This window comes from Podarcis filfolensis, assembly GCF_964270895.1.
Source record: "Podarcis filfolensis genome assembly, chromosome: 1".
Classification (NCBI taxonomy): Eukaryota; Metazoa; Chordata; class Lepidosauria; order Squamata; family Lacertidae; genus Podarcis; species Podarcis filfolensis.
This window is the reverse complement of record NC_139604.1, coordinates 100,636,375-101,166,737: the sequence shown is the minus strand read 5'-3', so window position 1 is coordinate 101,166,737 and position 530,363 is coordinate 100,636,375. Positions and strand designations below refer to the sequence as shown.

The 530,363-nt window shown below is 41.1% G+C and overlaps 9 protein-coding genes and 3 long non-coding RNA genes across 85 annotated transcripts; 6 read left to right on the top strand and 6 right to left on the bottom strand.

Moving 5' to 3' along the window:
• Positions 1–61,838: 61,838 nt before the first annotated feature.
• On the bottom strand, positions 61,839–118,074 carry NUBPL (NUBP iron-sulfur cluster assembly factor, mitochondrial). Of its 6 annotated transcripts, none has more exons than XM_083619339.1 (11): positions 117,909–118,071; positions 116,467–116,614; positions 115,642–115,676; positions 100,224–100,314; positions 92,449–92,488; positions 92,251–92,341; positions 78,966–79,059; positions 76,941–77,026; positions 69,107–69,227; positions 64,952–65,034; positions 61,839–62,819 (listed from the first exon to the last, which is right to left on the bottom strand). In XM_083619339.1, exons 1-11 carry the CDS (start codon positions 118,020–118,022, stop codon positions 62,757–62,759), a joined length of 966 nt encoding a protein of 321 aa, XP_083475465.1. In that variant the 5' UTR covers positions 118,023–118,071; the 3' UTR covers positions 61,839–62,756. The 6 variants fall into 6 exon arrangements, with proteins under 6 accessions (XP_083475465.1, XP_083475461.1, XP_083475462.1 ...); XM_083619335.1 differs by lacking the exon at positions 117,909–118,071 and adding an exon at positions 116,862–117,062; XM_083619336.1 differs by lacking the exons at positions 92,251–92,341; positions 92,449–92,488; positions 100,224–100,314 and having other exon boundaries at positions 117,909–118,074.
• Positions 118,075–122,212: 4,138 nt separating this feature from the next.
• On the top strand, positions 122,213–126,879 carry DTD2 (D-aminoacyl-tRNA deacylase 2). 2 transcript variants are annotated; one of them, XM_083620526.1, is made up of 3 exons: positions 122,213–122,600; positions 124,558–124,627; positions 126,394–126,879. In XM_083620526.1, exons 1-3 carry the CDS (start codon positions 122,295–122,297, stop codon positions 126,717–126,719), a joined length of 702 nt encoding a protein of 233 aa, XP_083476652.1. In that variant the 5' UTR covers positions 122,213–122,294; the 3' UTR covers positions 126,720–126,879. The 2 variants fall into 2 exon arrangements, with proteins under 2 accessions (XP_083476652.1, XP_083476653.1); XM_083620527.1 differs by having other exon boundaries at positions 122,229–122,558.
• A 3,372-nt stretch (positions 126,880–130,251) lies between these two features.
• HEATR5A (HEAT repeat containing 5A) lies at positions 130,252–190,093 on the top strand. Of its 2 annotated transcripts, XM_083609240.1 has the most exons (37): positions 130,252–130,731; positions 136,997–137,223; positions 137,657–137,868; positions 139,167–139,275; positions 139,908–140,057; positions 141,403–141,577; positions 143,748–143,908; positions 147,096–147,351; positions 149,167–149,322; positions 150,965–151,215; positions 153,565–153,676; positions 155,546–155,698; positions 156,124–156,223; positions 157,424–157,533; positions 158,659–158,822; positions 158,906–159,081; positions 160,793–160,898; positions 161,835–162,025; positions 163,010–163,169; positions 164,582–164,771; positions 165,934–166,103; positions 167,615–167,641; positions 170,333–170,471; positions 171,972–172,151; positions 172,973–173,212; positions 174,466–174,647; positions 175,139–175,207; positions 175,491–175,670; positions 176,050–176,281; positions 177,085–177,333; positions 177,938–178,065; positions 178,288–178,435; positions 181,588–181,860; positions 182,030–182,254; positions 183,794–183,945; positions 185,310–185,523; positions 187,854–190,093. In XM_083609240.1, the coding sequence occupies exons 2-37, from the start codon at positions 137,098–137,100 to the stop codon at positions 188,150–188,152; spliced, it is 6,165 nt and encodes a 2,054-aa protein (XP_083465366.1). In that variant the 5' UTR covers positions 130,252–130,731; positions 136,997–137,097; the 3' UTR covers positions 188,153–190,093. The 2 variants fall into 2 exon arrangements, with proteins under 2 accessions (XP_083465366.1, XP_083465367.1); XM_083609241.1 differs by lacking the exon at positions 167,615–167,641 and having other exon boundaries at positions 130,335–130,731.
• LOC310766371 lies at positions 173,259–206,651 on the bottom strand. The gene is made up of 3 exons (XR_014550108.1): positions 206,263–206,651; positions 205,522–205,584; positions 173,259–174,626 (listed from the first exon to the last, which is right to left on the bottom strand). It is a non-coding gene; the product is annotated as an uncharacterized lncRNA (long non-coding RNA).
• A 228-nt stretch (positions 206,652–206,879) lies between these two features.
• Positions 206,880–260,213, top strand: HECTD1 (HECT domain E3 ubiquitin protein ligase 1). 50 transcript variants are annotated; one of them, XM_083608163.1, is made up of 43 exons: positions 206,893–207,174; positions 212,558–212,824; positions 216,819–217,053; positions 217,929–218,156; positions 219,180–219,461; positions 219,852–220,122; positions 220,331–220,407; positions 220,495–220,593; positions 221,349–221,463; positions 222,284–222,458; positions 222,819–222,957; positions 223,424–223,594; positions 224,199–224,421; positions 224,510–224,554; positions 227,022–227,285; positions 228,384–228,460; positions 229,961–230,095; positions 230,512–230,658; positions 231,599–231,693; positions 232,679–232,784; positions 234,000–234,134; positions 234,853–234,992; positions 235,374–235,697; positions 236,232–236,398; positions 236,631–236,807; positions 238,865–239,701; positions 241,877–242,098; positions 246,054–246,187; positions 248,069–248,225; positions 248,730–248,952; positions 249,590–249,644; positions 249,886–250,068; positions 250,429–250,639; positions 250,732–250,817; positions 252,404–252,531; positions 253,746–253,947; positions 254,085–254,222; positions 254,337–254,944; positions 255,349–255,427; positions 255,547–255,640; positions 255,765–255,915; positions 258,561–258,705; positions 259,234–260,213. In XM_083608163.1, the coding sequence occupies exons 2-43, from the start codon at positions 212,685–212,687 to the stop codon at positions 259,369–259,371; spliced, it is 7,758 nt and encodes a 2,585-aa protein (XP_083464289.1). In that variant the 5' UTR covers positions 206,893–207,174; positions 212,558–212,684; the 3' UTR covers positions 259,372–260,213. The 50 variants fall into 50 exon arrangements, with proteins under 50 accessions (XP_083464311.1, XP_083464313.1, XP_083464331.1 ...); XM_083608185.1 differs by lacking the exon at positions 224,510–224,554 and having other exon boundaries at positions 206,880–207,174; XM_083608172.1 differs by lacking the exon at positions 224,510–224,554 and having other exon boundaries at positions 206,884–207,174; positions 239,006–239,701; positions 250,768–250,817.
• Positions 260,214–264,484: 4,271 nt separating this feature from the next.
• AP4S1 (adaptor related protein complex 4 subunit sigma 1) lies at positions 264,485–292,109 on the bottom strand. 6 transcript variants are annotated; one of them, XR_014549881.1, is made up of 6 exons: positions 291,591–291,753; positions 276,717–276,892; positions 274,940–275,026; positions 273,686–273,754; positions 268,442–271,427; positions 264,485–268,409 (listed from the first exon to the last, which is right to left on the bottom strand). XR_014549881.1 is itself a non-coding variant. In XM_083621656.1 (6 exons), exons 2-6 carry the CDS (start codon positions 276,852–276,854, stop codon positions 264,756–264,758), a joined length of 435 nt encoding a protein of 144 aa, XP_083477782.1. In that variant the 5' UTR covers positions 276,855–276,892; positions 291,984–292,109; the 3' UTR covers positions 264,485–264,755. The 6 variants fall into 6 exon arrangements, 5 of the variants coding, with proteins under 5 accessions (XP_083477782.1, XP_083477780.1, XP_083477781.1 ...); XM_083621656.1 differs by lacking the exon at positions 291,591–291,753 and adding an exon at positions 291,984–292,109 and having other exon boundaries at positions 264,485–264,884; positions 271,416–271,427; XM_083621654.1 differs by having other exon boundaries at positions 264,485–264,884; positions 271,416–271,427; positions 291,591–291,748.
• Positions 290,709–333,719, top strand: STRN3 (striatin 3). Of its 5 annotated transcripts, none has more exons than XM_083612680.1 (18): positions 290,709–291,405; positions 305,541–305,644; positions 307,872–307,945; positions 308,886–308,967; positions 309,306–309,476; positions 310,104–310,236; positions 311,607–311,748; positions 317,426–317,536; positions 322,026–322,166; positions 324,548–324,681; positions 325,437–325,612; positions 325,714–325,761; positions 326,870–326,991; positions 327,719–327,886; positions 328,961–329,101; positions 330,805–330,912; positions 331,770–331,856; positions 332,052–333,719. In XM_083612680.1, exons 1-18 carry the CDS (start codon positions 291,058–291,060, stop codon positions 332,219–332,221), a joined length of 2,460 nt encoding a protein of 819 aa, XP_083468806.1. In that variant the 5' UTR covers positions 290,709–291,057; the 3' UTR covers positions 332,222–333,719. The 5 variants fall into 5 exon arrangements, with proteins under 5 accessions (XP_083468806.1, XP_083468807.1, XP_083468808.1 ...); XM_083612683.1 differs by lacking the exon at positions 290,709–291,405 and adding an exon at positions 291,877–292,240; XM_083612681.1 differs by lacking the exon at positions 317,426–317,536.
• A 5,095-nt stretch (positions 333,720–338,814) lies between these two features.
• Positions 338,815–372,612, bottom strand: COCH (cochlin). Of its 2 annotated transcripts, XM_083615332.1 has the most exons (12): positions 372,139–372,612; positions 371,892–371,924; positions 371,652–371,696; positions 364,675–364,831; positions 352,440–352,573; positions 351,188–351,250; positions 350,010–350,054; positions 349,774–349,921; positions 345,501–345,604; positions 344,033–344,259; positions 341,439–341,955; positions 338,815–340,237 (listed from the first exon to the last, which is right to left on the bottom strand). In XM_083615332.1, the coding sequence occupies exons 2-12, from the start codon at positions 371,914–371,916 to the stop codon at positions 340,062–340,064; spliced, it is 1,641 nt and encodes a 546-aa protein (XP_083471458.1). In that variant the 5' UTR covers positions 371,917–371,924; positions 372,139–372,612; the 3' UTR covers positions 338,815–340,061. The 2 variants fall into 2 exon arrangements, with proteins under 2 accessions (XP_083471458.1, XP_083471459.1); XM_083615333.1 differs by lacking the exon at positions 372,139–372,612 and having other exon boundaries at positions 371,892–371,999.
• A 51,786-nt stretch (positions 372,613–424,398) lies between these two features.
• Positions 424,399–465,174, bottom strand: SCFD1 (sec1 family domain containing 1). Of its 3 annotated transcripts, none has more exons than XM_083614538.1 (25): positions 465,038–465,174; positions 463,068–463,138; positions 461,200–461,288; positions 460,299–460,389; positions 458,072–458,194; positions 457,704–457,791; positions 456,964–457,053; positions 455,578–455,633; positions 451,589–451,674; positions 451,072–451,171; positions 446,344–446,483; positions 445,112–445,202; positions 444,145–444,218; positions 442,928–443,009; positions 438,566–438,662; positions 437,242–437,312; positions 435,248–435,327; positions 434,380–434,442; positions 433,448–433,523; positions 432,549–432,602; positions 431,165–431,217; positions 430,250–430,283; positions 427,302–427,367; positions 426,542–426,610; positions 424,399–424,622 (listed from the first exon to the last, which is right to left on the bottom strand). In XM_083614538.1, the coding sequence occupies exons 1-25, from the start codon at positions 465,066–465,068 to the stop codon at positions 424,599–424,601; spliced, it is 1,899 nt and encodes a 632-aa protein (XP_083470664.1). In that variant the 5' UTR covers positions 465,069–465,174; the 3' UTR covers positions 424,399–424,598. The 3 variants fall into 3 exon arrangements, with proteins under 3 accessions (XP_083470664.1, XP_083470665.1, XP_083470666.1); XM_083614539.1 differs by lacking the exon at positions 465,038–465,174 and adding an exon at positions 464,618–464,754; XM_083614540.1 differs by lacking the exon at positions 461,200–461,288.
• Positions 464,787–479,340, top strand: LOC310766250. 5 transcript variants are annotated; one of them, XR_014549973.1, is made up of 7 exons: positions 464,787–464,910; positions 471,190–471,370; positions 472,127–472,243; positions 474,300–474,430; positions 474,923–475,005; positions 475,650–475,713; positions 477,444–477,581. It is a non-coding gene; the product is annotated as an uncharacterized lncRNA (long non-coding RNA). The 5 variants fall into 5 exon arrangements; XR_014549974.1 differs by lacking the exon at positions 464,787–464,910 and adding an exon at positions 465,118–465,257; XR_014549975.1 differs by lacking the exon at positions 464,787–464,910 and adding an exon at positions 465,274–465,399.
• On the bottom strand, positions 470,887–492,383 carry G2E3 (G2/M-phase specific E3 ubiquitin protein ligase). Its single transcript, XM_083613365.1, is given in 18 exon segments — positions 470,887–471,086; positions 471,089–471,306; positions 471,562–471,761; positions 472,758–472,930; positions 473,184–473,365; positions 474,661–474,959; positions 475,929–476,057; positions 477,469–477,601; positions 477,689–477,816; positions 478,786–478,902; positions 479,542–479,648; positions 481,116–481,278; positions 481,812–481,936; positions 483,558–483,659; positions 483,827–483,924; positions 485,152–485,207; positions 486,566–486,666; positions 492,308–492,383. Coding segments are annotated over 17 exon segments (2,319 nt in total). The 5' UTR covers positions 486,610–486,666; positions 492,308–492,383; the 3' UTR covers positions 470,887–471,041.
• LOC310766385 lies at positions 486,674–525,470 on the top strand. 2 transcript variants are annotated; one of them, XR_014550122.1, is made up of 4 exons: positions 486,674–486,864; positions 503,835–503,926; positions 517,694–517,812; positions 525,152–525,470. It is a non-coding gene; the product is annotated as an uncharacterized lncRNA (long non-coding RNA). The 2 variants fall into 2 exon arrangements; XR_014550121.1 differs by lacking the exon at positions 503,835–503,926.
• The last annotated feature ends 4,893 nt before the right edge of the window (positions 525,471–530,363 follow it).

The window sequence follows — 530,363 nt, the reverse complement described above, 5'->3', positions numbered from 1 at the left end:
AAAAAAACAACAACTGTGTCATGAAGGCACCTGAATCTCCTGTGTGTTGCCTGGGGAGCAGAGCCTAAGGGTGGGGTGCAAGCTGAGAAGGCAAGTTCATCCATATGAATAATGTTCAGTGGCCATTACACCAGAAGGTTTGGAACAGACTCCTGTAGAGGTCAATCTCAGGCATTGAACTATAAACAGTAGAGGCATCAAGCAAGCCAATGTCCTCATTTCCTCCAATTCCCCACTTTGACTGACTCACTTAGCAGTAACTCAACTGCTGTCAACATTCCACAAGTCCTAGGAGCTCTCAGGTCCTTGATGGCCCTTTGGGGAAAGTTAATTTATATTTAATTTAACTTACAAACTAATATAGGGAGTTTACCATCCCTGTGGAATTCCGTACCTTTTTTTTGAATACCAAACTGATGGGCATTTAACCGCCTCTGAAGTCACCACAAGCCATCAGAGCAGTTTACAACACCTAATATAGAGCAATAAAATGTATTAGTTCAAGGACAAACCCCTACCAAGGACACTCTCCCTCTCTCTCTCTCTCTCCTCTCTCTCTCTCCCTCTCTCTCTCTCTCTCTCTGCTTATATACAACCCACCCTTGAAGCATCTTCTCAACCCTGTGAGATAGGTGAGAGACCACGATGTGCCCAACACTACCTCGTGGGTTTAATGTCTGAGAAGGATGTAGAACTTTAGCCACTGCACGACACCTCACTGGCTATCGTGAGGGAGAAGGAGGAGACCAGAGCCCCTGCGACAGCCTCTGCCACCTTCTCAGCTGTGTTTGCCGCTCCCATTTGTTCTCTTCCACTGTCCTCTGCCCGCCACATCCACTTCCGGCCTGAGAAGTTCTGTGCAATCTTGCTTATATTTAAGTGAGCAATTAGTCATTCAATCACGATAAGCCTTACTGTATGAGTAATGCTTGTCCAAACGAGTTTTCAGTGAGTTATATCCCTAAGCATTTTTTTTGTTTGATCTGATATTTCTAGCAGTCATTCAAAGAGAGGAGGAGATGACGCAATGTTTGTTTGTATGCCTGCACTTATTCATGTGATCGCTTCCACGAAAGTCAGCAGAACTGCTTGCATGTTTAAGGGGTTAGCATATATGAGGCCAAGGCAGATTTGCCAGTCAGGTTTTGACATTTTCTGAGCATAAAATGTCCCAAGTGAGGAAAGGCCAAGCTCAGCGATACAAAGACTCTCCTCCTGCAAAGAGGGGAGGGGTTGTGGGCGAGAGCCGATCTCCGCCTCAAGCAGGCAAGCGCCCAACCAGGTGGCTGGGCGGGGCGTGGATGGCAGCTTAACTTGCTGCTGCGCCAGCCACGCGGCCTCACTTTTCGCCATCCCGTCTCGAGTCACCCACCCTCCACTCCTGGGTTTCAGTTTTTCTCTTGGCCTTGCTATGGACCTTAGGTTGGTTGCCCAGGTTGTCCAGGGGGCCTGGTAGGAATTTTTCCATTTGGCATTAGGCTTTGTGGTTTTTTCGCCTACCTCGTAGCAACCGTCACAACTTTCGTGGTATTGGTGGCGGTTAGACATTGGAATAATGTGTTTGTGGTGTGTGGAAAGGCTAGGTGTGGCCATCGCCTACACCTTCAATTTTTGGGTATTCCGTTAAAGGATTCCGGCGGTCGTGGATCCTGTCCAATGCCTGTGTGGCGGGGGGCCATGACACAACCCTCGGTGACATCAGGGGAGAGCTTATAGTTGGATTAGCATCAACAGGCTCCACCTACTGGTGAATAAACCCCCCTTTTAGACTCACCCCTCTCCGAGTGGGTGGAGTCAACTGACGTGATCCAATGCCTAAGCCAATACCTTTTCACTTGCTGTAATCAATAAAGTTGTGGCCTTTTCTTGCCCATTAACCTTATATTACGTGTCCGTGTGTCTTCATTCCACTAAGCGGGGATCGGGTCCTCAAACCACAACACCTGCATCTTATGTGGAAGGTATCAGGTTCAATTCATGGAATCTCCAGGTAGGACTGCAACTGGGAGAGACCTTTGCCTGAAATCTTGGAGAGCTGCTAACAGCCAGTGTAAACAATATTGAGCTAGATGAATTAATGACTGAACTCAGTATAAGACAGCTTCTTATGTTCCTACATGCTGCTAGTTCAGATCCATGTTACTGTAGAGAAATTCTGCATGCAAATGGCTTGATGGTGTGTAAAATTTCAGAACCTAGGGTGGGGAAGGATAACACTGGACAAAATTCCTAATAGGGTTGCCAATCCCCCCAGGTTTGGCCTGGATTCCTCAGGAATCAACCTGCATCTTCAGGAATCTCCTGAGGTCAGTCCTAGAGAACCGACAAGCCACCTTTACTGTCTCACACCAGAGAGTGCTAGTCAGAAGCATGTACCAGGTACTCTTGCCCGGCCATCACTAGTTGGCTGAGCCTTTAAGAAAAGGTCAGGGGGCCAGGGCAGTGGAAAAACAAGCCATGGAAACCACTCCTGAGCAAATGTTTAAAAAATGGAATTTGAGCTGGAAGGTGCAGGAGATGGGGAGGGAGAGCTTTGTCAGTAAAGAGAGGGAAAAAATCATGGAAACCAGTTTAAGGTAAACATTACAAAATGGAGTTACAAGACTAGGAGAGGACCCAGAGCAACCTAAGAAGGAACATGGAGGAGACAGGCATTCATACAGACTCCAGCATGGTGCAGAGAGGCCTTATTTAAAGAACAACAAAATGACAGACAGTGGCGATGGTGAAGGACATTACAGTGACACGATAAATAAGGCAATGTGTGTGGTTTTAATGATGAATGGTGTGAGGAAGAGCCATTCAGAAACTGGCTTCACAAGGTCAGCACGGTTACAGCAGAATGCACTTTATGCCACCGATAGTTTTCAGTTAAATACGAGGGAAGAAAAGCAGTAAGAAGCTATGCAGGAAGCATGTAACTCTGTGCTATTTTTATGTGACAGAGGGAATTAAGTATGACTTGCTTGATTTTTACAATGGCAATGATGGGACGAGTGAGGTAATTGCGACATGGATCTCTAGCATTCTACAGGAGAACGACTGCAGCATTAGAAGTGTGTCTTCTTATGTGGCTGACGATGGAAGTCAACGCGCCAGAAATTAAAGCAGCTTAATGATCACCAGATACAAGTGGGATGCAAATATCATGTAATGCACAATTGACATAAACATGGGATGGAGGCTTTGAGTTTTGATTTAGAAACACTTACCCTCCAAGTACATAGTGAGTTTTCTTCCTTGGCCAAAAAGGTAGAACCAACCTCTTTGCCCTTTCTTGAGTGTGTAGAAATAAAATACAAAGTTTGTGCTTCAGCTCATACAAACAAGGTTGCTGCCACTTCTACCAGCTATTGAACAGCTACTGCCACGTGGGCAAGTAATGACAACATACATCTTCTCAGAGGGGGGAGAAGAATGTGTGAAGATTGCATGGGCAGCATTCAGTGAGGAAGAACATGAATCTCTCCCTCTTTGTTAGGTTTGCTTTCTGCACCGCCTGATAGGATTCTTTCAGGATGCTGTAAAGAAACTGAAATGTAACAATGACTGCTACACAGAACTTCACAGTGTCATGGAAAGCCTCCATTCAAAACTGAAGAGAATAAGAAAGTTCAAAATCAGTTGAAGGCATTTTGGAGAATGTCTCCTCATCTGACAACATAACATTGAGTGGAGAAGCAAGTAAGATTTTGTTACAGTAGTACACTGAATACCTGGAGAAATGGTATGAAACACAACTAAAAAAAAAGGCAGTGCTCTCACTTCACAACAGTGTGAAATGGGCAAACTGAGAACCTCTTGCTACAGCACTCCACATTGAGATGATCACTGACAAGCTGTGTGATTGCACAAATGAAATAAGAGATTGTATTGAAGGAGCAGAAATGGGCGAAGGTTTACAGACGAATGCCAGAGGGTAATGGCCACCAAATGAAGGAACTGGTCTATTTAATACTTTCTGCACCTGTGTCTGTGATAAAGTTTTCAATTTAACGGTACAGCTGTGGAACAAGGCTGAGTGACAGTGTTATGAAGACTGAGCTGCAGGTACAACTGAACATTAACATGACCTGTGCAGAGATTCTAAAACAGCAAGAGGCGGACTCAAATACAGATTTAAAAGGGAGGAAGCTGAGGGCAACCCAGTTTTAAGGTGAAAACATCACATTTAATTTCAGGTACTTCAATGTGAAGATATCATGTGAGTCCCCTAGCTGTGGGGAGGGAGAATACAACACATTTAGGGTGACAGAAGTGGCCCCAGAGAATAAGTGGTTGTCTGAGGCTGAATCTACGCTGATAAAAAAGCGCTCTATAAAAAAGCTATAAAAACTCTTAATGCAAAATTCCATTGGCGATGGGTCACTGCTCTACAGCGCCATCTGGTGTCACATTTTTATAACGCTGTTATAACAATATAATTGACAAGTGTAGCCAAGTCCTAGAATGATCCTCTCCTCTCCTCAGGACTTAATGTTTAAAGGTGAATTGAAGGAATAAGATTGGGTCTTTGGATTCCAGCCAGCATTTTGAGGGGTAAAGCAACACGTACAAATTTGATCTCTGTTCGAAAAAATTATTTAGGAATTTCTTCAGCCAGAGTTGGCAACCTTAATTTTAAATGATGAATGCTTCCATAGGCAGCATAGGTCTTTCTCATCCCCTGGCTATTAGAAGCATGATAATCTAACTAAGTAAATAGTATATTTTGGATTTAAAACTTTGGTTTAACAGAAGATTCCAGGCAATTGTGCATCCCTCAGGCACCAAATTGCATGGAAATGGTAGGTTAAGATGCCCACATTACATAATACATGTTGTGCAGTCTCAAATAGTGTACTCATTTACAACTTAGTCTACCTTGGTCTTTCAGCTCCAGTCCTCTTCCAACTTTGAAGCTGGGTATTCTGCTAAAGTGACAGCAGCCACGAAATTAAAAGACGCCTGCTTCTTGGGAGAAAAGCAATGACAAACCTAGACAGCATCTTAAAAAGCAGAGACATCACCTTGCCAACAAAGGTCCGTATAGTTAAAGCTATGGTTTTCCCAGTAGTGATGTATGGAAGTGAGAGCTGGACCATAAAGAAGGCTGATCACTGAAGAACTGATGCTTTTGAATTATGGTGCTGGAGGAGACTCTTGAGAGTCCCATGGACTGCAAGAAGATCAAACCTATCCATTCTGAAGGAAATCAGCCCTGAGTGCTCACTGGAAGGACAGATCCTGAAGCTGAGGCTCCCATACTTTGGCCACCTCATGAGAAGAGAAGACTCCCTGGAAAAGACCCTGATATTGGGAAAGATGGAGGGCACAAGGAGAAGGGGACGAAAGAGGACGAGATGGTTGGACAGTGTTCTCGAAGCTACCAACATGAGTTTGACCAAACTGCAGGAGGCCTGGCGTGCTCTGGTCCATGGGGTCACAAAGAGTCGGACACGACTAAACAACTAAACAACAACAACATTCTGCTAAAACTTTTAAGATATGTGTTTTCAAACTCTAAACTCTGAATTCTGACAACCAATCAATTGCATACTTTATCTAGAGCTGCAAAGCACAATCTTGTGGACGCAAAGGAAACAGCAGAAGCAGAAAAGTAGGCATTTGAGCTTATCAGAACATCATGCTTGCAGGCTTGCTCTGCAGTGCTTGAAATTCTAATGATTAATTTCATTCAGTGTATACAAAACCTACTTGTTGAAAAGGCCAGTCTTCTGCATGCTTAGTCATAAATGCACAGCTCACTTCCTTGCTCTGCTCGACTTCTGCTGTCTCATGACAAAACACAATTGCAATTTGCAACAATACCCATCTGCAACTCTGCCTTACATCCCTCTCTGCTGCAACCTCCATTTACCAACCTTATACCTCTACCCACAAATATACAACCCATCACTACTGAACTATGCCATTTTACCTAAATGTACCTAAATGTAAGCATATAAGGAAAGCAGAGGTTTAATGCCCCCATAGTGTCCAGAGCTTTAATATTTTTCCAGCCTTCAGAGAAAGAAGATGGAGGCTGAAAGACAGACACAGCAGCTTTTCACTCAAATGCACATGCAACAACACACCATATGTAAACACACAGTAAGACACCACACATAAACACAACCAGCAATGCACCATATGTAGCAACATGTACCAGCACCGGTGCCAGATTTACATATAAGCTAAACAATCAACAGTGGCCAAAGTGCTGGTTCTGACATATAAAACCCCAAATGACTTAAGACCCAGCTCTCTGGTGTAACATATCTCCCTGTACAGTTCTGCCTTTGACTTAAGGCCAGCCCAGGAGACCCTGTTGATTCTATCATTGCCTAATGAAGCCCGAACTTCTTGGAACACCTTCCCCCACAAAAGTTAAGCTGGCACCATCATTTAATTTCTGGCATAAGCCGAAAACATTCCTGTTCTGCATTAGCTCATTTAATATGCTGGGACAGACATAGGGTTTTAGGGTGTCTATTTTGGAATTTGCAATAGTTTGTTTAATTGGGGTGGAGAGAGAGAGAGAGAGAGAGAGAGAGAGAGAGAGAGAGAGAGAGAGAGAGAGAGACCCACCTTGAAACCATTTTATGATGAAGAGCATGAAATGAATTTTATAAAATAAATTATTCACAAGATTTTTGTGGAATTTGATTGGATTATATCCCTAACAAGTGAGATTCTTCATGACAAGTTTCCTATTGGGAAGACAAACTGTTTTGATTTTATGAGCAACAGATTTTTCAGCCTTCTTGATGACACAGACTACTTTAAAAAAATAAAAAATGCTCACTTTAACTATACAGATGCTTCCACAGCTCTATCATATCCAGAGTTCATTTTGGAGCAAATCTGATTACAAGTAATATTCGTATTCATTTTGTAGCAGTCAAAAATGTATCATTTATTTTGGGGGAGTGCATGCTGCATTTGCCAATATTTGATAACACCATTATGATATTTCTGTCTTTCTCTTTGAAGCACCTAAGCTGCCTTTGCCATACTATAGCTCAAGGCTTTGTACAAAATAATACAATAAAATCAATTCAGCTGCTAGAAATACATCCATCAATTAAGATGAGATAAGCAATTGGGGAGCGGGGGGGGGGGCAGCAGCAGAGATTATAGTTCATACTTAGCCACAGCAGAGAGCAACTCAATCTATTGTATAAAAAAAGACATATCCAAACCCACAAAACTCAGTTACAGTTTTGCAGCTGTTTACAGCTTCTTCTTTTTAATCTCTACTCACATAAATCATTATCTTGTATTGTTGCTAATGGAGTTTTATTATATACATTTTGCTGTAAACTTCTCTGGTATTTTATGTGATGATGGTATAAAAATATGTAAATAAATAAATAAATACACAGAATTAATTCACATGAAAGTTTGATGCAATATTGATTGGATCATCAACATATCAGATTCTGATATAAGCAAATCACTGGAAGCAAAAGGCATTGCTCTGTCACCCTTGGCAAACACCATTTACTATGGAAATTGAACTTTCTCTTTTCCACGGTGAAAAGGGGAAACTTTACTTTAGACCTTTAAGTATTTAAAATATGGAACTGAGACCTAGTTTCAGGTATACGAGAGTTAACTTTATGTACTTTGGAACAGTGTACAGTCGATTCCCTGGCCCTGAAATGTAACCTTTTTGGGGGAGGCAATTATTATCAGCAATATTGTAATTATAAATCAGTGTTAATTTCCCCACAGAGTCTGCCCATCTAGAAAGAAAGTTCAGGCCTTTTGATTTGTTCTTAGTGCTGCACAATGATGCTCTTATTTTATCTGACATTCACTAAAAATAAATGTGTGCGAATGAAGGAATTAGGTCACCTAGTGACATGACTGGTAAGAAAGAATGTTCTGGAGGAGGAAAAAAAAGTTCCTGTGTGTGTACTGAGAAGCCCACAGTGTCTCATAAAAGGAGAATGGCAGGGTGGCCACATTTAATTGGTTCCAGTGCTGAAACAGGGCGAGAATAATGCCAAGGTTAGCATAATCGTTGTTTTTGGTCTTAAGATACACTAAGGGAGTATGCTAATGAAGACTGAAGGACACTGTGGCCAGAACCAACTTAACTCAGCACAAAAGTGGCTCTTGTATTGTTTTTATGTAACATCTCATCTTACTGAGCTCTTATTGTGGTTAACAAGCAGCTAGGCACCATTCAGTAGAAATCATAACTAGATTTAGATTTGCGAGTTATTAGAACGTATTGACCATCTTTCCATATAATGGTAAGCCAAAATTTAGCTTTAGAGATCACTGTCGATCGCAAACTCTGGTTCATTTCAAAATAAGCCAGTTTCAAAATATAGTTTGCTAAACTAACCCGGGTTTGTGATAAATCACCATCTCTGGTTCATACACAATATGCCAAGGTTAAGGAAAGGGAAATGGCATCCTGGAAAAGTCCTTGTCCCGGCTATGCAGAGGAAGAGGCAAGCTTTGTTCTGGCCCATTCTAGCTCAAGGACATAGTGGTAAACCATTGTTTAGTGTGACTTGCAAACTGGACCACTGGCTGCTGCAAATACAGACATGCATATATCATTTTATTTGTATACTGCCTTTCTACTATGGAAGATAATGATTCCTGTTAGCTTGTGTATGGCGTTTTAGCTTCTAGAGGTGACTTTTATGTTAATGACACCTATGATATGTATCCATAGCTGTCAACTTACAGATTTGAAAATAAGGGACTAGCAGCCTTGAAAATAAGGGACCAGCAGCCAAAATAAGGGACCTGCAGCCTCACCTGTTCCAGGCACTCCAGTCTTCCTGTCCTCCTGCAGTCTGGTCAAACTCATGCTGGGTAGCTTCGAGAACACTGTCAAACCAACTTTGTAACCACAGGTTCAACTGAATAGAATCTGAATCACATGCACCACAAGGCCTGTGCAGCCTCAACTTAAGATGGCTCCTCGGCCTGGCTTTGCACTGCAAAGTTTGCAGCAGCACGTGCAACAAAATGGCGTCCAGCATTCAAAAAACCCCTCAGCTTGCATTAACTAGCCACACACAAGGCATGCAAGCTCCACCCCCCAGTCATTCTTAGACTTCTTATTGGGTGAGCAACACAGCCAAGCAACACAGTTGGAGCCTCCCTCCTCCCTGGCTGGCAGGGAGGGAGGGAGAGGAGCTGCTTCCTTTGAAATTTAAGGGACATCATTTAAGGGACATTTAAGGGACATCCATCAATAAGGGACAGCAGCGGGACATGGCACTGGAATAAGGGACTGTCCCTTCAAATAAGGGACACTTGACAGCTATGTATGTATCCCAAACCCAAAGCTTCCAGCATTTCTGTACGTATGGCATCTTTATTACTGGAATCCGAATATTAGGGCAGACCATTAGTTTAAAATAAAAAGTTCTAAGAAAAAGGCCATTAAAAATAAATAAGATTTGAGTAATTATAAATGAGCCAAGATGGTCAAAATCCAGCAAGTCTATGTAAATCCATATTTACTGCAAATCATAAATCATTTTTAATTGTCAGGAGATCAGAAACTGCAATTTTCACGCCACATGATGTACATATTATGTTACTTCCTGATTCATGCAGTCCTGCCTATATTTGATTTGCCCTTTTTACCTAGAAAGTGTCACAAACTGCTTCAAAAACAGGAAATGACATCATATCTATATGAAAAAGTCCTTCCAGCTTCCCCCACCAACTCAGGTGGCCTGACTTTAATACTTATAGATGTGGGGTTTGGTATATTAATAACTGTGGAAACCAGAACACCAAATGAAAAGTGACAGTAGAGGGATACTGCACGTTTTTATGTATCTGTTGAGAAAGAGGAAGAAAATCTCCGCTATGTGATGAAAATAGCTTATAGTGTTCCACCTTTTGGAAATAAATTACTTCTGTGTTCTCTCTTTGCAAGGTTGTATAAAAGCTTCAAGGACACTGTAAGGAACCTGTTCTTTATTTTCCTTTAATAATGCCATTTCAGAAGCTTGAAGATAAAATGCCTCACCTTTTGTCCTTTTCCATTGCAGAACATTGCTCTTTTGCCTTTTTCTCAAACGCAGATGACTCTGCTTGTAACTCACTATGACACTGACACAATTTTGAGACTCGAATACAACATCCCTGGTTAATGTTTTTATATATGCATTTTCTCTAGTCGAAAGCAGATATACAAAGGATGGATGAAAGCTTTCTTTGGTACAGTGGGGCATTCTGAACAAAATTAATTTGATAATTCAGTTGTATTATGAATTTGGAAACAGAGCCGTCGTGTAGGTCAAAGCAACCTATATTGCAACTTGGTAACAAAGGGAGGGACCATAAGCTTGGGGACAGAACCATGTTTTGCATGCAAAAGGTGTCGAGTTCAGCAAGTGAGAGGAAACCGTCCTGTCTGAGGACATGGAGGGCAGCTGCCAGTCAAAGTAGGGAGAACCATGCGCAACACCTTCTGCTCCTTGGATAGTGGGATATCAGTGTAAGAAGAAAAAGAAAAGAAGTCAAGTAGTTCATATATGTGATAAGAAAATTTACTGCATGCAGAATGTGGACCACCATCTCCCATACACCTGGGATTCGGGCATGACTTCTGAATAGACTTCAGGCTAGGCTCTCCTTTGTTCTCTTCCCCTGAAGTCAACCATCACTGCTAAAGAGTGCACATTGGTTCTGCTGGTCTGAAGGAAGCATTTGATTAAGTACAATATCATTATAGATTACATCTCGTTACCATAGAAACTTTAGAGAAGAAAGGTTTGGTGTGGGTTGTTTTTTAACCCTTAGGAGGTGGGATCTTTGCCACCAAATGAAATGACGTTCCTGACAAGATAATTTCTCCCAGCAATTCTATTCCATTAATTGGATTAAATGCTTATGTTTAGAAACCGAGATGCAGATGACATTTCACAGGGAGAGGGAAGCTGTGAAACATTTGTATTACAGTACATATTAGCCAAGACATTCATAATTGGACAATTTGTTTACTGGTAAAATCCTAGGGGAGTCATTTTGAGAGGCATAATATAATAGTCGTAATAGAGATATTTGAACAGAGGTCAACCTGGGGCAAAGGCAGATGGTAAACAATACTACTCCTCCTTCAAGATCAACCAACCCAAGTTGTTAAAATTCAAACTTTTATTTTAGAAAATGTCGAGTGTGCACCTGACACTCTACAGACAAACAATAATACAATAGATGGTTTCATGGGCACCTTTCATTCAGTTCGATTCAAATCATAATACTTTGACCTAAACAATGTTGTGGATCTCTCACCCTGTTGTGTAAACATTAATGTCCTCCATCACTGGATATTTAAGATGTAAAGGTAAAGGTAAAGGGACCCCTGACCATTAGGTCCAGTTGTGGCCAACTCTGGGGTTGCGGTGCTCATCTCGCTTTATTGGCCAAGGGAGCCGGCATACAGCTTCCGGGTCATGTGGCCAGCATGACTAAGCCGCTTCTGGCGAACCAGAGCAGCGCACGGAAACGCCGTTTACCTTTCCACTGGAGCAGTACCTATTTATCTACTTGCACTTTGACGTGCTTTTGAACTGCTAGGTTGGCAGGAGCTGGGACTGAGCAACGGGAGCTCACCCCGTCGCAGGGATTCAAACCGCCGACCTTCTGATTGGCAAGTCCTAGGCTCTGTGGTTTAACCCACAGCGCCACCTAAACATCTACATGAAGAAATTAGCAATGAAAATATCTGATTGACTCCTGAAATGCTAGAGGCACTTACCTAGGACTAAGTGAACTCAGTGGAGCTTACTTCTGAGTAATAATAATAATAATAATAATAATAATAATAATAATAATAAATTTTATTTATATCCCGCCCTCCCCAGCCGAAGCCGGGCTCAGGGAGGCTAACAACACTAAAATGGTGCAACATTATAAAAACATTATAAAAATTAATTAAAGTAGTCATGCTGATTGCACTCTGTGTTACTGAGATAAATATATGACATGAAGGGAACATACTTCACAATTAGATTTAGAGTAAAGTCCTCATAGAAGTAAAGGCTATGAGTAACTGGTGTGTTATTCTAAAAAGAGGAGTAGGTCCAAAAAATCCATTCTAGTCAAGAGTACTCCACAGGCACAAACATACCACCAAATATTCCAGCGCTTCCTTCCTTCCTTACAGAATGTTTACACATAAAAAGTGGAACATTGTCTTTTGGAAAACAGTGATGCCCGTGAATTCCAGCACATAGACTCCTTGCCACCGAAGGACAAGATAAAACAGTGAACAATTTAGAATGTGGTTAAATTATAAACTGTCATGCACCTAGATGATTTTTTACTAAGGTGTCAAAAGGAATTAAAATATTCACCCCAAAAGAACCTGAAATGTGCTCTCAAAGGGACAGAGAATAAAACAACAAAAATCACACTGGAATAATATATCCAATTCCTCTTTACTAGACAACCTGCTTAGTTCTTCTTTTCAGAAGACTGAGGGGGGTAAAGGCTTTTTTTCTGCATGACGGTTTTGGAAAAATTGTATAACAGTTGTCAAATTGTATATTACTCTACAACATTTGTTGACTCTTCCAGGACTGCCGGTGACTATTTGTTTTGAAGTTTATTGTGACAATTGGTAAAACACATAGAAATTAGAGGTGCACAAAAGATTTGTACAACTCCTAAAAGAAGGATTCCACAGAGGGATTTTGTGCTTCTATAAAGTGAGCCAGGATCTCTACAAGATAGGCAAGAGTTGAAGCAAAGCCTTTGTGGCCTTGGTGATCTAAACATTAGAAAAAAGAAGCTACGAACAGGTATCTGTGAAAAATTAAACTACGTTTCCAAGCTGAATGATCAAGAGCGGAGATAGCAGCTTTGCAAAATTAAAGAGTACACCTCTCAGGATAACACTGTTGAGGATGAGGGGGTCTCTTTTTTTGTAAATAAGGTTTTTTATATGCCAGCTGTCCTAAATAATAGTCACAGCATCTCTGGCAACACCCCCGAGGCTCCACGCCCAGTGCAACGGAACTGGTCACGGTCCCCTAAATCCGCCTCTGCCAATTTGCTTGCATGGTTGAAAATTCTGTTGGTTATGCCTGCTACACATATCATCCCTGCCACAGGGCTCCAACTGGGAGGCAGTTCACTTGTGTAATAGCCCAGAATTCTCCTGGTTCAGGGAATCTGCATGCTATATGTACAGAATCTGTAACCCCCATCATCTCCAATTAAAAGAATCGGATAGTAGGTGATGCAGAGATCCCAGAGAGGTGCCGGTAGTCTCAACAGACAACACTGAGCTAAATTATCTTAAAAAGCAGAGACATCACCTTGCCAACAAAGGTCCGTATAGTTAAAGCTATGGTTTTCCCAGTAGTGATGTATGGAAGTGAGAGCTGGACCATAAAGAAGGCTGATCACCAAAGAATTGATGCTTTTGAATTATGGTGCTGGAGGAGACTCTTGAGAGTCCCATGGACTGCAAGAAGATCAAACCTATCCATTCTGAAGGAAATCAGCCCTGAGTGCTCACTGGAAGGACAGATCCTGAAGCTGAGGCTTCAATACTTTGGCCACCTCATGAGAAGAGAAGACTCCCTGGAAAAGACCCTGATGTTGGGAAAAATGGAGGGCACAAGGAGAAGGGGATGACAGAGGACGAGATGGTTGGACAGTGTTCTCAAAGCTACCAACATGAGTGACCAAGCTGCAAGAGGCAGTGGAAGACAGGAGTGCCTGGCGTGCTCTGGTCCATGGGGTCACAAAGAGTTGGACACGACTAAACAAACAACAAAGAGCTAAACTATAAGGCACTTTTGCATGTTCATAAGACAGAAGATGGCCAATCCTGGGCCAGTTTCTGATATAAAGTGCCTTGATCGGCTGCACTCCGTTGGTGTGCTGCTGTTAGTACGATTACCCTGGGTCTGCCTGCAAGGAGCACTGACCCACTGCTCCTTCCTTGCCGAGTGCTTTTTACACAATGGAACCTCTTTTAAACTATCTGCCCAATTGTCACGAGAAGGGAGATGGGTGAGCGACTGTGTTTGGTTCTTGTGACTATCCATGGCATAGTAGGGATGTGTTTAACTTGGGAACAGAGCATTTGTTATTAAGATTCCTTGGGCTACACTGTGTGCATTTACTCAGACAAACAGTTCCAGTGGAGTCAATGTGCTTGCTGAGCCTTATTATTTCCAGTCCTGTAACATTTACTGCAATGAATCACTTTAATTTTAAATTCACTGGCGCAAGTACTCACCAGTGCCAGGAAGGTCAACACAATCCAGCTCAGTGTGCACCGTTTTCCCCGCATGCAACTGATTGGCATTCTCAGACGAGAGGATCTTATAAACCAGTGTTAATAATATGTCTCCTACAAGAGCTTCACACAGATTCTAATGTGTCTAAGTAGCATGTGCCACCCCTTTCCACCTTGTATGTTTAACTATTAGACCAAGGATTTGATTAGAATGAATTGGAAGCTCCTGTCTGATTTAGAGGCAAGTCTGAATGTGGATTTGCGTCCTTGGAACATGTTGCCTATGAATGGTGGTACTTAATTTGCAGTGTCTCCTAACCTTCCAATAGTCCATGAGTGACAATACATATATACCTGTAAGAGGTTCTTTGTGGCAACATCCCTTATCACCAAAAATTACACTTTTGAAATAAGCTATTGTACGGTGAAGCATCTTTCTGTGAATAGAAATACTTTAAAGCTGTCAGAGCCATTTCATTCAGGTATTTGCTGTTTAGAGTCTGAGAGAAGAGCACTTAGCTCATTACCTACTTATAAAGACCCCCCAAAGCAGTGCTTGAATAATAGAAAGAAGGGGGGAAAGCAGATAGAGTGGGCTTGGGCTCCTGAACTTCTGTAATGGTCTCCTTGTATACTGCTGTTAGAAAGTTGCACAGGGGAGGTATGAAGTTGGGGTCCAAAACTGGGGAGAATCAGGTATGGGGTTGATAGATTTCATTAACAAATCCTCAGACACTTCTCCCATAATTTGAGCACCACCATAAAAGCATAACGGAATATTTTGTTCTGCTGCGTCTCACTACTCACAAGGATCCAAGGACGTTTGCTCACCCATGTCAGAAGGACAAAGCTGTAACCATCCCAACCCACTTCTAATCATCCCGCAGTGGACTTTTCAAGCAACTCTAACCATGCAACTGTGACTTTTTACTACACTCAAGGGATGGAATTCGAATGCTAAGGGGATTGCTGCTTTTCTGATAGAACAATCTCTCCTCTCCTCCCCATGGGCCGTTCTGTGGGTTCTCCCAACACCCCCTAGGGCTGGTTGCACTTGCGGAGGAAGGGGGTGTGGTGGGTGAGGTTCGCCCCAGGTGTCATCCCTGAGGGGGTTGACATCGCTGCGTCGCCCCCTGGGACACTCACCATTCACCACTCACCATGGGCGGCTAGCCCTGCCCCCTAGTGCACGGCATGTGCACTGCGCTGGGTGCCAGAGCAGCTAGCTCCACCTCTGGCTGGTTGTAGCGGGCATAGGGGAAGAGAAAGTCCTGTTGCACTATCAGAACTTGTTGTGTTGGCTCCTACTACCACTACTATTTAGTTGACTCAATTTACACAATAATCAATTTATTTTATAATTGGATAAGTGCATACAGAAGTCAAGGAAGTCTAGAGATAAAAAAGGGAGAGAAACTGAGAAAAGAAGAAAACAATTTTACATATGAAGCAAGAAGGAACTACTGTAAAATTTCAAATATTAGATTCCTCAACAGATTATGAATGGACTCCAGTGGTCTAAAATGTGGGAGGTGTGTTCTCCTACAATCTTTTGAATTGTGTCAACTAGAGCATTGTCACCATTTGTCAAACTCTTTTGTTACCAGTTTCCCTAGGGATTGATCTTTTAACTGTTTCCAGCAGGGCAGTTCTCATATTCTTAACCCTACACATGTTTGCTCACACCAGCTGGGAAGGAAGGCGGGGGAAGAATCTGGAGGTGACACAGCAGTGTTGGGCCCAATGATATCAAGTGGGTCAAGATCCAGTCGATTCCAAGCCAGTTCAGGCCTTGCCCAACCCTTGCCCTCCCCATTTTGAGCCTTTCCAATGGTGGCACTTCTGCCCTTTGGCATGTTCAGCACAGGGAGTGCCACTGTGGCACAAGCGGCCCCACCCCAGCCCAGCCCTGCACAAAGGGAGCTTGGGGTGCAGCCGTTGTCTCCTAAGTGCAACATGGAATTTAAGGCAGATGTATCTCATCTTGCTTATCTTCTTGCCAAGTCCCTTGATAGCAAAGCTGTGTAATGTGTGATATAATGAAGAGTGGGAAAGCAGAATTAACACTTAAAATAGTGCTCAAGTATTTTGTCCTGGAGGATCCATTAATCAGATTTTAATGGTGTGAAGCTTATTTTGGAAGAGAGATGAAAAGCCAAGCAACGGGAATTAGATGGCACTTGAGTTCACCTCAGCTTCAAGATGGATATTATTTGTTGATGCTGTTTGATTTAAATACCAGAAAATGCTTCTCCTTGAACCATCATTGCCATCCCATAGAAGCTTCCCAGCAGTAGTTTGACAGCCCAGCTAGACCAGCTTTGATCTCTCTCATAGCTGCATCTGTCCCTATGCAGTAAATGACCAGACCAGACACCACTAAAATAAATAACTCCCTAGCTAGAAACGTCTATTTAATCCTAAATCTTTCCAGTATGTTATTCTTTATTTTGGAATGATTAGTATCTCATCTTTAGCTGCTCAAACTCAGGGGGAAAATGATTTGTTAGTTTTCCAATCCTAATAGTTCTGCAGAATAGATTGCCCTGTATTTTCAAAGTCTCTTTAATCGTCATGTTGCATTTTAAATATGTAGCAGCAACATTTATGTTAACCACTATTTATAGCTCCATATATCTGGTATTCCTCATATCGCTCTAACTTTATGAAGCAGAGCAGTGCCCAAACTACTGTGACTGATGTATTTTCACAGCAATCCCATCTGCAGATAGCCAGTTTCAAAGAAACTAGATGTCAGTTCTTCAGCAAACAGAAAACAAGAAGTACACGTAATATGGGGCGAAAGAGCATTCAGCTAAGGTCCGCATGCGAAAGCCAAGGAGACCAAAAATCTGCAGGAAAATGATCCTAAGCACTATAGTGGCATCAGCCAAGATTATAATATTGCAAATTAACACCCACATACCTCAAGGACCATGTCTCCCAATATGAACCTACTCAGATCCTGTGATGTTCATTAGAGGCCCTTCTTCATATGTCTCCCCCACAAGAGGTCCAGAGGATGGGAACATGAGACTGGGCCTTTTCTGCAGTTGCTCACTGTTTGTGGAATGCTCTCCCCAAGGGGGCTCGCCTGGCCCCTTCAATATACACATTTAAGTGCCAGGCAGAAATGGTCTTTGGCTGATTAACATGGTATATCCATTTATATGTGTCTTTGCTTTGTTTCTTTCTCCTCTCTGTGTTGGTGTAACCAGTCCCATCTGGTGGATGTTGTGGTCCAAAACATCTGGAAGGTGAAGGAAGGCTGGTTTTATCACTGCAAATAGATTTAAACCTCTGTTTCCTCTACCTAGCAACAGTTCAAGACATGAGCATTCAACCAATTCCCATTCCTAGGGTTGTGTGTTGTTGTTGTTCTGTGTGCTATGCGAGGGTGGGGGTGCTCAAAAAGGTTTCCTCTCTATCCCAATGGCAGAGCAATCATTTCAGAGGTACCCAATCTCTAGAGTACAGTAATACTAACAATACTACAGTAATACTAATACTACTGTAAAACTAATAATAAAACGACAATGCAGTTCCCTCTGTTCAGGTGTCCTTATGCATATTTTAGAACAGAGCCATATCAAATAGGTAAATTCTGAGGTGTGCTTAAAGGTAAGGTGCATTCTCTCTTTTGATGAAGGCTTTGAGTTTGTTAATCTGTCGATGTACATCTCAGTCTCTCACTATGTGTTTAATGAATACTTGGTGATTCTCACTTGGATGTGTGAAATGCCTCCCTTAGCGATTGTTGTGTCTAAGATTATGAAAACTGTGACATGTTTCACAGTTAAAGGATATGGATGTTGAAGCTGCCCTGCAGTATCTAAACCACGGATAGGCAAACTAAGGCCCGGGGTCCGGATCCGGCCCAATTGCCTTCTAAATCCAACCCGTGGACGGTCCGGGAATCAGCGCGTTTTTACATGAGTAGAATGTGTCCTTTTATTTAAAATGCATCTCTGGGTTATTTGTGGGGCATAGGAATTCATTCATTTCCCCCCCAAAAAAATATAGTTCGGCTCCCCCACAACGTCTGAGGGACAGTGGACCCAGTGGCGTAGCGTGGGTTGTCAGCACCCGGGGCAAGGCAAGTAATTTGCGCCCCCGAACCCATGGATTTTAGCACTCGAGTCTCTTCTGCCCCCCCCCCCGATGTTGCGGCCGGTGCGGCCGGCCCCCCCTGCACCCCCACGCTACGCCACTGAGTGGACCGGCCCCCTGCTGAAAAAGTTTGCTGACTTTTTCAGCAGGGGGCCAGTCCACTGTCTGTCAGACCTTGTGGGGGGCCGAACTATATATTTTTGGGGGGGTGAACGAATTCCTTTGCCCCACAAATAACCCAGAGATGTATTTTAAATAAAAGGACACATTCTACTCATGTAAAAACGCGCTGATTCCCGGACCGTCCACTGGCCGGATTTAGAAGGCAATTGGGCTGGATCTGGGCCCCGGGCCTTAGTTTGCCAACCCGCGATCTAGAGAGTAGCTTCTCATACTGCTGGCATGGGCATAGCCAGGATTTTTGTTGGGGGGCATGCCTTTTGTTTTGGGGGGGGCAGAACCTCAGTTTGCTATGCATTTTTATAGATTTCTATTGATTGGGGGGCAGCTGCCCCTCCCTGCCCCCCTAAGCTACACCCATGACTGCTGGTCATGCAATTGTACCTAATCAGAAGTACTGGAAGCAGTTCCCACCCCCAAAAAGAAGAACCTCTATGTAATTATATTCCACCTTTCTTCCCTTGTGCCTGCATAAGGTTCCTGGGTGATCTTCCACCTAGATAATGTCCATCACTCGCTGGTTCATCACATTACACATCACTTGGTAAGACAGGCAAATTAATGTCAGTGTACTGGCAGAAGCAAAGATCACCAGTGTTGAAGCAATGATTCTTCAACATCAACTTCGTTGGACTGGTCTTGTTGTGTAGATGCCTGATTATCATCTTCCAAAGCAACTATTTTATTCCCAGCTTAAGAATGGAAAGCGAAATACTGGTGGACAACAAAAGAGGTTTAAAAATGTTCTCAAGGCAAAGCTAAAAAAATGTAGTATAAGCACTGATAACTGGGAAACACTGGCCTGCGAGCGCTCCAATTGGAGAACAGCCTTTTCCAAAGGTCTCGTGGACTTTGAAGTACAAACTCAGGGTGAAAAGGAGAAACAAGCTAAGGGGAAGGCACGTTTGGCAAACCCTCACCGTGATCAACTCCCACCCAGAAACCTATGTCCCCACTGCGAAAGGACGTATGGATCCAGAATTGGCCTCCACAGTCACTTATGGACTCACTGTTAAAACTGTGTTTGTGGAATCTTATTCGCCACGAGTGATCGCCAAAGAAGAGATAATGTCCAAACCTAGTTCTGCTTAGCTTCAACTTTGGCAAGGTTGCTACTTCATGTGCCCCAAATTCCATAGCATGGGTGTTCAATGACATCTCTTTTGCAGTCCTTTGTTGGATTGAATCACACCTTGAAGCCCATTAATCGCTTGCCTTGATGCCTGGACTGCAAAGGATCAGAACATGAGTTGTCACCATATCGCTGTTTCTTGGACAGGTAGATGTCCCAAATCAATGCCATGCTATATCCCAGACATTAACTTGAATATTATTTTGGAGCATATGCTAAGTTCCTAGACTTTTAGCAGCAGTGACATTTGAAGACACACTCTGGAATCAGGCAAGGCAATTTGAAATTGTTTTTATGCCCCTCAAAATACATAGCAGATATTTTCAATCAGCTTGAAGTCTCAGCAGCTTGTCCCTGGCAAATATCCAAATGATGAGTGGAACAAGGCTGACACCTGGCACCACAGCAAGTAAATTCTTGAAAGACGGGAACTTTTTTCTTTTCTTTTTTTAGGGCTTGAAAAAATAAATGTTAAAAGTGAAAGCACTTTTTGTTCATGTTGCCCAGATTCTAGCTCCAATGTAACTCAGATATCCAGCTGCTCTTTGTTAATGATAAACAGCAAGAGCCCGAAAAATACAGAATATAGTCTCTCTTCCCTACAAAGACATGCTGCGAGGCCAAGTGACTGCTTAGAAGACAGGAAAACCCTTGTAATAACATTTGGGCACATGAAATAATAAGACATTATTCAGACAAAGAACATGAAACTTGAGTTAATTTGCACTGGATGGACACCAATGAGAAAAATTCAGTAAGCTGAGGTTTACCTAAAGGCGGCAAGGCTGTGGTGGTTAGATTTAAGGACATTTTGACTGTTCCCTGAAACCATCTGAGATGGCGAGACTGGAGGTGGGGAAGAGGCCGACATGCTGAAAACCAACATCTCTGCTGATCAGTGTTAACTGCAGGACATGTACTAACTTGTACCACTGCAACTGAAGCCAGCTACATTTGCCTCGCTACCCATGAAATAACTGTTGCTTCCTTGAGTCAGTTCACATTGTGCCCGCCTCCACAATTCTAATTAAAGCTCAGGGGGTGCTGCTTCAACCTTCTAGGTTAGGGGTAGACAACATGGGGCCCTCCAGATTTTGTTGGACTACCATAATGCCAAATCATTGGCTGTACTGGCACAGACTGGTGGGAGTAGTTTAACAACATCTGAAGGGTTGTCCTTGTTCAAGGTTGTACGCTTATCCATAGATTTATTTATTTATTTACGGCTATTAGCCCATAAAATATGTACAAACATAAAAACACAGGGACATAAAAACAGATATATCCGACAACAGAAGGTGAACACCACGATGCAAGGGTGGGTCATTGAACAGAGCCAAGTGGCAGCTTGGGGCCAGGAGAGCTCCAAGGGACGGATCACAGAAAAGGAAAACTGAAGACGAACTCCGACATGCACTCTCATCATAACAGTCCAATTAGTTTTGATGTTGTTGTTGTTTTTTGGTGGTTTTTGGGTGTGAGATAACCGCATTCAGAAATCTCGCCACCTGCAGAGTTACAGAAGGATCTGTATCCTGCAAAAGCAGTGCGGCGTGTGACTCAACAGGCCTGCCAACCAAGCGCAGTAAAGCAGGACCCAGGAATTTAGCCCTGGCTATGCTATGTAGGGGACAGTTGAACATTATATGTGAAAGAGATTCAACAGTTTCCCCGTCACACACGCATAGCGGAGACACCAAACCATTGGAAAATCTGTGGTTCAGCAGGTTTGATGGAAAGACATTGAACCTTGCACGAATAAATGCACGTCGGTGTGGTACTGATGAAAGAGATGACATGTATGATGGAAGGCCAAGTGGTGGGGTTATTCCGTGATACCTGGGGGAGCAGACACCCCCACCCCTGGCGAGGTTGTGTTGATTTTCAATGTCCGCTAATCTTTGCTCAATAAGGCTTTTGGCTGAGCGTAAGTTCATCTTTAAGGAGTCCGCTGGGGAAATTCCGATGCTCAGAAGTTTGGCATGGATTTTTCCTACCCACGGATTGACAAAGACGTCCCGCCAGAGGCACTGAAAAAGGTAATGGTCGGGAAGCCTATGCCAGCTGGACAGCCAATAGCCAAAGACTCGCTTCCAGATGACAGTCTCCAATGATGCAATCCTTAACTCCAGACGTATGGCTGCGTTGCTCACACACATGGGGAGTTTCAGAAGGCGACGGAGAGTAAGCTTATCCTTTGGTCTGCTTGGCTTCTCTGACACATTATACCCTGATACCATTCTATCTGATTATCAAATGTGTTAACTGGAAGGGGACATATCTGTCAGTACAGATAGATCCTTTCTAGCACTGCAAATGTATTACAAAACCCATGCCACTTGTGTCTAAATTTCCCATTTCTTTCTGAATTTTGCATTGCTCTGTTTGCTTTTGGTTCTGATGCATTGCCTTGGTCTAAGAAATCTGGGAAAACTTTTCTCCTGTTGCTAAAGCAAAGGTATTGAGATTACAGTGATACCTCGGGTTACAGACGCTTCAGGTTACAGACTCCGCTAACCCAGAAATAGTACCTTGGATTAAGAACTTTGCTTCAGGATGAGAACAGAAATCGTGCAGCGGTGGCAGTGGGAGGCCCCATTAGCTAAAGTGGTACCTCAGGTTAAGAACAGTTTCAGGTTAAGAACGGACCTCCAAAACGAATTAAGTTCTTAACCCGAGGTACCACTGTACTACAGTGACAATTCATATGTATCGTTACAAAGATGATGGTTATTTATTTCATGTGTACTTCAGTTAAGTTGCGGCCTAATAAGAAACATGCTAGGAAGCTCCATCTTACAATAAATTAGGATTGTGTGGTATGTGTCAACAGACTCAGGCAAGAATGCATTTTGTACCTCCCAGCTACCTATAGTCACACATAGTCTTAAAGCAGTAGCTCTTCTCTTGTTTAAGTGAGTTTGTAATAAAATAGACAGGAATATTGGCCAAGATGCATATTTGCATTACAAATGACTCTCCTCCAGTCTTTCTTCAGTATGATCAACAATCAAGCACTAACATAAACAGTGTGAAAAATACTCAGAGTTCATATAAGGCTTACATACTAACAAAGGAAGGCCCTTGTGGAAAGATAACTACCTAGGTAGGAGAAGTGATCGCAAATGCAAAAAAAATGAGTAAGGTACCTGGAGCCCTTAGATCTTGTTGGATTACAACTACCACCAGGTCTGTGCAGGTGGGGAGGCAGCCAGGTGCACTTGTCCTGGGCCTTGGGGGCCCAGACTCCTGCCCCAGGCCTCAGACAAGTTCCGCATGGGCCTGACCACCACCATTGTTAACTATTGGCCATGTTGGCTGGGGCCGATGGGAGCTGGAGTCCATCAGCATCTGGAGTCTGCCACAGGTTCCCCATTCCTGTGCTGAAGCATTTTGTCTACAGAGAAGCCATGATTAATACTAGTCAGTTGCATATCCCCACATCAATTGCACCTGCATGTAAAATGAATGGGTCTGATGGTTCCAATGGTGCCATTTTATTCATGGAAGAGGTTTATCTAGTGGAGGCTTCTATCAATGGAAGGAAGAGAGTTGCCTCTTTTAGATTCTAGAGTGGGAGGTGGCAACCCTAATATTTCAGAGCAGATTTCTGGAGGCTGCATAGAGAATAGGGAGTGGAGATGACCCCCGTCCTGCTGTTCATCGTTTTTTAAATCATCATCACCACCACTACCACCATCAGCATTATCCAGTTTTGGTCTGCAACACATATGAGCTGTGCAAGTATAACCTCAATTGTGCCAACCTGCTCTTCACACCAGCAACGTCCTATAGGTTTTGATTATCACTTGATACTTGCTGGGAAGTCTCACCAAGGCTTGGGTCTGGGAAGCTAATTGTGGTTGCCCGTGTATAGGAAGAAATATCTGTGATCAGTTTCTTTGTAAGGAATTATTACTGCTGCTAACATTGAGTGAAGACAGTTCACGTTAATTATTCTACACCACAAAGGCAATTAGCATTTCCAAGTAATATCATGGCTGTGCTTCGTAGATTCATTAGCTATAAATTAATTCTGTGTGCCGACGCTGACAACAAAAATACTAAAATTAATGTTAACACTTTTATTCAGTCTTCCCCAAGACACTAAACTGAACATCCATGACTGTTTCATTTTATTATGGCTGTTTGTACTCACAAGTTGTTTTAATATAAATGATTAACTCGCCCTTTAATACTTCTGCCATTCTTCTGTTTATCCAACCCACTGTGGGCTCAAAGCAAAGAGCTGCTGGAAATCTGTTTCTTTTTCAGTCCCCATCTGGTACCCACAGGTGCAGTGACACATGCACTTTGCTCTCCACAGTCCAGGATTGGCTGAAGCATACAGGAAAAGGGGGCTGCTTGACTCAGCAGCTTTACCTATGGTTTGTTTACTGCTAACAAACCATGATCTGAAGCCATAATTTGTGGCTTGCAAACCTTGGCTTGTTATAACTATAGCTTGGCATCATGCATGAACCCAGCACCCTTCCTTAACCATCCTTTGTTCAGCAACCCCACCACACTCACCACCAAATACAAAGGGGGAAGAGAAAGAGTCATAGAGTGATCTCTGAGCTCTAGAAGACTAGAAAGCCATCTGCTATGGAATGGTGCTAAGCTGTGTATCTCTGCCTATGCTCAGCTTGTATAGTTGTAAATAAACAAAAATGTCATAGTCTTTGGTCAGATCCATTTCCCAAAGGAGCTGCCCCTGGAGCTTCTCACCACTTGGGGTAGAGCAAAACACAACACACAGCCAGCTGAGACCCTACCTGCCCGCAGACTGTCTCTCCAGAGTGGTACATGCTCTAGTTATCTCCTGCTTGGACTACTGCAATGCACTCTGCGTGGGGCTACCTTTGAAGGTGACCCAAAAACTACAACTAATCCAGAATGTAGCAGCTAGACTGGTGACTGGGAGTGGCCGCCAAGACCATATAACACTGGTCCTGAAAGACCTACATTAGCTCCCAGTATGCTTCCGAATACAATTCAAAGTGTTGGTGCTGACCTTTAAAGCCCTAAGCAGCCTCGGCCCAGTATACCTGAAGGAGTGCCTCCACCCCCATAGTTCAACTTGGACACTGAGGTCCAGCAGTGAGGACCTTCTGGCAGTTCCCTCACTGCAAGAAGTGAAGCCACAGGGAACCAGGCAGAGGGCCTTCTCGGTAGTGGCACCCGCCCTGTGGAACACCCTCCCACCAGATGTCAAGGAAATAAACAACTATCTGACTTTTAGAAGACATCTGAAGGCAGCCTGTTTAGGGAAGTTTTTTATGTTTGATGTTTTTAATATTCTGTTGGGAGCCGCCCAGAGTGACTGGGGAAACCCAGCCAGATGGGCAGGGTATAAATAATAAATTATTATAATTATTATTATTATTATTATATGAAACTGTATTATACTAAGCTGGATCATAGCCCAGTATTGTCGGACTGAGAGCAGCTTCTCAGACTGTGGTTTCCCCCAAGCCTGCTACATGGTACTACATGGTACCCCCTTATCTTGAAATACAAGGGACTGTGCCTGGGGTCTTTTGCATGAAACACATTTACTCTACTATTGAACTGTGGACCTTCTCATCTGATAAAAATCAAAACATGGTGATGTGGGACTCCCAAATTTCTATCTCTTCTAAGAGTTCCAGCAGCATCTGATTGTGTCAAGATGCCGCAGAAAAGCCAAAGAGAATAAAACAAAGTTATGCTCTCTCTGTCTAAAATTGAACAGATTCCGAACAGACATAAATTGCTCTGCTTGCCACATTTAAAGTTATCCATCTTCCCGGTGAATATTTATATTTTGCTACTGTCAAACAGAAATCTTTCTTACACGAACTGTGAAACAGTTTAAAGGGGGAACATTTGCCACTTGCTGTTGCACTGTGCCTAGCAGATAACAATATATTAGCCGCTCTTCACGCTTGGGCTTTGCTCAATTTTGAGTGCCTTCCATGCTGCACAATATCTTGTCCTTTCAGAGTCTTACTTCTTGATCTTTTTTTTCTTTGAAGAGGCATTCATTTGGTTAAGATTTTTTTCCCTGTAAGTCTTACACATTTACCATCAGCAAATGCTTTTAAATAATGTTGTTAACAATATGTTTTCTAGGGACACTTGGAAATAATAAGAAGTACCTCACAACATAACTTGTTTTCTGCCCAGCAGTGTATCTGCTACCTTTTAGTATTGTTGGTTGTTAAACCAACGCCTCTTGACTCCCCTCCATACAAATGCATTTTCCCCTGCCTATTTGATAATTTATTCAAATTTAATTGCCATTTTCTACTGGCCACAGGTTTCTAGGGACGCGGGTGGTGCTGTGGGTTAAACCACAGAGCCTAGGGCTTGCCAATCAAAAGGTCGGCGGTTCGAATCCCCGCGACGGGGTGAGCTCCCGTTGCTCGGTCCCTGCTCCTGCCTACCTAGCAGTTCGAAAGCATGTCAAAGTGCAAGTAGATAAATAAGTACCGCTCCGGCGGGAAGGTAAACGGCATTTCCGTGCACTGCTCTGGTTCGCCAGAAGCGGCTTAGTCATGCTGGCCACATGACCCGGAAGCTGTACGCCGGCTCCCTTGGCCAATAAAGCAAGATGAGCTCCGCAACCCCAGAGTCGGCCACGACTGGACCTAATGGTCAGGGTCCCTTTACCTTTACTTTACTGGCCCTTACTGTTAGGCGAGGAACCTCTACTTGACAGAGGCAAAAGAAGAACCCTCAGGAAACATTATGGTTTACAATGGCCCAGTTCTCATGTACCTCTAAGCCAAAACGTGACTTAGCACAAACATGTGGCCTTCGAGGCTTAGCACTGTGTCCAAAGCCAGACTCGTAAGTTTATCTCCTAAAAACAAACTACAGGTGGTAAGCCTTAGATCTAGCCTTCACTTACAGCTTGTGGTTTGTCTGGAATGAAATAAATCTTGAGCCTGGATTTGGACCTCTCTCCATGCCAGGCATAGGCAAACTCTGGCTCTCCAGATGTTTGGGACTACAATTCCCATCATCCCTAGCTAACAGGAGCGGTGGTCAGGGATGATGGGAATTGTAGTCCCAATCATCTGGAGGGCCAGAGTTTGCCTATGCCTGCTCTAAGCCAAACCATGGCTTAGTTCATTGCAGCATAGTAGCAGCAGGACCAGAGGAAGAGATAACTGGCTGCAATCTTCTCTCTAGGAACCCTCATGTTTTCACTAAGCCATGGTTTAGCTTAGTGTTATGTGTCAACCAGGTCAATGTGTAACAATGCAAACATGACACCCTCTTTCTGCCCACTCCTTAAAAAAACCCATTCATTAAATAAATATGATTACATTTCAATTACAAATCCATTACTAAAGGCTTTATAAAATCCCTTTGCAGTCATTCTTCGCTCCTGACTGATCTCGGGTACATTCTGATCTGAAGTGTTTATTGTGGGACTGGTGTTCCTCATGCATACATACTTTAATTTAATGTCATCATTTATTAAATGTATATCCTGACAGCCCAGCATCCACATGATGTCATGGGCATAAAAATGACATTCCACGTTTTCTTTCCCCTTTCTGGGAAAATTCTGATGTTAAAAAAACTTGTGGCCAACTAACCATTTTTTGTGATATCTCAATGACCCTATTGCAATATTAAGCCGCCATCTGGAAGGACCCATGAAGGCAATTGCTGTTGTTTGACCCCTGCTATTCAGAAGCATATCACTACTTTTCAATATTCCCCTCTAACATGAAAACCTATTATCTTTGCTGCATCACCCCACAGATACTGGGACCGCAGAGCAAACCAAGCAAAAGCAAAGAATATTCATCTCTGTTTTGTGTCATCTTTTTTATAACAAGCTCCAGTATCATTGATTTTCAAGGCAGCAAGGAATTTATGCAATTAATAGTCCTGTCCCCAAGCAGAACTGCTAAAATTGGAAAATGCCTCACTATATTATTATTTCGTATCTGCTTCCTATTGATTTTTCTGGTATATGTGTTATTCCTATGGCAGAATTAATGAATTTTGGGAGGATATATATGTAAATGTTCATCAAATCTCCCATTTACAAGACAACTGTAATATATTTCCTTGGCTATTGTAACTCATAATTGTACTGGATGCAAATTTGATGGGAATCCATTAGCCTAGCCATAATCATCAATGGTGAATGAAGAAATTACTACTCTGTTTTCTCAGAGTGAGTCTACCATTGTTTTCTTATTAATTTCAATTAATTTCATTTGGATTTGCTTAGGTCAGTGTTACAGTGGATTGTGTCCTATAATAATAAACTTGATCAACTATTAGCTGAAGTTTTTTAAATCCAGCAGAATATAGTTCAAACATCTCACTACTGCATAAACTCTAGCCCTGAACCCACTATTTGCATACCTAACTGTTAGGGCTGTGGGTGCAATTTTGACAATTAACTGTTAGATGGGAATAGAGAGCTTTTGCTGGCTTTGTTTTTTGTTTTGAAAACATGACTATGCATGACTATGCACAGGCAGCACCCATTTGCACACGTGTTGGCATCCAAAGAGGAGCGCTTGTGTAGACACCTACCAAAAAAGCACAGAATTAAAATGTATAAAAAGTTGGAATGATCCATTGGAAGCCAGCCAACCCAGGGCATGCATTTTTGAATGGCATGAATGGTATTTGAGAAAGATAGGATGGCTTTTTCAAAAGCAGGACTAACGTTGCATTTCTTACGAAAGAAATTCCATGAGAAGATAGGGGACTGCCTAATCTGTTAGGTTTCACATGTATTACCAGTGAAACAGGAGATCTGGCTGGAGAAAAAGATATCAGCATTTGATTACTGGATTCCTGGTTTTTGCAGTCTAAATTTTCAGGGGTCTACTCTCGTGTTTCTCCCCACCCACACTCACATTATCAGGCACTCATATAGAAAAAGAAAAAAGGCAGAACAATAGGAGATACATGGTTTCGGATCACGGATCAGATGCAAAATGATATCCCAATGTGACTTTAAAGTGCTGCATAGCATAGGTTTTTTATTTTAAAAAATCATAATGTGTAATTTAAACAGTTATAAAAACAAAATAAATTGCCAGCAGGATATATAAAAATTACCCAATTATCTATTTGTGCTTTGTGTAATAACCATATGTTTTCTGCTTTTCGTTTGCATGTGTTACTATTCAAATTTCCCTGGGCTAATTGGCAGTTGTTAAATTTCCACACCATATTATTTATTTGTTATGTGTCTTTTTCTAAATGCACGTGTACAAAGTATGTGCCCGCATTGCTGCTGTTCATCATGATGACACCCTGGTGTTAGGCCTCTGAATGCTAGGTGCTGGGAATCACAGCTGGGTATCGCAGTGCTGTTGTGCTCGTGTTCAGCTTGTAGGCTTCCCACAGGCCTCTGGTCGGCCACTGTGAGATCAGGATACTAGACTACTTGTTCCAGAAGAGTAAAGGAGCCACTGTTAAAATGTTCGAGTCTTGTTGAACCTTAAAAACTGGTAGCTCCATCCTATGCCTGCCTATTCAGAACTATTGAGTCCAATGGAACTTACTCTCAGGAAACTGTCACAGGAATGCAGGCCTGTTGAATTCAGTGGGACTTACTCTTAGGGTTAAGATTGCAGCCTCAGTTCATTTTTTCCCCACGCCTTTAAACTGCCATTAAATTCCCTTTTACGATACAATATGATAATCTTTATTGTCATTGTCCCATACAAAACAACAAAATTGAAAATCTGCATCAGACATTCAGAAACCCACAAGCCTGCTATCCCAGCATGGTTATCCCCCTAAAAACTCTGATACCCCATAATTAAATATAATATACTCCCATAGAGACTACTTTACACTGCGTTTAAAACCAAAATCGCATTTGAATAGAAACTGTTTCTCAAGCAGCTAGTCCTAGTCTTTATAACCCTGTACCTTCTTCCAGAAGGCAAAAGCTGAGAGAGATCATTTCCGGGGTGCACACTATCCTGCACTATCTCTACAGCTTTCTTATGGCACCTGGAAGCCTACATTTGATTTATATTTAGGCCCTAGGTTTTATGTAGTTTTGTTAATATATTTTATCGATTTTTTAAAAATATGTTTTTATCTTGGTTTTAAGCGGCTCTGAAAACATGGTTGTTAATGTAATATTATTTAACACAGAGAAGTAAATTTATCGTCTCAAAAAGCAAGTCAACAAACACTGAAGACAGAACAGAACAGGAAGGAGGGTTTTTGTTTTGTTGGTTGCGGCCTTTGCAAAACGAAGCTTAACGTGGTGAAAGAAGCACAGCCTTTGTTGCTTCTCTGAGCTGCCTTGCAGAGGAGCAAGGGTCACCTTTCTAAAGAGATAGTAACATATGGCTGGCCATGTGAAAGAAGCCTGCAGGAGAGAAAGCAAGTGCTAAGGCACTCTTTCATGAAGTGAAGTGAATGGCAGCAATTTCAACAGAGGCATTTTGTCTGCCCCGGAAGGCAGACTCCACCAGCACACATAACAGATGTAATTTTGTTGTTTTGTACAGGATTCACTTTTTATATTTGTTTTAGTTATGTACATTGTCTTGAGAGATTTGTTGTTTAATTGTGTTTCTTAAAATGCGCTAAGCATGTCAGATTAGGTCCTAGGAGACCAGGGTTCAAATCCCCACTCAGCCACACAAAATGAACTGGACTCCTTGGCAGGTTTTGAATAAACATATGCAAATTTATTGAGGGTTAATATAGTAGATAGATAATAAAAGGATGTATACAATTTTACAGTATGCAGAGAACAACATGAGTTGAGAAATCAGAGAGAGGAGCTGAGGGAAGTCTGGGGGGGGTGAGGGAGGGATCTTTGGGGAGTGGGAGAGGGAAAGGGGGGAAATAATGAAGATGACTTGTTTTGATAATTTGTTATGTTGAAATTGTTAATAAAAAAATTATTAAAAATAAATAAATCCCCACTCAGCCATGAAGCTCACTGGATAAGCTTGAGCGAGTTGCTGCTTCTCAGTCCAATCTACCTCATAGGGCTGTTGTGAGGATTAAATGAGCAGGGGGAACCATGTACACCACCTTGAGCTCCTTGGAGAAAAAGGTGGGATATAAATGAAATAAAATAAAGGGGGGGAAGTAGTAAAAAAAATTTGTTATCCTTATTATTAGTTGTAGCAGTTGTACTAAAGGTGGGAATTTTTAATTGTTGCAGGCATCCGTCTCGAGAGACAATGCTTGTGTTTTTATATAATATATAGATATTGAGATATGTAAACCACTAGAGATTTCTGGAAATATAAAGTGGTATGCCAGTTAAATAAATAGATAAATGAGTCTTGTAGCTTCATTGATCAGAATGCAACGCTCTTCACAATGAAGAGGACAGGTATTTCGACTGAGAGATGCAGTTGCTCATTGACATTGCTATCAATAAATTGACTATTCCCGTCAAAATGTAGCAGCCATACATGGCATTATTAGTATTAGTATTATTATTGATTGATTTTTAACGCAAGCATATGAGACCAAAAAAGGGGGGGAATGAGAAAATAAAAATAGAACAATGCAATAAACATCAATACATACATATTAGTTTACATGTCCAGATCAAAAGGTGCCCTCCAAATGGATATCCAGGCAAAGTTAGTGTCCAGTATATCTGAAGGAGTGTCTCCACCCCCATCATTCTGCCCGGACGCTGAGGTCCAGTGCCGAGGGCCTTCTGGCGGTTCCCTCATTGAGAGAAACAAAGCTACAGGGAACCAGGCAGAGGGCCTCGGTAGTGGCGCCTGCCCTGTGGAACACCCTCCCATCAGATGTCAAAGCGATAAACAACTACCTGACATTCAGAAGACATCTTAAGGCAGCCCTGTTCAGGGAAGTTTTTAACGTGTGATATTTTACTGTATTTTTGGTTTCTATGGAAGCCGCCCAGAGTGGCTGGGGAGGCCCAGCCAGATGGGCGGGGTATAAATAATAAATTATTATTATTATTATTATTATTATTATTATTATTATTATTACTATTACTATTACTATTATTATTTATAAAAAGTGTGTTCAAAAGTGACAAGGGCATTAAGGTCTTCAGACCATTGTGTAATAGACTGTGGGTACCGCATTTTTCCATCTATAAGACGCCCTCATGTATAAGATGCCCCCTATTTTTGGGGACTCAGGTTTAAGAAAATAGGGGGAGATGTATCCATGTATAAGATGCCCCCTAATTTTTGACATTATTTTTTAGGAAAAAAACCTAGTCTTATACATGGAAAAATACGGTATTTCTTCTTCCAGCCTTGAAGTACACGTTTTGTAATGGCCATAAGGGCCCATAAAGGCAATTTTTGTTGTCCTGCCATCAGTGCCCATACCACAGGAATATAAATTTAAAAAACGGGAACATCCACAGATATCAAAAATATGCAGAACTTTTAACTCAAATAAAATATCACTGGAGCTGCCAACATTATTTGCCTCAGTGAGACATTTCCAGCATCTACCTGAATTAGACAATACCTTCCTATTGTCTAGGAGACATGGAAGCCATACATGGATGAAACGTTAAAGGTTAGAATTGTCAATCAATGAATTTTAACAGGGAGAAATGTAAAGTATTGCACTTGGGCAAAAAAAATGAGAGGCACAAATACAAGATGGGTGACACCTGGCTTGAGAGCAGTACATGTGAAAAGGATCTAGGAGTCTTGATTGACCACAAACTTGACATGAGCCAACAGTGTGACGCGGCAGCTAAAAAAGCCAATGCAATTCTGGGCTGCATTAATAGGAGTATAGCATCTAGATCAAGGGAAGTAATAGTGCCACTGTATTCTGCTCTGGTCAGACCTCCCCTGGAGTACTGTGTCCAGTTCTGGGCACCACAGTTCAAGAAGGACACTGACAAACTGGAACGTGTCCAGAGGAGGGCAACCAAAATGGTCAAAGGCCTGGAAACGATGCCTTACGAGGAACAGCTAAGGGAGCTGGGCATGTTTAGCCTGGAGAAGAGGAGGTTAAGGGGTGATATGATAGCCATGTTCAAATATATAAAAGGATGTCACATAGAGGAGGGAGAAAGGTTGTTTTCTGCTGCTCCAGAGAAGCGGACACGGAGCAATGGATCCAAACTACAAGAAAGAAGATTCCACCTAAACATTAGGAAGAACTTCCTGACAGTAAGAGCTGTTCGACAGTGGAATTTGCTGCCAAGGAGTGTGGTGGAGTCTGCTTCTTTGGAGGTCTTTAAGCAGAGGCTTGACAACCATATGTCAGGAGTGCTTTGATGGTGTTTCCTGCTTGGCAGGGGGTTGGACTCCATTGGCCCTTGTGGTCTCTTCCAACTCTATGATTCTATGAATGCATAAAAATAGACTTCCTATTTTTTAACAAAATAATCCTTTCACTAGTTTACAGTAAAGTAAGGCAATAAAATGTCATTATTATTTGCAGGTAGTAGTGGTGGTTTTATGCTGGTATCTACTTGGGGCTAAGTATAGGCTAAAAGTGTAATAAGCATTTTTAAATGTGCACATGTGTCAGAGCTGCCCAAGGTCCCAGCTCACAAAGGACCAACGCTGCTTCGTTGTTAAATACAAAAGTCTTTATTGAAGTTCAGTTTCACTTCCAGAGCCGCAGCGCGCAGCTCTACGTCTCAAGCTTTAGACCGCTGATGATCCGTCTGAATCTCCTCCCCCTGTACACCAATTTAAGACCCTCGCCTTGCTCCACCTTTTCCGCTGCTCTTTCCTCCTCTGGGTCCGCCTGCCCGCCGGGGTCTCGCCCTTTCTAGCCTCTTCTGACGCTGATTCCCCTAAGCCTTCTCCCTCCCTCCGGCGGGCTTTAGGAGCTGGCTCCCCATCCGGGTCTCCTGCTGTCCCCCGCGCCTGCACATTTGAACTTGGCGCGCGCGCCCAGCCAGCAGCTTTCCTCCTGACCGTTTCACTGCTGCTGTCACTGCTTCCCCCTTCGGGGGGGCTAGCTGCAACTGACCTCCCCTCCATTCCCCCACTCTCCGATGGAGGCGTGGTCAGCCCTGACTCACTCTCTCTCCCCTCTGGAGGAGACGCTGGCCCTGACACATGTGACTCTTCCCCCCCACTACGCTCTGGTGGGGAAACTGGTCCCGATCCTCCACTGCTGCTTTGGGGTTCCCCTCTGGCTCCTTGTTTCTGGTGCGTCCCCCCTGGGACCCCCCTTGCCCTGACCATCGGCGCCCCCTTCTGGGAATCTTCTTATTCGCTGGAGAAGCTCATGGAATCTCTCGGGCCACTGTCATACTCCCCTACGCTGCCCTCGGATTCTTCCCCTTCGCTCTCCAATTCCTCTCTCCCCAGTGCTCCTGCTCCTGATTCCCTGACAACATGTTATCAGAACTAAATATGAGACACATGGTTACCAATTACTAATTCCTATTGTAGCTGCATCAATATTATGAGAGTACCAAAAGGATCTCCCCCGCCCCCATTTTCTATGGTGAAAAAGGCAGCTATTGATTTCAAATGTCATCTGACGATTTCTTATGTCAAGGATTTGCTTACACGCCTAGCGATTTATTTATTTTTTTGTCAGGCCTAGCTGAGCTTATATGTTAAATAATTTAGTATTACATTGCATCTCTTAAATATAAGCATCAAACGAATTTCAGCTTCAAAAAAACCAAGCAAAAAGAAACATTGCCAAAAGAAAAGAAAAAAAATTCTGGATCATCATCACAGTTAGCTGTAAGCACGGAAACTGAACATCAGAGTAGATTGGCCACTTACGGATTTCCAAAAAAGAGAGGACCTAGATAGCATAAACATATACAACTGCTAATTTTCGTGTGGAAATGCAAATTTAGAAGCAATTAATAATTACCATAATTAAAATGGAAAGATAGCGCAACTCACCATAGTAGGGTCAACTGTGAGCAGGTGATCCGTGTACCTGTACAGTTTGCTGTTTGGGTGCTGTCAGTGGGCAACTTCAAGGTCTCTGCTGCTCTCCCCTCAGGGATGGAGGAAGGGGTGCGTGGTGGGTGCGGAGCGCCCCGGGTGTCACCACTGAGGGGGAGTGACAAAATGCCAGGCGGCACTCACTGCGGGGCCTGCAGTGTGCCCGACTCACTGCTTCTCTCCTGGGAGAGACGCAGTGGCTTAGGTGCATGCAGGCTCCACACTGCTTAAACGGTCTGCCCGCTGCCTCCCCTCCCAGCTGTAGGGCGGCTGAGTGGAAGGAGGCAGGCAGACTCCAGAGGCCCCGCCCCTATGGGTGGTTTGCCCCGCCCCTGGGTGCACCTTCCCAGGTGCCCGAGCGGCTTCCTCCGCCACTGCTCTCCCTATCTTTAAACCAAATGTGGGCCAGACCATCCAGGTCAGCCCTTCAAAGAGAGGGATTCCCCTGTTCAGTACAACACGTGGCCACACCACATCAGTCTCTACCATGGAACTGTAAAGCATGCGTGAAGGATGGGAAGCCATCTTTCTGAAATTGCCAATTGTTATTGTTATTTTAATTAACAACCCTTCATCCTAAGGTCCCAAGGCAGGTGACAATTATTTAAAATACAGTTTTAAACCCTTATGAGTGACACCTTACTTCTTAAAAGCAACAACAACTACCCACCAACCAACCAACCAGATCTTCACTGGAAGAAATCTGAGTATTTCCCATCATTGTACTACAGATATTTTTGCTTTATTTATTCATTCATTCATTTCATTACTACTACTATAAAAGACAATGTAGAAAATGAAGTACTCAAATGAACTAATCTCTTCTGTTTAACAAGTATGCAGTGAGAACTCAACTCATCTGCTTGTGTACTGGGATGACATATAGAAATTAAATACCTGTAGATCGCATGAATGGAGTATTGAGAACTTGAAGTGGCCATGAAGTCTGAGTAGGGTCTTAGGATGCAAAAAAAAAAGGCAGAAATCTAATAGTTATGTATAAGTGGTGAGTTAAGTCACTGCACATTTTCTCAGCCCTATATGCAAGTTGCACCTGGTGAACATCTGCCCCAGCTGCTAAATGTATAGGAGCCCTATCCTGCTTGGATAGGCAGATCCATGAGAGATCCTCAAGTAGTGTTCCTGTCACGTTTAGGCAGTTTTTACAAGCAGCACTTCAAAATTGCACTAATTAGAAAATGCATGGGATGTCACAGCTAAAATGGCCGCTGTTTCTTTAATGCTTAAAAAAGCTGGGTCAGTATGAGTCAGCGGCCTGCACCGGGTTGTATATATAGAGTGAGAAATGTTGGGTTGGGTTGGTTAGTGAAAGCTGGTAGTGTTGATGTGTGTACAGTTGGTCAGTCGCTTTTGCAGAAAGACTTTTAAGAATAAAAGCAGAAAGTACTCTGCAAGGACACTCTTCTCATGGACTCTTTTATGCCAACAAGGGTCTGAGGACCAGGCTGAGGCAACAAAGAGAGGTCAGAACCCTTTCCTTTTTTTTTTTTTTTTTTTTTTTGCAAACACTGACATGGGAAGCTGTCTTATACAGTGGTACCTCGGGTTAAGTACTTAATTCGCTCCGGAGGTCCGTTCTTAACCTGCAACTGTTCTTAACCTGAAGCACCATTTTAGCTAATGGGGCCTCCCGCTGCCGCCGCGCAATTTCTGTTCTCATCCTGAAGCAAAGTTCTTAACCCAAGGTACTATTTCTGGGCTAGCAGAGTCTGTAACCTGAAGTGTCTGTAACCTGAAGCGTATGTAACCCGAGGTACCACTGTAGTGAGTCAGACCAATGCTCTGTCCAGCTCAGTATTGCCTGCACAGACGGACAGCAAGTTTCCGGGCTTTCAGGCAGTCCTACAATGAAGCCTTTCGGTTTCACTCCTATAAAGAATGTCAGTGCTGAAGTGTAAACATTCACTCATTATGCTGTAAACTCAACGCTGTGTACAATTCATTGTATCTGCATATTTGTAAATGTTGAGTTTCTAAGAGTCAATTAGTGGCACCCTGTAGCAGCGATTTGCTTTTTCTATTTTTAGTTATGGCAAGTGACAAGGGAAGCAAGCCTAATATTCATGTAACCAAGATGAAAAGAATGGATAATCTTCTGCTCAGTGTGTTCTGTCAAGAAACTCTTGGTAGGATGAACAAGGACATGTTGACATCCACATACTGTTTAGAGTGATGTTGCATAATTGCACCTCATTTCCACATGATAACGGTGAAGTATCTGTGTCAGTGTATTTATTTCAGGCAGCTAATCCTCCAAAATTAGCCAGTAAAGGTTAGTTGGAAATATTTTATTCAAATACGACCAAACAGATTTGTGTATTGAAATCTCAAACAAATTATAGTTTTAACATTTTTGAAATGGAAAAGGTAGTTATGGAAAGTACCATGATTTCAATGCACCAGCCTCATTCAGTTCAATAAAGCTTACTCCCAGGCAAGTGGGTATAGGATTACAATCTTATATCCACTTTCTGGGGAGTAAGCCCTATTGAATTCAATGGGACTGGAATCCCCAAGCCTCGAAAAATCCCATAATTTGTATTCAGATCTGATCCACTAATTGTTCACTGGATGACACTCACTTCCAATGATGGCTTTGTCATACCTACAGATATAATATGGTAATTCAATTGTCACTATATAACAAAAACTAGGTGACCAATAATGGCCAAGAAGAATATGTGCGTCCTGCAAACAACAATTGGAGTGAAGATTGTGCAACTCATTTGCTAACTTCAATATGCTTTAGAGCAGGCATCCCCAAACTCGGCCCTCCAGCTGTTTTGGGACTACAATTCCTATCATCCCTGACCACTGGTCATGTTAGCTAGGGATGATGGGAGTTGTAGTCCCAAAACAGCTGGAGGGCAGAGTTTGGGGGTGTCTGCTTTAGAGGACTATGTAACATCATCCAAGTCCTATTACTCACTGTTAGTCACTGCTCCATACAGCCCTATGAGTGGGGTGTCTTTGTTTGGCAGTTCAGTGGCTCTAGGATGGCAGGTTGGGCATCAGCCTTCTCACCCCATGCCCACGGACCTTGCCCAAACCCATCCCCAAGTTTTCTAGCATGTTTCTGGTCAATTGGCACCACACCAGGGTCCAAGAACAATCAACTCCCAAGAGTGCCTTGGGTGTTGCCCAACCATTGGATGGAACCCTTTTCCAACAGCAAGGAAAGTACTATGTGGAATGATGATCTGATCCTTGTCCTGTTGCCATGCCAACCTTGCTTACTGACTGGATAAACAAAGTTGTGATCTGTTTCCACCCAAGACCATTGTCTAAAGTGTATTATTCCTGCAGCACCCACAAGCCACAACTGCGCATGTGCCACACAACTGGGTTTCAACCCATTCCATAAAGGCAAGTATCTGAGGTTCCTAACTTCCTTATGGGATAAGAAAGATAAGACACATAGCATTGCTGACTGGTACCCTGGGGCAAGCAATTTTGCCTCTTCAACCCAAGGATTTGCTGGCCACCTACAAATGTGACATTTCCTAGACATTGTAGAAAAGGGAAACAAAATCAATGTGCCACAGCTACATAATGAAAAAGCTTGCCCCCATATTCATGTGCAGTGATGGGGCAAGTCTCAATGGCTGGATTTCTATTTACAGCATAAGTTCCTGTGCCTTTAACAGTTGCAGCTTTTCCTACTACATTTTCCTGTTGGAAAAGCTCCAGCTGCTGATCTCCACCCCATATACAGCTGCTAAAGGTATAGAACAGGTTGTCCCTGTAGGGATGTGCATAGATGCTAAGAGAAGATATATTTATTAGATATTATCTTTCCTTCCTCACATTTGTGAGTTCAGCAGACTGCATCCCTTTGCATCTTAAAAGGGAAGATAAGCTAGTTTTAGCCTTTTAGTTTAAGTACAGTGGTACCTCGGGTTAAGTACTTAATTTGTTCCGGAGGTCCGTTCTTAACCTGAAACCGCTTTCAACCTGAAGCACCATTTTAGCTAATGGGGCCTCCTGCTGCTGCCACGCCACCGGAGCCCGATTTCTGTTCTTATCCTGAAGCAAAGTTCTTAACCTGAAGCACTATTTCTGGGTTAGTGGAGTGTGTAACCTGAAGCGTATGTAACCTGAAGCGTATGTAACCTGAGGCACCACTGTAATCCAGAATGCTTTAAGGCAGACTGGATAATCCTGGTATTTCCCCCTTTTCTCCCCTTTAAAACAACAATCACACTAACAATCTTATAAAAGGTTAAAAAAAATAACATTTACTCACTCAGAATACTAGTTGAAGAGTGATAGATACAACAGCTTTGTTTAGGAAGGCTTAAAATTGTAATCCAGTTACGAAGACATACTTTAGTCCAGTTTAAAATGGAATTCTCGGACTTAACATATGTTCTAATTGCTGCAATGAGGTCAAAGAGCAAAAAAGTAGTGCCTGGCCAGGTGAGGAGATTATATTTGGCTACCCTCTCCCACAGTCAGGGCACAGTGGGAGTGGCTCTCAGAGTTCTCTCTAGCAAACTTACAGGAAAACTCTGTTGTAAATTTAACCTATCATGTGCCTATCTAGCAAACATGCACTGTTGATTTGACTGCATTGTAAATACAGTGGTACCTTGGTTGTCGAACATGATCTGTTCCGGAAGACGGTTCGATTTCTGAAACGTTCGACAACCGAGGCGCAAAGGGTGGTCTGCAAAGTCAGTGGAGAAAATTGGGGAAAAAACCCGCAGCGGAAGCCGTCCGACTTCCGAGGTGCATTCGAAAACAGAAGCATTTACTTCCGGATTTTCAGCATTCGAAAACCGAAACGTTCAGCTTTCGAGACGCTCAGAAACCAAGGTACCGCTCAGTTCCACACTTTCTTTCAAAGTGTGGGAACTGTATTTTATCTATATATTACTGACTGGCAACCTCATAATGGGTGTTGTTCTGGAATTCTAAGAAACTAAATTATCAGTGCATCTTTGAAATAAGTTCTGTTCAGAATGGTGGCCAGTTGTATCCAAACATAGACAAAGATCTGCTCCTTGATCTGAAGAACCAACATGCAAAATTTGATTACAATATCTTAAGATGTGTAGCAAATGGACACTCAAGCAACTTTGCAAACCCTATTCATCAGCAAGGAATAGTGTTCAGGCATTTACTGAACTTGGGCTAGTATAGCTAAAACTATGTAGAAAGAACACACACACACACCCTTCCTGGTGCAAAAGGCAAACAAGCAAATTTAAAAGTTCCTTTAGACTTTTACACGAGAAAATTATAGCACTTAAGTATTCTTGTAAAACATTACAATGTTTCAGAGATTTGGTATACAGACCTTATGAAATAAAATGAATAATGAAAGGCCCACGGTAGGTGCCATGGTACCTTTTAATACAGGACTCGAAATAACTTCCCAACTGGGAACTGAAAATATTCCGGGGCAGTGAAGTTATCAAGATGTGGACTCAAGTTTCACTTTCTCCCTCTTTCGAACTAGAGGGGCCTCAGAGCAAGGCTGCTGCTTCAGCACTGAGCGCAGGCAGCTGATCTCTTTCTGATTTACAGTCCCTGCAATGAGCAGAAAATGGATACATAATTCTATCAGTTTGATAAAAGACATGCCTCAGTAGCCACAAAGCTCTCGGTTGATGAATATACAATAACCATGCACAAATATGCAGTAAATCTTTACTTATGTGAATATAATCTGGATCTTTACCATTTCATTGTATGCTAATGTCAGCAAACCTCTGTGTTTAATGCTGGGTTTGCACATGTAATGGAACGGGCTGGTGGAAAGGGTTAAGTTAAGGCTGCGAGTAAAGAGTTCCCATTTATGAATGTTGCCCTCATCTTCTGAAATTTCTCATATATACAGGGATGAAAGGTTTAAGAGCCTCGCTCATTTTTGCAGCTGGCCACCCCAGTTAATTAATTAATTTGCAGGGGCTACTTTTTCCACAGTGGGAAAGCGTGCAAAAATAGTGTTTCCCACCTCCAGTCTGATGGTCCACTCTATCTCATGGGTGTAGCCAGGGGGGCGCGGGGGGCAGCTGTCCCCCCTAAATTAATCAAAATCAACACAAATCTGAGATTCTGGCCCCCCCCACCCATGAAAGCCTGCCTCCGTATGAAAAATCCAGGCAACGCTCATTCTCTACATCCCAATTCCACTGTAAATGTAGAGCTGCCCCAAAATGGCCACATATGACAGGGAGGAGTGTCTCCAATCAATCATATAATTTTAATACACTTGCTCTTAAAACATCACCACCAAATGCATATAAAAATAGAATCAACAACCATTTAGCAAAACCATTAAGAGAGATTTTGGCTGGAAAGGAAGCTGACAGCTGGATACCCTATATTTTGTCTGGAGGGGGGTGGTGCTTGTTTGATCCTCACTAATGTGCCTTGCTTCTTAATGTGATCATTTGCTGCACTTGATAGTCTGAGAACTGTCTGCTTCCCAAGAGCACACCTAGTTCGTACTTGACCTATGTAGCAAAGGAGCTAATTAAACTGCCTCTCTTATCGTTCCTTTTACAGCTCCCACCCAGCTGTGTGCTACCTGCACACTTCAAAGCAGACCCATCTACTCTGTGTAAAACGGTAAGCTTCACGAATGGAAAACAGAGTCAATTGAAAATGTCATTGGTTTAAGCTACCGGAAGGGCTTTTCAAGTTACAAGTTGACAGTGTCACACATGGAAACGAGCGCTACAGGAAAATTATCATGCACTAACAGATTTAGCAACAGAGCAAGAAACATGTCATTATAGGATTATATCCTTTCCCCTCACAATACAGGAACACAGGTTACATGCCAATTAGTATGGAATGTTTTTTTAATAAAAGTAATTGCACCGTAATTTGCCTGTAGTTACATGGCACTATTTATCAGTAAACCTTAAGCTGGTGCACAGTTGAAGATCAGTGAAGAAATTCCTCTGCCACCCAAATTAAAACTGAATGGGAGAAGAGGGAGTAATTATCTTCCAATCAAACCTGCTTCCTAGGGTTGCTACAAGGCCACTCCCCAGAAGAAGGGGAAATGCAAATATAAAACAGTATTGGGAATTTTCTGAGTTGAATGCTTCAGTTAATGAAATTACTGATAGGGCATCTGTTCTACTAAGTCCAAAAGGCCCTCATATTCTTAATGACTGCTTTATCACAGTGGAGTTTTATCAAAACCATGAAGGTTTTTCACAAGTATGAACTATCGTATTTCTTATTCACATAGCACATAGATCAATTATGGAATGTTCTACCAGAAGAACTAGTAATGCCCACTAACTTAGATGACTTTAAAAGGGGTTTAGACAAATATAGTGGTACCTCAGGTTACATACGCTTCAGGTTATATACGCTTCAGGTTACACACTCCGCTAACCCAGAAATAGTGCTTCAGGTTAAGAACTTTGCTTCAGGATAAGAACAGAAATTGTGCTCCGGCAGTGCAACGGCAGTAGGAGGCCCCATTAGCTAAAGTGGTGCTTCAGGTTAAGAACAGTTTCAGGTTAAGAACAGACCTCCAGAATGAATTAAGTACTTAACCCGAGGTACCACTGTACATGGAGCACAAGGCTATCTGTGGCTACTAGACATGACAGCTATCTTCTACCTACCATATGTTTCTGAATGTCAGTTGGTGGGAATCACAAGTGTTGGTTGTGCTGTTGTGCTCAGCTTCCGCTTGCAGACTCCTCATAGGCATCTAATTGGCCGCAATGAGAACAGGAAGATCAAGCCAGGCTAATCTTCTTTATTTATTTTATTTATTTATTAGATTAATATACCATCCTTCCTAAGATCTCAGTTCACAGAATGTCCTACAAAATCAGCAGAATGATACATTTTGTTGGACCAGGAGCTGCAGCTACTGTTTATTTATTTGTTTCTGGGTGTTCTTCTACTTTAGTATCATCATCAACAGTTTATTACAATCAACAGATCAGAAATAAGCCGTACAGATCAACAAATACGAGCATAAAAAAGTGGAACATAGCAACAGCAGCCCAGTTGGTTGAATTGTAACATCCATCAGCATTAAGCGGCACAGAGAACTTCTGACAAGACTGTAAAAATAGTATCTGCAAACAGTTTCTTCAGAGGAAGGCTGTCTTCCGTGCATCTTGACAAATCCTGCAAAGCATTGTTTGAGAACAATGGCTATCTAGTTACATGACAATTATTGGCACAAGACCATGCAAGCATTTTTCCTACACATCTTTTGCAATGGTATAAGCAACTTCCAGCATGTTGAAAGTGACTTTGCCCTATTTTTTTATAATTAATCAATCACTAAGCATGGCTTACTACACTATTTTTTTTCCTTTCGAGAAACATTAAGAATTAATGCGGCTGGGGCTATTTTCGTTTTTAAAAGCTGCTTGGAATTTTAATTTAGTTCCGCTGTAAACAACTTTGTTTGTCTGTTGATACAGCAGTACAATAATCCAAAAGAGGAAAGTTTCCAGGAGCAAATGAGCAAAACATCATTTACATACAATAAAGTAGCAGTTTGGACACAAAGTGCAGAGCAAAAAGGTCATGTTGACCATGAATGAATTAAATCATCCAAGCTTACCATGTTTCCTGTTTTGCAGACTGATATTGCTGAACCAGCCTCTGCCTTGGCCTGGTGATGGTGCACATTTGCCAAAAAGTAACAGGCTTTCAATTTCCTCCTAAAACAACGCACAGTACGGTGGCATCTATGAACTCATAGACATAACACACTTAGTGATAGCTTTTGGGGATAAACTGCATGGTGGTGGCCCCTGTCTTCCAACAAGGGTGGCCAGGTGCGAAAAAGAGAAAGGCTCCTGCTCATTTTATCATTGTGCAGAAGAGGGGGATTCAGCAACTATACATTGCTGTGCAAATAGTACCTACTTAAATCCCCACAACTATTGAAGGTGCCCTGTCTACTTTTGCTTCTGGCCACCCTTTTAAAACTCCATCACCACCTTTTATGACAATCTGAAAATGCGCCCCTGGACATCCTCTCAATAAAATAGATGTTTGAAATGCAATGCAATGAAGTGGAAACCAAGTGCAACAATAACCACCTGATCTAGAACCTCATTTATCGTTTACTAGCAGGTTTATACCCAAGGTTAACTGGAAATTCTAAGAAACCCTAAAATCTGTGCAGTTTTAAAATCAGCAGTCAAAACCACTGGTTTTGAAAGGTTTAGTACACCATCTTGATTCAAGATGGCAGCCAATTTTATCCAGACATAGACAAAAGCCTTCTCCTTGATCTCAGGAACCTATTGTACCAAAGATGGTTACAATATCTTAAAGTGTCCAAATGCATAGCAAGCAATATTCCAAAATATACAGCCTATAGCTGATGCCCTGAATGTGTTAAGTATCTAGCTATGGCCCTGCCTCTGCATTCTACCATATTATGGACAGATAAACCATCACTGAAATATTTTAAGTCATCCGGGGGTTTTTCATTCGGTGGTTAAGCAGCTCAAGTGGAGAAAGGGGTAATCTGGATTGATGACAGAGTGTGGAAAAGTTAAACCATTACACCATAGCCCCAATCGACTCATCTACAGCATTTTTTAAAAGAGTTTCCATATAATGTGTGGCTTGGCACTGAATATCATCCATTCTCATTCTATTCAATATTGCCATTTAACATGATGCTAGGCTTGCCTTGTCTTCTCAGCAAATCTTAGGTACTTTTATAAACTCTGCATTTGGTCATGTTGTTCAGCAAAATCCTTGCTAGCTCTGAGCCGCTTTGTTGCTGCTTTTTTTTTTTTTTTGAGTTACGCACAATCGGGCAATCATCTGAGTAATCTTACCGACGTTTCATGCATTTGAAGACATGGAAAAGGAAACAGATTGTTCACTCATCATTTCATTTTGTTTTCACGTTTGGCTCAGTGAGAAGAGGTTTTTATGCCTCCTGCCTCCTACCTTCTTTTTTGTCCTTTTGCACAGAACGTGTCCTGGTTATTTTCAACTTTGTTTCTCAACAACATATGCTCAGCAAAAATATACACTATCTCAAATACTGTGGGACAAAGGAGCAGTGTCACGGAGGAAGAAATGGAAAAAAACAGGCTTCCTTTGACTGCAACCACAGCTCATTGCATCCCATGGATAGACAACCTGGTGCCCTCCAGGTATGATTAAGTTACAAATCCCATCAGTCCCAGACAACATAGCCAATGATCACAGGTGATGAGAATTATAATCCTCAGCATCTGAGCAGCATCATGTTGGCTGCCCCTACTGTATGCAATCAGCAAAAATAAGCAGTTAAACTATTTCTGGATTATTATCATTCTAGATCGGGGTAGTCAACCTTTTTATACCTACCGCCCACTAATACATCTTTCTTGATGGTAAAAATTCCCTTACCGCCCACCAGTGCTCGATGGCAGGAGGATTCACATTGTGTCGTAGAACCCTCTACTGCCCACCTAGAATCCTGAAATGCCCACTAGTGGGCGGTAGGGACCAGGTGGACAACCCGTTCTAGATGCAGGTGTGAAGGGCCCACTGTGGGGAGTTGCACATGGAAGTCTTTTATGTAAGAGAGAAACTTCCAGGCCCTTTTTCCTATAACAGAGCATGCAAATCCACGATCTCCCATCCCACTTGCATTCCAGAGTGACAAAATCCAGGAAAAGCTAACCATATTAAGTGGGCTGTGGTTGTGATCTAGCAAAGGTGAGTGCCTTATAGCTGGTATACATTGCAGCCCTCCTGCAGAACAGCAACATGGTAGGTTGAGAATGATGTTTTCCCCAATTCTGAAAAATGGTCGGATGGAAAGACGTCCCATTACTCTTCTGTCCCTGCTGTTGCTACTTGCCTGGTGCAAATGATAAAGCTCCTGTTGTAAATCTTACAAGTGAGGTATGCTAATTGAGCTTGCTCAGTATACATGTTGATAAAGTTGATACACAATTAAGCTTCTTCTTAAGGCACAGAGGAACAAGTGGTAGGTGTTGGTTTCTCGTGTAGTCATTGCAACTAGAATTCTTTGTACTAAATCCTGGAGATTATAAATCATACCAACCATCAAAGAATGGAGGGGAAAGTGGGATTTTGCAGTCACAGCCAAAGTAACATATTTTCCAAGAGGCTGAGAAAGAGGAAAGAGGCAAGACAATTTCATGGCAAAATGACAGAAATTTATTGGTTATAGTAAAAGATGTGGTTTAAAACCAAATAAGATTTATGATGTACTACTATTTGTGAAGGAGCAGTATGGAAAATAGATATAGATATGTTTTATTTATTACGAGGTAGATCAAGGAAATACGCTTTATATTTATTTTAACCCAGGATTATAGTGGGTAGGAAGATTAAACGGTATCTTTCGGATAAGCTTTTGGTTAGCAACATTATTGTGAAATGTTGACTAAGGGATCATGATTTTGTTCATTCCCAGCCATTTTGTTCATTGACAATCGCACTCAGGTTTTGATAAAATCATGTACTGAGGATGGGCCCATAGCTCAGTGGAAGAACAACTCCTATGGATGCAGAAGGTCCCAGGTTTGGTCCTCAGCATCTTCAGGTAGGACTGGGAGATAAGCTCTACCTGAAACCCTGGAGAGTTGCTGCCACTCTAGGTTGACAGTACTGAGCTGGATGGACCAATGGGCTGACTCAGTATAAGGCAGCTTCTTATGTTCCTATACTGCTATGATAATAAAAGAAGTATTTTTGAAAAAGAAAGAAATGAAGGCTGTACATCAGGAGGAATTTAATGGGTGGTTAATCACAATGTTTTGGGTCACTTAATACAAGGCACACAAACTGCAAGAGAGACTTAGGCCCAGTTTCCCCAAAGTAGGCACCTATCTGTACAAGTGTGTTCAGAGTCTTCTACCTTACAAGAAGTGAAATGCTTGCCAGTTTGAGCACAGAAACGCAGATGTGGGGAACCTGTTGCCTTCACATATTGTCAGACAATGAATCCCATCACCCCTCACTATTGGCAATGCTGCCTATGGCCTGGGGTGCTGTAGACTCACATATTTCTTTCTATATCTAGCTCACAGGGCTACAATTTATTCACCGCTTCTGCCTAAAGTTTGGAAAGGGACTCTGTGCATTTTAGCCCTGATCCAAAGAGATGGCTATGCATTAAAAAAACACCAACTATGCACACATTTATTATTTTTAAACTTCTCCAGGACAGTGCTCAAGAACTACAATAATTTGTAGCATTAAAAAAATCAACATAAAATTATCAAAACTCACACATGTTCTACAAAATTCCAGCACTGTGTGATTCACAGTGAATACAACAGAACATCCATCTCAGCAGTCCCCAAAAGTCAAACAGACATCAAAAAGATGTCAGTGAGGAGGGCAAGCATACCTCCAAAAAAAAGAGGGTTTCACAATCAGGGTGCAATAACAAAGAAGATCATGCTATGAGTCACCAGGGAATAGTGCACAGCTGTAGACAGAACCATCAGCTGGGCTTTTTGCAGCAGCTCTCAAGCCACAGACTGTCAAAAGATACCTATCCCGTTCCAAAGCACGGCTTCTGATTGGCTACAGGAAGCTCCTGCAGCCAGTCGGAAGCCATGGAAGGCCCATCGGACGTTTGGCTTCCAAAAATAGCTCGCAAACCAGAACACTCACTTCTCACTTCCAGGTTTGCGGTGTTCGCGAGCCAAAATGTTTGAGAACTAAGCTGTTCAAAAACCAAGGTATGAATGTACAGTAGTACCTCGGGTTAAGAACTTAATTCGTTCTGGAGGTCCGTTCTTAACCTGAAACTGTTCTTAACCTGAGGTACCACTTTAGCTAATGGGGCCACCCGCCGCAGCCACACGATTTCTGTTCTCATCCTGAGGCAAAGTTCGTAACCCAAGGTATTATTTCTGGGTTAGCGGAGTCTGTAACCTGAAGTGTCTGTAACCCGAGGTACCACTGTATATGGATGTTTTATCATGGCCTATTCTTGTAATGACTAATAAAGGTTTGGCGAATTAAGTAAGTACCTGCTTCTGCACAGTTTGCCTTTACTGGATTGGGGTGCTTGTAACCACTTTTTTCACAGCTGGTTTTCTTTGTCTGATAATGCAGACCAGCCTCACTGCTAGGGCTTGAACATTTTTGTACTGTTGGAAAGCAGATTTCAGCTGGTACGAGGATTTTTAAAAGGCAAGCTGGCGTCACTGGCGAGCAACACTAAAAGAACAAGGGAGAGAGCCTCTGCTTTACAGCGGAAAAGGCTAAGCCAACTGTTTAACCCAGAATGCAGCATTTTACACTGGAAAACAGAGATTGGCCAATGTGTTCCATGATGCTGCAGAACAGCTGTGCCAAGGGACACAACGACCTAGATAATTCATTTGATTTAATGGCTTATCTACAATGCCACACATTCGATCCCATTTAATGTGAACTGAAGAAGCAACTTACCTGCAGTGCCTACATAAAGCAGTGCCTACATGAGCGAAGGCCAAATGACTTCAGCATCAAAAAATGAGACAGGATGTGGATAAACCCCCTGCATTAACCATTAACTTGCATCAACTTTCTGAGTTGGTACAGCGCAGGAAACTATTTTTGGGGGGAATCTGTATAATTTTGACTTTTATTTCTCCTCCAGTACAAACAAACAAACATACTTTTCATTAGCACTTTCAATTGGCTCACTCTCTCCACCCCCCAAGTGTTGGCTGTTAGGATCCATGCATGTCCACCAGCCTCAAACCTGGCCCCTACTGCAGCCACTAAAGCAAGGTAGTCGCTAGGTTCATGCTTCCTCTCCTTTCCTTTTATCCATTCTCACATGCAGGGTTCACTCTTATGAAGGACTGTCTCTTTCGCTCACAAGTGAAAATTTGCAGCAAAAAAACTGCACGGAAAATAAAGGAATCCAGACACTGAATAATCAGATCAACAGGGAAAATATTTTCCAAACATTCAGCTAGTTTCAGCAAGAATATAATCTCCCTGTGGAAGCTTCCTGGCAATGTACCTAACTGGTGACCAAATGACACACTCCTTCCCCCCCCCCCCATTTTGACCCCCACCCACATCAAAATTAATAGAAACATCAGGAAAAGCAGCTCCAAGTGTGCCATGCCTCATTTCTCTAGCCTAAACCCATCTCATCCATTTCCACTCTTTTCTTCTGCACAAATCATTTTCTGTGCAGCCCAAGTGAAGGTAAAATGCATAATTTGAAAGAGCTAACAATAGTTGGGGCCGGCTATATTTTTAGTGGAATTAACAGATTCTGTGAGGCTCAGAAAAATGGCCTGTTTCACATCAGAATGCTTTCAGAAGAGCACTGCTAAGGTACTGTTCAGGTATTATCCACAATCAGCTACAATTTTGCCCCAGAAAGTAATTATGCCCAGAAGAGATAATTGCTGTTATCTTGGGTAAGTCTGCAGAATGGGAGCAGTTCTTTCACGTCATATGTTCATTTCAAATTCATCCAAACTATAACAACTGGTAGAGGAGATACATTTGTTAAAAAATAAGTACAGTAAATAAAAAGACACTGGTGGTTCTAATACACATTTGTTACATACCTGCTTTCAGACTCAATCTATATCAAGGCAGTTCAGCTTCTCATACCAAGTGGACCACAAGAGTACTTTGACATGGAACCTGCACTCAGCCTTGTTGCACGGGGATAGGGGAAGCAAGGTCAAAATTGGACACCCCCCAACCTTCGTACTGCCATCCCAAAGCTGGGTAAGCGAGGCAATGGACTTTGGGAAGGAACCGTAAGGCTATGGCAGGGTCCTAGAACTCTCCCAAGTCCTTCCCAAAGCTGTGAAAGGGCTAACTAGGCTTTGGGAAGGAGGTGGGAGGACTCTGGGATCCCATCAAGAGCCCCCCCCATCCTTCCGAAAGCCCAGTGCCTCCTTATGCGGCTTTGGGTAGGCAGTATGAGGGCGGGGGGCTTTCAAATGTTGCCAAGGGCCACCAAAATGACATTGAGGGCCACATGTAATAGTCATGCTACATCAGATAAGGGATTTCAACAAAGCATTTTGTCTGCCGTAGAGGGCGGAGTAACAGGAAGTGAACAAATATAACAGGAAGACAGTTGTTCCCTCCTATTGCTTGTCATAAGAACAGGCCCAAGACCAATCTGGTTCAGTATCCTGTTCCTACAGCTGCCAACCAAAAGCCTATGGGAACCCCAGCAACTAGTATATCACTTCTGATATTGAAGGTAATAAACTCATATTCAACAACTGGTGGTTATAACAGCCGTTCTTTAAGACCATCAAGACTAGAAGCTATCACCATGTCTTACAACCATAAAGGGGAGAGGAATCCAAAGCTCCTTTGCCCCAAGCTGGGGAGGTGGGCACTGTCAAGTGGGCAGAGGTATTCCCCTGCCCAGCCATTCTGGCCTTCGCCAGCATCATTCTACAAGCATGGGACTCCCTTTCCACCTGCTGAACTGGGCGAAAGTGCCACTGGCAGGATCCCACCCAACGTCAACCAGCGGAAAGTCCTGAAATGGTAATCCAAATGCAGAGAAGGGCTGAGCCAGTCCAGATTCCATTCAGCTCCGGACTGGCCTCTTGCCCTCCTTGTGTGTGGCAGGGCTGCAGGTGTGGCTGTGGCCCCTCCACAGTTCAGCTCCCATTAAGCAGTGGGGAAGAGTTAGAATTGCAGCCTTAAATACATGTTGCGTGAATAAGGGCTCTGTGTCTGTCAACCTAATTGCCAGTTCATTTCCATGGGTGACCCGCTGTCCCAGCGTTATGAGACTGAGGGGGAATAATCCACCGTTTGCTCCTCCCACGCCATTTGTAGCATGAATGCCACCGTTCTCCGCAACATACAAGATTTACACCTCCGCGACTATTTGTAATGCATTTCTCGTCACTTTTAAGAAGCTTAAAAATGTGTAAATGAAATTACACGCAAACAAGCTCTAATGCCGCAGAAAGACTAGCTTTTCGTGAGGAGGTATTGTCACAATACAAATCATTCTCTTGATTGCAATTCCCTTGCTTCAGCGATAACAGCTTACATGCATGTTGTGATTAGTCATAAGGAGCAATAAACATAAGGAGCAAATATAATCTGATCTTTTAAAAAAATCCTATTAAAGTCAAATCAGACCTAATTAGATAATCATAAGATAAACAGCTTGGGTGTTATTTTGGCTTGTTCTGAACACTTTAAAAAAGAATCTGGCTAATGGAGCACAGCGATTATGAATAATGTAGTCATAAGTGAGCAAAATATCTCTGTTTACAAATGTGAAAAAATGAAAAAGAAAATCCTGGAACAGTGCTTTATAGTACATAAGAGCATACAATAATTATACATTTTCGACCTATCGACTTTTCAGTCTGAATGAAGTTTGGGTTGCATATCATCTTTCCCCCACATACCAGCTGTACATGCTGCTTTTCTGCTTGCCTTTCCACAGCAGTTGGTATGAAGGTGGTATGGAAACAAGTGAGCAGAAAATAATGAGGCTTCCAACCATTTCAATGCTCTACTGAGAGCAGGGTTCTTATATTTAGTTTTCCATTTCAGAAAACCAAACAGGATTGGCCTGACGCCTATTAAAACTTGTCTCTCTTTTTGATCAGTGATTCTAGTCAAGGAGTTTAACCGTTGTATGAAATTCCTTGTCCATAATTCTGGCGTTGGTTTTTGAAGATGCAAGGATCATCCCTAAGTCTGTCTTCACGAACTGTCAATTGGTAGATCGCAACCATGATCATGACATCGTCCATGATCAGAGCGCATGCTGGATCATAGGAATGGCATGAAGGCCAAGATCATCATGCTTCCACAAAAAAAGAGGCATAGGAATGACACAGACCATATAACACCAGTCCTGAAAGACCTACATTGGCTCCCAGTATGTTTCCGAGCACAATTCAAAGTGTTGGTGCTGACCTTAAAAGCCCTAAACAGCCTCAGCCCAGCATACCTGAAGGAGCATCTCCACCCCCATCGTTCAGCCCGGACACTGAGGTTCAGCGCTGAGGGCCTTCTGGCAGTTCCCTCACTGTGGGAAGTGAGGTTACAGGGAACCAGGCAGAGGGCCTTCTTGGTAGTAGCGCCCGCCCTGTGGAACGCCCTCCCATCAGATGTCAAGGAAATAAACAACTATCTGATTTTTAGAAGACATCTAAAGGCAACCCTGTTTAGGGAAGTTTGATGTTTTATTGTGTTTTTAATATTCTCTTGGGATCCGTCCAGAGTGGCTGGGGAAACCACTCTGGGGTATAAATAATAATTTGTTGTTGTTGTTGTTGTTGTTGTCACAAAACCTTCATCCAATAATCCAGTGCAGATGTTCTGAATATTGGTAAAAAGTCAACGTGCGCAGGAATTAATGGAATGGTGTCCACTAGCTCCACTCCAGCCTCCAAGAACTTATTGGCTCTGTACCCAGACAGCCTATGACCATGTAAGCTTAGGCACACAATCTCTGCACACTAACAGCTCACCAAGATGTGGCAATCCCTTCAGTGCTGTGATTCCACCCGCGCTCAGAATGTTTGAATAGGTATGTAACCTACGAATCAGCAGACAGAATCCAAGGGAGTTAGAATACTTGCTCTGTGGAATACCTGACATGAAAAAGCAGGGCAAATATTTCATACATGACATCTACTAGGGTTTTCACTAAGCATTATAGGTGAATGGTAGTCATGAGATTTGCTCACCTAGGCCCCTCAGGTTCCTTGGAACATTTTCATCAGGCCTTGCTCACCTGATGTTGTCGTTCAGGCATCTGCCTCACCGACTGGTTTCTCTCCTCATACCCTCAGGGAGTTTGCAGATTCATAACAAGATCAAAGTATACATCGAGATGCTTGCAGGGGCTTTTTATTCGCTCTCCAAGGGATTTAAATTTGTGAAGTTTCCCCCCCTCTACATCCTTCTCAGCAGATACTTTGCTAAATCCTTTTAGGCAAACATTCCACTGCTGAGGAACTGTCACACTGGTTACGCCTGCAGTAACTGATGGATTCCAGGAATTAGTCCAAACTCCTTTTCATAATGTATCACTAAACTTGGAGTATTTGTCTTAATCAAAATGCAATAAACATAATCAATTTGCTGTGAACAAACTTCATTTTTGGAGCTGCCACTATCGTCAAGTGGGAGCAGACCTCCCACAGAGGCAGCGATAAAGTTACCAAGGAACTAGAAATAATAACTTTTCATCTGGATGGGCTCATGTGTAAGAATGAGCAGCAGTCAGAGAATGCCAATAAGATCACCACAGCTACAGTTAGGAATCTGGGGACAAGCTCCCTCCGTAGGCTGGCTCTCACAGGAAAAAAAAATGAAGTGTCATTACATTGGTGCAACAACAGCAATCAAAAACATTAAGGTTAGTCCTTTTTACTGCTGAACAGAACCATAGTCGGTTGAGAGGGAAATGACTCCCATGTTTAAGTGGATGGAAAATCATTAAAAAGAAAAAAAAAATCTAATATTAGTCATAGCAGAGAGCACTGGAAGCAAGCATTCAGAACACTGTGAAGAATATATATGAATGTAAATAAATACACCTAAAATGCATACATGCTGTTTGCAGAAGTCAACGTTACATAGGTCTAACAAGTTTAGCCAACATTTTAAAGATTAATGTTTATATTGAGATGGCATATGGGCTCTTCTGACAATTAAAACAATTCAAAGGAGCTGTTTACCACAATGATTTTGAATAATATAATCAGAGAATACATGAGACCGCTGCAAATAATTTAAAGAACAGTCTCTCAACCGTAAAAGAAGAAGAAGGGTTTGGATTTGATATCCCGCTTTATCACTATCCGAAGGAGTCTCAAAGCAGCTAACATTCTCCTTTCCCTTCCTCCCCCACAACAAACACTCTGTGAGGTGAGTGGGGCTGAGAGACTTCAAAGAAGTGTGACTAGCCCAAGGTCACCCAGCAGCTGCATGTGGAGGAGCGGGGAAGCGAACCCAGTTCACAAGATTACGAGTCCACCGCTCTTAACCACCACACCATGCTGGCTCTCATGTAGCAGAGTTGGAATCAATGGCTGCAATCCTGCAAAGCTGCTTGAATCAAGAGTGTGCCCACATTTCTGCTTGTCCTGCTGCTTCCCCCCAGGAAAACCCGTTTTTCACCACTAAATTGCAGCAAACCTCAGTTGGGTTTTCTATGGATTGTGCTACAATTCAGATGAGCGGGGTATAAATAAATTATTATTATTATTATTATTATTATTATTATTATTATTATTATCAGCCCCATTACCTTCAGTAGCTTAGGGCCTCATCAAACCTAAATCCGGTCCTACTCAGCACCCTTAACAAACTACAGTTAACAAGGTTCTTGCAGTGGGGAATGTGCTTTACGTGTATCGTGTGTACACAGCCTAAGCAAGCACCAGTGGCGTAGCGTGGGTTGTCAGCACCCGGGGCAAGGCAAGTAATTTGCGCCCCCTAACCCGTGGATTTGCGCCCCCTAACCCGTGGATTTGCCCTAACCCCAGATGTTGCGCCCGGTGCGGCCGGCACCCCCTGCACCCCCCACGCTACGCCACTGGCAAGCACCGTGTGTGTGAGAGAGAAACTGAGATTGACTACAGTTGGAGTATGATACTCTGGCCAAGGATTTATCCTTTCTAGTGACACCAACATAACAATTGCCATGTTTCTCCAAAAATTAGCCACAACAGACATTGCTTGTGGATTTAAAAATAGTTGCACAGGTATTTAGTATTAGAACCATAGAATTGTAGAGTTGGGAGGGACCACAAGGATCATCTAGTCCAACCCCCTGCAATGCAGGAATATTTTTCCCCAAAATAAATTGTAAAATAAAATCCTTTTTTAAAAAAATCCATCGCTATTTTAAATGATGTTCTTAGTTTCTTACAGGGAAATGAGGCAAATCTAGACCGCAAGAAACAAGCTCCCAAATCTTGGTACTATTTAAATCAAAGTAATTTTAGTATCACTTCCAAAATGAAATAAAAAGAACAACAGATGTTTCCCTAACAAGCTTGCCCAAACATATACATGGCCCAAAAGAGAAGTGATTTAGTTATAGTCATCGTAGGGAATATTCAATCCCAGATTATAAACAAAGATAGAAGTAAAAATGTACATTAACAAGTGGAAGCTGAGGTTTCTTTGCTAGAAAGACAATACAATTAAATTTAACTATAACAGAAAATAGTAGCTGCTTGACTGTAATAAATTGAGTCAAGAATCAAGATCCAAACCACAGAGTAATGCATAAAATGAAGACAAAACAAGTCAGTGTTATGAATACCACATCTGTGATTATTTCCATTTAGTGACCGACTGCTTCCTAGTCCTTTTCCTGCTTGGCTAAAAATATAGCAGCTCATAAAATATGGTTCTGTGTCCATAGATCTGAGAGAGAACCCAAGCTGTTTTTGGAGTTTTGGCAGAGATATGGCGCAATATGAGATAGCCATCCCCTCTTTCAAATCTAAAACAGATGCAAAGGATAACAGGAGGAAGATAAAAACAAAAATGAGCTTGGAAAAATATTGCTATAATCATCTTTGAATCACCTTCCCCTAATATGATCAAATCAGAAATAAAGGCAAGAGGTCAATGGCTGAAAAATTCAGACAAAATCACAAAGGTGGCAGGATGTCTCAGAACACGAACTGCTATAGCAGGCTGCCAAACTTAAGAGAGTTAGTGTCTAATGGGTTTAAAGCAGGCTTCCTCAACCTCGACCCTCCAGATGTTTTTGGCCTACAACTCCCATGATCCCTAGCTAGCAGGACCAGTGGTCAGGGATGATGGGAATTGAAGTCTCAAAATATCTGGAGGGCCAAGGTTGAGGAAGCCTGGTTTAAAGTGATGGAGTGGCAAAGCTATTTCAAACAAAGGTGTATTGGGAGGGTAAAGGTAAAGGGGTAAAGGGACCCCTGACCATTAGGTCCAGTCGTGGCCAACTCTGGGGTTGTGGCACTCATCTCGCTTTATTGGCCAAGGGAGCCGGCGTACAGCTTCCGGGTCATGTGGCCAGCATGACTAAGCCGCTTCTGGAGAACCAGAGCAGCGCACGGAAACGCCATTTACCTTCCCGCCAGAGCGGTACCTATTTATCTACTTGCACTTTGACGTGCTTTCGAACTGCTAGGTTGGCAGGAGCTGGGACCTAGCAACGGGAGCTCACCCCGTCACGGGGATTCGAACCGCCAACTTTCTGATGGGCAAGACCTAGGCTCTGTGGTTTAACCCACAGTACCACCCTGTTTGTACCTCTCCCCCCCCCATGCTTCTAACTGGGCTTATTTTTAGGTAGAAAGCAGCCTCAGGAAGGCATTGGGGAAACAGCAACCAGCAGAGAAAGTGTTCAGTGCCTCTGTTCCACCTGAGCCTCCCCAGCTTGAATTCTCCTTCAACCTTCTCAGCTGAGCCCCACAATCCAGAAGAGAGGCCTGCCATTATAATGGGGAAGGGTCATGGCTAAGTGGCAGAGCATCTGGTATGCATGCAGAGGGTCACAGGTTTTATTTTATTTACTGAATTTGTATGCCGTCCTTCATCCGACAATCACAACATGGTACCCAAGAGCTCACATTTACTCTCGTTTGGCTGCAAGCGCCTTTCTGTTCTTCAGCTCCTTATCAGAACCTCTCCAAGGTGCAGCTGTTGTGAGAAGGAAATGGAAGTTTTTAACATTTAACTTCCTTGCATGGTTTTATTACTGCTTTTAGAACTATCCTGTTCCAGAAACAAGATGTGGTCTGTTTACTCATTGCTGGCAATCGTTACTTTCACTTCTGTGAAGAAAATATAGATCTTTCAAATACACAATAAATAAATGGTAAAGGACCCCAAGTCCAGTCAAAGGCGACTACAGGGTTGCAGCGCTCATCTCACTTTCAGGCCAAGAGAGGCGGCATTTATCCACAGACAGCTTTCCGGGTCATGTGGCCAGCATGACTGAACCGCTTCTGGAGCAACGGAACACCGTATCTAAGGGAGGTGCCAAATGAATATTGAGTTGCAATTCATTTTCATATTAAAACTAGACTAAAACAAGATTAAAATTGCATTTCTGTAAATGAAGTGGCTTTAAAACCAAAATATAGGCTGGAGTAGTAAAGGTAAGCATACATAGTAAAGCCAACATGTTATTGTTGAGCACCTGCCCATTAAAACAATTGTTTAATTTAAACAACTGCTGCTGCATTAGAAAGATTTAAAGGCATCCTATGCGCAGCTGTTTAAAAGGTGAGATGCACATGAGCATATTTTGACAGAATGTATACATATGATGTATGGAAAAACAAGTGTTTCTATAGCTCTTTCTGTATGATACTGTCAACCTTACAAAGCACAGGCAAACAGTGTAGCTACAGTGTTGTAAGTGATACAGATTTATCTGAAAATACTTGCTTTGTGCCACAGTCACAAAGCTATCTCAAGGACCTTAAATCCCCAAGATGTGCAAGCCAAAAATACATTTACGAAGTTTCAGGACTGGCAAAACATTTACCAAATGTTACCATTATTGAACATAATTTGAGGATACACATTAGTACATACAGCAGTTTATAAGGTATTCACACCAGCCGTTAAAATGTGACCTAAGTTGCTAAACACAACCACACATGTGTCTGACCCATCAGAATCTGAGGAAATGCTTTATTTACCAAAAGGGAAAGAGAAGAAGCTCAAGAACTGTATACTTAAATCTCTTATTTTGTGTGAAGAAACACTTGAGGTTAATTTGCTTCCCTATCAGCAGTTTTATTTAGAACACCAGCTAAAAATAAAGAGTGGAGAAAGCAGCCAGAGAAATAAATACGCATTTAATTGCGCTAATAGCACAATTATATGACGTGTACAATTATGCCATGACTACTCTTCCTACTCTGTAGGGGAAGTTTAATTGCACAGCATGGTTGGTACTTTTACATAACTATTCTCACAACATCAAGCACAGCTGGATTGGAGCTGCTGCCATCATTCTGACATGGAGGACTGAGAGTCCCTAGACTGCAGTCTCCTGAAACTAGCATGGAAACTGTTTTAGGATGGGGCCAAATCAGAGATTGCACAGGAAACATGAAAAGTCAGATTATTTTAAAATAAACAAAACAGGGTGCCAGTTTGCAGGAAAGAATCGTGGAGAAATACTCCTTAACCACCTCACCATCAGCCACTTTTTCTGCCCTCAAAACAGCCCCCCCTACTTTTTCACCCATGGGGGGGTGGAATTGTGTTAAGAGTGTGGTAAAGTAATACAAAAAGAGATGCTTGAACCTATACATTTCACTCAGCAGTCAGTTCCACTCCTATAATTGATAAGCTGCTCAGAAAAATTGCTTTCCTTTGTGGATTCAGTACAGATGTTGTTACTTCATACTGGTTCTTTCTCAGCCGGCTTTCTCTACTCATCCTGTCCCAGTTTCTCTCCACGCTGTTTACCTGTGGGCAACACTCCAAGGGGGGCCCCCAATGCTGCTATATCCCATCTCTCTAGAAAATGGAACAGTCAGGCCCAAGGTCCCTGCCAGGGGATGGCCGGACCCTTCTGGTCCTAGTTTTCTCAACTGACCATGCCCTGGGCCTGGCTTTTACACTGGGACAGCTTATGTTCCTAGTCAGTGTTGTGGTCCTGGCAGTGTCTCCAGATGCAACTGTCCATTATCCACGGATAATTTCAAATGCAGGCAGAGTCATTTGCCAGACGCATGCAAGACTTGACGATTTTATATATGATGGGGTGGAAGGAGCTCCAGGTGTTTGGAAAAATATTTATTTCAGGCCTGAGTCGTCCTTTGGGGTCACATTTTGTTTAGAATTTTCCATCAAGTGTTCCACAAAAATAACTTTCTCCAGGCACCTAGAAGCCCCCCCCCCAAAAAACCGCCCGCCAAGTTTATGGTCATTTTTCAACTTTAATTCGCATAAGCGCTCTCAAACGCTGAAATGTACGAAACAGAACTTCTGTATCACATCAAAACACAGTGCTTTTCAACAGAAGCATTTCACACATTCAGTTAGGAGCCATCAAGTGTTCTTTCTGCTGAGACTTTGGAACATCCTCTCAAAGGAGGTCCACCTGGCTCTTTCTTTTTCCCCTCAATTATTTTTTATTGATTTTCCAAATCACCTGGCTCCATCCTTACTTGTCTTTGGTCATATAAGACTGTTCTATTTCAGAAGGTCTTTGGCTCCTTTTCTTGAAGTATTTTAATGGCTTTCTGCAGTGGCTAGCTTTAGCAACATTTGCAATTTTTACTGTAAGATAGCACAGAGTTTATTGCTGCTGCTGTTTTAAAAAAACACTAAACATTTATTTTTAGATAGAAAAGTGAAGTAAAGCAGCCCAGTTCTGTAATCAACTAATACATCTGCATGTATGAAATAGCAATAATACTGAATTTTCAGCATTGGAAAAGCAACTGATAAAATGGATAACTTACAAGAAAAGAGCAACAAACAGTAAACAGTAGAACTGATGCGTTCTCATTATTTGATTTTTCAAAATTAACAGTGAAACATGTATGGATATTTTAAATGATATCTTGATTCAAAAAATTGGAGACCACCTTTCATCACATCAAGTGATCACAGAGCAGTTTCCAAAAGTATGTAAAATACAATAAATCCACCCAACATATACCAATGATTAAAAAGCAATTTAATCAATACTAGCAAGAGAATATGGAAATCAATGGGTGGGCAGCTGAAAAGAACTCTTCACACTGCTCAGTAAAGTAGGAAGCTCCACCAGATAACCATGTTCTTCCACAAAAAAATGTCTGATATGATAGCTCATCCTCAGATGTTGTTTAGTCGTTTAGTCGTGTCCGACTCTTCGTGACCCCATGGACCAGAGCACGCCAGGCACTCCTGTCTTCCACTGTCTCCCGCAGTTTGGTCAAACTCATGTTAGTAGCTTCGAGAACACTGTCCAACTATCTCGTCCTCTGTCGTCCCCTTCTCATTGTGCCCTCCATCTTTCCCAACATCAGGGTCTTTTCCAGGGAGTCTTCTCTTCTCATGAGATGGCCAAAGTATTGGAGCCTCAGCTTCAGGAGCTGTCCTTCCAGTGAGCACTCAGGGCTGATTTCCTTAAGAATGGATAGGTTTGATCTTCTTGCAGTCCATGGGACTCTCAAGAGTCTCCTCCAGCACCATAATTCAAAAGCATCAATTCTTCATTGATCATCCTCCTTTATGGTCCAGCTCTCACTTCCATCCCATAAAGAGTGGTATAAAATAGGGTTGTGTTCTCAACCCAACTCTTTGTGCATATTCTTCTCCTTGTTGCTTTCATATGCCTTCAACGAGACTGAAGACAGTGCGTAAATCCATTCAAGGAGTGACAGGGTCTGTTCAACTTGGCATGTCTCCATGCCAAGACAAAAGTGCAGCAGGTCCTTATCTGAGAGATGTTGTTTGCAGCCTTGACAGCACACTCCAAGGAAGATCTACAGAGTCTCATCAACAGTTTTGCCCAAACCTGCAGGGCGTTCAGCCTTACCATCAACCTGACAAAGACCAACATCCTGGGTCAGAACATCACCAGCACTCCAAGCATCAGCACTGGTGACCACACACTTGAGGAGCTAGACAATTTAGTCTACCTGGGTTCACCATAACCAAAACTTCTCCATCAACGCTGAGCATTTTGGCAAAGGAACTGTAGCAACGGCTCGCCTCTCCAAAAGGGTGTGGGAGAATGTGAGGCCAATGACCAATACCAAGATGAAGGTCTACCAGGCTTGCGTGCTGAGCATACCACTTTATGGTAGTGAGACATGGGCAACTTACACCTGCCAGTAATGATGCCTCCCACATGCACTGCATCAGGAAGATTTGGGGCATCATATGCCAGGATGTGATGGCAACATTAACCCCATCACGTGGGAATCTCTTGCAGACACGTGGGAATCTCTTGCAGTGTCTGGAGACAATCAGGTTGTGTATCCATAGCAGCAACCAGAGAAGGAATGACCGCTGAGTGAAGCACAGAAAGAAGAAATGCCAAGCTACACATGCATCAGCTGCAACAAAACATGTCTCTCTCATATCCATCTCTACAGCCACACCTGGTGCTGTAACTCTCCAATAGTTTGTCTTCACCCTGGAAAGCATAATCTTCCATTGTCTCCTGAGACAGATGGATGCCAAACAACTCTTACTAGTGTATTCCAAACAGAAGTCCACATGGCAACAATAGCATTCATTCATACATGCATGCACAGCTACTTTGATCCTGTTATGGATAAAAGATGCAAGGATTTATAAATCAGTATTGCTGATTTATTTTGTTACTAAATTGCAGAAATCCCTTCTTTCTTGTTTAAACACAACACAAAAATTTGCAACACAAAAATAAAGAAACGTTTCATGGACGCTCTAGGAAACTTTTAATCATAGAATCAGTTTGCCAACGCTCAGTATAAACAAGAGGGAGAAAATATGTGTCTTTGTCCTTCCAAGATGGAAACTTGAGAATGGTGCATCTGGATCCAGTCTCTCCAAAAGCCAATCAGTGCTATAAAAGTCATCATAGTCAAGCTCAGTATAAAGGAAGAATGGGAGGCACCTTGCCTCTACAATACAAACCACTAAATAACTTAGTGGTGCTGAGAGATGCACTCCTAGAATAAGGCCTCAGGACAATCTATCTCACTTTCGCTCCCTTGGGAAGCCTGCTTTGGAAAGCCTTGATAGAATACTTATTTCCCATTACCTATAGTATCATTTGTTGTTGTTGTTTAGTCGTTTAGCCGTGTCTGACTCTTCGTGACCCCATGGACCAGAGCACGCCAGGCACTCCTGTCTTCCACTGCCTCCCGCAGGTTTATCAAACTCATGCTGGTAGCTTCGAAGACACTATCCAACTATGGTAACAGTATCATTACCATGTTTTATCTCAGATCCTGTGAATTCATAGGGAGACTGTATTTATTTGAATAGTATATGCTGGAGAACAAAATGGCAGGAATTCAGTCTAAAATCTGAAAATCAGACAGCTACTCATGTAACCTTTTCAGTAAAATTTTAGGACGAACTTTTTGAACTAGCACTAGCTATCCCTAGATTTGCAAGGCAAGGGAAACAGATTTAGATGGCATGCAGGAGGGTGAGAGCAGGGTGGGGGAAATGTTCCACCACGAAGAATAAATTATTGTGCTGATGGAATGCTCACCTTAGTGCTATATTGAATACAACCCGTTGTCTTCCTTATTCTGTGTATGAGTCATTGTACGTTATCATTAGAATCTATGTAAGAGGAACAAATAGTAGTATGAACCAAAAAGATGTAGAATTGAATAGACAGACACTAATACACCATTATGTACAAACACACTTTCAGTTTATGTAAGCCTAAATCCTAGATGCATTCATATTCAGTTCCCCCTCCCCCTGCTGTGACCGGCTCTATCAGCACAAAATAATGATGCAAGACTTAAGGCAGTAGGAAATTCAGACAAAACCACGCAGTATGCACTGATAAAAAAAGGGCAATTAGATCTTTTTGTTTATAGATTCAGGGCTATTATTTCCTAGCGGGAAAATATTCATATATGCAATCATCAGTAATTAATTTTTATCACTTGTTTCCTCCTTTGGCAACCTGATCTCAGATGCATCTAATTTTAATGAAGAGCTTGTTGCTGATTTTGGGGTTTATTCAGGCTCAACAAGACAAAGGAAATGGAGCAATTTTCCCAGACAATTACAATAAGAAAATTATCTTTTGATCGAACATAAGCTGATAAGAGAATGCATAAAAAAGCCAGTCTTGGGATTCTTCGTTAATTGTTTGACTGCTTATAAGTGAATCTTGGCTAATGATAACTCTTCAAAGCTGAGCATAATTATCTTACATTTCTAGTATCTTCATCTTTAATTCAGACACATGACAGAGAGAAACAAACTGACCACACATGCAGTGGTGCATTCTGGTGTTTGTCAGTGTACCTACATAAAGATGCTAAAATCTCTTTAAATATCTCTTCCTCTTTAACACCAGGCCTACTCAATGATGCACTAAAAATCTGAAGTTCCAAATATGTGTTGGGTCTTTGGTGCTTTTTGCTGCTAAAGCATGCTGAAAGTTTGTTTCAAATGTTTGATATGACAATCACACTAAGTTGGTACTGACATTTAATTTTCCAAGACAAAATAAAAAATAAGGCATGTTCCATAATATATCATTTCTTCTGTCACACTTCAAATGGTAGAGTTCTAGTCACAGAACCTCAAAAATATGGCTTTAAGTTGGAGAAACTGGCAGTCTTTTCACTATTTCAGCAGCAATCTTCAGATAGGCTTGGGCCTGTAAAAATATTTAAAAATGGCAATGTGTTTATCTCCTAGGTCAGAGTAAAACAGCATAAAATATTATATAAAACAGGCAACAAACTGGCTGTCTTCTGTCACCAGCAAACCAGCTCCCACCCCTTGGCTGAGCTGTTATGTAATGAAACGTTTAGACACTTTCTAATTGTAAGAGAAAAAATGTGTCACCAGCAGAATGTTGACAAATAATGCAGCTTCTGTGCCATGAAATTTCGGTTCGCCGGATGGGATGGGGAGACCTTGCACTGGCAAGTCCCCACTGAAACTCCTATATAGGATCATTAGCTATTGCGGGGGGGGGGGGAATTTGAGAGTTTTAAATAAGGTATTTCCCTTCTTGTTGCATCTTTCAACAGCAGGCAAGAATCGATCAAAACCGCAACAAACCTAGATTCCACTTTTCATAAACTTAACATGTACACATGCTGAACTTTTTCTCCTACTCATATTCTTCCTAATGGGCTATTTATCTGATTATAAAGCTGGATGGAACTGTTTGTGCCATCATTTCTAAGCAACACAAGACGGATTGAAGTGAAACAAGAGAATTTTAATGGAGGGAAATGGAAAGGAGAAATTTACAGTTCTCATTTATCATTCTGAACTGTCTTCATATTAATAAACTATGTTCTCAGTTTAGAGATTTTTCTGTTCTTTTTGGTTTGAGGTTTCTAAATGGGATTTTCTATAGCTCATCTTTCTGCAAAGAAAGGTGTGCGTTTTCCTTAGCAAAGGAAAAAGTTGACAGCTTAACATTAACAATTTGCTGACCCATCAATTGGAGGCCAAAGGCCTGCTCTGTAGTGCAAAGAGAAATAAAACAGCCAAGAAATGGCAGAAATGCTATCAAGGTGTAACTACAGATGAACAGAAGACTGCAAAAGACCTTGGGGCCTCAACTTCAGAAATAAGGCATGAACTTTGTCTTGCTTTAAAGCTTTACAGATTTATAAAGAGAGGTTCCTCTTCCTGGCCACTTCCTAAACTATGATTTCTGAAGACACTCCTGCACAAAAAGCACAAGGGACACATTCCAAAGGGACCATTCTGTGTGTGGGTAAGTAAAACCACATGCAGAGTCAAGACGTACATTGTAGTTTTCACCAATGCAGTTCCATGACCAATCATGCAAAGTATTTTAAAACTGAAACGAAGCCAGCTATGCCAGTTGCAACAGTGAAACTATAAGGCATGGCAAGTTGCATGCCTGGGTCCCTTATGAGGATTGCACATGTATCTATATCACCTAACACAGGAGGCAAACAGGTATCTCAGAGTTCCTAAGCACAGACAATATGACACAATAAATATCTTAATTTTCTATTTTAAAAGAATGCACAGGTAATATTATTTCCTTTATCATAAACTTGTGAAAAGTAACAACATTTTAATTTTTTTTGCATCTTGTTGGCTTTCTTATTAGACATTAGGATAGGAAGGTAGTGAGCAAATTCTTTTCACCCCACTTTGGAACGTTTTGGGGGCATAAAATGGTAGCTGGATTGCACAGGGTGCGTATCATGTTATAAATATGTTCATTTTCTAATGGATATGTGCAGGTTTAATATTCCATTCATCATCAGATAGAACTGGGCCTTCGGCTTTTCTATGAATAATTCTAATAATGTGAAAAGTGTTCTTCAAGGTCTATTTATTAAATCTTCTGAATTTTCCTTTTATTTCTTAGCATGGAAGGATCTTTCTGAGCACAATTCAAAGTGTTGGTGCTGACCTTTAAAGCCCTAAACGGCCTTGGCCCTGTATATCTGAAGGAGTGTCTTCACCCCCATCATTCAGCCCGGACACTGAGATCCAGCGCCAAGGGCCTTCTGGTAGTTCCTTCACTGTGAGGTTACAGGCAACCAGGCAGAGGGCCTTCTCGGTAGTGGTGCCAGCCCTGTGGAACACCCTCCCATCAGATGCCAAGGAAATAAACAACTATCTGACTTTTAGAATACATCTGAAGGTAGCCCTATTTAGGGAAGTTTTTAATGTTTTATGTTTTATTGTGTTTTTAATATTCTGCTGGGAGCTGTGGCACATGCACTGTAATAAACAAAGCAAAAATGAACAAGACGAGATTTGTACGCAAACTATATTAAAACTCACCACGTCACTCTGGGGCTGTGAGACCACAATAGGCTTGCCAGCATCAGATGTTTCTCTTATGTGGACATGTAGAGGAATGTCACCTGTATGAAGACCATAAATTGACGTTTAAGCTCAATATTTTATACACGCCCTAAATTCAACTAGCACTGGTGTTACTCATATTTCAGTGCAGTAAGTAGCAACACTTGAATGAAAATCAGCTGAAATACATGCACTGCCGAAGTCATTCAAACTATTTGTTAAAGAAATATTATTCATATTTTTTTATTTTACTGCTAGATAGAACCCTGCCTTACAGTCATCTACGGAAATGGAGAGTCTTTTCCCTTTTTGTCTGCTGCAATTACCCAATGGGAACAAAAATTCATAGACGATGACCTATTTAGGGTGACAAAAGAAAGCATGTCGGACTTCCATGCACCACTGGGCATTCTGTTTTCTTTCCAGTCTCCACTCTGGTCTGGAACCAAAAACTGGCTTTGAATTCATTTGTGCTGCAGTGCAGAATTCCGTGGCCCTGCTATACCAAAACTCAAGCTAAAAGGCCAGCCGAATGCATGCAGTGCCTAGTGCTCACAGAACAGGTCTGCAGTAAAGTTTCCCAGCTTCCAGCTACTACACGCTCCACGTTATTTCTTCGGTACTGCAGTTCATTCCCTGCTGATTTCCACAACTGTAACATCCTAATCAATATTCAAATACAGGCTTAAATATTTAATTGCCAAAATGAAAGGAAGTGTTATTGTTATTAGGGAACCACTGATTTAATTAAGTGCTTGTTACATATTCAATTAATTTCCCTTCCAACAGTTAACAACTGCGTATTGTGCTTTTCTAATCAGCAGGGGACCGCCACGGAAATAAAGAAAAATGGCACAATAACACACAGGATGGTCCCATCCTTTAAAAACAAAAATCTCTTGTGGAAAATTAAACTTTTTCAGATTCCAACAATGACAATTATTACGCAATGGCTGAATATAAATCAAATCTATATATAAAATGGTAAGAATAGCTGTACAGAAAGCAATTTTAAGGGAGAAATCTAATGCTCCCTACAAGGGTGAACTGAGGAGCTAAGTGATGCTGTGGACTGCCCTCTCCACAGGTGCAGAGGCCCATGGGTAAAGAGACTTCCTTGGTGCTGGGGCAGAAAGCTACACTGCCATTATTCTATAGCTGATGGTGCATTTGCCACAGCTAATGCAGTGTCCCAGGCCGGAGCCACAACTCTGCCATCCATGAGACAAAAGCCCCTGTTTGTCCCCTTGCTGTGATGAAAGGTTGGGCCTGGGGATCCAGCAGATCAGTCCAAGTTCTCAAAAGTCAGTCACCCACAATTCTGCAGTGATTCCATCCCTTTCTCAGAAGTATTGGGTACCCAGTTTGTTACATGAAGTTTGTTACAAATATTGGGCTTGGGCCTTAAATGAAAACAAGTTAAGGTAACCTGTGAAGGATAATCAATATTGATACCTAATGTTTAAAATTTAGAAAACACACACTGCAGAAGCTGGATAAAATATTCTTGATGTTGAAAGTTCATTCCTACATGTATATAAATTGTTGTCTGTTGTTTTACACTTTTCCAGGGGTTACTAAACATTATTTGGCCCGCATTCATCCTTGGCTACGCCACTGAGGTGGAGGGCTTATCAGTCATCTCACATGCCCACTTGCACAGTCCTCTCCTCAACTTATATGTGTATATCGACTGAGGAGAAGGGGTTATTATCCTTTGCTTGCTTGTAAAAGGATCAAACTGATGACGGAGAAGATGCGATTTATATCCTTTTCAAGGTGCTGGGCTGGTGGAGAAATTTAAAGCTCTGTCCCAATGCCATTCTTGCTTTATTTCTTTTTACCTTTTGCTACTGATGTCAAAATCAGTGGTCTTGGGGAGCCAGAAGCTTTAGACTGGGGACCCCCCCATACACAAATCTCCTCTAGGGGATTGGGGGAACCCCAGAAGATATTTACAGAGGGGAATCCTGTTGTGCAAGCAGAAACCAAGCCTTATGTGGAATGGTTGAGGGAGCTGGGTATGTTTAGCCTGGAAAAGAGGAGACTGAGAGGAGATTTGATAGCCACCTTCAAATATCTGAAGGGCTGTCACATAGAAGATGGAGCAAGCTTGTCTTCTCCTGCTCTAGAGGGTTTGACTTGAACCAATGGATTCAAGTTACAAGAAAGGAGATTCTGACTAAACATCAGGAAGAACTTTCTGACGGTAAGAGCTCTTCGACGTGGAACGGTCTCTCTTGGGAAGTTGTGGACTCTCCTTCCTTGGAGGTTTTTAAGCAGAGGTTGGATGGCCATCTGTCATGGATGCTTTAGTTGCGATTCCTGCATTGCAGGTGGTTGGGCTAAATGACTCTTGAGGTCCATTCCAACTCTATAATTCAATGATTCAAAACCCTTGCACTGATAGAACATGCTGCTCAGTTCTTGCTTTTGATACAATCATGTTGCATGACTCTCTGGCGTATCTGATGCAGATAACTCTACACTAATTATGTGCTCCGATATATAGGTGCACGTCAGAAGGACCATGAATCAGCTCTAATTGCAGGAAGTTTTGCCATGGGAGGCTTTTTACCAGTGGTCAGTACCAGTGACAGCTGAAACAAGATCCCAGACTCCAATCCTCATTACGCTTCCAGCAGACAGCCAAGCTAACCCAACTGTGTACTTTTAATTATGGATTTCCTTGCTCTGCTAGGTCTCTGTCAGCCCCTAATGCTTCTATGACAATTTTTTTTTTATGAAGTTCACTTCCTGGTTCTAAATGGATAATCTGTATGAACTGATATAATTACAGCACGGTGTGAAAATATAAATCATTAGCAGGCACAATTATCTCATTTACCAGCTTAATTGAGGTATGCCACATTTTACATTTCATTACCAGCTTATACCTGAAACATTGCAGGCTTCAACGCAGAAGAATGATTTTCATCGGGGACTGTTAATTATTTTCAGCGTGGAGGGCCAGATTCTCCTGGTCAAATTGCCCTCGTGGCTGCTCCGCTCAGCCATAACTGCGTTGCTATCCTATGAGCTGAGAGAGCTACAGTCTGAAGGGGCTCCAGAGCAGAGAAAGGTGTCGAAAGAAAGCACAAGGTTGGGGAAAGGGGCCATGGCAGGCAGAGCTACAGACCAGGGTTAAAGACAGAGAGGGAGCTGTGAGGTGAGAGGAGTCAGTGGACAGAGCATATATGGTAAAATGGGTGGTGTGGTGGTGGTGGTGGTAGGAGTTTTTGAGAAAGAAGCCAAGCTGTGGGAAGAAAAATGTGTAGTTCCTCTTGCTAATGACACACCTGAGATTGAAATATGAAGGCTGCAGCCAGAGGTGAAGACAACAGAAGCTGTTGCATTTGCATCCTGACCAGGTAAGCTATCAGAAACCACAAGAGGGGCAGCAACAGGTAATGGCCCCAAATGGCAAAGTTCATCTAGGGAAGGTGCAACTTCGAGCCTTGATCGGACAGTAGGGTAGAAAAAGGGCAGGTGGGGTTAAACCAACCCACCCTTACCTAAAGTTTGCCTGTAAATCTGTTGGTCTGACTAAATCTCTTTGTTGTGGACCCCGCCCCTTAGTCCTATCTTCCTGCATCTATCACTCATCCTCAATTAGGGTGAGGGATATGGAGCCATATGAACTGTTCCTACAAATCCAAACATGGGCAGCCACCCTCGCAAGAAACCTGGCTGGGGAAGGTCTGTTCCACCCCAGCTGAAGAACTTCGGAGACCTGCTTCTCGCCTAGCCGATAAGCCATCTTCTTTCAGGAAACAGAAGATCACTACAACAACCTTCTTTCTCTCCCTTGCTCCCTCTTTTAAAGAGTCAGATGCTTTCTGAACACAATTTCATCAGAAAAAAGGTTCCTATGATGTGATACATGCAAGTCCAGTCATATTAACACTGTACTTGGAAACATGTATGATGTAAAACAGTGGATATGGAGAATCAAGGCCAAATAAATCATATTCTGCATTTCCTTCTATATAACACAGTAGTCCTGAACACACTGCCAGAAGTTGAGTGCCTGAAGTCCATTTATTTCAAGAGGATTAAACAGCAATCAAATAACTCTGGATTTAATTCTACTTCTTTCTTATTTAATACTTTCAATCACCACATTCTTACCTAAAACATCCAGACCAAGATCACAGGCTAGATTCCTCACACCATCAGTTCCAAAAATGTGGGTTTCGTGTTTGCATTTTGGGCACCGGAAAAGGCTCATGTTTTGAACAAGCCCCAAGACCTGGCAAATAGAAAAACTCAGAAAGGTTAGAAAGAGGCTAAATAAAAAATGGAAAAGGTTCGTTTCTTCCACCTTGCCAACCTTACAGAAATAAATCCAGACACTTACCAATTACTCATACAAGAAAAGCTGTGCCCCCACTCTAGATGGTAGGGAAATTATTCTCATGCCTACATTTCACAATTTTGACATCATGAATAGGATAATGAAGCATGCTATAAAATATGTTGTGCAGGATTACTCTAACGAGCCCTGTCAGCAGAAGCCCAATGCAATGACTTCCACTTGTGCACCAGGGATTTCCTCCCCCTCCTCTCTCCCCAAACTCCCCATTCCACCCCCATTGGCTCGGGGGGGGGGGGCTGGGGAAACACCCAGGGGTAGCACACTGGTGCCATCTCTGGGGGATCTGGATGCCTGGGCACCACCCACAAAATTTCCACTGTGGGTGCCCAGCTGTCACACATGAGAGCTGCTTGGCTGCCACCGCTCAGTGCCTTACCTCTGCTGGCTCTCTGGCGCCACTGCGATGGCAGGTGGTGGCAGAGCAATGCGCACACCGCTGGGCACCCACAATCTGGTGCCCAAATCAGCACTTCTGCAGGGCTGTGTGCAGGGGGAGAAGAAACGGGATTGCTCCATTTGACAGGCTGTTTATGTAGATAGAAGAACTGTCATAGCGCAACACGAAATTCCATCCATTACAATTATGTTTTTTGTACCCAGCATTCTCTGAGCGGTAAGAAGATCCCAGGCAGGATCAGTTACTTTGGGAAGATTATAGTTCACAGGTTGAGCAAGCAGAAAGAAAATTGGTAAGCAGCGTCCATTTCAAATCACTGCCCACTCAAAAGGAACAACAGCCGTGGACCTTCTGGCGGTTCCCTCACTGCGAGAAGCCAAGTTACAGGAAATCAGGCAGAGGGCCTTCTTGGTAGTGGCGCCCGCCCTGTCGAACACCCTCCCATCTGACATCAAAGAGATAAACAACTACCTGATGTTTAGAAGACATCTGAAGGCAGCCCTGTTTAGGGAAGTTTTTAATGACTGGTGTTTTATTGTATTTTAATCTCTGTTGGAAGACGCCCAGAGTGGCTGGGGAAACCCAGCCAGATGGGCCGGGTACAAATAATAAATTTATTATTGTTGTTGTTGTTGTTGTTGTTGTTGTTATTATTATTATTATTATTATTATTATTATTATTATTATTATTATTGCTTCAAGCTCTGACGAGTCAGAGCTACTTTTTATCAAATTCAAAGCTGCCAACTTTCTAAGTCTCTCAGCTCCAACTCACACCAAGCAAATGAGCTCAAAACCTCTGCAAAAAAGGTGTGAGCTGAACAAACAGTACAATCCTATGCATGTACACTCAGAACTACATCCCACTTTGTGGAATAAGGCTTATTCTCAAGTAGGTATGTTGAGAGCAACAGGCTAAATAAATAAGGCTATCTGCTGCCTTGACTGTCAATTGAATTTGAACTCATCATTAGTAGCCAAATTATTCCAAAGCTAAAGGAAAACTGTGAACATTCTCTGTAATATTTATGCCCTTAAAGCATCAGTTTCATTGCACCACTTACAAGGGGGGATGAGGAGCAGGGAGGAAAGAACTATGATTTTCTATTCATTCCAACGAAAAGAAACATATTTAAAAATCAAACAACAGAAATAATGACATCTGACATGATGTGACAAATTACTGAAGGAAAACCTAATGCACTTATATTAGATGTCGCTTTAAAAGCTAAATGAACTGAGTTAACTTAGAAAACCTGTCAGGAAAGTTAGCAAGGCTGTATGTAACATCAATTCTTTCTTTCTTAATGAGGACAGTGGGGGGGGAGACTAATTATATTTTATTCATCACTCAAACCACATTCTGCACACTAGTGTTTCTCTCCCTTTTGCCCAAGCCTAGAAAAACATTAGAATCGCCTCTCTTACTTGCGGTATTAAGCCTATTTATTATCAACAGATTTGAACTCAGTGTTTCAAATTACATTTCTGAGGCTAACTTAAGAGTTTGGTGTAATATAAACCTAGCACATGTGTGCTATGCTTGTTAAATTCAAATACAGTCGTGCCTCGGAAGTTGAACAGAACCCGTTCCGGAAGTCTGTTCAACTTCCGAAACGTTTAGAAACCAAAGAATGGCTTCAGATTGGAAGCTGTGGAAGCCCCGCAGGATGTTCGGCTTCCAAAAGAACATTCAAAAACCAGAACACTCACTTCCAGTTTTTGATCGTTCGGGATTTCCAAGATCGTTCAACTCCCAAGGCGTTCGGGAGCTGAGATACGACTGCATGAGGAATCCCCAAAAGTACATATGGCAATGAACGCCTTCCCAAAAGAAAACTCACCAAGCCCGATTATGGATACCTATTAAACTGGGTTGATTTTTGCATAAAGGACATTTGGATGTGCATACTATTCAGGGTGTGTGCAGATGTAATTCTGGAAGTTCACTAGGACAGAAGCCAGAATTCGAAAGAACTTACTGAAAGGCAATCTAGGGGTGCACAGCAATTTCATCTCTACAATGAAGGAGCTTCTGGGCCTGGCTATAAGATGAGAGAAGGAAGCTGACCTTTGTCACCACTGTTTTCCATAGCTTCTGCCTCTCCCTGTCCCCGTTCAGTGTGTCTTAGCGCATAACAATTGAGGAAAACGTACAACAAATATTATGTCTCTTCTCCTCTCATATCTAATAGTAATACTTGGAGGCACAGTATAAATATTTAAAACACATATAGCCAAACGTTAAAACAAATGCAGACAAAATAACTGATTTTGGTATGCAGCACAAGATTAGGGCTGCAATTCTATGCGGCAGTATGCATGAGCTGGGAAGAAGTGTGTGCATATCCAGAGGTGTTTTTGACAGTTTATGTTGCACTGGGCTGAATGAGCAAGCCACTTTTCCATTGAAACCTAGCGTTCACATTCAAGGCAATTGGCTGCCATAAAAACTGTCAAACACACCTCTGTCCATACAGACACTCACCTCCCCTGCCAGCATATAGGTTGACTATGGCTGCAGTCTGCGGTCGCAGTTATGAGCATGGTTTGGCTCTTATAATACAGCTATGAACCAGGCTCATTTGATCTTAATTTCTATGGTCTGGCCAACATCCATTTTTAAAGAGGCCCTAATTAGAAGTCAACACAGCAGTCTGTTCTTTAGTATAGTCTGTGTCTGTCACATATACAGCAGAACATCCCTCCTCCCTATTTCCATCTGGCACTCAGTCAGCCCTAACCATCCCGTAAATGCTCTAGATCATGGTTTGCCAACCTTTGTGGGCCCCATGGGCACATTTGAGAACCATATGGGCACAACATGCCTGCCACAAATCTCCCCTCCCCAGCTGTAAACCCATCCACCCTGAAATCACCCCTGGACCATGATTATGGTAAAAGAATGTTGACAATGGAAGGTTTACTTCAAATATAATTTCACCAGGAAGATGGGACCCTACGGGCACCAGGACCTGCGTTCATGGAAGACAATCTCACTTGGCCACGAGTGATCACTAAGAGAGAGAGAGCTACACTTCAGATATCCTGTCTGAATGTCATAATTGCAGGAAATCAGCTCAGCCGCAGTAAGAAGCTGAGTAGTTGTGGAACAATCTTCTTGCCTTTAGGAGCAGCTAGGAAACCCATCTGTTTAGGAAGTCTTTTGTGAGCTGAAGGTGTCTTGATCACTGCTGCTGTATCCCCCCCCCCCAATGTTTACTTTTTAATCTCTGAAATATTGTGCGAGTTGCCTTGAGCACAGGAGAGGTGGAAAAGAACTATTTCAAATAACCCAGCCCTGAAAAATTATCTGTAAGTTTTGCCCAGCTACTTGTTTAGGCAGGCTTTTCAGTTATTAGGCAGTTTGATGAGCTTTGAGCATGCAGCATGTTCCAAGCAACGCCAGGGGCAGACCAGAGAAACATGCTAGCTCTGCCCACCTCCAATTGTCGTTCCTGTCACCCTCAATCCACGGAGGGTGACTGTGCAAAGCAGGGAGCTGCCTGTATCTGTGAAGGCACCCCAAACACAACAGAATCTTAGAAAATCAGGGTTCCAAAATGTGCAGAGCGCCTCCACAGATATAGAAGGCTCACTGCTTCATGCAGACACCTTCCTTGCACAAGTTGAGGGCAATGGGGGGGCAATGGGGGGGAAGCAAACTAGCATGCTCATCCCCACTGCCCACCTCATGCACTGGATAATTGAAGCTGAAGGGAGCTTATTTGACCAAATTTTCACCTGTGGTATTAAAGTGCGGTGTTTTGGTTTTGCCATCATATGAGGTTCAGGCAGAGCATACAGTGTCATACCAAACACGGATAGGAAGTACAGTTGCAACATATCATATACACAAGGGTTTGTTCCACGGGTTGCACGTATAACCAAAATTACCTTTTCCTTGGCTGGCAGGTGGGAGCCTGCCTTGTTTCTCCACTGCCTTCCCTCTCCCCAACCAGCAGAAGGGAGGAGGAGGAGGCACGCAGGCAGGCAGGCAGAGGATGATGAAAGCAGAAGGGAGGAGCAGAGGGAGACAGAGGCAGAAGAAAAGGGCTGGAATGGATCTGAAATGGAGCTGGTTATGTATATATGCTGCTGAAGCAAGCATAAGATGCAACTCAACTGCATCAAAGATAATATTATACTGATGCTAAATATCAAATGCCCAAAGAGATATTTCAGCTCTGATTCCATATCAGATACTTAGTACATTCTCAGTATAAGCTACTCCAGTTTCAGAAGACAAGTGAACTCCGTGGGCATAACTCTAATTGAACCAGCACCACAGTTGCCAGAGTTTAATTTTTAAAAAGAGGAAACTATTTACAGAGATGATTGATACTATTCTTAATTAAGCTTAAGGATACATCACATGAAGAATAGTTCTTAAAGGTAGGCAATAGTGTGGGTTATCTATATTTTGTCATTAGGGCTGTGCCAAACATAGGTAAAAATGTTCTTTTCAAGACCACCCCAATTCCCACCCACCCCAAATTCCTTGTTATGACCTGCTCAATCTGCTGCTACTTCCAGCTCCTTCTTCTTCCTGGAAGGCCAGTGGTAGGAGCTGCCAAAGTGGGCGCTGCCAACCCAAACTCACTGCCATTTGCACCCAGACACTCGTACTCTTGCCACACAAAGGCCACCAACCCGTTGTCCCTTTCCCGCTGGAGAGCTCTAATGGTACGGGCATGGTGGGTTTAAAGAAAGCCCTTTGAAGTCCCCCCATGCTCTCTGATAGGTTTAGGAAGGAAAAAACCAACTCTGTGGCCAGCACTCCCAGAGCAGGGGGGAAACCTAAAAAGTGTTCCTTCTTGCCTAGCGCTACTCAACCCACGCCTCCGCCCTCCTCGCTTGTGGCAAATTGGAGCAGAACAAGGTACCTTGGTTCCTTTTTGCATTGCCACCATAACAAGACTGAGCATTCCAGAAGCAGGTAGGAGCACTCCAATCTGCTCTGATGTTCCCTGGGGTGGCAATTGTTCTGCGCAGGTTTTGCCGCTGCCAGTACACTGGATCTGGTGGGAAAGATCTGGCTCAGCGCTACAGGTCTGCCACTCCTATGGAATACGGTGCCATGGCACTATGTATATTTGGCTCTTTGATGCTCTCACGGAGGTCAAACATTGTAAGAATGAGGGCAATACTTCCTGTGCTGGCAAACATGTTTGAACCCTTTCATATAAAATTCTGGAGGTCACCAGGGGTGTGGATAAAGTTTTTTGACGCTGCTAAACATATTCACGGAAAAGCAATGCACTTCGGCTCTGTCCTATTTATAATTTGTTTATCTGTCTTGAAACACTTTCATCTTTAAATGAAACAGGTCTACCAAAAAAAAAATTTTTTAAAGCCAGCAGTGTGGAAATGACTGAAACTGACTTGTTATATAGTATGTATACCAGCGATGTCCCGATAACTTTCAGCCCATGCTATTTTATAATGAGACTTTTGTTCTGTTCTCAGGAACATCCTGCCCCAGATACCAAATTCTATGAGTAATTCTGTAAGGAACTGCAGAAGATAAACAGCCTTTTTATGGGTTTTTGTCTAAGCTGTGTCTTGATTAAGTACTAGCTGTACAAGTATAACACACTGTGAAATAACACATACCTCCTTTGATTTATTATTTACTTCTCCATATTTCATTGTGCTTTAAAGTATTACCATGTTTAACCATTAGCTTCATACTTAACCATCAGTGGTTCTTCCAATGAATATTACTGTCTCTCAGATTTTGTATGTTTCAAATCAAAAGATGGGTTTGTTGGCAGTGAGAGGAGAAACATGTGGTAGAAACCCTCACCAACTCTGAAGAGCAGATTAAAATATCTGAGAATGGTGTCTCTCAAAAAAATATTTTCCCCTACTCATCTTTGCTGTCTTCCCCCATTGTCTGGGGTGGGGAGGGGAGCTTTCAATTTGTTTGCTTATGAAGCACTGTAAAGTAACAATGTCACTCTCAAGATCTGCATCAACTGGCACCCTTTACAGTCCTTCATTTTCAACTCCCCTGGTTTATGGCAGGTCTTGAAAGTGCCAGACCTAGGAGGTCCATGAATTTGTATTCATCCTTGCTAGCCATGCAGCTAAAAGTTTAAATTCTCTGTATGGAAAACTCATTCGTTCAAACTTCTCAAATATACCTAAATAAGGGAAAACTGCATGTGTGCTATGTAGGAGTATAGCTGGCAACTTTCAGGTTAATTTGTACTGTAGTATATTTAGGATTACAAAGGCTGTATTTTAGTATAGCAAAGCAGTACACCCACAATTCACTTCTGAAATAATTTTGCTATCACCTCAGAGCTCATCTGTTATTTATATCATACAGGCAAGTTTCTTCCCCCAAAAAAGTATCAACAACTAGAACATATGAAAAACATAAACTTCTTAGAGAACAGGTACTATCACCTTCTGTACTATTAAGATGGTATTATCTAAATGGCCACTACAGTGGTACCTCGGATTAAGAACTTAATTCGTTCTGGTGGTCCATTCTTAACCTGAAACTGTTCTTAACCTGAGGTACCACTTTAGCTATAATGGGGCCTCCCGCTGCCGCCATGCCGCCGCCACATGATTTCTGTTCTCATCCTGAAGTAAAGTTCTTAACCCGAGGTACTATTTCTGGGTTAGTGGAGTCTGTAACCTGAAGCGCCTGTAACCTACAGCATCTGTAACCCAAGGTACCACTGTATTATTCAAATGGCTTTGTGGGGGCGAGTCAAAAACCTGCTCCACTGATTGATCACAAATGGTCAGACACCATGCATCTAATACTAATTGCTTTACAATGGCAGAACAATTAGCCTTGTGGGTTTCCTTCAACTTTGAAGAAAAGTGATTTTACTTATAAGCAAAATTGTGACTTTCTTCGGTATATTTATACTGAAATCAGACCACCCACCCACTGCAGCTGGCAGTTTTTCCCAGACCCATGAGGGATCAAACTGGATACCTTTGGCATGCAAACCATGCACTCTACCCACTAAGCTGCAGATCTTCCCTTAAGATTGAATTGCAGGCAAAAAAAAAAAATCACCATCCCTTGGTTACAAGTTGACAGGGCCTCCAGGGGCCAGATGAAAAAAAAATGCTCTGGTGACCAGTCTGGCCCCTGGACCACATACGCCCATCTTAAAACATACCCATTAAATACAAAACTTGCATTTGTAAAGGCTCACCGGCACATTCACTTTTTTGAACATCTCCGTTCCTTTGCGTGCATCCAGTAAAGCGATATCCTGAGGAGTGGACACCATCACAGCCCCTAGGGAAAGGAAATATATGCCATTGTTACAGCCAATATTGTCAAGAATGCTAGTATTGAGCTTCATTAGGCTGTTTCATTCCACAGAACACTGCCATGCGCAAACACATATTGAACTCTATTAAAGATTAATGGTGGCTTTGCTTGAGCAGAAAGTTCATGCAAATTGGGGAACCAGATATTCTGCAGCTCTTTATGTCATTTCCCCTCCTGATCAAAGGCGTCTCCCAACCCTTTGGAAAAGTTTTCATGGGTGGGAGGGAATCAGTGAAAATATGGTGCCTCAACTTACGCAAGTGAAAGCACTTTCTACTATGGCAAAGCAGCCACTGAAAACAATGCCTTGAAATTACGACTTTGCCTCCATTAACTCAATTGCTTTCTTTTCACATGGTTAGTACTGTAGTTAAAGTCCACAAGTTACTACAGGCATTTCAGGCAACTTCCAATTCTGGAACTTGCCTACACCTAACCAAACATATAAAAACCCACCATTATAGTTGAGATAAACATGATTTCCTACTTAGCAATTACTCCTTCCCTCCCACTCCCTAACAGTTCCCAACACATTTATTCATTCATTCATAGTAAAATATTCATAAATCAAATATGTGACAATCTCATTGAGAAACAGGATTCAAATTCTTCCCCCTTAAGCAGTATTGCCTCTGCAGGATTAATAGGATTGATAAGTATGAAATTATTTTGATCATTAAAATCAGCAAATGCGACTGAAATTCACTTGAGAAACAGCTCTGCTTAAGCAGAATGTATAATTTTTACCTAATCACTTTTCAGAGATGAACTACTTTAAGGATGATTGAATGAACAAGACATTGCCTGGATTATGCTTCTTTTGACATGTACTGACGCTGGCTCACATTTTCTCAACAATCTTGTATGTAGAAATTCGTTGCTCTGCCTTCAACATTATTCAATAAAAACCAACTTATGGCTAGTGTTATTTATACAGCCATCCGCCAATAGCAAAAAGCCAGTTTACTGAAAACAGTTCGATTCTTATGAGGCAAACAGAAAGAGACATCTAAGCCTACTTTAAAAGCTCTGCAATGCAGGATTCCTTCTGGCTATATCTAAATTGCTTCTTTGCAAACCAAGCCAGACAGCTTCTGGTGTGAAGTGGTCTCTCCACAATAGTCTAATCAGTAATTTATCTTAATTCTTCTTTTTTAGAGTAATTATATACATTTTTTCAACAATATGTATAGGGAGTTGGGGGTCTTGGCAGGCTGAGCATGCTAGGGTGTGCATGGCTGCAACTTGGGGACCACAGATATATCTCATACTGAACACCTAGCTGCTACCCAGTGTTTGTATATGAATTGGAAACATTTACTGTTGTTTGCCAATTCACTTAAAAGCATTGTTTCCAACTCCACTTCACCAGGTGATTGCAAAACACGGTTCTTCACTTCGGACATCATTATTTGCAAAACTTTTATCACCCCCTTCATCACTGAGCAAATCTCAGACCAGGTCACAACAATAAAATACAACCTGTATGTTCAATATTTGCTACTCAAGATCCCTTTTCCCCATCACTCCTCCCACCCTCAAATCAAACTGCTCTTTAAATTCCAGAGCCAAAATAATTTAAGATTTAAAGAGAAAATAGGAGACGTTTAATGTATGGCTAATTTTTCAACTCATGGGAGTTAAGACCTTTTCTGACGGAGGGAGGCGGGCAGGCATTCTGAAAGGACAACACAGAGGGATGAGACAAAGTGTGAAATGGCTCCACCACTCTGGATCCCTTTAGATGCCACCTAAAGTTAAGAAATTGTTACTGCCATTCAAAAAGCCTCTTGGCGCTTTTCATCTTTAATCACAACTAAGGAATATACCCCACTGAATTCTACAGCACTTACTTCTGAGTAGGCGCAGCTAGGCTTGCACTGTAAGTCCATAAAAAAGATACCTGCAATTGGGATGTTCTGTGAGATTGACAGTTGTACATCTCCTGTCCCAGGTGGCATGTCAATTACCAGATAATCCAGCTGGTGCCAGTCAACCTAGAAAAGGCCACGGATGAAGCAGGAAAGAATGAATTTTAAATGTATGGGTCAAACATACTATAGTCTAGCAGGTCTCTTAGCACCAGTACCACAGACCAAGGATCACCTGCTTATGTTACATATACTGTATATATAAATATATATAAATATAAAGCCCTGTGCAGGTCACAGAGCAAGGGTTCAGAATCATGGTCTGGGGGTGGAGTGTGGGGGGTGAGGTGGGGAGATCCTGTTGGCTTCAAAGCTCCATCAGATGCTACCATTGACATAAAAGCCTAACAGGTTAATACAGGGGCATTCTAGCACTCTGGTTTCAAGCCAGTTGTCCCCTGTGCCAGTAGAAACCTTCCTCAGTAGTCGTGACGTGGCTGCCCAACCACTGAGGTCAGATTAGCACAGAGACCCAAGCAACTGAATATTTATTAATTTAAAATGCATATCAGAGAAATGAGTCAGGGGCACAAAGTAGCCAACATGGTTTAATCTAGATTAATTGCTTGTGAAAGAACATTATGCCCATTTTATTAGCTTCCTGGAATTCAAAGTGGTAGGGGACTGTCCTTAAAAAGCGTGACCTTTCAAAAGTTGACTGCCTGTTGTCTATAACCTACAATTCGTTGTTCATTTATTTCAGACCAGTCCATACTTAATTACAAAGAGACATACATCATTTTATTTGTATGCCGCCTTTCCATCGTTAAAACCACGGTCAAGGCAGCTTACAACGTGGGAAAAAATTACGTAATCGCAAACATAACAAAAGTAGTAATAAGTAATAAATAAAACAAAATAATAACAAAACTGAACAATTTTCATATAAATCTTAAGATCTAAAATAAAGATGCAAAAATTAATATCAATAATAGCAACAACACCCCCCGCCCCAGACAACAAAAACGCCTAAACAATACCCCAACCCAAGAGTCCATTCAGCAGCCTCAGATTTTGTAGCTGGAGTCAATCAGGGTCCCGCCCTCTTGGCCAGGTGGGAAAAGGCCTGCAAGGCAGGGAGCAGGTCTTGCAGTACTCAAGAGCCAAAACACAATAGTAAACTCTAAGCATCATTCTGTGTTTGGGTGAAATGAGTAATGAATTAGCTAAAAACAGAAGCATACACCAGAAAAGACACAGGTAATGCAAAGCTGTGTCTGCAAGAGTAGACTCAAGAGTGTGCTCCCGATGTTTCCTTTGTTGAGGTGGCCTGAATTTGGTGCTTTACTGTATTCCACTGCTTTCAGCAGGGAGTAAACACACGCAGGAGCTCAATTGCTTGAGTGTATCCCACCCCTTCCGAAAGCAGCGCAACAAGATACACACAGGTCCCACTTACTGAGCACAATGTATTCCCTGGAAATGGTTCATTAGGTGAGTGTTCACATAACTAATCCACAATTTTCACTGATTCCTATGGGAACATTTCTAATACAGTCGTACCTTGGAAGTCGAACGGAATCCATTCCGGAAGTCCGTTTGACTTCCAAAACGTTCGGAAACCAAAGCGCAGCTTCTGATTGGCTGCAGGAAGCTCCTGCAGCCAATCAGAAGCTGCGGAAGCGCTGTCAGGCGTTCGGCTTCCAAAAATAGTTCGCAAACCGGAACACTCACTTCCGGGGTTGTGGCGTTCAGGAGCAAAAACGTTCAACTTGCAAGGGGTTCGGGATCCAAGGTACAACTGTACATCATTTCTCCTATCTCTCCCCCCCCCCCCCCGGCTTCCATGGTTTCTTCCTGAAATGGCTGCAGCCAAGCAGCAGAGCACAAACAAGTAAGGAAGAAAGAATGTGGGCAAACTCTGGGTGTGGTGCGTATAGCGATGTTTGGGCATAATTAGTTGTTATTATTATTATTATTAATAATAATAATAATTTTTTATTTATACCCTGCACTTCCCAGTTCAGAAAACCAGGCTCAGGGTGGCTAACAACAAATTTAAAACACTTAATTGAGGCAACAAAAAACAGCATAAAATACAGTATAAAACGTGAATAACAATAAATTCAGAATTCAAAAATCAATTTAAATAAACATTAGATGATCACTAGGGCTAGCTGGTTAAGTTAGTCCTATTTGGGCCAGTGAGGAGATCAGGGGAGAATTAGCTGTGGGATCCCAGAGCGGGTAATCCTCATAAAAAGGAGAGGGGGAGGGTATGTTTGGATAACTGATTCTTTCGCGTAAGGAGAAAGAGGGTAGCAGGACCTGCATGTTATACACCATATTCAAATAGCACCGAACTCTCAAAGCTTAGTGTGCACTCACAATTGTTCCTCTGCAACCCAATCTGTGTCTTTCCTTCTTTGGGTGATGGAGAGATGAGTGTGGCTTCCCTGAAATGGCCTCGTGGGCCAAATGGAGAAGCCTTGCAGGCCTCATTAGGCCCACAGGCCAGAAGTGGCTAAAAAAAGTGTTGTCAAAAAGGGTAATGACATCAGACATATTGAACGGATTGTACAAGAGTGGAGTCAATGAAATGAGCAACACCACTCCAGGTAAAATGCCTTTTTCAGTGAATATGAACAGAATGAGGAATTATGGAGAAAGAGTATTAAGAGGGTTACAGTGTACATTTCATAATCCAACGTTATTCAGTGTTTTGTATGGCTTTCAAAAGTGACTGACTCACATTTATAGAAATTTTTGAGGCTATATGAATTGACCTTACTTATATAATCTATCGCTGAGTGATATTGCAAAGCTATTTATGTTTGGAGAAGCTGATATCAACTTCTTTTTTTAAAAAATCCTATTTTAAAAAAAAGAACAAAGTCAAAGAAAGCTAGTAAAAAGCTACATAAAAGTCAAATGTGCTTTTTGGCAGTAGATTAGGTCTGTATGTGCTGAAAGATTTGAGAGAGATGGTGCGCAATGCACAACGAAAAAGCTAGCCAAGTACCTAAGAACACTTTTCAGTATAAATTGGTGCTTAATATGACCAGCAGGAACCCACCAGCTTCTCTTATTCAAGTATTTATTATATTTTTATCCCATGCTTCCACAAAGGAGCAGAAGATTGAAACTATTTTCCAACTCTATCTTCACAATGACTCCTGTTAGTTATTAAGAGAGGGGCAACCTACCAAGGCTACCCACTGAACTTCACGACTTTAAATAGGGTGAATCTGATATTTTGTATATTTTGTTTACTGCATTTATATACTGCCTTTCATCCAAGGATCAGCGGTCCTGAAATACCTACATCGGCTCCCAATACATTTCCGAGCACAATTCAAAGTGTTGGTGCTGACCTTTAAAGCCCTAAACGGCCTCGGTCCTGTATACCTGAAGGAGCATCTCCACCCCCATCGTTCAGCCTGGACACTGAAGTCCAGCTCCAAGGGCCTTCTGGTGGTTCCCTCACTGCGAGAAGTGAAGCTACAGGGAACCAGGCAGAGGGCCTTCTTGGTAGTGGCACCCGCCCTGTGGAATGCCCTCCCATCAGATGTCAAGGAAATAAACAACTATCTGACTTTTAGAAGACATCTGAAGGCAGCCCTGTTTAGGGAAGTTTTTAATGTTTGATGTTTTATTCTGTTTTAATATTCTGTTGGGAGCTGCCCAGAGTGGCTGGGGAAACCCAGGCAGATGGGCGGGGTATAAATAAATTAGCATCAGCATCATCATCAGGCAGTTTACAGTATAAAAATGCATAAAAACACAACATAATAGCAAATGCCAAGAAAATGTCTTTTGATTATAAAACAGGAAAGCAATCCTTATTTAGCCATAGGTGTTCCTTCTGTCTTGCTACCTGCTGGAATTCAATAGCCTTCTTCTCCACACACTGAACTAACAAGCCTTGCCCCCAAACTACATGCATTTACTAATCTGCACAGTTGCTACCCACATACCATATTCAAGTAAACTTGTCTACACCACTGGGGACTCCACCCTTTGCAGCGATCACAGTATGACCCGTTGCCCTTTACATGGGGGAAACAAGAGTAACTATCAATTTTCTACCTAAATCCATTATCTTTTCTTCTTGAGAAGATTTATTTGTGCCAATGGTATGTTTTAAGAACAGTGTGGCATATCTCCCCACCCCCAACCTGAAAAATGGGGATGAGGAGATTTATCTGGAGAGCTTAAGTACTGCAGAGTACTGATCCAGCAGGTAAAAATCAAGAGCATTTAATTCTCACATATTAATAATGCCTGGAGTGATTGCAAGAGATGAGATATAAATTTATCCCATGAACTCAAGGGAAAAGCACAATTCCTTTTCTAGCAAGCAGGCACAGCAGTTCTGAAACTTCAAGTATTCCAAGACTTTACATAACTAGATATGAATGAAAAAGACGTTAGGCATGAAATGATAGTATTAGTAACTGAGTAATGTCTTTTTGAGGGTATTTTTCACTAGATAGTTTTATTCTAACTTTCTTAAAACACAGTAAAAAGCCATTGAATACTGTGCTGGAGAAAAGCAGTGTCCCACTCAGTGCCAGATTTACGTATAAGCTAAACAAGCTATAGCTTAGGGCCCCACTCTCTTGCCTCCCTCAAAAAAAATTCACTATTAATATACTTCTTCTTAATTGTATTTCAGTCAACAATTACTTTGATAAAATACATATTTTGTTATATGCAAATGGCTTTAGATACCTATTAGGTCCATAAATTACCATATAGCATATATTCAACACAAAAAACAGCGACAATTTGTTGTTAGCAAAGGACAGCTGGACATATAAAGGGCCCCATTGCCTTCAGTAGCTGAAGGCCTCATCAAACCTAAATCCGGTCCTGGTCCCATCCCTTTTTGTACATTAAGATCACAATTTGATTGGAAGACTGCCAATCAACAGAACAGCAGTTTGATTTTTAGACAACTTATGAACTTCATACACTCAAAAGGGGCTTCCTGTGAACCTTCAAAATAAGTAAGATTACAATTGCACAGCAACAGTACCTGGGGATGTAGTCAACATTTCTCTACACTTCTCCTTCTAGTACCAGGGTCACCAACATAGTGCTCCTGAGCATACATGTGCCCACAGAAACCTTCCCTAGGGGTCAGAGGTTCCCCTTCCCCTGATATTAGGTTTGAAATTCACATTACTTTGTAGCCAATAGGATACGGCTGTGGTATGGGCTTGCCTGCAGTTATATGTGAGGTGCCTGTGACAGTTTCTCCAGTTTGCAAATGTGCCCATTGGTCCAAAAAGGCTGGAAACTGTTCCTGTAGCGCTTGATAACCTTATTTCCCTCATTTTCCTCCTCCTTACAACAGCACAGGATGACTTGAGGTGTAGCTCCATCTTTTACTCCCCCCATCCCCCCTTTTTATGAACCACAGGACTCAAGTAGGCCTTGACTACAAGTTCCATTAAAATGTCAGAAATGAAGTTGAGTATTATTTAGATCAGATTCCCAAATTATTATTATTATTATAATGAAACGGGTTTTTTTAAAAGAATCCAATGGATACGAGTATTTTTTTCAGTTTTCTGTTAGGTCCAAGTTAATCAAAGTATGCCACATTGTTCTAGATTCATGATAATTTCCTGTTTAATATGCATTTAACTTTTTTCTGTGTAATATAAAAATGCCAGTTTAAACAAATGATCTAAAACCTTAGGATCTTAAATCACAGGGTGTGACCTATCACACCACAGAACAATGTGGCTATGTCCATGCAAATGTCATGAATATCTGGAAATTAAGATACCTATTGTCTATGTGTAGCAAGGAAAAGGCTGTAAATTAAATCAGAATAGTTGCAGCGGCTTCCAGCTGTCTTGCATCTAGTCACAGGAGTAACAGGGTGCTAGCTTCTTAGCTATTGAAGACTGTTCAGGCCAATACTTGCAGTGTCGACAGTTGAACTGCTGTACTATGTGGTATACCTACTACTAAGATGCATGTGTGTTCACATATCACGGTTGTGGATGACGTCTTTGTGTCTTATTAAAAAGAGATGGCATTCTACATTATCAGTCCTTTTCTTCCATTCATGATAAGCCATCTCAATCAGACTGATAGTAGTTTCTGGCTAGAGAAAACGTGTGCAAATAAACTGTTTTAGACTGCAGACTGTTTCAGGGAGAAAATGGAAGTTTGCATGCAAGTCTCATTTGTAAGCAACATTCTACCAAATCATGACCTTAATCCCTCTTCTAAGATCAGTTCTAAGAAATGTGTCTATATGCAAATACTTCTTTGTGTAGGAATAAATTAGCTCAGATTAACAAAACATTATGGTAACAGGAATTCCCTCTTGCAAACAAACAAGTGAGTGTTGGTTACAAAATTATACCTGTAACACCCACCATCTGTCAGCCATTGTGCATGTGTGGAAAATGCTAAAATGTTCACTGCTTGAGTACGTACAGTGTTGTGAAACATTTCAGATGTTGGAAATGTAATTGCACTTTGCTTAAGCGCAGCATTCATCTTTTTTCTTCTTCTAAAAAAAGCATTTCCTTGACATTTATTGTTAAAGCGGTGTAATTAACTGCCGTGTTGTGTCTGTGTATTTTCCCTCATTCAGGAACATCGTGAAAGCTTCTGTGGCAAATTGTTCTAATCAATCACCAGGTATAACCAACAAATTAAAACTAAAAACTATAGATATTCACATAATGTATATTCTAAGTAAGTAGCGTAAACACCACATTCCTCATGATGCAACACAAGCAAGTTGTGAAGGTGTAGATGAACAGGAATGCTGTTTAAGAACACATTCTGTAATGTGTATCATTTGAAGAATAACAAAGAAAAGCTGTGAATTGTGCACTTATACTAATGCCACGTTTTGTGAACAGCCTATTCCCGTTACCGTATTTTTCGCCCTATAGGATGCACTTTTCCCCCTCCAAAAATGAAGGGGAAATCTGTGTGCGTCCTATGGGGCGAATACAGGCTTTCGCTGAAGCTTGGAGAGCGAGAGGGGTCGGTGCGCACCGACCCCTCTCGCTCTCCAGGCTTCAGGAAGCTATTAGCAAGCCTGGGGAGCCCGCGGGAGTTCCCACAGGGCTCCCTAGGCTTTGGATAGCAGCCTGCCACCCGGCGCGTGGAGCGCCCTGAAGCAGAGCGCCCCACGCTTCGGGCAGACATCGGCCAGCCCCACAAGCTCGGGGGACAGCGGAGAGGCGCAGCGCCGCCATCCCGCTGTTCCCCGACCTGGTTTTGGGGGGGAAATAATGGGGGGGGAAAATTCCTTTATTTCCCCCCAAAAAAACTAGGTGCGTCCTATGGGACGAAAAATACGGTAATTTAACCCATTTCGGATGAACACTAAACCATGATTTAGCACTACGTAAGCATGCCTGAGGCTCATACACTCTTCATCTTCTCTGATGTAGCCACAAGAAGATGAGAAGCATTTACCTCTCTGTTTCAAACTAACCAGAGTTCATCGTTATATCTGAATGGGGGATAATTTTGGCTTGAATCAGTAATAAACCATATTTAGATCAGGGTGAGACAAGGATGGCAAGTGACATACAAGCATAAATATAAAAGTGCTTGGGCTTGGTTATAGCTAGGAATCAAGATCAAGCAATTAAGTCAGTCTTTACAGGAAAGGTGAGTTCTGAAAGAAGGATCTGGATGAGCATAAATTATTAGTCCTCAAAATATTGGTTATTATGTATATGAGCCAAGCTGCACTATGTGAAGCGCTGCATGATGATAATTTCCTTGAGCCATTTCTGTATATTGGCTCCTATGTAAGTGAATACAGTGGTACCTCAGGTTACATACGCTTCAGGTTACACACTCCACTAAGCCAGAAATAGTGCTTCAGGTTAAGAACTTTGGTTCAGAATAAGAACAGAAATTGTGCAGCAGCGGCATGGCAGCAGCGGGAGGCCCCATTAGCTAAAGTGGTGCTTCAGGTTAAGAATAGTTTCAGGTTAAGAACGGACCTCTGGAACGAAGTAAGTTCTTAACCCGGGGTACCACTGTATACCATGGCTTGGTGAACTTCAGATTTGAATGTTCTCATCTCCCTTCATGCAGTCCAACTCCTTTGCTATTCTAGAAATTGACAGTTTGCCATTATATATGAGTGGGCAACTATGTTTATCTTTCAATCCAAAACGGGAAACCCCTTCACATAGCTCCCCAATTCTGATTTTGAGCACAAACCACAATTTGTCACTTTTGATCCTAACAGCAGACAAGGGCATTCAGGAAGAAATCTCAGTAGGGAAAAGGCACATATGAGCCCAGGACCAATGGCCGATCATTTATTTGGCCATTACTTCTGAACTTTGAAGCAGCCTTAAGTGTTTTTTTGGAAATGTATCATTTGACAAGTAACAGTTTCCTTCATTATTCTTTTTCATATGGAAATGTATAAGCAGGACAAAAAAAACTTTATAAAAAAAAGTTATCGCTTTTTGCAATAATCCTTACTTGTTAAGCACATATAGGAGAGTTCATGCTTTTGCTTGAAAGACCGCAAGAGCAAACTACACATTGCATGAAATAAAAACAAAAATTGGTCACCTCACTCCAACTCTGTGAACTTTTCCTGTTATCAAATGTCTATGTAATCAAAAGTGGAGCTCACACTCTGGCACTTATTTCCGTTTATATCAAGTGAAGGTTCCATTAAAAACCTACACTGCATGAAAGACATTTGTGTAATAGTATTAGCGTAGCAAATGCTAACATCACAGCAGTGTCTATCATCTTTGTACAAGGGAAATGGGGGAGGTTTACCTGCCATTTCAAACAGATTAGAGACCAATCCTCCCTCCTACAGTCAAGGTTTGGTATCCAATGGCTGCATGAGTGGAAGGCTGTGCCTTCAACAAAATTCAATTATCCCTTTCAGGCCCTGCACTCTCCAGACAGCCACTCCAGAAGGTTGGAGGACATTCCTGCAGCATATGAGTTGTACTGTATGCTCTGTGGGATGCAATCCATTGGTACAGTGGTACCGCTGGTTACGAACTTAATTCATTCCGGAGGTCCGTTCTTAACTTGAAACCATTCTTAACCCGGAGCACCACTTTAGCTAATGGGGCCTCCTGCTGCCGCCACGCCACCGGCGTGCGATTTCTGTTCTCATCCTGAGGTAAAGTTCTTAACCCGAGGTACTACTTTCCGGATTAGCGGAGTCTGTTTGTAACCTGAGGTGTTTGTAACTCAAAGTACCACTGTACAGTCAAATACAACATTCCTTGTTTCCCTAGAGTGGGTACAGGCAGGGGAACATCCAGTCAGTGTAACTTCCTGTTCCACTGGTCTGGAGCATCCTCCCCCTGCATGTGATCTGGGAGATGGGCATGGCTCGGGCTGACTCCATAAAAGAGCCGAGCCATGCAGCCATTTTCTCAGTCTTGATTCTTGCAGTTTTGTCTAGTTTGTCTTGATCTCTTGCTTCACTTGTTCTCTTGCTTGCTGTTCTTTTGCTGCCATGCTGCTCTCCTGCAGCCATTTTGTTCTATTGGTGTAATTTTGCTGTCCGCCAGCAGCACATGAGTTCAGTCTCAATATAAGAGATGAACTCAATTTCTTATATAACTATTAAGTAAAGCCTGCCTTTCAGGGATCAAATCGTGAACTGAAATGTGAGTAAACTTTTTGTTGCTTTACTCAGAAAGATTCTCGTGTCTTTATTCTTTTAAGAGGGATCAAAGGGGACACCAGGAAATAATCTTAACTAAGAGATTCAAACGAGTCCGCAAACTAGCTTCCAGCTATATTGAGGGGAATCTACTCTGCTACATCACATACTAGCGTGAGTGAAGGAAGCACAAGACTTATTCAATATATCCCTTCCTACTATCCCTTAACATTCCCACATCCTCACCCTCTACTGCAGCTTTCTTTAGCCCAAACCGACCGGAAGTCTCCCTACCCCCCACCCTGTTCTCTAAAGAGGTTTTTCAAAGAGTGCAGTAGCTGTGGAGGGGGAAAGAGAAGAAGATAAATGTCTGCTGTGTGAGCCATCTTCTACTCACACAACTGTTAAATAATACTTATCTGTTTCGAAGCATAAGCCCAACAAAAACAGGTGCCTGCACACTCAAACAAAATAACCAGGTTCTTCAGTGGTGCCATTAACTGCAGTTATTAACTATTGTTATCAAAAACGTTATTCTTTACACCGAATGATGGATCTGAGGATGAAATGCATTCACTCTGAAGTCACTCTGCTGGAAAATCTCAAGGCTAACAATGTAAGAGGTTGTTGACATTTCCAACTGATCTCTTAAAAATGTGATGGCTTTCTAGCGACCATTAAAATCTACTGAATTGCTGGTTATTTCCCATAACGTATATTGTAATTTGTATTTACAATAATTGCCTTGCTACAGCCTATTTAAATAATAATAATAATGATATTTAAGCTTGAAAATGCCTCTACAGAGGGACGGCATATACAAGAATATAGAGGCTTAAGCAGTTTTTGAAAAGTGAGTCTTGAATAGAGCGAGCCCTGGCTAGAATTAACTGTTTTAAGAGCACAGATGTTAACTATGATTAAGGCTGAAAGGGGAATGTTTCCAAAGAGGAGAGGAAGTATGTGAGAGCTCACATCTTCCCCCAGGTAATGCTACACTACATTACGGATATTTGCAGCAGGGCTAGGGGATACACATCATTATGTCTGCACCAACCACTAATGGAAAGGATATCATCTATTTCAGTGGGCTCGACTACAGAATTGGGAATCGTCATTCAACTGTCATGTCCCAGAATACCTCTTCCAGAAGCATAATGAAGTCTCAGTGCAGCAGTCTCTTTTCCTGAGTAGCTAAAAGTTCCATGCTCTCTTAGAATCCATAAAGAATATAAACAGAATAGTTTTAATGTTATCAGACAGTTGTATTTGCACCTGCCTTGGGAGTATCTGCAGAACCTAATTCTGCTAAACTTCTATAAGGAAAAAAATACCATGATATACCTCATAGTTTTCTGTGTCGCACCCTTATGAAAGAAACTTCATATTCTAAAACTGATGATAAAGGCCATTTCACAATATTGCCTAGTTTTATATGCAAGTCCATGGATCTCTTCTACTGGCTGCAATAAAATGCATTAGGAATATTAGATCTGACTGACTTAATTTTCTTGAGATCTTTATTTAATATTTTATAACCCTGCCTCAATGTCTGGGAGCCCCTTAAACTCAATGTATTCTATCATAAACCAAGATTAAGAAGGCAGTTTATGTGACCAGAAAAGGAGGAGTAGAACGAACTATTACTTTCAGTTCTGCTGTAAAACGAAAGTTACAACCAGGCTATTAATGCACAAAATAATTAAACCTCCCCCCCCCCTTTTTTTGTAAAGCTCTAAACTTAAAAACAACTTCTGAACAGTAGTTTAACCTGCGGTGACCAGTAATAAAATGTGGGCATAAGAGTCATAGAAAATCCAATCAAACCCAGCTTTGGAACAATAAAATATTTTATTTAATTACTGCATGTGATGCCTGAATCTCTACAATGTAAATGTCCTGGTCACAGAATTAAATCTGGTAAACTATGAGTAATAACCTACTGCCACAAGCAGGAGTAAGATTTAAACACACACTCATGAAAACACACTGCAATTATATGTATACAGTTGCATAGTTATAAAACCTTCCTCTTCAACAGATTCTACTTGTCTTTGCTGGTATCTGTAAGCATTTTGTTTTCCTGAAAGGAAACTCCATTTGTCCTGATGCAGGATTAAGGAGCAGATAGTTTATACACAAAAGGAAAATGCTTTGATTGGAGGAAAGTCCTTCTTAAAGCCTTCTTGCAGCTACAAGTGAAATTCCATTGTCAGGGAAAATCATTAACGGGCTCCCGTGTCAAGGCACTACCATTTCTTTTTTACTTCTGGATCTGCTAGATTACAACTGCATCTTTAGTTGCTAGGTAACAACCAACTCAGTATACACCATTATCAACACCCACGAGAAAGAAACTGCCATCTGCTTCTCATTTGGGAATTCCATTGACTGAAGCAATATTGCAGTTACTGCAACCCCACCCCCACAAATCATCCTTGGTCTCCCTCAGCCTTGCTTGTTAGTAAAGCAGGTACTGATGTCAGAACTGTGGTATATTATGTTTTGGGTAGTGACCGAAAAAGAATAAGGCATGTTTGAAGGGGGGGGGGGGGGAGAGACGCCACCACAGGCAATTGTGATATGTTAAAAACCACACTACCAAAAAAGAAATAGTGTTTCCAAACACGTAATAATCTCCCAGTACTAGCAGATGCCTTATCCAGTTGTGCTACGTGGTTATGCTTATCTTTATGTTAACAGACAATACTGGTGCTGCACTAAGAACAGCAATGGTTGGAGTAAAATCTTACTTTTAGGTGATTGGCAGATATTTAGGCTGGAACTAGCCATTACAGCAGACGGGAAACAGAAGCCCTTCATCACCTCCATAACATCTAATAATGGCTTAATGGGTACCATCACACGTTGAGTGTTTTTGTTCTGCCTCAGTTCCACTTCATAGGCTACTGCTTGCTTGAATTGTCCAATTATGTCCCACCATGCATTGTTGCCATTAGAAGTTACTAACAACAAAGAGGAATGAGACAAGGAGCGATTTCTTTCAGCAGAAGCCCTATGTCCGCCATATCATCTAACCTTGGCTTCAAAGATCTAATATAGATATTGTCCACGAAAGCAACTTTCAGCTGCTTATCAAACAGAATGATCCACTATTTATTTGACTAGAAAGTTGCTAAATGCAGAAGGCTACCTAATAGCAAGTCAGACAATGGTACATTGACCTTGTGTTGTCTACACCGACTGGCAACTGTTCTCCAGAGTTTGAAGCAGGCGTCTTCCCCAGCCCTACCTGGAGATGATGGGACCTTCTGCCTGCAAAGCTCAGACACCAATTTATGGTCCTCCACTAACGGAGAGCAATGGGATGGATTCAGCTAACCCAGCGCCCTAGCAGAAGGAAGCACAAGGATTCCCACTCGTGCTATGAGGCTCTCTCCCCTTGTCCTCCCCCTGTGCTTGCCCCCAAATCAGCTCTGGAGGGTTGGGTGAATCCTCGGAACAGTGTGAGAGGGGAGGAGAGAGAAGAGAGGGAGGATCCTTCCACCGGGTTCTCAGTACTTCCGCCTTCTTTTAAAATGCTTTCATACACAGTGATCAGCACTGGCTTGAATAACTTTATCATCTTTCCTTGGTTTAACAATGAAAGGCGGGGGGGGGGGATCAATTTCTTCAAAAAGCAACATGTTTATATAACTCCTTACCTGTCTCAACAACTTCTCAATGGCTGACATTACCATGGGGCCTCTCCAGACAATTGGTGCAGTCTCTTCTACCAAGAAACCTATGGACATACTACAAGAGAAATGCAAATATAGTTTTTTCAACTTTCAGACATGTTACAAGCAGCAAAATATAGAAAGAAAATATGTAAAATGGATTTGAACCTACAGATTGCTTACCATGCAAGTCCATAGTTCACAAGAGGCCTCATTAAGTTTTCTAGAATGGAAAATGTGTTTTAAAAATACATTTTTAGAAATTATTATTGTAAGTTCTGTTCGTTATGACTGTGAAAATGTGTAGAAACTAGAGGCATTTATAAGAGCAATATGCACCCTCTCAAAGTTTTATGCCTTCACTGCAAAGCAGAGGGCCAGTCAAGACATTAACATATAACCAAGGTTAAAACGAGTCACAGTTTGTTGCTTTAACCTAGTAAGATCTCACATATACAGTATAACCATGGTAATTTCTGGCTTCTGTAACTGTGATACGTTGTTGTTATTGGACTGTTTTCCAAGATATTACATCTTTTTCCATAACTGCCCTCAGCCTAAAGGGAACATAAGCTGTATCAATTCTACATTAGGCTTGATACCTGGAGATCTGCTAAGAACCTTCTTAACATGGGTGAAGACGAGTCCAATAAACCAGACTCTAAAGCCAGAATATTCTATCCAGAGAGAGGACCTGCTACCAGTCAAACTAAAAAGGTAGCTAAAGCTTACTTAAGGAGAGTCCCAAGAAACAGCTGCATCAGCAAGTCAACAAAAATGTGGTTTCTGACATTATTATATTGCAACTTTACTCCATATATTTCTTTCTGAAGTTTGGTACCATTTAAGATTCTTAACAAGAGTTTACTTGATGAAAAACAGAATATGACATGTCACTGAGAAGCAAAACATCTTGCATTCATTCAGACACTACACTTTCCCTCAAGAAACCTTGCACTTGCATATTATTATTTTTTGCAATATTCAGCAGTTTAAAATGAAATAAAATAAAATTCATTGTTACCAGCCTATGCTAGGGTGCCCAGACTGCACAAAAATGCTTATCAGGAGGAACTGGAACAAAAGTCATCATATGGACAACCTTCTATTTTATTTCTCTAATTAACGGAACTGGAAGAACACAGACTGCAATTTTTCTTGACAATCCTCTCTATGGCCTCCTAATATTGCAGTTAATCCTTATGCATGCTTCACCACTCAGAATAGCCCCACAGATGCTCTTAAAACGTCTCTCTCTATATGCTTGGTTATGCTGAAAGCCGAAAACCATAGGAGACTATGGCTGCACTGTTACATATTGATTAAATATACCAACATCAATGGGACTTTAGCAAAAGCAAAGACATACTTGTTTGCATTTTTGACTTAAAACCTATGAGTACGTAAGCCAAGTTCACCCGCCATGTAAGGTGCAGTGAATTGTTTACCATTAATATGTCAATGGGGGCTGCTTTGCTTCTTCCAGCACACGGAAGAAGCAAAAACATGATTCCTGACTTAGCATTATATTTGAACTTTGTACTTCGTTTCAGTAGATCATCATGGTTTGACAATTCTACATCATGTTTTCTTGGGTTTCATATGCTTGGGGGAGGGGGACGGAATCTGGAAACCAAACAGACAGGATATGTACAGAAGGGGGAAACTGTGACATACAGCTAGCACTTTATTTCAAGTTACTTCCATAGTGGTTCCCACCACCGCAGAGACAAGCCACTTTTCAGATTAGGAAAAAAAAAGGCTTGCCTTTTCAGCAGTGGGAACTGCAACACCAAACACAACTAAAAGAGATTTGGCATTCCGGTGCTGCGGTACCAGCATGGATTGCAGCCTTAGAATTTAAAACAAACCACAGACATAAAATGTGGCAACAAGTGTAGGACTTAAAAGGTGCATTTTAAAGTGGCTGGTGCCGTTGACAATAGTTCATGATTACAACTATTAATTTCCTTTCTCCAAAATTATATTTCAGTGCATAGTTATTGAGCAGTTACTCCTCCACATCTACTTAAAAATAAGACTGCAGCATGAGCTTACTCAGAAGCTTGGGAATCCGTTGCATCATGAACACCACCTTTTTGTAGAGCTGAAATCTTTCACCACTCAAAATCATCATTATTATCCACCTCCTCACTTTTTCACGATGTCTCATCAGGAAGAGCACAAAAGACTACCATGACAAATGGTATCACTTGCCACAATGCTATTCAGGGGGAGTATTGCAGCATAAACTTTGAACTCTTATTGCCTGGCAGCTGCACAGACTATATAGGATGTGAATTCAGGAGATCTGAAGGCCATCTGTGAACAAATGTGATTAATCAAATAAAATTTCTACTGAAAGGAAGAAGGTCCTCTGTCTATCACTAGCCCTTTCCCAAACAATTAGGATTTCCAATTATGGGGCCTTGTGCATATTTAATAGCAGTAAATAAATGGTCCAACTATCCCTGTTTACTTGAAACATTCCCTGTTTTCTAGGGACCTGTCCTGAGTCAGCAGCAACAATATACCAGAACTACCACATAGGAGTATGGAGTAGAATAATAGAATCTTAGAATTGGAAGGGACCCAAGGGTCATCTAGTCCAATCCCCGCAATGCAAGAATCTCAGCTAAAGCATCCATGACACATGGCCATCCAATCTCTGCTTAAAGTGTGCCTAAAGCAACAACAAAAAAGCTAGCATAATCAACCAACTGGGAGGCTTTCTTGCTTATTTTTCTCCCCCTTGCCTTATAATCTAATGATAGCAAAAGCATTAAAACAGTTGCTCTAACTATTCTGTCACATTTCTGATTTAATTAAGATTTTTCTTCTCCTCAATGACATAAGGCCCAATTCAAGATGAGCATCACCAGTAATACACCTAGAAGGAAGTTTTCCACATTGCCTCCATCACAGTAAAATGCATGTATCATACACACCTCCCCATGCTTTTGGAAATATTAGTGCTTTAGCCTAGCTGTGTTGCCAAGGCCAGTTATTAAAAGACTGAGAAGAACACACAAAATAACACTTGTTACCTATTTTTCATTGTTAGGGACAACGTGTACAGTACAGAATGCTCAGCAACAAGGTCTATTATACAGCTCTGAGTGCCTTTAATATCCCACATTGCTGCTAAAATTTACTCATCTATACAACAAATACGTTCAAAGACACAGACATTTCTGTTTGTTGCAGCAAAAACAGTAAAGGATCTTGTGACGTCTTGAAGGCTAAGAAATGTACTATGGCATCAGCTTTCAGGAACTTCATGCATCAAATGACGTAGACTCTAGTCCATGAAACCTTACACCATAATAAATTTGTTAGCCTTTAAGGTGCAACAAGGCTGCAGTTCTCTAGGTATGCTTTATGTTTCACTCAGAAATTTTCCCACCTCACAAAAGACAACCAGGCAACCTAGGGAGGAACATAACTGAACTTCTAAACTGTAATACACATTTAAAAAAATTTTTAAACAGGATCGGCCTTAAAGTGGTTGTTTTAAAATTGTTTACTCTGTTAAGAATGCCAAAACTTACCTAAGAAAAATGTCAGAAATTGAAAAGGGCAACACTTACATTTCTACTTAGCTTGCTATAGCCACTGCAAGTGCTTTAGAATAGAACACTGAATTAAGAACTAAATCATTTCCCTACCACCAAGATCTGTTATTTATCATCCGGCTCCTCAGTCCTATATTGCTGGCAATCATCCATCTTTGTAAGATAATGAGGCTCCCTCCAGTGAAAGTAAGAGAAAAGAGCCCTCTTTGTGGCCTGATACCTTGGTGGCGATATGAAGAATCAAACTTCCCTAGCATCTCTTGATCTCACAGGCTAAATCCAAAGAAAAGACAACCATCAACACATGGGGTGACATGAATGTGATACGAGTGTGTACAGATTGTCCATTTTCTGCCTCACAGAACCCCAAATTATTATTTCTTTGGCATGTAAAGCCACAATTTCCAGCTTCTGTGTCACAAACTTCCTTCTGTCCTATTACGCAACATGTTACATGCATTGCAGATTATGTGTTTTTACACTAAAGTAAAATACAGCTACCAACCACATCTGAATTACAATCATGGTGCTTCCAAATGAGTGTTTTAAAATCAGACAGTACGGCTTTTTCACTTCAGAAAGCAATTCAGTACGTACTGGTCCAAGCTGGGGACAGCTCCATTGACAGTATTTACTACTTTCTGCCTGCAAATTAAACAAACTGCCGCTGTTTAGTCCAGCTACTTTTCTTGCAACTCCAAGACTAAATACTTAATCTCTCCTGAAGATTCTTTGAAAAGTTTTCTTAAAAGAAATTGGAATAGTTAAACTAGGACGGTGCTGCTACTAGAAATCAAACAGGGGTAGTCTCAGAGGAAATCTCTCTTTCATTGCTAGGTACAAAATATGAAAGCTGGACCGTCTATTCCTCCCTAGGGTCCTTCCGGCTCAACTGCTTATTTCTGCTAGTTTCATACTACCACAATATTGGGTACATTTTAGCAGTATCGTTCAAGGAATACGTAGGCTCCCTCCCAACCATCGCTCCCTGTGTCACCTGCAAGCAAAAGTACATAGTATGGACCCAAAAACTATCTGTCAGTAGACACTCCACTCACCTCTTTCTGAAGGGGAAGGAATCATCTGGCAGCTAAGTAAGCCTGGCATTTAGGGCACAACAAAACATGTAATACCGTATTTTTCGTCCCATAGGACGCTCCATCCCATAGGACGCACCTAGTTTTCTTGGGGGGGGGAAATAAAGGGGGGGAAATTCCTTTATTTCCCCCCCCCAAAAAAAAACCAGGTGGGGAAACCAAGCCAGGTCAGGGAACAGTGGTATGGCGGCGCTGCGCCTCCCCGCTGTCCCCCGAGCTTGTGGGGCTGGCCAATGTCTGCCCGAAGTGCGGGGTGCTCTGCTTTAGGGCGCCTGCGTGCCGGGCGGCAGGCTGCTATCCACAGCCTAGGGAGCCCTGCGGGAACTCCCACGGGCTCCCCAGGCTTGCTGATAGCTTCCTGAAGCCTGGAGAGCGAGAGGGGTCGGTGCGCACCGACCCCTCTTGCTCTCCAAGCTTCAGCGAAAGCCTGCATTCACCCCATAGGACGCACACAGATTTCCCCTTCATTTTTGGAGGGGGAAAAGTGCGTCCTATAGGGCGAAAAATACGGTAATTCATTAATGAAAATTTGTGGACTAAGGGGGGGGCCTCCCTTGGGGGGGAAGGGAGCTCTAAACTAAACTACTGAGGGCCCTAATCTACATCTTCCAAGATTTTGTGTTCTAGACAGATAAAACCAGCCATAACACACACATCCAATGTTAACAGGTAAGAAGATTCAGAAGGTGTGGATTAGCTCCAAAAACCAATTACTTGGTGTTCTTCCTACTCCTATTCATATGCCACGACATTCCCAGGACTTTGGATAACAAATCTTCACATGAAGATGAAACAATATATGTCATTAATGTAAGAATTTCTTATCCCACAAAGGTCTGAGACATTATTGTAACACTAAGTACGAGCACATTAAACACTAATTGTCTCTATTATGGTGCCCTGACCACAGGATCTTCCACATCAATACGTATGGTTAGGAAACCAGGTAGGATGTGACACAGATCATTTCACAATTAGTCTTTACAGATCTGGTTTGCATTCCAAGGCTCAACTATTGCATTACCTGGTTCCAAAAGCAGTGCCTAACTCTAGCCACATGCATGCCCTACTGTCCAAGCTACTGAATATTTGTACAGCACACATAATTTGTTTCAGTTATAGGATTTTTATTCTGACAACTATGCCACAATTCATTACTCCAGGTTGCCGGGGAAGGGGGGAGGCGGCAGCACTGCAACTGTACACTGGAAAAGCAGCACAAGCCTCTCTTCATTTCCACACAAATAAGCCCTATTTGGGTGCTCTAATCACATGACATCACACAGAAAGGCAGGGCCCTTTGAGGCCCCCACCCTCACAAGTTCGGGAGGCAATGCCTGTGAAGTGGATGGAATCAGTTGTACGCCCATAGGCTCCTCCCATAACTGAGAGCCCCGTACAATCAGAGTTCCAATTAAGGAGGTGGGAATACATGTGTGCAGGTAAGGTAAAGGTAAAGGGACCCCTGACCATTAGGTCCAGTCATGACCGACTCTGGGGTTGCGGCGTTCATCTCGCTTAACTGTCCGAGGGAGCCGGCGTACAGCTTCCGGGTCATGTGGCCAGCATGACGAAGCTGCTTCTGGCAAACCAGAGCAGTGCACGGAAACGCCGTTTACCTTCCCACCAGAGCGGTACCTATTTATCTACTTGCACTTTGACATGCTTTTGAACTGCTAGGTTGGCAGGAGCAGGGACTGAGCAACGGGAGCTCACCCCGTTGCAGGGATTCGAACGGCCGACCTTCTGATCGGCAAGTCCTAGGCTCTGTGGTTTAACCCACAGCGCCACCTGCATCCCTATGTATGCAGGTAGTTCCCTTTTAAAGACATTGACTAACAATGCAGAGGCCCAGATAGTGTGATCTTTCCAACCACCACCCTGCCAAAAGATAACATGAACTGGATCTCTGTATGATCAGGCAATGAAGTGGCAGGCCGGGCTCGCACTGGAAGCTGCGCGGTGTTCACATTTCCCCATCGCCACAATATTGTAGCACTACCCTAGAATGCATTGTAAGGAGCTACTCCAGAACTATATCATTTTCGCTTTTTTACTGCAGACAACTTTACTCCATCCTAGTTGTGTCGCCCACACTGAGGAAACTGCATCCCTATTACATACAGTGGTACCTCGGGTTACATACGCTTCAGGTTACAGACTCCGCTAACCCAGAAATAGTACCTCAGGTTAAGAACTTTGCTTCAGGATGAGAACAGAAATTGTGCCCAGGCGGTGCAGCGGCAGCAGGAGGCCCCCATTAGCTAAAGTGGTGCTTCAGGTTAAGAACAGTTTCAGCTCAAGTACGTACCTCTGGAACAAATTAAGTATTTAACCTGAGGTACCACTGTACTTCCATTTGTTTTAAAGATTTACATATCAACCTTCAGCAAAGCTAAATTCCAGGACAATTTACAAACACAGTTAAAATATGGTGTTGTTTTTTTAAAAAGAAACCAGGATGCTTTCAAATTCAGTGGTAGCTCAGTTTTTGAATGCAATCTGTTCCAGAAGACCGTTTGAGTTCTGAAACGTTCGAAAACCGAAAACTCAATAGCCTACAGCTAGGCCTCAGGATCTTGCACTCAGCGGAAGTCGCGTGGCATGTTCGACTTCTGAGGTGCGTTTGAAAACCGAAGCATTTACTTCTGGGTTTGCAGCATTCAAAAACTGAAATGTTCATCAATGGAGATGTTCAAAAACCAAGGTACCACTATAAATGCATTAAAAGAAGTCTGGAAGGATTAAGACTCACATTTGTTTGGCACCAAAAAGTTAACATGGATGCCTGTTGAGCCTCTCAGGAAGAGATGTTATCACTGAGAATGGCAGCTATTTAGTTGCGACACGTCCTACCTAGGATGATGGAGACACCTGAAGGCAAGGGTCCAAAGATTATCTCAACTCGTGAGCAAGTTGATATGGGAAAACATCCCCAAGTCCTAAGTCATATAGGACTTTAAGAAGTAAGCAGCATCACTTTCAATTGTGCTCAGAAGAATACCAGAAGTCTGTGAATCTCTGTCAGTGCTGCTATGTATGTTCTCATTAACCAGCACAAGGCAACACCCTGAAAACTGGATTTCGAACTACAGTTTTCAAACAGTGGTCAAAGGCAATGTAAGTCTATTAATGTTACCATGGCATAGTTATCTATGGTCATTTGGCACAATAGGAAGGAGCATCTTTCCCTACTCTCACCACCAAAAATAATCACTGCCTCTCAAGATTTCCTTGTAACATTGGGGAGGGAAGGGGAGAAAGAGTAAGATCCATTCAAACTTACTTGGCGTCACTTCTGGACTTCCTTTCAAATTCATCATCTTTGGGATGGAAGGCCCATACACATCTGCATCAAGCAAACCAACTGCTTTTGTCTGTGGAAGGAAAACACACAGCCACATCATTCTTAATGGAAAAAGTTATGTGCAACAGTTGTAAGCAAACGTTAATTTCAGCTCTAATTTAACTTTTGTAACTTATTAACTAGTGGTGCTTTAAATCTAGAAAGAACTGCACTCAATTACCCTACTCAGCAAGGGAGATACATGCACAGCCAGAAGATGTGCTTAAATGGAAGTATAGGAAGTCGAAGCACATTCCCACCTGGATCCAATGGTTACCAGGTGTAACTAAAGCTGGACTAGTGTCACTGATACAAGATTATGTTGAGACTTAAGTTTAAGAGTAAAATAAAAACTAAGAGGGGTCTCTCGGCATAAATGGAAGATATTAATAAAAAGATTCAGAAAAGGATGGATTATTACTTCTTTCGCAGGGTAGCTGCCATATTAGTCTGCTGGAGAAGGGCCATGGCTCAGTGGTAGAGCATATCCCTTGAGACACAGGGAGAGACACAGGTTCAATCCCTGTAAGGGTGGGAGAGACCTCTGTCTGTAACCCTGGAGAGCTGCTGTGAATCACTGTAGACAATACTAAGCCAGGTGGACCAAAAGAGCTGATGCAGTATGTTTATTCGTTTATTAGATTTCTATACGCCCTTCATCCGAGGATCACAGGGCAGTTTACAATATAAAAACCAAAAATATATAACATAGTAACGAACAAAAACAATACCACCACCCGACACGCAGTTTAAAAGGCCATAGGTAAAGGTAAAGGGACCCCTGACCGTTAGATCTAGTCACGAACGACTCTAGGGTTGTGGTGCTCATCTCGCTTTACTGGCCGAGGGAGCCGGCGTACAGCTTCCGGGTCATGTGGCCAGCATGACTAAGCCACTTCTGGCAAACCAGAGCAGCACACGGAAATGCCGTTTACCTTCCCACCGGAGCGGTACCTATTTATCTACCTGCACTTTGACGTGCTTTCAAACTGCTAGGTGGGCAGGAGCAGGGACTGAGCAACGGGAGCTCACCCTGTCGTGGGGATTCAAACCGCCGACCTTCTGATCGGCAAGCCCTAGGCTCTGTGGTTTAACCCAGAGCGCCACCTGCACCCCACTGTAAAAGGCTGTTTAATTAGCCAAAGGCCTACGAGAAGAATGTTTTTGCCTGGTGCTTAAAATATGTAACGAAGGCACCTAGTGAGTTTCCCTGGTGGAAGCATTACACTAGCGGGGGCCACCACAGAAAAGGCCTGCTTTAGTGTTGCTGCCCTTTGACCTCTTGCCAAGGAGGCACACAAAGAAGGGCCTCAGATGATGATCACAGAGTCTGGATCAGTTCATATGGGAAAGAGAGAGCTTCTTATGTTCCTACGTAGCAAGTAAGTCCATAGCATCCATAAGCCTTGTGGCATAAAGTTTTCTAGACTAGAGTCTAGCTTAAAAACTGCATGAAGGAACATTACACATACGGTGGTGCGTACACATTCACACATGATAATAGAAGTAGAAGAGGAGGAGGAGGAAAGTTGGTCTTATGTCATTTGTCACAGATGACATACTAGCATGGCAAGAAAAACTTTACCGGTGTGGGAGAGACATTCCCAATCATAACTATGCCCTATTCAACTGTATCAAAATGTGCTGTTGAATTCAAACCACCAGCTTCCTGATGCTACAATATAGTAACCACATTTCAACTAACCCTTTTAGGTGAAATATGGTGACTATACTTCAAACTCATCTTTATCAAGATACTTTGTAGTGCCTTCTTCATCTGTAATATCGAGGGTGCCAAACACAGAGGGTCTTTTCAGTGGTGGCCCCCTGGTTGTGAACATTATCCCTAGAGAGATCCACTTGGTGCTTATAGTGACACTTATCAGCAGCAGGTGAAAACTTCTCTGTTTACCCCCAAGCCTTTTAAACATCTTTATACAAATTTAGTATCTTAAAGTCAATATCACTAATTATTTAGTCTCTACTTTCGCAGCATTTGAGCATTTTATTTTAACTTCCATGGAATTACTGTAGTGCTTTCAATAGTGGGGTGTGTGTGTGTGTGTGTGTGTGTGTGTGAGAGAGAGAGAGAGAGAGAGAGAGAGAGAGAGAGAGAGAGAGAGAGAGATTTTATACGCCGATTTTGTTTTATCTGATCCAGTATTTTATTGTATTGATTTTTGCTGTGTGTTGCCTAAAGGGACTAGAATAATAGGCAGCTGATAAATACAAACAACACATAAGAAAACAGATATTGCTTTCATGCTGAAATGTAGCCAGTTCTGTATCCAGGCTACAAAAGAATTTGCAGACCAGAATAGACAAGGCATTATCTTCTCTGTAGCGTTTGGCACAGTTTACTAGCTTTAGGTTTGTCTTAGCAAGTTATTTCCTTACCCTGCAGGGACAGCACACGTTAGCAGTTCAAGACCTCTATTTGCAGCACTACTTGCCAGTGAATGTTGGGCTATTCTGTTAAGGTCTGCCCTTCCAACTTCACACTTCTGCAATGTTTTTTTAAAAGAGATAGCCACCAGGATGATAGAGCATAATTGCTCTCAAATACTACATACAGCTGGACAGAAGGCAAGAAATTGAAGGAGGTTTGGTTTAAAACATTAGAAATGCTTTCGAGCTGTAAAAGAATTGCTCGGCAATGGAGAAAACTTTGCTTTGGAAACCTGTGAATGATTTTCCTTGGATGTTTAAGAGGAGATGAACTGAAATCGCTAATTATTTCTGGCAGCATTTAACCAGGATGGCATTTAGACTTGGCACTGGGGATGGTTGAGATCCTGAGCAAACTAAACCCAATTCTGGACTCCAGAATGAGTTGGATTCCAACTTAAGCTACTATTACATGGCTGGAGGAAGATGGGTTTTCTTCCCACCACGACCTACACAAGGCCCTACACAATTCCCCACCAATGGTCAGGGGATGGTGCTGAATGGGGCAGGCTGAGGGAGGATGACTCTGTCCAATTTGCAGGGTTGCTGCCCTTCCACCTGAACAACCTTTGCACAATAAATAAATAGAAGAAGAAGAAGAAGAAGAAGAAGAAGAAGAAGAAGAAGAAGAAGAAGAAGAAGAAGAAGAAGTTGTTATTACTTATACCCCACCCATCTATATCTCAGGTCTCCCCAGCCACTCTGGGCGGCTCCCAGCAGATTATTAAAAACACAATAAAACATGAAACATTAAAAACTTCCCTAAACAGGGCTGCCTTCAGGTGTCTTCTAAAAATCATCTAAAATGGCACAACAGTCCATGCCATTCAGCAGCTACTGCAACACTTCTTTGCCCCCGGCTTTTGACACCTGAGATGTATAATTCTTGGAAACAACCTTACTTCTGTGATTGCAAGTTGTTTTAAAACCACTTTTAAACATTGTAGGTTAACTGTTCTAACCCGACCTGCGAGTGGGCAGGAAATAAATTGTAACTACCTTTGGCCTCTTAAGCGAGATGGGCGCGCAACCCCAGAGTCGGTCACGACTGGCCCGTACGGGCAGGGGTACCTTTACCTTTTTACCTTTGGTGAAGCATGTGGTGGGGGGTGTCATGAGGTGGAGGGGAAGGGATATAAACCGCTGCCCACTAAGAGAAGCTTAACTGGAAGTCATGCGCCTGCCTTGCCTGAGTTGAAGCATCTTTCTGCTTGTTCAAGAAACTTTTGGATACAAGCCTACCGCTGTTAGCACAGCAGGGTGCTGGCCTAAAGCTATTATTATTAAAAGCTGGTATTTGAAAAGCAGGATTCCGTTATAAGCAATAAATGCTTCTGAACTTAAAAATAGCTGTTCTTATTCAACTTGTACCTTTCTCAGCGCTGATAATTCAGATACACTAAAATGCACAGTCACACATGAGCTTAGCGATGGGGTTATAGAAGTGGTTTGGGTTATTAAGGAATAACTGATTTTTCATTTATTTAGAGTCCCACTGAAAATATGGCAGCCCAATCCCCCAGCACGTAAAGCCAATCATGTCCCAGAACCCTAATCCCCTAACCACCAGAAACCATCATTAGCTCCACTCCCACCCAACACCAAATTCTGAGGTTTGACCAGGCTACTATATTCAGCAGTACCAACTTTGCAACTTGATTCTGCGGCATCTGTCACAAAGGTTGAGTGTTCCATAATCATCATCTGCCTTTATCTGATGCTGTAAATTAACATCGTATTTATGCTTGCTGCTGGCGGGCCACAAATTTTGGATCGACTTGGTAGTTAATAAGGGCCAGGTTTCCTGTTTCCTGTTCAAAAGACTACGTTCATCCAGTGCCCACTAATGAGGGATGGGGTTGGGTTTAGAGGGAGGAGTTGTGGAGAGATGTGGGCACATATGTTTGTAACAAACCCAAATCCATTATACTGATATTGCATCTTGACCCATTTTGAAAGAGGCACTCTCTGCTTCCCCATGCTGCCACCATCTGTTAAAGAACCTTACTTCTACAGTGGCACCTTTTAGAGGCTTTCACCACTGGCTGCCCATGTTAAACTTATGGATGCCATTGTCTAACGTATTGGTGGACCCCTGCATATAATGCTATTTATAAACAGGAACTGCAGCATCTTCATCTCCAGTACTGTGTATCCAAATATTGGATTGTAAGAGATAATTTTTGCAGTTGTGATTTTTCAAGTTGTATAGCCTTGCAATGTAAGGGGTACCTCGTGGGCGGGGGGAGGAGCTTGTTTTTCTACTTGTGCAGATTAAGGGTATGGTTGCTGTGTTTTTGGTGAAATGTCAGACATCCTTAGTTAAGGAAATCTATTACATTACTTTTACATATATAGATGTAAAACACTACTACCATTGGGCAAACAGAACCTCAGTCCTTGATAGAGGGTGTTCCTAAAGCTAACAGTAATAGCTCACCACACCACTCTGTCTAGCAATGTAAAAGGTGGAACCACAGAGCCTAGGGCTTGCCGATCAGAAGGTCCCCATGAAGGTCCCCCATGAGGGGGTGCGGTCCCGTTGCTCTGTCCCAGCTCCTGCCAACTTAGCAGTTCAAAAGCATGCCAGTGCAAATAGATAAATAGGTACCACTGTGGCGGGAAGGTAAATGGTGTTTCCGAGTACTCTGGTTTCCATCACGGTATCCTGTTGCACCAGAAGCGGTTTAGTCATGCTGGCCACATGACCCGGAAAGCTGTCTGTGGACAAACACCGGCTCCCTTGGCCTGAAAGCGAGATGAGCGCCGCAACCCCATAGTCGCCTTTAACTGGACTTAACCGTCCAGGGGTCCTTTACCTTTTACCTTTACCTAACAGTGCAAAACCTTCTTTAAAAAAAAAAAGCCACATGCACACCTTATACAGACCCCTGCTCCACTCTAGGCAGCCCTAATACATAATAAGGTGAGTCTGTTGCCATTAAGTGTGGCAGGAATATCAGACTTACTAGAATGTAATCTTAGCACTTCCAAGGCTTCAGTTCACTGACACCAGGTAACTTCCCTAGGGGTTGTATCCTTGATTAATGAGAAGGAAAAGGGACACCACTGCATGTTCAACTTCACATATTAAAATGTCCTGAGCCGGCCTCAAGTCCCATTAGCGTTTTCTACCAATTTATCAACACGCATACAAACACTGTATCTGACTTATTTCAATAGCTTGTTATGACAAGCACAGCCTAAGTGCAGACATTAGCTTTTCAGAGAATGGCAGAATAACAGAGGTCTTGTTGGCCATCAATGCACATATTGGGGTGGGAAGAGTCCGTCCCACTATGGTGAGACAGGCTTTCTATTATTTTGAAGAACTAAAAACCTGCAAATCCTGTTTGATCAAAGCCTTAGTGGAATAGAGAGGGGGGAAATGAATGTGTGCTCTGTGAGCAATAATACCTCTATCATGCCATCTTCAAGGCTGTAAAAGAATTAATGTCTGTTCACAGCCATTGCTTAGCATCATCACTGCACATTCCACCAATTCCTTTCTGTGAGCTTCTTGATATACATGTCAATTGGGAGACAGTACCATTTTAGGTAATCATGTAGATCAAAGCAAATATCTCATTTAGCACTACTTCTTTTTTTTAAAAAAAATTCATGTTTCTTTATAATGCACAAAGCTATTTAAAAACCCACTGGAGTTACTCTGACAGATTATGCTGTTTCGTGTCTACTGTACGAAAGCTGCAATTTAAGAGATTGGGAAGCCACATTTTCATGCCAGATTTCAAAGACTTCAACACCATTTTCGAACTCCTTTGTTCTCAGACAAAACACATAATTTACCTGATTATGAAGATTCATGACTCATTTCTTTTATCTGCATGCACAGCTAATCAAACCCCTTCAAATAGTCACTCTAATGCTTTATCCCCTAATTACCATTTGAAGGATAAATATTTGGAAAACTGCCTAGCTTGTGCTTAAACCTAAGTAGCACTCTTTTTCCATCTACAGGTTCTCCCATTTTTAACAAACCAAAAGAATACTCGGGAATGGACATGGGAGCAAAGGGGAGAGGCATGAGAAAGCTTTGCAATGACAATGACAATGCCATCTTTGGACACCACAAACATTCAAAACTTTTTAAAAAAATAGTTCACAGTTGTATGCTTTACTCCATCAATGCACATAGATATATAAATAAAAGAACTGTGGTGAAGAACGCACATCAAAACATTTCCAAGTGGCTTTACAAAACTACATATGTAGCCTAATACAGCAAGAATCAACACAATCGTGAAGCAAGAAGACTTTCAACCATTTTGTGTTTAGCTTTTGAGTTGCAAAGCAGATTGTAAAATGGTTGTTTTTTGCTTTAAAGCAGGGGTCAGCAAACTTTTTCAGCAGGGGGCCAGTCCACTGTCCCTCAGACCTTGTGGGGGGGCAGGCGGACTATATTTTGAAAAAAATAATAATGAACAAATTCCTATGCCCCACATATAACCCAGAGATGCATTTTAAATAAAAGGACACATTCTACTCATGTAAAAACCTGCTGATTCCCGGACCATCCGTGGGCCAGATTTAGAAGACGATTGGGCTGGATCCAGCCCCCAGGCCTTAGTTTGCCTACCCATGCTTTAAAGCCTCTCCTACACAGAAGGGCCAAAAGTTCAAAGGAAGGACAGAAGTTTGAGGAGAGGCTTAGCTCAAACAGCTCTGCACAAGAGGGTCTAAGTTCAACCTAAGAACCTGCAATTAAGAGGAAACCAAAATTTAACCAGGAGTCTCCTCTCCTCTTGATTGATTAAAAGTTTGGGAGGGGAGTTGAAAAAACATGTTAAATCAGTGGTTCCCAAACTACCACCCCCAGCCCATAGACCACTTGAAAATTGCCAGCAGACTTGGCAGACCACATAATAATTTTTCTGCCTTTTGGAGCAATTGTAAAGAGCTGCACTGGAAGCTTATCTCTTACATTGTATTTTATTGTATTACAATTAGCATTCCGTAGTATTCAAATTTAAATACAATAAAATGCAATAAGAAACAAAATAAGCAATAAGAATACAATTAAAAGTCAATATGAATATTCAATACCAGCATGCCATGGGTCACCTGAGTGAAGCTTGCGGACCACTGCTGATCCACAGACAACAATTTGAGAACCCCTGAGAAAGAACTGGAGAGAGAAAGAGAGCCATGGATTCAAAAAGTTGAAGAGCTCTAACACACTTTAAGAGAGGTGAAGTATTGGAAAGCGCTAGAGAGAGAAGCCAGGATCGGACAACAAATGAATGCAAATTAGTAAATGCTGAATTTATTAGGAAACACTCTTAAATAGGTATATGTGTTTGCCTTTATTAACATTTGCTTTTTTCCGCTCTTACTCAAACCACAAATTACTTTTCCTCCCCTAAAATAATATTCTTAAACTGTTTAGCTTGTTCTACATTTTCTAAAATCTTAAGCACAATTTGCTTTGGAAAAATTTGTTCGGAAGCCTTGTTATTCACTCATTGCCTACGTTGCACTACTGGAAAGAAGTTGGGTCAGTTAAAGTCCAGGTGGCCTTGGTTGTCCATGCTTAGCAACAACCCTCCTAAGGGGCCAATTGTGCTCCCACTGCCATGCGCTCGATGTGATGCTGCACTCAAAGATGGCCTGGAAACTGCAACCAGTGCTGAATACAGCTGCTAGGTTGGTAAGCAGGGCTTCCCAATGGGACATTGTGTAACCAGGCCTGAAATTCAAGGTGTTAGTATGCCAAGGTTTTAATGGTTTGGGACCCAAGTACCTAAGAGTGAGCCTCTCAATATATCAAGATGAAGCATCTCAGGCAAGACAATCAGTAGGGGAGACCTTTGCAGTAGAGCTTCCCCATTTAGGGAATGCCCTCCTGGTGGGATAAATTTGTCTCCCTCAATATTCAGGAGGAATTTAAAAAGCAAAACATTTGTGTTCACCCAAGCAAATACACTATTCCTAGCAACCTTGAAATTATAAGCTGTGAGGGTGGTTGACTGTGTTTAGATGTTCTTAGCAATTTTCATTACAATATTTATTTGTTTTTAATTGTATTATTTTGCTGCTTTATCATTAGCTGCTCCTTTGTGTGGAAGTGTGTGGCCGGGGGGGGGGTGGAATATAAGTTTGTTTAACAACCCAGTCCCACAAGTCCCTGTGTTCAATGGTTCTTACTTCAAATGTGCATAGGATAGCAACCCAAGATAATAATGTTTTGCTTAATGGAGGTTCTCTGAACCATACTGATGCACTTCCATGGGCTTAAGTAACTAAGGTGTCAAAAGCAGTGAATAATGAGACCTACTCCTTCAAGAAATCAATGCACAGAAGAATGCTGGTTTGACCTGGTGTTTATTTGTTGTATGGTAAAGCAGTATTGTTCTTCTAGATATAAGGGCTCCAGTTTAGCTCTAGGCATGTATCACTAAGTGACAGCCAGAAGATGAATTTGAATACATTGCTTTTGGTGTAGTGCTGATGAGCAACATCTGTATACTGATGCTCATAAGATTTCCACATCCACAGTTCCTAATTCAGATAAGATTTGTGCACAGGAGTGGCTCCAGATAAGGATCTTCTCTAAATAAGGGCAAGAGTGCATGAACAAGGACAGCCATGACCTACAGACAGGATTCATGCCCATAAGTGTCCATTCCTTTGTTGGTATGACTTCATAGCTAAAATCATGAGGCTTAACATACACCAAAACTTAGACCTAACTTTTGATCCTGAAATTTTATCCTTCTTAACTGTATTTGAACTTCATTTGGCAGCCATTTTCACCTATGTTCCCTTTCCTGGATGACTTATTTTTCAAGAATTTAAGATGCTATACAGTGGTACCTCGGGTTACATACGCTTCAGGTTACATACGCTTCAGGTTACAGACTCCGCTAACTCAGAAATAGTACCTCGGGTTAAGAACTTTGCTTCAGGATGAGAACAGAAAACGTGTGGCGGTGGCAGCGGGAGGCCCCATTAGCTAAAGTGGTGCGTCAGGTTAAGAACAGTTTCAGGTTAAGAACGGACCTCTGGAACGAATTAAGTACTTAACCCGAGGTACCACTGTATTTGAAACCAGCAAAAGGCAAGCAGATACCACAAGCACAAGGTTATCTAGCGAAGTGTAAGCTAACCAACATGCCGGAGAAAGTTTTTGATCCATCTGCAACTCTGCATTGAGTCTCACAGATGTGACTATTTAGCATGTTTTTATTCTGCTCCTCCATTTCCTGTTCTTAAAATTGATTATGTTGCTAATAAAGAGCTGTGTGTGGATTTTTAAAATAAAAAACTTATTTGATGATGTCATGACCAGAGTGCCATAGGAAGGAAAATGGTGAAAAGCACTCCCTCTGCTGGCTACCTCTCTTGTTACAAGTGTTCTTTACTGAAAATGGCCTGGTTTTGCTAGCCGGGCCAATTCTGATTTCCAGATAACTGTTCCTGGTAGTATTCATTGCCTGCTTTCTTGCCCTGCTATTTTGCCTTTTCAGAACATGCTATTTAAAAATTCTAAAGTGTTCAGAATGGCCGTTCTGCAGACTTCTCTGCCTAGTCTCCATAAATCTCTGAGTTGAGAAGGGCTCAGTTTACTAATACTGTCTGCTTTACAGGCCGCTGTAGGGCAGGCTGTGGAATCGTGAATGAATTAGGGCTGCCATATGTCTGGATTTTCATGGACATTACCAGGATTTCAAAGGCAAAATTGACGTCCGAGGGGAATTTCCGAAAGGAGGCACTTTGTCCTGGATCTTAGTTAAAAAAACCGTATTTTTGTAAACTTTGGTTGGTGTATGTCTAACAAAAGCTCAACAACTTTCAGGTTTTCCTAAAGAAAGCAACAATTTTGGGGGTTTCCTTAAAAAAACTCAACAGAGCCTTCAGGCTGTGTGTGTGTGTGTGTGTGTGTGTGTGTGTGTGTGCAAGCATGCATTTTGGTGTTAGACTGTATGGAAGTGGATTTAGGACCAGGATGTACGACGTGACAAGAGTACTCCCATCTTCCTCTCTGAAATTTGACCTCTCTCTCTCCCAAACCCTCAATGACTGCTGTCTCTCACGCAATGGTTTTCCAAAGGCAAAGTATAGGGTTTTTTTACCTGTGCATTTTATACTTTGGGATAAAGGCAATATGGCAACCAACCAAAGATGAATGTCTCATGCAAGATTGAGCTGATTGTACACAGACAAATGAGCTGCATACAATCTTCAGTGCTGGATACTTGACTCAGCTATGCTGTAGTTGGCACACATTTATTTATATATAAAACTAATTTTCTGCAAGAACCTCAAGGGTACTCTTCTACTGCCACAAATCAAAATGGGAGTGGAGAGGAGGGCTGGCTAGATCACAGCCCTTAGTAAAAAAGAATTTTTTAAGCAGGTGGAATAGGTAGTTTTCCTGCACAATGACAGCATACAGTAAGCACAATTTCCCAACTGGATTTGGGCCATCCTCAGTCATGCACAGCTGGTGTTTGCTCACTAAAATACAGTGTTCCTAAACAAGCAATCTTGATTTATTATGCCTGGCTTCTATTAATTTGAATTCTTTCTGCTATAATAAATTGTCTGGGGCAATGCAGCTTTCATACACAGTTGTCCTAATGTGAATGCAAGTGAGCCTGGCAGAAAAGCCAAAAGTTCTCCTACAGGGCTCCTGGGGGAGTAGAATTGGCTACTGCCATTTCTGAGGGTTAAAAAGAATCTCCTGTCAAAACTGAAAAAAGCAGTTAAGAAGGAGGATAGTTGGGCAAAGCCTATTCGCTTCAAGGGGAAGCAGCAGAAGTTTAGAAATCTCAGTACAGCCTCAGAGAACTGCACATTCTTGTCGTTAATTAACTAAGCCAGCTGTAATGATTTGGTAACTCGAAGTTGTTACAGATCCAGAGAGCCAGGACTGGACCAAATGCTCTCTTTGCTTTAAGCAATACTTGACATGGATGACCTTGACATTCGTTACTGAATCAGAATCTTCCATCAACTAAATTATTTCATCTGCAGTGAGTAGTCACATACACAAACTCAGAACAGCTCTGGAATCCAAGTACTAAAGTCAGCTCTACCTTTGTAGATTTAAGAAAATCAAACTGAAATAGTGCACACATCCACACTAAAGTACAGACGTGTCTATGTGGCAGGTTTGAAAATCAAGAGATATCCAGTCTACAGATCTTCCTAGTCCACATGTGCACTACGGAAACTATGAACGTACTATTTTTGAAAGCTTCTTATGTTGTTGTCCAACCATGTGCACAAGAAACCATTGTCTGGGTGTGTCTTGCGGGCCCAACAGAACAAAAGATCTTATAATAAAAAAACTGCAATAATTAAGATTCAGTTCTACATGTATGCACAGCATTAATAGACTAGTCGGTTTTAGGCAAGTTGGAATTTATAAGCCTAAGACTAGATTTATAGTTCTGAAACACAAGCAGAGTAAGAGTTATGAGTGTTAGCATTGGAAATCCTTCAGTACCTCAAACCACAACACCCCTGCAGTGCTGCCTGCCAGCAGGAAATAACAGCAAATGTCTTTCCATCAAATAGATAAGAAGAATCTAGTATCTGTAGCAAATGAGAAAGCCAAGCCTGTGTCCAGCCTAAATTCACAAACTAAGCTTGTGGTGAATTTAGGCTATATATTTTTCTAGTTCCCCAACAGGGCTTCAAAGTGAAACATCATCATCATCATCATCATCAACGTTATTATTATTATTATTATTATTATTATTATTATTATTATTATTATTAAACCTCCCATTCCTGATACACAATATCCACTGCAAGTTAAGAACGAATATAGCATTTCTAATCCATTGTAAATACGGCGCCATCAAGTTTGAAAGATGAGGCAAAGGCAACTCCACAACCTCAATTTACCTTGTATATTCTTAGTTGGTTGAAATTTAAGCAACAAAGCAACTTCAAGACTAACATTTATTTTTGTATAAGCTTTCACTGACTAGTCAACCTCAGGTGCGTTAAGTGTTATCCTGAGTAACGGGTGGAGAAGTGGGTGTATGTGTACACACAGTTTTAAGAAGAAATGGTGAGGTCAAAAGAAATAAATAGCAGGGTTCTAAATCACACAGGAAGCCTACACAATAGCAGGCTCTCTACTGCAGGGATTCTTTCGCAGCACATGGAAAGCAGTGACATTGACTACAATGATGCAACAGAGAGAGTGGTGGCTCTCAATAGATGGTGATTATGTGACACTGAGGGAGAATAGCTGAAGAGGGCTATCTTTATCTCCTACGAGAACAGTGACTTGTCCAAGGCCAGTTAAGTGAGATCTGATGGCAGGAGGCAAGATTACAGCAGGAACTTGCAGGATCATTTCTGCAAATCACTCTCTGACATTCTGCGCCACTCGCCACATTTATCATGCAGACTTCTGTGATCAGTAAGTACTTGGGAAATGTAACATGACCACATGTTCTTAAAAATGCTATTTTAACAATGTAGAAATAAACTGAAGAATAATGACTATACAGCTCCTATTTGAGAGCTACACAAACACACACACAGCATACACAAGTGCTATAAACAAAGATGATTCATTGTTTGCTAACCCATTGTGTCACGATCGTAAATTTCACCCACTGCAATAACACCAGGCATTAATTATGAAACACTTTCTATGCAGTGTTTGAGAACTTGCCAGGTGACTCCTATTAGTGTCAATCAAGCAATTAATTCCAATACAGTGATTTTAAAAATTTACTTCTGTATCAAATATTAATGCAACATCTGCTACTCTCAAGTTCTGCCTCTGCCTTTCCCCCCCTGTAAACCTGACAGATTTTTCAAGAGCCTTGAACTTTCACTGTTAAATTCGCACAGCACATTTTAACCTTGTTTTGACAGCCTTGTTCTAATACTAGTATATTTGCTGCAAATGCTGCCATGTTTCAGGAACATTTTTGATTCATTCACATGGATTGTGTGTTATTTTCTTAAATGCCAACAGGGGATATTATGACCACCTTGCCTACTGCATTGCACCACTAAACCCTTATTTATATCACCCAGGCATAAATAGCAAAGAGCAGTGACTTATAGACTGAGCAATGAACCAGAAATCCCCAATTCCAATTTCAGCGCTTGCGTTTTTCTCATATTCAACTAAAGAGCAAGCTTGTATGGTTTAGTGGTTAGAGTGTTAAACTTGGTAGGTAAAGGTAAAGGTACCCCTGACCATTAGGTCCAGTTGCGGACGACTCTGGGGTTGTGGTGCTCATCTCACTTTACTGGCCGAGGGATCCGGCGTTTGTCCGCAGACAGCTTCTGGGTCATGTGGCCAGCATGACTAAGCCACTTCTGGCAAACCAGAGCAGCGCACAGAAACGCCGTTTACCTTCCAGCCAGAGCGGTACCTATTTATCTACTTGCACTTTGACGTGCTTTCGAACTGCTAGGTGGGCAGGAGCAGGGACCGAGCAATGGGAGCTCACGCCTGTCGCGGGGATTCGAACCTCCGACCTTCTGATCAGCAAACCCTAGGCTCTGTGGTTTAACCCACAGCGCCACCAGCATTCAAATCCCCACTCAACCATGAAGCTAAAGGGGTGACCTTGCATCAGTCACAGTCTCTAAGCCCAGCATACTTCACAGGGTTGTTGTGAAGATAAAATTAAGAGGAGGAAGAATCATGTATGCCACCTTGAGCTCCTTGACAGAAAAGTGGAATATAAATGTAAAAAAAGAAAGCTAAAATATACATCAGAAGCACAACTTCCAATTCCATTTCTGACCAATCTACACATTTTAAAGAGACTATGAACATACAGGTGGCGCTGTGGGTTAAACCACAGAGCCTAGGACTTGCCGATCAGAAGGTCAACGGTTCGAATACCCGCAACGGGGTGAGCTCCCGTTGTTCAGTCCCAGTTCCTGCCAACCTAGCAGTTCGAAAGCACGTCAAAGTGCAAGTAGATAAATAGGTACCGCTCCGGCAGGAAGGTAAACGGTGTTTCCGTGTGCTGCTCTGATTTGCCAGAAGCGGCTTAGTCATGCTGGCCACATGACCCGGAAGCTGTCTGCAGACAAACGCCGGCTCCCTCGGCCAATAAAGCGAGATGAGCACCGCAACCCCAGAGTCGGTCACGACTGGACCTAATGGTCAGGGGTCCCCTTTACCTATGAACATACAGACATGTGCATGTTTAAGCTTTGTCCCTGGGATCACAGTCCCTAGAATAGCCAGGGTCTGTTAATACATAGGCAGAGTCTACAATATAGTTTGTACACACACAGGATTTTTTACATCTTCTCCAGGGCATGCATATAGAGCGGACATGGGGTTAGTCATGTCTTCCCACTGTATGCCTATTTAACTGAATATGTGGTTTGTGCCAATGTGGCCTTAGGCAAGTTTCTGTAAAGATTTACTGAAATAATGTATGTGAAGTGCTTTGAATTCTCAAAAGTGGTTTTTTTTTATTGGAGTATAGACATATTTCACAAATGTACTTCAGTAAAGACATTAAAAGGTAAGTCTAGCAATCATTTTCATAGGGCCCTGTGAACCTTACCCTTAGAAAACTACACACATGTACCCACATCATGAAATTTATCGTAATATTAAAAATAAGCAGATTTACTTAATGTAAAGCTAGTTTTCCCTATCAGTGATAGTAGTCAGGGAATGAAATTCATAAGAATGCACAACAGAAATAGCAGCACAGTGAAGATGAGTATTAGGGAGAATCCTGGTGGAAGAAATGGTGTCTTTTTTTCAACTATATCATTTGAAGCTAGCTACTGAAATTAAAACTACTATTTCAGAAACAATCTTTAAAAATATCTCTGCCTATATACTAGCTATTAAAGTGTTTATTAATATCTGTAACTTTTTATTGATTTTTATATTTAGCAATATTGAAACAATAATCAGGCAATTACTTACCGAATCATTTGCTGCCAGTGCAAGGGCTACATTTACTGAAAAGAGAACACAAAAATTAGCAGAATCAGCCTCTCGGAAATGAGATCACTTCTTAGAAAGAAGCCCCTGACTCCAGATCATTTATGAATAAGTAAAATAGTATGGGTACTACAAATCATTGGGACACTGCACTGTATAATCCTCTTCACTGTAAAAATGATTTATTCCTATCTCCTACTTCCATGTTTCTTAAATCAGCTGCTGATTCATAAGAGAACCTAAACTCCTAACCCATAATGGCTAATTGGAGAATTTATTTGGAAGTGTATGAAGTCAGTATTTTCCTTCTTCCACTAGATTCATCTTAAACCTAATGACTGTGTATTGCATCTTCTAATAAAAATCAGTCACAGACAATCCTAAAATGACTCCCTTTCTTTGCTATTTGAAAGTCAGGATTTTCATAGTTTACAATACATAAAATGAAATATTGAAATGCAAGTAGTGTTATGGACACACTCAAGTCAATAGAACATGAGGATAATTTCTCATTGTAGCTTCTTTCCCTCCCAGTATAATTATTGAACTAGTTTCAGCTATGTACTTGATCCAGGGAGCATCACAAATTGTACCAAATAACAATGAAACAAGAACTCTGCTTATATCTGACAGCTTATTTCAGGCTGAGTAACATTTACTTAAAAACCTTTTCAAATTAAATCCAAACTAAAAGTAAAATATAGTGGAAGTGTACATTGTTAGATAAGAGCTTGTTATATCCGCACACCTATATCTACAAGCAAATTAAAGGGAAATAATATACTGAATCAAATACACAGAACTTACCAGCAGTTGTTGACTTCCCAACACCTCCTTTTCCAGAAGCTACAACCAACACCTGCTTAACTCCTTGAATCGGTTTTTGCTTTGGAAGTCCTCTAGCCATGATTTTGCTACGCTTCTCTTTGAGGACCTCATCGTTTGCATTTGATGACTGAAAACAAAACAGAAACGTGCTAATTCTAAACTGTTTTCATACACCAAAATCTGTGTATGAAAGAGAGAGATAGCAAAATAGTTTCCAGCTCCTCCACTAAAATTACTGGCACGTTTATTTCGTCTGACGCCTTGCAAGACTTCTATTATCTCTGTGTTCCTCTAGCCTAGGGCACGTTTGTAAGCCAAGCATGACACCAATGAGATGTGTCAAACTGCAAGTGGGCATAACTAGGAAAGCTTACCATTTTTTTAAAGTTTGCAGCCAGTAATTTTAGCATCCTTGAGGGACTGCCAGCAACTAACAACGCTTTCAGTCCTCTTATTTCCATATCAGAATACATCATACATGCCCGTGTGGCGTCTCTGAAGTTAAGCCATAGATTTGGAGGCAGCAGCTTATCTAGCAAAAGCAAGCTTCTGCCTGCAAGCGGTTAAAACGATAGAATCGCCGCCCACTTCTAGGTGCCTTCTCGGTCCGATAGGAAATGGGCGCAGGCGAGGCGGAAGTACCTCCTCGGCAACGACGGTACTTCCTGAAGTGTAAGAGGCATGGGTGCAACTAAGAATCGCAGGGTAGTTTGCTGCGTGACTGGGTCTGTTCACACAGCAGAGCATAGGATCTGCTAGAGAAGAATGAAAATGCGGGTGTGCAAGTGAAAGGAAATCAGAGGAACACATTCCGATTAGCAATAGCAAGAAAGTGCAGTGCTGGAGGGGGGAGGTACTGGCAGAACTGGGTGCGAATTCAGAAAAAGGGAGTGAAGAAAACCCCGACAGATGGAGGCAGGTGTGCATGTGGAACAGAGAATATGGGCAAATGTGTCCATGGAAGAGGAATGGAGGGGATTGTTTACATATACTGTATATGTATGTGAGAGTTAATGCAGATGTACATGCGTGGAGTCTTTAGATGCAATTATGGTTATTGAATGGTCGTGCAAAAAGTAACTGGAGACAGTAAAAAAGTAAGGTTGGTAAAATAAACTAGAGGGATTGGAACGTGAACAAGGAAGAGAAGGAATAAAAACCAAACAATCCTCCGTATGGAGCTATAGAAATGTCACTTGAAACCAATCTCACCAACACACTTTAAAAAGGGGGGGATTGTACAGTGCAATTAATTTGAAAAGGGGATTTCATAGCTCGCGCCAACCACTGTTTAGAACCCCTTTCATCCACCAGGCACGAAAAGGACGCACCGCACACCGACATGCTCCGGAGCTCCCGCCTGCCTTGTGCCCATCAAAACTCCTGTCCAAAATGAAAATGGCTCTCCACGCGTCACTTACCCGAAAGCGGGCGGAAACAGCCGAGGTCGCGGCTCCACCCCAGCCTAGCCGGAGCCATGGCAAGGCTTTTCTCTTCGCAGTTTGTAACGCCAGTGCATAAGCTCGCGCCACCATCCTAGCACCCCTCCCAGCGCCTGCCGATGGATCTGCGGAGCCTCGACTCGGCCCAGCCCCCAAAAGGGGCGGGCAACGGAGGCTGCAAGCAAACAAGCAATAAATGGGACTTATTCCTTTTTAGCAACAAAGACTATTAGCACTGCCTTGGCTTTAGGCGATTGGTATGCTGGGGTCAGCGTCACGTTAGGAAGCTACTGAGATCCTCAATACCCCACGAGAGGGCCCACATGTGATCAATCGTTGGCCAGCAACTATTGAGGGTCCACGGCCGGTGGGAGGTTGGGGCCAGTCCACAGTAACACCGCATATCCCTCAAGCTTGGAAACCAAATGGCATTTGCTTTTCTCCTGAAAAACTCAAAAGATGTGCAGAAATGAAGGAGTAATTCTGCTGCTAGGCATAGGTGCTCTCATGAGCAAGGAGTGTCTCCTGCCTGTCTGGATCATCCTCCCTGTCTACTTGTGGGCGCACATATTTGGAGTTTGTTGCCCAGAGATAGGCAGAGTGGGTGGGTTCACACAGACAAAATCGCTAAAGCATTAAAAGCGCACCTATGGGGACACATTGCAGGGTGGTTGTGGTGACCATGAGAAGGTCTTGCCTCCATCCTCCCATGGAAGCACATGTAGAAGCCTTTCTTGCAGAACAGTAACTCATTCCAGTCAGCTTTTTTGTACATGGAGAGGTCATTCATTCATTTATATGCCACCTTTTTCTAAAGGTAAAGGGACCCCCCACAGTTAGGTCCAGTCGCGGATGAGTCAGAGGTTGCAGCGCTCATCTCGCTTTACTGGCCGAGGGAGCCGGCGTACAGCTTCCGGGTCATGTGGCCAGCATGACTAAACTGCTTCTGGTGAACTAGAGCAGCTCACTGAAACGCCGTTTACCTTCCCGCCGGAGTGGTACCTACCGGTATTTATCTACTTGCACTTCGTGCTTTTGAACTGCTAGGTTGGCAGGAGCAGGGACCGAGCAACAGGAGCTCACCCCATTGCGGGGATTCGAATCGCCGACCTTCTGATTGGTAAGCCCTAGACTCTGTGGTTTAGCCCACAGTGCAACCTGCGTGGGTTAAAGGTGGCATACATAGTTCTCTTCCCCACCATTTTATCCTCACAACAACCCAATAAGGTAGGTTAGGCTGAGAGATAGTAACCGGCATAAGGTCACCCAGTGAGTAAGGATTTGAACCCTGGTCATAGTCCAGCGCTCTAACCATTACACCACACAAATTTTTTGCCTTAGCCAACAAAATGTCTTGGGCTGGCCCTGAAAAAGCTGCTGCTACTGTTTCCAGTATTTTGCCCATCTTTTCCCTATGGGACACAACCCCTGCTCTCACATTTCCTTTTCTGGCAGTCTGATGACTAGGCTTAGCACCACCACCAAATACGCAGCAGGTGGGTAGGCTGGCTTTTAACTAATACCATCTCTTTCTGAATGTCTTGTGTGAACCAGCAGGCACTGGTTGTGCTTTGTGTATCTTTTCTCATGTGCACCCATTCCCTGAGGGCCCAATAGTACTGCTCAGAGGGAACTGGTTACTTCTGGTTACTTGCTTGCTTAGTCCCTCTCCTCTTCCTCTCCCTACCTCCCTCCAAGGTGCAATAGATCCACCACCTTGGCATCCAAGAGAGAGTGTAGTTATGGAAGCCAGCAGAAGCAGCTACTTGTGTAAGAAGCAGCCACTTCCCCTTGCACTCAGGGAAGCAGGGCTTTTAATCTACTTTGAGGTTTTCTTTAATTGAAGGGTTTTCATCATGCTCCCTCTCATGGAAAAGAATAGAATAGCACTCATAATATTTACTTTTATTTGTTTATAAAAAATATGTCATAAAAAAATCAAAGCCATTTACAGCAATAAAACACTAAACCGTACTATAAAAACAGACATCAATTAACCATTGTGGAAATATGCATTCTTAATTGCATGTGTAAGCCCGGCAAAATAGAAAAGTTTTCAGCAGGGATTTAAAAGTTGGCACGGAAGGCGCCTGCTAATAGGCAAAAATCTCCCACAAATTTCGAAAACAGTGTGAGCAGCATAGGTGACCTCAAATATTTGCCTGCAGGGATGTGTGAGGACTGGGTGTAACAGGATCAGTGCCAGCTGTGCCTCTGGGCAGTGGCATAGCGTGGGGGGTGCAGGGGGGCCCGACCGCACCGGGCACAACATCTGGGGGTTAGGGTTAGGGGGCGCAAATCCACGGGCTAGGGGGCGCAAATTACTTGCCTTGCCCCGGGTGCTGACAATCCACGCTACGCCACTGCCTCTGGGGCTGATGGATTGCAGACAGGCAGGTGTTGTCTTTTGTGTGATGATGTGTGGATGTGTATTTGGTGCATGTCCCTATTATTAGTTGACTAGGTATGAGGCTGCTGCAGATCTCTACTCACTGGATGATGTTGGGGCAGATCACTTTTTCTCAACCTTTATCTAGCTGAATGGGTTGTTCTGAGAATAAAATGAGAACAGGAGAGCCATGTATGCTGCCTTGAACTGCTTGGAGGAAAATGGGATAGAAATACTTAAAATAGTAATCTAGTCTTCACAGTCAGAGTGCATGAAAGGCCGTTTGTTCAACCCTTGAGATGCAAAGTTCCATTTAGACTAGAGCAGGTCTCTCTATCTAGTCCTCCAAACACACCCCTTACTGCTCCTGCTTTGCACTGCGAGTATTTTTGCCCAGATGGTTTGTCTCTTCGAATGCTTGTGGTCTGAACAGGAAAACAGGGTTTGGAATGTGTATAAAAACTAGCCTACTTGTACAAAGGTAAAATTTACATTTACACTGGCATATGCCCCTCTGAAAGTTCTCTGGAAAGAAATGCAGCGCTTGGGCTGAAAAAAGGTTTCCCACCTCTAGTTTAAAGATTTTACTCTGGCATATTAATATAGAACCAGACTGGTAGCCTCTTCATATGGATCAACAGAAGTTACCCTTGTATGTAATTATATTTACATTTTTGGTGTGTCTGAAATTTGTGCATTTAGGACAAAAAAAATGATTCCAGACAAATATACTGTCTTGCCGTTTATGCAGTTTGCACTTATTTTACCTTTCCCTGCCTTCATCTTCCCTGCCACCACTTCCTTTTTTTTAAAAAAAGGTTTATTTAAAATACTTAACCTCGCTTCTCCTGTTTCTCTCCAGCAGTACTGCATATGTGTTGTTGATACGGAAGCTGCTTTTCTGCATGCACATGAACACACACACACCAACAGAGAAAGCTTATTTATGTCTGCAGTACAATATTCCCTAAGTACCAGCAAAAAAGGGGGAAAGAACTGATGTTCTGCAAAATCATTATGAACTCTTGTAACATGATCGCTAGTTTGTTTGGTGTGATTAATGTGACCTTTGGTTCTTGCATATCACGTGGTAGTAAAGCAGTAAACCGGGAGAATCAGCACATCTGGAGAAAGTTATTGAAGTGCTTCCAATTTTCCCTATCCCCATTGCATTACATCATCTGATTTTTATTTTGATATATTAATACATTCTTGCATCTTTTCCCATTTATTTCCAGTCACTGCATATTCATAAATCTTACAAGATTTGACATTCAGGTAGAATGCGCCAACATGTTTTTGTAAAAAAAATTAAGGGTTATAATAGTTAATACAAGATGTCACCACTACATACATATTTGCTGTTTCTTATAACATCTGATACAAAGTGTGATGTGAAGCCATTGTGTTAGGTATCTCCCCATTCTCAGGAATCAATGGCAAGCAGCTTGTGAGACATGCCCAATACCGTAATTTCATGGCACAAATTGTTTGCATTTGACATGGACTTGCAGCATCTCTGTGCCTCTTATGTCTAGTTTGTCTCTGAATTCTGTGAGATCTTGCATTTTCATCACTACCAATAAATGTGTATTCTTACCAATGTTCTTTTATTATTTGCATATTATAAGGCCCAATTACCGTATTTTTCCATTCATTATCAACTGTTCATACTGTAGCTTTAAAACAAATGTAAAGGCCCAATCTTGCAGGACCTTTCCCCCCCTACGTGACTCATGCCAGCAAGGCAACCTCACTAACACTAACTGCCTCCTCCGGCCAAGATTTGTCCTCTCCTTGCTATTGTAAGCTGCTTTGAACATATATATTTTTAATCAAAATACAAATAAACGATGGCTATTTGACCAAGTGTTTGTGGAGCTTTCATCCAATGATTCCACTTTTCACGATTCCGATTTCTATCTCTGGCTTCTGTTCCTTCCAGGCTTTGCTAACAAGACACAATCCTGTTTTCAATGAGCAGCTTTCACTTCCGCCTACGTGAAGAAGGGGGAAATCAAGAAGGAACCAGGAAGTCCCGTCTCCAGGCTCCTGACACTTGTCGCTCGGCTTCCTCGGCCATCAGCGACTGCAAGCAGGGAGTAGAAGGGAAGAAACGCGGGTCGGGAGGCGGGACCGCCATCCTTCCCCGGTTTCCTCCGCCGCGGACCATGGCCGACTCGACCCGGGGTCCTTTTGCCCGGACCCTTTTGCAGCAGTGCCTGCACGCGAGGCTGCAGGTGAAGCCTGCCGAGCCGGGCTCCGCAGCCGAGTGGGTGGAGGTAACGTCTGCACGGGCAGATCTCTCGGGGTTGCCCCGCTTTGATTTCAATAAGGCATCCCCCGACTTGGCGAGCAGAGATCATCGCTTTCTGCTCCTGTCTGCCTGCTCGTCCCTACCCCCACCAAAATAATAATAATAATAATAATGTTGCCACCGCCGAATTGATCTTCAATTTGCACATCACCCTGCTTGCTTCCTAAAATAATCAAGATGTCCCGATGTCAATACGGATTATTGTAATAATCGTGAGGATCCCCCCCCACCAAGTGCCGGAAGTACTTCGCTTCCATGGCTTTTTTTCCCATCGCTTCCGGAACTCAGGAAAAATCCTGAAACGGAATAGTGGACGTTTTCACGCGTGAAGTTTAAAGCCACGGTTTCTTCTCATATTGCTTAGCATTACAGAGGCGTCTCCCCCTCCCCCCCTCATTTTTTCTTTTTTGCATGGGGAACGATCGTCATGGAGCGAACTGCCTAGTAACCAAAATAGACATTTAACATTTCGGCGAGACTTAATTCTGAGTAGAGATCAGGTTTTTTCACACGTTACACTGAACACAGGTACGAGCTGCCTCTGCACGTGCTCAGGTGCTAGTATGGAAGAGTGCACAATCGTTGGTTGGTGCAGTTCGACTGTAGTGTACACAAGTGCACAGGAACTACATCTGCTTAATGTAATGTGTGAACACCCCTACTGAAACTTGGGAAGCAGCCCAAACTTTTTCCCACTTGTCCTCCATGAGTTTTGCTCAGGTGGTCCACAGCATGTCTGTAAAAATCCAATTAGATTAATGTAGCACAGTACTTTACAGTTGCTACAGCAGGCAGAAAAATCAAGTGATTCCTCAGCAATTTTCAGGTTGTGGGGAGCAGGGGACAGAGTTTAGGAACAACCACTGCGTTGGTTCATCTAGCAGCTGATTTCCAGAGTCTTTCTTAGGCTGACCTGGAGACACCAGGAATTGAATCTTGCAGTCTACCATTGACCGATAGGCCATGCATATTGTGAAAGCACCTGGAGCGGTGAACATTTGACATCTCGGATTTGACGTATTGGATTCAAATTCATCTCTGATCTACCTTACAGGGGTGTTGCAACACTATAAAAATGAGGATAGTTATCATTCTTTTATTAAAATCCTATTTACACAGTCCCCCAGATGTTACAGGACATTGTGAAGTGACATTAATATTATTGTTGGCTTATTTTGTTTTTAATTATCTTTTCCTAAACTGCAGATTAGGCATTATTGTTTCAATACAGCTCATGTTTATGCTGAGATCAGCTTATTTGTACTCTGAAGATTGTGACTGGAGATTCAACTGATAGTCGGAGACTAACAATGTATGGAACATGCTTGCTGCTTGGCTGATTTTTGGCTGATTTTGTTTAACAATTTGAATACAGTTTGGAAAACCTAAGTATATTCTGAGTGCATATCAGACGTGTATGCCTCAAAATAAACTATGTAACTTTGTATTTATTTGTTCAAGAAACAGAGAAAATAAAACATTCAGTTCTCTATCATGGAAGAAGTTGTTTTTAAAAGTATGATGTCTGAGGCACAAAGAAATATGTATCCCAGATATAAAAATGTTTAATTTTATTTGAGTGTGGTCTTTATGGTACTTTCCACAACTTTCCACTAAAAGAAATCTAGCTTGTGACCTTTTAAGACCTAGATTACCTATTACTTCAGAATCTAGACATGGAAAATAAATTGCTTTTATTTTGCATACAGAAACATTTCAGTTTACATCTACTGAAATGAATGAGTTTTCCAATTAAGGTTTAAATCCTAGACATACTTCCCGGGGAATAAGTCTCATGCATGTCTAAGAAGACATGCATAGGATTGTGGTTTCATGCACAATATTAATAGATCTCTTTAATTACAGTAAAAAACGTATGGGTATATGGATGTGTAAATATATTTCTTTGTTATTTTGAATAGATACAGCGAGGACTTATAATCTATGTATGTTTCTTCAAAGGGGCTAGTGAAGAAATTATTCCCAAAATGGGTAGGTGTTTAGATAAAATAGTATTTAAAAACAGCCATTTTAAAACGGCACTAAAATATGCAAATAACTGCAGCTGCATCATTGAGCCTATCATAAAATAGTAATAAGAACTTGTTTCATGAGATTTTTGTAATGAAAAGCTTTGAATCATTAAAAACTGCTCTCCAGGGAAAGTTCTAAGCAAGTATTTCATTCCGAATCGTTCTGCATACAAGTCCGATGTGCTTTTTAATTAACTTGTTCTTATTAAGGTTTGCTGTTTAATAAGCTTGTTGATGCAGAGTGCGTTATTAATACAGTGCCATATTTAACTTAAGGCTTGAGGCAGTATTGAAATGTAGCCTGAATCAGTAACTATGTTACTTTCTGTCCTCCTTTTCTTTTATACTGCAGTTTATTTTGAAAATAAAAATTGTTAAGTGGCACACACTCAGTATCAAGCCTTCTCCTTACAGAAGGCTTGTAGCCAGTGTTGTTCTTCCAAGAAACAGGTACTGCTCATTCCCTTGTGGCCAAAGACTTCTGGCTTTAGCTCCCACTGCGTGAACATGTCAGAAAGGGCTTCACACCTTTGCGCCTTGTTACCTTTTGATCATCTTCTTTTGCAAATGATATGGGTGATGAAGAGCAGCAAAGGGGTTGATTCTTAAAAATTCTTTTGCATTTGTACTTAAGGCGAAGTAGGATTTTAATCATGGGTTATATCCAAAGAAGTCTTGTTTGCACAAGGCCTTCTGCTTGCACACTGGAATTTCCCCTCTCTTTGCTCCCCCCACATGCCCCCCAATATGTTCTGTGGGTTCCCCCAGTCCTCCAGATTTAGGGTGGTGTGTTGCGTGAACCAAGGAAGGGAGATTAAGGGGAAGTTCTGTTGCACAAGTGCAAGTCTTGGTACTAAAAGAACAGTTTGGTTGGATACAACCCTATGAGCTTGGACTAGTTTTTCCAAATTAGTTAATAACTTGTGTTATTACAAAGTACCACCTTGTGTACTGCAAAGCATGAGTGAGGACAAACCCAACTTAGATACCTTCACAGTTATGAAGTTTAGGGACAGACTTATCTCTTAGCATAATCCATGACCCACCAGGTTACCAGGAGAGTGAAATGAAGTGAGAATACATTGCTGTCCCTTTTAAGGCTTCAGAATAAGGGTTCAGAAGAAGTATTTATTCATGGCCCATTATGAGACAGTAAAAAACTAATAAATTAATTGGGCTTAACCCTTATTCGGTTAGAAGTACAGTGGTACCTCGCAAGACGAATGCCTCAGAAGACGAAAAACTCGCAAGACGAAAGAGTTTTTCATTTTTTGAGTTGCTTCGCAAGACGATTTTCCCTATGGGCTTGCTTCGCAAGACGAAAACGTCTTGCGAGTTTGTTTCCTTTTTTCTTAAAGCCGCTTGAAGAGGTGCAGTTGCGACAGACCGTGCTTCGCAAGACGAAAAACCGCGCAAGACGAAAAGACTTGCGGAACGAATTAATTTCGTCTTGCGAGGCACCACTGTATTTCTACTTGCTCATTTTTCTTGATATATAAATGTATACCAGGTAGCCAGTAGAGGGAGCTAATGTACAGGTAAATGTGCTTCTTCTCCACTACTGTATAAGAGGAAACTGGACATTGGAATTCAGGTACTATCCCTGTTTCACGATGCCTGTGTCTTGACTTTTGTCCTTATGGGCAGAATTTAACTTGCTGCATTGCTAATGCATGACCACAAACCTACTAACTGCAATTGTTTTTCCCTTCTCTGTCTTTGCAGTCAATACGCTCGTGAATGTGAAGTTGAGTGAAACAGAAAGCGGCGAATACGTTTCTGTTCTGGATTTGCCAGGCAGCATATTAGTAATACCCCAGGCCACGCTGGGTGGCAAACTGAAGGGGAGAAGAATGCAGTATCATTCCAACATTGAAAAGGAAATTGGGATGGAGCTGTATTCCCAGTTTGTGACTCAGTGTGAACAAGAACTGACTGCAAATACCAAATGTGCAGAGGCTGGGGTTGCTCTCAAGTACGGCACATATGGAAACCGGCAGGTGTTGAAAGTAGATACAAATGGACCTTTCAGTCATATGATTGAGTTTTGAGGAGGGGAAAAGTGATTTATTTTTTTAAGGACATGCATACTGCCTAAGGAATGTTGCACGGTTGTGTTAAGGAATAAGAAATTGATTCTAAGCATTTGAGAGCGAGGAAAAGATTTCAGTAAGCCCAGCTAATAAATATATTTAATTCTTTTCAGTTAAATTGCCTCAAAACGTCTTCCTCCTTCGTGTATGGGACTTAACCAATCAGTAGATGACTAGTTAGCTCCCTGCTTGCTTATATTACAGCATTCTCTTGAAAACCACTTGCAAAATCAACAAAAGTAAATTCCCTAACATAGTTTTTATCTGTACATCTTTTACTATTTGACTGCTCTGAATTTAATAGTAGTACATCATGTTCATTTTAACAGTATTTGGATATTGGTTACGATATAACTTCTTAATTCCATACATACTAAAAATGTGAATGTAAGCCGCTTAATCAATTGCAATGTGTTGCATTAGAAAGAGATTACCACATATTTTGGATTACGGACAAGGGGAGGGTGGAATGGTACTGTGGAGACTATAATAATCAGCTGCCCTCATTATTATTATTTATTAAATCTTTATATCACCCTTCGTCTAAAGATCACAGGGCAATTCACAACATAAAAATACATAATAAAACAAAAACAAACCAATAAGCCCCTCCCACAAACACATATAAAAGGACATAGAATGTTAATCGACCAAAGGCCTGGTTATAGAGTAATGTTTTCGCCTGGCACCTAAAGATATGTAATGAAGGCACCAGGCAAGCCTCTCTGGGGAGAGCATTCCACAAATGGGGAGTCTCCGCAGAATCATAAAATCGTAGAGTTAGAAGGGACCCTGAGGATCATCTAGTTCAACCCCCTGCTATGAAGGAATATGCAGTTGTCCCATACAGGGATTGAACCTGCAACCTTGGCATTGTTAGCGCCTTGCTCTAACCAACTGAGAAAAGGCCTCTTTCATGTTGCCGCCCTCTGGACCTCGTGTGGAAGAGGCACACAAAGAAGAGCCTCAGATGATGAGCCCAGGGTCCAGGCTGATTCATATGGGGGGAGCTGGTCCTTGAGGCATTACGGTCCTGAGCTGTTTAAGGCTATATAGGTCCAAACCAGCACTTTGAATTGGGCCTGGAAAACTAATTGGCAGCCAGTGCAGTTGGGTCAGGATTGGTGTAATGCGTTCAAACCATCTTGCACCGTTGAGCAACCTAGTCACCAAATTCTGCACCTGTTGAAGTTTCCGAACCATCTTCAGAAGCAGCTCTACGGATAGAGTGTTGCAACAATCCAGCCTAGAGGTTACCAGAACATAGACAATAGAAGTTTGGCTATCCCTGTCCAGCTAGAGGTGCAGCTGAGCCACCAGCTGAAGCTGATGGAAGGCACTCCACCCCACTGAGGCCACCTGAGCCTCAAGCGAGAGCAAAGGATCCAGAAGTACATACAAGCTACATATCTGCTCCTTTGGAGGAGTGGAACCCCTTCAGGAGCAGGCAACCTCCCTTCCATCCAGTCTAAGGAGCCACCCACCAAGAACAGTGCCTTATCTGGATTGAACTTCAGATTGTTGGCTCATTCAGTGCATTAGTAAACGCCATTCTCCACTGATGCATTTAACGGTAAAAAACTGCTTTGTGTTACAGTCAGCTGTCTTAGGTCATTATGAGTAATATTAAGCACAAAGTGAATGAAGCTAGTGACTCAGGTTGTTTCACATTTTTTTGGATAGAGTTCAGTCAACAGTCATCATTACAATGCTTGTAGGGATACTTTGGCCTTAGGAAAAACACTCAGAGCAAACAGTGGGCATTACTGCGCCCACCAAATTTGGAGAAACAAGTTGGCAGCATGAAGGCACTTATTTCTGACTCCGATGGCAACAAATCTAAATTACTTTTCCAGTTGCCATCCAGCAGAGCTATTCTGGGTGGTTAAGGTAATGGTGAAACCTGCCTAACAGTCTGCAACATCTGAAGTCTCTGCAGTCTGATGTGACTAGCTTGCAAGGCACTTCAGGAATAAAACCATCAGAAACTCCAATATGTATTTGTTTACCCAGGCTTACAGGGGATTTGGTTGGCCTGCTAGTGACCCTCAGAGTTGCATTCTGCCTATTTGAGGAATCTCTGGTATTTTACTCATGTTGTGGGTTAAAGTATGACCACACAGTTGTGAATAGTATACAATTAAAATAAATAATATGGTGCCTGACACCAAAAATACCTCAATCCACTTTTATGTGGATTTATAAGTAACAGGCAACATCTCTGAGGAAAGCATTCTAGAGGCAGATCATTACAATCAAGAATGACATCTCCCCAACTACCACCTACTTTAGCTCAGCAGGGGCAACATAGGATCATAGAATGATAGCATTGGAAAGGATCCTGAGGGCCACTTTCTCCAAGCCCCTGCAAAGCAGGAATCTTTATGCATGTTCCCCATCCAGTTTGAAACCATACAGGACCCTGCTTAACTTTGCAAATGTGTTAGCAATTTTATTGCTGCACCACTGTAACATAAAGACAGTCTTTAAGGGACTCCTTCCGGAACCTGGATCCCAAGCTGTAGAGTGCTTTGAAGATAAGCACCAGCACTTTGACCTGTGCCTGCATGGAAAACAAGCCTCAGCCACTTAATTTTCAATACTGCCTAGAATGCTTTTATTGCTTCCAGGTAGCCCAAGTGACTATCACAATCAGTTTTGCTACTGTTTGGGTTGTTGGGTTTCTGTCAACGACCACAGCCAATTATCACTCTTAAGAGTGTTCACACTCTTTTTCAAAGTATCTTGGAAATGTATTGAATGTGTTAACCAGGCAGTGTCCTGCTGAGTTCATTGGAACATCCAAGTCCAAAGAAGCAAACATTTTGTGGGCTGCCCCACAAACAGGTTGTGAACAGAATTGTGTGTGTGGTTGCAGTTACGGTAGATCAAATGCAACAGATCAAATGTATTTCAAAGGGGGCAGTTGTGGCAGCGCAAGAGGGAATGTGGATGTTTTAAAAGAAGGCAGTGCCACAAGGAAATGTTTTCTCAAAATAAAAAAATAATGCAGGCTAAAAAAACCAAAAGACTCTTTCCCCTGTCGTCATCTTTTGGTTGCTAAGTGAAGCCCAACTCTCTCACTCTCCGTCTCTCTTTTAAGGAAAGGAATGGCCCTGGCCCTGAATGAAAGAAAAGTTTGACTCCAGAGCGGAACTAGCGGAGTTATTTGTCTGTGGTTGCCCGGGGCCGGCTCCAAACCAATTCATCCTTGTGGAGGCCGAGACTTTTCAGCCTTGGCAAAGGGAGCGCAGTAGGTGTGTGAGTACAGAAGACAACATGGTGCGGCGGGGAGGAGGATCAGGCTTCGTCAATAATTCCTGCGAAAACAAATGACAACGGTTTCACCCCTTTCAGGCGTGTTAAAATAAATAAATAAATAAAGCATATATGCACGCCTATTGATTACAGCACAGACCAGCATAGCGTTGTCAGAAGAGAGAGAGAGAGAAAGAGGAAGGGGGGGAAGCAGGCAGTGCGGAGGAGGAGGAGGAGGAGAAGAAGGGGGCGCCTGCTGCGAATTGAAGCAGCCCCGCCACCCGAGAAGGGAGCCTCGGCCCGCCGCGCCGCCTTCCTCGCAGGAGCCTTTCCCGGGGCGCGAGGCCTGCGCTTGGCCGCCGTGGGCGTTCGATGGCTCGGGGCCCGATTGCACGGCCCTGAGCGGCTGCTCCCGCGGGGAAGAGGAAGGGCGCCCCGAGAGGCGGCTCCTCCTCCTCGTCCTCCTGCTGCTGATCCGCGGGGAGGGCGCGGGGCTTCCCTGCTTCACGGGGGAGAAGCGGCAGCGGAGGGAGCGCTCGGCTTGCCTGGGACCCCACCCTGCGGAGCCAGCCACGCAGCCCGGCTCCCCCCGCGGAAGCTGCCTGCAGGCCGGCGAGCGGAGGCAGCTCCTCCTCCTCTTTCTTTCTCGGGGAGAGGAGGCGCAGGAGCCGATCCTGGCTGGCTGGGAGTCCCGTCGGGGCGCTGGTCCGAGGTAAGCTGTTCCGCTGGGGAGGTTTCTGGGGCGGGCTGAGGGGATTCAGCTGCTTGGGGGGACACGCGTCTGTTCCCCACTGGTGGAGTGTGAGGCGGGTTGTGGGGTAGACTTTAGGTTCAATAAAGAACTGGTGTCGAGAGAGGGGACCACGGCGACCAGTCCCCCCTTGGAACTGTTTTCTAGCCAAAGGCAGGACACCCGTCACCTCAAAGTTTTCAGGTGTCCTTGCCAAGCCTCCGGACAAGGAAGGAAAGTGTCAGCCTCTTATAAAGGGCTCGGGGTTGCTTGGGTCGAAAAAGAGATATTCCCAAGCCCCGGAAGCCAAGGGAAGTGCGCTTATCTCCCCCAGGAAAGCTGCTAGTGGAAGTCCTCGTGGGGTCAGCCTTCAGGATATGTGGAATAAGCACCAGTTTCTGCCTGCAGAGCTAAGCACAGACTCGAGGTCCCTTAAGGCTGAGGACGAGTTACTTGCTGTCGAATTCTTATCATTAGGGTCACTGGTAGCCTTGAATGTTTATTTTTATGTGTAAAGTATGCCTCTGTTGATTCTGAGTATGGAGCAGGATTGGGGGGGTGGCTATTCTAGACTTACTAAATGCAAGTTGTAAGGGTGTAATTTTGCGGCTTGTAGAATAAATAAATACAGGCTCCTAATGGACAAGAGATTCTGGTTGCCCTGTATCATGTTGCTTTGTACAAAACATGTTATGTCAGGCCTTGAGGAGGACACTTTATTTTTGTTTTGTTTTACTTTGGATCAGTCAATCTGGAGTTCATCATAACATAACAAGAACCCTAAAGGGTTAGGGCAATGGTCTGGCATCCTTTTCTCAATAGTATCCAACCAGATACCTATGGGAAGCCTGCAAGGAGGACCTGAGCACAACAGCAGGCCCCCTACCTGTACACTCTTTGATTCCCAGCAACTCGCATTCAGTGGCATGCTGCCTCTGACAGTGGAGTCAGTATGTCACTGTGGCTAGGAGCCATTGGTAGCTTTATTCTCCATGAATTCGTCTCTAATCCTTTTTAAAAGCTGTCCAAGTCGGTGGCAATCACTACTGCTTCCTGAGAAGATTGTACATACAACCTAGATCAAAGGTGTTGGAAAAACCCATCCTGTAACCACTTGGTTAGTAGAAAAGCTTAAAGCTTGCAATCTTCCTTCCAGTTGAACTCACTGAGGCTTACAAGTGTATAAAGCTGCATAGTGTGTTAAGGAGCAACACAGAGATCTTGAGCGTGGACGTTAGGAAATGCCCTGTTGCTTTTATTCATGTGATTAATTAGCTACACCTTCATCACATGGACATCCTGGGAAGGAGGGGTTCACTCTAGCAAAATAGAAACAATACATGAACTGCACAAAATCAGCAAAATTGCAGGGTAAATGAACATTCAACATAATTAAGACACTGTGGATAACACTTAAACAGTGCCTAAGCTTGGGTGAATAAAAATACCTGGTGCCAAGTTGACATCAACATAGATGCCAGAGAACTCTTCTCTGGGAAGAACTTCCCAAAGAACTGAAATGGTTGTCTCCCCAGTTGCTACCCTCCGTACCTTAGAAGATGGAGGCATACTCAGGAAAGTTCTGAGGGTGATATTGGTCAGACTGGTATAGGAAAATATGATCCAATAAGTACTTTGTATTTAAACTTTTAAAGTGAGCACCCCCACTTCAAATTAAACTCAGAAATGGATCAGGAGTCAGTGAAGCTGATTCAACACTGAGAAGACATAGTTCCAGCACCCATTCCCAGGTGGCAGCTGCTTCTGAAGGCAGCCTCATGTTCAGAATCAGCACAGTTCAGTGGTTTACTGGGGAGTATTGAACACAAAGTTGCGTAAAGTCTAAGACAAAATGAGAGTGGCTAAGTATTAATTCTGCTGGTATATATTGTGATATGCAGCCTAGTGGATATCTTTCTGTGTGTGTTGTATCCATTTAGACTAACAGTATAGTCTGAAGGCACATGATGCAACAACGTTGTTAAAGTTATCACTGGTTGAGTCTAGCCAGCGTTGGAATGGGAGACTGCCAGTTTTGCCATCATGAATTCTCTAGAGCAGCCTTGCCCAACCTGCTATCTGCCAGATGTTTTGGACTACATCTCCCATCGTCCCTGTAGTCCAAAACATCTGGAGGGTGCCAGTTTGGGAAAGTTTACTCCGAAGGAAAGGTGGGAATCATTTTTCATTTTCACCGTAAGTTTCTCATGAAAGAGAGCAGGTGGTAACACTCACACACAAAAATTTTCCAAGTAAAGAGTCATTGAAACTTCTTGAGCAGCAATATATTTATCAGAGTGGTCTACATTTTATCTGTATTATTGCCTGACTCTTGACTTGTATGGTAACCAATTACTGACTGGTTGGCCTGGTGGGAGGGATGCTTATTAGGAGTTAACTCCTAATAAGTCAAATGCTACATTCTCCTTTCTTTTATACCAGCAAGAAAATGATGCTCCTGCTGTTTGTAATGTTTGAATGGTGACATGTGCAATATTGCAGCCTTTCTTTGAGGAACAAGGTGGAGAGAGAGCAAAGCACAACTTTGCAAAAACAATCTACCATGCTGCAGAAGCAGTTTCTAGTTGCTGATGTGGCTGTGTCAAATGAGAGTTCGAAAGTTGCTACATGAAGTAAAAAAGGCACAGCTTTGCTTTATGACCTCCGTATCTGGAAAGCATATTAAGAAAAATGGACGGCTGGACTAGGAACCTAAAGGTTTTATTTAATATTTTTTATTGTACTGTGGGCTTCAATCTGAAGTCCACCCTGGGATAGGTGGTGAAAGGAAAGCAAAATACATAGCACTTGGCATTTAGATCAGGAGGAGCTGTTCCTTAAATGTATTCCATTTCTTTACAATCACATTTACCAGTGCTATTTTATCATTGTTACAAATAACAGAACCGACATGTTGTGTCAACTGACAAAATGGGAATAGGAATATACAGTACAAGTGGTACCTGCAACAAATTTTTGCTGGGTGGAGTGCCCTTGTTTAGTGTGTTTCAGCCAGTTGGCCAGCCCCTCCTCAAAGACCCTCCTTTCCCACCCTCAACAGCCCCTCAGCATTCTGTGGCCAGTGAGCCTACTCAGTACTCATGGGGTGTTTGGGTGCTCCTCTCCTTATGTTTTCCCAGCCCTAAAGGTTTTTTGGTATTTCCACAAACCTCAGGGTTCCATTCTTGTGGACGGTGCAGTTTTGGCAACATAAGCAGCATCAATTAAGCCTGAAGTTTGGAAATGGAGAACTGGACATTGTCTTGTCCTGAGAAGTAAGGATGAACTTAGTAAATTTTTACAAAGCTATGCAAGAGCAAAGGCAATCATAACTTCAAGTTAGGTTTGTCAATTTGGAAGATATAATCTCAGAAATATAAAGTCTGAATGCACTAAAATGAAACAGGGAAAGCGGGAAACTTTAGGTTGAGTTTATCTAGGTTATGCACTCATGAATGTATATGTTCTTCAGTAGAAAGAAGTTTTAATACCCTGCCACCCGCTAATAGAAAATATTACCTTGTATAAACAATCTTATTTCCTTGTTGCAGTTGCACTGTCATTTATATATGTATGCAATTATTCTTACAGTGAAATCCTAGCCATGTCTATTCAGAAGTAAGTTCTGTGGAATTCAGTTGGGCTTACTACCAGATAATAGAGTTAGGATTGCAGCCTTAGTCAGAAAAAGGGTGTTTCCTTTATATGAGCAAGAATGGAAATTGCAGCACATACACACAACACTTCCCCTCCCCCTAAGTTACAGATTTTGGCAGTAAAAAGGTTTCTTGGTTTAAATAAATAATATACATGCTTACATACATACATTATGATGCAGGGATATTTTCCCTATGCTTTTTTTCAGTCCTGTCCAGAAAACTTTATTGAGATTTCTCAAATAAACAAAAATTACGTAATAACAAACAAGACACATAAGACATACCTTTACAATGAACTTAGTCTTGGTGATACTTGTGAATGCACAGGAAAAAAGAGAAAACTCAAACAATCATGAAGAAATTATCCAGACAGTAATATGGAAAGCCATCAAAGATAATTTATAGTTTTTAAGTTAAAGACCAAACACACAACACTTAAACTCCCTACTATCTTCATGTGTTTGGTAGAATGTAACAATAAAATTCATGTCTGTTCAGAAGTATACCCTGTTTTGTTCACTAGGGCTTACTCCTAAGTAAGTGTATAGTATTGACTCCTCAGGACTGAATTATATAAACACTATTTGTTTCATTACGTGCAAGACAAATTGATTGTATAGGTGGCAAACAGGGCATGTACATTGGGCTATCGTGGAAACAAATCCTTGGTATGTCTACAGAATCAAATTTGCACCTGGTAAAAAGATAGCTATGCCTACATACATTGCTAGGAGATTTTGGATCAGATACCATTGGAATTCCTGAGATGTTGGATAGCATTAAATGTCTCATTGTGTCTTTGAAAGACTTGTGCCAGTTTGGACCTAGTAGCTGCATAGCATTGGGGAATAGCAGGAATCACACAGCTTACAAATCCGTTTGCTTTGCCATGCTACCCCTGAAATATAACTTCAGAAATATAGGCATCATTTTTATGTAGGGCAATTTGCAAAATTCCATGAGAAATGTCTATCTTGTGTGTTTACCTGGAATTAAGCTTATGGATTTCAATAATACTTCCTAAGTGAGCTTAGAAAGATCACAACCTAAGTGTAAATTATAGATAACTTAAATTGTACACTAGAGGAGTTTATTTCTATGTTTAGAAAGCATCTAGCATAACAGTATAAATAATAAATAGGACCTTTCTCTTGAATTACATCAGATAATCAGATCTCACTGGACCGCCCAGTTGCATTCATGTTTAGCTCTCATCTGAGCTGTAGAAATTCCTCCCTTCCTCCACTAATTCATTCTGTTAGAAAATAAAGAAGATATCTCTTGTGTCCTATGGAGAATCCTCTTTTATTTTTTCTGTTCCCTCTGCCCCATCCAAGATACATATATTTGTACCCCAAAACCAGTATTCCTGAGGAAATCTACTTCCAGAAGGAAATAAATCGACCTCTGTATCTTGATTGGGGGGGGGGGAACTTAGCAGATTTTGCATTTTGTATCCTCCTTTATAAATTCCAATTAAAACTGAAAGCAGATATAAATTGTGGTTCGTCATATAACTGATTCATACTCAGAAGATAGAGTCATTTACAGTACTGTTGTATTTCTAGCTCAAGTACTAGCTCTGGATGTAATTTGAACCTGGGTGAATATATTTTTCAAGCATAGCTCTTTCTTTAGTCCATTTGTGTGTGTGTTTGTTTCACAGTCCTTGGAGTCCCCCCACATCAAGGGGATGTGTGTTAAAAGATGTGATCAACCTTCTTTAACCTGGATGGTTCTGGCGTTGTTGACACGTGTAATTCTGCAGTTTAAAATACTTAATTTATAGCAGTAGGATGTTGGTGTATATTGATCTACATTTTGTTCATGTAGAATTGGTGTTTAGCATTACATGTAGCTATTCCATTTTGATGTGCACTGATAATGTAGCAAATGTTACAGTAAATATGAGCACATGATCTGCTCTGTCTCACTGCTCCTTCCTGGCTACCTTTTCCATGTAATTTTGCAATATTGTGTGCTTGCTCAATAGTGTGGGTCAGGGCCTATTAGCAAATGCAACTTGCTGCTTGAAATCTCTGTGAGTTGTGATACCACTGCTTATCTGTTTTTCTTGAAACTAATAATTATTTATTCTCATAAAGTAGTAAGGTGTATTGTGACAGTATTTCTTCCTATAGGCATTTTTGATTGGCTACTGTGAGAAAAGGATGCTGAACTAGATGGGCTATTGGCCTGATCCAACACTCTTCTTCTGATGCATATGATGTTAACAATGCTGAAAATAAATTTATGGCACCCTGGTCTTCTAAATGAGCATTATTGAGAAGAAGCAAATACCTTGTGCATCCTTTCTAGATGTTTAGCAGCTATAAAATTGTACCTATGATGCTGGTGACTGTTCCACAGGTTCTATTTCAGTTGAAATGTGTCACCCTGGGCTCCTTTGGGAGAAAGGATGGGGTGTAAATTGAATAAATAACAGCAATGTGTTACAAATGTTCTAGCAAAAGTGATCACTGTACCCCATTCATTTTTTTATTATTTTTTTTGCTGGAGCAGACGCTCTTAAGATTGAGCATTAAAATTTAAACATTCTGTGATTTAATATATTTGTGTTTGTGCAGGTATTCCATTTCGTTCATCCTGTGAATACTAATATCCCTTAGCTACAGTCTTGTGTCTTCATGAGTGGCTTTCAGATAGTGAGAAAGAAACGCTTTAAGGCATGGAGTTGGCTCACAGCTTTTTACTTAATAAAGAGGCCTATAACCAACTGGGCGAATTTCAGAAAGCAGAGTTTGTTTTCGAGTGGCTGAGGTTTTTGGAAAAACTTTTGCCAGCAACCAGCCGGGTGAGTATTGTACAACTGGAATAAAATAACATTTTGAGAAAATTGTCTTTTTTACATACTTTCATCTCCTAAGTGGACCACAATCCTAACCAGTGTGTGCTGGGGAGAAGTAATTGTTTAGCGAAAGATAGGGGACTATTAAGGGTTGGCTAGATGGCAGGAGCAGTGTGGTGTGTATGCATCCAATTTTGAGACAAACTTAGACTTGAATGGGTCTGAGCCTAGTTCAGAAAGGGGTGAGGCTTTTCAAGCAGAGAATGTTCACATTCGGACCCCACCACAATTTGAACTTAGCCTTGTCTCTAATTGGAAAACCAAACTTGTGTATTTTATCTTATATTTTATTCTGTGAACTGCCCTGAGATCTAGTGATGAAGGGCGGTATATGAATTTAAATAAATAAACGAACTGCTTACTCTTTTTATGCTTTCAGGCTGATATAAAGGAAAAACAGAGCAAGCTTGTTGAACAGCTGATATCTTTATTAACCAGTTCCCCAGGACCTCCTGCCAGACAGCTTATTGCCAAGAATCTTGCTATAATATATAGCACTGGGGACACGTTTTCTGTGCACCAAACAATTGATAAATGCAATGAACTTATTCGCAGTAAAGATGATTCACCAAGCTATCTGCCGACAAAACTGTAAGTCTGGAAAGGTCCTGTGAGGTCTTATTAGAATATTCCTCCTTCATTTTAAAACAGCAAAGTGTCTGTCGCGCATTAAATAAAAACTAACAAATTGATTGTGACAAGCTCTGTAACTGATAGCAGGAGTGACTTCTGGTTTCTGTTGACCCAGGCAAGAGAGGTCATAATGGGCTCCACTTTCTATACTGTACTACGCACAGGCTTTTCCTCCCCTTTCCTCTTGTCCTTTTCTCTGATTACATCCCTTTGCAGGAACGAGACTAGAATTGTGTGATGGAGTAGAATGGTCCAAACAGATCCCTTATTCCTTGGTGCAGCTAGAGAGTTTGAGCTGATACGGTAGCAGAGACTGCCATGAAAAATGTTATCATTGCTAGGTCTATGGAGATAAATTCACAAGATATGAATGTCCCAGAAGGCTTTGGAAGGGGGAATAGAACGCATACATGGTCTTAGAATCACAAGAGAGCAGGAGGAAGTCCTGCTGAGAAAAATCCCTTCAGGCTCAGATGAGGACCAGAAAGCTCAATCCCAATGAGATAGGAAAGGCATGCTGGGATCCTTCTGGGCTCATAGCTCTGCTCATTGGCAGGTCCACATGGGCTAGTCCATCACACCCATTTATGTTGGCTTGTTGCTTGGTATGGCCATCACCATTGCTTGCATTTGCTGGACACACTCTAATGGGTGGCAAGGCAAATCAGGAGGGTAGAACAGTAAGCAACAGTGGCTGTTGCTCCCCCTCACTACAGCTGGGCTTCAGCTATGTGCCCTGACAGATATCCAGCTGTGCTAACTGATGTTGACAGGGATGGACAAGAGCCTACTTTTTCAGACATGCCTGATATTAAAGTTTATGCCAATGTCACTTTGCTGGTTTTTTGGGGGGCGGGTGGGTTTAGGTATCACAGACCTCCTGTTGTTGTTTTGTGACAGAGTAGATGAACACGGCTGCCCTGGTCATGTGGCTTATTTCTTTATTCAGATAGATCCATTTATTCAGATAGATCCATTAAGTTGTAAACTGCCTTGAAAGAGGATCATCCAGTTTTTTCCTTTTTCTGTTTGATTGTGAAATCAGTTTAGCTTTTTTTTTTTTAAGTGTTGATCATGCAATTTAGCAATAGTTTACTTCCTAAGTAATTTAATACTAAATTGCTTTTTGTAATTGTAAGCTTCAGTTGTGCACGATAAAATGCTGGCATCGTATAACTTACTAAGAACATTTTGTTAAACATATGTTGATTGACTGCCATCCCCCCCCCCTTTCCAATTCTCTGGTTTTTTTAAAGTGCTGCAGTGGTTTGTTTGGGCTATTTGTATAAAAAACTGGGAAGAATTTTGGGCAACAGCTTTGTGGATACTGTCGGGAATATCCTTAAAGCAATGAAGAATGCAGAGGTAAGGAAGCATGAAACAAGTTGGATGGGTTGACAGTTGGAAAAAATGCCCAAAGAAGACTTATTTCTAGAACATTATATTTATTAAGAGAAAATGTTTCCCAATAGGAGGGTACTGTTTGATTATGAGGCTTGACAATTACCTTTGGGTGCATATTTTTAGAATCATCTTTCTATTGCTGCCCAGGGCTCCTTTGGGAGGAAGAGAAGAATTGAATGGATGAATGAATTTTAAATAAGCATAAATTATTGTATAAGATGAAATAATATTATTAATTCATTAACTTACTTGCAAAGCTACTTTAGTCTTGAATCAAACTTCATAAATAAATTTGTTTTGCTTTGGAAGAGTATTCCTCCTACAGGTTTTGAGATCTCAAATAGTGCAGAGACTAGAATGCTGCAGTTTGTGTGAGATAATTAATCTTCCTGTTTCCACTCCTGCCATGAAGTTCACTAAGGGGGCCTTGGGCAAGATCTCTCAATCTAGCTAACCTCACATGATTTCAGTAATGCTAAAAACATTACTCTAAACTTGCTCAAGGAAGAATGGGATGAAAATGTAACTAATGAGTAGATAAAATAATGTCCTTTAGTTGAAAACCACATGACCTTTTTCTCTTGTCTTGTTAGTCTCAAGGGCGGTATGAGATCATGCTAAGTTTGCAAAATATATTGAAAGGTCTGGGAGTTGCTGCTATTCCATGTCACAGAGATATTTACAAAGCTGCCCGTTCATGCTTAACTGATAGATCAATGGCAGTTCGCTGTGCTGCTGCAAAGGTAAAGTGCCCTATTAATTGTTTTTAGTAATTAATCTTCCTGTATACAGTTGCATATGTTAAATGGAGGATAAAAGAAAATCAATTGTCTCCCTCTCTCTCACTGCACAGAAAATATTTTTGTTACATTTTGCAATTCAGTTGGTAAAAAATACATCCATGTAATATTTTTGCTAGGAAGCTTTTTCCACCATGAACATTTATGGCTGTATTTTTGGTAAGTTTTCTGTACAACCTGTATTGTAGAATTTGTATATCTTATCCAGCTGTACTTTTTATCATGATTATGATTGAATTTATATACCGCCCTATACCCGGAGGTCTTAGGGTGGTTCATAGAACAAAATCAAAATATAAAACCATGAAATATATAATCAAAATAAAAACAACAAACCAATACCGCCCCCAAAAATATATTTTTAAAGGCCATAGGATTTTGCAGTCTTCATTGCCATTGTATAAATAAAGCCCCACAGAGTAAAAAGCACATGTTTTAGTAATCGGGTCAAGTTTTATTATTTTATCCTTCTTTTTCCTTTACATTTATATCTCACCTTTTCCTCAAGGAGCTTAGGTTCTCTTCCTGTGGTCAGTCTACAATCAATTTATAAGCAAAATATAAATTCACATGAACAGATTAAAAAAAAAGTTTGAATTTGTGTGATTTGAAGTTACCATTCATTCCCATATATTACAAATTTGTATTAGCACTCTGGCCCAGAAGGTGTTGAATATCTTGTCGCCAAAGTGGATCACCCTGCCAAGTTTAGAATACTTTAAAATAATGTACACCAGTGAGGTTGAAGTCCTTTCATTTTTTAAAAATAATTTTATTTATATACCGTATTTTTATGTCTATAAGATGCCCCCATGTATAAGACGCCCCCTATTTTGGGGGACTCTGATTTAAGAAAACGGAGGGAGATATATCCATGTATAAGACGCCCCCAACTTTTTGACTATTTTAAGGGAAAAAACCTAGTCTTATACACGGAAAAATACGGTAATTGATTTTACAACAAAGAAGAATTCAAAAAACCCACAAACAAATTGAACTGTTTGCCTCATGCCTGTCAATGGTTGTGTAGCCACATTCTGCACTAATCGAAGCTTCTGAACCATTTTCAAAGTCAGCTCCGTATAAAGCACATTGCAGTAGTGCAATCTTGAGATCAGCAGAATGTGATTACTTTAGCCAGGTTGTCCTTGCTTAGATAAGGGTGGTAGTTGGACCACCAGCTTAAGCTGGCAGAAGACACTCCACAGTTCATTGCATTGTACTTGTGCAAAAAAGACTGAACCTATTTCTTTTCTTGTTTCCCTGTTTTTGTTTTTGTTTTATACAGTGTCTTCTTGAACTACAGAGCGAAGCAAGTTTTATGTGGAGTACAGACCTGGATAGTGTTGTAACTCTGTGTTTTAAATCGTTTGAAGGGTCGAATTATGGTGTACGAATTGCTGTGTCTAAGCTTTTAGGCAGTGTGTTAGTGAGTGCTGTAACATCTAAACAAGGCGGCACAGGTAAATTTATTAGGGTTTCTTTCTTCCTATGTTGATGTGAGAAAATAATAATAATAATAATAATAATAATAATAATAATAATAATAATAATAATAATATATTATTTATACCCCACCCATCTGGCTGGGTTTCCCCAGCCACTCTGGGCGGCTTCCAACAGAAAATTAAAAATACATTAAAACATCAGTCACTAAAAACTTCCCTAAACAGGGCTGTAATGTAGAAATTATTGGCAAACTGCAGTAAATAGTGAACAGCCTTCAAAACAGATGTGGTTTTAACGAATGACAATATATTGTATATGATCGCCCCTGCCATGTGAAGGTTTCAGTCACTTGCTGGAATTAAAATGCAATCAGAACATATACGGTTGGGATTTAACAATAGCTTCATTTGAAAGACACATGCACACAGCTTCATACAAGCATAGAAAGAAGAAACAAAACATACGTTTCTTGCATTCTCAGGGTAGTAGAAATTAAAAATAGCAATGGTGTTCTGTCAGCACATACTCTCAAACTCATACCGATAGGAGCAGGGCTTCAGTCCTAAAGACCTCTCTGTCTGTCTCTGTCTCTCTCCCCCCCCCACACACACACACCCTGAGCACACTTCTCTAGTTTTTAAAACCTTGGCATCTGTACAAGGTGGTGTACCTCAAGTGCAGTACCCCATTGGCTCACTGTCTGAGCTTTCTCCCCATGTGACTTTGCCCTACACCCTAGAAATCAGATGTGTGCTGAGTGTTTCAGCAAGATTGGTGCTTGTACTTTTCCATTCTTATACAAACCCACCCGTAAACCTGACCACATCTATACTTCCAGTTGAAGTATAGGAAACTGATTTCAGATGGCTAAGCTTATATACATATGATGTATTTGGCTGTAGCTAAAGAGAGACGAGGGTGGCACTGTGGTCTAAACCACAGAGCCTAGGGCTTGCTGATCAGATGGTCGGTGGTTCAAATTCCCGCGACGGGGTGAGCTCCCGTTGTTCGGTCCCTGCTCCTGACAACCTAGCAGTTCAAAAGCACGTCAAAGTGCAAGTAGATAAATAGGTACCGCTCCAGCGGGAAGGTAAACGGCGTTTCCGTGCGCTACTCTGGTTCGCCAGAAGCGGCTTAGTCATCCTGGCCACATGACCAGGAAGCTGTACGCCGCAACCCCAGAGTTGTCCGCGACTGGATCTAATGGTCAGGGGTACCTTTACCTTTAAAGAGGTCGATTATAGATGTAAATAAATATATAACAGTTTATCCATGGAATATAGGAGTCAGCAGCATTGGCATGCTCTATCGTGTTCCAAAATGGGCATCACTGTGGATAAACACCCAAGGCAGACAAGGCAGGGAATAACAGAAGGAAAGAGAGAAAAATGGCTGTTAATATAGGGGAGGAATGACTGTGAAGTCATGTTGAATAGCCTGTTCCTAATCGAAGCACTCCTTAGTGGACAGCTGATCCAACTTGGATTCTTTTAATGTGTTCCATTCTCATTTCAATAACACTTAGAATGATTCGTGATATTGCTGCTCCCCTTAGATAACTTTGGAAATGAATAGTATTTTTTTTTAAGCCTGAAACTACCAGTAGAATGTTTTTGCTTTCACTCATCTCTTCCATTACGTACTGTAGTAAAAATAAACAACAACCCTGTAGTTTACCTAGATCAGGAATTATACTGTTTATAAGCCTTGCTAAGCCATCTTCCTCATCCAGGAAACCAAATGAAAATGTTCCTGTGAGTGCATGCGCTGACAACTGTGTGTATTCCTCCCAAAGCTTATGTTCGTTGATATTTAGCCATATGTGCCTTCAGCCAGTGTCTCCAGTGAACACTAATAACTTCATCACATTTTGTTTTATTTATTACATTTATATACCTCCTTTATCTTCCGAGGAGCTCAAGGTGGTATACATGGTTTTTCAAGGTGGTTACATAAGGCTCAAACACATATGCTGTGATCCTCTCTGCATACTTGAAAGTCCAGTGAATTTAGATTTACTTCAGATAAATGTTCATAGGATTAGACTGAACTTCAGACCTTTAAACCAATAACTATGTCGTATGAACTGAATGTTTTAGTTTAGTTATGATGCCTGAGACTTTGTTGTAACACAGTAGAAACTAATAAATAAATGTGGATGCATTTCCCCCCTCATTGAAAAAGCATCTGCCAGACAAAATGTCCGCAAGATCTCATTTGAAGAAGCCCTGGAACTTCTGGGTACAGGTTTCCTTCGGGGAAGTACAGGATTTCTACGAGCCAGTGGTGATATTCTGAAAGGGACAAGCTCGGTCAGCAGGGATGTTAGAGTTGGAGTCACTCAGGTTTGATTATGTTATATATTGTAAAAGTTACTATTTTGTTTTTTGCTTTGTTTCTCTGTGAAAGTATTATTGCATGGTAGTGTGTATTGAAGTAGTTAATTGATTTTACATGTTAATATTTTACAGGCCTTTACAGAAGATTAATTACTTGTCTTCTAATATTTCCCAGTGTTTTACTTGGACACTAATGGTGCTCATTTCTCTTTTTGAAAGAGAAATTAATTTGCTAATAATGAAATTATTTTAATGTTTATAATTTTCTTTCATAATGTTTGAGTTAGTTCATTGTCTTTTCATATATATATTTTTAAAAATGTTTCTTAACATTCAAAAACCCTTCTGCTTTCATTAAGAGCTATTATATTCTGCAGCTTGCAATGGTGAGGCCTTCTCTGTGATCTGGTTCGCGTGTCACATTAAACCTTAGTTAAAATAAACTATGGCTTGATGTGAATGAGCAGTGCGCTTGTGCAGGCTGCTGAAATCGCAGGAGCTTTGCTCTTCCTTCACTTGCTGCTGCTCCACTGCCGGGAAACCAGGCATGGTCTGACTTGTTGCCTCATCTGAACCTGGGCTCATAGAATCATAGAATAGAATCATAGAATGATAGAATCATAGAGTTGGAAGAGACCACAAGGGCCATCGAGTCCAACACCCTGCCAAGCAGGAAACACATCAGAGCACTCCTGACATATGGTTGTCAAGCCTCTGCTTAAAGACCTCCAAAGAAGGAGACTCCACCACACTCCTTGGCAGCAAATTCCACTGTCGAACAGCTCTTACTGTCAGGAAGTTCTTCCTAATGTTTAGGTGGAATCTTCTTTCTTGTAGTTTGGATAAATTGCTCCGTGTCCGCTTCTCTGGAGCAGCAGAAAACAACCTTTCTCCCTCCTCTATGTGACATCCTTTTATATATGTGAACATGGCTATCATATCACCCCTTAACCTCCTCTTCTCCAGGCTAAACATGCCCAGCTCCCTTAGCCGTTCCTCATAAGGCATCGTTTCCAGGCCTTTGACCATTTTGGTTGCCCTCCTCTGGACACGTTCCAGTTTGTCAGTGTCCTTCTTGAACTGTGGTGCCCAGAACTGGACACAGTACTCCAGGTGAGGTCTGACCAGAGCAGAATACAGTGGCACTATTACTTCCCTTGATCTAGATGCTATACTCCTATTGATGCAGCCCAGAATTGCATTGGCTTTTTTAGCTGCCGCGTCACACTGTTGGCTCATGTCAAGTTTGTGGTCAACCAAGACTCCTAGATCCTTTTCACATGTACTGCTCTCAAGCCAGGTGTCACCCATCTTGTATTTGTGCCTCTCATTTTTTTTGCCCAAGTGCAATACTTTACATTTCTCCCTGTTTGTTTCTCTCTAAAACCTTGGCTTTCACTCGTGGTTTTGTGAGAAATAAACCATGAGCCTGACTGGTTTCCCACAAACATGTAATTGCTCTTAGCTGATGTCTGAAAGAACTTGTTCCTTGATTAAGCATTAATAAAGCAACTTAAATGACACATCTTTCACATTTTTTCGGATCAGAGACTGTCAAGGACAGAGAGCCATGGCAGAGAGAACTAACTAATCTCAGAGCAGTTTCATATTTAGCAATTTAGTATCTGAGAATTTTTGTTACAGAGTCAGTAGAGCTGAGGATTTTTGTGACATAAATGCAAATCCGGTTTGGGGGAGGGGCGGGATTAATACTTTGCCATCTGTTAATTGATTGCCCTTGATAGGGTGCCAGTATGAAGTGACACCCAAATCCCCTCCCCAGTAGAGCCAATGCTTTAAAAAATCTTGCTGTATTATTGAAACACTAATTCATTCCTTCTCTTCTCCCCACACCGTCCAACGAGCAAATCACCCTGCTGCATGGTGAGGCCAGCTGTCCTTTCAAAATACCCCAACTAAAATAAAAATAAAGCTACAGTTTCTTCTTTAAACAATTCCATCAAACATGGAAGTCCAGAACCTGTAGCAGGCTATTCAGGAAAATTATTTTAGGCTGTTTCTGCCGCACATTTTTGAAGAAAAATAATTGTGTTTTCATGTCTAAAGCCTGAAGGGAATATGCTTAGAAAATGTATTCAGCTAAACTACAAAAGATCTTGTCCTCCAACTACTTTTTCTTCTTTTCTCTGTGCTCAAATAAAATAATGTTGAAACCTGTTTTTTTTTAATTCTAAAGTTAGATTGCCATAAAATAACTCTCTCGTAACTAATTCAATATATTGGTGGGGATACACCTAATGAGTCCTGTCACCAAAAGTCCTGTGTGAGGGCTTCCACTTATGCAATGGGTTTTCTTTTCCCCCATGACCCCGAAATTGGTTTGGGGTGCAGGAGAACCCTGAAAACAGTGCTCAGGAGGAGGAGAGGTGGATAATTCTATCTGGCATTCTGCAATGCTTGTGCTGACAGATCAGCATAGTACAACACTGATTTTCTTTCTGGGTGTGTTTCTTCCCAGTGTGATTCTCAATGTGGATGTAGTATTTATGAGGTTGACCTATAACTACATTGAGTAGAAGTTGATACCCAGTAAGATAATTTTTTCTTCAGAATACGGTTGCAAAAAGGCTCTCTATATTCTTCCATTCTGTTCTGATTCATGAAGTTGCAAACAGTTAAAATTCATTTGTAATAAAGAGGAATAGTCCAGTCATGGCAAACATTTAAAAAATAAAACCTGTAGGGTGAGGGTAAAAATGCCCTAATTCCCACAAGCTTGTGGGTTATTGTAACCTAATAATTCTTAAATTTCATTTTGCACTAAATGTGGGTGCTACATGCAGAATATTAAATTGCTTGAAGTTCTTGCATACCGATGCCAAATGCAGCAGTTTACATAAGAAGTAATAGCTGTTTCTCTTGCTCTGCTATTAAATATAAGAGAGGAAGAGGCTGAATGAACTAGCTGCTTTGTCGCTACTGGTTTAATTTAAAGCAGTTTTTGCCCCCAACATAGCATCTAAATTTGGCTTAGATGACTAAAAGCCAGTTTGTTTCCACCTTACTTCACATAATGAAGCTGGAAACATGTCCTAAAAAAAAATCAACAAAATTATTTTGGTGTCCTGTTAATATTATTTAATGGTAGCCTTTATGACTTCTTTAATACTGCATTATATTTTTGAGAAGATTTTGATGTAAAAACATTGCATTTTAATCAAATCTCTTTCAGGCATATGTGGTATTTATCTCCACGCTGGGAGGGCAGTGGCTTGAAAGGAATTTTTCTGCCTTGCTTTCCCATGTTCTGGACCTCGTTTCCCAGTCTCACCCTAAAGCTATTCAGACTCAGATGGACGCTATCTGTCGCCGCCACTGTATTTCATTTATCCTCCGAGCTACAGTAGGAGGCCTTCTTGGGGGGAAAGCTCAAATTGCAACTGCCAAGGAGATTTGTCAAGCCATCTGGAAGCTGAAGAAAGTTGTGGGTATGGGACTAACAAGATTATGTGCTCTCCCTTCCCCCTCCTTTTCACTAGTACTTTGTATCATTTCCTAATCTGCTCATGAAGGCTATGCAGTACTGTTTGCATCTCCAGCGATGCCTTATCTAAAAAAAAAAAATCCACATGGCCCTTTGGGATTTATTTCAGAATAATAATTAAAATACCTGTGAGTTCCTTTAATATTTCTCCATAATTTAGGTTAGGGTTATTATGTGGAAGGTAAGTCTGATGACTGACTAAACACCATGGGAGTCAGAACTGCATGTTGTGTACCAGGGACACGGGTGGCGCTGTGGTCTAAACCACAGAGCCTCTTGGGCTTGCCAATCAGAAGGTCAGCGGTTCGAATCCCCGTGACGGGGTGAGCTCCTGTTGCTCTGTCCCAGCTCCTGCCAGCCTAGCAGTTTGAAAGCATGCTAGTGCAAGTAGATAAATAAGTACCACTGCGGCAGGAAGGTAAACGGTGTTTCTGTGCACTCTGGCTTCCATCACGGTCCTCCGTGCCCCAGCAGTGGTTTAGTCATGCTGGCCACATGACCCAGAAAGCCGTCTGTGGACGAACGCCGGCTCCCTCGGCCTGAAAGCGAGATGAGCGCCGCAGCCCCATAGTTGCTTTTGACTGGACTTAACTGTCCAGTGGTCCTTTACCTTTACTTTTTACCTTATTGTGTACCACTGACTTCTGGCTGTTGAGGATTTTCCACTGGTGTGGGAATCATGCACATATTCATTGGTTATGAACTTCCCTGCGGCATCAAGCTAGTCATCATCAAGATAAAATAACCATATGGTCCATTAGTCTCTCTCAGAATGGGAGGTTTGTGTTTGTACACGGCATCTATGAACGTTGTGTCAGAAATGCTGGAATCTAGATTATGACAATCCAGTGGGCTTGACAGCACTGACAACCACTTGATAGGTGATGACTTTAAGCCCTGCTTACTTACTGCAGGGATCGTCTGCAGTACCAGTTTTCCATTCTTCAGGGCAAGTATGAGAAGATAGGGCCCCTGGGAACGTATGGGCCCCCAGCCACTCATTGCTGCTCAAATATATACGTTTCAAAACTGAGAATATTCAGTGCTTGGTTCTGAAGCAGGATACGGAGGTAACTTGCTTAACCAGGGCTTACTGTTAATCAGAATTTTGAAATTGGCTTCAAACCCTTGATTCAAATAATGGTTAATAGCCAACTCTTCTTCGACTTAAATGTGGTTAAGATTGGTACTAGCAGTAAGGACTATTCACACTTGAAAGGGAAGGGACTGTGAGAATGGAATGTGGGATTCCACGAACTGCTTCCATGTCTAAGCGATTGGGAGAGTTTTATGTGCACACCAGTTAATTGACTGAAGTGCCCTTCTACCTACTTTTTCTTCTCAATTGACTTGGGCCCAAATTCAGAGGAAGTTAATCGTGTCATTAAAATCAATAGGGCAAGTTAGCTTTGACTCATTAATTTCAGCTGTCCTTCCGTGTGAGTAACATTCTCTGGATTTGGGCCTATATGTTTGCCGCAACATGGCATCAAAATATTGTCTCCCATACTCTTTTAACAAGCACATGTCTATTTTCCTCTACACACGCGCAGATGCAGAGAATATCTGCAAAGTTGGTTGTCAGCTGATCTTTGTTTTTTTGCTACTCAATGTTTCCTGCCATCAGTGTTTTCATGGAGCCCCGCTTTTACTGCAAAACTGTATTAGATATGGTCGATGTACCAGCCATCTCCTAGTCTTTTAAGTCTCTTGTTTTGTCTAATGTAGCAAAGATCACACAATTCTTTCATATTACTAGATGCTGCCATGAGTGACAGTAACGTGGAAACCCGTGTTGGTACAACAGATGTGGTAGCAAGCCAACATATGCTTATATGTTCCTTGGAAGAGCTTGGAAACCTCATTCAGAATTTAGGCACTACTGCTGCACCTGTGCTACAAGATTCTAGTGCAGGTAATGGATCATACCTTTTATTCTCCATGATTTTGTGAAATGTATGTTTTGGATGCTTGAGACTTTGGACTCATTATATAAAAAAACCAGTTTAAGAAAACAAAATGTTATGAGTACCTTGGTCTAATCCAGCTTGCTGCAGGATTAAAGCAAATTCTAATACAGGTTCAGATGACTCCAATTTTGTGTGTGTGTGTGTGTTTTAAATCTTTTTGAATAAAGATTCTATGTTAGTTCAGATAATACGTAGGAGATCTGTGATGAATGGGCTTTTGGAATCAGTTGTCATGTTGTCAAGGGGAGGGTGGGAATCTGTGGAACGCCCTCCTATCAGATGTCAAGGAAATAAACAACTATCTGACTTTTTGAAGACTTCTGAAGGCAGCCCTGTATAGGGAAGATTTTAATGTTTGATGTTTTCCTGTGGTTTTATAATTTGTTTGAAATCAGATGAGTGGCATATAAATAACAACAACAACACAGATTTGAAGTTCATTACTCTGTTTTCTTAAACCGTATGTAGGACACAAAATACTCTGGCTCTTAGTTAAAATAGGTATATTCTCTATATAATCATTATTTAGGCCTTAACCTATTTGCATTTACTTAGGAGTAACTGTTATCTGAAAATAGCGATACTTGTTTCTAATTAAATAAAATGTTAGAATTTGGCTGCACATCTTACAAAAAGAGTATTTTAAAGAAATATAATGAGAAAAGAGCTGTTCACTACTCACAGCAGACTCTGAAGGTGAATTGTTGCAATTGTGATAAGTTTCTCAGAATTATTTTCCCTACTAAAGTTAACTTAGCTTTGTACAACACTACAATAGTGTTATGTAATAATAATGTTTATTAGTTAGAAAGCACCTTAAAGTCACTATGCCCTGTATAGAAATTGGGGTTGGTAGCTGTTCCTCCAGGTTTATAATCTAATCAAAGATTAGACTTTTTCAAGAGGAAAGCAGGGGGAAGGTAAAAGGGGAACAAGTGTCCGTGGGAAAACACCTGAAAGGGTGTGTGTGCGATCATAAAGGAAAAGTGGGTGTTAGGTAGAACATCTGAGTGATAGGGAGCTGCAAGTGAAAAGGCAAATAAAAGAGAGAGTAATCTTACATATAATTAGAAGATTGGATCCTTTAGTATCTAGGTAGCAGGCAAGAGGATACAGGGAGAGAATATCGACTGTGGAACAATTTGAAAGTAAGTACAAGAAGCTTAAATGAAGATGAGGGACGATGGGATTGCAATTAAAAGAGTAAAGGAATGAGCAGAAAATTATAATATGGCCACCATCATATCAGATGAATGTTGCGCCAGTAGTCAATGCAGGAAGCCATAAGACAGTGAATAATTTTTTTTTTATAGTGTACGTAGAGAGAAAATGAGATAGCTTGACCAAGAGCAGGAGAAAACAGAAAAAAAGATAATTAAAATATTTGAAGTTTCTGAGCTTGATGAGAAAACTAGCAGTTACATGGTCAAGAGCAAGATGAAATATCCTAGAATTTATGACATGAAGCATCCTAGAATTGCTTAGTATGGTGTTCATTAGTGTGTTCAGAAGTCATTTGTGAATCTTGCTCAGTTACCGTTCCTGTAAATTTGCTGTGCTGATTTTTTAACATTTCTGACTTTCCAGGGGTTTTGGATGCAGTGGTGTCCATTATTATCCACCCCAGTATTTCGGTTCAGCTGGCAGCGGCATGGTGTTTGCGCTGCATTGCTGTGGCACTGCCCTGCTTTCTCTCCCCACTTCTGGATCGCTGTATCGAGCGGCTCACAGCACTCAAATCCTCCCCAGAAGCAGTGACTGGCTACAGTTTTGCTGTTGCTGCCCTACTGGGAGCTGTCAGAATGTGTCCTTTAGGAATTCCACATTGCAAAGGAAAGGTAATTATTTGAACCTTGGTCCTGGTATTCAGTGCAAAGGCAGAAATAACTGTTTGATACAGTTATAGACAACTTTTTTTTAACAGCCTGTTCCTCAGTGCAGGGAATATTTGTGCATGATGAAGAAAGTGTTGAAAAACCTGGAATATTTCAAATGACTGGTTGGTCCATTTCAATGTATTAGACCACTGAGCGCACTAGATCTAAGATTTTTTATTCCATCCATGTATCATTTAGCTACACTGATAAATCATTTTTACAGAGTGTTGAGTTCTATTCTTCATATATAACTAACAGCACAATCAAGTATATTTACTGGCATGTAAGCCCCATTGTTTTCAAAGGCACTTACTCTCGGGTAAGCTTCAGTGTGATGTTCCTTAGTTTTGGTCAGACTATAATCCTCAATGAATTGATTTTTTTAAAACAAAAACATAAGGTCAGTGAAAGAATGAAAATATTAACAATTACTGTTTCTTAAATAGAGAAATTAACACTGCTCTTGATAATAGACTGAACTAAGAGAGATGGGGGAATTCTCGTCTGAGGAGTCGCTTGATGTTTTCTGAATTCTTGGAGTTTCTCTCCATCTCTTTAAGAGCTGGTGAAATTCTTTTAAAAGACTCAAACTTCCATAACCTCATCCTGGCATGGTATTAGTTTAAATTGGCAGATTACCATAGCTCACCACTTTCCCACAGACATCGCAGCTTTGTCAGTGAGTGGGGGGGGGGCGAATCTGAGCCTTGTGTTCCTGAACAATGGAAGTGAAACCCATTTGGCCTTGCCAAGCAAAAGATTTTCTTTTAAAACGGCTAATTAGAAGTACATCCACAGATAAGTTGCTTCTCTGTGATGGGAGACGGGAGCTTTTTTGGCAAGGGATCTTATTTCTGTTTTTCATTGCTACCTCTCTGGATCTGAAGTGGGTAGCTTGCATGCCAGCTGTCTTGCTTGCATGCCATATGCATCTCAAGATCCCTCTCTGGAATTGAAGTGTGACTGTCCAATAAGTCTAATCTAGGTGCTTATCTGTCCAGTACCTGCAATTACAAACCTAACTAAAGAGGAGCAATGGATAACATTATGGCAGCACCTTTGCTTTGAAACTCCCTGGCTGTTGACTTTAAGCATGTGCCTTTACTATATAGTTTAAGACACCTGCTGAACAATTTTATGCTCCAGCAAGACACATGATGTAGTGAAATTTGTTCTAAACATTTTCTTGATTTTATTAATTAATGATTAACAAATGAAATTTGTTTTCATTGGTTTGTGTATTATAATCATGTTTTATAAGTAACTGAAGCTTTACTTTGATTTTTTAGAAAATATGCACAAGCAGTTTATACATTTTCATTAAAAACTTAATATTCAAGCCATTGCCATTTTTTAAAAATCCAATGGGATCTCGAGCAAAATAGGAGGCAGTTTTAGTGTAAGCATTTGCTGCCACTGTAGAGAGGTCCAAACATCTGGAAACAACAGCTCTTGCCATTAAAGCCTTATTGCATACCTTATTGTGCTTCCATCCCAAGTTCTGATGGGTATTTTATTCAGTAACAAGAGACTGCCAGCTTATCCCCTCCACCATTCTAAGTCTCTAAACCAGCATTTTGTTTTGTTTATGCATACATAAATACTATTACTACCAGAGGTTTTTTGGGGTGACTTACAAGAGAAAGTTAAAATAATCACAATTAGGTTCAGTCCAGAGTTTCTCTGAACAGAGTTCTGCTCTGAGAGAACGGGGAGGTGATCTTTACTGATTCCTCTTTCCTCCTGCAGCTGCCTGAAAAGCTGTCCTCCAGGGTTGTAGGACCCTTCAGGGCAACATGAAAAATGATGTACAGACTGCAGGCCAAAGGAATCATTTAGGATCCTTGAACATCACGTCCACCCACCCCTGTTCATCCAGCTAGGAGTCTCTGCTGCATCTTGGCGCCTTCTGTGAATAGAAGGAGCCATTCATGAAGCAGCCTCTCTGGAGCCAGTCCAAGGGAAATACAGTAAATAAAACACAATTGCCTAACAAAGGAGTGGCCAGTCAGAAGGCATAATATGCATCTCTCACATGCAGAAGGCCACTTCACAGCATCTGAAGACAGGGAGTCGAGCTCTCAAAAGCTTTCACCACAATAAATTGGTTCATCTTTAAGGTTTCGCAAGATTTCCTTCCTAACCAGAATTAAAAAGTGGCTGCTCTGGAATTTTACCGATTATTAACAGCTCCCATTTATCCTATTTGGGAGCTGTTAAATATATAGAAACAATATGCATGCCTTTCTCGGAAAGTGTTTAATTATGTATTTTCATTGTTAATGCAAAAACCATCACTTTTTATCACAGGCAGTCATGACAGTAGCTGAGGATTTGTTGCGTTCTGCTTCTCAGAATAGCCACATCTCAATACAACGAATGCAATCTGGATGGCTCCTGATAGCTGCCTTAATGACATTGGGTAAGACTGACTAGCCCACTCATTATTTATTTCAGTATATGAATGTGGCCTTCTGCTCATCAGCTTGGTATGGTGGTTTTTTAGTTTATTTTGCAAGGAAGAAATCCTGGCTTTTTATATTCTAATTATTCACCTCAGTAAACACTCCCACCCAGCTGGTGATTAAGCTGGGAACATGGATAACATAAATAGTTACAACATTATCGTTCTCCTCAGAGTGTTCCCATTACAGCACAAGGGCATACATTGAACACTGTAAAGTGTGCCCATTTCTGGTTTAAATGCCTTTGTTTTTGCTACATGTAAGTATGTATCAGAATTCCATGCTGTGCCCAGTAGGTGGGGAAGTTATCCAGTTGGCTCATGCACTGACAGGCAAAAGTGGTCGCATGCTAAGCCTGTAACATCTTTAAAGCCATACTAAATTGTATACCTTTTTTTTCTAATAGCAGTGACTTCTTAATTATTTAATAAGCACCAAAGTTAAGTTAAGTCAGTAGTGCAGCATACATTTGTTTTTACAATAGTAGTCAGTCTTAAGTTAGCAAACTTAACTGCCCCCCCCCCCCGTCCCTTTTAACAACAACCATTAACAACAAAGCAATCTGCATGGAGGGCGTCTGAAATATGCATCAAGAAAAGGAAAGTGTAAGATTCAGCTAATGAATCCCTTCAGCAGAAGCCCTAGACAAGGACTTGTGCTTGCATGCCAGGGCTTTTCATCCCCCTGAAGGTGGCTGGGGTGGGGGTTGAGAGATCCCTCTGAAAAGTGTGTGAGCTAGGGAGAGAGGGAAAGCTGAAATGCTTGCCCTGACACAAGGTTGAATTCCTCCCTGAATTCTTGAGCTCATGGTAATTATGCAAAATAATTCATGTCACCTCTAGCTAGGGATTATGCACACTCAATTGCCTAGCCCAAGCACAGGCCAATTACAAAGCTGGAATCCTATTTTTGGATGGGGGCTGGATTCTGTTTCCCCTGTCTTTATGCTCTGCTGAACAGCTGATTGGTTTAATTTCAGCTCCTCATTTCCCCATTAGCTCCTTTTACTGGCCTACATATGCACCAACCAAGCTGCAGTATATGTGCTGTTTCAGATGGAGGCCTCGCCACTCCTGATTTTAGTTAAAATATTTTCATTTTTACCTTAAAAGTCTTAGAGTTTAGATTGATGTATTGATTGTTGCACAAGAGGACATATGGTGGAAAGAGGAGAACAGCAGGTTGTACTAAGCCTTGTCATGAACGGAACATGTAAACAAAACCCAACAGGAAAAGCAATTGTTTAAAGCAGAGGTGGTAGTATGGGCTGCAAGCGTTTTGATTCACCTGCCACTCCTCTACAGACTGCATGGCACAATACGGTGTTGGTGATGATTTTAATTCATTACCCATTATTCATCCCAAGGTCCCAGCAATTTAAAATAAAACATCAAAAACTGTTCGAACCAAGTTGCAATTGTAAAAGTAGGTTGAGCCCTATATATATCTCTTAGGCATCAAAGGCCAGGGTTACAAATAGCATTTTCAGCGTATGCCAAAAACTGTATAGTGAAGGTGCAAGATGCACTCTGTGTTCATAAGAATCACAGAATTGTAGAGTTGGAAGGAACTTGGAGGAGCATCTAGTCCGACGCCCTGCAATGCAGGAATCTCAACTAGATCATTTGAGTTCTGTGGCTTATGCCTTTTTGGTGAAGTTCCATTTCAGCTAACAAATACGCTTCTCAGATGTTGTTGGATTACAATTCCCATCATCCTTGAACTCTCTAGGCAGCTAGCAGGTGGTTTTTTGAAGGTTCGTTGTTGACATCAGAATTTTAGTGCATCGTATTAATATGAGAACATGTCCAATATTAACATGATAGGTCCGGCGGTTGTTCAGCACCATCTTCCAAGAATGCTGTTATTGTGGAAATGTGCTTTCCCATTATCACCTAAAGATTTAGAAACTGAGAAAAGCCGGGGTGATTCATTTACATGGCAAGTGACGCTGGAAAGCCGGGCAGGTGCTCTCTGTGGTATGTGGAATTTATCTTGGCTGCTTTGTAATTTCTCCCCTCTCTTCACGTTTTGAAGGGGAAATGATGTTCTCTTTTTGACTGTGTTTGTATATGCAGTATACTTCCTGAGATCTCTTTTTCCCGGTTTCCCACTTATGGTGGAAATGATAGATTCAAGTACATAGAAGAACTGTTCTTAACATTCCACAGTAAAACAAAGGGAATTTGACCATTTGCAGCAGCCTACTGTTTAGAAATAGATGTTACCAGTTAGCTATAATAGACCAGATTATTTTTATTAAGCCTTTTTACATTTTTTTGGAGACACAAATAGTTGTTAGACATATGAAACAATTCTATTGTTGGATTTCTAGGTATACATCTATAATTCATTATAAAAATAAAAGTTCTGCTTTTTAATAGTCACTATCCTTTATCCCCAGCTATTAAAAGTTTTATCGTCCATTGTGGGGGCCTCCTTACAAATGAGGTGATTCAAAGACTGCTTCCTCCCGTCCCATGTGCTGTTGCTTTACTGACACAGTGAGTATTGCTGCTGAGCAGCAGTCATTTTTAACTAAAACTTTAATTTTGAGCTGTTGATTTCATAGCAAAGAATAAAAGCACTGAATATTTCTCTGTTGTTTTCTACAAATATCAACCAAGTAATGGTTTTGTGCAGATTGTTGTACTAATGTGGCAATCCAGGTTGAAATTTTATACGTGAAGAGAGGAAAATATTGCTTGGAAACTTCTAGAGCAGTCCTTCATAGAGTCAGTGCAAGATTCTATCTGATACAGAAACTGGTTAGCGGGTCCTTACTTGTGTGTTTGCAGCACAAAAAGCAGTAGTTCTTTCTTCCTTTTAAATGTATCATCATTTTTGTATAGTCACAAAGTTTTAGAAGAAGCCAGACAACCATGTCTTCTTGCAGAATGCTATAAATTGTAAGGAGTTCAGGCAGACTGTTTCATCCTACCACACTTCAATGTTCAAACCCTACTGAACCTTCTTGGTCTCTCTTACTGGACTTAACTGTTTACTAGAATGTTTTAGGGCAGGATTCTTGCCATCCTGTTTTGGCTCCAATTCTGTCCGGACTCGCCTGATGGGGAAGGGCTGTAGCTCAGTGGTAGAGCACCTGCTTTGTATGCAGAAGGTCCTGAGTTCAATTCCTGCCATCTCCAGATACAGCTGGGAAGGACTTCCTGCCAGATATCCCAGAGAGGCCACAGCTGGCCAGTGTAGGCAATACTGAGTTTAATGGACTAATGATGAGACTTGTTATAACGCAACGTCCTGTATTCACCTCAGTTCAGCATTAGAGGAAGTGATATTTTGAGAATTGCTATACAGTGGTACTTTGGTTTTCGAACGTAATACGTTCCGGAAGACCGTTCAAGTTCCAAAACGTTTGAAAACCGAAGCACAAAGGGCTCTCTGCAAATTCAATTGAGAAAATTGAAAAACATGCAGCGGAAGCCGTTCGACTTCCAAGGCACGTTCGAAAACAGAAACATTTACTTCTGAGTTTTTGGTGTTCGGGTTCTGAAACGTTCATCAATGGAGACGTTCGAGAACCGAAGTACCACTGTACATATATAGTGCTATACAGTGGTTTTAAATTTTGTTAAGCTTTCCAGACAATTTTAGGTGAGGTACAAAGCAAACTAGTAGCTGGAATTTGTTGGATAGATGTTTTTCTCTTTTGACTTTAGCATGTGGTTTTTTTATGTTTTAAGGCTTCCTTCACTAACTAAAACCTATGGCAATCCTTTAAAACCTTCAGCAGTGATGTACAGGAAAAGACTTTATGAACTGCTTACTTTGTTGCCTCCAAAGAGCTATGAAGGTAAGTCATCAAGCAATACTTCCCTGAAACACTTCCAAAGGTTTTGTTCTTGTCCTTTTTGTTTTATTGACAAATGGACAAACCGGTCTTATTTTAATGGAAAAGTAATTTAACATCATGAATTTATATTTATACCAAATGTCTGGATAGTAATCAAGCCAAAATATTAATTGAGAGAGCTGTTTCCCAGGAGGGCAGGCCATTTATACAGTGGTTTATGGAAAGAGAGTTTCACCTGAATTAAGTTTAAGCCATATCTAGAGTTACCTGGGAAAGGAAAAGATGCCGCTTGCCTGCTCTGATGGACTTTGTTGCTTAATTCAGACATCACACCAAACCAATTGCAGGAGGGCTCCCCAACACTTCACAGAAGCTTTGTGGAGGTTGCAGACATGGAGTAGGGAAATAAAAGGACTGGTTATGCAAGCTGCCTTCTGCTCACATAATCACTGAATACGAATAGAAAAATGACATTCATTCCAAAGTAACTTTTGTGTTCAATACAACTAAACCTGACTTGTAACAAAGCTGTTACAAAAGCTAAAAAGTCTCAAAGCGAAAGAAGAAATTGTAAATCTGTTAAACATTTTTTTTTTTGTTTACTTCAGTAACTTGTGTTTTTACGTAGGTACATGAATTCATTTTTGTGCCATTGCTGTCTTTCAACCTGACCACAATGCTCTACAAATAGTGGGATTTTCTGAAATTGTTCATTACATTTTTCTTTGGCTCAAAATATCTAATACGATCCTTTTCCTGATATTATGAAGTTTTGACATTCCACATTTGTTTAACTTTTTTAGTGTTATGACTTGCCAAAAGACACATTTATCAGAAGTCCCAAATACCATACATACTTGGCAAGGGAGGTGCCATAATCATGAAGATGGATTTCCTGGGATGAGGCTTGTGTGTTGCACTCCAGGTGTGCTGACCCCTGCAGTTTCCCCAAATGCTGTTGACTTGACGGCAGAATCTGTGGCAGTGGTAGACTGCACTTGCACTTCCCCTGATTCTTCTGTGTTAAAGATAAAAAGAAATCTCGTCCTTAAGCACCTTGCCAATAATATCTTTAGATACTAGTTTTATATAAAAGTAATTTTCTTCTATCTCCTTAATTTACAGGAAGCTTCTCTGCTGTTCTCAAAGAACTAGTGCTTGATTTGACTCAGCCCGATAACCAGATGTCACCCTCTGCTGCTTACCTTCCATCTCTCTGTCACCAGGATGAACTTAACTTACTGGGTCCCTTACTACAGGAGGCAGAGCACAGATTTATTGAAGAGCAGGTATGCTTCAGCAATAACTTACACATTCAGAGAAGGTAGTCTGATGTTTGGTGATAATAATTGCACTTCTCCAATTTTTGCAGCTGTTCCTAGTTAACAGTATAGCTGGTGGAAGTCTGGAGTATGACCCATATTCGGTTTATGAGAGAGCTGCAGAAGGTGGTTCTGTGCCTAAACCCTTACCGCCAACATTATCCATTATTGGAGCAGCAACCCGTCTCTTTGGAGTTGTATTTTCCCATGTTGCAGAGTCCCAAAGGTAAAGAAAATTAAAAAGATCATAACTAGTGCATGTAAAACAGGGTGTTGCGATGTTCAGCACATTGGAATTTCAAAAAAAAGTAAATGGTTATGTGGCCTGAGGACTCTGTGTAAAAATATATCTATATAAAATATTATACAGAAGCTGAATTAATTTTCAGCCTCAGGTTAGCTTATGTGTGAAAATAATTAGCTACCAAGAATTGCTGAGAAAGTGGTGCTATTACCCATCCTGATTCTGCATAGGTGAGATTGGTTTTCCCAGATCCAAATCCATTCTTGTCTATTTGAAAAGTCTGAGACATCTTGATCCTTCTGGTTCCTTTAGAGCAGAAACTTCTACCAAAAATGTAAAAGTCCAGCTGGATTAGTCCATATGTCTGCCTGGTCCACAGTGTGTTGTCTGTAATGGCCTGCCATGTCCTTTTGGAAAGAGCGTGACAGCAAGAGCTCTCCACCACTGCCTCCATTCTACACTCACGCACCCACCCCAGCCTGAAAACAACTGGCATTCCAAGGAATGCTACCCTTGAAATAACATATGTGAACATTTTTCTGTTTTCCAATCTAGTTCTAATTTAATATTTCATGTGCATACACAACTTCTCATGAAGCTCCTTCACCTTCCTGTCCTGCCATTTTCTAATTCAGGTGCACAAGCATTTGTGAAACCAATCTGTGGTATAACAAGCACATTGGGGTCTATCGATGGTGAGCAGGTAGGAACAGAATAGGCTGTAGGGAGGAAGAACAGTTAAACAATATTGTTCGGCCTCTTGTGATTGGCCATTTTGAATATTAATCCAGCCGCTGTAGGAGCAGCAGCAATGGTTACTGGTTTCCCACCTGTCTTCTCAAGCCTACATAATGCAATATATTGTAAAATGCAGAACACAAACAACAAAAATGCTTTTCATTTAGGAAGTGTGGGTGTATATCCATATATGCAAATATGTTCACATGCATCACTTTTTAAAAACATAATAAAATACAGTGGTGCCTCGCAAGACGAAAAGAATCCGTTCTGTGAGTCTCTTCGTCTTGCGGTTTTTTCGTCTTGCGAAGCAAGCCCATTAGCGGATTAGCGGATTAGCGCTATTAGCAGCTTAGCGGGCTTAGCGGATCAGCTGATTAGCAGCTTAGCGGATCAGCTGATAAGCGGCTTAGCAACCAGCTGTTAAGCGGCTTAGCGGCTTAGCGGATCAGCTGTTAAGCGGCTTAGTGGCTTAGCGGATCAGCTGATAAGCAGCTTAGCGGCTTGGGAAAAGGTGGGGGGAAAGGAAAAAAACCCCGCAGGAACTCGCAAGGCATTTTCGTCTTGCGAAGCAAGCCCATAGGAAATTCGTTTTGCGAAGCACCTCCAAAACGGACAACCCTTTCGTCTAGCGGGTTTTCCGTCTTGCGAGGCATTCGTCTTGCGGGGCACCACTGTATATGCAGTGTTATGGTAGTTACTTAGAATGATAAAGTTGGATGATAGTCTTTTTAAAAAAGGGGTAGGTGGAAAGAAAGGTGTACTCGATTGGGATTAACAGACAACCAGAGAAAGGACCCCAGGGACACATTGGGAAATAGTGAGTTCTACACTAGGGGACATGCCACAGCAAAAGCAGTGTTCCCTGCTCAACAACCTGATATCTGCTGAACTTGGTTGAATAACGGAAAAATTAGTTATATCCCCTGTCTCCTCCTGTTTTTGTGTGTTTAAGGTTGCAAGTATTAGAACAATTATTGACATCTATAAAACAAACCAAAGGATCACGGCAGCAGATAGTACAGCAAAATGTTCTATCAGCATTTTCTAATGTTCTGAAGGTAAGAGTCTCCCTTTGTTACAAAAACAGGTCCGTTGGCTAAAAAGTGATTATACCTTAAACATTGAGAGGTGTTACTATAGTGATGTTCTGTGAATTAGAAAATTTGAATAATTCTTCTGAGAGCTCTATGTCCTTGAAAATAAATCACATTATTTGTGGCATTGTATTAAATTCTATACTCTTTGTAAGTATTCATCACCAGGAAGAAAATTTAGAGTTTGAATATAATTTCAATAAATGCAACTATAAATATGCGTATTTGTTGCTTGTCCCTTCTAAAATGTTTTCTCTCTCTTTCTTTCTGTTTACCATCCACCAGATCTTGTCCTAGTTTTCTGTTTTTAGACTTAGAGGTGCTTTATACACTTCTTTTTTTGAAGGGAACATGTTACAGACTCTTTAACGTTTCGAGCACGTTTATTATTTCTTAACCTCGTGCACACTGTGGAATTGCATGGTGGACACAGTCTTTTCTGACCTTAAAAACATGCTGCATTGACAAGGAGAAAAACTGGTGCAATGCAGGAATCCACATTCCACTATTGTTTAGAAACTCTCTAACGGAAACCATGTTTGTATAGCTGGAGGTGTCCTGTATTGGCAACATAATTATCTTCCTCTTGCATCTAGAGTCAAATGGAAAAATATACTGCTATATGTGCAACCCACCTCTGTTTTCATCTGCTTGATGTTGTCTGGAAAAAACCTTTTCCCTACAGCTCATAAGCTGCTCATGCATGTGAAGATGGGTTATATATTTTATATTCATTTTTCAGGCATCATTGCCCAAAATTTAGCAGCTTAGAGTGGTAGAATACGACCTTTGGAACTACTGCTGTAGGGATATTGAATAAATAGTCTTTATCCCTGTAAAATTCTGTCTACTGTATCTACATACTGAGCTTTTAAAAAAATAAATCTTTTTTTGTTCTAGCACTTGGCTAGCTGCAAGGGAAATTTAGGTTCTGAAGAAATTCGAAGCTGTGCCCTGACCTTAGTGATGAGTGCCTTGGAAAGTAGTAACCCACTCTTAAGATGTTCTGCTGCAGAATCCTTAGCCAGACTTGCACAAGTAGCTGCTGACAGTACCTTCACTGCTGGATTGGTGCAAATTAGCTTTGACAAGTAAGACACTTCTTATTGCATTGTTTTGTTACATTGCACTGCAGTACAAAATGAACTGCTTGGTCCTATGCATATATACTCAGAAGTAAGGAAAAACTTCAAGGGTAGAGTTCATTGTCATGCTATGATGAATGTTCCATCTGTGCAAGCTTTTAAGTTTGCTAGATGAAAAAAAATCTCCTATTCCTTCCCTCTGTGTGCTGTTCAGGGGGTTCTCAATAGCTTTTTGAATGTCCAAGTACACTGTGTCAACCAGATGCTTGATGACATTCTGGAAAAATTCAGTGAAGCAGACCTTGCTCTTGCAGAAGCCATGCTGACTCTACTTCATCAAGGTTTGTTCTTCTATAAACTTGGTTGTTTTACCTTTAACAATAATTACCACTAGTTTTCCCAGGACAAATGTTAAGATAACCAGCCTGAAATTTCCAGGATCACTCTGTATCCCTTTTAAATAATTGGTGTGATATTTACTGCTTTACAGTTCTCAGGGATGGAAGCTGATCTGAGGGGCAAGTTATGTATTTTTGTTAGAAGGTCAGCAATTTGACAGGTGGATGCCGTCCAAACCCAGCAATCTGTCAGTTTTTATTTTGTGTATTAGGCCTAGAACTTCATCTCTCATCACCACTATCTGCCTCAGTTCGTCAGATTCCATTCCTGCAAAAGTTAGTTTGCAAACTGCAAAAAGCAGTTTTGAGATCTGCTACTGTATATCTTCCATTGTGGATATTGATGCAAATAATTCATTCAGCTTCTCCTTTGGGTTCTGGGCAGAGGATACCACTTAGCTATAAGGAGACTTGACACCAGTAACATATTTTTTCTTCTTTGCTTCACTAAAGTTATCTGGTAAAGCTGGATTCAGTTGCTATAATCACCATTCTAATTTCATTTGATTTAACATGTGACACTTTCCCCAAAACCAAGTTGAGCTCAAAGCATCTCTTACCCAGTTTATTTTTTATTTTTTATAATACATAGACTAAAATCTGCCAGAGATGTAATATCAAGAACAGGACATTCTTTGGCTCTGGGATCCCTCTATAGATATCTAGGAGGAATAGGCTCCACTCAGCACCTGAATGCTTGTGTTGGAATACTTTATACATTATCTCAGGACAGCACTTCACCTGAAGTACAGGTATTTATTGGTTTCAACTGTTTTTCCTTTTTTTATTGTGTAAGTGGCTTTGAGTGTAACAGTTTTATTATTTATACCCCACCCGTATATAACTGTGAAGAAGCAAACCTTTAAAAAATGTTATCTCATTTGAGTATTGTTTAATAATCATTTTGTAAAGTATGTCCTCCTTCATAAAAGCAGACTTCAAATCCTTGAGCTGTTAATTTGGTTGTTGTTGCTCTTGTTGGTTGTTCTTCTTGTGGGCTGTGACTGATATTGAACTGAGTTGGGGGAAGTGAAGACTCACCATGAAAGGCACATGAATCTGGGACAAAGGATCAGTGTATGGTCAAAGTGCCCTATTCACTATCCTTTCCTCCTTGCAGTTCTTCTGTTTATTGAACCCTCTGCTTGCTTCTTCTGAAACAGGGATGGAGGGCAAGAGGGTGCTGGAATTTTCAAATTCAGGTCGGCAAGGACAGTGTTTGCTCCCTGAACTTACACACACACACACACACACACACACACACACACGGGGGGGGGGGGCATCAGCTCTTAGATAAGCATGAACACTTAGAGCTGATCTGTGTGGATTCCCACGTGACACCACACCCCTCCTCTTACACGTGCTAGGGCCATCTATTCTGATCTCCATTTTAGATGCAGGTGTGGGAGAAATGCAGACAAATCTAACTATGGATATTCTTTTCTAAGAGTTAAGGCCATAGAGCTGTATTGCTGATAGGCAGACTCAGACCATAGAAATGTAATTGGTAGAGAAGGCTCTGTGCTATGTGGTTTCCCCTCCTCTCCTGGAGAGGAAGAAGCATATAGTACTCTCTGTCGTCAGCCAGCCATGAAGGAGGTATGCCTCCGATCCTTCCAGCATCATGCATATGCCTGAAGCTGTTTTTGCTGTAAACACAAGTATTTTACCCTCATTTACTTTTAATGTTGTTGCTGCTAAGGACGAATGTTCGACTGTGAGAAAAATATAAACTGATCATGTTGTCTGTTAACCCACAACATGGGTCTGTAGGGGAATAACATATAGTTAATTATATTCCCTCACCTACCAAATAAAACCCATCAGCAGTTAAGTGAGCTGCTATTGCCACTGAGGAAGGCAAGAAAGTTCAGGCCAGTTTGTATCATGTCTATATTCATATATGCCAGAATCGGTACTTACTCACTTCTCCCTTCCCTTAGCCCTGCCGTGAGGAGCAATTACGTTTCTTCAGGTCATTCATCTTAAACTCCTATCATTTCCAGTCACGTTGTCATACTGAATTATTAGTATATTATTTAGCAGCATCTCACAGATGTACACTCATTTTACACAATAATTTTATTTTTGGTCACAGTTTGCGAATTATTTTATGTTTGTTCATTTGTATGTGTGACAGCACAGCATTTTTGGTATTTTACAGACCTGGGCACTGCATTCTCTGTCACTGGTCATTGATTCTGCTGGTCCTCTGTATCACGTGCATGTGGAACCTACCCTCTCTCTTGTTCTTATGTTGTTGTTGACTGTGCCTCCTGCTTATGCTGAAGTTCATCAAAGCCTTGGTCGCTGTTTAAATGCACTTATCGCTACTTTGGGTCCTGAGTTGCAAGGTATGCACATATTTGCGACGTAATGACAAGACAGGAACCAGGCTGTTGATTATGAAGCTGGGAGATAATGCTTTGCTAGTTCTCACTTAGTGAAATGTGTATGGAGTACAGCAAGAACTAAAACAATGTTCAGACTTCTGCATATCGGGACAAATTTTTTCCCCAAGTCTTGCACAATCACATTAGCTTGGGTGTCTCCGGCTGTAGTTGGACTACTACTCCCAACATCCCTGACTACTGGCCCTGCTAGCTAGGCATGATGGGAGTTGTAGTCCAACTACAGCTGGAGACACAAGTCTCAGAAACACTGGTGTAGTTTGTAGCCCTCAAAGCTCATTTAATTGATAAATTGAATGTGACCTGCATGCTTCTATTCTTGAGTGCTTCAAATGACCAGTGCTCTTTTCCCCTGGCCGGAGAACCCCTACTAGTCTTGAGGTCTAGGCAAATTTTCCCTCTGGGTGCATATAGGTGCCCTTCTCCCTGATTGCCTAGATCAACTATCTGGTTGAGGCCCAAGCAAGTGACATTGGGCATGTTCTTTGCCCTTGGGTGTGTGGTTTTTATTGCAGAAATAGCCAGTGCAGGGTGAGAGGTCATTCAAGGACCCTGGCATGGAAGGTAGTGTGTTCAGCCACTTGCTGCCTACTGCAATGTGGATTGAGATCCCATGTCTGCAGGGTGGGCAGTGGGAGAAGGAACTCCTAATGAAGCTAATCAGGTTTTTTCTCATGCAAATTGCCAGCACTGGGGGCCTAATTAGGGCTGCAGCCATGGGGAAAGGGGTAAAGCCTAGTCCCGTGCCAGTGTCCCAATATGCATTGCCCCTGCACAGTTCTGGGGCTTTAGAGTTAACATCTTCCTCCTGGCCAATTTGTCTCAGTAATTTCTATTATTGCCCTTTTTGTATGGGGAAATGTTTTTTTACATATAGTTTTGTCTAGCGCAGGGACTTCATTGTTTGATGTTTTGTGAGCCTATGTATTTTCAGTTATGTATTTCTGTTTTTTAAAAATGTTAGAAGTAATCTAGAAGATTTAGCGTACGCGGTGCACACGCTGAACAAATAGCAATGCAGTTTTTGATGTTGTTAACTGCTATCTGAGTAAAAAGAACATGACAGAGGGAAATCTTTCTCCTTCCTTTTTGTCCTGTGTTATAGGCAGCAGCACTACAGTTTCAGCCTTGAGGGCATCTTGTCTCCTAGGCTGTGCAGTGATGCAAGATAATCCTGACTGCCTTGTCCAAGCTCAAGCCATCTCTTGCCTTCAGCAACTTCATATGTTTGCTCCTCGTCATGTAAACTTGTCTAGCCTCGTGCGGTGCCTGTGTGTAAGTACATATTTACATGTTACGCTTTGCCTCTTTTTGTAACTTTGGAAACAGAGCATTGGAACCGCAGCTTTAAAAATTGTTAATGTGCCATACTTTTTTAGTCATTAAAGTCCACTTTTTCAGATGCATAAACTGAAACATTCACAACTTCCATGAGGCAGGTTAATTTATTTGAAAACCTGCCTTTTCAGGATGGGAACTGAAAATGAACAAATTGTTCTGAGGAAACAATTTATAATTTTTTGTTGGAAGTATGGTGAGTCTTTGGTTACTAGCAAAGCATCCTGGGATATTGCAAATTTCTCTCACTGGCTTCTGAAAATTGTCGGTGTGGTGTCTGGTTTGTGTTTATCCTTTAGTGTAACCACTTACTGGTACTGTCCTGTGTGGGCAGCAGAAGAATATTGCTAGCAGTTGATGGCATCTGTGTATCACATTACAATATGTGCTAGTAAATGATTCCTTGATAGGTCTGTAAAATAATGTTGCCTGAGTTGGAATGAGACATAGGAAACATACAAAGTTAGTGAATGCTTTTGCCATGTCTTCATTCTAAAATACTGAAATTTTTGAATAGAAATGTATGGACTTAATGCTGTCCAAGAGAAAAAAGCTCCCACATATTATTTTATAATGAATCTTTAGAGACAGTTCGTTGGTGCTGCCCCACTAGCCCATTCTGCCTTCCTCAGCCCCCACATGACTTACTTAAAACCAGTTCATAGGGAGGCCCTGGCTGTCAGCTTCTTCCTCATTAGTCTCCGTGTTCCCCTTGTAGAAGTCAGCAGAGAGAAGGACGGGGACAAAACTAGAATTAGTTGGGTTATGACTCCACCTACTTTTCACCTCCCTGCCTTCCACTCTTCCAGTCCCAATGAGCCCCAGTGTAGAGATTTGGTGGGCATAATTTTATATCAGACTGTGTGATGATTAGGCTCTCTGTCTAGCTCTGGCAGCACATTTGGGTTGGGGTCCTATGACTTCAGAGTACTAGTTGTGAATCACTCCTGACAACTTTTGGCTGCAATCCAAAGGCAGCCACTGCTCATAGCATCCAAGCTTCTCTAGATTAAGACCTTATATGAACTATCCCATCTTGCTATAGGTATTATGGTCTGCTTTTTCTTTTTAAAAAGCAGCAAGTACTTTGGTGTAAATTTAAAAATATAAATTGGTTTCAAATGCAATTTAACATTATAAGTTCTTTGTTTGTTTGTTTGTTTGTTTCATAAGATTTATAAACTGCTTGTTTTTTTAAAAAAACAACAACCCTCAAAGCAGGTTTACAAAAGATAAAACAGTAAAATCATTAAAGCTGTTTTCAGCAGTTAGTATTGGCATTTGGCTTTTTCATTTTAAGGACCTGGAGTAATAAGTAATGCAAGTTGAAATGTGCAAGTGCTCATCTTGTGGCAGTAAATTTGTTTTCCATTGTTGAAGGTTGGGATCACTATGGGTTCTGATACCTAGGTTTTGTCATGACTGGATTATCATTTGTTTTTGTGCAGGAGATCTTGTTGGAAAATTCTGTGTTGGTAGGTCTCTGTGCACTGTTAAAATTTCAGCAATTTTCAGTGTTCTTCTTTTAATTTTCTCATTGTCTCTATTTAACCATTAATGTCAAGAAAAAACTTTTAGCATGTTGAGTTATGTTTTGTTCCGGTCTAACCAAATTCTTTCTTAACATTTTTATAGCTGGCACACACACTTTGCTGTGTATATTTTATTTTTGTGTCTATTTTACTTTTGCATTAGTTTAACTTAAACATCTTAAACTAAAAAATAAATAAAGGAGACCACCATTTTAAGGGTGTGTGGGTGTGGTTTGTATGTGTGGTTTGTATGTACTGCTTGCATTTTTTTCTGTGTTTGTTTTTGCCATTTTCGGTCTCTTAAAAATGAAAGAGATCAGAAATTAGCATTGTTATTTGTCTTGCAGTTAAGCTTGTGTGTTTTGGCTTTTTCATATAAAAAAAGGAACTGGCATTTTTTTAAGCATGCATAAATCTCAGTGTGAGATCAGCTTGAATCAATGTTGCATAAAGCATTTGTATACTTGAAATCTTCACTTCAAACATCTTATTATTTTTTAGTTTCTTAAATATGTGCTAGGCATATTTTTCTATGCATCAAATTACCTTTATAAATTAGTGTGCATGCAGCAACGTAAGAAATTATTAGATGCAGACTCGGTTTGATTAACTGTGAATGCATAGCACTTTCTGTGTCCATTTTACCTCCTTTTGAGTTCCCATTGACAAATGAGGTACATGACCTCCCAACAAGGTTTCTTTGTAGCATGCATCCAGCTCTGCCCCATTTTTCAGGCTTCTAAATGGACACAAGATAGCAAATGATAAAGAACTTGTTAACTTCCTCTATAATTCCATGCTCATTTAGTTTGTCTCATTGTAATTTTAGAACCTCCATTTAAACTCGAATTTTAGTAGATACTATCTTTCTGGCCTAGATATAATTCAGCAAGTTTAATATGCTAGGGGATTTATTGAGAGTAGTTATAATGAGTCTGCAAAATTTGTACATTTTAAATATGTCTGCATTTGTAAATTAAGATGATGAAATTCTCTAAACTAGTATTGAAACAGCAATATTTTGGTGGCTAATGTAAGGGAGCTGCAGGCTTTGCTATAGTGGGTATTTGTAGTATGCCATATCCATTGGTAGAGAACACATTGTTGCTGTTGTTGTTGTTATGGTGTCTATACTTCCTTTCAAAGGGATGTGGGTGGCGCTGTGGTCTAAACCACAGAGCCTAGGGCTTGCCGATCGGAAGGTTGGCGGTTCGAATCCCCATGACGGGGTGAGCTCCCGTTGTTCGGTCCCTGCTCCTGCCAACCTAGCAGTTTGAAAGTACGTCAAAGTGCAAGTAGATAAATAGGTACTGCTCCGGTGGGAAGGTAAACGGCATTTCCGTGCACTGCTCTGGTTCGCCAGAAGCGGCTGTGTCATGCCGGCCACATGACCCAAAAGCTGTACACCGGTTCCCTCGGCCAATAAAGCGAGATGAGCACTGCAACCCCAGAGTCGTCCACGACTGGACCCAATGATCAGGGGTCCCTTTACCTTTACCTTATACTTCCTTTCACCTGAGGATCACAGAGCAGTTTACAATATAAAAACACAAAAATACGTAACATAGTAACAAACAGAAGTAATCCCCCCGCCCTAGTTTAAAAGGCCATAGGTTGTTTAATTAGCCAAAGGCCTGGGATAAGCAGGCTGGTTTTGCCTGGCTCCTAAATATATATAAAGAAGGCAACAGATGAGCCTCCCTGGGGAGAGCATTCCCTAAGCAGGGAGTCGCAGCAGAAAAGGCCTGTTCTCCTGTTGCCTCCCTCCGGACCTCTCATGTATGAAGAAGGGCCTCAGATGATGATTACAGGGTCCAGGTTGGATCATACGGGGCGAAGTATTGCAGTTCCAAGTCATTTAAGGCTTTATAGGTCAAAACCAGTGCCTTGAATTGGGCTTGGAAACTAATTGGCAGTCAATGCAGTCACTCCAGGATTGGTGTTATATTAGTTCAGTATCTTTGATGTACTGTGTATATGTAGGAAAGACATCATTATTTCACCATTCATAGCATCCCTTATTATATTATCATTCACAGATAGGTAATGTTGGGATAGACTTCTGTCTGAAACCCCAGAGAGCCACTGTCAGTCAGTATAGGATAGTGCTTAACTAGATGGGCCAATGGCCTGATTCAGTAAAAGACAACTTCCTAGCCATATTATAATATTTTTAATCTTCTATTTAAAATGATTATATGCCGGTGATGTGAATGGCATTTCTTTGAAAAGGTGCAAAATAATAAATGATGCTTATTAAATGACTACAACCAAAAATAGGTTTTATAAGGGTTTAGTTTATTCATAGCTAAAGTAGTAGAAATATTTCTGTTCATTTGCTTTTAAACAAATATTTGTATCCCACCTTTCCCTCAAGTGTGTTCAAGGTGATTTACAACAGAAAAACTTAACATGAAACAATAGATGGAACTGTTAACACCAGCCAGACACAGTCAAGATAGTGGAGGTTGACTCAGATATTTTTACTATTGTCCTCTGGCTTTTTCTTCTCTAATATCTGATTTCTAATTTTGTTTCAGAAATGTTATTGCTTAAAGAACTTCAGGCTCCTGTCTTTCAGATACCACCTATAAAAGTGCAACCCAGATTACATCCTTTGTCTATATATTTCAGGTGAATCTCTCTAGTTCATATCTGTTGTTGAGGAGAGCAGTACTAGCTTGTTTGCATCAGCTTGTACAAAGAGAGGCAGCTGAGGTATCTGAACATGCTGTGGCCCTTGCTAAAGACAGCAGAGAAGACTTTAGTCCAGGTAATATTGAGATTCAACCTTGTACCAGTGGATGCAACAGGACTTCTCTCTCTTCTGTTCTCCCAAACCCCCAGAGTAGATTATGGGGGAATGCAGGGGATTGCAGGAGATGGGGGAGGAGCAGGGAGTCCTGCTAGCACAAGCAGGCCACCGTAGCTGTGTGTCATTCATCATGTTTTCCCCTCTTAAATATTTTTTTGTTTCGTGTAACTTGTATCTTGCTATGCAAAATCCTGCAGATATTTGTGTATTGCAAACTGACTGCTTGGAGGCACAAAAGGCACGTGTTTATCTGTTCCAACCTATAGTTCTTCAAACTGAAGGACTGGGAGTTTGACTGCTGCACCACATCAAAAGCTATATCCTCCTATAAAACTGTCATGCCAGAGAGATGAATCTGTCTCAGTCTTCTGTCTCACATGCTAGTTTTGTATGTGCAAGGCTAGTGGGGTTTTTTTTGCTTTTTGTTGTTGTTGCATGAAATCACTCACTTTGCAGTCTAAAGCAGTAGAGTCCAGAAACAGACATGTGTTGTTTCTTATTTGCCTGTTTGGTCTCTGATTTGCACACTTTGCTCAGAAAGGCATGCCTGGCTTCCTGCTTTCTGGATACACACAGTAATCCTTACTATGTAGTACTTGTCTTTTTGATGCCTACTGAAGACCTTCCTTCTTTAAGCTGAGACTGTTCCCAGTATTGGAATTACTTTAAAGATGTATAATCACTTGTTGCTTGCTGTCCTGGGTGACTTTGGGAAGAAGGGTGGAATACAATTGAAATAAATAAGTATTTTGATTGATGTAAATGGCTTGTAGGAGCTTATTTCTGACCTTATATTGTCAGCTGGGATGTAGTTTTCATGATCTGTTGAAACACCAGCTTCGTCCATGGCTGGTTTTGTGCCATAGAGGTAACCCAACAGAAGGAGGGGCAGGAAGTATACAACCCTTCTTTTGGAGTCTGCTACCCATGCTGACCTAGCTAGTTTGTGGTCTGCTGCCTGAATGGACAGGGATCAGCATAACTCCTCCCCTTATTTTGGGACTACCTCTGTCAGAAGTGGTGATGTTTCTTTCATTTTCTTTCTTTACATCTCCGAGAGCTGCATGTTGGTCATATTAAAGGAATAGGCATCTGTATGTTGGAACAGAGGGCTGAAATAAGTCAATTTGGACTATTGCTGTGGCTCTAAAAATGAGGTTTAAAAATAATACAATGACACTTCCCCCAAGACATTTTCTTACTATATGGAATCATGGGGGGAAATCAGAGTCATGGTATGGAGGCAGGGAATGTCTTGAAGTGTGTTTGGTTTTAGTTATGCTTTGGGCATTAATGATGCTAGAGAGATGAGATGAGCAACAGCCTTTTGATATTATCTCAGGGTTAAATATTTTGCCACAGTATTGCACTTAAAAACTTTTGTCAGCTTTTAAGTGCTGTGATTCATGCTTGTTTCTCAGCAGATGAATTCAGATCACACTGTTGTTGCTTTTACAGGCATTAACATCAGAGAAGTAGGCCTTGAAGGTGCATTACTGAGCTTATTGGACAAGGAACTGGATCCAAAACTATGCCAAGATATCAGAGAGACCCTGAGCCATATGCTTATATCAATGGGAGTGGAAAAACTCTCTTTCTGGCTTAAACTCTGCAAAGATGTTCTAGCTGCCTCTGCTGGTATGTGCTGATGCCTTATTCCTAGAAAGTAGATTTTCTCATTAGATAAATGAATCAATGAATCAACTGACCATACTATCAGCTGATATCCTAACCTATTTTGCAAGTAATTTCATGTAATAAATGATAAGAGTGACTCATAAAAACTTCTAAGTCGGAAGACCACAGAGGAAAAGGAGGAGCCTCATGCAGCGTGATCACTGGAGGCCCTTCTCCAGTGACATCAGAAGGGAGTCAAGTGGCCCCAGGGAAATGGGCCTTCTCAGTGGTGGTACTTAATTTTATGGGATTCTCTTCCTAGCAAAGCTTTGCTGGTGCCTACTTCTTGGCACAAAGAAAGACCTTTTTACTTTCCTAGACATAGCTGCTGGTAGCTTCTATTACAGTGGTACCTTGGAAGTCGAACGGAATCCATTCCGGAAGTCTGTTCGACTTCCAAAGCATTCGGGAACCAAGGCTTCCTGCACCCAATCAGAAGCCACAGAAGCAGCAACACACATTTGGTTCCAAAGAACGTTCGCAAACCGGAACACTCACTTCTGGGTTTGTGGCATTCGGGAGCCAAAATGTGCGACTCGCAAGGCATTCGACTTCCAAGGTACAACTGTAGTTTTGTTACGTTTTTTTAATATAAATAAGTCTCCTTTGCATCACTCCCCACACCTCTTGCTCTGTTTCCTTGCTCATTCCTCCTCCCTATCTCTATTCTTCCTGCTCCCCTCCTGCCCTGTTATACACCCCAAGTCTTTGATGGGTACTGCTGCAACAGTACTCTGATCCATTAAGTGTTTTGCACTTTACCTCCCTGTATCTCAATGCAGATTTCATCACAGTGGTTTCAGTGGACACTACCCAAGAAGAAGAGGGAGCTCAAGGGGATGATGAATTTGCATTAGCTTTGGAAAACAATGAAAAGCTGCACCCTTTCCCTCATCCTCGATGGTCTACTAGAGTATTTGCTGCAGAGTGTGTGTGTAAAATTATCGGCCAGTGTGAGAATGCAGGCAACGCTCACTTTGACATAGCTCTGGCACAAGAAATGAAGCAAAGAGATTCAAGAGGTATGTCTTCATGTTTATGCAGACATCAACTGCAAGTAAGTGGGTATAGGATTGCAATCTAAATTTAATTTGACAAACTGTAGCTTAATGGGATCCAACAAAATCTCTTTCCAGCTATTGCAATAGACATTCGTTGAGGTGTGTATTCAGATTATTGTTAGTAGGCTCATTTGTGAGCAAGAGAAAAATGAATAGTCTTGAAGAACAAAGAGGTTTGTAGATTTATTATGGCACAAACTTTTCAGAGACTAGAGTCAACTTAATGCAGATAGTATTGTTAGATACATGTTGTATTGTCCTCAGTTGGCAGGTGGATATAGATGGGTGGGAGGAAATGTAACAGTGGGGTCAAATGGCTATTTGAGTAAAAAACCAAACCACAATATGGCTTCCTGTCCTGCTACATATGCTAAGCTGGCGTCTAGCAGTAGCCATTCCTCAGACTATAGGAGAGAGATGGTTCTACAGTTTCTTTCTGCCAGCTCTGCTGAAAGGCCAGACATTTTGCTCATCCTCTCCTTGAACTGTTTCCATTCCAGCTGGGCATTTTCAGTAACTCTGTAACTATGAACTAATGCCCGAGATTGCCTTTTCCCCTCTTCCCTCCCAATGTTTCCTCCTTTTTCTGTAATGTCTCTTAGATGTTAATCCTCAAGGTAGGGGATGTTTTTATAACTTGTAGCTTTAGACTACTCTGGAGCCTTTTTTGACTGGAGAGTAAACCTGGGATTTTGTCATCCAATGCTGCTGTTGTGTAACTTTGCAGACATTTGAACTTTAATTGAATTAACATGGACTTTTTATATTTTAAGACCATTTTGGCCTGCTTTTTCCATATAGAAACGTCAACTTGAGGGTAATGGCTCACACTTCTGATGAAATGAAATCTGGTCCATAAAGTTAATGCCATAATAAATCTGTTACATCTTTTAGATGTCTCAAACCCTTTCATTGGTGTTTTTTTTTCTGCTACAGACTAACACAGCTTTATCCCTAGAAGTTAATATTACTGAAGCAAACTTTTCCAGATGTTGCACCTAAAATGTTGACTCTGCGCAGACTGTTGACAATCTGCAGTTGTTATCAGTGGTTTCTTGGTTCAGCAGGAATTGATGCCTATTTATGTATAGGTGTACAATTCAGAGGATGGGAAAGAAGAGGGGGTGGGAGATAGGCATCAATGCTTTAAGTGTCCACACTAAACTATATTTTTCATATTAACAAAATGATGTTTTCCTTCCCCACCCCGCCAGATGATTTCCTAGTACTGCACTTAGCTGACTTGATCCGCATGGCTTTTATGGCTGCCACGGATCACAGTGACCAGCTTCGTCTTTCTGGCCTTCAGATGTTGTTAATTCTTGTTCGGAAGTTTGCTGCTGTGCCGGAGCCAGAGTTCCCAGGTCATGTGATTCTGGAACAGTATCAAGCAAATGTAAGTAGGCTTTTGGTTTTAGAGGCATTTGAAAAATAAAATGCATCTTAAGAGTTAACCCTACATTGCACTTGAAAACTTGTGTTATAAAGGAATATATTATTGGCGTCATACTACACAGGCTGAATAGAATTTATAACAATAGCCATCACTGTAGTGAATCAAGAGCTGATTTTGTGAATGTGTGGTGGAACTGGCCTAAAATAAATGAATTTTTGGAAAATATTTTATAACATATGTTACTTTAAATTAGCTTACCAAATTACCTGTATAAAGAGCAGCAGAAATCAGAAAGCCTCTGTGGCAACTGAAATGTATAACTTGGTCCCGAAATGTTCATCAAGTTGGCAAACTATTAGGAATAATTCTGCATGTTGCATCTTTTGCCTTTTAAGAGAATCATACTCAGATTTGTAAGAATATGTTAACTGGGCCAATTTCTTCAAAATATTCAAATATTTTTTAGCATGTTATCAAATTATTTTTTTTAGGTGGGTGCAGCGCTTAGACCGGCTTTTACTTCTGAAACACCACCTGATGTAACAGCAAAAGCATGCCAGGCAAGTTTTTTTAAAACTGTATATATAGAATTCAAATTTCATCAACTCTTGACCAGTCACAGGTAAAACTTGATAAAGATTATATCTTTATCTTATCTCTTAAAAATTAGTATTTGAGACTGCTTCACCTCTGAACATTAAATATGATTGCAAAATGGGTTTGCCAGAGCAGAGAGAAAGCTAATAACCTAAGTAAGTAAGTAAATAAGAGAGCACAAACCCAGGCATAGCGTTTTGTAGCATTACAAAAATAACTATATTGTTTGCTGTTCTATCATACTAGGTTTGCAGTGCCTGGATAGCAAGTGGTGTCGTAAGTGACCCTAGTGACCTTCAGAGGGTTCATCAATTGCTTGTGACATCCTTAACCAAAATACAGGCGGGACAAGAAGCCCAAAGTCAACTGTACAATGAAGGCACATCAGTTATGGAGATCCTAGCTGTGTTGAAAGCTTGGGCAGAGGTACTTTTTAATGTACATATTTATGGTGGCACTAGCGCTTTGCAATTGTAATTTGTGGATCAGACATTTGAATATCTACAGGGGTCAACTTCTAGTTTTGAGCTGTGGTGTTTGGCAAAAACATCTGGATTTTACCTTGATGTTCAAGGAATTGGAGAGCATTCCTATTTGCTTATACTGAGTCAGACCATTGGTCTATTCAGTTGTCAGGGCTGGAGTCAGAGGCAAGTCAGCACGAAGAAGCAGAGTCAGTTGCTTGTGAAGTTAACTGTTTATTCAAGGAAAGGGCATACAACTCAGCAACACTTCCCAGTAGGTCTTGCCCCTATATTCAGTGGCCTATCAATGAGACTGTCCTTTCATGTTGTTGTTTCAACAGGTCTATATAGTTGCAGTACAAAGGCAGAAAAAGCAAAGCGACGTCAACAGACCACCCTTGGTAATAAACTTCACAGAGGAGAGCTGCAGGGATCAAATATCTCCAGTGGATGAACTTCTGGAGCTAGTCCAAGCAGATCTGGGCAATCTGAGCAAACTCTGGCTTGCTGCACTCCAGGATTATACTCTCTTAACTTTGCCTTCAGAATTTGCCTCTCAGCTTCCCGCTGAAGGTAGGCAGGCAAATAGAACAATACAGTTTCATTCAATGCATTAAATCTATTATATTTCTCTGCTGCTTTTCACTCACACGAGTCACAAAGCAGCTTACAAAGAATAACAATAATAGAACATCACAATTACAACATAAATCGTATAAAGTAAGTAACAAATCGTCAGCAAAACAATTGCAAATCAACAGTAAAACAACCACCTTCTGTACAATACTATTAACAAAACAACTAAAAATTAAGCTAAACATCACAAGTCATAAGATTCACAAGGCATTGTTGCACTCATAATCCACAAAATAAGATTAACAAGATTAACAAACAACCAAAAACAAACTAAGCACTGTTGAATTCTCTCTCTCTCTCTCTCTCTCTCTCTCTTCTCTCTCTCTCTCTCACACACACACACACACACACACACACACACCCTTCCCCACCCTCATGACTCAGTTCATCAAAATACATACACATAAAATACATTCTGCAAATACATACTAATTTTGTTGCCACATAGTTTGGGCCTGATTCAGTAAATTAGAATGTAGCCAATAACTTCTTCTCAGCAAAAAATTTAAATGAAAATTTCAAAAATGTGGATGCATAAGTGTTAAGATGCCTGTAAGATTGCAGAATTTAAAAAGAAGTTTACTGAAGTCATCTTTGATGATTTGTGAATATTACTTTTAAAGAATAACTAGCCAAACCTTCCTCATTGTTTAACCATAAAAAGTGTAATTAAAGTAGTAAATACAAAGCTACCTTGAGCTGTTTGGAATATGCTAAACATTTGTTGCTTTTAATTGTAGGTGGTGCTTTCTATACTGCAGAGACAATTGAAAATTCAAGACCACACTATCAAAACTCCTGGGCATTGATTCTCCATGCAACAGCATTGTGGCTTACCAGCACAGGTTTTCTTGTAGGTGACTCAGATGAAGGTCTAACTAACCTTTCTCGACCTGTCACCCCAACTACAATGTGTCAAGATTCAACATCTAGAGCTGCTGTAAAATCACCTGAAGACGTGAACACTGATAGATTTCATCTGGTTTTGGGTTAGTAAATGCATGAACTTTTCCTGGTGTTATTTTCTCATGTAATTTTTCTGATTGTTGTTGGAAATCAGTATGAGATGTTAGGCACATGTCGAAGTGGTTAATATGCTACTGTTGATAAAATTCTGCATTGTATGGGATTACTACAGAATTTCACCATTATTTCATTGAATCAAGCCAGTGGTCCATCTAATTGAGCTAATTGTCCCATCTAACTGAGAACTGTTAACCCAGAATGTCAGAGGATCTGAAACCCAGTTCTCCCAGTCTCTGGGAATTGGAATTTCATTTACTTATATCTTATTTGTTAAAAGATTTCTAATCTGCCCTTCATGTTGAATGATCTCAGGGTGTATAACAGTTTAAAACAAAACAAAACTGAAACATACAGTTGGAAGAGTACTAATATATACTCGTCCCAGCACAGGCCCAATAAAAATTATTTCAAATGCCTGGTGCAAAAATCTGGCACCAAAAGATGGACAAGAAGAGCACAAGTCAAATTTCAGGGGCAGATAGTTCCAAACTAGTCAATTGACTGATGTGTTATTGGAAATTTAACTCTGATTCTGTTCACAGCATAATTTCTCCCCTCTCTTCTTAGGAATTAGTGTGGAATTTCTATGTTCTCCTCGGTCAGATGCAGGAATGGAAAATATTACTTCTTGCCTACATGCCTTACGGGTGCTGCTTGATGTTCCTTGGCCAAGGTCTAAGATTGGTGGCGATCAGGTAACAATCTATTGGAAATCCTAAGTATGAATTATGAATTGTTCTGTGTTAACAATAATTGCTTCTACCTGATGTCTCCAAGAAATTGCTTCCTTCGTTTTCTCTCATCGTGATTTCTCATGACATAATGTGAAGGACGCTTGAAATAGCCTCTGTGATACATTTCACCATGTGTGTTGCTGCATTGTGTGTTCCACACTTTTCCTGTTTCCCTTTATACAGGAGCTGAGTGTTGAGCTGCTGAATGTTTTACATCGGCTTATAGTGACAAGAGAGTCCCCTGACATTCAACTTGCTGCTCTAGAAGTTGTTCGACAGATTCTTTTTGCAGCTCAGGAACATGTCAAGGAAAAACGGAGAAGTGCAGAAGGTATTGTTCTTGATGACATTTAACTTAACATGCTGGCTTTCCACGCACAAGGTGGCTTACATAAAAACGATCGAGGACAATACATAAAAACTTCATAAAAACAAAGCAAAATACAAAAAAGAAAACAAACAGGAGACAACCAACATCAGTTAAAAACAAGCAAGATCTCACACAATAAACGGTTGGGAGTTGCGAGCCACACAGGTTTCATGCTTCTCTCTTCTCTGGCTCAAATTTCTCCTGCCTCCCTTAAGCAGCGCCCTTCTTATTATGTGTTAGAATTGAATAAATATCTTATGACCATGGTAGGTAAAAATAAATAAATTGCTGCGGTTCTTTTCACCGGTAGCATAATGCTAATAGTAGATTTTTAACCTGTATTTCTAATTTATTTCCATATTTGTCCTGTATTAGATTCTTTCTGAAAATGGGAGCTGCACCCATATAGGATTATTTTAGTTAGTGATGGTAATTTAAGCCATCCCTTCTTTTAATAATGAACATAGCTGTTAAGCATAGTATGCATCAGAATTAATATACAGTAGTACCTCAGGTTACAAACACCTGGGGTTACAAACACTTCGGGTTACAGACTGCGCTAACCTGGAAGTAGTACCTTGGGTTAAGAATTTAGCCACAGGATGAGAACAGAAATTAAGTGGGCGCGGTGGCAGTGGGAGGCCCCATTAGCTAAAGTGGTACCTCAGGTTAAGAATGGTTTCAGGTTAAGAACGGACCTCTGGAACGAATTAAGTTCGTAACCAGAGGTACCACTGTAGCTTGTTTTAACAGTTGGCATTCATACCCTACAAGTGAAACAACTTAACTGTTGTTTCTTTCTTCCCCAAGAACCTCACCAATTTTAATTGTGAAAGGGAGTTAAGAAAATCAAACATTCTCACCATCCTCACAAAATTGCAGTTTCTAGCGTTGGAGACAAACAAAGAAAAGTAAGTTCATACAGTGCAGCTAAATGATGGAATTTGTTACCCCTTAGATGGCTTTAAAAGGGGATTAAACAAATTCATGGTGGATAAAATTACCAGCAACAACTAGTCATGATGACTATGTACTGCCTCCAGGTATAGAAGCAGCATGCACCTCTAAGTGGCAGTTTTCTGTGGAGAGATTGCCATTGTAGGCAAAGAGGTTGCTGGATTAAACAGGCCTTTGGTGTGCTTACACAAGTGTTCTTCTTATGTATTGAATCCTCATGCTATGGCACAGCAGTAAAACTGGGAATAAAACTACTCTGTGAATTTGTAGTACAGCTATAGCAGGTAAAAGGTAAAGGTAAAGGGACCCCTGACCATCAGGTCCAGTCGTGACCGACTCTGGGGTTGCGGCGCTCATCTCGCTTTATTGGCCAAGGGAGCCGGCGTACAGCCGCTTCTGGCGAACCAGAGCAGCGCACGGAAACGTCATTTACCTTCCCGCTGGAGCGGTACCTATTTATCTACTTGCACTTTGAGGTGCTTTTGAACTGCTAGGTTGGCAGGAGCAGGGACCTAGCAACGGGAGCTCACCCCGTCACGGGGATTTGAACCGCCAACCTTCTGATCGACAAGCCCTAGTCTCTGTGGTTTAACCCACAGCGCCACCCACGTCAGCTATAGCAGGAGTGAAGCTAAATTGGGAGTTTGGATTTGGATTTGATATCCCGCTTTATCACTACCCTAAGGAGTCTCAAAGCGGCTAACAATCTCCTTTTCCCTTCCTCCCCCACAATAAACACTCTGTGAGGTGAGTGGGGCTGAGAGACTTCAGAGAAGTGTGACTAGCCCAAGGTCACCCAGCAGCTGCATGAGGAGGAGCGGGGAAGCGAACCCGGTTCACCAGATTACGAGTCCACCGCTCTTAACCACTACACCACACTGGCTGTGATGCATGTTAACATGGAGTTCTGTTTTGCAAACTGTGTGTCTCCACAGCAGAAAAAATCCAAGTGCACACAGCTGAAGCAATTATAGATTCTTTCCCTGTTGACCTCTGCTTCCATTTCCCTCTCTCTTTCGCTTCCTTTGTGTCTGTTATTAGGCAGTAAGAGCCTTGAGGTAGGGACCTGTCAGACCTGTTCTTTGTAAAGCATCATCTACATAGATGCATTATTTACATAAGTAATATATGTGGCATTGCCTTTTAAATGCTTTAGAAAAGAACTCTGTGGCATGGTTTCTGCTGGGAGAACCTTCCTTTTTAAAAGCACAGGAGGTTTCTATCCCTCAAGGGTGACGTGACTGTCCTGTTCTATTTATTTGCCTACTTTCTGAAGAACTCCAGGTATCTTAGAATTCACAGTATCAAAATAATGTGTCAGATAAAAGCAACCCTCCAAGTTAAACCCAATTTATAACACAAGCGGCTAACAATCTCCTTTTCCCTTCCTCCCCCACAATAAACACTCTGTGAGGTGAGTGGGGCTGAGAGACTTCAGAGAAGTGTGACTAGCCCAAGGTCACCCAACATTTACATCTGTTTCATGGCTTGGACAACCCAGCCAGAGGGGCTGGGTATAAATAATAAAATTATTATTATTACTTATATGGGACCGACATTGATAAATATGTCCAGTTTCCTCTGGAGTTGCATGCGAGGTATATATTCTCAATGCTGTTAGTTCTGACAGGACTCATTACTGGTGTATAGGAGCAAAACGTGTGCTTGATGTTTTATTCTTGGTGTTTTAATTGTATTTTGATGGTGATTGTTTAATAATGTTTTGTTGTATGGAAACCACTCATGATGGGAAAGCAGTGTACAAAAATATTTATATAAATAAAGAAGCCGCAGGTGCTGGGGCTAAATAAAAATGCCTTCAGCAGGTGCCAAAAGGAATACGATGCAGGTGCCTGCCTGCTATCAATAGGCAGGGAGTTCCATAGATCTGGTGCTGCCACACTAAAAGATCAAGATCTTTCAGATGTGGTGCAAGTATTATGTGCCGCATGTAAAAGGGCTAGTTCTGCCGATTGAAGCAGTTGCATGGGCACGTATGGAGTAAGACGATCTTGTAGGTAAACTGCTCTCCAAGTTCTTAAGAGCTTTATATACTAACACATTGAACTCAGCCTGGTAAGCAGATCAAGTGGAGACCTCTCAGCTTATTTGCTGACAAGGCCTCACTCCTATCTATCTCTGTCCTTCCATTTTAGTTGATGACGGAGCTGAAGAGAAGGAAACATTGCCGGAATTTGGAGAAGGCAAAGACACAGGCGGGCTGATACCTGGAAAGTCCTTAGTCTTTGCAACCCTGGAGATGTGTGTGTGCATTCTCGTAAGGCAATTGCCTCAGCTGAACCCTAAGATAACGGGCAGCCCTGGAATTACATCTGGAAAGCCTCAGTTGTTATCGGAGAATGGAAGCAGACTAGTATCAGTGGCATTAGGAATCCTCTCTGATGTTCCTGCAGTCTGCTCACCAGAAGGTAGGTTGCTCCCAAGATGTTTCATTTGCGAGGCAGAAAGAGGCAGTGTAGGGAGCGATCCTCCCATTCTAGGAATGCAAGCTCAATATTTATCCTTTGTTTAATGTGCACCAGAAGCTATTTCTTCTTAACCATGATATTTTCATCACCCCTTTGTCATATCATACAGGAAGCATTGCCGTTCTTCCTACTATCTTGTATCTGATTATTGGAGTCCTCAGAGAAACTGCTGTGAAATTACCCTCAGGCCAGTTGCCTTTGACTGTTGCTTCATCGTTACAAGCTCTTAAAGGAGTGCTGTCTTCTCCCATGGCCAGGGCAGAGAAGAGCCGGACTGCTTGGAACGAATTGCTACGCAGTGCTTTGGTCACTATTCTTAACTTTTGGGATCAAGGTACTTATTGGCAAAACCTATTGGTGTTTTGCAACTTTCTGACTAGTTGCAGGACCTTAGCCAGACCTAGCAGAGTAAACGCAGAATCCATGGAAACAATTGGCGACTTGGCTGCAGACAGGATAGACGAAGCAGGAACCAGGAACTTGTAGTTAGGTGTTTATTATATACAGTGGACTATTTACAGGAACAGAACACGGATCTTTTGCTAGCTCTCTCTGACACAACTCCTACACTGACACACAGAACTCTGAACCTCTGAACACTGAACTAACACCTTCCAGTTAGTAGGCCATTAATTATCACTCCCTTGAGAGAGCTTGACCAATCAGGGGGCTGTCGCCATGTCTCTGTTATCACCAGGCAGACTAACTCCTTCAGATTGCCTTCTGGCTGTCTGCCAAACCTTAATTGACTCTGTGTGAGTAGCTGCACATACACAGTTTCCCAACAGTACTAAGGCTGAGGAAGGTGTTTTGTCTATAACTCAGTATAAGAGTGGGGGATGAGGTCTGCCAACAATTAAATATCATAAACACCACAGCAATGAGTGATGCCTAGTAAGTAGTATGCAACATTCTGTCTAGTACTAGAACTGTCTAGGTACAAAAAACGAAGTCTGGCATCTGAACAAGTTTCTGGTAACTGGCAGTTGGGTTGCTGAAGGAGGTAGGGGGCTGGCTTCTTCTCCCCTTATGGTGATCATCTGCTTCTTAGACCTTGCCACCTCCTCTCCCCAGAGTCCCTACTTTGCTCTCTCAATCCCACTGCCACTTTGGGCAGAACTTGGCTTACACACATTTCTTCCCCTTGTCAGACCCTTCTTCCATACCTGTCTTTGCTTTCTCTACCGTTTTGATGTTGTACATCTTTTTAGAGCCGAGCACCTTCTGTTCCTGCCTTCTACTCACTTTTCTTCTCTTTTTTTCAAAAGCCTTTGGATGCCACTCGTTGTTTACACCTTTCCTTCTTTTTCTCCCAATGGACTTCCCTGGAAGAATGACTTAATCAGAGTTGAGGCTTCCCAGAGCACACCTGAGTAAGGCTCAGCTCTGGAAAGATACATGGTAGTAGTAGCAGTAGTAATGTATATGAAGTTGTCATGTTAAAACAGATGACCTGTCCGGCCCATTATCCAGCCTATTTGGGCTGGCCAACAACTTTCCATGATCTTAGGCAGAAGTCTCATCCACGGCATATCCTTAACTGTAGATGACTAAAAAAGTTCTGAAAAGTTATCCACCCTTGCTCTATATTGTAGCTTTTTAATACAAAGCAAATGCATACAATTCACTGGTGGGGGGGGGACTGACCAAGGAGGAGGGCTCAAACATTCTTCAGCAATAGTTCATGCTGAGTAAAAGTTCTTAAGAGTATCTAGTGTACATTCTTAAAAATATGTGTTTATCTGCCAACTGTGTTTAACTCAAAAATCTGTTGATTTGTGATACAATTGCTCTTAGCATCTTGATTTATGCATTTTGATTGATGAAATGCTCCAGTTTCAGAACAAAAAAAAAGATTGTTTTTAATTGGTAGATGGTGCTCATCAAGAATTGGATGAAGGTAGTCTGCTGACTGCAGTCACAATATTCATTTTGTCTACAAGTCCAGAAGTTGCTACCATGGAGTGCCTTCAGAAGTGTTGCATTGAAAAGTTTCAGTCAGCAATGGAATCTAAAGATCCTATTGTAAGTCCTGCATATTGTTTTTATTGTTTAGAACTCTACAATTGCTATGTTTTTATGTTCAGCCTTGAATGATTTATTTAGAATCTCACTATATAGCCTCGGAGACCCTCAAAGCAGCTTGATTCTCAAAATAAAAGTTCACATTCAGGTTTGGTATCAGGAACAGTAATAACATGGCAACACTATGGAGCCTGAATTATTCTGGTGAAATTTCCTGCCCTCATCCTTAGTCTTCACTGGTGTCCACATTCAGCCTCAGCCTACTAGGCAGCAGAGCACACTGATTATCACTGAGGCAAGAGTAGGGCCAAACAGTAGGAAATCTCTCAGCCCATGATGAAGGCAAATCTTTGTCTTGCACTGAAAGGCAGCTGCCTCCACCATCTGAAGTAAAGTGAATGGCCACAGGGGAAAGGGTCTTTTCACCTGTGATGCATATATAGTATATACTACATCTTGTGGAAAAGCTAAAAAGTATGCTTCCTTCTGTTTGATACTGAGCTCGGCTTTGGCTGGGGAGGGTGGGATATAAATAAAAAATTTTATTATTATTATTATTATTATTATTATTATTATTATTATTATTATACTGAAGGATTGTTGTTTTTTGTACAGATCTCAGCACTTCTATTTTGATTTGGGCAATATGGAGTCCCTAACACAACCCCAGAGTCGGCCACAACTGGATCTAATGGTCAGGGGTCCCTTTACCTTTACCGTTTAAGTTCAGGGACGCGGGTGGCGCTGTGGGTTAAACCACAGAGCCTAGGACTTGCTGACCAGAAGGTCGCTGGTTCAAATCCCGCGACAGGGTGAGCTCCTGTTGTTCGGTCTCTGCTCCTGCCAACCTAGCAGTTCGAAAACACATCAAAGTGCAAGTAGATACCTTTTGGCGGGAAGGTAAACGGCGTTTCCGTGCGCTGCTCTGGTTCGCCAGAAGCGGCTTAGTCATGCTGGCCACATGACCCGGAAGCTGTACGCCGGCTCCCTCGGCCAATAAAGCAAGATGAGCGCCGCATCCCCAAAGTCGGCCACGACTGGACCTAATGGTCAGAGGTCCCTTTACCTTTTAAGTTCAGGATCACTGCACATAGAGCAGCTTACAGCTAGCAGAAAGAGGGAAAGAAGACAGTGTACTCATATATGCTGGTATCTGGCAACACACCTGCATTAATATGCCTAATTTACTCTGTCTGGTCTTTTCCTGCCATATCTGAAAGCAGATCTTGCTACTGACATTGGTGCAGTTTTCTGCTTCTGATAAATGTACTGATGGACAGGGCATCCCCCCAAATGCAGTTCAGCAGTGCTCTCTAATACTACATTTTTGTGTTTTAACTTGGAATTTTTCTTTTTCTTTTTAGGTGCAACTTAAATGCTACCAGCTTCTCCTTACCATTTTCCAGTATCCAAATCGAACTATCTCATATCCTTACATTCATTCATTGGCATCATCAATTGTTTGCAAACTGCAGGAAACAGAGAAAGTCAAGCCTGAGAATTCTGCTGAACTTCAAGTTATTCAGGAAGGGATAAAAGTCGTGGCTGCTGTTATAGCTCTCGCTGAGGAGGAACATCGTAAGTGTCTTTTGTAGGGCAAAATAGATTGACCTCTGGAATCAGTTGCTAATTAAAATATGTCTCTGTTAATGCAATTTCAGTTGCGACAACATGTTCAGGACTTATGACAGTGCTAATCTGTTAACATTTCATCACTTGGAGACTACTTCTAAAAGTATTCTTTAAATTATTACTTAATCTAGCAAATGCATGCAGTGCTGGAAAAACCTTCTGAACACAATAACCCTTCTAGAGGCTGTGCTATGTAGAGAATGTGTACCTTAAGCAAATGCTGCCAAACTGGCGATTTGCTGTGTTGTATCGGCTAGTCTGTCCTACTGTACACTCAGTGCTTTGATCTACCCTGTCCCCACTTGGATGATCAGAAACATTTTCATCCTTCTCCTCATAGTTTCATTCCAAAATGGATGTTCTCCAGCTATCTGTTTCCCCCAGTTTAAAAGCTGCTGAGTCTCTTTTTTTGATGTCAAGAGCAAGGAATGGTGTGGCTCCATTTCTGTTCATGTGAGACCCTTCCATTTTATATAGACCCAGCTTGCCCCCAAAACATGACCCAGAGTCTAACAAATCCAAATTCTTCCTCCTGACACCACCATTTCATTTATTTGGTGAAACCCCTCAGCTTTGCCTGTCTAGTTTGCCCTGGGCCTGGAATGGGTAGCATTTTGGAGAAAGCTATCTTGGACATTCTGGATTCCAGCTCCCTATCTAGCAACCTGAATGTCACATCTAGATCTGTGGTAGTTGGGGGCTCATTTTAACAAAAAGAGTTTATTGTCAGCCACATTGTGTTACTCTTCCCTGGGTAATTTTAAATTTGTGACAATTATATTAGGTTTTAAGGAGATTCTCTATGATCCCACTCAATTGCTTCAGTCTGTGGAAATGGCACAATTACAAATGGCGCATCATATTTGTTCTGCCCTTGTAATAAACTGGTCTTTTAGCATGGCAGCCTTGGAACTCCCTGCTGATTGACCTCAGGTAGTTGCCTTCGCTGTACAGTACTCTTTTTGGTGCCTGCTTAAAATGTTTTTGTTTATCTTGGACATTCTGGATTCCAGCTTCCTATCTAGCAACCTGAATGTCACATCTAGGACTGCAAAACGACTGACAGTATGTTCCATGACTGCTGAACTCCCTGCCGATATTGTTTAGTAGAGAGAAATGCACACGTTCATTAAGCCTAATTAAAAGTGTGTTTTTTAAACTTTGTGTTGCCGCTGTTAATATATCAGATAATTAACAATGGCCTTTCCTTTTGCAGAGGAAAACAATTAGGAATAGATGGGGCTAACTTAGAACTATCCGTTTTTGCTGTTGTGTTTTTAACCAGCTCAGTTCCATTAAAAGTCTGTGACATGATTATTCTCTATATTTTATTTATTATTTGCAACTTAAGGGCTACAAAATGTCACAGTTAAAACAAGTACTGTTATGAAAATGAAAAAGCACAAAACTAACCAATAACAAAGCAAACCAAATAGTGACACAGTACAGTCATACCTCGAGTTGAAGTAGCTTCAGGATAAGTATTTTTGGGTTGCGCGCTGCAGCAACCCGGAAGTAACAGAGCATGTTACTTCCGGGTTTCACCGCTTGTGCATGTGCAGACGGTCAAAATGACGTCACACACATGCACAGAAGCGGTGAATCGTGACCCATGCACCTGCGGACACGTGGATGCGGGTTGCGTTCACTTCTGGATGCGAACGGGGCTCCGGAACGGATCCTGTTCGCATCCAGAGGTACCACTGTACAGTGCAAGAGGAGGTAAAGCACCTAGTCGGCGAAATGTCAATCTAAATCACATGCTAAGTTTAGTAGCCTGTAGACTATAGCCAAAAATACATTTTATTGTATCACTTGGGTTTTAAAATGCCATTAATAACTTTGCATTTACCTTTTTCCATAGTTGGCAATCTCTTTGTATATAAATACTCTTTGGAGGAATTCTCTGCATGATTCCAGATATTTGGCCTCAAAATGCCACTAAGAAAAGGTGGGAAGGTCAGGTGGCAAGCAGCTGGAAGGGTACTTGCTACAGGCAGGGAGAAGTAAAGGCTCTTCTGTCACAGTAAAGCCACTAGTTAACCCCTTCCGAGGGCTTAAATTCAAAACCCACCCATGCTCCCACATTCAGATTGGTCCCTGGAAGGGGAAAAAGCCCTGAATAACTAGTTGCAACAATGATTTTAACAGTGCAATCCACTGCATGGTTACTTAAAGTAAATCCTGCTGGGTTTAGTGGGGTTTGCTTTTATGTTTTGAACTGCAGCCTAAATGATGTTTAGTGGTATTAATCATTTGCTTTTAATTTTTCACAGGAACTCAGCTAGTGGCTTGCTTTCTCCCTATCCTTATTTCTTTTCTTTTGGATGAGAACGCCCTAGGATCAGCTACGAGTTCAGCAAGGAGTCTTCATGAGTTTGCTTTACAGTACCTGATGCAGATTGGTCCACAATATTCCTTGGTCTTTAAAAAACTAATGGCTTCTTCTCCGCCAATGAAGGCGAGGCTTGAATCGGCCGTGAAGGGCAATCAGGAAAGCATCAAGGACAAGGCAGCACCTAGGCATTCCAAGAACCCTGGGAAAAGTATTCAGCTAAAGACCAACTTTCTGTGAATAATGTTTTAAATCCGAAGCACTTTGATCAAAGATGGCAAACTGTCCCTTTTCATTTCTAGCTGTCCTTATAATGAAGTAGGGTTTTTATTTTAATTTCATTCTGCTAATATTTGAAAATCAGCACATTATAACCCAGTTCCAGAGATGTGTATGCATGTGCCTGCCTGCCTACTGAGTCAGTCAGTAGTAGGAACTACATTCACAGCCATTACTGCTGTATATGGACATGAGAAACCCATAGGCTGTGCGTTCACAGTTCCCAATCCAGAAGAGGGTTTCTCCTGCTCATTCAGGGTGCAGACTTTATATCATTATTTTTACCATGCTACTAGCTTCTTTAAGTTCTCTCTCGCCACTCTGCAGCATTCTAACCTAATGAAGATTTTATTAGAATATGTAGGAACCTTGACGTGCTTATTTATTTCACACTTTGATATTAGCACAAATACATCAAAGGAAATCATGTCCGATTTGTCAATGTACAATGTAACAGAACCATCCATGCCCCCCTATATTGCCTTTTATTATCATTATTACTTTGTTTAGCAGTTCCCAGTGTGGAACTATCAACATTTTAAAAAAACAACAACCACTTGTCATTTTTAAAAGCAGTTTGCAGGTTAAGCATTGAGAGCTGCTTCAGCAAAAATACTAATGAATTACTGAGTACGTGTTCACGTTTAGCTCCCATGGAGTATGGTAAATGTGCATCTTTGACCATAAACAGGAAAATTTATATCTTGCACTAGGATTAATAGCACAAAAATGTGGCTAGCTCAAGGTGGAGTGTTAATTCAGGGGGCAGCTGTTGCCACCAGGGCTCCAGGTTTGGAATATTGTTTGACTAGGCTCAGACACATAAATCTGGGATACTATTCAACACTAAGCCGCAGTAGTTGTTAAAAATACTAATACTGCAATCACAGTTGAACTGTAATTTTAATTCATAAATTCCTTGCAATGCTGTAACATGTTCCAGCTGCTAATTTAGCAAACGACATCATTAAGTAAAAGTATTGGATGTTCTCTTGGTCTCTTGTGAACTGCCTTGGGATCTTCGAATGGAGGGCGACATACAAATTTAATAAATAAAAATAAAATAATAATAGTCCATAAAAGTGTGTAAAATTACTTTCGAGTATCTTAAATCCACACATGAAGTACTATTGGGGACTTTAAGTTCCCATGACTGTAATGAAGCTCCACTTATTATCTGAAGGATTTACATTTCCAAAGTTAAGCACATATACTTATGATTGAACATACCTTATACTATCCACAAAATCCCACCCAGGCAGGAAATATCTTCTTAAATTTATCATGCTAAAGAGGTGGTTAAAGCTTTCATATTTTGTTCAGAATATGAAAACTGCTCTGATGCACAGTTTCTCTGCATAAGATACCTCATTCTCTATCATGATCATTTGATGATCTCCCCATGGGCAAATTTGATGTATCGACTTACGATGCATAGGAATCAAAGGGAGATTTATTAAAGTGGGCTTTTATTGTATTCAGTTGCAAATGAGTCATTGGAATAAACAAAACGTTACATCTTAGCAGTGGATTGTATTTTAGCATAGAAGTCTATACTAATAGCGTGAGCTATTAATTGTTTTAAGAATTGTATTGGCAACCATTGCCTTTTTGTGCCAGTATTATCTGAAATAAACCAAATGCTAGGATAATTACAGTATTTCCATCTAATAATTAGTAGAAAAATAAAAAATATCATCCATAGAACTGAGACTCAGGAATGTGTACTGTATTTTGCTATACATTTTGTATATAAAATTGTAAATTGTACAGAATTGACCATTTGAACAAAATTCTAACAAGTCATTTTTCTAATTTACATAAAGCTAATTTTCTTCACTTAAATTGGTGTGCTTGCTATTTTATTAATAAAACCTGATTTTAATTTTTTTAAAACTACAACCCTTGTCTTAAGTACATTTTTAAACAAGTTGGTCTCTTAAACTATTACTTCTGTTCCTTCCCACATTTGGGGTACCCTGGCATTCAGCTTCTCTATAGGCTTATTTACAGTTAACATTTGCCCTGTTCTTTCCAAGCAGAATCTTTTAATGCTCTGTGCCAAAGCTTTTTAATAAATAAATAAATAAATCCCCCAGGCTTTCCCCATGAAAACCCACTCTTTAAAGCTGAATCGGAGCAAACATCAATCCATGTTTTCCATTGAAGTTTGCTCCTATTGAGCTTTAAAGAGCAGGTTTCCACAGGAAAAGGAGAAAAAAACAGGGTGCTCAGACACAGCTTTAAATTGCGGACTGTGCCTGGAAAGAGTGGAGGAAAGGTAAGTGTGGATAAATGTGCTTTATTTAGAATTAAAATGTTACTAAGGAAGTATTCTTCAATATACGGTAAGTGTACCGTATTTTGAACATCTTGGTAGAACTTTCTGTAGGCTTTGAAATCGGTCAATCGTGGCTATTGGTGGTATAACTGTGAACTTGTAAGAAGTGGATGTACTGGACAGCAGTCTTTTACAAGCAGAGCATAAAGGGAACAACTGTTCTCAGCACCTGTTGTTCAGAGTTAGTATAGTATACCTAAACATGGATATTTCATTCATTTACAGATTGGTACCCCTCTTTTCTAGTGTTCTCAAAGCAGCTCTCAGTGTTCATAAAACGCCATGGCTGCATTAAAAACCCTGTTTTTAAAACAAAACCAGACCACCTGGAGCAGACAATTTGAGGTCTTCACCTGCCTGTCCTGGTCCTTCCTACAGGTTTTTGATGGGTCTGTGCTGTGGGAGGGAGATGGTCCAGAAGAAGCAGAGGTCTCAGGGTGTCCGCCTGCCTCCCTCTGATAGATTTATCAACAGGTATTTATTTAATAATGTTGCTTAACTTGTTTAACACCATCCATTATCTCCTTACCACCACCACCTTTTGAAGACCTCTCATATTCTTCTGGCATAGGTTTTCAAGATCCAAAAGGCACAGTCCTTCTCAACATACACAAGAAACCAGCAGATCCCTATATCCAATTGATGTTCACAGATGATACACTTTGTTTTTGGAAACAGTGCAACATATTAGAGCAGAATTAAGGATTGATAAGAAATTATTTGAGGCATGTATGTAATAATAAAAAAATGATTTAGAACTCCTCTCCCACATCATGACTTGTGCTGTCGTAGCTGCTAGTCTTATTTGTAGTCTCTGTCCAAGAGCAGGAACTGCAGAGGCAGCTCAGAAAATGCTAAATGGGAAAATCCAGAAATGGCATCTACACGCAGAACATTCTTTTTTGCATAAGAAATACCCAGAAGATGAAAGCCTCTTTTCAATCACTAAATTGAAGCAAAAGTATATTAGCACGAGAAAAACCCACTGAATCAGGCCAATGGCACATCTAATCCCGTATCTTGTTCCTCACAATAGCCAACCAGATGCCTGTGAGAAACTCGCAATGACAGGAGTAAAGGTAAAGGTACCCCTGACCATTAGGTCCAGTCGTGGCCGACTCTGGGGTTGCGGCACTCATCTCGCTTTATTGACCAAGGGAGCCGGCGTACAGCTTCCGGGTCATGTGGCCAGCATGACTAAGCCACTTCTAGCGAACCAGAGCAGCACACGGAAATGCCATTTACCTTCCCGCTGGAGCGGTACCTATTTATCTACTTGCACTTTGAGGTGCTTTCAAACTGCTATGCTGGCAGCAGCAGGGATTGAACAATGGGAGCTCACCCCGTCGCGGGGATTCGAACCGCCAACCTTCTGATCGGCAAGCCCTAGGCTCTCTGGTTTAGACCACAGCACACAACTTGCAATTTCCAGCAGCTGATATTCAGAAGCAGAGCATGAGACACTTAATCTCAGGGTCGTAGGTTTGAGCCCCACGTTGGGCAAAAGATTCCTGCATTGCAGGGGGTTGGACTAGATGATCCAACTTTACAATTCTGTGATTCTGACAGAGGGTGTAGAACAAAACCACTGGGACTTTTAAAGCCATCCAAGTTGTTATCTATCACTGCCTCCTGTGGGAGCAAGTTCTGTAGTTTATGAAGAAGTGTTTTATCCGGAATCTTTATTACAAGTAGTTTTCATTCATATTTTGTAAATTTATGTGAGCCTACAGGAGAAGACAGGAAAGTGATTTAGTTAAGCTGGTTCTAGGGTATAGGTAATTATACTGAGTGCATTTAGGAAGAAGATGCCATCTCAGTTCCAGGGAATTTAGAAAACTGCCATGCCGCCTCTTAAAAATTAAGTGCAGCATAAAGTCAAGTATAAACAACTTGCACTTTTTATGTAACCACAAAAGTTAAAAAGCAACTTCCTGCCTTTATTTTGCTGTGCTTGCTCATCCCTCCTAATGAGTTGCCATAGATGTTAACTACAGGATGTTGGTTCAGTTATCAAGAGACATAATTATAACAAACAATTCATTGTTATATTTAGAACGTGTGGGATCTGCATTAGTTTTCACATATGGGGGGGAGAGAGAATTTCTGTGCAGTAAATATATTAGCAGTGGAATGAAATTTTACATTATTAAGTCCAATTAAATATTTATTTAATTACAGGTTACAAAAAAGGGTTTCCTTTTAGTTTATTTCAATGGTTGTACAAGTTTGTGTATTTCTTGACTCCCAAAGCAAGGTACCATTTTCTTCTTTCCGTTCAATGCTTTTTTAAGGCTTGTGCCTAAAGTTAATTATTGATGATAAAAGTATAATCCTGGTGGGATTTGAGTGGTTGGTTTTCATTTGTTTGTTTGTATGTGTGTGTGGTTTGTTTCATTTTGCAAGTTGTTTTCTTCTTTGGCCACTCATACAAGTATATTTTAAAAATTTAGGCCATTGTAGTCCCAATTCTTTTTCACTGCTTTTGATTTGCTTGCACCAAAAATGTGAGTGCACATGACTATTAACAGCAGCAAATTAGAGCTGAAGTGGAATAATTTATTTAATAGATTAAATGACATGTTTTAAGGCCACGTACTTTGCCAATAACAGAACTATAAAGGACTGTTGTAACTGTACGACGTGACACTTTCAGCCTTACTGAGGGAGGAAGTTAACAACCAACTCACCATTACTTTTTACTGCATGGAAACTAGCACATCCGTTCGCTCCACTTCTCTCATTTTCTCTTCTGTTTGTCCCTTAAAATTCTCTTTAATAGCAAAATGTTTGGTTCTTTGCATTTATATTTATTTATGAACACCTATCAGTCAGTTTACTACCTAAAGCTAAATTGAGCTTGGCTTTTTTTAAAACTGTTTTTCTCCAAAATTAGCTAAAGGCACAGCAAGAACATTTTGGCATCCTGTGAAAAGCTGCATGTTTGAGAGGGAGCTGCCTGGACCTCCTGAGAAACACCAGACCTCCCATCTGTTCCTCTTGAATTATGCCAGTGGATCTCTGATAATGCCTCTGTGCTATTAGCTCTAATCATTTAACACCAGCATGGATGCAGGAAGCAGATTGAAGTGATAAATGCCAGACATAGTACGGCCTCATTCAATATGTAAATGGCTCCCATGCCAATTGGTTAAGAGAGTGCTCGTGCTAAGCATATTTCCACACAGGATTTGAGGAGTTTGAAGATGGCAAATATTCCCAGTTGAAAGAAGCTTTTAGTTAAGGAGGCAGGGACTGCTCAGATTAAGATCTCCCCCACCTCCCCCCCCCAAATAAAAATATATGAATTGATTTGCACCTTAGGTATACTGCTGATGAATACTATGGAAATTAAAAAGTATATGCATGATATATATACTGTATACAGTGGTACCTCAGGTTACAGATGCTTCAGGTTACAGACGCTTCAGGTTACAGACTCCGCTAACCCAGAAATAGTGCCTTGGGTTAAGAACTTTGCTTCAGGATGAGAACAGAAATCGCGCGGTGTGGCGGCCACGGGAAGCCCCATTAGCTAAAGTGGTACCTCAGGTTAAGAACAGTTTCAGGTTAAGAACAGACCTCCAGAACGAATTAAGTTCTTAACCCGAGGTACCACTGTATATAATTCCGGTCAATTACCAGTAGAGAAGATAAGAAAAAACAAAGCACATAAAATACGTTAAGTATATGCTTGTGCTAAATGGTGCATGAATGGTGCTTTACAGATGCACTTTGAAATGACAATATAACAACTTAATGCTGCTAGATTTTGTTTTATATATGTAGGTCCTACAGTAGGGGCTGAATTGTGGTTTGTTGCTGGGTATTTTCTGAGGTGGCTTTTGGGGTGGGGGGTTGGGGAGCATTATCTAGATCATTTGTACCTTATTAGAAGGTAAGGTAGCTGAGGTTCTTAACAGGGTGAATCTCACTACTGAAGTGAAAAGAACATCTGGTTGTAACTGTGGAATATCATCAAAACCATTATGACCTGGCCCTTGAGCCCCTTTGAGTTATGTGCCTGGGAGGAAGGGAAATAGTATAGGTGGGGGTGGGATCATAGCTGTCAACTTTCCCCTTTTTTTAAGGGAAATCCTATTCAGAATAAGGGAATTATGGGTGGGATCTCAGTGATGATGGGCAGGGGAGCTATGGCATTGGAAGGCAAGTGCGAATATTCAGAAGAAGAGGCATTGCCATCATAAAATCATTAACACTTCTTAGCTGCTCCCCCCCAGAATGCAGAACTGGGGTGATAATGTCAGTTGTCCCTCTCTTCCAGCAGTGCTGCTGGTAAATGCCAGGCTGGTCATGAACATGTTTTATGTGTTTTAATCTGTGTTACAAAGATATCGGTTCAAAATCTCACCCAATCCTTCCATAGGTTTTCACACGGGCACCTATAAACATGTTACGATATGCTCTGAGGTTGATATCTAACTCTGAACTTGAGACTTCACATGCAACATATGTTTGCAACGTAATTCTCCAAATGCCGACTTGACCTCTGCCCCTACTTAAAAAAGAGGGAACAAAAATGTGTATATTATATTGAATAATGTGATAAATTACATTTGGTGTTCATGATTAGAACTTTATGGAAGAACCAAGCTTGAGCCCCACACCCATTCTAAAAGTCCAGGAATGAATAATGTCTTTCAAATACTGTGCTTTCTTTGTTTTTATACATTCATAATTGTCATTTTGCTTCCAGCAAATCAGTTATTACGTCAACTAGTAAAGAAAGTAACTCATGCTGGTAGTAATCCACTTGACACAAATCTCTTCATTTTTCTAAAATCTCCATCTGTGATTCAGGCTTATTGAAATAGCAAAATGCAGAATATTAATTTTCTGCTCTGCTTTGCTGGTAGTGAGGATGATGACGACAGAAAGCTTTTATATTTGGAAATGGTACCCACGAGAGCTGAACATGGCTGTGTACTGGATTTTGTAACTAGAGACTGTGGATATTGGACTTCGAGTAAACAAAAAACAAAAATAAACTAGATCCAACAAGCCTCAATCTTGCCTGTCTCTGCTATAATATAATGCCTTCTTTGATACAGAGACATGAAAACAACTGATTTTAAGATGCATGAAATAGGCCAGATATAAGTTGATTATAAAGAATAAGGAAGCGCCCAGACATCACGGTAATACGTACGACTTTCTGGGAAGACATAAAGTACTGCAATAAACAATGCTTTGTAGAACTGTCAATGTACTTCTTGTCAGGACTCGGGGCATAGGCCTATGGCTAGGGATGGACAAATCTCCAAATTTTGTTCCTCATTTCTAAAATCTTAAATCCAGTTCTTCACATTTTTGCAAGAATTTGTGAACTTTTTAAAAAACTCCTCATGAAAAAAATTCAGCATTCAGTGTGGGAATTATGTAGATTTGAATGAGCCCAGACTGACCTGAGCATAAGTGGAAGGTTATGTGTCAGGTTCCACATGATTAAGTGGGCGGGCAGTGGTATGGCAAAATGTCATTGCACTGGAAGTGTGACATGTGGTGAAAACATCACATGAGTCTTTCACCATGTGCCCAATTTAGTCTGAACCCATGAACTTCAAAGGCAGGCCATTGCAAAGTAAGTTTGTCACACTGAATACCTTATGGGATATTCCTGCACTACATTTTCCACTTTGTTTTATTCTTGTAGTGATATAGCTGGTCCACAGGGAGGCAATAGAGATAAGGAGATAATTCCTTAATTTATTTTAAAGGGAAGTTTTTGATTTAACTTTCCAGATACCAAAAGTGCCAGAAGTTTAATAATTAAGCCTTCATTTTTGTTGAACTCCTTATGTTTTGAGAAGGGAAACAATGTCCAGACAGTTTTGTAAACAGAAATGTATTTAATATAGTGAAATATATAGGTTAACAAGTACAAATTATAAATTTATATTTTTAAAACTTTACAATGTTCTATGTTCAATAACTATATTTGATTATAATCAGATTTATGAATGTTGAATTGCTTTCCTTGCTACATTAATTTTTCAATTGATTAAGGAACTGTAAAATAATAGTAGGATCATAGAAACATAGCATTGTAGAGTTGGAAGGGACCCCAAGGGTCATCTAGTTCAACCCCCTGCAATGTAGGAACCTCAGCTATCCAAGACAGGTGGCCATCCAACCTCTGCTTAAAAGCTTCCAAAGAAGGAGAGTCCACAACCTCCCAAAGTAGACTGTTCCATTGTCAATTTCCTTTCTTGTTGCTATCTGTGGTGGGAGCTTTCTTTCTGATATTCACTACTTTTGTTTGTTCAATGTGCTGCATAATGATTCTTGCACAGTACTGCAGAAGGGAATAGCAAACAGCAGGTGCAGAGAGGCGGCTTTGATCAGGCTGTGGCACGAATAAAGAGGCAGGAATAAACTTCACTTGCCCAACCCTGCACTCAAGAGGTTGCTATTTATACTACAACAACAAAAACCTTGCATGTTAAGTGCATCCATGCAATTCATGTCATATCTAGGTTGACCCCTACAGAGAGCAGCTTTGAAAACAGTGACCATGTGAAGGGCCTTAATTCAGTGACAGAAGAAAGAGCAGGACCAGATTAACATATGTACAGTATGTTCTCATGGATATCAACTCACAATGTTCACAGTGCAGACTTCCTAGAAATCAACAGATTGGTGATACAAGAATGATAAGAGACTGGAAAAGGCTTTGTATCACAAAATCTTATTTTTAGCATTTATTGAAATGCTGTTTGAAACCTTAATAAATTTTTATCAATAAATGTGTATCCTGATTTTCAGAATGTTTCCCCTAAGCTAGTGAACATTTAAGTTAAAAATAAGCACATAACATACAAAACTTTCCAATAAAACACAGGGGGGGGGGGAGAAAATACTGTTAAGTGAAATGCTAGAAACCAACAAATAATAAAACAAGTAGACACTCAGATTACTATAGCCAACACCAACAAAATAAAACTGACTTGCAAACTAAGTCTTCCTTTGAGATACAGCCTGCAAAAAACAGAAGTCTCCAGATATTTTCAGAAAGCCTTCAGTGTTGTGATCCTACACAGCCTGGTTGGCAATGAATTTCAACATACTTTATCAGTGTCCTCAATATAATGAGAACACAATGTTCATCAAATTGTGCTTTTGAGAAATGCCACATATATATCAGATTGTCATAAAAGACTTAAGGCCAGAGTAAATGCCAGTCACACATAATTGCTCTTATAAGAAGCAATTCCTTAAATAAATGAACGGACATTTGCTGGGATGATAATCATGCATTGGCTTACAACAAAGGCAGCAGCAAATACACAGGGAGAGAGAGCGAGAGCGCATAACCAGCTTCAGGAATGTGCCCAAAGTTGGAGCAAGCGGAAGCATGTGTGTACCAATGCCAGTCAAAGAAAGAGAGAGAAATAAGAATTCTAAATGCTTCATCCTCTCTAGGAGAGGAGGGGAAATGACATCATATAGAGCCCTCCCTACCAATTGTACTTCAATGGTCTGAGTATCTGCCTATTAGCAATATAGCTCTGTGGACTAGGCCCCTTCTCATGTTAACTAGCAATAATATGCATTTGTTAGGTTTGGCTGCTAATGTCCCACAAACTGAAACGACGTCATATAAGGCTTTGTAGGGCATGATAACTTGTGCTTTGAATCATGCTTGGAAACATCGACTGGTAGAAAGTGGTGTTGTTCTAACAAAGAGTTTCTGTTCTCCCTTTGACCAGCTCTCTGTTCCCAAGTACAGGGACTGACTCACCCCCCTTCACCGAACTACAGCTAAATACCACTTTGCAAACTGTTTTTGAAACTGTCAAAAACCCTAAGTCAAAAGTTCCACAGGGCATGCACAGCTATTGTGGTTAGGCAAGCCAAGCTGTACTACAGAAAAAGTGTTAGTCATCCTAGAATAAGTGTGGTTCTGCATTCACAGAATGATTGCATGTCATCCTCTTGCAATTCCTGATTGGCTGGAATCAAAGTTGACGCCTTCCTCTTCACTTCAGCTCTTAGCCCGGCACAAGCAGGAAGTTTAAGCAGGGAGTTCACTTCCTGTCTGCTGGACTCACAAGCTTGAGGAGGCTACATCTATAGAACGTTTCCTCAATTATAAATTATTTTTTAAGCAGAAAAAGATCCTGTCTGAAAGATGCTGTTAGTTATGTCTGAAAGTGGAAGTTGAGCAGAAATGGCTATATAAAGACTAGACTGATGTTTTCAAATACAGTGCACGATCAAAACTTACATTGCATACAGTCCTCAGGCAGAAACCACAGCAACATGACTAATCAAAACATTTGAAGAATGTAATAGTCAACCTTTAACACACTTCTCATTGCAGCACATTGCACAAGCTGGTGAATGGTAAACAGTGTGCTTTACAGCTGACGTAGCTGCACTTGTGATTACCGGGATCCAAGATTACAGACAGTGACACGATGGAAAAGCCACAAAGTTGACCCTATGTCCAGACATGTTCTAGGATTTTATGAGAGCCAAACTGAAAGAGAACTGCTGGGATCTTAATATGAAGTTTCACCCAACCCCCTTTTTTAAATGAAAAAGATTTAAAGCAGGATTTGCTTTTCTGGATAAAAGTCCTTTTCAAGAAGATGTCTGAAAAGCCATCTGGACTGAATAAGACATTACCGGTATACTGTGTAACGTATCAAGTAAGTAGCTAATCCTTTTGACTGTAACAAGAATAATCTGAAACAGGAAATGATTTTTTTTCTGTGAAAAAGCACAACAGATTGAAACATTTGTTTCTTTAAGAAAATGAATTATATGGTGCTTAATTTAAGGATAAGATGGAAAAGGTGAATGTTCTGCATTCTGTGCTAGGTAGGAATAAAGCAGAAGTACAGAAAAACAACAATGCTAAGCATTTGATCACAAGTATAATAAATGTGTTTTGTTCTTCTTGCACTTGGAAAACTGTGTCATTCCAAGCCATGTTGCTAAGATCTATGGGGACATTTAGGGTACCTCTACCATGCTCAGATTTCTGAATCCTGGAATGGTTTGATACACAGAAGCATCAGTCATGTAGTGTTTTGAAATATGACTAATGAAAATGTTTATGTTAAAATTTAAAAATGGCACAAATTTAATTGGGAAAGTGTGTGAGGCAGGAACTGTTTTTGTGATATTTGGGGGCATATAAATAAAACTAAAATCCAAAGGATTAAAATAAAAATATTTTGTATTGTTAATGCCATTTTAATAATTTATCCCAATTTGTTTTACTTATTAAAACAACTGTATATCTTTTGAATAATGGCAGATTGACAGTCAAAAGTGACATGTTAAAAAGCATCAACTCCACAGCACCTTTTAATTGCTTCACTGCAGACTATTTGGAATAAATGCTGATGTTTTCTATCTCAGGTAGGTTTTGCCCCATTTTAATTATGCATCAATAAATAAGATTTAAGCTAACATATTTTTCTGATAATCACTTATCTCCAGCTCTGTCCTATTTAACAATTAAAAATGAGCGGGTACTTAAAGTTCTTGATTGAATTTGCTATAAAACAGCTAACCTCCCCAACAGTGGGATCAAAATGTTTTCCACAAGGCTCACACCTTTCTATAGGCCCTGGTAACCTACTACCTCCTGCCTGAAATTTATTTTGGTTTATAAGCCAAATGGTTTAGAAGGACAAATGTTCCATTGGGCTTACCCTCACAAATTCCCCTCAAGCCACCAATTTACTACTCCCATCTCCATGTTTCACCAGTCCACCCAGCTCATAAATTAGTCTCCATCCACAGGAACACTATCAATCCTTTGTGCTAGGTTTAGGTAGGCAGGTTTGTGTCTTACCAGATTTAGTATTTAAAGTTAAGTTAATATTTACTGGTGTTCTGTCCTGGAACCTGAAACAGGAGCTGATGGCATTACAATCAGCTTCCCCCGCCCTGATCATTAAAGAAAACCCAGAATAGCTGAATGGAGACTGGATGTGCTCTGTAGCCATGGAATGCTGACCAATGATGTGGGCAGGGCAGGTGATGGAAACTGGGTGGGAATGGAATGGACTATCCTGGAGGATGGCATAACTGACTGGAATACTAAACAGAACACTCCACACAGCAATGTCAATTGCAGTCTCTCTCTCTTTTCAATTGATCCAATCTTGTTTGCGCTCCTGTTTGTGGAAAAGATACATATGTGTTATTGGTTTTTGTTTTTTTTAAGAAAAGAAGTCCAGATGAACAATCAGATGCATCTTTGTGTTCATGTCTCCTAATATACACATTTTTGTATGTTGTCCAGTATGTGGGATTTTTGCAAAACATTTAATGGAGTGTATTTTGCACATGATTTTAACCAATATACACTTTTGTGTGCATATGTGGCATCACAACATTTGGAGAAGTACAAATTTATGAGAACTGTGTTTCAGTTCTCATATTGTTTTGGGAAGCATGAATGTGGTAGGTTCAAAATAAAATGCAAAGTGAACTAATTTCCTCTGCCATCCCTAATCTCGGCTTTCTCTGACATACTTCATGTCATATACAGTATTTTACAATCCACATATCTTCCCAATTTCCATTCAGTGGTAATTAAAACATAACTTCTTGTTGTTAAAGATCAGCATTATTTTACACTTATAATGATATTGACACATCACATGTCAGTCAGAGTAACTAAAGACTTCCTAAATGATGTCTGCCTAGGACAGTGACATGTGACTGCCTGGTCCTGTGTGAGGTGGAAGAACTGCCATTGTCTTCAGGTTCTCTGCATACTTCCATTTTCCTGGTGACTACAGGAAGGATCTTCCACATAGTCACCACTATTTAAATAAACTATAATCTTGTGTTAATTAGATTATTAACTTATTTTGTGACTAATGGCCTCACTAAAAATGTCATGCGACTCTACAAAAAGAGCCACTGTGATGACCCAGTGTGCCTGAATGTGGCCTTTTTTCACAGCAAATCGCAGAGAGTAATTATATACAGAATGTTCTGAGTAGATGGTTCCTACTTAATGATGGATCTTAGAACCACAGATTACAGGTTTTAAAACTAATGAGCTAAATCCTAACACTAGAATGACAGTTCAATTTATACCCTAGAACATGATCAGCAGATTATGCCCCATTAATTTAACAGAAACTATATTTCATATAATGCATGTTCAGAACTGCAGCTTTGAAGGTCGTAACACAATGCTTACTGATTAGTTAGGGTTTTTTTCATAATGCATGTCGTGATCAAAGGCCTTCCTAAGGCAGTTCACAATAAACACCAAGAAAAAAAATTAAAGGGTGCTCTATTTTATGCAGATTTAACCACACACAATTAAGAATGTTAACTAACCTCCAACCTGATTACCCCTCATTCCTAAACACATTAACCCCAGTTGAGGGGACCCAACCATATATGAACAAGGTTTGCCCATTCTCTTTCATGCTGAGGGAAATTCTGTGACATATTAAAAATGATGGTGTCTATACATTCACCAATAATGAAAACAACAATTTATGTATATAGTCACTGTTAAAATATGTCTCACATGGTGGGTCTATCTGCAGAAAGCTGTTTGTCTCAAGGCTGTGGTTGCCTCATGTGTAGGAATGAATGAAACAGCCTATTTCTGTCCTGTCTCAGTTTCTCCTACATGCAAAAATGAGTCCAGGACACTCTGTTCATGTGCAAACTTTTTTTAAAAAGAGTGAACACTGAACAGTTCTACTAAAAAAAAAGCAATTTAAAAACCAGGTACTTATGAGGTAGTCCTTGGACTGGCTTCTTTGCACTGTACTGCAACTGTACTCCCCAGAGGCACATATTTCCCCCATACAATACCCTAGGAAGGGACTACACATTATGGCATATGGTTGCTTCCTGGGAGTATCTTAAAATACTTTTTTAAAAAGCACATAGGCATGTCATAGTGTCAAAGTTGTAATGTCTTTACAACCGAATGGCTCAGGCTATTGACATGATAACCCCTGAGCCTACCTAGTGGCAGTGAAGGAAGCAAAGAAGGCTTACTTTACTGCCTCCACTGCATCATTATGTAGTCTGGCAGAGCTTTTCTGGGTTGTACGAGGCCTTTTACAGGCTGGTCCAAAGGAGGTCATAGAACCAATGGTACCTCACTGTGACTTGTTTGCAAAGCATTTTGAGGATAAAATCGCCTGCATCTACCAATACCTGCTGTTATAACAGATGAATCTCATGGGGTGTCCAGAGCAGAGTCTAGTCATGTTGTGTTGGATGAGTTTCAGTTGGTAAGGCTCAAGGATGTGGACAAGGTGCTCAGATCAGTCAGGGAGACCACTTGCACTCTAGACCCTTGCCCCTCTTGGCTGATAAAAATCAGCAGGGAGGGAACAGGTGGCTGGGCTAGGGAGGTGATCAATGCCTCTTTACGAGGGGGTGGTCCCTGCCTGTTTGAAGGAGGCAGTGGTAAAACCACTCCTTAAGAAACTTTCCCTGGATTCGGAAAACCTAACCAACTACTGGCCAATTGCTAATCTCCCTTTCCTAAGCAAAGTTTTGGAGCGAGTGGTTGCAGACCAGTTCCAGGCGCTTTGGGAAGAAACTGATTTTCTGGATCCATTTCAATCAGGGTTAAGGCCCAGTTTTGGCACAGAAACTGGTTTGGTCCCCCTGTATGATGACCTCGGTAGAGAGAGAGACAAGGGAAATGTGTTAATTCTTCTCAACCTCTCAGCAGCTTTCAATACCTTTGACCATGGTATCCTTCTCGAGCAACTGTCCGAACTATGGGTGGGTGGCACCGCTTTGCGGTGGTTCCAGTCCTACTTGGATGGCCGTTCCCCAAGGGTGTTACTTGGGGAATGCTTTTCAGCCCTGTGGAACCTTCAGTGTGGGGGTTCCACAGGGCTCAATCCTATACCCCACATTGTTTAACATCTACATGAAACTGCTAGGAGGTTTGGAGTACGTTGTCAGCAGTATGCTGATGGCCCTCAGCTCTATTTCTCCTTTACATCAGCAGGTCAGGCAGTGAAAGTGCTGGACCAGTATCTTGCCTTGGTAATGGACTGGAGGAGCCAACAAACTGAAACTCAATCCAGATAAGACTGAGGCACTGTTAGTGGGTGGTTCCCTAGACCAGATAGGTGGGAGATTGCCTGCTCTTGATGGTGTTACACTTCCTCTGAAGGAGCAGGTTTGTAGATTCGGGATACTCCTGGATCCTTTGCTGTTGCTCAAGGCTCAGGTGACTGGGAGTGCCTTCCATCAAGCTTTGACTGGTGGCCCAGCTACGCCTCTATCTGGACAGGGATAGCCTACTGTTGTCTGTGCTCTGGTAACCTCAAGGTTAGATTACTGCAAAAACATTCCTTTTTAACCAGGCCTTTGGTTGTTTTGATTGGCATCCTATGCCCTTTTAAAATGTAAGGGTTATTTTGGCAGGGGGGGTTATTGGGTTGTTTTTATTTTGATTATATATTTTGTGGTTTTATATTTTGATTTTCTTCTGTGAACCACCCTGAGACCTCTGGGTATAGGGCGGTATATAAATTAAATTATTATTATTATTATTAATAATAATATACAAAGAAATGAGGTGTCAGAGAACTGCCTTCTACATATTTTTTTTTAATTATTATTATTATTATTATTATTTTGCTTTGCCTTCTACATAGTGTAGTTGCATTGTCCCCATGGCTCTGCTGGTGTGTAAATGACAGACACTAATGCTCAGATTTACATTCCAATTTGCCCATGAGTCCACGAGGCTGAAATGGTTAGGTTCTCTCCTAATTGTGGAGCAAACTGGAAGCCTCTGAAAATCTTACCAATGGGTTAACCCTGCCCTGTGGAACTGCAGTCACTGGCAGAGGAAGAGGAGTGTGGGGGGAGCGCCCCGTCCCTGGCAGCGAGATCCCAGTAGAGTGCCATCGCGGCTGCCTGTGCTGGGCGCCCCGCCCCTGCAGGCAGCATGCCCTACCCCCATGATGCACACCAGCCCTGCCCTGCCCCGCCTGCTCTTTGCCCCCCCCCCCCCAGTGCCGGAGCATGAAGCTCTGCCACTGACTGCAGTCATACATATATGGACTCTCTGCTTCCATCAACCTTTATGCTAAAGAGAGAAGGAACATAACTAGCACATGTACTCACTGGAGAATTGTTCATTTTAACTAAAATTTTTGAACTGCTTGGGAGTTCCCCTGGAACTGCTTGAGAAATATACATACCTTGTAAATTAACGGTTTGGCCATACTACATTACTCCATAAAGAGTGCCATTTCCATTTCCCATTTTTGGAGAGATGCAGCAAGCTCCAAAGGCTTTTTTTTTTTAAATACCTCATTAGGACAGCTTCTCCCTCCTTTTAATTTGTGCCTTTGGCATACAGTGGTACTTCGGGCCAGAAATAGTACCTTGAACCTTACCAACTGAAACTCATCCAACACAACTTTGCTTCAGGATGAGAACAGAAATTGCACGACGACGGCGTGCCAGCAACGGGAGGCCCCATTAGCTAAAGTGGCACCTCAGGTTAAGAATAGTTTCAGGTTAAGAACGGACCTCCAGAACGAATTAAGTTCTTAACCCGAGGTACCACTGTATATTGGTTGGGAGGGGCTGATGGAAAATAGGGCGGGACTCCTGCACCTTTAATAGTTGTACTGAAGAGCTAATTGCATCACAAGCTACACCTGCTAAAATTCTCCTCTTACATTCAAGGTGCAAGAGCCCTGTCCTTGTTTGGTTGTTTTTTTTTAGTTAATATTTACATATACTTTGTATATAACTGAACTTACACTCAATTACTTAATATTATGTAGAATCAGTGAGCTAGTCAGAAATGTAGGTGTCCCTGAGAAATACTTCATTTGTGGTCCAAAACACTGGAGGTGTCACCCACCTCAACCCCCCAGTGTAGCATCAGACAGATAAGGCTTAGACTGGAGACACATAGACTCAAATGGCTGCTCAACCATTAATTAAATTAAATAACATAAAATAAATTAATTAAACTCACTTGGCCGCTCATTGTCCCTTGGTATAAATTGTTTTGTAGGATTGTGGTGAGGAGATTTGAATCCTGAGCACATTGGGAGAAGGAATATAGGAAATATTATTAAAGGCTGGGCAGTAAAATTAGCACTCCTTATATTGCCCTTCTAATGTGATGTCTTTGCTGCCCACATAGATTGGCTCTTCAAGTGGAGAAAACACTACAGGACCACCTTGACTAGGGATAATTGTTGGACTCCCAACTTCCAGCATCTTTGGATAGGGCTGATAGGAGTTAAGAGCCCAACAGCATCTGGAGGGTCACCTTATCTCTGACTTAGGTTGTGTACACCCCCCCCCCCACATACATTTAAAGCACTTTTCCTACAAATAACCCTGGAGATTGTCGTTCACCCTCCTAGAGTGACAATTCCCAGCACCCTTAACAGTTCCCACAAGTCTTTGGTGGTGGGCGGTGTGTTTTAAATAGACAGTGTGCAGTATATGCAGTTGGAGAACAACCTGCTGACCCAACTCGCCAGGTGCACTCACTGCCCCAGATGGACGGAGTATAAATAATAATATTTTAATGTTTGTGTGTAAAAAAACATATAATGAAGGCAACCGCATTTCCCTTCCGAAGGCTCCCTCCCCGGTCCTTGTGGGTGGACCTGCAGTTCTTATAATCCCTGCCCATTCCCCAGGCTTGTTGGGCCTGAGGGGAGCCACCCCGTTCTCCGAGCTACAGCTAGGACCCTCCGCTCACCCAAGAAAGTTGGTTGTCGTTAATAAACTCGCCCCCTCACATCTCTCTTTAAAGCCACAGGAGCCAGTGGGCCGCGGATCCCGCAAGGTAATGGCGACTGGTGTGAAGAAGAATTTCTGTTCCTCTTGTTCAGTCCCTCGTTCGCCTGCTGCTGCGACTCAAGTTCGCTCCAATTTGGACAGGAGAAGCTGGGCTGAGGGGGGTGGGGAGAGAGACATGTCTAGTATATGATATGAGGGGAGGTCTCTTCTTCCTCGTTTTAACGAGGGAGGAGGGGGGGAGAACAAAAGTTCGCCATTGCGCCCTGAGGAATGCGATAGGGCGCTTCCTGTTGCTGCTGCTTCCAATTCAACCCATCCCGACGCTTCCCCAACGTTACGCAGGGGCGAGGAAGCTGAGGGAAAACCAGTCCGAGAAATAACCGGCGGCGGGTAAGAAAAGAGCGTAGGAAACGCCGGCGCGAGCTTGGCCTCCGCAGCGCCCCCTCTGCCGGCCCTCGGTATCTCCCGGAGTCTGCCCGAGCGTGACTCCGAGGCTGGCGGGCTCCTCCCCCTCCCGCTCCCCTTCCTCCTCCTCCCCCTCTCGTGTCTGTGGCGCTCGCTTCCCCGTCACCCTCCCCCTCCCACTCTTGTGCCGGGAGGATCAAGATGGACGGGGTGCGTCGCTGCCTGGCGATGGACTGAGGGAGGTGAGCGAAGGACGCCGGGAAGCTGAGGCGGCCACAGCGGCGGCGGCGTCTGAGGAGAAAGTCTGCGGCGCCGCGGAGAGCGAGCGAGTCACTCACTCGGGCAGCGGGGAGGAGGAAACAAGAGCGCGGCGGGGCCTCGCGGCGGCCTTTCCTAAGCCGCCTGACCGGGTCACCCTGCGAGGCCTGCGGCTGCCAGACAACGCGAGCGCCGCGGCCCGGCCCGGGTAAGAAGAGGAGGCGGGGAGAGCTGGGGCTACGAGGCAGGCGGTTCCGGGACGGCTCCGCCGCTGGGCTTCGGGGTCCGTGTGGGGAAGGCGGCTGGAGCGGGGAGGCTGGAGAGAGGCCACGCCGAGTCCAGGCGCGGCGGGGCTTGGTAGGCCTGGGGAAACGGAGGGTTTGGGGACGGGAGGGTAGCGAGCGGGGTGGCCTGTCCGGGCTGCCGCGAAGAGATCTGGTTGGGGCCTGTGGGCCTAGTAGGAGGCGAGGCGAGCAGGTGCTTCTTCCTCGGGGCTCGCCTGAGCCCTGGGCTGCGGGCCCTGTGGAGGGGAAGTGATCGGCTTCCTCTCGGTGCCTGAGCTTGTGGCCTTAACGTTGTTTTCGGCTCTCCTTTGTGACTAGGGGTGGTAATGCTAACCGTGTCTACTCGGGAGGGAATGCTGTTGAGCTCAGCGGGGCTTACTCTCGGAGAATTGCGGGTGGGGTTGGATTGCAAGCCGGATCTGTAAAAGTCAGTGTAACATCCCTGGCTGTATTGTCTGGCGTTGGCGTTATTCAATCTCGTCGTAGAAGGTCGGCAAATAATTATATCACGAACGTGTGAAGGTACCTCATGATCAGGCTGTCGGTCTGTGTAGCCCAGTAGTTATCTACTCTGACCGGCAGCGGTTCTCCAAAGTCTTGGGTAACTTCCAGCCCTGTTACCTAAGATCCTTTTAACTGGATATACTGCGGACTGAACCCTTCTGTGTGGAAAGCATGTGCTTTGCCACAAAAGTTTGGCCCCTTCCCCCACATTTATTACTTTGTGGGAGAGTGTGCCTGACTGTGTGTTTGACTTTTATTTATTTAAGCTAAGTGTGTCTTTCACTGTGCATGTAGGCAACCTTTGAAGGATTTACCTTTGTGATATATGTATTTAATACAGGACAAAGTTTGTTGTTGTTGTTGTTACCTGGGGTTTTTCAGCCTGCAGGAATTATTCTATTGTTTTTAGTTTGGTCTCTCATGTAGACCAAGTTGAAAGTAAGTTTGACTAATTTCTATGTAACTTTGTTTATAACTGGGTAGTATTTTACATCATAAGGCTAGTTTTTTTCTGGAATGCTCCCCCCCCCCAATGTTGTTAAAAGGTAACATTATTAATTGCTAACACGTCACAAGCAAACACAAGCAGACTTTGCCCAACAATATATTTTTAAAAGGCACAATTCTGGAGAGAGTCTTCCTCTCCCTAATACATCAGTAACTGAAGAAACTTTGTACAGTTAACTTTTTCCATGTTTGTAATATAATTCATTTATGGAAGGATAAAAGCAAATGTGTGAAAGGGCATATTTACTTCAGCAAATTGCTTTTGTGTGTGGTGGTTATATTGATCCAGGAACAGCCTCAGGTTTACAAAAATAGGTAATTACTTGTATGTTAGAGTAAGAAGCTTTAATATGCCAATAAAGATAGCATGTAGCTTCTGAAGTACAAGGGAATTATGAGAATTTTTCAGCTTATCATTAGTTTTTATACTGGTTTTCTATAACAAATTATACCCAAAGTGGCTTAATACATAAGAAAGAGTGATGTGTATCAGAATTTTTTTAAAACCTAGCAATACAACGTATCAGCAGTACATTAAGATAGTAATCCATATCAGTAGCCTATCAAATCACTGAGACCAATTTTTAAAAAAGAAACTTTAAAATATTTTTTTAAAAGCAACAATCACATAAAGTTTACTATCAATCTCTAAAAACTATAAAAAATTGAATGACAGCAAGAACAGAACTTTAGGAACAGATAAATAAGTAAGCAATGCCCAGAAGCAGTGGGAATGGCATACATAGCTTAGTGCATATATAGAAAGATATACCGGTAATTTGATGTAAAACAAGTCAATAAGGTATAGCATTCAAAATACATTCCCTGATCTCTCCATAGCATTGGAAGGCCACGCCAAAAAGTTTCAAAATAGTTAACAGTAAACCAGGTTACCAGAGCATGCACTTTTGTGGCCAAGCTATTCCTTTCCAGGAACAGTTGTAGCTGGTGAGGCAGCCAAAGGTTGCCATTTGCCATTGCCATTTGGACCTTTGGTGACTACTCCCAGGGACTACAAACTTGTTCCTTCAAGGGAGTGCAGTCCTATCTAGAGCAGGCTGTCTGCCTCATTCCCCAACATGAGAACCAACAACCCAAAGGACCTTCATCTTTCCAGGATTCAGTCACAATTTATTGACTGTAATCTAGTTCATTACAGTGGTCCAGCGCCTGCACACCCTCAGCTGACTTAGATGACAGAAGTAATAGAAGTGGTTGTCATGCCATCACCATCCCAAAGGTAAAGATACCCCTGCCCGTATGGGCCAGTCTTGCCAGACTCTAGGGTTGTGCGCTCATCTCACTCTATAGGCCGGGAGCCAGCGCTGTCCGCAGACACTTCTGGGTCACGTGGCCAGCGTGACAAGCTGCATCTGGCGAGCCAGCGCAGCACACGGAACGCCGTTTACCTTCCTGCTGGTAAGCGGTCCCTATTTATCTACTTGCACCCGGGGGTGCTTTCGAACTGCTAGGTTGGCAGGCGCTGGGACCGAACGATGGGAGCGCACCCCGCCGCGGGGATTCAAACCGCCGACCATGCGATCGGCAAGTCCTAGGCGCTGAGGTTTTACCCACAGCGCCACCCGCGTTACCCAAAGGTACCCAACTCCATATCCCTTAATGACTTCTCTAAATGGCTTCATATAGATATAAATAACTTGGGGGACAAGATGGATGCTTGTGGTATCCCACAGCGCAGCTGCTATGGGGAAGAGCAAAAGACTCAATGCAGCCCTTTGAAATTTATCCTGCAGGTAGAAGCAGAGCTACCATAACACCACGCCTGTAGATTTGGTCCAGCATAACCCCCTACCCTGCAGCATTGGTCCAGCAAGATACCATAGTCAGTGGTATCAGAAGCTGATTAAAAGTCCAAGAGAACCAACAGAGTCATACTATTCCTGTCTCTGTCATAAAGCTGCTCATTCATCAGGTTAACCAAGTCTGTTTTGGTTTCAAAGCCTGACCTGAAGCCAGACTGAAATTGGTCTAAATACTTTGATTCTTCTAAGAACACCTAAAGGTGGCCACTCCAGCACCTTGCCCAAGAAATGGGGCATTACCAACAAGGCATCCAGTCCCACAGTAGTAATGGGATATTATGTGGTGGAGATACCACCATTTTCTAATCACTGCTGCTTTCTGCCTGCCAGTGAATAAGGTGGGAGGAGTGGCTATTACTTTTACCTAGTGAGGTTGGGTTTTTAAAATTTCCCCACCCGTGGACTGCTATGGTGGGGGTGGGAATAACACTAGTTCCTGGGCTGGCATAGTTTTGCCACCATTTTTGGAGTATTTCATGAGAGTGAGATTTTGTAGGATTCTGTGGGTCAGGGTTTTGCCTGACATACCCACAGAATGTCTCCCTTTGTCCTTCACTGTGGATGATTGTTTCTGCCTGTGGAATAGCAGTGGCAGTAGACATCATTTCTCTGCTCACTGAGAAGGTCTGGAGGATCTGGACAGCTTTCTTGGGAGTTTAGGGTATGTTCTGTTAGAAAGATGCAGCTTTGAGCTCAGTGAAACTTTTAAGTAAATATGAATTGGCTTGGGCTGAAGCTGTGGGTAGTGCAGTCCAAAAGAGTGCTCCTAGTGTAGCCTGTAATTGCCACATTTGTTGGTATCTCTTCACTGATATACATACCTTCACTGATATACTGTTACAAATAGGCAGTCTGTTAGAGGGATGTTTGTGTCAAGGTGAATGAAAACAGCAACAATTGGAATTCTTTAAACCAAAATTTATTAGGGTAATAGTCAGTGTTGGTTATATTCAGAGTAAACTCATTGTAACTTATGGACAAGTACGTTGATTTCATTGAGTCTACTCTAAGTAATATTGAATATCACACTAACTTTATTTCCTTAAATATTTAAGGAATATTTGGTCATAATTAGCAATATTATGGCAGTAGAAAAAGTTCCTTCTTAGTCTTTAGGATTCATTTTAATCATTATGTGGTCACTACTTGAATCTTGGCGGGGATCATTATGTCAGTACCTTATAGCCTAAGAGGAAGATAAAAAATGCTTCAGTAGATGTTCCAGTTGTAAAAAAAAAAGCAACTTGATTATTATTTAGGAAGAGGATGTTAGTTCTTGAACTGCTAGTGTTCCGTTTTCCCTTTACAACCATAGTCATTTATTACAAGGTATAATTACAACATCAACAAATGAATGCATAGTATTAGATACTAGCACTGATGAAGTACTGGAACATCGTGATTGCGACATTTTGCTGGTGTTGCCCTTTTTGGAACTGCTGGGCTTGATGTTGCCACCTTCGCATAATCAACCTATGTGTTGTATGCAAAACTCTAACATGATGAATGAAAAGATATAAAGAAGATTAAAAGTTAGGGCAGAAAAGCATATCAAATTCCTGGGAACCACTATTAATTTTTTATGCATCAGGCTCCCTCTAACTAAAATCCTTAGGTATCAATACTAGTTCTGTATCCTTGGGTGATCAGGCACTTGGCACTTTTACAGCCCTGGATAAATTATTTTAATAACATGAGTAATGTTTAATATCTGAGTACTGTTCCAGTTACAGTGGTACCTCGGGTTAAGTACTTAATTTGTTCCAGAGGTCCGTTCTTGACCTGAAACTGTTCTTAACCTGAAGCACCACTTTAGCTAATGGGGCCTCCTGCTGCTGCCATGCTGCCAGAGCACAATTTCTGTTCTCATCCTGAAGCAAAGTTCTTAACCTGAAGCACTATTTCTGGGTTAACGGAGTCTGTAACCTGAGGCGTATGTAACCTGAAGCGTATGTAACCCGAGGTACCACTGTTCACTACATCTTTGGGCAGCACACGTACACACTTTTATATAGTGATATTTTTAAACATGTTTCTAGTTGTTATGGCTGCAGTGATAACCTTGAAACTGTTTTAGCAGTGCCTTGTGAAATCTTCCAACACAAGACCAATTCTGTTGGTCAAGGATGACACTGTGCAGCACTTTTTCAATGATTAGCACAAAGAAAATAAAGTATACTAAATCATCAGATATAATCTATTGTGCATAGTTTATCCTGACTGCAAGAATTAGGTTACTGTGGTGCACAATTATTTCTGAAGTGTGCATATTTTTTTGCAGTATCTGCTTGACAATTCTACACATATACTCGGAAATAAATTCCATTCAGTTCAATCAGGCTTTCTCCTGTATGTATAGAATTGCATGTATGTATGTATAGAATTGCAGCATAAAAATGTTGTGATACGGTTGGGAAGCACAATTTAAAATTTGACTGTACACCTCTTGATGGATTGCTTTTTCTTTTTTTAGGCGAAGACTACAGAAACCTGGGATCTTTGCAGAGTGGAAGATTTTTTGCACTCAAGTTATTCTGACCACATTTTAAAAATATTTTTGGGTTACTTTTTAATTTAAGAAAAGGCAGCTCTTTAAAATCATGGCAGATGTGGACCCAGATACATTGCTCGAGTGGCTGCAGATGGGGCAAGGAGATGAAAGAGACATGCAACTAATAGCTCTGGAGCAGTTATGTATGCTGCTTTTGATGTCTGACAATGTGGATCGATGCTTTGAAACGTAAGTAAATTTTTATTTTCATAATTTCATGCAGGCTTACATCTGCTGATCAATTTCATCCACATCACGCTGAAATACTGCTGTTTGAATTTGTTAACTAGTGTTTCTAGGCAGACTTGAGCAATACATTGACACCTGTAGTGATCATTAAAAGAAGTAAAAAAAAGAGCAGCTGTAGCACTATCTGTTTTAACATCAGGTTTGTAGTCTTGTTAAAGGCATGTTTCTTCTGGAGGCAGCTGGACTAATTTCCTTCTTGGGAGCTTGCTTGCTGCTTTTAGCATGCGTGCAGATCCTTGGGTATAACAAAAACATCTGCATTACAGCTTTTGCTCTACTTCATATGGATCTATTGGGGGGCAGAAGATAATTTTAATTAAGCGTGGTTCCAAAAAAGGTGACAGAAGCAAGATCATTTTTAAAAGATCAATTTTTCATTTCAAGTTCTTCTAATTCTTTATGCTCTGAAATATTTAAGATTAGTGTTCGGTTCAGTTACTGTTAACTTTAAAACTTAGCAGAGGGTTTCAGCTGTGCCCTGACTAAATAACAATTATAAAATGTTGCAGCTGTTAGCAGAAATAGATTTTAGTACTAACCTTAGAAATTATGGGTCATAGTGGACAAGTTTGTTTTCTAGTGCTTATACTATATCTTAATATTTTAAAACATGATTCTCTTCTGAGAAGCTGAACTGACAGTTAATAATTTTTAAGGTCTCTAAATTGTGTCATTTGCTGTGGATGACTGGAAACAATTATTAAATAAGATACCTTTACTTATTGATACATTAGGAAAGAACTGTGGAGATTTAATAAGGTGCCTTTTGTTTTTGAGATTAATAGGATTTTTTCTTTCCTTCAAGAGCTCGTAAGAGTAGTTGTTATTAGAACAATATTGCTTTAAAAGTTTTTCTTCTGAGCAGTAAACTGCTTTTTATTATGAACTAGAAAAGTTTCCCAGTTGTAATGAAATACATCTGCCAAGAGTAAGTAAACCCTTTGTTGTGACCAGAGAGCTTAAGAAACCACAAATTTTAGGGGGGAAATGGTAGCATGAATGCCTTGCCTGTTCTTGAGCCCCTATGTCTATTAGTCCTGGAACCATATTTTACCTAAAGTCAAGGAAAATGGAACATCTTTGCTATTTAAAAGTATGTTACTATGACTGAGAGCCTTAAAACCACAAACTTAAAATTAGCGAGATGGACACTGGAGATGCACTCTGGTTCTTAGTGGACTTAACTAGTTTAAATACAACCACTTTGGTATATAGGTTAGAAATTTGTTTGTAAAACTGTTGACTTTCAAAAAGCATTTTACAGGTAGTGATGTTCATTTCAGTCCTTCTGTCCTGTTAATATTAGTTGGTAGTGTTAAATCACCTTTCTGTGACTGTGATTCAGGGAGCCTGATCATTAGTCATCACATTTTTTTCACAGTAACACTTCAGAAAGTTTTAAATACTATATATACTTTGATGCAGTTACCACTGAATTTTAAAATGATTGCTTCCGCCCTGTGTTTTTAGCTTTTTATTTTAGCTGTAAGTAAGCAGCCTTGGGTCCATGTCCGGGAAACCATTAAGATATAAATAAATATAAATAATAAAAATATCCAGTGTTAGTCATACTTTGAATAGACTTGGTGGGAGAAATTCATTGTAGTTCTATGGCAATTGTTCCATCAGCATAAGCATTTCAGCTACTTAGAATGGTCCCCCTTCCTCCCCCCCCCCACCCGCACTGTTCTGGGGATTCTTTTGACACGCACCAAGCCAATTTGGGGAGGAGGGGGGGAAATCCTTGCACAGACTTCTGTTAGAGGGACTTGTTAGCTGAATATTGCCCTCAGAGTTTTAACCACAGAGCTAGAATTTATAGTTGAAGTTGTGCAGAACCATCTTTATTCAATTACCATAGTAAAATGGTTATGGGTAACTTTGGTGCATGGTGTTTCCTGTCTATTTGCTACTCTGTTTGTAAATTTCAGAAATCTTTAAATTTCCCTCTCTATTAAAACTAATTGTGACACTGGATTCATTTGTTAGGTAAATAATAACTCAGGAGTTTATTTTTTATTTTTTTTGTCTTTTTCTGTGGGGTAATGTTATTTATCTTGTATTTGTTTCATGATGTGTATGTGTATTTTGTCTCTGTTTTAAAGTATATTCCTTGCTAAAATGAGCAGCCCTGCTCAGGCATTGAATTCTGTGTGTTCCTAGGCTTGTCTGTGCTTCTATTTATATGTATACGTGAACATGCAATTTGCATGTTTACCTACAGAAAAGGAGGTTGGAATCTTTAATCCGGAGACAGTTACACACAATAGGGGTGATTGCACCAGGTTAATGCTATTTTACCAATGTTAATATGCTATTGCTTGCTTGGAGTAATTGGCAAGAACGGGAGGCAGTGGAAGACAGGAGTGCCTGGTGTGCTCTGGTCTATGGCGTCACAAAGAGTCGGACACAACTAATGACTAAACAACAACAACAAATAAAATTAAAAATAAATGTGAATAATATAGTATTTACTTAGGTTGAATTGTGGACAGTAAGTAAAATGGTTTTGCTGTTTGAGGCAACAAATGCGGTGTTACAGAGTAGCAAGATGGCTGGCTAGTCACTACAAGTTATTACCCAGGTTACCTAGACTCATGTTTCTTGAACAAAACTTTACAGTACTTAAATTCTTCCTATGGCAGCAATGGAAATGGACAGAATGGAGAGTTGCCATATGTGGAGAGGGACAGGCTCTAGGGATTCAGTAGGACTGCAGGTAGAATAAAGATTTAATTTATAGAATTTCTAAACTTTCAGGTTCATCCAGGTTCACTCAAACCTTCAGTGGTTTAGGGCCACTTTGCATGATTTTATGCAATAAGGTACTTAATGCTTACTGCCTCTTCCAGGCAAATTGGTTCCACTGTATCTCCAGGCATCTTCAAAACATTCTGGGTGGTGCCTTGTGGCAGCTCATGTATGGGCTGTTCCGAATGGTGGGCGGGCACATACAAAACTCTGGAGAAGCCACCCTATAGAGGAAGTACAAAATAGTTCCATGGAAGGTATATTGTGTGAAACAGCCTTTAGAAAGGTAGAATGGTGATGATAGTGAAACATATTGCTGATTAATTTCATAAACAGACACACATACATACACACATTTGATCCTGAACCTATTATTCAACCTAGGCAAGGAGGAGAACTGACCATTATCCTCATTATGGCAAGCCTTCATGTACTCAAAAGGTTTATCAAGTTAGTATGTCATGTATAAGAAGGCATTAATTTAACTATCCAGACAAAAGAACTGAAATCTGTCAAAATATGTTTCAGATGTGCAGAGTGGTCTCTATTGTCATTTGCTTATAGCGGTTTTGTTACCTTGAATTACTGGATTTTGACTTTTAATGGAGGTTTACTATGTAACTGAAATTAAAGCATAGGTCCTCTGTAAGTTCAGAAAAAAATACACAAAAATATTTTCACATACAGGCTTTTAACTAGTTTAGATTTCCTTTTCCATTCCAGATATAAATGGTGTGCTTATAACCAGAATATATGTCTACAGTTGTGGATATTGGTTTGGATCCAAAGTTGTTTGTGTGAGTCAAAGGCAGTTATGCACTTGCAGGAAGGTCCCTCCAATTGTTAACCGTTCTGTTTTCATTTTGTAGTCTCCTGTGCCACGAGTATCTTACAGAGGGTCAGCCAACTATTAGGAACATTTTTTTGCAGAGGGAGACTCAGACAGTGGGCAAGTGTTCTGTTCATGAAACTAAAATTAGTATTGAAGCCCATATCTGTGACCCCAGAACAGTTTGTAATCATTTTATTTTGTCTAGATGTTAAATCTAGACAGTGGCTCACAAAATCTTTCATAGAATTGTAGAGTTGGAAGGGACCCTGAGACCCCCTGCAATGGCGAAGATCACAGAAATGTATATGGAAATGTGTATGTTAGTGATGAGTAATCTGTCTCTTCTTGCAGATGTCCCCCTCGTACCTTTTTGCCAGCACTGTGCAAAATATTCCTTGATGAAAGTGCTCCTGACAATGTATTGGAGGTAACAGCTCGTGCTATAACTTATTATTTGGATGTATCAGCGGAATGCACTCGACGGATTGTGGGAGTGGATGGTGCTATCAAAGCACTTTGTAATCGTTTAGTAGTTGTTGAGCTTAACAACAGAACCAGCAGAGACTTGGCTGAGCAGTGTGTAAAGGTATGGTGTATTAATTTTCTTTCGTTACAGAAAATAAAGCTCCATGATAAGAAAATGTTTTTATAATAGTTGTCTACTTACAAGACCAGGACATAATTGCTTTAAATTTTGATATTTTAAGCAAAACAATAAAACTTCTGCAAAAATATACCCTTATCCCAAACAGTCTCAAGTAGATGCCTTAGTGGACAAATTGTCTTGAAAAGTGGGAAATCTAATTGCATTTCCACAATTGCTATTAACATTATTTGTAAAAACCTGTGTGAGATCCTGTTTGTGGATCTTCTGCAATGTATCTTGCTTGGCGCATAGATATTTGAACCTTGAGACTGCTAAAGCCATATATGACATAGCCTGTTAAAACTCATATGTCTTATCCAGTTACCTTAGGCTTGTGTATCTTCCAGACACAAACTGCTTCTGGTGTTCTAATATTAGATATGCATAACACTTTTTTAAACTGGGGCCCTGTTCAGTTGTTAGAAAACTGTAAATGTGTAGGAGGTGCAGGCCTGTGTGCTCCAGTTCCGCCCCCCCCCCCCCGCCCCCACTTGCCAAGTTGAGCTTCAAGGTCTGAAAAGAGCTTGTATGTGTGTCAGCACAGGGCTCCTGATCATGGATTCACGCATGCTTACAAACTCCCTTCAGATCTTTCTGCTCAACAGGGTAATGTTGGGGTGGAAGGGCAGGGCCAGCATACACAGCCCCCTATCTGTTACATGTTTATAGCTTTTTTTGGCACCATGAGAGGTTTAATGCATTCATACTGACGATTTTGATCAATAATATTTTTAAATAAAAAGTGAATAAGCGCTGGGAGAATTGAATTGGAAAGAATGCATGCTTTGCACTGTGTAATTCCATTTTCATTCTAGGTGTTGGAACTCATCTGTACCCGTGAATCAGGCGCTGTGTTTGAAGCAGGGGGGCTGAACTGTGTATTGACATTTATTCGTGACAGTGGGCACCTGGTTCATAAAGATACGTTGCATTCTGCTATGGCTGTAGTATCCAGACTCTGTGGAAAAATGGAACCTCAAGATTCCTCATTAGAGATTTGTGTTGAATCCCTCTCGAGTCTGTTAAAACATGAAGACCATCAGGTAAACAATTTAGAATATGTAATTGAAAGCACTGTAAATAGGTTACTCCAGAATTGAGAACTGTATAACAAATATTACGAAGAATTTAGTTCATATTGCCAGCACTGGCTAGTGCAAGTAAACAGTTGTATGGTAGTAGGATTAATTTCAAGTAGCATGAAATCCTTGGCTCTAATGTAACTTTTAATTTTTATTCCTATGGAGAATTAGAGGATTTGCAGTTGGCTTTTTTATGGAAACGGGAAGGAAAAAAATGTTCTTTTTTTACATGTGGAAGTTATATTTTACTCACGGTGATCAGTAAACAGTGATCTGTTTACACTTTGTGCTTTAATATAATTTCACATAGAGTGAAATTAAAGCCAAAGAGTTTCCTCCATAACTGCAAACTTTTGCACAAATGAAAGCTTTGGGACTGCCATAGAACCTGCCTAATTTTTATGGAAACTCTTGCACAAGCTTTTGTGGAAGTATTTATGGAAAAGCACTAGCTGCTATTTAAACTTAAGATAGTGCACATGGTATCTCCTCCCCATTTTATCTTCACATAAATCCTGGGAGGTAGAAGAGAAAGTGATGTCAAAGGTCACCAGTGAGCTTTGTGGCTGAATGTAGATTTGACCCTGGGTCTCCTGGGTCTTAGTCTGATACTTTTAACCACTATACCACAGTAACTCTCTAATGAGGATTTGTGGTATTCTTTCTTAGGTGCTAGGATTTGCACTTGAACAGTTGTGTGGATGCTGTTTGGGTCAGAGATTATTCATCCCACACATATCTGTAACGTAATGCTGTGTCTCATTTCCCCAATTACAATCCCTATGTAGAACTTGCATTAGAAAATGACTGTTGTCGTAAAAGAAATCATTCATAGCTAAGAAAGTATAGAAGCTGTGGAGAGATATGAAACAGTGTTCTTGTATAATTTACTAAATGTCAATATTGAAGCTTTTATTTTAAATTTGCTGTCTTTCAAATCTTGGTCTGTGTGATACTTTTTAACCATATGATTTGTTCCTTCAGGTTTCAGATGGTGCACTGCGTTGCTTTGCTTCGTTAGCTGACCGATTTACACGCCGTGGAGTTGATCCAGCGCCATTAGCCAAACATGGGCTAACTGAGGAGCTATTATCTCGAATGGCTGCAGCAGGTGGCACAGCTTCAGGACCATCTTCAGCCTGTAAACCTGGCCGGAGTAGCACAGGAGCACCATCTGCAACTGCAGATTCCAAATTAAGTAACCAGGTGTCAACTATTGTAAGCCTGTTATCAACACTCTGCAGAGGATCTCCAGTAGTAACACATGTAAGAATTTCTTTGTTAAATATCTATTTTATTAAAAATTAAGCTTTACTTTTTGGCAGATATTGTATGTATATTCTTTGTTTCTTTAATTTTCTGTCATCATCATAAATAAGAATAAATTTGTGTAGACCTTCCTTTATTTCACATTCTAAAATCCTTAAAATGTTAATTGTTACTGCTACATTTGAACTTTGCTTATACTCCCTCCCTCAGCTCCTTTGGGAGGAAGGATGGAATGTAAATTGAAATAATAATAATAATAATAATAATAATAATAATAATAATAATAATAAAAAATTTAGCTTTTTTATATGGAGATGCAATCCCTTTCTCATTGGATTTTCTAAAGTCCTGTATATTTTTATTGTTCAGACTTTTAATTATTTCCAGGATCTCCTAAGATCTGAGCTTCCAGATTCTATAGAGAGTGCATTGCAGGGTGATGAAAGATGTGTACTTGATACCATGCGTTTGGTAGATCTTCTTTTGGTGCTACTGTTTGAAGGACGGAAAGCCTTGCCAAAGTCTAGTGCTGGATCTACAGGCAGAATCCCAGGATTGCGTAGACTTGATAGTACTGGAGACCGTTCCCATCGGCAGCTGATAGATTGCATCCGCAGCAAAGATACCGATGCCCTAATAGATGCTATTGACACAGGTGGTAAGCAAATGACCTTTATTTGACATTGTAATTTCTAGTTTGCTTCTTAATGTTTATCTCTATAATGGATGGGCTCTAAGAATAATATTTTTGTTGAAAATTATTTTTAGCTTGTTTGATATGCAGGGTAGAATACTGAGACTTAACATTTTGTTTTCATTTATATTGTTGCAAACATATAATGACACTTTCTTTTCCACTTCTCTAGCTTTTGAAGCAAATTTTATGGATGATGTAGGACAAACTCTCTTAAACTGGTCCTCTGCTTTTGGAACTCAGGAAATGGTAAACAAGGAAAAGAAACTTTATTTTGATTTTCTGCATAAAGGAAATGATGCAAGTAAAAATAAACTGTTGCTCATCTGTAAACAGGTTGAATTTCTCTGTGAACGAGGTGCTGATGTTAATAGGGGTCAGCGGTCATCATCCTTACATTATGCAGCATGTTTTGGAAGACCTCAGGTAGCAAAGGTGATTTTTAAATATTTATCTTTTCTATCATAACAAATCATTCCATCCCTTATCAGCATTTAGACCAGCTGAAGTATGTGTTTTTTAAAAGTGTCCTGTCCCTTAATACTTCATGTTTGGCATATGCGATTTTTATTTTTTGGAAACACATTTATTTAGTGTGTGTTTGTGCCCTTGGCAAATATGAAAGTTGTGCAAAACTCTTCACAAAAACATAACAATGTAACATATCTCACCATCTCAATAGCTGCCTTCAGACAACCCTCAGTGATCTGGATTATTTTGAGCAAGAGCAGTGTATATGTCCTCCTTCCTTCTGTAAAGCATTCCTTAGTTTTTGAAACAAAAACCAGTTTGCTATGATGAAATCAGAAACCAATTTATATTGTCTCGTAGAACATCTCCCCTTCCACCACTGTTCCCCATCCACACAAAATCAAAAACATTAACCATTTGGTTCTTACATTCTCCAGAGAATGTAACCATTTGCTGAACCAGCAAATTAGTAGGAGTGCTTACTCCAAACTAGAATCAATTCTGGTTTGGAGCAATAATTCAAACTGTAGCCAGCTGGTTTAGATATCACAACATATTGTGACTTGATTCAAATAGTAAGTAAGGGATGGTGCCCTTTAGGAGAGGGAGGGAGGAAGTCATGAATCTGTTCCGTGCATAGTCAGAGGAACCTAAATTGTACCATTGACATACTGAGTAGCTTTTTTATTCCAGTAATTCTGGTAATAACTTGCTTTTAGACTCTCTTGCGACATGGTGCCAATCCAGATTTGAGAGATGAAGATGGAAAGACTCCTTTGGACAAAGCTCGTGAAAGAGGGCACAGTGAAGTAGTGGCTATTCTTCAATCTCCAGGTTAGTGTAAAAAGATTCCAGGAAGTTTTTGTCAAAGTAAAGCAATGGTTGAATTTAAGTTGAATTTAATAAGGTAGAATTCAATCTGTGCCATAAGATAGCAATTTTTTAAAAAAAAAATACTGCTGAAATATTATCAGTTTGATTATTTATTATCAGTTTTCTTGAAATAGACTGCATTCAGCCATAAGCTCACTGTTGCCCTGTTTCAAAACAAATGGAACTAGTATAAGAGATGGTTTTTTCACGTAGCTATGACAGCCGAATGTCCAGAAAAAAATGCCGTAATAGTCTGTGGCATAATATTTTTGTGGGGGTTAGGGCAGAAGAGTAACAACAGCCTGACATGGCAGTGTCTTGTCTCACTTCTTTCTGAAGCTTTACATGCAGCTATCAACTATGGTATGAGCAGGCCAACTGAAATCCTGCTGTAGGCGCAAGCACACAAAAACAAAACATTTTAGGTGGTGGATGAGAAGGAGAATGGGTTGGGTTACAACCCTCTTCACGTGACAGAGGCAGGAAGGCAAGGGTTTTTCTTTAAGATTCTTTGTACTTCTGTAAAACTTGGGATTCCTCCAGAGTCTGCCAATACCTCTGTCTTTGCATGGGCACTGCCTTTTCAGCTATATAACCATGTGCACTCTTCCCCAGAGATAGGAAATAGAATATAAGATGTAACTAGACAAATCTATAGTAGTCTATTGTGGAGATTCTTACCCTAGTCTGTATCTGCATTGGAAAGGAAATTGTTTATATGTGGTTTCTTTAAAACAATTTTGAAACTCATATCAGTGTTAATAGTTGTCTACAATTATAGGTGACTGGATGTGTCCAGTTAACAAAGGCGATGAAAAGAAAAAGAAAGATTCAAACAAAGATGAAGAAGAATCAAATGAGCCCAGAGGTGATCCAGAAATGGCACCAATATATTTGAAAAGACTGCTGCCTGTATTTGCTCAAACTTTTCAACAAACTATGCTGCCTTCAATAAGGTACAAAGGGGAAAGGGCTGTGTGTACATGTGGAGATTCACATGCTATATTGTGTGGCTAGAATACTTTCAAGGATCTGGATTTTCAAGAATGACCAAGCCAAAAGCAAAGCAAAATCTGGATGATTTATATATGGTGGTATGTTGAATGGAATTCGAAAAACGCAAATCAGCAATGACCCAACTCCAAGTCCAGCTTGTAGCTTGGCCAGAGTCAGAATATTTTGTTACCTGATGATAACAATAGACAGCATGTAAAGTGGGTAGCAATTCAATGCATTTACCAATATGTTGTGCTCTTCTAAGTATGTATGTTTCCCGTTTCATTCTTTAAAATATTATTTCTCTCTCTTTCTAAAAGGAAAGCAAGTCTTGCTCTCATTAGAAAAATGATTCATTTTTGTTCTGAAGCTCTTCTAAAAGAGGTTTGTGATTCTGATGCTGGGCATAATTTGCCTACTGTTCTGGTAGAGATCACTGCTACTGTTCTAGATCAAGAGGTAATTGTTATCTTTCTATTTCTTTTCTTTTCTAATGACATCAGTTTAGTTTTTATGTGTGGTGGAGCATTGAAATGCTTAGTTCAGGAAGTTACTGGAAGTTTAAGAACAAATTAGATGTGCCTCTGAATAGATTAGATTAAGTGGATTCAGTATAAGAAGCAAAGAGATTGATTGTGATGCTTCGTATAGAAATATCCCATTGGAATTGGGATTGATTGTGATTCCCTGTTGGGTGTACAGTAGGTTTGTTAATCTGTGAAATGGCCCTACATTTCTTGTCTCAGGAAGGATTACTTCTCAAAAATTAGACTTAACACTTTCCTGCAGTGGTATGGCCATGAGTGATTGCCTTTCTGTTGGGAGTGGTGGGTGTTAATTATGTAATAAATGTTTAACTGTACATCAAGATATACAGTGAATTACTGTACATCCCTATTATTTTACTTCTGTGCAACTTTTACAGGATGACGATGATGGCCACTTGCTAGCATTACAGATTATAAGAGATTTGGTTGATAAAGGAGGTGACCTGTTCTTGGATCAGCTCGCTAGGCTTGGTGTGATAAGTAAAGTTTCAACTTTGGCAGGACCAACCTCTGACGATGAGAATGAAGAAGAATCTAAACCAGAGAAAGTAAGTACGCAATATTTGAATGCATATATGTCCCAACTGCTGTCTGGGATGCCTTAATGTGAATAAATATCAGTGAAAAGTACATTAAATTCTAGTAATGGGTTGCTGGACCTAATGTGTTAACACTCATTTAAGAAACTTTTTTGGTGCTGCAGTCTGTTGCCTTCTGCTTGGATAGGAGAGAAAAGGGCAAACTTGTCTTGTGTCTCTAGTATGCTTTTAAGATACAGTGGTATCTCGGGTTACATACACTTCAGGTTACAGACTCCGCTAATCCAGAAATAGTGCTTCAGGTTAAGAACTTTGCTTCAGGATGAGAACAGAAATCGTGCTCCTGCGGCACGGCAGCAGCAGGAGGCCCCATTAGCTAAAGTGGTGCTTCAGGTTAAGAACAGTTTCAGGTTAAGAACGAATTAAGTAACGTAACCAGAGGTACCACTGTACCAGTTTTTAAGTGTCTTTCTGTATATTATATTCAGACAGTGTCTGCTGAAATTCTAAGTGTTTATGTAAGAATGTAGCCTGCAGGTATACTTGTTGTGTTTTACAATTTATTCCTTAAGGAATTCCACAGCCAATGAATTTAAACTATCTTGCTTTACAGGAAGACGAACCTCAAGAAGATGCTAAAGAGTTGCAGCAGGGTAAACCCTATCACTGGAGAGACTGGTCAATCATTAGGGGAAGAGACTGCTTGTATATTTGGAGTGATTCTGCAGCTTTGGAGCTATCAAATGGTAGCAATGGCTGGTTCAGATTTATATTGGATGGGAAGCTAGCTACAATGTATTCCAGTGGCAGCCCTGAAGGAGGATCTGATAGTTCAGGTACAATGTTGTTCTCAACTAATACTTTAAAGATATCATAAGAATCTTACATTTTATATATTTGATTTTGAGACATTCTTTTTTACAGGAATTGGCTCACTAAATAGTAAAGGATGTAAACAGGTGGAAGGTGGTCAGTTTATTGTGATGCTTTTGTCAACTAGCATGTGACAGCAACTGACTTCTTTGTAACTGTGTTCAGTGAACATCTTAGCTTCATTCTGTCTTCATTTCTTTCCATGCATACTAATATTAGTCAAACAGTAATTAAAAGGCAATATTTAGTGGTAATCCACTGCATTTCAGGTAAAGCAAGTTGGAATGATGATGACGTGGCTTGCAACTTGCTAGCAGAATGAAATTGCATGTGTGTGAAAAGTGGTGCAAAGTTTCTCATCAGGTGGATCAGAACTGAGAAACTGAAAGACATTGAGCTAGAAGTTTCACATTGTACTTAAGCTATCTGTAGCTCTTAAACATAGTTGATATTGCTTGCTGCCCCCTTTTCACTGCCAAGTGTGCAGTGAATTGTAAGATTGCTTTATTCCGTTGAACAATTGCTGTAATAGATCTTCTGATTCAAATTCTCAGGAAATTGCTTTTTCCAGTAGTGTGAGGCTACAGGCTGGTTCTGATGCTTCGGTCAAAGCTTTTCTGTTCAGTTCTTAAACTCTACTTATTCATAAAATAGCTTTTTAATTATCTCATGCTAATTTTATCAGTTTTTAGATTTGGGGTGATAGAATTTAAAGCTATAGCAACATAAGGCTATAGCAACATAACTTGGCAGTATAATTTTCAGCTAATTTCCTGATCTGCAGGGATCATGGAAATGCAAAGACAGCTATCTCTGCTTTCATATTCACTTTTTGACAGCTTGATGGATATTTCATTTATAATGGATACCTGTTTATAACGCTGGACTATAGAGACCTGGTAAAGTAGTAGGCTGACTACATGAGTTTCTGAGATTTGGGCCTAAGGACAGTGGAATGGGAGCCAGAGATAGGAGCCAGCCAGACTAGCTGACCGTTTGCCCATTCAAATCCAATATCTGCTGCAAGGGTTTGATAGTCCTTTCAGGTCAGGCCAATCAGCTGGCTGCTTAGGGAGCAACCTCAGAACCTAAAAAGAGTTCCTAGCTTCCTTTCCCTGGGAACTTTTTTTTTTTTTTTGGTCACACTTCATGGCATAACACAAGGCACAGTAGAACTCTTGGTTTGAAGGTTCCCAGTTACTTGTGACAAAAACACTTGTAGTCAGAGATCATATCATTCTTGTGAATATCCTAGGTCAGGCATGGCCAAACTTGGCCCTCCAGCTGTTTTGAGACTACAGTTCCCATCATCCCTGACCACTGGTCCTGTTAGCTAGGGATGATGGGAGTTGTAGTCCTAAAACAGCTGGAAGGCCAAGTTTGGCCATGCTTGTCCTAGGTGATGAATTACTTGTCAGTCTACAAAAGAAAACAGGCAGCCAAAAAGTAAAGGAGTGAGTTATACATATTTGGGAGACTGCCCTGGTACACAGAAGTATAGAAGCTTGTAAACTTAAAGGTCAATCCCCTCTACCTGCTCAGAAAAATACTGTGAACTTCCAGGGTGGAGAGGATTGAGTGAGAATGGGGAACTACAGTAAGTAATCTTATTGTCTGGAGAGGGAACTTATGAGTTAACATTGAATGGCTAAGATTGTTCTTTTTAAATTTTTGTGAGGGATGGATGATGACAAGCTGTGATGGCATTACATATGTGATTTTGCATTTCTGCATAGTGCCATTGTTATAATGGAAACCTCAGCAGTTGTATATAGTCACTGTGCATATGAAAGCACAACTTGAAATAAGCAGGGCTTCCATGAAAGTTTAACCAGTTCTTGAGATGATGGTATGAGGCCATATGAACCAGCCCTAAATGTCTACTGAAGGTACTTTGGACATGACCATATAGCAAAACTCAACTTCATTAGCTGTCTGCTCAGTCAACATGGGTAATGTGTATTTTATCATTTAGACATTGTATCATTTAGACATTATTTTCAAAGAAAGATAAATTTAAAATGTAGTAGTAAATACATAAACATGAAATATTTTTATATGTTACACAGTTATGTACATCAAACAACACTGACATTTTTGCTATTAAAGCAGTTAATTACAGTTCCCAGAATCCCATACTATAACTCTGCATTTGGTTTTCTTTTCCTATTAAATCAATTCTTTTTTCTTTAGTTCCAAAATTTGGATGCTTCCATTCTCCATCAAATCTGAGGTTTTTTCCCCTAGATGCATTTCTTTTAGTAGAAATGGATTTTAACAACTAGCTCAGTTTATTCAGTTTGTTTATATTTGATCATTATGTAATATAATGATTTCCAAAACATAAAAGTTTCACCATTGGCCAGTAGACATTTTCTGTTGTCCTATATTGTGATATTGGAGGCCGGTGAGAAATATCTATCCTGAGAACTTGAATCTACAACATAAATTTGCATCGAATGCCCACCCATTTTGCTTCATGGAAACTAAACTATTACTTTCTGATAGTTAAAAGTCAAATACTAGTTAGCCTTTACTTCTTTTTGTGTGTGTTTTTTAACAGAAAGTCGAAGTGAATTTTTAGAGAAGTTACAGAGAGCCCGAAGCCAGGTGAAACCATCCACAACAAGCCAGCCAATTTTATCTGTCCCCGGCCCAGCTAAACTCACAGTGGGGAATTGGTCTCTTACGTGTTTAAAGGAAGGAGAAATTGCTATTCACAATTCAGATGGTCAGCAAGCTACAATATTAAAAGAAGATCTTCCAGGTTTTGTTTTTGAGTCCAATAGAGGAACTAAACATTCATTTGCTGCTGAAACCTCTTTAGGTGAGTATGTAGATATGTGTAATAAGGTAATCACATGTATATAGCTACAGTGGCCTGGTCAGAAATTGCATTCTTTTTTAATAAACCTGGTTTGAAGGGAACACTTAAGCCATAATTTCCTGGTTTGGATGCCCTGGCCATCTGGCCAATACTATGGAATTTGCAGCTCCAAGAAGTAATGATAGTATCCAACTAGAACTAAAACTGTTTAAAAGAGGATACTTTAAAAGAGAATTATACCCCAAGACTCCAAATCCAGATTATGCTTTCTACGGGGGATAAGGCTAGCAATGGCTATGTTCTGCCTCCACCATCAGAGGCAATATGACTCTGTATACCGATTACTGGGAAACCCAAATGGGGAGTGTTTTCTTTTGGGGCTTCAATAGACAACTAGTTGGCCACTTCAGGAACAGGATGCTAGACTAGATGTGCCATTAGCCTGATCCAGTAGATGGTTCTTGTCTTCTTAAACTGGTTTAACAGACCAGGGAAACCTTACATTAAACAAGCTTGCAAGGGTAGAGGGGAGAAGATACACATGGGGTCACAGTGTATTCCTGATCTAGCAAACTGTGATATGTTAGACTAGGATTGTAATGTCTAAACTGCCAGTGTAGGGGTAACACCATCACCATCATTTTTATTTCCCACCTGTTGCCAGAACGTCCCGGGTGGGTTACAACAATATAAAATACAGCATTTAAAACAGTGTGAAACAAATTGCAATCACAACTGGAATGGATCCTAAAAATATATCTTAAGTGTCAAAGCCAGGTTAAAGAGAGATGTTTTCAGCATACAATGAAGTTGCCAGATGCACCTCTGTAAAGAGGGAATTCCATAACTTAAGGGTTTCCAGAGAGAATGCCTTCTTCAGGGTCACACAGACCCAACCTCTGAGTGTGATGGAACTACCAAGAAGGCCCTCTCTGCTGATCTGAAAACAGGAGAGGGGTTGTAGGCAAGGAGGCAATCAATCATTCAGCTATTTTGGGGCCTAAGTCGTATAGGACTTTAAACAGTAGTGTGAGCACCTTGAATTGGGCACAGAAATGAACTGGCAACATAATATCCTGTCATCTGGATATTTTGCAGGATCAGAATTTGTGACTGGTTGGACTGGCAAAAGGGGAAGAAAGGCAAAATCAAAGTCGGAAAAAACCAAACAAAAGGTTAGTATGTTTTAAAAACATTTTAATTGAGAATTTGGATTTCAGTTTGTTACTTTCTGTATTGCTTCTTGTACATGCTAGTTGCTGGCTTGAGGTGGTTTAGATACTTAGCCTATCTATGTTTAAAAAGCATATAAATTAATTCTCACTTCTGTGATGAGATTTGTAAAGGATTTGTTAGAGCAGTGGTGAGGAACTTTCAGCCCAGTTAGGTTCGCCAGGCCTCCCCTTCAGCCAAGCCTACTTGCCCTACACCTGCAGAGCAGATTTTGAGGCAGATGGGGGAGTTCTGTTGTGTGAGTAGTACTGCACTCATGCAACATTGGATCAAAACTTGTTTTTCCACTTGCATCAGTATTTAGAGTGACTCACTTGAAATCTAAAGTCCATTCAAAAATGCATTAATACATTAGTATTAATTGAGGTCAGCCTCAAGAAGCAACAGATTACAGAAGATATCACCAAGAATTATAGTTCCTCAAAGACCTTTGTTTCCAACCCTCCCTCCCCCCAAAAAAGATTTTCAGAGATGTATTGTCCCCCTCTGCTGATGAGAGGCTCTTTCATCCAGTAGAATTTTCCATTAGTGGAAAGTGAGGGGGAGAGGAGGTTATTCCCCTCTCCCTTTGCAGCCCACCTCCCTGCACTCTGCCATCAGATCAACAGGGCAGGGGGACCCTTTGGAGCAGTGTGGTGGCGGTGGCAGCAGCAGCAGCAAGGGACTGCAAGAGAAAGGGGGAATTTGTGAAAAAAAATCACCCCCTCCCTTTAAACTCCCAGAAGCCTCTACTGAATCATATAGCCCTCTGTTATTGGGAGGGACACAGCTGACTGCATCTGCCAGTGAATGAAGGTGCCTTTCAGACATCCTTGGGAAGACTGGGGGCAGGGAGGCAGGGAGGGAGGAGTTCTAAAAACTCTTGAATAAGTCATCACCTGGAGCAAGACTTCAGAAGATGGCTTGAACAGATGGATAAAGTTCATTTGGGAGTCCTTCAAGCAGATTGTTTATGACTTTATGGTATGGTACAAAGGTAGCATTTTGGATTGGGTCTGAAAATAAGTTGGGGAAATGCACTTCTTAAAAACACATCAAATCTGTAGCCATAACATTTAGCAGACAGCCTTGAGCAAAGTCCCCAATGGACTTTGGTTTAACAAACCAAGATTAATAGGGTTATTGGGAGAAATGTAACTGACATCCTGACTTGTGGGCGCGGGGGATAGTTCAGTGCTAGAGCCCATGTTTTGTAGATAAAGGTTTCCAGATTCCATCTTTGGCAGCTCCATTTACAAAAGCATTTCAAATGGTAAAGCTGAAAACAATCTTGGCTATCATTGTAGACAAAATCATACAAAGCATTCTGACTCAATTGTAAGTTTCTTATGTACTGTCATTCCAAGTGAAGCTGATCCAAGGTTGGCATTCATAAATATCAAGAAAATATTTCATTTGGTTTGAAATTGTAAATTCATCCTGATTTCTTAAATGATGCTCAGGTACGAACTATGGCAAGAGACTTGTACGATGACCATTTCAAAGCTGTTGAAAGTATGCCTAGAGGTGTAGTTGTAACACTGAGGAACATAGCAACACAATTAGAATCTTCATGGGAGCTCCATACAAATAGGCAGGTAAGTATCATTGAGTAAATTGCAGTGGTAAGCATAATTTGCTGCTGTTGTTAATGTTGGCTTGATTCAGACATAAAAATTAATCCATCTGTCTTCGTCTGATGGTATTGGCAGATTCTCAAAGTGAGTTTAGTATTTCCAGGTTACTTTTAACTTGGGCTGTTGACAGCTGCTCATAATACTAAGCCCAGGTCAAAGTGGGCCACAGGAATTTACATATGAAATAGGGTGAGTGGCAGATAAGAGCAGCCTGATCTGGAAATGGTAGTTTTAAATCTGCACCATGCTGTGTGAAGTGTACCGCTTACTGTGTGTATGCAGTACTTTTTGGTGAAGCTCTTGTTTCCGCAGTTAGACTGCTGTTGTGTAATACCATAAAGTGAATGGAGCCACTATTATCTGATTTTCTTTTTCAGTTTATTGAGGGAGAAAACACTTGGCGAGATTTAATGAAGACTGCTCTGGAAAACTTAATTGTCCTTCTGAAGGATGAAAATACTATTTCACCATATGAAATGTGCAGCAGTGGCTTGGTGCAGGCTCTTCTTACTGTTTTGAATAATGTAAGTTTTATTGCAGAATGAGTGGGAACTTGGGAGCCAGGGAGCCAAGTCTTTATTCACAGCCATGAAGTTAACTAGCTGATCTTAGACCAGTTAACTTCATCTTTCAGCCTAACTTAACCTCGTGAGGTTATTGTGAGGATGAAGGAAGGATAACTGTGTATGTCACCTGAGCTTTGGGGGGCAGGGCAGGTGGACAGTGCAGTAAAACTGAATTAATCACAGTTAATGTAAAAGGCTTTGAATTTTCTTAAGGAATATCTACAGTGTAGTCTATTAGCTGTGAGAAATGATTTCACTTAAACTTAAGCTTAAAAAGAACAGGGGTCAAGAGACATGAAGCTCTGTTTGCACCAGCACTGTTAACCTAGTGCTGCTCTAGTGGTCTAACCATGCTTTGAGCAGACAGTGCTGTCCATAAAACAAAGGAGAGTTTTCAGAGGGAAGATGCAGCCTGGCAATCAGGCTATAAACACTTGTTTTACTTTCATTAAATCACATAGCAAATATCAGAAGAGGTGAAGGAGGAAAAGATTTTAAAAATCCTGGGAATGGTGCTGTTAGGATAGGTGGGTGTTGTTAACACTTGCTGTTTCTTTGCCCTCAGTAGGGCTGCACATTTATTTCTCGTTGCAAGAGCTGAGCAGTTCAAGATGATGGTATTTGGAGCAACAGGAGACTGTCACTCAAAGTCACAATTTTTATTACAAACTTCAGTGCATTCCAGAATGAGATACTTGTCTTTCTGAAGCAAAAATTAATTTTTGTTCTTCCTCAAAACTTGTGTGATTTATGCATCTGACTTCTCCCCCTTTCTCATTGTCACTTCGGCAGGCAGTGCTTGAGAAGTTGGTTTTTTCCTTACGTAATGTTAGCCATAATGGCCTAATCCCAAATTTTGAGCAGCCATTCTTTTAACAATTCCCTCTTTTTCATTTAGAATGTGGATTTTGATTTGAAACAAGACTGTAGTCAGCTAGTGGAAAGAATAAATGTATTCAAAACAGCTTTCAGTGAAAATGAAGATGATGAAAGGTAATTTTGTTGTTCCTGACCTTATGAAAAATAATGTGTGCACGCAACTATTTTTTATACTCAGCTTTCAGTAGTAAAAGGTATATCAGTCTTGGACTAGTACATAACATGCTGCTTTTTGTATTTAAATTGCCCAGTGTTTACCGCATCAGTGTTGCTTTGCAGTTGTAGATCCCATTTAAACAGTGTTGCCCATATATTTAGTTATTGAATAATGCATATACTGTACTGTGTTTCGGCCTTCATAAGGCCCCCAAGATAATTTGCCAGAATAACAACACAAATAATGTTACAATAAAAAATGAGAGTAGTAAAACCACATTGCAGTAATCTAACCTAGTGAAGATGTAAGGTATGTGTAACTATGGCCAGATCTCCTTATCTCAGATTCTCCAAGCAATATTTTATAATTAAAAATAACTTTGAGCTTTGATATGTAGTACAAAGCATTTTAAACATTGCTTAAGCTGATCTAAAAAAAAAATTAAAGTGTTGATGTTTGATGAATCAATGCACCTGGCTTTGATTCAGACATATGCCAAATCATGCATTATTGCTGTGATAACAAGCAAGCATGAACAGGAAGTTCTACAGTTTCCATGCACAGCATATAATATTGTTAGTAACGAACTGCGGTTTCTACTATAAGGGTGTAATGAGAAACGATTTGTTACAAATTTTGTTGGTTTACATTTTCTCCCCATTGTGTTGTGGGAGCACAGAAGCCTGAGACTTGTGGTTACTTGTTCTCATAATGACAAACCATTGCAATATCTCTTTTTTATATATTGTTGGATCGTGTTTATTGTTGCAAGCTGGCTTGAGTTCGGTTTTTAAATAGGCAGAGTTTAGGTTTTAAAAATAGCTTGTCATTGCTACAACATTTTGAAGTTGTAATTGTACTCTGAAGTTTTCATAACTTCTGTTCATTTTTCAAAGCCCTTTGTATTGTAGACAGTAACATTTGTCTTCTCTGTGTTCATAGTCGTCCAGCAGTTGCATTAATTCGGAAACTCATAGCAGTATTAGAATCTATTGAACGTCTACCTCTACACTTGTATGATACACCAGGATCAACGTATAATCTGCAGGTAACTTTTCAATACGGTAGAAATTTACTGCATTCTAATGTTTCTGTGCCTTTTCTCTGCTATTTTTCCTATAAAATTCCATAAATTACAGTTGTCCTGAGCTACTTTAGTTGGATACAGACCTATTTCATTATTATAATGCTTCAATCAGATCCAATGGAGTCTTCCACTTTGCAAACTGGACAAATTCATAGACAGAAGTGGGAGAGGCATTTTTTGCCAATTCTCCCTTCCTTCTATAGCCCCCAGCACCATCTACCATGTTGTTTTGGAGGGTCCCCAGCCCTCTGGACCTGATTTTTGAGGCAAGGGGAATATAGAAAAAATCCCACCCTCCAGAGCATCCAGTTTACAAAGTTCCACTCTGCACAACTCTGGGTGTCACCCATTAAAAGTTTAACGGAATGTGGGTTTGGCATAACAAACATTTATGGGTATCATCTAGATTTGCTGCTGTGTACGCATGAAGGTTCTACTTGAGGTCCAGGCAGGGTTGTGTAAATAATTGCTGTAAATAGAAAAGTGATTTCACAAGACATTTCTGGTCATATTAATTCTTAGTATTAAGTTAAAAAAAAACCAGCCTATACTCTTAATTTGTTGAGTGTGGGAGCTTCCTCCTTAACCTTCCTTGACCTTTTTTGTGTTTGTTTTATACTGTACCCTACCCTAAATACAATGAAGGGCAGTATAAAAACATTCTAAATAAATAAAAGTTTTAATAATCAGCTTGGGTCAAAAGAGCTATGAGTGGAAGAAGAAAATGTAGCAGTGCTGTTCCTTTTGCAAGACCTGGTGAAGGAACTTCCTGGTGAAAGAACTTGGAATGTAATTTGGTTGTATTACAATATGAAAAGAATTGTGAATATTGAAGATACAGACTAAAGCATATGAACTCTAGTGGGCCATAAAATGTTATTGATAGGAATTTAAACAAAGCTGCAGGCTGCCCACACAGGACAATGTCAGTCACTTTTGACATATTGAGTCCAAAACAGACTACGCATGAGTGGGAAAGACTTTCTACTAGAGTAAGAATGCTGTTGGATCTGTGCATTTGTGTAAATGTGTGTGTATAGTGCTTATGCAGATTTGTCAGTTGTGCTGATTTTCCTAGTTTATTAATGCTTGCTTGACTTTGAAAACATAATCATTAGTAATTGTTATAAATGAAAGGGATGTTTCTAAGTAAAAATATTGTTGCTTTGACTTTAGATATTAACAAGACGGTTGCGGTTTCGCTTGGAGCGTGCTTCTGGGGAGACAGCTTTAATAGACAGAACAGGTCGAATGTTGAAAATGGAGCCCTTGGCAACTGTAGAATCTTTAGAGCAATATCTCCTAAAAATGGTGAGCAAACTCCTCTTCTCCCCCGGTTGCATTCAGACTACCTATACACATAGCTCAGCCCATGGTAGTTTCCACTGGAGGAAGTGCAGTTTTTGCAGATTCCCATTTCTCCCATGCCCCTGAAAAGTTGTTCTGGAGGGTCTGGAGATCCTTGGGAACCGTATGGGAAAAGGCAGGAGGCATTGATGAATGCCTTTTCTGTTTGGAGCATTTATGAATCTCAGACACTTATGTGAATGGAAGGTCAAATTTGGGTCAAGCACTCGATCCAGCCTATCATGTTTACAGAAAGAATTACATTAATTCTTCTGTTTGAGGTGACTGTTTTTTTTGTAGTTATTTGTCATTGTCTGTTCGGGTTTCTAGTCCTCAAGTGTGAGATGTGGGGTTGGGATGAGCACCCTCTAATCCTCCAGCTTGGGAAGGCTTTCTTGTTCTCTTACATTGCTTCTTAAATGGTTTCTGTTGATGGAATTATGACATTTAATTGTGCTTTACTGTATATTTTAGGGGACGCGGGTGGCGCTGTGTTAAACCACAGAGCCTAAGACTTGTTGGTCAGGGGTCCCTTTACCTTTTTACTGTATATTTTGATCATGTATTAATCTGCTGTTAGCCATTTTGGGGTCTTTGGACCAAAAAGTGATATATAAATAATAATGATGATAAGAAACCCTATACTTATGTGATACATTTTTGTTGCCTCTTTTTTCCTTAGGTGGCAAAGCAGTGGTATGACTTTGATAGATCATCATTTGTTTTTGTACGAAAACTCAGAGAAGGCCAGACATTCATTTTCAGACACCAGCATGATTTTGATGAAAATGGAATTATTTACTGGATTGGAACAAATGCAAAGTAAGATTTCAGTAACTTCAGTTTGAGACAGTGCTAAAATCTTGAATTAAATACCTGCAGGCCAATTCTGAATATTTTCCAAGTGCAGCACTGGATTTCCCATGCATCATTTTTAAATAAAAAAATGTATTATTGGGACATAGTTTGCAGTATGCATGGCATATTAGCTTTTGTTTTTTAGGTTTAAAAATTTAGGTTTTAAAATACTGTCTGTCACTTACCTATGGCCATTCCATCAGGCTCCCTGAACTGTTGTCATCCCAGTTTCTTATAAGATCTGATGCTTGAGTCTGTATTTCCCCATGCTCTGCTGAAGAGGGGAGTTAAAATGCTTTAAACAAATATTCATGAGTAATAGTGACATCGTTGTTTCTATTGTAGAACAGCTTATGAGTGGGTAAATCCGGCCGCCTATGGGCTGGTGGTAGTTACATCTTCAGAAGGAAGAAATTTGCCTTATGGCCGTTTGGAAGACATCTTAAGCCGTGACAGTTCAGCTCTGAATTGTCATACTAACGATGATAAAAATGCATGGTTTGCTATAGACCTTGGTCTTTGGGTGATACCATCAGCTTACACATTACGCCATGCTCGTGGTTATGGACGATCTGCTCTCAGAAATTGGGTTTTTCAAGTATCTAAGGATGGACAGAACTGGACTACTCTATATACTCATGTGGATGACTGCAGTCTGAATGAACCAGGGTATGTAAAAATATTTCCATTTACATGGACCATTGTTGTTTCTGACTTTATGACAATAAATTTAGTACCCATAACGTATGGGCCATTCTCAGTCCACTGAAGTAATTGGAAATTAACCTCTTGATATCATTGGGTCCAGGATTTACTTCACTGTGCTGAAATTCATTGAATAATAAAAAGTTGGCCTTCCACAGTGGCTTGGCTTAAACATGGTAAACCACACAAGCCTTGGCTGTTTTTCTAGCATATAGATGAAACAACCACAATTCTTGGCTTAGTGTTACGTTAGGGCTGCCATACGTCTGGAATTTCCATGGCATGTCTGTCGAAACATGGCAACCCTATGTTATGTCCAAAAATTTAATTCATGTGATGGTATAATAGAGAGAGTAATTTTCTGTTTGTAAACTGGTGGTCTTTTTGATCCATGAAAACCACCATACAAATAATTAATATTTCTCTGTGTTTTTGTCATGGCACTTAAATTTATCATTATCTAATTTTTTCCTTCAACTTCCCCAAACTAATGTAAAGGTCAACAGCAACATGGCCACTAGATCTACAAAAGGATGAGAAGCAAGGCTGGAGGCATGTAAGAATTAAGCAAATGGGGAAGAATGCCAGTGGGCAAACACACTACCTCTCTCTATCTGGATTTGAACTTTATGGCACTGTGAATGGTGTGTGTGAGGATCAGCTAGGTAAGCAATGTAGATAGAATTATTTCTTGTTCTTACCACCAGCTATTGTAATGTAGGCCATGAATTAAACTTTTCCAAAACTTAATGCCAATCTAGAGCATGTTTCTAAGCACGTTTTAAGATCAAAATATCAGTTTGATATTTGAAATACCTGCCACCAAGTTGGAATGCTTAAATCTTGTATAGATAGCTTAACCAGCAGTGTTTCATCACTAGTTTTGATTGCATGTAGGAAAAGCAGCTAAAGAAGCAGAGGCTAATCTGCGAAGGCAGAGGAGACTGGTACGCTCTCAGGTTCTGAAGTACATGGTTCCAGGTGCCCGTGTCATCAGAGGAATTGATTGGAAATGGAGAGATCAGGATGGTAGTTCACAAGGTGAAGGCACTGTTACAGGCGAATTGCACAATGGTGAGCAACTGCTTAAACAATTAGCTCTCTTTATTTCACAAGTTATTTATAGTAGTTCACTGCATTTTCTAGTTTGGTGATTAGGGAAATGTAGATTCAGAAATCAAAAGGAAGACAGAAAGGAAATAGTGTACTGTTTGGTCATGTTAAATCAAGAGTGCATTTGTCATAGTGACCTGCTGACATAAAGAAAACCTGTTTGAGCTTCTTCAGATAAAATTAGCACCCGAGTTCTAAACATTTCTACCTCAAAATAAGTTTTACAGGGCACAAAGGGAGCCTGTAGAATAATGTAAGATTTGCAGAAGTAGTAAGTGAAATTCCTTGGAAAAACCAGGAGAAAACCTCTTACTTAATTACTGGGTGGGTAAGAAGTCCTAAGATATCACTTGCCTCTTGACCTCAAGAAGCATCCAGAAATTGAGAAGGACAAACCGGTTCATAAACTCCCCCAGGTATTAGTCACACCTAACTCCCCTAGTTCTTGGAGATTCTGACTTGTACTTTGGGAAACTTGTATTTCAAGAAAGAAAATGTTAGAGTTACTTGATAGTTAGAGATCAAGAACAAGGTCTTATTGGAACAGTATTCCTTGGGGAAGTAAAGTACCACCACTCACATTTGATTTTCACATGTCCATAAAATACAGTGTTGCATACAAGTTGTGCTAATTACATGCAACTCCAATATACAGATTAGCTGTGGCATTTCTGATCCTATATTTTGTGTGTTGCGTTATGGGTATGAATAATTGATCCAGTGTCTAAGAAGAATAAATATTTCCTGTCTGTATAATATCAGAATACCTTGCTATCCCTTTTCTGGCTTGGCATTTGCAACTTGCTTTTTCTTCAGCTTTTGTCAAGTTCTCTGCCATTTCTTACCTTACTAGCTTCGCTGGGATCAAGTTTCTGTTTTCTTAATACTAATATATGATTAAACCAAAGTGGGGAATGCTAAGAGGCAGGTATTAAATTTCCAGTGGCATAGCAATTAGATTTATAATATTTTTTGAGGAAGGATATGATGCCACATTCAAGGTCTCCATCTCAAGTGTATCTTTTCTTTAGAATGATCGTTCTCCTATTATGCAAAAAAATCATCCTAATAATTATTCACTTAAAAATTAGATAGAAGTAGAAAAGTAGATAGAAAATTTTGTGGTGATATTTTAATGTGCTTGTCTTCTTTAGCATTCAAGATTTGATTAACTAGCTCCCCCACTCTGAATCCATCACTCTATGAACCATATTAGGCCAAGTTCCAAAAAAACAATTCTCTCTCGTTCCCATATCAACTAAAAATCTTCTTCCCAGGGAGTAATCGTTAAACAAAAACTGGAGTGCCAGTTATTTAAAATGTAATTAAAATAATGCATAGAGAAAGGTCTTCATATCATAAGCAGAAGGAAGTTGCAAGGATGCTCCTTGGACCCAAGTGTGGTCTGTTTGCCCTCCCTTCCCACCCACCTTTTAAATAAAGGTTCAAGGACTGCCTTGCCACAACCTAAAGGAAAGCCAGGTTTCAGGTGCAGATTGGACTGCATTTGCCACTGCTGTGGTTGACCAACGACTGAGGATGGAGGCCAACCATACTTAACAAGCTGACTTAAAATAGAATAATGGATTTTCCCCAGTAACTGTAGTATGTAGTATAATAACAATTACCAAGTATTCTGATAAGAAAACCATTTAAATGCCCACACACTTCTACTACACATAGCTCAAACATTACTTTTAAGGGAATTAAACATTTAAAGTTATAGTTACTTTTAATACAAAACTCTTTTTTTACATTTTTGACTGGATTCTCAGATCTTTAGTATTAAATTGAACTGTGGTAAGAGCTGTCCATTTTAATGTAGTACACCTACAATGATCACACTGCTTGAATTTCAAATCTTTCTATTATTTTGTTTGGCTTTAAAGCCTATTAAGTAATTTCTGTGACTCAAGATAGCGGCCCAATGAGAAGCTGATCCCATATTGTGGAGCTACTGTCTTGACACGCTCCTGTCTGCTTTCTGCTGGGTCTCACAAACTCCTGTCCCTTTCTAGGCTGGATTGATGTCACCTGGGATGCTGGTGGCTCTAACTCTTACCGTATGGGCGCAGAAGGAAAATTTGACCTCAAGCTTGCCCCAGGGTACGACCCTGATTCAGCGGCATCACCCAAACCTGTTTCATCCACTGTTTCAGGCACAACGCAGTCATGGAGCAGCTTGGTGAAAAACAACTGTCCAGACAAGATGACTGCTGCTGCAGGCTCTTCAAGTAGAAAAGGAAGTAGCAGTTCTGTGTGTAGCGTGGCCAGTAGCAGCGACATCAGCTTGGGTTCGACAAAAATGGAGCGGAGATCTGAAAATGTAATGGAACAAAATATAGTTTCAGGCACTGACGTCCATGAGCCAATTGTTGTCCTTTCCTCTGCTGATGGCATGCCTCAGACTGAAGTAGGGTCAGCGTCCAGTGCAAGTACCAGCACCTTGACAGCCGATGTGGGAAATGAAAATGTTGAAAGAAAGCTAGGAACTGACAATTCCATCCGCGCAACTGGGGAGTCCAATGCTATATCCATGGGAATTGTTAGTGTGAGTTCCCCAGATGTTAGCTCGGTATCTGAGCTGACGAATAAAGAAGCTGCTTCTCAGAGACCCCTTAGTTCTTCAGCAAGTAACAGACTCTCAGTGAGTTCGCTTCTGGCTGCTGGGGCTCCCATGAGTTCCAGTGCAAGTGTTCCTAACCTGTCCTCACGAGAAACCTCTAGTTTGGAGTCCTTCGTCCGGAGAGTGGCGAACATCGCTCGCACCAATGCCACTAACAACATGAATTTAAGCCGAAGTAGCAGTGATAACAACACTAATACTTTAGGAAGAAATGTCATGAGCACTGCAAGTAAGTAAAAATAAATACCTGTCAACTTACGCTGCCCCTGTGAAATGGGAAGAAAGGGGCTTGACATTCTTGACATAATGGTAGCTTTGAAGAGTCATCTGGGGTGGTATAATAGCTATATCGCCCCCAATTTTGTATTGTCTTGGAGAATTGCTCTTGCTGCAGTAATTAAAGAATTGTGCAGCAGGATTTACTTACTCCATTTACTTAATGTTTGATTTCAGGGGGAATTAAAGTAAATATCATTGCTAAGAAGAAATCTAGGTGCCACAACATCATAGCTAAGTCTATTCTGGTACTTACAGCACTGAAATCCTTTGGATAGATTAGAAGAGCATTAAATTGTTTCTTAATTCTAATCTATCAGTGATGTTCCTAGAAATAAATGCATGTCTCATAGAAATTTGCTTAGAATGTTGTACTTGAATCTGAATTAATTTGGAAACTCTGGTGCTTATATTCTCACTCTTCAAAATATTGAAAAAAATTTCATTCATCTGAAATAGGTAAAAAGCTTAGGGAAAACAGTGTTGTCTTAAAATTGCTCATACTTTTAAAGAACAAATGAGTGTTACAAACACAGGTTTATATGTGCTGCCATTTATTTTTGTTTCTATGTTTTACTGCAATTTCTTGCTACAAAGCTAAAATGTTAAGAATGTAGACAAAGGGCTTCTTTAGATAGACTAAGGAGATACTGCTGATTTAGTTTTATATTGAAAGAATAAGATGACAAGTTATTTCTCTATTTTGTCTTTTGTCAACTATGGTCCATGCTTGGCAGAGGGTTGAGCCATGGAAGTGCAGCCATTCTAGTCCTTTTTTTAAATGTGGTGAGCAGTGCCTGATATGAAATGGGAAAAGAATAGCCAACTAGCGTGTGCATTGGAAACTGAACTGCTGCCCTTATTACTTGAACATTTGTGGGAACTGCTGTTCACCTTTCCCTTTATTTGGAAATGTTATTCTTTGCACTTTAGAGAATATTGTAAAAATCCATTTTTTCATGTTTATATTTAAAAAATGAGTTGAAACATGACTGAAAACTTATTTGAACTAAGATGAGTTTAGTAAAACATAGTTTTATTCTATATAATTATTTTACTGTGTTTAATTTTTCCACCCCATATTATCGATGATAAGCGCTAATAAAATGGATTAACTCACTAGAGTCAGTAGTGAGATGGTCCAAATGTAATACCAGACCATAGTTTGCAAACCTAAACCAAGTTTGTTGTGATGCTTGAACTTAAACTATTTGGCAAATCATGATTTTCAAGTGGTACCAAGTAAGAACTTGAAACCATAATTTGATTTTAGTTTGGATTGGGATGTATATATGCACTAAGAAAGCATGATTTGAGATGTTTGTTCTTCCTTTAAAAGAGCATTCTGGCATTCTCAGAAAAGAGGGAGAAACCACACACACAGTTGCTTGCACACCTGGGACCCAAAGCAGATAAAGAAAATTAGATGATTCTTGGTTCATTCTATATTAGTTAAATTACTACCAATGCTTTTGAAAATGTGAGACTATATCTTGGATTGATCTATTTACAGCAACTATTCAAGACAATCCTGTTTAAAAGTTCAAATTTATTCATGGAAATTAAACAAAAGATTATTGTTCCCATTGAAAGCATTCCTGTCCTCCCCTCCGCTTCCAAGAGGAATTTGTTAATGCAACTGTTCTGCTAATCTGCTCAGAAAGGGAAAGGGCTCTCCAAAAGCAGTGCTGAACTCACTCTTTAATCTCTGGAGGACCAACATATGTGTTCAGTATTCTCCAAAGGGCAGTAGGACCACCCCTTAGTGGGTGGTATGTTCCTCTTATTGCTAGAGGCACAAATGTCATCACTCTAACAGAATCTCTGTTTGACTCTTCTCTTGGAGTGACAGTTTTTCCTGCCTAGATTGAAGCAGCATTACATTCACTTAGCTCTTATCGTAGTACTTGTTCAAAACTAGAATGTGGGCTGCTTCAACACAAGCAGATTTCTATTTTGGTCTTTTGTTTTACTTGAAGCCCTTTCTTGCATTGGCCTGTAATTCTGCACTGATGAATAAGATAGACTTGGTGACTATTTAAAATATTGAAACACATTGAAGCACTCATGAATGCAAACTGTTCTACTCTGGATCATTTATTTTATCTTACCATATCTTTATCTATAGCTTCTCCTCTAATGGGTGCCCAAAGTTTTCCTAATCTGACTACAACTGGTACCACATCAACAGTGACCATGTCTACATCCAGTGTTACTAGCAGCAGCAATGTAGCCACAGCAACTACAGTTTTATCTGTTGGTCAGTCACTTAGTAACACTCTAACTACTAGCCTAACATCAACATCTAGTGAGAGCGATACAGGTCAGGAAGCAGAATATTCTTTATATGGTAAGTTTCATTTTTAAATGAACATAAGCAGATTTCCCATTAATAATTTTCTGTTTTCACCTTTACTTTTGTTATGGGTTTCTCACTTAGTTATTTCATTACTAAAGCATATCAAATAACGGAGCTGTTTACCCTGTTACTAGTTACATAAAGGGTTCCCCAGCAAAGGCTTTTATTCCCAATGTCATCTTTTCTATAAACATCAGCTCTTCACAATCCTCTACATTCTTTGTATTTATGATATTTTTATATAGCATTTCAGTATAAAGGTATTTAAAATGTAGGACAACTGATTTGAATGTCTTAGCCTATTAAGAAAACTTCTAAAAATTCAGAAATCCAGATATATATATGTATTATATCACTGTTATGTCTAGTCTTTCAGTATGGTGTGCTGCAGTTATTGATTCTGTGAAGTAAGTTCACATTGAAAACAGTGGCTTAGATCCAAATTTGTGTGAGCATAATTTCATTTGTGCAATGAGACTTTCCCACCTTCCATTTGCAACCCCTGCTCACCTCCCCTCCCTCCAAAAGTGACTTCTGGGGTTTGGTGGACCATCCAGAATTGGGTGGGAACAGGGATGCCAACTTGAATAAAATATTTGGGGTCCCCAGGTAAGCCCATCCTGCATAATTGATCACAAGACATGGTGTATGCACACCATTTGAATGGCAATGCCCATCAAATTTGGGTTCAGCCCCCTCAGATATGTTATGGGGGGTTTAAGGGAGCTTGGCCCCTAGGAGTTGCCTCCTATGGGTGGAATAGTCAGATAGAAGAACACATTATGGATCAAAGTTCACATGTATGAATTTAGAACCGTTGTCAAAATTCTCGGTTGAAAGGCATTGACAGTTAATAATACTTCACATCTCCACAGCACATTCACTGTTTCATGTGCATTAGCCTGGTCCCTTGTCACAGGCAAAATCTCCAGTCAGCTGTACTGGTGTACTGATAATGGATCACAAACACAACTGTGAAATCACATGGCAAACCATAATTCAGTGGCAGCTATCCCTAGTTTGCCAGCTTCAACATGTCAGCAAACTCTAGGAAAATCCTATAAATAGAAGAGGAAGCATGTGTCAGGAAAGAAGAGAGCACACAAGCCTACAGAAGTCCCCCAACATGACCTTGAGAACTGGGTTCATTAGGTCTAAACCTGGCCAGTGTTATTGTTATTAATTTTATACTACCCTTCATTCACAGATTAAAGGGCAGTTCACAGTATAAAAATACAAAATGAGACCACAAACTATATAACAGAGAAACAGAAATAAACCAATAACTCTCCTCCCACAAACATTTAAAAGACCATAGATTGTTTAATCAGCCAAAGGCCTGGTTACAGAGAAACATTTACACCTGGTGCCATGCTTATAAGTAGTCAATTTTATGGGGAAACGAACAAAACAGCTTGGCATACACACATTTGCTTTGAAATAGTAAAGACCTACAGAAGCTTAACTGCATCATTTTCACACAGAGGTCATTTCAAATAGCTTTCCATGTGGGGAAAATTGCAGGATGATGTCTTAGTAGCAGAAACTCCTTGGGTTGCTAATGCTTATTCCCAAAGAGAGATTTGGAGTTTGGCCAAATGGGTTCTGTTAGGTTTCTTGGTGTATTTCTTGCAGTAAGCACAGGGATCAACATTATATTCTTCTCCTAAGAGACTCATGCAACAGTCAGAGTTGTTGGAGGCCAGAACTTTCCTGCCATGGCTGAAGCAGTTCTTTAAAATAGTCAGTTGCATCATATATGTGCAGGAAAAGTCTGAATAGTAACGTGTCTTTCAGACATTATAGTGGAGATTTGAAGGCCCAGATTATGGGAGGGGCAGAAGTATAGCATTAAAAATGAAGAGCTTTTTTAGGCGATGGCTGCAAAAAAAAGTTACATGAGCTGCTGCTGCTTTCATGGCAGTAGGAAGAGAACTTAGTGGGAAGATTGTCATTCATCCCTTTAGAGCACACACAGAAAAATGCAATGTTCTAGGAGATGGAATGGTAGGATGGGCTCACCTAATCTGCTACACTAGCTAGAGTTCTAGGATGTTCCTAGCTGTTATTTGTACACGGATAGTAACAAGTTGTGTGACTGCACAGATGACCGCTGGATCATTGGTTGAAGGAAAAGCTCTGCAGAGAGAGTGCTAGTTTTTCCCATTTCCTGTTTGGTACTTAGGGGTGACTGCACACAAAATGGATGTGCTAAGATTCCCAACAAAAGGCTTTATTACTGTAGAATAAATGTAAGAATCCTCAAAGGGTTTATTGCATATTGGCATGGATACATTCCATTTGAGTTAGGAGCTGAAAAGGAAGTACTCGGGGAAGCGTTGGGGACAAAAGGGAATGGTAGAATTAAGGGATGGAAATAATATCAAGCTCTTGGGGGAATGAACCTAGACAGTGCTGGAAATTGTAATGTATACTTCACAATGTATCAGCAGAAGCCACTGGGAAATGCTGCATGCCGCTGGCTGTGGAAAGGCATCCTTTCAGAGTACAGACCGATTCAAGAAATTATGTGGGCATTTGCAAATTAGAATTTAGAATTAGAATTATTTTTTTAGTCTGGAAGTATCTGTTGAATTCCTAGACTGCAGTATGAAGCAGAATTTGAAAGTTATAAGCATCTCTCAAATATATTCATGTATCTGTTAAAGATGCTTTTAGGCTGATGTTCTAATGCCATCAACTTTAGAAAGTTGTCTTACAATTTGCTTTGAGTGCTAGTTGCCATATTTGAGGTATAAGTGATTATCAGAGTAGCAGTTTGTCTTTTTTATCCCTGAGGAGTTGTTGTTTTTGCCATATTAGTTTTGAATTATGAATATATTGTTAAAATCTCCATAGAGCATGGTTATTAGAGAGTAAGAAGCCAGTATCCCAGGTTCAGATGTTATGGGAGGTCAAGCTTAATGATGACTTTCTGGTTGGTTAGTCCCATTTGCATGATCTCATGAGCCCGTAATATTTTTTAAGAAAGTTAAAGACTCATGAAATGCAAAAATGCCTCCTATAAAACCAGGAGATTATGCTGTATTGGGATTTAGACTACTTCATATGTGACAAGCATCCCGTATGAACATAAATTGTATGTAAAAAACGTGCAGTTTCTGACTTTCCTAGAGTTAGGATTTTTATATATGCACAATTTCTGCTTGTATAGGAAACAAAGCATCATTTTCCAATTCCCTTCTTGCCTTGCTCCTGCAATGTAGGCAGATGTACATTGCTATGTTTTTGATGGGACTGATAATTGCTTTCAAAGTGAAAAAAACCCATCCTTCCATGTTTGAAACTGTAGGTATTACATGTGTCATTACAGTTGTGGGTTCAGTGCTGTTAGCAATGTACCTGCAGTTCTTTGGGTGCTCTGAATACAGAACAAGAAATGGAAACCTGTCCTTCATGAATGGTTGAAGGCCTGCTATGTACCAGTATTAGTAGTTGTCATTGTAGAACTTGGAATACTGCTATTTTAGAGGTGTTCCTGTGGTTTTTCTTTTTTCATGGTTTGACACATTGCTACAGGAATGAAAGTGGTTTATGAGATAATTTGCTAATATTATATGATGTTTTTGAAAATGAAAGGAAATAAGTTCTATGAAACATGTATTGCAACTATAGCAGCAAAATTATTGGCTTGCTATCCATTTCAACTAATGGTTTGTGCTTACAAATGGAATCAGTTTGTCTGAGTATCTTACCTTATTCCAAATAGTTTCCCATTCCTTTTCAGGTTGTTTTCTGAAATGCTTTCCCCCTTTGTCAAAATTCCTTAAATAGGTTTCTTCTCTACTGTCTTGAGCCTCTTTTTCCTGTTCCTGCTTTGAATTTATAGAACAAAATCAGTCTTCATCCTTACAGCCTTTTTTTTTTTAAAGCAAACAACAAGCAACTGAGTTCTTAGTGTGTGGTTTGTGTGTGTTCTGTGTAGATTTTCTTGATAGCTGTCGGGCCAGCACTCTGTTAGCGGAGTTAGATGATGATGAAGATCTACCTGAGCCAGATGAAGAGGATGACGAAAATGAAGATGACAATCAAGAAGATCAAGAGTATGAAGAAGTTATGGTACAGTGCATATCTATTTTTACAATATTGTTTGATCTGCAGTTATTTGGGGACCATATCAAAAAACCTTTTACTCTCCTGAACTTGTAGTATAGTATAGGTTGTTCATTGTGGACCAGTTTTGTCAATTTAGAGAACTTGTCCATTTTTAAAGCAGCAGCAGCAGCTTGTTGTCATTTCAGTGGCTTATTACAAAAGTTCTACCTTGTTTACAGATCAAATGATAACAGCCCTCATATTATTAGTTCAGTGGAATGCTGAAAGAAACCCCTAAATAACAGATTATGTAAATAGATTCTAATACAATAAATGTCCAGTTTGGTACTTTCTCTCCCCCATTCCATTATATCAATGTCAAATTATCTGAGGTTGCCTTGGATATGGCATATGGGCTGCAAACAGTCTTGAGTAGCTGTATGCTTATATGTAGCGATTTGGGGGATTAAAAATGAGGTGCTACTTGTATTTTGATATTTTTTCTATGGGTGCCACTACAAAGTGGCTGCCATGCACAGCCTAAGAGGAGATGCTGGTACTTCATACTGGTGAATACCGTCACACCCACAAAAATACTGCATATATGTGATCTACATTAGAAATCTGAATTGTAGATGCCAGATTAACTTGAGTTTTGATTCTGCAGAAAAGAATCTAGGATGAGAATTCACATAATTTCCTCTGTAAATTTGGCTAAATAAGTGACAGCTATGTTTGTGCATTTTAAGTAAGTTAAACAGGATAGCATTGATGCTTTAAGTCAGGGGTCAGCAAGGTTTATCTTTGCCTGGGCCAGATTGGTCCTGCAGAGATCCCTATGTGGGCCGGATTGTGCATGTGTGTGAGTGAGTGCGTGTGCCCATAATTTCAGGCATCTGCGCGTGTGCAGACGCGATTTCCGGTGTCACGGAAGCAAGCCCCAGCGCCACGGGGTTCAGGTGTGGCTCATGGGCCGTTTCCGGCCCATAGGCCTTAGGTTGCTGACCCCTGCTTTAAGTTTTTGAAAGTGTTGGTGAGAATCTACAGTGTACAGCAAGTTCAGTTTGTTTACTTATACTTAGCTATTCTCATGCTATTCTCATGGCTTACCCAAATTAAACAACCATCTCTGAAGACTTCAGCTGGTTCCAAATTTGGCTGCCAGGTTGCTCACCCAGGCAAAATAGTTCGAGCATGTTACACCGATCCTGCCCCAACTGCACTGGCTGCCAGTTTGTTTCCAAGCCAAATTCAAAGTGCTGGTTTTGACCTATAAAGCCTTAAAGTTGATTGTTGAATCTTATGTTTTAATGTATTTATATTTTGATCTTAGCTGCCCTGAGCCCGGTTATGGCTGGGGAGGGTGGGATATAAATAAAATTTACTATTAGCCTCAGGACAGCAATACCTCAGTGACTGCCTCTCCTCGTATGGACTGACCCAAACCTCCAATCATCATCTGAGGCCCTCTTAGAGACCCAAGGGCAGCAACACAAGTGGGCCTTTTCTGTGGTGGGCTCCCCATTTGTGGAATTCTCTCCCCAGGGAGGCTCACCTAGTGCCGTACTTACATATGTTTAGGTGCCAGGTGAAAATGTTTCTCTTAAACCAGCCCTTTGGCTGATTGGACATTCTATGGCCTTTCAAATGTGTTTGTGGGAGGAGGGGTTATTGGTTTTTTGTTCTTTCATTTTGTATTTTGAGTTCTCATTTTGTATTTTCATCTTGTGAACTACCCTTTGATCTTCAGGTGAAGGGCAGCATACAAATTTAATTAATTAATTAATTAATTAGTAATTAACAACAGCAGCAGCAATGGATAGTTTTTGTACTTGTCTATCCAGTGTGGGTTTAAAAAAGGAAAATAACTTTTTTGTTCGTTTTGCCATTTTTGTTACATAATAGGAAGAAGAAGAGTACGAAACAAAAGGAGGACGTAGAAGAACATGGGATGATGATTATGTTTTGAAACGTCAGTTTTCTGCTTTAGTACCTGCGTTTGATCCTAGACCTGGTCGTACTAATGTTCAACAGACAACTGATCTTGAAATCCCTCCCCCAGGTATATCCATGAGTTGTTTGAAAAACCATGTGCGAAGTATAAATATATATTACACAAATACACCAGAATGACAGAGAACCTAAGAGAAGAACAAGATTGGAGGAGGAGAGACACAACTAGGTTGGGGGAGGACATGCTAAGATACCTAGCACCTTCCCAAACTTTCTCCCTTCACAAATCTAGGTTGTAGCAGGGGAGGGACACACACTGTTTTCACAGTGAAGAAGCTGATGAGAATGAGATGCTGAATGGAGAAAGGAGCTGGGGTCTGAAGCACGTGAGATTTGAATGAGTGAGTCAGGTACCATGTAAGGGTAACAGGGCAAAGCTGAAATGCTTATTCTCTCCTCCTCCCCCTTGTGAAATTTCAAATGCCTTTACTTTGAATTTATTTTCAGGTCTACATAAGAATTGTGATATCATGAAGTATATGTGATATGTTGAAAGCTGTTACAGACTTTAAAAAACCTATTACTCATTGCACTGATTTATCACTGATTACAGGAACACCCCATTTGGAACTACTGGAAGAAGTTGAGTGTACACCATCTCCCCGTTTAGCGCTTACCTTGAAAGTTACAGGCCTTGGTACATCTCGCGAGGTTGAGCTGCCCCTAACAAATTTTCGATCAACTATCTTTTACTATGTTCAAAAATTGCTACAACTTTCCTGCAATGGCAACGTGAAATCTGATAAGCTTAGACGAATTTGGGAGCCAACATACACGTAAGACATTTAAAATCCGATGCTGTATCTAAAACAGTCTAAGGCTGCATTTTTTGCAATGTGTATTTACAATATATATCAAAAACTGCTGCTATGTCATCTCTTATCTTGTGGATGATGGTTGTGCGGCAGTAGTGTTTGGATAGTGGTAGTCTTATGTAAACATTGGCATCATTTCTTTTTCCCTGCCTTAACATTTCAATGTTAGGGTTCTTACACTGTTTTTGAAATTGTAACAAATAAGTGTCGATGAAAGAATTCTTACCATAAAGAGTGCACTTGCTACATCAAAATGAATAGTTGTGCTTCAAGGTGGCCTGTAATTCGAAATGTATTAATGGTTTTTATAGTTTAAAGAATTTAAAAACAAGATTCAAGAGCTGTTGCGCCAGCAGTTGAATTCTTGGAATGCGTTGTATCAGTTGCTTTGCCAGTCTAGTATTAAGAAGCATCATTGGCTGACTCACCAATGCTACTCTTGTGTGGCAAGCAGCAAAGCATTCAGAATTATTTTAGTATGCAGAGTGTAAGCAGAAGACAATTTAAATTATATCGCAAGATTCATACTGATTTGGAAATAGTGCGTTCTGTTGTAGAAAGCCAGTACATAAATAACTCTAAATCTTTTCATGTTTAGAATTGTATACAGAGAAATGAAGGATTCTGATAAAGAGAAAGAAAGTGGGAAAATGGTGAGATAAATCTTAACTTTTCAATACTTACGTGGCTGTCAACAGATTTTTGTGCAGTTTGTGCACTTTAAAAAAAAGCAGCAGCTTTTTTAAAAAGCTACACTAACTGAGTTCTGTTGTATGGAAGATATGTTAAAGAATGTTTGTAAATGCATGTTCCTAAAGAAATGTGTGTAGTGCATGTGAAATGTTTCAAACTTTACAACCAGGAAATACCAACATTTGGTGGTTCCTGTTGTAGGGTTGCTGGTCAATAGAGCATGTGGAACAGTACCTTGGCACTGATGAATTACCAAAGAATGACTTGATAACCTACCTGCAGAAGAATGCGGATTCAGCCTTTCTGCGCCACTGGAAATTAACCGGCACTAATAAAAGCATTAGGAAAAACAGAAATTGTTCCCAGCTCATAGCTGCATACAAGGTATATGTCTGCATCTAAAAGTATTGATTTGGGGAATGTCTATGCTTTATTTTGCATCGTATTATGAGTCCTGACAGAGGGACTTGATGTGTGACTAATGCAATTTACTCTGGTTAAATACATTTATGTGTGACCCTCATGTTTAACTTTTACCAGCTCCAGTGTTTTGTATGCTTTTGAATAGACACAGTATTATATTATTATTAATAATAATATAGTGCCTAACAACAGCTAAAGGCTCAGTGTTTGCGTCATGCAAACCATGTTTACATTTTCTCTATCTCAAAGTTCAAAATAATTACATCACAATTCTAACCTTTACTATGTATTTATTTTCCTTCCATTCATTTATTTACACAGGATTTTTGTGAACATGGATCAAAGTCCAGTTTGAGCCAGGGAGCTATTTCCACACTTCAGAACTCAGACATTCTTAGTTCAATAAAAGAACAGCCTCAAGCCAAAGCTGGTAGTGGACAGAATTCCTGTGGAGTAGAAGATGTTCTACAGTTGCTCCGTATTTTGTATATTGTCGCAAGTGACCCTTATTCAACTCGAAATTCTCAAGAAGGTAAGTAGGATGTAATACATTTCCACCTAAACGCTTCCACAAAGGAAACATATTATTAGTACATTATTATTCATTTCTATTAATAATTTCAGAAGGAGATGAACAGCTTCAGTTTAATTTCCCACCAGATGAATTCACAAGCAAAAAAATCACCACAAAAATTCTTCAACAGATTGAGGTAATATATATATTTATTATTGAGATTATTTCTGAGGCACTTTAGTTTCATAGAAGCTGTTGTAGATGGTTGAAGTCTGAAATACCATCTTATTTAAAGGAAGCAGTGAAAATTATTTGAATGTGGTTTTTCTTCATTTGCTGGTTTTGTTTCATTATTTAGATGGCCCATGGTACTTGATACTGAAATTTGCCATGTGCTGGAAGGGAGCTTTGGTGAGGCATCCAAAGCTGAGTCAGTTGTACAGTTCAATTAATTGCAGCCTTGATCTTGAAAACTGAACATAGATTGGTAGGATTTTACTGACATAAGTCATAAAAGAATTAGAATTTCCTTTAAATTGCACTGTTATAAAAGCATGAAGTCTAGTGTGGTTAACGGCTGCAACATTGGACTGTGGGCACCAGATTCAAATTCTCACTCAACCATGAAGCTCACTGGGTGAACTTGGACAGTTTCTTCCTTTCAGCCTAATCTATCTCTGGATTATTTTGCAGATAAAAATGGGGGTGAGATGTGGGTTATCCATAAGTTAGAACACCTTGGAGGAAGCTGGAAAATAAATGAATACAACACATTCAGTGATTAAAAATGACAGCTTAACATTTAGGAAAACTACTACTTCATTTAGTACTAGCAGGGAGTGGCTGACGTTGCCTTGGAATTTGAAAAAGCAGGATTGTTTTTTTTAAAAAATGGATAGTGTAATTTGTGAAGTTTGGGACTATGTGAACACACCACAGCCCAAGGCCGAGAGTGGGTTCTTGTCATCTGGGCAGCCCAGGATCTCCCTACACACTGCCTAGGCTTGCGCCCTGGGGAAGTAACTTCAGTGCTGCTAACGCAGTGGTTTGACTTCACCCCCAGAGGCAGACTCCATTGTCTCTTGACACAGACAGATGCCAACAGCAACAATGCCAAAAATCAGGCAGAGTCCTCTTTCAGACCGACATCTTTATTCAAACTGGCTGTTGGTACCCCAACATGAACAAAAACAGCCACTCCTGCCTCAGAATCCTTTCTGCCAGGTTTGAAATCAGTGGTGTTTGGGCCCATCATGCCAAAGATCAGATCAGGCTTCCTCAGACTCGGCCCTCCAGATGTTTTGAGACTACAGTTCCCATCATCCCTGACCACTGGTCCTGCTAGCTAGGGATCATGAGAGTTGTAGGCCAAAAACATCTGGAAGGCCAAGTTTGAGGAAGCCTGGGTCAGATGAAGTCACACCAAAGTCACATTTTGAATCTCCATCTTTATTCAGAATGGTGGTTGACAGCCCAATGTCCACAAAAACTGCCACCCCACCCCCGCCTTGGGAACCCTTGTGTCAAATTAGGCGATGATATATTGAGACGTTTGAATGCATTTAGAACAAACCATTTCCTACAACATACAGTAGTAGATTTTTATTTAGTTGTGACCATCCTATTTACAACAATTGTGTTTTTTTTACAAAGTACAAAAACTAGTGGTATAAGGTGAGTGTGTAGGAAAATATGAATGCATAAATAGTTATTTATCCATCATACATTTTGTATGTATTCTTCAGACATTGCATTTTAAACAGTGGGTGTATTAAATTACAGGAGCCATTGGCACTAGCAAGCGGAGCTCTGCCAGACTGGTGTGAACAGATAACTAGCAAGTGCCCTTTCTTAATTCCATTCGAAACTCGACAGCTGTATTTCACATGTACAGCATTTGGGGCATCAAGGTAAGAAACCTGACAAGCAAGTTGCTTATTTGCTGCAGTTTCAGAATATTGAATCTCTTTAATGTCAGTATTTGGAATATCAATGTTTCCTTGTGAAGAAATTGAATTTTTAGGTAGTAAAACCTAAATACAAGAATTCTGTTATGATATGGATGCTGTTTGGTTTGAAAATGGTTAACACTGTGAGGGTGGGGGACTCTGGTCTTTTATTTCTAACTATAGTCAGAAACGATAGTATTGAGGGGGTTCAGCTAGCATTTTTCTAGGAAGCAACTAGACTGCTACAAGAGGTGTTTTGGTTACAAATTTGCAAAATTTTCTATTCTGGCCATTAACAACAAAATCTAGCTTTTGTGTGAATTGGGAGTATGGAAAATGTCTAATTGTGAGAGGACGTTTAGTGCACATTCTGTTAAAAATAATTGATTCTTGGTTATTGGCCAATGGGAATTCAGAATTCCAAGGATAACCTTATGATTGGTTAGAGGGTTTGACTGAAGTGAATTTAAGTGCAGGCATGTCACTGTTTGAGGGTCAGATGAATGACAGGAGTCAATCAGTTGGCCAGAACCTAGGAGGAGGCAGAAAGATAATAAGGAAACACTGGTGTCAGAGGCTGAGGAAAGCTAGCCAGGAAAGAGAGAACGAGTGTGTGTGTCTTCAGAGGCAGTTCTCCAGCATAGCCTCTGGCAAAAATGACAGCAACTGACAAAAGAGATCACAGCTGTGACAACAGCAACAGTGTCTGCGGATGGAAGGGACAGAGCAGCAGTGGCAGTGTTGTGTTTGCTGGGATGGGGCAGGGTGAGGTGGTGTTGATTTGGGGGTAGCTTGTGGCAGATATGTGTGCCATCTGTGGGAGACAGGGAGTGCCAACCCATGGTTCTCCCAGCCTTGCTGCACCCTGTCCCATTGAACTCAGTGCTGTTGCAAGGATATCATTTATTTATTTATTTATTTATTTATTTTATTTGAAATATTTCTTACCCATCCTTCACCCTAAGGTTGCAGGGTATTAACAATGATAAAATCAACAATATTAAAATTAATAAAATTAAACCTAGTTATTTTATAAACTATAGATTATGTATTTTTTTAAAATCTCATTTTTTGAAAGCAAACAGTGGCCTAAGGAAGGTCTCATTAAAAAGCTTTTCTGAGTCATTATCCATATGAGTTTTAAAGCAATGTATCTGCAATTTTTCTGATATCAGAGCAATAGTGTGGCTGCAAAATCGACGTGAGGCCACTGTTGAGCGAACGCGAACTACAGGCACAGTTCGAAGAGATGATCCAGGAGAATTCAGAGTTGGGCGCCTTAAACATGAAAGAGTAAAAGTTCCACGTGGTGAATCCTTGATGGAGTGGGCAGAAAATGTAATGCAGATTCATGCAGACAGAAAGTCAGTCCTAGAGGTAAAATAGGTTCCTCTTAAAAAATAATACTTTACTGTGTCTCTCACTTGTGTAGTGTTAAGTGAGCACAGTTGTTTATTAGAAAAGATATATTCCAAAAGACAGCTAGTACTATTGTTGTGGTCTCTGGTTTCCAGGTGGAGTTTCTGGGAGAAGAAGGAACAGGATTGGGACCCACCTTGGAGTTTTACGCACTGGTGGCAGCAGAATTCCAGAGGACAGAACTGGGAGCATGGCTCTGCGATGATGACTTTCCGGATGATGAATCGCGTCAGGTATATTTTGTCTCTGTAATCAGTCAGCAGAGCTGATAAGATACATTCTGTTTGTGTATCTCTTTAAATACCTTAACACTTTCCTTCACTTTTTTTTTGTTGTTTTTTAAACAGGTGGATATAGGTGGTGGATTAAAACCTCCAGGATATTATGTACAGCGATCTTGTGGTCTGTTCACAGCACCATTTCCACAGGATAGTGATGAACTTGAAAGAATAACGAAACTTTTTCACTTTCTGGGGATTTTCTTAGCCAAATGCATCCAAGACAACAGACTGGTGGACTTGCCTATTTCTAAGCCGTTCTTTAAACTCATGTGCATGGGAGACATTAAAAGCAATATGAGCAAATTGATTTATGAGTCGCGGGGTGACAGAGACTTGCACTGCACAGAAAGTCAATCAGAGGCGTCTACGGAAGAGGGGCACGATTCTCTCTCAGTAGGAAGCTTTGAAGAAGATTCCAAATCAGAATTTATCCTTGATCCACCAAAGCCTAAACCCCCAGCTTGGTTTAATGGGATTTTAACGTGGGAAGATTTTGAATTGGTAAACCCTCACAGAGCAAGATTTTTAAAAGAAATTAAAGACCTTGCAATAAAGAGACGTCTAATATTAAGCAACAAAGGACTTTCAGAAGACGAGAAAAATACTAAATTGCAGGAACTAATGATGAAGAACCCATCAGGAACGGGACCTTCTCTTAGCATAGAAGATTTAGGGTAAGGGATTACACTTCCCCCCTTTTGCTCATGTATACATGTGGCCGCCTTATGGAATAATAAATTGACCTATGCATGTTTAGACATTTTGTTACATACACTGAGAATTTTTTTTTAAAGTGCTTTATCCATATCGTTTCTACTGTGTTCCTGTTTGGAATTTTCAATTTTTGTGAGATAATTCCCACTTAAGAGAAAAGCAAACTGCCTTGTACAAACTCAAAACATTTCTCCAACTTGCTCAATATGATGCAAAGTGATTTATGGCAGCATTTCAGAGTTTCAGACAGAATTCCCAGCCCTTCCAGGAAATGCCAGGGATTGAATCTAGGCCCTCTTTCATGCAAAGCATGTCTTCTTCCACTATTGCTGTGTATCTACTAATTCCATCTCCTACCTTACAGGCTGAATTTCCAGTTTTGCCCTTCTTCTAGAGTATATGGCTTTTCAGCAGTGGATCTTAAGCCTGGTGGTGAAGATGAGGTAGAGGAAAAATTCTTCATATGAGAGTTAAATATTACTTCATTTCCCCAAAATTCTTCAGTGATGTGATGTGATGTAATGTAAACATTCTCTGTCTATTTACATCGATTTCGTTACAGTTGGTTACTATGGATAATGCAGAAGAGTACGTGGATCTGATGTTTGACTTCTGCATGCATTCTGGCATACAGAAACAGATGGATGCTTTTAGAGGTATGTAACTGACTAGCATATATGGGCTGTTTAACCATTTAAAGGAAATATTTATCAGTTAAGGAATTTCAAACATAACATGGTTCTCAGCTCGTGCTTATGCTTTTTTACTTTTTATTTCAAGATGGCTTTAACAGAGTCTTTCCAATGGAAAAGCTGAGTTCCTTCAGTCATGAAGAAGTGCAGATGATTCTTTGCGGAAATCAGTCACCGTCATGGGCAGCTGAAGATATAATAAACTACACAGAACCTAAACTTGGCTACACTCGAGACAGGTACTTCACCCAGTGGCAAGATATTCGCGCTACTTTCAGGACTTGGCAACAAGGAATTGTGGGGTGTTGACACTGAAAATGTGTGGCAAGTGCAGAAAATTCAATCTAGATAATTACACCTGACAGCTTCTAGGAGCCTCCGGTAAGAGCTGAGTGCAGGGTGGGGGACCAAAGGTGGACAGGCTACCCGAGAAGTAGCATGACATGTCCCCCACCAGAGGTACTACCCCTCACCTAACACTCCATACACTCCTCTGGATATGAGTGCGTTGTTACTCAGTGGTGCTTCGCTTGAGCAGCACTTGCTATCCAAATGGGTGTCTACAGCTTTGCATATGCCACTGATCTCCCAGTGGGTGGCAGGCTTACATGCTCAAGACACTTTTCCCACATTGATGTTTATGGCTGGATAGTTCTATCAAGCTGTCTCTGAATTCTTCATTATTAAGCTGGCTAGAACAAGCAAGGTTTTTTTCTTCACATGTACCAGGTCTCCTCCATAAGGTGTGGAGAAGAAACATAACAAGTGTAAAACACAAGATAAAAGGGAACTTTTGTCATCTCCTCACTATAGCAATTCATTTGAAGGTGCTGTTTAATAGGTCCCTGCATTTAAAAATGTAATTTGTCTATTATGAAAAGAAAGCAGAAAATACTTTTAGAAAATCACAGTAAATGGACTATTGTCAAACAACTTGGTTTGATCTGTTTGGTGCAGTAATAAAACAAAATCAGATTTTTATAGTTCACTGAACTTTTGTCTACATGGGTACATCTCAGTTGTGCAATCTGTCTTCCTTTGGGGGGGTGTTGGGCAGGGGAAGGTAAATAAGATAAGGCTTAAAAGTACCGTATTTTTCGCTCTATAGGACACACTTTTTCCCCTTCAAAAATGAAGGGGAAATGTGTGTGCGTCCTATGGAGCGAAGACGCCATAGCCCCGCGACCCTCTCCCGGCTGGAGAGGTGACGCGCGGCTATGGCAGGAGCCTCCATAGCCGCGCGTCACCTCTCCAGCCGGGAGAACGCGCGCGGGGCTAAAGCAGCCCCCGCGACCCTCTCCCGGCTGGAGAGGTGACGCGCGGCTATGGCAGGAGCCTCCATAGCTGCGCGTCACCTCTCCAGCCGGGAGAGCGCGCGTGCGGGGCTAAAGAAGCCCCCCACGACCCTCTCCCAGCTGGAGAGGTGACGCGCGGCTATGGCAGGAGCCTCTATAGCCGCTGCGCCACCTCTCCAGCCGGGAGAGCGCGCGTGGGGCTAAAGAAGCCCGGCTTACTCTCTCCCGGCTGGAGAGGTGACGCGCGGCTATGGCAGCAGCCTCTCCGCTGCGCCTTTCCGCTGCTCCCTGACCTGCTCTTTGGGGCTGGTGGTGGGCTTCCCCCCGCCAGCCCCAAAGAGCAGGTCAAAAGGAACCTGAAGCCTGGAGAGTGAGAGGGGTCAGTGCGCACCGACCCCTCTCGCTCTCCAGGCTTCCAAGGTAGCCGCCTGAACGCACCTTAAACGGCACCTTGTTTTAGAGTGGGAAAACAAGAGGGGGAAAATTCTCCCACTCTCTGCGCAGCGCCTCCTGCCGCTTCGCTGAAGGGGTGCTGGGCAGAGAGCGGAAGAATTTTTTTTCCTTGTTCTCCCCCCTCTAAAACAAGGTGCGTCCTATTGTCCGGTGCGTCCTATGGTGCGAAAAATACGGTACATGGCTAGGTGTTGCTTCACAATGTTCTGAGCATTGGTCCACCTCATGCAGACTTGAAACTAGATGCTTGTATGCTGTTTTCATGGTCTCTGTAGGTAATGAGGAGGAGACTGCTGTAGGAGTGAACACACAATAAGTAAATAAACTTTCATGCCAGCAAAGAGGAAGACAGGGAAATGCTATGTTTACATACTAACATAGTCATGTAATATTTGGCAAACATTTCTTTAATAATAATCTCCCCGCCCCCGAACAAAAATAAAGTCTACCTACAGACGTATCTTTATCTTCAAATGCTAATTTTTGATAAGGTGATTTATTTAGGAATTTAATATAGTAAAAGACAAGCATTAAAAGCCATTTGGTTATGTCAACCATTTGACACTTAGTTCATTATGGAGCAGTTGAGTAACAAACCGTGGCCTTTGGTTTAAGATTTGTTTCAGTCCAGACAAACCACTTTTGGCTTCATATGATGGTTGGTTTGGAGCAAAAACAAACCACAATTCCCAGTTTGACTGTAATGCTGCTAAACCAGGTGCATGGTTTGTTGCTTGTGCTAGAGGAAGAGTGAAGTGGGAACCACTTAACAACTAGGGTGTACAGTGGTACCTTGATTTCCGGACAGCTTAGTTGTCAAACAAATTGGCTCCTGAACACCGCAAACCCTGAAGTGTTCCCGTTTGTGAACATTTTTGGAAGCTGAAAGTCCAACGTGGCTCCCGATTGATTGAGTGCAGGAAGCTCCTGCAGCCAGTCGGAAGCTGCGCCTTGGTTTTCAAACAGTTTCGGGAGTCGAACGGACTCCTGGAATGGATTAAGTTCGAGAACAAAGGTATTGTGATGTGCAGATGCAGTGTGTGCATGCTCATGCACTAGTTTAACACTGGTTTGATTATGCAACACATAGTCAACACTGTAGGTATATTTAACATCCATTCTGTTTTGTGCTTTAGTCCTGGATTCCTGAGGTTCGTTAGAGTTTTGTGTGGCATGTCTTCTGATGAAAGAAAAGCATTCCTGCAATTCACAACTGGCTGTTCAACACTTCCCCCAGGAGGCCTGGCTAATCTACATCCCCGTCTCACTGTTGTACGCAAGGTATGGCCATTTCTTAAAAGTTTTGACTATATATCTAAGCAAAGTTGTGTTAGATATTTTTTATGAAGTTTTGTCTTTGAGATAGCTCACACATTTGTACTCAGAAAATGGCTTGCACTCCACAAGGTGCCTGTCAGGCCTTTGGCAGAGGTCTTCATGGATCCTGTTAATGCAAGGGTCAGCAAACTTTTCCAGCAAGGGGCCAGTCCACTGTCCCTCAGACCTTGTCGGGGGGGCAGACAAGTAGATTAATAGGTACCGCTCCGGCGGGAAGGTAAACGGCATTTCCGTGCGCTGCTCTGGTTCGCCAGAAGCGGCTTAGTCATGCTGGCCACATGACCTGGAAGCTGTCTTCGGACAAACGCTGGCTCCTTCAGCCTATAGAGCGAGATGAGCGCCGCAACCTCAGAGTCATCCGCGACTGGACCTAATGGCCAGGGGTACCTTACCTTTAACAACACAGAATTGAAAAGAAAACGTGCACTACACTCACTATTTTAAAAGTTGATTGTGGATTTTTATTCACAGGTTGATGCTACGGATGCAAGTTACCCATCTGTGAATACATGTGTGCACTACCTTAAGTTGCCTGAGTATTCTTCTGAAGAGATTATGCGAGAGCGCCTGCTAGCTGCTACCATGGAGAAAGGCTTTCATCTCAACTGAGCTGATGAATAGGACACAGGATATGACAAACTGGTTTTGCATTGATAACTAGTGAAGCCTCTTGTGTTGTATGTGCAGAAAATACAATCTCCACGCTGTGCTCTACTGAGACTTGCCTTTCCCCCACCCCATCCATGAGGCTTTGGAAACACATGGAAAAATTGTTAGCTGCTAATGAAACAAATCCCAATGAATTACACAGCCAGCAAGAAAAAGGCAAGAACACTGTGTGATGCTTCCAAGGGCTTGTGCAACCAGAAGCTGAAGCAAATGTTTGACTGTTCCAAAGAGCAGATCTGCCGATTTTCAGTGTTCACTGATACAAGATTTATAACAGTGTATTTGTGTAAAGTTTAGTGTTTAATACCCTGTACACTACAGTTGCCATCACTGATCCCTGTTTTGCTGGCTTTAAGCTAACTGGTCAGAAATCTGCTTCCATAAAACTTAGTCATTGGGCATCTCAAGCTTTCTTTCCTTCCTTTCCTTCCTTTCATGGTGCCTGCACTATAGGAGTATGCTAGTGTTGGGGGGGGTGTTTGCGTATAATCATGCACAACCTTTTATTATTATTTCAAGTGGGAATACATTTTGATTTCTAAATGCCCTGCTATAAAGATTAAATCCTTGTATGTGTGTATGTGTGTGTGCGTGCAGCTCAACAATAAAGCTTTTAAAAGACACTGATCCCTGGTGCAAGGCCCACTTTAAAGCAAGTTTTACTTTTGGTTGTATTTTCTTTGTATATTAAAAACATTTATTTAACTTGTTGCAGTTTGAAGTTTAAAAAAAGATTTCCAATGTGTATGCTCAACATTAATCATTAAAAAGTTTGCAGCGTATGAAACCGCTTACTAGTTCTTCTGTTATGTTGGTATACAGAATAGTGCCTTGAATTCTAATGCTTTATTTCTTCAAATAAAAATACTTGGTCTTGTACTACACAGTTCTGTTTCCAAAACTCCTCTAAAAGTACAAAAAGGGATCCAAATATCAGTGGTTTTTTAAAAATCAGGTCAGTTGTATAGCAGGTGGCTGTTAATGAATTATGTCCCATGAGCCAGTTGCTTTGCCCTACAATGTATTACATTTACAGTTCCTTGCAGCTTTGCCAGGTGAATTTTAGCATTAGTTACTAAACTCCAGATCAGTTCTTTAAATTGCATTTGCTGATTTGTTTAGAAGCAATCCATGCAAAACCATTTCTGATTCAAGGTAGTTTTGTATCTGGTAGTTTTTGGTATTTCTTCTTAGACAAGGCATTCTGCACACTTGCAGAGTTAAATGTCTCCCTTCTTCCTGTGGCCCATAATGTTTGCTTGAAGCCACTCCTGAGAGTCATAGATCCTTCATAGTTGTAAGCTTGTTACTAGCACAGCAAACAAATAGTCAGGTGGTTTTAAATCTTGCTAGCCTGACTAGCCTATTGACCACAGCAATATTTTAAATAAAGGATAACTCCTGGTTTGTGTTAATTTGAAAGAACCTATCTTGCAAATATGGTAATTCTTCACTAGTAAATGTAGTTGGGTTTTTCTTATATAAATAAAATGGAATGATAGTCTTTTACAGTGAAGATTGGTTTTGCACATAATTTAGCTGTAGAATCTAACATTATTGAATAACATCAGCAACACATATCTTTGCAATATCAGGCCTTATATCCTTGTATAAGTGTCAAGTTCACAGTGTTTTGATACGTCACTGGCACGAGTGCTTATATCATAGAATTGGAGTAGGGAGGGATACTGAGGGTAATCTAGTCCAATTCCCTACAATGCAGGAATACCCCAGTGAAAACATTGCTTTCTTGACAAACTTAGATAATACATTTACCATTATTATCAAAACCTGAATGCAAAGCAAAAAAAGGTAAGATTACTTAAAGGTAAGATTGGCAGTAATCATTCTCACTATACCATTCTGTTTATGCATTGCATTAGTAGGATATGACACATACAGACATATTTTGGTTAACCTTGATGATGAAATTATATCCTTTTCTATAGAACTGATGCACCATTATGTTGAGATAAATTACTTTCAATAGCACCAACTGCTTAATCTCCAGGTGCTTTTAGTTCACCAGAGGAATGCACTCTTTCTTAACATTCACAACAAGCCGATTTCAATCACTGCTAGTTCAGCACTTTAGCAATCAAGCTGTAAATCCACTATACAAAAATGGGTTGTCAGCAAACAAAGGCAACTATTTAAACTGAATGCAGGGAAGTGCCCTTATTGGAGGTTAGAATAATTAATATTCCAGAATACAGTCATTTCCCCAAGTGCTTATAATGCCTCATTTGTTGCATTACTGCTGGTAAGATTTTGTTTTCGGAACTGACCTATTAGGATATTTAATAAGCCACTCTTAGGTGTGTTGAATTATACAGCAATTTTTATGTGTCTGTGTAGAGTTGCCAAGAGTCAATCAAGAGATGCATCTTCATAATAAGCCATGAAAAGATGCCTCTCTTCTTCTCTACACTCTTTAGAAGAGTTGCACAGAGTGAGCAGTTGGATGACAGGAGCATCAGCTACTTTGGCTCTAACTACTTCAAGCCCCTTTAAAGTACAGGGATGGTTTTTGAGTTGATACCCAAAAAGCCAATTATCATGTAGGTTATCTTCAAGGTAAGTCATGGTAGCACTTCTTGGGCTTGTGTGCCTTCCCCTAAAGGTAAAGGGACCCCTTACTGTTCAGTCACAGATGACTCTGGGGTTGCAGCGCTCATCTCACTTTACTGGCCGAGGGAGCCAACGTTTGTCTGCAGACAGCTTCCAGGACGTGGCTAGCATGACTAAGCCGCTTCTGGCGAACCAGACCAGAGCAGCACATGGAAATGCTGTTTACCTTCCTGCTGGAGTGGTACCTATTTATTTACTTGCACTTGACGTGCTTTAGAACTGCTAGGTTGGCAGGAGCAGGGACCGAGCAATGGGAGCTCACCCCATCGCGGGGATTCGAACCACCGACCTTCTGAACGGCAAGTCCTAGGCTCTGTGGTTTAGACCACAGCACCACCCGCTGTGTGCCTACTGTGTGCCTAATCTTTAATATCCCAGGTCCTGTGTCTGATATGTTTACAGCAGTAGGCCCCACTCCCTTAACCCATCCACTGTGAAGAGTGGAGATTGCTTGAGCAGTTGCCACTTCGTAATCTTCACTTGGAGCTCTAGTTCACATTAAAGGTGTATGGAATGTTGAGCCAGACCCATTCATTTTGCTAGACATTAATTTCATTCAGCAGTGCATCTGACATTAAACTACAGAAATGGGTTGCTAGTAAGAAAACATTCTCTGTTGATGTATGGATGGGATAAGAGAAACAGTTTAGATGAAGCTCCTGGGCCAAGTCCATAAATTTCTTTAGAATAGGTCCCGCCCAGCAGCAGTAATTGGCCTCTTGGGTGTTAAGTGACAGAACTCAGTGGTCACTCAATCCCAACCTCTTAATTTTTTCCTTCTAAATACCTTAGCATCCCAGGAAGCCACATCCCCACCATTGCGCTTGGAAGAATCTATGAAACCATCACTAAGCACCATAACAGTAGCATTGTACCGTTGAGCACTGAAAGATGCAATGAGGCCAGTAAGCTCCTCAATACTAGCCAGATAGGCAATCAGTCTTCCTAAGCTAACTCCAGATGGGGAACGTCTCTGTCCCCCACTCCTACCATGAATCAGAAGAAATGCCATCCTGACTTAGCCCACTGGCTTCTTGACACAGTGAATCAAGCAGCTTCCACCAGTCCTACTTGGAGTAAGCACACAAGCATTGTAAGCACATTTGAAGAAGGCAGAGCTAACCCATCAATAGCTGTGTCTCTCATTCTTCAACACAATGCAAAGGAAGGATTTCGCAGTCCCATTTCTTTGTTTTCCACGTATAGCTTCTGTCTGTCTGTCTGTCTCCAAGGATGGTGGAGAAGAAAACCTGGGTGTGATCATTAGTTCCTTTTCCCACTCTGGTCTTGCATTTGGGGGATGTTTTCCCCTTAGTACCCCAGACTACATTAACAAGTGAAAGCATCAGGGAGATGGAGGCAGTTGTCTGCTAAGTTGGACCTATTCAAGTAGGTGGTTTCCCAGCAGACTTTTGGTCAAAAGCATCAAAACTCTTCAGCTTAATCAGGGGGACAAAGAGAATTTGCTTACAGCTCTCGAGCTAGTGGATGAAACAGGATCAGTAGCCTATTTTTCAGAAGTGTTTGATTACATGATGAGATAGGATAAAGCCTCCTCAAAGGTAGAGTACATGGAGGACCCTAGTAAAATGTTTATATGCTTTCCATGGTACTCTGAACGTGTTACAAGTTCACTTTCTACATGCCCTAGTCATGGTGCTTTCAAAGATTTTATCCCCAGAGGTTGGCCTCAAGAGGCCAACAGATAGAAGATAACATTCACTGTGTTTTGCCCTTGCTATTCAAGCTTCCTCGAGAGCCTCAATATGCTCTAGGGGAGCTATCTTGTCAGCTAAGTAGCTCAAAGCTCTCTATCCCCTGACAACAACCATTACACCCAATCTACATGAAATACTTCCCTGCAGATGTATCTTCAAACTTTGTTTTAGTTTTTTTCAAAAGGCTTTTACATCCACATACAATCTGGAACCCTCAATGGAGGTGAAAAGTTTATGGTTAGACCAAACTTAAGGAAACAGTCCCTGAAGGTGCTAAATCATCTATCTGATCATCACATCTTTTCATCTTCAGTCTCAGTTCAATCTCTCCTGGCCCAGGTACAAGTTTCCCTTCCAGGGAGGTCATGGCAGAGATCAGAGATCTGAAGATAACCTATTGAGCCCCTCCACTTTGGAATTAGGGGAGGAATCACGCAAGTTCCGTGAACAATGGAGCCTTTTTACCAAAGTCAAATGAAGACTTACACAGGGTGTTAACTCTTAAAGACTAATACATTTTTTAAGGTATAAGGTTTTGTGGTTTAGGGTCCACTTTCAGATACAATGGATGCTAGAGTTCTGCAATTTAGGCAAACATGGTTGCTTTTGCATGTAGTCAAAGCACACCTGTCTATTTTTTTTAGCATTTCCCAGCCTGCCTTATTAATTTTGTTTGATGAAAAGAGAGACACAGATATATTATTAAAGAGTATTTATTTCACCAGCTGGATTACAGACTACACAATGGGAATATTTTGTTATCTTAAAAACATAAAGCAGTAACTAATTAACCTTTCACAGGTAGATAGTAAAGGTGTGGCACCTGCTTCCTTCAGTTGTCTTTTAGCATGAAAAGGTTCAGTTCAGCCCATTTGGAATGTTGCAAGACTAGCCTTTGAATCCTCAGAGTTCATTGTTCCTTCTTTCTGTTTTGAAGAATTCTGTGCGAACACACCCTTCACTGGCATAGTCTTCCTAGCTTTCAGCCATTTTGTCAAGAACAAGAAGAGGTGCGAGAATTCTGGTCTTATTGGTTTCTACAATGCAACCATTTAATACCATTTCATCCAAAATTATGTGCACTCTGTCCAATTTGAACATGATCTGTGTTCATATAAAGTTAAGGAATTTCTTTTGGAATAAGCAGGACTAAACTGGAAAATGCCAGAACTCAAATTTGTTTTTTTTTAATCTAAGTGCTTAACAGATGAACTTTCTAATGAGTTTTTCGGTAACTGCAAAAATTATAACATTGTACCGTAATTCCAGTTTCACTACCGACTATACAGTTATTGTGTATAATAGTATGTAAATTAAAAGAGCTGTAGAAAAGAGAAACAGCAGAAGTAGCAAATGATGTTGGTTAACACCAATCTTATTCTAACAGCTATCAGCCTATTGTGACTTGCATTAAGAGAGCCAATCCAGAATAATTGTGTAAAGTTTCACTGAAAAGCTTAATTTTCAAATAAATTTTTAAAGTGCTTCGATTTGTTTAGCAGTTGCTTAACAAAGTGACCATTCAGAACACAAGGGAAATAATGGTTAACAAATTCTGCTAAGGCAATCAGTGACAAGAAATTAGTCTCACGCTTCCCCAAAATGTTCCTGGGAATTGTAGTCTGAGGGGAGTCACCCTGGACAGAGATCCCTAGTCCCCTATTTTTCCCATATTATACGCAATTACATGCGTAAATGAGGTGGAATCAGTGCTGAAAGGACATTCTTCCTCTGCTTAAGTGCTCAAACGAAAAATTTGTGTATCCAGCTTTCAGTCCCTCACTGTTCCAGACATGCCTTAACTTGCAAACAGCTGTACTGAGAAAACATCACAACTGCTTGAAAAAACCCTTCCTATCTTTCCTTTGACCTGCTGAAGGTGTCTTCTTACTGCATTAAAGTATTTACCACACATTGTGGAAATATGCACTGAGATGTAAGAATCCATACCAGCCTTTCCCAACCGGGTGCCTGCCAGATCTTTTCGACTAGATCTTTGGGACTACAACTCCCATCAGCCACAGCCAGAACAGCTGTGTAATCTGAAATTTAAAAGGGGTCCGCAGAGATCTAACATTTCAATACTACTAACTTAGCCAGCAAACAGCTAGAACACGTTCTGTATGAATCGCAACACTCCCCACCTGAAAACAAAACGAAGCCCCCTGTACAAAGAATAAAGAATCTCAACATTCGCTTCCTTGGTTCAGGATCTGATGAGACATGCATTCCATCTTACTGTCAAGTGTTTTTAAAATGTTTCTACAGAGATAACTGGAGGTTGGTATTATGACTGGAAGCCCAAGGAGGCTTCTTTTCTCCCCCAGTGAGATATGAGCTGCCCCACCCTGTTGGGCAGCATTCCACAACTAGCTACTCTTCATTCCACCAACAAGTACTTCATCTGCTATTGGGAATCAAGTGACTGCAGCTCATAGTCCGTCCCTCCCCACTCAGGCTGTTCCTTCCTCATCTGCCCCAGCTGCTCTTCCCAAAGGTGCAGGGCAAGTTGCTTGGTTCTTTTAGGCACGCTGGGTCCTCTTGCGAAAGCCTTGCAGCTAAACGATGCCACTCCTTTGCAGACAGCATCGGTCCAACGCCCAACCCTCACTTAAAAATGAATCAGAATCTAAAGGGCTTGCTTATCTTTTTAAATGAAATTTTACCAAAAGCTTCAGAGAGTAAACCAGGAATTTTCACATCAGGATTATATTGCAGTATTATATTGAAAGAATATTAATTGGCTATATGCTGGGAGATAAACTAGTGACAAACCTGTACAGTACTGTTTGCTAATCTTTTGGGGAAACCAATATAATAAATATTACTACTTCCTTTTTAAAGATGGGAACCTTAGGCTGCAATGCTCAGTTCAGCTGGGCTAAACTGAGTGGCAAAGCCACTACCATATCTGAAGCCCACATGCTTGCCCTGGCCAGAGTGGAGGGTGGTAATTTGAGCATTTCAGCTGCACTAGCTCCAGTTGAGAGGCCCAGATCAGGCCCACTGCTAGTAGCTTAGTTGGCCTAACTCCACCCTTGGGATTTTAAATCTCAGTGATCTGAGGTTAAGATATATCTCTAAACCTGTAAGTGTATATTAATTAATTAACTAACACCGCTGTCCCATTCATTCTCCAAAGAACGCAGGTCAGTATATATTATCTTACCCCTTCCCATTTTATCCTTACAACAATCTAGTGAGGTATCTTAGGTTGAAAGAGAGGGACTGGCTCAGGTCCACCCAGCAAACTTTATAATGAGCATGAACTTGAACATGAACATGTATCTTCCTTGGTAACTACAGCTGGTCACTAAACATTTTGTGTATTTACCATTGAAGGAACAGGCTATAACTTATACATGGTTAAAAAAAATGAAAGACACAGGATTGCATAAAATGGGTGCTATACATATAAGGGTGTTTGCTTGTTAATATCTGTTCTAAATTGCTATGTTCCATCTGGAACTTCATGGTACTGGGAGTGAACTATATTATGTGAAGGTACTATGGAATATTTGAGGGCTCCACCTTCTTTCTCTCACACACATAAGGCAGCTGAGGAATGGAAGAGACAAAAGTTTGAGTTCACCAAGAAGAGAGAAGAACGGGGGGGGGGGGGGTTGAAACAATGTTTGAGCATGCCGAGAAGGCCATTGGAAAAGATTCTGTTTCGTTACCTTCTATGTTGCACCCATTTCTCCTGGTTGAAACTGGCAGTGGGGGAAGCCCTGCTTAGGGAAGCTTCTGATGTTTAATGGACCACTGTATTTTAATAGTTTGTTGGAAGCCGCCCAGAGTGGCTGGGGAAACCCAGCCAGATGGGTGGGGTATAAATAATAAATTGTTGTTGTTGTTGTGTTTTTTCCTAAAACCCTCAGTGTTGTTTATCCATCCCTGCTACATTCAAACCTCTGCCATTTTTGGAAACTGCCATTTCCCTCTGTGTTTCTCCATCCTTGCTTTACTCAAACTTCTGTCATTATTGTAAAACATTTCCCCCCTCAGTGCAGAAACTGTCACACATAGCGAGACCCTTCTTCCCTTTTCACCAAGGCCTCCCCTTAACCTCCCAAAGTCATTTCCATTCTTTTTCTTCCTGCCCCTCCTCCTTCCTTCCCCCACTCACGGCCTTTAGAACCTTAGGAAATAGGCAATCAATACAGCACAGTGGTGAACTAGTGCAAATACAGTATAGACAGAAGAGAAATTGCAAAATTGCTATCATTTTAATAAAACTACCCTACGTCTCACCACATAAGGGAAGACTGTGACCAGGTGACCTGTCTCTGCTGCCCTATTGCTCAATGTTTATGACCAACTTCAAAGCCTCCACATTTCCTTCTTAAGGTAATTTAAACAAAACTCTGAACTGCTCTTCAAATAGAGGGCAAGGGGCTAATAAAGGAAGGCCGTATGAACATGCTTTGAAATATATTTTATTCAAACACAAGGCCGAAATATAATTTGGCGATATATCTACTTACCACAGATGATTTCTATACCTAGTATTTTCTCAAGTTTCATAGAGCCAGATGTGTCACCCCAAGACAAAACAGTTTTGGCTCAGTGACTGGCATCGCTAGTTTAGTCACTATTTGCTTCCATTAGCATATGCCTCAAAAATACCTGTGCCTTATTAGCAAATGCCTCAAAAATACCTGTGTTTTATTAGAAGCATTGTGCATTGATGTGATTTAATGCTTGGGCATTAAGTTGGTTCTGGCAAATATTTTCTTACCAAAGCTTTTGGTCTTTAAGTGTCGATGGACCGCAACTGAAAAGTGGCAAGTCTTTAGCTCAAAGGTGAGGAAACTGTCCTGCAGTAGGGCCCCCACCCCTCAAGATTGATGGCAAAACCAGTGATGCTACTGCTATGAGATCTTAGGTCTCAGCACATATAAATGAGTGCTCTGACCTCCAGGATTGGTGGCACGTGTGAGGGAAAGGTACCTTTGAGGAGAGGGCTTTCCTCAACTCCTCAACAGTAGGATAGAATGAGAGGTTCCTCAGACTGAGTAGAAGGAGAGAGACGGAGGTTTTCCTCCCCATCACAACATGCAGCTGGGAGAAGTTCCCTTCCTCCCAGCCCAGCACTGTGATGGGGAGGAAAAATGTCATCTCAGATGTTAAGAAAGTGATATCTGAACAGCAAAGAGTGTGGTTTTCCTTCCTAGCCTACTGCTGGGCTTGGAAGAGATGAACCTCTCCTCCATCTTAGCGTGATGTTGATTTGAAGTAAAGAGAGGCCGTTGTGCTCATTGGGATAGAGAGGAGATCAGAGGGAGGCTGTGGAGGGGTAGTCAGGGTGTCAGCGGCCCTGCAAGACTGCCAACCCAGGGCTCCGCTAACCTTGCCACTGCCACTGTGGGAATGCCACGGACTGCATCTCCCTGCACGAGGCATCACTATTGGACTTTATTTTCTTTAAGTAATGTTGTGAAGGTTGCGTGTCACCCCCCGTCTCTGTCTAGCAGTAGCAATATTCCAGGGGGTTCCAGGCACTTACCCAGGGTTCTGTTTCTGTTGGGAAAATCAAAGCACAATAGAAGCTAGTGTCTTTATGATAAAAGGTTTATTGTACACCTGCTTACATCTTCCATGGAGGGAGTGCCTGTGTGTTAGCTAAATTCAGTAACTTCTCCTGAAAATGGATACGCTCTTCTTCAATGCTTTTATGTAATGTAATGCACAACACCAACCTATGTTTCTTTACTTAGATGTCAGTCCAGCTGTGCTCAAAGAGCCACACTTATAAGTACATGTGCATGGGAGTGCAACCTAGGCAGCAATTCATGCTTTTCGGAGCAGGTCATCTATGTCTTATTTTCATGTGAAAAACTGCTCTCTTGTTCCTTACACAGAAATACAGGCATTAAAAAATAATGTACTCCCACTCCAGATCCGTTTTGCCACACCAAACTTGATGTGATAACTTTCAACTGTTGCTTTTGTAATCTTTTTTAATGACTCATCTCTCCCAGATATCAGCACCTACTGCAGTTGTTTTAAAGAGCTTAATACAATTCCACCCACTTCTCCATGCACATAACTGGGACTTGTCAAATACACCAGCATGCTAAGTAGCAAAACTTGAGATATTAATTTATTGGGGGGGGGGTGAGGGAATGCTTAAATTCTGGCTATTTCCACAAAGATGTATTTTTTATTTTATTTTGCTGTATTGCAGTTACAATACTGAAAACATTTTGCTTCATGTGTACTCTTAATTAAGAGGATACTAATAAGCTTCCTCTTTAAGTGGAATCCTGACTCAAATGTAATGGAGCCTCCCTTTCATTGCAAAATTTCCTTCCCTAAGATTAGATTAAGAGTCCCATTCTCTACCTACTGAGCTAATCATACAATTATTTAGCATGCAATTAGGAGAGTGTTTGTAATGTCACCCTTTAATTGTCTTACTTCCATCAACACAGGTGTTGTTGTTGTTGGTTTCTCAGGACCATCCACTTCTGATGCTACCCTCACTGCTCTCCAATCCAAAAAGGGTAGAAGTGGGAGAATCTGGGTTGTGAAACTGCCAAATCCTGAGCCCTGCTGATCTCATGCTGATGATGGTAGAAGGTGTCAGGACAGCTACAGGGAAACATAGTCTACCATTTCCGGGGTTGGCATATTTTTCACCCAGGGGTATGTTAGGGGATTCAAGTCTCACCTGGAATGTCCCCTTTTGTCTTCCCCAAATATTGCAAACTTAGTTCCGTTTCCCTTAAATAAGCAGGGCCAGATCATGGGGGGGGGGGGACACACACCCATAACACCTCCAGTAGCATTGAAAGTATGACAGAAGATAACTCTCATAAGAAGAAAAACCTGTCCCGTCAGGCAGGAGAGAAAAAAACGAGGGGACTGTGCCTGCCTCCCAGAGTTCTTTGCTCTCCTGCCTCCATCACATGGAGAGAGATGTACCCAACCCATTTGGGTCATCAGCAACAATCTCAAATCCTCTCCCACTACATTATGCCAGCAGAATCAATGAATGGATCTGATACTAAACACTGTGCTCAGCTCAGGCAGGTTCGTGCAGAAGGAGATGGTCATTCGGTTGAACGTTAACAGCTGTAATGAGCAAGCAGACTGCATTAATCTGCATCCCTAGTCTTCTCCTGTATCTATTCACCCCATGTGCTGAAATCTCCATTTGAGACTTTTGTCCAGATGCCTCTGCAATTGAAAAGCTGGTAGCAATCAGAGAAAGAGAGAGAGATCCCTTTCAATGGTAGGAATAAATGCTCGGAGCTCGGTTCCTTTGAGGACAGAGCTCTTCCTTTGCCCAGCAACAGATTCTATCACAGCTACTGTGTTCATGCACTGAAATCTATTAAAGTTATGCACGCAGCAAGTAGAACAAGGGGAAATTTCCTACCTTTAGACAAAATGTCTCCATTTTCCAGCATCCACTATCATATCGCCACCCATATCGCCAGCCTTTTAATGACCTACCTCCACACTGAACTATTCACATACTTCAAACCATCCATCCATATGGCTCAGTCACCTCTGCTGAACACAGTTTAATCCAATCATGGTAACATTTTGATTCCTACGAATGCCACGCAGCCTGGCAGACGCAGGAAGGAGCAGGAACATAAATAGAGAAAACTGAAAGGATACATCCAATTCACTCTAAAAAAAAGAGAGGAAAAGGGACATTTCAGCAAGAGCAAAGGACTGATGTTGTTCCATTTCTGACTACTGTACATTATTATTATTATTATTATTAATACTAATAATAATAATAAATATTATTTATATCCCGCCCTCCCCAGCCGAAGCCGGGCTCAGGGCGGCTAACAACAATAAAACAGTACAAAAGTACAACACAAACAACACTCTAAAATCATTCATTATAAAATTAATTCAAATCAAGCCACTGGCAACCATTGGGCCAGAGCTCCGCGAAGATTGCCGAGGGAGGGAGTCAGGCTGTAGCCTGGCCAAAGGCCTGGTGGAACAGCTCTGTCTTGCAGGCCCTGCGGAAAGATGTCAAGTCCCGCAAGTTAGTGTTTTTAAAGTTTATTTGTATTTGTTTTTGGTCCAAGGGATTATCATGGAGCTTGTAAACATTCACTCATCCTTTGTAGCCATTTTCAGTACAACTTTTTTATTGTAAAGCAGAGTTAAGGGACTACAACTTCCATCATCCTCGGCCATTGGTAGGGCTGCCATACATCCAGAATTTCCTAGACAAAGCCAGGATTCGGCCATTGGAAACAGTGTCCAGGTGGAAATCACTGTAATGTCCAGGAAGATCCAGACATATGGCAACCCATACAACTTTTGTGTCTGAATTTTCACTTTCTGAAATATGGCAACCCTACCTTTGGGTATCCTTGGCTGGGTCTGATGGGAGTTGGGGGTCTAACAACTTCTGGAGGGTCAGAGTTTCCCCACACTGTTGTGAAGCAAAACCTATTGCATACTGTCATCTACTAGTTGTTCATGTCTTTTGCTATGCTTTGGATGAGGCAAAGATGCACAGCCCTAAACTATGGGAAATCCTACTGAGCAGCCCTCTTTTGAGTGGGAGCTTCCACCAGATGCTGGTCTCACTTTTAAAACTACCTTTTGCAGGTATAAAGACTCTGATAGTTTTTGGTGATAGTGGGCAGCTGAATTGTTTTGCACTTCTGCCAAATTGCTGGAAGTCCTGGCTGTGTGTCAGTCATCACATTTCTGCTGGTGTGTTATGAGACGATCCAGTGTTAAAAATAGCCATGGCATTCCTCCTTGAACGTGTATCTTTCTGCATGTCGGGCATCATAATGTGCACACACGTGCATCTGCATTTTATGATCTTGATGGTTCAAGGCACTGGCTCTGCTTTTTATATACAGTTATATAGTTTATATAGATATTTCTTTTCCTGACAGTGTTTGTATGGTTTTGTCATGGCCTTTGGCTAGTACAATAAAACTTATTTTGATTTTTGACCATAATGCACACAGTGAAAGCCCCAACATGCGTATGTGAAGCTCCCACCCATTTAAGAAAGAACATTTCCTAAAAATTTGCCTGCCTTATTCTAAGCACTGCCTCCTAATACCAGTTTTGTCTGAATTGTGATTGTAACACAATCAACAGATGCGGCTATATCTCTATTTCTGAATGATCATCTATTGGCTGAAAGATGGAGTCTAATGTACAATTTGCACCACCCCATGGAGACTGGCCTTGCTTGAAGCTGCTGGCTTGTTCAATCTAAAAGGGCTGAAAAGTGTGGTACATCGTATCATGCATGTTTCTATTTTAACTGCATGTAACATAGAGAACAAATAAATGATATAACAAACTGAACTGTTAATTCCCAAGAGATGAGCTAGTGAAAGTAAAATTAACATATAATATCTGCAGAATTCTGGCAGTATCTCAAGCTAGGATGATAATGGAGGAGGAAAGAACAAACTGTGGGAAAGAAAAGAACATCTGTCCTTTACTAGAGAGATGATTTGTCATCTCAGTATTTTTAGATTTGTGAGTTTCAAAGATTCTTTCAAAGTGCTATATTTATCTAATGACATATGCAGGGCTTACATTCAGATGTTGGACCTCTCCTGGTGTCCCAATAGAAGCATCCAAAAGTTGGGAGCAAGTTATCAAAGCTCTCCTTTAGCTTTTGCTCAATTTCTCCTCAATTTCCAAGGCAGCTACAAAGCTAGAATTTTATACATGTGGAATAATACAGACTTGAGCCACCTGTGTACTTGCTTAATACCCAGTGACTTAAATGTTGATGTCTTTTGATAAAAATAAATCCAAAGGTCAAATATCTGCACCCTATCATGGTGCAAATGTTTCAGACTAATATGTCTATGATATAATAAATCATATGAAAGCTTTCTAAAAAAGAGAAGAGTTTGTATTTGGTTCAATATCATACTTACCACTCTACTGAAATACTTGTCCAAAACCTCCACAAAATTATGAATGAGTTCATAGACAGCCATTTCATTCTGAAAATCAGTTGGAACATCAGAGAAACCAGTGATCTGTTAACTTTTCTACATTACTTATAAAGCTCACAGTTGTGATTTTTGTTTTAAGATTTAGGAAACAAAATGAATAGTCTGATCCTTAGACCTTAAAATTCACTGCACCAGCAGTATAAATTCAAAAGAGTGTACCAGGGCAGCATTACAAACAATAACACACTGAATTTCACATCAGGTTTAATTGCATGCAGACCATGCCCATGTTGATGTTTGTGCTCAGAATGGCCTGGACCCCATGATTGGCAGGGGGCACTGCTTGGTGTCCTTCAGGCGGGCATGGCTGGCTGTGTGGTGACACAGGACAGGGCTTCCTCTGTAGTAGCACCTGTATTATGGAACTCTTTCCCTGGCGCAATGGATGGTGGCATCCTAACTGGGATTTTTCTGTCAAGTTAAAACATACTTGATGTTCTGGGCTTTTGGAAGAAGCCAGGAGAAACTGACCAAGACCTCAGGCTTATTTTATGCTGCTATGCTTGATTGATGATTTATATTATTGATTGCTGTGTTTCACTGTCGTTTTATGTTGTATGATGATGTTTTATGTTGTACTTGAAAACTGTCCTTTGATCACTGTTATGTGATGAAAGGCAGTCCAGAAAGGTTGTAAATACATATATGAATAAAATAATTTCTCAAGGGTGCTTCCTTTGTAAACAGGTCACTGAGATATCGCTAGTGGGTTGTGAGCAACAGGGGTTTTTTTTAGCTTATCAGATTTTCCCTGGCTTTTCGGGCTGGCTTTTCGATGATGACATTGTATGAGTGCTGTAAAAGGTTTGTTTGCATGTGGTGTACCAATCCAACGATAAACACCCACCTGGAAGCACCCAGGTCTCTTGTCAAGTCTCTATTTGCAGGGTCTTGCTTACAAAAGCTCATGACACCCTGCTTGTCTTTGAGATGCCATAGGGTTCTTGGTTTTGCTGAAAGGGCCTATGCTGCATTTCCTTCATCTCTTATGATGCAACTACATTGTGGGAGAGCTAGATATTGCAGAGTGAAGGACACAATATAAGGAACTGGATCACATATGGAAACCAGGAAGAAACTGAAGCAATGGGCATATATCAAGTTCAGTATTTGTCTTTAGTTCATAAATCAATATTTGTTTTTTCTTTATATAGTTAAGAAATAAACACATACCTCGGTTTCATTAATTCCAACCACTATGAAAAGAGCAGCATATTGCCTGTACACCAGCTTAAAATCTTTGTATTCAATAAAGGAACACTAAAAAAAAGACATAGATAAAATTTGATGGATGACACATTTTTGTAGATATTTATCTGCTTATTGAATATTACATCTGGACAGTTTTTAGTTTATGCAGGCTAAGTAAGTTATTAAAGGGCACAACAATCGATGCCAATATTGTTTTTATTTACCAGTTCTAAAAATGCCCTGTTTACATATAAAACAAGGATGGGTGGAGGTTTGTTCTCTACTTGTAAAACAGCCCACTGACATGTGTTTTGTGTGAAACAAAACCAGCCCCCCCCCCTTACGTTGTTGCACTCTGTTGCCTTAAGCAGTTTCTCCCAGCCCAGGTCTTTCATTGGAGCTCAACTGAGAGAAAACTGCTTAAAACAAAGAAGAGCCAGTAAAGTTGTGCTCCCCTTACTTAATGTCATCTGTTCCTCACATGCTTTCCCACCCCTTGTTTTTAAGTAAACGACATATCGCTCACACACCACTATCACATCTAGCTTGATCCTTAAAAGAACCTGAGATGACTCAAAGTCAGTGTCATAGCCTTTGCTAGGATCTTGAAACTATCCTGGTGCCTAGAGTACAGTGGTACCTCGTGATACGTACTTAATCCGTTCCAGAGGTCCACTCGTAACCAGAAACCGCTTGTAACATGAGAAACACTTTTGCTAATGGCGCCTCCCACTGCTGCCGTGCCACCGGAGCACGACTTCCGCTCACATGCCGGGGCAAAGTTCACAACAAGGGGCATCTACTTCCAGGTTAGTGGAGCGCATAACCCGAAGCATTCATAAGGGGGACGGTATGCAACATGAGGTACCACTGTACACCCCCCCAAAGTTTTCCACTGTCTTGTTGAAATGAAAAGGGTTTCAAAATTAATTTGTTTCTGTTACCTTAGCAACAATTTGCAGATAAAGGAAGGATTGGCTAACAATAAAAAAGATGGTTTTCTTGACAGAGCACATATTTCTATATGGAGTGGACCTATATGAATTAACATATTAGAGCATTTATTGACAGTGCTATTTTTCTAGGGAAAGAGGTGCTGGAACTCACCATAAACATCTCCCTCGTTTTCTTAGAATGGCAATGGTGCCCACCTGAGAGGTGCCAGGACTGAGTTCCTATGAGTTCCCCCTGAAAAAGGCCCCCCAGATGTTGTTAGACTACAACTCCCATTGTCCCTAGCCAGCAGGGGCAGTGGTGAGGGATGGGAGTTGTAGTCCAAAAACATCAGTAGGTCCAAAGTTGGGAGCCACCATATTAGGGGGTGAACTGAAGAAATCATCATACTATATATATGGGCACAAATAGCACCTAACATGCAGCATTCAAGAGTTAATTTTTAAACAACATAAATTGGTGGGAGAGTGCCATTTAAAAAGCAAAGGGGTTGTACAGGCAAGGGATGCTGAACCATCTTCACCGCTGCCCCAGTCCATCTTCCTGAGGTCATTTCCCCCCCAGCCAAGCTCTAATGTTGGAAGTTGGGACAAATGTGGCTGTGGGGAAGAGCAGAGATTAGGTGGAGATTCCAACATCCTGTGTGCACACACCTTTTGCATGCCAAATCCCATTCAAATACACACACTTGTGCTATACACAGAATGTACCCCTGCTGTGAACTTGGGGAAGGTTCAAGTTCAAAGTCATAGGTCTGCCCCAATCAGATTGTTTGACCGTAAAATGTCTACATAAAAAGACATACTTGCTCCTTTGAACGGGAAAGGCAATGCTTGATTACTTCAGCTTCTAGTATCGTCCGTTTATGAAGGTCCATGTATTCATAATATCGAGAGAGTCTTGTTTGCCCTTGCTTGTTCACCATAAGAAAAAACTTGATCATGATTCGTTGTCCGCTCTTTCAAGGCTAGATGGTCAAAACTGAAATTGAGATTAAATAAAACTGTAAGGAAATTAACAGCTTCATCTTTTGAATTGGCACTGGGTTAAGGACAACCTTTTCTAGACTATGACTGTGGGTTCAGGTGAACGAGGCTTCTAAAGCCACATAAAACATTCCAGCCAGCTGCCTGTAGGTGATCCCATGCTGGGATGAAGCTTTAGATGTGCCCCCCTCAACATTTGCTACAAAATGCTTTACTAGCATATAAAGTATAAGCAGACATTTCCCAGAACGAAACCCCTCCCACTCTGCAAATTCCAGCAAGGAGATATGTTTAGCAGGCATGTGGGAGGAAATGCATAGCTAGTTACTGTGGAAAAATAGTGTTCTGCAGAAAATTGAAAAGCTAGAAATTAGAACTGTGGGCATTTGCCCCCCTCCTTCTGCATTAATGTGCCAATCACCAAAAGATGGGGAGGGGAGAGATAGGGTGCATTTATTCTGAAGCCTATTATAATGGCAAATTATAGTATCGGGCTATTTTTATAATATATTGCCATTAATTCTAGATGTGTTCTTCAGCATTTCTTAACCCCAAGCATATAAAGCTCATAAAGATAAAAGGCAGAAATTGGTAATAACCTATCATAATTGCCTAGGGCATTGCTCTTTGTTCCATTTCCTCACTCAGTGATTAAGTTCACTATGTGGTTTTGGGAAAATCACACTATCTCAGCCTAACCTGCCTCACAGAGTGACGCCCCCCCCTACCCTTACCTGGGTGGGGGCGTTAACAAGCAACTTTTAAAAAGTGAAGGGTCCAAGATGTTACGAAAAAGGAGCAATGCTGCTGAGTGCTCCAGATGGCTGGAAAGCCAAACAGGAAGCTGATGTTATTGGATTGTACCGTGGGAACCAGGGACAGTCTATTATGTGCTCTGAGCACCGGATGTTAGCTCAGAGTGTCACATGACCCTGTACTGGAAGTACATGGGAGGAGTTATTCTCTCTCTGCAGCTGGGTATCAGAGGGTGCAGACATGTTGTTCTCTGCACTGAGGAAAGACAGAAATAAAGGCATGTAAATACATTTCTGTCTGTCTCTTTCCCCTCCCTGGGGATGGCAGGGAGTGAGGGAGGAGGAGAGTGGCTGTGTTCTTCTTTCACGTTTGAAGAAGGATCGGCCGATAAAGACCTCGCCTTGTCTTGCCGGGAGTCGCTGACGGGGAGGTCAACATGGTATCAAGCCGGGCACCCGGAGAGTGGCCAAATTCCTCTGAAGATATGGCTTGATCCAACATATGGTAGCAGACCGGTGGTTATCTGATCTGTGAGAATCTGCATGAGAGGTGAGAGGTCGATGAATCGTTGCCATCCTCTGCACCTAAGGAGATAAAGAAAAGCGTCTGCCTGCAGCCAGAAAGCTGAAACAGACAGCTGGACACCGAGAGGAGTGTATTTCAAGGCAACGGAGCCCAGAAAAGGTATGCAGCATTTCGGGCAAGAGAGAATGAACGCAGAAAGATTAATTTCTGGTTCACAAGCTGCGTTTGAAAAACAGCTCTGAAAGAGCAAGCTTGCATACCAGGAATTCCTGTGGTTTAGATAAGGAGTTCCGTCCTGAGCAGGTTGCTAGGCAACGTCTACCAGTTACTGAGAGGCCTAAAAAGAGCCTGGGAAATCGAAAATGTTTTGACTACCTTTTGCAGCTGTGGAAAACAGCGTGCAGATTGCCTGCCTGAGAAAGCAAAAAAACAGCCCAAAAGTTTGCCTGCCGTGGAAAAGCAGTAAACAAGATGAGAGACTTTTGGAGTTTACTGGCTTGAAAAGTGAAAGCTGGCTTGAGATTGAGTGTAAAGCTGACTCTTGGATTCAGCATGGATGCCAAGAAGGGGGGAGTGCCCCTGAGTGCCGTGGTTCTAGAAGAACACAGCCGGCATGCTGCACTGGAAGAAAAGCACAGGGGGAGGGAGGAACGGAGTTCTAATTCCCCCGCAGATGAAGCTACTGGAGAAAAAGCTCTAGTTTTGAACGTTGTACAGTGCTACAATTGTGGACAGGCTGGGCATCTTCAGCGGAGCTGCAAGAAGCCATCCCAGCCGAAAGGAGCGAAGGGCCGCTCAGCAAAGCCTGAGGCGTCAGGCAAAGGTCATACCAAGCCTATGGTGAAACCTGCAAAGGCCCTGATGGCGAAAGGAACCACGCCAGATGTTGGACACTCTTTTGTAATCGATACGGGCTGTAATTTTCATATGTCCCCGCACAGAGGACTCTTTTCGACGTTTAAGAAGCAAAGCTTCGCTGTGGAACAAGCCAACGGTCAGAAGCTGGAGGCGACTGGGGTTGGATCTGTGTATCTTAAGAGTCTGAACTTGACAATACACAATGTTTACTTGGTTCCTGAATTGAAGTTCAATCTGCTGAGTGTTTCGCAGATTGCAAAGAAAGGACTGAAACTGTCCTATGATGATAAGAGCTGCGAGATCTTCAAAGATGGAGAGTTATATCTTTCTGCCAGACAGAAAGATGGACTATATTTGTTGGACTTTGACCAAAGTGATTACATGGAATGTAATTCTGAGTCTAACATGATTTCTCTTGCAGGTGTGACCAAAACAAGCGCCAAGAAGGTGGCCAGGGTCGACAGAGCGTTTCAGCGGGTGTATGCTGATGTGATTGGTCCTCTAGAACCATCTAGAGGCAATGCAAGATATTATCTTGTGTGTGTGGATCATTTCTCTAACTTTGTCTGGGTTTATGTGTTAAAGAAACCACAGGAAGCCTTAGAAAGGTTTCAGGAGTTTTGTGACAAAGTTAAAGACATGCATGATGCTAACATTGATTGTCTTTTGACAGATAAGAAGCAGATTTTTCTTTTACAGGATTTCCAGAGGTTCCTGCAGAAGAAGGGGATTAGACACAAGGTTGCTGTTTCAGCGGAAGCGTGGAACAGGGGTGTTTGTGTAAAAGTGAACAAAGAATTGCAAAAGGGAATGAATGCGCAATTGCTTAGTTCACATCTGCCACATGAGTTCTGGGCGGAGTCACTCATGTCGTTTAGTCATGCATGGGTGAGAAAGGTTTCAAAAGAGTTGGGAAGTTCTCCTTTTGAGAAACTGTTCCAGAGAAAACCTTCTGTTGCCCATTTCAAGGTTTTTGGGTCTCATGTGAGGACAGAAGCTCCAGGTGGAGTAAAGAATGCCAGAGGCATTTTTGTGGGATATGAAAAGGGTCTCTACAGAGTAATTTTGTCTGAATCTGGTCAGGTGATTCTCACAAAATTTCTAGAGAGTGCTCCTGAAAAGGAGAGAGTGATAGCACACACATTTCCCACAGAGGACGATTCTGATGATGATGATTTCACAGAGTACAGTGGTACTGAGAGTGATGACACTGATAGCTCGGAGAGCTCAGTTGTCACAGTCATTGAGAGGAAGTCTCACACAATGGATAGACCTTCACAGGTGAAGGATGAACCACTGTTTACCATTGGAACTGGTTCTCCAAAGAGTCCTGAGACTGAACCAGTGAGCAGAGAGGATCAGCACCTCATACGCAGGTCTGAGAGAGTCACAAAGGGTGAACCACCCAAAAGGTACTCAGAAGAGTATGCTAATTTAGCTGTTGCATGTGTTGCTGTTGTAAACAACCGAGGACAGGTTGGAGCTGTGTCTAAGTCAGAGACAAAGACACAACAGAGAGTTGCTAGCCAAGGTAATGCAGATGCACTCATTCCTTGGAAGCCAGACAACCAGAGAGGTACACTGGGGAAACCAGTGGCGGGTAGTTCCAAGGGTGGAACTGAAACAACAGGGGAGTGTTATGTGTATAACAACTGTTTGTTTTCTTCTCTGGATCACGCTATGCATGCCGCAACACGCATTGATTCTTTTGGGGGAGGTTGTTACGAAAAAGGAGCAATGCTGCTGAGTGCTCCAGATGGCTGGAAAGCCAAACAGGAAGCTGATGTTATTGGATTGTACCGTGGGAACCAGGGACAGTCTATTATGTGCTCTGAGCACCGGATGTTAGCTCAGAGTGTCACATGACCCTGTACTGGAAGTACATGGGAGGAGTTATTCTCTCTCTGCAGCTGGGTATCAGAGGGTGCAGACATGTTGTTCTCTGCACTGAGGAAAGACAGAAATAAAGGCATGTAAATACATTTCTGTCTGTCTCTTTCCCCTCCCTGGGGATGGCAGGGAGTGAGGGAGGAGGAGAGTGGCTGTGTTCTTCTTTCACGTTTGAAGAAGGATCGGCCGATAAAGACCTCGCCTTGTCTTGCCGGGAGTCGCTGACGGGGAGGTCAACATGGTATCAAGCCGGGCACCCGGAGAGTGGCCAAATTCCTCTGAAGATATGGCTTGATCCAACACAAGAAGCCACACATCTACGCTTTTCGCCAATTCCAGATTACACTGGAACCTAGTGCGATCCATGCCATCAGCCAAGGTTTGCAAAAATACCTTTATAAAGGCTGAACTTCTCCAGGGTCACTTTCATGACCCACTTATGAAATAATCATGAGGCATTATCATGTTAATTTTGTAGAGCAAATTTCATCATCTACCTACCACCCAGACACTATCATGCTATGTTTTGACATGTCATGTATTAGGCCAGTCCCTCGCCTAGTTCAAGCAAACTAAATGAACTACTGTTCTCACACCACCCCTCTCTAGGCACTCCTCCACAGCAGCAACTTCAGTATCAAGCAGCAGTAGTGCATCTATTGCTCACAATGTGGTGAACAAGCCTCTCATTTGTTCCAGTAAATCCAAACTGAATTGCTCCCATGAATACCCTTTTAGCATGAGTAATTGTTGCAAAACTCAGTCTGTAGACAGGTGTGATGGTTTCATTTCTCCAGCCCTGGTTAAGATAAGTCATCAGCCGTACCCATGTTAAAGTAATAATAACAAATGGCTGCTTACATTTTTATAACTCAGTGTTCAACTTAACTTTGGATTCTAAAGGCTAAATACAGTTTAGATGAACCTTTATCAGTTCTTCAAGGAAGCTCTAGTTCAATAGTTTAAGCCCATAGTTTTCATTCATAACTTTTCCATTTGTATGTACCATTTTGTGGTAACATAATGGCCCTGTGCACACATCATAGTAAACCATAGTTAATGGTATATGTGCCTAAGAGGGCTCCTTTGCTCCTCCCTGCTTGTGCATAGAAGAATTTCCTGCTTTGCATCATGTCACTTCCAGAAACCAAAATCAGCTAAGAACAACTCTTGTTGTGCTTTTTAAATCACATTTTGCCTAGTTTATCATCTTCCAGAAAGAACAAATGTCTAAAGGTATGCTGTAAGTCTTTCACAGCCTAATCTCACGAAGAATAATTAGAAAATTAGTTTCCCGGATAGTTTTAGTAGAGATAAGTTGAGATCTAAAGAGCTGTGTGTGAATGAAACACTGCCGTGCGTGGGGTGTGTGTGTCACAAATTCCAGCACTGGATGCATCTGTGGAAGATCTGTGGAAGATCTCTAAACCATCAGGGGCTTTTGGGAAGCCACAAGAGCTGCAGGGGGAAACAGGGCTGAACAAGCAGAAGTATATGTGGAACACCACTCCCAGCTGCTTTGATCCTGCCCTGCTGTTTGCAACTAATGGGTCCATCCCATCCTGATTTGGTGATTCTGGCACTGTAACTAACTTTAATTCAAGTCAAGTCATTTTATTACGGTCAGTGACCAGTATCAAGAACTTTAATTAACTATATTCAAGTTTGGATGTTCTCTCCTCTCCTCTCTAGAGGCAAGAACGCTAAAATACAGTGGTACCTCGGGTTACAGACGCTTCAGGTGACAGACTCTGATAACCCAGAAATAGTACCTCTGGTTAAGAACTTTGCTTCAGGATGAGAACAGAAATCGCACCACGGCGGCATGGCGGCAGCAGGAAGCCCCATTAACTAAAGTGGTACCTCACGTTAAGAACAGTTTCAGGTTAAGAACAGACCTCCAGAACGAATTAAGCTCTTAACCCGATGTGTATCAGTTACCTTTAGAATGCATTATGGATTTCATTATTTTGTGCATGTGTATTTAAGGTGGTGCCTATTGAAGACCCTATAATTTTTCCAAGAACTGGAGATGGCACTATAGTTACTGTACTATGGAGTTACCCACAGTAGACCTGCTCAATATTCCTGTCCTGCCATAGTATCTAATCAAACTGGTTTTACAAACTTCTAATGCATTTCAAAGACTAGTTCTAATGACACAACCAGCACAACTTTAACAGAAATGTATACTGTACATTGTTATGGCTGGCAGTATAGCTGTTTACTCATATATGTACATGTATATATAAATATAGATACGGACGGACACACACACACACACACACACATTTAAAAATACAAAAATACAAAGCTCTTCTTTTTCAAGAACATGCTCCCATTAAGAAATTTCCTTCAAGACTGAAATTGACTAAACCAGGCACTCCAGTCAAACTGCTGTGTTGGCAGCACTGAAGTAATTTCACTGGGACGCAAGCCTGGGCAGTGCGTATGGAGATCCTGGGCAGCCCAGATGACAAGGCCCCCTTCTCGGCCTTACTGATGTGGTCCAAAGGAAAGCAGAGCAATACATATGGCACCATCTTGGCTGCAAGAGTTGCCAGGAGGCGGCATACAAAGCACCACCCAACCATCTTAGGGACTCCACTCCAGATTTCTGTAGGGTTTACTCCTTAGCCTTTTCTTCTCCTGAAGGAGTATCTCCACCCCCCATTGTTCTGCCCGGTCCAGCGCCGAGGGCCTTCTGGGGGTTCCCTCACTGCGAGAAGCGAAGTTACAGGGAACCAGGCAGAGGGCCTTCTCCGTAGTGGCACCTGCCCTGTGGAAGACCCTCCCATCAGATGTCAAAGAAATAAACAACTATCTGACTGTTAGAATACATCTGAAGGCAGCCCTATTTAGGGAAGCTTTTATATTTAATTATTGTATTTTTAATATTTTGTGGGAAGCTGCCCAGAGTGGCTGGGGAAACCCAGCCAGATGGGCGGGGTATAAATAAATTATTTATCATCATCATCATCACAATGCAGCAGAGGTTTGGGGTCAGTGTTTCCTTCTGCTACACGGGCTACCTTCCCAGGTTGTGGAGCCCCATCTGCCCCTCATTTCCCTCTACAGCACATGCAGAAACTGCCTTCTTGACCATTGGACCTACTATTGGTCTCGTCCACTCAATCTGATGGAAGCTGTCTTTGCATGCAGGGAAGATCCCTAACACACCAAGGGTTTGAGACCGATCAGCTACCCTCACCTGGTTTTGTCAGCCAGTTGAAGCTATTCCTGGCGTATGGCCACTGCTATATGCTGACAGCTTCTAGGAGCCACAGATGAAAGCTAAGTGCAGGGTGGGGACCAAAGGTGGACAAACTACCCCAAAAGGAGCACAACGTGTCTCCCACCAGATGTACTACCCCTCCTCTAATATCCCATCTGGTAAATATAATTTCACCATATCATTGACTTGTTCTAAAAAAGGTAAAGGACCCCTGACAGTTAAGTCCAGTCGTGAACGACTCTGGGGTTGCAGCGCTCATCTTGCTTTACTGGCCAAGGGAGCCGACGTTTGTTCGCAGACAGTTTTCCCGGGTCATGTGGCCAGCATGACTAAGTCGCTTCTGGTACAATGGAACACCGAAACCAGAGCAGCACACAGAAACGTCGTTTACCTTCCTGCCGGAGTGGTACCTATTTATCTACTTGCACTTTGACGTGCTTTCAAACTGTTAGGTTGGCAGGAGCTGGGACCGAGCAACGGGAGCTCACCCCCGTCACGGGGATTCAAACTGCTGACCTTCCGATTGGCAAGCCCTAGACTCAGTGGTTTAGACCACAGCGCCACCCGCGTCCCCTGACTTGTTCTAGGATTGTCCAAAACAGCTTTATTTAATAGGCTTGCTCTTTACTTCCCAGACCCTAGAGAGGCTCAACCCCAGTTTTATTTGTACAGTTATCAAACTACCCAGAGCAATTGGATTGGGGCGAATGTCACAGTAACATTATAAAAGAAATCAACTATGATGATAAGTACTGGACAGAGGCAGAAGGGCCAATTCCTATTGGTTTCAAATTGAAGATACAGTCATATCTTGGATCCTGAACGACCTGGAACTCAGACGTTTTGGCTCCCGAATGCTGCAAACCCGGAAGAGATCATTCCGGTTTGTGAACGTTCTTTTGGAACCCGAATGTCCAACAGGATTTCCGCGGCTTGCGGTTGGCTGCAGGAGCTTCCTGCAGTCAATCAAAAGCCACAATTTAGTTTTCTAACGTTTTGGAAGTCGAATGGACTCCCAGAACAGATTCCGTTTGACTTCCAAGGTACGACTGTACTGGTGAGAGAACCAACTGTAATATTTCCCACTGCATTTGCATTATACATAGTAACTATAGCCACCATTGTCTGATTCACTGCTGGCTCTGCTCTGAAGTACAGTATTTTACACTCTCATTTGCTTAATGCTTGATTTTATTTATAGATGGATGCTGAATTTCCTCATGGGGAACTTCTTGCTATGAAACACAGCCACTGTGTAAAATAATTATATTATTATTATTTATAGATATAGGCATATGTCTTTATGCCAAATGCAAAGCTCAGCTCGCTCTTAAATATGGAGCTGTTTAAGAGAATATTAGGCTATTTACAGATCACAGGAGGTACTCTTTCCTCATGAGCTGACAATAACTTTCACTCCCATGTCAGGAGAGTACTCTTAAAAGCTCACAAACAGGCTTGTGGCTATTGTTAATGGATTTAGATAGAACACCTTTCTAAGGAGAAAAAAGAGTAATTGATATGTGAGGCATTTTAAATCCTTAGGGGTAGAGCAAAGATTCTCCAACTGTGGTCTGCTAACTCCATTTGGATGGTCCACAGAAAGGTTGCAGAACATGCCTATACTTGATCTATTTTTATGACAATTGAGTTGAAGGTTTTTTTGATCAAGGACAGAGTACTGAGCAGGATAACAAAGTCCAGACCTAAGTCCTGTGATTTTCATAGGAACTGGGTGCAGTCTACTTAACTTTTCTATTTAAAAAAATACCTAACCCCTGACCCATACTGGTGTTGGTAAGGATTCAACAGAAGTCTACCTCCACTGTGGACCTGAAAGGGCGATGAAGTGCATACTGCTTTTTACCAGTGCTCCTGCTGGCAATAATCATATTTGGTCCTAAAACTGGGTTTGAGGGGCAGAGCAGGACTGTGCCAACAGAGCTGCTGGTTCCAAAGCCAGCCTGTTTTCTAGTGAAGAACCTGATCTGAGCCCTGTGCTGTGCCAGGCTGCAGCTAGTGCAGCAAAAATAGGGGTGGGGGGTGGGGGGACGGACTGCTACCACACTCTGTCCTGGCTGCTCCATGCCCCAGTTAGGATTGGGAGAATTTGCCACTCTATTCCCAAGTTAGAATTGCTCTGCACAATCTGTTTTCAGCACAACCAGGTTGATCAAGGAACATGTGGGATTAAAATAAAGAAGCACATGTCTTTGAGCATGAGCTACATGCCTTTCCTCTGTAATTATTGGGAAACAGCTTCCAGGTCAGAGAGGATTACTTCCAGACAAATTTTTGTCCCAACACCTTAGTTTTGAATTAAGCACATGGTACACAGTCTCTGAGCACAAACACTGTGGCTCTGGTTATTATAGTTATGAGTTACAGATGAACTTCATCCTCCACATATTTACCTAATCCTTTTCAGCACCACTAATTCTAATAATTGCAACATTATATGGAAATGCATTCTATTAGTTAATTATGTGTTGTATAAGTACTTCCTTTTGTTTGTTTTAAACATGCTACCCATCAATTTGAATTAATTACTGTGTTGTTTGTAACTCTGAGACTGTTCTGTTTCTCTTTTCACTCTCTCCATTCCCTAACTTATATTATAAACCTTACTGTGTCCTCATTCTTCTCTCAATTATATACATGTGTATATATTTAACAATAATATTTAATAACAACAGCAAGATGCTGGGATGAGTGGGAACAATGTGTGTCTCCTCTTCCATAAAATTATAGTTGTATAAAAAGCATAAATTTTCTTACGTATCCTCAGGTTATGTGGTTTCAACTGAAGAATGGGCCACTTCAGAATGAAAAGTAAACAGCACAAACTCAAAAGGAAGCCTTAAGAGCTTCTAGCCCATAGAAGAGGCAAATAAAGATAGCATAATTAATGTCCCTTAGGGTTATGAGAATTTATTTTAATTAACCCACTACAAAATGGTATTGCAGAGTGTGATCCTCAGAAATATTCAGGTGGAAATGATGAACTGCCATGTTCATGATGAGAATATCATTCCAAACCTTACTTTAGGGTTGATATTGATTAAATTATTGATACAGATTAAATTTTTGAATTTAATTATGCTTCTTTTTATGCTATGGGAATGAGGTTATGAAAAGATTCAGTCATGTAGGTGTGACACAACGTAGTGCGTACACACTCAGAGGATGACCTCCAAACCATCCTAAATATCTTTGAAGAAGCATACGAAAAGCTGGGCCTATCGCTCAACATCCAAAAAACCAAAGTTTTATGCACCAACAAACATAAAACAACCCCTCTGCAGCGCCACAAATCCAACTCAGTGGTGTAATGTTGGAAAGTATAAATCACTTCTCCTACCTGGACAGTTATCTTTCCACAAGAGCCTTCCATTGTGGAAGGACATGTGGATCCAGAATTGGGCTCCACAATCACCTGTGGACACACCGTTAAGACCGTGTACATGGAAGACAATCTAACTCGGCTACAAGTGATCGCCAAAGAAGACACTCCAAATTAGCCACTTTAATACATAAAGCCCTCCATGACTAGGGATCTAGGTGTAGACTGTTTCAAACCATGAGATCGGCAGAGCGGGGTTCTGCTTCTGGTCCTGCCAATAAATATGGCTTGTTGTGTTGGGATCTGGAAGATCCCAACTCTCTGTAGTCATGGCCCACCTTTGCAATTCCCTACCCTTGGCAACATGATGCCCTCAATATTAAGGGATTTCTTTGCCATATGGTGAAGACACCTACTTTGGGGCATGAAACTTGTGTCGATCCCTCCAGAATCTGGATCTCTGTGTTCTTAATGGAACTGAAACTGCACGTTATTTTTCAATTGTATTTTATGAGTTTTATCAATATTTTTATATTGTAATTACTTTGAGGTCATTATGATAAAAAACAATCTATAAAAACCTGTGATCAATTAATAAGCATTAAAAGCTAATAACATGAAGCTACAAACATGAGCCTGACCAAACTGCGGGAGGCGGTGGAAGACAGGAGTGCCTGGCGTTCTCTGGTCCATAGGGTCACGAAGAGTCGGACATGATTAAACGACTAAACAACAACAAAAGCTAATAGTTGCCATCAGGAACAGTCATACTCTGTTTATTCACTTTACAAAGAGAATCTAGAAAACAGTTAGCAACCAACTCACATTCCAGTGTTTTCTGTTCTCAATTTTTTTTTTTTGGAACTGTTTTTGGATTATAAAAATGCAAGTTTAAAATGCATTTGCAATGCTTAACTGTCCAGGGTGTACTAGCAAAAACACTTTAGGCTTTTCAGGAATACGTAGCCTTTCATTAATAACTCCCATCTTGTTGCTTATACAGTGGTACCTCAGGTTAAGTACTTAATTCGTTCTGGAGGTCTGTTCTTAACCTGAAGCTGTTCTTAACCTGAAGCACTACTTTAGCTAATGGGGTCTGCTGCTGCTGCCGCGCCGCCGGAGCACAATTTCTGTTCTCATCCTGAAGCAAGTTCTTAACCCTGAAGCACTATTTCTGGGGTTGCAGAGCCTGTAACCTGAAGCGTATGTAACCTGAAGCGTATGTAACCTGAGGTACCACTGTACTTTTATTACTTCCTAGTCAACATTTAGGGTATACTTCTACAAAAGTACTCTACTGGATCAGACCAAGAACCTATCTAAGCTGTTGTATATATCCATCAACAAAGGCATAATGCCTCTAAGAATAGACCTTGATAGAGCTGGGAATTCTAATGTGAGGAAATTGAAACAGGGTTTATTCCAGTTTAGTTAATCCAGAACATTTATGTTTGTCTCTGCCCCACTGCTGGCCATGCAGCCCACAAGAGAAAAAGACCCCTATAGCCATGGTTTCATGACTGTAGCCTTAAAAGTCCAGGTCTCTGTATCAAATTTACTTTGGAAGAATAAAGCATATTTTTTTTATGTGACTCGCTCATTATCCAGTACTTAGGATGCGACAGAACACTTTAGTGCAATAGCTACTTTATTTAAAGGAAACCTACTTTGAAGTACAAGTGTGTCAGCACTAGACTCCTGTATTTTAATTTCATACCTTCAATTAAACATTTTATTTTGTGACTTGTTTACACTGTAGCTGTAAAACGCTCCTATATATAGCTTACATATTAACTTGCTCCTTTTTAAGGATATGGTTTGCAAAGATGACTGAGAAGTTTACCAAAGGCTAAAGGAGGCATGTTCCCTACGGCTCTGACTAACCTTGTTTTAAACATCCCTGTGATGGAGTTTCCCTCAAGGGATTGCTCAGAAAGCTCTCCCTCCTTCTACAGAGGTTAGCCTCTCTTAATTTAATCCCATACTCATAGTAGTAATTTGACACTGGTTTGCCGACTGCCAGTACTCTGGTTTCTATTTGCTGCCTTGCTACTTTGGGTGACAGAGTAATAATAACAACAGCAGTGGCAAAATCAGCGCATGTTTCATGTCCTGGGGGAGGGAGGGTGTGTTGTGCGTGTGGTGGGAGAAATAGCCTCTTGTCCACCCCAAGGAGTCAGCTGTAGACATGTGAGGAATGCAACTGCAATGCCAAGAATCTTTTGCTGGCACAGCCCATCATCGGGGAGACCATTTTAAATGAGCTGAAGGAGCAACAAACAGTAGCAGCCTACTGAAAAATTATAAACTGAGGAGAGAAAGTAGTAGCAAGAGACTGTTAAAGTGGCAGGGAGTTAAGTATGGAATACACTCCTTTGCAATCTGTACCATCAGGGAAAGGTACAGTTTTCAAAATGGCTCACAAAACCTTTTATTCCTTCCATGTCTTTATCTCATGGAAGTGGGATGAAGAAGGGCCAGAGTTTGTGGTGCTGGGTAAAATGCCAGTTTGGACATTCAGAATGAGTGGATGCTTTGTAGACTACCAGCGATTATAGTAGCTGTTTAAAATGCCAGGCAAGAAAAAAAATTCCCTGTAAGAGGCTCATTTGATATAGGAAGCTTTCTCCTAAAAATGGAAAATGCACTCTTAGCATGGTCAGATAACTGTTGAATTTATATGTTCTTCACATGCTCCTGGTGGTTCTTCCTGAGCTAAATAAAGCCCTCTCTACAACTATCAACAGTTTACACCATCGTGTAAACTGGCAAAAAGACTGAGATGCCAAGGAATTTCCCAGTTCAAATGTCACATTTGCCAGGAACTCAGTAGGTTGCCTTAGGCAAGCCACACTCTCTCACCTCAACCGCACGACACGGGGAAACATTCTGACCTACCTTCCAGGGCTGTCGTGAGGATGACAACTGGAGAATGCACAGTGAACACGTGAAGTGGGAGTGTCATTCTCACTTTAAAACCAAAGAGCGACCATCTCTGCGGGCAGCTCTGGCTCTCCTGGCCATTGACAAGCGAGTTTTACCGAGGAGTTAAAAAGTCAGCCGCGGGAAACTGATTTAGGACTGAAGGAGCGAGATTTTTTTTTCCCCCTCAGCGAACACCAAATACCACCCAGAGCGCAAGAACCCCCTACTTTCCTCTCTATAATTTCCTCTCAGGCAGCGCCCGCGCATGCGTGCAGCAGGACAGCGCGGGGGTCGGAGCAAGGCGGGTGCCGTTTCCCAGCATGCCCCGCGTACCTCCGCCTCTCCCCCCCCCCCACCCCGTGGGTGGGTGAGCCGAGCTGCTGAGTGAATCTGTCCGGCTGATGATGGAGCTGAGACTGTAATGGCGGCCGGCGGCGGCGGCAGGAGCAGCAGCAGCGGCGGCGGCTGGAGCTCGGCGCTGCTCTGACACCCGGCTACTGCTCCGCGTGGCCTTGACACCCCCGGGCCGGTCCCTCCCCACAAGCAGCGCCGCTCCGGACTCGGGACACCAGGCGGGAGAAGCAGCAGCAGGAGCAAGAGGAGGCGGGGGAAGGACTCCCCACAGACAATGGACGAACATCCCGGAGCCGGCGGCGGGATCATGGCAGGCCCCAGCCCGAGGCCGCAGCAGCAGCAAGGGCCGCTGCCGCCCGCCGGAGGAAACGCGAACTCCCAGCTGCTCGGCCAAGGCTGCGCGGGGCCCGGCGGCGGAGGCAACCTGCCGCCACAGCAGCAACCCCAAGGCCCGGCGGCAGCGGCGGCTCCGGAAGCGGTGGGCCCCGGCGGCGGCGGCGGCTCGGAGCTGTCCCGGCCTCAACACTACACCATCCCGGGGATCCTGCACTACATCCAGCACGAATGGGCCCGCTTCGAGATGGAGCGCGCGCACTGGGAGGTGGAAAGGGCCGAGCTCCAGGTGAGGCGGAGGGGACGCACACAAGCACAATGAGAGAGAACGGCTGGCTTGAGGAGAGGAGGGTCTGTCCGTAACCGGGAAGGAAGGAAGGAGGGATGGGAGCTGCGGCGGCGTGGCTGAGGAGGGAGGGAAGGTGGGTGCGGGGCGGACGACGACGCGGCGGCGGCGGGGGAGGAGAAAGTTACCTGTCCGGCGCGGCGGGCGTCACTCGGCACGTTCCCCCGCTCGCGGCTCCTCGGGTTGGGCAGCCTTCCCCGGGGCAGCCATTTTGGTTTCTAGCATGGCGCCCGCCTGGGCCTGTCAGGCTAGGCAGGGGAGGGCTGCCGTCTCCCCCCGGCCCCGGATTTTAAAGCACCGACTCCGCAGCGTCCGCGCGCCCTGACAGTTAGCTGGGGCTCGAGGGCGGGGGGGGGGGCAACGGCGACTTTCCCGCTCGCTGCGGCGGCTGGTGCCGGAGCCCTCCGGACATTTGGGAGGCTTCTCCGGCCTACCGGGAGGGCGAGTCGCATCATCTTTATAAGGACACGGTGATCTCAACCTGCTCTTAGCCCCCGACCTTATTTATTTCCAGCTGTTACCTTGGGAATACAAAGCCGCGCACTTCCTTCTTGGCGAGGGACCCCGCCTTCTTTCTAGGAATAGGAGGCGTGTTCCCCCTTCGATCTCTGTTCAGCACCCACATGGGTGTCACTACCCCTAAAAATAAATAAAAATGAAACGGAAAGTGGGAAACGTGACCAGAGAAAAATGGATAAATTTGACGGATCGACCATTTCAGGCTGCTGCTGCTTATTCTTCATCCATTTGTAATCTAGGGTTATATCAGCAAAATACAGTAAGGTGTAAGGTGTTTGCCAAAACCAAGTATTACATAGGCACATGAGTCAGGGATCCAGGAGTGGCCAGGACTCCCTACTTAGCGTGCATTGCTGGGTAGTTAATCTGGTTTTGTCATATGTGAATGACCATTAAAATTGGGTGCCTAGGTGTGAAGGTACATGTGCCTCTATAATTAAAGTCTTCAGTTGTGCGCATCTGAGGTTTAGCTACATTCTAAAAGGTTTTTTTTAAAAAAAAAATACAAAATAGGCCTGCAGTTGTACTGTATCCTGTGATGTGTGTCCCTATATAGCTAATGTAAGGAGCAGTGTGAGGCATGTAAAAGCGAAGGTCTGCTTTTCCTGATTAATATGGTTGATTTTCAGTGTAGTTAGATTTGGATCTGGAAGCCCTAGGTCTGTCAGAAGACAAGTACTGACTTGTGCACAGCTGTGCAATTTCTCACCTGCAGTTTCCTGTTGGGTGAGGGGACAGCATTCCATCTTACGGGGTTCTTGTGAGGCAAACACTGAATTTTATAATGCACTGCAAAGCCAAAGAGATACTGTAAAGGAGAACAAACAGTAATAATGTAATCGAGACTAAAATGCCTGCTAGATGTTGGGTGTCATGACAAGTGACAACTATATTTTGGCAACCCTATCATTTAACAGAATTACTTTTGTTTTTGCTGTTGCTGCTTTGAGGGATCACGTATATCATATTGAAAGAGAAGTCATGTTTATTCATGAGACTAGCTAAGCAAGTCAAATTCACGATCATATATGTTTATGACATATAGGATCCAGCTTGGGCTGATTATAAGTCTTTATCTTCAGTTAGATGCTTTATCTGCTAGCAGTGTGGCTCAAACCTTTTTTATTATTGAGATTTTTACAATCTGGTAATGGTTCTAGGACATGGAGAAATAATGTAGATGTCAAACACTGATTCAGTTGAATTATGGTGATTGTAATAGGAAAGATATTAGGTGAAGCTTTGTGTCTTTTGTGGCATTGAAGACCATTTAATACAGTATTAGATGACTTGCATCCCAGTATCCAGTTATCTGGGACTAAATCCCATCGAACTAAATGAGACTTACTTCTTAGTAGACATGTGTTAGTCCTTTGAAAGTTTGATAGGTCACTCCAGGGCAAGATTAGCCAGTATGGTGTACTCAAGAGGTTGTTGGACTTTAACTCTCATCAGCTAGCATGGGGAATGGTCAGGGATAATAGAAGGTAGAGTCCAATGACATACGGAGAGCCTCACTTCAGGATTTCTGTCACATATCTTGCAGATTTTGCATTAATTCTTGTTCCCTTAGTTTGTTGCAGTTTCCTAGATTAGTTTTTATATACATTACTGGCTTTTTCTTTCTCTCAAAGAAGGACCAATAAAAATCTCCAAGTGATTCTAAACAGGATGGAATGACAAATTAAGAGGCTGTGTCTTGAGAGGATAATCCATGAAAATTGGAGATCCCCTCTATGTAAACTGTAGTACTGGGATGGAGAACTGAGTTTGGCTAGTAGGCCAGCTTCAAAACTCGCCCACAGTCCCACTTACCAACATTGACAAATGTGCAGGACCACTCACCTGTCAACCCTCTACTGTTATAATGATGTCATTTGATTGACACCTGTCGAGGTTTGATGGAGGTCACTGTAACTGCTGAGCAGCTGATTGGTGGTTATAGCAAATTCTTTTGAAGATGCAGTTTAAGTGCCAATCAGCTGTTCAGCGCTGGGATCATGCCTTACAAGGGGTGGGCTTTGGAGAAAGTGCTCACTTTTTAATCAGAAATTCCCCCCCTCTGCAAAGGAAACTATTTGGCTACAAAACACCCAGCTGCATTAAGGAGTTCTTAGCCGAAATTTAAACTCCTAGCGCAGGGGTAGGCAACCTAAGGCCCATGGGCCACAAGCGACCCACTGGGGTCATTTAAGTGGCCCACGAGCCGCCTGCTCAGCGAGTCCCCACGTGCTGTGCTAAACTGGTGCGGTGTGGGGACTCGCTTCCGTGGCGCCGGAAATCCTGTCTGCGCAGACGCCGGAAATCGCAGGCATGCGCACTCAGGCGCACATGCAATCCAGCCCACGGAGGGATCTCCACTGGAGTGAACCAGGCAAGGTAAACCTTGCCGCCCCCTGTCCTAGTGCTTCATTTATGCCCACACAGTATAACAATGGTAGGTGGCCGTGGTTCGTGGGAAGCAGTTCTGCAGACCAAACTGGGACCCATATTGGGCCTTCTTATGCCCTTGAGCTGGAGTTTTCTGCCCCTGCTATCAGTGTTAGAAACTGAGATTTGAAAGAGGTGATATGGTAGAAGTTTGATAAAATGAAGCATGGCATGGAGAAGTATGACAAAAGAATAAAATGAAGCATGGCATGGACAAAGTGGCTAGAGTAAAGTTTTTCTCCCTCTCCCCTAACACTAGAACTTGTGGCTATCCAGTGAAGTTGGATGCTGGAAGACTGATAAAAGAAAGCATTTCTTCATGCAGCATGTACTTAAAACTATGGAACTTGCTTCCATAGGAGGCAGTGATGACCACCAACTTAAATAGATTTAAAAGAGGATTGGACAAATTAATGGAGGATAAGGCTATCAATGGCGCTACTCTACCTCCATAATCAAGAGTCAGTATGCCTCTGAATACCAATTGCTGGGAATCAGGTAGACCAGAGTGCTGTTAAGTTCATGTCCTGTTTGCAGGATTCCCACAGGCATCTGGTTGGCCACTGTGAGAACAGGATGCTGAACTAGGTAGGCCATTGGCCTGATCTAGCAGATGGTTCTTATATTCTTATCTTACCCATAATTTATACCTCTTCAAGTTTGAAAATACAGTGGTACATCGGGTTAAGAACTTAATTCGTTCTGGAGGTCTGTTCTTAACCTGAAGCACCAGCTAATGGGGCCTCCTGCTGCTGCCGCGCCGCCACCGTGCAATTTCTGTTCTCATCCTGAAGCAAAGTTCTTAACCTGAGGTACTATTTCTGGGTTAGCGGAGTCTGTAACCTGAAGCGTCTGTAACCAGAGGTACCACTGTAAAGGCAAATGAATTGAAGAACTAGGAAACCTGGAATTCGGAAATGTTTTTGCCTTTCAGAATATAACGCAGGATAAAAAGTAGGTAAAGTTTGGTCCAGTTATTTGCTCTGTATTCCTGCTACAAAAGATGTGTTGGTGCAAAAAGCAAAGCAGAACGTTTTTTGTCACAACTAATGTTCAGGCAGCTAATTTTTTCTTGACAAATTTAAGGTTGTAACATAGTGATTTTATTAAAAAGAAAGGAAGAAATAAGAAAACAATAGAATTAGAATTGGAAGAGACTTCAAGGGTCATCTAGTCCAACACCCTCCAGTGCAAGAATCTCAACTAAAGCACCCATGACAGATGGCCATCCAACTTCTGCTTAAAAACCTCCAATGATTGAGAGCCCACCACTGTTGAACAGCTGTTACTGTCAGAAGGTTCTTCTGATGTTTAGTAGGAATCTGCTTTCTTGTAACTTGAATCCATTGCTTCAGGTCCTACCCTCTGGAGCAGGAGAAAACAGGCTTGTTCCGTCTTCCATGTGGCAGCCCTTGACATATTTGAAGATGGCTATCATATCTCCTCTCAGTCTCTTGTGCAGGCTAAACACACCCACCTTCCTCAACTGTTCCTCATAAGGCTAGGTTTCCAGATCCTTGATGATTTTGGTCACTCTCGTCTGCACACATTCCAATTTGTCAATATCCTTCTTAAATTGTTGTGCCCAGAACTGGACGCAGTATTCCAGGTGTGGTCTGACGAAGGCAGAATAGAGCAGTGCTATTAATTCCCTTGACCTGGACACTATACTTTTGTTGATGCAGCCTAGGATAACATTACTTTTTTCCTGCTGCATCACCCTGTTGACTTATGCTAGGCTTGTGGTCTACTAAGACCTCTAGACCCTTTTGACATGTACTACTAGCAAGCCAAGTTCCCCCCATCTTATGTTTGAGTAGCAAGTTCTTCCTGCCTAAGTGTTGAATCTTACATTTTTTCCTATTGAAATTCATTTTTTAGTTTAGGCCCAGTTGTCCAATCTGTTGAGGTCAACTTAAATGACTGGAAACAATATTGAAAGAACAGATAAATGGGGAAAACTGTATAAGCAGAGTAGGGGCTGCAGGTTAATTATTACTACAAGAGATAAATGGTGGTAAGTGTTTGCAGTACAGCCAAAACTGCCAGTTATGCCATAGTGACAGTAATTGAGTTTGGAAACAAGCTAGGCAAACTGCTTCCTGGATCATAAGGAAATGTGGAAAAACATCCACTGGGTCAACAGAATATATATAAAAATAAATATATACAAAACTACTGGAGATTGTACAGGGGTTTTATGATTGCTATAGTAATGTGGCTGAAAAACTTGATAAAAATGAGATTCAGAACTGTCCAGCAAACCCCCATTAATGATAGAAAAGCAGACCAGGACAGCCAGTTACAGTGAGGGAAGCATTAAAACTATACAGTATTTAAAATAAAGCAATTCATTAGTTTCCTATAGTTTTAATGCTGAGTTTATAAGTTATATAATATACTAGTTAAATGATATTCTTGGCTAAAGGTTAAATATGTTCTATGTGGAGAAGGATCAATACGGTTTTAAAAAGACAATTGGCGATATTAGATGTGTTTTAAATATTTATCTCAACGAAGTGTAATCCCAACATCGTTGCAGTTAATGGATTTTGAGGTGGCTTTCAATTAAGCGGAATGGCTGTTATTCAAATAAGCATTAATATATTTTGGGGACATCAATATCATGAATGACAGTAATAAACATAACTAGATTGGTTATAAATGGTTAATTGTGGAAACTGGTATTTCTTGAGAAGGGAGTTGGGTGAAACTGCATACTCTCTTCACTGTTCAGTTTTTGTGGTGAGACCCTTACTATCTTAGTTCAATCTGAAAGGAATATAGATGAGTTGATGGGTTGCAGCATGAGAAGAAAGTGAAATCCCCTTCTCCACATCCTGACTACAGCCCTTCTCAGGGTAATATACTGGTTGAGTCCAAGATGACTGAGCCACAAAGATGATAGAGCCTGCAAAGAGGATGATTGTACTTCTTGGATATGTTTGATGTGGCATTTTTATATGAATTGGAAATCAGCAACATTTTTGTACAAAGCATTTCTGATGCTGCATCTTGAATATAATATCAAAACAAGGCAACAAAGTATTTTACAATTTATAATATTGGAATAAACATGCTAAAAAAAATCCAGGAGCCAATTTAAGGAGCTGATATGACTGGCTCCCTTGTCCTGATCTCTGCACTTCTGCCTTCCCACAGGTCTTCAGTAGCTCCAGGGGAGGTGGGGGTGTTGCCCTAACTAACAACTTAATGATTTAATCATGGTAACAAGAACATGATACATTGTCTATGAATTACTTAATTTTTGAAGGGTGTTTACTAGAACAGGTGTAAAGCTTAAGAATAGTATCTCATTCACAAAGCATATTCAGAGCCCTTTTTTTAAAAAAAAGGGGGTACCTTGTGATTTCAGTGTTAATACTGAGACTGTGACGCCGCTGGAATTGAGTTTTGTTTTGTTTTAAATCCACATGTCTTGGTCTTTCACACTTTCTCTGAATTATTGGTGCTGGTCACAACTAGAAGCTTGCTGAATAAAATTCCCTTTGGAAAGTAGGGGTTGGAGGTAGAGTGTTGTGGTGGTTTTATTGCTATCTAGATGTTCTAGATGATCTAGAAGATGGTACCCAGGAATTATTGTTCCGCCTCTTGACAGTTATGCTGTGGGCTTTCATATGGCTTTGTTTTATCTCCCACGCTATTTCAACAACTACATGAAACCAGTCTTAGAAACTCAGACATATACGTTAATCGCCAAATGAGATCTTAAACCTAGGTTACTGTCATCACAACGAAATGTCTAGGTGCCTTTTTGTGGTGAGATTTATTATTGTTATTAATTTCATTTCTATACCGCTTTAGATTTTAAAGAAAAAATTAAAAAGTCTTCTACAGCACATTAAAACATCAGATACTGTAAAACAATCCAGAGTAAAACAAATTTGAGTTTCAGGGGAAATATATCACTTTGCTTCCCTCATAGTTATTTACCTACTTAATTTATATAACTGCCCCATAGCAGAAGAACTGTAGGAAGCCAGTGTGGTGTAGTGATTTGAGTCCAAGACCTGGGCCTTCTTGGTAGTGGTGCCCTTGGTAGTGGACAGGGAATAATAATAATAATAATAATAATAATAATAATAATAATAATAAATTATTATCATCATCAGGGTTCAAATCCTCCTCAGTCATGAAGTTCACTGGGTGACCGTGGACCAGTCACAGCTTTAGTCTACCTCATAGGGTCATTGTAGGGATTAACTGGGGAGGAGGGTGAGCCATGTACTCCTTGAAGAAAAAGGTGGGATATAAATGCAATAAATAAGCTTTTCTGCTTGCCTGCTTAAGAAAGCAGTAGGGGCCAGCCAGATAGAGATGTCAGTCGCCAACTTGGCACCCACAGATTTCCAGTGGTCGCAATTGGACCCGCGCCAGTAGCAGAACTGTCTTGGCGCCTGGGGAATTTCTATCACTAGAAACCACTGTGGGTGTGCTGAGGTGTTACCAATATGTGGCTGGCACTCAGCTTTATATTTCCTTTTCATCTAATCCAAGTGAAGCAGTGCTTAAACTCGGTAATGGACTGGACTAAACTAAGACTTAAAACTGCAGTGTGTTGTATTTGGGACTGCCTTTGAAAATGTTCTTGAGACGTCATTTGGTACATAATACAGCAGCCAGGCTATTTATTGGAACTGGTATTAATTACTCCTCTACATGGTCACTTGCTCTCTCTTCCAGGCAGTTTCCATTAGGATCCTTATCAGCTGTTCTTCTTCGGGATCATCTGCTTAATGAAGTGAACAATGTGGTTGCTAGGGAGAGGCCTTTTCAGTGGCGGCACTCAGTTTATGGAATGATCTTTCCAGAAAGCCTTGCCTGGATTGTGGTTTTCCTGGAATCATGTGAATACCTTTTTTCCCCTCCCAGGACTTTTAATTTCAGTTTTAATCGTAGTGGGTACATCTTTCTGGTGTGCTAGATCTTTGCACCATTCCCCTCTTTCTGTTAATGATTTTATATTGCTTTCATTTTTTTTTTTTTTAGGTGCTATACTCCGGCTCGTTATAGATTAGCCTTGCTATTTTGATTTTTTTTAAAAAAAAAGTTTTTGGTGTTTCTGCTCCGTAACAGTTTGAACAGTATTGGTATGTGTTTTGTGTCTGTCAACTTCCCAGAGAACTATGTTGTATTTGTAGTATAAGTAGTTATAAGAATAGTGAAATAATAAATAAAATGCAGCATTACAGATGCACTTTGTGCCGCTCATATTAGAGACACAGTTTTTGCTCCGATTAGGATGACTAATGTAGCTGGCCTTCTCATGCTCCTTTCTCCTGTGGCATGTGTCTAGTCTCTTCCTTTCATTGTTGTGCCATAGGTGGTCATGGTGTGGGAATGACAAAATAAATTTATTACAGAGTACAGTCATACCTCATGTTACATCCGCTTCATGTTACGTTCTTTCAGGTTATGTCCTGCGGCGACCCAGAAGTACCGGAAAAGGGTACTTCTGGGTATCGCCGCTCGCGCATGCGCAGAAGTGGCGAATCGCAACCCGCACATGCGCAGATGCACCGCTGCGGGTTGTGCTCTTTTCATGTTGCGGACGGGCCTCCGGAACGGATCCCGTTCGCAACCAGAGGTACTACTGTATAACAAATTTTTGTTGGAATAGACTTATGCCTTTGAAATAAGTGAGTTTCAGAAACAAGCTTTCAATATTAATTAGATTCTGGTACAGAAAAAAGCACAAATGAATCAAGTGGTTTTCAAAAGGGAAGGAATGTCTGTTTATCCTATTGATTCACACAGCTCCTTTTGAGATGAAAAATTCGCAATGCATCTTAACACTCATTTAAAACTTGCTGAATTTGTAGCAGGAACACTGCTTCAAAATAATCACATGCCTTCCTCAAAGTGATTTACAAGAAATAACTATTAAAAACAGTAACAGAAGAAAGCCACTTTGGGAGCATTTGAAATGCGGACCAACTTGATTTTGCATCGGATCTTGTGTAGTGATTTTTCTCTGAATACTTAACATTGTCTTCCATATAAAACAGTTGTTTCTATTTGGACTCTTTTGTACAAGCTGTTTGCCCTCCTGGACTACTTTATGTGAGAAAAACAGTTCATTCCACCTTTAATCAAGACTCTGCAGTTCTCCGTAGGAAAGTCCCCTGTTGCATAAGAAACTGACATTAGCTGTTCTACTGTCAGCCTTCACACAATATCTGTATTGTTCTTTTTTCTGTCATCTCTGCTGCTGTTTTTAACATTTCACTTTCAGTTATAATTAACACATATGAAGCTGATACATTTACATAATGCATGATGGAAAACTAAATTTGTGAGAGATGTAAGAAAGTAGCAAGGGGTGTCATATCAAATTTGTTGGGGAGAGTTACGACTTATTGTGTAGAACCCATGTGTATGATAGCAATATAGGCAGTCCAGAAGCTGATCGTGCATTCTTTTCAAGCATAAAGGGATGTGTGAATGCACTTTTGCTTACTTAAACAGCACTTCCAAATAATCCTTGAATAAATCCAACTTGTGATCTTGCTCTCCTAATTCAGATTCATAGTTTTACCAACTTTATAAGCAAGCTGCATTTAGAAGAATGCTTGTAGTAAGCATTGGAGCTCCGGTTTTACAGGGAAAACCTTGGGTTGAGATCATCCAAAGCAATACAGTCTCAATGATACATGCAGTATCCTTATAATATTGATTGATATATCATTGATATTACATGCAACCAACAAAATATAACCACCACTCTATAAATAAATAAATAAGAGAGTAACCATTTTTGGCCCAGAAACCTTCCCCTAAAGGAGCATTTTTGACCACCTTATGGAAAATTGTTCCCTAAGCGGGCAAAATGAGCCTGCTTTGGAGAGGGAGTTCTAGAGTCAAGTCTTACATACTAAAAAGGCTCCAGCATGGTCTCCAGAAGGCACATTTCTGTGATGCTGTGATGCACAGTAGGGTCTGTACTAATGATTTCAGTAGGCAAGGAGCTTCTTATCAGAGATGGTGGTCCTTCAGGTATCACTGTTTCAAACAAGGAGTTAAGACCAGCACGTTGAATTCAGCCCAGAATTCAGCCCAGAGCCTCTATGCTTTCTATCAGCTGCCCTTGTCAACAGCTTGGTTATACCATTCTGGACTGATTGTAGTTTCCAAGCACTCTTACAAAGAAAATGTTAGAGAAAGGAAGGTCTAGGACTGGCTCACTCTTTCCTGGATATTGTAATTTCTAGAGATCTTGTGGTCCGTATTCTCTGGTTCCAGCTTTCCCCCTAACACCATCCTAATCAGTTTCTTCTTGGAGGAAATCACCATTATCCCACTGATGGAAAAAAGACACTTTAATAATTTTTGTTTAAGCATGGACACTGCCATGGCTTTCATATGATTTACATTGTTTCCTTGTTATGACCATTTAACATTTGTTCAGTCCTTCCACAAGTATCTGTACAACTCATTCTCAGAATGGTGTTGCGATTGATAAATTATTATGGGGAGAGCCTCGCTCACACTTATTAATGCCATGTTATGCCGTTGTATACTTTGAAACAAACAGAGAATCAGGCTCCATTGAAGAAGGGAGGAAGGGGCATTGAACACAGTCACCAGATACTCCTGTTTTCTCCAGCTGCAGCCTGGCTTAGGCTTGATTGAAGAAGGATAATCAAACACGGTTTCTAGGCACTACTGTATTCCACAGCACCAGAAGTAGAAAGGGAGGCAATTTGCAGTCTTTGGAATTTATAAGCTGTGTTAACATTCATATAACTGTGAATATCATAGTGATTCTTCATAATTTACAGAAGTTATTTCTGTCTTCATTTTTTATATTTTAGAAAAATATTGGTGTACTTTGCTGAAATAATAACCAGTGATATGAATAAATCTAGTAGCAACACGTCCTATATATGTCTATTTAGACAGAAGGCAGTCCCAGTGGGTGACATACAGTTTTGTCCATCTGCAAGCAGAACACTTGTGCAATGGGACTTCCCTTTCCTCTTCTTCCTCCTGCACCACCCCTAAAACTGCTGTGAAGAGTAGGAAGAACATCTGGAGCTGATTTGGGAGGGTGCTGCATCAGGGAATGGAGGAAGATGATGTCCTGGTACTTCTGCTTGTACCGCATTGAACATCACCTGTTGAGTTCAGTGGGATTTACTTTTAGGTAAATAGAGAATTTGCAGACTAATTCTATATGTTTATTGATGGATGCCTTCTAGTGTTTTCTTGATTCATGCAAAGTGTATTTAAGATTGTTTTGTAGCTGGGCCAGGTACAATTACATACCAGTCACTTTAATGGCTCTATTTTCACTATCCTTTTTTAACATTGGGTTTTTTAAATTATGTTTTGAAATAGGCAGGTGGAAATATACAACAGGTTCAGTGGTAGAACTAGACTATTTTAAATACACATGGCTTAAGCATCATGAATGATTCCAATATAAGTAGAGCACCCACACAATTTCATGTATAATTGCCTAATATCAGATTGGAATATTACCTACCAAGAAAGATAACATGCCATATAACGGAAAATCACTGGTGCGTTTCTAATTTCTTTGTGGCCATTCTTGACTATTTAGTTTTTATGGTAACAGTGATGTACTATGAAAGTGGTAAGAAAGTAAAACTCATTTCTCAGGCTAAGGTTAATAACTCAGATTGTGTCGTGTACATTTTTATGTACATCTTACCTGAGCAGATTGCAGTTGATCACTCTTCCTCCGCACAATGACAGGAAAGTAGGCTGACTGTCAGATTTTTCTTTCTTCTCCTTAGCTATATATCACAACCCACTTGTGTCTCAGTCGTTAATGTAGTCACTCTGGTGGGAGGAGAACCTGTGGATTTAGCTGGCTGGCACTTAGCTGTTACCTCTGGAACTGTGTTTTGTTTATTAAAATTATTCGTATACTGCCTTTTATTTCAAAGAAATGTCAGAGTAGTCTACAGAATAATAAAACAGGATGTAATTAAATAGAACAACAAAAACCTTTTCAATAAAAATATGTATCAGTCAAAGTAACCAGAAATGCCAGGAAGTGGGATTAACAGTTGGGGAAAATTCAGGTAAAGAGGTATATTTTTAATTATTGGCAGAACCATTTAGCTATCAGCGCCTGCCTTATCTTCATAGGGGGATTATTCATTCTCTGTAGTCGCCACCAAAGAAAAAGCCATTTTGGTGTTCTGTTTAATACTCTGAACTACTCTTCCACCAGCTGCGTTGTTCTAGGAAATTAAATTCCTTTTTACTTTGCTTGTAGCCATTTTGTTGGGTTGTGAGGAAATCCTGGCTGCTAAAAAGGTGCACAGAATTTTCATCTACAGTTCGGGTAGGACCTGAATGAATGGATTCAAGTTACAAGAAAGGAGATTCCAACTAAATACAGTGGAACCTCGGTTGTCGAACGTAATCCATTAAGGAAGACCATTCGACTTCCGAAACGTTCAACAACTGAGGCACAATGGGCGGTCAGCAGTTTCAATGGAGAAATGTGCCTCGGAAGCCATTCGACTTCCAAGGCGCGTTCGAAAATGGAAGCATTCACTTCTGGGTTTTCAGCGTTTGGGTTCCGAATCGTTCTGCTTCCGAGACACTCGAAAACTGAGGTTCCACTGTATTAGGAAGAACTTTCTGGTGGTAAGAGTTGTTCAACATTGGAACAGACTTCCTCAGAAGGTGGTGGACTCTCCTTCATTGGAAGTTTCTAAGCAGAGGTTGGATGGCCATCTGTCACGGATGCTTTAGTTGTGATTCCTGCATTTAAATTTTTCTCTGATGTTTATTTTCCTTTTGTCTTTTTCCTTTCATTTTCCTTTGCTCCCCCCCTTTTCTCTTTCCTCTCTTCTTGTTTCCTTCCTTTTCTTTTTTTCTTCTTTTCACATTCTTTGCCTTCTTTCTTTTTTCAGTGGATATATTTAGGGCCTTTGTTAAGCTCCAGGGTTTGTGTACTCATGAGTGGGAGACAGGGTAATGTTGGTCTTCCAGGGTGAGAGGTTAGGAGGAGAAAGGAAAGATGCCAGGTGAGAGCTGGGAGGAGCTGCTACCTTCTGTTGGAAGTGGGGGCTGAGAATTGTCTTTAAGAGAGGACTTCATTCTCTTGTTTTTATTTTTTTGTAATTGTTATCTTATTGTATTGTGATGATGCTGATGATGATGATGGTAATAATAATAATAATAATAATAATAATAATAATAATAATGGCTGAAAGTGTGAGGAAATTCCACGATAATGGAATTTTTCTTGTGCACCTCTGAATCCAAACCAATGAATACTTTATGGTCCAATTTCATAAATATTTCATAAAACTTTAAAAGTAGATACTAATGATCCTGTTTGGAAAGGACATGCCAATTATGTGTCAGAGTATGTTTTCTGCCAGAATATAATGTTGCATTTGACAAGGCTGCACTTCATTTATTTGTATATGGGAACTCTTTTACCCCAGAGTTTTTTCTGTCACTTCAAAGTGAGGAATAGAGCACAGGTTTAGGGATATCATATGCAGGATAAACACAATAGATCCAGATTTTACTGTTACATTTTATATGTGAGTCAAGTGTGCAGACCTGCTCCTTCTGTTGTCAACTATATTAATAATGCAAAATCTTTGACAAGCTGGTTAATCTCTCAGACGGTTTTGAAAGAACATTTATGTTGACTGTAGAATTTGATTTACTGGAATTTATTGGAAATAGTGTGTGTGTGTGTGTGTATGTGTGTGTGTGTGTGTGTGTGTGTTTAAAATCGTTTGGTTTATTTTTAGTGCTGTTACTGGCATCCTATTATTATTTTTAAAAACTGCAACACCTGGCAGATTAGTAACATCAGTTGAAATTGGTCAGACTAATTGACTATTAAATCATTTTACTTTTTCACGAAACAGGAATTTCTATTAGGTCACATATAACTTAAGTCCATTGAGCTCAGTGGGTCTGTTCTGAGGATGACTAATATTGGACCTTACTCATTGTTTATTTGTTTGTTTATTACAGGAGTTTTAAAAATAAAACTTAGAATATATGCCTTGAAAATTTCTGGCAGGAGTATACATTCAGTGATGATATATGTGAACAAGAGACTTGAATTGAAAATTCTAATTTGACTTTTATGTTTTCAGGCTCGGATCGCATTTTTGCAAGGTGAAAGAAAAGGTCAAGAAAACTTGAAGAAAGATTTAGTAAGAAGAATAAAAATGTTAGAATATGCATTAAAACAAGAAAGGTATGTGTACCATTTCTCTAATCTGAGAAATTTATTGGATATTTTAAAATGTACAATTCTTGTAAGGAAATTGGCCACAGGTTAGAAAATATATTGACTAAAAGAAAAAGGGAAAAAAGCAATCCACTTAATGTTTACATGGCAAAATCTCATTTCTGAGTTGGATCTGCCCAAAATAAACTCTCCTGTTACTTGAAGTGCTTTGACAACTTAGTTCAACATTGAAACTCACATCAGCAATTTCTGCCATCAGTTTTTTGTTGCAGACACTGGGATTGTTTCTGAATTCCACTCTGCACTATTTTCTTAGGGAGATAGCCACCTAATCGTGCAGTAGATTTCTGCTTGCGCAACAGGACTTCTTTTCTGTTGACATTCAGATCACATTTTTGGGGGCATGTTGGGTGCTGTACAGGAAAGGAGGAAGAGGAAGTCCCATTCTGCAAGTGAAAATCTGCCTGTGCAACACTGGCTGCCACTTTTATGTGTGTGTTTTTGTATGCAATGTAAAGTATTTTAACTTACCAAGACTTGATTAACGGAAATTAATCCATGGGCCTTTTCTCCCTTATAATAATTCTTACTGTAATGTGTTGTCACAGATGTGATAAATAAAGGAGCCTGATGGGATGAACAATGTCAGATTATGAGTATACTTGGACACTGTATTTAAAATCCCACAGATGTGACATTCCATTTTTTTCAGATATGTGGAAAGCCTCCCTTTTTCCTATGACAGCACTATTGTGAATGCTTCCAGTTTAAGAATTTTGCTGCAGTAATGATCATGACAGTTGCAAAACAGTATCTAATGACTGAACAGAAGCAGTAAAATCTCTGAAAAGTTATAATTTAAAGGAAATGAAAAAGACATTTTGTTACAATTTGGGAAAGTAACATTTTCTGACTTAATAGGGAAGTTGCAAGCTTGTAAAAGAAGCATGCCTGCTTGAGACTTACAGGAATAATAGGAGTTTATAGAAATGAAAATTTTAAAAATGCAAGAGAGCCAAGCCTTCATGGCTACAGTGCTTCAATGCAGTATAGTGGTGCAAGCAGAAAATGATTAGACCATCAGTTAAGAATTCTACACTTCCACTCTCTTTAATGAAAGGCAGGAAGTCACTGGGTTCAAACAATGCCCTGTTTAGCATATACTTAACCATCCTCAAACACAGCATTTAAAATAGAAACAAAATGGATGGGTAGCTGTAGCTCAACTGCAAGGTTCAGAAAAAGGAAACTAAATGATCAAGGGCAGGTACCCTGTGAGGAAAGGTTGCAGGATGGAGGACTTTTTAATTTAGAGAAAACCTGAGTAAGAGGTGACATAGAAGTTCATAAAATTATACAAGGCATAGAGAAAGTGGATAGAGAACATTTTCTCTCCTCTTGTACCACTCAACCTTGTGCATATCCATTGAAACTGAATGTTGCTAGATTCAGGAAAGAAAATGACATATAGTGGAAGAAGGTGGAAGATAGACCTATCAAGCATTACTGGTCGTGATGGCTACTGGAGGCAGTATTCTTCTGAATACCAGTTGCTAGAAACAGCAGGAGTGGAGAGTTCTCTTGTGCGCAGATCTTGCTTGCAGATTTCCACAGCCATCTGTGGTTGGCCACTGTGACAACTGGATGTTGGACTAGATGGGCCACTGAGAGTAGATTTTCCCTTGGCATTTCAGTGCCTGACATCTGCTTAGTCATTTAATGATTACAATTTCCTGTTTGTTTTAGGAAGTGGGTGACTCTTTTGGTACTCCTACCTTTTTCACTAGGTCATTACATGAAATAAAATTTTGGAGGCTGTATGCAGAGTCACGTGTGTCTGTTTTACAGTTAGAGAAATGAGGTAAAACTATTTTTCCGTTGTACATTTGTGGTTCTTATTTTTTAGAGAACACCAACTGCCAGAAATAGCTGCTATGGATATGTAGTTAACAGGAATATTAATTTGTAGTATGTTGCATCTGAAGCAGCACTCATACTGTATTGCCCTTCTCCCTTCTGCCCCCTGGAAAGAATCTCCTGAGAGTGGAGGCCATTTACGAAAGATTTTCCCTGACCTATAGAAGAAGCTTTATGGGGCTGCAGAGAAGAAGGGGACAAGGATTCCCCTTGCATGTGTCTTTGTGAGCATTGCTTTTAGATGCAATGCAGTGGGAAAACACAGAGGGAATTAATTTTCATTGCTGATCAATATGTTTATGTTTAATTTTTTAAGGGCAAAATATCATAAACTAAAATATGGCACAGAACTGAACCAAGGTGACTTGAAAATGCCAACTTTTGAATCAGGTAACAAACTATTTGCAACTGTTGAATTTAGTTTAAATTCTTCTATTGCTCACTTTTTATATAGAGAGAAATCCCTTCCCAACTGTGTAAGCAGTATCTTTGTACAGATCCAAGTGAATTTATTTCTATGCTAGTTTTTCTTGTATGGCTTTGTCTTTATGCTGTGATTAATTTTCAGTATGATTTATAAGTATGATTATAAATCAGAGATAGATCTCAGTACCTGGGCTGAATGATGGGGTGTGTGGAAACACTCCTTCAGATGGCCCTAATAGTATGATATCCAGATATTTGAAAAAATAGGAAAGCAGAGATTCCGAGAAACAAAGAAGAGAGTATGTGCGTGCGCATGTGCGCATGCAAATTCACAAATGATATTCTGCTAAAAGTATAAAGTCCTCAGGAAAAACTGGGGAAGATAAAAAGGAACAGGTCCATAAAGTATCTTGTTAGTTTTTGAAAAAGCAGAGTCTTGTATGGAGTAAGAGCAAAAATTCCTTGGCTGTTACTATCTCAGGGTTTAAGTGCATCCCCATGTATAAACAAACCTTCACATGGAAAGTTGGCATAGCAGGAGTATATGCATATCAGAAGCTATAGCGTAGTCTTCCAAATATGCTTGCTTTCCCATGCATTTTTAACTGGGGAGCATTCAAACATGTAACCTTAATGTGCAATCAGAAGCGATAAAAAACATATCAACTAAAAAATAGAATTAGTTTTTCTGTCACTGTTTCATTTTCTACTTTGCAGCCAAATGGCTCTTAAAGACACAAAAACAAACAAACCCCACAAATTAAACCAGATCCTTAATGGAGCAGAATCTTCATCAAAATAAAATCAACAGGACATAGAATAAGTAAAATGTACTATTCTGTGTGCCGCATTCTGTACAAGATTTGCAGTGAAAGTGTTACTAAAGTGTTATTTTGCATTTCAGAAGAAACCAAAGATACAGAGGTTCCTACAGTACCTCATAATAGTCAGCTAACCTGGAAGCAAGGCAGACAGTTATTAAGACAGTAAGTGTTACATTTGTATACTTTTCATGTATACATTTGTATATATATTTATATATACTGTATTGTTTTATTTTGAGATTGTTTTATGATCGCTTATGGTAGCCTATACACATAGAAGCAAGTATTTTAAAATATGTCTTTCTTATGGGGAAGTGTTGTAGGGAAGGAACACTTGGAAGTGCAAATCAATAGAGCCTGGAGGCAATTCAGTAATTTGTTTTTAAAAACCCAAAACAATTCAGTATTGATACCGTAAATCCTTGTAAAGCACATCTTATTTAGATATGTGGGAGTTTGTGTATGTATATGAAGATAATGCTTTCACTCTTATTCATTAGGTATCTTCAGGAAGTAGGTTACACAGATACAATATTGGATGTACGGTCACAGAGGGTGAGGTCTTTACTTGGGCTTTCCAGTTCAGAACCAAATGGCTCAGTGGAGACAAAAAATTTGGAACAGATTCTTAATGGTGGAGAATCAAAACAAAAGGGACAGGACAATAAAAGGTAGGCAATGCAATGTTCTTTCTTTATTTGAAAAACATATCCTGTCTTTTGGCTGAAGCAGATGTCTATATGTACCTAAAAACTGACATCTTTTTTATCTAGGAGAATCTACTGCATTAGAAAGTGATAATTATAATATGTATAAATCCAAGATGTGTTTCTTCACTTAGAGGGTGCTTCTATTTTCAAGTGAGAAGCATTCTGGGCCTTCATTGCATGTGAATTGCTGCTTACTTTCCTCAGGGGATCTTTGGTCTAGTTTGGAGATACTAGAAGCAACCATCCTGCTTTTGCTGTCTTCTAGACCTGACACTTTTTACCACTTCCTTCAAACTGTGGCACAGACAACCTGCTACAGACTGAGAAAAAAGCAACATACTGCCCTGCCTTCCTAGAGAATAAAAAAGTGGAAGGAGGTGAGGCAGTAATTCAAAAATACCTGTTCTGTGTGCCAAATCCTCGGAGGAAAAATCTGAAAATTTAGCTAGAAATCTTTGAAATCCCATATTCCTTGTTGTCTTTGTGCATATCAATGAGCTTTTTAAAAGGGTTTTCTTGACCATGGAATCTTAATTCAGAAAGCAGCCATAGCTGTTTACCAGCATTGAAAATATTTTTCTCTTGTAGGAACCCTGGTGATGTTCTTGAAACATTTAATTTCTTGGAAAATGCAGATGATAGTGATGAAGAAGAAGAGAGTGACATGATAGAAGATATTGCAGACGGAAAAGAAAAACACCGGATAAATAAAAAACACAAAGTAAAAAAAAAGTCTTAGTTTTATTGTTCTGTTGTTCAACCCAACAGCACAGATAGGGTCATCTTATTACCACTGTCAGTACACAGCTAGTAATCCAACAGATTTTGGAATAAAGTTAATTGAACCTACTTGAAGAGTTTAAGACTGTAACTTCTGCAGTGCTTCCCTGAACTGAGGTAAAGCAGGCTGAAAATAACTGGCTGGAATAGGTACATAATGTATTGAAATATATAACATATAATGCTCCCTTATATCTGTTCAGATGGTTGAAAGTCAATATGGCATGGTGATTGAGTGTTGAACCAGGATTGGAAAGACCCTGGTTCTAATCTCCACTCAGCTATGAGGATCACTGGGTGGCCTATGGTAATCTCTATTTTAGTCTAATCTCCCTCACAGTGCTGTGAAGATAAATAGGGTGAGGGAGATGATATATGGTGAGGGAGATGACAAGGTGCACTATCTTGAACATCTTTGAGGAAAGCGGGTGGTATAAATGAACTAAGTAAACCATTTCTTTTGCACATCACAGTAACCCACAGTTTAGTGCTACATGCACAAGCTGCAGTGAGCCTTGAACTCCTCTCATGTGGCTGACAGGAGAAGTTTGAAAGCTTATGCATCTGCTTTTACGTGGTTTCCTGTTTTGCCCAGTCTAGCAACTGTGATTTATTCTAGTTACGGTGAGCTTCAACAAGCCAGATTTAAAACAGTGGTTTGAAGTTGTCTTGCTTGAAATTAGCCTTCATCACAGTTTGTTGCACCAGACAACACAGCAGTTAAAGGAAAGTAAAAACAATAGCTTATGAACGCCTTCTAAGTGGGGAGAGGAGTGTGTCTGGTTCCCCATTCTCATGTACATCGTGCCAATCCACTGGTGGGGAACCAAACAACTGATTAGATGAAGAAAAATTTGAGTGTTTGAGGGGTTAATAATATGGAGGCATCAGTAGTAAAAAGCGTTCTCTACTACAATCACAAACCTGTGTTTTCAGATAGTGTGTCTCCTTATCAGCACTAAAACAATTCCTTGCAGATTTTAACTTCATATACATAGCTGTAGAGTAATAGCACAATTTAATCTCCTTCCATATTTATTATTTTATTTGTATACTGCCCATCATCTGACCTTCACATAGTAGTTCACAACCCAAAATACATAACACAAACAAACAAAAATAAACTAAGAAGCCCCTTTCTACAAACACATGTAATGGATTAAGTACATTTAATGCATTGCTCTTTATTTTAGACAAAATGATATTTGTATTCAGAAGTCCACCAAATGGCAGTCTTGGGGGAGAACCTAAAAAACATAGTTTCTCAAAGCATATTGTCCCTAAAACTGATTATGTCACAATCTATTTTAGATTGGAAATGAAGGGCTAGCAGCTGACCTAACAGATGATCCAGACACAGAAGAAGCCTTGAAAGAGTTTGATTTCTTGGTAACTGCAGAAGATGGAGAGGGAGCCGGAGAGGCAAGGAGTTCAGGAGATGGGACAGAATGGGGTAAGAAGTGTAAAGAAACAATCACATAAAACTTAAAGATAATTCTCTGTGTGTGCATATACATCAAACCAAAAACTGAATTATTTGTGGTATTCAGATGCTATAAAAAAGGAAAGAAAAAAGAATGAATGGTAGATTTCATACTCTTTAATTACAAAAGTCTAAATGTATTCAGATTTAAGTATGACATCTGTTTCTCCTTGTATTCCATTTCCCTGTGTGCTCTTATTTCTTAGAATTTTAGCCTAAGTTTGGTGGTTAACCTTTTATTTCTTATCCTGTATCTTCTATTCTTTCCTTGCTTAAGCAGATAATAAATTTTCCAATCATTTGGGTGGTTTTTTAAATAAGTAATTTGTTTTGTTTTTATTTGTTTAAGATAAACTAATACTGGAAGCAGATGGTGCATTTACTGTTGGCAAGACCGGCAGCTTAGTATTCTAAATTGGTTATCTTTTCCCTGAATATTTAGTGAATTTTAAAATAATGCAATAATATAAGTAGTAAAAAAGCATACTTACCTGGAAGTTCCATTGAAATCAATGGGACTTACTTTCAAGCAAGGTAGCTAGCAAGGTGCCTGTAGTTATAAACAAAGTATCAGAAGTGAGATCACTATAGATGTATTGTGTAATATAAAGTAAGCTATTTGTTGCAAAGATAACACTTATTTATGTGCTTTTATTCCCTAATTTGCAAATAGTAAAATTTATTTCCTGAATTCAATTCGCTTGCCCCAATTCAGAGAACTCCACATATAACAAAAGGCTACAAAAGTGCCTGTTGTCTGTTGTGACTGCTTATTTGGAAGTGTAGAGCTGAAAGCCTTTATAATCTGTTAACAATGTAGGCTAGTGCTGCTCAAACCACCCAGGGTGTTAAATGTAAGGGTCTTTACCCACTTCCTAATGTCCTAGAAATTGAGTAGATGAGCATGCTAAAGTGTTTCTGTACTTTGATTAATTTATCTGGATTTGTGTGGCAAACTTGGCTTTATAACATAAAACTTTTCTTTTTGAACTAGCAGTATTAGTTTTTGTATTGAGCTGTAGTACTTCAATCAAGAGTTCAGAATGCTGAAATAGAAAGATCAAACACTAATTTAATCCACCATTTATTTAAAAAAATTAGGCCACTGTTTAGATGTTTATCTAAAAGTCATGGAACAAGTCTTATGCCAAGATGCTTGGCCGACTCCAGACTTTATGCTGGCAGAAGCATCCCGCTGGAATTGTAAACTGCAGAGCCATACTTATTTAGGTGTCAAAAAGTATTGATCCAGTTCAGTCTGCTTGATATTTCGTAATGCCATATCTTCACGATTCCTGGATCTTTTAGATTTTCCCATCACTGATAGGCAACTGTTTCCATTTTTGAGCAATACGGTCTTAATGAGCTCTTCCCAGCTGTGTAATGGTTTTCATGTTGACCTCTGGCCCTTGGCTGAGAACCTCAGAATGGGAAACCTAGAGGAGGCAGACACTGAAAAGCTCAGCAGTCCCAGCCATGCCCTTCCTGCATTCAACAGAGTTTGGTGCAAGGGGTGCTCCTGTCAGCAGGTGGGACGTTCTCTGCTTTGTCTGCAGCTCTTTGTGCCACTTCTGACACTGCTCCAGAGGCTTGGGGGACCCTCCAGAGCTGTGTAGGAAGGTGGCACTGGGGGCTGCAGAGGTTGGGAGAAATCAGCAGAGTCAGTCAGGCAAGCAAGCAGCTTTCCCCCATTGTATCAAAAGCAGTCTATGGGCATAAGGAGCCTTTCCGTATATGAAAGGTGACGCTTGGCTCCAGCTATTAGCAATACCATTTGAAACGCAAAGAAAAAAATTCCTGTTGGGTTTGCTGCTTTTTCTTTTAAGTGGGGTTTCTGCCACATCTGTTACTTGTGCCTGTTTCGGCATTTATATTGCGATTTATTTATTTTTGATAATGAGGGTTCAAGTACCACTTGGGCAGCAATCTACCTTTTCTCCTAGTATTGTCTGTTTTTCACCCCTCCACTGGGTGAGGAACCATACTTGTGCTCAGTGAAATTCTCCTGGTGGATGAAGGGAACTAGTCACAACTGGGTTAATATTTCCAACTGACCTAGGCAGGAAGCTCTTCAAGTAATTTGCTTGTACTCCTCATCTCTTCAGTTTAGTTTCCTATCTGACTCAGGGCAGAAGTTGATTTTTCTCATCTTGCCTATCCAGAAAGAATTTAAACTACATCTCCCCTATTTTTCACAGCTCCTCTGTTTTTAGCTGCTTTATTTTTCCAGCTCCTTCTTTTAAAAAGTTTTTCCCTTGAGGCTTGGCTTCACCTCCCACTGCATGCCTCCCCATCTGTTGTTATTCTTTGGACTCTTGTTTGGATACTTGTTTGGAGGGAACAAAGATTGGCCCTGTTTTAGAGTTTTTTATAGTGCCTGGATCCTCCAAACCACCTATTGTTGTAAAGATTATATTCAGTAGTTTTCTAAAGCATCTTTCAAGGTTGGGGCAAAAAATGAAAGTGAGGTCTCCTGCAAGAGAGGAGGAGCAGCACATGCAAATTACTTGAAGAGTTTCCTAACTAGCTTTATTGGAGGCATTTGGCCAGTGGTGACTGGCTCTCTTTATCTTCCCAAGAAGTGACCTTCATGACAAGCAGAATTTGTAATAAGGAAAATGGATAGTTGATTTTCACAGATTTCTCCTTCCCCATGCAATCCCCTGAAAAGGTGCTGCTGGGAGCTGCAAGGGGAATCCGTTCTATCCCCCTTTTTCCTGTGGGGAGCCTCTGCTGAATCCCACGCCCCTCTACCATATCTCACTTAGTTCAGGAGAGTTCTCTGATTCTCAGGAGGGGAACAAAGGTCTCCTACTGCCAGACCCTTTATGTAAGAGCTTCTTAAGATCAAAGCCATTGAATGTGTTGCCACTTCAGATTGTTTTCTTGATGCCCACATAAATCTGCCCATAGGGAGTTACCGTAATCTTTTATTTTTTAAAAATTGAGCAAAATCTAATGAAATTGACTCTTTCTTAATTCATGTCGGGTGGGAAGAACTCGAATTAAGTACAGCTGCTTCTTCATCACTAGAACATAGGCTTTACAAATCAGATAAATTTGATCAGTTAACTAGAGTTGTATCATTATTAATATAAAAGCATAGGAATCTGTCAGACCAATGGTCCATCTAGCACAGTTTTGTCTATAGTTAATGTCAGCAGCTCTTTGGGGTTTCAGACAGGAAGTACTTTCCAGCTTGTCTGGCAGGTGCTGGGGACTGAATCTGTGACCCTCTGCATGTGACGCAGATGTTCTGGCACTGAGCTGTGACCCTTTCCCATTCCTTTCGTAGTACTTAGTGTACTCAGCACCAGAAACAGTTTAGTCATGCTGGCCACATGACCCGGAAAACTGTCTGCCTGAAAGTGGAGATGAGCGCTGTAGCCCATAGTCAAATTTGACAGGACTTAACTGTCCAGGGGTCCTTTACCTTTATATTTACTTACCTATTCAGTGTAAGGAACAAAGGGGAGAGAGAAGTGAAGAAACTTGTTTCAGCATCCACCCTGTGCATTTCACATTGCTGTCCTGTTGAAGTCCTAGCACCTTTCCCCAATAATTTTGTGACAGCAAGAAAAGTCTTGGATATTGCAAAAGGATTCATTCCATTCAGTTAGCATATGATCTCAGTCCATGCTTGCTCCCTTGTCTGCCAACAGGTATTGGTTGTTGTAATAGACTTTATTCAGCAGATACTTGAATAGTATGTTTGCCACCAATTGGAATTGCTTCTTGGGGATCCATTCCTTAGGTGTTTCTAGTAGCAGCTTTTGTGTTCTTTTAATGCAATTTTATCCCATGCTCAGGCAGCTATAAAAATGTAGTCTTTCTTCAGTGAACCATGGTTAAGCCCAGTGTGTAAGCATCATTCCTATAGTCAGGTGGGGATCATCATAATTTAATTTAATGGTTGGTTTCTAGTAGAGAGGAAGCAACATTAAAGTGTCCTTCTGAACACCTATTATTAAATATAGCATTTAAATTGATTCTCTACCTGATCCTAAATAACTTACTCACTTGGAGCAGAAATAATATAACATTTGGTTAAAACTTTTGAGAGTATTCAGATCACACTTCTTGTTTTGATGAAATCAGGTGTGGACCCCTCTAATTTTACATCACCAGCTATCTGCTCCTTCATAAGTAGCTGGATATAGTGCCAAATGATAGTGGATAGTGGCTCTTTTTTGTTTGTTTGAACCCAGCCAGGTTCAATCTTGCAGAATCTCCCAGTTACCTAGTCAACGTCTTCCCACAGTAAGATAGTCAGAGAAGGAAATGCACACTTACTCCTAAGCTTATAATGTGCATTATCCTGGAAGTGTGAACTATCTTGTAAACAGGACTAGAGACTGAATAAAACAAAAAAGTACTTCATTGTGTAGGAAAGAAATCGGGTACTTACGCTTGCTTGTATTAATAGGAATGCTGGCTGGGAACTTCTAAGTTGCAACCTAATCCTTTATATACTTAGAAAGGAGCAGGAGTAAGGCAGTGAGGAGGAGCACAGCTGCACACCTGGCTTTCCAGGTGTAGTTGCAGTAGTTGCAGTGCCTCTAGACTCCACTGATCTGCCCACTTTGCATTGACTTCACTTGCCTCTTAGAGGAGACCAGCTGTGTGGTGCCACCACTCCTCACTGACTGCTCCTGGAAGTAAGTACTGTTGAGTTCAATAGGGATTAGTTCCAAGTAAGTAGAGCACAAGCATTAATCTTACAAAAATCCACCTTGGATCATGATTTACTAGTTCATTAAAATATTTATATTTCATATGCTCAGAACACATCTATTGACCTTGCTGTAGAGTGGAAGTGAGCTCTCTTTCCTTACAAGCTTTCTCAACTAAGTGTGCCTGTGCTAATTCTTTTAAGATAACACCATACCCAAACTTATTTCATGCAGACTCAGTGTCTTCAGTGGAAGTTCTATGCAATGTGTTTTATAATCTGGGTATAAATGCTTGAATGTTCATTACTTAAATTATAAATGTAGACAAGCCTATTCTTCCATCACTCCCCCCCCCCCGAATTTGTCGTGACTGCTTGAGTTACAGCATACATTGAACGGGTGCACTTTTTTAATTAAAAGAAGGAAAAAGGAAACACTATGAATTTCGTTAATGTTTTTAATAACCTGAAACAAAAGAAAACCTTCCCTTTATGATGATTTGGATATGTTTTAGCACTACTAGATCTTATTGCATGTAGAGCAAGACCGAAGGAGAAATGCATGGTAGTTTTCATGAACAAAATGGTGCTGACACTTAATTCAGTTGCACATTCATGAGTTGTATTGCATGGAAAATATTGATTTGCTTATTTAAGTCTGGCTGAATAATTTGTTAATATTGTCTTACTAAAGATGCAGTAATTTCATACATTAGCGTTAATCCATTAATTTTTTCATATCAGTGAATGCAAAGAAGTTTTTCTTCTTTACTGTTGACAAATTATTATAATGTGTGGGGAATATTTCTTTTTACCAAAAGGGAAGCATTTTGCAAAACAGTAACAAACTGCACCTTTATAATACTGAAATGTAACTGAATAACATTTTGTATTGATGATTAACCTATAACACTCACAGACAGCTTGCATTGCCAACTGCTGATTATTTTTGTTTCAATAATATGCTGCATGTAGACAAAGATGACCTGTCCCCAACTGCTGAGGTTTGGGATGTAGACCAGGGACTAATAAGTAAACTGAAGGAACAGTACAAGAAGGAACGAAAGGGGAAGAAAGGGGTAAAGAGTAAGTGCAGATTCTGAATTTTGACAGGTTTTTTTTTATGTATTCTGTTTTTACTGCTCCATTTTAACACTTTGCTATTTGGGGGGCAACCAACTTTAACTTTCCAACAGATAAATATGCAAATCAGAACTACATCTCAAATGAAATTTAAGTATGCTAATCTGGTGAGGGGAGCAGGAGGTGGACCAGTTGCTTCAGCGTTCCTTAGGAACAATTTGGAAAGAAAATGAGAACTTGAAACCTGAGACAAATTAATAGTGTTGTGTCTTCCTTTGTCTGTTTGCCAAAGTTAGTAGGGTTGTTTTTTTTAAAGGACTTTGAGGAAGCAAGAGAGTTTTCTGTCTGTGAAAGGTATTTCTAACAACAGTCTGCAGATTTTGGCTTGGCCTACTAATTAAGGACTAGTACTAGGACTTGGGAGGAGCCATATCTCATTGCACTTCACACTGCTACTGCTAAAATATCACATGAAGTGAAGTGGGAATCAAACCGTCCCCCAAATCCTCATGTTTGCAGAGGGTTTGGAGGGACAATATCTTTTCTACCAGTTTGTGCTGACTTTGAAGAATGAAAGTAGCAAAAGGGAAGCTGAAGAAGGGGCTGAGCTTTGTCTGTGGCTTTGCCAACAGCACAAAGAGTCTTGTGCTGCTTCTGCAAAAGTCATCCAGAAGTAAGAGTTTTATCCTTTCTCTGCTGTTCATGGAGAACTCTGGGAAAAGGATAGTTGTTGGTGCAGAAGGAGTTGCTCCTATTGATGATCAAGCAAGTCTGTTTGAGTAGCCCTGGCAGCTAATTTTGTAGCTTAATTTTCACCATGTTGAGTGTGGGGCTGATAAGTTCAGCATCTTCTTCCCTCAGATACTACTGGGATGACAAGAGTCTGCAGCAGTCATGGCTTTTTTTTAATCTGAGAATCTCAGTCATTCTCAAACTGGGCAGTGGTGGAATACACAGTAAGAACTTGAAACGGGGAAAGGATCCTACTGGAATACACAGTAAGAACTTGAAACGAGGAAAGAATCCTGCAGCATAGATAGAGATACTTTCCTCCCAGGAGCAAATATTTAGCACTGTAATCACCAAACCTGCTGTGATAACCATAGAAGCTGCAGAAAGGCAAGGAGCAGATCAGAGCTTCTAGCCACATCAACTGCTATCTTCTTGCCAACTAGTTTGAGATGTCCTATTCTAGTTCTCATCCTAGGCGGTGTTGGATTAGTTCACCAGTCCACAGATTCTTAAACACATCAGTTTCCAGGAATTCTGTTCATTCATATTCTGCAGCAATAGTTTGGAGGACTTGGAACATAGCCAGGGTTTTTAAGCCAGGGTTTGAGAAATGCTGCCTAGCCAGATAAACTTTGGTCAAGATAGAAAGTAGACTTAAGGCAGAAGAAGCAGAAATGTAAAATATATACAAGGGGCAAATCCAACACTGTGTGAACAGACTTCCTCTCCCCCTGCCCCCAAATCTGCTTCAGAATGTTCACTAAACTTCTGAAACAAATTTTGAGGGTGCATGGAGGTCTGTGGGGGGGGGGGGAGAAAGGTGGAAGCAAATATCTGTTTTGCTCACACACAAACAGCATTAGATATAAACATCAGTCTGTAGATTTGACATTGTTGCCCAGTTATAATTGTGTACTCAGAAGTTAAACCCATCAGTGAGATTTTCTTCCACAAATGCATGCATAGGAATGCTGTTATCAAAGCATATCTTTTGTACTCTTGTAGCAAAATATTGATGCTAGATTGGCTTTGTATGCAAACATTTAACACTATAAATAGATTTGTGCATGCATTTTTTTTCATTTTTTAAAAATAGTGTTGCATGTTCCTTGCATTATATGCTTAATCCAATACTAAATACTTTATTCTGAATGGGTCTTTCTTGCCTCCTCAGGAAATGCCCCATGCCCATTATATAACTCCATCCTGTGCTGACAAATACAGAGACGTCTGTTGTAAAGTTATTATGGAGCTGCAATATATGTTTGGAGACAGATTCTGCTTCCACATCAAACTATTTTGCAGCATATATATTTAAAGTATATAGGATAAAATGTTGGACTAATGAACCGTTTTTGCAGTAAGGTGTCTATTGCCTCACAAATAGTAATGAAATGGTGTACATGTTGCAAATCTACAGAAAACCAAAAAATGTAGAGCAAGTTCTACTAGAGTTTAGTAATCAGAACAGCTGGATATTACGGGCACAGCTGTTTTCCTTGGTGCTAGGGAATCAGTGTCCTCTGCTTGTAATATTCCCAGGTGATGCAGCTACTAAAATAACTTCAGGCTTTTCAACAGAAAAAAAAATCAACAGGATGCATCTGATTTATTAAAAAAAAATGTCTTTATATAAAAATGCATATCCCTCCTTTTCCCAACAGAACCAAGGCAGCCAATACCACAAAGAATGCAACTGTACTAGAACAGTAATACAAAAATGGTTCTTCACATTCTGATTTGATCTCTACATAACAAATAGTTGGAACTTCCAGTGACTGCCTCTGAAAATGTTAATAGGTAGAAGATAGCATGATGCTATGTCAGTTCTATATTGATTTCAATGTGACAAGTGTTCATTTACACTCCTATTCTTGTTAGTGCTGTTCCCAGTACACTCTTGGAATTCAGAGAACATTCAGATGTGCCACATTTCCCAAGTAAAGATGACACCACTTCATAACACAGGGCTTCAGGTCTCCTTTAAGAATCATAGCAGTTACGGAGTTCCTGTCGTGGAACACAGTAATCTCTGTTTCTACCCATATCCAACATCATCTCTTTGTTCAGACAGAATTACTTTGAAGTGAGACCCACTTCAAATCCTTAGAAACTAGCATTTAGGGTATGATTGAGCACCCCCTGATTCTACCCACTCTGTAAAGTTCCTTTCCCTGTTTTGCCAGCATTCTTGCATTCTTTCTCCTGAGACAGTTGGCAACTGCCATAAGACTAGGCTGTGTGTTCTATTTACAACACAGACATGATTACTCAAGGTCCTGGTTTTAAAATGATTAGCACTTTAGAGTTTATAGCCTGCAGGATAGCACTCTGCAGCTCTCCTCTTGTTGATCTCACTGTTCAGATATGCTTACAGGTGTCTCTCAACTCCTTGTCCCAAGAGCAACTGTGTTCTTCCAAGTTTGTACTGTCCATCATTTTTTCTCAGTATAGAAGTGGAAAAAATCATATCTTGTATAGTCTCAGAAAAGTGCAGAGATGATAAAAGTTTCAATATTAGATAAAAGCATTAAAAGCTTGGTGAGGGTGGAAAGGCTTGGAAAGGGCTGTTCATAATTTTGGTCTAGTAACTAAAAGCTGATTTGTCTTTTGTCACTTAAACATACTGACAGTGGGAGGAGGCATGGACACGGGGTAAAAGTGAAAACTAGTGCAAAGAGGGACCACAAAATAGAAGTGAGTAGTAGTGTCATCAGAAATGGGGTTGGGAAGGTGAGAAGCGAACTTAGCAGTTGCATGGAGTAGGAAGGGGAATGTAGTGAGTTAATGTGGGGGGAATGGAAGGGGTGTTGGCAACCCTAGTATGTGCATATCTAGCACTTTTTAGAGTGTCAGTAAATGGCATGGTCCTTTATTTCGCTTTGTGTAGAATAACTCCATCTTTTGTAATATAAGGACATTGTGTTTTATTTAGTGGTAAAACTTGGATGCGTAGGGATCTTGAAGTGAAAAGAGTAGTTTTAGAATTTATTGAGAAATTTATTTATTGTAATGAAGGACTTGTGGTTACCTGGCTAAGAAGAAGAGCTGGTAGTTCTGTTGGCCAAAAACAGACTGAGGAGACTCCACCTCCTATCTCTCTGATTTTCAATCTATGATTATGGTTTATTATTTATGAAAGTTTCTTTGGAGATTCTGCACTCATTTTAGTTTAAAGCACTTTATAGGCCAGAGTATTAATTTGAAGTCAACTTTCCAGATACAATAATTATTTTATAAAATTTCTTACAACTGATAAATGAATATTTTTAAATTGCCCAATTACCTATTTAAAAACACAAAAGGGGAAAGTTAACAGTTTGTTGCCTCCCAGCCACCTATTCACCTTTACTTTTGTCCCTTCTTTTGGTAAAGTTTGTTCTTTCTTGGTGATGCTAGCTTTTAATATAAATACTGGATTTTTTTGTCAATATATAATTAATATGCATTTGTTCAAGGATTACATTCTTAGGGAATTCAAACATTCAAGCTTCTCTTTTATCTTAAGCACAGCAAATAGCAATTACACAAATAACAAGTTGGAATTCTTTAAAAAAGAGATCTTAATTCATTTTCCAACACAACATCATGTAAATACACACACACACACACACACACACACACACACACACTCCATCATGTGTCTTATAACGAGATTACATTCAAACAATAATATTGATTAGCAAACTGGGCATGTAAATGGCTGTCAGGTCAAGCGGTGGCAATCAAATGAACCTTTGCTGCTGACATTAATTTACAGGGGTCAACAGGACTAAACTGCACGACATGATAGCTGATCTGGGCGATGATGAGCTACCCCACATCCCTTCAGGAGTCATTAATCAATCTAGGTCACCCTCTTCTAGAATGACTGATCATGAAGGTGCAAGAGCAGAGGAAGGTACAACAAATTCACCTACTTATTTTATTTTTAGAAGGTTTTCTTTTAAAACCACACTTGTATAGCCCCTCCAAACCCATTTAGATGCCATTGTTGCTGGGCAACATGGATTTGCAAAAGAATACCACTTTAGTCCTTTAGCTTTTTTGTCTTGTATAACAGAAATCAATACCCAGATTTTGTATGTTTACTTGATTATAAAGCTTAATAATATAACAGTGGTGCGTAGCAAATATTAAGCAGCAATAAGGTAAATTGGTAAATGATACCCTTCTCTGAAGTTTTATTAATTCTACTTTATTGAGAATATTTTTTTAAAAAAATCTGTCCTTATCTAAACATATTGCACCAGTGTTGAGTGGAAATTATTTTGTGCTTTGCTCACCACCTGAAATAAAATGCTGTTAGCTCAGCATTTTAGCGTTGGTAATCAAATCCTATCTTAAGGACAGTTCTATCTTAAAAATTAAAAAAATGAGGTTTTCCTTCATATTCATGTGTTGGCCATGCAAAACCCTTAGTATGTGGTGTTTGAACAAGGTTTGTGCTTATGCACTGTTACTGCTAGTTGTCCTGGACCCTTTAGTATTGACAGCAAAAGTTGTATGTGCAAATGGTACATCATGGGAATCAGTTCTCTTCTAAAGATGCACAGAACTACCTTGAAGCAACCCAGCCTGATCCTTTAAAAACTAAAAGAAATTAGGAAATAAACCATTGGAAGGAGGTAGTCATTTTAATGTAGTGCAGCTGGATGCATCAGTTTATATACATAGATGGATTGGATGTGTGACTTCATTCTCTCACTAGAGTGCAGCATTCCTGCACTTTATGTTGGAATTTTATTCTTTTGGCAAGCTGCAAGCTGCATAATGTGGAAAACAGCATGTTGTTTTGAGCATTGCCTTCCTTTCCCACTGCTAGTTGTATAGTCTGTTAATAGCAACAGTAGATTTTTAAAGTTTTGTTTTCTTTTTACTGTGTCTGATTCTCCTGGTTATTTTGTTCATTTACTTCTGCTAGAACTTCAGTACCAGGAAAATACAAACTTGACAAAATTTAGAGAATGCCAGAGACTTCCTCATATTGTAGATAATCAATGTATTCATTCTAAAAATAAATAATTATTAAATCGCTTGGTCTAAATAACAATTGTGCGTGCTTTGAAGACTGATTCCTTCAGATTTGGAAGTAGAGAAAAGTCTGTAGGATAGGTAGCCTGATGATGTCTGCTTTTGAAAGTAAAGATACAAAGAAAACTAAAATTGAAAATGTGACATTATGGAATGTTATGTTGGTCCAAAAGCAGGTTAAATTCTCTTAAAAGAAAACAATTTTCTGAAATTGTAAATACATTTGAAAGCGCCACTTCACTGATTTTTAGCAAACTATTGAAAAATAAGGTAGGAATTAGTGAGGAAATCTGGTGGAATGCTGTTCCACTTGAAAACGGCTTTTGCTTGGGGGCGGGGAGCATATGCTAACCTAAGAGAAAAGGAGTGATTGTCTCTGATTTTCCCTTTCCCTTTCAGCCCCCACGGCCACCTTCCATGCTATTCTGGAGGGTCCCCCAACCCTCTGGAAAAGTTTTTTTGGGGGGTGCAGGGGGCTGAAGTAGGAAGGGACAACTGAAGAAAATTCCTATCCCCTTCTCTTAATATAGCATGTGCTGGATTTAAAGCCATTTCACTTCTACTGAATTTCACCCTAGGCTTAAATGAGTGAATGCCTCTTCATCTTATCTCTTAATAATCAAGTACAGACACTGTTCATTTGCCCTATTAAAACAAATGAAAACATGATTTTTAAAAATATTCAGTGAGGCAGTAGTTTGGTAATTCTGTCCATGCCTTCTTAAGAAGTAAGTCCATTGAGTTCAGTGGGACTTACTCAGAGGGATTACATTGTTTATAGGATTGCAACTATTTTATATTTTCAGTGAAAGGTTATTTGAGGGGGGAAAGGCACAAATTTCATTTTGAATAACAGTGCATAATGGCATGTTTGAAAAGGTAAGTGAATATTAAACGAAACTGAAACAGCTCTGATGCAATATTTATCTCTTGCTTATTCATGGTCATTAGTAATCAATAAAACAGATCAGTAAAATTATACTCAAAAGGGGAATCAATGTGTGGAAAGGGAAACAAAAAAATTACAGCATTATTATAGTTACAGATGTTAGTGACTACAAATATGTAAGAAGGGATTTATTAGTAGATACCATGTTTTACTGATGAAATTTAACATGTAACTGTAAATGTGCCAATGCAAAATATACTCATTTTGGGGAATCGTTGAGCTTTAATTCTTGGTTCTTATTAAAATCTTACCAATTCTGAATCTCCAGATCATAATAAACTATTTTTTGTCTCTTGTAGCTGAGCCAATTACGTTTCCATCTGGAGGGGGCAAGTCATTTATTATGGGTTCAGATGACGTTTTGTTAAGTGTTCTGGGCCTTGGGGACCTTGCAGACTTGACTGTAGCTAATGATGCAGATTACAGTTACGATGTAAGTACAACTTTATTTTAAAATAGATCTAGCAGTAGTACATTCTTAGAATGTTCCACATAATGTAGGTCTATAGCTATGCACCATGCATATTATTTCATATGATTATTATAAATAGGTCTCCACAATAAAATGTATTAATGACACACACCAGATAAGATTCTTGTAAAATCAACAAGAAACTTACTGTAGTTGGCATTTAACGACAGTATATTTGTGGTATTTACATTGTTTCCAGTGCATCCCGAAAAAGTTTTTATAAACAGAATCCTTAAAAAGGTAGCAAGACACATACATAGACTGAGATGATGTGAAAGAAAGATGACTCAGGTATGATGTATTGTGTTGTAATAAAGATAGAAATTAGGGGAGGAGAAGGAAGATGGGATATGGAAGTTTGTCTTCTTTAACCATCAGAAATCCTCTAGGTAGCTTGTGTTTACTAAAACTTCAGGAGGCTGTCATAAATCCTCAACATTTTCTATACAAGCAGCAAATTTAGAAAAAACCTGCTTTCAAAATGAAAAAAAAATACGTTATCTGTATTCTTATAAAAATGCAAGAGTTGGTACTGAAGGTCATTCCACAGCATTGCAATGCAATCCTAGCAGAACAGATTCCTTGATAACATTTATTGGACTTATGCTTCAATTTGTGTTCTGTGAAACATGTGGCAATTAAGAGCCCACAGCCGACAAGCTTTTAGCTGTGTGCCTCTCTTACTTAGATGTTAACAATATGCATTCTTACTTTAGCTGCCAGCCAACAAAGATGCCTTTCGGAAAACATGGAATCCTAAGTATACGCTACGCAGCCACTTCGATGGAGTGCGGGCATTAGCTTTTCATCCTGTAGAGCCTGTGCTGGTTACGGCCTCTGAGGACCATACCCTAAAACTCTGGAACTTGCAAAAGACAGTTCCTGCCAAAAAGCAAGTATACATTTAGATACTGTTGAGAGAAATTGCTGGAAGTTTCATATTGGGGGAGATCAATTATGCTGACCTCTTTATTTCTGACACCTTTCTTACAGGAGTGCCTCTTTAGATGTGGAACCTATCTACACATTTAGAGCCCATATGTAAGTATCGCCATGTTCTCAAATTTACATTCCACAGGCAGACCACTGCTGGTACACCTAGAGCAAACTATGGTTAGCGCTCAGGGTTTGTCTGGAGCGAGGTGCTAGTTGTGTCACTGCTGCTTCCTGTGAGATAGAGGAGGAGGGGCAAGGTTGGCTTGGTGCAGATGCACCAACAGGAGCACCAGATTGACTTTGCCAAGGTGCTTGTGCTGACAGCCACCTTAGCCCCGCCCCTGTCTTCCAGTAAGTAGCAGTGATGCAACCAACCAGAGATCTGTTGAGTGATGCCATCGCACCATGCTGTTCACTACTGGTTATGGTTATGGTTATGAAGGGTTAAAAGAAAAGTTGAGGTGACAATATAATGTAAGATGTGTTTGTTCCCTTGTTTCTGATAAATGGAGTACAGTCATACCTCGGGTTAAATATGCTTTGGGTTGAGCGTTTTCAGGTTGTGTTCTGTGGCGACCTGGAAGTAACGGAACGGGTTACTTCCAGGTTTCGCTGCTTGCACATGCGCAGATGCTCAAAATGACGTCACACGCAGAAGCAGCGAACCGTGGCACACGCAGACGCAGGTTGTGTTCTGCTCAGGATGCAAATGGGGCTCTGGAACAGATCCCGTTCGCATCCAGAGGTACCACTGTATGGTACCACATGCTATGTGGTGGGACGAAATAAGGAGATGTTGTGTATTAAGAATGGAAGCAGCTTTTTGTATGTGCTGGTAACTTGCTGTTCTCTCTCATAATTGTAACTTTTCAAGTGAGTTTGTTAAATTACTAATCATACTTAAAGTTCTTAGCTGTTCCTAAGTTCTTACCTTAGTTGAGTTTCTGTTTTCCTAAATGAGCACCTTATGTGTCCTTAGTATCTATTCTGTTAATAGTTCCAATTGTACTACTAATAGGATTTTTCCTCTCGAATCTTTCATATTTTAATGCTGATTCTTAGCTTTTGTACTATTTAACAAAATTGTAAGGTTACCAGCAAGTATGTGTGTTTAAAAGTGTAATTTTGATATTCTACTCAGGCTTTGATATTTAAAACAATAAAGCAAAATTGACTTTGGTATTTAATCTACTGCTTTTGTGTTTTAAAACAGTGGACCTGTATTATCATTGGCAGTTAGTTCCAATGGAGAGCAGTGTTTTAGTGGTGGAATAGATGCAACTATACAATGGTGGAACATGCCTAGCCCAAATGTGGATCCTTATGATACATATGGTAAGCATTATTTAAATATGTCATAATGTAGTTTAATCCACTTAGGTTGTTTCTGCAGTGATCCAACTGTGAGGTTTCCAATGCATGGACAACTGTGGTCAAGCTATGCTGATCCAGGAACAGCTATAGTTATCCAAACAATTAAAATTGGTGAAAGGCACTCCTAGCCACGAAGGACACCTCTGCCTGCAGTGGCAATGCTGGATCCCATCTAGGCAGGCAGCTTTCCAACTTCCTTGATGTGGGAACTTAATTGCTCACCCACAGAGTCTCAGTCTTGCCAGGAGTCAGACTCTTCTTTTTTAGCCCTCATCTAGTCCACCATTGTATTCAGACAACAGTCCAGGGCCTTCTCAGCTGTTCCCAATCAGATGTTAGTGAGAAATAGAGTTCGGTATCATCAGCATACTGATGACACTTTGCTCCAGTGACCACTCCCATTGGAGTTAAATAGCATTGGAGACAGTTTGGTGCCCTGTGGCATCCCATAGCTCAAAAGCCTAGGTAGGACCAGAGTAGCACTCATCCAGTGCTGCTTCCTGAAGCCATCTGTGGAGAGAAGAAATAAGATCAGTTATTATGACTATATAATTTGGAATCTCACAACAAATTGATAGATTATCCACACAGATTTGCATTATAAGAACCCATACATCTTTTGGGATGCTGGTTAGAAATACTCAAAAGATTGACTAATTAATTTTGTTTTTCTTTTTTTTTTCTAAAGAGCCAAACGTTCTAGCTGGCACATTAATTGCTCACACGGATGCGGTCTGGGGTCTTGCTTATAGCGGTATAAAGAATCACTTACTATCTTGCTCAGCAGATGGCAGTATTAGATTATGGAATCCACCGGAAAAAGTGCCCTGCATTTGCACTTACAATGGAAATAGAGGTGAGCTGTGAGGTTTTCTATCTGTTAACAAAGGTTAAGTTTAAAAGAAAATATTTTTGTAAACATACACACACACACACACACACACACACACACACACACACACACACACACAGCCAAGAAACAGTATTTCTAGAAGCAAATCACTGGGCACCACAGTTCAAGAAGGACACTGACAAACTGGAACGTGTCCAGAGGAGGGCAACCAAAATGGTCAAAGGCCTGGAAACGATGCCTTATGAGGAACGGCTAAGAGAGCTGGGCATGTTTAGCCTGGAGAAGAGGAGGTTAAGGGGTGATATGATAGCCATGTTCAAATATATAAAAGGATGTCACATAGAGGAGGGAGAAAGGTTGTTTTCTGCTGCTCCAGAGAAGCGGACACGGAGCAATGGATCCAAACTACAAGAAAGAAGATTCCACCTAAACATTAGGAAGAACTTCCTGACAGTAAGAGCTGTTTGACAGTGGAATTTGCTGCCAAGGAGTGTGGTGGAGTCTCCTTCTTTGGAGGTCTTTAAGCAGAGGCTTGACAACCATATGTCAGGAGTGCTCTGATGGTGTTTCCTGCTTGGCAGGGGGTTGGACTCGATGGCCCTTGTGGTCTCTTCCAACTCTATGATTCTATGATTCTATGAAATCTAAAGTTCATAACAGCGGGTAATGATAATAGTCTAGACACCTGTGTTTCCTTTAACTCCAAGTCCTTTTGGTTTTTGTCTGTTTTTTTTAATGGTTTGTTTGTTTATTGAAAAATCTAAATAATTTCCTTTCATTGTATTTTCTATTGCTCTGGCTGGCTAACAACAAATAAACCAATAAAATCACATTATGATCCCTGAATCCAAGCCATTTTATTTCGGATGGCAGTTATACTTGGAAGCAACATAAATTGCTTTAAAATAAATATAGCTTGGTGTATGAAGTTGTTTTTTTTTTTTAAAAAAAGAGCAGTACATTGACTTTAATTATTATATTTATCTTTGAGTAAATTAATTATCTTAGAAACTTAAATTGTATGTAGAAGTATTTCTCTTAACAGATTCATTGTTCATTCTTTTCTTTCGGCTCCAGAGTATGGAGTACCCACATCAGTTGACTTTATAGGTTGTGATCCTGCTCATATGGTGACATCATTTAGCACTGGCAACACCGTCATCTATGATTTGGAAACATCCCAGGCACTGGTAATGCTTTCATCACAGACTGATTCTGGTAAGCAAAAGAGGTTCTTTACTGCTCTTTTTATCACTTTTGCAGCTGGGACTTTATCTTACAAGGCCAAGGTGTAATATAAAAATAGGAAAATATTTTTCTTCAAATGGATATTTTACATCAGTGAAATATGTGTACAGAAATCCTGGGGAGGTTCAGCTGAAGTAGTTCAGTGATGCCACAGTTTTTGTTCTTACCAGATATTTGCTTGCCACCGTATTATTTGTTAAATTTCTACCCTTCCCTTCCTTTCAAAGGAGCCCAGGGTGACTGTAAACATTTCAATTAAAAATAATCTAAAAACATATTCAAAACATGTGAAAGCATCTCAGAACTTCTGAAAATGTATGAACATTCACATACCCTCACAACTAATAATTTCACAGTTGCCAGGAACACTATCTTTCTGCCATCAAATGCCTGGTAAACAGGAATATTTTTAAGTTCCTCTGGTGGTGTTGAATTTGGTTCTGGGAAGCTTTGTTTTAAATCCTGCCTCAACTGTGTGAACTTACTGGGAGGTCTTGAAAGTTACCATCAGCAAGTCCCCATGTGTAAAATGGAAGAATTAGGATGAACTGCTTCAAAGAAGAATGGCGAGGACAAACAAGATTTTTTAAAAAACCACATTTCACTTGCCAGATAAAAAGTCATTGATGTCTTTTTGCTGACATGTTCACCCAGACCTCTTCAAGTAAGGAGATGCCTAATGAAAGCTGCTTCTTAAAATGTTCATTTCAAGTAGTACAAGTGCCAGTGTTACACATCTGCTCATCCACTTTTTCTTCATTGCCCATACCCCAGAAATCTTTGCTAAAATAGTACATGAGCGCCCCAAAACTAGGGCCATAATCAGTTTGATTAAAGCAAGCGTTGGCAAGCATGGTTTATTAGAAGTTCTGTGTCAGAGTAATAGTAGTTCAGTTGCAAAACAATCAAACCATCATATACACTGGTCTGTGTGGGTGAGGATGGTTTAGATGGAGCAGAGGCGTCCCTCTACTCATCTCTCTCGCTGGTCTTCTGCTGTACATAGAGGAGGGGTTCCAAGGCCAGTGGAGTTTAGCAGAAATGGGGCATTCTGAGAGAGGGGGACTGAGCCATTATTGTTTCACTTGAAACTTGACCGCTGCTCCAGCCTGAAGCTTCTGCAGGGATCAGGCTCAATCGTCCTGCCCTCCCACCTTTTGCTTCGCCATAAATGACTGAACTGCAGATGTGGTGGCGGCAGCTCAACTACTCCACAAAACTCCACTGACAATGGGTAGGGATAGTCGTGGTATGTCCTCTGGCTCAAATTTTCTTTCCTCCCATTTCTTTCTGGGGTGGGGGAGATGAAAAGCTTCCACTTCTAGTTTCTTGGCAAACCATCATTTGGCATCTTTTGTCTTGCTATAAGCGGAAGAGTCCAGTCTCTTCCGATTGTGTGCAAAGGAGGGGAACACGAGAGCCTGAGGCTTGCTGTTGCTCGTTCTCATAGCAACAACCCAGCCCCCACTTTTCCTGAATTGGAGCCAGTTTTGTCTTCGAATCCATCCTTTGACATACATGCAAACTCCCATAAGAAGCTAGAGTGACAGGGATAACTTGTGGAGATTAGATAGATAGATAGATAGATAGATAGATAGATATGCACCAAACATGTTAACTGAATTCATTGTGATTCCTTCCTCCTCTGATTGTCATCTCTATTGTGTTCTCAGGTTTACAATCAAACAATCACATTAACAGGGTAGTAAGTCACCCAACACTCCCTGTAACAATAACAGCTCATGAAGATAGACACATCAAGTTTTTTGACAATAAAACGGGTAAGGAAATGAAAATGCCCTTCTTCCTTTTCGTCAGCATCCTGCCAATTCCTCTGATACTTTTCTTATGCTCCTGCTTGTTCTATAGATTCTCCTCTCTGTCAGTCATCCCTCCTTTAGTCTGGGACATTTGGGTCTTCTTTCAGCCTTCCCCACCTAATCCCCAGTTTCCCAAATCCTCCACTGGAATGTTGTGATCACAGCAGCTCAAGACAGTGGCTGAGGTGCAGCGGGGGGATGGTGGGGATGGCAAGCCTATGTTTATTCCTTTAAGATTGAAGTTAAAAGTATTTTATCTTTCACTGCTGTAGCGGGGAAATAGCTGGAGCTAGAATTGGCATCAGGAAATAGGAGCTGCAGATGGGATTAGTCTGTTGCCCCAAATTGAGAAGCATATCCCTGTCTCCATTATTCTGTTCTAGCCCTCCTGGATTCTGTACTTTGTGCAGCTTCAGTGACTGGGAATTATTTTCAATAAGTTATTGGCTTGGTGTTTCCTATGTTTGTTCTTGCTTTTTGCAAATCTATTAATAGCTGTTTAACCTTCTCAATCGAGTGTGTCAACTTGCCTTCAAGTGGGATTCATAAAGAATTGGCAATCAGAAACAAAATTACTATGATAATGAAGACTCTAAAAGTCATATGCCATCCCTTTAACATAATCGTTTTAAAACTGTTACTGATTTAAGGGCAAATGTTTATGCCTTTCTGTGACCTTCCTTGAAGCACCTAGCAGGCCACCATTGGAAACAGAATGCTGAGCTGGATGGAAACCTGTTCTGATCCAACAATGCAGTATTTTTGTTTCTTAAGGTTGAATCCTTGGTAACTGTTACATGTTCTTTAATTGCTGTTAGGTAAAATGATCCATTCTATGGTTGCTCACTTGGACGCTGTCACAAGTTTAGCTGTGGACCCTAATGGAATCTACTTGATGTCTGGAAGTAAGTCTATTGTATTTTAATATTCTGTTGGAAGCCGCCCAGAGTGGCTGGGGAAACCCAGCCAGATGGGCGGGGTATAAATAAATTGTTGTTGTTGTTGTTATCAGCAATGTCTCCTGTATTGCTAGCGGATCTTGTTGTATTGTGTATTTAGCTATGTCTGAAATCCTGACCCTTGTTTTTCTCTTCATTCAGGTCATGACTGCTCTATTAGGTTGTGGAATTTGGACAGCAAAACGTGTGTGCAAGAAATAACAGCCCATAGGAAAAAGCTGGATGAATCCATTTATGACGTAGCTTTTCATCCATCGAAAGCATATATTGCCAGTGCAGGAGCCGATGCCCTTGCCAAAGTATTTGTGTGACATAACAAAGCAAACCTGCATCTCATGTAGCAGGTTTGCCTGGACGAAAAGAGGGAATGCATCACTGCCATCACTGAGACGGTTACTGATGAGACACTACATGTGACCAGCCTCAGCAGAGACTGTGTGTTTGGGGCAGATTTAAATTGGTCAAATCACGATCTCGTGAATAACGCTGGGCTGATTCATTTAACTGTAATTACTGTATTTTTGAAAGGAAAAAAAAAAGCAAACCAGTATTTGTAGCCTTGACTGGATATGGACTGAGCGTTTGTCTGTTATTTAGGTGTGTCTTTAAACGAACGTGGAGTCAGATCTTATTAAAGACTTTTATTTTGGACTCTGTGTGCTGCCTTAGGGTTAGGAATGTGGTGCTCTTGTTGGGGGAGTGAGCTCCAAGAGTAGCTTTCTTTGCATCTCTTAGTATCTTCACTTATCAGTCAAATGCCACAGATTCCCCTTTTAAACTTTTATTTTGCTTTAAAGAAAAAGGAATTAACTTAAAATATTTAGCATTAGTTGCACAAAATATTTGGATAAAAGTCTAGTTTTTATATGTCTTTTATATATTTAGCCTGTCACAACAGTGCTCAAGATTGTATGGATGATGTTTTTTCTGCATTATAGGACCCGAAACCCCAGAGATCTTGCTGGCCCGCTGCCCTGTAACAATACCGTTTCCTTTGTTATCTAATGAAGCTCAACTAAGTCCTTTCATAAGGATGCTAATTCATCATCATTGCATAACTGGCTTCCTAAAGGACTGTAAAGAATTGTGTAAGCGAAACACAAAGGAACTAAGTACCCCCAGCCCTCCCAATGAACTTTTAAAATTAATCTTGGCATCCTATCACTATGTGATATTTTGTACATCTTAACTGTATTTACGAGATTATTTATCAAGGATTACCCATCTGGCTAATGGCCTATTATTTATTTCATTTTTGTTGGTCTTTATATTCTTTTTATGTAGCGTATCAAGGGGCCCTGTATATCTATTATGGCACTCTTCGAACAGTCTAAAATAGATTAAAAATGGGACATGTAATAGTTTTAAAAGTTAGACAGACTTTTTCCAGTTAAGTGTCTGGAGTAAAGTTGATTCCAGGAAGTCATTTCAGAACTTTTGGAGTGAAAATGTTTTATTTGCGGTTCAAATAGAATGCAAAAGTAGTTGAATCAAGAGTCAGAAATTGGCTGTGTTTGGAATAGTTATTCTCTGCTTTGATTTGTTTTTTTCGGATGTGCTTCAGTTTATGGTGTAACAAAAAGATTTTGTTTGTGTAACTGCATGATTAAGACAATAAAGTATTTTTTCTAGTCTTCCACAAAAATCTTTCTGATCAGTTTGCAAGTTTTGATGAGTTTTGTAAGTTTTCTGTTTTACAAACTATGAATCAGCAAATTTTTAAGATTGTACAACATAGCAAAAGTACAGCTGTTTAAAAAAATAATGTATATAAAATGCATATAATAAATACTAAATGGTGTACCTGTATGTTACTGTTGGGTATATTTTGTGTTGCAGAGTTTTAAGTGTCGTTTTATTCTCCAAGTAATTAGGAAAGGAAGGTTTAAATTTTAACAAAACTATCGCTTTGCACATTTTAATAAACTGCATTGCTTTAAAGACTTGTAATATTTATCAACAGTTTCAACTGTGCCACTCCCTTATAAGAACCAGTTTCAAGAACAAATAGTGATTTGTATTTTAAAAATGGGAAACACAATGGCAGGGCAGCTTGTATTTTTTTAAATGAGAATATTGTCAAGCAATGGCATTAGAGTCAAATTTGAAAGCAAATCGGTTCAATTCTTCACATGCCTGCTCAGAAGTAAGCCCCACTGAGTTCACTGAGGCAGACGACTAGGATTACAGTTTTAGATATTTGATTTTACAATCTTAAAGCAATCTTGTGTTTATTCTTTATCATCTACAATTAATGAAATCATTGTGCCTTTACTCTAAAAGGTAGATGATACTAAGTAGCACACTTTTGAGTGTAAAACTTTCCATTTAATGACAGACTAGATTCTTAAAACACAGATTTTGAGTGGTTTTTCCATGCCTATTCCGCCCCAAAAATTATAATCATAAGATGATTGTTTCTGTAACTGTTCATGGCAAAGCAGTTCATAGAACCTTTGTGTGCCATTCATTTAACCTTGTAACATGTCTTTCTTCCATAAATTGCTTCTACAAATGGACCCATTCTTTAAAGAGAAAATCGGCACAATACAAACTAAGAATGGGTGGCAACATGTTTCTTGAATTAGTTGCTAAGCACATCATTGGAAAATGTTCTTATAATGGGTGGTATCTTGTGTTTCCATGTTTTACAATTAGATTAGCAGAGAGAATGTATTTCTCAGATTGAACTGGAGCAAAACAAGATGGTAATGTACCCTTGACAAAGTAATGTAAGCATCTATTGCATAGAACCAGATTAGAGAAAAAGCAGCACCATTGTTTGCAATCCTGATGCATTAAATTTATACTGTAAATAAGGGGCCACTAGGGGGCGCATTGGAAGATTGCTGACAATAACATCTCTCCGACCCACACGAGGTAATTTGGAGGCTATGATGGGGGTAATTAGCCTCCTTAACCCCGCCAGGATTGTGGGGGGGACGACCCTTGCCTGCTGTGCCCTATACCACCCCCGAATTTGTGGGGATGGGGGCACTAGGCACAAAGCCCTCCTGTGGGATTTCGGCACTCCTGGACGCCGTCCCTGATTCACGCCACTAGCTGCAAGAACTTCAAAAGAAACAATTTGGATGAAAGGAATGCACATATTTCAAGAAAGAAGGGGGAGTAAAGACTGCTAACAGAAGAGATCTCTGACAAAACAAGATAAGAATAAAACACGAGAAGACACGGCAAGACAAGGTACGGCAAATGACTGATGGGGGAGGGGAAAAAACTTTCCCTTCTTATGTGATTAAACAAGAATCCCCTCCCCGCACGAGTCAGAAATGTCATTTTAAGGACTTAAGCTGTGGATTTAAGGCTGTGTGGAGATAAACTTTCAAACCAAAGCACGTTTAAAGAAGAGCATGGAATGTGTAAGAGCTTTGAAATGACGCTGTTAAAAATGCCGTCGCCATATTGGGAAGCTCTGTCGGAGGTCTTGAGTCTGGGAGGAGAAAGAGAGAAATAGAGCTGTTTATATATTGTGGGTTAAACTCCTCAGTGGGACTTAAGAGCGACAGTTTTACGAGACTATGATGGAAAGAGTGATGTTATCTATGAAGGAGATGATATATGGAAACCATCTCGATTTGAGGATTGGAAGAACGGAAAATTCACACAAGACTATTATTACTATTGGTGTTTATCGGCTTAAGGAGACTATCAGAAGAGATCATAAAGAAAAAAGAGAAAATATATGAACAAGATGTGATGTGGAAACAACAAGATAAGATGGGATAGAATTATGAACTCTGTTTGGACTGATTTGGACATTAACTCAGCAGCAAGAAGATGATCAGAATTCCCCTTCGGATCTTGAAATATGGATCCCCCCAACAAAATTAAAATTCGGCTATGTAATTTGGAATTTATGTGATATGATTTAATTTGATGTGATTGGCCAGTTAATAAAAATTATTAAAAAAATAAAAATAAATTTATACTGTAAATAAAAAAGGAAACCCCACCTTTGACCATGGAGCTCAAAGTGTGGTTTCAAAATGTGTCTGTGTGTAGAGGTTTTTGAAAACTCTTCTGCTGATTTGCACTCTTGGTTTTTTCCACCAATTTAAAGCATTAACTAATAGCAAGAGTGGTTTTTATTTTATTATATTGGAATTAATTATATTGGAATTAGTTTCATAATTGCCTTTTCTTAAGTCAAACATTGTTCCTGGCAGCTTTTCCGGAGTGCTGCATTCTAAGGCTTAAATGAAATGTGACTCTTTAATAAACATTGCCAAACAAACTGCTTTTCTTTGAAATTGTATTAAAAATGGGGAACGTAGATACCACTATCCTTCCTGTTGAAGACACACAAATGCATACACATATTAAGTTTATATATGTATCGTCCTAGTATTTGTTAGAAGTTAGTTCTGAAATGCTTAATTCCATACAATACAGAAGATCACCAACAGGCACAGTCCACCATTGTTTCTTGTTGCTTCTCTTCAGTACCACATAATGATGTGCGGGGCTCAGTTGTAGAAAGACTGCAAATAGTCAAGTTGAACAATCTCTGGTTACACACTATAGACCTTCCTACCCCTGAATTGTTTCTGTGGACAGCTGTGGCCTCTTTAATGTTGGTCTTATGGCTCAGCAGCAGCTAAGGTTCCAGTGGAGGAAATAGAGCCATGGAGCACTGGTATGACTTTCCCATAGATTCTCCCCAATCCTCAGACATAATGTTTTACTAAACTGAACATGGGCAAACTGTTCATAAAGCATTTCCAGCTTAGTTTTAGTTGTAGCTCCATAGTCCAATGCTTCTCACTGCCAATGCTATACAAGCCAGGTTCATCTTGCCTATACTACAAAAATTCTCAGGTTGCACAGAACAACTTTATACCTCTCTGCTACTTCAAGATGAAATCCCAGACGTTACATACTCAGTTGCTAGATTCTGTGCTGCCATGGTGGATATTCGTCAAAGGATGGTTTGTGCTACAAACTAGGCCCAAAATGCAAGACCTGTCCTCCTTCACACTCCCTCAGTCACTTTTAACCATTTGTCCTTGTTTCTGTCTTTTTAAGTATGTACAATAAAATCACCTTTTAATTACTACTTTTTATCCCTTACCTGTTTTAAGTCTCGTGTGTTCAGTTTATCTGTATTTTTTATCTTATGCTGGTCTGTGACCGAAATAAAGTTTGATACTGTACCTTCTGTTCTCACAAACCGTTTAGAGGCTTGGAACTTTCCTCAACTGCTAAAATGCTTTTTAAGAGTGTCATTTGCTTCCTTGGGTTTTTCTCTTTTGTGGAATCTAATAAGATGGTTGGCTGAGTTGTGTGTGATTTGCACTAAGAAGTACACTTCTGCACTAAGAAGAGCTAAAGTCTCTGAGCTGTGCAAATTGAACCAGTGTGCACTATTTCTTTTTTGTTTATTTTTGGTTTTGCTAAACGTGGGGAACGAGGATGACCTACAGGGACCGCTGCCAAGCACTAAGAAATCCTATTCTTGCACCTCCTCTGCCTTCTCAGATTTCAATTACATATGTTCACAACTATGGAAACTTGCTTTTAAAAAGCTGAGATGGTTTGGAAGATGAATTCTGCCTCAAATGCCACAGGCTGAGCTTTTACAAACTTGCAGTGTGGAGAAACAGTAAAAGTTACATGTGCATAGTATTAATATGTGAAAACTGCTCCGTTTGTGAATAGTTAACTAAATGAGGTTGGCAGGTTTCATCCCCCAGGTGTCATTTAGAAGTAATAATATACAATATATAGGTATCAGTCTGCCAAGAAAAATGTAAAGTTACTAAATAGGTGACTATACCATGTGAGGTTTTCTATTGTGTCAGTGAACATTCGAGATCTGCTTTTATATACAAACATGGAATAAAAAAGTTAGGCTGTGATAGGTCCTAAAGTGGACACTCTATTTCAACTCATTGGTTTGTGGCAGCAGGCAGTGGCTGTCAGGAGGAAGTGAAGACACCAGGGCTGAGACAGAAGCTGAGTTGGTCTGTAGGAAGAGGAAGACTTCAGCAGCAGTCCTCTAGAAGAGCTGAAGGCAGACTGTCAGGTGTCTATAAGTAGCAGTGAATTCCTGACGAGATGAAGACTTTGGATCAAGTCCTCTGTAAAGTGAATGTATTAAGTGGGGAGAAGATAACAGCAACTGGCTATTGGCTTCCAAAAAGGAAGAGAATGAGTGCAAGGAAATTTATTCCTCTTTAAAGTAACCCTTAAAGCAAATATTCACGTATTTAACATCTAACTCACTAATAAACCTATCTGATGTCATAAATAAGTTTCAACAAAATTAATGGGGGCAGCCAATGCTGTTTGGATGTACTTCTGCTCACGCAATGGGCATCCTCTCCTGCAGCCTTCCATGTACCCAAGCAGTTAGGGGACTTTACAGGAGGACAGGAAGAAGAAGCCCCATTGTGCAAATGGAATTTCACTCACACAATGCTGGATTTCACCCAATATATTTGTTTGGCTTTTAAATTGGAAGACTTCTGGTACATTTGTCCTATAGCTGAAGGCAGCCCTTGTCTACTAATTGGTGAATAAGGGAATATTTAAAAACGAGACGTTAGCAGTAGGAAAGTAGGTTGCTTCAACATATAAGATGTAAGTGGCATTATTTTATCTGAAATAATATAAAGGTGACCCTCCTGACAAAGGAGTTCAGTTTTAGAAGCAAGGCTCATGCCTGCTCTCACCTCATCACCTGAACCATTCAGACGCAGCACACGATTCCACCACCGTACCCTCTGCAAACAGTTACCATGGGGTAGGTTGAGATTGATGACATACCCTTGCCTTACATTATACCACTAGCTACAATTCATCATCTCCCCAAACAGTATACAATAATTATTTTTGTTTTCTTGTGATAATTCCACAGTTAATGATACAAACAGCTGCATTCTTTGTTATTGCTTTATTGAATTATAGCATACTATTGGGAGTCTTATAAAAAAACAAACAAACCATAGTGTGGAGAACAGCTGTCATGTAAGGTATGTGTATTTTCCATAGCAAACAGTTTTAAAGCTGGGAATAAAACAGTAATCTGAGAAAAGTGCATATTTTCCCCTCCCACATACTAAAAACAACAACACCTGTGTTGAAATACCTAGGTAATAAAGTAGAAAAATACTAGGCATTGTTGCCACTTATATTTATGTAATATATTGACAATCATAAATTATGACTAAAAGCCAGTTAAATATGATCCCTTCTGTACCTTTCATAATTGCTTATAATGTTTACAAACAAAACAACTTGTTGCGGGGCAAAGGGTTCTGCAGTTGATGGTGGGTAGGCAGTTTACAGCCCAATTCATGGGTCTTTTAATCTGGTATAACTGGATTTAAATGAATTCAGTCCCACTGACAACAATTGAATTAATTCAGATAAAAGCTGAAAGTTGCCCCTTAAAACATTTTTCTTCTTCTTAATACTTTCATTGCATTCCAGGCAATTAAGGAAGTGAGAACTCAATGCTTTTTATTTTTTTTAAGCAAGTAATTATTCATACAGTACCAAATCTTTGGAGATGCACATGACCAAGGTTTGTGTGTATATGTTGTTTTTGTTTTGTTTTAAATCCAAACTTAGCCAGATTTTAAACAGCTTTTATTTGTGCTTTGGAGTAGTCAAATAGTTTTTTAAGAAACTAATTGCTGTACATGAACTGTCTATCAGGATGCATACAAGACGTTCTAAGCACTAGTCTGTGCTATGCAAATGTAGCGCTGATAGCTATGTACTCAGCAAAATATTCCTTTCACCACAGTTGATAGTATTCTAAAGCAATCTTTTTTACACTTGATAGAATGTATCTGAGATTATATTCAGCATTTAATGCCAGGAGCAGCTGTGTATTTTCTCTATATACATAACATGAATATCAAGTAACCTTAACTATAAGATCTGCATCACTTTAAACTTTAACTGAGAAATATTAAATATACATATGTAATGGCAGCTTTGGGCTAACTTCTCCGCTTACTGTTTATTCAAACAAAACTTCCACTGACTTCCGTACAAGATCTGCCTAAAGAAAGCAGAAGAGTAGCCCTTTGTGTGCTAGAATAACAGAACATCTATACCCTAGAGAGACCTCCTTGGCATTCCTGACGTGATTTAGAGTCACCTCCTGCAGCCTTCCATTTACTGTTTGGAGTCCAAGAAATCTCTGCAAATGCCTCTAACAACATCAGGAACAAGCTGCTCCAGTCCCATAAACTCTCTTGTGAAAAAGGTGTGTGTCTCCCTTGGTTCAGATGCCATATCTTTTAAGTCTTCCAGTGGTGCCCAAGCAATGCCAATGGAGAAGGTGGTAATACCTGCAAAAAAGAAAGGCTGGTTTAAGCCTCAAGCAGACATGGCAATGGTTTATTGAGTCTTCCTTAAATAAAAATTAAAAAGTGAGGCCTGTGTCATTATCCTATTTAGTAGCTATAAAGAGGTTACAGGACCTGCCCATTGCTGCGTGTTAGTGCTGCTTCAATTTCACAGGAATACAGAGATTGGTTTTGTAAGATGGCTTGCAGAATGATCCCATAGCACACACAATATGTATTTCGGGTTCTTGATTAGTCTATGGGTAGTATCCAAACAACATGTCCCTTTAGTGCAAAGATTTCTGCTTGTACACTGAGTCTTTGCTCATTCTCCTGCCCCTGCATGTGCCCCACACCTTCCCCATATCTGCTCTCGAGGGTTGAGGGACACCGAGAACATACTTAGGGAGCACAGGAGGAGGAGAGGGCAAAAGTTCCATTGTGCAAGCAGAAATCTGCCAACGGGACCATGACTTAGTGCTGCTTTGGATACAACCCCTTATGACTGTTGTGTCACAACATGTAATGAAGCAAGTTGGTCCAGAACATAGTGGGAATCTCTGTTAAACCCAGGATGGGTATCCCAAAGTAATATAAAATAATAATAATAATAATAATAATAATAATAATTTATTTGTACCCCGCCCATCTGGCTGGGTTTCCCCAGCCACTCTGGGCGGCTTCCATAGGAACCAAAAATACACTAAAATATCACAGATTAAAAACTTCCCTGAACAGAGCTGCCTTAAGATGTCTTCTGAATGTCAGGTAGTTATTTATCGCTTTGACATCTGATGGGAGGGCGTTCCACAGGGCAGGCGCCACTACCGAGAAGGCCCTCTGCCTGGTTCCCTGTAGCTTTGCTTCTCTCAATGAGGGAACCGCCAGAAGGCCCTCGGCGCTGGACCTCAGTGTCCGGGCAGAACGATGGGGGTGGAGACGCTCCTTCAGGTTGGTAATGGATGGTGTCTGACTAAATCATAGTCGGAGTAGACCCACTGACATCTGTAGAGTTGTTAATCAAGGCAGCTTCAGTCCACCAAGTATGACCTAGTCAGACACCACCTAATGAGTTCTAATACACATAGCAATGAACAACTATGAATTATCTTTCACAGCTGTTCAGATCATTAGCTTCAAAAGCAGCCACACTCACCACACCAGACGTAACATGTATGAGCACAGACAGGGACAATCATTTTACCTGCTTTGTGAGCAGAAACAGCGGGTCCTCGGACATCATCATAAGACTGGCCATCAGTCAAAATCACCAGGAAATTTTTGTTGGCCCCATCTCTCACAGGTCCAAAAACATTTCTGGTTGTATAGGTAATGGCCTCTCCAGTAGCTGTGCCACCACTCATGTAACGGATTCCTCGGACGGCAGAAAGAACCCTCTCTTTTGTGACGTAGTCTGTAAAGCTGAACTCAGTGCGCTGGTCGTAGGTGAACTGAACTGCTGCAATTTTGGCACCAATATCTGTGATCTCAAATGATTTGGCAACATTGCTGATAAATTCAAGCATGAGGCGGAAGTTGCTATCTCCAACGCTGCTGGAGCCATCTATCAGGAAAGCTATGTTGACTGAGTTGTAGCATGTCTTGCTGCACAACATTTGTTCATGAGCACAGAGTTTTTGAACAAGTGGCTTCACATATTTTGTAGTACCAAACCAAGTAGGTATGTTGTAGGAGAAGAAGCCATTATTTTGACAAACAGCCTGTTTAAAAAACAAAACAGAAAAGCTATGGATTTTGGCTCTTCTACTGAATAAATGGATGTTAGCTACTTATCTACACCCTTTCGACGTATTCTTTTGGTGGGGGGAGGTACTGCATTAAATGTTTGTTTTTGATGCACGGTGCTTATATGTTCCCTTGAGACTGTCTATTTTAAAAAGGGCATATTTTCCTATACTTCAGCAGAAATAACCATTGTACCTACCTGAAAGGTAGATTTGCTTGCCCAGTGTTGTATCACTGAGGAGGAGCTTTTACAAAAAATAGTCTGTCCCCTCTTCAGTTCGGCATACTCACTGAGCATGAACAGTGGGGAACTGAAGCTCAGGATATTGTTAACCTATTTCCAACAACAAACCATTACCTGAAAGCCAAGTGTGCAAACAGAGATGGGAAAAGGTGTTGCAGGGTGTGGCCCCAGTGTTGCTACACTGAACAAGCAAATCTACCCTTCAGGTAGGTACTATGGTACTATTCTGTTTGTCAGTGTAGCATCACTGGGTTGGGATGTACAAAAGCTTACCCAGCTAGGGTGGATCCCAACTGTATGGGAGAGCCTGCTGCCGCCCGCCCCCTGCCAAATGCCATTTCAGAGGAGGCAAAGGTGCCTGGTGAATGTGCTCAGGGACATTCAGGTTGCTGCTCTACATATTTCTAACATTGTCACCGACAGGACATTGATCTCAGAGATTCTCTGGGCTGAGGTGATGGCCACCAGGAACAGGACTTTAAAAGAGAGAATCTTCAACAGTACTTGTTTCAGTGGCTCAAAAGTTGGACATTGGAGAGCTGAGAACACCGTGTGAAGATCCCAGAAAGGAAAATGATGGACAACTGGAGTATAACGGAGGAAGTGGTTTGCTAGTGGGTGAGTGGTCAGAGCAGGGCTATCCAGCCATGCCAGAGTAGAAGAAATGGCCACTGCTTGGGGGTTTTTTTGATATTAGGTTTGAACCTTTGTCAAGGACCTTCCTGTAGGAATACTAATAAGTCAGGGATGGATGTGGTTTCCACTGAACCTTGCTTGTGCCCAGCCCATTTAAGAAAGCCCCTCCACATTGCCTGGTAAATGCAGATTGTGGGGAGGGAATGGTCAGTACCTTTACTAGTGCTGACCGGACTTGTCTCCAAGAATCCACCCCAGCTGATGCTGTCTTCGTAAGGGCTGATTAAAGCCTGTGGGGTGGTAGATCTCAGTGTACTGTGATCACCATTATGGAGGACCATCCAATGCTCCCTAGACTGGTTGTGGCGGGGGAAGCGTCCACTGCTTTGCCCCAACAAGGAAAGAAAACAATTGTAGATGAGCAGCAAACCCTGGCGGCCTGGGCGAGCTGCTCTTGTCCCCCTCTCAAAAGCGAGTCCATGGATTCTAATCATTGTGTGCGTGTGTGTGTGTATTTATGCTGAGAAAGAACAGTAAAAAGAGTGGAATAACAGAAGAATAAAATTGCTAAGCCAAGATGAAAGAGTAAGAGAAGCCAAAGGAGAATGTGATATTGAGGCAAAAAACTGAAGAGGGACCAGACTATTTCCTATAAAAGCTACTCCTGCCTTCATTCACTAGAGACACAAGTATGCCCAACCTAGTGATGCTACACCGGCAAGCAAAATCAAGGCTGTATCCAATTTAAATTCTACTTAGAGCAAAGTCATTCAAATTAATAGGCATAACTAGCTTAGGCTCATCCATTTCAATGAGTCTACTCTGAGTTGGATATAGCCCAAAATATTTACTAGTTGGGAAAATGCTTTCCTTCCCCTAGCAAGCTTACCTATTGTTACTGAGATTGCTGTGTAGAATGTTTCTTATGTATACGATCCCTGTAGCATGAGTGATGACTAATGGTTATTTCTAGAGCACAGCTGCACCATCTCCTGAACTTTACCCTAAATTTCTCAACTCTCAAGAGCTTTTAGTTGACATTGCCTTCCTTTTATAACACTACCTTAGCAAAAGCGTAGATTACAACCTGTCAATTTTTCAGTTGGGGATCTTGTCCAAAATCTACTGAAGCCCCACCCAGAGGCGGGAAATTTAGGAAGTCCTTTTCTCACCTTCTCAACAAAGCCAATGTCTTGAACCATCCCAAGCTCTTCAGGCGTGGGCTTTGCAATGGACACAATGAATACATTAATACCAAATTCTCTGGCCACTATTCCAGCTTCTTCCAGATTGTCTGATGGCCAGCCATCTATGAAAACCACGATGACTTTAGGAATGCCTTTGCGTACCCCATTTTCAGCAGTAAAGAATCTTTGTGCTGTGTGTTTCAATGCTTTTCCTGATAAGGCAGCAGGAGGGGGAGAGAAAAGAAAAATGATTTAGATTGTCAATTTTTGCTACTTTTGAAAGGACAACTCATTCTGTTTAGATGTCTAAAACATAGACTTCACAGACCAGGAACTTAAGAACAGTAAATAGAAATAGTTCTTTAAGATGCATAATTGAGACATACCATAAATTATCAGAGCGTTCCTAGTTGTGCTGTAGAATCTGTAAAACCTAATTTCAAGCAATGTGGCAGTAAGGCAGCCATCCTACATGCTGGGGGGGGGGGGCGGGCTAGCCCTTTTCAGACAAAGGGCCACTGCAACCTGTGTTCAGTTTTAAGAGCCATATATCAAAGACAGTGTGAATTTTTTTTTTTAAAGGAAATTTGATGACAGGGGTGGGTCACAAATGTTTTGGTATTACCAAATCATAGCAGAAGAGGCATGAGAGTTATCAATACATTATTTTTAAATGACAAATTATCAACACTGTGCTTTTGCAAACGATCCATCAGCACACGTATTTCTGTTTGACCGAATGAATGATTTCCCCTCTCTTCACCCCACAAGCAATTTTGAGGGATCTCTTTCCCGCCTTCCCCACCAATTTGGGTCGTGGGGGGTTGGAGAAAAAGAGGGGGAAAGTTCCACTGTGCTCACGGAAGTCCTTGAGCTAGTGGGACAAGTTAGCTGAATCCAGCCCTATGCTTTTCTGCAGGGATCACACACAGGAATTATAGATACAAGTGTGAAACAGTTCCAGAAAAGATTTAGTAGTGATTCTCTGTATCGGGGGTGAGGCACCTGTGGCTCTCCAGATGTTGTTGGACTCCCATCATTTGGCCCCCAGGCCTGAGGTCCCTCACCCCTCATCTAGCATATGTTGTTCGAGGCTGTCAATCACTTTGGTTGCTATTTCAGAAGGCTGCATTTCTAAGTGCAAATAGCTTGAATGGCTTTAGTTTAGATAAAGGGCCAGATTCAACTGCATGGTGCTACTAGTGGGAGCTTGCACAATGACTTCTGCTCACACAATGGGCCTTTCCTCTCTCTCCTCTTCCTGCCCTCCAAAATTCGTTCGGGGGTCTCATGGGCATTCCATGGGAGGAGGGGGGAGATTGTTCCATCAGACAACCAGAAATGCGCTGACAGAGCCATCTCCTTAGCGCTACATTGAATTCCTCTCAAATACAGTACTTCATTATTTGAAAATACTATTTTTTATCTTTTGCCTGCCTGGGCTTGTACTTACCTGTATTGGAATTGCCTCCTTTGAATCCTATCTCTTTTATGGCAAATAAAACATCTTTTGATGCAGTGAAGTTTTTCAGGTAAAATTCTGTTTTTGGATGCTCACTATTTAAAAAACAAACAAACAAACAAACAAACAAACAAATAGAACAAGGTCATAATGTAACAGTGCTAAAATTAATGCTTTGGAGTCTGAGTGGCATTATTTAATCTATGAATCTTTTCAAAACTGATTTTACTACATCGGTTTCTGTTAGTTTCTTTTCCAATATAGAGTCAGATTCAGACCCACTGCTTCCTTAACAAAGATAGCTGCAGTCCTCAAATATAAATAACTGCACACTATCTCAGAACAATCTTTGGCAATTTCCACAAGCATCACTTAATCAGTGATGACATTTTCCAGGTTTGTAAATTAGAGGCGGAAACACACATTGATTAAAAGGTATGTACAGTTTTCTTTCACTTTCTAAGCAACACATATATTAATAACTCAATCAATCCCATTGGGTTCAATGGCAATTACTCTACAGTAAGAATGCATCGGGTGGCAACCATAAAATCACTTGTGAAAATACTTCAGGCCTGATCTAGCTGCATGTAGGGCCTGCTTGTAAAGGATCTCAAAAGTGCTTAATAGTTGTCCTAGTTTCTCCTCTGTCCCATGTGTGTTATAGGCACAGTGGGAAGTAATGGGAAATCTGAGCACATCTTCTGCATCTCCACCCTGCTCCTTTCTCTGTGCCTTGCAAATTTATGTTAGAAGAAAATCAACTCTTTTAAGCCCAGTCAGAATCTTCTACATTTGCATGCTCTACCAGTGGATGTAAATAGACCTCAGACCTTCTTGTCTTTCTTCCAAAGCATTGAAACAAAGACAACTGAGCAAACAACAGCATTACGGAAAATGTCACTGAGGTCTGTGAAAATGGAGCCGTATATTCCATATTTTTTATTTTATAAACTTGTACCACACATTTAACTTTATCTAGATTTTAAATACAATTTAAAATATATAATTGTTTTCTTTCTTTTTTACATTTTTAGGTGTGTTTGGATACCAAACGCATTCTGATTGCACAGAACGAAGTTCTGAGCTGCTGGAAGTTGTGTAGGCTGTGTAGCAAGCCTTTTTCCAAGTCAGCATGTTTAAGCTTCTCTTCCTATATCTGCTTTTCTTCTTGTTTGAAAGGCGGCTGATGTGTCTAGCTCTCCAGCAACCCCTGCCCCACAACCAAAACCCGTAGCATATCTCTTCTTTGGGGACATGAGCTTCTTGACTTGATAGCTATGAACAGAAGCAACCATATCTAAGGTCCACTCTCAAAAAGCCTGAATGATCAGCTTGATTCCCAAAACCCCCACCTTGCAGGAGCTGGAAGGAGATCAGAGAATTTTGTTGACAGAGGTAAGCAGATGATTATTTGGAGGGAAGAACAGAGAGAGAAATGCTTGACCCTCTGCCTGCCTGACACAAATGCTTCAATACATTTTTTTACCCCTTGGGTTTCCAAACACAAGTTTTCTCTTGTAAACAGGTAAATAGAACCTCTTACAGGAAAAAGCAGCTGGGTTGCTGCAGGGGCGGAAGGGTCTGGTGAGAGTCATATTACTCTCTTCTTGTGATGTGATGGAGTGGAAAAAAGCAGGTATGCTCAGGCTTAAGTACACGCTGCCAACCGCCACCCCCACCTCCACAATTGTCCCTGCTCTAAATCCTCTCTTTCCAAAGCAGCTTTCATTCCCCCCTCTGCAGGTTCTGTTACATTCATTTGCCCAATGCATTTGGATATGTGTCCTTCAGAAGAAACTGTAAAAACATGAAGATAAAATAAGATGCAGATTATCATGTTTTATTGCCATGGGAGATATTTTTGTGCTTACTTGTGAATTACTGTTTAAATGGATGTCTTCACAGCTGCCCCGGAAGAGAGAGATTTACAGTCAAAACACATTGGACTCACTTCAATAAACTGTTTCCAAGCACCTGTTCTGGGTTTTTTTGTTCTGCATTTTTCCCACCACAAGCAAAGTGACCATATCCACTGGCTGCATGTCAGATATACAATTTAACTAAATCTAGGAGTGCTATTTTCAGTTTAAACTCTGCCGGCCTTAATCTCTTCTATGTGTTTTTCCATCACCGTCAGCCACTCAACACAAAAAGCTTTTCTTGGCTCTACTAAAGTTTTCAGAAGAATTGCTCATTTTTGGAGCATAGATGACACTAATTCTCTTGGATGAAATGTTTGTGCTGCTAGTGCAGCCCACAAATATAATTGAATAATCCTTTTGTGACTTAGATGTTTATGGGGTAACTCATCATCAGCTTGGTAACAAGCAGTGTAAATTGTTCCAGATGTTTTTGGTCCTTTTTCTTTTACATATATTGTTAACAATCATTTGTTTTTGGATTACATTCGCACAGTAACGATCAATGTGGATTGACAGAGCAGAGTTGATACTTTAGTAAAAGAGACAGAGGGAGGGAGGAAGGAAGTGGCAGAAATAAAATCTCCACTACTTAATCTCACAGATGGTTCAAATTTTAGAGGGGGGAAAAAAGGATTCATAGCCCCTTTCTCCCAGAAGTGATTTCCAAAAAAAGTTACAGCGTTGGAAACTTGCCATTACACAAGGCCAGATGTAAGGATCCCAAAGAAACTGAAGTATTGTTTTTAAAATTGGGGTGAGGACTACAGTGGGAGACGTTTTGCATGCAGCTTTGATCCCTGGTATCTCCAACTAAAAAGGGCCAAGTTGCCGGTAATAGGAGATGGACATAGCTCAGTCGCAGTGCATCCACCTTGCTTGTGGAAGTTTCCAGGTTTAATCTCTGGCATCTCCAAGTAGCCCTGGAAATGTCCTTTGTCTGAAGCCCTGGAAAGCCACTGACAGCCAGCATAAACTGGCTGTCAGTGAGCTAGGTGGACCAATGCTCTGACTCAATATAAGGCAGCTTCCAATGTTCCTATGTAATGGAAAAGACCCTTTTTTGAGATTGTGAAAAGCTACTGCCACTCAGAAGTAGGAAATGCTAGGCAGAAAGATGGGCAAATAGTCTGATGGTATAAGGCACCTTGCTTCCTACAATCCCTAAGAACCAACAGAGCTGCTTTTTGCTGCATTTTAAACCATTATATTGGACCACTGATCTTTTGTCCTTAACTTTACTCCCAGTCTTTGGAAGTGTGATGGTAACTGATCTGTCAATAGCAAATATACCACCTTAAAGCTTGGGATCGTCGCAATATAGAAACAGCCATGTTTTAGCATGTCTGTGGTGGGTGGTCACTCTCATTTCCTCTGTTTCCAATGTTCAAACGTAAGTGCAGTTTATTCAGAAGCTGAATGAAACCAACCGTGTATCAAGCTTGGGGGAATTGTTGGTAAGGAGGGTATCCATGCCCTGTATATCCACAGTCTTGTGGTGCTTAATATCTGGCTGCTAATCTGGCACTGTGGGAACTTCAGACGTCATCTTAAAAAAAGTATTCTGGGTGCACAAAACAGTGAGTTGTATCAAAGAAACTTAAAGGGAGATAGGAGGGGGTGAGGCGTAATGTGAGGCAGGGCTTTAGCAAATGCACATCTGTTTTTCTTCCCTGAATAGCTATTATTCTGTCCCTTATCATGCTAGCCATGCTTTCCCACTTGTGTTCTAATAACCCTAATATACCTATATATAGATTAAATCTATTGATGACTACAAGCGTATATAGGAGGTGTGGGGAACATTTGACCCTTAATGTGTTGCTGAACTACAACTCCCATCATCCATGGCCATTGGCCACACCTGCTGGAGATTATGGGAGCTGTAGTTTAGCAGCATCTGGAGAGGCAAATGTTCCCCACACCTGCTGTACAAATAACCAAGAGCATCACAAGAACATCCAGAGAAAATGTGCCTTTGGCTACCGAATGCTAGGGAGTGATACAAGTGTGGGTTTATCACCATGATCTAATGGGCTAAACACAGTAATCACAATGCTGCACTAGACTGGTGTCAACACATCACTTTCTATACTATTACTATTTATTTTCATTTACTTGTTAATATACTCCTAATATACTCCATGGGTGCCATTTAATATTTAACGTGTAGGGAAACAGATGGCATTGATAGGCAGTTCAAATGTGATTCAAACTATAACAGAAAATGCATAACTGTAATAATGTCTTTTTTAGTTAGATCATGCCCACGCTAATCACATTGTTATAAATTATAGCACCTAAGAAGGAGCGATGTACCAAATAGGACATATTTCTAGTACCTGGCTTGTACAACTCCCACATGCGGTCCTTCAGATCCAATTCCCAGCATCACCGCTACTTTCCCAACAAAGTTCTTCTGCAAATTAAATCTACGCTGCCCAATATTGTAGCTTCCATCAATCAGAAAAGCAATATCCGCTTTACAGTCTGTGAACACCCAAGATAGTTAGATTAACTTAAAGGCAAATTAACATGAGAGATTTGTTTTATCGGACATGGTGAAATGGTAACCTACCTTTGTTCCCAGATTTTTTCTCAACTGTTTTCTTGGGCCGTTTACCTAGAAGGTAGGAAACACCATGAATTCTATACCTGTAAGTACTCTTAGTAATAGAGCTATGAAAGGCCCTTCAGCACAGACATTCAAAACATACTTTGAAGATTCATTTCACCATTATTATTTAATCATTTTAAAAAACACGCAGCTGACCACAGACACAGAGTGTGGAGTATATAGGCCAGGGATAAGAAACCTGTGGCCCATCAGATACCATTGCACTATGACTTCCTTAATCACTTTGCCATGCTGGCTGGAGCTGCAGTCCAACCACATCCAACAGCTCACGGGCTCCCCATCTCTGATATAGACAGAGATAGACTCACTGTTAACTGTTATAATAACAAGTTTCAGAGATTGTTATCTGGACTTATCTTTTGTTTTGTATAATGCTGAAAACTCAAAAAAAAAAAATTACACACACACACACACGCACACACACATTAAAGGGATTACCAGTAAATAAGATAACATATGTTCATTTTGCCAATAATAATTTACAAATTACCGTATTTTTCGCTCCATAAGACACACCTCACCATAAGACGCACCTAGTTTTTAGAGGGGGAGTGCATGAAAAAAAATATTCTTTAAAGGGAGCACTGAGCAGAGCCTGTATGCATCCCAGGCTCTGCTCTGCTCTTCCTTTCACAAGCCGCGAGGAGCGTGTGTGCAGTGCTTGTAGGCTTTTCCCCGAGGAGGGAGAAGGGCAGCCCGTCACTCTCGCTGTTCTGGCTTCTGGCTTAGCTGCGCAGCCTGCATTCACTCCATAAAACGCACACACATTTCCCCTTACTTTTTAGGAGGGAAAAAGTGCGTCTTATAGAGCAAAAAATACGGTATTTGCTAACAGCTATTTTCCTTTTCCATGTGCCTGGAATGAGCTTGCTACCTGAACACCTCTTGCAGGTCTTGGAAAATTCATAAAATCCTTCTGTACAAACAAATCTCCCTGCGTGCTGTGCTTCTGGGTCTCTCTCTCTCTCTCTCTCTCTCACACACACACACACACAATATATATATATATATATATATATATATATATATATGAATGATAATAATAGAATAGATAGAAAATAGTTTATTTCTTGGCCATTCCTCATCGGTAAGAACATATTTTGAAAGAAACATCTTACCTGTGGGTGGGCGTGCTGTTGAAATTGGCCGCCCAACAGCTTCAAGTGCAGCACTCTGGGGTCCTGTTACCACATTGAAAAACAAATTAAGCTTACTGCATTGCTGTCAAATTACATTGTAGTAAAACAGGTTGTACATGCTCAGTTTTACCTAATAAAAGAAACTGCAAAAAGTCAACACCTCAAGCCACTAGATCTCACTGAGAAGGAGACTCCTAGGAGCTAGTACAATAGCTTAAGGCATTTAGATGCAAAGAGTCTTCCTGCCTATGCTCCAGCCTAAAATGAGATTGCGTAATATTAAAGTAAACTAACTCCAGAGCAGTGGCAGACAGAAAGTAAAATGGAAAACCCTACAGATGACAAGAATATTTCCCCCAGTTACCTATACTGTGAATACTTTTTATCATACCGATGATGCATGCCCCAATGTTTTTTTACTTTGTTTTTATATTGATGATTATTTGATGTAAGTCATTATTGATGGAAGCCAATAATGTTAACTAATATATATAAAGAGAGAGAGAGAGAGAGAGAAAGGGAGAAACAAGTGACTGACAAGAACAGAATGTTAATTTACTTAAAATATTTCAACTTCTAGTTTCATCAGAAACATAGCTGGACTGCAAACAGGGCACCAGTTTCTCAGTTTACAGTCTGGTGACTCTGTAAACTAAGTATTATCTTTTCAATGGCCCATGAGCAAATATAATAAGCCCAAAGCCCTGAGACTGAGAATGACCATGCAGAGTGCAGCATCTCAAATAAAGATCAGGAACCAAATGTAAATGAGTGCATTTATGAAGATCTCTCACATCCTACGGCCTATTGAGTAGAACTTACTGCTTTGGTAGTTCTGAAGTAATTATTCATGTTATGTGTTGCATAACTGTCCAGGAATAATATGTACATTATTCCTGGCATCAGTTTTTTCAAGCCAAAGCAAAAGCCAATGTTTTGACAGTTGCATATGCTTCACATATTTTTCACGGCAGCCTAAAATATTTAGGAGGCTCCCTGGAAGAAAAACCTTGACTCAACAAGGCATCATTTGATGCCTGCTGATTTTGTACATTAGGTTTGTCTGAAATTCTTTATCACATCACACAAGAGGAGCAGCACGGTGGTTTGCTACTCTTAAAAATAGAAAATCAAACCAACAGAAAAAATAATAATGAGCCAGCCAGTTTCTTCCATGCTGATACTTTCCAAACTCACTTGGCAAAATAATAACACTTGAACATGCACTTACTGGAAACTGAGAATGATGATGACCATCTAGCGAGTGCTTGAGACTGGATTCCATTGGCATAGATTGCAAGGTAGTTCTCTTGCCCTGGCAATATTTGCACTCTGACAGGCCCACCTTTACTGGTGATCACCCCTCTGTACCAAAATAAGATTTTCAGATACACATTTGTATAACTACATGCAACCAAGACCATTTCACACTGTGGAGAAGACTTGTCTAACTACGAGCCTGATCAATTTTGCAAGATGGCTGCAGTGCCTTCTTGCAGGGGCTAGTTCCAATCACTAAGATTAAGAGGGAAATAAATAAATAAATAAATAAATAAAGTTTATGTATTTTCAGGTCAGCTTGAAACATAGTGACTAAGAAGCAAACTCAACTCAGTGCAATGCAATGTGCTTCCTAGGAAACATTTCGGATTTACTGAACAGTTGCTTTCGGTTACAATACTATACACACTTACCTGGGAGCAAGTTCAGTAGAACTCAGACATCTTATCAATACATTTAGTATAAACGCAGCAAAATGTGTGATGTGTCCCCAAGACTGATTTGAGAAGTAACTGCTGTTATAGTTTAAAATATAACTGCCAAGGGTACAAATTTGTCTCCTTAGCTTAGCTGATAAACTTTTGAGGTTTGTAACAGCTTTAGTTGGATACATAACTTGCTGCACTCCTTAATGGCCTGCTCCCAAGTGGTGTGGCTTCTTTGTGTGTAAGCAGAATTTTGGATAACCCAAGTCTTTAAAAGGTCAATAACTTTTAAGTAGAGCCTGTAAGCATATTTGAAACTGGTACGATTGACGCTGGATGGGTGCAATATGAGCTGATCACTTTGCTTCCACACACATCTTTTCGGCAACAATATGGACAAATGATAGTTTCTAACCCACAGTTTGCTTTCCCACAATAGTCCAACGGGTTTGCTTTCCCACAATAGTCCAATGCATGAGCAACTGAGGCCATGTCCACCTTTTTCCAGCCACCAAACACAACTGGTGAGAAATAAAACGGGACTGTGGCTGCAGAGACGTAACCCAAGCTATTCTACTTTGTAATGCTAACTTCCAAAATCTTCCATCTTTTCTGCCAAAAATAGATGATAAAATGGCTATCTGAAAGGGGATTTCTGTTTCAAATATTTATAAATCAGCTTGGTAGGACAGCAATAAATAATTCTTGACTACACATCCTTCATACTTCTTAAGTGACTGGTGACATTTACTCAGCATGCTAGTTCACAAGAGCTAACTATCAATGTCAAATGAAATCCTACCACTCATGAATGTCCTATTACCGTAGTACAAAACTAATATAAATAATATTTGTTTGGAGCAGTTACAGTTAGAGGAAAATAAAAGTTAGAATGGAGGATAGTAAAATAGCAGAAGGAAGAGTAAGAGTGAAATATGAAAATCACCCTTATATAATCATTCAGGAAAATAGTAAATAGATTTGAATTCCTGATACAGCCACTATTAGGGAACATTTCTATAGTTCCTAGGATGGCATCCTAGAGGCTGTAGGATGTCTCTCCAAGGGTGGAGCGGGAAGTCCAACCTCAGAGTGGAGATCCAACCTCTAAAGGCCTCTACTTGCCACTGCAGAAACCTCTGCAGCCTTTAACTTGCTAATCCTGTATTAGAGCTCCAATATTGGTAGCAGCAAAACAGGGGTGAGCCAGGAGAGATGAGGGTAGACTATGGAAAGACTTGAATCCAAAGCTTTCCCGTTCCCCCAACACCATCTTTCAAATGGGGTGGAGGTGGTGAGAATATATCAGTCCTGAAACACTGAAAAGAATGGGAGGGAAATCGCAGAATCAGAAAACAAACAAGAATCCCAACCAATGAAAAACAAAGAAAAGGAAAAGGAAAAACTAATCTCTGACCTCCCTTCCATCCTGCTGCCATGCTCTCAGCAGGACTTTGAATATTTTGGATTTTCTGCCTTCAGTTCTCCCCGGTTCCGTTAGTAGGATTGCTCCTGTTCACATAAGTTACCTGTAGTTCAACCACATGTTTCTACTAATGTGGGGAACATAAACATTTAACCATCATATTAATTTAGATCAAAGGATGAAAAACCCACCACATGGAAAATTCAGCCTACACAACTTTTATCAGCATTCCCAGGAAATGAAGGATTATGTTTTATAGCTACAAACACACTTATATTCAATTACTGGTAACTTTAATCTGCTGAAACAGTAATACTACTTAGATGTTCCAGCAAAATTCTGGATTATGCATTAAATTCTTGTTTAACACCACAGCTATCTTGGCTTGCTGTCATTGAATAAGTGTGATCTTTGAGATAACAAACATGTAAAATAGTCACCATAACATAGTGGCTAAACGATTCAGAAATAAATCAGGAAGTGCCTGGGCCAAATATAAACTGTTATGAAGTCAATAAATTGACTTAGGCAAGCTACTCCCATAGTTTCAAATCCCCTCCCCATGCACACAATGGAGAATTTCTCTATGAACACCTATGATTTTCCACCCTCTTCTTTTTTAACATGTATTCGTACCAATCAAAGCTGCTTCCTAATGGGCAGTCTAGTAAAAATGACGAGCAGATCACACCCACTGAAATTATTGTGGCCCACCTTAAAGTAACAGAATTAGGATAGGAAAATTGTCTCCTTGCAGGTCAGTGGAATTGTATGGGTTTAAATCTAACTATATTGGATTACTTGGATTACAAGCTTTTCCGTCATCACTAGAATGTTGTACTTTATATACTGTGGGCAACATAGGATGGACTTATCATTATGTGATATGAATGCACTACATCTCTGCTTCTTTTAGCACTGAGGGGCCCTTTTGGAATATCTTTTGGATTTGCCTCAAAGAACATCAAATAACTTCCCTCCAATAAACCCTGGTTTTGTTGTCACCCTGTCATTCCACTATTTGTGCCCTGGGCTTGTTACCACCCAGCACGTCAACATCCATTTGAATTACCCTGATAATTTTCCAGCACTCTGTTCACTTTGCCAGTTACCTAATGGTTACCACATTTCCTGTAAGTGCCCCAGTTGTTTGATAGGAACAGCCTGGAGATGTCACTGTGTTTCTTTAAACCCTGCTAATAACTATTACATGGGGCATGGGTGGCGCTGTGGGTTAAACCACAGAGCCTAGAGCTTGCCGATCAGAAGGTTGGCAGTTCGAATCCTCTCAATGGGGTGAGCTCCCGTTGCTCGGTCCCTGCTCCTGCCAACCTAGCAGTTCGAAAGCACATCAAAGTGCAAGTAGATAAATAGGTACTGCTCCGGCGGGAAGGTAAATGGCGTTTCCGTGCGCAGCTCTGGTTCGCCAGAAGTGGCTTAGTCATGCTGGCTCCCTCGGCCCATAAAGCGAGTTGAGCGCCGCAACCCCAGAGTCATCCGTGACTGGACCTAATGGTCAGGGGTCCCTTTACCTTTAATAACTATTACAAACTGCTAATAACAATATTATTTTATAATCCTGCAGATCACATTCTACAGGTATGGCTCTGAAAGGTATGACATACTGAATGGAGAAATACAGAGAAAGCCTTAGGGAAAAGGAACAAAGCATCACTGCCCGTTCAGGACTCTAAAGTTGCATACATACAACATTTTATTCTAGAATCAACGGAGAACAAGCACTTGTTTTTTCTATATAGTCCACACACAATCTAGATCTATTGCATATTTCTTACCCCAGACAAGTGCTTATTGAGAAACTGGTTTCATTCAACAACAAAGGTTTGTTGCAGATTGATTCTGCACTACCCCGCAGTGTGTACATTTGAAAACAATTGCCCTAGCAATGGAAGGTGTATTCGCACCTCCCTAATGACATTATGGATGGACACTTCTTCATTCACCTGGGGCATGTGCAGGAAGCATACCCTCCAACATTTCTCCAATGAAAATATGGACATCCTAAATAAGAAGAATAATAATAATTCCACCATTTATACCCCTCCCATTCGACTGGGTTGCCCCATCCACTCTGGGCACCTTTCAACTTGTGTAAAAACATAATAAAACATTGAACATTAAAAAACCTTCCCTATACAGGGCTGCCTTCAAATGGCTTGGGGAATCAGATAACTCCATACCCTCCAACATTTCTCCAATGAAAATAGATATGTCCTAAGGAAAAATGGGACATTCCAAGATCAAATCAGAAACCGGGACAGCTTCTGTGAATCTGGGACTGTCCCTGGAAAATAAGGACACTTGGAGGGTCTGAGGGAAGAAATGGCATGGATAATGTAATCAAAGGGAGGGTTTTAGAATGCATATCAAGTAACCACACCCACCCTTGTGGAAGGCAGTATTTAGAATCATTTTAGATGATTACAGAATGAGAAAAGCTGGATTTTAATGCTACAAATGGGTTATCATGTATGCAGCATGGGATATTATTTTCTTGTCTTCGATGAGCATAAGTGTGAGTATAAATATATATAAAAAATTAAAAAATAGTCCAGTAGCACCTTAGAGACCAACTGAGTTTGTTCTTGATATAAGATTTTGTGTGCATGCACACTTTCTAAGCTTAAACCAAGAACAAACTTAGTTGGTCTCTAAGGTGCTACTAGACAATTTTTTAATTTTTTAAAATATTTCGACTGTGTCAGACCAACACGGCTACCTACCTGAATCTAGAACCATAAGTGAGTAGCTACCAATGACCTTTTCCTATTTTCTGAGCAAATAAAACTTCAGGACAATTGTTCTGGCATTATTTTTTTTTACTGGACTAGCATCTGATGGTGAAAGGCTATGAATTATTTTGAGTTTTACAGAGCAGAGCAGCGCAACAGAAACAACATTTTTCTTTAAATTCTGGCACCTGTATCATTCTGATGTAGGTCTTATAAGAACTGAGAGGAGCAAAACATTTGTGCAGCACACGTTCCTCATACCACCAAGTGGCCACAACGAGCCCTCACCTAGGTTTTTATCTAGGGCAGCCTTCCTCAGTTACGTTACTGGATTAATAAACACTGCTCTCATTTCCCCCTCTAGTTCTACTTCTTAGCTTGAAGCTACTAAAACAGTTCCTTACTCCGTCTTTGTCACTTTCCATTTACATCTTATCTTGGCATTTATAAGCTATTACACAACCTCCACCATCACCAGCCAGCATAGCCAATGGTCAGGAATAGCAGTGGTTGTGGTCCAACAATGCCTGGAGACCCAAGGTTGGGGAAACCTGATGTAGGGCATGACTAAAGACTAAAGATCCTACTATATATGTTTTTTAAAAAAATTAAGGAGGCAGCCTATTCAGAGTTAAGCATGGGAAAGCACAGCTGATATAAACGTGGTCTTTAAGTCTCTGCCACTAAAATCAATAGCACTTTAAAGCGTTTCAGCTTGATCCAGATGGTGCCTTAAGTTCTGGCCAGTATACATGACCCTATCACAAAGAGCATCTGCATTCTTAGCATAGATTTCATTTTAAAGCCGATTTCTAACATCTGTGGAAGGACTTATGCTTAAGCACAATAGTAGAAGGAAAACAAAAATAAACTATCTAGGTCTTCCACTGAAGAAAACAATTTTCAGATATCTTCATGGACTAAAGTCCACTTCATTGGATGTATGAAGTGTTATCCCAAGTGGACTGAAGTCCATAACAATTTATTGCATAATACATTGGTTAAGCCTTTAAGGTGCCACAAGACTCAACATGGTTGTTTTTGCTGCAGTGGACTTACACAGCTACCCCTCTGGAAATTAGAATTCACCTAACTGTTGCTAGGCTTTGACTTCAAGCTACAGCCCTCTTACCCATATGCATCAGCTATATGTGCACAGATGGGATGGTGCCAGCTAGTCCCTTTTCTCTTGAATGCGCTTAATGCTGTCAAAGTAACATAATGATCAGATCAGCATAATTGTCCAGGGAGGACAAAACGATGCCAGAACAATGTCCATACAAGTTGAAAGAGATGATGTTGCCATGCGAAGACAGGAAAAAACATGTCAAAGTGAAGGAGAATTGTTATTAGTCTTTAACTACAATGTTCCACTGTGATGGAGATAAAAAATAAAAAAGAGAAGAGTTGAGGTACTGTCCTTACAAGAACTGCATATGCATTACTCAGTCCAGAAATCCAAAAGAAAACGTCTCATCTGAGATCCAAATGGCACACCACGATGCTATTACTTTGCTTTCTGACAATACAGATGGGGAAACCACATGTCCGTTAAATGGAAAGCGAAATGCAGACCTCCTGGGTCTGAGCAGAAAACCCAAAATATGGCAGTTAAATATATGAAAACATTTTGCATGCAATTAACTACAATGGGATTCTCTGTGGTTAATGACTGGAATGCAAAATAATATATCTTTATTGGAATCTAGGGTGAGGGAAGAATATCAGATAAATATTGTTCTCGTTCTTTTCTCTCCCTTTTTCTCCTTAACTTGAGGTGGCTGAAATCAGTTCCTCTTGTCCTCTTCACCATTTGCCATTTCTATCTTGTTTTGACCTTTGAAGTATTATATACTTTTTCACACTGCCATTGGCTGTGATACAGTAATACAATGTGAATGCCTGCAAGAAATAGCACTGGTACAACTGTTTTGCAGACACTTTCTCTTGCCTTATGTATCATGCCAAACTTTCAAACTGAGTTTGGGACTTAAGGAGTTTGGTGTAAAAAGCTACTAAAGGAAGCAAATACAGTGCCAGTCCTCACAACCAACTTGTGGAATTGTAAATTTTGGTTGAGTGGATGCTAGTACTGAGAACATGCCAATGGCATCACATTACTCTTTGTGTGGACAGGTGGGGTCCCCCAAACCCTGGGCAGCCCCTGTGTGGAATAACGAATCAAGACAACGTGCTATGGGATTAAAATTGGCCACAACTTTATTATGTTTCAGATGTGGGTAGACCTTGGCTCAGGCACTGGACATTTATCCCTCCCAGTCCCCCGCCAGGGATCTGGGGAACATCAGGGTTATCCAGAGTGTGGGGGATGGGCTGGCTCTGGAGAACATATGTTCAAGCAGAGAGAGCCCGCCCCTGTTAAGCCGCCGTCGCAGGGGAGAGCAATAACAACCTCTAGGCGTACGGTCAAAGCCTCCTGGTATTGCCACCACAAAGAGAAGGGGAGCGTGGGTCACTGCTACACGCCCACCCCCATTTAGGGAGGATAGACAGGTAAGATCCTCCCCCTATTGTGTGGGCAGGGTGGTCCCTCCCCCTACCTGGCCTGATCACCTTGGCAATGCCTCCCCAGGCGGGATTGGGTAACTGGCTGAGGTAGGCAGAGACCTCCAGGTATCCCACCTGGGGAAGGCAAATTCAAGCCTGTGCTAATGGTGTCGCATAGGGTCCCGGGGGCTGCCCGTGCCCACACAAAGGTCACCCCCATTTAATGTGGGGAGCGGTCATTCCTAGAACATGCCCAATTCTCAAATCACATTTCCCACATTGCCCAATCAACTTTTGGTAGCTTTCCAATGGTGCAGGAAGTATGAGCTGGTTGGAAGCGAAGCAAGTGCTGATGCAAATTGTACAACCTTCTTGAATGAGCACCTAGAGCCACACACCTATCCAATATTCCAGTTATGCAGGGGTGGGAACCCTTTTCAGTCTGAGGGCCATATGTTTTAGTGGGCAGCCTTCTGAGGGCCGCATACCCCCGGAGTCAAAAAGTGAGTGGGGTGACAGATGTGACTCTTAACTTTGTACAGCAGACTACATTACAGCCACTTAGAAGCCAGGGGTTTCTACTCTGTGCCCCCCCATTACCAATCTCTCCACCCAGGCAAGCAACCAGAGTTGTCACAGTTCAAGGACACATTCCAGCCAGGCTAAAGTATACCTGAAGGAGAGTCTCCACCCCCATCGTTCTGCCCGGACACTGAGTTCCAGCATCGAGGGCCTTCTGGTGGTTCCCTCACTGCGAGAAGTGAAGCTACAGGGAACCAGGCAGAGGGCCTTCTCGGTGGTGGTGCCTGCCCTATGGAATGCCCTCCCACTAGATGTCAAAGAAATAAACAACTGACTTTTCGAAGACATCTGAATGCAGCCCTGTTTAGGGAAACTTTTAATATTTGATGAATTACTGTATTTTAATATTTTGCTGGAAGCTGCCCAGAGTGGCTGGGGAAACCCAGCCAGATGGGCAGGGTTTAAATAAATTATTATTATTATTATTATTATTATTATTATTATTATTATTATTGGTTGGTGAGGCATGTGGCCTGGGGAGAGGTTATGTGGCCTGGGAAATAGGCATTCCTTTTGAATATATGAATATATGAAGACCCCAGGGAGGGGTCTTGATCAATCCTGCTACTTTTAATGGCTAGGAACTGTAGCTGGGACTTGCTGTATGGACTCTGCCATTGATTTGTAGCTCCACACACCTAGCCTTGCTTCCATATTATTATGCTAGGTCAGAAGACTCAGAGGGTTGGTAGATAAAATACACTTTGGTAATGCCCCCCCCTCAATTAAACAAAAGGATTTCTCCCTAAAATATAATGCAATTAGATTTAGTGTCTGTCTCTTTAAAGAGCAACAAAACCACAGTTCTTCTCTTGGTCATACGCCTGATATCATACATTCCTAGAAAAGAATCTAAGATGATGTAGTGAGTGTTTTAGTCTTTTTGGAAAGTTTTAAATCTTTGGAATTTACAGCTAAGATGTGCATCATTGGAAATGATTTATTTCTATTGTGCGAAGAGGGAGCTGGCTTCCTAGCTCCATAAGCATAGCCCCTTTTGTGACTTTTCAGGCCACGTAAGGGCAGCATAAGTGCCGAAACTTGTCCGGGTTAATTCATTTTTCTGTATGAAAAATATGTGTCTGTAGATAACCCTCAGGCAATTATAGAGTCAAGAATGCTGCCCTCTAGGGACGGGAAGAGAGAAAAATCCTGTCATGGCAGCTAACTCTTATAAGCTAGGAAGGATTTAACAGGCCAAATTGCAGAAAACCTGAAAATGGGAGAATAGCCCAGAAGCCTATTATGGATACAAAACAGTCCCATGATAACATGGAAAAGTATCACATGGCAGCTTGGAATTATGCTATGAGTATGGGTAGGGGTAGGCAAACTAAGGCCTGGGGGCTGGATGCAGCCTAATCACCTTCTCAGTCTGGCCTGCAGATGGTCCAGGAATCAGTGTGTTTTTACATGAGTAGAATGTGCCTTTTATTTAAAATGAATCTCTGGGTTATTTGTGGGGCCTGCCTGGTGTTTTTACATGGGTAGAATGTGTGCTTTTATTTAAAATGCATCTCAGGGTTATTTGTGGGACACAGGAATTCGTTCATTTTTTTTTCTAAATATAGTCCGGCCCACCACATGGTGGGTGGGCCGGCCCACAGCTGAAAAAGGTTGCTAACCCCTGAATATGGGGATAGGGGACAGGGAAGAACATTTGTTTGTTTGTTTGTTTAATAGAATGGGGGTAATGAACCTGTGATCCAGATGCTGTTGGATTTCAATTCCCAACTGTCCTAGACCAGGCTTCCTCAACCTCGGCCCTCCAGATGTTTTGAAACTACAATCCCCTTCATCCCTGACCACTGGTCCTGCTAGCCAGGGATCATGGGAGTTGTAGGCCAAAAACATCTGGAGGGCTGAAGTTGAGGAAGCCTGCCCTAGACAGTTTGGCCCATGATGGGAGTTGTTGTCCAACAACATCCAGAAAGTTACAGGCTCCCATCCCTGATTTAGAATCTATCTGGGCTAATGACTGCTAATAGCAAGAAGCTAACTGTTTCTCTGAAGAAAAGAACTGCTAGTTAAGTGCAAGGAAGATAGTCAAGGTCTTTTCACTGATAGCCAAAGTAGTTACTGCTGAAGGTCTGTTCTCCTGCTGGCTAAGGAAACATGAGCTGCTGAAATGCATCTGCAGGGTCTCAACACTGGAAGCTTTTCAGTAAAGTACATGCTTTTTTGTAAAGCACATGCATGTTTATCTGCTTAAATCAATAGAGGAGAATCACATCTGGAATCACTTCTGGCTGGAGGACTGGATCTAGAAATGGCCAACTCTTCATGAGCCACTTTGACAAGTGAGTGGGGCTACTCACCTGTCAATCTCCTGATATGATATGACATCAGATGATTGAAACTTCAAACTGCCACCATAAAGAAAAAAATTGGGTGCACACTCTTAGCGTTTCAGTTATTTGCCAGCTTTAACTTTCTCACGTCTGATGTTACATGATGTCAGGTGTAGGAAAGGTGGGCGAGGTTCACCCAATAGGGCTGTGGGGGCCAATCTCAGCGTCCTGACATGTCTAATCAGACCTGCAGGTCAGAGGTTCTCTACCACTGGCTTATACATTTCCTCTGCTCTTAATTTTTTCAGTTCCACCCTGCTCCAAAAAGAGGATTTGCCCAAAGTCTGTTCAGTTAGCAATGTGCAAATCCCACTTCTGCTCCAAACCAGAACGTTGGGTTGCCCATGAGCCCAATTGGGGAAAAATATTATTCCTGTGTCATTATTGGGATAATATATTCCAGCTGAAACAGCTTAAAAGAGACATGAAGAAATAAGGTCCAGAGATCAGATGAAAGGGGTATATCCCTCCCTAACACCTTGACTGTGTTATACATGCACACATCCGCACACAGAGAGAGGAAGGAGCTTAATTATTATTGTTATTGTGTTCATAAATCGCAATGCACACAAACGTATCTATTTCTGTAATGTGCCAGGGCTGAGCACTATCCCAGAAAACAAGTTCCAGGACTGAACACTGGCTTCAATCATGGCCTGCTGCACAGGCAAAAAAGATGGAAGTTTCTCTTTTGCAAACATATTTTTTATTCTACTGAGTTGCGCAAAACATCTTGAAGCACCTCTTGAGAATAGCAGTAACATGCATCCAAAGCAAAGAATGCCTTGCTATTGGCATCCACTCATTAGCGGACATTATTCCACAGACTATTTGTACATGGCTAGAAGACAATGCATTATGCCAGGTTCCAAACTCATTAAAAACCTTTCACCATCGCTCTTGAGCAGCACCATTTCCAAAAGACTACTGCCCAAGAGAAACCAGTTTACAAATACTCAAAGGCGGAACCTGGCACATAACTTTTTGAGACACTTTCTATTGCCACCATCCCTGCCATGAGAAGCCTAGGGAGGCTGCATTTGGACATAGCTGGAAAGTGACTGCATGTACTCTCCAAAAACATTTTCATTTGGGCAGAGCTAACAAACTTAATGCGAGATTATTTTTAAAGTATGAGAAAAGCTAGAGGTTAGAAACATCTGGGCCCATCACCTCCTGGCAAATAGAAGGGGAAGAAATGGAGGCAGTGAGAGATTTTACTTTCTTGGGCTCCATGATCACTACAGATGGTGACAGCAGTCACGAAATTAAAAGACGCTTGCTTCTTGGGAGAAAAGCGATGACAAACCTAGACAGCATCTTAAAAAGCAGAGACATCACCTTGCCAACAAAGGTCCGTATAGTTAAAGCTATGGTTTTCCCAGTAGTGATGTGTGGAAGTGAGAGCTGGACCATAAAGAAGGCTGATCGCCAAAGAATTGATGCTTTTGAATTATGGTGCTGGAGGAGACTCTTGAGAGTCCCATGGACTGCAAGAAGATCAGACCTATCCATTCTGAAGGAAATCAGCCCTGAGTGCTCACTGGAAGGATAGATCGTGAAGCTGAGGCTCCCATACTTTGGCCACCTCATGAGAAGAGAAGACTCCCTGGAAAAGACCCTGATGTTGGGAAAGATTGAGGGTACAAGGAGAGAGGACGACAGAGGACAAGATGGCTGGATAGTTCTCAAAGCTACGCACATGAGTTTGACCAAACTGCGGGAGGCAGTGGAAGACAGGAGTGCCTGGCGTGCTCTGGTCCATGGGGTCATGAAGAGACAGACACGACTAAATGACTAAACAACAAAAGAAACATCTATTTCTTATAGTTAAATCCTTCATTTCTTCCATGATGGAGTGCCATGCACAGGTTCCCAAGCAGCTTCTATCGCTCAGTTCCAGGCCTGACCACAGCTGACATGTCATGTGCTTGCAGACTATGTCCTGAAATAGAACTATGTAGGCTACATAGCCAACAACCTACACCATTTTTAATTGATTTTAAAGTTGTGTTTTTATAATGTTATAGCCCACCCTGAGGCCTTATGGTGAAGGGTGAGTAAGAAATGCAATTAGTAACAACAACAGCATGGGAAACTGACCCCTAATTTTCACTGAACTGTTGATAATCAGGCTTACCTGTGAACGGCAGCTCCACAAACGCTGGAAAGGGAGGCGTACGCAACATTCCCATAGACTTGGAATTGCCATATAGGACAGTCCGATGGGCAGAGGACATCTATATTATTTTTTCTGAGATCCAGCCCTCTGGTAAAACATGAGACAGCTGACAGGACTGCAGAGGAAAATAAAGAGGTGGCATATAAAACATAAAGCCTAACAGAAAAACCAGTATTCAATTGCAGCGCAGCCAGTCTACCTCTATGAATACATCATTAAGTGTAAATTCATATATTTTACTTACTTACGGCATTTGTCCCTCACCCTTTAGCCAAAATGCTCTCAAGAGTGGCTTACAAAAATCATTTCTAAGGCAGCCCCTGCCCTCAGGCTTGAAATCTAAAAGGACATGACACACAAGGAAAAAGGAGTGGGAGGGAGGAGGGTAAAGCAAGCTCAGGAACAAGTCCTTAAAGTGACAGTTCTCAAAGTTATGGCTGATGTCAGTGGCAGTTTTGAAGTACTCTTCACCCCCACATCATATCCAAGAGCAGGGCAATGTTTAAGCAGATGGAAGACAAGGCGACTCCTGCCACACAGTTCTTTCGTCAGACAGCTGACTTGAGGGCAGCTTAAATGTAACAGCAACATATTGTCTAATAGGCCGCATTTGCATCATCAGAGCACTGACAGTACAGTTCTTTTGTTTCATCATCCCCAATTCCTTACCGCTTAGCAATTATCTGCCTCCTTTGAATTTGAAAACAGAGCATTAGTTTTTATGTGTGTGTCACCGGACACATTAGGTATTGATGAATTTTACCTACCTCAAATTACTGTTTTCAGGACTAGTTCGCATTCACAAGTCAGAACACTGAAGTGCAATGCAATATAATAACACTTATTGTTGTTCACCTAGCCTGCCCTTGCAATGAGAAGCCAGGGTGTTCTCTTTGATGTTAATTTGTCATTTTAACCTCATAGCAGGGCATTAGCGAAATCTTGTATTGGTTTAATCTTCACATAAACCCATGGGTCTTTGGCACTGCTTGCTGCCAGGATTCTCAAAGTTTGTGACAGGCCTTTGGCAGGATATCCTTTTTATTAGCCATGTGTTTGTAGACTATTGAAAGTGCGGCAGGTCAGTTACTTTCCACTGGCTCCCTGGAATTCACGTTAGCCTTGCTTGCTACGAATAACGTTGGTTCCGTGTGCACTAGTAAGACTCTTCATATTCAAAGATGGGAAATGTATTTGTCTACATGTGTGGACTATCTGTGTTGTTTTGGGTTGGGACATTGGCACCAGGTCACTGCAAAGTGGTGTGACATGTTTTCAATTACTTTGTTTTATAAATATTTATTAAGTTTTCCAATTTTATGCAAATACAAAAAGAAAAAGAAAAATATTGAAAACAAATCAATTTCAATAACAATTTTTCAGTAACATGTTTCTTTGACTTCCTCATACCTCCCCTTCTTGTTTTCTAGTTCAAATTGTTAATCCAGCAAATCCTAATGTCTTAACATTCCTTTTAAATTAACACCTTATTTTCCACTCAACTTTTTAAATTTTATGACTTAAACAATTTTAATCCCTGTTATCTTTATAACAGCTAGAGACCACAAAAGTTCAATCCAACAATGTTTTCAATTACTTTGTGGCTTTTGATATGTCTTGCTAATTGTGTAGTGGCATAACAAATCATCGGGCTAGGTTATAAATGATCTTGCACCAATTTTCCATTCATTCTTCTGTGGTTTAGTAATTCTGTTTCTGTTTTGAATTAATTAAATTCACATTTGGGAATTTTTATGTTAATTATATTAGTACTATAGTGCTATTCTATTTTGTGCAATAATTTGGTGTGGAAATCAGTTTTAGATTTAGGAGATCAATTTAAAAATCCAAATTATAGGGGCTACATTTTCACAAGCGACTAAAGGAAACCCAGCATTCCATTCCCTTTTGTGCTTTAAAAAAGTCTACACAAATCTAGCTAAGCCATGGTAGATTAGTTTATCGTTACGTTTGGTTATTGGGTTATTCATTATAAAGTACTGAAAAGTTATCTCATCTCCTTTTATTGCAATCTTATGCATTTTTACTGAAATAAGGGATACAAGACTAAATAAGGGTAAAATCTACATTCTTCCATACAGCACAGAAACACACCAGTTTAGTATAACTCATTAATAGAAACAAATTTATTTCTGTTTTATTTCCAGTTTTTAAAAAATAAATTACAGTGCAATCTCATAAGTGTGTTCAAAAGTTAACTGTAGAATTGCAGTACTTGTAGAACGATATAAGTTTTCTCTATTGAACCTATAAAAGAAAAAGAAAGTTTTAAAACATGTTTATAGGCTTCAGGAAAAATTCTTGTAAGACAATTGTAAATTACCACCTTGATCCACTGAGGTTGGAGGCAATGTAAAAAGATGCAGCTTCTGGGGCTGCATATTTGCATCTAGCTCTTGAGGTTGTATGTGAGGTTCTGAATGGTAATCATATTCACAGTGACCTTTACATACGATCAGCACACAATTTTGATAACACCAAGTGGATGTGCAGCATCTAGAAATGCACAGATGTGTATAGAGCAGCACTAAAAAGCCTACTGCTACATATGCAATTCTTGCTGAAAATTATATTTCAAAAGGTATTTGATACAATAGTTGTGCTATAATTTTCCTGGATATTAAAACCAAAGTTAAAATCAACCTTTTGGTCCTGCATCCAGCCCACAGTAATCACTATGTTGCAGATAATAGTCAATAAGTTCCATGGCCATTTCATTATTCTCCACCTCACTGATTATTATGGTTTATTGCTATATTTGGGGACGCGGGTGGCGCTGTGGGTTAAACCACAGAGCCTAGGACTTGCTGATCAGAAGGTCGGTGGTTCGAATCCCCGCAACGCGGTGAGCTCCCGTTGCTCTGTCCCAGCTCCTGCCAGCCTAGCAGTTCAAAAGCACGTCAAAGTGCAAGTAGATAAATAGGTACCGCTCCAGCAGCAGAGTCGGCCACGACTGGACCTAATGGTCAGGGGTCCCTTTACCTTTACATATTGCTATATTTATAGCCATGGCCACTAACCTGAATGGCTTTAAAAGGGGATTAGGCATCGAAGGAGGACAAGGCTATCAGCGCCTTAGTAACCTGTAGCTTGATGACTATTTTACCTCCAGAATCAGAGGCAGCATTCCTCTGAATACCAATTCTGGGGATCATGAATAAAAAGGTAAAGGGACCCCTGACCATTAGGTCCAGTCATAGCCGACTCTGGGATTGCGGCGCTCATCTCGCTATACTGGCTGAGGGAGCCGGCGTACAGCTTTCGGGTCATGTGGCCAGCATGACAAAGCCGCTTCTGGCGAACCAGAGCAGCGCACGGAAACAACGTTTACCTTCCCGCCGGAGTGGTACCTATTTATCTACTTGCACTTTGATGTGCTTTCGAACTGCTAGGTTGGCAGGAGCAGGGACCGAGCAACGGGAGCTCACCCCGTCACGTGGATTCGAACCACCGACCTTCTGATCGGCAAGTCCTAAGCTCTGTGGTTTAACCCACAGCGCCACCCAGAGAGACCTATTGCACTCATGTTCTCCTTGTGGAGATAGTTGTTTATATTATTTTATTTACATACTGTAGTTCTAAACCACACTCTCATATAAAATATGACAAGGCAACCTAAAAACAATAGAAGTGTAAAAAGAAGCAGCAGAAGCAGAAGTGGCAAAGAATCTCAGGTTTGGAAGGCTTGTTTGAAGAATACAGTTATTAAAAGACGCCTGAAATTGAACGGGGTTCCCATAAGCATCTGGCTGGCTACTGTGAGAAGCTGATCAGAATTTTGGACTTGACAGGCCTTTGTGCTAAACAAGCAAGACTCCTCTTATGTTATTATGTAAAATAACTATATCTCAGACAATAGTGTTCAAGTTATTGCCAGAAATATAAAAATGGTTCAAATTTGCATTATGTTACCAATGTTCCCCTTACAGAGCAAAGAAGGAGTATCACAGACAACTGTTACTAACGGATATCCAATGCAGTGTACTCTCTCCAAAGCCTTATAATAATTTTGAATGGGACAAAGGTTCAAAAAGTATATTTTGATTTTAATGTCCAAGGAAGTCATGGCACAAACAGCAGGTCAAATACCTTTCCAATATAATTTTCAGCTGTATTTAAGATACTACTGCTATTATACACAACCTTTTTGTTCTTATTTTGACACCTTTGGTCTTTCTTTTCCAATACGTTCTTCCAGAGTCACTACCTCTTTTTTAGACTTCATTCTACTTGTGTAAAAGGAAAAAGAAAGCATTCTTGAGTTTACATAGCTGCTTTCTCCAGATATCTACAGTACAAGAAACCTTTGTAACAATCTTGCTTAGGTCCTTTATGGGTTTGCCAACTCCTACAACTGATGAGCTTTTCCATTGTCAAAGGTCAAATCCTCATACTTTGCTTACAAAAATACACCAAAAACCTCACTCACCATTTTGGAAAGAGTTCTGTGTTCTCCTTCCAGTGCTGATGGAGCTTAGAAATACACATGGATGTTTTCATCTCCATTTCTGTTTAATGATTAATTAATTCTTCACTGGAAACATGATCCTTAATCAAAAGAATTTTCATTTCTTCAGCATCAGCAGATCCATTTATTTTATTTATTATCTGAATAGTGCCCTTTAACGGAGGTGTGTAGCTTCCTGGGTTCTCCTGTTCTTCTTAGTAGTAGAATTCCATTTCTTAGAAATATAATTGTGTGTAACACATTTTTCCTTCACACTTGTTCCAATAATCTTTGCATTGAGTCCAAAATAGTGAGCACCTTTTACCATTATTTATTATTTCTTACAGCCATGAAATATTCAGATGTTCTTAAATGTAAAGTCTATTCAGTTATGCCACTGGATGCTTCTCAATATCTCACACAATCTACAGCTATTATTCACACTGGAACATTCTAGGTTTTCATCCTGTCGTAAGTCACTTAGAGGCTTTTTTGTGTAAGGTGACAGGTAAATAATAAATAATATTAACTGAAAACATGTATTTATTTGATCAACAGTCTTGGACACTTCATCACTGGTGATAAGGTTCAAGTGAGAATTTACTCAATGCACAACTTCCTCTATCCCTCTCCAGTAACTTTTCCAGAACTACTGCTGTGTGTTGCTATTACCTAAATAATCCACAAGGAAATCAATCCTATTGTCATCTAGAAAACCAAATGAACAGAGGCTTTAGTGGTAGCCTGTAGTGAACACAATTATTTTCTGCTTGCCATAAAAATGTCAAAAAAAGATTCTACTCCTACTATTTATACATGGGCAATTTCCATATTAACCTTAGACACAAGTAATATTGCAATTTTTTATCCTGAGAAGTTTTGCGTTGGAAGTGATATTAAACTAAGAGTGCTACAGTAGTCATCTTTAGACTCATAAACATAACTTTTTCCAAGTCACAAATGCAACACCTGGACCACAATAGTTTTGCCACTTGTTCTGCTCAGGAGAAGAAAAAAGAGCAGTACCAGAGAGTAAAACAACAACAAACAACAAGAAGAAGCAAGGAATGAAACAGGTGCTTTAAAAATGAACATTTATTATGACAAACAAGTCCAACACATAGAATCATAGAACTGTAGAGTTGGAAGGGACCACGAGGGTCATCCAGTCCAACCCCCAGCAATGCAGGAATCTTTTCACACAATGTGGGGCTTGAACTCACTACCCTGAGATGAAGCATCTCATCCTCTACCAACTGAGCTAGTCACATCTTATTGTTATCAGACAGAAGATTCCAGCGGAAGGAAAACTAACACAGCTGTAAGCATATTTACTCATAAGTCCCACTGAGTTCCATAAGATTTACTCTCCAGTAAGTGTGTGTAGGATTGCAGTTTAAGCAGACCGCAGTAGTCCAAGCAATTGGATCAACATGTTGAAATGTTTTGGACTTAAGTCTGTTTTCATTTCCCAGAGCACCTGTTTGAGGCCTGCCCTGCCCTTCTAGTTTCTTCACTAGATCTGTGCATGCAGCAGGTTGCGCGCTTTTCTCCTTTCAAATATCCCAGCAAGGAAACTAATACGTTTTGAAAATCAGGGAAGTTTCCAAAAGCAGTTTCTGATACCACAACTATAAGGGCATGGGTGAGGGAGGGGATATCAGGACTCCACAGTTGCTTTTTAAAACTGTTGATAAATACACCTGCTGTTCCATAGGGTATCACGGCCCCATTAGACTCTGACTTTATATAAATTGTAAGTATTCATGCTTAGCTTTGAAAAAGATGCAAACGGACAGTGTTTTGCCTTGCTCAAAACATTCATTCACACACACACACACACACACACACACACATCTATATTCTCTTACGGGATGAAAATATTTGATCATGCATGTTAACAGGGAAGGGTGTTAAGCCATTTTTGCCATTTAGCCCTAAAATAAGAATGTGCTTTACCTATCACTAACAGAAAATCAAATTAGGATGAAGAAAAATAAAGCTACAGATTATTGAGAGGCATTGACTGATTACATAACAATTCATCTTTACTGGGTGTAGAACCATGGAATCACAGAATCATAAGAGTTGGAAAGGACCCCAAGGGTCCTTAGCTGTCAACGTTTCCCTTTTTTTAAGAGAAATCCGAATAGGATTCCTCGCAAGAAAAGGGAAAAGTTGACAGCTCTGCAAGGGTCATCTAGTCCAACCCTCTGCAAAGCAAGAATATGAGGACACTAAAAATACATCCCGGAAATCCTAAGCATGGACTAGAGGCAGTTTCTTGCAGGGGAAGGAGGTTGTGAAGCAACTCTGTCCCTCTCCGCGTGGAAATGGCAAGATCTCCCGAGACACATTTCTGCATGCATCATGTACAGCTTCCGCATGCACCTGTTCATGCACCCCGCGCAGCAAACTTATTTGCAACTGAGAAAGGATTCCCCCCCCCCATTTTTTCTTAACTCACCCGAGCTCTCTTCGGCCTTCGCAGGGCTGGCTAGAAAGACGACACCTGCCATCAAGAGAGGAGAGCGGGGTCGTCAAAGGGAGTCCCGAGGGGGAAAGCAGGCTGATGCTGAGCAGAGGAGGCACGGGGGCTTGTTGTGAAGAGCCCCCCTCCCCCGAGGGGGAATCATGTGGGAGACCCTCTCTCCGAACCCCCACCCCACCCCAGCTCCAGGATCCAGCACGAGTTAAAAATACCCACCCAGGAAGAGCAGGACCGGAGCCATGGCTGCACCTAGGAAAAAGGAGAAGGTACAGAGTCAGCCCCGACAGGGTTAATCAGAGGAGCTCTTCTTCACACGCGCGCCCCCTCCCACCTCCCCACACTGGAGGAGACGGAGGGGGAGACCATCTTTTTGGGTGAGGGGGGGGGGTAGCAGTCGCTCTTGGCTCCTGATTGGCGCCAACGGATAATGGCGACGGGGGGGGGGGAGGCAAAACTATTTTACCTCGGGTTTTCGCAACCGGCGGAATGGTCGCACCGGGGAAATTGAGAGAGGCGCGAAAAAGAAGAAGAAGAAAGCGCGCCTCTTTGGGCCGACCCTGCTGAGGCGAAAGGCAGGCAGGCAGGCGGGCGGGCAGCGAGTGATGCTGGAGGAGAAGCAGCCACGGCCGCAGGGATGTCTGCCTGGACCAGCGCTGCGCGTCGAGGGGACCGCGCGCGCTGGCTTTAAACCCTGCCCAGGCGCATGAGCACTAGTGGGAAGACCTCGGCCGCCTCCTGGGTGGCCTGGGAAGGCGGCTGACCCGCCGGAGTGGGGTGGGGGCGTGGGGAGAGGGAGGGCGCGGAGGAGCCCCGGGTGGGCCGGAGCCCTTGGCAGCTGGCGTTTCTGAAGAGGCGGCAGCTGCCGCGCGCGGGAAGCGCCTGAGAAGCCGGCAGGTGCGCTCACGGGCTCCACTCGTTTCCCGCGCTGCTCGGGAAACTCGGGGGGCCTCGCCTGGCATTTATTTCTCCTCTCCCCAGCTCTGAAGCAAAGCAGAGCCCGCCCCCCACACATTTGTTTTCGCTGGGCCGGGGGTCGTTTGGAGGCCTTAAACCCAGCCAGCCTTTCCCAGGCGGTGGAGCCTTACCATGTGCCTGGCACGCGGGAGAGCGAGGGATGGCGTCAGTGCCGGATTACGTATAAGCTAAACAAGCTATAGTTTAGGGCCCCACTCTCTTGGGGGCCCGCAAAAAATTTCAAGGAAAAAAACACCTGGATACACATTTCGAAAATATATATATATAAAAAATGAAATGAAATTTGCATACAGCAACAGTGTTTTGTGTTGTGTAGGCTCCTATTTGTTATATGCAAATGACTTTAGATACCTATTAGGTCCATAAATTACCATATAGCATATATTCAACACAAAAAAACGGAGACAATTTGTTGTTGACAAAGGACAGCTGGACATATAAAGGGCCCCATTACATTCAGTAGCTTAGGGCCTCATCAAACCTAAATCCGGCCCTGGATGGTGGGCTCGGGGCCCGGAGGAACACTGGCTGAAAGGGCCCCATCTGTACAAGTCGAATTCCCTTACACTCTGTGGACTGATTTCCTCCTCACAAGCAGCTGGAGCTGTGAGATAGCAAGCCAGAAAACAAGCGATCCACCTCCAGCCCACTGTTGTCCACAGAGTGTGGGGGGGGGCTTCTGCCTTCATCTTGAGAGCTGCTATTGTAGCTTCGGTCCAGCATTGTGGTGGGCAACTAGGATGGTGTAAAATGTGTCTCATCCAGTGCTTTTTTTCTAAAATGTTTAGGGGTACTCTCATTTTTGACTCAAGAAAATCACCATTTTATAGTTCAAATCGGGAAAAATAAACACAGTAAATGGACAAAAGTATCTGCATTATTATTATTATTATTATTATTATTATTATTATTCCACCTTTCATCATAAGATCTCCGGGCAGTTCAAAGAATAAAATGTCTGCCTTTACTTAGATGGTCTTGGGTACCAATACTAGTGATTGAATTAGTCTGCATTTCAGCGCTTCAGTGATCACATACGCAACCCAGCAAGACAATGACAAAAATCCACTGACAGCATACAAATCAATTTGGCAAACCTGATCCAAAACACCCACCCACCCCACTCACACATGAAAACAAAGATCACCATAGCCAATCACAAACAACCACACCCTAGGCCAACCCCAACCTCTCTCACCACCAAAGGAGCACAAGTGAACCTTCACAAGCAACGCTGACACAAAACCCCACATATATTAAGTGTAATAGAAATATTGCCACCCGACCCTACCCCCACTCACCTTTCCCTCCTCCACCTCTTTCCCCCTCTTCTTCCTAATGTCTCAACATATGAAACAGATCTGTAAAAAATGTTACTTGGAAAAGAGAGAGAGAGAGAGAGAAATACATGGCACATACTTTTGTAACCCAAGAAAATCGTTAATAAAAATACTTTTTTTAAAAAGTGCTTAAATAGCATATGAGATACCATAACTGCATTCTCCCTAGATGTGCCCTTCCTGTGAGTTTGATGTGTGCAAAGGTTCTGAATTCTACCCTATATTCATAATTTCTATATTCTCCCTGGAAAAGACCCTGATGTTGGGAAAGATTGAGGGCGCAAGGAGAAGGGGACGACAGAGGACAAGATGGTTGGACAGTGTTCTCGAAGCTACAAACATGAGTCTGACCAAACTGCGGGAGGCAGTGGAAGACAGGAGTGCCTGGTGTGCTCTGGTCCATGGGGTCACGAAGAGTCGGACACGACTAAACGACTAAACAACAACAACAAGCTGGTTAGATTTCTGCTTTAAAATCAAGCATGTATTGTTCTAACATCTTATGATATTACTTGTGAATTGCCCCGGAGGACTTTTTTGTTGCTTTAAAAGGCAGCATTAGAAAACACACACACACACACCTCACAGAAAAGAGCCTTTCACAACTTCAATATACGCATGTGTATAGGTTTTTGTATTTGGAAAGGAAATGAAGAAAAAGGAAATGAAGAAAACGAGAAAGCCTAACAGCTGAACTCATCCTGAGTTCAAGGGGGTTGGCTCCCAGGTAAGTGAGTATATATAGGATTTTCTAAATTTAGTAATAAAACTATATGTAATTAAATTAAATAAATTTATATCGTGCCTTTCCTCCCCAAGGAGCCCAGGGTGAATGGTAGCCTTCGTGGCTCTGTATTAGTGTTGTTGGAACCATCAGGGTATATATTTCCTGGGAGGACAGTTGTATCTCCTGCCTCCATTTGTATGAGAAGAGTTAGTGGTTGATTATAACATTGCAGGATTTGGCCTTTGGGGCCCTTCGCTACCTTCAAGGGCTGCAGGTGAAGGTAAATGTGCTGTGTGGTTCCTTGAGGTTAAATTCTGTCGTATGTCTAATGTTTTTATCCCCTGCCTCTGAAGAGTCTGGAATATAGATGTCGTGACATTCCAAGCCAGGAAGATTATGTCAGCAGCCTTGGCCATAAACGGAACTTGGTAATCCGCACAAATGTCCTGGTATCAAAACAAAAGTGGTGAATGGACAACCAAATCCTCTGTTTTTGAAGGATGATATTATTTCCTTCCCTGTAGCGCAGCACATCTCATTACCGGGATGACATGAGAAATTTGTCCCCTTTTCTGTCCCATTTAATAAAATTTGTTGGCTAAATTGTTGCACCCCTAAGATCCAACATTTGACATGAGCGGGCTTGGTTTTGAAATATGTACAATGATGCCAGTTAGTAACTTGTTTACAAGATTGATCTTGGAAGTACATTTTGATGAACTAGTGAAAATATAAACACAAGTATGACCACTTGTAAAATAAAAAAATGTTGATTTAGAAAACATCCTACAAGACACAAATATTTGCAAAAGCATGACCGTTTGGTGTATTGTTACATTAGCTAATCTTCCTTGCGTTTGTTTTCCAGACTCCTGGATAAAATTGACTGTTGAATAAGGTACTTGGGCTTGCAAAAACCAGCTGCTCATTGTGACGTACTAAATCATTGTCTGCAATCTTACCATCAGGTATTTGTGGTTAGGCTCCAGTTATACTGAGAGCTGGTACACACCATATTTTTCAGATTATCAAATATTTGAATGACATTAAAAATGGTTTATGCTGAAATACAAATGAAACTGAACAGAATCAGTATAAATAAATAAATACTGGCATATATATTGGGTTTTCTTGTTTTAATTGGTTTTAATTGAACGTATGGTTTTTTTTGTTTTTGTAAAGATGCTTTGAGTTGCCTGTGGCAAGAAAAAGCATCCAATAAATTTAACTAATTAACAACAACAACAACAAACTGGATATAGTATATTTACAGTGTATGGTATATTGTTATAGCTATTTTCTTAACCATATAAAAACATTTTTTTACTGAATTACCTGAAAGTATTAGGATATAATATTAGGAAAAGAGTCTGTTTCCTGTACAACTTCACAATCTGCTAGAGACTTCTGAAACTGATCTCACAGTTTCCAGTATGATACAATTAATGTTTACGCTTTCCATTGTACAGGCCTTTACCTGCAGCCTTTGTCTAGCAATTTGCTTCTTAGGTGATAGCCTCTGTATCAGATTCTAATGCTAAGTTGTACCATGAAATAATATTTTTAGACATTCATTTTAATCTGGAAGTTTTCAGTACCCAGTGCACAGTCGGGCAGAAATAATTCAATTCATTATATAAGCTTGTTCTTACACCAGCTGTTCTCAGTCTGATTGCTAACCCTTTTCTGAATTAGAAAGACAAAATGTTTCATTCTTTAAGGATTCAGTAGAGTCTTAGGTAAATATTTAATTTCAGGTGAAGCTGCATTCGGCTGTTGTCCTGATCAGGATGCATCCTGGCAGAACTTGGCTCCAGTTCTGTTGCTAAGTTGACTTTTGCTTCTTCTGGCTCTGCTACTGATGCTGTTTCTTCCACTTCCTCTGCTAATGATGATCTGAATATTCTGGGGGCAGAGACAAACCCATGAGTGTTCTTTCGGTTGACAACCGAGAAAACTAGAATTTATTCTATTACATTTTTATTTTACCTTTCTTAAGCTAGCATGCTGTAGTGGTTAAGAACGGTGGACTTGTAATCTGGTCAAATGGGTTCGCATGTCCGCTCCTCCACATGCAGCTGCTGGGTGACCTTGGGCCAGTCACACTTCTCTGAAGTCTCTCAGACTCACTCACCTCACAGAGTGTTTGTTGTTGTAAGGGAGGAAGGGAAAGGAGATTGTTAGCCACTTTGAAGCTCCTTAAGGGGAGTGAAAGGTGGATATCAAGTCCAAACTCTTCTTCTCCTTCTCCTTCTCCTTCTCCTTCTCCTTCTCCTTCTCCTTCTCCTTCTCCTTCTCCTTCTCCTTCTCCTTCTCCTTCTCCTTCTCCTTCTCCTTCTCCTTCTCCTTCTCCTTCTCCTTCTCCTTCTCCTTCTCCTTCTCCTTCTCCTTCTCCTTCTCCTTCTCCTTCTCCTTCTCCTTCTCCTTCTCCTTCTCCTTCTCCTTCTCCTTCTCCTTCTCCTTCTCCTTCTCCTTCTCCTTCTCCTTCTCCTTCTCCTTCTCCTTCTCCTTCTCCTTCTCCTTCTCCTTCTCCTTCTCCTTCTCCTTCTCCTTCTCCTTCTCCTTCTCCTTCTTCCAGCTCAGGAAAAAGTGATATCCTGATATCTAGGAAAAGGTCCACCCTATTTTATCTTCATAATAACCCTACAAGTTAGGTAAGGCTGAGAGGGGGTGCGTGACTGATCCAAGGGGAATGCCATATGTGAGCAGGGAACTAAATCCAATTGCAAGTCCCAAAACCTATCCATTATACCACATAGGCTCTCTTAGAACTTGAAAGAGACCCAAAAGCAAAAGTAGCACACGCAAAGGCAGGGAAGTGTTTATGGAGGCAGAGGAGCAAAAAGATACCAGCCTTCAATAGCATGACACAATTGTTCTGTATGAGCACAGTAAACATAGTTAATATCATTTGGAATGTAACAGTTTCGGCGCAGGATTCATAATTGCTTTCCTGTTCTCTTCTCTCCAACCATGACTATGTATAGCGATAGACTGAGTCTGATGATGGTAGTGTATAGTTAAACAAAAACAGCAAAAGGGAATCATTGTACCTATAAAGACTGAAACATGTAATGGCTCTAAGATAAAACTGAACACATTTATGTATGGGAATGGCTGTATAGGATTTTTCTCAATAATCCGATGCATTGCTGGCTATTCATTGCATCTGATCCATGTTGCACAAGCCCTAAGCTGAGCCTGCATTAGTCTCCTGCCCATCTGCATGGCAGAAGGAGACAACTGTGTCATTATAGACTCTGCTGTCTACATGGCATTTTATGTATCTGATGAAAGTATGTGAAAATACTGTACACGTAAATTAAAACATCCATATTTGATCAAAAAAGAAATCCCATTAAAACAATATGATTTGTTTGCTGTTATGTTAATTTTGATGTGAAAGACTTATACCATCATTGGATGGAAAAATGCTCCTACTGCAACTATTTCAAAATTCTGTATTCTGCTTCAGTGGGAGCAGGCAATGTGAGAGTGAAGGGCTATTACTATATGGTCTGTTTTATTCTTCTTTCATTCTTGAGTTCAGTTCCTTTGCTATTCATTTATTTCCTCCTGCTCCTCTCTCTTCTGCCAATCTATTCTGGTAACCAGCACTGGAAAACTCAGTTAGAACAGTAAATCAAAGGAGACATGGATTTTGTTTCTTTTCCTTTTTGTTTCAAAAGAAAAATTACCAAAGAACTAAGTCTAGCTTTTGACATACATCATTTTTTTAAGTGTTGCCTTTTGTTGTTGTACAACTTAATACTATGCACTTTTACTTGGAAAATATGGTGCACTGTCTCTGCCAGCATCTGTAAACCTTTATATTCCCATCCCCATCTCCACCAGGGACACTGACTTGTCCCCCACATTGAGGGGGCCTGGCGTCGCATGACATCATATGCACATCATGCACAATCGGAGTGTGTGAGAACCAAGCGCCCCACCCCACAGAGATCCCCAATCTGCCCTACTGGCGGTGGGGGATGGGGTGCATGGAGGGCGTGTTTGCAGGCAGAAGGCCGATCTGTTGGGGGGGGGACTCAGCTCCCTGCCCACAAATATTGAGGGGGGACTCAGCCCATTCTGCCCCCTGTAGTTGGCGCCCTTGAGCACCACCATAATCACACACTCTTTCCTGTCAACAAAGGCCAAGATTTTAGGTAAACTGATGATTTAAAAGCCGTTAGTTTGCATATAACCCCACCCAAAAAACATACAATATTTGGCTATTAACTGTTGTAGCCCTTCTTCATCTTCTTCTTCCTCTTCCCCACTTTCCAAGCATACACATGTAAGAGACTGTCCATTCCCCACACCTACTGGAACATCAAATACATTTCTCTCATCTCTCCCATCTCTCACCTGGGAGGGGTCCAGTTCTATAGCAGTGTAGGCTGGGGTGAATGGCTATAAAGCCACCTTCATCCACCAGCTCCCAACTACATAACTGCATGTTATTTCACACTCCCAACTCCTGGCAAATAACCAGTCAGCACTGACAGCAGACACAAATACCAACCTCACACTAAAAGGGGCCCTGAAGGTCACCGTAAATTCAGCTGCTTATTGCTCCACTCCCTTTCTGCACCTCCTCAAAGTATCTGGTATAACTTGAAAACTGAAAATCATGGGGCTGTTGTGATGACAACAAACTTGGCTCCTGGTACATTGCAAGTTGGCCTGGTCCATCTCATGCTTCATTGACATCTTGTTGGCCAGCATTGCATGCTCTGGCTGCTCTCCCTTGGCTGATAGCTGAAGGACAAGATCCCTTTTGCTCTTACTCTTTGGCTCATGCCAAGGATTAAGTACAGTACCTGGGGACATAGGGTAAAAAGCAACAAATACAGCAAATCCTAGTAATTCAAAACCAGAATGTATAACAGAGGGAGTTCTTCACAGAGCCTAAAGCTAAAAGGGAAGATACCTCATTTGTTCACATCTCATTCTTCAGTTTTAGTGCACAAATGCCAATTGAGAAAAAGCTATTTTCTCAATGTAATCTTAGCTGTATTCCTGAAGTTTTGAAATATGACCTGTTTGTTTTAGTATTTTTCCCCAGTACAAACTTCTGTACTTCTTCACACTTGTAACAGTGCATAGTTTAACTGTGCAGTTTGCTCCTTTAAGATGTATTGTTGTCCACCAACCTGGATGGCTTTAAAACAGGTTTAGACAGGAGAGCCAGGAAAAGGCTCTCAATGCCTACTACATATGATGGTTGTGTTCCACCTCCAATGTGTCCTACTGTGTACCAATTGCTAAGAAACACAAGTGGGGATAGTGCTGTTGCACTCAGTGCCTTCTTGCATGCTTCCATAGGCAACTGGTGAAAACAGGATGCTGGAATGGATGGGTCCTTGGTCTGATCCTGTGGAACTTCCCTTATGTTCTTACATTATTATTGTATAATTCCAACACTATGTTATTTCTCTGTTATTCAGCCCATTTAACTCCTTATTAATTTTTGATTCCTATACTATTGCATATTGTCTAGTATAATCAGGTTTGGGTTCAGTTTGCATACACCAGGAATGGGGAATCTTTTGGCCTGATGGACCAGATCTTTATCTCTTATTTGTCAGGTGGGCAGAGCCATCCACCATATGATGTCAGCTGATTGACACTGGTCCATGTTGGCCTGTTATGGGAGATAGTTCAAAGGACTTGTTCAGCTCTTCTAAAACACACACAACCAGCTGATTGTCAGTTGCCAACAAATCAGTTGTTGAAAAGTGCTGAGCACAGGGTTTGCAAATCACTTTGTACAGTGCTTCTCAAATGCCTGATATTCAGATTATTGTTGGGTGTATGGGAATAACAACAATGACAACAACAACATTTATACCTTGCCCGTCTGGCTGGGAAGTGATGCACAAGGGGCTTTGAAAGCTCTGTGCTCAGCACTTCCCAAACACCAAAAAGAGATCTTGCAAAGCGCTCTGAGTAGTGCTTTCAAAGCACTCAACAATCAAGTGGTTGTCAGGCATTTGAAAAGCACTGCACTGCACATAGGGATTTTGCAGGTTCTGCCCATTTGCAATTCCTGTAAAGACACTTTTGCTCAAGCCCCACCCCTAATGTCATATATGATCCACCTTGTGCTTACTCTGTTCCTTGAGAGTAAGCCATATCCACCCTGATGAGATATTTCACTGCTTTTACCACAGAGCCTAGGGCTTGCTGGTCAGAAGGTCGGCGGTTCGAATCCCCGCGACGGGGTGAGCTCCCATTGCTCAGTCCCTGCTCCTGCTAACCTAGCAGTTCGAAAGCACATCAAAGTGCAAGTAAATAAATAGGCACCGCTCTGGCGAGAAGGTAAACAGCATTTCCATGTGCTGCTCTGATTCACCAGAAGCAGCTTAGCCATGCTGGCCCATGACCCGGAAGCTGTACGCCAGCTCCCTTGGCCAATAAAGCGAGATGAACGCCGCAACCCCAGGGTCGTCCGCGACTGGACCTAACGGTCAGGGGTCCATTTACCTTTACCTTACAGTAATGTAGCAGAACTGTCCCTTACATTGCAGTCCCTTGTAGCCTTACTTTGTAATAGTCTGTATACTATTCCATGCATTTGTTGAAGTGGACTTTGACTACAAAAGCTTATGACACAATAAATGCTGCAAGACACTTTGTCATTTGTCAGAGCACATTCATGCCTTGTTAATATCAATATTAGTCTCTCTGGAATTTTAAAACTAGCTTAGTTTTTTGGTTTTTTTTTGGCAAGAGAGAACAATCAGTTCAAGGGTTGAAAGCACCACTAATCTTCTGTTTTGCAGATGGCTTAAGGTGTGGCCCTAACAGATGTGGCTGCATTCTTAAACACCGGTCAAAAGAGGTGGCAAATTAAGTGCAATTAAGCCTTTAGGTTACTATTTGGTGTGCACTTAAAACATTGATCATATCCTTTTACTGGGCTTGGTTTTATACATTGGATCACATCACTATAGTGTGAGAAAAACAGACGAGACATATAAAAATAGCTTTGCTGAAGTCCATCTGCAATAGTCATTAAGGTTTTTATCTCTAGATCAACAATTTAGACAATATTAAACATGTCAGAGAAGAAGGTGGAGCAGTTATGTAGCTGCTTTGTACATATTGTATAAGCTGCCCAGCTCGTATATTCATTTAGCCATAATAATTGTGGTTTTAAAGAGACTTTGGGGTCCTGTTTTCTATTGTACTTATGGTAGGACTTTCCACCCTCCTTTTACTTGCTGAAGGTTTCCTGTATGATGTTAGTAGTCATTGTCAATAATGGTGTACACACACAAAATATATCAGAAAATTATATAGAATCAGAAGAAAGGATGTGCAGTTCAGCTATTGAGCCAAGCAGAATATATTACTGTTCAGTTCAGTTTTGTTTTATGATGGAGTTGTTGATTAGCTTGTTACTTATTGGACTTCTTTTTATGGAATCTGTAATTTTTGGATCCTGTCATCTTTTCCCTGTAAACTTTTACTGTTATTTTATTTTGTTGCTCCCTGCTCTGGGGCTGAAATATTCAATGACAAGTGGTTTATGAATATGCATTATAACTACTACAGCAAGATAACATTCTGTTGCTAAAATGATTGAATCACACTAGCAGAATAATCTTTGTAAAGGGGATCATATTTCAATAAAGCATTTAGCCTTATGTGCCATTAGACATGTCTAATGGATTGAAGCTGCCAGTGGCACAAATTGTATTTCAAGAAAGATTCCACTAATTCAGGAATGTCTTTGAAAAGTGTTTTAGTAATACTGAAACAACAAACAAATACAATCCCAAACAAACTATAGGGCCATCTTGAGTGGTCAGCTGATGCCCAAATAGGTGTTAGCACAAGGGAGACATTTTGTAACCTTTGTTCAGTCTGAACAGGGTGTACTCAGGTGACTTCTTCTGAGTGAATGCCCAGCATTCATGGTCTGCTCATAAATCAAGAGGCATTTTGAAGCTCTGCTTCAAAAGAGAGAATGTCACGTCAATGCCAACATCTGCTGGTATGTCAAGAGTGGCCTGAGACGAAAAGTACTGACGGACTGCTGGAATCAAAGAGGACGGAAAGAAGTAAAACTTTATTCAGTCAGGCCAGGGACTGTATCGCCTAATGCTCGCTGGAATCCACGCAGTTCTTTTGCTGCTATTCCAGAGAGAAAGGAAGGGATGAATACAATCTCAACATAGTAGGAATGTTGTGAGATGATAAACATGTAAGTTTCCCACTTGCGTCTGTCCAAGGCTCCCTTTCCCCACACAAATCCAACCCCTTTTTTAAACATAAATAAAACAGTTAAAAACACTTTCATCTCCACCCATCCATTTATTCAGTCTGAGGCATGAACTGGGTTCCCCCACTCAGAGTCTATCCATATTAATATTCCCCTGCATGCAGATTTCTAGATCAGAGCAAGTCTTTCTAACACATGAAATTAAGTTAAAAAAAGTTCCCATTATTTGGCAGGACTTCATCCATCACTCCCAAATCAGACTGCTATTACATTCCTCCTTCTTAAGCTTGCCAGGCCACAACCCAGAGAACCATCTTCTTCTTTTCACCCTCTGTGAAGTGATTTCAGCCACAGACTCTCCAGTTTGCCCACTAATCCTCCTCCAGCCCTATCGTTGCACCTTCCTCTTCCCTTTTATCAGCTGTAGGAAGCAGGATTCTTGGTCCACAGAAAGAAGTGGGGTAGCCTGGGTAGATGGCAGGATGGCATAGATGAACTAATAGAGAAGAGGGCTATAGATGGCTACTAGCCATGATTCTGGCTGCTGGAAACCACAGGAGGGAAAAAAGCTCTTGTAACTGGATTCTGCTTGCAGGTTCCCTATAGGCACCTGGTTGGCCACTGTGAGAACAGGATGCTGGACTAGATGGGCCTGATCCAGCAGACTTTCCCTGTGTTCTTATGTTCTTATACTTCTTCACAGCTCTGGAGTTAATAACTGAAACCAAAACTAAAAACGTAAGTGATTTTTATACCTAAAGCCAAATCCTAGTGTACCTTTGAGTAGTAAAATGTCCCAAAACAAGGGCTTGTGTGTCTGTATAAGAAGGAATAGCACTTAGAGAGCAACCCTGCCCCTTTGCACTGGGCTGGGAGGTTGGGTGGAGATGGAGCCCTTCCAGACAGTGAGCGAAGCGTCGCCTTCTGCCCACCAAAAGTGCAGGGAGGCAGAAGTGCTGCCACCGTTAGAGGCAAGCAGCAGAAAGCTCAAGAATTTAGGGAGGAGCTGAGCCTGCCTGAGGTCACTTGCTTCCTAAGACTGCCACACTGTTAGCGCATGATGGCATTTAGGCCCAATCTGGATGGCCAGCCCTCCATGTTATGCCCCACCTGGCATGCTTGGCAGGGCTGAGGATGTGGCAGTGGCCCCACCGCTCTGTTAAGCCCCACTGGGCAGTGGCTGGGGTTAGGCTTGCACCCTGGATGAAGCAATTCTATGACTCCCAAGTTCCCATGTTACAGGCCCTCCAAGTGTCCCTATTTTCCAGGGATGTCCCTGATCTAGAGAAGGTGTCCCGGTTCCTGATTTGATCCCAGAGTGTCCCGTTTTTCCTTGGATGTCCCCATTTTCATCGGAGAAATGTTGGAGGGTATGCATGTTATGGGGCGACACAGGGGGAAGGAGTGAGAACTTTAAACAATGTGGTGAGGAGAAAATGCCGCTGCTTGTCCACCAGGTTTCTCTTACGCACAGCAACCCAGGTCATGTGGGCAGGGAGGGGGGTTGCAGTGATTTTTAGGAAGTCATTAGTTTACACCGGGCGTCCTATTGTGAAGACCCAGTTTTCCGAGTGCATGTTCTGGAAGTTGGGCAATAGGGGCAGTACAGGATTCCTTTTGGTGTACCGACCTCCCCGCTGCACCAAGGATTCCCTGCCCGAGCTGCTTCAGGTCGTGGCGGATGTTCTCCTGGAGACACCTAGCTTGGTCGTCCTAGGGGATTTTAACATCCATGCCGACACAACCTTACAAGGGGCCGCTCGGGACTTCGTGGAAAGCATGGCCTCCATGGGGCTGTCCCTGAATAAGTCTGGCCCAACCCATAGCCGCGGACATGCCTTGGACCTGGTGTTTACCTCTATGGATGTTGGTGATCTGACACTAAGTAAAAGCGAAACGAAAGAAGTGCCATGGTCAGATCACTTCCTGGTGCAACTCGACTTCTCTGCGACCCATCCCCTCTGCAGGGAGGTGGGACCAATTCGGATGGTCCGCCCCCGCCACTTAATGGATCCAAATGGTTTCCAGAGAGTGGTAGGGGATGCTTTATCCCATGTTGATGGCCTTTCAGCTGATTCCCTGGTGGCCCGCTGGAATGTGGAGTTAACCAGGGCTATTGACTGTTTGGCTCCGAAGCGCCCTCTCCGATTGCATGGAGCCCGGACAGCCCCGTGGTTTTCCACGGATCTGAGGGCAATGAAACAATCGTTGAGACGGCTAGAGCGCCGGTGGCGGATAACTCATTCCGAATCTGACCGGACACAGGTTAGAACTCAACGTTGAGCCTACCAAGTGGCAATAGCGACGGCGAAGAAGAATTTCTTCACCGCCTCTATTGCATCTGCAGAAAACAGCAGCAGGAGACTTTTTCAGGTGGTTCACAATTTAGCGGAACCACCTGCAACATCGGGGCCCAGTACGGGCCACATGTTCTCCTGCAATGATTTTGCAAAGTTTTTTGCAGATAAAATCGCTCTGATTCGGGAAGAAGTAGACTCCACCGTGGGAGCAGGGCCGGGGGGGGGGGAGAGTGCTAGAGTTCTGTCTAGTCAAGTTGAGTGGGAGCAATTCCAATCTGTTACCTCCGAGGATGTGGACAGGCTGCTTGGACGAGTGAAACCAACCACCTGTCTCCTGGATCCTTGCCCATCCTGGCTTATAAAAGCTAGCCGGGAAGGACTGGGCGATGGGCTTCGTGGGGTGGTGAATGCTTCCCTCCGTGAGGGAGCCTTCCCAGACCCGCTGAAAGAGGCGGTTATTAAACCGCTTCTTAAAAAAACCATCTTTAGATGCGGCCACGATGGCCAACTATCGCCCAGTCTCAAATCTTCCATTCTTGGGCAAGGTGATTGAGCGAGTGGTTGCCGAACAACTCCAGGCACGCCTGGAAGAAGCAGACCATTTGGATCCCTTCCAGTCGGGATTCAGGCCTCATCATGGGACTGAAACTGCCTTGGTCGCACTGGTTGATGATCTCCGGCGGGCTAGGGACAAAGGTGAGAGCTGTTTCCTAGTTCTGCTGGATCTCTCCGCGGCGTTTGATACCATCGACCATAACATCCTTCTGGACCGTCTTGAGGGGCTGGGAGCTGGGGGCACTGTCATACAGTGGTTCCGCTCCTTCCTCCTGGGCCGTGTTCAGAAAGTGGTGGTGGGGGATGAGTGTTCAGACCCCTGGGCTCTCACTTGTGGGGTGCCTCAGGGTTCTGTCCTCTCCCCCATGCTTTTCAACATTTACATGCAGCCGCTGTAATCATCGGGAGAAATCATCAGGAGGTTTGGGCTGGGTGTTCATCAGTATGCGGATGATACCCAGCTCTACCTCTCTTTTAAATCAGAACCAGTGAAGGCGGTGAAGGTCCTGTGTGAGTGTCTGGAGGCGGTTGGAGGATGGATGGCGGCTAACAGATTGAGGTTGAATCCTGACAAGACAGAAGTACTGTTTTCGGGGGACAGGAGGCGGGCAGGTGTGGAGGATTCCCTGGTCCTGAATGGGGTAACTGTGCCCCTGAAGGACCAGGTGCGCAGCCTGGGAGTCATTTTGGACTCACAGCTGTCCATGGAGGCACAGGTCAAATCTGTGTCCAGGGCAGCTGTTTACCAGCTCCATCTGGTACGTAGGCTGAGACCCTATCTGCCTGCGGACTGTCTCGCCAGAGTGGTGCATGCTCTGGTTATCTCCCGCTTGGACTACTGCAATGCACTCTACGTGGGGCTACCTTTGAAGGTGACTCGGAAACTACAACTAATCCAGAATGCGGCAGCTAGACTGGTGACTGGGGGCGGCCGCCGAAATCATATAACACCGGTCTTGAAAGACCTACATTGGCTCCCAGTACGTTTCCGAGCACAATTCAAAGTGTTGGTGCTGACCTTTAAAGCCCTAAACGGCCTCGGTCCAGTATACCTGAAGGAGCGTCTCCACCCCCATCATTTTGCCCGGACGCTGAGGTCCAGCGCTGAGGGCCTTCTGGCGGTTCCCTCATTGCGAGAAGCAAAGCTACAGGGAACCAGGCAGAGGGCCTTCTCGGTAGTGGCGCCCGCCCTGTGGAACGCCCTTCCAGCAGATGTCAAAGCAATAAACAACTACCTGACATTCAGAAGACATCTTAAGGCAGCCCTGTTCAGGGAAGTTTTTAACGTGTGATATTTTACTGTATTTTTGGTTTCTATGGAAGCCGCCCAGAGTGGCTGGGGAGGCCCAGCCAGGTGGGCGGGGTATAAATAATAAATTATTATTATTATTATTATTATTATTATTATTATTATTATTATTATAATAAAATGAAATGCAGAAAAATACTGACAGAGAAAATTACCAGCTTCTTGTGTGGGGTGAGGGGGCTGCCTTTCTCTCCCAAAGATGGCGACCTGGCATGTCACAAGTTTCTGCTTCATAGTTACAAAATAAAAATATGCATAATAACTAAGATAAGAAGCTGAAAAAAGTACTTCTCATGAAAGAGAGGCAGATTCTCTTTTATCAACACCAATAATGCCATGAATGTACCAAAGCTACGAAGAAATAGCTCACATTCTTTTATCTTATTATTGTGCATGTAGAAGCCTGCACAGACTGACATTATGCAAACCCCTGTTTCCAGCTTTTCATCACTGCATTCTAATAGCTCATTCTTTCAGTACAGTGGCTGACTCTGTTTGGTGTGCTTGCAGTTTCTTAATGGTTTTGACATTTCCACTTACTTTTTTGTGCTCCCGTGTTCCAAATATGCCTTTCCTTGGGTGTAAGTGCATCATTAAAGTCATTGCACTGGCACGTAGAAAGCATATTGAGCATGCATTTAAGTGGAAGAGATTTCTCCAGTGCATATCATTGGTATCCCAGTAGGTTTGGCTGGAATTAATTATATATGTGCAGCTCAGCTAAGTGAACTACATGTGATACGTAGTTAGGTTAACTTCAGACAAGGAACTATGTAAAAATGAAAACAGATCTTCCTCTTGGGTATGCTGAGCATTAGTGATTTCAACCTTTTAAAAACATTGTTGAAAAGTACGCTATTTGAACTTTGACAGCTGAAGTCTAAGCTCCAGCTGCAGAACAGTACTTCAGGGAGCAGATGAAGTGTAGCAGTTAAGAAGGTGAGCTACGAGCTGACAGACCACCTCCTTCCCTACAGACCCTCCTGCGTGTTTCAGTCAACAAAGGGTAATTAATTCCTCTTGGTAATTCCAGCCCCATCAGAAGTTTGAGTGGTGGTGGTCGAACTAATACCAGTGTACTGGAAGAAGCAAAGATCACCAGTGTTGAAGCAATGATTCTTCAACATCAACTTCGTTGGACTGGTCATGTTGTGCGGATGCCTGATGATTGTCTTTCAAAGCAACTACTCTACTCAACTACTCAAACTTAAAAATGGAAAGTGTAATGCTGGTGGTCAACAAAAGAGGTTTAAAGACTGTCTCAAGGCAAATCTAAAAAAATGTAGTATAAACACCAACAATTGGGAAACACTTGCCTGCGAGTGCTCCAATTGGAGAACAGCCTTTACCAAAGGTGTCATGGGCTTTGAAGACACTTGAACTCAGGACGCAAGGGAGAAACGTGCTAAGAGGAAGGCACACTCGGCAAATCCACACCGTGATCAACTCCCGCCCAGAAACCAATGTACCCACTGTGGAAGGACGTGTGGATCCAGAATTGACCTCCACAGTCACTTACGGACTCATTGTTAAAACTGTGTTTATGGAAGACACTCTTACTCGGCTACGAGTGATTGCGAAAGAAAGAAAGAAAGAAAGAAAGAAAGAAAGAAAGAAAGGAAGGAAGGAAGGAAGGAAGGAAGGAAGTCTGGAAGAGGGTATTCTCTGTGGCAGCTCCTAAATTCTGAAATCCCCTCTTCACAGAGCTGAGTCTGGCTTCTTCATTATAGAACTTCTGGCAAATGCTGAAGACACACCTCTTTACCCTGGCCTTAAGCACCTGAGATGTATGTTTTCAGGTCCCACGGTATTTCTCTGAATGTAATCTGTTTTAACAGTTCTTAATTCTGAATGTTAAACTGTTGCAACCCAGCCTGGGAATTACTAGAGAAAGCTGGGCCATAAATTTATTATTATTAGCCAGAAGCTCTCGGTTTCATTTCATTTCACTTTTAATTTGTATACCACCTTTCTTTATTACTATACGCAAGGTGGTTTACAGCAACAAAATATACAACAAATGACAAAACCTTATAATAATAATCTGACAATACAGAAAGTCATAATAAAACATAACTTTAAAATAAAACAACTTATATCAGATAAAGTAATATTCAATAATATTAGAATATAATGGTATACAATAAAAGTAACTCAAAACACCAGTGATTAATAATTAAACAGAAATTCACTCTTAACAATTACAATAAATAGCTAATTACTAATTACAGTTCAAAACTCGGTTCAGTCAAGAATTTATGGGGAGGTTTTAGTCTAGCAATCGCCTCTTAGCTTAGACCACCTCTGCCACAAAGAAAAGATGACACTATTTTTGGCGATGGAGATTGCTTCATTTTGAGGAATTAATAGATGCTGCACATGCTAGGGTAGTGCAATGTCCTACCTTAAATCCATTTTTTCTATTTAAAAAAAAATGTCAGTGAAGTAGTTATCATATTGTTGTTATTATATCAGGTGGAATATGAGGCAGCCTCTCCCTTCCGGGAGAAGGGCCTTCCCACAATGCCAACAGACTAATGACTATGACTGTTAGCAATTCTAATTTAAATTTTAAAAACCTTGACACACCACATGCAGAAAATGATGGGACTAACTGTGCCATTGCTGCAGTGCAGAAGTATTGGGAACTTCTGGCCTGTGGGCCAAATTATTCATTTCCACCCACTCCCCAGCCATGCCCATTTGCCCCACACCAGCCATCAGATATGGGACTGGTAAAATCACAACTGCAAGGAACAATCTGAAGTGTTAGAGTGAGTGGTCAGTTGTTCTTCTGTAAGTGGGACTTGGGTTCAGCGCTGTTTAAATTCAGCACCTAATGCAAGTCTGTTGATTGGAGCTCTCAAGTGCAGTCAATCTCTCTTGCACGTCAGGCAACACAGAATTTAAATTCAGTGCCGAGCGCAAGCCCGACTTGTGACAGGAATCTTTATTTGCAGATGCAGCTCAATTAAAAAAAAATGTTCCTTTGAGAGTGTGGCTTGAATCCTGCAAAGGAAGAATGGGGGGGGGATCAGGAATATACTCCCAATCTTTTCCCTTGAAGTTAAGTCACTTGACAACATGCGTTCAGCAGAAGTCTTAACTACAAAATAACAAAATATTTTGTCAAAAAATTAAAATAGAGATTTTAAAAAATTGGCTCAAGGGGCAAATAAATTCTTCTATAATGTTTCCATTGTGATGAATCTGGAGATACAATAATCTCTGCTAAAGTAATCTGTTGACACACACAGAAAAAATGAGTTGTGAGGAGCCAGCAACCACAGTTATAAAACACTCTTTAAAAATATCTTAATAGTATATCTGTTGATTCAGTAGCACTGGAGACAGAGCCAATCTAAGATACTGAGTCAAATTTCAGCCTTGCTAATTATTCAAGGGGTGGGATTTTAAGCTGTGTCAAAATGTGAACTGCAGAAAACCTCACGAACTGCAAACTCAAAAATAAAAGTATTCATTTCAAAAATAAACCACTTTTAATTTTGTTTTATTATGTGTCCCTTTGCATCCCACTTTTTCTTTTTAATATTCACACATAGGCTTAATTTAGTACTTTATTTAAAGTTACATCTATGAGGTATCATTTGAAGACATTCAGGGGAAGTGGGTGTTTTTTTTTACACATTCAAAAACAAATTGACCGCTAGGACAGCATATATATAAGGCAGCACAAAAGCACTATTCTCAAGGTAATATGAGTTCACCACTGGCAGGACATTTTCTACCATACAAACAAAATATCTCTTGTCTGTGGTTTCTTGGGATAGAAAGTCTATGGTTACATCCTGGAGCAGAAATATAGGCAACATCCTGCTTTAGGAAAAAGAGAAATGTCCTGATATGTTAAACATTTTCTTATACCTGATCCTCTGAACGATTGAACTGGCCCAGAAACAGAGATGGCAATGGCTGTAGTGTCCCAGGGGCCTTCTGAGAACCTAAGAAACTGAATCCAGACTGAAGACCTACATGAGTTTGTGTCTGTAAATGTCTTGTTTTTCTTTTCCCCCCATACAATTTGTTTCATGCAATTTATACACTGCTAGATTGTAAAAACAAAACTCAGTTTTAAAAACCAGAGTAGGGAGTTTGTCATAGGGCTCATCCACACTTCTGCTCGACTCACATTTTGATCGCTCTGTAAATTGATGAATTCCCCTGTGTCCAAGAGCTTTTCTCGTTCCGAAGCTGTGCCTTGCGAAAATTCGATCTCACCCACTGAACTAAAGCTTGCTTCAGCAAAATCTCTCTTTGGGCTGTCCACACATCTGTTAAGATCCAATACAGTGGGTAAGATTGGATTTTTATAAGGCACAGCAGCAGAACAATAAGAAAAGCTCTGGGGGAATTAATTGGTACACGATATGATCAAAACACGGGTCAGGTGAAAATTTGGACAAGCCCATAGTAAGTGGCTTCATTCTCTTCAGTGTAAACAGCTTATTGTGAAGTCCTCAAGATGCTGGGGATGATGGAAATCTGAAGGTGGTTTAACCTCTCATCGAAAGCCCTGCTGGGTTTTCAAAAGTTAAGTCAGGAGAGTGATCTTGGACTCAGGGCCAGCCCAATACATCTAGGCACCTGAGGTGAACGCCATAATGGCACCCCCCTCCCTGCCAGGGCAGAAGGGGTCAGTGAAGATCTACATCTGGAACAAGTGGCGGGGCAGAAAGTTTGACATCAGGAACTGCAGCCGCCGGCAATCCTTTCACCTGAGGCAGTCACCTCACCTAGGTGCATGGGTGGACCGACCCTGCTCAGACTCCTACATCCTTTTATATCTCCCCCCTTTTCTTAAATAATGGATGGATTTAAATCTCTCCTGAGTTTCAGGGCCTGTTGCTGTCCCCGCCTGCCCTCCGCCCCCCGGTGTCGGAGCATGAAGCTCTGCCACTGGCTGGACTGCAGTAGCTTTGGATCCTCTGGGTCCAAGCTGTTTCCCATTCCTCCCTTAGCATGTTCCCCTTTTGGGCCCTACCAATGTTTTAGCTCTAGGATTGCTTGGTCCAGGTTGTTGAATGTTTCTGTGGCAGCAGAGAGTGGGGCTACAACATCAGAGCTTCTTGGGTCTCCCCCCTTTCTCAGCCTGGCCAGGGTATTGCACCCTAAATGTTTTATATATTTATTATTAAATTTATACTGTGCTTTGCATTCAAAACGTAAGGTTGGCTTAGAATAATAAGATTAGTGTTATTTCTGTTTCCTGTGGAACTGGAAGAAACATTGACTTAATAACAGGAGATCTTCAGTGATAACAGACTCCACTGAGAACCCATTAAAACCAACCTATTAATTTGCAGACTGGTGTTGCTGTATGGCAACCAAAGAGGGCCTTAGCGACTTCATGTCTGCACTTGCAGTCTGTAACTGATCATAGCCCTTCAAAGCACAATGCTTGAGCAGGAGGAACCTGGTGATAGGGAGGGGGAGGGGGAATTCAATTCCATTTTTTAAAGGTGAACTTACCTAATTTGCACTTCCTGAAACCATATGAGGACCAAAAGAACAGCAGTCCTTCAAAACTGGCACTTCTCTCAATTTTGCAATGCAGCCTCCAGCCAAGTAATGTGTACAAAAAAATGCATACACTGAGGTAAAGTTTGCATAGAAATACATATATTAGTGCAAACAGCATACCAAAACCACATTGTACTAAGGAAAATTGCTTTGCAAAAAATGTGTACATTAGGGGAAATTGCATTAAAAAAACAAGTTTTATTAGGAGAAATTCACAATCAAATGCTACCGAATTTTCACGAGGACTTAAAAAAAAAAATCACAAACTGCAGTGAAAATGTAGAGAACCAAACTTAAAATGGGGAAAATGAGAAACTGAAATATTTGCCTACCTGGTGCTGACAGTGTTTCCTAGTTTACTGGCATGAGCTATTCCTGCAACACCCCATCCTGTTTATTATTTTGTATCCCACCTTCCCTCCATGGTGCTTCACGTGTCCCATCCTCCTGATTTCATACTCGGAATAACTCTGTGAGGTAGCTACTACGTAGTGACTTGTTCAACTGACCCAGAGAACTTCAAGTTTTAACAGGGATTTGATCCCCAAAGTTTCCCCAAACTATGCCCAGCAGTTTATTCACCCAGGTTCTCTATTTTGCTCGAGATCTCAGTATACTGCCACTGATTACCGTATTTTTTGCTCTATAAGACTCCCTTTTTCCCTCCTAAAAGGTAAGGGGAAATGTGTGTGCGTCTTATGGAGCGAATGCAGGCTGCGCGGCTATCCCAGAAACCAGAACAGCAAGAGGGATCGCTGCTTTCACTGCGCAGCGATCCCTCTTGCTGTTCTGGCTCTGAGATTCAGAATATTTTTGTTCTTGTTTTCCTCCTCCAAAAACTAGGTGCGTCTCGTGGTCTGGTGCGTCTTATAGAGCGAAAAATATGGTATATGATTAATAGCATCAGGCTCATTGTGTCCCATCCTAAGCATTTATTGCTGGTTTGGTGATTCTAGGATTGGACCTGTATCCAAATTCAGTCTAAAAGCTTATTCATACTCAAAAGCAAAGTGGCTGAAAAAGAGAGGAACTGGGAGCTGAAAGTATTGTTTCAAATGCTCTAATTCTCCAGGAAGGCAAAGAAATCAGGTGAGAGATAGAGAACATTCTTAGGAAAAATTCCAATGGTTTCAGAGCATCAGAATAGTTGCAGATAAATTTGTTGCGTATCACAGGAATGTGGTAAAGTCTAACCTAGAAAATGGTTTTGTTTCATTTTTGTCCAGGTTCATTTTAACGAGGGAAGGCCAGTTTTGGAAACCTGAGTTTATTTTTTAAATTTCCATTTAGAATATGTGGCTTTGCATAATACATGGGGTTCTTGGCTGCTGTAAAACACTAAGAAGAAAGCTCTGCTTGAATATAGGAATCGTTAACTGAGGTGTAGAATTTCTGCTTGCGCAACACAGAAGGAACCGGAATGTGACTTGTATTTTGAAAACACACTAGTTTATTTTAAATGCTAATATAAAGCTCCTGCAAAGATTTGCCATGTTTGCTCAAGTAACTAAATGAAAGTGAACAGTCAGAAGAGCAAGCAGGCAGTTGAAGTCTTTCTTTAGATTGTTGATGAATTATTCCCCACCCCCAGTAATATAGACTTTTTAAAACTAGATCACAATATGGTCGAAATAATACCTGTTCTTATTTACTCCAAAGACTTATTTCTCTCTTCCTGTTGTTGTTGATATTGGCTTGTAAAATATCAACCTTAGAAAAGAAAAATGTTTTATGGAAACACCACTGGATCCCTGAGAAAACATTTAAAACGAGTTCTGAGGTATTATTTGAATTCCACTGAGCTCACTCTGCTCTTTTAAAATCAATATGGGGTAAACATATCCAGCTGGCCACCTCATGTGGATATTGGCTATTAACTGTTCTCAAGTGTTTGCAGTCACATTATTTTTTTGCCAACTGAAGATTTAATGAGCTCACTTTCTGTCCCCTGTACCCATGTTATTAATCAAAATATTGCACAGACCCATGGCCAACCTTTGAAAGAGTCAACTTCATCTCCCTCCTTTCTCTTATTATTGATTGCTGCTGGCATGGGGAATTTGCATTTTCATCTAATTTTTTTTATTCCCACATCCTCTGGTGATAGAATCTTCCAACGTGGTGTCCTTCGACAACCATGGCATACACCCCTTGCCACCCAGCCAAACCTCCTGCCCTTCCCAATTTATATTTTTAAAATAAAAAATTCAAAATGGTTCTGTTGGCTGTTTGGTTGGTGGGTTTCAGCTTTCTGGAGGTGAGGTGGAAGTATTGCCTGTTTTTTTTGTTCATGTTTAATTTGCTGAGGGCAGATATCAGTGTTCTTCCTGTTTTAGATTGGAGTACTGAGTATCACCACTTTTTCTTCTGTGAAATGGGTTCTTTTGTGGTGCCCACAACTATTTTTTAGATTTCCGAATGTTACGCGGGGCTCAGAAGGGTCAGGGACACCCACTCTAGTGCAAACTAAGAATTCTGTTAAAAATCAAATGCCCAGGTCAAGATCCCTTAAATTAACATGTGCAATATTTGCATGTTTTAATGTTTTTATTACATTCTTTTAATCTTCTCTTTTCCTCTAAGGAGTTCAAAGTAGCATGAATAATTTTTCTCTCCTGGCCCCTGAATGTTATCCTCACAACAACCCTATGAGGAAGGCTAGGCTGATAGATAATAATTAGCCCAAGATTATCCAGCGACTTTCAAGACTGGGTGGGAATTTGAACCTGGTTTTCCCTAGTCCTATGCTGATACCTAACCACTATGCAACACTGCCATATATGGAATTCTCCTTTTGGAGCTACTTTCTCCATTGAAATCAGTGTGGCTTGGGGGACCTGTCTGTGGAGCCTAAAGGTCTCATTTCCTGAACAAATTTCTAGATTGAGGCATAAGGACCTTATGTCTTTTTCTTTGGTTGTTTCTGGTGCCTATATTGTGCAGAGCAGCTGTATACCACACATTTATTTGGATTAATCCCTGCTTTACTCTTTAAGACTGCCAAGCAGTCTTCTTTCTCTTTTTTTGTCAAGTTCTTCTTTAATGAGTCTTAGGCATAGCTGCATCAACAAAACATTTATTTTTCGATTGTTTTATATACATCTAAAGTTAAGTAACGAAAAATCTTAGTTCATATTGTGCTTGTCATGCAGCACTTGATATAAAAACCCAGGAATTTTTTATTGAAGCGTACCGAGTGGAGATAGGGTTTCTTTGGACATTTTTCCCACCAAGAGCTACAGCAGGAAAGAACAAACATGGCAGACCCAAAGTGACAGGTCAATGTGAAGGTTTGCCATTATGTTGGCCTCTGTGGCGCTCTGTGGTCTGGAAAGAAGCAGTGCTTAAATGTTTATAGTAGGTTGCTTAGATCTTCTTGCATCCAAGTGTGGACGTACCTTATTACTCAAATTAGACACAATTTGCAAACACCACACCGTGCTGTACCAGTTGCCACATATCTAGGGCCTTAGTGATGGAGTAAAAAGAATAAATCTGGTTTTCATCTCAACGAGAATGCGGTATGATTCATACTCACGTGGTAAATATGCTGTTGTGCTTAAAGTTCAAGAATGAGACCCATATGGCGATGGGTGTAGCTTCCCATCCCATGCCAAATAAATCACTTAATTCCCCCAGTTCTCACGACTTTAAAGTAGGACATACACATGTGAATGAAGACAATTAAAAATATATATTAAAGTGGCTGGTTTCATGGTCTGCATTGAGTTGCGCTGAATTGGCAAGGATTCCTTCTCAGCCATCTTAAAATTGTCTATTTTGTTTTGGTTGCATTTCTGGCAAGAAGCTAGATTATTTTGTTGGTGACGAGAATCAAAGCAGCTGCCATTTTGTCTTTCTCAGAAAGTCCTGGCCTGAAGAGCTTGTTGAACTGTGCCATAAAACGATAGCTCCCTTCTTCGCCACTCAGTGGGGGTTGGAGCCATTGTATTGCCGTGATTCCACTCTGACTTGCAGGGCCGCTCTGGGGAGCTACTGCCCAGAAGTAATACATTTATGCTGCTTAACATCTATATGAAGCTGTTGGGATGGCACCCAGCTCTAGCTCTCCATGTGAATTAAGAGAGGCTGTTCAGGTGCTGAACCAATGTCTTGGAGCAGTGATGGGTTGGGTGACATCTGATAAACTAACGCTGCTGAACCAATGTCTTGGAGCAGTGATGGGTTGGGTGACATCTGATAAACTAATGCTAAATCCTGACACGATGGTGGTCTTGTGGGTCAACAGTGCTCAGGTCTTGGAAATGAGATGGGGCATCACTCCACCTGAGAGAACAGGTATGCAGCTTGGGGTACTCCTTGATCCTATGCTATCTCTTGAGGTAGTCTCAGTAACGAGGAGTGTTTACTTAGTAAATTGGCAAAATACAGTGACACTTGTATGATTTTACCCCAGATCCAATGGTTTATGGGTTGCTATGTAAATACAAAATAACATAAGAAACTGACTGTCTACAGTAACACAACATTTATCAGATGATCAAGGCAACCAGGGACTGGCTGTCACCATTCTAACTTGTGTATAGTCTTCCAATAAGCCATTCATTGACCACTGTGGATCTTGATACACACTGTTCTGGTCTGTTCCAACAAGATATTCCTTGGGAGGTGAGCAAAATGACTGTGGGTGTTTGGGAAACAAGCAGAGTACGGCAACAACACATGTTTTGGCCGCTTGATATGTTTTTATATGTTTCCTATGGCAATAATTTTTGTTTCTCTTTTACAGCCAAAGTGATGAAATCCGAAGATTCTTTGCTTCTAATCAGTTGGATCTCTGTAAAGATTTTAAGGTGAAAAGTTCCATCTAAAGTTTCCCTAGCTGTCTGGTGCTCCTGTTTCATTTGCTATGCATATGCAAACACTGCACTATTAGGTCATTGAAACGGTATGTGATTAAAACGAAAATTTTCTTAGTATACTGGCTGGGACCCCAAAGACTATAAGCTTTTTCGAAAGTGCTCCAATTCTACTGGCTGAGCAGAACTGACCTTTTCTTTGAGGTCAAAGCTTCAGGGTTTTTATTTGGGGGGGCTGGGAAAGGTGCCTTCAGTGGGCCCACCACTTTTTCACTGTCGTCCATTTGCTTGCCTTTCTCTTTGGATCCAGTTCACACAGCAGGAGAGTGCAAGGTGAACAGAAGCTGCTCCTTCTCTTTGCTCTGGTCATTGCCCACTTGTTTAGGAGAGACGGCTGAAGATGCAGTGAATATCAAGCAGCAATTGGCCAAGAACCTCCAATGGGGCCGCTGCTGGGATGTGGGTCTTAGCAGGTGTCGTACAATACAGACCCTTGACACGAGCTCTTGCCTTGGACACCTGATTCCCCCTTGCCCTCAATTCCCATTCTCAAATGGCTGTAGCTCCGTGAGGGGTAAACTAGAGTTCAGATGATTTTGGTGGGGATGCCATGATGGTTTAAGTGGTACACATGTGCTTGAAGTGTATAATGAGAGTGTGTCCTTTCTTCATCTACACTCCAGAAGATTAAAAAAAAGATACTCTGCTTAAGGGAGTTTTAAAATGGAAGGGAAACAGGACTTCCGGAGGCGGCGCCATCGACAATGGCGGATTCCCTCTAGTCTGGAGGGAGTAGCTCCGCGGAAATTGGGTCTTGCCACTACGGCGAAGCGGGGACCCTTTTGAAAATCACAGGCGGGTGAAGCCTGTGACCGTGGGACTCGGCGGGCACCTTCAGCGCCCCCCCCAATTCGCGGGGGAACCCCACGAGGGGCTCCAGAGCGTAACGGGGGAGTGTGGCGCAGTGCTGATAGTCAATTGCTCTTTCCGTGGAGTGAAGCCACGCAGCTGTTGCCGGAGAGCGCTGACCTTTTTCCTGTGACAATTCGGCTACTAAACAACTACCAGTGAGTAGGTGAAGCTTAAAGATTGGGATTAAAGGAAAAAAAGGGACTAATTTGGCACTGAAGCGGGAAGGTGTAAACAGGAAGTCCGCCTTCCGCTTTCTGTATATAGATCAAAGCAAAGACTGTTTAAGCTAAGACCTGGAGAATTGCGTTTAAAAGTCTCAAATCCAAACGTCAAAACAAAATAACTCCCTCCCTGAATTGCAGGAGAGGGGAGGGAAGAGGGGAAAGTAATTTTTTGCCTGCAAAAAAAGAAAAGAAGGAGAGAAAAGGGAATAAAGACCACCACTTAATCCTTGGGAACGGATTGCCAGGATTATTAGAACTGCTGTACTGAGAGTCGCACTATTTATGGACAATGTAACTTTTTGACAGTTAACTCTGCAAGGGAGATACTTGTTGAAGGGCTTCTTTGGACTTGAAACTGTTGCCTATTCTGTTGAAGGGGGACTTTGGAAAAGTTGGAAGGATACTCTATTACAATATTATTGACTGCTACTGTGTCCCCCTAGAGGAACACTGAAATTGTTACAACCAGTTGGGGAATTTTCCATTTTCAACTAGCTTGGGAATTTCCACTGCAAAACAAGCTTTGGCTGTGGGACTGACCTTGATTCTCAGACAAAGTGTGATGGATGAAAAAATAACAAGATCGGGCAAGGTCAGATTGCAGCAGACCAGTGCAGTATCCCAGCAGCGTAGACCATCTGCATCCGGCCCTCCTGCACCACAGGGGGAAGATCCTGTATAAGCTGGGTCAAAAGGAATGGCCTCTGAAGAGGGATTTACTTCAGTACTAAATAAAATTTATGAAACATTGGAAAAATTAAGTAAACAAGTTACTGAAGCAACAACTAAAATTGACCAAAATACTACTAGTATTAGCAACCTGGGGCAGAAGGTGAATTCCAATAGAGAATCCATTGAAAAACTGCTGCAAGAATCTACTTCTAATCGAAAGACAGCTGAGGAAGCAAGGGAAAAAGCAGCGGCTGTAGAGGAAAAGATAACACCGATATGCAAACAGCTTGGGGACCATCAGTCGCTTTTGTCTATGATTGAACTGAGGGAGAAACAGACTAATCTGAGGATCAGGGCGGTACCTGAACTTGAAAAAGACAGCCTAAGTGATTTTCTTACACAGGAATTTGCAGACTTTTGGAACTTGGATGATAAGCAAGACTTTAAGATAGTAAGTGCCTTTAGACTTGGAAGAGGAGGGAGAAAGAACAGGTCAAGAGACTGTTTGATTACCCTCCGATCAAAAGAGGAGAGAGACAAAATATTGAGTCTGCACTTCCAGAAGACCCTGGAAATAAACGAATCAAGAGTGGAGATATTTAAGGACATTCCGAAACATCTTTTGGACCTTAGGTCTAATTATGGAGATTTGGTGGCCCTGTTGAGAGGAAATAGAACCATTTTTCGGTGGGAATTCCCCCAAGGCCTATCCTTTACTTTTAAAGGGAAAAAGTTTAAAATAAGATCAGTGGAAGATAAAGAAATTTTTTTGAGAGAACATGGAGAAGACCTGCAAAAAGAAGCTGTAGAAGAGCTAAGAGCCTTAAAACCAGGAGTACTAGACATAGTACCACCACCTTTGGGATTGGACAAGCTAGAGAAAGTGATACCACCGTCAGAACAAGAGGAATTATTGGGAGCAGTTGGAGGAAAGTAAAATAAATACACCATGTCTCTGCAACTATTAAGTTGGAACATTCATGGATTTAATTCCCCGGAGAAAAGGAGGAAAGTCTTTCATTTACTGAAAAAGGAACAATTGGACTTGATTTGTTTACAGGAAACACATGTGATAAGGCTACACGGGAAAGTATTGATTAACAAAATATTGGGTCAAGAGTTTATTTCATCGGACAAGGTTAAAAAGAGAGGAGTAGTTATTTATGCAAAAGAGAGCCTATCACCGAAATTCGTTTTTAAAGATGATCAAGGAAGATTTGTGGCAATCGAAATTCAAACACAAGGAGAAAAAATTTTGATATTAGGAGTTTATGTTCAGTTTCTGTTAATTGGTTCTCATGGGAAACTTACAGATTCTGGCTTCACACAATTAACTCAAGGCCGTGTCAATTTACTCTTGGCAGAAAGCCAAGGTCAGCTTGACCTAGAAACTACTTACTCTGATTGGTTAACGACCAGCACTCAACTCTGTTATCTAGGGATTGCTAGCACAGTTTGGTGTTAGGGGTGTGTTAGGAGTAGAAGTGCTGTGTATGGTTAAGAGAGAGAGAGAGAAAGAAAGGATTTATTTTGCTTTGTTTTGTATGCAGAAACTCTGCTGGTTTTATTTTTTCCTTTTAATAAATCCTGTAAATAGTTATTCTGAGTCTAGCTGACTAGTCATTTCCACCTCAACTAGCTTCTTTGCTGTGCAGGAAAACTCTGCTACGTTTGGGCTAAAGCCATTAGAGCTATGCCTGACACTTCAAAGTTCCATGAGGTTATGGGTATTGTGCTGCCAGCCTGAGTTGTGGTGGTGTCAGCATCAACGGCGTTGGTTCCAGTAGTTCCAGAAGTTGTTGTTCCTGTTGGTGCAGCAGATGGACACTGGCTGGTTCCTGACTGTGGTGAGCTGGTGACGCAGTGGACACAAGGACAACAGCTGCAGCGTGTGAGTGCTGGGTGCTGTGGTTCCTGTTTTCTCTCTCGATGGTCGTGAGTAGCTGGTTCCGGGTTCCAGGGACATCGCTCTCAAGATGGCCTCACAACCAGTTCAGATGGCTTTTGAGCGTCTGAATGACTCCAATTACTTGCTGTGGTCGGAACGCATGCAGGCAGTGCTGCAGAGGGATCGTCTCTGGCAAGTGGTGAGTAAGTTTCCTGCGAAGCCTGATGATGAAGACCTAGATAAAGACCAAAGAGCAAGGGCCACAATTGTCTTGGGGCTGGAAGATTCCCAGTTGCCGTATGTGAGGGGAATCAAGACAGCTAGAGGTGTGTGGCAAGCACTTAAAGAACTCCATGTGCGTGAGACAGCGGTTTCCAAGCTGTTCATTCGCAAGGCATTGTACAAGGCAATGTTACAGCCTGGGGTTACAATGCAGGAACACCTACACAGTTTACAGTTAAAGTTTGCTGCGCTACAGGAAAGAGACTGTGCATTAGACCAGCAGGAGAAGGTGGCTATTATTTTGAGTTCTCTCCCGGAAAGCTGGGATAATTTAGTTTTGTCTCTAGAAGGCATACAGGAGCGTGATTTATCAATCAGTTACGTTACTGGGCGTTTGATTGAAGAGTGGCAGAAGAGGCAAGAAAGGTCGTTGGCTGCAGAGGCTTCTACAGGCGGGCGGTTTGGAAGGAGTTCTCATGCCGTGCCAGGGGTGAAGCAAGAGCAGCGTGCCGGTGAGGAGTCTGCGTTTGCTGTTAGGCGTTGTTTCCGATGTGGGTCTTCAGCGCATCTAAAACGACAATGTCCTGAGTTGGTCAAGTCTCAGTTGCCGGTGCAGGAGCAGAGACGAGATCAGCAGCAGCAGCAGCAGCAGCAGCAGCAGCGGAAAAAGAAGTTCTTCAAACAAAAACAGTCGGCTCAGCTGGTGACCGCCGAGGTCAAGATTGCTGATGAGAAACAAGCTGTCTGGGTGGTCGATTCGGGAGCGTCTCGGCACATCATAAATTCAGATGAATTGTTTGTTTCCAAGAACTCAGCACAGCGCAGCCAGGTGGCTCTAGCAGACGGAAGTACTTCCGAAGTGATTTCGGGGGGTGCAGTTTTTGTTCCTTGTCTTCGTGAATGCCTGCAAAATGTACTTTGTGTGCCTTCATTAAGGAGCAATCTGATGTCTGTAGATTGTTTGCTAAAAGCTGGGTTTAAAGTGTATTTTGAAGGAGACAGTTGCATTATTAAGAAGGCTGGTGAGACTTTAGGCACTGCTAAGTCAGAGGGAGGCTTGTTTTGGCTTAAAGCAGGATCTCAAGTTGCAGCAGTAGTCAGTAAATCTCAGCCTGCAGTGAATAACAAAGCTATACATGACAACTGTGTGCACTTATTGCATAGGAAAATGGGGCATGCTGGCTGGAAAAGTATACTAAAAATGTCTGAATTGGCTGATGGGGGTAATTTAAAGAGTTGTAACAAGTACCTTGATTGTAATGTTTGTAAAAAGGTTAAAACCCACAGAGTCTCTTACCCCAGAAGTGACAGAGTTAGTGAGTCACCACTACAGCTGGTTCACATGGACGTAATTGGTCCATTTGCTGTAAGCAGGGGTGGATCGCGTTTTTCATTAACAATTGTGGATGACGCCACGCGTTATTCTTGGGTTTATCCCATGAAGAATAAGGGTGACGTGTTCACTAAGTTTAAAGGCTGGGTGGCATCTGTGGAAAGATTTCTGTCCATTAAACTCAAAAGGATTCAGACGGACAGAGGTGGCGAATTTATGTCAAATGCTTTTAGAGATTGGTTACAAAAGCGTGGCATTGGGCATAGAAAAACGAACGCTTTTTCCCCAGAGGAGAATGGCGTTGCAGAGCGAAAAAACAGATCTTTACAAGACATGATGTTTGCCATGCTTGATGATGCTGATTTGCCCATGTCTTATTGGGGGGAGAGCATGCTCACCGCGTGTTATCTCCAAAATAGGCTCTTTCATCAAACAATAGGTACAACTCCATACTTTAAATTGTTTCAGAAAAAAACCAAAATTGACCATTTGCATGTGTTTGGATCAAAAGCCTGGGTATTAATTCCAAAACAAATGAGAAAGAAGGGAGATCCTAAGACCAAACAGTTAGTGTTTGTGGGTTACCAGGAGCTGGGAAAAGGTTTCCGCTTTGCTGAAGGGACAAATGGCATTGTGATCTCCAGGAATGCCAGTTTTTGTGAACATAGTGGCTGGGAGAGACTACATGCCAATACTGAGGTTTGGTTTGAACCTTCCCAGGAACTTCATGACTCTGAAGGTAAACATAGAGAATCAGAGTCTGAGGGGGAGGAAAGTTCAGATAAGAGCTCTCAAGAAAGTGGAATTAGCCAGAGACCAGTTGCTAAGCAACAAAAGAGAGGTCGTAGTTCTGAGGAGGAAAGTGGGTCAGAAGAAAAATTTTCTCCCAGAAGATCTAAAAGACAAAACAAAGGAGTGCCTCCGGTGCGTTTTTCTCCAGATACTGCAAATGTGTTTAGTGTAATTGCAGAGCCCAAGAGTTTTCAGGAGGTGTTAAAGTTACCAAAAGAGGAGGCAGAGCTCTGGAAGCAGGCAATGGAGGAAGAGATGTCCTCTCTGAATGAGCACAAGGTTTTTACACCAGTAGCAGCGCCTGAGGGGGCAAAGATTGTAGGCTGCAGGTGGGTGTACAAACTTAAACCTCTGGTGACAGGAAAGTACAAATACAAAGCTCGTTTAGTGGCTCAAGGATACTCTCTTAGACCCGGTTAGGACATATCTAGGGTTGGAAGTGTGCTGGGCCCAAGATGGCAGCGGCCTAATTAGTCAGCAGAACAAAGTTAAACAACTACTGACTACATACAGGATGCAGGATTGCAAAGGGGCAGTGGTGCCTATGGATCCAGGTTTCATAAAAACACTTCATACAGATGAGAGTCCTGAATTTGAACATCCTGATGTATATCATTCTGTAATTGGAAGTTTATTGTATCTAGCACAGTGGTCCAGACCTGATATTAGCTATGCAGTAGGCATATTAAGTAGATTGGTCTCAAAACCCACACTAAATGCCTGGAAAGGGGTAAAACAAGTTCTGAGATACCTCAAACAGACAATTGGCTATATGTTACAATTAAATTCTTCAGAGGATGAAATGTTGAGTTGCTACTGTGATAGTGACTGGGGAAATTTGCCGGATAGAAAATCTGTCACAGGACTAGTCATAATGGTCGGTGGAGCTTTAATCAGCTGGCGGTCACGCAAGCAAGACGTTGTAAGTGTGTCATCAACGGAATCAGAGTACGCCGCGTTGAGTGAATTGTGCAACGAGGTGATTTATTTCAAGCATTTGTTAACAGATTTAAATGTAAATTGTGGAGAACCAGTACAAGTTTACATTGATAATCAAGCTTGTATAACCTTAAGTAAAACAGAGGGTTTCAAATCGCGTTCCAAACATATCTCTGTAAAATACCAAAATGTGCGTTGCTGTGTACAAGACAATGTAATCACCTGTACTTATGTATCAAGTGAAGAAAATGTAGCAGATGTGTTAACTAAACCATTGGCAAAGGTAAAGAACAAGCGAATGTGCAAGGGTTTAGGTTTGCTGGAAAAATAATCTCCTACATAGGTGTATTTGATGTTAATTGTCCAGCAGAATCTGTGAGGGGGTGTTCAGTTTCTGTTAATTGGTTCTCATGGGAAACTTACAGATTCTGGCTTCACACAATTAACTCAAGGCCGTGTCAATTTACTCTTGGCAGAAAGCCAAGGTCAGCTTGACCTAGAAACTACTTACTCTGATTGGTTAACGACCAGCACTCAACTCTGTTATCTAGGGATTGCTAGCACAGTTTGGTGTTAGGGGTGTGTTAGGAGTAGAAGTGCTGTGTATGGTTAAGAGAGAGAGAGAGAAAGAAAGGATTTATTTTGCTTTGTTTTGTATGCAGAAACTCTGCTGGTTTTATTTTTTCCTTTTAATAAATCCTGTAAATAGTTATTCTGAGTCTAGCTGACTAGTCATTTCCACCTCAACTAGCTTCTTTGCTGTGCAGGAAAACTCTGCTACGTTTGGGCTAAAGCCATTAGAGCTATGCCTGACACTTCAAAGTTCCATGAGTTTATGCACCAAATGAGGGGAAATTTGAATTTTTTAAGAAATTGCATGAGACATTGTTAGACTATATGGACCACAACATCATTATGATGGGAGATATGAACGGAGTGGTATCTACAAACATGGACAGTCGCAGAGACAGGTAGTTACCAAAGATGGCAGACTACCAAAAACCTTTTTTGAATTGACTGACAATATGGACTTGATTGACATTTGGAGAACTAAGAACCCCTTGGGTAGAGAGGGAACCTTCTTTTCTGAAGCCAAAATGACATGGACAAGAATTGACCAAATCTGGATAACTAGAGGACTGGCACCTAAGACTCAAAAAGTGGAAATTTGCCCAAAAATTTGCTCCGACCACAATGCTGTGAAAATGGAGATGAAATTAACACCAACCGGTTCCTTCAGGTGGAGGATGAATGACACCTTGTTCAGAGATCAAGAGGTCACCAAGAAGGCCCAAAAAACCTTGAGAGACCATATTTCTAAGTCCTTTTTCACTTCTGACCAACATTTCTCATAGTTATCTTTAAATAAGTTTAAGATAAATTTGAACACCACTATTGAAAAAAGAATAATCTGGGACGCAAGTAAAGCAGTTATGAGGGGGTTTCTGATTCAACAGAATGCAATAAAGAAGATATAGTTAAGATAAAGGAAAGAGGGTAAGGATTTGCTGAATTGATTATGTAAATGGGAATACAAAAAGGAGGTGTGAGGAGGTCAAGGAAACAAGCAAATGAGCCTAAAGATATATAAAAAAAGGATTTGTTTTTAATTTTTTCTTATTTACTTGTTTTTTGTATCTTGTATTTTTTCTTTTCTTTCTCTTTTTTATTCTCTATGTATTTTTGTATTTTTTGTATCTTTCCTTATTTTTTCTTTTTTTATGCTTTTTCTTTATTCTGTAAACCTTTGTTTTTTGTAAAACCTCAATAAATATTATATAAAAATAAATAAATAAATAAATAAATAAATAAAATGGAAGGGAAACAAAGGGCCTTTAAGTTATTGCCCTTAGAGATAAAATTGAGGGTGGAAAGCAGAGCAATAAAGGGCTTTGAAACATAGATAAAACTAGAATGCGTAGGAAGGTGTTGATCAGGGATGGGGAACCTGTGGATCTCCAGCTATTTTGGGATTACAATTCTCACAATCCTTGATCATTTGCCAGGCTGGCTAGCTGGAGTTCAACAATATCTGGAGGGCCACAGACTTCCCAGCACCCTTGTGCAAATGATCACGATATAAAGGGAAGTCTTCTTCTGCCTGCAGAAAAGTGGCTTTGTGGATTTGTTTTGACTATGGCAGACCAACACGGCTACCTATCTGTAACTGGATTTGTGGATGTAGTTATTCTGCTGGATTAAATTCTTGCTAGCAAGATTTTAGCATTCCTCTTCAATATTAGGCTATCTTTCTTTGGGTAGGTGGACAAAGTGTTTTATTCAATAAACAAAGAAAACGGCTCCAGAGAATTCCTATCAAGCACCGCAAATAATAAGGGCTAAAAGTGATGGGCAGGGAGGAGATAGTATGGTTTGCTTATGGATAGATATTTTGGCAAGCTTACAGGAAACATTCTTATGCCATTTGGAAGATTACAGGCTTAAAGGCTTAACAGATTTTATTAGAATGGGGACAATTCTAGAAACTACCTAGCACGCAATCTTCATTTCTTGAGGAGGCCCCCTACCCCTTTTGGCTATATATAGGAAACTGCTTTATACCGATTCAGTGGTCCATCACTCCCAGTATTATCTCCTTTAAGGCTGTGGCGGCAGCTTGCACCTGTCTCTACACGGCACAAAGTTTGCCTTGACTAGATGCAAACCCAGGAAAGTGCAACATGGTGTTGTGCGGTGATGGCTGGTCATTGTCGGTGCTGTCGCTTCCCACACCAGCAGATTAAAGGCTAATGAGCTCTCCAAAGTAGCAGCTGTCCAGGCTTCTCTCCCACCTGAAGAGGCTCAGGATTGAAGCTCAGACCTTTAGAGTGCGCAAGCATGCGCTCTGATGCGGAGCTAAGGCCCTTCACCTAACATATATCCAAAGATAATGGCGGTAGTAAGAAAAGAACTAAAGCAGCAAATGACCATGTTGGGCAACAGGAAGTTTTATATCAGATCTTCTTCCCATATATCTAATTTTCTGTGGATTAGGAAAATCCTAATTTGTGGGCTGCAGCTGTAGATGTGTGCTTTAAAATGGAAGGGAAATGAAGGGCCTTCGTATTAAGATATTGCTCTTAAGGGTAAAATTGAGGGCAGGAAGCACAGAAATAAAGGGGTTGGAAACAAAGACAGACCTAGAATGGGTAGGAGGGTGTTGATCAGGGACGGGGAGCCTGCGGGCCTCCAGATGTTGATGATTAAAACTCGCACAATCCCTGACCATTTGCTAGAAGTTTAACAGAAACCAGATGCCTCAGGGTATATGTCACCTTCAAAATAAATAGGTCAGTGACAGCATCTGCAATGTCTGCTGAAGGTCTGAGGTTCAGTCCCTGGAATCTCCCAGGTATAGCTGGGAGAGTAAATTGGCTAATTTCACAGAGAGCCACTGCCAGTCAGTATACTGAGTTAGATTGACCAATGGTTTGACTCAGTTTCCTATGTAATATCTCAGTTATATTCAGGTACTTAGTTCTGAGTATTCAGTAGCTTAAGTACACTATCATCTTTTTTTATTTAAAGCTCACAAGAAATGACTCTCCTGCCCCAATTATATAATTCACAGCTCCTTAGAAAATATCCTAAAGTTTGTCCACCAGTTTCTGGGCTCTGTTGTTGTTGTTCTAAACTCTCTGGGTCATCTTTTGAAGGCTTCAGGGCTTGATGCCTCTACCAAGCTGATAAGATGGCCTGCTGTACTGTTAAATAATATCCTAGGCTGCTGTGTGCTCTTATGGCTTGCCAAGAAAAGCACTGTTGCTTACCAAAATATCCAGCGAGTCAACATAAACATATCTCCGGCCAGCCTAATATGCTGCTACCTTCTTCTACTAAGAATACATTTAACTTTTATTTTTGTTTTAAAAAGCTATTAGCATCTTCCCACAAATCATTCTAATAAATACAGTTCAGACCACCAGTGAAAAGCAGTCCAGGAAAATGCCATCAAATTATTATGATTTCTAAAACACATTTAAATCCAAGGCAGGCTCTCCCTGCAGGCTTACAAACTAACAGACCTGAACAGAATCTGCTGGTAGAATCTAGAGTGAGGAGGTAAAAGCTGAGATGTTTGCATTGGAAATTTATTTTAAAGAGAGATGGCTCACTGCAAAAATCCCCTGTTGTTCTCTGACCTTCTTCTCACATGCAGAACCTCTACAATCACTTTATCCTCCCTCCTTGGAAGGGTTCCCAGGTCTCCTGCTTTGGCCCAGTGCATCTAGACCTGGGGCCCAATATTTGGGCTATCAAGGCTGTACAGTGGTGCCTCAGGTTACATACGCTTCAGGTTACATATGCTTCAGATTACAGACTCCGTTAACCCTGAAATAGTGCTTCAAGTTAAGAACTTTGCTTCAGGATGAGAACAGAAATCGGGCTCCAGCGGTGCGGCAGCAGCAGGAGGCCCCATTAGCTAAAGTGGTGCTTCAGGTTAAGAACAGTTTCAGGTTAAGTACGGAACAAATTAAGTACTTAACATGAGGTACCACTGTAACTCAAATGTGAAGACTGTAGGGCCTGTCCTGGAAGACTGAGGGGTGGGGGAAGCTGGTAAATGGGTGCCATGCCATGCAGTTTCCCTCTCTCCCCTTTCCAGTTTGCCATCACCACATTGTTCCTCCTCAAGCCACATGAACTGTTTGCCACTGTTTTGGAAAGAGAAGTGGAAGTGGCTTGACACACTGTCAGCAGTTGTAAAGGAGAGGAGGTACAGCGGCACACGTGAGCATTCTTCACACAAGCGCATAGCCAAACCAGTGCTGGATTTACGTATAAGCTAAACAAGCTATAGCTTAGGGCCCCACTCTCTTGGGGACCCCAAAAAATTTAAGGAAAAAACAACACCTGGATGTACATTTCCAAAATATAAGATAAAAAACAAACAAAATCAAACTTACATACAGCAACAGTGTTTTGTGTTGTGTAGGCTCCTATGGTGTAAGTAATGGGCCCGGCCTGCTCCCTAAAATATCACTGGTTTCCTCATTTCTATATATAGGGTGCCTACATTCTGCATGTGCAAATGGCTTTAGCTACCTATTAGGTCCATAAATTACCATATAGCATATATTCAACACAAAAAACAGGGACAATTTGTTGTTGACAAAGGACAGCTGGACATATAAAGGGCCCCATTACCTTCAGTAGCTTAGGGCCTCATCAAACCTAAATCCGACCCTGAGACGAACTATGAAATTCACTTCCACAAAATGTAAAGGATCACATAAATTCATGGTGAACAAGGCTATCAATGGCTACTAGTTATGATGGCTATATTATTATTATTACTGCTGCTATAACCATAACTGGATCATTTAAAAAAAACCCACAAACCGATGTGTAGATGTGAACTCATCTCAATAATGGAAAAATGAGAAATGGAGAGAAGCCAAAACCAAGAGCCCTCCCCGTTCCTAATTGCTCTACACAATTATACATACAATATAATGAATCTTATAAACTTCCTGACTTTGTTGCTCAGTTCAATCTCATGGCAGGGTCTTTATATGTACTGTGGTGTTTTACGTATTATGATCTTGTTGCTTTTTATTGATTTTAGTTTAGTAATGATTTATTGCAATTGTTGAGAGTAAATTATTTTAAATTATTTCCTGATATTTTGAGAGTTAATTTTATTGCACAATATATTCAAAGTGGATTATCAACGATTACCTTATTTCATATAAGTTGCTTCTATTAATGTAATATGTTTTATTGTGACTTATTTGTATTGGGTGAGATTGTTAGAGGACGTGTGATCCTTGTTGTGTATTTTGTTGCTTCTACAGCTTGTAAACGGCCTTGTGCATAGAAAGGCAGTATACAAATTAAAAGTGAAATGGAATGAATGTAGGGGCTGAGACCGTACTTGCATTTGCATGCATTCACTCCACCAGCATCCAATCGCAGAGATTTTAGTTCTGAAGACTCAGAGATAGAACTGAAGCCTGAAGACTGGCAGCTGAAACAAACAATGGCAAAAGTGGTGACTCAAGTCAGTGGAAGGTGAGAAGGCTTTCCCCCCACTGCTTCCTTTTCTTGTCAGGTTTTTTCCTTGCCCTCCTGTTGGTTACAGACTGGCATTGTTTTCTTCATGTTCTGGGAAAATCCAGCAGATCAAAAGCCTCCCCCAGTCTGCCCCTGACACACTCCGAAAACAACCCATTCTGGCCTTTATTGCCTCCAGAGCAGCTTGGCAACAGCACAGCTTCCCATTACCTATCATAAAGGTAAAGGCAAGGGGACCCCTGACCATTAGGTCCAGTCGTGGACGACTCTGGGGTTGCAGCGCTCATCTCGCTTTATTGGCCGAGGGAGCCGGCGTACAGCTTCTGGGTCATGTGGCCAGCATGACTAAGCCACTTCTGGTGAACCAGAGCAGCACACGGAAATGCTGTTTCCCTTCCTGCCGGAGCGGTTCCTATTTATCTACTTGCACTTTGATGTGCTTTTGAACTGCTAGGTTGGCAGGAGCAGGGACCGAGCAATGGGAGCTCACTCCGTTGTGGGGATTCGAACCACCGACCTTCTGATCGGCAAGCCCTAGGCTCTGTGGTTTAACCCACAGCGCCACCTGTGTCCCTATCATGGCAACTGGCAAAAAGGCCATTATTAAACTTAAGCTCTCAAATACATAGATATGAACCTAGGATGTACAGTTTAGAAGTTATGTTTTGTTTGAATAAAAGTAAATTGTTGTTCTTTTTTTAAAAAGAAATGCTTTCTTAAAAAAAAAAGATGTCACCAATGTATTGTCTTACATATGGAAAACGTTAGGTGTACATTGTGATTAGAAGGCTGTAAGCCACAGCAGTGTATTCAGAGCAGGAAAATACAAAGACGAGTGCTATAAATTCATACAAATAATTAGGCTTGGCAGATCTTTTGTTTTCCTTCTGTAGGTAAGACAAATTGACCCAATTGAATATTATACCTCTCTTAAGAATGCAAAACTCTTGAGAGAGTAAATTGCTTTTATAATTGTCTGTTGTTATTTTCTTAATGATTCTGGAGATTGTCAATCCAGTTACACCAAAACGAAGCACTAATCTGGGATATTTGAAAGGCATGATTTATGCCCATGTACATTTCTCCTGGAAATTTAAAGCAAATTAGAATAGACAACTCATAAATTTTTGGAATAAAGAAACAAAGGAAATATTCTAGTTGTGTGGTCATTTTTGGCTCATCAGGGTGGCACTGTAGAATTGTTTAGTTACAGCCTTCAGAAGGAAGCATGGATTTTAATTCCGTTGGTTATGGCAAGGCTTGTGCTTTTGAACACATTTTTTTTATATAAAAAAATAACGGTGGTGGGGAAAAAAGAGACTTTCTTTTAAAAAAACATCCCTTGCTGCAATAAATCAGCTTGATGGGTATATACCTCCTAAAATGATTTATGTCAAAGGAACATAAGCAGAACAAGCCTAATACCTATTTAAACACAGAACTAAAATGAAAGTACCGTATTGACCCGAATATAAGCTGCACCCGAATATAAGCCACAGCTTTAAAATTCAAGGGGGAAAAAGAAAAAAAAGACAATACCTGAATATAAGCCGCTCCCTTAAAATTCCACAGGCACTCACCCCCATTCTGTTTCACCATATGTCTGTTTCAGCAGCGATATCATAAAAGCCAATTTTTGTAAGGTCGTGAATTTAAGCCGCACTTTAACTTTTCACAGTCAGAATTTGGGGGAAAAGTGAGGCTTATATTCAGACCAATATGGTAATTTACATCTATTCACAGGGAGAAACGCTGGTAGGACTTCTGCACCACAATGTATTTTATTTGAGAAGAATAAGCAAACTCGTAAAAAGCATCATGGTGGTATACAATAACATAATTAAAACATTATAAAATTCTAAAATAATACAAAAAAAAATCCCCACTGAGGAATGGGTAGATTTGGGCTCCGTGTCGGGCCAGGACTGCTTGTGAAATCCATTTTAAGCACAAAAACGAAATATTGCTAAAGAAGCCACAGTGTGTTGGCAAATAACTTGGGTCTTTTATTTTTAGTGCAAATGCAAAAACATACTACCAGCTCTGTCCATACATCCTAGGAGGAATCCAAGCAGAAATGCAGCTGGAGAAAACCATGGAAGAAAGAGCTTCATAGAATAGCACAGTCCCCCCCCCCCCCGACCATTGTTTCGTAGTTGTGTTCCTGGGCGCTTTTTGCAACTGGTTCGGGTGCTTGCTGCCAAAGAGAGGGAGTCCAGTCTCCCCAAATGTTCCCATGGCAAATGTTAGGTAACTTTTAACGACAAAGAGTCCTATTGCTTCAGTGCTGGCATGATTCAATAGATCCCAGAAAGCTTGAGGTCAGTGATAGTTCATAGCATCATAATTCGCCTTCATGAGTGCCAGGCCTACAGGAAGCCCATTCAGGCACCTGATTGTTGCAAAAATATTTTTGTGAACCAAAGGCTTCTCTATTCATTGTCCCAGAAATGTTGTTTTGGAGTTCAAAAGGAATGTATCCGATCGCAAGGCCCCAGAGCCAGGTATTAGGGGGCGGGGAGACGCCTAGATTAAACTATGTATTTCAGATGCAAAACTTGAACCTTTTAGAAAGATGCTGCCATGTGTCTGTATTTTTAAAAAATGATAATCTAAGTGCTCAGGGTAGCCAATGTTCCGGAAAAGCTCTCAGCAGGAACTGTAATATGGAACTCACTGCTGCTTCGATGCTCAGCGTCACCTCAAGACATCTGCTAAAAATAAAGCTATAATGGGTACATTGTTCTTGCACTTTTGTTGTTGTTAAATAGCCTATTACTACACTATGGACAAATAAGGTTCTTCTTGGCCATCAGTCCATTTTAGCTGTTACTTCTTTTTACCCCACTGAAACGCTGATTACCAAGCTTCCCAGCAACTTTTCGCTCAAGGAGCCCAAGGAGCCCATGTTATTTTTGATATCTCTAGCAACTATTCAACCCACCTTCCCCTTTAACTCCCCCCCCCATTGGTTGCCTCCAGCTATTTCTTCCTCTGTCTCCTTTCTTCTGTATCTTCTGCACCCCATATTGGCCACTCTGGGTGCCATTCTTAGTCCCTTATCTTTCTCATAGGAAGCTGCCTTTACTAAGTCAGACCATTGGTCCATCCAGCTCTGTCTTGTCTACACTGACTGTAGTGGCCTCCAGAGTTTCAGGCAGGAGTCCTTCCTAACTCTACCTGGAGATGCTGAGGTCTGAACCTGGGACTTTCTGCATGCACAGCAGATGCTCTGCTGCTGAGTTATCACCCTTCCTATTGGCTGTATATTCTTTCCATTGGACTTTCCATTGTGTTAAAGGTAAAGGGTAAAGGGACCCCTGACCATTAGGTCCAGTCGCGGACGACTCTGGGGTTGCAGCGCTCATCTCGCTTTATTGGCCGAGGGAGCCGGCGTACAGCTTCCGGGTCATGTGGCCAGCATGACTAAGCCGCTTCTGGCGAACCAGAGCAGCGCAGGGAAATGCCGTTTACCTTCCTGCTGGAGCAGTACCTATTTATCTACTTGCACTTTGACGTGCTTTCGAACTGCTAGGTTGGCAGGACCAGGGACCGAGCAACGGGAGCTCACCCTGTCGCGGGGATTCGAACCGCCGACCTTCTGATCGGCAAGTCCTAGGCTCTGTGATTTAACCCACAGCGCCACTCGCTTCCCTTTCCATTGTGTTAGCCACACCCTTCTAGGTTACTATTCTGCACCTGACCTTTCCTCAATTGCTGTGTTTCATGAGTCTGCTTCACCAGTATTTCAAGCTGAGCCCAAAACAAAACCCAAATGTCCCAAATCTTACCATCTTAATCCTCTGTGTCCAACATCTCTGTGTCATTGCCAAAGTGACACAAAACCCAGGCTAAGAGAGGCCATGGAAGGATTGGAGTTGTCACCAACCATCTGGTAATTCCTCACTGGCCTCCATCTGACGCTTTCAAAACTGTGATGATAAGGCACTGGCAACTCTAGTAAGATGGATTGTAAATGTGAAAATTAATGCTAATGTAGAAAGATAAGATGAATATTCAGACTCAGTTGATTTTTTAACAACAGTAAATGAGAATCCCCTGTAAACAGAATGGGTAAACAGTATATCTGCGTGAACTTTCAAAGTGTTTCTTTGTACTCTAATGGATGTTCAAGGTGTTAGACTGTCCTGAGTATTTGTGAGATACAGTCAAACCTCGGTTCCCGAATGCCGAAAACCTGGAAGTAAATGCTCTGGTTTTCGAATGGTTTTTGAAAGCTGAACGTCTGTTTCAGCTTCCACTTGAGTACAGGAAGCTCTTGCAACCAATTGGAAGCCACGCTTTGGTTGTCGAATGTTTTGGAAGCTGAATGGACTTCCGGAATGGATTACGTTCGACAACCAAGGTTTGACTGTATTGTATTTGAAAATGGTAGTCATGGCAGGGTTTTGCAAATAAAGGAAAAAGAATTGGTCTAGGCAGGAAATGGAAAACAAAACAAATACTATACATAACAGCATAAACAGGAAGCATATATTTCAACTGGACAAATATATTTCATTATTAGTAAATGTAACATGCTCTTAACAAAAAGCTTCTAGGGAAAAAGCCTGTTTCCTTCTTAGAAAGACGGTTTCCACCAATGAATTTTAAGGCGTAGTAAAATTATACTTTTTTAAAAATACGGAATTTATTAATAAATTAAGGACAAAAACTGTTGCTGGGAAACTTAATTGCCAGGATATTTGTTTCTTCAGCCCAAGGTCAGAGTCAGACTGTCTTTTATACCTTGGAATTGTTTTAGCGACTACAACAATAAGTTTATTAGAAACAAGAGAACAAATGTAGGTCCTTCTGAAGCCAAAGGATGGTGTCTCTGGACACTCAATTAATTTCTACGTCTGGCATTTTATCCTCAGGAACTTTGGACACCAAATACTTCTGTCAGTTTGGACAGACTGCTGGCTCATGCCTTTGATCCAGCACCAACATAGGCATTTGCATGGCTGACTCCTTGTCTCTTTTGAGGCAACGAAACAAAGTTACTATGTCCTTACGGAATTTAGAACTCATGCCAATATAGATGAATGGGTTGTAAAAACTGGCAGATTTGGCAAAAAGGCTGGCTAGGCCACTGGTGAGTGCAGGCACCTGAAACCCACATGCTGACCACATGGAGATGACCGCATAAGGAGACTAGGCCAAGAGAAAGGCTGAACAAATTACAAATGACACCTAGAGGAATAGAAAAGAGGTTGAGGGCACCAAATCTGTAAATACCACATTTCATTTCACATAATACGGCGATTCTAGAATTACTGCAGTTTTTGGAAGAACATTTTAGTTTTATAACTACGGAAATATCCACTCTAAAGAAAGGAAAGCTTTTCAAAAACCTCCATGCATTAACTAACTAAATGAAAGGCAGATTTGTTCTCCCTCTCTCTGTTCAAAAAAATCTTATGAAAAATAAGAAAAAATGGTGTATGTGGCAGCAAAGTTGGCCTCTGGGTTTATTGCAGGCTCTGGTACCAGTGTTCATGTTAAGTCTGGTTGCTGTATTATTGTGGGTGAGGATTTGTTTAAGATTGGGTGACTGTCTGTAGGCAATGAAAGGTCTTCCTCCCACAGCTTGATGCCAGCTTTGCTGCCACATACACCCAGACAACACCATCACTGGACCCAACAACATCAAACATACCATCTCAGGTCTATTCAATTGGTCATCTTCTAACATTGTGTATGCCAGCAGTCGTCAACAGGTTTATCATACCCATTGAGTCAATCACCCATCTCCTACTACCCTCCTGAGAAAAACCCCACCCCACCCTCCCACTATATATAAGGGTCTGGTGACTTCTGTTTCAGTGTATCTGAAGAAGTGTGCATGCACACGAAAGCTTATACCAAGAACAAACTTAGTTGGTCTCTAAAGTGCTACTGGATAATTTTATTTTCCCTCCCGTCTGTGTCAGACCAACACGGCTACCTACCTGTATCAAGAAAAAATTGTGTTTTTAAATTTATTTCATTGCATACATATGTTGTACTGATCCTCTATCCACTATTTAAGGGATAGAGGTCAACAAAGTGAAGGATGGTTAGGTGAGATTTTTCTTCTCTTCCACCCACACACCACCAGATGGGGAAAGTGCTCCTTACTTGATCTTTGTTAACTAAGTGTGGCAATAAGAGTTATTTATTTGCAACACATGTATCAAACCCTTCATCAAGGACTTCAGAGTGATATGGCTGGGATTTCCAGAAAGCCTTCCCTCTAGGTACTTGCAAGACCAGCTTAATGTCATGGACGGAATTAAATCAGGAGGTTTCAGATAAAATTAGGGTTGACATATTTCAAATAGAAAAAATCCTGACACCCACAAAGTTGTTGAGCATTTTTTGGGATCAAACCCAAATTGTTGAACTTTTGGGGGGAACCTATCCCCCCATAGTGATTTTAAGCTTTTTGAGTGGTTTTCCTTGGCATTTTCCCTAACATTTTGCCAATTCAGCAAAATATCCCCCAAAGCCATTTTTACACCTGAAATCCAGGACATGTCAGGAGTTTTCCTGACGTATGGCAAGCCTAGATAAAATATTGTACCTGAATAAGAATACATTTTCTGCTTATGTGCTTGGGCAAGGCAGTATCTTTTCACCCCAGACCACTCTCCGTAAAATAGGGATACAAATAAAGCATATCTTGTAAAATAGGGCTACAAAGAAATAAAGAGTTTGAGAGACCACATTAATTCCTAGATGCCATGAAAATGGAAATGGATCTTGAGTATAAATATTTAGGGAGGAATAAAATGCCTGAATTATTTTAATTTTTAGGCTCTCAGCCTTCAAGGAAAATGTGGTTTATTATACTTTGCACCGTTTGTCTTCTTTGAAAATAGGCATGGGGTTTCAGATAGTTCTCAAACTTCGAACAAAGAATGTGTGTCCTAAGTCTTGTGACCATATCTCAATATTTGTTGAGTTGTATCCGACTAAATCATACAGGTCCAGACCCATTGAAAGCAATGGGCTTAAACCAGTCGTGCCAGTTGGGTCTTCTCTTAATATGATGTGCCTAGAGCCAACCCAACAGAATTATCTGACAAAAATTTAAAGCATAATGCCAAATGGCTTTTTGTCTCCGTTTTGTTTAGCCAAACAGTGACTGATCTCATAGGTCTGCTGAGGAGCAGTTTGGGAGCAAGAACTGTGCTTGATTTTTTGCATTAAAGGACACAGTTCTGATCAACAGCAGTGCCATGAAAATCCTTTGTGCTCTATTTCTATGCTTTTTGTTAAGCTGGGACCAGCTAAGCTGTGGAACCATCAGTCTTAGCAAACTGCTAATAACTATATTGGTCTATTGCTACATTCTCACTTTACTTTCTCAGGTGGACGGGATGGAATCCCATTTCACAACCATGGATTTCAATACTGATGATATCCAGCTGTTTCTCTTCTGCAGACCACTTCCTCTCAGTCCAGTCCAGTATCTCTGCCAGTCTGCCTGATATATTCACTGGGGGTGTCTCATTGCTAGCTCAAATTCAACAGTCCAAGTCTTGACTAATTTTTGTCCCAGGATGGCCTACTCCAGACACACAATCTAGGCTTTATCTTTGACCCTTCTGCTCAACACATCAAATCCTTTCCCTAGTTGCGGACCCTCTCCCTTCTCCTTGTACAACACTTAAAGAACTCCAGCCTTTCTTCTGTACTCTTGGCTAAAACGTTGGTTTATGCTCTGGCCATACCTGTTGCAATCTTCTTCCCTGGCCATCCCCTAGGAACTCTTTTCCTTCTATCCAAAGCACCACTGCCAAAATTATTCATCACTCTGATTGCTTAGGATCATGTGATGCTCTTCACTAGGTACAGCCAGAGGTGGCTGCGGTGCAAGGATTGAGGGGGAAATGTTGGGCTGATGCGAAACATATGGATCTTCTAAAGTGGTGGGGCAACAAGACAAAATCATGTCCTCCTGTCTCTGATGCCATTTCAGCCAGCTCAGATGTAGTCCAGTCCTACTAGGTATAGAATGTTTATGTTTGTGTGTGTGTGTGTGTGTGTGTGTGTGTGTGAGAGAGAGAGAGAGAGAGAGAGAGAGAGAGAATTCAGTAGTTGGCTTTGCAGCATACAAACTGGTATTCTACAAATCTGTTGTTGTTTTTTTAAATAATTTTTATTAACAGGCCAATCACATCACATTATCCAAATCACATTAGTTCCAAATTATACAGCCGAATTTTAAATTTTTGTTGGGGGTACCCATACATCAAGCTCCGGACGAGTCCAAACATCACTTATATTGCTGCATTAATTAAACAGTTCTATCCAGTTCAATCCAGATAGTCCTTTATTACTTTCTTCATCTTCTTGTTGTTATCGTATATTCCTTTCTTTGCGATCTCTGATAATTTTCACAAGCAGATTGGAAACAGACATGCTCTGTGCGGGTTTTGTACTCTCCAAAGATCATATCGCTCAGGGACAGCCGCTGTTCCTCGCTTCCATAAAAAAAAAAAAAAATATTCGGTCTGTCCTTTACTTTTCTCAGACTTGCCCAGTATATCAGGAGGCTCTGTCAGGTCAAAATTACATTCCAGCAATCCTTCTCATTCCAATGGTCCTGATTCTCCTCCCCCTGTCCTTTCTCCGGCAAGCCTGTCTTGGCGAGACGCCATTTTTTGACTGCGTCATAGAATTTTCCTCCGTTCTCATTGTTTACCAATCCTTTCTTTAGCTATAATCCATCCCACACAGTTTTTAACTTCCTGCTTGTGATTAGTAAAACGCAACGATCTTGTTTCTTTCTGGGGTGAAGGGTTATTAATATCACATAGTACAAAGAAAAAAGTTTTTTTCCTCCACCCCCCCTTCATTGCAAACATACAGTCTCTTAATGGTGATTCATCAGAAGATTTACTTATCCGTCCGTCACTCCCGGTCACAGAGATCCATTAATCAGCAGTCTTATCTCTCGAGCGTTACTTGATGTATGTGCTTCAGCTTCATTCCAATCGTATGGTTCCAATTATAATTCCGAGCTGAAGCTAACCAGCACGCGCTGATTGGAATCGGTGTCAGGAAGAGCTGACCGCATCGAGGGCTTGTGCCAAGTGATGGGCACCCCCAGACCTCAGATCTGGGGGTGCATTGTGGACACTGCTGGCAAGGCAGCCCCCATCTCCTTGGGGGGGGGTAGGAAGACTGCATACTTCCCATAGGAGCCTCTTAATTACCTCGTATGGGTCAGAGAGATGTTATTGTCGGCCATCTTCCAATGCGCCACCTGGTGCCCCCCCCGGTATTCTACAAATCTGAATGGGATTCAACCTAAGTAGATGAGCAGAATGCAAGCGATGCATACAGGTAAATGAAAAAATAGAATAATTTCATCTAGTTCAATCACGTCAGACACAATGGATGTGAACAATATGCCACTTTTAGGACATGAAAAAAACACCTATCTTAAGTTGATTATTCAGAACTGTACCCCCCAAAAGGTCATCCTTTTATTTTTGAATGAAACACTCCACAGATAAAATCCTTAGTGTAAAATATGCTTAGGTGAATGTTGGCCCTGCATCTCAGCTGTTTGTACAAAGCCTACTAATTCTGTTCAAAGTCAGCCTAAATATTTCCCAAAACACTTGATGAAATCTGCACAGCAGCTGGAAATGCGATGAATATATTATTCCATGCTTCTGAAATATCTGTAATGATAATTCTATTTCTAAGCCTAAAAAAACAAAAACAGAGTGTGAAGTTTTCATAAACTGGATGAAATGAATTGAATCCAACTCTTTTTTGAGGCGAAGGCTTCCTTGAATTCTCTGTAATTTTGTTTTTTGGCACTTGATCATGAATGATGGGAGCTGCAGTTCGATAGCATCTAGAAGGCCACAGCTAAGCCATGCCTGTTTTGATAAAAAAAAGATCAACTTTTATGTACTCACATCTTTGGGGGAAGCTCTGTATTAGTTTTGGACATTCCATTCAGACTGTTTTGGGGGTCCTTTTCATAAAATGGCTGCAGTCTGGAAGCCACTTGGAAATGGTTTCACAAGGCAGTTTCCTCATGGAGTAGGCCAATAATCCACACCTGGGTAAGGTCACTTCCTATGCGCCTCTAGCAAACAACATTGCAAAGGAGACTTCTCTGTGCTAGAGGTTCTTAATCTATTTAGACAAAGGTCATGGGAATTTAAATAGCAAGGTGTGTATGTTACATCCTTATAACTTTCACCAGAGAGTCCTTCTCTACACAGAATCAAATTCCCTCCCATTATTGTTTCTGATCCCATAAATCACTTCAGGGCAATTTGTTTGAAAGGCATATTAGGCACACCTCAGGGACCTTAGCACAGAAAGTTTCCTTCGTAACCCTAAACTTCCTTTCAAACTTATTCTGAGACATAATTCCCATTTCCGTCCTTATTCTCCCCTAGCCCCATACATAGGGAAAAATGAAACTGAGTAACAAATTGGAGCATTTAGATCTTGATTTCTGTATTTATTTATTTTTAAACACACCATTGAATTAATAACCTGGAAAACCATGGTCCAGATTTTCTAGGACCCCCTTTCTTTTAAGCAAAGTCCAATATGCCTTGTATGACCACTCAGGAAAACATAACAGGAACAAACTGTCTACTTACTGAAGACTTCAAAATGAGACCTGTTACTCTGCAACAGGCTGGAGCTGTCCATCAGCACTACCTACTGTCCGTAGCAGCACACCTACAAGTCAGTGAATGAAGCACCCACAACAGAATAAAGACAATACCTGTTGCAACCATGCTGTAAGTGCCTAACTGAGGGGATGGATGATGCAATGGCACACTCTGTCAGTTGCTCTACATTACTTAGAGTAATTTGTAGCACCATAAATGCTGGAGGCACTCGAAGTTTCGAGGTCTTGACGTTCACAACTGTCTCTGCGACCCAGATCTGTCTCGCAGGGCAAGCAGAACAAGGTGATTAGGCGAAAGTGAAGCAGCCATTCCAAAAGAACTTGCACTTGCCCCCAGCCTCAGTTTGTATTTAGACTAACATAATCGAAGTCTGGAAGGGGCAAAGATAATCTAATGCCTTGAGCGACCTTCCTCACCAGCCAGCATTTTGCTTCTTCCTCCTCAATATACCGAATCTTCCAAATTTTACCATGCAGCAGCCAGAGAACATTAGTGAAGAATATTCCCAGTGCTTGAGGTAGGCCTGCTCAAATGCTAAAACAGCTTCGGATAGCTCAGTGCATTGTGCGATTTCATACATGGGAAATCCCCCCTTGGCAAAAGAATGCAAATAGACTGACAAGCCGGGGAATCAACTTGATTGGGGTGAGGATTGCTTTTCCAGCCCAAGAGCTGCAATTCCCTTATGGGCAGCCTTCAGGGGCCTGCATGCCAGCGTTTGGCAAAAGTTTCTAGAGGCAAAAGTGGAGGGCAACATGGACGATTCTTACCTTTTTGCAATGAGCTACATTCTAGCCATAGTCAGAGGTTTCTACCCTTCCACTCCTCACCCTCTTTCTAGAGAAACAAAAGGCATTGTGATACGATGGTTCGAGGATCCATTCTAGCCACGCAAAATAAATCCAGGATTTATTTGCAGAGCACCGCTGGTGAGAGGCATGGCCTTGGAAAGTTCCAAAGGCTGGGTAGAAAGCCCTGGAAGACCACATTTGACCCTAGGGCCTGAGGTTCACCATCCCTGGACTACATGCTTATCTTGAAGCAAGATTGTCTCAAAATTTTGGCACTAGTCCATCTAACCTACTTCTGAATAATTTGGAACCAGGTTACGTTCAAGCTTGTTTTGTATAGCCCTGCCTGGTTAATTTGATCCTTGGGAGAGACACTTTTGGGCTCTATACTTCTGAGGTTTATTTTATGCCCACAAAGACCAGAACCTGTAGTGAGGCAGTATCTGCCTTTTGGTATGCACTTCCAATTAACACGAGGCAGGCAATTACTGTATTGGCATTTATTTACTGGCATAAAACTCACCTGTTCACCCAGGCTTTCCCTGAAGGATTCACAGAATCATAGAATTGTAGGGGATCCCCAGGGTCATCTAGTCCAACACCCTGCAATGCAGAAATCTCAACAGGGTCCCCTATCCAGTTTGAAACCACACCGGAGTCTGCTTAACTTTGCAAATGTGCTGGTTTTTTAATTATTGCTGCCTCGCTAGGAAGAGAGATTCAGCTATGTTGTATTAATTTAACTGACCGACTTGTGATGTATTTTTTCATTTCTTTTATGAATGTAATCTTGTTGGTGATTTTATGCTGGCTCCGATAGCTTTCTTGATGCTGGTACAGAAAATCTTGCAAATAAACAACTCCCATGCGCAGCTTCATTTTCAAAATGCAAACTGTGATACCTAATTTCCCCAGGGTGATGAAAGGCCTATGAAATCTGGATGTACCTTTGTTTGAAATCTGGATTATCACTGCCTGTGATGGTAGGAGCATTTGGAGGGAGGGGGAGGGGGCAGTAAAGGATTTGAAGAAAATGGCACAGGGATATACACACTGTAAGGGCTATTTTATAGCCTTGGTAAAATGCTTGATATGTGTTTGATCTTACTTTAGATAATGTCAATCCATAGAGCAAAGTAACTCATCATTATCAGTGAGACACACAGCTCAGTCACTCACTTCCTTCCTTCACAATTTTAGAAAGAGTGTCTGAATGGATTTTCATTCATGTTTATATTGGAGTAAGAGATGTGTACATTGCAATTAGAGATGCTGCAGGTTGTGGTGTTCTGGTCTGGAAATCAGTTTGGTAATTTGGGATTAGAATTCTCCTGAACCTGGGGCTTGGATTAAAATCCCTGTTTATTTCCCACCCATCAGCAAAATGGCTGGTGGGGAGGCAAGAGTAATTACTTCTTGTCCCAAGAGCTTTTAGTGGCGGGTTGCTATTTGCCCCCCCCTTTCCTGCCTGCCATTTTCAAGGCTGCAGAACCCTTAAATCTGTGTTAAAACCCAAGCACTTGGATAAATTCCACTTACATCTGTAATCAATAAAGTTGTGGTCATTTTTAATCCAGATTGTTGTCTGTCTGAGTTATTACCGTATTTTCCCCTTTATTTTCCCCCCAAAACCAGGTCGGGGAATCCAAACCAGGTCAAGGAACAGCGGGATGGCGGCGCTGCGCCTCCCTGCTGTCCCCCGAGCTTGTGGGGCTGCCCAATGTCTGCCCGAAGCGCGGGGCGCTCTGCTTCAGGGCGCCCGCACGCCGGGCAGCAGGCTGCTATCTGCAGCCTAGGGAGCCCTGCGGGAACACTGAGACTGGGCCTGCAACTAACACTCCAATAGCGCAATGGACTTCTGCGCGTGCAAATGAACTTCTTCTACTGTTCCCTCTAGCCCCTGTACACCTTCAAAATCAGTTTCAGAGTGTTGGAGGACTGTTTGGAGCAGATTTTGGGGGCGGATAGCTGTAGGAGAAGAAATGGCAGTCCCATTGCACCTGTGGAACTATGCGTGTGGGGCATCGGCAATAACTCCTATGAGTTATGTTATAGAATATAGGACTGGTAAATGTTCACATAGTACAGCGATGATCGCAGATCTCTCAAGACTCGTTAGGCTGGTACAAAAGTCTCTCTCCCCCCCGGGCAAAATGAAGTGTTTCCCATATCAAAGGCTTTTGAAGGTAAGAAGAACTGAAAAGCCACCTTGTACAAGAAAGATGAAAGATGAATGAATGATTAATAATCTATGCACAAACAACTGAATGCCTTCACAGCTAGATAAAATTACACAGCTGAGCTAAAATGGAACATGTTCCTTAGGAGGGATCTGAGCTTAATTTATTTCAACAAATTAAATGAGAAATGTTGGTACAAATTACATTCCAGATGCAATAGCCTACCGATAAATTATCACTTGAATTTAACAACATATAAGCAAATTGAAGAAACATCACAGCAGGCAGAACCCAAGTGTTGTGGTTTATTTGATATCATTCTGCACTGTAGTATGTCTTATATATATAGAAGTACAGAATATCCTTTAATAAAAATTATTAGTTTAAGGGATCAGTTGAGGTTTAAATACTATGCACAGGTTAAGATGTTACATGTTGCCATGATCTTTTCTTCACATTTTGTCAAAAGGCCAGATAATCTTTTCCTATTTCTGTCCAAGTTGGGAAAGCTAAATATAAAAAGATAAGAAAAACGTTAGATTACCCATTATACTCCAGTTTATAAGGAGAAAACTGACTTCATCCAAATATTGTGTACTAATGTATTACTAAAGATAAACAAAGTAGGCAATATTTTCAGACTCAAAATAATTTATTTTATCAAGCATGTTTCATAAAATAGAGCAGGGTTGAGGAATCTGTGGCTCTTCAGATGTTGCTGGACTCTCATCCTTAGACAGGATGTCCAATAGTCAGGGATGATAGGAGTTATATAGCAATATTTGGAGGACCATAGATTCCCCACTCCTGAAACAAAGCAATATTTTTAGTTAAGGAATGATTCTTCCCTGTGGGTACACAGCCCTTCTCTCTTGAGCATGACAAGAGACAGCACAACTGTCTGAATGGGAGACCTGGATGTGTGTCATCTCCACATCATACACCATCTCTCCACTTAGACAAGTTGCCTGGGACAGATCTTCCATTTCCAAGATTTCCAGGGGATGAAGGCAAACCAATTTATTTTAAGTCCTACAGGGATTCATCTGCATGTAGGGTACTGTGTGCTCACAGACAAAAGGCTCACATGGGGAAAACCCCCAAAATAAACACCTAGTACAGTATAGGAGTGTATCATGGTCTCATGTCTTTGCAGAAGAACTCCATTATGGGTACTTGTTATGTAATCATCATCATCATCATCAATTAAATTTATAAACCACCCTTCTTCCAAAGTCCACAGCGTGGTTTAAAACATAAAAACTTAATACTCAGATATTACTTTGCTCTAATACTACTAGAAAAAGATTTAAAATGCACAAAACATCTTGAAGGGGAAGTATGACCAGCAATGCTAAATAAGCCAAGCAGTTAAACCTTCTGACCACCAGGAGAGGAAGTTACCGTATTTTTCGCCCTATAGGATGCACTTTTTCCCCTCCAAAAATGAAGGGGAAATGTGTGTGCATCCTATGGGGCGAATGCAGGCTTCAGGAAGCTCTCTGCAACCCTTGGGAGACCGGTGCGACTTTGCGCCGGTCTCCCAAGGGTTGCGCAGAGCTGCCTGCATCCCAAAGCCTGGGGTGCGCTGAAGAGCGTGCCCCGGGCTTCGGGCAGCTCTCTGCAACCCTTGGGAGACCAGCGCGACTTCCCGCCGGGCTCCCTAGGCTTGCGGATAGCAGCCTGTTCTGGGGGTTGGGGTCGGAGGAAGCTCGGGCTTGCTCTGCCCCAGCCCCATGCCTGGGGGAGAAATATTTTTTTTTTCTTTATTCCCCCCCCCAAAAAAAAATTAGGTGCGCCCTATGGGCCGGTGCGCCCTATGGGGCGAAAAATACAGTATTTTAGCACGGCTACACAGTGAAGGGAAGATCACTTTAATAGGGTCACCACTTTTACTCGCTCCTGGTTTTTCTAAGGTGCTCTGCTTCACACTGCCCTCCCTTCACATGGGATCAGCAGGCTGCTGTTGAGGAAACAAGTAGCAGCAGGGTAAGTAGAAGCAAATTTGAGAGGCTTGTTTTATGAGTTTCTGGTTCACTTGGGAAACATGCCAATAGGTTGGAAAAGACTGCAAATTCACTGGAGTTGGTGCTAGCCCACCCAAAGCAACATCTGAGAGACTTGCACGCTGTTTTCAACCTAGCTGATAAATCGCCCCATATTAATAAAAACATGCCTCAGAGAGCTGTGAAGTGTGCACGCAAAGTGTGTATTCTGCCCCCTCTCCCTCCCTGCCAGCTCTTGTTTCCTCTATAGCAGTTCTGTGAGCAGTAAACATCTTGCCAAGCGCAATGAACCAACAAATTTGATGGGCCTTTCCTGGGTTTACGATGAATATCACAAATAAAAATACTTGTTGAAAAAAACTTTTAATTGACTTGTGCATTATATTTTAAAATGATAACTGCATTATCATTTAAATCCTTACCTGTTTTAAAAACTGTGCAGCATTAAAGAGTTCACTGCAGCCATATAAGACATGTTTACCTTGCTTGCCCTATGTGAGACAACACAGATTTAATCAAAACATTGCTCAATTTTATATTAGGAAGGCCATTCTACAACTTCAGAGAATGGAGGTGGTTTTTTTTTTATGAACTGCAGTGTAGCAGGAAGAGAGCTCAGTTTCCCCCCATTGTTGTATATAAGCAATTGACAACCAGATCAACAATTTATTTATATGCCGCCCATCTGACTGGGTAGCCGCAGCCACTTTGGGTGGCTTCCAACAAATTAAAACACAGTAAGACATCAAACATTAAAAACTTCCCTATATGGGGCATCCCTATTTAGCCTATCTTTCTGTTAAAAACATTTTCAAAGCATTTTAAAAACAAACAATATAAATAAAACCATAAATTTGTGAATCTGCATTTCAACCCTCACTTGTGTTTCAAACATACCACAAAGAAACGTAATTGTTTGCGGTGGAAAGTTAAAGAAACTGAAGAAATAAATCACTGACTTTACCATTATATAAATGACCCGATGTATTAATTTCATGTGTGTGCTGCTGCCTTCCCATTTACTTCAATGGAGGAGGAAGCATGGTGCACATATATCTGTGTACACGTCTATACTTGTGATTAAAATGAAAAAGGAAGTCCACTTGTGTACCCCAGAGAGGCATGCAAAAAAATGCAAGAAGAGATATAATAATAAAAGAAACTCATAAAGTGGTAACATACCTTTACGTAATCAATAAGGTTTTGGTATTCAATGTAATTGCCTCCTCCAACTACAAACACAATTGCCTACAATGCAAAAACAAATGAAACAAATAATATTCTGTAGCTACTGCTGCATTCTAAGCTTGCTACAGAAAGAAGATACAAATTCGTCATATTTTTAAAACAGTTGAATTTGTGTTATTTGGATGAATTTCAGGGCATCAAAAAGCCGAGTACCAAGAAAGTACTCGGTTTGTGATAGTAGAAACAGAACTTTTCAGCTGTTTAAACCTTTAGACTGCATCTCAAAATCTGGGCACAGCAATCCTATAATCCTGCCAAATCCTTTTGGGGAGGGTAAGATGGGGCACAAATGTGGATCCACTAACTCAATGATCTACCTGCCATGGAGACCTTGGTATGCCCATGGAAAAGCTCTGTGGATGTAGAGTTCAATCCTGGGATTGGTCTTGAATCTGTTAAATCCAAAGTTGCTTTGCTCCTGTGGACCTGGATTTGGACCATTAACTATGCCAGCCTGAAGCAGTGCAGTTACCGTATTTTTCGCTCTATTGGGCGCACCGGACCATAGGGCGCACCTAGTTTTTTTTTTTTTGGGGGGGGGAAATAAGGGAAAAAAATTTTTTTGCCCCCCCCCCCCGAGCCCCAAAGAGCAAAGAAGCCATGGATCCTGCTCAACCTCGCAATCGCTCCCGGAGCTTGACGGGCTGGGGGCGGGGGAAGCCCAAGCTTCCCCTGACCCCAGCCCCCAGAACGGGTCGGGGAGCGAAGGCGAGGAACTCCCGCCGGGCTCCGCAGGCTTGCGGATAGCTGCCCTAAGCCCGGGGTGCGCAGCGCCGCGCTCCCCGGGCTTCGGGCTGCAAGCACCTATCCGCAAGCCTGCAGAGCCCGGCGGGAACTCTCTCTCTCTCTCTCTTTTGTGTGTGTGTGTTTGTGTGTTTATAAAGACAGAAGAATCCCTGGCCTCTTCAAAATTTTGAGGTCAATGTCACCCTTATTACAATGTAAGATTAGCCACTCCTGTTCTAGAAAATGTATGATTACTGTGGATAAACAGTCAAATTTTCTTTTAATTCTCCAAAGCAAAAAATGTCCATCTAGTAACAAAACGTCAGTTTAAACACTCACTTATTTTTATTGAGTTAAGTTACTACCACAGATGCTATTTATCATTGTGATTTTAATTACTTTTTTATTTATTTAAGGTATTAATATATTTCCCTTCATAATATTTATCTCAGGACAGAATGTGTTTTGATTTACGCCTTATGGGACTTTTTATAGTGGAAATGCAGCATCACATTAAAAATAAATAAATATACAAACATATAAATCATGGGCTTCATCCGATGCTGTCCACCCTTGAAGACAACAGACTTCCACTTGCACAACAGGACTTCACCTAACTCTCTTCCTTTCTTGTAGTCTCTTTCATGCCATCAGTTCTGCTCTGAAGGGCTGGAGGACCCTCTAGAGTGGATTTTATTTGGCAGGGTAAGTTTCTAAGGGTCCTCACACAACGACAGATTGTGCCTCATGTATTCTGCCAAAGGCAGCTAATTATCCACACAATTTATTTTGCCATAGGGTTTAGATATTTTATTTTTGCAGTTAAGAGCATTGAACTATTTATATTTGATCCAATTCTAATTTAAAATAGCAGTTTCATGACAAAATAGTCATTTAACGGGAAAGTATTGAATCATATTTATTTCTAAAATATTTGCAGTCTGCTTTTCTATTTCAGGGAAATACTCGACATCAATCAACATCAAAATAGTAAACTTCATCTAAAAAATGATAACCACCATAACCAATTAAAAAAACTCCCCAATAAATCAAAATTTACATTAGATAACATTTTAAAACACTGCAATTTTACTGCCTGCTGGAAGAAGAGCAGAGAAGAAGCCCGGCAGGGCTCCCTTGGAAAGGGCATTCCATAACCTTGGCACCACAACACAGAAGGCCTTGTCCTCATGCCCACACTTCTGGAAGTGAAGGCGCACAGCTGATGTAATATTCAATTAACTTCATTCTGTTTGACCATAATATTGGAGCTGTATATCAACATATTTAAGCTTAACCATTTCTACATTCTATTACAAATATGATCAGAGAAGTCAAAACTGGTTTTTGTTCTTAGCAACATTTCCCTGTAAAAATAGGGATTTTGTAGGAAAGATATATAAGCAGTAGGAGTCAGAAACCCAGTCTTCTGTTTGAGAACTGCTTCTGAATTGTGCATCCCAATACTGTTTTTCATGTGCTTTTCTTCATGTGTAATTCTCTATAGAGGAAAACCAGTTACTGTTCAAACAAGACCATCAACTCCAATATTGTACCTGGGAAAGACTGGGAAGAGACTCTGAGCTTGCTCACAGCTCCTTTCCCCAACACAGAGAAGTGAATGATCAGACCAGGACCTTTAACTGATACTCCCTACATTAAAACCAAATACCGATATCTCCCTTGTGCAATATTGTCTGCACAGGGCTATTATGCTGGGACTGGGTCAAAGTTAGGAGAGAGAAAAAAGGTGCAGAATGTGTGTTTTTAGTGTGTACCCACTTTCAGCAAAATGGTGAAATTTTTTTTGAAGTTACGTTTTACATTGCTCCTTAGAAGCGACATTTTACATTTTAAATTGCTCATCAACCAAGAACCTAAACACATTTCTTTACAATTAATTTCTCCTAATATCTTAAGTAAATGTGTTTAAGGCCAGGGTGTTAAGAATGTTGGAAAAGATTAGCTTATGCTTACTTGACTCTTTGAAGATGAAAGGAGCTTACAATCGCGGCTAAATATCATTTAACAAAACTGTAATCACACTAATGATTTCATATAACGGGATCCAATTTTCTGTAAGGAGTGACCAACATCTATTATATTTAAAGCAAATGTTCATACCACTGATTTGGAGAAGTACGATCTGTTCTTACCTCCTGAAATGGATTTTTGTTTCTTGGAACTGAGCTGAAATAAATAAATAAAAACTTTATTGAAAGCTCAGTTATCTTTTAAACATCAAGCATTCAATATTCATAAACACCTTGAACTATAAAACAGGAGCGTTGGTCTTACCTAAAATGTGTTTGTGACTGGGTATTAATATTCCTCTAAGTGGGACTGTGTTCCTTCTCCTGCCTGCCAGGCTCGGGGCATTTGTGTAAGGGCTAACTCTTTGGTGACAATGCAATTAGAGAACCTGCTGCTCTAGAGGACTTCAGTTGACCTTTAGTGGTTCACAAGGCAGAAATTGCCACTGTTCAAGCTTCTAAAAAAAGTTTAAAGCTCCTAAAATCAATCGCATATTCTCAAACTAACCATTTCAGGGTTGTCAGGAACAGAACTTTCAGCCATCAAATGCTTAGATTAACAGGAATGTTTCAAAATTTCTCCTAAAAGTTCATAGTGAGGAAGACAAACACATCTTATTAGGGAGGGCATTCCACAAATGAGGGAATGTCAAAGGCCCTGTCATTGGTCACTGCCAACCAGGGAACCCTTAGTAGTGGGTCCACTAACAGGGCCTCCTCTGCTGATCATAGGGCCCAAGATGGTTGATAATGAGAATGGCACTCGGTCACCTAAACATTTAACTTAAACATTAGAAAAGCACATCCCAGAACACATGAGTTGTAGTAGAGTTCTGTTCAGACAAGAGAACTTCATCTTTTTCTCCTCTTTGTGAACCCTCAATATCTTGGGCCAAGTGCAGATTTTGGCATGTGTACAGGAGGATCCAGATAAGAGAATGGTTTCTTTACTCTTTTATTTAATGTTACACAGACTGCACATTAACTATATTTCAAACGGCAGGCATCACACTTACTAAAATTGCATGGTAAACTCACCTGTCACTGCCACGCAACATCTTAGGGTCAAAATACCTGTAGTCATCTGTTTCCTATTTAACAAGAGAAATCTTGGTAACAATTTATTGCTATGTTCAGTCCCACAAGTTTGACTACTGTGGCTTCTATTAATCCATTTCCCAACTTACGAATCTAGAAGTATTCATTCATAAAAACAAACATATGCTAGCAGCCACCAATATTCATTCAGTCACATTGGTAAAATACCTATGTTAGCTGCTACCAGCTGGTGGGTGAGGAGAAGAGGTGGCTCATGGGAAATTCACAACTCCCAAACTTTTCAAAATATACTACTTGCGTAATATGTTCTAGCTCTGAAGCAATATATTAATCTAAAGATGTCACTAGTTTTAGATCTCACACTAGGTCCCCCAACAGTATGTTTTCCCCCCACATAGTAACCAAGATTGCCTGCTTTCTTTTCAAAAATGGCAATGAATGTTGAAATGATGCACCAGTCAAATTTATTTCAGCCCATGATTTACTAGTACTATTAAAGCAAATTAAGTTTGTTTTTAGAAAACGTGAGGCATGACATTTTTTTTTTATACTGTTGACATCATTATGATATGAAGGATTTTTTCCTCCCTCAAAGACACTCAATATTTTTATTGGCAAATAGCACCAGTTTTTCTGTCTCTACTTTTGCAGTTACTTTTATCAAGGAGGTTGAAGAAGAAACAACTCTCACTAGGCTATATTTTCCAGATTATATCTGTAGAATTAAAAAAACCTCCTCCCAAATGAATCCACAACAATTATCAGAAATTTAGTTTATTCTTGTGCATACCAATGTACAAAAACTTCTGAATAGAATTATCTCATAGAGATTCATCTCGTAGGCCACCAAAATATGTGCCCTCAGTTGTGTTTGGGAGCTGTTTTTCATGATACAACCTCACAGATGTTGGTTTTTCTATAGTATTTACCACCTTGGTGGCATATTTGTGTGTATATCTACACCCACAGAAATAAGGAAAGGTAATGAGATGATACTGAAATACTTGTTGAAGTTTTATGTTTTGGTCAGCTTCATCATTCTGTTAAACTGTAAAGTGGTACATGCAGATTTACAGATACGATATGAAACACAATTTCTTCCTATAATGTTAAAATTCGTAGTAGTTCATGGCACCAAAATTGTGTATATCAGTATTTAAAAAAATTTATCAAATTTAATGCACACCCTTCACTAGCAGAACCCAGAGTGGGTTACAACAATTTACAATTCAGTATTAAAAGCAGTTAACAAATTAGTCACAGGTATGGGGTGGATCTGGAAAACACACCTCAGGTTTCAAAGGCCAGGGTAAAGGGACTTTATAAATAAAATCTAATGTGCAAGTTTGTTTGCTGTACTTACAGGATTGGACTTCATCTCCATAAGGTTGTCTAAAATGCGGGTGACAGGAAGATTCTATAGAAGAGAGTACTTAATTCAAGTAAATTGCAGAAATTGTTGTTCAATGTAGCTTAGAAAAGAAACAGGCACAGACACAATTGGATCACTTTTCACATTGCTATTGGAGCCCTTCCTCATTTTAAAATGAATACAGTTGGCCTGCTATATATGCCTCTGCCATAGTAAAATAAGCACACACTATCTGAGTGTTTGTTCCCAGGGTAAAAAAGAAAAAAAAAAGAGAGGTGATTCAGATATTGCATTTATTTATTTATTTGGTCATTACCCATCCTTCACCCTGATGGAATAGCAATGGACATACCAGGTGGAACAGCACACAGGCGGTCTGGATATTAAGACTGACGGAACTGCGCCCAAGTTAGTAGCCACTGAACTTTGAGCCTCAATATTGGGAAAAGCAGCTTCAATCAGTTAGCCTGCAGCTTGTCTTAAAGCACCTGTTTTTTCCCCCTTTCAAAGCTCTCACTGGGTCCCAACTCATCTGCCACCCTCCTTCCTTGAGAAACAGTCAAGAAAGAGGAGATATAATAATAGGTAGTAGCATGGAGACTGATGGGAACAGACAAGTCTTCAGAGATATTCTGGAACTGTAGTAGATTATTCTTGTATCGCTTATCAATTTCTTTAAAATTCTAGGTGTCCCATATGAACTACTGAATGCCAAAGAGTTGCATGCAACTTAAGAAACAGTTTGCCCTTTTCTTTAAAGTTTCTTGTTGGCAGTCCAAGAAATCTAACCCATGCTTTCTAGTTATACTGTGAAATATCATTGGTTTCAAATACTAGAATATGAACATGCTTAATGATCGTCAACATAGAATCTACATTGTTAAACACACCTGTTGCTTTAGCACGAAATTCTTGACCCCTTCCATCACAAACTGGGATCCTGTATTCATGACACGTGAGAAAAGGCTAAAACATAAAGAGCACATCGAGCATGATTTTGTGTACTTTCAGGTGTTAATAAAATTATTATTATGGTGAACTATACCATATGAAGGTAAGAAACAGAAATTAAGCATCAAAGATATGAAGAACTGCCACCACTCCCTTTTGTTCTGTTTCCGATTTATCTGAATATCGTTTATTTTTTAATGCACCTTTTGTTTCTTTGTTCATTTTTTTATTTTATTTAACTGAATTTTTAAAACAAAAAATAAAATTAATAGGAAAAAACCTGTGTGTGAAATATTTTACCACACTTTTCTTCTATTCCCTTAGGATATACACAATCAGACTATTAGTTGTTTTTTTGTTTTGTTTTTTGTATGGAAAATAAATTTTGCATCTACTTTAACCAATGTAATGCTTGGGAAGCTCTGTATTGAAACAGCCTCTAGAGAGTAGAGCGAGGGTTGCTGGTGGGAAACTGCCAAGCAGTGAAATCCTGAATCTTCAGCAAAGCTTCTGCATACCAATTCATACCAATACTGCAATACTGCATACCAATATTACTATTACTGCTACTATGAATCTGCTTTTGAATTTATTTTTTTCTGTTGCTTTTACATATATCATACAATTTCATTGCTACATAATATTCATTGAATTTTGTTTCACTCTTTGTTGTTCTAATAGTAAACCACTTTGGGAGTCCTTTGGAACCGAAAGCACAGGACAGTAAATTAAATAAATGAATAAATAAATAAATAGCCTAAGAGAAGTTAAACCTCACAGGCAGAAGCGATCAGAGGCAGCACTCAACTTGTTCCCAGTAAAAAGGCAAGGCTTTTCAAGTAGCAGTAACAAAATGTACTTTGAAACTTACCCCAGAGACTTGGCTGCACTGTTTCCATACGTAGTTGGAGCTGAAGCCATCTTGGCAAAAGCTCTGTGAAATAAGTAAGTTAATATCTGCACACTTAATTTATTTTCATCAGAACACTACTAAATCTACCAATTATACCATGAAAGAAGCATTAAGTTTGAAAATCTAGCCTTTCTAGGCATTTGAGGATGAAACTGCTCTTTACTTCACATTAGAAAGGCAACATGACTAATTAATAAGCACATACTACAAATAACACCTGTCTCCTACTTTACTACCTCCCAAATACTTCAGCTTCACAATTCACAAAAATAAACCGTTTTGAAAGTATTATAGAGAAAATTCTGTGTTCAAAGCAGAACAAATAATTGCAATACATGTTCAAAGTCAAAGGGGTCAAAGGGGACAGGAGGGAATAGCTTAAAAACAAAAGAAAAAAAGGTATTTTTCAGAAAGAATTGTAATAATCTTATCTATTACACTGGCTATCATCCTGAACCTATAAAAGTCTTAGGCCAGTTTGGTTTGGAAATGTTATATTCTAATACTTTAAAATTTCTGTAATCACTATGAAGACGCTTCTCCCCTAGAGATGTGACTATGGTACTGAACAATGTATGACTGCAGATGCTGAATCTGACTGTTGCTCCACAATCGTGAGAATCTGAGGCACTATATTTTGAAGCAGAATAAGTTTTTAGTGTGCATGGTAGTATCTAATGCACTTTTTGTTGAATTGTTTGAGGGGAAAGAGGGACAGGATGAAGTGCCCAGTAGCCAGACAGTAGACATTTTCTTGCAACTCCAGGTCTCTCTAAGTTTTTGCAATATAGAATTTCATTGCTTTATGAAAACAAAAATAACTTACTTCCATTGTTTAATGTAGTTTAAGGGACTAAGATTACACCCTGCATCTGTCAACGCTTTTTTGTATTGTTCCAGATCTGCCTAGAATCAAACAGGAGATTTGAGATGTGTTACATGTCTTCTAAATTTAGCAGTAAACTGCCACCATTATTTGCTAATAATAAATCTAACACTTTTACTTCAGGGCATAGAAAATCCTCATTATCTTCTAAACAATCATGAATACAAAAAGCACTGGATATATGCAGACATATTAACATTTCATTCAGAACAAATCATGCATGATTGCTATGAAAGTGCAAATTAAGAAGGGTGTTGAAATAAATGAACAAAAGCAATCATTGCCTTCTTTTACGCATCACTTGAACCTATGGTTAAGCTTCTTAACTATGGTTTAAAAGTGACATATGAACTGGGCCACTATCATATTGTCACCTTACAATCTTTGAGAAACTTAAGCCAATGTAAGTTTTTAAAAATATATTCCACAACTCATTACATGAAAAATCAATGCATGGTACTCTCTGTACTATAGATTATATTCTGCTTTCAAATTTCAGGGGTGACTCCCTGCCATTATGCAGCAGCACCCATATTGATGGGAGATATCTACAGACTGTAGGGAAAAAATCCTAAGGAGTTCAGAGAGAATGGTTTATTAAAGTTCTGCAATGTAGTTCAGACTGAATACCACAGGTCAGGTTCTGAGTGGTTTACAACATTTCTGCAGCGTTGTCTAGTGGCATTAGACCCCTACTGCAGGCTGGAGGACTGTGCTGAGATAGCACAGCATACAGCAGACCTGCAATGTAGTCCAATGTTCATATAACAGGTAAGAAGCGAGACTAGTTTGCATTTCCAGTAAAAAGTTCCCCATACCTGGCAGGAAGCAGCAAAATTTCATCTATTTTACTTGCCCCCTCAGACCTTGTCCCAGGCTAATCAAGCAATCAGCTGTTTGAGGAGTCTCATGCTTCAATGGCTTGTATGCAAACTGACTGCATTTTCAAATTTAAAATAAAAAATGCATATTAAATAAGATCCAAGTTAGCATAAAAGAGGAGTCCTACATGTTACTCTTCTTTGTGCAGAATATTTTTTTTAACACGAGCAAGCATTCAAGTAAGGATTCTCCACCTGCAGGCTGAAGCACCTGATCTCACTGTGTGTGTCAGTCAGCTCCTATGAAATACACTTTAGAAAGGCTAGCATTAAAAAAGCTACACTCTTCTCTTGCTGTATTACAGGGTATGTTTCATGACGAATGCAAATCCAGAGACTCCTTGGCCATGTGGAAATAGAAAAATAATCTGCATTTTTAATACAGATTATCTTTAGTCACCTCAAATAATAATTATCCTAATTGACTTATTGCATTTTAAGCTATTTAAGCTGTCCTGATAATATATTTATAGGAAGTGATCTAGAATTATTAAAAAATACAATAAATGCTTCCAATTTCCTGTCACTGCCAAATACGTATTTCTTTATTTCAAGAAAACACACCAAAGCTCCTCACAAATTCAGTTAGTTGTGACCAAATATTTGGCAACATTTCAGAATTTAGCTTCAAGTGTGGCGGCTGGAGAAGCTAGAAAGACCATATGAGTAAACATGTTTAGGACTGCATTGCCAAGCAGTAAACTTTTATAGAGTTCTTTCTTAGTGGTATAAAACGCTTTCTTGAGATCCTCAACGTTGCCTACCTTTACTTTTCAGGACAGGGCATCTATGGACAAGAATTTTACACTTAACACACTGAAGTTGCTCTGTTACTTTGTGCTCACAGAGGCAAGTGGTGAAACAATGCCTGCACATAGCACTGGAGTGAAAATAGCAGATTGCTTGTAAATCTCCTACTTTTAAGACTCACGCCTGCATTTTCTATGCTCTGTCTACAGCCAGTGCCACAGCCTACTACCAAGTAAGAGCAAAACATTAAACTCGGAAGCATTCCTAATGAAACTGCATGACTGTTTCATAAAAAATCCATACCTCAGAAGGACACTGTACACAACTTATGTAATATATAAGAAACAGTCGCATCTTGTCCTCTGCAGTTCCCGCTGAGGAAAGAAAAGTTCTGAATTAATTTTCTCTCTCTTAATAATCATCATCTGTGTAATTAAAAGCAATTTGGTATACAATATCATAGGCAGGAAGTAAAACTTTGAATTGTTTCAATGAAGTGAACTAAGTTTAGTAACATACAACAAAAGTTTTATATACAACTAAATAAGCAGCCTTTAAAAAAAAAGAGTACTGTAAACAGTTAAAATCTTTAGCAGGGATGCAATGACACTTGTAATGTGGAATGATTTAGGATAATTATGGTAGTATAACAGATGGATAATGGTAAAAGATGCTGCAAATTTAATCTTAAACATGGAATACATGGAGAGAGAGAAGAAGGTCCGAAGGCTCAAAAGAATGCTTGAAATGGTTATATTAAATGTGTATAAAATTATTTTAAAAACCAATAAAAAATTATAATAAAAAATAAAAAGAGTACTCATGAAGCATGATATTAAGCCTGAAGTATGGGAAGTTGCCATCAGAGGAGGAGGATTTGTCAAGACAAAGCTATCACTCTGGGAGTGTGACACAGCTATCACATCTCTGAAGGACTTTTCCATCAGTTGTTCCAAGTCAGCCTACTTGGCCTCAAGGAAAGGTACTTGTTGCCTGAGGGCCAGGAGCTCAGTGTATCCATCAATCGAGGATACACCCACCACTTCTGTCCAGCAGGCAGATAGTAATACGTGTGACATTCTGTACAATACACTGGATATCGCTCATCCCTGTTGTCTTTCAACCTATCTGTTTTTGTAGCCTATTGAATTAGTTTTCTAGGGAGCTTAGAATTTGTTAGTTCACAAAGGAGAAGGGCAAAGTAGTCTGCCCTAGCCTTCTCACCCTGCAGCCGAACTCGCCTGTTACCTTGGCTTGATGCTTTGTTACTGGGGTTAAGATGCTGAGCTAGCTGGGGTTCTTTATAGCCCTGGCTAGCATCCTCTACTTGCTGAAGCAATTGGACCAGGAGTTCCTAAGGCCTACCCTTTGACTTTAGTTTGTAAGCTGAACGTGCAAACTTTAGAAGACTGGCCAAATTTTAAAAGGTAAGACATTTAAAGAATAAACATACCAAACAATATCATGCAGTGATATATTGTGTATGATATGATATCCAACCGGCAGTGGCATTTTGAGTTCCCAGAGAGAAAGTCTTTAATAGCATGAGCTTGCTTATATGGCAACAATTCTCAGAATGTTATGAACAGAAAGAAACTTTATAGTAAATTATTAATTTTTTACTTACCATCAGGATCAGAAATCATGTCCAAAAGTGATTTATCCAAGGTGGACTTGCTCATGATTTTTTCTTCATATTCAAAATACAAATCTAGTTTCCGTGTCTTTAAATTAAATAAAAACAAATTTGTTGTTAGAATATCATTACTACAGTAGATTTGATTAGCTACTTTTAATATATGAAATTGTTCATATGGTGATTTTCCTCAACCTGGGATAACCTATGATTAGAGATTGGAAGCAGGTCTCAGAATCATATTTGTACACTCCTTCCCACCGTGGGAGAAAAAAAGTTTGAATAAGGGGAGCCAACATTCAAATAACCACACAATATGTTAGTTTGGTCATTCTCTTCTTCCCATGATCAGAAGCGAGAAAGTAGCATTCAAACCTGTCTTAAGACCTGTATTTATATAAAATTTATATGTCACCTTTCTTCCATTAAACTCAAAGCAGCATACATGAAGTACCCAGGTAGTCTCAAAACCAAGCACTTATCAGATTCAAATGTGCTCATCTTCAGCAAGGTTGCTATACTATGTGGCTTTAGACTGTGCTCTGGGGTCTTTGCTATAGTAGTACACACATTCTACTCATGTAAAAACATGCTGATTCCCGAACCGTCCGAAGGCCAGATTTAAAAGGGGATTAGGTTGGATCCGGCCCCCGGGCCTTAGTTTGCCTACCCATGGTGTAAACAAGTGCAAAATGATGCATTTTGAGGCTTTGTATGTACTTTTATGAGGCCTGAATTGGCGGTGACTGACCAAAACGAGATCTTGGGGTCAAGGTGGATAGCTTGATGAAGATGTTGGTTGAGTGTGTGGCAGCTGTGAAAAAGGTAGCCCAGAGTTTAGTGCTATGCAAGAGGCAGACAAACAAAATGACTTTCTATAAGGGCCTTAGCCCTCTGTAAAGCAAAAAAGTACTTGAGGGCCACTGTACAGGGGAAGGTGCTAATTGTTCTGCAAACATTTCAGGTCTTTAACTATATTCACATATTCTATGATGCTAGAGTAATATTTGTCCAATAGTCACAATCCTTCTGTCAAACTATTTGTTCTATTAGATCTTAAAATAAACTTGTAGAAAAAGTCACATATCTACATTATTGTTTTTGGAAATACTATAAATCCATGAAAAAATTCAACAGAAATCAGAACCACAATTAGATTAAAATAAGGAAATACTATACACCAAGACTTCAACCATGTACCCACTGCTAATGCTTAACTCTCACTGAAACTAGTGGGAAAGAAAAATGCGTAAAGGTGCCCAGAACAGCAGTATAAGAATGTTTCCAATAAAATGACAGCCTTTTTAAGAACAAAACAAAACAAACCCTATTTTGGCTATGATTATTAGTTGCCAAACTTCTAACAGCTTAAACAATTAACCTAAAACAAGGTTTCTTTTCTTCTAAGCTTTACCAATAAATATTTGCTAATCCATCCTGGGAAATACTGGTGTGTTCTTTCCAGAATTTTTGCTCAACACTGAAATATGCCAAAAAACTGCCAGGTTCCATGAGCTGGTGATTAATCTCACAGTTCCTCTTGCTGTGCCTTCGAAAATGATCTAACGCAATGTGGAAAGCAGCTGCAAACTGAATCTAAAAATACCACTATTACACATAGTATGATTTTAAAATTACTTCTCAGATAAAGTACAAATGATCAGATCAGGTAATACTACACTCTACGAAGTAACACCCTTTAAATAAGTCTTTGTAAATCTTTAACTGCAACTCTGTGCCCAATTACTCTTCTCTAAACTACACTGACATCAAAAGGTATGTGTGTGTGTGCATGCGTGCACATATATGTGCAGTCTTAAGACATAGTCTAATCCAAATACTTTATACTAAAGGGTTTTTACCATCAGAGCCTTGTGCCTCCTTCCCAACGCCCAGTGCCTCCAGCTTTGGGAAGGCAGCATGAGGGCTGGGGGAGGGGAGGTCAAATTTTGGCCTTCTCCTCCCCCTTGGCATGACAAGGCCCGCAGGTTCCATGCTGAAGTGCTCTTGTGGCCCACTTGGTATGAAAAGTTGGACTGCCCTGAGTTCGATGATAGATCTGTCTTTTATTTTTCTTTAATAATCTCCCATCTTGAGACAGAAAGGGGACACACTAATAATTTATTCTACCTCTGCAGTGTCAAAAGCATCCACTTCAGAAAGGACCTCAGATTTCTGTGCCTTGGAAGTGGGAGATAGTCAACCATGCAATTATTTCCAAACCACATCCTGCCTTGGAATTTGATCAAAGTCCAATGTAAAGTGCTGCTGTCAATGACCTGCCACCACTTTCCCAGAAAAAAGAGGTGACAAATAAGGACTGAACGTCACCCACTGCATATTTGACTTCAATCAAATTCTATGGAAATACTGCACTATTATTCAGATCTCATAAAGCTGTCATGAAACGTTCCATGTCAAACACCGCAGGGAAAAAGATGATATTGCTGTCAAGTCCAGAGGAGGGGAAATAGTGTGTAAATAATAAAAATATCTTTCAAATAAAATTACACTAATTAGGTGCACTGCTGAAGGTGGGTATTAATCCATGGTATTGTTTTGGGTTACATAGATTGGGCAGCTGGTGATCACAAATTTTCAAAATTCAACCGATGTAAATTATTCTTTGTGAAGTTATTCTCAGGAACCAATAAGCTTTTTAAAAGGAAAGCAGTGGATAAAAATTGCTTGGGTTAGCTATTTCTGATACTGTAGTTGTTCTCTTAATAGCAGCATGATATACAGGCATGGCCTTCTGCTTAAACATTTTCCTCTCTTTTTTTGTTCGTAAGATGAGAATATGATCTGGCAGAATACCAGCTTGTGTCTAAGATCATTTCTGAATAAGATAAAAATAAGTTTCTTATTCATTTTTATCAAACATAAGATGCTGTAGCTGTTTCAATTTTTGTTAACACTGTACATTCCAAAAATGTAGCCTATAAATTGACAACACAATGATATTCTCTATTAAAAAATGAAAGCTAGAACTTTAAAACTGGCTATGTTTTTCCACCTGAAGAATGACCCCTGCTTTAAATAATAGAACCTTCCAAAATGGAACTAATGCATCCCTTCAGAGTCCTGAGAAAACAACCTTCATTTTACAGTACAGTAGACGCTCGGGTTGCGAACGTGATCTGTGCAGGAGGCACGTTTGCAACCCCCAGCATCCGCAACCCGCAGCACTGTGTCTGTGCATGTATGGGTTGCAATTCGGCGCTTCTGCGTATGCACCGAAAACCGGAAGTAACCTGTTCCAGTACTTCCGGGTTCGGTGCAGTTCGCAACCCGAAAACGCGCAACCTGAAGCATCTGTAACCCGAGGTATGACTGTACTCATATTTTTAGCTCTAGATTGAAGATGAGCGATAGTACTTTGCTTAAGGTCATGTAGAGTGTTTGCGGCTGATAGGAAATTTGCATTAGTCTACGACTTATGCTATTGGCTGCCAAACTGCACCAGTTCTCAAAAATGTTGAAGGTGATGGTAGTAGCTGCTAATGATTCAGAATGTCATGAAGTGGTGATCCTACGAGCAAGTACTGCTGGGTGGGGCCCCTTAGGCAGGTGGTAACAATTAGTCTCCCAAAGTGGGAGCATGTGATGGGGCTGGCTGGTTGCCTGCATCCCCCAGCCCCTATAAATCATTGAGTTAACCTGCCGGGGGCAGGAGAGAACATGCCGTTTATTAGATTTGTTGTTTGATGCCCTGTAACTTTTGCCAAGGAAGAAGCCAATAAAGCCTGGTAACCCGCTCAGTGCCTGCGTGTAATTGATGAGTAGCCTGGAGGGAGGAATTGGGGAGCCGACTCCCTCCATGACACAGACAACTATGGTTAAGTTTGCACAGCGAGGAAGTGGCACATTATTGCCTATCCATGTAGACTGCAATACTTGATACTGACAAGCACATACAAGCAGAATTACACTCCTCACTCAAGGCACTTAGGATGAATCCAGCTCAAGCAATTGTTCACTATAACAGCTCTTATCTACTGTCTCTCTTCCCATCAAGAATCTCTGCTCTCTCCGTTTCCTCCCCTTACTCATAATAAGGCTTCATCAGTGGCAGAACCACAGCTATAGGAATAGGCCCTTCCCCAAAGGAAGCATAGCAGATCACTTCAGTGGTTCGCTTAAGTGTTCTGCAAAAATGTTAATTTTTGTCTGCCATTTTAATTTGATCCTGATAGACAGTATCTTTCTTGTTCTTTTTGCTGTTAACTTACTTGTTCCTTCTTCTCAAAATGAAGTTATTGCAAATGTTTTACAAAAGAACACTGCTTTCAGAATATTTAGTATGTTAGAAAGCTTCATGATTAATGAGCTTCAAATAACTATTTTCCATACCTTTATGTGTTCCAGGACAGCTGTTGCCACATTTGTATGAAGATCTATGAGCCTCTTCTTTTCTAGAAGCTCTGGAAGAGAGCTGAAGAAATTACATACAAACTAACTGTCCGCACTATGTAGTCCAATTCAACTCCATATTTAGCATTACAAAAGCAACCCAAAATATGATATACATATGAGGGAACAATATAATACTTTTGAGAGACAGTAGTACGCTCAAATCAGCAGCTTCTGAGATACAGGAAATGGATATCCAAAACAAGTTTAGGATCTCTGTGCCAAGACACACTTTAGACCTCCAGCCTTTTCCAGCCTGGTATTCTACAGATGTTTTGGATGACAACTCCCATCAACCTCGGCCGGCATAACATCACGAAGGACAGAATTGTAGTCCAAAATGTCAGGGGGAACCAGGCTGGGAAAGGCTGCCTTAGGCCCTACTTTGCTCTACTCACTGGCTCTGTGATAAGAGTTCCCAAGTATGTGACTTGGGGACAGTGGGTGGGGAGGAACTTGACTGGAATCACCAGCCACTGAAAAGTTTTAAATGCCTCTAGGAGTCTCCACCTATAAACACGCACCTGTGATATCTGAGGCCTTTGGTCACTTGGGAAGCAAGCCAACAATAACAGTACCACCAGAGAAGAGATATGGAAGCTTGCTCGGGTGAAGGCAAACACACAGGCAGGCAGGCAGGCAGGCAGAACAGGCAATTTCAGCGGGCCATACATTGAGGCTCCCTGGCCACTGCCAGCACAGCGCAGGCAGGCAGGCAGATGGGAGTGAAATGCGCTGTGCTGGCAGTGGCCAGGGAGCTGCGATGCATGGCAGCCTCAAAAAGTCTGAAACCGATATCACAATCTGAACTTCGTACCAGTTTCAGACAAAGAATCGAAATATCACCCAGCTCTAGCACAGGATCAGGATACTGGATATGTAAATCCTATTTCTCTGCCCCTCAGCAAATGTTACAAGATGTAATCTGTAGTGGTATGATTTCAATAATCAGACTTCCTAATCTTCCCAGCCTATAATTTGGCACCCATGTTATCTTATATCATTGGGGTACACTAGTGTGTCACAGTGTTATGCTTCTACTATGGAACATACTCTGGAGAGTCAGTCAAGTATCCTTAAAACTGAATAAGAAAGAAAACCGATTAAATGACAAGTCTTTTGCAAGCACTTAAGAATGCTTCAGTAATATTGCTTACCTAACAGCTGAAGTTAGCTTAGCTGTGTTATCAGAAAGCATACTTATTGCTCCTTCATCTTCACCTTCTAGTCCCTGGGAAGAAAAATAATTTCAAAAAAACAACCACCATATATACTTGAAGAACAAAAATATGGTGAAAATCCAGTTGAAATATTGAACTTTATAACAGAAGAACCACAATTCAATTTTACACAGGTTTTGAAGAAAGATAAATCTAGGTCTACTGGTTTATATATTTGTTTCATAGAATTTATATATCACTTAACTGGAAAAATAATTTCAAAGCAGTTCACAAAAATCACAAAAAATGATTGAAAATACTGAAACATTTTCAAGTCTCTTCTGTGAATGGCTCCCTAAAATATGATTACCAACACAATGGGTGAATGCAGACTTCCAACAAGCCCTCTGCCAGACCTTAAAATTACCTCAAAATATAGAGATATTGTTCACTGCTTTCCTAGTGTTGTTGGCAGCTGTCTGCATCAAAAGATACAGTGTGCCTCCAGGGATGAAGTCAAACCACGGGAGAATACCAGCACCTGCTGGGGGGCTGCAGAGACCAGTAACATGTAACTGCTGCCTCCTGTCTCCTCCAGCACCGAAGGGATTTCTTTGGGGTACAAGCCTGGACAGTGTGTATGGAGTTCCTGGGCTGCCCAGATGAGACGACCCCCCCTCTCAGCCCCGCTGATGTGGTCCAAATGAAAGCAGAGCAATACATCTGGCACAAGCTTGGTTGCAGGAGTTGTTTTCCATGCATCTCTTAAAAGTGCAACCTTGTTAGAGGTTTAAACTCCAATCCTAATAGGGCTGTGCTGCATTGCCTCTCAAGTCCTCCCAACTCCCCCTTCCTGTGTATTTACTTCCTGGAAACACCCAGTACATTTCTTGAATGTCAACATTTTAAAGCACTGTATAAATTCCAAGAATAATATTTTAAGTTAGATATAAGCAAATCTTACCATTATACTTTTAAGCCTCTTGACTTCATCTTCCTGAGCTCTGTAAGTTTCTAGCTCTTGCTGAACCGACTCGGCTACCTCTGGGAAAGGGCTAAAGAGATTATGTAGGCACTGTTTAAATTAACACTTTAAACTAACACAGTCTGTAAAAAACCCAGCTTCCATAGTCCTTTATTCACTTTCATTCAGCCCACCAACCCTTCATCGCAAACACACCTGGGGCTGCACACAGTAACTCAGTACCCTTCTCTCTTCTCCTTGTTAAAACTGTTTTTTTTTAAACGAACCCTCACTGTCTCTCCATCCCTGCTTTACTCAAACCTCAATTTCTTCTCAGTGTCCCTCTGCCTAACTTCTGCCATTGTTTGAGGAGTCCAGCAAGAAGGACACTGAAAATTGGCTGTTTTAAACCTCTTATTCTTCTATTCCTCAGCTGCTTCATGTGAGAGAGATAAACAATGTGAAGCCTTCAAACATTTCATAGTAACTTCCCACAATTATGTATTTCACTTCTCGTACCCTGTGTTGTCTTCGACATGACGTTCTAGATTCAATGTAGTAATTTAGAAGATATTTTATTAACAAGCAAACACCAATCTATTTGTAACACCCATCAAGTGACCTTAGTCTTCTGTAACTGAATAAGCTAACTGGCGGATTTGCTGTTAAGATTTTATTCATCTTAAATATAGAGTAACATATATCATCATGTTGTGTAAAGAAGGCTGCAAAACTGGAGAGAGGAGGAGGCATGAAAATGGGAGTGGTCTGTGTGCAAGGGAGAGGAGGGTGGAGGAGGTGCAAAGGGGGTTAAAAAGGAGGGAATAAGAGGAATGGGATTGAAGCAGGGGCATGAAAGGGTCTGTAGAATAGAAGGGGGTGGCTTCATAGACAGGCAGAAGGTGGAAAGGCTGCTTAGTAGTTGCAATGTGTGGGACGAGAAAGATGCAAGAGTTTACTATGGGGGTTATTTGTATTCAAGGAGAGTTGAACAAAAGGAAGTTGGGGTGAAGGTGAAAATGAGTGCAAAGCAAGCCTGAAGAAGAGAGACGTGGCTTTGGAAATGGGGTTAGGAAGGTGAACAGTGACCTCTGTAGTGGCATGAGGTGGGAAGGGGTTTGATGTGGTGGGGAATGGCAGAGAGATTGGTAAGTGGAGTGAGCAGGGGGTAAAGCCCCTAGTCAGTAATAGACCTTGAAGCAGAAGTAGTTAATTTAAAATATCCAGCTTACCTTCCTTTATGCTTCTGCCAAAATTTATCAGCTGCAGTTAAATCATATGACTTTTTATTTTTTTTCTTTGGTCTAGCACCTGCTGGGGAATTTTCCATTCCTGAAGACTCTTCCAAAACAACTCTGTTCAAATGAAAATCCTTTAAAGAAAATTACATGGCTTAAACATTTTTGCCTGCTGCCCCACAATTGAAAGCAGAATATTCCTAATTCAAAATGGGATTATAAAAAGGGCAACTGTTGAATGTGATTCTGAATATGCAGAGCAAATGAAATCTCATATTCTTTCTATTAAATATGACATTTTAAACGCTGCCTCAAATTGTGCTAGTTTACTTGTAGTCTACTCTTTGTACAAAAGCTTAAGAATAGATATTATTATTATTATTATTGGCTTTTTCCATTGGGCAACTGTTGCAACTTCTGAATATTACAAAACATTATTTGGCTATGTTTCCGCAAAACATTCAGACGCTTTTTAATTTGCCTCCTTCCTCTTTTGTTCTGAGAATGCCCAGGCAATCCAAGACAACCTGGGAAATGGGAGGGGTGGGGATGGAAGAAAATATACATTGAAAGTGAGAGAAAATAAGGTTCTCCTTTTTCCTTGCTGTGGATTACCCTCTCATCCTCTGAACTGGAGTCTCCATTGTATGAAGAACAGCTTGGAGATGGGATAGAGAAAAGAGAGACAAAGGGAGTTCTTTAATTTTGCCCATATCTATCTCCTCTCATTCCTGGAACCATTTCAGGCAACACAAATGAAAGGCACCTCTGGATTATTATTATTCAATGCATTTACACCCCACATTTCCTCACACAGTTGGTGTTTGGAGAATTAAAAATGGCATCTCCCGCCTAGAAGCTGCAGCTACCACTGCAACTCTCTGTAATTGTTTCTTACTTTAAAAAAGATGGCTAAAAGTTAGTAACTGTCCTTACTGTTCTTTTTCTCTGCCTAGCAAAAAGTCAAAAAGGAAGAGTCACACATTATATTAAGCACTACACACAACTATAATAAGTATTTCACACTGGCATATGATTGTGTTCAAATAATAGCATAGAATTGTAGAGCTGGAAGGAACACCAAGGGTCATCTAGTTTAACTCCATGCAATGCAGAAATCACAACTAAAGCATCTATGGCCATCCAACCTTTGCTTAAAAACCTCCAAGAAAGGAGAGTCCACAACCTCCATTTTCAAACAGCTCTTACTGTCAGAAAGTTTTATCTGTTGTTTAGTCGGAATGGCTCCTAACTTGAAGCCATTGGTTTGAATCTTACTCTCCAGAGCAGGAGAAAACATGCCACTACAGAGAAGGTCCATTCTCATGTTGCCATAGCTTCAGGTATTGTGGTCCTGAGTCATTTAACTCATTATAGGTCAAAACCAGCACTTTGAATTGGGTCTGGAGACTAAGTGGCAGCCAAACCAGGACTGGCATTATATGCTCAAATAGTCTTGCCCCGGTGAGCAACCTAGCCACCAAATTTGGCTCTTCAATGGCTTTAATTCAACAGCAAATGGGAGGATACTGCAATTTTCCAAGCATTTTCTCCTTATACTGACTGGCATTATTATACTTCAGCTCCATTTATATCTATTTTCCCCAACCAAAAATATGGTAAAACTTTTGCATCGGTGTAGGAAGAACAGACTCCAACGCTTCAGGTGGTAGGGATGAAATGGGGGAGATGAAGATGTCCCATGGACTACTCAGTTCATAAGAACAGAAGGAGGATCTAACAGACCGATACTGCCATGGGAGGGGTGGGGAGAAAAAGAGAGAAAAGAGTTGGGTAGGAGAGCAACATGCCTACTCTTTGCTTTGCTTGACTCCTCTAGTAAAGAACTGAAAGATATTAATGTGAATTATGGGGAAATGTCTACCCCACTCAGGAGAAGAAAAATATTTTCTGTACTTTCACAGAACACAACTTTCTGACTTCCAATGAAAAGAGTAATGCAATTCTCCACAGATCAACCTGTTTATAAGCAGCAATGGTACAGTTATTACCTAAACAGATGAATTGCTATAAATATGTAGCTGGAATGGCATTTGGTTCAGCATGCCACAATCTCCCTTGAGTACATCAGCCGAGAGAAAAATGAACATTGATTTAAATGAAGAAGAAAAAACTTATGTAACTTTTTCCCATTACAAAAATAAAAATTCTATAAAAGGGATAAAATGCCCCTAAATAAATTATACTAGCTTTATGAAGTATTAATTCTGAAATTCAACTTGTATGTCAGAAATGTTAGAAAAACATCTATAAACTCTATTTAAAATGTTTCCCAGAAATATGCTTTTAAGAAGTGGTTATTATTTGAATTTCAAAGGTAACTGTATCCTAAAAACAATTTCATATTTCAGAACCCCCACCTGCTTTAAGACATAATATACATTTTCTTGAAATAGTTTATTTTTATTAAGATATGTGATCAGTATTCTCCATAGGCAAGACTATGAGTGTCTGTGCAGATGGAGTGTTGTAATAACATGCTGTTGAATTTCACCCATATTTTATTGTATTACAATTTGAATTCCATACAAATCAAAATATTATAAATTAAAAGTAGCAGCAAATGTACAATTAAAAATCAATATGAATGTTTAATGTGATGCATATGCTGTCTTCAATCACAAATCCACAAACATACCATGGACCACCACTAGTGGTCCTCGGACCACAGTTTGGGAATCTCTGGTTTGGGTTCATAAACAAAAATGAAGGATTTTTCAAAAAGAAAGTTAATATGCCCAGATCGGTAGCAAGGGGAGTTGTCAAGTCTTAAAAGACTGATAAATTTATTATGGCATAATTTATGTAAGTGGACTCTAGTCTCCTTCAGATGCATAAAGTTACATGTAGATGGAGAGGCCTGAAATAGTCTAACAGGGCTATATCCTCTGGAAATTTTAAAAGCAGCTCTGGTTAACAGCTATCCATAATTCTTTAGGTTTTCTTTTCCTAGTTAAAAAACAGCAACTTGTAATCGCAAGACTGTCTTGTTATTCTTTGAGTTTCTTAATATGGAACATCTACACCATCTTGTGGTGATGATTAATATTTTAATGTTTAATGTTGATAGTTGTGTTATGAACTGAATAGGAATTATAAAACAGTACTAAATATTATTCTGATGATATGTGCAAACTTCATGAAATATTCAAACAGTAAACTAAAAGCTTTTGTTACAACAGGTAAAAATGATCCTAAGTATATCTAATGGCTATATTTCATTTAAATTTCTATACCTCCCATCCTCTAAGGATCACAGGGCTGTTTACAATATAAAAACTCAAAAATACATAACATAGGGGGAAAAAACAGTTAAAAATGCCATAGATTGTTTAATTAGCCAAAGGCCTGGAAAATGAGGAATGTAACGAAGGCACCAGGCGAGCCTTCTAGGAGAGCATTCCACAAATTGGAAGCCACCACTGAAAAGGCCAATTCTTGTGCTACCTCCCTCCAGACCTCTTGCCGAGGAGGCACACTAAGAAAGACCTAAGATGATGATTGTGGGTTGGGGGTAGGTTCATATGGGGAGAGGAATTCTTAAGTTATTGTGGTCCCAAGCCGTTTAAGGCTTTATAGTCAAAACCAGCACTTTGAGTTAGGCCCGGAAAACTAATGGGCAGCCAGTGGAGTCAGGCCAGGATTGGTGTTTTATGCTCAAACTGTCTTGCCCTGGCCGCTGAATTCTGCACCAGCTGAAGTTTCCGAACCATCTTCAGAAGTAGCCCCACATATACGTTGCAATAATCTAACCTAGAGGTTACCAGAGCATAGACAGCAGAAGTTAAGCTATCTCTGTCCAAACAGGTAGCTAGGCTACCAGCCAAAGCTGTTGGAAGGCACTCTGGACCACCTAGGCCACCTGAGCCTCAAGCAACAGCAATGGATTAAGAAGTATCCACAAGGCACATTCCCTCTTCTTCAGAGGTACTGTAACTTCATCGAATACAGGCCACCTTCCCATCTGGTCTAAAGGAACCACCCATTAAGAGTGCCTCAGTCTTATCCAGACTGAGCTTCAGTTTATTAGCTCTCATCCAGTTTATTAGCTCTCATTTCATCTCGCTGTTATTACTGCATCCACTATGCACATCACTCAACTTCAGTGGTCTACAAATATGGCAACCAACCCACGTAAATCCACCTCACCAGAAAGCAAGTACAAAAGCAATGTACTTGTAGAGCAGCAAGTGAAAAACCAATCTCACTGACCACTAGATATAATGAATGGTTATGAAGTCCAGTCAAAATTTGAGGAATTTGACAGCACAACTGTCATTATGTGAAAGTTAGGTAGTAACCAAATTTGTACTACAGCAGACCACAGCCTCAAATTACATTCATAAACAGTTATAATGGGAGGGAAATTATGGTTCAAACTAACAGCTGTTTTGCACATGTAAGGATTTCTGTTTTCCTTTATGTAGAAAGAAATGGATTTTTAGGCAGTTTTAGCAGCCATGTTCTTAAGGCATGGATGGGGAATCTGTGGCTCTATGGATGTTGTTACTTAAACTCCCATCAGTACTAGCTAGCATAACTGATGGTCAGGAATGATGGGAGTTGTCATCCAATGCAATCTGGAGAGAAACAATTTCCCCATTCCTGTCTTAAGGCAAGCACTGAACCAAAGTTTTACATTATTAAGCTGGTAATAATAATAAACGAAGAATATATAGTCACAAAAAACAAGTTTCTTACCAGTACATCGTGCACTAAGGCTTGGTAGGTCCAAGTATGGTGTAGAGGAGTTGCCAAATCGATGTTTCTGTCAACAAGTACTAAGAGAGGTCTCTGGAAACTAAATAAAAACATTAAGTTAATAACCTGAAACAAACCATCACATATTTGGAATATTTCCGTGGCCAAATTCATAGCCAAACTCTGCAGAATAGTTATGAAATATGAAGCATTTTGCCATCTGATGCTATACAATAATGATAATAAATAATAATAATAATAATAATAATAATAATAATAATAATAATAATATAATATTTATACCCTGCCCATCTGGCTGGGTTCCCCCATTTTAAAATCATTCCATCATTTTAAAATCATGTAGAATGTTTTTCTCTCCTTAGGATTTTAAATCCCAATATTGCTAAATCTTCAAGCTAATCAGATGAAAAGCAATGACATGCTGCAAGTCTGCAAAGCACGAATACATATAGGGCATTAAAAAAGGCTGCTGAAAAATACAAGTAGATGCTGATACCTGAATTGTCCAGCCCCAAGTGTGTCACCTGTGAAAAGGCTGTTTCTGGCATCTCTGAGGTTCTCCCGGAGTTTCTTATCTAGTTTCTGAAAAAGATTTATCAGAGCTTTCATATATCCATAAAGATAGCTAAATATAACAGAATGAACCTGTCGATTTCCCCACAGCCTATATGAGGACGAAGATGAAAATTATGAGAAAATGGTCCATGATGAAATAATGGTAGAGAGATAACCACCTTGAGATGACCTTCTGGAATTGAAAAGGTGGAGTATAAATATCTCAATAATCAAGGAAAGCTGAAAGATCCAAAACTTGAGAATGGAGCATTTTAAACTTACTGTGAATGCTCCTTTTGGGAATGTGAGGGGCTCAGTAAACACTAACTAAAGATCCACTACCCAGACATAGACAGGGGTGAGGTAATGAAAGTAAAAGCTTAGCAGCCAGCCCTCACATCTGCCTCCAGTTCCTGCCCTGTTGCCAAATTGTTGCAGACCTTATGGAAGTGAAAACCGGCAGACAAAACTAAGAGGAAATTCAAGAAGAATCGTAATCAGGAGAAGAAGAAAAAACTACGAAAAGGCATGACACAAAGAGGATGTCTGACAGGTTAAAACGTTGGAGAAATTGCCGATATAAAAAGGAGCCAACTGAAAAGGCAAGGTCAAATAGAAAACTGGATGCCACTCAACCACAAGGATTGGTCAGAAGGTCTCATGTGTCCCCCCAAAAGCAGCATTCACATTATTCAATGGTTTGTGCTCTATGAGAGCCCTTCAGTAAACAATGGGATGTGCTCAAGCTACTCATCATAAACCAGGTAACTGTGCTATAAATCTCCAAGACAGAACCATTAGCAGAGTGAGCAGCAAATGCTGCTGAAGTCCTGGTGGAATGAGCTGAGCTGTGATGTTTAAAGGTGAGGAATATGTTGGATCTCATAAGCCACTACAATAGATGTTGAAAGCTTTGCTAAGGTGGAGCAAGACAAACAGGATGTAACAAATGCATGTGTCACTATGGTAAAATCAGACATCAGATTTCCTGTACTGTTTCTTTTGCACAGCTAATCTTATTTCTTCTTGTTTCCCCCCCAGAAGGCATCTTGAATGCCCAGGCTGAGATAAACTAACCTATTCCAAGCAAGGCAGGGAAAGGAACTGGAGCCAATATGAGGGGTGGCTGCTAAGCTCTTTCATTTTATTATTCCTGCCTGTCTTTGGATGGGACTGAACCCAATGTTTACTGAAGGGCTCCTGCATGCTCATAGAGAAATGTCATTTTCCTATGAGCCATCAAAATTTTGTGATATGGTTACATTAGATGACCCACTTAGCTAACACTTCTTAGCTAACACCACTTAGCTAACATCACTTATTGTGATGACTATGTGAACAGCATAGACACCTATGGTGTCACTGATGACAGACATCAGTCCCCTCCACTGAAGACTACCCTTTTATTGCACAGCAATGCTACACCATTCTGCAATCTTTTCTTTTTCATGTGTTACTGTCTTTGAAGGCTGAGTGTTCATACAGTCCCTCCAAAACAATTTAAGTTCATCTGGAGGCAGCGGAAGACAGAAGTGCCTGGCGTGCTCTGGTCCATGGGGTCACGAAGAGTCGGACACGACTAAACGACTAAACAACAACAACATTCTGCCTTTATTCTTTCATGGAACTCTTGGAAGTGTACACAGGATTCTGATATTATCTCCCATCCAAACACTAAGGTGATCCAAATCTTTTCATAAGAAAGCTTGATGAAATAACAAAGTCTTAAGTTGGCACCGAAACTCAGTACAGACTGTGCCAGATTGCTTTTTCTATATAAAGAGTGCCACACTACTTCCTGTTGAGGACAGTCTGACATGCCTGAGTGGTATATTGCAAAGATTAGACCAGGTATAAGGAATAAGGTGATCTTTTAAGTACACTACCCCTAGTTCATGTACAAATACACTGTGTTCTCAGTTCATGCCCTTGAGAGGCACCAGATTACATATGGGCCATTTTTTAAAAGGGGACAAACAGGCCTTTCCACTTTACACCACAGCTATCTCCTCCCCTCCCAAGCATTACTGTTCTAAAAATATTCCACTATTGTTGCAAGCTAGCATAAGCTCAGTACTAACCCCACAAACTTATGCACACTTAACTAGAAGCAAGTCCCGCTGAACTGAATAGGCCTTGTGGACAGAACATATCAGACCTGACTTCCGGCGAGGCAGCATGGCGGCTGCAACAGCAGAAAAGAGCTCCTGAAGCCAGCCAGAGTAAAAGGCTCTGTCTGGCCGACTCCCGGATTCCCAGGACTGCTACCGCCAGCACTGCCAGCGGAGAGGAATTGGGGGTGCCCGGGGCGTCTATCAAAGGAGCCAAAACACCCCCCCACAACCTTGATTGAGCCGGAAAGGCACCCGACCACCCCCCCAACAGCCGAGAGGAGCTCCAAAACCAGGAGGACAGTGAAGCTAACGCAAAGAGGGAGGGGGGAAAGAGGGGGGAAAGAGGAAGAAAAAGAAAGAAAGAAAGAAAAAGGAGCCCCAACTTTACCGCTGCTGTCCCCATCTCTGCCTACGGGAAAGAAGAGGAGAGGTAGGTGAGCACGGGAAGGCAAAAAAGGCTCCGGAAAAACACGTGGCTGAGCCGACTCCGACTCCAGCGGCAAGGAAAACAGAGGAAAGCCGCATGACAAAGATCGCAGAAAGGAAGAAACTACCCTTCCCCCCCCCTTAAATCCTTTTTTAACCCCTTCCTCCCCTCTCTTTTTTTAAAAAAAATAATAATTCTTTTTTATTCCCCCCCATATACCTACTTTTATCACTTTTCTTTTTAAAAGAGGGGGCACTGCTGCAGCAGCCACCCTTACTTTTTTACAAACAAAAAATAATAATAATAATTAGGGGGAAATAGGTGGGCACTGCATACCCAGGCCAGTTAAGAGGCAGCTAGCCAAGAACAACATACAATCCAAGACACGGAAAATAGTCAAAGGTGGTGGAAGACTCAATGATAGAGAAACCACCACATCAACCTAACCTCTGCTTGCTTACCATTAGCAGGAGCTGGTTGAGCAGATTTTCCTGATATGGCCTTTTAAAACTATTCCCTCCCACTGGAACCAATGGGAGGGAAAATAATTATGCCCAGAGTTTGCATACTTCTTAAATTGGGCACAGAGTGCACAAGCCTAAGGCTGGTTTATGTAGAACTAAACCAAAGCTTGATGCTATGTCCAAACCCAGAAATTCTACTGCACATGTCTTCCTAAGAATTGCAGTGGATAAAAACATTCTTAGATTGTGTCTGTTTAGCTTGGTACACACAAGTGGAGTTACCATGACAATGTAAAGTTACACTGACCGTTCTGTCTCCTCTGTGATACAGTGGTGCCTCGCAAGACGAAATTAATTCGTTCCGCAAGTTTTTTCTTCTTGCGAGTTTTTCGTCTTGCGAAGCACGGTTTCCCATAGGAATGCATTGAAAATCAATTAATGTGTTCCTATGGAGACCGCCTTCAGACCAGGTCCGGGGACAGTCTGTCCCCGGACCTCTTCTGAAGGCTGGCGGGGGGAGAAGGACTTTTCTCCCCACCGCCAGCCTTCAGAACAGCCTTCTGAATGTTGGCGGTGGGGAGGAAAACCTTCCTCCCACCGCAAGCCTTCAGGACAGGTCCGGGAACAGAGGAGAAGGCGCGCTGTGCTTCCCCGCTGTCCCCGGAGATTTCCCTATGGGCTTTAGTCTTGCGAAGCAAGCCCATAGGGAAATTCATCTTGCGAAGCCGCTAAAAATCGGAAAACCCTTTCATCTTGCGGGTTTTTCGTTTAGCGAGGCATTCGTCTTGCGGGGCACCACTGTATAGCTCGGTAAAAACAATTGTCTGTCTGCTGTTCGGCTTTCAGTTAAACAGTGATTCTGCCTTCATAATGCCTGTCATACATATTTCAAAAATTAATTCAGTTGGAATATGTCACAACTCACCACTGCCACCATTTCTGCTGCTGTTCCTCTTGAACATCGGATTATTGGAATAGCTCCTATTAAAAAATAAAAATTTATTTTGGGGGGAAATGCTGTTATAAAGTCTATCACGTTTCTTTTAGGATAAATGGCTTTTATATTGCCTGCTACCAAGTTAGTTTTATTAAATAAATATGGGTTAATAATATTTAAACAAAGCTTATGAAAACTTTTTAAAGTGCTCAGAAATTCCCTTATTCAGAGGGAATTTTTACTTTATATCTTCTTTATATCTTTATATCTACGTTATATCTTCCAGGAGATTTAAGTAATTGAATTGTCTGAAACCACATTCTGAAACATCACAGCCTGAGTGACAGATTATCACTGTCATAACAGGACATGCAAACTTAAATAGGGAAGCTTTTCCTGAATAATTCTTAATTTTTAATCTTTAGCCAGATACAGATGGGTAAATTGTAAGCTCTGAGTTCAAACAATTCATATATCAAGAACATCTAATATCTATCAATATCTTTAATTCCTACAAATTATTAAATGTTCAAAGAGAATAACATGAAATCATATCATACTGTTGCTGTCCTTGGTCTAGGACTCTATTTCTTTTCTGACAACATTTACAGAAGAAGTCCTTATTTTACAAAGTCCAAGCCAGTGCAGAAATGGGGTTGTATCCAATGAACTGTTCCACCAACGCATGGACTTCCACTTCTCACAAACCCTCTCAAATCTGTTCTCCCAAGTCTCTGTAGCAGATTCAGGGAGGTGTGCAGGGAGAGGAGCAGTGGAACAGGAAGAACCTTTTCTCAATTACTTTGCTATACAACACCCATAGGGTTGGATCCACAAAATCCAAGTGGAAGTGGGTGGGCAGAATATGATTTCTCCATAGCAGCTCCCAAAAGCCTCTCCAGAGGTCTGGAGGATACTGCTGAATGCGGCAGGAAGCTGAGGGCAAAGGGGAGGTCCCTGAAAATGTGAAAATTTCTGCATGAGCAAATTCACTTAACCATTGATCTGTACAATTCCTATGCTTTCTTCTCCTCTCTTCCAGCTGAATTCACCCTACTTCATATTTCACTACTATTCATGGTGCAAAATTATTTGTGTGCCAATGTTAATTTCAAGCATGATGAACCATCTTCAAATTCTTTTTTGAAACTCTGCTTTATAACAGCATTTGAAGCTGGTTTGCAAACTCTAGGAATAGGTAACCATGAATAGAGCTCAATTCTGTAAAAACAATTCAGGGAACTGGGCATTTCTGAGGAAGAGGTGGCTCGCTTTATCCTAACCACCTCCTTCAAATTACATATGACCTAATGTAGAGGAAATTTCACAGCATTCCTTACAGAGGTATGATATTTAAGAGACCAACACACTTACCAAGTGTAACAAAAAAACAGAAAAGGCTGTCTACAATTGTATCCATTACAGTCTCCATTTCCGTGTCTGTTATATCTGGTCTGTTGATGGCTGCAATACCAAAAAGGGAGAGGAGAAAAAAATCACATTACTGTACTGTATAAATTATGCCTGTGTGTCATTCACTCTAGATTAAAAGCTGAAAATTCTAGCATACCAAAACAATTTTAAAATTCCAGGGTGTATCCAATGCTGTCTGTTGTGTGAGAGATTATCACCTTAATCTCTTCCCCCTGCAGCCTTGCGTGCACCCTCAAAATTTGCCCCAAAGGGATGAAGGACAGGAAGCAAATCTGGGGGGCACGTAGGGGGCTGCAGGGGTGATGAGAGGAAGCAGCAACGTTGCCGCATGAGCAGCAGTCTGATTGCATGTTGGATTCTACCCTCCATTTATGTTTCTTGCCTGACAGTAAAGATATATATCCTGGGTCTATGACACAAAAATAAGTTACTCGGTCTAAACAGCAGAAAGCACTTTATGTGCTTGCTTTCATAAACTTCAATAATCCATTACAGCTCAATAATAAATGTAGGCAAGTAATCAAGGCGAATAATGGAAAATGAAATCAGCAGCAAAACTCCACATCGTCACCAGCAATAGAATGTCTGCGTGCACATACAGAATTACATTATACACCATTATGTTCTCTTAAAATGCTAGACATTTAACAAAATAACTGTTTTTAGAATAATCCACCTACCACGATACGAAACAAGCTCCTTGTTTTGATTGCATAATAAAAACATATCATCTTCCAAAGTAATGAAGTTGAGATATTGGTCAAAAACCTATACATCAAAACAAAGAGATCATTAGTGAGAATAACATGTAAATGATTAGTTTATATTAAATCACTACTATATCAAAACATTATTTTTATTTAAGGAACAACAAGGGCCTATATGCAATAACAGTATTATCTTTGCAAAATAGTTCCAACCTGCACAAATTGAAATACCCAATTTTGCCAACTCCCAACTTAAGAACCCCCACTCCAAAAAACTTGTTGAATCAGTTTTGAAAGTAACAGGTACTCCAATATGAATGTTTGCAAATAATGTACTTTACCTTAGCTACTTGTGCTACTGCACTGGCACCCAGAGCAGCATTTGCAATATCTTCCAGTTTACTTCTTGAAATGGCAGAAATAAAATTTAAATAATAATATTCGTAAAGTTGGTTTCTAAGATCCTGAAAGAAAAAAATGAATGTTAAAAACACCAGAATTTTTAGATAACAAGTATACTTTAAAAATGAAAACCTTTACTACACAGTTGTGCTTCTAAAATTTAATCTCCTATAAGGCAGCATAACCCATGCCAATAATAGACAACAGACACCAAGCTCAAGCGCTAGACCATATACAGTACTAGGAAGTTTTGCAGAAAATGTTCTTCTGAAGCATCATTATTTAATCTGCAGTGTCCCAAAGCTTAGTTTGAGGTACACATCCCCAGTTCTATATTCATTTGTATGTATGCTGACATGTGGGAAGCATGCTCGAATGTCTCATGCAAATAAAATAAAATAGACACTCGGCAGAACACAGTGGTATGTGGTTTCATTTGTAATGGCCCCAAGTTTAGTTAAAATTCTTGCTCCTTACTTGCCAGTGGCCTATATTTGTCAAGTTCACATTCCACAAATACAATGCTTTTGACTGGTGAGAATGTGTGCATCTCTGAGTGGACATCACTCCTGGTTATTAAGATGTCTAACATGGGATAGAATAAAGCTTATTCAGAAAAGCAGTTATTCTGTTATTCTGATAAGCATGGGTAAAGCAGTTTCCCATTTAATATTATCCAAGTATCCACACTTCAAACCAAAAATTAACAGAATATGCCATTTCTTTATTTAGCCTGTTTTGACCCCAGTAAGAAGCTTTTCTGCTGAGCTCATTTGGGTAAATTTTTGAATATATTGATTCGTTCATTTTTCTGCACATTGTGTTATTGCATCTGTCCTGGATTAGATCTGTCTGGAGAAGAACTCAGTCTGCAGTGTCTGCATGTGTCCTGCAGGTGTCAGCAGTGTTAAATTGATATGCTGGACATTCATTCACTAAAAACTGCAATCCTAAATTGCACCAATACAAAGGTTGTGGCCTGCCCTGTATGGGCTTTGATGGGAGAAAAAATTAATCTATGCAACCTGATTATATATAATTCCACTAATACCATCTGTTGCCTCAGCTTGTATAATATACATTAAATCTACAGGAATGGGGCATAATGAATCATTTTCATGGTCATGGTTCCAGAAATCACTCCAAGAGATATCTCAGATTATGAAATGTTACATTCAAATCACCTGAAAAGCTTAATCAAATTAAGAATGTTGCAACAATTCTGGCTCACTCCCTTTACAAAAGGTGAAAATCATATTGTCATAATGCTCAGAGGTTGGGGTAAAAGAGAATGAAGGTTTTTTTTCCCATGTGAAAAGGAGATTTGAGTTATACCTGATATTCACTGCTATATCAATTTCTGGATTTTAAGAAAAAGTTAAGCAAGCCAGCCAGTGTTACAAACTGAGATATGAAAGCTAGGAGCTAAATGCACCTTAAACCTAGGTTATGGGTGCAATAACGGAATGTCTAGGCAGACTTTTTTATAACAAGAATACAAAGCTGAAAATGAATGAACTGCAGCTAAAATATTATGCTCATTTTTCACATGATCCGGTCCTTCCCCTGCCCACCCCCCTAATATTCTTAAGAGGGTCTCTTCTCCAGTCTTTAGAGAGTAGCTGGAAGTGGGGAGGCAGAAAAAGGTCTTTCTTTACTTCTACTCTGCAGTTTGAAATCTTAGGCACAGTACTGTACCCAGAGCTCAGAAGCTGCTCATGCTAATGAAATTCCTTGTCGCAAAATGAGCCTAGAACAATGGGAGCTTCGAACACTTGACACCTGATGTATTCGTAGACACTAGAACAGGTAGTAGATAGACTTTAAAACTGCAAGGAAAGGTAGGGAATAATCATACAAGACAACACGTTTGCAGGGGCTACAGCAGTAGCAAGCTGTCTCTCCTAACTGCCAATGACACTTAAGAACCTCTCTGATCCATAGCATAACCATTGTAAGTAGTAGGAGTATTTTCTAAGCAGTTGGCTCATCACTGGATTTGATGATGTGGAGTACATGTTGCAAACAATGAAGTCACAGCCCTAACATCTATGCAGCTGAAGCATAAACACTACCTTTTATCTGGCAGTAAAACAAAGTCCAGTTTCTTGTGTTACAACATGAATTTTTAAACTCTTACAATGGACATTAAGCACGTCACACTACCTGGCACAGCCTGTCAATATTTTCTTCTGTTGGCATTACAAAATATATTGCTGGAACGTCTGGAATAGAATCTCGATCGGAGTGCAGAAGACTGGAAATAAAAGAACAAGCTTCATTTGTGAACTGTTCTACTCTTTCTTGAAACAAATGGAACAACAAAAAGCCCTAGAAACAAAAAAGGCTTCAACAGCTTCAATCCTATGCACACTTGCTTAAGGCAGAGCTTGACTGTGCAATCAGCCTTCTTCCAAGTAACCATCTATTGGATTGGGCACACGGCACTTTCTACATAATTTGCTGATGCGGAAGTAATGCTAGTTTTTCTTTAATTGCAGTTTAACTGAAAGCCTGCCCAAGGAAGGTGAATTCCTTTCTCTCCTGTTCCCTTCACTATAGTTAAGCAGTTTGTTGACCACACATCATGAATTGCAATCAAGGTTAACCACAGCATCTCAGTGTACCCATTCATAGCTTGTATGATTAGTCTGAAAAAAGGAAAAGGAGCTGTCTCAGGTGTTTCAAAACTATGACTTGAAAGGTAGATTGCATAGACATAAGTATAATGAAAATATATTTTTCAGATATGCTCTTACTGTATGCCCAGTAACTTGCAAAATTAAAACTGTTTTCAGCCTTCTCTTAATTTTGTAATCAATGTAATGGATTTATGTACTGTTTTAGCTAAAGACTGGCATACTTAGACATGCCAGAGCTTCAGTCTGCTCTTTACAAGATACATCACTGTAAGCATAACTAGCATCCTTCAGCTTGCCATTATTGACCAGTTACCCAGCTGGTGGTTTAACATCCAACCTTATCCTCCTCACCATAAAAAAACCACGTTTTTTCAAACAACGTATAAAGTAACACAACTGCAAAACGTATACATATAGATACATACAGATGTAAAGTAATGCCCATGTCTCTTAATTCTTTCACTGACAATAATGGAGATATTATATCTTGGCCAAATCTGTCATAAATGAGAACCTGCAACACAAAAATACCTATTAGCATAATTCCAGTAAGGAACATGACATATTTTGGGGGAGAGGATAGGACTCTTTTGAGGTCAACCAATCAGAGAGGAAGAATAATGCTACGGTCAGGTTTTATTAGTTGCATACACACTAAGCAAACTAGAAAGCAATGTCAGTGCATGGATCACCATTCACTTCAGTGGGGCCTGAGCAGAGGTTGTGCAGCAGCTTTATGTCCATGAGCTTGTAATTATTTAACAGATAAAGGGGTCTTAAGCAACATTTCAGATCTGAAGGAGTCAGTCACATTCTCATATGCTTTGAAATAAATACAGTGGTACCTCAGGTTAAATACGCTTCAGGTTACATATGCTTCAGGTTACAGACTCCGCTAACCCAGAAATAGTACCTCGGGTTAAGAACTTTGCTTCAGGATGAGAACAGAAATCGTGCTCCGGCGGTGCAGCCGCAGCAAGAGGCCCCATTAGCTAAAGTGGTGCTTCAGGTTAAGAACAGTTTCAGGTTAAGAATGGACCTCCGGAACAAATTAAGTATGTAACTAAAGGTACCACTGTAATTTCCTTTAAAACATATTATTATTTTAAAAATATGAAAACAACAGGAAAACATTTAAAAATATTTTTTAACATTGCATTTTTTTAAAAAAATAAGGGCAGCCTGTCATACAAAACCAAGAGAGAATATTTGGACATAATAACTAACCATGATTTATTGTGAAGGGAATAATTCTAGATGAACCATGGGCTAAAATGCTTTTCCTGCTCCCTCCAGTGCAGTTGAATTAATGTTTTTCCCCATGTTTTTTATTAAACACTGTTTAGTGTCTAAATCAATCAATCTCAATGTTATGTCTCAAGCTTCAACTGTACAGTGGTTACCTCTAGATACAAACTTAATTCATTCCAGAGGTCCATTCTTAACCTGAAACTGTTCTTAACTAGAGGAGTGCTTTCACTAATGGGGCCTCTTGCTGCCGCTGTACTGCCGGGCACCCAATTTCCATTCTTATCCTGGGGCAAAGTTCTCAACTCGAGGTAACTCTTCCATGTTAGCAGAGTTTGTAACCTGAAGTGTTTGTAACTGGAGGTATGACTGTATTTAATGTTGTTTGTCAAAACCAGGCAGCTTCATAATATATGGCTTGTTTCAAGCAAATCAGAGTTAAGATTAACTGGAGTTTCTCAGGGTCACACAACACAGCAAGCCTCAAACAAATGAAAGAAAGAAAGGAAAAGCTTCAGAGCTCCTAATTGCAGCCATGCCAGAGAAGGAGGGAATGGGGCAGTGTGCATCTGATGCTCACCTAGCTAGTTCCTGTCAGAATTAAAAAAGTGTTTTATGATAACATCTGGACTTAAAAGCCAACTGGAAAAGGTAACATGCACAATAAAGGCTGAAATGGTTCTATCATGCAACATTAAAACACAGTCACAAACAATGTTTCTTAAACCATTAGTACAGTTTCCTCAATTAGTACAGTTTCCATCACCAGTGTCAAATACACTACCAAAGTAATTACTTCTATCTACTCAGCTATGTTTACTTTCAGAGCTCTGCTTTATGCAGTTCTATGGGGTCACGAAGAGTCGGACACGACTAAACAACAATATAATTAAAACACTTTCATTTTCATTATCAGCAATTGGTCCAAGTCAACAAACTATTTCGTAAAGCTATAAAATGTCATTTTCAAGAACAAGGCAAATAAGTTATTTTGAAACTAGAAATGATTACCATGGATGTAAAATTGGCATATAGTTTGACTTACTTTCCATACTGGTTCACCTGTACTGTTTTTAACAGGTGGCACATTGAAATTCAACATACGTTTTAGAGCCACTGAAAATGAGAGAAAAGAGGATTTTGAATAGTTTTGAAAACGTATGACTAACCACATAAAAATTATTGAGAATGTTTTCAAAATATTGCAATCTGCTTATATGTTATTTCAAAATAAACAATGCTAGAGTTTATTTATTTGAGATGATTGTAGTCAGGCAGTATATAAATTGTTAAAATAAAATAAATACAGAGGCCATGGCTGCTGTCTTATTTAAACTGATAACAACATTTGTCAAGATGTGTGGATATTGTAGCAACTGAAGAGACAAGAACCTAGGAGCAGAAACCTGGTCTTGTAAAATAACAGTACGTTTCCATTGTACTTCCTATGTACCAAAGCCTTCTTATACTCAGAGACATAAGTATGATGAAAATTGATGTGAAAGTCTTATTCGATATTCCCAAGGCTCTGCCCTGAGACTAAAACTTTTAAAATAATCCATGAACAAATGCTCGAATGGGAAAAAAATGGCAAAGGAGATTCAGCAGAAAGTGTAAAGTGTTGCACACAAGGGCACTGAATTTACATATATGCTGTCAAGTCCAAACTGGTAGTGACTTCTCAATATCTCTGACATAAGAAGAATGAAACTGTAATAAAAAATGTGTGTGTGTGTGTGTGTGTGTGTGTGTGTGTGTGTGTTGAAGGCTGATGAAGAAGTCTAGTCCTAAACCCAAACCCCGACATGGGTGAATCCGTGAAGATTTCATACACCTTTGCAGTATGTGTTCCAGAATGGTTTCCTGAAACATTTCTTACTAATAAATATATGTTCAGTATGGAATGCTTTGGCAATTACAAGCCATTGGGACATACTACGCTGACCTGCTTCTGACTGGATAACATAGGCAAATCTGTTTGTTTGAAACAACCTCCCCCAACCTGGTAACCCGCAGATGTTCTGGACCACAAGTCCAACCAGTGCTGATTGCGGCTAATGGGAACTAGTCCAAAAACAACTGGAGGACACCAGGTGAAGAAACTCTGACTTGAAGGGCTGTGCTTCAGTTTGGAGTAGTAACACCAGCCATTACATACACAGCCATTACATTACATTACATATACAGAAAAACACCCAGCCTAAAACCATCACGATCACATAGATGACATGTTCAGAACTCCTCGGAGCACAGCTTGAAAAGATGAAAACAATGCTGACTCTGATAAACCTTGTATTTTCCTTTGAGGATGATGCGTGTAAGGTACTAAAGGGGCATTTCTTGGGGATCATTTGTTCTTGTATCTTCTAACAATGCCTTGCAAATTGCTTAACGCGGGTAGGCGGATGATGCAAAGGCTGCTTTTAACAACTAATAGCATGACTCCACTTTAAGTTTAAGGGCTCCTTTGGAATAACTGTAATGTCTATGAAACTGTGACGGCAGTCTCTTTGTGGACATGATGGGGTGTGGTGGATTCCCCCCCCCCCTTTTTGTACCAACTTAAAACTCCGTAGTGGTCTATGAAGTACCTACTGCCCTATAATCCCAAAGTGTTGTTGCTGTTCTTATAAAACCCGAGGGTTGGAGGCAGCGAAAGAAGAAACACAGCCGCGCCAGGAAACTAAGAGCAGGATGCGGGGTCAATACAGGGAACCCTCTCGGCGCCTTGGCCGCCACAGGGCAACCCTCCCCCCCAAAGTAGGGCAGGGCTCCGCTCCTCCAGAAGCGGGTCGGCCAGCCAAAGAGAGCCTTCTTCGCGCGGGTTTTAAAGGAAGAGGCCCCGCAGAGGGTGCAGGAAGGAGCAGGCCGCGCGTATCGTCCGTGAGGTAACAAAGACGCCGCGAAACCCTCCCGCCGAGGCAGCGGCGGCCCTGCCGCACCCCGCGGGCTCCCATGCAGCAGAGGGCCGGCGCCCCTTCGAGCCTGTCCCCGAGAGAAAAGCGGGGAACTCACCCGTCTGCTTCTCCCGGATGCTGGCCGCCATCTTTTCTGCCACTCAGGCCAGCTCCGCCCCCGTCGCCACTACAGCAGCCGGCAGACGTGGCGCCCCGGCGAGGCGGCCCCTGCTGCTGCTGCGAGCGACCTGAGGCGCGGCGGGCGGAGCCTCCTCGCCCGGCGTCCCCTCTGGCTCCTCGTATATCCCAGCCGCCGGCGCCGCAACTGGGGCTTCTCGGTTATCTTCGGGGATGGTTGGAAGAGGAGAGGGCGGCGGTTTCCCCCTTCTGCTTCTTCCCACCGCCGGCTCTTCTCCCACTGAGGCGCTCGCGGCCCTCGCGCGGGACGGGGTTGGCGGTGCCGGATGGGGCGGTTCTGAGGTGAATTGGCAGTGAGGAGCCAAAATATAGGGAAGAGGGAGAAAACGCCACGCACAAAAGTTGCTGCCTAGGGGCCGGTAGCTTCTTACGCTTGAAACAGCTGTTAGAAAATATACAGGGTTTCATGGGGAAGGGCTGGGCAACGTCCTAGATCTGACCACCATGTACCCCCCCCAAAAAACCCTTTTTTGTCTCTCCAGTAAAAGACTCGCATAAGATCATCATAATATTCTCAAGGCTGCAATCCTAGCCCCACTTAACCTGCTAGTAAAACCTCCTTAGATTCTGCTGGATTTACTTCTCAGTAGACGTGGGTAGCCTTGCTTCCTAAATTATGATTTACCTCCAGGGCTACCACTGGTTTTATTATTCTTTTGTGATGGCTTTTGTTGTTGCTAAACCCAATAGTCACACAGAACCTCTGTCTTCAGAAGTACCAAATATTAGCAGAAAGAGAAGAAAGCCATTGTGGGAGTAAGAATCTGGCTGACATTAAGCCATATGCATAGTAGACCCACTGAAATGAATGGAAACATGATTTCAGTGGGTTTGAGTATGGCTTAATTGGATATGGCATTGTATTTATATTATTTTGCCATATACTCTTTATCTTATTCAGGGCTTGTATTCCTAACTGGATAGTCCAAGTTTGGCCTAAAGTCACAGTTCTCCAGGTTAGCTAGTCAGAGAGGTTTACAAAGTGCTAGAAGTTGACATTTGGTCCTGTACACAAGCACTGTTGTTATTTAGGGAAGCTTTTTAATGTTGAATGTTTTACTGTTTTTTATATATGATGGAAGCCACCCAGAGTTGCTGGGGCAGCCCAGTCAGATGGTTAGGGTACAAAATAAAGTAATAATAATAATAATTTAGTCTACCACAGCAATTCATACACAACCCACAAAAATAACTGCTTTGGTGTGTGTCCCGCCCCATTAATTGGCCACTGTTGGGAGACAGATGGAGGAATGTGACTCTGTTGATTCTTCTTGATCTCTCAGCAGCTTTCAGTACCATCCACCATGGTATCCTAGAATACCAATTGTGTTGGAAGCATACAGGCAGCCAGTGTGGTTCTAGATCCAATTCAATGTGCTGCTTTTGACCTATAAAACTCTATGGCTCAGAACCCCAGTGTATTCTGGCATGGCTATCCCAAACATACCTGCATCCTTCTCCAGAGCCCATCCCCCTCTTTGGGGATGCTTGGAGGGTGGTAACAAGGAAGAGGACCTTTTCAGTTGTGGTTTCATTGGTTTAATGCCTTTTGCAGTGAAGTCGACCTGGCATCTTTGTTTCAGCACCAGACTTATCTCCTCCACCCAGCTTTTGATGGATTACAAATGGATGTTTTGCTACTGCTGTGCAGGCGATTTCCTGTAGCTGTTATAGGGATTGTTACATTTTTGTGGCATAAAGTATTACTATTTGTTTTTAATGTGTGATGAGTCACTTGACTGGATGTGGGTGGCACTGTGGGTTAAACCACAGAGCCTCGGACTTGCTGATCAGAAGGTCGCGGTTCGAATCCTCGCGACAGGGTGAGCTCCCGTTGCTCTGTCCCTGCTCCTGCCAACCTAGCAGTTCAAAAGCATGTCAAAGTTCAAGTAGATAAATAGGTACCGCTCTGGCGGGAAGGTAAATGGCAGTTCCGTGCGCTGCTCTGGTTCGCCAGAAGCGGCTTAGTCATGCTGGCCACATGACCTGGAAGCTGTACGCCGGCTCCCCCGGCCAATAAAGCAAGATGAGCACCGCAACCCCAGAGTCGGTCACGACTGGACCTAATGGTCAGGGGTCCCTTTACCTTTAAGTCACTTGAAGACCTTTGGGTAACAAATGACTGACAAGTCAAATAACAGTATTTAAAAAAAAAATATAATTTAAAGGTTGCTTTAAGGGATAATTATTCTTACTGAGCAATATTACCACCAGAAATGTGTAGGTCCAGAGCCCTACAGCTTCCAAACCATCTTCATGGCAGGGGAGGAGGAAAAGTGTGCCAGAAGGAATAGTCTTCTTCCCATTGGAGCAAATGGCATGGGGATGGCATGTTCCAGCTCATTATGTGGCATAATTTCCAGCATGTTTGTGTCACTGGGATTTCAGGGTGTTAGGATTCAGCACATTTGCTTCTTCATGGTGCTGCCCATTCTCAAGGACCAGCAAGCCAAACATTGCAATTATGTCCTACCTTCCAAGGAGCTCAAAGGGACAAAGAGTTTTGCTCCTCCCCATTTGCAGGGTAGGGATTTCAACCCTGGTCTCCCAGGTTTATCCACTACATCAATAGTGTAGCCTTTGTGAAGTGTATAGAAGCATTTTCAGAGGCATGTTTTTGGTGGAAGGGGGTAGTCTAAATTTGGGAATTTTTCTGTCTCATCCTTCAACCCCTCAGTGGAAACACCAAGTTTAGTTTATAATCTTTTCCATAAGTACCTGAACAGGAATCATATAAAATATATAAGAATGGGAATCCCCTGTCACACTTTAGGAAGAAATAAATCAGTGTCATTTGTGAATCTTCAGAGCTATAATATACCAATTTTATTTGTAAAATGAAGCTAGGTAAGTAACACTGGACTATGATATAAGATATTCCTGTTTGCACTATTAACATTGTATGGTAACATGAGGATTATCATGAATCCTAGATGAAGCAACACCATTGTTGCATATGAACATCCTCAAAAGAATCAAGTCCAACTACATTTGAATGCATATATATTTAATACTGTTAACTGACACATCATTGATTTATTGCACTTTATATACAGTACATGTAAATGACAGTTCTCCCATAATACATTGCTGCAAGTAATAGAAGAGCAAACAGACACTGGAAGCCATAGAAAGCCCCAGGAAATAGATATTACAGTTTTAAACAAAAACTAATATTTACAAACTTATAATTGTACATGCAAATTTGTATTCTACACTATTTCTACATAATGCTAATTGTTTAATCCCCCCCCACCCATGAAAGAGTTCAGTCATACAGAAATGGTGCCTTCCTTTAATCCAAATTACAGAACAAAAAAATCAATGAATTTAAGAATGCTATGATAAAAGCATTCAGTGAAGTGTTAAAGGTACCTGAGCTGCCATAAGGAATACTGTTGCCCTGAATTGACATCTATTTGCGGATTCCATTCATTTGCAGTTTATCCTACTTATGCTAGTATAGATGTAGCATTACAACTTTAATAAAGTAGTACATATTCAAATAATCACAATTAGGAGAACTTAAGAGGTTCATATCCTGTGCACAGAGGTTTTAAGGCAGAAATAGCACAACAGCATTTTCTTTACTCCTAGTACTTTAACCCAACAAACGGCTAAGCTAACAAGGTCATAAAATCACAAAGTGCAAAGAATAGATTGCCAGGATGCACCAATCATGGGAAGTAAATTAAATCCACAGATACTGCAATATAAAATACAATGATCAAGACTTCTGTAAGGGAGCACAGATTATACAGTAGACCAGTAGTGTCCATACTTTTTTCAAAGAGGGCCAGATCTGATGAAGTGAAGGGCCATGAGGGCTGACCAAAGTTGTTGACCTTGTTTTTTAAGATTGAAGTTGTAGAGCTTTTTTTAGGATTGAAGTTGTGGAGGTCTTTTTAAGGGCCCCGAAACGGACTTTGGACATGCAGTAGACCAACATGTTTATAAACTTAGAGGGTTCTATTCCATGCTGTATGAATAGAGCTTCTCTGCCCCCAAACATCTCCAGAGGGTCCCCCAACCTTCTGGAACATATTTTGAGGGGGGGGGGAATGCAGGGAAGAGGGAGGAAATTCCATTGTGCAAACGGAAAAGCTTAATTGAATACAACCCATAGCAGCCCAAAATCCTTTCTTCCTGTAGCCTACAAATTTTTGCTAGTTTGGGTAGCCAGCAAAATCTCTGCATTCCCCAGTACGGGAGGGAGCTCATTTCCAATGATTAGCTTGACACGGGAGGTCTTTTAATGCTCAGCATGTCTGAGAGGTCTTTTAAGCAATTCTCCTCCCTGTTCTTAAGCTCAAGGAAAAGACTGAAGCATGTTTATATGATGCTCATGATGTACCTGGAGGATTTTCAAAGCACAGTGCAACTGAAAATAGTTAGGCCTGCAAAACCCAGGGCAGGGAGCAGGACATAAAGAAAAGCCATATACAATGCAACAGAAAACACTGGAAAATTATCTTTTTGAGTAAGTGAAATACTTTACAATAAGGCGGATAGCTCAGTTGGTTAGAGCGTGGTGCTGATAACACTAAGGTTACAGGTTCAATCCCCATAAGATAGTTGCATATTCCTGCATTGCAGGGGGTTGGACTAGATGATCCTCTGGATCCCTTCCAACTCTATGAGTCTATTCTAAGGTTCTATACTAAGGTTCTACAGGACTCACAGTGTAGTATGGAATGTTTAAATGTAAGGATGTATGCTACACAGAGAATAATAATTCCTGCAACACTGCAATTCAAGATGTATTTCTACATATAGTTTGTTGCCATTCTCATAACAGGCACATATAGGGCCTTCAATGTGTGTGAATTTCTGCTTGCTTTCATCTGAACTTTGATATGAGTTTGGAGATACTCCTGCATGGTGTAGTGATTAAGAGCGGTGGACTTGTAATCTGGTGAACCGGGTTCGCTTCCCCGCTCCTCCACATGCAGCTGCTGGGTGACCTTGGGCTAGTCACACTTTTCTGAAGTCTCTCAGCCTCACTCACCTCACGGAGTGTTTATTGTGGGGGAGGAAGGGAAAGGAGAACGTTAGCCGCTTTGAGATGGCTTAGGGTAGTGATAAAGCGGGATATCAAATCCAAACTCTTCTTCTTTTTCTTCTTCTGCATGTCCTTTTGACATGGCCCTTCTCTTGAAGTCAACCTCACCTTTTCTCTCAAATGATTGACATCTAAGTGTCCATGTTCTGTCTTAAGTCACTTATAACTAGCACATAAGAATATACTTACACTTCTATGAATTGCAACACCTTTACACACCAGCACATTTTTCTAATACCAAGGAAAATATTTGGAATGACTGTAGAACGGAAATTTAATTTTAAAGCAGCTGGGATACTGCACCACAGCTGTATTCAGTGTCATAAAGCTCTGTTATTCTTTTAATATATATATATATCTGACAAAAGTTAAAATGAGGTATTATGTTTAGCTTCCTTTTTATAGTTCATAAGTAATAGCTAGGATACTTGAAATTCACTTAGAATGTAAAATATTTTCTCATCTCAACAAACCAACAAGTCAAAACTTACACAAAAACATGATTTTCTGGCTATATTACAAACCAATGTAAAAGGGATTTGTGAATCTAGTTGTCTGCTAGTGTATATTTGATTATAATATAAATGGATTGATGGTACAGTGCATCAGCAGACAATTATGTCACCAGTTGCCTTATGTTATGAAGTGGGGCTGTGCTAAGGATGAGATTGGGGCACAGTGTTGAAAAGAAACCAAATAATGCAAAATGGTTTGGAAAGCTTTGTTTGTTCATCATTTTGAATCAATGTTCAAAATGTAAAGACTGAGATTAAGCCATTTCCACGATCAAGTTGCAAGTCTGTGAGGATGAACGTGTGTGTTATCCAGTAGCAGCTAGCAAGCTTCTTAAATGCTTCATCATTCAATTTTCAGCATCCATGGTAGTGACTAATGCACTTCTGATTCTAACCTTAGAGTACTTCTGATGGTGCAATCCATAATTCTTTTAAACTTCTCGTAAGACTTTGTTATTGGAAGCTCTAAACAATTAAGGTGTCTCTTTCCAACAGGGTATTTTATATGCAGAAACTTAACTGCAGGCTCAGGATCAAAGCCAATGGGTGGGATATCACGAATGCCAGTTGTAAACACTAAGATGTCCTCTAGAGTTACTGCTGACTCACCACCTAGACCAAGAATGAGGAATTTGATTAGCTGAAAACAGCTTTTACAAGATTTTCACATTAGAAGGTAAGAGTGACTCAAGCTAATGATAAATTGACCATAGTTAATCATTACTGCAAATGTAAAGTGAAACTAAAATTCATAGGCAAGGCTTGTCTTAAGAGTTTGATAAATAGGAACTGAAGTCTTTTTTAAAGCCCCCAACACATTCCAGATTCCTAGTTCAGATTCATTTAGGTGGGTCCATTTTTTCTTACCTTCTGTTTCCTGTAAGTAACCCATCCAGAAATCTAGACTTCTGGCTTTGTCTGCTCCTGGTACACAGTGGATAGCAAAGAGATCACCAAGAAGTTTTGCTGTAAGTTTCTCAGGCTTGTGACATAATATGCTACAGAATGCATCAGGATTCATCTGCATTTTTTCCAAAACACCAAGTGTTTTCAAACCTTGTCTAAAGCTAAGGGGGAAAGAGACAATGCATTGAACCAAGAAAGTGCTATGAGGTTTTTTTTGTTTTTAAAAAGATAGGGAAAAAACTCCCAAATTCATTTGCATATTACAAACACCACTTTAAATTTCTAGAAGCAGTAATTCCTTAGGGCTTTGCTGGAATTATTAAAAACAAAACAAAACCAATTTACTGATATATTTCTGTACATGTACTAGTCAGAATACCCTTGCTGGAGCTGGTACCAGCTACAGATTCTAATCAGTAATTTATTTTAGAGCTTCTAAATTTTCCTGAAAGCTACTCACAACAATGGATGGTGTCCAAGTGTGGCATCCAGCTTACAGGAATTTCCCTCTTTTCCCTTCTCCCAGGCAGCCCCAGTACACTCCCTGAAACCGTTCTGGAAAGTTGGGGGATCCTGAAGGACAGATTAGGGAGCAGGGAGGCTATAGAGGCAGCCAAAAAGGGAAAACCTGTCACATCCACAGGTAAAATGACGGATCTCGCCCCAGTGAAAGAAAGCTGCAGAGCTTCCTACCTTGGGACACTATTAAGTATATTTAAGTATTCATCCAACAACTCAGTTTTTCAAATTTGAAACATCAAATATCTTTAAGCATTTTTGAGTAACAACGTAAGATGAACAACATTAAGAACAGGCTGGTGGCTCACCTAGGATCATATTCTCACAGTGGCCGACCAAATGTGTGAGAGAAGCCTGCAAACTGGACATGAGCGCAACAGCACTCTGCCTACTTGCAATTACCAGCAATACATCTTTCACTTGGTGTCATAATAAAATTTTATATTTTCAGTACTAGTAAATGAGAGGGGAAGCCACCACTAGAACAATAAATTCTTCATAACACGTGAAACTTGACTTGTAAAATTTTAATTTATAAATGCAAAACATGAGTTAATTCACATGGAAAGAGTGTGGCTACAGAACCCTGGAGTATAAACTGCAAAAGTATAGTAATGGGTTCTATGTGCAAAACAAACCTTTCAAAAGGTAAAAGTGTTCTCTTTATGACATGGTAATTCAATATCTCATTCACCAACACATTCTTATCATGTAGAGCTGTTACAGGTTTCAAACATCCAGCAATGGCGAGATATTCGGAGCAATCACTTATTGCTGATTCTAAGCTGTTCAGAGTTCTTGCAGATTTTATCTACAGTAAGAAATCAAACATCAACTAGTTAATTTGATGAATAAATTCAAATGGATGGATGCAACTTCCTCTTTGTTTCAGATCTTATGTCTGATCACTTTTGGCTGACAAATAAGTGGCACATATATTATGCCAACTATTGCTGAGAAAAGAAATGCCCTCAATACCAAATTGATTTAAAATTAAGATGTTAAAAGAGAAAAAAATACCAAGACCCATCCCTATAGTGCTATGCAGTTGTAGAACAACCTACCTTCTCTATTGTCTGCAGAACAGTCACATCAGCAACATCTTCAATAGTTGGTTTCACATTCTCTGTGCCATAAACAAGGCAGTCAAACAAGGTCTTGGAAAAGAAGCTAGGAGATGGCCCTCCATGAACCAGAGAAACTGCTATCATTTTTCCAGCTTCATAGTATAAATTATCTTCAAGAGCTGAAAGTACAAAGTATGTAAAATAACTCTTGTGCTTACTAAATGCAGCTGGGATGAGCCCCAATCAATCTAACCAACTGCACACCTACTTCAATATTCTGTTTCCCATCCAATAAAATGCCCTTGGAAGCCCAGAAAAAGTGCACAGAGGCCACAGCTCTCTTCCCCCATTTGTTGCCAGCACTTAGTGTTCAGAGGCACCATTCATCTGAACAAGTGCCCATCTTCCATGAATTTATCTAAATCTATGTAAGCCAACTGTACTTATGGGATACAAAAGAAATGGGCTGGACATTTATGCTAAACTACCAGGACTTGTCTGTTTCCCTTCCCCACTGCATACCCAACCCCTGTGGTCACAAAAAGCTGCCCTGGAGTTTTAGTCAGAAAGGAAACTGAGCCATCAACTCTACTTCAAGAAACTGGGGCAAGTGCTCAGGTTTTTTTTGGTATGCCAGCAAATATGCTCACCAGAGCTTAACAAAGGCAATTTTCATTACCCCAAAGAACCATGACTTAAAACTATTTAATAGTTCTCCTGTCCCTTGATACATAGTAAAACACTAGAGCAGAAGGTGTCTCCTCTATTTGTATTGGTTTTTGTTACCTGGACAGAGTCAATAAAAACTCAAAAATACAATTACCAGCACCCCTCTAATTGGAGTTGCTCCATCCACTATTACCAATTTTGCTATTTCTGAGCAGCCTAAATAGCAAAGAGAGTAAGGAGACTCCTATATATCAAAGTGAATATTCCTATTAATATTATTAGGAGTATTCGTATTACTGAATTTGCAGTACACAGCCAGTATGGTGTAGTTGATAGTGTTTTTGAATTAGATTGTGGTAAGATCTAGGCTCAAATTTCTGCTCAACCCATGCAGTTTCTTAGGTAGGAAGACACTTGCTTAAGATCACCTTATTCACCTCACAGGCTTGCTGCACACCACATCAAGAGTGCTCAGAACCCAATGGAGAAGGGAGAAAGAAGCATACAGTCGTACCTTGGATTTCAAAAGCCTTGGCTCCCGAACAAATCAGCTCCTAAACGGTTAAAACCTGGAAGTGAGTGTTCTGGTTTTCGAACGTTCTTTCGGAAGCCGAACGTCCAACGGGGCTTCCGCGGCTTCTGATTGGCTGCAGGAGCTTCCTGCAGCCAACGAGAAGCCATGCTTTGGCTTCTGGACGTTTTGGAAGTCAAACAAACTTCCAGAATGGATTCCGTTCAACTTCCAAGGTATGACTGTACCCACTTGCCTCCAAAAACATTTCAAATGTTTATAATTTAGGCTTACCTTGAGAATCAAAAGACAATATTTTTGAGGAATCGCCTTCAAAGAGCGAGGAGTTCTGAAGGTGAAGAATCAGTAATAGAAAAAAATCTCCTTTTGATGAATCCATATTTTTTCTCCTGCAGTTTATGTACTTTACTTCAATAGTATTGGCAGGATTGAAGCTCCGCTTCTGAAATCCTTTTAAGGCGCTATCCCAGATGTTTCGTCTATTGATATTCAGTCTTGTTCGTTTGGTATTAATTTGTGATCTTAATTCCCTCAGAATATTGGAAACTTTTCTTTGCTGCACTACAAGTTGCCTGCACAAAATAAAAGGACTGTTTTATTAGCACAGCATCTACTTAGGTATGTACAGCAATATTTCTGGATCTATGTAACCATGTAACCTCAAGTTGCCCATTTTTTTAAAGAATAAATTACTAATGGCATCCTAATAATTAGCTAACTGAAACTGCTAACAGCATGATAATCTCTCTCTCTCTTTTTAAGAATTAGCATACTACTCAAAACATTTCAATAGCATTTAAATAAGGAAGCACAAAGTTTCTTGTTGAGAACAGGGTCAGACAAAATGCTGATAAACAGCTGTGCATCATCTCTTTAAATACTATGTTCCCCACTCAGTTCTGTATGTCAATAAAATCAGTGTAGTGGATTGTATCTAATACTATACAAGCAGACTTCCACTAGTGTGATGGGACTTCTCCTCCTCTGCAGCCCCCTGTGCATCTCAAAAATATGCCCCAGAAGGTGTCCCAACCTGGAGCAGATTTTTGAAGGTTTATGGGGGCTTCAGATGCAGGAGAGGAAGGAGCAGTTGCATATAACCCCCAGTCTCTATCTAACCTTAAAACAATGGTCTGGATCAAAAGAATCATTAAACTATTTCCACGAGCCTAATGGGCAATATCTAATTGTGATATCTTGATACTGCAATGAACTACTATTTGTGCAAATGTTATTTTCCTGTCCTTTCTTCCTGCCTCCAGCCAAAGAATCTGCTCTGGAAGGTCAAAGAAACATTTGGAGCTGATTTGGAGGCCAAGTCAGAAGGTGTGTGGGCAAGAGTAGAAGGGAAAGCCCCATCGTGTATGCTGACATGACACTGGATCTCAAAGTTGTTTCATACTTGTTCTCCTGCCCATAGTAGTCCCCAGTGGGAGGTAAAAATTCCACTGGGCTGCAAGCTAAGGGTCAATCCCTGCCCCCAAATTCAATCATTCGGTATAAAATTTAAAAAATTGGCTGACAGTTCAACATTTACTTACGTTTTTCTTAGTGTCAGATTCCTCACGGAAGGACTAATCACGGAGGAAGGGGATATCAGTCTATTATTCGAAGAGGGGAGATCTAGTTGTGAACACTGAGTAAAGGCATTGGGGCATATCTTTGGGGACCTAGAAGGGAAGAAGCCCAACCACCTTGTTAGTTGAGTTAGCCACACCCTGACTCAGAAACAGCTGAGTCAGGATACAGGTATCTCCAGCATACAATATTGTCCATGGCAAGTGTACAGTCAGTAAATTACATTTGTTTTTTTGTAAATGAGTACTTCAGGCATGAAGGATTGCTTCTGGATGCAAACAAAATAAGATTTGCACCATGTCCTTAAACAAATTACATGCTTTATGCTACTCCCCATTCAAAGAATACATTGCAGGCTGCTTCTGAAGTCCCCAAGTTTCAGAACAGCTTGTTGGATGGAATGAAGAGCTGCTACAAAAAACTCTGGAACATTAGGTTGAATTCATGATTTAGCCCTTTGATCAGTTATTATTTTTAGGCTCTAACTATAATTTGATAGTGCCGATGTTCACCCAAGCTTTGCCACATGAATGAACAAGAATGAGCTGTAGCAAGCCTTAAATTTGATAGCACATCCCCACTGTCCAATCCCAGTGCAGGCTGGAGTTCAGGAGCAGAAGGTTTTGCTTTTGATTACCCACCATTTGCCACATCCTCTGGATCTGGAATTCGGGTTAGTCTTAACCACAGTTAAACATGTCAGCTTCAGTAGCTATGGTTTGAAGCTGGCATTGAAAGAAAGTACAGGGAAGGTGGTGCTAAAAGGCAAGGAATTCCATAGTATAGGTGCTGCCACACTAAAATATCAATTTCTCACAACTGTGGAATGAATATTACGTGGCACCTTTAACAGTGCCAGTTTCGGTCAAGTGACATATATGGAGTAAGGTGATGCTGCAAGGAAGACATTCCCAAGCCATTATGGGCTTTATATAAGTTAAACCTTAAACTTGGCTTGAACAAATCGGCAACTAGTGCAGATCTCTGGGCAGAGGCATAATGTGCTGACAGGGCCTTACTCCTGTCAGCAACTATGCTGCAGCATTCTGCATTAACTGCAGTTTCCAGGCAAAGTGCAAGGGAAGACCCACATAGAGTACACTGAGGTAATCTAATCTTGAAGTCACCAGTGCTCTCCCAGTCCAGGAACAGCTGAAACAGTCGTACCAAATGCAGCTGGTAAAAGAGACTGTTAGCTACTGGAGCTACCTGGGCCTCCAGCGGCAAAGCTGGATCCACAAGAACCCCCAGACTGCGCATCTGCTCCTTTGGGCATGGGGGTGGACCTCATCCAGGACAGACAACTGACCAAGGTTACAGACTGAACAACCAAAAGTGAGAACTCTCAACATCTCCCAGCCATGTGGGAAGAGCGAGCATAAACATGAGGTTCACTGCAGCTCATTCCTGTTCATTCACATTGCGCTCAACCATGGTTTAGCATGATGTGTGAACACTGCCTGTTTGTTTCCATGCAGCTGCAAATGAAAGAACACCACATGCCTGACAAGGAAGCCAAGATGGGATCCAGGAGACTGTCTGGGACATTTGGGTGACGGCTCTTCCAGCAAGCTATCGCCAATATCTGTTTTTTCTGGCATACTCCGAGAACGCTTTCGCCATTTCTGACAGTTCCCTGTGTAATGAAATTAACACAATTTCTCATCCAAAATCTTTTTTAAAAATGTAATTAATTCAAGTATAATGGTGAACAGTTTCATACCAGTTGATTTGGCAAGGATAGTTCTACATTCTATGCATTCCCAATTTTGCTCCCAACTTGTTAGTGAGGAACATGCCAAGTGAGTTCCACTCGAACCACAATATTGACAGCGCTTTATTTCCCATTTGCTAAAAGAAAACAAAAATGCATTTTTAAAATTAAGACTGTTAAGCTTAAAAAAGAGAAGAGTTAACTCAATGTAACTAGTTATGGCTTCACTTTGCATCAGTATATTTCCCAAGATGGGACATAAATTTCAGTTGCAACATATATGTGGTAAAATGGGAGGTGCAAGGTCAAAGATTACTAATATTATTTTATATTTAATATATTTACCCTGGCTCTCTTTAGCAAAGGATACAAGATAGCTAGCAATAATAAATAATACACTTTTAAAAAGAATCAAACATAACTCCACAGCTGCAAAAGCACACTGGGCAGGACTCAAATGTTCTATTCCGCTCACAGAACTAGCCATTCAGTTCAACCTAATGGTAACTCAGCTCTACAGATAGTCAAAGTATACCATCCCCCAATGCCTTCTAGAAAAGCCACCACTTCATTGATGGAATAAAAATAATGATAAAACCTTCCTAGTGATGGCATGGGACATGGACCAGGTCCTCTAATGTTGACACACACATAGGATGCATGCTTTCCTGTTTCTTCAGAGTTTCAGATTTCTAACCATGAAGACCTAATGACTGGCAGCAGAAAATCAATATGCCAATATCTTATTACAAGGAAACAAAAATTCACCAGGCAATTTAAGTTAAGGATCACTAGTTTTGTTGTCTTAGTATAATTCCATATATAGAATAAGGTGATCAACAGCTACTAACCATAACAGTTATGTTCTACCTCCACAGCTGGCCCTATAGTGGGGCTTCCTACAGACATCTGGGGAAGGTCATTGCAAGAACAGGATGCTGGACTAGATGGGCCTGATCCACCAGGCACTTATGTGGTCATCATCATGTCCAACTAACTTTGAATTAAATTAATTTAATTATGGATGGAAGCAGGACAAGATGACATTCCTATAAACTATGAGCATATTTAATATGCTTATTTCCAAGGACCACATTTATTAATACCTATCAGGCTCATTGTAGTTTCTTCCATTTTCACAGAGGCAGATATTGATGTCACAGTGTTGGTAGCACTGAAGAAGGTCCTGGTATGCATTCTCTTCCAGTTCCCAGGAGGCATCTCTGGAAACATTAAAACTTATTTGAACATTTCAGGCCAACACTGCAGCTTTCCTTGTTTAAATAGTAATATATGATTTTACTATTATCAAGAGAAGATGGAATCTACAGAAAATCAGTAGCTGTTGGATAGACTATGTTTTTGTAATTCAGATCTCTCATCTATGAGAGCAAGCTGATTAACCCCTGGGTTCCTGAACAGCCAGCATTTACAAAATTTGGAAAACTTCAAAAAAAGATTTCCCACATCCCTTTCTAGGGTTAAATGTGGCTTTGCATTGTGTGTGTCTTGACGAAAATCATTTGTCTCCTAATCTAAGTCTCTGTGCCTTCGTCTCTTAAGAAATGAGTTGTAAAAATACTTTGCAGTAGCTAAAATGTTCAGTTCTTTCCATCTTGCATCTTAATTTCAACCTTTACTATTAAAACTAATGAAAAACATGCCTCATGCTCTTAATATAAACCCATGAAAAAAGCAGCTAAATAGAAAAATGATACAAAATAATACACCATAAATTTCAAAAGAGAATTAACCATGTATATCTCACTCTCCTGTTAAATATACCTAGTGGTATACAGCTTTAACTATAAACCTGTACAATATATTCTTAAAAATAAAACAATATTTTGGGAGGTACTTACTTTTCTGGAATATGTAAGCCCATTCTCAGCATTTCATTCTGAAATTTCTCTTTATTATTACATACTGGGCATCTAAAGAAAAATACCCCTGCACTTAGCGCTTGACACTGGATCCAAAAGAGAGAAAAATGATCAGGAAATCAGACAAGATTCTGGATACTTTTGAAGATGAGGGTACAACACAGTATCCTTAGTAGGCTATACTAATGACAATTTATTTAATGCTTATTACCATTACTATATTTATTTATATTCTGGATCCCCCCCACCCCAGGATGCCTGTGCAAGTGAAGATCCCAGAGCCCACGCAGGTTCATATGAGAAAGAAAAACTTTCAGATAGCCTGGACCTAAGCTGTGTAGGACTTTATAGGTCATAACCAGCACGTTGACTTGTGCTCAGAAACAGACTGGTAGCCAGTGGAGCGGTTGTAACATTGCCTTCTATATCCTGTTACTTTTGCAAGTGCTTACTAGTTCTGAGCTTGTAAAGCTTCCAATGCAAAAAGCACATTTACTCCATATTATCAGTAGTTATGGCTAAAGAGTACAGGATGGGTTTGGCAGTTCTATCCTGGTTTCCAACAGAAAGCTGATTTTCCCAAGTACATGTTACTGCATTTGCTCATATACATTCATTTTATCGTCCAGCCCTATCTTACTGATGACATTTAGATTCTAAACTTCTTTGAAGTAGGGATATGGAAATTTGTTTGTGTACATGCATGCTTATGCTACTCTAGGAAACACCACTGATGCACTATAAAACCTTATAGTTTGTTCCCATGCCAGTTATTATAGAATTTGTGACTCTTATTTCAGTTAGCTTTTAGTGCAGGGGTGGGAAACCATTTCTCCCTGGTGGGCAAGATCTGTCTTTGCCCTACCACCATGGGTAAGATTTGCCAGGTGGGTGGAGCCATCACCTACCAATCATGTGATGTCGCAGCGATATCAGGTAACAAGCCTCTCTATGAATGTTCTGAGTGTGCCTCTATAGCAGGCATGGCCAAACTTGGCCCTCCAACTGTTTTGGGACTACAATTCCCATCATCATTCTTGACCACTGGTCCTGTTAGCTAGGGATGATGGGAGTTGTAGTCCCAAAACAGCTGGAGGGCCAAGTTTGGCCATGCCTGCTCTATAGAGGCTTCTCAGGTTCATGAAGCAGTTTGCATGGAAAATGTTGCTAAATATGAAGGTCTTTCTTCAATTTTAGCAAGGGTTTCAATGCAAACCCCTTCGTGATCCTGAAGCAAGGTACACTCCCACTGCTCACCAGCTTATCAGGATTAACTGATGGGTGGGTAGGTGTTCATCTTGCTTCAGCAAAGGAATAGTAAGGAACTCACTTTAAAGTTCTTTGCTTGAAGCTGAATTGGTCCCCAACCTGAAATGAAGTCTCCTGGAAGAGGGCAAAGCCGGCTGGCTCCCTGAACAGGAACATTCAATTCTGCAACATTTTTATTGCAGGTCCTACTTGAATTAAACTACACAAGTGCTTTCCATCATTGTACAGCATACTTCTTTTTAGTATTAAAAGGAAGTACTAATATTGTGGTGTTCTGGACATACCTGCAAACAGTCTCTATGAAACCAAGCGTTTTTGCAGCATGGACTTGCCAAAATGTTATACGATGGTGCATGTTCAACCAACTCTAAACATATGGTACACTGTGATGATCCTTTAGAGGTTGGGGAACGTTTTTGTGTGGGTCGGTGTTTCCAACAGTATGACCTGAAAAATACGGAGCCACTGCAAGGTTATTATCTGTAAAAGCTTACTGACATTCCAAGCAACAAAGAAACATGGGTCAACTTAAGACCAACAAATTTCTCTTGGTATAAGCTTTTGTGGGCTGGAATCAACATCAGATATATGAAGTGGTCACCTAAGTGGATATGCATATATAAACAATGTGTACAGAGAGAATGGTGTTTTTAAGAACCAAAGTAAGCCAAATAAGCAAGCAATGAATGAAACAGCAGTAGAGGTGTTGCATTACTATGCACAGCACAAAAGCTCTAGCCAATGGTGATATCTGGTCTCTCAGGATTTGCGAGGTGTATATGTGGTTGCAAGATGAGAGAAGAGCAAGAGGGATTCCTATTTTTATGTGAGAGGAAATCTGTCATGCAAGTGGGACACCACAACTAGATATCATCCAATTTATGTATTATATTTAAATAACTCCACATTAACAAGAACTTTGGAACTTGCAGCTTTTTGACTCTAGTTAATTTTACTAAAAGTTAATGAACATAACTTACGGAAAATTTTCCCTGAATTGGAAAATGCATCCTCTCTCTACCCCACAAGGAAAGTGGTAACTTCGTTTGCATCTGGATGCCACACAACCAATTGAAGCACCTCTTTTCTTACAGATAGCACATTTCTAAAAACAAATACCACCAGTTGTTTAATTTTTTTTGTTTTAGTAGTTATTCTAAAACTTATTTTAACCTCTGTTTAAAAATAAGAAGCAATATATAACTGTATAAAATGTATATTAAGAGAAATGCGCTGTTGAATAAGTCATCACTACTAGTCAAAACAATAATGAGCCTTTTATCAAATGTCAATGATTTACTATACAGTGGAACCTCGACTTACGTACGGCTCTACTTATGTACCATTCCAGTTATGACCTTCAGTAGGTGCTTCTACTTATGAACTTTTCTCTAGATACGAACAGAGACCTTGCCAGCAGCCTGGAGCTCGCCCGGCCGGCTGCGGAGCAGCGCTGAGGTCTCTGCTCCTGGGGAGAGGGCCCCCATCCCACCCCCAAAGCTGTGGAAGAGGTGCCGCCTGCAAGAGGCACAGCAGGGCGCACTGTAGCCCCAAACCCCGCCGAGGAACTAACCTGAGGAAGTCCAGAAAAGAACCTGGCCTGGCAAGAAAAAAAGTGACCCTAGCTGATGGGAACCAGCTCTTTACTGACCCTTGCCCCATCCCCAGCTTGTAGCCAGGTAAGCCCACCCACCCTCAGTGCACGTAAGGAAAAAAAAATGTTAATTTTTTTCATCTACAATACTGTCTTATTTATTTTACAGTACAGTACATTGATTATTGCCTTCATTTTATGGATCTATAGTCTTGTTAGACAGTAAAATCCATGTTAAGTTGCTGTTTTAGGGGATGTTTTTCATCATCTAGGACGGATGAATTCACTTTTCCACTACTTTCTATGGAAAAGTGCCTACTTATGTACATTTCTAGTTATGACCGGACCTCCGGAACAGATTATGGTTATAAGTAGAGGTTCCACTGTAGTTCATTTTTCTATTATGTAAATGAAAATGTAACTAGCTTTCTTTTCTCTTTTGGTTTACTACAAAACCAAGCAATAATCCTGTCATCTGCATAGCCACTCATTCAGAATTGTCCACTATCACTAGTATTTTGTATACAGAACTCCAGCTAATGTGAACATTTAAAATGCTGGTTTTCGATCTTTCATATTTGCAAATAACTTTATATAACAACAGAACAGCATTAATAACTCTGTCTTAAAAATATATGTAAGTATCTTACTCCCAACTGCCACTCTACATCTTCAGTACTTCTATTTGTGGCAGAAATTTCCAACATGCTTTTGGAATTTCTAGAACCTTTAGTTTAGAGATTTGATTAATTTTGCTTAACACCAATCATAGAAGTTAACTGTTTTTATACAGTTAATTCTACAGGTTATCTGAGAAGTGATTTGGCTTTCTCAACTTCAAAAAAAGAAAAAAAAGAAGCAGCATCGTTTACTACAACTATTTTTTTTAATTCCCTGGGTTTTATCTACAGCTATCCTAACCATTAACTAGAAATGACTGCTTAATGCTATACAGATTTCTTTAACCAAAGCAGTTGCATCAATATCTGCCTATAATGCCAAAGAAAGACTGTCGCCTTAGTGAAACTCAACTATATCATATTTTAGCATATTGTACTGGTATACATGATGCTATGTCCTTCTGGTCAGACAACTCTTTGGAACAGACTCAACATTCAAGATATATTCTTACCAGTCTTGCAGCTCGATTAATTTCTTTTTGGATGTCCTCAGGTAAAAACCCATAAAAACCTTCTTCGTCTTCACCTCTCTGCCAAATCCCACTTGACATTAACTACAATAAAGGAATGGATTACTGGTAAGTTATTGAGAAAAAACATTACTGCAGACACCCACGTACACACGCTCTGCTCCAGCTGACCATAATACCACCCAAGGAGGTGTTGGTTTTCACTATACCAAAGAAGTTAGAACTTTGCAGGTTCAAAAGAAAATACTTACCACACAGTAATAATGAACAGTGAGATTGTAGTCCTCGTAAGTCCTCCTTTCCCCATACTTTTCAGGACGGTCATCAGCCCGTTGACAAAATTCACAGGCTAAAATATTAAGAAGCAATTTTATATAGTGTGTTAGTTCTCTGAAATGGCACTTTAGATGTTTAACAGATGTTTCAAGTTGTAAGATATACCCTTCCGACACAAAGCAACAATATCTGGACACGATGGGTTGCATCCAGTATCCCTTCCATTCAAAGAAGGGACTGAGATCTAGTAGATGCTCCTGCTAGAGGAAAGTGGGGAATGCATTGTGTGGCATGATGTTCAGAGACAGGAATGAGCTGCAGTGAGTGCCCCTCCCTTGCACAGCTGGGGAGGGTGTTTGGAAGCACTGAATGAGGGGAGCATGACCCTGAAGCTCCCTGTGGTGCATTTCTCTGTGCTGAACTTGTTTTGGCACCGAGGTCACCCATATTTCTGGACCAGTGGCAATTCACAACCACAGACACATACACTCCCTCTTGAAAAATACGGAAACATTGCATCCAGTTGTTGAGTTCAATAGCAAAAATCAGAACTAAAACAAAATTGCTAGAACAATGTAGATTGTCCAACATGGGGGTTTTAGTGACTGATCCAGTACGGATAACAAAGCCAAGAACATGATACATAGAGGATGAAGCATTCTATGTCTGAAGATTTGGGGAAGGGACTGCAGGGGAAGGACAAATCTAATCGCAAGGTTAGGTATCAGTTTAAGTAAATCTTTCAAATTCCGTCTGCCAGTAATTACTGCAGTACTTGTTTGTAGCAGGTTAGTGTGGTACAGAGGTTAGATTAGGACTTGGGAGACCAAGGTTCAAATTCCATCAGCTAGAAATCTTACTGGTTGACCTTGACCATCTCTCAGCCTAACCTACTTCACAGTACCTTTGAGAGGATAAAATGGGGACGAGAACAATGTATGGAACCTTTAGCTCCTTGGTACAGCTAGGCTTATTAAGAATGGGGCAGAGTGACAATGTCCAAGAATAGTTAATTATCTAGCCCCTGAAACAATTGTTATGTGAATTTGAAATGGCAAATTGCACTAGCATTAAAAACACAGTTCTTTTTTTTGTACAAATCCATGATTGGCATTTGGTTACATTAATTCAGGCTTCCTCAACCTTGGCCCTCCAGATGTTTTTGGTCTGAAACTCCCATGATCCCTAGCTAGCAGGACCAGTGGTCAGGCATGATGGGAATTGTAGTCTCAAAACACCTGGAGGGCCAAGATTGAGGAAGCCTGCATTAATTGTTTAAGTAAACATGCACGGTACTTACTCAGTTTCTGAAGGCAGCCAACAATGTTATCACTCATCCTAGCGTTCTCCTTCCAACTGTTAAATATGGAAGAAAGAAAAAAAATCAGTTGCAGCATACCTGATATTAGTCTTTTTAGTCTAGTACCATACCCAGTGTTCTGTTTCAAATTAAAAACAAAGTACAGGAAACAGAATTATTGGTTTAACTACTCAGTATACTTTTCTGCTGTCATGACAAATCTGGCTTCAGGTTTTGTATTAATCAGTAGTTCATTGAAATTTGCCATTATTTTTAAAAGTAGCTACAACAACATTTTTAGAATAAACTTGAAATTCAGAAAAGCAAATACATTATCTTTTCGGTGGTACAAAATTATCTGGAAGAAAATAAGCTCCTAGGGTCCTTGCAGTTAGCTATTTTGTCTCTGTGAGTCAGCTGAGAGTCCTGCCTTCAGTCTTCATCCAGAAAAATAAGATGATAAGGAACAAGTGAAGAAAAACAAAAAAAGAGGGAAGGAGGGGTAGGGGAGGGGATGAGAGGGGAGTTGAGTTTTTGTGTCAACTGAAGAGGCAAGCAGTGAGATGAGATAACAGGTCACAAAGGTTATTACTTTGGAGCAATTAGGTCATAAAGGCTCTTGCTCTGGGACAGTACAGTTGTTATCCAACATTCCAGAAAGGTACCTCATGAGCCAGTAAGCTTATATAAAAGGGTATTTTGCCATTATAAATACCTCTTGCTCCCTTGGAATGACTTGGAATGCTCCCTTGGGTATCACTCTAGTAGATTGTTACCCAATAAAATATATCAGTGGTAAGTTGAATTTCTAAGCCTGTAAAATAAGACACTTTGCAACACAGCAAACCCCAAGATGCAAGTATCTTCCATGCCTAGTGTAAGGTTAATACTTTGCTTAAAATCTTCTTCCCAAACACAATATGTCAGTTTAGGTTAGCCTCCAATGTCCCACTTCTCCAACAAGCAAAAGATATCACAACAGTTTAGCTTGGCTAGCTGGAAAGGAGACTAATGAATTTGCACCACTATCGCTGCATTACACTGACCATATGTTAAGTTTTAATGAAAAGCTAATTTTATTTGTTTTAGGAATACAGTATGCACCAATAAAAAGTTCTGAAACAGATACTACATAGAAATCCTAGTTATAAGCTCCATGCAGGATCATCCATTTGGGAGAAAACAGGTCTGCAAAAATAAGGCTTTTGCCTGCTGCTCAAAAGACAGCTTGCAGGGATTTTATTCCACAAACAGAGCTCCAACAAGAGATAACTCTCTGCCCACCCCCACTTCAGAGGATGGCTTCCAAGAGGGACATTGGTTTGAAATTGGCAAAAGGCCTCTGCGTTGGCAACAGTATTTAGCTGACTATACAAAACAACCAAATCACAAATCTTTTTTGTTTTTTGATTACCTCTCCTGAAAAAATATTCTTTTCTCAATAATTTCCAAAGGCATTCAAGATCCACTAGCTCTAAGTATTTCAACTGATATCATCTGTACAGGTAGGGTTTCCTGTGTAACATGGACAGAAGCAGATGGGAAAGGTTACAACCTTCGCTATCTTCGATCATTCCTATTACAGAAAAAGAAACTGGGAATATTTTATTATCCTAAATACTTGTCTACCCAGAAATAAGCAAAATACTCCTGAGTAAGCATCTTGAGGATCACAGCAGAAGTTTCCTAAATTCAGCAGATGGATAAAGAAAGGTATGCATGTGCACAGAGTCTTAATGATCTTTAGCAAACTTTTATTTCCTCTGCAGGCTTTTTTGTGGGGTGGAACTTGGGTTATCTGGATCATTCTAAGTAATCAAAACTCTGTTTTAAAAGCTTTATTTTTCTATTTCCAGACAGGTACAACATGGGCTACAAAAATACATTTCATAAGTCAAGGCTGATACTTTTTATAAAAAATGAATAAACGTAACAAGGCAGGTTTTATTTCAAACTTGAGATGGTGTCATGACTTCAGATAAAACAATGGCAAAGAAAAGGATCCAGCTGGGGGGCTGTATCCTGAGCTTCCTCACCTCTGGCAAGCCACTTTGACAGGTGGGTGGGACTGTCCACCTGTCAATCACCTGATGTCACCATGATTTCAGAGAACCTATTTGCCTCTTTTGCTGCACCTCTTCAAGTCCAAGTAGCGCTTGAAGTCATTGCCGAACACCATTTTCTTCACACCCTGCTTTCAAGCAGGGACAAGCTACATTCCGGAGTTCCCTGTTCTCACTGGGGCCTGAAGACACACCAAACAGCTGATTGGTGCTGACTTCAAATCCCAATTTTGCCAGGGATCCACCCCACCTGGGAGCTCTGATTGAGTACTCCTGAATGGAACCAACCCTAGCAGGTCTTGGAAGCCCTGCTTACCAAGAAAGAAGCAACAGTACACTTTACAGCAGGCTTCCTCAAACTCGGCCATCAGGTGTTTCTGGCCTACAACTCCCTTGATCCCTAGCTAGCAGGACTAGTGGTCAGGGATGATGGGAATTGTAGTCTCGAAACATCTGGAGGGCTGAGTTTGAAGAAGCCTGCTTTACAGCTCCCAGTTGTTCGTTTGCAGCCATGTTTTTAACTGCCCCACACCTGATGTCATATAAACCACTCTGAAGATTTTCCCAAATCAAGTGGTACAAAAATTTTATGAAATAAAAAATAAATAGAAAAATGACTTGGGGCATGGCTTGGAGAAAACGGCTTTGTGGGTAAAATTTGGACCCCTCCTGGGCCAAAGGTTCCCCACTGCTGAGATAAAACAATAGAACACCTGCAGCTAACAGTCACTTTTGAGAACTATGGAAAAAATGTTGTGTGTATTAAAAAAACACCAAACTTATTTTGGAGCAGCCTCTGATTTCAAAGTCAAATCTATACTGCCACAGTCAGTTTTAAATAAAATGTTCTAAACAAACAAAACAAGGAAAGGAGACAGAATTTCAAATGCATGTTTTCCCTTCTGTTAACAGGCAACAAAGACAAGCTTTGCACTTCAGGAGCTTTCACAGATGCCATTTCAGTTCACTGTATGTGTCCTGAATTTAAATATGAAATGGTCTTAAGTTCACATTGTGGTTTGTGACAGCCTAATGCTACCACTTGAAAGGAAACCACTGGGCTATTTGTTTAGCAAATCATATTCCGTTTTTAGCGGAAATGCTCTCTAAATTGAAGGACAGCTCCAAGCAATAATAACCAGCCTGCATGTATTATACACTGCAAATCTGAAATGACTTAACATTCCTGAACTTAGGAAGTATCTTAGAGTCTTTTAGCTCAGTTTACTCAGAACTGTCCACTGAATTCAACAGGACTTGCTTCCTAGTACTTTGGACTTACAGCTTACAAACCTACTTAGACTGGAACCCAAACAGTAACTTAAGAAATCTCACTAGAAAAAGGAAGATATTTCAGCCTAAGGTTCTGGGGTGTTCAGTGAAAACAGAGAAGATAACCCTATGAAACAGAAGCACATGTGTAATATATGGATGCTGAAATACGTCAACTGCCTCAGCCCTTTCACTACTTATAGAAAAGAGTGCTCCAACCATAAACAGTTGCTAAGTCACAGTGATCAACTTGACAGTAATAATAATTTTATGGGTTTCCCTAGCCACTCTAGGGAGCTCACAGCATATATCAAAGCATAATAAAACATCAAACATTAAAAACTTCCCAATACAGGGCTACCTTCAGATGTCTTCTAAAAGTTATGTAGTTCTTTATCTCCTTGACATCTGAAAGGGGGGGAGGTGTTCCACAGGGAGGGTTGCCACTACCAAGAAGACCCTTTGCCTGGTTCGCTGTAACTTCTTGCAGTGAGGGAACCAGCAGAAGACCCTTGGAGGAGGACCTCAGTGTCCGGGCTAAACAATGGGGGTGGAGACACTCCTTCAGGTATACTGGGCTGAGGCTGTTTAGGGCTTTAAAGGCCCAGTGGGGAAGAGTCAGTAAAGGGGTGTTATCTGCTTAGGGCAGTGAATGACTGAGAGCATCACCACAGTGGTTGGGAAGGAAGAGACAAATGAGAAATGAACTGAAAAATGGCTCCTTGTCACCTTCCAGCCTTGCAAAATAATGGCACAAAGGGGAACAAATGCTATTCTCTTTTTGTAAGTGCTTCCCTGGGTTGAGTTGTTTTTTTATTTCTGGCATCGACAACTGTGTGGCATACAGAAATTCAACAGGTAAAGCTTTTCCTAACATAAAGGAAATGATGGGAAATGGTTTGTTTGCACCAGCTGAATTCCTGTATGACATGTTTCCAGACTATGAACCTGCCTGCTCTTTAAGTTCTGCATTTCAGGCTCTACTCCTAGATGTCATTTTCAAAGCTGAGGTGGGTAACTGGGATTTAGGGACTCTTCAGTGATGATGTCCCAGTTGTGAAATAGCCCCACTTTAGTGCATTACACTAATGCATAGGGGAGGTTCCCAGTGTGAGAATTCCCGTAGTGATCAAACTATCCCCATCCAGGAAAGGACATAGTGTAGCACAATTGTAGTTGATGGTAGGCATTCTTCTTTCCCATTATCTGTGATTTTGTTTTTCTGCTTTAAATTGTTTTAATTTACAATTTTACCTTCAAAAGCCACAGTATAAAATGATTCAATTAATGATTTTAACTTTTTGACAGGTGAAAATTTTATTATTTAGAGCTCTGAATGAAAACCCTATTGTTTCCTTGTTTTCCCCTTAAATTTATTTTGTTTTAATTGTAATGTCAAGTGTTGAATTTAAGAATGTTTTTGAATATAAAATGCTAGCTGTTAAATGTAGAAAGAGCTCTGTCACAATAAAAAAAAAATGTGGAAAATCATATTCCTGGGGATTTCAAACATATGGTTATCTCATATGGTTACCATATAACATATGGTTATATCAGCCATGGTTATCTCCCGCTTGGACTACTGCAATGCACTCTACGTGGGGCTACCTTTGAAGGTGACTCGGAAACTACAACTAATCCAGAATGCGGCAGCTAGACTGGTGACTGGGGGCGGCCGCCGAGACCATATAACACCGGTCTTGAAAGACCTACATTGGCTCCCAGTACGTTTCCGAGCACAATTCAAAGTGTTGGTGCTGACCTTTAAAGCCCTAAACGGCCTCGGTCCAGTATACCTGAAGGAGTGTCTCCACCCCCATCATTCTGCCCGGACGCTGAGGTCCAGTGCCGAGGGCCTTCTGGCGGTTCCCTCATTGCGAGAAGCAAAGCTACAGGGAACCAGGCAGAGGGCCTTCTCGGTAGTGGCACCCGCCCTGTGGAACACCCTTCCAGCAGATGTCAAAGCGATAAACAACTACCTGACATTCAGAAGACATCTTAAGGCAGCCCTGTTCAGGGAAGTTTTTAACGTGTGATATTTTACTGTATTTTTGGTTTCTATGGAAGCCGCCCAGAGTGGCTGGGGAGGCCCAGCCAGATGGGCGGGGTATAAATAATAAATTATTATTATTATTATTGTTATTATTATTATTATATAGAAAACTGGCATCAGTGGGAAGAAAGAAGGGCTGTATAAAATAAAATCCTCAGTAAACAGCCCTTTAAAGCAAACAAATAGGAGTTTTATCCTACCTTAAAGCTAAGAAACTTACTTTAGCATAATCTACTTTGAACCAACTTCACAATACTATGCATGTTTACTTAAAAGCACACCCAACTGAATTCAATGGGGCTTACTTTCAAGTAAGAGTGCATGACTAGGGAGTAAGTCTTGCACAAAACACAGGAAGTCTGATATGCACAGGATTACACTGTAATTCATCAGCCTTAATGGTATTTTCTGTAGCATGGCTGTCCCTCAAAAAAAATTCTTCTTTTAAGCATGTTAAAGATTCTCCTACTGTATTTTTTTGAGCAGAAGTAACTCTGTCAACCACTCGAAAAACTTGTTACTAGACAACAGTATGTTGCCATCTGAATGAAAGAAGAGCTGGGAGGGGGCTGTACAGTATATCTTTCTTCTTTTCCACCATCCAGCCAGGATGCTCTTTCTCTCTCTACATATAGTGTGTGGTTTCTCTCTCTACATATAGGATGTGGAATACTTATAAATGTACTCCAATATTACAGAACACCAGTAAAACATCCAGTATCTGGCACTTTAATTACAGTACAGTATATACCTTTAGGCAGCAGGCATAGAGCATTCCTCTTCAACCAGCCTTTGCTGATTCACATTCAATTAAATGTGTAGTAGGAGGGGAGATTTTTTGGTTTGCCTTTGTTCCTATTTTTATTGTGCATTTTGTCTTTTTTATATTGTATTTTTATGTTGTACCACCCTTCATCTGTAGATCTCAGGGCGGAATACAAATTTAATTGACAGCAATACAGTGGTACCTCAGGTTAAGTACTTAATTCGTTCCGGAGATCTGTTCTTAACCTGAAGCACCACTTTAGTTAATGGGGGCTCCCGCTGCCGCTGCGTCAGCGGAGAATGATTTCTGTTCTCATCCTGAAGCAAAGTTCTTAACCCGAGGTAATATTTCTGGGTTAGCAGAGTCTGTAACCTAAAGCGTATGTAACCTGAAGCGTATGTAACCCGAGGTACCACTGTAGTAATAATAATACCAAAGGAAACTGAAGTCAGGTAAGTGCTTCTCACCACTCAGACCGTAGGATGCGCCCAGGAACATCAGCATCACCCTCCTATATCAACCATGATTTGCACCCGGATCCTAGTGAATATTTACTCCGAAGGAAACCCACGGGGAGAAAGAAAACAAGGGCCCTCGGGATGAGGCCAATGGCTCAGCTAGTCCAGCATCCTATTCTCACAGTGGCCAACCAGATGCCTGTGGGAAACCCGCAAACGGGACCCGAGCACAAGAGCAACTGGCATTCCAAAGTAAACCCCACAGCAGTTTACTCTCGTGTAAGGATGCTGCAGAACCGCAGTTAAATGCCAAAGCAGCTGCTTTGCATGCAAAATGTCCCACGTTCTCAGGGTTGGCAGGCGCTCCCTGCCTGAAATCCCGGAGAGCAGCTACCAGCCCGTGCAGGCAATACTGAGCTGGACGGGCCGATGCTTCGGCATCTCCCGGAGCGCCGCGTGAAAGGCGGGAAAAACGCCCTCCCTGCGCGCGCCCTTCTCCCAACCCCCGCGGCCACCATTCCTGCCCCGCGCACGTCAGGCTCACCTGCGCGATCCGTAAAGCGGGCGGACCCGCACCCTCCCGCTCGCACGTCCACTCCAAAATAACCGCCCGAGCATTCAAAACTCCAGCATCCGCTTGCGTCACAAAGACGGCCAAGGACGCGAGGAGGAAGCTCCGCCCCGCCCCGCCCCGCCCCGCCCCTGGTCCTTCCGATCGCTTGGTCGGACGCTCGGCTGCTCTTGCCTTAATTAAGCAGAATTCCCGGATCTCCGAGGGACATCTCTTAATCGGACGCTCGGCTGCTGCTGTCTTGGTGCTCCTCTTCTCACTCATTCAGTCTCTTAGCCGTAGGAGGGAGGCGGTTGCAGCGCCTTCGCTCCCCTTCACCTCCCGCGGTCCGAAGCCTTCGGGGCGACGCGGGGTCGTAGCGGCGAAACCTCTCGCTCGCCGGGGACTGGCTTCAGTTTGAGCCTGGCTTGTTCACCGGGGGACGTGCATTTTCGCCCCAAGTTACCGAAGCACAGCCGGGGAAGGTTGCGCGGGGCTGGGGGGGGGGGGAGCGGAATATCAGCCACCGAAACGGGAGGCGCCTCGCTCCGCTATACTTGCGTTCCTGCTAGTAAAACCCCATTGCTTTCCCCTAAGTAGATGGCTGCAGGATCGCAGTCCTAACTGCTTGCAAGCCCAGGGGATGTACTCTCTGGGGTAGCAATTGCGGGGAGGATCGCAAGAGAGGGGCAGGGTGCACGCATTTTACAGCTTGTCAGTTTGCGCCCCAAGCTTTGCAGCATAAACAAGAGCTGACACACACACGCGCACCCCTTTACTGACAAATAAGCTCCAGTGTGTTGGCTTCCTATAAGGCAAGCTGAATTATGAAGTCTTAATTAAAAGGGTAACGCTTCCAAACCTTCATGTTGGCTACTGTGTGAACAGGATGCTGGGCTAGACGGGTCATTGACCTGACCCAGCAGCAGGCTCTTTCCCCGTTATAGTAAAGTTGTATATGTCGTAAATTAAATATTGATTCCCTGAAGTGTGCTGTTCCCATGTGCTGTTTTCTAAAAATGGGATGTGATTTGTGAGAACACTACTGTTTCATTTTAAAATCTCGGAAACTGATTGTGAGAGGTAGGGTGAAAATTCAGTGCACAGTAATTTAACTTGATAGCGTTATAGAATTATAGAACTGGAAGAGACTGTGCAATGCAGGAATCTCAGCTTAATAATTTTTTATTTGTACCCTACCCATTTGACTGAGTTGCCCCAGTCACTCTGGGCGGCTAAAGCATCCTGCAGCTGTTTGCTCCAAGGATACTATTTCCAGAGATTTGCTCCTTTAATGATGAGATATCTTCATTTGCGAAGCAATTTGTTAGCACCCCTACTGAGGCAATAAAAGGGTTTTCTTTTTGTCTTTCTAATGAACTGTAAATACTCTGGCTCTATTTCTCTACCACATATAAACTCCTCATAGTTTACTTTGTGTGTTTTTTTTGTTTTTCCGGCCACTATAGCAGTTGTGACCCCTCACCTCCCGCATCTCTTCCATTTTTTCTTCTGCATCTAAGAGCACTAGGCCCATGCAGCTATTGGTGCACTTCCAATCTGGCCATGGTTAGCTGATCACTAGTGTTACAGCTGCACTGAGCCTTGTTAGGTTGACTGGAAACATGATGCATAACTAGACATTCAGGAAATGTGCTACCACATAGTTGTTTGATATATTCATAACAGCTGCACACTGTGTTTTCAAGAGTTCCTTCTTGACACAACGGATACTACAAGATAATCTAATTCGTCTCCAAAATAGCAAGCACAACGTTCAGATAAAATGCTATCTGTGCAGCTTTGCCCAAAACATTTAAATATATGTTTGTACAGAGAACCATACAGTGCTACCTCGGGTTACAGACGCTTCAGGTTAAAGACGCTTCAGGTTACATACTCTTCTAACCCAGAAATAGTACCTCGGGTTAAGAACTTTGCTTCAGGATGAGAACAGAAATCGTGTAGAGGCGGCACGGCAGCAGCGGCAGGCGCCATTAGCTAAAGTGGTACCTCAGGTTAAGAACAGTTTCAGGTTAAGAACAGACCTCCAGAATGAATTAAGTTCTCAACCCGAGGTACCACTGTAGATTGTTTTCCAGTGAATCTAATGGGACTTACTTTCAAATAAGTGGGCAAGGAAAGCCTTGTAGCCTTAATTACAAAATTAAAAGATAATTCCTGGTATGTAATGCTTTAGACCAGAGATCAATATTAAACTGGCTCACCTAATAGTTCTGTGGTAATTAAGTGTCACATATTCAAACTTCCAACTTACCACTTCTTAGGTGTATCACTTTGATGTTTGCCATAAAATATAACTTTTTTAAAATACAGCCCTCTTCTATTATATTCTTACATCCTTGTGTGAGTGTTTTGATCCAGAAATAACCTCTGGCTGTGCTGGGTGCCTTTTAAATTCAAACATGCCACCTTCTTAGCAGCAGGAATTTTTTCACAAAACAGCAATTTCAGGTCTCTTGTTACAGGGTTGCTCGGATAATAAGTAGCTACGTGAGCAGCAGTGCCTGGGAATGATATTTCCCCTGCTGTGTGACCATGCGGCTTCACTGGGGAGAGCTCAGATGTTGCCTGTACGTTTGCGTTACTTTGCTCTAATGTGGGTCACAAGTATAATGTGTTTATACGAATGCAAGATCATTCTGCCACATTCCTTGGTCTCTGAAGTGCGGCACAGGCTCAATTGCTCTTCATTTCCCTCTTCCTTGTTTCACACTTTTAATGGTTTGTCTTTTCAGATGCATTTGAATGTGAGTTTCAGATTGAGCAGAAGCCCAATTAAATGTGAGTCAACTGAACATAGGTAGGATTTGGCTTGGTGCGGCATCCAACCGATACAATTTTTGTTTCTTGCACCTGTGCTTTGAAACTAGTCATTCAGGTTTAGCTGCAAACTAAAAGATATTTGGTCTGAGGGGACAGTCTAATTTTAGGTATGCAAAATTGTGATAATGATTAATATAATTTCCAGTTTCATTAATTCATCCATCAGATGAGTCACAAGACTCCCATTGGTAACTACAGTGTAGAGATGAATGCTAGCAAATGTCCCATATCTCCTCAACTTTCAGCCAACCAACCATGAGACTCAGCTTAAAAATATGGCTGCCAGACTTCCTTGGCATCTGCAGCACTGCATCTCACCTAGGCGATGTTGGCCGTGATTGCTAAGATGTGACCAGTAATTGCCAGATTTCATTTTGAGAGACAGCAAGCACAGTTTGTCTTACTACAGATCCTTTTGGATATCCTTTCCAGTCCCATTAACCACTTTTCTAAAATCAGCTTTACAGTGTTATGGCACTATAAGACTTTTGTTTTTACGTTGTATTTCACTATTTTCATATTTTGAAAATGTAGCTGAAAAAGCATTCCTGTACTAATTAAAAGATTAAAACGTTAGAAAGGCATGGGATGACTAAACTGCTCCCATTGCAAAGTTATAGTGAATGTGTGCTTAGTTTTAAACAGCCATTCAGGTAAATTGAACCTCCCCCACTATGGCAACTACGTTATCCCTACTGGTTTTAGTATATTGGATGTAACTGGATGTACATTCAGAAAAAGGATAGAACCCGCACTAGTCAATTGCAATTCCACTTGATGGGTCATGATTTGGTAGCCCTAGCAGTCACTTATCTGGAAGTAGTAGCCTAGTAGCTGGGAAGCGTTTGTGTATTTTCTTTATCCCGTTTTTCCTTTCTCCCACTTAGGATTCTCATTTTAAATATTAAATAATACATGGCAGTCAGAGGTGTGGATACTTAGTTCCAGTGCATTGGTAAGAGCTATCACAAGTCTTTGATGATTGCCATTGACAAATATTTTTTTTTTTTTTAAATAATATTTATTGAAGTTTCCAAAATACAGAAAGAGAAGAAAAGAAATTATGAAGATACATTCAGAACCTTATTTTCAAACATCCACTTTCTGGGACTCCCCCCTTCCCCCACCCCTACCGTATTCCCCTTTCATATTGTTGTTTCCACAAGTTCTGTTTCTGATTTAAAGCACAATTTATATACCCCATTGTTCAAATTTAAATTTATACAAACCTTATGCAACACCCTTGATAAAAAAAAACAAAAGATCTCTCCCCATAGCCCGCCCCCTTTTCTTTCCACAATGTCCCCCTTTTTTCCCATTAAAGTAAAAGCACACAGAATAAAAGTATAAAAAAAAATAAGAAATATATTAGAAAAAAGAAAACCAATTCAGAAAATAGTTGCAAGCCTTTGGATTCTAATTCTCCCTCCCCTTCCCCGGTTTAATTTCCCTTATCCTCCAATCTATGTTTCCAGCCTGGAAGTCTTAAGTCCATCAATCCCATTTTTTCCCCAACTCCTTGCAGAATTATTTCCCATTTTTAGGATTACTTTTTAAAAATTAATTCCTAAATCTTTAAAAATGTCAAATTATAAAATTCCCCCCATTGTTCTTTCAAGGTTATAGTCCAGCTTCCTCTTGTTCCGCTGCTAAAACTTTCTTATTCAGAAGTTTAGTAACTCTACATGGGTTGTTGTTATTCAGGAACAAAAACTTGCGTTCAGTCCCTTCCTTCTTCAGTAAAGTATTCTGTTGTCTCCTTTTAGTCTAAACACCCTGTAGACGAGATTCAGTTTCAGTTTTGCAGCTTTCCCAGGAGATAACCAGTTCTGTGAAATTCCGAAGTGTTGTATTTTTCCCGGCTTACGCCCATCTTTGTAATGTCCCGAAGCTCCTCTAGGGGGGTTGTTGTAACTTTGTTTCCAAAAATCCGATTGTTCTCCGTATTTTCGCCATTTTGTATTCAAGTCTTAACAAATTATATCAAGTTGTAACAAATTTGACCAGCAAGGTCCTTGTAATAAAATCCTCTTTAAAATTCCGACTTTGACAGCTACTTTGACAGCTGTCAAAATCACCGGCTCTTTTCACCAGGCTCACTCCTCAATCGCCCCGGTTCCCAGGGAGGGGGGTGCATTTTCCTTCTCCTTCAATTCTTCCTCCAGCACAATTCTTGTACTTTCCCATCATGGAATTCTTGATTTTAGCAAAGATACCGTTCTTTTTGGGCCTTGGCTTCCCAATCCTTGTTTTAAAATGTCTACAATAGGGAGGGGGACTGACTTCCTTTTTAGATCCCCCCCCGCTCGTCTCAAATCCAAAAAATTTTTCTTCTTTTAAACCCGATTTCCAATTTACTCACGGGTTGTTGTTAAAAGTCCAAATTCTCAATGGAAGAAGTCAGCGCTCTCCGCCGGATGGCATGCGGCTTCGCTCGGCAGGGGTGGCAGAGGACTCAAAGCACCACGCTTCTCCCCGGCACCCGATCCGTAGCCTTTAAAAAGGCTCCTTCACGAGTCGGGAGGGCGCTAGCGGTGCTAGCCGAGTCTCCAAGTCCACGGCCCCCGTGGCCGTGGTTTCTAAGGGTCCCCGCATCGCCGGTGCGGTAAAACCCAGCCCCTGCCGAGCCGGCTCCCTCCGGAGCTCGGAGGGAGTCCGCCATTCGGCGATGGCGCCAACCCGGAAGTCCAGATGATTGCCATTGACAAATAGTCCCTGCTACCAACAGGTTAAATTGCCCCAACCCTGTCAACTTCCAGTTTCAACCTCATGTACCTGCTTTTCTCCTCCAATCAAAACTTACAGGAGAAAGATTCATAAAATTTGTCCATTGCATGTGTTTCGGTAAAGATGAGATCTTATCTGTGAACAAGAAAGAGCAAAGTATCTGTGATAGCTTTGCTTCCTCTTGTCATTGCCTTGGGACTTGCAGTATAGATAAGAAGGGCTTGTGATTTCACAGTGTCAGAGGATACACATTCATCTTGAGGCTTTACATTATGAGTTGTATTCAGCTAATTTTTACTTATAGTGCACACTTTGACATAAATTGACCCAAGTTCATTCCCATTAATTTCAGTGAGTCTACTTGAGTAGTAGTTTCCTGCAACTCTGTTGTTTCACTCTCTGTCCGTTCTCACAATTGTCATGCTCTTATTTCCCACTCAGGCCTGGCCTAGTTACCGCATTTTTCCATGTATAGGAAGCCCTTTTCTAATGATTTTTTTTAGTGATAAATTGGGGGTCGTCTTAAACACAGGCTAATACGGTGTCAGAGCGGGGGATCGTTGGAAAATAGCTCAACAGCTCAGCAAACTTCAACATCAGGGTGTAGTGGGTTTTTTTTTTCCAATTCCCCCAAAATAGGGGACATATCATACATGGGGTCATGCTATACATTGAAAAATATGGTACATTATAGAACACTCCCCTTATTTCTGTATTTTTGCCAGCACAGAGTTTCACAGAGACTTTGGTAATGAGACCACTCTGATGGCACATATGGTTTGATGCAGGGAGTTCACCTTCTTCTTCTTCCTCCTCCTCCTCCTCCTCTTCTTCTTCTCTGCCCTGAAGTTCTTCCACAATGTTCTGTGTGCATGGATCCTTAGCTTGTGACTGCTTGATTACACAAAAGCCATTTCATACGAGTAGTCCATCCTTGTTTACAATAGTATTGAAACTTCACCTTTGTAGGAAAGTCTATTCTACCATCCTTTTATTTTATATAACACATAGATCCTTATATCTGCATATGGACCAGGGTATACTATAATAGGAAACTGTTTTCTCAGAGCACTTATTCACACATGATAATATCCCTACCTCCATCTTAATGCCATTTGTGACAGATGCATGAATATGTTGCAGCATGAGTGAAAATAGACGTGTGTGTTCATTACAGTTGACAGTGTACATATGGACACATATGATTTTCTACTCGGAAGAAGTGATACTGATGGTTGTTTTTCCCCTCCATAAAGCATCTTTGTAGAATAACGAGTCACCACTAGATGGCATCAAAGAATTTCTTAGTTATCCATAGCAGAAGAGACCAAGAAAATCATGAATTACAAAATGATTTGTTTCAGTAAAATAAGTGATCTATACTAATAAGCAGTGTTTTTTATGGGGGGTACGCAGGGGTATGCATACCCCTAAACATTTTGTGAATCTAAGTTTGGCTTCATTGAGGGGCGGTATTTCAATATGAGTAGGAAAATGAAAGTACCCCTAAACTTTTTTTTTTTTGAAAAAAAAGCACTGCTGATAAGTGAAATGTGATAATTTAAGTGAAGGTATAAGGATTCATCTGCCGAATTCCATTAAACTCTGGAATACAGATGCCACCAACTTGAACAATTATAAAAGAGAATTAGATTGACAAATCAATGGAGGGGAAGGCCATAAGTGTCTACTTGCCATAATGGTTTTGCTTTACATCCACTGTCAGAGGCAGTTTGCCCCTGAGTACCAGTTGCTGGGAATCAGAAGAGGGTAGAATGCTGTTGTGCACACACTCTGCTTGTGGGCTTCTCATAGTTGCCTGGTTGGCTAGAGTGAGAATTAAATGCTGGACTAGATGAGCCATTGGCCTGATCCAGCAGGACTCAACTTAGGCTCTTATTCTTGAAGGCATGATTTAAGGATGAAAGTATGGAGAGCAGATAGCCTGCTGATGTGATGTTCCTCTTGCACTGAGCCTTAAAAGACATAAATACCTTCCATGCAAAAAGAAGAAGAAGAAGAAGAAGAAGAAGGAAAAAAGAGAGAGAGACTACTTTTTTGGCCCACAGTCAGGCTCAGACTTCAGGCTTTTTGAGAGCTGGGCTTAATTTCTACTTTTTCTTTAGTCGCTAGGTAAACCTCCCTTTCTGCTAACAAATGCAGAACACAACTGTCTCAGAAGCAATCCCTATTATGCTCAATTAGACTTACTTGCAGGTCGGTGTGCATAGGATTATAAACCTTGGTGTTTTGAAAAAGCATTCCTTGCCTTGCTTGCTCAAGCCTGCTCCTACTTTGATCCCTGGCTCTGCAAACGTTGGTCTTATCAATCCCAGTACTTGCTTCTCTCCCTCCATCCAGTGGCTTAGCTAGCCGCTTGGGTGCCTGGTGCGGGACCGTGCCCTGCAGCCGGGGATGGGGTGATCCACCCATGGGGGTGGGACGATCCATCCGTGGGGGAAGCAAACTGCCCATGGGGGTGGGGTGATCCGCCCATGGGGGTGGGGCAAACCTCTCTGACGCTTGGAGCCTCTCCGCTGCCTCCCCCTCAGCTGTAGGGCGGCTGAGGGGGAGGCAGTACGCAGACGCAAGTCTCACGCTTCTTTTTCAGGCAGTGCGGAACCTGTAGGTGCCTAAGCCACCACATCACTCCTAAAAAGTTTTTTATTTTTTATTTATTTAATAAATGAATAAATTATTTATTTATTTTTTATTTATTTTAAATTCATTTTGTCACCCCCCCCCCAGTGATGATACCTGAGGTGGACCACACCCTCTGCACTCCCCTTCCTCCACCACTTCCTGCATCTGCCTCAATTGCCTGGGTTGCCCTTCTGGAATTGACATTATTATTATTATTATTATTATCATCATCATCATCATCATCATCATTATCATTGTATTTTTAATAGGTATAGAACAGGAAAAGCAACATCTCAATTACAAACGAGAAAGGGAACATAAAAAGGCATGAGAAAGCAAACATAGTTCTAGGCATGCATGGCATACAAAAGTCATAATGGACAAATGTAAAAGTTCGGTTACAAAAGAAGATCATCAGGATTAAACTCAAGAAAAAGACAGCACCAAAACATTGCATGATCCAGTCAAGTATATTTCCACATATGCCAAGCTTGTGATGACAGTTGTCTAGAAAATAGTGTTATCAGCTTATAGAGTGCCCGGGCTCCCCTTCTCATTCCTGGCTGCCAAACTCTGGATTTAGCATGTTAAAATGCAAGCCAGGAGCCAGCTTTGTATTGTGCTGCTAAAGATGGGCCATTAGCAGGGAACAAGGGCAGGCAGATGGGTTACCAGCAGAGCAAAGACTCTGTGCCAGCAAATGGCTGCAGCCCTTCTCTGAGCTCGGGGTATTTAGCAGAACACAATACTAGAGTACTGAGGAGGGAGATTCAGGATTGTAGTTGAGGATGATGCAAACTGGAGGGGAACAGCTGCAGCTTGCAAGCTGCGGCAAGTTGGAGAGTAGGTGGTCAGAGAATAATGTGGGCTGACAATTTTAATTGGACACTGGAGCAATGGGAGAAACAATGGGAATGCTTTGAACCCCTCCGTCATAAGTTCAGGTTGTATATATGTGTAAATAAACCATATGTCATAAAGATACCACAGTCTCCACTGTGCCTCATTTCCAAAAGAAACACAAATCCTGGACCCCTGGAATCGCGCACCATTGGGATATTGGGATAGTGTGTAACAATATATTGTTTTCTGTAAAATAAATAAAGGAATGTTATATAATTTAAAAGTGATTCTTGTCCTTGTCTAAATTTTAATTGATGTATGATTTTTTCTGTTACTGCCATGTTCCATAAAGAATGATACCCCCTGTCCAGCATGAGATCTTGAGCTGTTATCAGTTGAGTTGTAAGAACAAGACGGGCTGCTACAATCATATAAACCATTATTTCCTTTGATAATATGTTAGCTTTCCCCCCATCAAAAATATTTAACAGCATCTGTTTAGGCCAACATATAATCTGTTCCTTAGAAATATTAGTCATTTCTGCGTGAACCAACTTCCAGAACTTTTTAACAATGGTACAATCACCATCGGTAATGGCATGTGCCATTGTGCCACGTTACCTGAAGCCTCTCCAACATAATGGTGGTATTGATGAGAACATTTGAGATAGTTGCCTTGGCATGCAATACCACCTGTGGAGAAATTTGAGTGTGTTTTCTTGAAAAAAGCTGGATACTGATTTCAGTGGGCAAGTTTCCCAAAATTTGTTCAAGTCATTAACCTGAATTGTTTTTACCAATGTCTGATTCCCATACTTTCATAAGTGTTCCCATGGAGCCAAAAGTTACAGTTAATAAAATAGGGTTTTTTTTAGATCAGAACTTTTTCACCTCTTCTCATTTCGGTCTTTAGGTTCTCAGTTTAGGTTAATGGCCTCAGGGCTTCCATTTTCATATAGTATTTTGTAATGAAGCTGAAAATTTGATTGCAAAACATCCAGATTGTGTGGAAGCTGTCTGACCTCTTTTTGAGTCTTGTATATTATTCTATTTTTGGCGATGGGCACCAATGGACAACCTGAGCGTATTTGGTTCTGTTTCCCTTTTCACATTCAGCCGGCTGAAATTCTTGTACCATTTTTCACTCATGTGCTGGACTTTCCTTTTCGGTTTATGACATGGCATATGTAAAGTATGAAAAAATTATAAAGTGCATTTATAGTCCTCTTTTTTCCATGAAGTGGTTTACATACAGATCCCAAGTAAGCTACGTACACATTGGCAGCTCAAAATATGGTGAGGCTTTTCTCTTCAGCTGTGTTTTAAGTTGCAGTCTTGTGCTGCTGTACAGACCAAAGAAGAAGACGACGACTTTGGATTTGATATCTCGCTTTTTTACTACCCGAAGGAGTCTCAAAGCTGCTAACATCTCCTTTCCCTTCCTCCTCCACAACAAACACTCTGTGAGGTGAGTGAGGCTGAGAGACTTCAAAGAAGTGTGACTAGCCCAAGGTCACCCAGCAGCTGCATGTGGAGGAGCGGGGAAGCGAACCCAGTTCCCCAGATTATGAGTCCACCGCTCTTAACCACTACACCGGAAAGTTTTGACCTTATGCTCATAACCTAATTTGTTTTCCTGTGCCAAACGCCAGTTCACTGAAACTGTCACCTGCACATGTGCGATAATCTGTGCATGTGCAATGGCTGCATGAAATGCACACAGCATTTAAGCGCAGCATCCATTTTCAAATCAGATGGAAACTAGTAAGGCACATCAAACAGGATTATTTCTCGAGAAGATACCTATGGAAAGTGGTTAACATCTTGTAGTTCTTGGCTTCAAACACCAGTGGTGGGAGTGAACTGGAGTCAGAGTAAGCAGTAATATACACACAGCTATCACCTCCCATCCAGGCACTGACCACAAACAGTCCTTTTCTGGAGCAAGGCATTATGAGCCTTCAATCCATGCACTTGACTGAGGTGCACCTGTCAGTTCAATTTAGCTGAATGTGTATCTTTCTGTTCAGACCATTGGCAAGTTCTGATAGCCGCACTGTACATGTGCTGGTTTGCTTCCTCTGGTTAAATTCTAAAATTGCACCAATCGGAACCGACATGTTCTCTTTCTTCCATGCCTATCTGTGACCAAGAACTTTAATCGCTCGCTGTGAAAGCTGTTCTCTCCCTTTGTGAAGCCAAAAGCATGTGGGGTTTCCTACACCTCCTCTTGTCAGTCTAGATGATTCATGAGGCAGAGTAGGCTGTGTGCCCTATATCAATACAATTACATAATCAGTACCTGTAAGTTAAATCACTCTTCACACCCACTAGTGAAAAATATGACAATAAAGCTATTCTCATTATGATTTTGCTCCATTGAAAGTAATTATATATAGCTAGAAACTATAGTTTCAAGCATTATCTTCACCCCATACCTAAAACTTTTTGTTCTCCATAGGTAGTGCTGAAAAAAGAATGAGCCCATTTCTGAAGAGGCAAAGTATATAATTTTTTCCCCCATGGCACTATAATAAGGCAGGAAAAAAGGAGGTAAGAAAGGGCTTGATTAGTTAATTGAAGGTCCTGTAAATGTCAGCAGTGGGCTCCTGAAAACTGGATCTTTTGATTTAGGGGCCACTTCCGCAATGCAAGCCATAGTTAAACATTAAGTGTGTTTGTGTGTGTATAAAACCTCTCTCCTATATATGACTTTTTCCCAAGCAAAGGGTCAGGTTCCTGTAAAAATATTCCACAAAAAATGCTTATCGTTGGGGTCTGATCTAGATGTTACACTTTGCCAAGTGTTAGTTTGGAAAGTGATTTTGGATAGTGTTGATTGTTTGCCTTTTACAGTCAGTTGTAGATGTTTGGCTATGTTGTGTGGTACTTTGAAAAAACAACAACAACCCAGTTCTGCGGTGGTGCTGTCACAGGGCTTCTTTTCCCATTAGGGACTTTGAAGAATTCTATCCCATGAGTCCTTGCTAGCGTTTGAGAGGCAGTTGCTGAAGAGGTTGCTGGAGGTTTTGTCCTCAGTGAATAGGGTGCCTCTGTTGCAGAATGTGGGAGTTTGAGGTTCTGCCTTTCACCCCCCCTCATTTGTTAGGCGTTTCCCCCCCAACCGTGGGTTTCATGTCATTATTACTATTTTCTAAATTACAGTGCAGTATGGTAATTAAAATTAGGCTAGAAGGTCAATGCAATGTGTTGAATGTATCTGTACATTATGCTGGCTTTTAAAAAGTTTTAAGACAGGAACATAGGAAGCTGCCTTATACTGAATCAGATCAATGGTCCATTCAGCTCATTATTGTCTACACTGTAGAGGAGCAGTTTCTGAAGGTTTCAGATGGGGTCTCTCTCAGTGTCACCGAGAGCTGCTGAGGACTGAACCTAGCATCTCCTGCATATAAAGCAAATGCTTGACCACTGAGCTATGTACAATCCTTCCCTGTAAATATATTTTTTTAAATGTTCTAAAAATCAGATTTAGGCAAATGATTTAGATGCTTCAATCCAGAAGAGATGCAAATATGGAAGCAGACTTTGATTACTTGATGGATAAGGAACTGTGTGTGCGCATTCGGACATGCAAGCAAGTATGCATGTTGCCTATCAAAAGGTTTTATAGTTTTCAGCAGAGGAGTTATTTAATGGTCATTCCCATTCTGCTAGAACCAGTCACATGTGTCAAGATCATTCTTTTGCATACCTTGAGCATAAATGGATGCTGTCACCATTTCCTCATTCAGGCTGTGACTGCCATGACTTGTGTAGAGAAATCTCTTATCAACTCACAAGAGGCAGTTATCAGAAGGCTTGGGGGAACCCTGCATTTGACAAGGGTAGAAACCTATTGAGGGGGGGAAACAAAACAAAAGGGGTGGAGACCAGTGAGAAGAAGAGAGTATGCTCAGTAGATGCAGAATGCTGATTGGCTGTTTTGTGTGTATGTGAAATGGATTGGGGGTGGGGTAGGGCAGGGAGTAGGATAACGAAATGGAATAGTTCAAATCCTGAAAAGGGAACACTCCAGACTGCACTATTTTGTTGCAGCAATAATGTGGTAACACTAGGGAAACATTGCAGAACATATACTGTAATAAAGCAGAATAAATCCACCACTAATGCACTATTATTGTGTCAAGTCCTAAGAAAATGTTGCAGAATACATCCACAACAAAACGCCAGTCTGGAGGGGTTCTGAGTGACTCTCTGTAGGCCTTGAGTTTCTTTCCTATTATAGGCTGGGAGCAAATTGCAGGAATGCAGTTTCACTCAGGTTTACACCTGATGTTCCTAACTCCTGGCAGATAATAGAGGGATGCTTGATTTGGCCTGATATATGGCTAGGAGAGACTCATGCTAAAGCAAAACTCCCATGCTGGAACTGCTATATCCAGAGCAAAGTCAAGTCTTTGCTTGAATTGCAGATGGTAGATTTCTAGACTTCTTTTACAAGGTCCCTCTTTTATGGTCTAGGACAGTGGTGGCGAACCTATGGCACGTGTGCCAGAGAGGGCACTCAGAGCCCTCTCTGTGGGCATGCACGCCATTGCCCCAGCAGGGCCGTAGCTTCCGTGCCGGGGTTGGGGGAGGAGGAGGAGAGGAGAGCTTGCGTGCGCCATCCAAAGCCTGCGGCACCAGGGCCTGCTGAGCGAGCGAGAGACTGAGCAGACATTGACTTTTGATGCACCAGGGCCTCCCGCCAGTCTGTTTTTCCTACTCGAGAGTAAGCCGCCTTGAGTTTAGCAGGGCTTAACTCCTAGGTCACTAAGCATATAAAGCCTGCAGCCTAAGAAGGGGCTGCTGGGTTTACATGTTCGTTGCACTTTCCCGCGGAAGCCTACAGATAAATTAATTCCGTGGAGGCTGTGATCAAATGGCAGCCTCCACGGCAAATAACAACAACAACAGCAACAAATTTTTTATACCTTGCCCATCTGGGCTGGGTTTATTTATTTATATTTATTTGTATGTGCGCACGCGGATAATCATTATTATTTCATATTAAAAATTGGGAGAGGGTGGCTCTTAGTACAGCCCTCCAATGTACACTAGTGGCCAAAATTGTGGAACCTTCTGGAAAAAATGTATTTCCAATGTTTGATGGCTCATAACATCACTTTGTTTTGGAGTAATACCAGTGTGTTTTCTTTGTGGGGACGCAGGGGGACGCATACCCCTTAAAATTTTGTGAATTTAACGGGAGAAGTATTTATTTTTCCTGATTTGAACTGTATTTATTTTTCCCTGGTGGTGATTTTCTTGAGTCAAAATGAGAGTACCCTCTAAACATTTTTTTTTTTAGAAAAAAAGCACTGAGTTATACCATAAAATTATATATCATTGGAAAGGTAATTTAATGAAGAATGTAATGCAATAAATTTTATGAAGGATTATTAATACAACAGCAGTCATAAAGAAGAAACGTGAAACACACAGAAAAAAATGAGATATTCAAGTTAAATTGCCATGTTGGCGCTTTGCGATAAATAAGTGGGTTTTGGGTTGCAGTTTTGGCACTCAGTCTTTAAAAGGTCACCATCACTGATCTAGGATTTTTGTGATGGTCTATACTTTTAGACTGCTTCTCCTAGACAAAGTTCACTGAACTAGTTCAAAAATCTCTGAAAGTGGTTTCTGTAATTCCTAGGTGAACTAAAAAGTGAATTAAGTTCATTTTCGGGTACAACTTTTATAATTCATCCTCTTGGTTCATCCCAGCCTCATAGCTTTCATTTAAAAAGAGTCACACAAACAAAAGTTAGAAAGCAAAATGTGGAGGCACCATCCTAAGGTTTATTAGGCAGATACAGAGACACTGCTGTTGCTAAAGCTGCTCACTTAGTCACTTAATCACTGCTGAGCAATTGGAAGGAATGTGATGCATTTCCTGGATCTTCCTTGCTGAAGAGATTTTGACCACACCATACATTTAAAGCACATTCAGCACACATTTAAAACACATAACGTCCCCTAAAGATTCATGGCAATTGTAGTTAAGAGAGTCTGTGTACTGGTCCAGTAAACGTTTCCGCTGCGCCACCAGCAACAGTTCTCTTTGCAGAGCATTAATTAAGTCCAGTGCAGAGATTCTTGTTGCAGTACAAGCTTCAAAGTCTCAGCAGCAAAGAAATAACGACACAGGGAAGCCTGTCTTTCCAAAGACAGGTTTATTGCAGAAAGATAACAGAAACACCTCCGGAGCTTTCAGACATTTTTGCTTCACGCCCCACAGGCAGAGAAAACAAACACTCTTTATATACTGAGCAACTTAACAACTTAACGAGCTTGACTACTTAAAGTCACATGACATTGCTAACTTGCCAGCGTCTTAGGTTTCACACCTTAACAGTAGTTTCACTAAAATTCCCAGTTCCCCTAATAAACTATGAGAAACTAAAAAAGTAGCCAAGGTAAGTGATAAATTGAACATATGCAAAAGAAGAGAGAGCCCCCGTATCTTTTAACAGGTACAGTATGTAGAAAAAGGAATTGTTGTAGCAATTCCAGAATAGGTTGTGTAGGTTTCCAGAATACCTGGGTAGGAATTGAATTTAGGGCAGGAATAAAGCAGTGGAAGGAGAGATGGGGGAATTGAGACTAGAACTAGAACCAGGGGAAAAAACTTGATTTAGATATGGCAGGCAGACTTACAGACAGGGAGGTTCTTTTACTACTTAATGATAGAAATTAGATTGAGTCTCATTATTCTTAAATCAAAAGTTAATCTCAATGGATTTGTGCCGCCATATGCTGGATGTTCTGTTAAATAACAATTTGCTACTAGTTATGCTGCCTTGTCACTCGAATGAGAGGGGAAGGTCACATCGCTGTCCGGTTTCTTAGCTGAGCCCACATCCTAGGCCTGATTTGCCCCTGTCTTGCATTGGAAACCTATAGGCCTGTCCAATTTCACTATCTGTTTCTTTGATTTATTCTGAGGTGAACCACAGACATAAGAGCATAAAATTAAGCTCCATTTGAACTGTGCAACTGATTGATTAATTTTGCGAGGAAAAAGAAGTCAAGGGCACTAAAGAACAGGTTGTTCGGTGTGCAATGCAAGTGATATTTATGAACACATAGTAGGTGTGCATAAAGAGTATGTTTGTGTAAAGTGGTATTTTATTGAAGAATGTGATGTAGGTTGTCATGGAGATTAAAAGCTTTGAAGTGCTTTTCATTGGTGCTAGTTATGGTTGCTGGGCACAAGGATATTAGTTCTGGCACCCTGAATCTTTCATTGTTGCAAAAATAATTGCACTTTCATCTGCGCTGCAAGGGCTATTGAAGTAGGATAAATAAATGTAGACACATGAACACATCTAAGTTTAAAGGTAAACACGGTGCCCTTGTGACACGTCTCTGGTCAAAATGATGTGGCTGCAGCTTCCACAAACCACTCAAATGCTTGTTTTCTGTTGCACGGCCGTTCAGGCCATTTACAAGATGTCATTACAAGCTGTATAAAATCGGCACTTGCTTCAAAAGCCAAAGGCGATGGAGAGGTATCGACAGCCTCTGCGTTGCTGGTAAATATAAAGGGGGTCCTTTAGAAGCAAAAAGGCAAGCTGAATGGAAAGCTTGTGTTTCTGTAAGGAGAGTCTGGTATACGGTATTTGTATAACAACTCCAGCCTCACTTACAGCTTTTTATATATATCTAAAAAGCAGAGCAATTTCTCCAACGATTAGGCGGACAAATTACATTGACAAGTTTTACTTCTGTGAAAAGCTCTGGACTGTCTGTACAGGAACACTGTTGTTTTGCCGAATTGCTTTGGGTAACTTCTTAACCAATAAATCAATGGCAGGAGCTGCAACCTTAAGCGGCAGGCGGCCACAAGCACAAAATAGACATCAAACGAGTTTTCAAAACTGACTAAAAGTGATGGTGATTAACTAGAATTATAGATATTTATATTTAAACTGACACCACAGAATACTTTTGAATCTTGACAGATATGTGGAATATTTAAATGCAGTAATTGCAGTTACGGGACCTCCTGGGATTAACCTGTTCGAAGGGTAGTGACATATTACAGGTTTGGGAAGAAAAGAATACGGAAAGGGATAGAAATGAGATTAATTCATGCATATACAAGTATGTAGTGTTATTAGTATTCTGTTCTAGTCTACCTTTGAAAACACACAATGTTTTAGAAGTTTCTCTTCGTTCTCTTGTAGCACAGTCGTGTGAGAGTTTACTCGGATGAAAGGCCCAGGGTGTGTACAGTGGAGCTTTTTCCTAGGCAGTTGTGGATAGCATTCTGATAAAGTAGCATAATCTGTAAACTAGCTGACTAGTTAACAAAACTACCACCACATATCCTATATCTAAACTATGGTTTTGTTCTATAGTCAGAATACTTATACAGTGTATAACCAATGTGACTGTATTTCAAAGGGAAAAGGGCTTCTGTTCTTTTAAGATTTTAGATTTGTAAATGCTCATCGGCAACCTATCTATCTGTCATCTATCTATCATGAGGTCCGGCGCCGGGGGCCTTCTGGCGGTTCCCTCGTTGCGAGAAGCAAAGCTACAGGGAACCAGGCAAAGGGCCTTCTCGGTAGTGGTGCCCGCCCTGTGGAATGCCCTCCCATCAGATGTCAAAGAGATAAATGACTAACTGACATTCAGAAGACATCTGAAGGCAGCCCTGTTCAGGGAAGTTTTTAATGTGTGACATTTTAGTGTATTTTGGGTCTTTGTTGGAAGCCGCACAGAGTGGCTGGGGAAACCCAGCCAGATGAGCGGGGTACAAATAAATTATTATTATTATTATTATTATTATTATTATTATTATTATTATTATTATTATATCTATCTATCTATCATCTATCTATCATCTATCTATCTATCTATCTATCTATCTATCTATCTATCTATCTATCTATCATCTATCTATCTATCTTTCCTGGAAAGTTGATCCTTGATCCAAAAAAAAGGGGTGGGGTGGGGTGGAATTATGGACTGGTATTTGGATGTCAACAACTTACTGTGGTCGTTGCAAAAAAACTTGCATGCACATGTCATACAGAAGATGCTTTACTTGAAGCACCCATAGTGCCACCACACTATTCAGTGGAAATAACATTTCCATGCATTGCTGATCTGGGATGGTCACTTTTCCACAGCTGGATTTGTGTGCCCCTTAGGTGGCTACAGCTGCACACAGGAATTATATGAGACCCAGGACTAATCTATACCGACCAGTTAAAATGTTATAAATGCGTTATAAATGAGTGACACCAGAGGGCGCTGTAGAGCAATGGAAAATCGTCAGTGTAAAATTGCATTGAGAGCTACATAACTTTTTTAAAAAAGCATTTTTACAATCAGTATAGATCTAGCCCCAGAAGCATGGCGAAATAAAATGCATGCTTGTCATTTTTGTATTCTCTCTTGCCACTTCTGGGCAATGTGTGAAGTAGCTCTTCTGGTTGCAGGAAACCAGAATGCTGAATATTAGTCACTTGACCAGGGTATTTTTATTTTTTTATTGCCACTTTTTGGTGATACATACAACCACAGGGAAGAAGTGGAATTGTGCTGTTTGTCAATGTGCAAAGGGCAAATTGCAAATGGACTCTGTAGCTCTTGTGTCCTCTTATCACAGCATTCAGATGTGATCATTAAAAGAATCCTTCAGATGTATTTGTTTGGTAATCAATTCTGGAATTTCTAGCTGGACTTTCTAGAATATAATCAAGGCGGCTTACAAACGTTAAGACAAAATGTGTAGCAAAAATCTCTGGTGACTATGAGTGTACTAAGGGGCTGCATATCAGTGGTAGAGCACTTACTTGCCGTGCAAAAAGCTCCCCATCGTCTCCAGGGGAAAAACCTTAATCTGGAACCTCAGAAACCCATTGCCAGTCTGTGTTGGCAGTAGTGTGTTAGTTGGATCAATGGTCTGACTTGGAGTGAAGCAGCTTCCAATGTCCCTTTGAACTGCAGATTTCATTATGTGGTGAGGAAAAAAGAGCTTGTTATAAACTTCCCTTAAAGTGCAATTTTATGCATGTTTCTTCAGAAGCAAACCCCTGCTTTATTCAAAGGGACTCCCAATGTGTGTTTTTAGGACTGCAGCTTTAAACATATTCGCTTTGCTGTCATCCTATCAGCTTGAATGAAAGTTCATTGGCTGTATTTTATGTTCTACTAACCTGCACATGACAACAACAACAACAAATCACATTATTATTATTATTATTATTATTATTATTATTATTATTATTATTATTATTACTATCATCCTGTTGTTGTTGTTGTTAATTTATTTATACCCCACCCATCTGGGCAGCTTCCAACATATAATAATAATAATAATAATAATAATAATAATAATAATAAAGTGATAAAGCACCAAACATTAAAAACTTCCCTAAAATGTTTTGAAATATTATTTTATGTTATTTTAAAGTAGATTGTTTTACTGCATTGTTGTTTGTTGCCTTGGTGTCAAGGACTGGGCAGAGGAGGAGGAATGGTGGAGACCGCCTCCCCATCCTGACCCTTCCAGGGAGGAGGAAGAGGATGACAGTTTAGAATTACAACAGTGGTTTGTGGGAGGTCACAGCTCAGAGGCAGATGACGGGAAAAGTTGGGAAATAATGGAAGGGGAGGAGCAGGCAGAGCTGGAGCAGCAGCTGGCTGGTTGTCATTAGAAAGCATTCCAGACCCACCTTCTCCCAGAACCCGGCAAACCTTAAAAGTAGGAGAGCAAAAAGCTCAAAGACAGAGGGCACGTAGCAGCACCCATAGGGGAAACAATGTGAATGACGAATGAGAAAGTGGGAGAGAAGGGGGTGGAGATTCACTCAGGATGCCATTATCCAAGAGGCGGGGTTCTAGAGCTTCTCTCTGTAACGTTTGAAATAAAAAAGGATGGTAAGAATCTTTTCCTTGTCTTTATATTATCCTGGGCAACCAGCTGGGAGCCGCTGACAGCATCCTGATACCTGAGCTCTATTGGGAGGAAGGATAGAATAGAAATTTATTAAATAATAATAAAACAACTTCTGGAGGGCTGTAGGTTTCCGATCCCTGACCAGCACCACATTTATTGTTGTTATTAAGAATTACATCTTTCAGTCAAGTGATTATTTGGGTGCAGAATTTAGTGTCTAGGCTGCTTTCATAATAAAAAATGGGAAACAATTTATAGCTCTGCAGTGCACCAAGAACGAAGATTGTGGTAGGTATGGTGACTCACAGTATTAGAGGAATCAGAGCTGAAAAAAGCGAATAGACATAACGTCACATTTTATTGCATTTTTAGCTTGTCACAGCCTTTGCGTTTCTACGGTAAATGTAGCTGTATTTGCATTTATTCTAATGCTCAGTGCCTCGCTTCAGAGTTGTCCAAATGATGTATGTAGGCGTTAAAAGCATTCGGGGGAAATGGAAGTGTTTGGATAAGACTTTCGGTTTTTTAGATGTGTCATAGTTCAAAGTCATTAGAGTCTCGATTCTTTCAGATTACCTATTTTCTTTTCTAAAAAATAAAAAATAAAAAAAAATACCGGCTGCAGATCATCGGCTTCAAGCTTCCTCGGATTCCCTTGGGAAGGAACATTGACACTGAGAGCAAACATGACGTGCTCAGCTCATATTTTAAGACAAGTTACAGCAATTGGGCTTGCATTTTGCTACTTTTTGCGTGCGCATCCTTCACTCATGTGCTGTCAGCTGCAGAGTATGAACACAATTCAAAACTGGAAGAGGGTTTTAAATTAATGCATTGCATGAAGGCTGTGAGGCACAGGTCCAAGGCAAATGATTTAGTTTAAACTGACTTAGAGCGGTACCACATAAGAAACATATGTCGGCTGCCATAAAATAAGGCCTATATTGAGTTTCTCCTTCCTCTCTGGAACGTCCAATGCCGCTTAACCTGTGTCTTGAGTCTTAACATCATTATTCTGAAAGCCTATATCAATGGTTGGCAGTGTAGCACAGGCAGGAGGTCATCACTCACCTGCCTTCACAGTCTTCAGCATAACTATGGCAGAACCGGATTTATGGTGGCGAGGACAATCCCCCCAAAGGGACGCGGGTGGCGCTGTGGGTTAAACCACAAAGCCTAGGACTTGCTGATCAGAAGGTCGGCAGTTCAAATCCCCGCCACGGGGTGAGCTCCCGTTGCTCGGTCCCTGCTCTTGCCAACCTAGCAATTCGAAAGCACATCAAAGTGCAAGTAGATAAATAGGTACTGCTCCGGCGGGAAGGTAAACGGCGTTTCTATGCGCTGCTCTGGTTCACCAGAAGCAGCTTAGTCATGCTGGCCACATGACCTGGAAGCTGTCTGCGGACAAATGCCGGCTCCCTCAGCCAAGAAAGTGAGATGAGCGCCCCAACCCCAGAGTCGGTCATGACTGGACCTAATGGTCAGGGGTGCTTTACCTTTACAATCCCCCCGCAGGGGGCTGAGCCACAGGCCACTGATCAAAATAATAATGATGATGAATGATGATGATGATAAACAGAAGGTGAGAGGGAGGAGGGCATGCGAGTAAGAAATATTGAGGGGGTGCCAAATTTTGTCCTTGCTCAGGGCCATATTACCAAAGTATGACCTGACTGCTAGCTCCTGTGAGATATCGGGGTGAGGCATGAGAAACTCAGTGCGGTGTGGCTGCTGAGGTGGAGCCAATCCAACACTCCTGTTATGTCTGTACCACACTGAGTTCCCGATGTTTCCACCTCTCAAGAACTGACAGTGGAACAGGTGAAGGAAAATGCAAAGGAATGTTTAAGTTGTATTACATATTATGGACCAGTAGAGGGTATTCAACATGGGATTGCCATTTTTGGCAGTAGCCTCAGTGTTTTTGAAAACCTGTATCTCTTCCCTTTGAGTGTAATTTTTTGAATTCAATTTCTGTTTTACATTTTAGAATATCCACTTAAACAACCTTAAATTATCAATGACTTCCCCTCCTCTCTTTCCATGGTTCATTTTGCACAACATAAATCCCTGCATATTTTATATAAACTAAACCATTCAGTACCCCATTATTACATCCATCAAAACTTATTTACACTGTTGAATTTATCTTAATGTGGCCCACATTTTCAAATAAACACAAATTTCCTCCATATATTCAATAAATATTTTCAAATCTTCTTTAAACATATGTTCTTCTTGTTCTCTTTTTCTATATTTTAAGATTGCAAGCTGCACATATTCAATCAATTTAAGTTGCGCATCTTGTTTAGTTGGGACTTAGCTCGTTTTCCATTTTTGGGCTAACAAAACACAGGACATGGTAGTGGCATACATAAATAAACATCTCTTCCCTTTGTCGCAGGCTGGGTTTACTTATATAAAACATCACAATTCAGGTGTGCATTGTTAGATTCAGATACCATATCTGTATTAAAGATAGGAACCGAAGAGTTAGCTATTTCAAAATTAAGTCTAGGTGTGCAGCAATGCTGGGTTTTACTACGAAAGAAATGAAAAATAATTTAGCTCCTCAGTGGGGTTTCCACATTGAGAATTTTGCATGGGTTTCTGACGGATAGAACTGGAGAGTGTAGGAAGACGATCAGTTGAAATGATCAATGTCATGAATCATCCTCTTATGGAGAAATTGGGGCTATTTCCTTTTTCTTCTTTACCTGAGGAAGGGGGAGAACAAGGGGCATGACAGGAACATATGATGGTGGGATGGATACAGGGAAAGTGGATCAAGATAAGGACTAAATCTCCCCAAACATCAAGAGGATCATTCAGTGAAGCTGGGAAGCAGCAAATCTGGGACACTGAAAAGGATGCATCAACATACTGGATGGAACATATCATAGAAAGTTGTGATAGTCTTTTTTTTAAAAAGGGGGTGGAGAGGGTGGGGCTTGAAAAAGAAATGCCCAAGATAAAATGCCCTTTGTCTTCCCTACCTTTGCAATGAAAATTCAGTGGCACCTTGAGTTAAGGACTTAACTCGTTCCGGAGGTCCGTTCTTAACCTGAAACTGTTCTTAACCTGAGGTACCACTTTAGCTAATGGGGCCTCCCACTGCCGCCCCGCGATATCTGTTCTCATCCTGAAGCAAAGTTCTTAACTCAAGGTACTATTTCTGGGTTAGCGGAATCTGTAACCTGAAGTGTCCTGAAGCGTCTGTAACCTAAGGTACCACTGTATGCTGTGCTGTCATGTTGCTGAGTCGACACATATAATATATTATAATTGAACTTTGAATATTGAAAGCAACTGTTCCCTGCCCCTTTCTAGCTATGTTTCAAAGGAATATAGGTGGAAAGCCTGCTAAAAGAGCACTTAAACCTTATAGCAGTAAACATCCCAGCCAGTATCTCCCATGTAGCTCATGAAAGGTCTCAGTCAATGCCCCCTCAAAATCCACAATACAAGAGAGACTGTTTGCTTGTCCTTCTCAGTTCCTCTCCTACACTGAAACAGATATCTATTTTGCCCAGTAACTCCCCCCCCAACATAGACCACAATCTACCCCCACTGAAATGCATGGAAGATATGCAAGAATATTACTGATTTGGCACAAGAGAAGATTCCAGTGGATTGTGCCCATAATCTTTTCATATATCACTTTGTATTTATAGTAAGTTTAAGAAAGACAAAGAAAAGGAAGAAACTGTTTTGCTTAGTATGAAAGAAAGCCACAAAATGAGCATTCAGCATGAGGAGTATGTCAAGGAACAACAGTACCTTATACAACACTCTGGAAAAATGGTAAAAAGTACAAGTGTTCACACCATATTGTAAAGTAAATTCTTTAGAAATTGCTCTGTTATCTCAGAGGTAGCAGACATACCATATGCCGTGTCTAGCAGTTGCTATGGTAACTACTCTTAAAATTTTAACACAGGAGAAACGGTTGCCTAAAATCTCCATCGCTTGGGAGGCCATATTCTGCTTGATGGTTAATGCCCTGAGTTTCATTAAGAATCTTAATGCAGATTTAGAGTTCCATTTTAAAAAAATGTATTTAAATTGCATCATAATTGTGGGATATGGTAGTATTTGATACTTCTGGTTTTAGGTAGGTTCACACATTACAGTTGTGATACTGAACCTGCCTGAAACCTTATTTGTGTTGTGGCTCCTTAATATGGGATCTGAGGTGTGCAGCGCAGTGTATCTTATACGCATGTATTGATTGCCCCAGTCATGGACAGTCTCTGTGTCATCACCCAGCTATTCTAAAAGTGGCACACTACATCCAGGAAGCTATAGTAGTGAGATGGGTTTGGCCAATATTGCAAGTCACTCTTATGACCACCATTTTATTATTATGCAGAGGCTGTTTCAAGTGGTCTTCAACTGGCTATTGCACAGCACACATTTTCCCACGGGAGCGAAACAAACCACAATAGACTCAGCTGTACAGCTGCAAATATAAGGTTTTAAGTGTGTTTTAAGTGCATTATGTGAATGAGACACTAGATGGGGCCAGTGAGCTGATGGTAAATTCTACATATATTTTAAAATGTTTTTTTAAAAAAATTCACAGCATTTTTTATATACAAGTAGACGAGTTCAGTATACAACATTAATGCCAGTCCTATCTACATTTTCTCAATAACACCTTGAAAAAAAACCATTATGAGAAGCAAGAGCAGGCCCTTAGCTAAATTAGCTGGTGGAGGGGTGAAGTGGCTGTTTTGGAATATTGGGGTTTTCCAAAGGGAAAGAGTAGGGTTATCTTATAATATATTCTCTAAAATGGGCTCCCTAAAAACGTTCCCTAACTCAGAATTTGATGGCTGCTTTCTTTCCTCACAAAACAGGAGTACCCAGTTTTAGGAGAATAAAAAATACCGGTAGTTTTCACAGAAGGAAAAAGGGTGTGCAGAACAAGGCCAAAACCAAAGGGGTCAAGGGGTCAAAATACCTCCTCTGTGAGGAAAGCTTAAAATGTTTGTGGAATTTTAGTTTTTTTTGGGGGGGGGGACAAGTAATGAAAGGAGGGAATTCTAGACATTTGTAAAATTATGCATGGTGAAGAAAAAGTACAGTGGTACCTCGGGTTACATACGCTTCAAGTTACATACGCTTCAGGTTACACACTCCGCTAACCCAGAAATAGTGCTTCAGGTTAAGAACTTTGCTTCAGGATAAGAACAGAAATCGTGCTCCGGTGGTGCAGCGGCAGCAGGAGGCCCCATTAGCTAAAGTGGTGCTTCAGGTTAAGAACAGTTTCAGGTTAAGAACGGACCTCTGGAACGAATTAAGTACTTAACCCGAGGTACCACTGTACATAGATAATCTCTCTCTCTCTCTCTCTCTCTCTCTCTCTCTCTCTCTCTCTCTCTCTCCTGTACTAGAACTTGAGGTCATCTGCCAAAGCTATTCTCAGGATAGAGAAAAAGAAGGGCTTCTTCCCAAAAAGCAGACAATGGAAATCACCACCACAGGATGAAGTATGGCTACTCACTACCACAAGGTGAAGTGTAAAGCCAACTTAGATGGCTTTAAAAGGGGGCATTAGACAAAGTCAAGGAGGATAAGACTATTAATTGCTGCTTCTAGTAGTGCTGCTAGCTCCAGGATCAGAGTCAGCATGCCTCTGAATACCCTGGGGGACTAACAGCAGGCGAGTGTTGATAGAGTTAGCTGCAAAAACACCTATATTTTTAAACAGTGATACAAGATACATATAATGGCATTCATAGGGTCACAGAAACACACAAGGGTTATACTGTGTAGGGATGGATGAATCTGTCAGTTTTGGTTTCTCTCTATTTCTCCCTTTTCAGGTTTTATGTTCGGTTCACCTCATTTCCCCATACTTTCCTGAATTTTTCATTAAACAGCCACACGAAAATTCGCATATATTTTCATCTGCATTGCTGCTAATATGCACAGTATAATACACAATTTTGTCTAGTTTATGAATAACAGAATGCATTTTTTATTTTCATTCATGCACCAAGTTTTGCATACACTTTCCACTAATCTAGGCAGTTTTGTACGCATCCTTTGGTTGGAGAACAGCACCACAAAATCTGGAGAAGCACAAATGGCAAAGGAGACCTGTGTTTCGCTTCACATACTGTTTTGTGAAGTATGAAAAGACGTTCATATTAAAATGCGAACACGATCTCCTCCATCCTAAATGCTATGTCGATGTAGTCAATTGCCCATGTATAATCTTCACTGCAACATCACTTTAAAATATCAAGCAGTGGCCCCATCTGCAATACACGTCTGAAGCATCATCATACCACTTTAAACAGTCATGGCTTCCTACAAAGAACCCGGGGAACTGCAATTTATTAAGGGCGATGAGAGTTTTTAGGAGACCCTTATTCCCCTCAAGTGTGCCTCTGAATTTGAGTTAGTTGTGGTAAAAATAACAATTAACCCAGATGGTCACATGTGCCACAAGAATCACCACAAGAAATTATCAATATTTGAGTAAGCAGTTACCAGATCATGGACTGACTGAATGACTGACTGACTGACTGATTGCATTTATATGCCATCTTTCTGTGAAGTCACCTAAGGTGGTTTGCAATTTTCAAAAGCCAAAACAAATAGATGGTGCAAAATATAAAGTTGGCCCTGGGGGTTGGGGAGGAACAGTTTGACTTGAGTGGGCCCTGATGTTGGCCGCATTCACACCATAAATTTAAAGAACTATGATACCACATTAAATGATCATGGCTTCCCCCAAAGAATCCTGGGAGCTGTGGTTTGTAGAGGCTGCTGAGAGTTGTCAGGAGACCCTTATTCCCTTCCCAGAGCCACAATTCCCTGAGTGATTTCATAGTACAGTCATACCTCGGAAGTCGAACACCTTGCAAGTCAAACGTTTTGGTTCCCGAACGTCGCAACCCTGGAAGTGAGTGTTCTGGTTTGCAAACGTTCTTTGGAACCTGAACGTCCGATGCGGGTTCTGCGGCTTCTGATTGAGCCAATCGGAAGCCGCGCCTTGAATATTTTGGAAGTCGAACAGACTTCGGGAACGGATTCCGTTTGACTTCTGAGGTACGACTGTTTTTAAAATGTTTGGTGTAAATGTGGCTGCTGAGTTTGCATGCACACTCTTCTTCCTTCGCACATGGCAGTTGGTATCCGTTCTCCCTGTGAGGGGACAGTCTGGCAGGAGCAGGCCCTGATATTGTCTTTGCCTGCCTCTCTTGTTCTCTTCTTCCTTTCCACAGGGATGTTAAAAACCTGGTAATAAGTAGTAGCCTCCACAGTGGACAATACTACAGTGGTACCTCAGGTTAAGTACTTAATTCGTTCTGGAGGTCCGTTCTTAACCTGAAACTGTTCTTAACCTGAAGCACCACTTTAGCTAATGGAGCCTCCTGATGCCACCGTGCTGCTGGATCACGATTTCTGTACTCATCCTGAAGCAAAGTTCTTAACCCGAGGTACTATTTCTGGGTTAGTGGAGTCTGTAACCTGAAGCGCATGTACCCTGAAGCGTATGTAACCTAAGGTACCACTGTACACTGCAGGTGCTTTTTCTATATATTAAAGATTTCTATCCAACCATCCAAACGGGATTTTAATCTCCTAAACGTTGGTGCATTTGTGAGGGTCTGTGGCTGAGGATGGGCCAAATACACACCAAGCCTCAGAATGTGGCCACATCTGCCTACCCCTGATTCTGGACAGGTGCATTACCTGCTCCCAAATTTGCTTTTTGGGATGGAAAATAGATGGGCAAAAACTCTGGGGAGTTCTGAAAGCACATCAGTTTGATTTCGCAATATTAGGGAATCTGAACAACTAAACCATACTCTGGTTTTGGCTCAATTATATTCTTTCAAAGGATGTGTGAAAAAGTAATGGGCCACACAATTAGTAATTATAAAAGAACAGAGTTGCCTGTTTTTTTTTGGAACTTGTGCATGGAGAGCTCAAATGTTATCGTTGCAGGATTTAATTTAACGATCATTTATTCCCAAACTTGGCTGTGTGCTTTCATTATTCTCCATGCCCTGGTGTGTGTCTCTGTGTGTGTGGTTAAATGAGAGAATCATTGGGAATTCTGCACATGTCCTCATCCCAATAAACACATTTTAGATGTGGCATTTGGGGGCATTTAATCAGCAAGTATCCATCTTGTCTTTGAAGCTGGCTACATGCTACAGTGGTACCTTGGTTTTTGAATGTAATCCATTCTGGAAGACCGTTTGACTTCTGAAACGTTCGAAAACTGAAGCATTTACTTATGGAATCATTTACTTACGGAAAACTCGATACGGAAGCAGTGTGGCATGTTCAACTTCCAAGAAGCGTTTGAAAGCCGAAGCAGTTACTTCTGGGTTTTTGGCATTCGAAAACCAAAACGTTTGACTTCTGAGACGTTTGAAAACTGAGGTACCACTGTACAGGCTAAATGGTAGCTATAAGCTGCCTCTGGTAGGACTGCCTCCAGGTCTGAGGGATCCCTCTTGGGCCTGCTTCATGCTCATCGGTTTGAGACTGTGAGGCTCGGTGAGGCCCTCAACTGCCGTGGGGAAGCCCGGCCCCTCAAGTTTTTGGGGGCTCAGCCCCATCCCTGCATACTTTGGCACCATAGAGTTGGTGCCTATTGTCCCCAGGATTCTTTGGAGGAAGTAATGTGCTTTAAATGCATGTGGTGTACGCAGCCAGTGAATCATGCCAGTGCAAAAGGAGTCCCTCACTTATAGCAGGGCAGGGCAGCCCGTTCTCCCAGAAAGAAGCAGTGTTGTGGAATGTCCTCTCCCGAGAAGTAGGGAGAAAACTACAGCAAACTGTTCACACCATCTCATTTCTTCACTGTTTATCTGCTCTACACAGACTTACAAGCGACTCTAGGGAAAGAAAAAACACAAAGGATGATATAACTAACAAACATGACGTGACTGACAACTGGGCAATGAGGATGTACATTTTAAAACACAATACGGAAACGGTGAGAATTCATTAAAGAAAGCAGTGGTAGGCAGGCTGATTGGATGAAGATTACTTCATTCCTGCTTGATGGTATGTTCTGCAATAATTCTCTGCTTGACATTGTGTTTGGGGCTGCAGAACATTCATGATTTCAGTCTGACCCCAGCAATTCCACCTCCTGTGTGGAGAGCATTTGCTTGCAGGAGGTGACCTGCCGCTGAGTATACATCAAGGCACTGATGTTCACAGTATAGCTGATAACTGGTGGAAATGAAATAATCTGTATTGACACATTTGGAAGTTTCACATCTTATCCTACTTAACATGCTAACGTGATAATTGCTAGACTGATGATTTTTCCAGTGACACATCTCCCTTTGTCAATATTTAGACCTGTGTATAGAAAGCTTATCTAACACACCTGGCTAATTTTCACTTAATTTAAAAATAAATGGAACATGTTTAGCTTGCAGGGTTAGTGGAACAAAAATAAAATGGAAAAGGGAAGGTTTCTTTTTTACCATTTTCTTTCTTGAAATATATGCACATTGTAGAGTTACTGATAAACAGGAATAGAGAATGGGCAATAAGGATAATGGATTCTCTCCTAAATCCCCTCTTTTAAAAACTTCATTCAGGTCAAAGGTTGGAAAAAATTAATTCCACTGACATAAATCCGGGGTCAGTTTTCACTGACTTGAGTGCTATCTATTCACCATTCTACTTATCAAACTTATCAATTTATTTATGAGTACACACACACACACACACACACACACACACACACACACCCAGAGATTGTAGGGAGGCTTATGAATAAAAACAGTGGTACCTTGGGTTACAAACACTTTGGGTTACACACTCCGCTAACCCGGAAGTAGTACCTCAGGTTAAGAACTTTACCTCAGGATAAGAACAGAAATCGTGCGGCGGTGGTGCGGTGGCAGTGGGAGGCCCCATTAGCTAAAGTGGTACCTCAGGTCAAGAATGGTTTCAGGTTAAGAACGGACCTCCGGAACTAATTAAGTTCATAAGCAGAGGTACCACTGTACAGTCAATTGAAGCCACTTTTGGTGATTTTTACTGGAACTGTAAAATAACAGAGGGTGACATCTGGTTCTGTCTGTCAGTGAGCAAACTGGACTTCCACACACAGAAATTCCTCTTCCCTTCCTGATCATGCTCTTTCCCATGCACCCAAAATTTGCTCTGGGGGGTTGGAGGACCCTCCTGAACAGATCTGATGTCACAGTGGGCTGCAGGCAGAAGAAATTCAATTGCATAAGCAAATTTCTGTTCACATGTTCCCAGAATGTTTAAAAACTTGTCCCTTGTTCCCGGCACCCCAAGTGGTGGGATGTTTCTGGGACAGCACTCTTCTGTGTTTGATTTCCTTTGGGAGGAGAGATCACTGTAAGCTTCTGGCATTTTGTAGTAGCAAAAGAAGCTGCTGCCTTATACTGAATCAGAGAATTGGTCCATGGCTGGCAATGTGTCTCCAGGATTTTAGTCAAGGATCTCCCAGAGTCCTACCCAGAATTAATCCTGGGACCTTCTGCATGTCCAACAGATGCTCTTCACTGCGCTGTGGACCACCCTTGATAATATTTAACTTATTTACAAATATGCAAGCCTTCAAATACACCAGCCTTCCATATAAAGTGAACCTACTCTCAAGTTTCATTCCTCATTTTCTTTTTTTGCTATTAGGACAATGTCTGAATGATGCCAAAAGGATTCAGAGTTTGCGTTCCTGTTTGCGTAGCATTTCAGCCTGTGTTCTGCCAACACCTGAAGACATTTCTTCCCGACCAGTTTTTAATTTTGCTTTGACAACTATGTTTTTTAGTTCTTTTCTAGCTCTCTTTGGTCTTATGGCAACTTTTTTTGGTCTTGATGTGATGCTATTTTTATTTATTTATTTTCTGCATTTTTCATGATTTTATAATTGTTTTCTTTGCTTTACTAGCTGCTTTGAATGACCTCCCTTGGAGTGAGAAATGTGGGTTATTAATTTTTATCACCTCTCTCTCTCTCTCTCTCTCTCTCTCTCTCTCTCTCTCTCTCTCTCTCACCTATCTATCTAGTCTGATTTCCAGCCAGGATAGCCAGTGTAATTTTTCATTTGATAACAGCCTAGTGCTCCTGCCCTGAATGCTGGAGACATTATTAGCCATGATGCAGCTGAATGAAACATATGAACACAAAAGAAAGATTCTGATTTACAACGTTAGTTTTCAAGTGGTGGGTGAAGTTGCAGAAGGTGCTGGCATCCTGATCTAAGGTCACATGAGGATTGTCACACAAGGCAGGGCATTCTTAGTGGTAGCACCATGTTTGTGGAAATCTGCCCCAAGTTAAATCAGGTTATACTTCAGCTGTGTTCAGGCACATTTTGAAAACTCACCTGTTTGCCCAGTCCTTTTGGGTGCGATTATGATTATGATTAATGCATTGTTTTATATTGCTAGCTTCTCTGTGTTCCTTTTTGGGAGAAAGGGTGGGATGTAATAATGACCAATAAATACAGTGGTACCTCAGGTTACATATGCTTCAGGTTACATACGCTTCAGCTTACAGACTCCACTAACCCAGAAATAGTACCTCGGGTTAAGAGCTTCAGGATGAGAACAGAAATTGTGCTCCGGCGGCACGGCGGCAGCGGGAGGCCCCATTAGCTAAAGTGGTGCTTCAGGTTAAGAACAGTTTCAGGTTAAGAACGGACCTCCGGAACAAATTAAGTACTTAACCTGAGGTACCACTGTAATATAAAGGTGGATATAAAGGTGGGCTACACCAATAGCATTCCTGTATGTACTACTTCAGTAAGACTTCCAAGTAGATGTCTATGATTGTGCTGTTTAATACAAGGAGAATGATGGAGAGAGACAGAAAGAAGGAAAAAGAGACATACAGATAGACAGACAGAGAAACTGATATACATAATATTAAAAGTGGGTCCCTTGTCACAGGTTGGGGTTAAAGGAGAGTTCAGGTCTAAAAACTTTAAAGACGTCTGTCCTATAGAACATATGTGTATAATATCCCTGGATCTTGTTAGCAAGCAAACTTTCAAGTCAACTTGTATCCTATAATGCTTCACTGCTTTATGGTATAATCAACAACAAAAGTAGGTCCAAGATTTGGAATTTGAGATTCCTGCTGCTTGAGTTTTTCATCAGTGGTAAATGTTTGGCAAATGCTGATTGCGATCAAAATACAAACATCATTTTAAGAAGAGAACTTGCATTACCTGAGTTTAGGCTGTTGTTTTTGCCATAACTTTGAGAAGGATACCAAATTCAGTTAATGGGTTAGAAAATAAGAGGGGGGGGGGCGTGTGCGTGAATATATTTATGTACAATGACATTTGTGTTTTTAGGTCATTGTGAACCATTAAATCCTTGAAGCTCTCTTCTATCTACTACTTATTGCACCTGAAAACTAATGCTTTGCATGGGTCCTAATGACTATGGCGTAAGTACAGAACTATAAACCATAATGCGACACTCTGAATGCAGATACATCCATGCAATGTGGGGGATCATGAAGAAGCCAATGAGTTATTGTTCCGTATAGTGTGCTATCAAGAAGAGTGTCTCTTCTGTTCTTACTGCTAGAAAGGTTTCAGACCGATTGGATTATCTGTGTTTGCAAACTCCTCTTTAACCCAACTGCACATGAAATTCCCTGCCTTGCTGCTTTTCAGACTATGAGTGGCATCTGTCCTTACCCTGTCATGCCAGCATAGCTTTGTAGCATGGACTTGTTTTGTGAAACAAGCCTAATTTGCAGTGCTAACAGTGGGCAATCACTAATCTTTTTGTCTCTGCTGGCTGTGTGATTATGCTGCATTCAGTGTTGAGATCTGTTTTGAAATTCAATTTTTGTTCATTTATTCCCAGTGTCACAAAGCAATCTGTTGTCAAGTCCTGTTTTGTACATTCATGGGGAAGAATCAAGCAAGAAGTTTGTTTCTGCGTGATCATCACCACCACGACCACCACCACCACCATCACCATCATCAGGCCTTTATCTTACAGCTGCATGTTCATTAATGTATTTTGCTTTTGTCTCTATTCTCAATTTGTGCTGAGGAAAACACATTTCTCTCAAAGAGTTTGCTTTTATTGCATGTCTGATACTTTGCCCCTTGTGCTGGGAGTCTTTGCATTGTGTTGTGATTGCCTCCACATTTATTAGAAACAAATCTGGTCTCTGCTACTTGTTTACCCTCATTGTGTCTTTATGTATGGGTATCTGTTTTTAATTAGGCACACTCTAAATCATTCACTGCTTGCTAACACTTTCATTGGGGAAGCACAGTTTTCAGTAACCTCGCAAATATCCTGAGTTCTTTGCAAAATCAAATCCGTATCTCAAAATAACTTTGTCATAGTCTCTTGTTAGCAGTGACACACACACACACATATATACAGACATACAATCAGTCTGTAATTAATCCATCTGTTAGCTGTTCAATTTTACACTGTGCATTAATTATGTGCTTATTTTCCACAACGCAATGGTCAATGGTTTATCCTTGTGTCAGCTGACTAAGAAAGGATGCAGCTAGCTCATGATACACACTCATTAACTCCATTTCCATTTGCAATCATAATCCACAGCCCAGACAAGACAATGTTAATCTGGATTTACTGCTATTAGTCAATGGGGCTAAATCAGCCTGAAGTACCATATTTAAGCTTTGATGGTTTTCTTTGTTTTCTTTAGAAGGAGTAGCCCATTCTATGTCCAGAGTGTAGGGTTTCCCATAATGCTGTAATCAAATTTTTCTAAAATATGGTGGCTAGTAAAGTACAATATCACTACTCACATTGCCTCCTTAATTCTAAACAAAAAAATTTTTTTCCTTCCAGTAGCACCTTAAAGACCAACTAAGTTAGTTCTTGGTATGAGCTTTCGTGTGCATGCACACTTCTTCAGATACACACTGAAGAAGAAGAAGTGTATCTGAAGAAGTGTGCATGCACACGAAAGCTCATACCAAGAACTAACTTAGTTGGTCTTTAAGGTGCTAACTGGAAGGAAAAAATTTTTTTTGTTTTGACTATGGCAGACCAACACGGCTACCTATCTGTATCCTTAATTCTAGAACATATTCAGGTGCATCCTCTGATGAATCTCTAGGCTAGCTTTTGTCAACATGGTGGTGCCCTCCAGACTACAACTCTCACCAGCTCCAGCTGGCCTTGGGAAATCAGGCTTCCCTGAAGCAGGGAAGATCCCTGGACTTGCGGAGCTTTCGGTGTGTTCTGGAACCCTGGAAAAATCAGGGTTCCAAAATGTATGGGAGCTTCCATGAGTACAGCAGGCTCTTCTGCTGCAGTCATCTTTAAACTTGTGGAGGGCAGTGGTTATGGACACAGTGTGGCAGAATAAACGCACTTGTGCATGCTTCCCCCCCATGTTCATTCAAGTCCACATATCAGAGGTGGTTAACTTTCAGTCCAAGCTAATTTGGGTGTCACAGGGATTTACTGCTGGAGGAGGAGAGGTAAGCCCCAATGTACTAGCAGAAATCCTTTTATAGGATTGTGCTAGCAGAACGCTTTAGTTGAATCTCCATGTTGGAGAACCTTCAAGGCTCGGATGCATGGGTCATAACTACTAGAAAACGTGTGTTCTGTGTAGTAGGCCTAATCCTGTGGAACTCTCCCCCCCCCCCCGAGATTAGAAAGGCACCCTCCTTGCCTCAGGTGCATAACTAAGTCATTTTTTTTTTTGTTTCAGCAGGCATTTTAAGGTAGGGTTTTGTTTTATTGTCCATTTTCTGCAGATTTGTTTTATGTACACTGCTTAAAAATGCGAATAATTAAGTTTGGATAGAAATTACCATATTTTTCAGTGTGTAAGACTAGGTTTTTTTCCTAAAAAAGAATGTCAAAAATTAGGGGGTGTCTTATACATGGGGCCACCTCCCCCCATTTTCTTAAATTTGAGTCCCCCAAAATAGGGGGCGTCTTATACATGGGGGCATCTTATAGACAGAAAAATACGGTAAATAAAAATAATATCTCCAGAATCATGGCAACGTTCTCTTCAGATCTTTCTCTTTTATTTTGTTACTGGTGTGGCAGTCAAAGTGAAAATAGTCCTGAATGAGGTCACTCAGGAAATCTATGGCTGCAATTTAAAGATAGGATGCCTTTGTTTCAACTTTTCCTCAAGTAAGAACATTTACTGTATTCCGGCATCAATCTGTGGTCACTGCAGTATTGCTAAGTTGTTACAAGAAACTCTTGTGAATCCAAATTATGCATTTGCACTAACAAGGCTGCCTAGAATTTTCCACATTATTTACTAGAATGTTATACCTTGAACACATCTGGACAGGAACTGCAACCCACAGAACAGCAATTTGTGGTTTTTTAAAAAATGAAATAAAAACTGTGTACCAGGGTGATTGTTTCTGTCTTGGCTGTCACTGTATATCTTTGGTTTGTAACAATAAACATGACTGATTGGTTGAAGTCCAATATTCTTTCCACTGGATCATACCATTTGTCATATTGCTTTTCACTTAGTCCCTGTTTGAGAAAGGACAGAACCCACCAGGTGAAGAAAGGCCTCTTTTTAGTCAGCATGCTTGACTCTTCTAAAGACATGATTATAGATGAGCTTCTTCTTCCTTGCTTGGCAATTTCCAGCTCATTGTCTCATCTCATGTTCCAGGCAGTGCTGCCAAACAGTGAGTTCTCACCATCAGCCGAGGAACAGTTTTTAATCTCATCATGCTGCTGTTATTGTGAATTACTGTTTTGGTAGACTGTAAATCATATGAGCTGTTGGCATCACAAGGTGTGTTGCAAGGGAGGGGGAAGCCCAACTTGCTCTCACATCCATACACAGTGAAACCTCAAATACCTAATATCTAAAGTGTTTGGCTGGTCAGAAGTTTGGATGAACATAAGGTTTACTTCTACAGGGCTCCGTTGCCAGGTTTGTTCAGATAATGAGTCCGCTTTACAATGTAATTTGCGAAACAATGTCCAGAAACTCTCACAGGGGGCTCTCGTGAACCCAGAAACCATGGAGTGCCGCAGGGTGCGATACTCTCCCCGATGCTTTTCAACATCTTTATGCGCCCCTCGCCCAGCTTGTCCGGAGTTTTGGGTTGGGCTGCCATCAGTATGCTGATGACACCCAACTCTATCTATTGATGGATGGCCATCCTGACTCGGCCCCAGACACACTGATCAGATGTTTGGAAGCTGTGGCTGGATGGTTACATGGGAGCTGGTTGAAGTTAAATCCTTCGAAGACAGAGGTCTTTTGGCTGGGTTGGGACGATATGGGATTGGGGGGGGACTCCCATCTCTTGCGGGGGCGCAATTAGTGCCAGCACTGTCCGTTAAGAGTTTGGGTGTAATCTTCGACACTTCCCTTTCCATGGAGGTGCAGATTGCAGCTATAACAAAGGCGGCATTTTTTCATCTCCGCCAAGCTAAGCAGTTGGCTCCTCACCTCTCTAGCCCTGACCTAGCCACTGTGATCCACGTGATGGTCACCTCCAGACTGGATTATTGTAACTTGCTCTACATGGGGCTGCCCTTGAGACTGACCCAGAAACTCCAGCAGGTGCAGAATGCCGCGGTGAGACTCCTTACGGGGTCCTCACTGTGGGATCACATTCACCCAGTGCTATACCAGCTGTACTGGCTCCCGGTGGAGTACAGGATCAGGTTCAAGGTGCTGGTTTTAACCTTTAAAGCCCTATACGACCTAGCACCCTCATACCTACGGGACTGCTAAATATTTTCCAGTTGCAATTTTCAGGTTGAAAGCAGTGATTCTGGTGGGGTAAAAATAATTCCTGGAAAGCAAATATTCACCTATTTGATCCTTCTCATTGTTTCCCATAGCTGCTACTGCTTTGAAGCCATTCCCCCCGGCTGCTGCTGTCTTTCTTCTTCTTGGATGAGTCACATGGGTGATCTCAGCCAATTGGGCATCATGAGGTAGACAGGATGACATTGTGGCACAAGGTACCAATTAGATTATTTAAGTATGTGATGATGTCATTAAAGGTGAATGAAAATACTTCAGGGTGAGGAAATGCCTCCAGGATTAGACAGTCACCACTTCTTCTTCTTTGTCATTTATTTTGAAAATACTTCAGGGTGAGGAAATGCCTCCAGGATTAGACAGTCACCACTTCTTCTTCTTTGTCATTTATTTATGCTCTACCTTTTCCCCTTAAGACACCTTACAGATAAAAACAAGACCTGTTAAAAACTTAGTGAACAAGATTCACCCCGACCTTATTTTGTTTAATCCCATCTTTGAATCCAGGTTCAGAAATATGTGCATGTTTCAGTGGGCTGCCCAGTGCCCATGTGCTCCTGAGAATGGCCTTTAATCCAAGTGATGGTTCCATGGTGTAAGCTGGGACACTGCCAAAAACTTGTTTAGGAGGGACAAAGGGAGTGAGCTCGGTCCCCTACCCTACTAAAAGAGGCAATTGGTGCTACCAGAACTCCAATCCAATGCTGGGATGCAGAGACCCACTGTTTGTTTGGAACTGTGGATGTAGCATGGCTGGAGCAGAATCCATTCAGAATGACACTCCAGAATGAAACAGATGGTTTTTTAATGCCATAGGAACACTGGAAATGGTCAGACCACTGGTTCATCTAGCTCACACTTGTCTACCTTGACTGGCAGCAGCTGTCCAGGATTTCCCATCTTGACCTGGACATTCTGAGAATTGAGACTTGGACCTTCTGTGTGCAAAGCAGATGTTCTACCACTGAACTACAACCAAAGTTGAATAAGCCCCATAAAATCAGTGTAAGGAGAGCTTATGCACATTTAATGTGTTTCCCTGTTGGCTTCCCCAGTATGTGGAGGGGGGAGCGCAGTGCAGGGCAGTTGAAGGGATGGGGTAGCCCTGCTCTCCCCCTCGCAAACCTGGAGTCAAAACTGCACAACCCACACACAGGAGAGAGGAAACAGACAGATGCATGGAGGAGAGCTCTGCCATTGACTGTTTGCCACGATGGCAAAATGGAATCTCCATGTTCAGAGACGGTATTCTGTAAACCAGCTTTGCCCAGACTGGTGTTCTGCAGATGTGTTGGACTCCAACTCTAA

Coding starts and splice junctions, on each gene's coding strand:
- NUBPL (XM_083619339.1), bottom strand. CDS start 118,022: ATGGTGGCGCGAGCTTATGCACTGGCGTTACAAACTGCGAAGAGAAAA. Junction 92,342..92,448: donor GTGAACTATGGACTTGCATG/GTAAGCAATCTG, acceptor TTTCTCTTGTAG/TATGTCCATAGGTTTCTTGG. Junction 77,027..78,965: donor ACAGAACATCCCAATTGCAG/GTATCTTTTTTA, acceptor TCCTTTCCCTAG/GGGCTGTGATGGTGTCCACT.
- DTD2 (XM_083620526.1), top strand. CDS start 122,295: ATGAGCAGCTTTCACTTCCGCCTACGTGAAGAAGGGGGAAATCAAGAA. Junction 122,601..124,557: donor CCGCAGCCGAGTGGGTGGAG/GTAACGTCTGCA, acceptor TATTTTGAATAG/ATACAGCGAGGACTTATAAT. Junction 124,628..126,393: donor AGAAATTATTCCCAAAATGG/GTAGGTGTTTAG, acceptor CTGTCTTTGCAG/TCAATACGCTCGTGAATGTG.
- HEATR5A (XM_083609240.1), top strand. CDS start 137,098: ATGGAGTTGGCTCACAGCTTTTTACTTAATAAAGAGGCCTATAACCAA. Junction 164,772..165,933: donor TTTGGGTCCTGAGTTGCAAG/GTATGCACATAT, acceptor CCTGTGTTATAG/GCAGCAGCACTACAGTTTCA. Junction 181,861..182,029: donor TGCAGTCTGCTCACCAGAAG/GTAGGTTGCTCC, acceptor CATATCATACAG/GAAGCATTGCCGTTCTTCCT.
- HECTD1 (XM_083608163.1), top strand. CDS start 212,685: ATGGCAGATGTGGACCCAGATACATTGCTCGAGTGGCTGCAGATGGGG. Junction 223,595..224,198: donor AAGAATCTAAACCAGAGAAA/GTAAGTACGCAA, acceptor CTTGCTTTACAG/GAAGACGAACCTCAAGAAGA. Junction 224,555..227,021: donor ATGTAAACAGGTGGAAGGTG/GTCAGTTTATTG, acceptor GTTTTTTAACAG/AAAGTCGAAGTGAATTTTTA.
- AP4S1 (XM_083621656.1), bottom strand. CDS start 276,854: ATGATCAAGTTTTTTCTTATGGTGAACAAGCAAGGGCAAACAAGACTC. Junction 275,027..276,716: donor TTTCCCGTTCAAAGGAGCAA/GTATGTCTTTTT, acceptor TCTTTTTTTTAG/TGTTCCTTTATTGAATACAA. Junction 273,755..274,939: donor TTGGAATTAATGAAACCGAG/GTATGTGTTTAT, acceptor ACTGATTTTCAG/AATGAAATGGCTGTCTATGA.
- STRN3 (XM_083612680.1), top strand. CDS start 291,058: ATGGACGAACATCCCGGAGCCGGCGGCGGGATCATGGCAGGCCCCAGC. Junction 325,762..326,869: donor TACACATTTAGAGCCCATAT/GTAAGTATCGCC, acceptor GTTTTAAAACAG/TGGACCTGTATTATCATTGG. Junction 327,887..328,960: donor CACTTACAATGGAAATAGAG/GTGAGCTGTGAG, acceptor TTTCGGCTCCAG/AGTATGGAGTACCCACATCA.
- COCH (XM_083615332.1), bottom strand. CDS start 371,916: ATGGCTCCGGTCCTGCTCTTCCTGG. Junction 349,922..350,009: donor GAAAAAATCTGGGAACAAAG/GTAGGTTACCAT, acceptor GGGTGTTCACAG/ACTGTAAAGCGGATATTGCT. Junction 344,260..345,500: donor AGGAGGCAATTCCAATACAG/GTAAGTACAAGC, acceptor CTGCCTTATCAG/GAAAAGCATTGAAACACACA.
- SCFD1 (XM_083614538.1), bottom strand. CDS start 465,068: ATGGCGGCCAGCATCCGGGAGAAGCAGACGG. Junction 460,390..461,199: donor ATGGGCATTACTTTACATCT/GTATGTATCTAT, acceptor TTTTATTTCCAG/TCTTCTGCACTCCGATCGAG. Junction 458,195..460,298: donor ATATTGACAGGCTGTGCCAG/GTAGTGTGACGT, acceptor TTTTTCTTTCAG/GATCTTAGAAACCAACTTTA.